Here is a 492394-nt window from a genome sequence, read left to right as displayed (position 1 = left end):
GTAATCCCAAGTTCTAAAACAAATACTAAAGGTACAGCTTAGCCCTTCATGCTTTAAAATAGTCAATATACTCCTAATGTGGGCTTTCAAGACATAAGCTCAGCCATTTTCTCCTGTGCAAATGCATCCTTGCGTCAACTACAATTTCAGGGTTGATATGAATGAAGAGAGAAGGAATTAGATGGAATTTAAAATCCTGGCACACTGTTTGACACAAAGTCCATCTAAACAATTCCAAGCTAACAGCAAAAGCAATTTAATTTTAATAGAAAGTTCTGGGTTACAAAACATAAGCAGCATGCAAAGACCTGATACAGCAGACAACCATTTAGTGGCTGTAATTCTAAAGGCATCATTGAATAAAACACTTTCTGATGTTAATTCAAAATGATGATACCAGCAAGCTAAACAGACTCCAAAAAAAAAAACAAAAAACCACAAACCAACCATTTTATTGGTTAGCTGCACCTACAGTTGCAACACAAGAGATGATATATTTGTATCAAGGGGTGCTTGCCATAGGGACTTGAGACAAAAACTATTTTTCTACTTGGATTTGCAGAACTTGCCTGCATCAATTACTCCAAACGCCTCCACCTGGTTCACACCAGAAGTGCAAAACAAAGGGACTTTGGCTTTCAAGTAGCTGAAGTTATCAGTTGTTTTAAAAAGAGCAAAAATAAAATGATCATTAGCACAGTTTTTTCACACGATGACATGAAATAGAGTAAAACCAACACAACTGCTTGTTTTACACAAACTTCTTGTTTTTCACAGAAACTGAAACAGCAAGTATGTGCGAGAGGGAAATCAGCCCAGAGGCAGCTGTTCTGAGCAAAGTGGAGCTTTGCCACCCTCCCACAGTATCACTGTGGGACTAGGGAGCCACTGTGGCAAATAAAAAGGCTTAAGTTCCCTCTCCTCCCCTCTCACTGCAGTCATACAACACTCTCAGGCACCTTTTTCCTAACTTTCACAGCACAAGAGTGCAGACGTTGTTACTGCTAGGCCTTCATCTGCTCACAGTACACAAATGTGTCCACTCACAGCCCCCCCCCCTTTTTTTTTCTCCTCAGGCTCCAAAACTAGCAAAGGGAAACATAAGGTTACAAGAATGGCAAGAACAGTCAAATAACCAATAGCAACTTAAGTTTTCTGTCCCACAATGGTTCATCTAAAACTTGGAGGAGAAATATTAAAGACTGGGTGAAAATAGACATAGCCAGTCCTAAACAACAAGTTAAGCAGAGACTGCCCACCGGCTGTTCACAGTCACACTCCCATTCTCCATAGCTGCAAGCAATTATAGCACACGCCAAAGGCTCTGGCACATGGGGGAAAACTGGCTGAAACATATCAAAGGGCCTACCCAGACCATTTCTAAACACAGATTCTAGGGAAGAATAGAAGAGAGAATTAATGTTTAGCAAAAATTAGTGATGTCCTTAGGTGTTGGATTGTTTTTTCGGGGGGGGAATTAAACAAGAGGAAACAACATACTCAGCCTTACCTTTCTGAGCAGGATGAGCAGCAGCCGTAACCATGACATACCAGCTTCATATATGGGAGGAAACTGGTGAAGCACACCACTATCTTCTGACTTCAACGCCATGCACACTGACCTTTGACAAAGGTGAGGTGTAGCACGCAAGCAACCCCAGCTGCAATTAATTATACATATAGCAGGGTCATCACAGCAAGAGCTGACAGAGCTGGAACATTAGACAGCCCTGCTCCAACGTACTGTGCCCGCGTGTGCAGGAAAATGCAACCATCCTACGAGGTTTATATCAAGCCACTTACCTCAAAATCACAAAGCATACAGTCTAGTACTGGAGAGTGCTTTTCTTTCACCACTGTTGTGCTTAGTGGCTTCAGGTAAGTGAAATTAGAAGAGTTAGGAAGTCTCTAGAAAGTCAATATGCTGCTTATCTACACTGATCACCTTCACATGAGCTTCATTAACCATCTTCACACGTACATCTGGTAAAGTTCTGCTCCCACCTGTGTAGTCACTGAGAGTTCACACAAAGGGGGGCAGCTTTTAGCTTATTTTGTTTTGCCTTTCCAGTCTGGAAAATTGCTAAATTTCACCTTATTTAAACTCCACACAATGGGTGGATCAAAATGTGATCACCTATGTGCCCCATGAAGGCAACTCACACATAGCCCTTTGCTCTGCTCTCAGCAGTTGATGTGGAGCATGTAAAATGACTGATTGTTTGCAATTCTGAGCCTTAGATTCCATTCATATTTTTTTTTGAAAAATTACAGTTCGTAATAATATTCTCTTTCCAATGTAATACATTAAAGGCACATTTTCAGCTTTTAGTCTCAAATGCTAACACTTATAAGTGATCTTATTTATTTTAGCAATTTGTTGAATAAAGAGTGCTAATCAAATTATATTCTAGTTATTTTCCATATTAAAGATTTTTTTTTTTCTAAAAAGAAGATCTATATTCCCCCAATACAGAGTATCAAAGTGATTGCCTGGTAGACTACAAAACACCAATTCAGGCTTACTTAATTTGCACTTAATACATAAAAAAGATCACTGGTGAATGAGATTTCAAGAAAAAGTAAAAGAGCTACATACCACCTCTTCAAGCTGCAGAAGTAGAACCCATGTGCTTTGTGCTGCCATTTGTTTAACTGGAGTTAAGTAGGTGCACTGTGTATTAATCAAAACAACGAACTATAAAAGACATACCCCAAATCCAGGAGAGACTGTAATTACAGTTCCTATGGATTTTCATTAACTGTTGTCTCCACAGAGAAGTATGCACAGAACAACCCCACAGTCCCCAAAATAATCACTACTACTGTATATTTTTTTCTCAAGCCCATAAACAACATTAAATTGTTACAACTCCATCAACAATTCTTTATAACTAAGGAGTGGTTCAAGAAGCTGTTCTCCTGTTGTCATACTTCATTCTGTCTTGCCTCTTTCTCTCTCACTCCCACTGTTCTCACCTAGAAGCCACGAGTAATTCTGAAGTTTGAGACCTACAAACGGCAACAAAAAGAAATTATAAATCAAATACTGGTGCAATTTTACTTGAAGAAGTAGCTTCTCACCGTGACACAAGCTATACATTTTATTTTCCACAATTCTCTGTTAAAACAATTTTTGATCACAGAGATTCCATAGTGGCTCTGGTTCTCTAGACAGACACACTTACCACAGGAGACATTTCCTGAGATAACATGCAATGCTGTTATTCCAGGAGCATGGTCAATGCAATCCTGCAAGTAGATACGCTCTTTTCTGCCTCTGTAAGATACTTAGTTGTACACAGATATGGAAAAAAACCCCATCCTATTAAAATGATGATAATTAACAATAAAAATATTCACAGTGAAGGCCAGCTGCAACACAATCAGCTATTTCTTTTTCTCAATGAATGCAATCAAAATTGTGCAGAAAAATTAATTTACCTTAATTCTGTACAAGTCTAACCTAAAAAAGTAAAACATGGGGAAACACAACAAGGATTGGATGTAAGAAAGCTCTGAGATCTTACTCTAATATATGGAAATGTGTTCCTAAAACAGAATGAGGTGACAGACCACAGCTTTTTTTTCCTTACTCGTACCTTAGAATGTAGTCGTACCTGAGTGATGGAATATTCTGTTGAAATTAACACACTTCCATTTTACTACCTGCTATACCAGATGTATTTATGCTTTATGTATGCTGCTTTAATAGGAACACTAGATATTTCTCCCCAGTCATACCCTTGATTCTTTAAGCCCAACATCTTTGGCCCTGCAAGTACTTCATTCAAGAGGTACTTGCTTCTAAGGAAGAGTGAACTGTCTTTTTTTTTTTTTTTTTTTAGCTTTACAGAAAAATGCCTCGATGCACCATAAAACAGTGCTTTCTGTTCTTTTTGAAACAAGGGAATAAAATCCACTTGCCTGGCCCGTTCCTTGGTTCTTGCAGCAGTGCCACGACAGCACTCCCACCCATCATCTGTCCTTTGCTCAGCTTGTCCCCTTGTCAGAGGGAAAGTCATAAAAACTGATGAACCCACTTACAGAACCCACTTACATACCCAGCATCTCGTGTCATCTTTTCACACGTGCAGTCAGGTGCAACTTTCAAGAGACGCCTGCCTTCATCATGAATCACTGATGGCACCTGGCTTCTTGCATTCTGTGATATCTGACAAAAGACAATCTGACACTGCCACGTGTCGAAAAATTAAGCAAACATAAGACAAATCCATTAGAAGACAGTTTTCATTCATTCTGGAGCTCAAATGCCTTCTGTTACTCACTTTATTTTTTGAAAGCTTCACACTGAAGAATGATGCCTACTTTCTTTCTTTCGAACTACTATTTTTAAAGCACCAGATATATTTTGCCCTTTAGAGACAAAAGGTAACATCCTTGGCCTCGAGCACCTATATACCACGGATTGCTCAAACTTGCAATGTACTTCTCATCTCGTATTTATTTTTCATGACACAGCATGGGTTAGTTTGATCTTTTTGACACATAAAGGTATTCATTCTACTCTAAGGATGGAAAAGACACTTCTTCCTAACAGCTGTACTCAAAGACAAACAGAACAGCTGAACTTCATAGCAAATCACCATGGAATAAAAAAATGATTATGAAAAACATGACAAATTACAAATATCCTTTCTAGAGAGGAAACAAGCAACTAAAATGAAGTATTTTCTTCTTCCCCAACTCACCGTGCTTGAAAGCACTACCTCCCAGATAGTACTGGTAATGGATGCCATTTCAGATCACAATCCCCTCCATTTTTAACTGACCTTTTTTTTTGTTTTTATGAGATACTGTGGTTCTGTAGTGTCACTGAAAGTAGAAAAACAGCATAACAGAATTTAATTCTTGTGCTATTCTAGATACTATTGCCAGAATGACTTCAAATTGCTTTTGAACGAACTAGAAAGTTCAAGTTAATTGAACATGAGGATTCACATAGCAAATTATCTTAGTACTAATGGTATGGAAGAAAGAAGCCTGATTAGTAAACCCCGCTGGATACTGCAATGTGAGAACTCGGAGATGCCAGAACTAAATCAGAGAGGTGAAGATCAATAGTTCTTTAATCAATGGTGGATTACAGTGGAATTTATTCTGCTGAAACCAGCAGGGGCAGATAAATCCCCCGCTGAGATTAATTACTGGGAAGGGTGGATGCAAAGAGAGGAGTGCAGTTATCTTTGTGACAACTGTAAGTGGCAAGAAGAACACCAGTGGGAGCACAGAGCTATTGCCTGGATCTCTGCTGGTGACCAACAACACCCTCATCAAATTCCCAGCACCTCCCCTAGGTACCTTACAAGAAACTACCTTGAAGCCTGTGTATTTCTACAAACACGAAACACATAAACCAAAAAGCAAGGACAATTTCAGGAGGGAAATTCTGGCTTTGTTTTTAAACTAATGGATTGTAATAGATTTTTGGTTAATAAAAAAAAAAAAATCTGTTTTATGGAGGTAAAAGTACTAATGTGTACAGTTAAAGAATAACAGCTTTATTCAGAAAGATGGTGATCACATTCGCAACATCTACTTAAGTCAATGAATTGTCAGAGCTGCTCTGGGGCTCTCTTGGGGCTATCCGTGTAATCCATCATTACACGCATACTTCTCAGTTCCATTGCAGCCTTTGGTGCCAAACACTACAGTTCCCACAAACTAACCACTAATGCATCATGCACTGGTGCTACATACTGTAAACTAAGAAACTAAGCAAGTTAAGTAGAAGAGAAAAATCACAAAGCATCCTCTCTCGTATAAAAAAAAAAAAAGGTTTAGAAACAAGACACGAATCAAAATTACTCTGATTTTGAACTACTTGAAGAATTTAGTAAAATGAAGAAAACAACCAGAGCCAACAACACAGCTTGTCAGTATTTAATCCTCAATCAGTCTGAGGGAAAGATATCTAATTGCTCCCCTACCTGTGCCACCCCCCTCCCTCTTATGTTGATTTACCTTATCAGAAGACAGCAAGCTGCAGAGAGTCTGACAGATATTAAATTTGCTGTAAATATCTGTTCACATACTTTTATTATTAGCAACAATAGTTTGAGAGGTCTCCATCTTAAACTTTGATGAGATGATAAGAACTTGCCCATTTTATTTCTTGTAGAAAACAATTTCAATTCCAGTGCCATCCCAGTTGTGTTGATCCGTTTTCAATGATTGTGAATTCAGGAGCATTATAATAAATTTCTCTGGTTTTTCTTTTCTTTTTTTCTGAATGTTATCAGAAACCAACAATCACATCTATGTGGCATATCAGAAAAGCTTCTTTATTGGAAAAAAATGCAATAATTTTTAATACAGGTATTATATAAATTACAAAACATACTTTAAAAATCACCTCTCTGGTATACCCAAATTAACTGAAGGTGGAGTCTCAGCGAAGCAAATAAAGTCTCTCCCAGATCATCTCTTACTTTAAAGAAGGTCATAAAAATAATCCAGGCCTTGTCCCAGTTCCCAGATGGATATCCCAGTGCCCAATTCTTTTGCAAGCTCTAAGCGCAACTGGATGGACTAAGACAAAGACATATAAAGCAATTAGTTTTTAGTCCATGACATCAAACATTCCATGCTGCCATCTCTTCATGCCATTTTCAGACTTTAAAAATAACCATCTGTAAACTAGATACTGAAAAACCTGAAGTCTGTATATCAAGTATTCTCTGGTTAGAAAGCCATCATTTAGTAAGAGACAGTTAATTGCACCAGCTAATTCAATGACCTAATACACCATAACCAGCTAAACAGACAAAATGCCATGGAAATAAATCTGATTTATGAACTATGCAAAGGACTATTCTCATTTAGGCTATCACTTCACAACTTACAAAAATCCTAACTCTTCCCAGGAATTTCCCAAGGGTAAAATAAAACTTTATCACTGAAGACAATTAGAACAACCATCAAGATCTTGTGCATACCCTTGCCTTCTCCCAAGACAGAGTCATAATTTTCATTATCAGAATTCTATTTTAGAACGATTCTGGAAGATTAATATTAAAACGTATCCTTATCTGTGCTACTGCTATTGATTTAGAATTAGTTTAGCCATTGGTTTACAAGGGAAATAATGTTACAATTCATGTTCTGAACTTCTTTCAGTTCAGACAATAAAAATAATTCCTTTTGAGTCTTTCACTTTCAGGTTTTCTGACTTTGAAGTGCAGCATTGCTTGAACTGCGCATACCACAGGGATGTTTTAAAAACTCATTTCCATAGGAAACAGAACAAAGTGTTGAGCCACCATTAATACATCTGCTGGGCCCAGACTTCATGCTTGCTTTTATCTAATTTTGAACAAGCCAATTTTGAGTGGATCAACCTACCAGTGACTATAACATTAAAAAGGGGAATAAACACACCTGTGCGAGGAGAAATAAACCAGCATTCGGTGTTCCACCGATCATCCCGATCACCATTATGTGACCAACTATTTGATTTGCCTCAGCATACAAGTCTCAAAGTATTTCATTACAGCCTTGTTGAAATTTGAAAGAAAACCTGTTTCTATAAATTCACCAAACATTTCAACTGAATATGTTAATATAAGAAGGTGTAAATAAAGAAATCTACAAGAATAAATGTTCTTTAATCAGGCTAGGACTGACACTAGCAGGGTTAAATCCTTCCATAAGACCAGAGAATGTAGCATGAAAACATGCAGCATAATTTGTCTTTTCTCTGGTAGACTGGCAATGAAACTTTCTATCACTCTAAGACAGATACTAGGAAGCACATAGTTAGACACGGTGATTAATATCCCATACATTGTAGTATTCCCACCTGTATTAGATTAATGAAGGGAAATATAGTTGTGCTAACAGAGCATAAGACAATATTCTCATTCAGAAAAATGGAGCTTTGGATAATTTCACACTAGTTTAACCATACAAAATATCTCTGTTCTCTCCAAATATGATATATTGTCACTAAAGAAGCAATTCTTTTCTAATATTAAAAGCCAGAAGAGGCTTAAGATGCTGCCTTTAGTTTCATTTGAGAAAACCTAAAAATAGCTTCCTGGGAATTAAGGCAAGGAACCATTGTATCATGTATTCTCATACACTGCAGACTATTGTGTGGACAGAAATTGCATGTCCAGCCAAAAGACTGCAGTAAGGGCTAAGTTTTCAAAACACTAAATATGTTCCAGAGAAAAAGAACGGAAGATAATAGGCTGATGAAGGGCAACAGTGAGAAACAGGACCCCATTACAGAGGAAGGTGAAACCAGCATCTGCTAGCATATGACCTGTGCACTCAAACAGATCCTCTCAGAGCACTGTTTGCCCTGGTGTGTCTTATCTCAGACATGGCAAATCTTCAAAGATCCTCCAAACCCCATTACACATTAGACAGAAAAAAAAAAATCTTATACTGGAAATTGAAGCCTTGAATCATAACAACTACATCAGGATGAATTTCTTCCACAGAAGTCTAAGCCCGCTTAAGCATTTTCCAAATTGTCTCAATAATCCAAGTCAAGTAAACACCCCTTTCCTCTTACTGCCCTCAGACCTGAAAAAGTCACACCTACCTTCAGTGTTGGATAAAAGATGGCATGTTTTCCTCCTTTATTTCTGCAAAACAGGAAAAAAAAACAGTAATCACAATAGCTTTAGTAGACTCTCATGGGATTTTCAGCTGAGTTCATAATTAAAAAGAGTTTTATTCTTTCTAATAAGAAGGAAACAGAGACAGTGCTGGAGAAAACTGCTGACTTCACTGTGAAGAAGTTACCACTTTTAAAAATAAGCATTACTATGCCCCTATCAAAGACAGAGACCACTTGCAATTAAGTAGCTTGTCTAAGATTTCTTACCCAGTGGTCATCCCACTCTGGAGGCTGAGGGATACTCTGAATTCAGACACTTTTGACATTAACTTCTATTCAGCCTATACTTGCCCTCTGACTACTCTAGTTATTAGTGCAGGGTAGGGCCAAAATGTTCTCCAGTTCTCTTCCCTTTCTACTTCAGATAAAAACCTTCTTCTCCTGTTCCTTTCCTACTATAGATACAAACATATCACAGTACATGAATTGGAAGTGGTGGGGAAAGAAAAGCAATTAGGGGAAGCTACACCTGCACTATGTATCTGTAATTCAAGTATGCAATCTTTCCACTCTCCTGCCAGTCTCAGTTACAGGAATATTTGGCAGTACATCAAACAAAATATGTATTTACTCCACACTAGTGGTGTTTAAGGAGGACAACTCTTAAAAGAGGTGGAAAGGTCAACAGCAAAAAAAAGAGGCTCCAAGACGTCCAAGAAGATGCAAACTGAAAAGGACATCTCAAACCAGAAATGGCTTGATACAAGATCTAAGTAAATACCCTGTGATGCCTTACTGCAGCTGGATGCAACAATATTATAAAACTGACAGATAGTAACAGGCAGTTGTGCCTACTAAATACTTATCTTAAAAAAAAAAAAGATGAAGACACTTGACTGTCAGATGCAAACTGTGAAAAATTTCCTCAAATAACCAACCATTTTTATGTTAAACTAAATGATACCAGTATAAAATATATAGGCAGGGCAAGCTACAGTGGGCACAAATACCAAAGCTGCATTTTAACCACTAGAAATGAGAAGGATGAGTTACAGTTGGTCTCACAGAACCACTTCACCAGTTAGGCTAGGAGGGAAGGCAGAGTGCTTGGACAGACCAAGCGGACATTGCTGGTAAAATCTTTCAACTCAAGCAAATGCATACCTACCAGTACAGTGCACAGGGACAAACACCCAGAGATGACAGATTTCTGTGATTATTTGTAATAGTTTCTGCTTGTTACGTGAAAACTACTAGCTGTGGTTTGCTTAAAGATTCATGATTTGATTTCTTAGCAACTGCAGACATGCAAGATTCCCAGGTGAGATGCTTTACTAGTGAAGCATATTTCAGGCCTACCTGCTATTCCTATCCAACATACCTGCTCCTTTGCAAAGCAAGGTGGTAACTGAAAAAAAGTTCCCTTAAATAACCCCCTGCATTCAGCTGAACCACTGCAGACATGCTGAGCCGCATGGCTGCCTGCCAAGCACTGCACACCAACTGATATTCAGAGTGATTTTCTGACCCAGTGTGTTTTACGCATCAAAAATTGTTCTTGAAAGGCCACAACCAAGAATCTCCAAAGACTGGCTTTCAAAGGCAAATGATGTAGTACTACTGACAAGCTTTCCCTTTCCCACATGTTCAGTTTGGAAGACATTTAGGAAATGTGTTTCCAAAATGAATCCCAGATGCATGCCATTCAAACAGAGCCCTCAGATTTACTCCTTTGAGAGCAAGTTTTCATCCAGTGGTCATTGTGTCTCCAACTGGACTTTGCATTAAGATCAGTAAAACAAAGTTGCTGATTTATTTCTCTTTGGTTAACACAAAACACCTTGTAACTGTTTGACACAGTCGAAGTAACCGTGCAACAGGACACCAAAGAATAAAAAATGAAAGGACACAGATTCCAGTCCTTTCATACAAACACATAAAATAAATTGAAACACTGCTGACCTACAAGTAAATATTTTTTTTCTGATAAATACATGTAAGCTGAGAAATTTACAACACAGGAGAAAATTGCAGGTTGAGAGAGTCCTTGAAAATTAATTACAATACCTAGGTAGGGCAGGGCTTTTGTTTTTGTTCTTTTCTTCTCAAGTTCAAAAATATTCAAAGCAAAAAGGTATTTATTAAAAAACAATGTAGTTACATTGTTGTTTTTTTCTTAAAGCACCCCAAAATGTATTTCACTCTTAATTTCAGTGCTTCTTCACAGCAGTCTTCAAAGTGGTAAGATTTTGCTTGTATAATATTACTGTATTTTTGTATGTTTGTATATAAGATATAGCAAATTATTACTGAGGCTTACAATAAGATTTTGCTGTTTGTTTAACTTTGTTTTAAATGGATTTTTAATAGCAGCAGGAAACCTCTTGGCATTTCCTGATGAAAAAGAGAGGACAAAGAAAGTTATTAACCTTTCCCTTCAGGCTCTTGGGAAAACATTCCCAGACTTTTAACAACTTCTGATGTTCACCTGATAGTCTCGTTACCCTACTCCACGGTCCATTTTACTTAGTGCAATTGCTTAAACAATCTAGTCACTAGGACTTGTAAAACCAGGCTCTCATTCCACAGACTTTTCTCAGAACAATATTTGGATGAGTTACTGGTAATCACCCAATTAGCTCACAATACTAATCTCAGATGCTCAGAGTAAATGACACTCAGCAGATAGCTTTGATGGATAACTTCTAAAGATATGACTCATCAGACTTCTCTTCCGAAGATTGTGTTAGCTTGAGTTATTTCATTAATCCTTCTCTGATTTAATTCTCTTGCCTGAAGCACTCTTATGCTGCAGTTCAGTGTTGACATACAGATCACAAACAACAGAATTTCCATTTGCTGAATTCAGTTGCATACTATAGTTAACTGGTAATACATTGTGTACTGGGCCATGCCTAATAATATTTGCAGAACAGTAAGCAAATAACTGTAACTCACTTTTTGTATTTGAAGTAATGTTCAGCAATTTGTTCATCCCAGACAATTTTCGGTTTGTGCTCCTTCAAGGTTTCAATGTACCTACAAATTAAAAACATAGATATGGAATTAACTTTTTTAAAAAGCAGTTATGAAATTAAATAGCAGGCAATTCTAAAAAGCAGCTTTACCATGCTTAGATGCTGAACACTGTATCAAAATGTTCTTGCTTACAAATAATTTTCTCAGTCACTTTTCCAATTTGCCATGTTTGCATTTATAAGCTTTTTTATTTAAGCAGTGAATGAATTAACATTCATCAGATAAGAAGATGAAGACTGTTCTTCAATATTTCTACGGTCTAATTCTTATATATGAAAGCATAGGAACTGAAGTCATTCCTAGGCTGTACCTAATTAGGTAGTATGAGGCTAATCAATGCACTTCATTATAAGCCACTATTATGTGATCAGAAAAGCTGTCCGATAAAAGGGGCTTAGTTAATGTTCTAAGAACAAAATAAAAAATTATAGAGCTTGTTTAAAAGGAAAAGTTACTGTTAAGCCACCTTTAGCAAAATTTTCTTCACCACTATCTTCTCGGCATTATTTTCTTGCACGGATATTTTGTATGGGGAATAATCTACCTCATATCTACTTGGCATAAAGTGAAAACTGAAAATTACTTGTATGCAAAAACTGCGTAAGCAACTAGTGCAGAATAGTTAGTTAGTATGTTGTAAGCCGATGTTCTTCGTTCCCAGCATCATCTCAGTGCAGAGACAGTGTCTCCTTATGTCTGCATCTTCGACTGCACAATGGAAACAATGCCGCTTGCTGCCTCATGGAAGTACACCAGAAGATGGCAAGCTACAAACGAGAGACCACAGCAGCATCACAGCCTCTAGCACATGTTCTTCCACCTCTTCTGCAGCATTGTAACCTGCAGCTTTGGCCAGCAAGAAGGCTGAATTAACTCTGCTGACAACTTTCTTGACTACACATTAGGGGATTTATCTGGCCACAGTCACTGGTTTCTTTTTTCCTCTTGAGGATTGTAATATCATAATATAATATAAAATAATAATAATAATGATGTAATATAATTATATAATATAAAATAATTTATATAATAATATAATATAAAATAATAATTTGAATCTGAACTTCTGTTAGCAGTTGTCCATCTGTATGATGATTACGTAAAGCAATCAAAAGCAAACATGGTGGTCGTAAGGTAGCATTAAAGATCTTTTTTCCATTAAGAAAGTTTCTAGAAAACCTAATAAAACTATACCTTTCAGAATATGTCTCATTTTTGCAATAACATCTATGTTCATGACAGGATTTGCAGGGAGAAATTTGCCTTCAAATCTTATTTGAAATTTCTCCCTCCTAAGATGCTATAAATTATTTCCATCAGACACTACCCTGATCCCATCAATGCTGAAATTCCATTTCACTATATAGTTAGAGAAAGAGAGAATTTGTATTTCTCAGTTTGAAAAAGATTCATTTTCCCCTTCCTTACTAATCTACATTACTATTTGCAGAATTGCAGGGAATATTTTCCTTCTTTGCTCATTCATGTATTGGTAAATTGTCGCCTACTGCTAGAAGTATTAGAAAAGATTTTCATTTCATATTTAGGCCAACCCAAGCATGTTATTTAAGTATCTACATAAGCAAACAAATGGTAGCAGATATTGCACTATTTCTCAATACACACATACCCAGAAACAATATACCTTTTCAAATAGTGCAAGTTAAACCTTGGAACCTTCACATATCCCTTTGTAAGAAATACAGAATTGTAAGTTGTCCCACTAGACAAATATGCAAACAGATCTACTTTTGTACGTTTAAAATTTAAGGATAGCTTTTAACACCTTGCCCCATTCCAGTACGGTGACTTCAGTAATGACAGAAGCTAACCTTTGTGCAGAATGGAAAACGAGATGTTACAGCCCAGAGTTATCAGCCAAGGCATCCTGGCACACAGTTTTCTTCCTCAACACATTACCTCACATGGGAAGTTCTCACTTCTGTTGCTAAAAATCCCAACACGATTAAAGAATACGCAACATACATATGAACAAGCTTTAAAATTAGAAATGTAACTTGCAGCAATTATTATAGCCTATTACATGTAAGTTATGTTGTTATTTTAAAGTTGTTCAGGCATGCACTTCATTTAATGAGAACCCATCCTGACCATGCACAGAGAATTTATCTCCCTTTCTCCTGCCTCTGGGCATTTATCAACATAGTATGTAAGAGAAAAAGTGAATGAATTCATCTTCAAATCACATCCATGGGGATGACACTAGCTCCAAGCTTGACTTTTGGAAAAAATTAATATTAAGCCCAAAACTGTCACTATCATCCAATAATTTTGGGGGTCTGACTTGAAATGCATTAACTTTTTTTTAAATTGTCTCTGTTAAGGACAACAAAAATTCAAAGTACAATGTTCAAAACAGGGAACTCCCATTTACTTTGATTGCAACTGTGTGCAGACATCTTCCAGATGTGCCATATCTCATTATCTCTGGCCTATCCTACTATGTGTATCATAAGAAGGGTTGCTCTGTAAAACTGCAGCGCACATATTACAGTACACTTGCTTGAATCACAGTAATGCTATCAGACACTCTTAACATATTATGTCCTAGCTGAGGTGGTACTTGACTCAACAAACATTTGACATCTAGTTATTTCTTAAAAAATAATGGATTTCAAAGAGCAATCTTCCATCACGCTGAACCAGACAAGCATGGGATATCGGCATGCCTGGGACAGAAGAGATCCAGTTTCATTTCCAGGTTCTGAAAGAGGGAAAGGGATGGGCAGGGAGCTCATCACAAACAGCCTTCCTTTTTCTCTCCACCTCTCGCCTCACTCCTCTTCTTTCTTGTATTCATTGCTTTTTTCTCCTCCTCTCTTTCTAATCTCTCCCTTTTTCTACTGCTACTTTCATGTTCCTTCAGGCTAATTTATTTTCTTCCTTGTCCATCAGCTCTTAACTTACTAGACTTCTTTTACCAAGCTGTTTCAGCAGCTAGGGTATGATAAAGACGGAAAACCTCAACTGCCTTGCACTACCCATTTCCCAGGAAGCTGTGACCAATGACAGAGGAAGTCATGCTCAGTTTCTCCGCTCCTGGCCTGAAGCAAGGTCAGCACAGATGAAGCACCTGGTGTGCTGATGCTTCTAATGAAGCTCCAGTGCAGAATTTCATTGGATTCATCTCTATCAAGCCTCATTTCACCCCCCAGCCACCTTCATACCTGGTTTAAAGCCCTCTTGATGAGCCCTGCCAGCTCCCGGGCTAGAGTCCGTTTCCCCCTTTAAGATAGGTGGGACCCATCTGCAGCCATCAGGCCGAGTAGCGAGTAAACATCCCCATGATCAAAAAAAAAACCACAAATTCCTGCGATGGCACCAGCCTCTCAGCCATGTCTTGATCAGCCAGGCTTTCCAGGTGCACTCAGTATCCTTCCCCACCCCTGAAGGGACAGAGGAAAACACCACCTGTGCACCCATTCAATTCAGTAACTGCCCCAATCCCCTGAAGTCCTTTATGATAGCCTTCAGGCTTCTCTCAGCAATTTTATTGCTGCCAGCCTGAATTATCACTATGGGGTAATAATCGAAGGGGCAAACAAGGCCAGGAAGGTTCCTGGTAACATCCCTGACCTGGGCCCCCGGGAGGCAGCAGACTTCCCCATGGGTAGGGTCTGGCCGACATACGGGGCCCTCTGTTCCCCTCAGAAGGGAGTGACCTACGACCATTACCCTTCTTTCCTTCTTGGTGGAGGCAGTCTCGAGGTGTGCAGTTGACTTCCTTGCCCTAGACAGCCTACTGTATGGACTTTCCCCCACATCCCCATCACCGTGTCCCTCGAGCTCCCAGGCTTCAAACCTATTGTGTAAAGGCACCTGGTGAAGCAAGGCAGGTAGGGAGGGGGCTCACCTGTGACGCCAAGCAGGGACCTGTTTCCATTCCTCTCCATCTCTCAGGTCCCCTCCCTCTGCCTGACAGCAACAGGGCAGGAGGTCCCCCACTATTTGGGGTGTGTCATGCCAGTGCCTTTCTCTCAGGCACAGCAAGGAGTGACTCCGCAGGCCTAATTCCTGCTCACACTCACTGATAGCCCTTGTCCTCTGCACCTCCTCCTTGAGCTCCTCCACCAGGCTGATCAGCTCCTCCACCTGCCCACACCTCACGCTGGCAGCATCTCTGTCACCCTCCGATGGCAGCAACAGGCTCAGGCACCCCCTGCAGCCAGAGACCTGAACAGCCGCATTTTGGGGCAAGCACTCAGACTGGGTGGCCACAGTCCTTTTGGCGAGCGCTTGCCGCCTGGTGGTAACCATGGCTGGGTTTGCTGCCTGGGAAGCAGCCAGTATGTGTCTTACTGCAAGTACAGAAGAAAACACAAATGTTACAGCCTTTCTGTGCATACAGGCTTACATGTTCGTGGCGCCTCTTATTCTCATTTAACTTCACAGAAATTTTATAAAGAAAAAGCCCTGAGAGCTTACTCAGTAGTGAAGCTGGCAAATTACCCTAGGGAACTGCAAGTAGAGCTGGAAGTACCCTAATGCTATCTTTTCTCAGTATAACCCAAATGGTTCTCCTTTATAAAAAGGAAAACAGAGTTATATATGGATTGGAGAATAGAAGCAATCACGTATGAGGCAGAAAAAGGTGCAAATGTTTATGTATTTAAGGTTTTGACTCCAACTGGCACATACAAGAGGAACATATGAAAATTTCTTTAAAGAAAACAAGACCTTTATTTGTAACCCAATAAATATTTCCCAGACAACACAGACATACCAGATTGAGGCAGAAGGTTTGCATATCTGTTTGGATACCTTTGATAACATTCTGCTGTTCAGCAGTTCTGTTTTATTTTGCAGTGATACAGATATAATATTTTTGTTCTTATACTCTGTTCTTTGAGATGCTTAGGTGAGGCTACAAAACATGAACTTTTTTCATTGCCAATTGTTTATGATAACAGCTAGTTACTAAGTCACTGTTTGTTATATGCATTCACTTTGGGTATTTTCTATCAGAAATCTTTGTTGGGCTGACCACAAACAAAATCTCAACTTCCTAGCTGAAGTATCAGACAATATTTCCCTTTGTATTTGTTCAGTTAGCTGTGGATTTTTCTTTCCAATTTATCCAACCTAACACATGACAGATGTGTTAGGGGTTTATAGTATTTATAGAGGTTTGGTTGTAGCAGCCGTTGCTATCTTGCAAGAATGAGTTCCTTGCCTCTAAAAGCCTGTTACATTGTCTGGACATCTCTTTCTGCTCTAGCCAAAGGGCACCGTCCTGTCAGGCAGAAGTTAATGGTAGAAGAGTTTACTATGCTAGAACAACAAGCAGGATTCAGGCAACCTTACAGAAATACAATTCCACAACAGAACTGAACGTAATAAGGCATACAGTTACAGACTAGCTCACAGAACAACTCTATTTAATCATGTTTTAAGAAGTTTAGTTTGACTATTAGCTAGAGGATTTATATGTTTGTTTTACGAACTCAGTACATTGCTCAAGTCTTCACTAAATCATCTTCATTTAGTCTTGACTGTCTTTGCACACATTTTTTAAAAATGCGACTATTCAACAAAAGTGCGATGTTGTCTATGGTATTCATCATGGAATTATCACCAAGTAGGCACGCAACCTAAGAACGAACCAAGACGAACAAAGAGTAACAGAATTCTCTCTCAAATTAGGAAACGGCTCACCTCGAGGTTAACACAATTCTGCTTCTAACTTACTTCTGTTATGAACTACACCAGACAGACCTCTCATTATGCACTCACTTCTAAGCAAGCATCTTCTCCCTCCTCACAGTTTTAAGTTGAAATTAAGAGAAAAAAAGAGAAAAAAATAGCAGATGTGTAAAACAGTCTAATGTGAATCATTTAATAATTTAAAAGTTGATCTGAAGTAGATCCTCCCCTCTCTCACACTTCCTATTTCATAATTAAAAATGTTTTCATTAGCTATCATAACTGTCTCTGCTGTACATCAGGGACAACTTGAAAAGCCTGCTTTAAAGCAGATTGTCAGACTACATTTTGCAGATGTAAAACGCACCACACTGTGAAAGCAAACTGATTTTCCTCCAAACTCTGCCCATCCACCATCAACAACATATACCAACAAATCACAGATAATATTAAACCTAAAATAAGTCCTACAGGACACACCAATGGCAATTGCCCAGAAAAAGAAAAAAAAAAAAAAGGAAAACCCTTTTCCTAAATGTGTTTGAAAACTTAGTTATATTACTTGTGAAAAGACAATTTCAATAAAATGTGTAGCACTGATGTGTCAACAGCAGTACTTATTACAACATATGTCAAATCACACAATCTGCACTTAGTTATTAAAATACTATATTAATTTTATATTTTGTTTTATAATCAATGTAATGTTTCAACTATTCACTATGATACTAGAAAAAGGCAGGAGGAGGAGATCTCATTTTTACTAAACTCCAGTTGCAAAAGTATTACAATAAACATGTATGAAAGAGAATATTCAGCAAAAATACTTTGTCAGCAAAGTATGTGACCTTCTTGTAGGATGTCAACTTTTAAGAAAAGAACTTCCCTCATTCTGAAAATGAGAAAATCATGGTTTTCCCACTTTTTAATTTACTTTTTTTAAATCCCTTGCCTCATTAGGCTCTCTGTATATATATTTGTATATAAATACATTTGGGGTTTCTTTATTATTTATTATTATTATTACTTTTCTCTCTCTGGACAGGATTTGTAATCTGGATCTTTTGTGGCATATGGAAAAAAAAAAAGACAGTGTAGAGATCTGTATTAAACTGAAATCTGTCTAGGTGTCTCCACTACATGGAAAACTGCACTGGAAAAATAACCCTCTTTTCAGGACAAGCCTCAGACTACCAATGCTGTTTCAGAATGATTATACCTGAAGATGCTACAGTGAAATGACAGAATTTGCTTTGAGCACAGTGAAAGCATTGCTTACTCCTACCACACCAAGGTATTCTCCACCATAATCCAGGATGAGAATCATCTCAACATCAAACATTTGAGCACATGAATTTCAGTTAGAGATGAGGAAGAGTAAATGGAAGACTAATTAAATTATACTGAATAATAAATAAATGATCTTGCTGTCAAAAATATACATAATGCTTAAGTTACATAACAAGCATCTACTACGTTGAAGAGAAGAAGCTGAGTCACGGCAATGTTATTCTTACAGAATTCTGAAATACTTATAAAGTGCTTCCAGGCTTCCAAGACAATGGCACATCTAAAGGAGAACTGAAAATATGTATTGTTGAGAAGCCAATAGGTGACTTTTTTTTCGGAACCACTACACTGATATTACTGCAGCTTAATGTCCATCCTTTGTAGATGAAACATGGGTCCTAATAAATTGTTAGGTGATGTATATAACAGTAGAAAAACTAGTCCTTGCTAGACTGGACAACATAAATATAGAAGCTCTACTCCACCTCATCCAATAGTCTGGCTTACTACAGTCTTAGACATGACACCGCAGTCTTAGACATGACACCGTCTCTCTGGTTAAAAACTACTGCTCAACATAATAAAAATTAATGCTTGCTTATCCCTGCGGGCTTGTTTCAAGAATCAGCAGGTTAATCATAAAAAGAAGTCTTTGAAGATAAAAAATACTAGTTTAAGGGCACATATTTTGAAATGCTTAAGTAACCCTCAAGTGAGGTTGAAGCATTTTCAGATACAGTACTCTAAATACAACACTGTGCTCCGTTCCTCCAAGAACTGGTATTATACACAATGCACGTGAAAAAGTGAGGCTGTCAATTCCTGGATGTGAAACTGAATAAAATACAGATATACTAATATATCTACTGTTCAGCTTCAGCTGTAAATAAGAAAAACTAAAACTATGCTAGTTTTGTTGCATGGCAAGGTTGTTGTTTTGTTTTGTTTTGTTTTTTAATAAATAAATACAAAATTAAAAGCTTTCTGGATTACCCTCTTGCTTAAAACATGCAAATCTGCTATATTTATACAGTGCTACACAGATCGCTATAAAAACTCTTTATACTGAGTTTGGAGCCTGGTTCCTGGCAGATTTCGATGATTTTAATTCAGTGTATAGGAGATGTATTTTGATCAACTCCACCTATGACTGAATGAAGGTTGAGCGCACAGGCACTTTGATATCCCAAATTCTTCCATGCCTGATTTAAAACTGCAGAAAGAACAAAATTACATTTCTTTTCCATCCTCACCTAAAAGGTCAGATCTTTCAAATGCCAGTGAACATCCTGACTAACTCTTCCAGTTGCTTCTTGCATTTCTCCTCAGCCACACCTGAATTAAAACCACCCCAACACAAACTCAGGGTGACCAGCAGCATCACCCAGAAGATTTAACAACCACAAAAGCCAGCAGGAGCATCTTTCCCTCACCCTGTGTCAGCTAAGGAGCAGTGAAGTTGTTCCAAGCCCCCATCCCAGCCCTGGCTAACCTGGAGCTGGGGTTCTGTGGTTGCCAGGAGGCCTGAGCCAAGTAGGTGGTCAAACCCACCATTTCCTCAGCCCTGGCTGAGAAAGATGGGTGAGAGCTGAGCCCCCTGCAGGGTATAGCTGCAGAAAGGTTACGCTTGGTAGCAAAGAAGAATGAAAGGGAACGTACGTTGGGTGCAAGCAGCAGAAGGCACAAAGGGTGGGAGAAGGATGCTGTGACTGCAGGTGAAGACCTGATAGCAGTGTAGCTACCAGATGACCTTCTCTGGTCAGGCAGAGTGCAAAACTCACAGGCTGCAGGACTCTGGGTATATAAAACTGATCCAGGCCAGCAATGGCCTTAGGAGAGAAATGTTGTCTCTGTTCTCTCTCCAGAAATAGTTTAGGCCAAACAGAAGCAGTGTTACTTGCAAGGAAACAGAACTTCATGTGATGAACAAACCTATCTACAGTAGGGGAGCACAGCAAGAAATCCTATCCGCTACTGGATTTCATCTACTTCAAAAGATGCTGGGAATGAGATGCTCCACTTTGAGGAGCCTCAAAATAAGAGTGTTTAGATTCCTTCACTGTCATTCATGCCAGGCCTGACATTTCCACCATCAGTATTTCTGCCTGTTCCAACCTGGCCTTACTATTAGTGGGTTTTCAGTAAAACATGACCTGTGAAGGCAAAGTTGATAGAAAATGCTAAAGCATGGACATGGTCGAGTTGTTTAACAGCTCTCTCCCTTCAAAGCAGTGGGAACATTCATATCCTTCATATCCCTTGAAGGCAGCCTCTGCTTCAATGGCCCTGTACTCTGTATTTAGGGTGTGCTTCACTTTTATGCTATAGGAAAGGCAGCTCTAGAGGCAAGAAGGCAGCATTCCCCACTGCCCTTTGCACCTTTGCTAATCCCGAGCCTGCTGAATGTATCAAATTAAATGCTCCTGAGAACACTTTTAACTTCAGCCCAGCAAACAAATTCATGGCAGCATTTGCCCCATCAGGTACACAGTTCTCAGAGCCCTAGGACTGTAATTTTGAATGATGCTATGACAAACAATGTCCACTATTTACTTGTATCCATTTTTGTTTATATGTGAAAAGTGCATAGTAAATACTTTCAAAATGCAGGAATGCTTACATATTTACTTTAAGTAAAAAAAAAAAAAAGAGAGAATTCAACTCAGTAAGATCAATTGAGATAAATTATCTAAAAGAAATATTAAAGAATTGCTAATGCTTTAAGTATCTTAGTGTGCTGCTTTAGTTTGATAATAAATTTTACCCATGGTCTCTTAAAACTAATGCATTCAAAATCTATTTAAAGTTACATTCCTAAGTGGAAGCATACTGTAATATTCTCTGACTTCTACAGGTAGCAAGGACCAAAATCTAGCAAGTTTGGCTCTTACATCTGAGGTTAACCTGCCAAATTCTCATTGCCGATAAATCTAGTTAAAATAAGACTACACTGTTTTTACATACATAGTTTTTGAAACTAATTTGCTGGAATGTCAGTTAAATTTTGGTATTTCAACCTAGCTCTCACAAAACCGAAAAATGTTTCTAAGGCTATTCCATGTCTTTTAAACATCACCTGTCATGCTTCAAGTCCAACCTTGCAAGAGCTGAACACTAAATGCTTTCTGTAAGATAAAAGAAACACTGTACAGCGATAGTTTTTTGGCATGAAGTAGTTACAGATGTGCAGTAATACATTTAAATGATCAAGCACAGTACAGCAAACAGTTTTACCTTCACATGAAAGAATTCATAAATTCAATTCCTGACTGCAAGGACTGTAATTAAAGAAGGCACCTATGCTAGATGAAAATCTATGGCACATCAGTAAACTGCAGTGTCCTATGAAGCTATGAACTATACACCCATTTCCAGTTTTGGGGACTAAGCTAAAGAATGAAGAACATTTCTGCTGACTTTCCAGTTCCTTCTTCATACTTAGCAAAGGGAGTTTTCTCCTCTCAATTGACCATATTTTAGTCACAGCTATATAGAGTTATTTAGGATTCACACCAACAGAACTACTACATGACCTTCAGCCTTTGTTTTTTGAAAAGACAGAACAATGACAAATTCATGGAAACGATTATTAGTCTCTCATAAATGATGCAAATCTCACAGGGTTAGTACATTTTAAACAGGCCTTAGAATAATCTGGATGGCACTCTTGAATTGGAAATGGACTATGAAGTAATAAAACTATATTTTATCCAATTAGAGTGGAGATTTATGACTTTTTAAGAAGTTACCTTCATCAGGGCAGTTAAATACTTGAGAACAGGGAATTTAAATCTCCTGATATTTAGTTAAACTAACACTAATTCATGTGGCAGTATTAAAAGAAAACCCGGCACTTTGCACCATGAAAAAGCAGAACATCTTCCATATCTTTGCAGTAAGCCAGACAAATATTTGTGTATTTGTATTTGTTCAGTTTCTGCCAGAAAAAACATATCTGTGCTTCCTGCTAAGATATGTTAAGATTATTTTTTAAATCAAAGAACAGTATGTGTATATTTATTCAAAATGATTTCCAAAAGAACTGTTACTTAAATCAAATGGCAACATTTGGAGCACAAATCAAGGGACAAAATGATGGTCATACTTTTTTTTCCCCTTAAATGAACTGGAAACTTCAAAATGGAATATTGTCTTACCTCTAACAAGTATGTGTATATATATACTTTTTATCTTTAAATGAAGCAGCCTGATTTTTCACATTAGCCGTAACTGCAGTCTTCTATCAGGTATATAGCACTCTGGACACAAAGAATCTTTGGTTTTCTGAAGAAATTGCTGATAGAAGAACAGCGTTAACGGGAATTATACTCATAGCATCTGTGGGCTTTGTGTACATTCTAAGATTTTGTTACTGCCTGAGGAAGTTAGAAAGATACATCTTTTTGCCATGTTTGAACAATAAAAGTTTGTGTTCTGCAAATATTTGAGCGAATTCAAGACAGTAAGTGTTCACAATTAATCTGATTACACCGCCAAAGGTAAAACAGTATGGCATGTTTGTAGCTGAAGTGGTTCCACATGCAAATATGTGAAATTGCAATAAGGCTTTCAAAATACTAGCACTTTGCATTCCCTATACAGTCATCCAACACATGGAGTAATCACCAGTGCAGCTGTGCAATTAATGTAAGAAGAAAGTCCTTAAAACAGCTACTAATTGTAAATCTGAACAAGTTAAACATTAACAAACACAGTGATATGTATGTAACAGAAGGCCAAACTATAAAGACCAAAGTAAAGTTAAAGAGCAGAAACTCCTGCAAGGCACTGATTAATAAAAGCATAGTGGAAGAAAGACTAATAAAGCAGGGAATGAAGAAATACTGTTTTTGTTTGTTTAAAAAAAAAGCAGAATATAGAAAAAAATCTTGGGCAGACAAAGGTTATTGCTTTTCCCTTTTGCTTCAGCTTTCATCAGTGAACATATTTTTTTTTCAAAGTCATAAAAAGCATTTGATTGTGTTAGTTGAAACATGGATTCCATTGAATTAAGTCTGGTAAGATACTAAATAGGTTCACCGCCACAAATAAGTCAACTTTTCTACCTTGAGGGAGGCCTGAAGGGAAAAGCAAAGCTTTCCTTCTCATCGCAAAGAGCCATTTCAAAACCATATGGCAGAGGTGCCATGTGGGAATAACTCCCTGTGCTCCACATACCTAATTATCACAAGCTCCTGCTATAGTCATATATCCAGAGAAGAGGTATGAATGACCTTGTTAAGTAAAGAAAACATAAAACGAAGATGAGAGCTAAGCTAGAAGATGAAGAGAAACAGATGGGACTGTCAACTGTAAAACTGCAAAGCCCTATGATATAAGAACATGAACAACATGGAGAACAGTGCCTGCATTAGAGGAAAAAGTTCCAGCTGAAATCACTGGAAGATTTACTGACCTATCTTTGGGATTGCCAATGCTTTTGCTGGGTATTTTAATTCTTTTACATTAGGTGGAAGGATGTAATCCACTGCAGCTATTGCAATAGACCTGAGTACTGCCTTACACACATTGCAGTCTACAAATGCAGCCTTTGCACCTCTTCAGAAGCTCTTTTATTTCAGTCATCCCACTCAAGATGGCTGTTTTCTTTTCAAATCCAGGAGTCCTGAGGATATATAAAAGATACCTCCTCAGAATATGAAAAGGCAGGTTCTTGGCTTTTCAATAAGCTCTGATTCCATAACTGGTATCAGTTGATGATTGGCTTTTGATCAGTTTTCTGATTGATTTTGTCACTTGCTGAACTGAAATCCCAAACACTATGTTGTGAGTAATCTTTTTTCCTCCAAAACTCTACATCTGTGGATTATGATGATTGCTATCTTTGATCAAATGCTCAAAAAGTTTCCATACAGAGGGCAATACTTGGAAAAACAAAAAAAAAACACAGTAGCATTCAACTGAGAGCCTAAACCCTAACAGAGTAACACAGTGGAAAGGCCAAACCAGATTTTACTGGGCCCTTTGCCCATGTGGTTATCAAGTCAAGGAAGGTCTAAATGTATCATACATGTTATAGGTTTCAGAAGCTGACAAGAAGAGATGAAGAAAAAGGAGAAAAGGGGGGCGAGGGAGGGGGCAAGGGCTGGTTTTTATTCTTTATTCTGAGCAAGCAAAAGCAATTCAAATATGCTGAAAACTGGTTTGAATCCTGGGGAATGAAGAGATAGATTATTAGACCTATTAATTCATATCCATGAAATACATTCCAATTACAAGTGGTTTCTGACCCTTTCTGTCCCCACAGCCATTGCAAGAACCCCTTTAATTACTTGCCTCTTTTGCAATCAGATACAATTAAGCCGTACTAATTATTTGACACAAGATATTTTAAGTATGGAAGAGTCTGACCAGTTGCTATAACAACACAACGTAATGAACTTGACTGGCAGGTATTACAGATTCATGGCTGTAATTGCTCCTCCCTTGTCATAATGGTTTTGAACTGCATCCCCACTTCCAAATCTATCATCTTCGTCGCTATTTGTTATTTTGTACCTACAGTAGAATATGAACATACTGAATATAAGCACGCTCAAAGAACTCATAAAACCATCAAATTGTCACAGCACTTCACACTTCAGGATGATTGCATAAACATCAAGCAATTAAGATAGAGGTGGGAAGGCTAGTGATTAAAATAAAGAATCCTTTTTGGAAACAAGTTCTTCCTCTGAAAGACAGAAGTCTGGGATAAGGTTATAAATTAAACTAGACAAAAGCAATACCAATCCAACCAGAAACCACGGGGATTTTGTATAATAAAACAGTGACTTCTCCCTAGCAGCAACTAAGGAGCAACTAATATTTATGCCACAATGCATAAATATTTCTTCAGAAATACTGTAACAGCTTTAACAGATGCTTAGAAAAAGGTAATTTAAGGCAGATATCAGAAAATTATAAAAACTTTGCAAGTTCTGTACATGATTCTAGATGATCTTCATTGTGTCCAAAAGGATGCCTGGTCATGAAGGGAAACGAGAGGCTAAGAAGTTACCAAGTTAACAGAAAAGCAGTTTTAAGGAAGCAAGACAAGATTGCAAAACTTCAGGAGCGCTTTGCTCTGGCTTACATCTAAAGCAAATTAAACTGTTCACTACTGAATAGTTCCAGTCAGATTCAAATTTCATTTTTAACACAATCAAAGAATGATTAACTCAAAAGGAATTCAAAAAGCTGCTCCAATGTTACAGATACGGCAATGCCATTCTGTAAAGAACTGGTTTTATAATTTTGAGTGCAGGAGGACAATACCAAAGCTTCACAGAACTAGAAATATTGTTTCATTCCAGCAAATAGATCTGTTGTTCATAATAAAATAAAAATAACATATCCAAGTTTTCTTACCTTTCCATTTGCATTACTGGATACTAAAATTAAATTTGAAGCCAACTGTATTCATGTTTGCTTTTACCCAAAGGCTAAACCATTTCTTGAAAATCTTCAGTTTTAACAATTAAAACTGATGGCAGATGCTAGAATTTTACAGCTATCACCCATAATTAACTACAACTTCAAACATAACAGAGTAAAAAATTCTTGACTGATGTCTGATATTCACCATTACCACCAAACCTTCCTTCTTGACCTTGTGACTTCTTTAGCTAGTCAAACCAAATGAGGAAACATAGCAGACTAATAAAACAAGACTAAAACTCACAAGTGCTTCAGAAAACAGTACACACCTACTATTTTGCCAGTATCAAATCGATCCTCTCTCTCCTTCATTGAACAAACAAGCATAACCTAGCTCTGTTCCTCTGCTAGTCAGTGTTAGCAGAGCACAAATACTTGCATTTGGTTCTACAAATATTTTCAAAAGAGAATTTAGCTAAATCATCAATTAAGAAATTATTTAAAACATTAAGATACTTTAGTTACCTTAAACAAAAAATATAGAAATAAATCCAAAATGTTTATTTAGTAGTCATTACACAATTCTCCCCTAAGCCAAAACTAGCTGTCTTGCATTGCTTACACAGTAACAGCTTTTTTTTTTTTTAACAATTATTACATAAATTTAAGCTTACTTCTTTCTTAGAAAGTATATGGAGTTTTAAAGATTCATATCTTAGTCTATGAACTATTTCAATACAACATATTTTAGCATTTTCATACAAAAAAAAATCTTAGTAGGACATATTGTAACAACTTCTGGGGGTAAAAATTAGGGCAATCTTTACCACTACAACATTAAAATGAAAGAACACCTGATAGAACAAGTGCTTCAGCATTAATCACATCCATAATCATAAATATGTATCATATTTAAAGAAAGGAAATGAAATGAAAAGGATCGAGGAAGAATATTGAAAGAACAAATATATTAGGGTTAAAAATGACTTGTATACACAAAATGGATTTTGCTAGCAAGAGATGCATATGGGACATTATATTATACGTGCAGTGTTACTGTCATTCTAAGAGAAGAGTATAACAACATGAGTGACAAGTGATAGGATCGGGTGGCAAACAATAGGACAAGAGGAAACAGTCTCTAGTTACACCAGGGGAGGTTTACGTTGGATATTAGGAAGAACTTTTTCACGGAGAGGGTGATCAAGCATTGGGCTGCCCAAGGAAGTGGTGGAGTCCCCATCCCTGGAGGTATTTAAGAGACATGTGGATGTGACACCAAGGGACAGGGTTTAGTGATGGGGCCCAACAGGTCAGGTTCATGGCTGGACTTGATAATCTTGAAGGTCCTTTCTTAGATGACTGAACTACATATGATATGAACTATATATAATTCAAATATTTGGATTTTTTCCACACAGTACCCAAGTCCACTGGCTTAGGATTTCACAACTATTTAAACAAGCATCAACTACTATCTGACATGCCTCTTAGAGTATATTCAAAGGGGGGTAAAAGACTGTGATACGCTGTTTAGTTTGATTTTCACAGCTATACAGAAAGCAATACATTTATTAGTCACATATGGAAAGTCGCATCTCATGGGTGAGATCTGGTAGACTGCAGGATGCTATGACTGACTGTACCCCATCCCACCCCCACAAATACTGAAGAACATAGTCCTAAGTTATGGAAATATTTTTTCTGCATGAGGTAGTACTGAAAAATTGAAACTGAAACTTCACATCTTTTTCTGAAAATAGCCAGGATGGTGATAGTCATTAAAACAAGCAAACACAGAATAATTTATCTTCAGCACCTCTGGAACTTGACTAATTGACTGCTTAACTTTCACTGCCTTTGAAGTGTATTTTAATATAACTATGCAATCACTGTATGCAAAACATACTAATAACTTCCATAATTTACGTATTCCAAAGCATTATGAAGAGTAATGAACCTTGCTGTTGAGATTTATTGTGCAAGATAACCTAGTCAGAAAGTTAGTCATTAAGCAGCCACTTTCCCTTAACAAAAAGTGGAAGAAGTCTTCGCTAATGGAGGAAACACTATAAAATACATCTTACAGGTACATAAAGGCTACTTTACCCATTCCAGAATTTTCTGTAAAATTATAGGAACTTCAGAAGTGTGAACTATTGTTCATCAAAGGCCTCGTAAGATTTTTCAAGGTCAGGTGCAATAATGTTTATTTCATAACAGTCTAGCATCTTCTAAATGCTTCACTGGCATTATTCAATTAACCTTCAGAGCAGCCCATCTTCCACACAAAGGCAGAGATGGTAACTTATGTCACTAGCAAGAGTGATGTATTCAAAGTCATCACAGGAATAGAGGTCTGCTGTTGTAAATAAAATGGTGGGTTTCTATATGTAAAAAACTGATTATTATCAAAATAGTATTTTGAAACGAACTTAATCCACTGTTTTAATACAATACATATGTTAAAAAAAAAAGTAAAGCAACCACTCACTTGATTAACATTTTTCTTCCTAAACATTTACAAGAAGCATAACTCTTGATTAATCCCCCGTTTGCTCACCTGTTTGAGGATAACATCAGAAGACAAGGTAACTAGATTCCAACTTAGAGAACAAGTTTATTTCCTTCTGTTGAAACTAAATGTCGGTTATTCAAGCCATACTTTTATACTGCTTTTACTAGCCTTGTAATCAACAAAAGAAGAAACTCACGGAGGGAGATAACGTAAAGCAGGAGGAGGAGGAAAAAGAGATCAGGATAGGAAAGAAGTAGGAGACTGCAAATTATAAGAACTCGGGATAAATGCAGGAAAGATGAAGTGTATATAAGACTTAAGGACTGACGTGGAAACATTAGGATTGAAAAATAATTAAATTACCAATAAGGATGGTTATTAAAATATCAATACTAAAAAATTCAATTTATACCTGTATGTGTTAAAAATGGGATACAAATCAAAAACAACCCTTTTCAAATTCTGTTTCATATCAGATGTGAAAATAAAATTACTTAATTTACATCCTACATGAACTTACAGAGACAGAGGAATAAAATATCTTTTTCGATATACTAGTCTTAAGTTTGCATTTAGAAACTTGCCAAGGTTTGTGATGATGTTATAAAGCTGAACTAGATGTTGAGAGCAAGTTTTGCTTGCATCGGTTTAGTAAATCTTGAGGGAGTGAGACCTGGGAGTTGGTGCATTAGACAGCTAGCAGAGTTAAACACTGTTGCTAGCTTGCTACTCTTCCCCCTCTTTTATGGCTACAGGCAAGTTACTTATGAACAGAGAATATCCCCATCATAATACAAGGTTATACCCACTTTCACAAGACATACTGAAACTTCAGACTGAACATGATACCCAGATGAAGTACTTCCAAGGCTCTTTTAGGGGATTACATAAGTACACTCAGTTCTAACCTGTATTTACTGTTCATAAAGAAATTCTGTGATTTTATAACATAGAAAAGGACCATGAAAGATTCAATAGCAATCCTTAATTGGCTGAAGGGATTTCATCCTGTCCTGCTATCTGTATAAGCCCAATTCTTTAAATCCCCTTGCAGTAACCTATCTAGCAACCATTAGAAAATACTCTTAACTATGAAAACAATGTGGCTGATCGTGGTTTTTATATGAAGTTTTGTTTTACTTACCTTTTTGCAGACTTTTTTTATATTTAGTTTTCAATATACATGACTTAGTGTCTTGAAATATCAGCTGCCTCCATTAAACTTGGTAATAAATACAAAGGTAAAATAAGATGTAGGAAAAATCAAGTCAGGAGAGTCATGCTGTCTAATGTCTAATGAGAGATTTCTCATTAAAACGAGTCTTCCCAATTGTGAGTACATTGTAACAACTCGTAAGTCCAGCTAAGCCAACTACTGAGCCATGGGAATGACTTTTGGTTAAAATTCTAACAACACAATTCCAGTACAGAAGGTTTAATGGGAAATAAAAATGAAATCTAACACCAACAAATCTGTTTTCACTGGACTACCTTCTGTCTATTTTCCAAAGGCACTAGGTATAGGTTAAACGCTCCACAAATAAAAAGGTAAAAAGCATGCAGAACCTAAGGTAATGCTTGACAGTAAGACACTTGACGATTATAAGCTTTACTCTAACCACAAATAACCAAATAGAGAAGCTCTAAAATTAGCATTCAAGAAGAAGCTAGTAGCTGTTGGTCAACTGTCGATCAACTAGGATGGAGTTGAATGGCAAGAGCTCTGGTTTAGCACACTCTCACAGCTGAGGGAAGGATGTCTGATCCTCAGCAGGCCTACCAGATGATGCAAAATAGAATCGGACAGCAAGAGCCTTGTTACAGAACCTCAAAGTGGCCCCAGAGACATTCATTATGCACTGAATGTCAAACTCGGCTTTATTTCACTAACAGAACATTAAATACATCAAAGGAAATGCTGATGAGGGACATTCTGGCATTGGCTGTCCTGGTGAAGCATGTGAGGGAAGAGAATTAAGTAATTTGTGGAACAGTCCCTGGCTGAGCTGGGTCAAATGTGGAAGAGAACCTTGCAAAAATAAGTATGTGGCCTGTTAAAACTGATATGTCAGACAGAACAATGCTTGAATTTAAATATGATTTCAAGGGAAATAAGAATTTACTTGGGAGGGCACACTGTTTTCTAATGCTTATACTGCGTTTAACACTCATTCTGTGGCAGCATCAGCTGATGCATTTGAACTAGTTGTACATTAAAATACTGTGCAGCTCTCCATTACTATTTTTTCTTAAATCTGAATTTATATTCTTTCATGTAACTACCAGCATATTATTTTTTTTTTAAATCCTCATTGTCAAATTACATGAATAAAATACTGGCCGCAGAGGTACATACAGAAGGCCTAAAAGCACGAGTGGCATGCCTTTATCTCCGATTAACACACGATACAGCAGCACAAGATGTGGATGTCCTGAGTCTGGCCCTCTGTCACCCTGAGCACTGCCTTGCAGGTGGTAAGGGCTAGGTCCTAAAAAGTTTTCATAGGGTTCATTTCTATTAAGAGTCCTAATTTTAGAAAGCTTCAGGAAGAACCAAGTGCCTTGGACAATCTGGTCTGCAGATTCCAGAGCCAATATTTATACTGAGAAAAGAGCAGGCTCAGGCCTTAAGCACTATAAACCTATCTGATTTTATGTCAAGGGTTGGTAAGGGACAGGGCAGTCATCTATGATGTCATTTAAGTATACCTACAAACTTAAAAAGCACTGAAATGAATAATTAAGGTGATCATAAATTTTACACTACCCACAAAATAAATATATGTTATGTTTTCCAAATATAAAAGGAATGCATATTTCATTGCAAAACAACATGGATTGTTGGTGGCAGTAAGAGCAGGGCTTATGCATTATTCACTGCTGAAAAAAATTCAGTGATTCAAAGGTTGCCTGATGGCGTTCATGCCCTCCTGCAACGCTAAGTCTGAAGATGAGCGAAGGTGTTTGAAGCTCAAGACTGGTGCAGCATCTGCTTTTGCTGCCAGTGGGTCGCAGGGAAATACCTGCACACAGTCCAGGCACCTCCAGAGTTACATGGTGGGGTCAACGGAAAGAGCATGGCAAAGCTATGGCTGTGGTGGGCAGTGTTTCTCTAAACTTCTCAGCCTGGCCCAAGCACAGGAAAGAGCTGCGTAAGAGCTGTAATTCTGAGAGGTCAGAGCACTCCGAGCATCAGCACCCTAGCTGAAGACGTGGTATTGCTAGCAAAGAACTGCAACAAGGGGCCTGCCAGCCTGCAATTTTCTATTATCCAGACTGTTAGCAGGTGAATGGGAGCAGAGCATGGTCTGTAGGTTTAAAGGTGAACAAGTAAAATGACAGAACTGGAAGGCAACAACTGCTTTAATGTGAGCAGTGATCAGTGTGACCAAAGGACATAAGCATGTATCTCCTACTGCAGGCAGTGAAAAGGCAGCCTGCAAGGACTGCTGGGCATACTGGTGCATCGGTGAAAGAGACAACAGCTGCTGTGTGGACTTTTGCTGTAATGTTGTATTTCTGACATCCCAGAAACCTGGCTTTGGCCAAGTCAAAAACCTCTCATGACTGATAAAAGATACTGGTAGGAATCCACAGCTCTGCAACAAGTAAGGGTTGCTCATCAACTTAATAGACAAATGGACTTGTCTGGCAATTGTAAATGGTTGGTTTCACAACAGAAAGAGGTAAGCTGCAGCATTTCACAAAGATCTGTGTAGCTACCTTTGCTATTCAATCTATAGACAGAAATAACCTGAAAAAGGATAAATTAGCACAGGTACAATAATTTCCTGATTACACAAAAATATACTGAAATCAGTCACAGAATTTCGTAATAATGAATTAAATAGCAGGAAAATGACAACTGAAATCTGATGCCAATAAACACAAAAATAGTAACTATGAGAAAAGTAAAACACTGGTTCTGAATAAGCTGTTATCAGTCAGAAGAATGACCTTGGTGTTTCTATAGATAGTTCTCTGTAAAGTATCAGCCCAGACTCAAGTCAAGCAGGATGTCAGAAATTACTAAGGGAGGACCAGAGAACCAGGAACTACAAGTGATAAACTGTTACGTTCACTCGATCAAGTACTCTGAACGCAGTTCCCAGTTCTGGTCCTTGAAAGCCTATGATGTATGAAGAACATTTTAACAGGTTATACAGCAACATTCAGCTAAGGATCACATTTAAACAGAATCTGCAGCCAATACCATCGTCTACTACACATCCCCTTGAACTAAGAAATAAATAACAAACCAGAAATCATTCATATTACTATGCCCATACATACCACAATCAGTTAGGTGAACATAAAATTTATCTCTGTTTGAGCACCTGTTTCAATTGTGTTTTCCCACAGGGCAAGTAGGTGCCACTGCAGTAGATGAGAGACCTCTAGGAAATAAAAAAAAGTCTGAGGCACAGTTCCATTAATCATGGTTTAATCTCAATTTCTATAGGAAAAAGCACTAATAGAACCTGTCAGTCATCAGAAAATGTGGGGGAAGGGTGGGGAGGAAGTGGAAAAGAGGAGATGCTGATTTGGCACACAAACCTTGTAGGAGCCACACCAAACTCCAAGGTAAATCTAAGTAAGCGTGTTAATTTTACAGTATGTAGAAAACCATTAGAAACAGAATCAAGTTCTTAATTTTAATTGCAGCAGATCTGGCATTTTAAGGATATAATTTGTCACCTTGATTGTCCTGCATACTTGAAGGACCAAGGGTTTTGAAATTCAGTAGAACATTTGCTTTTTAGAAATATACATCATACAAATATGCTTAGAAACACCTTAAAACAATAGTAAGCACTGATTTGACATTTATGAATGGGTTCTGGGATTAACATGTTAACTTGTCATCAAACACGAACATTTTTTTTCAAAATGAACATCCTTTAATACTTGGAATTTAACATTACTGATAAAATATCGGTTATTTTTAATCGCAGTCATGATATTTCACCAAGTGAGCTGCAGATAGTTATATTTTCCAATCTTGCTTTGTTTTTCACTTCTCCCTTTGTGAGGACTACTAACTTTCAAAACAGACTGGTTACTACTGAAAACTGACCCCCAGAAAAGGACATTTATTGCCATTGAAATGTTGCTTAATATATAGATTTGTTAAAATGGTTTTAACCTATATCCTTCATCAAAAAGAAACAATGTTAAAATTATTTTCCAGTTGGCACACTAAAACAGCAGTAAACATTATTTGCAATAAAACTTCATACATAATTTAACAAATGTAATTATAGCATACTAAAACTTTAAAGCAACCCAGTATCATAAGCAGAGCCAGTATTACAATGGTACCATGGCTGAATATTATGGTTGAAATTTCAGTGAGATATACTTTGGGGATTTCTCAACTGCAAGATCACATTCATGCATGACAATGCTTAAGATGATGCTGTGAAAACAAAGAATTCAAAAAAGATGTGCAGAGTGAGGAAAACTCTGGAAACTTGCAAGAGAGACTGAAAGACAGGATTTCTTTACCTTTGAATTGAAAAATAATGAAACCAATACAAGTAACACACTTTAGAGTTCTGCATATGTGCATTTCTTGCCACTGTGCAGGTTCAGACTATAACATAGGATAATCCTAGTATTCCTGTAAATGTACAATGCCACCAAGTTTCTGCCTACTGTAACTGTTAATGCAAGCAATGTTTCTGGATGAGGCACAAAACAATAAAATATTAAACATATTTTACTTTATTTAAAATTATATTAAATATAGAAATATTGTTTTAATATAAAAAAATCCCTGTCAATAAGCCCAGGCTTGTCTATCAAATGGTACATACTTAAATACCAAAAGTAACCAGCATGTCATGATTTAACACCACTTTGACAGCCCTTCAGCATGAAAACTCATCCACAGGCCTGACAAAGTCTGTATCAGCACTGCTTAAATCCATTACTCAACTATAACAGGTAAAGTAGGCAAACAGACAAAGGAATCTGCATTAGGTTTGTGTCAGCATAAAGCTTTGCCAGTTACGTGATTTTCATCAATATTTTAGGCAAATGCCAGCAAAACTTTTTAGAATATTCTACATCTTAAACTTCCCTTGAAGTGACAACTTTTACACCAGTTCTACCTTGAGCAGACTGCAAGATGTAGAGAGAACAACAGAAACACAAACTCTAACTTACGTCTTGTCTGAAAAACTGGCAGATTTCAATGCAGTTTGTTCTTTTCATTTCACTACAGAGGTGTTAAAAATACCAGCATTTTTAAGCCACTTGTCATTTTGTGTAAGTGAAAACAATATTAAAGTAGCAAACTATGTAAACATAGAAAATTAATATTTTTAAACAGGATTTACGAATATAATCCAAATGAAAACCGGGAGTTGGACAATCCAGTGTACCTTATGTTTCTTTTCTGCTTTTGTGAGCATATTTTTGCTATTTAATAGCAATCTAAAAGCTCTGATCTATGCAGTCTGTCTCCTCATAATGAACTACAATATTTACAGATTTAAACAGAAATGGATTCCAGGATCCTTGCACTGACAATCTTCATTTTGTGACAGTAATAAACAGACTCGTCATCATTTGCTTCTTTCACATACACAGCTTTGCAAATACCATATTGCTTTCACTTGTGTTAACAAGCCTCTGCATTGCCATTCCATCCTTCTGTTTTATCCAAAAGTAACAGCACAATAAAAGCTTTTCAGAATATTTTCTCATTATTCTGCCCTGGAGGTCACAGAACTCCTCCCCAAAAACCCCCAGTAAATCTTTCAAATTTCATTTCTGCCAGTTGAATTTCCATCAGCTACCCTTGACAAGTCAGAGAATGTCACTAAGTTATGAATTTTGCCTAAGGTTATGAAAAGTCACATCTCCTACGGCCTCCCGGCACATACACTTTGCAGTACTCCCTCAGAGCCGCAGCTAGCCTCCCACAACAGATGCAATACTGAAGCAGGTGCTGACCATCTATTGAAATGGAGCAACCTTGGCAAAAGGCTCACTACACAAAACTCCCATTACATTTGAATCCTAAAAGACTGTAAATTAAAGAATGAATTTGACCCCCACACAAGGCTGTCTGGGAAAGACAGACAAGAGACAAGGGATTATAAAAGGAGGGGTTACCTAATGGTTCTTTGCTGAGAACCTTACAGAGAGAATATTCAAAAGGACAATTTTTTTTTCACTTTTTCCCCAGGCAGAAGAGTGAAAACTATGTGCAGGATAGGAACACTGAATGAACTCTCAAAGCCTGTAATGCAAACTCTGAATAATACTTAATAAGTGAAACCATGAGAAAAACACAGGTGTTTAGTATTTTGTCCTCAAATATTTTGTTTCTTTTTCTAGCTAAAGTAAAGAGTGTTTGTTTTCTTGGACACATTACCAAGTCCCAGTGGGCATTTTATTTGCTTGTTTTTCCTCTAAGTATCACAAATATCTGATCAGAAAAACTGCAAAACAAAACCATAGAACAGGAACTCAGGGAGAGCGTGTGCTGCCAGTGAATTTGCAGGATCCATGCTCATCTGGGAACTTAAATAAACAAGTTGAAAGGTACAGTCCATTCTTGGAGAACAAGGGTTTAAACTACGGTCTTTAAACTGAAAGAGGGGAGATTTAGAGTGGATAGTGGGAAGAAATTCTTTACTCTGAGGGTGGTGAGGTCCTGGCACAGGCCACTCAGAGCAGCTGTGGATGACCCATCCTTGGAAGTGTTCAAAGCCAGGCTGGATGGGGCTTTGGGCAGTCTGCTCTGGTGGGTGGTGTCCCTGCCCATGGCAGAAGGTTGGAACCGGATGATCTTTAAGGTCCCTTCCAACACAAACCTTCCTATGGTTCTGTGACCAGCGAAGGATGGTGAACTTCAAATCCTCATGCAGCAACAGAACCGATCAGCGCTTGTGTTGTCAATTCCACTACTTGCCAATTCCACTACTTGCCAATGCCCTTTTTTTTTCTTCCCCCTTCAAATCCTGAAGTGCTTTTCCTAGTAAAGTCCCAACTGCAGAAACACAAATTTTCTGTGAAATCCCTGAGGGAATCTCACCACATTAACAGCATTAATTATGTTAATTAGAACTGTGGTTAGTGGAAAATAAACATCTCAAGCAACTTATTTCAAAGTGTTGGGTGAGCTGTGCTGGAGAACTTATCCATGTACTCCTTCAATTTCATAGGAACAGGCTATTTATTACAAGTGGACTTTTTTTCCATTTATTTTGTCTAGCCCTTCACGCCAGTATTTCTCAGAACACATGCACCAGATAAAAGATTTGGTCATGGCTCACATGAGAAAGTCTGAGCGCTTAACTGTACAGCAGATGGAACCATAATTACTACCAAGTGTAATTTTCCATGCTTCACTGTTTTGAATTTAGACTGTGTGTATTTATAGTGATTTCAGAACAAGAAAAACCTGCTGAAGTCAACTGAAGCCAATTCTTTATTGGCTTAACTGAACTCTCTGTATTGGTTCTGTTCATCTTGTTGATAAGTTTTAAGTTGTTCTAATAACAGACTTCACCCCTTGGCTTTCCTTTGTAGAGTGGTTTTTATTTATTTATTTTTACTTACACCTTCAATTAACTCACTGCCAAGAACCCAGTGGTAATTTTCCAGCAAGCTGAAGCCTAAGTAAAGCATTTGCTGGGACAGCAGTAGTGGTTACAGGTGTGGTACTTTGCTTGTTGCAGTATTTCTCATGTAGCAAGCGAGGAGTTTTGGTATACAGTGTCTTTCACACACTTTACAGTGGGAGTGTTCTCTGCAGTAGCTATGCCTACCAATATTTGTAGAGCTAACCCCCAAAATTTGCAGACTGATACAAATATTTATAAGGTGTTCACACCAATATTTGCAAAAATACTCTGAGATCACACGTTATTTCAGAGATGGAAAATTTCCATTACAATCCCGTACCAAACAGGAAGGTAAACAAAACCCTTCCAGAACAGCAACAAACACTATACTTGAAAACATCATACGTGACATTTGAAACATACATTTTTGTGCCGGAATTTCTTGTTTGAACTCTTAAATGTATGACGTTCATGTTACTGTAGTATTAAAACACTTAGGTAAGTGCTTTTCATGTTCAGAGCTAAAAAGAGGACACACAAAAGATGGAAAATAATTCTGCTTCATTAAGTCCATACCTGGATGTACACACATGTACACAAGCATCACAGCAATATCCCTGAAAAAGTCTGAATTTTAAGCTGAACTGACATTTCAGTAATGATATCACTGAACTAGCAGTATTGGGCTAACCGCAAGTAAATGTGAAATCAGAAATTAAAATGTGTAAGCTATTAAAGTTGTCAGTTCTTTCAAGAACTGACAGAGTTGTATCTTATTATCCAGTCACCTGCTCTAAATTTCAGGAATCCTGGTGAATTTACCCTACATAAGACTTATTAAATACTTTTTACCACCTATGGTATTTTTAAACTTTAAAGCAGTACTTATGTTTTACTTTCTACAACTTCTTTAGAGGGCTATTATAGAGATATACAAGGATATTTATTTACCCTTACAAATTTCAAAATACTATTGTGTAACCTTAAGTAAGCATTTTGATTGAGATAAATCAAACGATCAGATAAAAAAATAGTTTCAGCCAAGTATATACTTAAGCCCTGTGTTTTTGATCTGTGTCCCCCCCAAAGATGGTTTTGTGTGATACAAAACTATAAAAAAGACCCCACGATCCCCTAAACATGCCTGTTTTTCTTCGTCAGCTTTTCTGTGATCCCGCTGTGACTCCACGGATGGAAGTCTTACCCTTGGCTTAATGACACGGAAAACCAAAAAAAGATACCCCCAAACACTGCTTTTCTAAGAGACTGCTTTATCTACTAAAATAAGTTATAAATATTCCCCAAACTATCAGAATTTATTTGGAATGATGTCTCCACTCTTACATTTGGCATACAGTCCAGTTGCTCCTTCCGTTTCCAAACAATAATGTTAGTTAGAATTAATAAGCATTGGTTTTGATCCAGACTATTAACATAGCACGATTGATCCATGGGGTGTTTTATAGCTTGTTAAAAGTTTATTAGCTAACGCAGACCATCAGTAAAAACTGTTTAATTGGCTAATTGCTACAGCTGTTTCTGACAGTGACGCTTGTGATTCTTCCCATGCATACAGTAACATCTACTCCTGAAAATCACCTGCCTGACATTCATTTTTCATTCTTCTGCAATGTGAAACAAACAGCAGTTTGTTTTTGCTCTCTTAACATTTCTTATGAGAAATACTAGATTAGGTCAGAGCTGAAGACAGAAGAATCTTTTTTAAAAACATGGAAAATAAATAAATAAGTAAATAAATAAAAAAATAAAAATCCTGCCCATGTCTTGGTTTGGTAAGCAGTGACCTCCAAGTCAGCGCTATGATGAGCTAACTTGAGATTACTGCACTATCTCAGTCTCTCTTTAAGGCTATACAGCAGCTGCTTCACAATCTCAACTCAACTAAGCAAGTATTTGCACTGGAAAACCTTTAACAACCGATATTTGGCCAGCTGGAATTATAAGAATGGTGATATTTCACAATTATTATTAGCTGCAGTGTAGTTTTATCTGAACTCTATTTCAAGAGATAAAATTGTTTGATATGCAGAAACTTCTCATTCTCTCCATAAACAATTTGCTCTAATTGCCTGTAATATGAACACTGTGTTTAAAAACATTAACAGTGTATTTTTGCTCACTGAAACAGCTCTTAACTGTTATATGTTCTGAAACAGGGTTATACTTGCAGAAATTCCTAGGGAAAGAAAATGCATATAGTGTTTATTCATTCATCTATTCCTTCCAAGTGCTGAGAAGCTCAAGCACTGCTCTACAGTAGTTATTTCTACAACAGTCCTCCTTAAATGTTCCGAGTGAAAAGAAATAGCACAAGGGCTGAGAGCAGCCTGTTACACCTCTGAATTTTCTTTATTTAAAAATGCACAAGTAGAATATAAGTGGTGGTGGTGAAATATTTCTGGCAACAACCTCCTCTAGAACTTCCACCTTCGCTGCAGAAAAAAAGAGGGGTCTCATTTCTTTGCAGTTATTCTTATAGATTAACTAAGGTTCATTTTAAAACCATTCCTTGCATTCAGATTCTAGAACCTGTCTTATACATAGCATATTACTTTTTACTTGCCTTCCAGTACAAAATTGATACTGACACAATGCACAAATACACCGAAATCCAGAAAAACTTTATCTCTGTTTGTTGAACAATAACAGCAGTAGTTACATAGCAGATTATCGTCCTAGCAGATTGTTGAATCTGCTTCCTAATTATACCTTTAAGTGTTGACCAATGCTATAAGTGAATTAATACATTACAAAGACATGATGTGTCTTAAACTAGTCTTCTCAATAATAAAGTGAAAAATAATTTTAACTGAAGTTCAACTGGATAACTATATTTTAAAGTAATAGTTTATGCTACTAAAGCCTGAGTGCTTTTAAAGCTAGTATGAGCATATCAAGTCATAAAAAACTAGGCTAATTGCAATTTATATTGCTGCTTTAGAGTCTTACACGTTATTGTAGATCATCTCTCCTAATAAGTGTAAGCATTCAATTTTTAATTGTGTCCTAATATTTCTTACCCTTGAAAAAGTCATCTTATGTGTACTTATATAGCGGGCCAATGAAAGAGAAGAAAAAATGTAATAATTAGATATATGATTAGCACCGCCACTAAAATTTGTGGATAAAAAAGAAAAAACAACAAAAAAACCCACAGTGCTCAGCTGACTCTTCTATTCCAGACACAATTCTACTCTTGTTTTTGGTCATTTCCTAGAATTCCTCTAGATCCATATACAGATTAATTAGTATTTGTAAGGATCTTCATAATTTATAGACATTGAAACCTGGAAAGAGAATATTGTTTACATTTGTTCCTCTGCGAGACTGAAGAATTCACATTTCTGAATCTCAGTTTGAGATAAAAAGAAACTCTTAAGGCTCCTAGGAGCTATGATGGTGGCTGAATCTAACTCATATCATGCCTGGTACCCATGGTACGTGGTACTCTGACAGCTTTTGGGATATACAAGCCAACCAACCTCATTTGTTCTATCCAACCAAAATAACTGAAAAAACGATGTTGCATAAGAAAATTAAAAGCAGTAAACAAACTAAACATTAAAATAAAACATATCCTGAAATTTACTTTCCTGTATTCTTTTTTTTCCAAGCCTCATAAGCCTCCTGAATACTTACAGAAATGAAAGGCTTAAAGAAATGGAGACTCAGATCCTGATTGTGGCACATCAGTACTGGGATGCAAATAATTAATGCATTCCAATGCAATATGATGGTCAACAGAGCATTCGTACAGCCAAAGAAAAGGTCACAAAATACGTCTCTTTTTAATGAATACGGCTGTATAATAGCATTGAATTCAGAAAATATTGAATTGCTTATGAGATAATGTGAAGGAGGAAAAAAAAATGAGAAAAAGATAATTTCCACTGGAAGATTTTTTTAATTTTTTTTTTTCTGAGACGGAACCAAAAGGACGTGGCTGCCAGGCACCAAACACTATGGATAATCTCAGAGCAGAGCGCGCAGCCACTGACAGTGTGGGTTACATTGCAGTCTATCACCCACTCTTTTAGGGCAAAAACCCTGAAAGCTTTGCAATTTCCAACGTCTTCTACCAGGGAACGGAAACCTAAAAACATGGACCTGACAGATGGCATCTACAGAAAAAACAGCCAGCCTTATGGTATGTGTCAGAATCATAGTTTTTAATCAAACTTTGACTTTTAAGTCAAATTTCTTAAGAGCAAGCTCTGCTGAATAGGAAAGTAAGCAGAGAAAAAATTCTTCTAAAGTGGCAGTCAACAAGTCTCACGAAAGACCACACCAAACCTTTTCTAATACCATCTGTTAGTACCAGATGAACACGCGAGTACTGAGTTTATGCTGGCAATCAATAGCATGTTTTCCAGTTATATCTTGATAAACCCCACAAGTTGTTTAGTTGCACAGAAAATCCACAAAGTAAGGAGTAGGTCCAGCGAGGCTGATTAAGAAAACCCATACGGACAGGCAACTTTTGTACCATTGCAGGCTTTAAAAGGCTACTGTTTAATGCAAAGAACTAGAAGACCAAAGAAGATTGGAAACTCGAGTGAAATCCCAAGCCTGTATGTAGCAAACACACAATAAAATGCATCAAGGTTTTCTTGTCATTCACGGAAAGACAGATCTCATCTAAAATGTGCAGCTGTTTCACAAACAAGGTGGTTGCTCATTCAGACTTCTATCAAGAACTCCATCCGTTGTAAGGTGAGCTAGAGCAGCCATTCCTGATGACTAGCTGAAACTCGTACCAGCATCCACCTCAAATTTAATGAACATAACACCCCTGGCTGATAAAAAAAAAAAAAAAAAAAGTATCACTGCAGTGCAGTTCAACACGGCTACAGCAGAGGAAACATCCATGCTTTTTGGAACAACTTTTAAGCTATTAAATTCTGATATAAGCAAGTCACGGTTATTCTCTTTCACTAGATAAATAAGCGTTAAGTTAAGTAGCATGCTATTACTGCGGCTGGCTGCAGAATGGGAACTGCTTGGCAAATACTCAGTCGTCTACTACTCCAGCCACCTCCATCTGTGAAAAATTAGGAATGAGATTTGGGTGTTGAATATTAACTAATTCTAAAAGATTGCAGTGTGAAAAACACCGGTCATCCTTGCCTACCAACAAAAAATGGACAATTCAGGCACTGTAGAAACCTCCAATTTACCTAGAAAATGTGTCCTCGGGATAGACTCAGCACAATTCATTTAATCATCCTGATTCATGGAACAGATGAATTTACATGATCTGTTCGTAACGCCAACTGACCTCATATGAATCAGCAAGTCTGAATGAGTATTTTTCAGTCTGTGGCTCCCGGACACTTTGTTAGAACACAAAATCACATGCTTGCAGCCTTTTACCTAGCCAAAAAGAAAACAGTCAAGCTGGCATTTTCTAGTTCATCGTTCAAAGAGGCTTAGTACACTGGTAAGAGATGGAATTACATTACACCAGTCACTATCCATGCCTGAAATGTTTGTATTTGTCATATTCAGCTTCAGCATTACTCAAACCCCCTTCTGTCTTAGAAAACCTTGATGTCCTACACGGTGCTCTCCAGTACCATCACCACTAGTGACATCAGCTTTGCAATATGCATGTGCGTGCTGAATGTCAAAGTCTGCACACCTAAATACACATTACAGGGTTTGGAGGTTTTGTTGTCACTTTTGCACTGAGGGAAGGATGGGGAACCAACCTCATGCTCAGATGTCAAGTTCATAGATGGTGCATGAATTCTGCAAATTACAGTAATTTGGGTTGGTTACAATTCCCTGTGCAAGCATATAATTAATAAAATGGGAATAAACCTTGCTGTACAATTTGTGCCAGCACTTGCTCTAATTTCCCAGACAGCCCAGCCTCATTACCTCCAGATTTGTGCATCTCATTATGATGCTGACACTCACATTTGTGTGATTAGTGCTGAAATTACAGATTCATCCTGATTTAGTGTGGCCTTTATTGCTGTTAATTAGACAACGAAATGTGAAAACTGTTACGGCATTTTAATTACCTGAATGCAATGAGATTTGTATGGTTAAAAAAAAAAGAGAGAAAATGCAATCTTTTCCTTGAAACAGTTGCTGGCTCCGATGGAAATAGCTGACTGAGAGAAATCTGATGTTTTGCTCCTAGTTGAGATGATCCATTGTGTCTGTATTTGGCACGTACAGTTCCTTTTTTTGTGTGTGTATAAAATGACAGATCGAATATGCTATTTTATTAAAGGGTATTAAAACATGGAAAAACAAAACCGTGAATGGAATAAAGATGGGAGAACTGGTTAATCTAAGTAACTTCTTAAATATTATTTTGGCCAAGATCCTTCAAAAAATGGAGGAACAGCCACCAGTAAGCACAAGTAATGTGCATAAGTGTAACCTCAAGGAAACGCAGCATCAAAGCTCCAAGAAAAGAAGCCCTGGAGTTGCTGGACTTGCGTTGAAGTAATTTTGCACAGATTGTGCCCTGAGCACGAGCCATGCCCTGTAAGAACTTGCTAGGGAAGGCAGCAGGAGGCTGCCCCTATGACAAGGGACTACTGCACTAACAAGTTGTCCCCAGTGACTGTTCACTTTAGGCACACAGCTCACATGTAGGCACTTGCAGGTAGACACACAAACGTACAGGTCTGAGTCTTGTACGGCTCCATGCCTCTTCAGTTTGTATCTCTGGATATACTTAATTATGGCAGACATGGTCTTTACCAGCACTGCTATGAACACAGAGCCCGGCAAGCCTGCAGCCAGCTGCTGACAACCCAAGTCTGCAATTCGAGAAAAGCACTGTCGTGGTACTACAACTTTTGTTACAGACTCAGATTCGTAGAACATTATTTACACTGTGCCCATTTAACTACATTTAATAGTCTGTTGCCCATTTAAATCATTCTTCAACAGTGCACCCTACATAAGCATTATCTTATTTGACCATAAACACCTTTCTATACATAACACTATCATTTTGGTGATTCTGACTAAGGTTTCTTAAGCCTGTCTACTCCTTTCATCATATACTGGATAAAATTTTGTGGTTTTTCTTTTGCAAGATCAATAATAATAATAATAAAAAAGCATTATGTTTATTTTTGAAAAGAAAATCAAATTGGCACCATAGTTTTTAAACAGACAGATTTCAAGTAGATTTTAAATCAGCAAGAATCAGGAAATATGAAAAAGGACACTCTCAAAGAGATGTCAAATATAATAGATTCTATACCTTTCTATCCAAACAGCAAATGCATCCATGAGTAGCTCATAACATTACAACGTAGTTGGCATGGTGTTGCTCTGAGAGCTTCTCTGGTCTCTATGCATTTACGTTCTTATCTTAAATTATGTCCATTTACATTTTTGGATTGGCAATTTTTAACGAAATAGATAAGGAAAATATTCAACACTTTTTTTTTAAACTATTCTGTAAACTTCTAATGAAACCAAATTCAAAACAGTGTGGTGAAAATGCAAGTCTTTGTATTATTGCTAGTATTGATCTCCTGACTTTTAACATGCAAAAACTCAGCATGCTTATCCAGGTACTCAGTGTTCAGAAAGCAGAGAAAACTGTTTCAGAGATTTCATCCATGGTTTCTTTCATGCAGATACAATGACCGGCACCTTTTCAACCAACGAAGTCCGTTTTTTCCCCTGAATGTTGATTTGGCATGAATCCAAATTTTACTTCCATTAAAAAATAGAAGACAATTACCTTCGTATTTGCTTTAATATTCCTAAAAACAATGGTATTCTCTTACTTTAAAGCCAATATAGTTCACGTTGTATCTGTGGAGTCATAAGACATCACCTTTTCCTTGCATTGCCACGTGCCCATTCAGACATTCTGCTATACAACAGAAATACCACCGTATCTTGCCCTCAGTAGAGAAGAATTTAGGTCCAAGATTATCTGGCTCCCCACCTTCTGCCTCCCCTCTACTTTTGATACCACAGACAGTCCCCTGAACATAATTTTGACAAGTGTACCATGAAGATATCATTGAATTGACCATCTGCCCGAGGAACTAAACATGGATAAAAAGAAGAAAAAAAAAAACAACAAGACAGACAGGTATAATATAAATAAATAAGGATTTGTCCAGCAATTTTTCACTCTAAAGACAGCTTCCCCCAGAAGCGTTTTACAAGAATAAGTACCACCATTTTTCAAACTAGGGTTGCAAATATTAAGCAATTTGCCAAAGGCTACACTAGTCAATAAGAAAATCATGAGCAGAGTCCAGTTCCTTGCTGAATTCATTAAAGTGCTAAATAAAGTCTTTAAAAAAGGAGGGCAGGAGACACATATTCATGTATAAATATAAGCAAGAAAATGATGTTGATGGAATAAATACAAATCAGGCACATGGTGTGACAGTACTGCAGCTTTTTGAACCTCTTCAAAAAGCAGAAAGAGCAAAATTTTGGCAGAGTCTTCTTTCTCTTCTGATTCGAAGACACTGCATAGTTGAATACACTATTGAGAAAGTGCTCAAGTACACCCTGTTATGCATCATTCCTTGACACCTTAATAACTCTAAACCTAACCCCAATTATGACCCTAACCCAACACCAACATCACCAATTTCTCCCATCAAAAAGTGCTCACAACGGAAGCCTTTTGCTAGACCTGAACTCCCTTTGGGAGCCTTTACACAACTGCACACACAACAGGACTCTGTTTTTTCTCTCTCTCCAAGCACTAACGACCCTAACCCTAATTATGACCCTAACCTGACACCTACGTTGCTAATTTCTCCCATCAAAAAGTATTCACAACGGAAGCCTTTTGCTTTGACCTGAGAGAATGTTCCTATAGAGAACCTTTAAAATTAAAAATTAGGAGGAGGTGTGAATCGTGGTTGTAAACTAACCTTTAACTTCTCCTTCAGAAAAAATAATGAATACCACGTGTAATTGGGAAAAAGAGTTGGATTACACAGAATTAGAATGTTGCCAGGGTATTCTGTTTTTTGTATTAATATGTATATCATTCTTCATATTGACGGAAGTTCAGGGGGCAATAATACTGACCCTGAATGTGGAAATGTTACCTGTGAGGTAGGGAATTATCTATATTGTACCAAATATGGTAGCTACGGGAATGCTAATATATATAATGCACACCAGACACAACATGGGAATCATCCTATAACTGAATGGCTAGTCCTGAAAGGCAAGGTATTGGCTATGTGGTCATAAAGCCAGGAAGGTGCTTGACCCTAGAATGGAAGGAAGCTTGCTCCCTGGGGGCAGTAATTCCAAATGTAACTATTACTGAAGATGTACAAAGCCAAAGTCCCCTTGGGACCCATATACACAGAACGAAGAGGACTCCAGCTAATCCTCTAGTGAAAAGGAACAGGGCATTTCACAGGTTTGCGATGTGGTTTATCCCTTGGTTAGGGGTGAGTGAATTAGAGAAAGCTACTGTAAATATATCAGCTGTAGTAGAAGAATTAGAAAATAACTCTCTGGATGCGATCCAGGCACTAGAAGAGGTGGTGACGAGTCTGTCAAAGATAGTATTCCAGAATCTAAAGGTGCTGCTTTTGTTACTCCTTGCAAGGAGGGGTTCACCCTATAATTAATGCCAGTTGCTGTATGTATGTAGACCAAATGGGGCAATCTGAGACTGATCTCAAAAATATTTGGGAGAAAACCAAGACCTTACATGAGGTGACCCAAGATGACACTCCCTGGAGATTTAGAGACATTTGGGAAAAATTGTCTGGTTGCCTGGATGGGATTGGGTCATGTAACTATTTGTTAGTATTCTAGTAATAATAGCATTGTGCATAAAATGCCAAGTATACTCTCTGCTAATATCACTGTTAAAGGAAGTGTACTTATTAGCAAGCATAATTAGCTGCAAGCTTCTGAATGTCATTTCACCATGCAAGGCTGAATGACAGAAGGGGAACAATCAGTCTGACCACTGAGGTCTTTATGAATTGCAGACATTAGCAAATCTCAGTAAGAAAATGCCCTGAAGTGTATATTTGCAATTTCTCTGCTATTAGAGATTATTAAAAGTTATTCATATGCCATGGCTAGAATGGGACAAAAATAGAAAGCTTACATAATCATCTATTATGAAGAATGAGTACTAAATGTAAAAATAATTGAAAATGAGATTGTAGGCAGCCACTGGAAAGCTAGAGTTGCCTTAGCTCTAAAAATACACAATAATGTATTTGTTGGTTAGTGGCTGTAAAGGACATACAGCTGATCTGCATTAATTTATAAACACTGCATGTGACCTGGTCACTGTAACAGTTACTGCCTGCATATATCAACTTGGCTTTGTAACAGAGCTGTTGGGAAACTAAACAGAACCATTAGATTAGCAACAATTGCCAGGTTATGAATCAATCACCCTGTCAACATCACTGATGGAAATAATAGAGGTCTTCAAGTCAAAGTTGCAAGACTTATTTTTACCTAAGCTGGAAAGCAAAGATCTAAAGGACACCCAACAGGTAGGAAGCAATTTTCCACTTTCAGCTAGGCAAGAAACATTGCAGTGACCTGCTAAGTGATCACGGTTTGCAGTCTGTACACAAGTGGATCACCCAGCCCTCACTTTACAAATGAGTTCTCCCGCAGGTGAAGGAAACAAGACTGAGTTTAGCAGAGACACTCAGGAAGACCAGAAAAGGAAACAGAAAAGCAGCCAATACACAAGTCCTGACAAAGACACCTTTGAAGAAAGTGCTTACTCTTATTTTTGGTAGAATGTAAAGTATCCTGAAGTTTTCTCTTAGGAAACCTTTTTTTCCTCTCTTAGCATTAAGGGTGTGCAACGTTCAACAACATACATGGGTTCACTAGCACAGATGAGTCATACAGTGAATTAAAATGTTCTGTGCAACTGACTTAACTATTGTGCCTGTTACCAACAACATGTTCTAGACTTGCCTGATTTTTGTAGGAGTATACATGCAACAAAACCAGTAATCTGACAATTGCTTAAACTAAAAAGGGTATTCCCGGAGGACAACTCGTCTTTCTCAAACCTTTCAAAATAGTTGTTAGACAGGGAGTCACGATGCCCACTCACACATATCTAAAGCAGACACAGCTCTCACGGAAATTAATGACTGCAGATAGCGTCTATGATCAGCAACCTATACTTTCACCACATTACACTGCTCATTGTTTCACTATCATGTTGAAGAACCTTCTTAGCTGCAATGAAGTGCCACTAAAAGAACGAGGTGCTAGAAAGAGAAAGAAAATGATGTGGCCTTGTGATATTCAGAGGTCACGGCAAAATTAATCAGCATGTGTTGCCATCAGTACTATATCCAGAAGTTCAGGCTGTCTAGAGGTGAAAGAATATAAAATTAAAGATGAACTGTGACTCAGAGAGAGGTCAGGAATGGTCTCCTTTCAATTCATCTCTCAGCATAATATACTATGTGTAATAGAGGCCTTACCCCCTGAAGATGATGCAATAGAAAATGGGAAAAATACTTGTTATAGTATGTATGAAGGAAACAAGACTTTTGCTGCATCTTTTAAAGTGCATTTCTAGTATATACTACCCTTTAAGAGACCACTTGTTGCAATTTAAAAACTAAGTTATGTATGGTTACATACCACGGCTACTTCGGTCTGTTTCATAACGAAGAAAAAGTCTAAAGCCCAGAGAAGCCCAGCAACTTCAAAAGTATCTTCTCTTTGTGAAAACTACAGAGGTGGAGCACCAGAAGGTGTTTACTGTTAACAAGAAAGACTTTTGAGACTTAAGGTCTTTAAAACCATATTAGTGATAATGACATTCAATATCAAATCTCACAGAGCTTTATAAAACATCATTCTGAAATGCAGCACACTTCTGCAAAGGAACTCATTAAGAATGATATACATAATCATGTCGACGCTGGGAGAAACCCACTACCCACATGATACTGCAGGATATCCTGTGGGAGCGTAAAGCTTTCCTTTTCGGGTCTGATGGAAGCTCCTGGTAAACTGCATTTCTTGCAAAGAAAGAGGGAGAACAAACCAATTAACTGCTCTTATTAGTAACAATCTCAGAATTAAAGCAGAGATAAAGTACACTTAGGTCCTAAATTCATGATCTGGGTGCGGAAATTACATTTTCATTTAGCGATCCAAAGGGGTTATGCATAGCAGCAAATTTTGCAACGCAACTGAGTTTGCACATACTAAAAGATGTATGTACTAATGGATGCCACATGGACTTTAATACTTCAAACTAGCAAAACCCTATCAGGCCCCTAATGACTTTTACCTATATTTCTTAAGGTATTTCCATACTAATTGTACTTTGTTCACTAAATGCTACTTTGAAATAGCAGCCAAATGTCTTAATAATGGTGTCTGATGATTGTAGCTCAACATAACAGACAGAACAGTACTCCTTCTTTATAAATACTGTTTTCCATTTCCAGCAATGAAGTTAAGTGATTCAAAAGCATCATTTCATGGTTCTTGTAGTATGCACAAAAAAGGACATTAGTCTTTCTGTTCCCAGTAGCAGATGAATACACACAAAAATGTATTGCCAGTAAAGGGTGATCTTGTTTTATGGATTTTAACTAGTATTTGTATCAAGCTTGAGCAGAACCCATGTAATATCACTGATACAGCGTAAGTTTAATCTTATTCACATGATTTTGCAGTACTTATTCTCATTAGAGGCAAAAGCTCCTAAGGTCAAAGGCAATGGGGAAGATGTTTCATTTCCCTTCATACTCTGAACGCTACCTGGAATTAAACATAGTGCTTAAGTATCTGGATGCATTTAGATCTGCTCAAAAAGCATTTAATATCCTTCTGTAAATAGCAAATTCTGTCACTGAGGTGGTGCAAAGAACTCCTGCAAGTGTTATCAAATTGACATGTAAAATATATATCATATTATGATATATAATATGCTTATATAATATGCTCCCTTTATGCTTATAAAAATGTAATAACAAATTAAACATTTGTGTGTGAAGTGTTTGTATTTTCCACTATGATGAAAGCTTCTGTTTAGTCAAATATAGCTCTGGATTAATAGTTTCAGCTGCTTCTAAAGAAAAAAAGCACCTGACAAGTTACTACATCAATTAAATGGAACCAAGCCAAATGAGGAATATACTAATAACTTCTGGAATGAGAAATGTTAATTCTTTTACATTAACTGGCCTTTTGGGGTTTCTAATAGGCTGAATCTAGCATACTATGGGATTTTAACATTGACATGTTTCTAATGAGAGGTTAATGAATCTAATCTCTCACACTACGGTGAAACACAAGACTGGGATTCAGGGAGCCAGCTCTGATGGTGTTTGGCTGTGTTCCAGTTGAGTTCACTTATTTACGAAGAAGTTTCCATCAGATGTTCCTTTTCGTACGGAAACAAAGTGACTTGGGACAAAATGGTCCCTGTGGCATGGAAGAGACTGTCAGCAGCCCAAGGAAGAGGCCAATTCTAAATTAAAATTCATTAACCTTAGCATCTGTCAGAGTTTTGAAAAGAAAAAAAATAAAAGGGGGGGGGGAATGCATTAGACAGAGACAAACAGAATTACCATGGTTTCCCTGCTTTCCAGCAAACTACTTACTAAATCAATAGCCTTCGTTCTCTGAGAATGGTATGTGCATTTGAAAAACAGAAATATGATTCTGGCTAAGTACTGTTCTTTACTGACAACTCCCTTCAACTACCTGCTATTTGAATGTGATAAAATTACCTTTTTTTACTGTCTCCCTTTTTCTGTCCCCCTGGTCCCCACCCCAGCTTTTTTTTTTTTAAATACCTCCCAAATTCTACTTCTTCCTTAAGGAATGTAAAAATCCAGTAAGAGTTTGCAGCCATGTAACATGGAGACTTCATGGGGAAAAGAACATGAAAACCAGTTTAAAGATTACTTAGTGCTAGTGAAGCTTCTATACATGATGAAATCACTATGGGTGAGACAGTGCAGTTTTCATTTGTACCATGCTTATATGGTCCACAGCTAGGTTTCCTACATGCTACTGCAATGCAAATACTGTATGAGAGAACTCCAGAAAAAAAGTAATTAAAAAAATACTTTGCTCTATTCTGAAGCAAGCATTTAGGAAAATGGTGGGATTTAAAGATGAAAAACTAATAAGGAGAAAACAAGATTTCATTCTTCTCTCAGCAAGCACTAAGACCAGCACTATGGATGCAAGGAAAAAAAAAATCGACACCATAAAAGGCAGGTAAAAATTTTAAATTTTTCCTTTGAAATCTACTGATTATTAGATACAGATGTATTATTAGGTAGTTATCAAATACAACTGTATCACAGAACTATAGAATCCCCCAAGTAGGAAGGAACCCAGAAGGACTCTAGTCACTTCACCATCTTGGTAGCCCTCCTTTGGACATTCTCTAATAGTTTTATGTCCTTATATTGTGGCATCCAACCATTTTTAAGGCATAGTTCCCAAACATGAGAGAAATAATACATCAACAAGCCTTATCTAAAACACATTTGCAAAATAACTTTTTTTTCTTCTGAATTTGTAATACCGAGTAAAATTTTGTTTTTATGCACTGTTGAAACTTTCGAGTGGATTAACTGCTCAGCTTGAGTACCAGGAAGAGCTGATGGAAGTAATGTGTAAGTACTATTTTCCTCAGGAGACAATAATTTAATGAGAGCAACTGAAAGATGAAGTCTGTATCTGATTCATCAACTAATAAAGGAAGTTTGAGGTAATCTGAAGTGTGATTACTGATGCTAGTTGTCATGCAGACAGGCTTGTATATTTGGGTATCATTCTTGTCAGTTTAAATAGTATTAAGAAAATATGTTGACCTAACTTGTTTCTGGCAGAACACCGCTTGCTGTGTAACTTCATAGCAAGGGTTTTTATCCCCTTCTTGACTCTCAGAGCAGCATAAAGTAACAAAGTGTTTTGGCCAAATTTATGTATGGTCAAACAGAACGCATCCCACCAGCTAGGCCTAGAAATCTACCTGCCACCAAAACACTGTTAACAGCTTTCATGCAAACCACACCCAAAGAGTCACACTGTGAGAAATGCACAGACATCACATACTCTAACCCAACTAAGTACACAATTTACAAGGTCTACAGGTATAGCAAGCAGTTTCATGCCTCACACAACAATGAAGTCTCATTTCCCATCTCTAGCTGGATTCTCATTTAGCCAGGTAAAAAACCTTTCCCAGTTAAGCTCCATATGGATTCTCTGTAAACCAGTAACAGATATAGCTTAGAGCAGGGAGTCTTACTCTCCTTACAGCTATAACTTGTGACTAACAGCTCTACTAAGCCACCCACATTCAGAAAAGTTGTCATCTTTGAGAACTTCAGCCTCTGTCAAATTTGGTTTAAATTAGTCCATATATACAAAAAGCACTGCAGAGAACAACAGTGTGGACAAGATGACCAGCAGAGACAACATGAGTTATAAGCCTTATTTCTTTAAGAAACGAAGGAAAATAGTGCTAATCTGGATGACTCACTGTAGAATACTCAAGATATGAAATATATCAAACAAAAGTCAATAATGCATTTGAGTACATATATATTTATCTGAATATATATACAAATGAAAAATCATAAACACCTCAAAGCAAATGGAACTGAGAAACTTCCAGATGTTTGTGAAGTGGTATTAGTGTTCACTGGCAATTCAAAAGTCAGTTAGCATTTCAGTACATAATCTACTTTACAGTAATGTCCTCAAAACACACTTTTTTTTGGCAGACTACTCTGACGAATATTTGGAATTTGTTTTTATACAATTTGTATTTCCTAGCAATTGGAAACACGATCCTACAATTTAACAGTGCCACAACATGGGTACATTTTATGCAAGTTATTCAGCCAGTCTTACTGCTTTTCAAATGTTATATTTCTACTTTTCAACTGTAAATGATCAGCATCCTGCTCTCGTGCCTCTCTGCTTAGCTTCCTTTTAAGTTGATTCTTGCCTGGAATAAAGTTGCTTTTCAATAGAAGCAGGTTGTAGTGAACCAAAGTCTCGTAATACTTCAAATATTTGATTTATATTTCCAATTTATTTTTAAGATTAACATGCTCTTCTGCCTCCCTCACCAGATCTTGAGTTAAATTACAAATGCTAATCCAAGTCTCTCCATTCACTCTGTGGGAGCTCAGGTTCCTTATTTGGGTTAGTAAACTCCAATTCTGGGGCCAGGGACATCCCTTTTCACTGGTGCTATACTAGGAGAAGGTTTAAACCACTCTGTAAAGTGGCACAGTCCTAACAGATTGAAACATTCTAGTCTGACAGTGTTTTCTTTCACCTTACAAGCTTGTAAAATACATAAGATTTGGAATTATGAACAAAATCTTCTAACAAAAATACATGCTTTAGCACCGGGATAAGAGATCATCCATGGGTATGGTGAACTTTGCAAGAGATGAAAATAGAAGATATAGTAGAAGCTTTAAAGATTTTCAGTACATACTTGAAGAAAATCACACTTCAAATAATAAGCCTAAATAGAACATGCAAGTATAACAAGATGTTCAACACTGGTAACAGTATTGTTCCCATCAAAACGGACCTCCACTACTGCAGCAAAGTAAAGTCATATGTTCTCGGCTGACAAAGATTATTTTTTCTTGGATGGGTAACATTCAAAACTAACACTGTAAACAAACAGAAAAAAAAGACAAATAACTTTGAATCTAATCAAAGTAACTTAAAAATAGGTAGCAAAATAAGAACAGTCTGTAGATGTAATATTTTGTTGAATATATATTTGAGACAACCTTCTACTACAAAGAGGACACTGTAAAATGACTTCCCTTGTTTCACTACAATGGAGGAAAATACTGCCAGTTAATACTATTAAAGATGAGAAAGCTGCAAATGTTCACCTTCTCAAAGCCATCCACATTTTTCACAGTCCAAACTGAGATCCCTCGTGGCACAGTGTTCCAGCGTTATTTTTAATAATGGCAAACAAAAACAACAAAAATCTCACTTGCCCAGTTCTTGCATTCCCATTTCATTCTTTTAAAGGCTGTTAACATGTTCAAAAGTCTCCCTTCAACAGGCTATCAAATACGGCAGAATATTCCGTGACTTCCCTTTATTCTCCCCAAGTAGTCCTGGCAATCGTAGAAACAAGGGAACAAGAGGCAGAATTGCTATCTGCTGGAGGAAGGCTGAGTTCTCTGGATTACTTCATGAAATGATTATTGTACAGTCACTTGCCTCCCAGAAATTTTTACGTGGAACCAATGTTGGTAAGAAACATGTTTAGGAAGCAAAAGGACAGCTTATTCCTCATGAGAATGACATTCTCTCCTTCCCCCAGCTTTACAGAAGACCTGGTAGAGGTTTTTTACTTGTTTAAAAGATTTGCTGTGTTTTTTTCCACCTGTCAAAATTCTTCCCTGCAGTGAAATTGTCTGGAGACAAAGGGCAAAGTGACTCTATTCATGAAGATTATCTTTAGCAATTAACTAAGACAAACAGCTAATGAGTCTGAAGGTGTAATATGCAAGGCAGTTAAGTGTGGGTAGCAGAAAGAACCTTAAAGAGAAACCAGAACAATCAGGAATAGAAAAAGAACAAGAGATGATAATGCCTAGGATTAATTAGATAATTGATTAAATGCATATGACTAAATTGATTCAAGAAACCAGATGAAAAGCTATTCTTGGGTAAGACAAAACGTATTTGCTTTCAGCAAAAAGATCAGATGTTCCTTCTAACACCACCAAAAAAGTCAAACAAAAAAACAAGCTCACCCCAGTTAAAGTTCTCCAGCTGTCATCCCAGTATTTATTACACTGTCACTGCCCAGTGCTCTTGAATTGTGCATTACCAATATTCACCATTGCTCTGAACAATGTACCACAGTCTTTTTACGTTGGGGTATGTTATTTAGATACAGAAGGGCTACAAGAGCAAAAAATGCATATCAAAATTAATTCCAAGTTGTTTCACACTGCACTAAAAATCTCAACATTTGCCAAAGTTCAAATGCATACCTCTTACCAGCAATACCCCTAGAACTAAATTATATCCGTCTGCTTTTCTGATAGTTCAAATAAAGGAGGAAAGAGATTAAATAAATTGCTAAGGTTTCACAGCAAAGTTGACAGCACAGTTGAGAAAGAAAATAAAAAAGAACATTTTACTTCTATTAAAAATTCTGCCTTTTCACCAGCATATTTGTTTTCTTTCAGAAACATAACCTTGAATTTTTATTTTAAGTGAGCCAAAAGAACACAGGTCTCTGCACAGATGCCTGTTTTGGATAAGCTTTCCTATCGTTTGCTGTCCAAACTCTACTATGTTTCTAGTCTTATTAACTACAGTTTGCTTTGGAGAGGATGGGGGGAACTTTGCTCCCCTGGCAATGAGCAATTAATTATCAGGCCTATTGATTGGAAATATAGATTTACCAAAAACGCAAAGGAAAAGGAAACATTTACACAGCATTGTTGTCCTCAGAGACCTCTCTCTTACAATTTCAATCCCTCTATAGGTATCAGAGTGAATTACACTGGACTACTTCACCTTACAAAGAATGTCCAGAAATAAGCACTGTTTAAACTCCCAAAACAACTTCCCATCAGATCCATGTGAACTAAAATAATCTAAAATTTCAAATGACAAACAGTTAACATGTAAAACCAGAGACAGTCAGCTTCAGTTGTGCACAATGCAAGAGGGAACTTTTAATAACTGCAGTGAACTTGGAGAAAGTGAATGAAGAGAGAGAACTTAGAATATAATACTCAACAGCCCATGTCAAACTACATATATTAATGTCAGCTGGGGCAAACAGCACCATGACAGCTGTAGAAATTTTTTTCCAGGCTCCAAAATTACTAACATTTTTGAAGACATTGACTTTTCCTTACTGTAGTTAAAAGATCACATCTTTTGCTATTCAAGTACAAGATCACTGAGGAGGCCTTCTGAACAAGTTGTTTCATCTTCTGCTGGACTCCCTACTGCTTACATCTATCTACTAATCCACTTCAATATTTTAAGTTTATACTCCTAACACACTCCTTTATATTTATATCTTTCCATCAGGACTACAAAATGGATCCTAATATACTTATTCCGGAAGATCTTACTGTACATAGTAAAACATGCAATTGGTCTTCTATTATGCAGCATAATAATGACCATTTCATGAAAAAATAATGGCAAATGTTTTCTTTGCAAACTGCCAGTGTTTTACTTCAGGCAAATTCACAATTCAATACTATACTCTTGCTTTAAAAAGAAAACACAACCAAGACATAAACACACACACAAAACCACAAAGATTTTCAATGATTCTTAATGCCATTGCTAAATAAATGGTGCCAGTCAGCAACAGGGTTCCAGGCATATCTTATGATTGAATATTCCCATTATGGATTTACTCAAGGAAGACTCTAGGGGTAAGGAGCAAGAAAACATTTCTGTAGAAGTTTTCAGATCTGATTTCATTTTATTGATGGTGCTCTCTGTGAGCTTGACACATTACAGCCAGTGGTGCAGGGCTTCTTTGTTTTGTCTGGGGAGAGGGATTATATTTAATTCAGACTTATCAAGCACTTCAGTTTCTCCTGACCTAAATTTTAATTGAATTTCTTAAGACAAAGCTGCTTTTTGGTTTGCTGCTTCCATCAGCTTTCTTTCATGATTAGATTTGCATAGACCAATTAAAAAAATAGCTAAAATACACCTGAGTATAATTGGTTCTAATCCAGGAAAAGCATCACACATACTGCTACATTTGGTCATAACTTTCACTCACAGTCAATACTCTAATATATTCCACCTCTATATTGAGTTTTCCTCAAACTGTCTAGTGCCTCATTACTATAAAATGAAGAATTCAGTGAAATAACTATATCTAAATCCATTAAAACTAATTCAAAGCAGTGCAAGAACATGGAAAGTGACAGCTTCATTGACTTTTACCTTTTCAGGTTTATAGCTCCAAGTGATCAGCGTATTAAGCACAGACCTCTAACCCTCAACTCAGCTAGAAGCGGAACAGGAAAATAAATTCCTGGGAGTCAAAGCCTGTATTCACTTAGACTACTGCTGACTCAGGGAAGTTTTGTTTTCACTCAAACAGAAAAAAAAATAATCTTGTAAAAACACTGATGTGTCTACATTTTGTTAAATACAAAGAATCACTAATGATAAGATGACCTCCTCTGGGTTTAATCATCTTAGTAAATAATTTATATTTATATTGAAAAAAATCACAAGTACCACCTGCCTCTCTTGCCCCCACCCAGTATTTGAGGCTGGCAGTAGGACCATCCAGGCCTACAGACATTACCCCTGTCACGCAACCTACATCCTCACACACAAACGGAGAAGTACATGTACCTGATCTAAGCCTGGCAATGTGGCTACTTTGAACTGCACATGCAATACAACTCTGGACAAATTTTCTTTCTGCTCCCCAGCCATAAAGGCAGGTAAATAAAAAAGCTGAATCTATTCATAAAACATAAGATATATGAAGAGATTCAAAGACAGCTTCCTTCTGAAATAGATAACAAAAGCTACACTAGATTTAAATATGGAAATGACATACCTCAAATGGTAAGTAAGAGGCAACTACTGAGGATATACAGACATTTGGGGCATAATCTTGTACGTTCCATTCAGTTTCCAAATAACGCATTTATAATAGTTTTTGTAATATTGTATCTTATTCTAAAAGAAAAAATCTGCCTTGATTTCCAATTTAGTAATATTTTGAAATGCAACTCTATTTTTAGCGCACAGCTATTTTAGCTAAAATTTGTTACTCAGCATTTCTAGACTCACTTTCCCAAAGCAGGCACAAAATTTAATGGTGGGAAAAAAAAATCTCCTTCTGTTTCCTGGTGTTAATAATATTCAGAAATGTCTCAAAAATGTGATGAAAAAATTCATTGGACCTTATACTGCTATTGAATGTTATCAGCAGAAACCTTATTCAATCACCTGCTTTATACCGCTAGGTGTAAACAAGCTGTTTGCCCAAAACAAAAGCTGTTAATGTTGTGGAACACACTTGCACTTCTATTACTCCAAAGACTCTGGAGCTATACGCTCCATTACTACTTTCTGTAAGTATTACTCCAAGCCTATTCAGAATCTTGCATATTTCACAGGCTGGCTCTTGACTCATTTATCAAGTCCTTCCATCAGGAATTAAATAATTCTGCTTACTTTGTTGCTGTCATTGCTGCTTTTCTCTAGAATCGTAATAAACATAAGCATTCCTTCCTGCCCAAATGACTGGGCACAAAAACACGGCCTTGAGAAATGTTTGCTGTTTCGTTTTCTTAACAGAAATTTTTCCACTGCCTTATACTAAAAGTAATCAGTATTTATTGTAACATTACTGCTTTTTGTAATACTGTGTCAAAACTCTTTATCAAAATGAAAGAAGGCACTTCAATTTTGTACATCAACCCTTAGTACAAATCAGAATAGAGCTTTTAAAATAAATTCTTAATACCACAATATGCTCCCAAATTAACCTAAGTGCTGCATTATTATTATGATATTACTGCAACTGAAATACAATATTCTAATGATTAAGAGATTCTTAAGAGCAGGTAGCTAAAGGGGGAAAGAGTACTTTGGAAGAAAGAAGTTTGCAAGACTGAGGGGCTTGATGACCTACTGCAGGTATCAACAAGAACTCAGGGGTAAAGATTCTGCAGAAAGGCTGAAGAATTTCTTAAGCTTCGGAGGAAAGTGAAGAATTATTTACCCAAGACGTACACTTCTGAGGTGAAGAAGAAATATTGTCAGGTTCAATAATATCAACAGAGGACACACCGGAACAAAATGATCATAAGAGCAGCAAGCCAGTCACACCAGCTGGTTATGTTCTGACAGGATTTTAATACAGAGGTAAGTTTTAATGACTACATCTTAGCAGTACAGAAACCTGATTCTTGACAGCCAGAGGGCAGTAAACATTGCCAGAAGCACTAGAGGTGGTTTGGGGAATCACAGTCCTGTAACCTTTACTTCAGTTTAGCATTTCATACAAATTATGTCAGAACTAAATATACATGGGAACGTAGCTTCCCTGCAGCTAAACAACAATGGTACTTGGTAGATTAAAGCACAAGAATGTGCTATCATCTCTGAGAGACTCACTGTATTAACAAATAATACTTGTTGCTGCACTGCAAGTGAAAGATGAACACATTGTTAGGGCCAACCTAAGCTGTAGTTCCTACTGTAAAAACTCCCAAAGACAAAGCTACGTTGGGCTGTGAAAGAAGAATTGTTTTCATTTTGTATAATTCTGATATATAGACATATACACAGGCACAAACACACATACATACTACTTTTTACAGTGTGTATGAAGAAAAAGGATATTATATGGAAAGTCTGTATATCTTTTCAGCAAAATGGTAACCAAGTAGTTCTACCTTCAGATTGCATGCTGCAATAAGAATAGCCAGATATTTCATGGAAATAGAAACTCTATTGAAAATTGTTCTATGAGCTTCTTAACTAAGAAAACATTCAGTGAATGAGATCTGCCTACTTTCAGAACCTCTTTCCATCACATAATTCCTATACTGAAGAAAAACACAAACACGAAACCAGCAAAGGTTTCTGCACTCTGTGCACGTAATTCTATATATAAGCTATGCCAATAATTTTAAGCACTAGCCTGTTGAAGACCTGCATGTGCAATAAATTTCACATGCAAAAACTTGAAGAAAAACCTACAATGAAGAAGTTGATAGTCCCATATAATACTTTGCTGAATATATTTTAAAATAATTTTACTAACGGTACTTTAGCTTAACATCACTATCCATACAACATATAGAGGGTACCTTAAAACAGCAATGACTCAAACCTTCAGCATTTACTACATGACCAACACTGGATTACAGCCACCAAAATAGAAGATCAAATTCATTAAGGACTGAAGGTAAGAAGCAAATAATCAAGCCATCCCTTTCTACACTGAACAACTTTTTACATAGTATGAAGCAGATACAAAAATGAGAAGGAACAAGATCAGCCTCAGAATTGAGTCTTTTCAGATAAAAAAAAAAGAATACTTAAGAAGCTGGAGTATTAACAATGGAACAAGTGGGAAGCTTTTGGAGAGGGAGGGAGAGCCTCTGAATAAGCTATGCCCACTGTGGGATTCAATCGGATGTGATAGGGACAGTTTTCAAAGACTCACAGATGCTAGAAATTGAGATTTTCTTACAAGCAGCCTGTTACCAATTAAGAGGCAGAAAGCTTATTTCACACTGAACTCTTTTTTACCCCTTCTAATTCAGAAGCTTGGCCTACTTTGAAACTATTTTAATTGAACCTGTTTTACTATCACATTACTATATATGACACATACAGCAATGACTAATGCATTAAGTGTGCATGCTCGAAACATATTTCTGGAAAAGCAAGCTTAACCACGGACAGATGCTTAACAGGAAAGGCAGCAAGTGAAAACTAATGGGATTTATGTATAAATTCAAACAGTCTCTGACACAGAGACTTTGTCCAGAAGCAAGGTCTGGCAGATCTATGTAAAATGTCAGTAACATGGCCTGTTAATGAATAACATGGTAACAGATATATGCTTCATATAAAACATGTTGTCCCATACTGTGCACCTACAAAAAGCTAAACAACGTCTTTCACTAAAAAATAATTTAATCATAGATAACTATTAGCTAGGAGATTTTTGTCGTTAAAAACCAACATGCAATTACTCTATAATATAATCCAGGATATGAAAGGTCTGTGCAAAGTAAAAGTAGTCACTTTTCTAGTGTGCAGTATGTTTTCTAGAAGAAACTTCACTGCAAAAGCTGCAGTTCAGGAAATACCAATATTCATTTACTTTGCAGATTAGTGACACTCCAACCTGCAAAAGGAACTGCAAATTTTGTAGTGAAACTACGTTAATTGTGCTGAGTTTCAAAGAATCACAGAAAGGTTTGGGTTGGAAGGGATCTTAAAGCCCAGCCAGTTCCAAACCCTTGCCACGGGTAGGGTCACCTCCCACCAGCCCAGGTTGCCCAAAGCCCCATCCAACTTGGCCTTGGGCACTGTCAGGGATGGGGCAGCCACAGCTTCTCTGGGCAGCCTGTGCCAGGGCCTCATCACCCTCAGAGTAAATGAGTTTATACAATTAGGCTTGCAAATCAACTGTGCTTTGATTAAATATTAAAATAGCTCCTGCCTAACCACTTTACAAACAACTTTACAGAAGACATTCTGATATATTTTCTGTATACCTTCCACTGTAGATAATGGCTTTATTCCCTTCACCCTATAGTCATTTTCTACTATCCAGCCAGACTCATACAACTCAGCAAGTGGAGAGAACTATGCCAACAGTATTATATCGCAACAAATGGCCAAAGTGAAGCACGAAGACTGTCATCATTTTACTTGCCTGCACTAAGTGTTTGTGTAACTGAAGGCACTGACATAAAGTGGACCTTACCTTACACAATCCACACCAGATATTATTTCAGTGCTTAACTGTTTTTTTAAACACTATATTGAAATATCTTGATATAATACACTTAGTAATCTGTGTATGAAAGTGATCATCTCTTGTGCTTTAAGGTCTGTTTCCACCTACCTGTCTTGTTTTAATTTTATAAATTAATATCAAATTTCAGAACAAACCTGATCTTCCTGCCAAATTCACATTTTTTCTTGCTTTCTCTTCTGGCTTGATGCACTCTACCCGTATTGTATTTCTGTGAAGCTCACTGTTTATTATATGTGGTTATTACCCAAAACTAAAACAACCATTATCTTCTGAGAATCAATATAAAATTTCAGGCTGTCTTTGGAATACTTTCCTTTATCTTCTTACAGATTTTTGTCTCCAGGTGAGCTTACTTCAGCTTTTTCTACTCAAAAGAAACTCTGTGGCATATTGCTGTTTGAAACTAATATCAAATTTGAAAGTAACAGGTAACAACATCAGGAGCTGAGAGAAAAAATCTTTAGGTCACCTGAATGAACCTCAAAAATCATACAGAATATAAAAGAATAAAGTAGAACATTGTAACACAAAGATGACAAACTGAGTGTACAAACATGGATAGAGGAAGGAAGGAAAATTACACAAACCTTTTTTCTCTTCTGTGTTCTGACAGGGTATCTGTGCCATCTGTCTGCACTTCTGCACAAGGAACAACTGATCTTACTCTAAATGGTGAGGTACTATTTCATGCACAAATTTATCACTTTTACCATCTCTGTGTTACCAACACATTCATATTTCTAAACAAGAATGCTTCTGAATTTCCAAGTTTGTGAGAATCTCGTGTATAAGTACTTATATCCAGAAAAGTCTTACCTTCTACCAAGGATTGGCTCCCCCAAGGCTCCCAAAGCAGAGTAGTCCATGCCATAGAAATTCAACCCTAGAAGTATCTTATTTCTCCATTTTGAATCAGGATCCAGTACTTGAACACAGGCTCGTACCCAGGGAAGTGGGGAATTTGGACCAGGTCTGTTGAGTTAGCCAAAAAAAAAAAAGAACACAAAAAACACACAGTCATGCTGTCAGAAAAAGTACATGTTCATTCTCATCAGCCCTCTCTTTTTGCAGAGTGCAATTATAGAGAAAGCTATGGCACATAAAAAAACATTGAAAATAACCTACAAGCCTACAAAGATTCAATGCACATTCTTCAGTGGCTTAAAACTGTTGATGCACAGAACATGCTTGTCCCACTAAAAGGTCATTCATTTCTAAGGTGTACATGAAACTTCCTACAGTGGGTAAAGAAGTTACCACCTAGCACATTTTCCGTCACTGAGCTTGGCCCAGCCGTTTTCCAATACCATCCTCAGCGTTTTTACGGTACGCCAGCATAATATACTGGGACAAAATCCATCATTTACTCATAGAAAGAACTATAAAAGCAGTGACAGGTAAGCAATACAAGTTTCAAAGATTGCTTAACACTTGTACACTTTATTTATGGATAAAACTCCAAAGGGGCAATTACTTAGCAACAAAAAGCTCTATTGTTAGAGAGCAGCACCTGAATATGCAGACTAGTTGAACTATCCTAGATACAGCATTGAGATACCAGACTCACTCTCTCCCGAGCTCAGAGTATAGAGCAACAGGCTTTACTGTAAACATTCACTAACACGATACAAGTAAAAGCATAGTCCAGACTTATAAATATCAATATCATCTGCTCGAAGTTTTCAGGATATCTGTAACATTAAAACTATAGGTGCTAATATAGTACAGAAATTTTGCTGTATGTACCCTGCATTTAGTATACTCAAACCATTCAAAGCAAATTTTTTAAAAAAAAGATTTTTTTTCCAAAACCTCTCTCAGAAACTACATTTATTTCAAACACGAGTGTGTTAACTGAACACTGTCCCTCTCCTACTTCAAAGTTCAAAAAAATAGCAGTTCCAAGAAGCCAGATCTAAGTAACTTAATGCAGCAGTAAAAGCATTAAGGTGTGACTGTACCATAACAGAACCTGTAATTTTAACATGGTATAAAGCATGGTGCAGCTTCACCACACACGAAAGATGTAGCCTAAAGTATAGTGTACAACTCAAAGTGCATCCAGGGTTCCAGATGGGTTTGCACTGCCTGTATGAAAGCCCTTAGCACTTCATCGTCATAGATGTCCCATCTACCTAGAAGAACGCTAAAACGGTTACCTCTATGCTTCATATCCCAGTAGGAGAGAGTAACAAAAGCCTGTTTTAACTTCAGTACACATTACTGCCCATGATTGTTTTCCCCTAGGGTGCTATGTTGGAAGATCTAGAGACAGGGTCTGGGGACAAAGAGGAAAGAGGAAGGTAAATTTCAGAAGAGACAAAAGTACTCTTCTATTGAACCTCTCTAGACACTATCAAAGTGCTAGTATACTATGGGTGACAGAGATCTTGGTGATGGAACACATGCAAAAGCAATGGCATTTCTAAATCTGCCAGTTTACCACAAATATTAAATCTGGACAAGCCACCTTCAAGCAAGATATACAGAATCTCCCTGGAACTCAAAAAGTATCCTTACTTGCAATTTGGAAGTGAAATGAACCATGCTTTTCGAGAATGGTAACGTTAGGAGTCCGAGTTTAAGGACTTCTCAACTCCATTGCCATTCCACTTGCAAATGATTAAAAATTGTAAGCTCCTGAAAATGAGTATCGATGTACAAAAGCAGGGTTTTGTGCTGTTTTTCAGTTAGATCAGTTCCCTGATCTTGTTCACTGAACTGCTGCACAACAGCTTTAAAAGTACAAGGGAGGGGCTAGTGAAGGAATGTAAAAACTCATTTAAGCATGTCCACATTAGCAGTGCTGACAAAGGCAGTCCACTGCCTCAGGATGAAGCAGACAAATTACTTGTCAATTTTGCTAATTTTTTTTCCCCCACAATGATATGTACTGGAGTATTCTGTACCATTGTGCAGAACTGTGCCAAATAACTAAAACCAAAATATCATAGTCAGGAAAAAGTAAGTGTCACAGTACTAGTAAAAGAGTAATTCTTTAGCTCAGGTACAAAGCCCTTCACAATACAGGGTGCCAGATCTTCACTGCAGTTAAACCCAAGTTATGAGCTGATTCAAAACTCAACTATCCTAACTACTAATCCTAAACTTTCCTATCTGATACAGTTAACACACACCATCGATTTTATGGAAAAAAAAAAAAAAAAACAAAAAACAACTCATATTGTATATTTCATAGCAGCATAAATGGAAATGAGTTCCTTCAGCGTGTTTTTCCTAATATTCTTACTGTTTTATTCTTTCCTAATAGTCTTACCGTTGTGGTGTTGAATAGTCGTATGTCATGAGACTGAAGCTGTCTACTGCTGAGGCCAACTGATCAAATTCTTTCTTCGTGAACATTCCTGGCTGGTTAGTCCTTTTAAAACAAAACAAAAACAAAACAAAACAAAACAAAAACTATTATAACGGTCTTGCTTGCTTTCTCCTTTGGGTTTCAAAATCTTACTTTTTTTTCTTAAGGCACCTCAGAATGAATCTTAGTACCATTTTTAAAATAAATAGTAAAGAAAAAAAATATTCAGTGCTACTTCTGTTGCCAGTAGGAAGAATCAGCCATCTACAGCACGCTAAGCAAACCTGCATCACCAGCATGGCTACAATAGTGGTTGTAAGGGCTGTGAACTAATCAAGTTGCTTTAGATATTTATCAGTTGAACTCTAAAGGCTTTTACAGAACTCTGAATTGCTTGGTCTGTCAAACTGTTCTTGGTATTTATAAAACTAAAGGTTACCTGAACCATACTTAAATGGATGACTGCAGCTGTTGATAACAAAATACAAATATAAATCAAAGGTAACTTTTTGATTAATCTCCTAAGCAAAGATGATTTTATCACAGAATGGTTTGGGTTGGAAGGGGCCTTAAAGCCCGTCCAGTTCCAACCCCCTGCCATGGGCAAGGAAACCTCAAAAAAAAACCAAAAAAAACTTACTCTTCATCACAACAGGAAACATAAGGAAGCTTTAATCACAGGGCAAAGATGGCAGTGAACAAAAGAGAAGAAGCTACTGCAAAGAAACAGTGTTCTCAGAGGGCTCTGAAGCATAAAAGATAGGTAACGTTGAGTATTCTCCTAAATAGCCTAAAAAAAACCCTAAAAGCTAAACTAAAAGCGGGGCTCACAGGCGAACACTGCAAAGAAAAAAATGTAGTTTAACAGCTACGAATTCTAGCACGACGGCCATTCTAACAGATTTAAACAACTGTACGAGATCCCTCTTGAGGATAGAGGGGAAGAGAATGAAGAATTTAGAACTCTCCAGTGATATCAGAAACCACTACTTGACCTACAAATTAGCAGGCAACTCCTATGTAGAACTCCTATGTAGACCAGCTATACATTACAAGTCACTCGCAGTCCAACCCAAATGTAAAAAACAAAAGAGATGCCCAGCAACAGGTGCAAGTAATAGACTGGAAAAAACAACAACTTATTTTGACCCTCATCGCTTTCGGATCAGTGCGTAAATTCCGCATCCAACAACATTTACTGAATGGGTCACCAGAGCATAACAGCATTCTGCTATTGTTTTAAAAGGACACTTTCTGTTCTCCCACATTAGGGAATCAGTTAACGGAGTACAGGTAATGAAGTGGGGCAGAATAAATCATTTAACATGTCTGTCATGTTATAAGGGAGCAAAGCATGAATGATATTTGCAAGTGAGGTCAATGGACCTGACCAAATGCACACTGGATTACGTAGCTCTAATTTGTACAAAAGCACAGTGGTGTTCTGGCTGCCTCAAGTTTTCAGAACCAGTTATATGCTTCTCATAACGAGGAGAAATCCCGTCCCCTTTCATCTGGGGTTTCAATAAATTAAAACAAATCTTCACTTCTGGAACCATTGGCAGACCTCAGGTTTGTTGTTTTTTTTTTTGGTTGGTTGGTTGTTGTGTTGTTTTTTTTTTTTAATAGTTATCTGCCTGTCATTTACTGCAATTGCAAATTACAGCTGTTCTACAAGAATAAAGAAAACGAAGGACATTTTTGAAACAATGTCATGGCAACCTGGATGCCCTTAGGCAAAGCAATTCCCCATTGCAAACTCCAGCAAAACACATTTTCAGTAAATTGATTTTGATTACTTATGACGGGAAAAGTATAAAAAGTAATTATAACGTGCATTAGATATTATGGCAAGTCAGACTGCCTTAAAGATTAAGCTGGGTAGTATTTTAATGAAACTTGGATATGGAGGGCAGGTAATATATCCACTTTTCATATACATTGTCAGGGAATGGAAAAAAAATCAGGTTAAAATGGATGTAGTCATCATTCCGTGCAAAGCAAGCTTGTAACTGAACTATTTAACTACAAAGGAAAAGCATCTGAGGAGCACAGGCATAAATTTCCAACTTGGAACAAGTCTGGCAGCAATGAACATGCTTTGTCCATTCACGGTTGGTGTTAAAACCAACTTTTCTGCAAAAAACAAGCACCACTCACCAACTCTGTCAGCACCAGTCAATTCTGCTCTAAGTCAAGCACTTTGGGAAACTGCTAAATGGAACAGCACTAAGACTACTGGACACATGACTTCAGAATTGTTCTGAGTCCAAAAATGGCACTTAAGGATAAAACCAATTATTTTTGCACAGCTATTACGCTTCTCTTTTAAGGTCCTCCAATCATTCTGATGTTTAAAATCACCCTAAACTCATCTCAACTACTGTTTCCAAAACACTCAGCAGTGACAGGCTCCATCAGCATTTATCAACAGTGTACAACTTACATACTAAAGACGCCTTGTTATTAAATTGCCAGCAGACAAACCTTGGTGATTTTTTTTTTTTTTTTTTTTTTTGCTTACCATCAACATCACAAACACAAAGAGACAGAAAGCAGGTACATCAACATGAGTTACAGGAAAAGCAGATTATTTAATACATTATTTAATTCAAAAGTCTCTTTGCATGAAATTAACCCTAACCTCTGAAGTGTTTCATTTGCTTTATCTTTGAGTTCACCCAAAGACACAATTCAAAAATTACATCTCGTTTGGAGTCTAACAAATATACTGGATAAAAGAGTGAAGCTGAGCACTGAATAGAGATCTACCATGTAAAGAAATCTGCTCCTACTGGCCTACATAATTTCCTACTGAAATTATGCAACATGTGTTATAAATATGAAACAATTGGGTTCAAGAAGTAAATTTGAAGCAGGAAAGGGTACTCTTTTTATGCCAGCTCATACTAAATCCTTTTTATTTTTTATTATTTATTCTAAAAGCCAGATACTTGATATAATATTTGCATTTGTATTTCTCTATCTCAATACCTTAAACAAATTTCATTCAGCTTCCTTAACACTCTGCTCAGATGCACTAGTGTTCTTGTTTGATTCTTATATCAATCGTTCAACCTAACTATGAAGCTTCCTGCCTGCTAACAGTAAAACCCCTGCTATTCAGGTTTGGAAATGGCCATCTAATCGAGACCAAATTTGCATGTATGTGGACTGTAAAAGTCACTCCAAGAGAAGAAATTCATCAGAGATGACATTTATAGCACACTAGTAACTGCTGTAAAAACCACTAAAACTGAATATACAGTAAATCATTCGTTTTACGTGAGGTCTGGACAAAATGTCCATCGTGATATATGGGACATTAACCCAGGTGCTTGATGAACTTGCATATCTTGTCTGTCCTTTTGTAGGGAACCACTGAGTTACTGAGAGAAAACAAGCACTCTACTTTTTGAGCATAATGTTTAAGAGACGAACATTTCTAGTAAGTGTCACAGTCCATTTCTTGTACAGATTACAGCTGTCCGAGATACATCAATACTTTCACTTTAGACCAGTCCGTTTGCTTGAAAGGTAATAAAGCTTCCACCACATGCTTCAAACAGATTCATTTCTTGGCTAAAATACTGATTTTCCTGCTGAAACCTTGTTTATATGACCATTCTCCCCCATTTCTAGCTAAGCCACTTTTTGCTTGACTAAGAAGCTGTTGTGTTTTCACACTGATGGCCAACTGAACCTCACCATACTGCTCTCTTACTTCCCCCCTCCTCAAAGACGGGGAGAAAACATAAGGGGGGGAAAAAAGTCACAGGCTGAGACAGGGACAGTTCAGTTAAAGGAAAGAAGGAGACAAAACAAGCCAAGGCTGCACAGAAGCAAAGAGAAAAATTTCTGACCCAAATTTCCATTGAACAACACAAAGAATAAATATTCCCTGAGATCATAGGTCTCATTTGCACATATCCCCTTCAATTTACTAGTATTTTTTGACAGTTGGCTGGTTTATATATATACACACACACATATATATATACATACACACACACAGAAACTGGCAGTACAGTACTTGAACATCAGACTTAGAAGAAGAAATCACATGTTTTCCTTGGTATTTCTCTATACCCTGCTTAGAATTTCCCAGGCCCTTTTTTTTACTATTCTTTCCCACCTAAATAAGCACTGGGTAGTTTGTTTCATAGCTTGGAATATCTATTACCTGAATCTTCCAAATAGCATATGGTAGTATGTATCAAAATTCCCATTAGAGCTTTACTGATAAGTATTTCTATAAGGTTTTGACTTTGTCGTCTTTCATTTTGAAAGACTGGAAAAAAATACTTCAACCATGCAAGCCACTTTCATTTACTTTCAAATGAATCTACATTCTCAATTACTTCTTGTCTCACTATGATTACTCTCAAAATGAAATAAGATAAGGAAAAAAAGGTCTTGTAGCTGACTGCTATTCCCTGCAAGTTTGAACTGCATTCTTGTCTGTTTACCTCACCCTGTCACCTACCAAGAGAGCTCTTCTTTATCCTCACTTCTTTGAACGGTCCTTCATAATGGAAAGCTGATTGATTTTCTGTTTCCTCTATATATCTATTTCAGAAGTCATCTGCTCAGTAATGACTTAATTTTCTTGTTGCATGTAATTCTCTGTTTTCTCTGTAAACCAGCTGTTTGCAAATCTTCCCTTCTCCCTTCTTTTCTCACCACCAGATATTACTTTTCATAGCTCCTCACAGTTAGCTGCACTAAAGTATAATGCTATTGCATTTTATGAACAGACCACTGAATTCAGTTAATGCATGATCATGGAATACAAATTCACTGTTTCTCTCTGCACTCTGTCTGTTCCACAGCAAAGAGGAACAAGAGCTAAATGAATCTCTACCATGTGGATCATGCAAATTCAGGCATTGATAATGAAGTAGTTAAACTCATAAGTTAAAATCCTAAACTATTTTCTTTTCAGTAAAAATCCTCCTGGCAGTTCTGCAACTACCCTATCTCATTTTAGGTTCACCAAAACCCTAGATGGATGACAGCTCACCGAAGTAATTCTCTTCTACCAATACTTAAAAAATAGTTCTACATGAATCATGGTTTCCATGGACATTTTGCAACTAGATGCTCTGGTGTCTTACAAACATTTCACTTACAATGCCCTCCCACTGCTGGGTCTTGAAGAAAAAGATAGGTCTTATTCAGCTGCCCAGCTACCTATTTTCATGAAGTGGCAGGGACCTGACTATTAAAATTCTATGCCTATGTCCACTTTGTCTGAAACTGGTCAAATGGTAAATACACTTCTGCAGAGGGATGAAGAATGGAACAGATAAAGCTTTGAGACACCTTGCTTTCTGCGAAATCAGGCTAAAAATAGAATTAATCTGTGCCTGCAATAGTATTGGATGAAGCAGGCAAGTCAACAACAGGACCCTGACACAATACTGCTGTTCAGAGGCATGAACAATAATTATAGACCTAATCCTTGCTGTCAGAAAAGAACGTGACCATACTGAATGATTAACCAAAAAGGGATTCTCAGACAGATGAAAACAGATTGAATACATCGCGCGGGCTGAATTCCGTGCAGCTGATTGGAGATTTTAAAAAGCACTGCATGATCTGCATCTCTGACCTCCCTCCATCAGCGAGTGCATCCTTGCAGATAACGTATCAAGGTTTTTACATAGATGCACATTACTTGGTAAGCATTTCAGAAAATGCACGTGCTTAGTATTCAAATAAGCTCACATACATTTGTAATACACCATTCTTTTTCTCTACTTCCCTTCTGAGGACAAAAAGTTGCAAGAGCTGAAGAACTGTATACAATAATATGCCCCAAATCTCCGTTGAAGCAGAACTTAAACACAGTATCCGATTACGTGGCCTATGCTTCCAGATCAATATGACAACTCAGAGACTGTACATTGCAAAACCAAAACTGTTAGTTCATTGAACCATACTGTTGACGTACACCCGTTGCAGGAGAAACAAATAACGAATTCCAAGTTATTACACATCTCTTTCTTTGTTCATGCACCGTATGCAAGTACTATTCCTCTTAGAATAGAGAGAAAAATCCAACTGAAAAGGTAATTCCATAAAACCAATCACCACTGCTCACATACACTCTCCCAATTTCAAACCTGAGAAGTCTCAGGAGAGATGGAGGGAGAGACAAAAACAGGTTTTTTGCCCTCCCAGCCAAACCCCATCACCTTAACATCTCCATCCACATTTTGCTTATATAATACGAAAGACTACCATACTGTTAACAAAGCCAAAGAAAGTTCATCCCAATAGATGAAAACTTTGAGAGAATGAGCAAATAAAAAATGGAAACATGAAAAATTAGCAGTTCATTTCTAATGTGCTGGAACAGCCTGAATATCCCAAAATAATTGTTGAAAGGGAAAAGCACAGAATACTGCAGTTGCACAAGATCTCAACATTAGCTGAGGACTGAGTTAGAGTCCAGATTTACAGGCTTCCAGCAGAAACTACTGTATGGTTGTCCATAGAAAGACCGTAAGAGTGTGTGATGTCAGAAAACAGAAATCTGAAAATCACTGGCAAAAAAATACAAAGAGTAAAAATACTCTCCTTGAGTGCTCTCCCCATCCTTGTGTTCTTCTCAAGCACAGTCACATTACTTTGGATATATTTTGAAGAGAGTTCAAAACTTTTTTTGAAGGTTTAAAACTCATCTAACATCTGTAAGGTAATATTTACCACGTCCTCTGTAGAAACCACTGTAAGGAAGAATGAACACTGCTAGCCAAGGAACAGCACTTTTTGCTTTTTATTTACATGTGTAGATATATTGAAAACCCTTCAGGCTTATTAATTCTCTTCCTTTTTCTCTGGATTTAAAATGCAGAACAGCTACTACAGGAAAATAGAGCTTTACATTTCCTTGTTTACATCTGTACTGCAGGCATTTATATTGACATGCTTTTAGGGTTTAATTTACTGATAACTATGGCTTTGCAAACTGAGAATTATATTTTTTTAAGAGTGTAAACAATTCCAGTTTATATTAGTAAATATAAACAACAGGACTGGCAAACGAACTTATAAAAAGAACAAGCATAAGCAACAGGCTTTTTTTTTTAAAAAAAAAACAACTTGTTTTAGTTTTCTGGTTCAGTTTCAGAGATCAGCCATTTTACATAATCACTTCTCAGTCACAAGGCTCAAGGGGATGGAATTGACTTTTTTTAAATGAAAGCTGATCACTTATTATCACAAGCTTCTCATCCTGGGACAGCACCATATAAATTCCATGTGTGTTTTCAAAAATTTTACTGACACAGATAGTCTTCCTATTTGATGGATGCCACCACTGGCCCTGCAAGAAAACACTGGACAAACAGTTGTTTGAATTACTAAGCCCTTCATTCGAAAACCCAACTCATTTTCTGTAAGAATGAATGCTGTGATGAATACCAGCATCATGGTGGGGACGGGGATTCTGCATCTGTTAATGACATTTGTATAACTGCATGACTTTTAGTGCAGAGCACAAAGGCTCTGATCCTAATACTGTTTTACATATTTCTAGTTTACTTCCCTGATTTCTGAGCATTTGCAACAATCTGCACTAATATTCCACCTGTAAGCCAGCTATGCTTTTTTAGTATTTTGGTCTCATCTATCTTTCTGGTACCTCTTGCTATTGGAATACAAAATCCTGTCGCAATTTCTATGGGTGGCCTTGTCTGTTCACCTATTGAATTCACATTCTAGATTATAATTTAGCAGAAGTACAGGGTTTGAGAATACAAATCATGTTTCTACTATCAATGAAAGAATGTGACAAACCTATTAAACCAAGACTGAACACTTAAGGACTGTTGAAAAAATATATACAAACTCTAGAACATCTTATGGTAAATATCAAAGGTCCTGTGCTAAAATCATCATATTAGATTTTTGAAAAATAGGAGCGGATGGTTCACTCTTCAGGGCAGAGGTTGTCCCTGCAGTAATGCATCAGATTGTTGATGCACAGACCAAACGTGCAGGCTACTACCTTTTAAATACAGACCATAGGTTGTCAAACTTCTCAGTTGAGTGTAAGGGAGGACAATCTCTGACAACCTCCGCTTGGAATAGAATCACAGAATCATTAAGGTTAGAAAAGACCTCCGAGATCATCTGGTCCGACCATCCTCCTACCATCAATATCACCCACTAAGCCATGTCCCCAAGCACCACGTCCAAGCTTTCCTTGAACAACCCCAGGGACGGTGACTCCACCACCTCCCTGGGCAACCCGTCCCAATGCCTGACCACTCTTTCTGAGAAGAAATGTCTCCTCATTTCCAGCCTGAACCTCCCCTGGTGCAACTTGAGGTCATTCCCTCTTGTCCTATCACTGGTTATCTGTGGATAGGACAAGACGTGGCTTTAAGTTACAAAACAAGCAGAACTGGGCTAGACAATACTGAGAACCTTCTAATGGTGCAGGTAGTCTGGGAACATTAAAATCAACCAGTGAACAAGTGTTGTTGTAAGAGCTCATTAGATAAATGCCCATCAGAAGCTATTTAATTATAGCTTATTTTGCCTTAGAATAATACACATTTCAATACCATTCCCTACTATTCAGAATAGCACCTTGAATTCAGAAACAAACCCCTCCAACCCTATTTATGTAGCGCCTTCAGCTGCTGCACTAATTACAGAGACATGGTATAATTCAGATGCCTTCAGAGAGCACAAGCACTGTCAGTTGTCCACAACAAAGATCATAAACTACAAAATTAGTCCATCCTTCAAACACAAGCCTGACTTTCCTTGATGCTATTAGCATTCCTGATGTTGTTCAACTTTTCTTAATGGCAAGAATCTCTTTATCAAACTCTCAGATTAGATCAGGATAGTCATTAAAAAACAAAACTAAACTAAACCTAGACAGCTTGACAAGCAAGAAAATTGTAACCAAGTGCTAGAGGTTCACAACACAAAAGAGGTGGGAGTGGTCACCTCACAAAAATATGAGAGCTTCATGTCACTGGGGAATTGTAAATGATAACTGACAGAAGAATAAAAATTTGCTCTATTTTGATCAGGAAACAAAATGGTATTTGCAAACCAAATGGAATTTTTTCAGATCATTGAGGAATGGCACTCTTCCTTAATATACATATCCCATCCCAGCTGTTGCCTTTTCAATACTTGGTCTCCAAACAGAGAGAAACACAGGATCTGTTCTTGTCATGGAGTAGCCTACACAGTTTTCACGAAGCCAAACTAATTACCTGTGGCCCATCTGGTTTAAACCAGTAACAGAAGTCAAGAAGGAGAAATACGCCAACAATTACAGGTCCTGAAAAGAAAGCAAGAAATCCCAGCAGACACCTAAGGACAAATGAACCTGAAAACTGCTGTCCTGTCGTTCCATTAACAAATGCTTCCAGCTAGGGCTGAGGCATACCAGCAGTCCCATCTGTATAACCTGCAAATTCTTAAGTTACCTGAAAAATACAGTGCATCTGAAACTATTAATCCAACATAATAAATTAACCTGTGATAAAAACAGACATATCTGAATATCAAAGAAGAAAAAGTTCCTTTTGATACTTATTCTATTTACTGTTTCCATTTCTGGGGAGATTAACTGCTGTCCTTTAATGCCATTCCTGTTATGTTGCTTTATCCTCTTCAGAGGAGTCATTTAAGCAATAAATTGAAAATTCATCGTGTCACCATTTGGTTCTCCTAATTTCCAAACTATTCCAGTGCCTCTGATGCCAGGGCTGAATGCCCAGGCAAGGCATGCTCCAATAGCATAACATCATGCAAAACAAGCTTGTACCCTGGAGCATATGAACCTAATTTAAAAAATCTAACACACCAAATGTAGGCTTAATTCCTCCTTGCAAAGATTAAAATGCTCATCTTTTCTCTCTCTCCGCCCTCCCCCCCCTTTTTTTTTGGAAAGTTGTCCAACATCACCCTGAAATTTCTGCAGTCATTGCTCTGTAGCAGCTGGCTCAGAACTGAGAGAGCCACAAACACCAGACACGGTGAGGAATATATTCCACTTCTCTTCAACCATCATTAGTTGACCTACAGATTATTTTAACGATTCTCTCTAGTGGGAATTCAAAAGCTGATGTGTGCACCTGCTTCAACACACAGGAGCACAGTCAGACCTTGGCTGTATTAATTTTATATAGTGAGGCACAGTCTTTAAAAAGCCATTTACTTCTAAGAATATATTCTTTCCTCTCAAGTCCTTTCTGAATCCACACAAAACGCATTGAACTTTGATGGCTGCAGTCAGAGCCATGCTGTCCGGAGCTGACAGTCCAACATACAGCAACAAAACCAGGCAAGTCACTGGCAGCGGAAACATAGGTGTCATTTATAGTCATTAACAAGCATCCAGATTTACTGCAGCTAGCAGAACCCAGTTTATAAAGAGAAGCAACTGGTAGATCTATTCTGTAAACCTTTAAAAAATGAAGAAACAAAACCCACGAGCCCAATGGCAGGACTAAGTATGATTCAATAGTACTACTGTAATTTGAAGAGGTTATTAAACTTTTTTCAGTAACAGTTACTCAGAAGTAGTCAGCAGTCATCTCATACCCAGTTTCCTGCTCTCCTCAATATAAACTCATATTTCAAGCTCTATCCTGTGATCCAAGTCACACATTTTATAAGTTCTCTAACACCCAATGAGAACTATTATGCCAGTCAGCTAGCCTAGACAACCCACTTAAGCGTCATTTCTATGCCTTCTTCTGTGCTGAATTTTATGAACAGAGCCTAATTTCAAAGTCTTGGTACATAACTGTACCCTCCATATTTCTGACAGTGTCACTTCTTAGGATACTCACAGGAAGATTAATGACTACAGGAAAGATGAAGGGCAGTGTGTTATTATCTACTAGGCATAACAAATAGGAAACTGCATAGTTATAAAGAGCTTTCAGATTTTGCTTCCCATGTCCTGTTTTGTGTTTATTAGTTGCCCAAAGAGATTGTCTTCAAGCATCAGCTTCCTTTATTAACATACAACAGGTCTGGGAGAACATACTTGGTGGATATACTGGCTAACTATACAGTGATCATTTTTAGAATCATCTGCTTTTATGTGACTTCGCATCAAACTGGAAGGAAAAGAAAAAAACATAACATGTAGAAAGATTAGAAACGCTCAAGAGCCTTATGGATTCCAACAAAATTAGATTACTACAACCAGGTTTGCCACAAACATTTTAACCTTTCACAACATTAAGTGTAGGTATTGGTAAAAACCCCAGAATCCTACTTAATAAACTCTACTCAACAAAATTGTTTTTCTAACATGCTGTTATTTGAAATAACTGGTTTATTTAAAACTCCACCCCAATAAAGAAAGGGGTTTTCTGCTGTTTTGATCCCTGATATTATTTACTTATCAAAATTTCAAGAATTTACATTCTGGCTCACAGTCCTGCCTGTGAATGGTGTTAAAACTAAGTGTCTGTTCTTATTTCACTCCAAAACAAAGACATCTTAGAAGCTGTTCATAATTTAAATTAATTTGTTTACCATATATTATCATATACATGTAAACAATGGGGTAATTTTATGCTACATTAGACTTACTACTTGCTAGCAATGCTTGTAAGGAAAAAAGTGCATGTACTGGAATAGTGAACACATCACTCCATATACACAAAGTCATGGCAAGGCAACAAACTGAATCTTCAGCAGCTTTTAAAGATGATACTTTTGGTGAAAACCAAATTCTTTCAATAATTAGAAGTGCCCACCCATAATCAACTTTTAAGAGACTAAAACACCTATTTCCTTTATCACACCGGCAAAACACTGGTTCATTGGGACATCCACTGAGCTGCGCAACTGCAAGGGCAACAGACAATTTTCCATCATGTACTCTTCCCATCTTCCAGCACAGCATGCACGTATACTTGTAGGAAAGTAGAAAAGTAGCATGAAGTAAAAGAAAGGAACAAGTTCTCCGTCCTGCTGCCAATCTTTCAAAAGATGCAGGGTAGCACAACTATGCTGATTTCCACTGCTGCCTGAAAAATTCTGAATAGCGGTAATGAAGACTGAATAGCTTCTGGTAATTTTCATTGTATAGCAGCTTTGCAAAGAAAATGCTGAAGCTCTTTAAGGCAGTCACCTCTGCAATGTGTTTTTTGTTGGTGGTGGTTTGTTTTTTTCTTTTTATTAAACAGACAATAAAGAATGAACTGAATGGCTAAAATCTTAATTTTACAGAAGTGGATGTTTAGAGGTGGAAAATACTGACAGCGTGTACCTAAAGAAGCTTTAACTAACAAAGAGAGAGACTATAGGTTCTTCTACTCTTACATATTCAAACATGAACATCCAAAGTTAGGGATGCTTGCTGTATTTTGAATGAGGAGCACGCATTATGTCCAAATATTTGAAGATAGAAGAGTGGTTCAGGTTCCTGCAGCTTTCAAATGAAAGCAGCTGCACTACTGCTGTGCATCTCATGAAGCCAACAAAGACAAACAATTTGATATGGATTATTTGCCAAGACTGAAGCAGTTTTAATGTGCTCTTTCCAAAGCCTAGAATCTAAAAAAAGTGGAAAATGAAAAGCATGCTTAACTACAGATTCAACTGCGTATGTTTCACTCGCAAGTAACAAGCTATGAGCAAGACTGTTGCACAGTACAGAAGTGTTGTGCAAACTCTTTAAAACGTATTAAAACAGCATTACAGACCAGTAGGCTGAAGAACCTGAATATTTTGGCACAAATTGGAAATCCTAGTTTCCAGCTACCTCTGGTTCTGGCTGCTTAAGTGACTTTCTTCAACCCAGTTGTCTGGCCTCCAGTTAAAGCTCTGTGAGCAAATGTGTACTGTTTGAGCATTTTCTTCCTGTATTTATCTTCAGAGATTGTACTAAGTTCAGCACAGCAAAGGTAGCAATAATTTGAAACTGAGCAACAACATTTTGAAAAGAAATCATCTCAAGATGCAGGTAGCTCTCCCTCCCCCAAATCCATTGTTACACACATTGTTTACACCGTAAATAAAGAACAATTCAAGGACTCCCCCTTATACAAAGGTGGATCTTGACCCACAACATGGTCTAAGTGACACCTGATTACCAAAACTGAAAAACAAACACTCACTTATTCTGAACAGTCAGACAACTAGTGCCCTAAAGGAAGACACTCTGCTGCATAAACATCATCACATAAACATGAGAGAAGCTAGATAAAACCTCCAAGCTTCTCCAGAAAGGTTCTTTCTTTACTTCCCACTCCATCAGAAGAACCACTTTTAACAAGATAACGTCTTATTTTTCTGGAAATACAATTTCTTCGTTCCTGAAGGTTCAGTGAACTGTAACCTCTCCACCCTCATACAGTTCTGGGAGAATTTCAAATAAGTGTCTTTAGGAAAAGACTAAATACTTGCCCTAATTACTATTTAACTTGGAATAATTCTGTCTAAACAGCATGAAACTGAATAGGATGGTAATCTGTATTAGCTGCCTTCCATGCCCATCACCCAGAATGTCCTAAAAGATGCTTAGGCATATATTCATATCTCACCATCGCAAACCATATTGTTCAGTGCATGAAGAATGCTGTTCCAAAGCTACCAGAGACAGCTAGTCTTTCCATGTCAAAAATATAGGAATTTATAATCAGTCCCGCCTGCCCTCCTCTATCGCTATTAATAAAAAAGAAAGAAGCAGAACTGGTACAGAACATTCCTCCTGACCTTTTTCAGGAATGTCAACGGATCTAGTTCCTGTAACAACAACTGTCATGAAGATTACCAAAATAATACTACAGAATATTTGAACATAAAATACATTCTATTTGATGCCTTAAAACAAGAGCACTTTAAGACAGAAAAGAGGAAAATTGCTGAATCACATTAAAGCACTACCAAGATTTTATAATCTTTCTAGTCTAAAAACAGTAATAAAGTAATGGCTTGAAATACTTTCCTTTTTTTTCCTCAAAGCCCCTAGTATCATAATGTATATGTAAAATGAAAATAGCCTATGCAAGCAACTTCCAATTGCTTTTAAAAACGTAGTGTGAAGAAGACAGCCTCAGCATAATCCAAAACTGTTATCAAATTTTAAGACTTCAGACTGCTTGAAATGTAAAAAGTGTTTTGATTTCCAACTTCTTCCATTCAAAAGAGATCAACCACAGTATGAGGAAGCAGTTAAAAATGATGGTGGGGACAGAACTGCACTTAGCTGAGAATGGATGGGAAGCAGAAAAACACTGAGATTCTATGCTTCACATACAGATGTGGCAAACTGCTCAGAACAGGGAGGAAACAGCCACAGTAATTCCTACAGAATGCTTTGTCAAAGGCATGTTTTGTCAATTTTAGACAAGCCATGAAGACTCACATCAGGCTATAAATTTAACAGTATGAGCCTCTTCAGCGTTTTAGACATTAGTTTGGAAATGTTTGTCTGGTATTTTAAATCTCTGAGTCTAACAACAAGCCTACAAATCTCAGTCTAAGAACAGAATGCCAAAACCTGACTTCCATGTCTTCAGCTCTCTCCATTCCTTTTCTGTCACCCTTTTTCAATCATAACCAAAACAAACAAACAAACAAACGAACAACTTATCCAGACTTTTGGTTTACCTGAAACTTTAGTAGGAAGTCTTAAAAAGAGAAACAAGTCTTCAAAAAGTAGAAGATTCCAAAATTTTCCCAGGTGTTTCTACAGTATTTTGCCATACAATGTTCTTCTTCTTCTAGTATTCAGCTTAAGACCTCTTTATCAACCTAAGAGCATTTTTAATCCTTTTCTTCCATGCTGACAGAAAGACCAATTTATCAGTCACTTAAAGAACCCCTGTTGACATATTTGAAGACTTACATCTGACACTTTTTGCTCTTTTTAATACACAAAACACGGTCCTTCAAACTTTCTTCATAGGAGGCATTACCTATTTTTAGCTGTTTTTCTTACTTTCCTCTAAGCACTCCCGTTTTTTCCAAATCTTCCTATAAATAGTATCCCAGACAGCCTGCCATGAGACTTCCCAGCACTGAGAAGTGCAGACTAATTACTTTTTGTCACCCCGAAAGCTCAATGCCAGCCATATCTCAATATCAAAAATGTTGCTTTCCCTACAAACAACAGCGTAGACTCAGCATTTTGAAATTCTGATCCTCTTCCAACACAGATTTGCACAGAAAGTTCTTCACATTATGCATTTATACCTCTTAATTCTCCCTCCTTAAAACAGTATTTCATGTATTTACTTAATCTCGTGACATTAAAACAATATTTTTTTTTTTTTACTGTTTCTGAAATAACCTCAAGATCTGCTCACATTCTATTAAGTTTTTGCTGTGTTGTTGTCTATATTTTTTTAAAAACAATCTTGTACCTTCCACAAACTTAAGCCAAATCTACCAGCCACACCATCTTAGGAAAATGTTTTAGGTGACTTTCACATGACATATACTTCCCTAACACTTCTTTGGCACAGATTTTAAAAAATCTAAGGACCACACCTTGAATTAATTTCAACATATTATTCAAATACTGGGTTCGGGGAACCCTATGTTAAGGAAGATGTAAGCAATTTAGAAGACTCCAGAAAAGAACGATCCAAGTCTAGAAATCTGACTCAGTAAAACATTAAACAGACTTCAGTTTATTTAGTGCATGCAAGATTTGCTCATGGGTCCCCCCTGGAATGTCAACACAGTCTGACAGTCACACATCTGCAGAGCAGACTCTTTTAAGAAAGCTGGGCACTTAATGTCAAATTCATACCAAGATCCTTTGCTTAAGAGATGAGGAAACACACCTTATATGCACTAATGCTTCTCAGTTCTTCTGAGAGACGTGAAACTGTGAGGTTAAGTGTACGCATTATCATAGACGAACATGCTTGGTTTTAATTTAAATGTTACTTTGACAGACACTATCAGAAGCTGGCCAGGAGATAATTCATTCTTGCTAGACCGCATGCAATTTACCTGCAGTAGCATTTTTGAGAACTTCATCAGGGCAGCGATAGCCTCGATATCTTGTTCACAGTGTGCTATGTTCTTGCCAATAACCCAAATACCATGCCCTGTAAGGACATACTGCTCAATTACCTCTGGCCTGTACTAGTAAGCATTTTACTAAGACACAGGTAAGAACAGTGGCTATTTTGTATGCTATTACATAAACCAAGGATCGGGGTCTCATATACTTCAAGCATTATCATGCTAGACTTCGTAAAATTACTGAAGCATAAAGCTGCCTTGTGTTACTTGAAGTTTCTTAACAACTGAATCAATCCATTTTTAAAATTGAATTCCATGTATCAATCATGATTAAAGTGCATACCAAACTCCAAACTCAAAAAAAGCAGCAATCACTATTTTAACAGGCTTTTTACCTGTAACTGCAAACTCTCTTCAAAGAGAAAGAAACACTCATAACAGTATGTTTTTGTTTAAGGGATTTCATGTGTTTACTTCAGATTTTACTCCTTCTGACTTACAATTCCATAGAACTTTAAGAGAGAAAGAATCATCTGCTATTCAAGGAGCAGCTACTGTCCTATAAACCTAAAGACAGGTATTGAAAAAGGATATCAATCACACAGGCCATAAGTTGCTTGTTACATATCCTCAGCATCAATATGCAAGTAAAAAGCAGTGTTATATTATGAAGTTAGTGATGCAGCCAATGCCATTTTTTTACTGCTACTTTGTGCAAAGGATTCTACTTTAGGGGACAATAAAATTCCAAGAAAAGCGACCACTAACAACCCATCTGTAAATATGGAGTTACTTAACACAGTGTTTAGCCTAAATAACATTTTTTTAATGACTTACTGCCTTCAAATCTGATCCTCAACTGTTAGGCCATGTTGAATGTCTGTAATAAACTATAAATGCCAGAAATGCACCTAGTTAAGGTACGACCAAGTTTCAAGTCCCATTTGCCTTTTTAACAGCATATTTAACCCCAGCTGATACCTCTATCTATGCGCCTTTTTAAAAGCTGACTCCTAATTTAAACAAAACAACAACAACAAAACAACAACATTACAACAAACACAAAGCAAAAAAAAAAAAAACAGGAAAGACTAGTACCACTACCAAACCAGAAAAGAGCATAAAGGTAGTTTACTCCAGCACAGCTACCCTATTTGGAAAGAGGCTTGTGATACAAGTAAGAAAAACATCCACACAGCTTTTGCCGTTGTAGTTTCTGCAGTAAAATCACTGAATTGGTTCCTTCGCTAGAAAAAAAAAAAAATATATATATATATAATATATATATATATATATAATATATATATATATATATATATAAAATCACATTTAGAACCACATATTTAAGCCAAGAATTTTATCAAGCACAGGATTAGTCAGCACAAACAGAGCTACCCAACATCACCAGTTATTTGGTGACCAACAAGCAGAACATGCCTGGCCACCCACTGCTGTTTTAGATCCGGTACTCTCAGAGTTTCTACATGCATCTGCATCCATGCATGCTAAAAGCAGTAACACTGTCTAACATTTTGAGGCAATCTGTTGAAAGACAGGCCGGAAGCCTTCAGCAAACCATCTGCACTAGCAACCATTTACATAACACAACAGCCCTAGCACCTCTTCTCAGACACGCACAACCACAAGTCTCCCATCCCAAAGGAGAGTCACTGCATAACACACACACATTTCAGATGACAGCTTTGTCTCCTACTGTTTCTCCCTTGCAGATCGCTTATGTCTGCGGGAAAATCATACAGTTCCTGGACATCAGGTGGATGGAAGTGCTAACTATCTTATTTTATGTTTGCCAGCAAGGTAGCTCCACATGCATTCTCTGGGACAGCAAAGCTTGCTAGCAAGATTTCTGCCTCCCCATATATTCCCACCTCTTCGTTAGGTCAGTGCATCTGTCTCCAGACAATGTCATAAACAGATGCATTTAAAAATGCTAGAGAGATATATACAAGGTCTGCTTCCCCCAAGACTCCCCAGGTGAGGCTTTCCTTTAGCCCAGAACATTTCGAAATCAAACCAAGAGCCAGAGGCTTTACAGGATCCTTCAGTTATGAAAGCAAGCTTCAGCTAGTGGATCTCTTAGTTTAAGTTGTTTGCAAAAGCTACATCTGAAAAGTTAAACAGATGACCCAGCATTTCCTCACTGCATTATACAAATGATCTCATGTACAGTGATGCATTTTCCAGACTGATTTTCCTGAAGCAAACCAGTATTTTTAGCTCTTAAAAGTGTCTCTTCTCAGACAGTGTTTGCTGCCAGACTGCTTTGATCTTAATGCATATCAAAGAAGTATAAATTACAAATTCTTAAATAAACTGCTTACATTTAACTATGCTCTCTTTAAATTTTAATCAGGGTAGAACACAAAAGAAACGATGTTTCAGCTGCTAGGATCCCAGCTGGGTAGGGTATTCCATGTCTCCTTTATCAGTCCTTTGCCAGCTGTTGAACTCTAAAATATTATTTGATTCTTGATGATACTTATTTCCATGCCTTTTGCTGTCTTTTTGATTAACAGTCTACAGTGACTCCAACAAATAAACGATATAAGATGCATTAAAGGACACTTCAACCGTGTGGAAGTATTAAAACCCAAAGTGAGTTTCAAGACACAAAGAAGCTGACACAGGATTTAACACACAATGGAATGCAAGTTTCAGTAGAAGCCTTGTTATCCTATAAATCAAGATTTTCAAGTACAGCTACAATCTAAAAAGCAAAGCAAGAAAAAAGAAAAAGGATTCAGTTTGCAGATATCATTAGATCCAACAGATTTCTAAGCTTTAAAGCATCTGTGGATTGTGTACTTTTTAGGATGTTTCCATAACTGATAGCTGCACTTTCAACTACCTGTTTACCCAAGAAGTTCAAGTGTTTCTTCTAGTTAATGCATTAGGAAGACATGAATGCAAGTCAAAGGCTTATATAACAGTATTAATCTAAAAGAATGTGACTAATTATTCTCCTGAGCAATCAAGGTTTATGATTAAATCCCAGAAACCTTTGGAATGCATAAGAAACAAATTGTTTTAGAGGAATGAGACTTTTCAATTCTTTCATATAAGCTATGGGTTTTATTTCCCAGGGCAAGAAAAGGGGACTACTTCGCTGCTCCTGGATCAAGGCCATTTAAGGGCAGGCATGTAATACATATTTCATGTCAAAAATTGTACCTCTGACAGACAGCTATTCCCAGCTCTACCTGTAAGAGGGCAGCTCTAAATCTCAAGTCACAAAGTTTTTGCAACAGTGAACCCACTGTTCAGTATTCAGGACAGCAGCAGGAGGTGCAATGGCAATGCAAGGTCCAAACCAGGGTGTGGTGTTACACTTCTTGCTAGTGCTGACAGTTACTGTAACAAGGCAAACTGACCAAGAGGAAATGTGAATGCAGGGAGCTTATACTAGCTTCGACTCCTTTTTATGGATTTAAAAAATTAGACTGTAGAAACGTATGTGACTGCATCTAAACAGAACAGACTTCTGTCTTTCTGGGCACAAGACTGAATCCAGTAGCAGCAGTATCACAATAAACATCAATCTTAAGGTCTGTGCTGTTCTCCACTTGCTTCCTAACACCAGGAGTGGATGCACCTTATTGTAACCATTGTTCACAGCAATTACTTAAGTTTTAACACTGCATGTATTAGCATTTTTAAAAGCATTTGTGTGATGAAGTGATTGATAGAGCATTTCAGAAAAATGTTTCAAGTGTTCTCCTTTGCTTTATCTGTAACAGACTACAATTAATAGCAACAGAAAATTGCTTTAAAAAAGGAACTTCAGTTGGGATGAAATGTAGATCGTAAGACAGCAGCATGAAAGATTAGAATAAATGACAGACATGAGAGAAGACCTAGTTATTTCTCATTATTTTTGACTCAGCTGAAGCAAGAGAATCTCAAAGTATTCTGTTATCACTGAACACCCATGTGATGCAAAGTTGTACCACTCCACAATTTTCCAAAGAAATCTGCAAGAAATGAACAGAATGAATTGTGGAGGCCTGCCAGTGTTGCAAAGGTTATCTCATGAGGAAGGATCAATTTTCCAGGATTTAGTTTCTATGTCTATATTTCTAAGTTCTGCAGTCACTCCTGTGTGATGCAAAGATTTAATACAAGAGATACCACTTTGGTTTACTTTCAGCCATGCTGTTAGCGTTCATGAAGACACATAATCCACAAAGTGATTATATGAAGGTGCTTTATTAGGCGCCGGAAGTTAGGGGCATGCCTGCCCAAATCTAACTTCGTCTGATTTGTTTTCTTGGTTCTCTTTTATCTCCTAAGATACTACATATGCATTAGGTTTCACAACTCATCTATGCATATTCATTTCCTAGCTCCACCTAGCCTCGCTTCGTATGCTAATTATCTTATCAGTCCTTCTGCGCTTGCGTATCACTCTCTGGTGGTCGTCCGGGTGGTCGTCGGGATGAAGTAAGATGTCTTCATCAGAGTTGAACTTTTTAACCTTTCCTTTTCACGCATGCTCTCTGAGCCCTTGGTCTCAGTCCAAACCGCAAGGTTGGTTTGACCCAGTTCCCAGAGTCCAAGAAGCCCCAGTTATCTAGATGTCTTGCAAATTGAGCATTCTTTTAATCCTCCTTACTCCTCATCATGAATTGGTGCATTCTCATGTTACCCTTGCACATATATTTTGTATCTTCCAAGCGCAGCCTCGGAACAGTACATCGCAAATGTAACATACTAAACAATATTGTATTATTTCTTCTTCTATTACTAACATTTCCCCCCTTTGAAAGCATTTCACTCCTTTCGAGGAGGGCAAATGCTTTCACTAACTAACTAAAATATTTTACACTCAGTGCTCACCAATAATATAATCACGGAAAATTACATCATTAAGAATCAAGGAAATTACAAAGATTAGGATTGTCACAACATTTCATAAGTCCACCACTTCTGCTTTATGTTACGTTCACCCTTCTGGTTGGGTTCACTTGATCTGAAACTGATCTTGTCTATTCGGTTTTCATTCTATTTCACCTCCTGGGTTCCTCAGATTCTTTCTCTGAAATCCAAAGTTGTTAGATGCCGGTGGAGGATATTGAGGATGTGGTTCCATTTGCTGAGCAATAGTTTGCATCACTGTCCGGTTCCAGGTTGTCTTCCTTAGAATCAGACTTTTCAGCATTATAAATGTTAACCAAATTAGTACCCCTACAATCACCAATATAATTATTGTCTCCAGTAAGGACTTAACCCAATTACTAATATTCCATCCACTAAAAATTTTATCCAACCAACTCGTTGTCATATCTTTCTCTTCCTGTTCTGCATCTTGTTCCACTCGAACCAGTTGTTCTATGTCATGTTCTACGTCAATAGTCACATTTGGAATGTGGATGCAGCAATGATCAATACGATCTTTTAGAAATCCACATACTCCATGTTCCTTTAATAACAGTGTATCTAATGCTAATCGATTCTGTAGCACCATTTTAGTTGTAGCTTGTAGTTGGATATTAAGGTCTCTAAAGCCTTCTTTTGTGGCTCTCGCAAGCCTACTCACTTGTCCTGTAAGTTTATAAATCATTTCCCTATTTCGATAAGTAGCTACCTGTGCAAATAGAGATTCTAACGCCCAACTGAATTTTACTCCATCTGAGGGTTCATGCCATGTATCTTCATCTGCCCCTTCTTCTAAACTTCTTTTTGCCCTATTAATTTGTAGGGTTTCCAACTTTCCCTTAAAAGGAGACTTTTTCCATATTGGACACAATGTGGGGAGTCCTAGAGTTATTTCTTTTACTTCCCCATCTATCGGCAGGTGTGTAGTCCAAGTTCCATCACTGGCTGCCCATACAAATTGTCCTGGACTTTGTATGGTACTATAGCTACAATCCACTGCGACTTGACTAGCCTGGCTATTTCTTTCCGAATTGTACTTAATTCCTCGGCAAGCACATCCTGCCCTAAGAGCTATCAATACCGGAAGTAAGTGCTCAACATCTTCATTATTACTGTCGCAAGTATATTTCTTCTCACAAGTCCACCAAGCTACCTTTGTTGACTCTTGTCTACCACTACTGTCAGCCCGGCTTACTGTATAAAACTGATCAGTTCCATTCTGCTTTCCCTGCCATTTAATACACCATGATGTATTCCCTCCATACTGGAATTTCTGCAATAAACTTACTGTCCAATCACTATCCCACCCTTTCATTCCTTTTGGCTTATTTTTCTCTTGACATTCCCAAACAATCTTTTCTCTAACTCCTTCTACTACACGTAGTTCGTCGTAATAACACTGTCCCACATTCTTAAATCTGCCTATCGTTATGAAATGGTAGTTCTTCTTCTTTTCACATTCAGACCTTGATGTTGGGGGGCTCAGTTTCCTATAGTATTGTGTAACATTTATCCTCTCTAGAGCTTTCACTTCTTTACATTGAATTGTTTCATTTCCTTTTACTTGGGGCAGTGGGGAGGTTATTATACCCCACTCAAGCGGGTCCCCCGTTGCTTTTGGGATGGGCAAACAAGCAGTAATTCTATCAGTTCCTTTCATTATGGCAAAATCTTTAATCAATCCTACCAGTAAATTCTCTGATGGTTGCCTAGGTGGGATCTGTACCACTTGTGTCCATGGTACCTGGCCCTCTCTTTTTCTTCTAGATACTTTTTGGTGGGCTACCAATATTCCTTTATCCAATTTCGGATATACGAATATTTCTCTTATCCCGTAATCTGTGCTATTTTCATGTGTTACCACGCACCGGTAATTTCCTTTGTTGACTTTAGTAACACTAAACAGGGTTAAGGTGGTAGCTCCTCTCAGTTGTTGGCCCAGTTCTATGGTTATACTTACGTACGCCTTCCCCTTCCATCCAGCCTTCAATCCTGTATTGTCCCTGGTTGTGTCTACGTATATTTCCTGGCTCTGTCCGGAGTCACTTATTTTTTCCCAGACCACCTGTAGAGAGCTAATTGTTATTGGTTTATCGTTGTGCATTCCACATTCCAAAGTAACATTTTCTCCTCTGAATATTTCCTCTTTCTTATATTTTTCTGGTATTTCTAGGAACCCAATTACAAGGTATTTACACAAAACAATTACTGTTATCTTTACTGTTGTTAAGAACCCCAACATTGTATGGTTATACACGCTTCATCTGTAGTTTTGTATCTCCGATTGCTCGCACTGACCAAAATTCGGGAACCTTTTTCACCCGAGTATAATGAATCCAAGCATCCACCCCTTCTACCTTTACAGCTGTAAAAGTAGTCAATAATACTTGATAAGGTCCGGCCCACCGTTCTCTCAGGGGTTCTTCATTCCAGTTTTTAATGTACACTCGGTCACCTGGCTGTATGTCGTGGACAGGATTTTCCAGTGCCAACGGTCGGTTCCACACCAGAACACTTCGAAGTTGAGCTAAAGTTTTACCAAGAGACAATACATAATTATGAACATCCTGGTTCCCTGTTATATGCATGTTAGGATTTGGTTCTGGGGATTCGTAAGGCTTTCCATACATTATCTCGTATGGGCTTACTGACATTCCACTCCTTGGCTTTATCCTTATTCTCAATAAGGCTATAGGCAAAGCTTGTGGCCATTGTATTTTGGCTTCCTGGCAGATTTTACTGATCTGTCCCTTTAGAGTTTGGTTCATCCTTTCTACCTGTCCACTAGATTGGGGTCTCCATGCAGTATGTAAATTCCAAGAAATTCCTAATAGTCGACTTACGTCTTTAACCACAGATGAAACAAAGTGCGGCCCCCTATCCGAGGATATTCCTAATGGTACCCCAAACCTCGGAATGATTTCCCGCAGTAACCATTTTACTGTCTCTTTAGCTTGATTGGTGCGACAGGGAAGGGCTTCCGGCCATCCGGAAAAGGTGTCAACCCCTACTAACAAATACCTATATCCCCCGGTCCTAGGTAACTCTACAAAATCAACTTGCCAGTAATCTCCTGGTTCTATTCCTACTCTAACTCTTCCCATTTCAGCATGTTTTCTTGCTACTGGATTATTTTTCAGACAAATCTCACACTTTGACATTACTGATTTTGCCATTGTTAACATATGTGTAGAGATGATGCTACGTTTTAAAAATGTTACCATTGCCTCTGCACCCCAGTGACACTCATTATGTCTTGTCTGAAGTATCTCTCGCATCACCAAGGGGGGTATTACTACCTGGCCCGTAGTGGTTACATACCATCCATCAGAGTTCTTTCGGGCCTTTAGGAGATTTGCTAATTTCTCATCCTCTGGTGAATATCTTGGTTCCTTGGGAAGATTAAGACAAGTGGGGCCTACCTTAAGTGGTACCAAAGCCATTACATTCCACACCTCCCGAGCAATTTGTCGAGCTGCTCGATCTGCCAGCCGATTCCCTTCTGATATTTTTGAGGTTCCTCCTTGATGAGCTTTACAGTGCATAATAGCCACTTGCTTTGGTTTTTGTACCGCATTTATCAAATTTAACACCTCCTCTTGATATCTTATATTGGCTCCTTGTGAGGACAACAGCCCTCTTTCTTTCCATAATGCTCCATGAACATGGACTACTCCAAAAGCATACTTTGAATCTGTCCAAATATTTACCATCTTCCCTTTACTCAGTTCCAGTGCTCGAGTCAGGGCTATCAGTTCTGCTCGCTGTGCTGATGTTCCAGGTGGTAAAGGTTTTGCTTCGATCACTGTCTTCAGGGTTGTTACTGCATACCCTGCATATCGTGTTCCATTCTCCACAAAACTACTACCATCAGTAAAAAGTTCCCAGTCATACCTTTCAAGGGGTACATCCTTCAAATCCTCGCGGCTGGCATGGGTATGTTCGATTATTTCCACACAATTGTGTTCCAACGGTCCTTCTTCTGGAACAGTTCCTAAAAATACTGCTGGATTTAACAGGTTAGTTGTTTTCAAGGTTACGTCATCTTGTTCAGTTAGTATTGCCTGATATTTCATCATTCGGCTGGGTGATAGCCAGTGGCCCCCCTTTTGTTCTAAAACAGTTGTTACCATATGTGGTACAAAAACTTCAATACGTTTTCCCAAGGTAAGTTTCCTTGCTTCCTGGATTAAGAGAACTGTTGCTGCTACTGCCCGCAAACATGAGGGCCATCCTGCACTTACAGCATCCAACTGCTTAGAAAAGTATCCCACAGGTCTTTTCCAGCTTCCCAGTCGCTGGGTTAGTACCCCTAGTGCTAGTCGTTGTCTTTCATATACAAATAACTGGAAATCTTTTGATAAATCTGGTAGGCCCAAAGCTGGTGACTTCATTAAGGCATCTTTAAGTTTCTTGAAAGCTTCTTTCTGTACTTTTCCCCAAATAAAATCCTGTGCCTTCTGAGCTTCATAAAGGGGCTTAGCTATGAGTCCATAGTCCATTATCCATAATCTGCACCAGCCAGCCATTCCTAAGAAGGCCCTTAGCTCATGGAGACTTTGAGGTTCCGGGATGGTGCATATAGCTTTTATCCTATTGACACCCAGACTTCTTTGTCCCTGGGAAATCTCACACCCCAAATATGTTACAGTTGAGCAAACTATTTGTGCTTTTTCCTTTGAAACTTTATAACCACCCATTCCCAACTGATTTAAAATTTCGATGGTTATTTGGGTGCAGAGCGACTCATTCTCTGTAGCAATCAAAATATCATCTACATATTGTAACAGCAAATACTGACTTCTGGGTACCTGTATTTGTCCTTGCGTTGTCCAGATTTCCAGTTCCTTGGCCAGCTGGCTTCCAAAGAGGGTCGGGCTATTCTTGAAGCCTTGTGGGAGTCTTGTCCAAGTTAATTGTGTCTTTCGTCCACTCTGAGGATTTTCCCATTCGAAGGCAAATAATTTTCTACTATCTTTATCAAGAGGTATGCAAAAGAAGGCATCCTTTAAATCTATCACAGTAAACCATTTATATTTCTCTCTCACAGATGTTAACAATGTGTAAGGATTAGCCACTACCGGGTGAATGTCCTTTGTTATTTCATTTATTGCTCTAAGATCTTGTACCAATCTATACTCACCATTCGGCTTCCTTACTGGAAAAATTGGAGTATTGTATTCCGATTTACATTCTTCCAGAATCTGATATTTAAGAAATTTGTCAATAATTTTCACTATCCCCTGCCTAGCTTCTATCTTAAGTGGATATTGTTTGATTCGAACAGGTTTGGCTCCTTCCTTTAATTCCACCTTTACCGGTTGTGCCAGTTTCGACTTCCCTGGTACATCTGTTTCCCATACTGTTGGTATAACTGCATTTTCTACTTCTCTTGGAATATTAACAAAGGGTTTATCTTTGATCATTAGGATTTGTCCTACTTTGGACTCAGGTACCTTCATTATTAATTCTCCATCCTCAAAGGTTATTGTTGCATCTAATTTAGCTAATAGATCCCGTCCCAAGAGTGGAATCGGGCATTCTGGTACATACAAAAATTCATGGGTTAGTTCCTTACCCCCAAAACGCAAATCAAGGGGTTGTAAGAATGGCCGTTCCTCCTCCTTCCCTGTGGCTCCAATTACTGTAGTTGTCTTAGTTCCCAATCGTCCTTTTAAACTATTTAACACTGAATATGTTGCTCCTGTATCTATCAAGAACTTTACTTCCTTATCCCCTAATTGAATCTTTACTAAAGGTTCTTTGACTGTTTTATGTTCTGTATCTAGTCAGCTACTAAAATCTCCCAGCACCATTGCCTTAATGGCTTCCTGATTCTGAAATGAACTTCCCGAGAATTGGTCTCTTCTAAACGGACACTCATTTTTCCAATGCCCCTCCTTTTTACAATAAGCACACTGATTCAATCCTAATCTTTCTCCCGGATTTCCACCAAAGTCTCCGCGACCCCTTCCGATACTAACTCCCCGTCCTCTAGCAAATCCTCTTCCTCTCCCTCTGAATCCTTGGTTTCCTCTGCCTTGAATTACTGCTAACAAATTCTGTTGCTGCCTCCTGGTGGATTCTTTTTCTCTATTGTTGTATACTTTCCAGGCTATTTCTAACAGTCTATCCATATTTCTCAGGTCTCCTCCCTCCAGTTTCTGTAATTTCTTCCGGATGTCCTCCTGTGATTGTCCTAAAAAGATAAGAGCTAATTGTGCTTTAGCTTGTTCTGTTTCTATATCTAGGTCAGTATATTTCTTTGCAGTTTCCTTAAGCCTTTCCAAAAATGCAGAGGGAGATTCGGTTTTCTCCTGCCTAACATTATACAATTTAGACCAATTTATAGTTTTAGGCATAGCACTCTGCACCCCTATTTGGATCCAATCCTGGTATCTCTTCAATCTCCTCAGACCATCCCCTGTATTATAGTCCCATTGTGGGTCTTCCGTCGGGAAGTTCTGATCTACGCTTCCCGAGACTAATCCATTCCGAACATCCTCTTTTGCTCTTTCTCTAGCTGCCCTTAACACCATATCTTTTTCTGTCGAGTCCATTAATGTATCTAATATTACTTGAAGATCATCCCAGTCCGGATTCTGGGTTTTAATTATCATTTTCATTACCCTGGCTACTTTATCCGGGTTTTCCCGATATGTCCCTGCTGCTTGTTTCCAAATTACTAGGTCTCCCGGAGTAAACGGTACTTTAACATATACTGGCCCTTCCGTCCCTACTCCTTGTCTGAGTGGAGCAATTATGTTTCCCTTTTGTCTTATTCCGCCTTTCTTTCTTATCATCCATTCATCCACAACTTTCTGCTCTCGTTGTCGGGTTCTATACGATACCGGGGTAGCCGAAGCTACCGCTCCTTTTTCTTCCTCCTCCCCCTCACTATCCCCGCTTCCTTCCCTGACAGTCTGCCCTTGTTCTAACGGGGCTGATGGTACTACTTCCAAATCTATATTTCCATCATCCCGTCTGTAATACCTATCATTCTCTAACGCTTGATGTCCTATACAGCGTCTTTCTCCTCTGCATCCTTTACAATGCTCATCAACAGTTATTTTAGCCACCATTATCCCGCAAGCGCGTTGCCACTCAGGCTTATCTCGCAAATAGAAAAATAGTTCTACATAAGGAATCTCGTCCCACTTGCCTTTTCGCTTACAAAATAACATTAATTGTAAGATAGTATTGTACTGTAAGGTTCCGTTTTCTGGCCAACTTTCTTGATCTTCTAGTTCATACTGTGGCCACCAAACATTACAGTAATCAACCAGTTTACCCTTTCGTAACTCCTGCCCGAAACACCCCTCCTTCCAGTGTGCTAATAAACAGCCCAAAGGGGAGGATCGCGGTACCGAAGCATTACCGCCCAGAATACTTTTAAGTTTTTCCATTATCAGCTATAGCTTTTACCGAACCGAACCAGATGCTGAGCCTGCAGCAAAACCAGACCACTGATGCCGAACCTGCAGCGCTTTCGCGACTGTCTGACGGACGGCGCCTAGGCTTACCACGGGAATTCCCTAGCCCAACCGTGCGTGGCTTTCGCCGCGTCTGACCGGCAGGCTCCCAGACCAGATCGGTACCAATTACCAGAAAGCACCTTTTTCTTACCCTTTCAGAGGTACGTTGTGAGCAGCGGGGGTCGGTCGCGGCCGATGGCTCCCCGAGAAACTCCTCGGTGCCGGCTGGAGCGTGATCAGTTCGCGAGCCGCCTCAGCAGTGCCCACGAGGTCCCACCTGGGTCGCCAAAATGTTAGCGTTCATGAAGACACATAATCCACAAAGTGATTATATGAAGGTGCTTTATTAGGCGCCGGAAGTTAGGGGCATGCCTGCCCAAATCTAACTTCGTCTGATTTGTTTTCTTGGTTCTCTTTTATCTCCTAAGATACTACATATGCATTAGGTTTCACAACTCATCTATGCATATTCATTTCCTAGCTCCACCTAGCCTCGCTTCGTATGCTAATTATCTTATCAGTCCTTCTGCGCTTGCGTATCACTCTCTGGTGGTCGTCCGGGTGGTCGTCGGGATGAAGTAAGATGTCTTCATCAGAGTTGAACTTTTTAACCTTTCCTTTTCACGCATGCTCTCTGAGCCCTTGGTCTCAGTCCAAACCGCAAGGTTGGTTTGACCCAGTTCCCAGAGTCCAAGAAGCCCCAGTTATCTAGATGTCTTGCAAATTGAGCATTCTTTTAATCCTCCTTACTCCTCATCATGAATTGGTGCATTCTCATGTTACCCTTGCACATATATTTTGTATCTTCCAAGCGCAGCCTCGGAACAGTACATCGCAAATGTAACATACTAAACAATATTGTATTATTTCTTCTTCTATTACTAACAATGCTAGCACTTCTATTTAAAATTTCTATGGTAGTAATGAAGAACATATCTGCCCAGTAGCTCTGATTACTTGCAACATGTATGATGCCTTACCCTGATGAAGAAGTTATGATCAAAAGCTCCCTCATTTTTAATATCCTCAGCATCTTCTGTAAATGCTGCAATTTCTGCCACCTCCCCGCAGCTTGAGCCTTCCCTCATTGTGCTGTGATGCTTACAAGAGGTTCCAGATTTACATGATGCAACAATGAAGAGGAGAGGCACCATGTGCAGGACTACATACCTGTAAATACTCTACTGACCTAGAAAGCGTATGGTCTCAGGACTAATTTTGGCCTGAATTGGATTTAACATTTCACAAGATTTGGAGTGCAGCAGGCCACCAAACTGCCTCAGGGTTATAGGCTGTGTATTCTGATACAGGGAGACCATGGAAAACACAGAGTACGAGGAGGAATAAGGAACAAGCCACACTAAATCTAGAAGAAAAAAAAAACACCGGCAAAAATTGCCAGCCACACATGGAGGCAAAGGGATTTTCCATTAAATTGGCTACCTCATTTTGATGGTATAAAACGTTTGCACCATGCAATAGAGAAAAACAATAAAGAAAAATCCTCAGATACTTTTACAGAAAAGAATCTACAACCAGATTTCATCCAGCTATTGAAGCACAAAATTACAGGTGGGTATTATTCTGGACTTACTGTCCTAAGTAGGCAGAAAGTACGTATGCTACATTCAGGACTCGATTTGGACAGGTTTACATCACTAACATACAGTTGAGGTGACACAACAGAGTGGAATGCGAACTGCTCTCAACACATAAGCAGCTTTTTAGTCACCAACATGTTGTCTGAATTGTCTTAGCAGGCAGCACTTAAGCTCAGCTCAGATCCTTATAGGCAGAAATGCTTTGTTTCTCCCTCATGCTAGGGGACCTCCCCACAGAACTCAGTGAAAAACTCTTTAGATCACTGCAGAGAGAAGGCCAGTTACAGAAGATATAAGGCATTTACAAGCTTGCTCGGGCATTCCATTTTCTCAGCCTTTTTGGCACCTCGAAAATGAACGTATTCTGAAAGATTGCAACAGCCTACAAGAAACGTAGAAGTGTGTCCAACACCATCCTGAAACTGTGCTGTTGAACCGTCATAAAGCTGTAGTGACTGTAAGCCAGTAAAACAAAAAAAGAGGAAGTTGTAATTTTCTTTCTTGCTGATAAGTCTCACCTAAAAAATGCCTAATAATGGCTTTCCATTTAAGATTGACTCACATTTCTGAATTTTCATGTGCAGATGCAAAGCTGCTGAACAGCCTGAAGAAAAGAGGAAATTTTGAAAGAAAAAAAAAATCTTTCATTGCTGACTATGCTAATATTATAAATCTTCCCCAGTTATCGTTATCAGGAAGTCAACTCCAGGAAGCCAAAGATATTTGCACAGTTACAAGGAGGTACTATTCCACTAGGTAATATTCAGAGATAAGGAACAAGAGTGATATAGGATCAGCACGTGTCCTATCAGTCACCTATTCTGCAGTTAGCACAACCCTTTGGAACACACTGAGTTACTTTATGAGGACTGTTCCACATACTTAATCCTATACAACAGGTCATGCTTTGTCACCGCAGTCCTGCATGACAGAAGTCCTCACCTTAAACAAGTAAAAAGCCTATCTTAAACAATTATAGTTACTTGGAGTACCTTACCCAGAGTAAGAGGCCATGCCATGCGCTTATTAACTTCAACATTTGGCCTATCTACAGTGTAACAGAGGCACTCATTGACTTTGAGGGGCAAGGAAAGGGAGATGGGAATACAAAGATTTAGAATCTGACAGTTTATGGGATCAGATAACCCCTGTTAGCACAGCTCTCTGTAAGAGATGATGTATTCCTTGCAGTATATCCTTGTAACACTACTGTGTATCATGAACACTTGTACACAGCAGGACAACAGATAGCTATGCTCACAATACAAATGCCGGGCATCTTTTGACCTGAAAGGGCACTCAAAGGTGAACAAATGTTACCAGATAGTTCTGCTGGAAGATGGATATTGGCAAAACTCTTGTTAGTAAAGCTTTATAGCATTAGCATGGCCCAGACTTCAATTTGAAATGACAGCACTGCAGTTCTATTACTCTGCTAATCTTCTGAATCACCCTCCACCCAAATGGCTTCAGTTCTATCTCCTCACTCTTACGTGGATATAATCACTGATAGTCTCATCCTTCAGTGTTTCAGTCTCCTGAAATATAGAAATACTGCAGATCCATTGGCTTTCAGAAAAAGTAGTACAATAGTACTAGAGATATACAGAGTGGAAGAATCACAGTTTCATCATATGTCTCAAAGACAATGTAGAATCTTTTCTTAAAAATGCAAAACTATAAAAAAGATCCAAATTCCTTTCACATATATTGAAACTACATTCTCACTTTCCAGTTTTTGTTGGTGGTGGATTTCTTTGTCCCCCAACAAATATAATCTTGGGAAGTAAATATCTGCTATAAATATGGAAAGATAAGAACTCCTTACTGTTATTGAACCAGAAGAAGCTTATCAACTGTCATATATATCAGATTCAAATCATTGCACAAATAAGCAGAATAATTAACAATTCTAAATATTATCTTCTTACTAAATGCATTTTTGGTACATATGAATTACCAAGTCAAAACAAACAATTTTAGAAAAAACACAGCACTATTATAGATATAATTCCTTCCTGTAGCTCTGCCTTTCTTGCTTCAAGAACAAGCACTATCTATCATTGCTGAAATTGTGCCCAGAGGCTCAGGAAGCTTTTTATATGCTACTTTTATGACATCCTTTTCACTCCTTGGCAGCAAGTCATTAAGCTCCACAACTGCTTTGCTCTTCTCCTGGAAGTTCTTACCAGACATTATGGGTTAACACCACAATAGGAGGTCCTTCCGCAAGTTATTTTGATATCAAAAGTTCTAAGTTATACATGATCACATGTAGTTACTAAGACTCCACAGTGCAACATGCACGAAGACATGACTACCAAACTCAAACCATTTTTTTCATTTAAGCAGCACAGCTACAAACAAAGCTTTGATTTTATTGCGTAACAGACAAGCAAGTATTTCTCATCTGGAATCTGCTATTTAAATAGGAATACTCACCCTGCTGCAACTGCAGGAGGGATGACCAGTATGAGTTTTAGTCGTGCTTCATGGAGAGCTTCAGAAAGGTGAACAAGCAAGTGAATCAGCTCCCTGAAATATAAACATAGTGTTAGGGGGACAGACAGAAAAATGGTGCTACTGATTGACAAGAGCAAGTTAACAGGTAACAGCAGAAATAATTGAAAAGATGCAGCTGGCAAGAGATCCAAACATGTTTTCTAGTGAATGACCATAGCAGAAGATTAAAGGCAGACTAAAAAGGGTTTACCCTCTTACAGGACTAGGAACGCTGAACTGCTGGATATAGTTTTATTGTATCCTGTGACCTCCTTAGGGCTAACACGTTTTATTGTAACCTGATGATGCATTGTTAGCACATAAAATCAGCACATCTTATCAGAGCAGGTTACCCCTTGAAGTCATATTCAGTAAAAAGGATGAATCAATAGAAACACTGTTCTCGAACAAGCAACTGTTGAATAGAATCAAGTTGCTACTGTACTACCACACATGAGATCTGAGAATTTGTGAAGATGCTTTCACAGCAAGACATGCAGTCTTCAAGGCATGTTTCTAGAAAGAGGCCTCAAATATCTGTTTGTTTTTTGTTTTTTTTTGTTTCTCAATATATTACTGTTTAACTACAAAATGACTTAAATATCATATCTGGAAGTATCATCTCCCATATGCATAATTTAAAGATTTCTCACAAAAGCTATTTTCATATCTTTATTTCAACAGAAAAATAAATTCCAAAAGTCTCTTCACAAAAACTGTTTCTAGCCTTCTCAACTTGAAGAGTATGTTAACAGCAGACTGCAGAAATGAGAAAGTTTAACGTTATTATTTTCACCTTAAGAGGAGTCCAACATGACCTTCAATTCACACCGTAAACATGGCCCTTCTGTGTATTTTATATAATTTACATCTTCAGAACAATATCAAGTTCCCTATTTATCCACCAGCAGAGTAGATCCACAAAAGCAGGCAGCTATCAGCAGGAAATTCTAGATCTGCTCAGAGCTATGCTTAAATGCTTAAACTTGAGTAGAAAGCAACTCCACAGCCCACTTCAGCAGGCTGGAAGAGCTGGAGCAGGAAAGGCAGGATATACACAAGCAAACAAGTTGTTTGCTCCACTTATCAAACTGGATTAGACCTGAACATTCAAAAACAATTCTGGTACTGCAATGTCCCTTCAAGGCAATATCATCCTAGAAGTATTCTTCTAAAAGCATTGATTTTCTGTAGAATTATCCATCATGGTAATTAACGATGTTTGACTTACACAATGTAGACTCTATTCAAAAGTAACCAAGTATTTTTATTTTTGCTAAAACAGTTCAATACCCACTGAAAACTTCATAGGAATGTTACAAAAAACTCTTAAATCCTTGGCAAAATCAAACAAAACAAAAAAGCAAGTTTTATCACTTTCCCAATACCATCAACATTTTGTGCTTACCGTCTGCAAGTTGGCTGTGCTGAACAGCTCTTGCCAACGAACCAGTATAGTCACCTGTATTTCTCATCCGGGGGGACACGAAATTACAGGTATCAGCTCTTAGTCCATCTGCAACACGTACTCTTACCGTTCTTATGCTGGGAAGGCAACAGCTTTCCCTCCCATTCCTTACCATATTGCATTTCACATTAAGAGTGTCACTATTCAGACAAATCAATTACTGCAGAGAAGAATCCTTTTCCACGGAAAGCATTCAAAATTACAACAATAAACTAACACGTTTATCGACTCCAACATACACATCACAGCTCCCACATGACACAGTCCTATCAAAAACTATAATCAGTATTAGAACTAGCTAAGCCTTCTTTAATACTGACTTCTGTCTCACGGCTAAGTGACCTTTTAGCTAATTATGGCCAAAGTAGTACAAATATACCCTCTAAAAGATGTCAAAGATGCTACTTGTAAGATGAATTTGATCAAAGAATCAATTCCTCTGGTATTGAGATTATTCTGCACTCTTCATCAGCAGGATCTCTTCTCTGCCTGAGTGTCCTTGTTAGCCGTAGACCTCTGCACCATAAAAAGTATCTTCTGACTTCAAATTGTTTAGAGGGTAAAGGGATAGAAGGAGGGGCAAAATAGGACAAAAACGCAACATAGGCGCAACGTCAAGATAACACTTTTTTTTGGGGATTTAGAAGCAAGGCTGACACCCCAACCCCTGCTGCAGCTTCACATATCTGCTCCAGCTCCTAACACTCCGCTGTACTGATGCAGCATAAGAAAAGCAGCTGGAATTATTTTGAACCAGATGCAAAAGAAAAAAAAAAAGTCAAGTCAATGTTAAATCCAAGGTTTCCCCCTTCCTCTGCAAAGTAAGATGTTGGTGGTTGGTCAGCAGAGGTAAAAAAAAAAAATATTATATATATATATATATATATGTATACATGCACACACAGTCAGAGAAGCAGGGATGCACTCACATAAAGAGTGACTGCACAGAAGTAGTCACATTTACAACTGGAAAGGCATGCAGTGTAGGCAAGCCTTGCATACAGCAACTCTGCAGCTGTAAACAAAGGGCAGAGATTTGTGGCATGATACAGGGCCAGAGGCACGGTTGGGATTTCTGTCTTTATTTTGGAGCAAGCAGACAGGACTAACTAAAAGCAAATCCCATCAAAACAGCTTCCACCTTCCATCTTTCCTCCAACAAATCCAAGTTAACTTCAACTAGGAGTAGGTCAGGAAGAAAAGGTATAGCAGGACAGATTCTTACTCGAGAAACCTAGATTAACATCTACCCACTAACTTGTCAAGCCAGGTCTCTTGGCTCCAAGACCTTTATTAGCAAATCTGACTGGATTGATGGTTAAAGACCTCATTTAGGCTCACTTCTATTTATCAGACAAGATAATTATGTAAATCAAATGTGCACTCTTCCCTCCTGCCCTAAACAGCAATAGCAGAATGCTCATTTATCGTGTGCTATAAATCAAAACTTTACTGGGTCCCAATAGCGCTTTCCAGTGTTCTAACACAATATTTTCCCATATTACCGCCAGTAATTTTGAAAGAACTACTGACTTTTTAAACATTATAATGAAGTGCAGGGAATTAGGAATAGAATCAGTCTTCCTGAAAAGGCTACATTAAATATTTACCAGAGGCTTCACCATTGTCAAATTTTACTTCAGAGTAGTTACTAAGACATTGGCAGCTTTAAGACCATCTTGAGAAAATTAAGGTCTACCTCAATCCAACACTGTCAGGCCTTCTATTAGCACTATCATGTGGAAGGTCAATTTTTAAACATTCATGATTTTGAAGTATCTTGTCCCCTATGAAGTATGCACACCTCCAAATTTTCCTCACCCAAAGTTTGAGAGAAAGGTTTTTTTTGGAACTCACTTTTTCCTAACACTGCTAGTCTATTGTGTTTGGGACATCCTGTAACAATTTACTTTGATGCATAAAAACAAGCTGTCATTGTATTTGAAAAGCCTCGCAGAAGACACTTAAGACTGTTAGATCCTCCCCTTCAGTTACGTGACCCTTCAGAACCCTGCAACTTTCCAACTTCTGCCACTTTCTTGTTAAGTCAGTGCTCCCTGAAATTTATGCCTTGTCAAGAAAATTGGACAGAATAAAGCTGTCTGCTTCAAGAAGAAATTGCCCTTTTGTGCCATTTCATTGCCTAGTTAATACCAGAAAACTGGAGTGAATTATGACAAATCTTTGATTAATAGATTAATTTTTTTTCAGGGACTAACATGAAGGATAGAACTGCCAGAAGAGCTTTTTGCTCCTACATTCCTACCAACATTCATAAGATGTCTGAAGGTCATCTTCGGCAAGATTTGCAGCACGTGGTGACAAAAATCATATTTTTCAGACTGATTCTGTGTGATGGCAGTGCCATCTGTCAGCTGATGCCAGACTGAGCAGAATAATGTGTACACTTCTATGTACACTATGAGATTCTGATGGGCACATTCATGCCTTTTTTTTTTTACAACATGACCCAGGTCGGGGGGAGGATAAAAGAAGCAAAAAAAAAAAAAAAATCCATACAGTAAATCCACACATGAGATTAGCAAAGGAGACATTGTCCTGTCTGGTTGTTAACTAAATCAACTGAGAAAGCAGAAGTTCTGCTATCTCAGTATTTCTGCCGTGTGTATTTTTCTAACCTTAATCACCACAGCACGAATAATTGATTTTTTTTTGCAATAAAATAATCCATCAATAAAGTTTTAGATAAAAAAGACAATTATATAATTAGGAAGCAAGCTTAAACAGTAAAAGGCAGTAACATATATTAGAATTGAGGTAATGTTTGCATTGGATACCTTGGCTGATTTCGATTTTCATTCAGAAAGTAATTTCCTATGTGTTAGAATAAAAGATGTAAAGCTGAGTACTTTTTCACTGTGCAGTGATTGTCAGCAAGACAGAAGGGAGCAAAGAGCATTTCCTTGCAGTTAGATGGAGTCTTTTATCTCACAAATTTGACTTTACTTATTTGGGTATCAGTAATTAGGAGCTTCTATTCTCAGAAACCACAGGAAAGAAGGAGGTACCTACAGAGGGCTCTCCAACATATCCATACGTTTACTGCAACCTGACATGGTCAGTGTTAGGCCCCTCCAACTTAGGTCCACACACACAACTCCGCACAATCCAGGCTATTCAGATGGAATAGGTGGTACTTCAGCATCTAAATCTGAGAACCTAATGCCATTTTGTACATCCAAAGGTATACAAAATATGCATACACGATTGCTGTGCAAGCCTCAAGGCATCCAGGGCCCTCACACCCTACACGAGCAGCCAGAGACCAGGCTGCTTCGGTAATTTAGCATAAAGCCAGGCAGCTATATCTAGGCACATAATTCTCTTCTATAAAATTTACACTCAGTTAAAAAACAAACAAACAAACATTTAAATGATTATATAAGAGAAAACAGCATGAAGGACTAATATAATTTAAGGCTTCACTTTTCTGAGCATTACAGAGCAAGAACAAACAGCAATCCTAACCCGAAATAAGAATGATTACAACATTAAGTTTTTGTTCTTGAAAACAAAAAATAAGAATTAAGTTGGTTCTGCTTAACAAGATGTTAACATAAGATACATAGTGAGTCTAAGACTAGATAATTTCATGTCTTGCTGGATGCCAGCAATATAACTTCCTAGCAACATTTCACTTCTGGAATACCAGCTAGGATAAACAGGAAACTGAAAGCTCTTTTTAGGCAACTACTCATTCCTTGCAAGAGAAATTTCCATTTTTTTCCAATGATGCAATGAGAACCAAAAATCAGGATTTTTTTTCTAGAAAGATGCAAAGGGCTGAAAGGGAAGTAGATGTTTGCCTCTTCTTAAAAATTCACAGTGATTACAGGTTCTCAAAGAGGCTGGTGAGAGACCTTATGGACTACAAGAACTTTGCAGAGAACTCACACTGTTACCTAGTTATGCAGAGATACTTATAAAACTTCACAGTCACAAGGCCTTCAGGAAGTTCATTTTTCTAGGTTCCTTTGCAGCCTCATCTGCCTTAAGAAATACTGGTACACTCATGTTTAATAGCAAATACCTCTGCCAAAACGTATCACGGCACATCGTCTTTAGAGAGCAGATGCTGATGTCACAGTTGAAACACAGCAAAAGTTCTTTCTAACTGTAGATCAAGCACAAAAGTTCCATAAGCAAATCCCACTCTCTAGACACTGTCTGATAAAGAAATCTGTGCTGTAAGTATCCCTGCACCACTAAGGCAGTCCATAGAATGGCATCATGAGTCTTTTTCATAATGGTGCTAAAACCAGGAACCATTTCCATGGCTTTCTCCTCAATGTGGATACATAAAAGGAAGCACTAGAATAATTGAGTGCCATTTTATGATTTATGCATTTAATAGCTAGAACATCCACTTACTCAGGGTTTTTAAAAATGAAAAGCATAATGCTCTTAAATTATTTTTTAAAAACATAGATCCCAACACCAATCCGAAAAGAGAATTTCAGAGTTCTAGTTTCCTCTGTCATTTCATAAGGTAAGCCAATAGCTGCAGCTTAACCCCAAATATTTTTATGCACCTGAGTTGAATGTCCATAACTTGTTATTGACTGCTTATGCAAGCTTAAGACTATTCTGTGTATTTCAGGGGAAAAAGCACCATCTGATTTTTTTATTATTATTATTTTTAAATTAACACACGTTCACAGTAAACGGTAGGAATAAGTTGTATTAGGCAGGTCTCCTTGTACTTTCACACAGCTCTGAAAGCAATTTGAAGGCAGACAGTATCTGCGCCTAGGAGCATCATTATGATCTATGATCTTTTATTCCTTTACCTAATAATAGGTTAAGCTGTTTTCAGGTGTTTGACCTTGAAGGATCTGAATGAGGAAATCCTACACAATGTACCTAACAGTTAATACCCATGCTCCATGTGGAACATATACAATTGCTGTTACATCAAGGCTTTGCATCTCCAAAGGATAAAGGGTCATCTCTGTGTTGACACCTACCTGCCAATTGTCCCTAAATATTCTAATGTTAAGAACATGCTTTACTAGTGGTGGCTGTTGCTTTGAAAAGATACAATCAGACAAGGATCATGTATGAATCACGTTACAATACTGCCACTCTGTGGACTACAGAGGTCATGGGCTGCTCTAATTCGTTTCTGGCAGGGCCAAGTAAAGCAAAGGGGCAGTCTATGCTTACCGATTTTATCAGGACTAGTTCTGCTCTGCTATTCAAAGGGAAATTAACAGATCCCAGAGTAAAAGCACTCAATATGCAATCAAAAAAAAAAATAATCAGGCTTGTCAAGATGCTAAGTTCACTTAATTCTGCCCTTAACATCTGTTCAAAACACCTGTTCACTCCAAAAATCATTGATAGGGAATTCCCCTGTGACACTGGATACCAAGCAATCCAGTTCTAGAGCAAGTAAGTAGCAGACCAACTGACTGTTTTTGTAAAATGAAGACAAGGGTCCCTTAACTTACAAGTATTGTGAGACAAAATTTTAATGAACTGCTCCTCCTACTTTCACAAAATAACTGCTATTTCACACATTAGGATAGCTTCACTTCAGCACGCTGCCTAGATTATCCTTTTTCAGATTGTTTTTCTTTGAGTAGGCAAAGCATTTTGCATCTTAAGCACCCCAACCATTTCTAAGGCGGTGGCAATAAAATGAAAGAAAACACAGGTGGGTTTACACCTGTTAAATCAAAAATGGTGTTGAAGAATAAAATACACAGTTCATAACTTTTGTTTCTACTCAAGTCTTTCTGCCAAACTTCTGCTTTCAGACTTCTGGTTAGGATAATCCTGAAATCTTGCTCACAAGTGGCCACATATAATCAAACATTACGGACTCAGAGCAATGGAGACAGTTACCACTCTGCTTTATGAGAATCACCCTCTTCTTCTCTGAAGGTATGGGAAATACTTCATGTTCCTGTTTAACAATAACTGAAAAACACTGAATATGTAAGTGATGCTTCCGAACTTTGCCCAAATAGCATTCTGGTACCAAAGACTAGAGTAACTGCACTCATCTACAACCGTCAGTTCTTACCATGCAAGATCGGACAAGCAAGATGGGACTGTTTGAACCAGCATTACTCCTGACAAAAAAAAACCATTTTAACCATGCAAGAAGTAAACTCAATCTGGAACTAATAAATATGCATGTTTGATACTTGTTTGCCATTTGCAATACAGCATTCTGTTGTTTGTATGTTTACATTGGTCATCAGTGAGCCTTAAAATTACAGTAATACAGTCTGACTTACATTCATCTAAGTTAATTTACAAGAAAAGCATCAGTTTTACTGAATAACAGTAAATAAACTGACCACTACACCCAACGTTTGGCTTGCACTTACTATTTGTTTAAACCACTTTATTGACCAACTTATTAAGAGATTGCAATAGGTGATCTCCGTACTGAGCTCTGGATCCATCAGCAACAACCTGGCAAATTACCCAGTGGTGAGCAAGAGCATCTAGTTTAAGGTTTATTCATTCCAGTGTAAATGGCAGAGCCCCTGACAGGGCTACAAAGATTCAGCAGTTTCATTCTCCTATAAAATCAATACTTAGGAACAAAGGAACAGTAGGAGCCCCTTAATAGCACACTCCATTCCAGAAATAACTATTACATACCATCAGCCAATATTCTTAACTATTAACTATCCAATACCTATTACATACTACCAGCCAATATCCTAAACAGAATAACCTGGAGAAACCTTTATGAAACGTTAAGTCTTCCACAGAATGCAGACTTCATTGTGGCACTTTCTTTTAAGCCATTTCTCCCTCCCAGAACTTTTAAGCAATACAGCGCTATTAGGAATACTGTGTTTTAAGGAATGGATGTCTGAACTTCCCAAGGCAATTAAGGCAAAATTTTCAGATTGCTGTATCGAATGATTCATTTCATCTCACATTCTGCCTTTTCCTCCTGAAGCAGCAGTTTGGAGCTTGCCTTAACTTTACTCTGTCCAAGACGTTAAGGCAGACAAAGGGCTTTTGCTCAAGGAAAATAGATTACAACATGTCAGGAAACAATATAGATAAGCCCTTTAGTTTCAGCACAAACCATAAATTCAGTTTCTGTGAAACTTCACAGCAGAATTACTAAAAGGTAGATCAACTACTCCAAAGTTTAAAGAAAGTAACGTTGTGCTTGCAAAAACTGAAAGTACGTTTCTCCCTAGGTTTTCTTCCGGTTGGGGATTTTGATTCAACTTTCAGCACACCTACAAGATCTCCATATAAAGTTTTGGAAGATTTCCTAATTAACTCAAAGTTGGTGCTCTTTGAAAGTAACCACACTTCCAAGACCCAGCCAGTAACCCATATCAATCAGTGATGCAATAAAGGCAAGTGCTAGCATCTAAATGCTGAGGTACCCTCTTCACTCTTCTACAACAGTAATACCTTGCAAAACTGAAATATAAAAAGCTAACGTGGTCTGCTAGGTCCACTGTGAAGATTAATACATTACCTCTGAGCTCATGTAGAATAGAGTCGACTCTTCTCCTTAATTCTAAGTCAAGTGGAACAATCTTAGTTGTCCTAGTGTGAAGTGTATTTATTTACAGAATATGACAAATTCAAATCAACATGTACAAATTAAACTTTAAATAGATATTTTACAAGAGGTGATTTTTATGAATTGCATCCTAGAGACTTGTACTTACTTCTGCTTTTGATTTCCCAGCTGACTCCAAACTTCAACTACAAAACCATCAAAGTCTTCATTCTAAAAAAAGGAATTGACAACAATATACAGTTCATCACTATGCTTACACTTGCATCAGAGATAATACAATAAATATGCACAGTTACATTAGCTTTTCTTGCAGTATTACAGATTGAAAATGCTTCATATTCTTACAGCAGCTTTATCTAATGCAGCATTTCATGAAGTAGTCAAAAGTGAAGCATAAAGTATTTTACAAATACGTAAAAGTTGAAAATCTCTATAAGTTATGCATGATTGACTTCTGCTTTCACAGGATAGACCAGTATCACATTGGGAAAAATACAGCCATTAATGAAAGGTGCTTGTGAGAGAGGGAGTTAGGAGAATCTTATCAAGTAGAGATAGAGCGCTGACAGCATTAAACTAGTGGATGCTACTTAGTGCCTTTGCTAACTATTATGCATTGTGCAAATTAATTAAAGCAAGAAGCCTTGGGCCCCTTACCAAGGTTAGTCTCTTGATAAGGGTGTGAGCCTATCTTAAGAAACTGCCAGAAACTGGTCCTGCGGATGGACAAGAGCCAAGGAGCAACCGAGTCTGCGCAAAGACAAGAGGTCAACAAGCGGTGGCGAGGAAGTCACCAACCTTCATCCGCACGACCCCTGGTGATCACCACCAGGAGACACTGTGCACGCGCATATGGGAGGAGCTTATGGAAATGACTTCCTGAGCTAATTTTAACATGAAGCGGGGACAGGTTATGCATATGTATAGGTGCATTGTGAAACTTCATGCATATGTAACTCTTTACTGCATATAACCATGGCAAGTTGCCACGTCACATGCGCATGACTTTGGAGGGACTACCCCACATGCTGCCCAGTGCTGAATAAACATGCCTACTTTACAATGTTACTGATTGTGGAGTCCGTTTTCCACAAGTCACTTGCTAAGCAAATCATTTGAAACCCATTTATGTATATATTGGGGAAAAAAATCATGAGCTATTGAATCTAAAGATATAAATACTAACTTGGCATAATTCCAAATAAATATCTCCATAATTCCAGAATTTAACTTGTGAAACTTTGTTTAGCATGATCAAGGATACTGTTGGACTTGAGTACCCCTTCCTTAAGATGCCAGCTGCTACAGAAGACCTAGAGTTGACACAGCAGTCACAAATTTTAAGAAAGTATTAGGTTCACCTCTACATCCATCTTCCTCTAGAGCATGTTAATATTTCTTTACATCCTGTAACAAGTGTGAAAATTCTTATTCTGACAGTAATTAGGCAGGCTCTCAGGAAACAACCACTAAATTGAATGTATTTAGGGTGCAGCCTGTCTAGTCCTACACAGGCGTAGCTCTAACGCATTAGGCTGCAGGACTGCCCAGAAAAAAACCTTAGCAAACAGTATGCATTTCTTAAAGAAAACCCTCTTTTCTTTCCTTGAAGTGTTAAGAGGCTGAGTAGACTGTTTTATCAGATTTGAACAAAACTGTACAGTAACAGATACCCAGCAAGTTATTCTTGCTATTCAAAATGACTCATTAGGTTTAGCACGCTGAGCCTGAGCCTACTCCTGTAACACAAACAACAAGCACTCATTGTACCCATGACCCTTTTTCAGCCTCTCAGTAAAACGCAATAACCGATTTAGTCCATGAATAACAGATTTCTTTATTAACTTCTATTAATAAAATCAATCTGCTCACTAGATGACCTCCACCATGAGATGTTTATCAGGTATCCACTGCTGCCTCAATCTTGCTCAGCACATCAGCTGTCGAATAGATTTCATCAATTATGACTTACAGCAGGCAAAAGTATGCAACTGCCAATGATAGCTTAACAAGTTTATGCTGATCAGACTTCTTTAGTCTCACTTTAGATTTCTAGTCAACTGTACTTAAGTATTGCTGTACTTCATATGTACAGGAGTTGGACACATACTAGAATATACTATTAAGAATCCTGCTGTTACTGTTTCAAATAGAATTTTATAGGATACAAAACTACTGGAAATGAGAAAATACACTTCAAAGAAGGAATCAGAAATTATACTGTTTTATAAGCATTGGTTAAAAGTCTGCTTACCTTGGCTAGCAGAACCATGTTCTTGGAAAGTTCCTCTATCTCATCCTCACTGCCAAAAACACTCTCAAAGTCTTGGTAAGTCCAGCCATCAAACAAAATTCTAGGCACTATTAAGCAAAGAAGTCCATCAGTAGTGAAAACTAAAAATTTATTATCTACACTGAAATATTTCTGCAGAAATAGAGAAGTGTAATTTTACAGCAAATACCAACAGGAGCCAGCAATCAACGTACTTCATAGCTAAGATCATTGCACTTTATCAGCACTGAAATTGATAGTGCAGAACATTCTTCTTTGTTTTATGGTTAGTTAAGCATTAGTGAATAATTGATGAAAGTTTTAAGAAAAGGTCTATTCAACTGACAACTGAACTATCACTTAGGGTCCCAAGTAGAATCTTTAAAGAACATCACTGAGAAACAGCAACCCTTCTGTAAATTGTGCCTCTCTTCTACCACAAGAACAGCAAGATAGAAGAGTTTGCCTCAAATTCTAATATGTTCTCATGTACATAGCCCTATATTACTTCACTGTTTAGCTGCTCTCAATAACCTATGACAAATTTTTATTTTGGAAAAAACGGGCATTTGAGTGTAGTCCTCCCCCCCTCCCCCCCCCTCCAAACACATTTAAAGCACTAAAAATGTAGTCAGCCAAGAGTCAAGAAAATTGCTGTTCGAACAGTCGACAGGAGTGCTGACAAGCACTCTGGAAATGCCAACAACTCATACAAAACTGTGTCTAAGCCCTTTCTAACTACCAAGGACCTAAGAGTATTTCTGAAAAGTCTAGAGAGGCTTCAAAGGCTTTATCATCTGGCAGCTGAAGTAACTTAGAATATCTGACAGAGCATTCAATTTTTCTAATCTGTTTCAAGTTTCATACTACCTTCTGAAGCAAGAAGAGTTTCACCAGCTTCAGCACCCTACAGTATTCTTGCTATAGACAAACGTAGAGTTCAGCACCGCATTATCACTGTAGCAGTGTATTACATTTTCCCTGAAGACACACACTGTGTCAGTTCCCTTGAGGTCTCAGGTTCAAGAGGAGAAAAGGGTGCATGAAAGTCTGATTGCCTCAAATTTGGATTTTTTTTCCTCTCCTTTTTTAAAGAGTGGAACCCCCCAGCAATAAGCTTGAGGACTATTCCCCAGGTCAGCATATCATGTTATGTGTAGAGTACCTCTCCAGAAAGGGCCCAGTGGCCATGGGTTTATCTAGAGACAAGAAGCTAAGGCAAAAACTTAGGGCGTCAACAGGATTAACACTTTGATTAGTTAACTATTCATAGTTAACCGCTTTTGCTTTACTTTTCAAACTTCTTCCTTCATATGGGTATGCTCTGGTGAACTCCCTTCTGCATATACCTGGAACAATGCTTTCCTTTGGTCTGCTAGCAGTCAAAGAAGATGAAAAGTAAACACAAAAAACAGGCTCACCTATTTTGATGTTTTTGGAGTTTTTTCTGACATCTTTCATCCAGCCTGTCAAACAGTATCAAATAAGAGAACAGCTTTTAAAATATGGATATGTTGACAATGACAACATATTTTGAAGCACTCTTCACATAACATAGCACAGTTTCACAGTATCTGTCTTCCTGCCACAGGCTATTACTTCATAAGCAATGCAGGGGAAACAGACTCTGATACACAGAAACTAAAGCTATTCACCTCCACCATAGCACAACTAGCATTTACTACAATCTTCCAAGAGTCCCTCCGCAAACCTTCCTCCTTGCTGCTTACAATACTGCAGCATCATGGAAAATAACTTACTGCCTACTGCAAACAACACTTCTGTAGCCACCAATCACCACTTGGGAGGAATGCATTTTGTTTGGTTAGGTTTTGTTTGTTTTTTAAATTAAGATGCTACTTTCAAGACTCATGATCACTTGCTCTTGGCAGTGATTGCACTAGAATGAATTTGTTAGTAGGCACTAACATAATAAGAACCTTAGCTCTTTAAAAGAGACTCCACAGACATATCTTTTGATCAAGTTCAAAAACAAACTACTTAGTTATTATTTAAGAGCATACTAACTGAAACCTGGAACCTGCTGTGAAGGGAAGTTATCTTCAGATTATATTTATCTTTCATTCACAAAAAAAAATCACCCGAATTTTTTTGTTTGTAGTAGGGAGGAGGGCAGAGGAACAGGTAAATAACTGCACAGTGCAAACACCAAGGACTATTTCTGTCTGTGCAGATTCTTTGTTTCTTCGGTTTTCAAAAGGGGCTTTGTAGATAGTTGGCTGGAAGAACTAATCTTTCTTATTGTTTGGACAGAAACTATGAGCATTGGTAGAAGCAGGTGAGAACAGAAAAGAGCTCATTTTGAAAGAAACTTCCAAGCTCATTCTCAAAGAAACTTCCTAAAAATTTAATGGATTAAAGTACTTCACCATGAGGCAGAGTGAGAACAATCCACATGCATATATTACCGAAACTACACATCAGTCCACAACGAGAACAGTAATCATATTTGTAATGCATATTCAAAGAAAAGAAAAGAAAACCTTTATCAGCATCGTGGAGCCCAGTGAACTGGAACCTCTCCTTCCCTTTTCTTCTCACTTGTAACCAGACTGGTGAGATTAGCGTAAACTTGTTTCCAAATATTTTGGAAATGTCATAGCCATGGCTGTTCCACTTGCAAAAGAAAGAAGAAAAAAAGTGAGAGGCTCACAAGCCAGATATACAATCCACTTTTTGACCAATAAGAACTCTAACACAAACGTAATAATTTGCTAGATCCCTATTTGTTAGTTTGAGGAAACCTTCTATGACATTTTTGTTTAAATAACAAAGCGCTTTTAAAACTCTGACAGCTACATGAATGTCAATCTTCAGTTTGTACAAATTCACCTGAACTAGAGAAATTTGTATGTAGATTCCAACAGACATTTGAATTTACAGGCTCTGCATTTACGTCCAACAGAAATTGAGAAAGGTAAAAGTATACGGGGTACCTATTTCTCTTTTGAGCAGTGCAGGAATGAATCAAGTAAGAAGCACTCTCTAAACAAAAGGAAGCAACATTTATTATTCAAGAGAGAATGCTTTGAATAATAGCAACTGGATAGCAAAAGAGATCAGACTGACAGCAGTATAAAATTTTTACTGTTTATTTAGAAAGTTCAAGTTGGTAGCTGCATAGTATGAGGACACTTAATATTACTGATCTAATATTACTCTACTGCAACTTTATCTGGCTTGATCATCAAGAACACACGAATACTTCTGTTTTACCAGTGACAAAACCAGAATGACCTAGATACCCTTCAAGAAGTGGGCGGGAAAACATGGGTTTGAGACCACCTGAATCCCAAGCCAGCTCTTGAATAATCCTCTGACTACGTGACTGTAGACCAGAAGTTCCTACTACTATAAACATAGTTTTATAGCAGGGATGCAAGACTGCAGATTAGTACTGTCTACTGCATATTTATTCAAAGCACCAATTTTGTTTTATTAACTTACAGGAGTAACATATCCCAGAACATCTCCTGAGAAGTGTCTTTCCTTCATCGTCTTGGAACAATAACTTCTGTGTTCCAGTATGATATCCTTTGCCTTTGGATCCACAACTACCAGACCCCGCTCCTGCACTGTTTTATCAGAGTGCAGCACCTGAGGGGAGAAGACAGTTTTTAGAACCAACTGTACGCACTAGCTACTTTCGAGAGCAACAGACCTCAAAAAGAAAAAAAAAATAATGAAGTGACATTAAACTGCACACTTTTTAAATAATTTGGAACAGTTTGATTTAAAAACAAAACTGGAAAGAGCTTGGAAATGATTTGCCATTGTCAGTAAACTTACCTTGTTTGCAAGGCTAAAAAAAAAAATAAATCAAGAATTGATAAGATTAAACATCATTCACCACAGCTGATGACTGGTACATCCATAGCACAAAAAGCAATTCTGCAAGCAGTTTAAACATGCAATACAGTACTTTCAATGTCAGAGTGAGGGTCTAGGACAATTCCGGGCAGTTAGACACGTTTTGACATTAGTGCTTTCTACATCCTGGTCTAGGACAACAAAATATGAAAATAATGCAAAAGCAGAGAAAAAACTCCTCTTAAATACTAATAATGGCCAATCCTGCAAATCAATAAAAGGTTTGTTTCAACCCAGAAAAGTTGAAAAGGACAGTTTCAGGTAGTTTCACCTGTGAGAACAAGCTTCATTGGAAACACATGGTTGCTTTTAATACAATATGGAAAGAATGAGAATCACTTTACCATCTCTCAAAGTCTGATTAGTTCACTGCATGTTAAATAAGATGAGCATTCAGTTATTTATCTTACCTTTTCTTCCATTTTTTTTGTAGCACCTTTCTTTGCATCTGTTTTTGACAAGGTACCTTCAGCTAGCCAGCAAATCACAGCAAAAGAAAGTGAAGTACAGAGAAGTCTCATGGTGTTTCTCTCAATGTCAAGTTTCCCCCGCCCTGAAAATGTAACGGTTCAAGTCTCTGCAAACAGAAAAGAATAACAGTTAAGAGAAATTCAGTCTTCTTGTCTAACAAGAGCCAAGTGCTTGTGTTACCTTCTGCCCTCTAGAATCAGACTTACTAATGCAGTTGTTTTAGTACTACCTTGGCTCTTGTGGCAAAATAAGAGTATTTTAAGAGATTCTTACATGTATCACAGGGAAAGCCAGTAGGATGCTTGCAGCTTGCCTTTTAAAGAACCCCTAAAGAAATACAAGGTTTCACAGCTGAAGCTGCAATAAACTCTGTTGCCCAGAATAATTATAGCACAGCCTTCCCTATTCTATAGCACGTAAGAGATACCATTTGTTTCTGCTCCTGCCTTACCCAACCAACAATGCACAAGCTAAATAAGGGACAGAAAAAAATGTAGTTCTCTGCTTATAGATGTGTACCTTTACTACAGTGAGAACTTTCAATTCCTTGCCAAGGCAATGATACACACAGAACTGAAAAAAAACCAGCATCCTTTTGGTCTAGAAAATCAACAGTTTATCCCAGCTCCAAATAAAAGTATTGAGAATTAATAGAAAATAGTTCTTTTAAGTGCTGTGCCTCTATTGGAACTTAGTTCTGTCAGGAGAAAGACTTTACCAAAAAAAATGAAAACAATCTGTCTGGCTGTATTTGAGCTGCCATTCACGAGTTGCATTGGTTTTCCAGCCTAGTTCCCAGATGTGGGTAAGATGAAAAAGGAAAAAATACTTTGCATTAGGGCAAGTGGAATAGGAGGCAAAATACCAAAACTGAGAAAAGTAACCTGCTGCTAATTGTGGAAGCCCTAAGGATCACAATGAGATTAGCTTTCATCTATAATAAACTATCGGGTCTAGACATATATTTATCTACTTCTCGTAACTGAGATCCTAATGGAGAAGAAAAAAATTAACTTTTTCACAATTGTCTGAAGTTTTGTCAAACATATCCCCTTGCTCTCTTGCTCTTAAAAAGAAGAAATTTCTCATGCTTCCTGTATAACTGAAGTATTAACATTTCTGCTACTCCCTCTGAACACTTACTAGATCATTTCTTCAAGTTTTATTTACAAAACTCCTTGTTCTGTTGGCACTGAGAAGTGCTGTTCAAAATCTATACAAAATATCAGGCAAGGGCTCCCGTAACAGCAGACTAAGCACTCTGAAGGAGTACTGTGGCAGAAACATCCTGGCAGAAGAAACCTTAAAGGTTAAATCAGAGTACCCAACGGAACAGAAGCCATATAAGGCCAATCCTGGTAATACTGAGATGCAATTAACAATCCAATGAATTACACATATTTGGACAAGGCTGGTTTGGCACTGAGATTCTGAAAAGCAGAGGATTCTGCAATGGTCAAAGAGGTGATGGTCATAAAACTGAGCACAGGAAGTTCCGCACCAACATGCAAAAGAACTTCTTCACAGTGAGGGTGATGGAGCACTGGAACAGGCTGCCCAGGGAGGTTGCTGAGTCTTCTTCTTTGGTGATATTCAAGGCCCGTCTGGACGCCTACCTGGGCAACCTGCTTTAGGGAGCCTGTTTTGGCAGGAGGGTTGGACCCGATGATCTCTTGAAGTCCCTTCCAACCCCTACAATTTTGTGATTCTGAATTGGAGGAGTTTAGAATTCTGCATGAAAACAGAGGGAAGTATGTGATTAGCCAGCAAAGCAGGAGGGTGACAGTGGCAAAAGTGCTTGGAAAAAAAAACCACCACGACAATTCCACTAGCACTAAAAAAATGCATCAAAACCCTCATGTACAAAATTACTCAAAGGCTTTAGTCGAGTCTTATAATGAATGTAAAACAAAAGCAGCAACTCTTTTAATACTTCTTGGATCCAGAGGGTGAGGAAAAGCTAAATTACTGTGCTACTTAAGTTTCATTATTAATAATAGCTAGTGTGTTATGCTTCTGCTTTGCCTTCAAGGTCACTAGTAGTTCTCTTGTTTTCTGCTTCCTGGAAGATTAGTCAAAGGAGTTTGCTCTTGATAGCATCTACTCTGTTCCATCTAGCATGGCAGGATCTATAAACTACTGCAGAGAGGAACAACTGAGAGCCTGAATAGTCAATACAAGTCTTAACAGTTTGGACAGGTTATCAATTCTTCCAAAAGCTGGTATATATTGATTTGGAGATGTTTGATTTCACTTTCAGAAACAATTAGCAACAGCAACACTTTCCTAAAGAGAAGTTAGTGTTTAACAGCTAAAGCACAACAATTTAAAAACCCATCACTGAACTCTGATTAGACATCAAAATACGCTCATTTCCTTGACAAGATCATATCCATCCACCAGTTACTACAAGCCAACATCCACTCCTGAGTCTATACAAAGTGCTGAGCCTGTAGCAATGGTTTCTGCCAGCAAAAATCCAACATTGACCCTTCGTAGGAACCTTATTTTAGTAAGATGTTCTTTAATAAAATCGGTTTATTGAAAACTAAGTAGACATCATCACTCTACTGCCAGAACATAAGTAAGCTAAACTTGAAATGTTCTTTACGGAAACTATAAGCATGAACTTTGCAAGCTTTATGCAACCAGACATTCAAGCTTTCTTCAGCAAGCCTTCCTTCAACGTTTTTTATTTTCTTCAAACTAACTAAACCAAGCAGAACACCGAGAGTTTGGCATTCTTGTTTTTTATCTGTTGTATTACAACCCACATGCAAAATCAAAGATTGACTCTGCTTGGGTCCTTGTAAAACTGACACTAAAGACAATTCAAACTTTAGGATGAGTTTTTTTAATAAATTGGTCTGAGGCCTGAGTTTCTCTAACCCAGGTGGCAACTCCTGCTTAATCATAGTCCACATGAAGTAACACTTTTAGGCAAGTGTTTTAAATAAAGCTTTATTTTAAATAGAAGAAGCCGATATAGACTTAGGCTGCCCAAAAGATGCAGCCAAAAAAAATCTAAAAATCTTGGAGGCTGGCACAGAAACTACGTGGAAATCGGAGAAAATGTTCATGTATTACTTTTAAAAGAGAAACTACGTTCTAAGTGCTGCTGTGGGAGTCAGAGGTAACACACTTTGCTTAGTAAAGCAAACCCAAGATGCAAATTGTTGATGTTTTTAATTTAAACTAGAAAAAGGTAGATTCAGGGATGAAATGAGTGAAAATAAACCTAAGTTTGTTGTGCAAACAGCATTCCCTTTCCTCTTGGAAGCTTCTCTACCTTAAGACCAAGAATTACCTCCTGTGGCTCTGGAGGTAGCAAAGCTTTCTCTTCTACCTCAGAGACCTCCCGCCAGCCCCGGCCAACCCCGCGGGCTCCCTCAGAGCAAGCCCCAGCCGCGGCCTTACCCCGGGGCCAGCCCCTTTGGGGCCACTGGGCCACACTTAGGACCACCCTCATGGCCACTGGGCCACCCTCGGTGCCCGTGCCGCCATCTCCCGGCTGCGGGGCAGGCTAAGAGCCGCCACACCGCCGCCCGCCTCTTTCCTTTCCTTCCTTCCCTGTCTCCCTCCCCTGTGGAGCCGCTGCCACCACCTACCGCCCGCCGCCGCCTCGGAAATGGAGGCGGGCGGCACCGCCTCCCGGCTGAGGGGAGGCGCTGAGGGGACGGGTAGGAGCCGGGCGCCATGATGACGGCGGTCTAATGTCTCTGCTGTCTCAAGCCAGGCTTTGCCTGCCTCCTTCTAGGTCATAATAAATAAGTAGGGAGTTTAGTCTACAATACACACGCTGGCCTGGGGGGTAAAAATAGCATAGACCAAACCTGAGGGGGTCTTTGCGTGCAGAGGGGGTCATCAAGCAATATTGCTAGCTCCTGGTGTGTGGAAAGTGTGTGTCAAGCCTCAGGTGGGCATTAACAGGCTTTAAAATAAAAGCTTGTGTTTTAAATTGAGATTTTATTATTTTCTGTTTTGACCTACCATTTATGCTTTTACATGTAGCGTGAACTTGCTGTTAGTATTTTTACTGCAGTGGAAATTTTGATGTAACCCTGTTATTTCATGGGCTGTTTATAGGGAATAAATACCATATGGGAAGACTTGATAAAAATGGTTGTGTTAACAGCATCGTGATGTGGTGGAAAACCTAGCATGTTTGGCACTGTGCTTCCCAGCAGAAGCCTTTCTGAGACCTACTTTCTGCGTTAGTTACAGCTTGGTGTCACTTCCCAGAACCAGAACTGAAGATTTCCAGATCTATCCTTCTCTTTCTTTCCTTCTTGTATAATTAAGATCGTCATGAATGTTCTTCAGCATTGAATAGAAAAACAGAAGAATTTTTCCTCTGAACAAAAGTCTTGTCAGTGAACCAGATGTATGGTCCTTCTGGCAAGAGCTGAGTACGTGTATGTTCCCTCTGTACCCTAAATCACCCAGGCTTAAATTCTCACAAGGTCTTCAGAAAGAAAACCCATGCTCACTAGCACATTTGGACCCACACACTTCCAGACTAAAAAGCAGGAAAAAGGAATGACTCATCCTATTTTTTTAGTCACCAAAACATCTCTGAAACCTTCAGCTTCCACCGAAGAAGTGGTGCTTTTTTAATCTTATAGGACTGCATAATAGGCATGCTTAAAAGTGTACATTTTTATATACAAACTACAAACTCTCCCAAATTTAAAAGGTGCATAACTGCAGTACTTGAAGTCACTTACTATCTATTGGGTACTGGATTTTCTATTGTTTTGTAAAATGTTGTTCATCTTTCACAAACTTTAAACATTTCCAGGATACACTTCTCAATAGCAGGAAAGACAGAGATTAAGGCAGGAGGGGATGAAAAATTAGGGTTCTTTCCAGCTTCTCTATAATGAAATCTGTCATTTCCTGTGTTGCGTTCCTATTACACCCTCCTGCTGACTCTCTTTCTCATAGCCTAGCGGAGCAGATCCAAAGGTTTGCTGCAGGTAGTTGACATGGTACATGCTGCCTGTAATAGAATCACAGATCTTAACTCTTAGATGTAAGGATGCACCCAGAGTTTTAACACATCTACCAGGTACTGGAGAGTCCTTCCAGAGGCTCATATTCTACCAAGCAAAAAAAAAAAAAAAAATGGTGGTGGTGGTGGTGGAGGGAGTATCTTTCTTTTACTTCTGTGTTTTCAGTCTGTACACTACCACTCCTTTAAAAAATAGTGCCTGAGTAAGATAGGACACCTGGGGGAGAGTAGAAGTGTGTTCCTTTCCTGGAGAGTAACTGTGCATACTCAGGAAAAAAAGGCTTGGAAATAAAAATGGTGTCTCAGCAAGAAATGAAGTCTATAGCCTCACTTGGAAGCCTGTAGCTAAAGAGAAGGACAGCTGAGAGAAACAGGTACGAGGAAAAGAACAAGGCCTCAGAGATGAAAGGAGAAAAAACCCACTCCTATGAGCTAGAAGGAATTATATATAGTTTATTGCAACTCACAAAGCTACCTAGCTGCCTGGCGCTACTCTGCCACCATGCAGGTGACAAAGGGGAGCTTGTCCGTAGACCCTTTGTTCATCCTTATTTTATCTTGTCTACTCTCTTTGAGTTTATTTTAAGCTTAAGTATTCTATTTTATATTTTTATATATACATGGTATTTTGAGTGCAAAACCCTTTAGGTCATTGAGATGCTTACTGTAAAGAAAAGATCTAGGAAGATCCATATTTAATTTCTAGAAATGTACGGCTTCGTGATATCAATATTATCCTAACTTTGTGTTTCTTAATCTTGAAAGCAGCACATCTGATACCTTTGAGTGGCAGAAGGCATTGCTGATAAACCTGTGCTCTCCATTAATAGATAATGAATGTTAGATGTCACGTAGAGAAACATGATTGAGTATACGTACGGAAAGAGCCACCAATTCTGTTTTCTCCTTAGATCTTTTTGCTTCCAGTATGGTTAGAATGACCATGGGGAGGAGAAGAAAGCAGTAACCGATGGGGTGAGGGACAAATCTGACAGAAGTAACAAAGGAAAAGGAACAATTTCCTTTTTCTGTCTAGAAATTCATTAAGGTGGTATGAAAAGTTGGCAACCCAGCTATATACCACAGTGCATGAGTTCATACCCTAAGCATAAAGCTGTCCAAATTATTCTAGTGTGATTTTGGCAGATAGTCAGGTAGGGGTGAAGAGTAGCTGTAGGTAGCAGAATAGCTGTAGCAGTACCAAGCACAGTATGGGCTGTAAATTATTCTGAGTGTTGGATGATTTCTGGTGTTAAAATTCCTCATAATGATATGTAATCATACTCAAAAATGAATCATATTTTGGCTTTAGAAACCAAAGAAGAAACCACACTGTGCACAGCACTTAAAGCTCCAGAGCAGGAGATGAACTCGTCTGTAAGCCACCACTCAGGTCTCAATGTCAGGCAGAAAAGAAATGCAGCAAAAGCTGTAGTTCCCACAAGCAGATACTCACCAGCTGAAACCAGTCAGCTTAATGGTATTAATTTTGTGAAGGTCAGCCTGATTTTTCAAGTCTTTGTACCAAAGGAAACTGAAATCCTAAAAAAGATTAAAGCAGTTTATGGATGACTTGGGGAGGATATAGACATTGTGGATTTGTTGGCAAAAAAAAAAAAAAGGTTCTGTAAAATATCTTGTGTAATAGGAAAGCATTTCTTGCTATTATTTCCACTTTAATGCTGATTTTAGAGAAATTGGCAATCTCTAAAAATCACTTCATCTTGAGATGTATGGAACTGATGAAGTCTGGGTTCTCACAGACCAGTGTTCCATAGATGTTGAGCTCAAACTGAAACATTTTCCAGATATATCAGCTAGGGCATTTGTAGGGGGCTATGTCTAGTGTGAACTCTGTGCTCTCTAATAACACATCGGGCTCACATTACATTTCTTTCAGTCAGGATGCATCTAGAGACCATTACAAGCTCTCTTTCCTCTAACTGGCTGTTTATTCATGTAAAATCTTTATCTTCTCCCTACCAAAACTATCTGAAATTGTCTAGTGAGCTCTAAATTAAGAGGAAGTAGGGGCAGACATAGACCTACACATTCACCATAATTGCATAAGGATTTGGTGAGGCAAAAAGAAGACAAGAGAGCAAGAATGTGTATAGTAAAGACTGAAATGTCAGTCAAAGGAGGTTGATATAAAATAACTGGGGAATGCGTGCTGCATACCGAGTCAGTTAAAAATGAAAGTTATAACACAAAAGAGCTCCATGTGGGTTTTCTATTTGTATATTTACTCCCCTTCTCAAACAGAATTTACAACCCATAATGCACTTGGTACTGCCACAGCTATTCCACTAGCTGTATTTAAGTTCCCTCTTAAAAGGTTGCTTAAGTGTACCTGCACATCTTACAGCTGCAGTGTTGACTGGAGTGCAGCCAGACAGGACAGATATACTTGGCCTTTAAGTGTCACTCTGCTCTTAAGAGTAGAAATTAGTTCGACATCTTATTTTGTTTAACTCAAATATGGTTTTTGTTTGTTTGTTTTTCAGAAAAATAAATTCCTTTGTAGTGAAATCTTAAGTTTTCAGCTTTGAAGGTAAATGGAAATTATGGTTAAACATCACTATTTGATTATAAAACTCTGAAGAAGGACAATTTTCTTCATCTAAACTTCCTTATCCAGAGAATCTGCATTGTGCACAATTGCCACTAGCCGCACTTGATCTACCAAGCCCAGGGAGAAAAGGATACATTCCTGACTACCAAGTACTATAATTTTCTCTTTCTAACAGATACACAACTGAAAAGCACTGGTGTAAAAATGTATCCTGAAAACATGCAGAAAAGACACTTGAGAGGTGACCTGGCTGAAGTGTGCCACCACTATCTGAAAAAGAGTATCGAGTATTACATAGCTCTTTATTTATGAGAGAAAAATATATCATTAACTTATAGGCACTGAAGCTTGATAAATTTAAGTAAAATGCGAGCTTTAAATGAGGAGCATTAATCATGGGAACAAACTACCCAGAGAAAAAGTAGATTTGGTATCTTTTGATGATGTCAGATCAAAACTGAATGCCTTTCTGGACAATGGACTGTGACTAAAATCTAGTTATTGGGCTCAATGCAGGAAAAAAAAAAACGAAAAAAGGACCATGTGAAATGAAATAGTTTGAAGAATACAAGAAAACAGATTAAATAAATTACTGAGTGATCTCCAGTAGTCCTAAATCCCACGATTCTAGAGGTCATTATAACCTGCTAAGTATACTAATAATTTCCATTATGACTGAACCTCTCAACATACTGTGGTTTAGGGAGACTAGGCCAGTTTTGACACCCTTTGAATCTATTTTCAGCTGATGAGATTAAATGCTCTGTGCAGTCCAACCTCTTCGGTGTGTTTAAGAAAGTTTAACCTTGAAATGTTTTCCATCTCAGGAGCAGATGTGGTGTGGGACTGTGTTGCTCTGCAGGTTCATGGCCTTCAAGAGAGACATGCGGCCCCGGCTTTGCACACCTGCAAGCCCAGGGTAGCATGAATTGCCACATGTAATGCAGAACAACTGCACTGCTTACCCCAGAGGGTTGTGACAGGATCTGCATATACCAACTCTTCTAACTATGCAAGGCTTGTGATGGAGATCCCATGCACAGCTTTTGGGGCCCATTTTTTGCTGGAGGACTGAGATGTGTCCCGGGGAAACCATGGTCTTACGTATTCTACCATAAGGAGTCAGTACCTCCCTCTCTACATTTCAGAAATAAGATCCTAGATCAAAACTTACCGCTGAAATCCCACTTTCCTGTCAGATCTGTTGTCCCTCTCCTTCTCTCATAGAAGTTACATTCTCTGAGGCAAAACCCAAATGCTCCTCCTTCACAAATCATTAAAATCAGCGGGGGCACGGGGGTGAGGCAGGGATTAGGCCGCTCCTGAGGAGACAACAACGCCTCAGGAGAAGGCCCCTCCCGGTCCCGTTTACCCTGACGGGCTGTGCCCGACAAATCACACCCCAACAGCGGCACCGCCGCCTGCGGGCCGGGGGACGAGAGGGGCCGACGGGGGCGTGAGGGGGACACCGGCGAGGGCAGGGCCGGGTCCCCGCCGCCTCCGTCCGCCAGGGGGTGGCCGAGCCTCGCCGCCCGCCGCCCGCCGGGGAGCGGGAGCCATCGCGGCGCCTGCGCGCAGCAGAGGCGGCGGCAGCGGCCTGAGGAGCCCCGCGGGGAGAAGCGGCGGTGGGGTTGCGGTGCTTTGACGCGGCGCTGGGCGGCCGTGATCTCTCGCCACCATGCCGGCGGTATCGAAGGGCGATGGGATGCGAGGCTTGGCCGTCTTCATCTCCGATATCCGCAACTGTGAGCGGCGGCCGGGGCGCGGTGGGGCCTGGGTTGGGCAGGGCCGGGCCGCGCCGGCCAGGCGATTACCGGGTGTTTTGGGGCCGGGGTCGGGGGTTTCCCTCATCCTCCTTCCCTCGGCTCCCTTCTCTCCCCATCGCCGCCGCGGCGGGCCGCCCGCGGCTCTGCCGCCTCACGAAATGGCGACGCGCCCCGGGGGGGCGGCGGGAGATGCGGGGGGGGGGGGAGAGCTTGGGGCGTGCAGCCGAAGGCTTTCTGCTGCGGGTTTGGGGTTAATTTACGTGTCTTTTGGTCTGGTCGGCTTGATTTTTGTGTGTGTGGGGGGGGGGTTTGTTCCTTTGTTGTGGCCGGGGCCCCTGTGGAAAAGGGGTGCCGGGGGGCTCGGAGCCCGTCGGGGCTCCCAAGGGGCGGCGGTGAAGGCGGTGGGCGGCTGGGGCCGGGGTGGGCACCCGCGGTCGCTTCTCAGAGCCGCAGCCGGCTCTCGATTCAAAATATCCCTGAAGGAAAGCAGGCCCCTGGAAGGCTGGCAGCGAGCAGGGCCTTCTCTGGGTGTGTTTATGCTTGGCTTCAGTCTGCTTTCAAATCCTGTTGTGATAGAAAGCAGCTCTTGGGATCTGCTCGGTTTTAATCGCTGAGGGAGCACGGCCTGAGGGTTGTGGGGACCCTCTGTGTAGCGATGCGCAAAGGGCAGAGAGAAGTGTAGGGCTTGGTGGGGCTGGGGGTCGGCTGCCTTCCTTCCCAGCCCCGGGACCTGCATGAGAGAGCAGTTTAATATTAATCGAAGTCAGAGATCTAAGTGTGTGATGTGGCAAGAATTGCCTGGGGAAGGGCTAAGGTCGCTGTGGTTGGCGTGATGAAACGGCTATATATTTTGTCCACCTGTGTGGCTCTGGATTACTCGAGGCTATTTTAAAAGGAATGTCATCAAGGCTTCCTGTCTGAAAGATAAAAGTGGATCGGAGACTTTTTAATGTAAAATTATGGTGATCTAGCTAGGCTCATATTAGGATAACCAAACTGGCTTGGAAATGTCTCCACCTTCAGAGGGCTTTGTGGTGATGACTTCGGAATTAATCCAGGAGCAATAGAAAAGACTGCAGAGAAAACTGGAGTGATAAAATGAGACCCCTTAAATGTGCAGTTTCCTTCAACTAAATTCAGGTGATTTGGATTTATAGCCTGGTACATAAAATTCAAGGTCCTGAATCTTCTGTACAGAAGGCGTTGTCTCAGCAGTTTTTCATAACCAAGTTGCAGGTCCTTAGGTTTCTTCAGACTTCACTCTTAAAGGCCTTCTTCTGCACATAGAAAATGCGGTGTTTATCAGTTCAAGATTACTGACTCACTCTTGTGCTTTGGCTGGTTGGCCCAGTTTCCTGAACATCTAGTACACCACTGTTGTGTGCCAGCTGCATGTGTAACATAGTTTCACCTGGTGATAATGTAAGACTTTGTTGCTGTTGTGTTTTAGCTCTTTTTGAATTACTTACTCCATTCATTTCACTAGAAGTACTATGATTTTATTCTTCAAGTATCTCTTATGTCTTGCAGTTGGTCAGTATTTCTCTGCTTGTATTTCCTTCTACTAAATTTCTCTGAAAACAAGAGAAACATTCAAGGTCTTAGGTACCTAACGTATGTTAATAGATACAGAATTACAAGATTTGAGGTAGTAGGGTAGAACAAATTACTGTTTTCTCCACAGGCTTGCCATTGTGTAGGCAGTGCAGGAACCCGGATGGAACAACCACCTGTCTGTCCAGCTTGGACATGAAACCACTCATACTCTCTCTGTCTGCAAGAGTGGCAAAGAAGTAACTGCTGTGTGAAACAAATAAGATGTTAATACTTTATCTGTTTAAACATTACAGATAGTTTTGTCCCTTTCCAGACGGCTATTGGAAGCTGTAGATACCTTTGTATCTTTCATCTTTGTGATGAAGAAGGCAACTGCCTCTTCTAAATAGCTGTGAAAGAGCTGCTGGTTTCCACTGGTAGGTGATCTATGCAGCTTACAAATAGCTGTCCTTACAAATAGTCCTTACAAATAGATGCACCTGCATCATTTCCCTCAAGGGAGCTCCTAGTGTTGCCAGCTAACCATGGGCTGTTGTATGTTGAGTAAGATTCCCAAATACACTTAAGAGTACTCTCTAGAGACTTTGCATTTTGCAAATGCTGGTATTAATTAGCTTGAGTTCCATCTTTCCTACTTCAGTGTGGGGAGCTAGGTATTTGTCAAGAACATAAAGTAACAGCTGCTTAGCTAACAGGATCTTTGGACATGGAGATCTAAGAAAATGTTCCCGTTCTGGGATGGGAGGGAAATGAGACACCAAGTGCAGCTTTTAGGCTCTGTTCTAGCCTGAAAATCAAACAAAATATCTGATTCTTGTACTGATGTGCCAAATACCTGCTGGTATTCTAAATTTCAGTCTTATTTTTGTCTTTGACTCATTCATCCCTTTTTAATAGGTCCCATCTCTTTGCCATAGGTGCCTGAAGTTTTTAATTTGCCTACAACCCTTCCAGATTATAAGTAAGACTTTTTTTTTCTGAAATACTTTGTGCAGATAAGGAATTTGCATCATAGATGTTGCTGAATAATGAAAATGTAGATATGTGCTAACTGCTTAGGTGGATGTACAGCATGTTTCCAAGGTAACAGCATAACACTTCAAGAGGGACTTCAGTAAATTTAGACCTTCTATCTTTATAAATATTTAATCTTACATCAAGGTTTATTTCTTGGTCATCTGTAAGTACAGCATCTGCAGCACTAAACAATGTATTCTCTTACAAATTTGTTAAATTACTAATCTGGGAGTCACGCTCATCTTCTCTATCTATTTTTACAAGTCTATTACAGGGCTTCAAAAAATATATTTGACAGCAACTTTCAGTTCTTACAACTCTAGCTGGTTGTGAGTTAACACTGCCAGCCTGTATTTAGTAGTTAAAGGTTGGTTGTTACTTTTGTGTCAGTTAAGCATGTTTTTGGGCACCTGGGTTATCTGGTTATCTGTTAAACTTCTTGATCTGTGTGTGGAATGCTTCTGTGCCATGACTTTGAACATAAGACTGACTTTCTACCTGGTTTTTAAAAGTCTGCTTAAGATATGCTGGTTTCTCAAGTCTATAAAGCTTTTTTTTTTTTTAAAGAATACTACTTAGAGCAAAAATTACAAAACCTTTTTAAGAAATGGAATAGCTTCTTAATGTTTTGACTTTGCCCTAGCCTATGTGAAACACTAATACTCACTGACATTTTCAAAATGAAATGTTCTTTCTTCACATATCTTCACAAATATCAAGTGCATTTTTAAAACTTGAGTGTAAGAAAACAAGTTATTCTGCAGTTTCTGGTATCAGAGTCTTATTTCAGGACAACTACTTGTTGTAGGCCATGTATTTTGCATATATTTGTATTTTTGCATGGTGGAGAGAAAAGACTTTTTAAGAAAAGTGAAAATAACATGACAGCTTGCTGGTAGAGATATGGGCTTTTCTAGAAGCTTGCTCAGGCAGATGGCTTTGTAACATATATAGAATAGTACAGCAAATAGTTTTTTAGCTCTTGTCTTTTGCAGACCACAGAGAAGAGACAAGAAAACTAAAGGTTGAAAGCTGAACTGAAGCAGGTAGTTGAGATAGCACAGGTAATTAACTCCTATTTAATGTGGCCTACTGAGAAAATAGGAAGACAGGACTGTAGTGCAAAATAGATTGCGGTGATAGGGGAGCTGTAAAGCCCTGACCAGGGGTTCAATGGAGTGCCATCCAGACCTCAGGTCTGGAAGAGCCCTTGTCACTGCTTGGAAGTGTCTCGAGCTGAAACCCAACAAAACCTGCATGCATTATGCATACAAGCATATGGAGTCCTCTAAGACATGCTTGTTTTTAACTCAAATATGCTAAATTTTTTTGTGTGTGCATGTACTGGGGAGTTGCTAAAGTGATCTCGTTAAGGCAAGATGGTGCTTTATAAACTCTTTAGCTGTCTTTGCTGATTAAACAGCTAGATGCATCATCACAAGTCTGTTTTCTTTTTTGTGCTTTATGCTTATCTGGTGATAAAGTTCTAAGTCATCTGTCACTCAGGCAGTTCTGTTGCAACAGCAGTCTTATCTGCCATTCACCAGGAAAACTAGGAGAGCTTGCGGTGGTGTAGAACTACTTTCTGTTATAGTATTAAAGATACTACTGGTAATCCAATCCTCCACTGTAAAATTACAAAGTCATCTACTCTTGGGCTGATGAAATGGGCCTACACAGAGGCAAAAGGTGCTTTTGCCCCAGGTTTGTAGGACAAGGCAGTTCTTGTTTTCACTCCCTACTTTCAATAACTGCCTTACATTTTCAGTGGTACTGTAAAAGTTGGACAGAGGGAAGGGGGATTCCTTTAGTTTAGTTCTCAAAATATTTCAGGATCTGTTCTTCTGTACCAAGGTACCGTTCCTTTCTCCTTGGGCTATATATTTGCCTTAAATAAAGCCTAACAGACATATTAAACGAGTAACTATCACTTATAGAATTTAACGCATTAATTCTAATTTGTACTAGGCAGGGGAAGTGTTCAGACCTCTTGAAGTCTTACTTCAGTAGGTAGGCGTGTGGGGTTAAAAAAAAAAGGCTGGTTTGTGAAATTGGTCGTATGCTGATTACCCTTTTGACTGGACAGTGGATAACGAAGTGCCCTACCCACGTGTGTGAGGGGGCATGCACATGAGCTTAAAGATTAGAGTTTGTTCTTGTTGAGAGCAGCTACACAGTGAAAGAAACTTCACATAGGGTGAGTTGGGCACATATGGCTTGTTTTGATGCTGTATCAGTAATGTGGCTTTCAGGGTGTGGACTAAAGCCACTACATGCTCCTCTGAGGTGTAGGTTCTTAACTGCAGGGGGTATAATTCTAAAGTAGGACTTGTATTACTTCTGTAGACAGTCAAGGACTTTTCTGTGTATGTACAGACTACTTATCTCTTGGAAGAAATTTGAAGGCAAGTGTTATCGATTAGCCGTCTGTCCTATTTGTTGTGGGAGGCTGTGGCCACTCCTCCTATACAGACACTTCCCTGTCAAATACAGGCACTTCCTTGTCACTGTCTGGCCAAAGAAGACCCTAGGAGAGGGTGCTACTCAGAGCTATGAGAAGCACCAGGTTTTGCAGCACTTGCAACTATTTGCAGGAGAGTAATCTAAGGAAAAGCACAATTAACATGAGATTAATCTGAGGGGGGTGTGTAAAACAAAACAGAAGTTCTGCACGTGGCTTCTCTGTCTTAGCTTTCTTCTGCTTCTTGCACTGAACTTTCTTTTTGATTTTTTTTTTTACACTGTTGAATTTGTGTATGTTTGGCTGAGAAAAGTAGGTGAAAATGATAATTAATAGATGAGAGGTAGTAAAGAGCTAGGATCTTTCATGTTAACATCCAGCCACTCCGTTAGAGTCAATGGTATGGTATAATGACTGCTGAATTGGAGATGCTTTGGATAAAGGCTGCCCATCAGGACTGGTAAGAGGAAGTTGAGGACTGCTGCAGAGAATATGGTGTTAGCTGCATCAGTTAATGATCTCGCGTAGGATATAGTCCAGGTTAGATGTGACAGTGAAACAAGGAGAGTTTGGATGAGCCTCAAACTGCTCTATTGTTTGAACATGAACTGAGGTGAAGAAGAGTCCACAGTGCCTTGAATTACCTCAGTGCAAATGCTGCCTTACCCTGGTGAAGGGAGTGTAACAGCACAGTTTGAAAATATCATTCAAGGAAATGGCCACTGAAATGCTGATCAGTCAAGGAAGGAGGAAGAGCTGCTTTCCGTGCCACTCTAATGTTGTGCTTCTGCTTTTGTATATCATCTTAGCCTGAAGCTTCTTTTCATACGAGTCAAGGTCTTTTTGTCAACTGAACTGTCAACTAGATGCTTCAGTCTTCATCAAGTCGCTAAGATATGAGCTTCCAGTAAGCTTTCACTTCATTTGGGGTAAAATCTGGTTTTAGTGCATGACCCTACTACATTGTTTTTCTTAACATGTGATGCCTGGTTATAAAAAACATCCATGGCAACGCTTAAAATGATTAAATTACATCAGTTAAGAGTATCTGAATTGATGGGTTTTGGAAGCTGCTGTGTTCTCTCTCGCATTTATTTCCCTTTCCTTAGGAGGACAAGGAGTTAATAGATTACTGGATTACAGTAAAGCCTGTGACTCCCTGCTGTTTCACGAGAAGCGTTGTTATAGTGACCAGCCTCCAGCAACATACTGGAGGAAGAAGTCAGTTCTGTGAATCTCAGTTCACTAGTTGTGCAATGTCTTGGAAATGTGAGGTCTATAGAGGTCTTAAGTGTGATCACTAGGTCACTGATCTCTTCCTCTGCAGCAATGGATACCTAATTGCATCAGGATGTCCTAAGGCACAGCAGCCCTCAGCTGTCTCTGTGCCATTCCAAATTGTTTTTGTGGGGGCTGGAGGCAAGGAAGAGAGAACGGACAGACACTTTTTTGTTTCCCTCTGATCAAATATGTCTTGTGAAAGGACAGCATGTACTTACATTTTTGTTCATATCAGGATGTTAACAATCATTAAGCAAAAAGCTTGTTGTTCTGCAGCCTTGTACTGTTTGATTTTTGAACAAAACTGAAGCCACACTAACATTTTGCAAAGGTATGCAAAAAATACTCATTGCTTTGGATTAGTTTCATGGCGAGTTTGTAAACGATAGCACCAGCATCCTCCTCCAGACATATTCGAGTGGACCTGTAATTAACTCCTGATAGTTTAGCCGAATGGAAGGATTCCTGCAGGCCATACAGCAAGCAGACCACTCTGCTGCACTGCCCAGTGACGTGCTGCCTTTCAGCACTCTCACCTTCGGTGCTAAATAACCAGCTGCCTTGGAGATTAGGGGGAGGTGGAGGACGAATTTGATGTTTTGCTTCATGAAATGCAGTAAATGATCTGCACGGGAGATGTCTAATCTATACTATAGAGCTATAACATGACTCTTCTGCTGGCAAGTAAAAATAATAGTTTAGTATACTGACATGCAAGTACTATAGAAGCTTCACCACGAAAGCAAGAGTAAGTGCCCTCATTAGTTTTACATGAATATTTTCCTGTATTTGCATGGTTTTTACTGCAGAGGTACTAGTGGTTGTTTTGATTTGGGCCCTCTCTTTCAACCAGTTTCTGTCTCCATCCTCTGACAGAGCAGGGTTTAAGAATACGGTGTAGTCTTGGCATCATGCTTGTAAGCTTTTTTTAGCAATAGGAAAGGCAAGTGGATAATCTGATTGCTTTAAGCTGCCTAAAGTGTGTTCAGATGGTGAATGTGGTGAACTTGCTCTCTGCCTGGTCATGTATCCTGCTCCCTTCTGCTGGCGTTATCTCTTGTGGTAAAGCTGATAAGACTTACTACTGGGACACTAAATAAACAGCTTGCTTTCGGCAGTATTGGCTCCCTGATTCTCCTGACCTGCAGCAGGACAAGGTAGTAGCAGGAATGTGTGTGCAGGGGGAGAGCAGTGCCAAGGAACGGTCTGGAGTTGCTGTCTTTTAAGAAGAATAGCCTTGAACCAAACTGATTACGAAACTCCATCAACATATTGTGCTGAAGGGAGGCTTATCGCAGTTTGACTGCGGAATCTCTCCCACCTAACTTGCCAGTCAGCTTAGATGTTCCTAATGTAGAGGCTAATGAAAACCTAACAGATGTTTAACATCTTTGTTAGTGACAAGGACAGTGGGATCGAGCGCACCCTCAGCACGTTTGCCGATGACACCAAGCTGTGTGGTGCAGTTGGCATGCCAGAGGGAAGGGATACCATCCAGAGGGACTTGGGCAGGCATGAGAGGTGGGGCTGTGTAACCTCATGATGTTCAGCAAAGCCAAGTGCAAGGTCCTGCACCTGGGACCGGGCAATTCCAAGCACAAATCCAGGCTGGGCGGAGAATGGATTGAGAGCAGCCCTGAGGAGAAGGACTTGGGGGGGTTGGGGGGGGGGGGGGGGATGTTGACGAGAAGCTCAACATGAGCCAGCAGCATGTGCTTGCAGCCCAGAAAGCCAACCGTGTCCTAGGCTGCACCAAAAGCAGCAGGGCCAGCAGGGAGAGGGAGGGGATTCTGCCTTTCTGCTTTGCTCTCGTGAGACCCCACCTGGAGTCCTGTGTTCAGCTCTGGGGCCCCCAGCACAAGGAGGACGTGGAAGTATTAGAATGAGTCCAGAGGAGGGACATGAAGATGATCAAGGGGCTGGAGCACCTCTCCTGTGAAGACAGGCTGAGGGAGCTGAGTCACTCCCTGACTCTTTGTCAGGCAGTGTAGTAATAGGACAAGGAGGAATGGTTTTAAACTAAAAGAGGATAAATATTTTCCAAATATCTAATCTAAATTATTTACCCTGAGGGTGGTGAGGCACTGGAACAGGTTGCCCAGAGAAGCTGGTGATGCCCCATCCCTGGAAGTGCTCAAGGCCAGGTTGGATGGGGCTTTGAGCAACCTGGGCTGCTGGGAGGTGTCCCTGCCCATGGCAGGGGGTTGGAACTGGGTGGTCTTTAAGGTCCCTTCCAACCCAAACGGTACTATGATTCTGAGTTCTTATGTTTGGAAAACAATGACAGATTTGTAACTCTTTTAAGCATCTAACAGTTCTGAAAGAACTTCAAAATGGAGGATCTGTTTTGAGTAAGAACTTCTGTGTTCTTCCCAAATAGATGTTCTTGGCCTCTAGAGTTTGGAGGGGAAAAAGCTGCTGCTCTTAGCCTCGATGGTATTTGTGGTGCTGCTTTCCTAAACAGAAAACTCAACTTGTCATGTCTTCAAAGCCTGTTCAATAATTGAATATGAACAGAGCAACGTGTTCTGTTGGACAAATGGCAGTGCCACAAATAGAAACCAATGCTACTTACCTTCAAGAAGCATGACAGAATGCTGGCGAGCTCTTTGTCATGCTAATCGAGCCTCCTACCCAGTGTGCTCTATAGCTCTTCACGCTAATAATGGCACAGCTATAATCATAGGATCATCAGATGGCCATAGGGCAATTAAGGCTAAGAAGCAATACCATGTAACAGTTCTGACCTGTGCATGAATTCAAAATAAACCAATTAGAAGGTGGGCTTAATTATGCTGGCTGCTGGCCATGAACAAATCAGAGCCAGGTGAGTACTGGAAATATCTAAACCTTTGTAAAGCAAATCTTTTACTGTACACATTGTCAGCGCACCTGTCTCTTAATAAAATCTTGCCTGCAGAAATCCACTCTCCTCAGTGTTTGGGTAGAGTTGTATAGAACAAGTGCTTCTCTGCTCCTTTGGGAAAGAAATGCAATTATTTGGTCAGAAATATGCTAAATGGTTTGTTTGTCTAAAAGCTAAGAACTGGTTACTGTTCTGTCTGATCACCATGGATGCACTTTGGGCATCAGTCTTGGCTTAGGCAGTTTATCGTGAGAGCAGCAGCAAGTTAATCCTGCTGGAGCAGGTCACTGTTTAAATGAGCCACAAGTAGCCCACTAATTCCACCCTTGAAGTACTTGCTTAGTCTTTCAGTCCTTCTGCCAAGTTAGTATTAGAATATGTCTAAACTGTTCTCTTCAAGTGAGCAGACTCAACAATCCCTTTGGTGTAACTTTTCTGTTTTCTCATTCTTCTGTGGATTTTAATGCAGAATTCCCAGCTTAGATGCGGTGATGTTGTTCATGCAGTACTTCCTGAAGCACTGCCTGGAGCCTGGATTACCAGGAGGTTAAGGATAGCAACTGGTTCCCTGAAGAGCTGGATGACTTTTGATGTTCACTAGTATATCTTTGTTGAACAAGATGATAATTAAAGATAAGAGTACAGCGCAGGCTAAATTTACCTTGCCTAATGAAGGCAGCAGGCAGCACAGTGGAGCCTGAAGCGTGGCGATCTGCCAGCTATGAAGTAATCGCTTGCTGAGCGCCGGGGCCCATGTTGTGGCTGGGTACCCGTTTGCTCAGGTACTCGTCTTGGAGAAGGCTAACAGCAGTCATACACCTGTGGCTGCCTTCTTCAGAGTAATTGGCTAAAACATACCGATTTGAAGTCACCTCTTTTAATAACTTGCTATGGATATTTAATTATCATCTTATTAGACTTGAAAAAGCCAGAATAAATGAAAGTGAGAAGGATGTGGCCTGAGTTCATGCGGAACATGATCGTGTGCTCCAACTTAACTACTGCCCTACCCATCAGTTTATACACATGACGTTACCTTTGAGAAGTCGCTGTAAGTTGAGTAGCTTGGCTATGGCATACTGGGTCAGAATACAGCTCAGGTAATTTCTTCAAATGGGAAGCTGCTTAACAGACTGGAGACGAGACAGATGGAGCAATTGCCCTTGCAAGCTTTGAAATGCAAGCTTCTAGTTGTGCAGTACAGAAATTCTTCAACTGTTGTCAGCAGTGGTTTTATCTTCATTTTTGACCATCTTTAAGGAAGCTGAAGTATTTCTAGGCATGGCAAAAGTAAATAATGTAGAAATTCTTCACTGTTACTGTTTATGAGTAACGTGAGGAAAACTTGTTGGTTAAATGTGTTTTGTTTAATGGAGAAGAAAGATCTAGCTTCCTTCTTAGGGGAAAAGGAAGATCTAGCTAAAATTGACGCTAGTTTTGCTTTTTTGTTGTTTTATTGTTTTTCTTTCCTTTATACGTGTAACAAACTGAAGCTACCTGCCACTGTGAGGTTTTATTTTGTTTTGTCATCCTCTTATATGAACAGTAAGTTAAGCTTGAATAAGACTACTGTGCGGTGTAACTGCTGAAGGCTTCAGGAAGTGGTATGCTTGTGATTTTTTTTTTTGGTGTGTTTTTTTTTAAGATATTTCAGCTTAATTTTAACTTAAATGTTGACATTGAGAGGATATTTTGCTTGACTTTGGAATGGCTGACAATGAAATTCATTCATTAACTTAAAAGTTATTTACGTCATTTTAGTTGCACTATTAAGTGCGAAGTGAACTTCGGGAGATTTTAAAAAAATATTTTTTTCTTTTACTCTTGTTCTTCAGCTAACGGCAGCTTTGTTGATCTTAATAATCCCAAAGGTGACTTTCTGAGTAGCTGTAAAAGTAGCAGCTTTAACTGAAGAAGCAGTTAGTGAGTCTGCTTGCCGCACTCTGTAACAGCTCACTCTAGACAAGCTTCCAACAGCCTGCTAAATGAAACTCCGAAGACATGAAGTAATTTCTTTACTTCCAGATGCTTTATGGGTGAAATCAATGTGGTAAGGAGGCACCTTAGGACTTAATCATCCAAGCTGGGGCTCCAGTATGGGGAGTTAAGTTTTTATCACCAGCTGGTTGCTATGGTATTGGTGTTTTGTCAAGGTCTAGATGAGATTACATAGCGTGTTCAAAATAGAACGGCCTGAAGGAATTACTAAAAACAGGCTGTTTTTCTGTTCACGTGCTATGCAAGTTCTTAGCTTCCAATGAAACTAAAACTTCAGACCTGAGGTTGTTGTTCAATGTGGGTCTTCCTGACAGCTCACCGTTCCAGCTGTGTGCGGGGGATTTTGTTTATTCTTTTGCTGAGGCTGCAATCTGCTTCTACCAAAGGGTGCTGACTTCACAGATTCCTAAAGTATTTTAGTCTAGCTTCCCTCAGTACTCTATTGCTTGCTTAGGACACAAAGAACACAGTTTCTAGCAGTAACTGATAATGTGTGAGTGTAATGGATAGAGAGGTGTTTTTTTTGTTTGTTTGTTTTTTTTAAGCCATGATTTTGTTTTGGGTTTAAAAAAGCTGTATGAGATTTATGTACTTGTCATGTTTCTTCCCTCCCTCCCCATTTTAAATTTCAGTGATTATTGCCACACTTCCTGAGGTTAGAGAAACAATTGCTAATAATTCAGAGTAACTATTGCAGTGTTCTTTACCTGCAGACAGAGCCTAAAGACAGAGTCAGGACATAGCTTCCAAACTTAGGTAATTAAATATTCTATTCAAGTTCACTAAATTGAAAATATCCCAGACTGAGGTCAGTGTTCTCTGACCAGTTTATCTAACTGAAGTACACAGTCTCTGGACTCAATGGTAACATTTTAAAATGAGATATGCCATTTGCTTGGTAAAGGAGGGAAAGAAATCGGTAGCTTTAGAAATTAAAACTTTATCCTCTTTTTTTTTATTATTATTATTATTATACTGGAACAGGTGAATTGCCAAAAATCACGGAAGTATTTTCAGGTCTGAAAAAGTGCTGATTGAAGGTAGCTTAGGAAACTTGGAATGCTATTTATTTACATTAACACTTGCATCCTTTCGGCGTATGTTACAAAAGACTTGCTTCTGTCTGGTAATGAATTCCTAATGCTGACAAGTATCTTAGACGTGAATACCTGGTTATCTCTGGCATGTGCACAGAACAAATAATCTAATCCAATTAAGACAAATCTAAAATCTGTGGTAGAAAACACCTTAAACTTTAGATTCTGTCAGTTGGTGTCCATTTATGCAGAGAGTAATGTTACTGCTTTAAAACCAGCTTATTTTAGGTAGGCCATGTTTAATTTGAAGAAAACTGTTGCATGAAGTATCGGTGAAAACTGGTTAAACTTCATGATCCAAACAGAGGCATCCTGCTGCCGGATCATCTTTGGAATGGGAAAGGGTGAGAAAATCATTGGGTGGCATGGGAAGTTTGGACATGCAAATGTAGTACGATGTTTAAATGCCGGGAGTTGTTGTTCTGCTTATGTGGAAGAAAGGGATGAGCCTGAAGGTGTCGTGGAGTGCTGGTCCTGATCTCTTCAAGCCTTGTCATGTACCCTCTCTGCACAGACACGGCTGCGGTTGTGATCAGAGAGGTGGTAAGGAAAGGGATTTGTCACAGTGGGGCATCCGATCCCCACTGCAGATCAAATTGGATCACTTTCATGCCGGGACAGGAACTTTGATACGCAACCTTGTAGCCGAATACACTTGGTAGAGAGTAAAGGCAGATGCCTTTTTCTGCGGCCACTTGAGATGTTTTGGAAACTGTTAGAAAGTCAATTCCATACGGGTCTGAATTTGCAACCCAACTAGATGTCCAGTTCTGCGTTGCTGGAATGGGATTCATTTGCTTCCCTCAAGCTTCAGGCAATTGTATATGATACCTGAGTTGGATGCTTTATCTTACCATGCTCACTTTGATAGGAGATAACTGACCCAGGCCATTGTAGAATCTGTCACTGAAAGACAAAATGCTAACAAGTAATAAACTTGTTTGGTTTGGATAATATAAGTATTACCTGGACAAGCTTGCATCAACAGGATTGAAACTGCAGCTTATTTCTGTGGTTATTAAACTCGGCACTGTAAAACCTAATACCTGTCCTTGCATCAGAAGTTGCTATGGAATATAAATTGTTAAGAAGGTGCTAAAGACATCTAAGAAAATGGGAGTTGTAAATACTTCTGTTTTCTAAGGTGACTTTTCTGGGATATATCAAAAGTCTAGTAAACTTTAAGCATGTATCCCTTCTGCCTGAGGTCTTTCAGTCTTTGTGGAGCTCATAGTTTTATTACTTTTCCTTTTTAATGCCCGTTAAGAACATAAAGGTGTTCTTTTGAGAGCTGCTTGAATGACCATTCAATAGAGAAACGGTAAATTGACTCCTTAAGCTGAGGAGCAAGAGAAGTTGTTTAGGAAGATCCGTTTCTCTTTCATACCATTCTGCGATTCTATGATTCTTTCTTTAAGAGCAGTGTCAGCCTAGTAATCAAATCAGAAGTCATTCTGTTTTCTCTTTCCGTTTCACTCCAAAGAATACAGGAATTGAGGTGTTTTGTGCAAGTCGGTAATAAAGGCATCTCGGATTAGACAGTATGAAAGTCTCATATAGTTAAAGTCTGGAAGTGGAACTTTCTGAAACATAGAGGTATTGTTAGCTTCTCAGATTCCCCAATAAAGCAATGCTGAAGTTACCTCTGTGATGTTTCCCTTCATCTAGTCCTAATGCTGCTATGGGCAGGGGGGGAGCAATAATTCCTCCTGATGTTTGTATGTTCATGCAACATGGTTGTGTGGAAAGAAGCTTGGGGTTGACAGAGGGCTGTTTGAGACACTGTATCCTGATGTATGTTCTTTTGATTTCAGGCAAAAGCAAAGAAGCAGAGATAAAGAGAATAAATAAAGAACTAGCAAACATTCGGTCAAAATTTAAAGGTAAGTGACTTGACTGTTTTAAACTGTAGTGTTTGCTTTCCTCATGACATTTTTGTATGGGTTTTTGTTTTGCTTTTACATGTTCAGATTTTTTGTCAGCTGAGGACATAAGCAAAATGCTAATGCAGGGTGTTACAATAGCTACTGAAGGTGTTCTCTTAAGCACAGAGCTTCTTTGCAGTCCTGTGACTCAGCCATAAGGGAAGAAAACTCCCTCCTCTATCAAAGAGCTGAGATAGTGTTCACAAACCTAATACTTTGCCACCCAACCATGTGACTACTTTACCTGTTTTCTTGCAGGAGGCCACAAACTAGTTTGAGAAAACATGAGTGGGTGTAACTATTTTTACTAAAACAGTACATGTTCAACTAGCCTCCCACTCCCAACCACTTAGGGAAGTAATGTATTAAGTTGTCTTCTGGAAAACTTAAGATAAAAATGTGTAGTTGATGAGGCCAGATGTCTTGACCACTCCTATAAGTAACAGCATTAAAGGTTATTCATATGAAACAAAATGCATGCAATGACTAATTTCATTCTCATGCATTCCAAGAGGCAACAGTTCACTTCTTAAGCAATGCATATTAATACTCATGCTATAAGTATGTTCAAGTTTCGTATGTGGCCTCAAATTTTAAAGATGTTGAGGGGTAGTTGAGATGTTTTTGAATGAAATTCCGGCAGAAGTGGCTATGGTAAACATTCTGTTTAAATAGATATGGGGCTGTGTGTGCACCTAGATAAGGCGTTGCAGTGTGGAGTTCATATATGTGGCTTCAGAACTTGCTGATTTTGGATTAAGCCTTTTTTACCTTCATTTTTCTATTTTGACCTAGACTAATGTTTCTATTTGGAATGCTTATTGCATTACCAAAGCCTGAAGTAACTTTCCTGAACTTCATAAAAGTCTGTTGTTTTTTTTTTTTAAGTGTTACATCTCATAAGAAGGTATGGCAAAGTGAAATGAATTGACAGATGAAGTAACATGAAACTTTTGTGGTTAATTTATTAAACATGTACAGTAACTTCTTAACCTGTTTTGAGCTAAATTCAGCCTCTATCTGCAAGACATACTGTGTCTAGTATAAATCTTGCTTGGAGATTAAACTGCTTTATTAAAATGCCACCATTTTATGCTTTTACTTGGTAATAAGATCATAAAGTTGGAACTAACAAAAATGGCTGTTAATCTTGTAAACAAGTGTTTAGTAGACCCTTGAGCTATGTGCTGGTTGCTCAATGTGTGCGAAGGCGATGTCTACTGGTCACTGACTGGAGAATGGACACAAGTTTTATTCTTAGATTAAATGATGGGAAAAACAAGCTCTAGAACAGACTACACAAAGCCTGCTACTTCTGCCAAAAACCAGACCAACATCAGTGTTAGATAGATGCTTTGCTGTGAAAAGGAAGTGGAAAAATAATTTTACGGCATAGGAAGGTGAATATGAAAACCTTCCTCTTTTCCCTTGAGAAGTCACTGCATTTACTCAGTTATCCTATGACAGAGGTTATTATATAAATGCATGTGTGTATATGTATATATCTGTGTCTATATGTATTTTTTTGTGAATTGTCATGTACTGTTGATATGCTTGATGGGAGGGGAGAGTGAAAACATCACTGAAACTTAAGCTTGTGTCATTTAAAGATGTTTGCTGAGAGGCAAAAATTCCTTAAGGGAGTCCCAGCCAAGTCCTGTTCTAGATGTGCCTTGCAGTGCACATGTGAAGGTACTAATTTCTTTTCTATCAGAGCACCACATTCTACATCCCTAACAAGAGTGAATATGAATCTGAGAATTCTGTTGATTCTGTTCCAACTTTTCCTGAACTGGACTAAAACTAGAGTAATTTAAATGGTCTTGCACGCGGCAGAGATGGTGAAGATTGCTGAAGGTGACATATACCAGTTCTTGTTTTGGCTTAGTGTTTTCCACAGACTTAATGGGGTATAGTTTTCTTACTTCTGCATTTTTTTTTGAAAGTGACTCAATTTATTGTATATGATAGTATAATCAGCTAGTTATCTACTCACTGGAAGCTCTAGATTTTTAACTAGACTCACCTCAGGGCCTAGGTGTTCTAATGTTTCTTGAAATTTTTCTACCATCTGTTCAGGAAAGCTTTATTTGAAACCTCCTCTGGTTCCTCTCTGGGTTCTTCTAATATCATGGCACAGGAAAAAAAAAAAAAAAAAAAAGAAAAAAAAACACACAAAAAGAAATCAATGCTACAGCCTTTCCTTATACATAGAATTGTTCACTTCCAATAAAAGAACTGGTGATATTAATAAGGGGAAAATCTATGTATTTCAGCTTGTATTTTCTGAGAGCTGCTTTGTGTGGAGAATATGTTTTCCGAAGTAGAAGAGTCTGAATGAAGTAGAAGAGCCTGAATGAAACAAAAGTAGAAGAGCCTATTATGCCTGAAATTGACAGGCATAATTGGTCTATGTGCTAGAGCTAGAGATGTCTTACCTGACTCCTACTGGTTGAAAAAAAATGTTCTGCTGTTGATGACTTGGATGAATTACTGCTTTGCTGTTTTTCTGTTCTGCTTGCTCTGTGAGCCCTCTTGACATTTGGATGTCAAGGTCTAGCATGCTGAGCCTTTGGTCGCTCAACTGTGGACCATAGCTCATAGGTCAGTAAGTATACATACAAACTAAATACAAATAATACCTCCCTTATTGCTAGAGCATACCCTCAAGAGGTCCAATTCTGTCTCTACATGAGGCAGGCTCTCCTTATGGAAGACCTTGAATTCACCTAGATAGAAGACAGGTGAATTAGTTGTACCTGGCTTTAGCAGTTTAGTCAAGAAGAGAACAGATTTTTAGACTCTATATGAAGGTGCCTTTTGCCCCTCTACTAACTGAGTCACCGTAGAATAGTATTCATTTTTCACCTTGTATTGTAATGGAAGTTAAGATGAGTTTATACTAAGAGAGTTTATACTTCTAGATCGTTGCAGGCAGACTGCAGAAATCCCTCAGCTGAAAGATTAACAGACAAAAAGTGTGTGTCACGGAGACTGCTCCCAGTCACAGTTGGGAAGTACTGACAAGAGTATCATAAACTGGCAGGGACAAGGCAATTCCAATGCAACATTTAGTCTTAACGTGGAATGTGCAAACTTGAGAGGTTGTATTTTGTCCCTCTAACAACTATAGATCACATAATCATTAAGGTTGGAAAAGACCTCCAAAATCATCCAGCCCAACCATCCCCCTACCACCAATATTACCGACCTATATCTGCTTAGCAGCTCTTGTTGACAGAACAAAAACATTCTTTCTTATATTTAGAGGCATATAAAAACCTGAGGAAAGCTTATGTGACTCTGATAACAAAATATGTACTACTTAGGAAGAATTTCATAGTTAAAATTGACTAGTTAGATTATAGTCATCAGTGCAAAGAGATGTTCTCCCCATTTCAAACAGCTTCACTAGTCAACTCATCTGATAATCTTAATGTAGCAAATAATGGCTTGATTCCCAGCTATGATTTTGTTTTGATACTGACATGCCTTTTGTTTCTGAAGCTATAACATGCTTGAGTTTGTAGTCAGACTGACTTTGTATTCTTCTGGAACATCCCCACCAACCTGTTGTAGTTGGCCTGAACTGACTAAAAGAGTTGAACAGATTCCAGACTTCCCTGCCACTTCTGCAAAGCTGCTCTGCTGGAAGCTCTTAGCTATCTCTGAGTCTCAGGCTTCTGTACTGAGACTTCAGTACCAATTCTAACCGTTTCTGAAGGTTTTTTCTGCATCTAAATATTTTTACTTAATATTTAGACAGGACAGGTCATCATGAGGCCTTTCCTATAGATATACTAACAATTATTTTGCCTATGTTATTCTGTCATCACGAGGTTAATGCCTGACTGGAAGCTTTGCTGCAGCCACACTAATGTAGAAATTCAGTGCTTTCAGCAACATAACTTCAAGCTACAATACCTGTTGTTGTTTTTTTTTAACTTGTTTTGGCTGATGGGCAAACTTCAGTTTGTTTGCAAAATGTTGTCAGTTTTTCACGGTTGAAAGTAGAAGCTCTCATCAGACTTTCTTTAGTTTGCAGTGAGTGAAAACTTCAAAAGGTGTTTTAAAAAAAAAAAAGAAACAAAAACCAATTATTGAAGCTCCTGTAGAACCTCATTGCCAACTGCACATTCCAGTCTGCTTCAAGCATGAAGGAGGTTTCATTCACCTCACTGCTAGTATTAAACAGGCTGTCATAAATGCAATAAGGAATTGCAGAAAACATTGCGAAGAAGAGAAATTAATCAGAGAATATACTTTGGGTACCACAGCAATCATTGCAGTCTAAAAAAAAAAAAGTACATAATGCTTTCTGAGTGCACTTTATTAGTAAAGTGCAGTAAATAGCATGTGTGGATTCTGGAATGAGCAATGACAAGTAATTCAGTATTTTGCTAGCATCAGTCATTCTGAACCTTGTCCTGTGAAGTGTGTATGGACAGGTATTCAGGAGTCGCTAGTGTAACCTCTAGTACAAGTCTGCCTAGCGTGATAGAGCTTGTCGTCACTGTTCCCTTCTGCTCCCTTCTCCCCTCCTGATGAAGGAAGGTAGCAATGTAAGCTACTGTGTTACTAACTGTAAGAAAACTTGGCAGTAATGAAGCTCTTAGTTCACTAAAATAGCATTCTCTGGTTGACATAGGTAGTTCTTCAGTTGTGTTGTATTGCTGTAGGGTAAAGCTGCTGATGGCACAGTTCATGAAGACCTGTGAAATTTTGTTCCTCAGTTTTGCAAGGTATTTCATGGCTTAAGTACCAGAATATTCAAACGTACAGACACAGTAAATTCTTCTCTAGTTCACTGAGGCAGAGGAGAAATGATCATAGAAGCTTCCAGCTGCGTAGAACTGTGAATCAGGCAATGATCAGAGGATCAAGGTGTTGTGAGTAAAGCAGTGTAGTAACTTCAGCCTGTGTACCTTGTGCATAACATCCTCTAAGCACAATTTAAACAGTTCTGAATAAATATCAGTATGCGTTCAATAAGTAATGTGAGTGAAATGTGACTCAACTTTCCGTTCACGTATGCTTCTTTGTGTGGGGTGGATTTTAGGTGAAAAATGTCGTTCAACTGAAGACAATGACTTGACATACTCAGAAGAAAAAAACAGAAACAAAAGTCAAAATTTGGTTGAAGCGAGTTTGGACTGCTTGTTGTGTAATCGTTTGTGTCCTTGAGGGTGCGAGGAGGTGATAGCTGTGTATCTTTCTGCTGCAGGATTTCTACGGGGGCTCTGAGTTGCATGGTTCTCCCTTGCAGACTATCCACATAAAAATAACCAGACCTTCATAATGCTTTTTTTTCCTTCAGTTTAAGTAAGATCATTCAATTTAACCTAATTCCTTTTTACGTAACACTGACTTTTTAAAAAGTGTTTGTTAAATAGTTTGGATTAAGGCAATTGTATGATGGAGTCTCCTACTAAATAATTACGGAGTGTGCAGGGGCCTTGTGCTAATTACCTGGCTGGAGATGCAGCAGTTGGACTTGCTGAGTTGCTACAACCACGGAAAGGGCTGGCTGCAAGAAGCAGAGCTGGCAGTCATGTCTCCTGTCACAGATGTGTTCTTGCTTGAGCCCAGCGTAAGAGGCTGGTATCCTTTCCTCCCTCTAGACCTCTATACTCTTCTGCATGTTCTGTTGCAGTATCTAGACCCCCACTCCATGTAGCTGGCAAGACAGCCTCTCTCTATAAGCATGTGAATATTACTACTCTTGTTACTCTCACAGAAGTAGCTGGCAAGCCTGTTGCCCACCTTACATTTGGGTTAAGCTGCTGCTTAAAATGCCCTTGTGCTTAACAGGCTGGGATGATGCTGCACATGTCTGGAAAAGCCCTGCTTTTCTTGAGCTGGTGCAACATATGTCTTGGTGCTGGGCTTGGATCTGGCTTCAGCGCTCTGAGCTCAGGAGGAATCCAGGATCTCTGTACTTTAAGTGGCTTTGTCTCTTGTTTCAGCGTGAGGAAGCTGTGTTGTTAAGGTCATCGTGTCCTTGACGGTTGCTTTAAATACTTCTGCATTAACTGAGATAAGATACATGCAGTATAAAGAAACCACACCAGTGTAATAAAGCAGAAGTTGTAGGAGTTGTGTGAAACAAAAAATAATCCATTTGTTTAGCTTTCGGATTATGGAACGATTTTTTTCTCATGCTTGAGCCAGACTACAAGTCTAGCTGTCAGAGTATTAATTGCTTTGTAAAGGACATCTGCTTTCTTGAGCAAAAAATACCTTATTTATTGATGCGTTGCTTAATTTTGATCTCTCAAACCAAAATTTGTATGCTAGTGAAACTGCCCACAGATCTATATGCTGTTTCTGCAGGCAAAGGAGCTTTGGTTACTGCTTGATTCAGGCTTGTTCTTTTCTCCACATCAGACATTAGAGCTCTTCCTTTTTTTTTTTCCTTGTTGCTTAATGGGTTTTGTGTTAGAGTAGCTGCAGGATTTAAGACATCATACTGTATCTGAGCTTTGGCTTGTACAGAAGAAAGAACACCAATGTCATTTGTTAATATCTGTTTTTGTTTTTAACTTCAGCTTATTTGCTTTCCCAAGATCGAGTAAGTTGTCCCAAACTACACGGTAATCCATAATAAGTCCAAGCCTCTAAATACGTGTTTTAAACAAGCTGTGTGACAGTGGATTGCTTTCCTGCCATGCTGTGTAAGCAGTCTTCCATTATTTAAGATGGGTCTAGTGTCTTAGTCACACTACTTTCATTTGCCTCTTAGACAAGCGGGAGACAATCTGACAGTAAAATAATAGTGTCTTCACTGGCAAAGTGAATTGTTGGAAGCAAAACCAGGCTTCAAATATCAACTGAGTTGTAGGGACGCTGTAGGAATACCGTTTTGGTGGTAGTAGTAGGCGCTAAATACCACCTTATGGATTGGTATGGGTTGTCAGTCACAAATATTCAGCCTTTTGGTTAGAGGGCTTGGACTGTATCACACTCACAGGAAGACAAATCTTGTCATGCCTTAAAGTTCAGATATATCCATAAAGCGCAACTTCATTTTTTTGCTTCCAAGCTAGGAGCAGGCCTTCTGTTACAGTAACCTGCTGGACTGCTGTGCCAGCTGCACAAACAGGTCAGTGTCTGAAGTTACACAGCCGAAGTAATCTAAGGAGGAAGCACGCTGAATGCAGAGGAGCACTTAAGGATGTGTTTTGTATAGGCCACGACTGAAGTTCTAACTCTAAGGTATATCTAGACTTTGAGATAGCAGTCGACTGTCGGGGGCTGCTAGTGGAACTAGACTTATCAGGCCTTCTCACTCTGTCCCCCAGTGAGCACCCTACAGGACCAAACTGCCTTCCCGCCCCCTCTGGCTGGTAGCAGGCTCAGTAGCTTTGTAGCAGGGTGGTTTTTAAGTGTACAGAGTAAGATTCAAAAGCAAATGCTGTGTTTTAACTCATTATCCAAGTCATGGACAGAAGGTGCTGCCAGGGAACCAAAAGGTCTTGTAAAGCATTTGTGCCTTATTCTTCCCTCTTGGAAGGCTGCCTGAAGGATCTAGCAAACTTTTTAGGGAAAGCAAGTAGTCTTTGAAATGCCCACTGTGCTCAAAATCTGCTGACGTGTGTTCTGGATCCTTCCTGTTTCTGCTGACTTGATTTGCAGTACTTGCAAATGTTCATGGAAGCATTTAAAAATGAGCTGAGTTGAAAGAAATGATTGTGTATTGCAATAAAGATAACACAGAATGTGCAAAACTTCCTTCTGCTTTTGTTTTCAGGATGTTTGCTTGGGGCTGGGAAGGGCTGTGCTATTTTAGCATGGACTTCAGCAAGAAGACTTGTTAGTGATGTTTAAAATAGAGCCTTTAAACTCAGTAAGTGTCACATGGGTGGAGAGGAATTGAACAGTTAAACTTAAAATTCCAATAAGAATCTGAAGCAAAGGCTTCTTCAAAGCACAATTGAATTTAGATGAGTGTAGTGAGACCTTTGACTGCAATGCTCTTTTTTTGAATTGCACAGCTAATTAAAAGGTATTTAAAAAAAGGGGGGTGGTGGTAGATGGAAATAACATATTGGAGACTAATAAAGCTTTAAAGAGAGATCTAATGACTGTTACTTGGCTTAATTTAAGCTTTCCTCTTAATCACAACTTTCAGATTGCCTGCGTATACAAGGGACAGAGGCTTTTGAAAGTAGGCATGAAATATTTTTTTCTTATCTTAAGGAAAAGTGTTTCAGGTACCAATTTTACAGTACTGTTCTTTGTTAGCATGTGATACAGAAGGAAGCTGCTTTTTCTTTGTCAGTAGGATGATAATGTTTTGAGGCTTGACTGCACGGCATAACTTCTATCAAAGATGCCTGAAATATCTGACGGTTCGAGGCCTTTGTTAATCTGAGCTCTAGCAATGCTGGTAGCTTGGAAGAATATAACTCTTTAAATACCTGGATTCTGAACCTGAAAAAAAAGGAGTTGCCAAGTCATGACAAATAATTTGTTGTGAAAGCCAGTCCAGTTCTGAGCATACATACTTTCCTCTGCTTGTGTTTTTCATTTAAACAATTGGATTGCAGTGTTCTGTACTCCCTCTTCCTTTCTGATCTCAAAAGGCAACAGCAGAGCCATTTGGCAAAATTAGAGAATGGGTTTTATACCTGCAACTTTAGTGTAATGCTGCGCTAACAACAGGCAGCAACAATTGAGTCTTGGACTCAGTCTTGCAGGCTCAGGTTTCTTCCACTTATGGTAAAGTAGATATGAAGCTACTTTCTGACACCTTTTGGTCTATTGGTATCTCTGAGAGAAGTAACTAGTGATAGGAATGCTATTAAATACCATAGCAAGTCCTCAATTACATAGATCTCAGCCACTAGGGGAACAGAGGCTTAAATGGGTTCAGGGTGTTTAGTGTCCCCTCCTGTGAATTATAATCGTATCTGGTAATGGGATCCAGCATCACCTGTTCTTTAAATCATTCACCTGGAAACAGTTGGCTTGTCACTAGCTGGCATGTGCTTATCACGAAGTAATATAAAGCCCCTCTGGCTTATGCATTGATTCTTTCTTTCCCTTTCAGATCTCTTGCAGAATACAAATTGAAAATCTAATACTAAGAGCCTATAGAAACCTCTCTTATGGTAGCAGCTGAAAAATGTTTAAAAGTTAAAGTTGTCACTCTGCCTTTTTGTGTGTGTGTGTGTATATATATATAAAATATATTCTGCCTCTCATAAGTAAGATGTCTTTGATTTACACGGTTCTTTTCCTTTACAATGATGCAATGGGGGGAGGTTTCTGCTGTTGAGTACCCTTTTATCAGAAAAATAATATAATATGAAGTATTCCTTTCCCAAGTTACAAATGCAGAAAGCTTTATTCTTCTGCTGCTTAAGCTGTAGTTTGACAGCCACAGTGGATAGACATACATGGCTGGGTATGTTTTTCCCTCGGGTCATACTACTTCCGAAGAAGGAAAGAAATGGATTTTTTTTTTCTTAATCTGGATGTCTTGTTCTGTTTTGTCTAATGTTAATTCGGGTATCTAGTAAAGCAAACAGGCCAGGATTCATTTGGCTGCTGACTAAGCAGCAAAATAGCCTTATGGCAGCAAACTGTATGTGTGACTCAAAGAAAACACGATTTGGGCCAGTTTTCTGCAGAGCTGGCTGCAGTGAGAGGTTCCTGACAGGATCTAGCATAGCAGGACTTCATTACTATGAGTAACTTAGGTAACGCTGCTCCCTGTGTTTAAGGGAGATGTGACGTGCGGGATTCCACAGTATGGACATAAAGGCAGCTTTTCTTTGCATAGCGTAAAAATAGCTTCAAGCTTCAAAAAGCTTATTTTTATTCATAACTGGTACGTTGTCATTAAAAAAGGAAACAACCCGAATCCTGTAAGATCAACTGCTGTCTAAAGACTAGGATTTGAAGGGTATCACCATCTGTATTAAAACTGCAATTTTGTGCTTACATTTTGTTTCTCTTTTAAAATGAATCTAAATAAAAGAAATTCCTAGCTTTCATGTAAGTAGAAAAACATAGGCTTTGTTTTTTGCACAAAATGATGTAGATTTTTAGTCCTGGTTAGGTTAGAGATGTCGATCTCTTGCTTTTTTTTCAATGTAGAGTGAATAAAAGCTCAAACAATAACTTAAAATGTGAAATTTAAGTACTGCAATAATTTTATTACTTACCTTTCTGCTGAAATTGTGGAAATATTCTATGATTTGCCTCTATTGTGCGCTTGCATGTGGTCATATATGTTGCATATGGGATAATACGTCTGAGATTGTAAAACCCAACAGTACATTAAATTTTCATTTATTGTTCACTGAATGCCAATGCATTTTCTATTTTGTAGTGTAATAGATCATGAATCAAATGCCAATCTTCATTACTAGGTACACCTATGTCTTGCTACTGTGTTTAAAATATATTTCAGTGGAACCCTCTTCCTGGCTGGGGGGGAAAGCAGGTATAGGAACAGTGCAGGCTTAATTGCTTTTTGTTTCCTTGCTTTCTAGGAGACAAGGCTCTGGATGGTTACAGTAAGAAAAAATATGTCTGCAAGCTGCTTTTCATCTTTCTCTTGGGGCATGACATTGACTTTGGTCACATGGAGGCTGTAAACCTGCTCAGTTCCAATAGATACACAGAAAAGCAAATTGTGAGTAACTCCATCTCTGCAAAAGATGAAACATTCTACCAGCCTGCCTCAGCTATAGAGTCTGCAAAACAATTTTCCTCCCTCTCTCAAATGAAAGCTTTGTCTTGGATCTAGCAGTGATTTTTAAAATGTAAACACTTTTGTGCACAAGGAATCTCGCTTTATTAAGTGACTTGAGAGGTGTTGCTGTACTGTCTAAATAAATTCCACTGACTGTAACAGCTAAAATACGTACTCTGTAAGATTATTACTCCTGCTAGGTAACTGCCTTGAGTCTTGCAAGCAGGTAGAAATAGAGACTTCAGGGAAACATTAGCTGCTGCTAACAAACTATAATGCAAGCATGAGTTCCACTGCAAGTGCTATGTACTGGTTAGCTGTACAGTACGTGAACCAGAATAGGCAAGTAACCTTTAATTTTCAGAATCTCTAAAAATTTTCCTAGGTAAGGTCATATTTATCACACAGGTGTAGCTCCCTAGAGTCTAAACAATAAGCCAAATTCTTCATTTGCTTACAATTCAAGTATCCCTTTCATTCAAAATGATCTTTTGAGCATGTGCTGAAAGAGATTGATAGGCCGTGAGCCATCTTTCTCTAAAACCTGATAAATTACAGAAACATTAAACTAATTAATCCGCACTTCATCCTTCTAGCCTTCGCTCTGGTGTTTAAATATCTTTCTGCACATACGTTTGGTATTGGACAAGAACTATATATCTCAAAGTATTAGTTGTGGCATTAACAGAGAACATAACATGTCAGCTAAAATCAATTTTCCTTTTCCTTTTTCCTGAAACGCAGGGATATCTCTTCATCTCCGTACTAGTGAACTCTAACAGTGAGCTGATTCGCTTAATAAACAACGCGATCAAGAATGATCTGGCAAGCCGCAACCCCACCTTCATGGGGCTAGCTCTGCATTGTATTGCTAACGTGGGTAGCCGGGAGATGGCGGAAGCATTTGCTGGAGAGATTCCAAAAATACTTGTAGCTGGGTAGGTATGACGTGCCTCCTTCAAACAAAACACCAGTAAACCTTTTCAGTGACTCAGTTCAACAGAAGTGGCTGAATCCATGCTTTGAGCTACTGTGCTTGCAGTACAGATGGTGACAGTCTCCAGTAACTGCAGATATTCTGGTATACCTGAGCGTGCACTTGCTTGTATAAGTCTACAAATACAACATGGGAAATTAAGACTATGTCAACATCTTGTATAGGCTTTGTGTAGCAAACAATTTTTTGTTCTACATAAATGCGTGGTAGTGAGTGCCTCTGAAATCTCTGTTTTACTTCCCTTCCCTCTCTTGATGGAAAGAAGAGAAATAAATGAACCTAAATAGAGGCTTAAACTATAAATCCTGTTATAAAAGCTTTTAAAAATATTCCTGATGTTATAAGGAATGTGAGAATATTCTGTAGAGTGACAGTTCTTGCCTCTTCCGTTTCCCATGTGAACAGCAGTTCCAGTAAATAGCAAGTAGTCACAGCCAAATCTCTAACTTTCTCTTTTTGTTGATAGGAAGTCTCTGAACAGACTAGGTAAGTGTCTGGAACTGTAGTTAACTAAACCTATAATAAGGCTTGCAGGGCTATTTTGTTTTCAAACCTATTTTGAAGATGCAAGCGTGCCTGGGCCCCAGAATGCTGCTGTCCTGTCCTATTGTGTCTTTGTCAGGGTGCTGTTCCCCATGCAGCATAGCGGAGAGAACACTGTAATGATGAGTCACAGCTTTAATAAGCTACCGTTAAGTTCCAAAAATTTCATTTAGGGTCATCAGTCACAGAGCACAGCACCTTCAGTTCAGGCTTGTTTGAACTTTGAACTTTTTATGTTCTGAGATCAGTCTTCAGGGCCTTGAAGAAGTTAGGGGCAAGGGTTTTGGGGTTGGGGGGGGATGATGTGTTTGGTTTTGAACTGTGATCCCACGTGATCTCATGGAAAGTTGGTTAACTTCATAAAGAACAAGTGGACTGAACGTCTGTGGAAGTTTCTGAACATTTAACCAAGATCACACAGTTTAAACTGCCTCTTAAAACCTTCAGTGCTAATGCTCTATAATTTATTTTAGCTGTTATGACAAATGCAATATATTTAAAACAAACAAACAAAACCATACCACCATGAATTCCCTATTTGTGAAAGGGAGCTCAATGAACTAGAGTAGTAGCATGCTGCTCCTAAAATAGTCAATTCCTGTGCCAGCAGTATGGATGGCTAAGTGAATAGACTTGTGGGTTGTGTGCTTGGTAATAGACAGCTAACTTGCATGCTAGCTGTTGAGTAGTTAATGATTCATGTCTGACATGAAGATCCTATCAGGAGATCCAGCTGTGCTCACATACATAATGTGTTGGATCTTAACTATTTGACTTGAGTCCGTATTTGACTTGAGTCTATTTGAAAGAAGCTCGTGCTTGTGGTACTTCAGTGAGACATTGACTCAATTAGGAGCTCTGATGATGAACCTCCAGCTCTGATGAAAAGATGCGAGATGTCTCTCTAAGTAGCAAAGGATCATTATAGACGCTACTAAGCATATATAATGGTTGAAAACTTGACTAGTTAAACTTACTGGCCAAATTTAACAAGAAATACTGTAACACAGAAAGAACTTATTTAGCAGACTTCTGTTGAAAAGTTGTTACCACGCTAATGCAAAGATTAGCATAGTACTATCCTGTGAGTATTGCTGTGGCTTTAATTTGGGTTTAAGATACAGTGGTTATGTCTTGCAGAGATACTATGGATAGTGTGAAGCAGAGTGCTGCCTTATGCTTGCTGCGTTTGTATAGAACTTCTCCCGACCTTGTCCCCATGGGAGACTGGACGTCCAGAGTGGTACATCTCCTCAATGATCAGCACTTGGTAAATCGACTTAGTTATGTTTCTTTGACCTACTCTATATAGAGAACGACGCCACTTCAGCTGTTAAGTATGTTATGAATTTATTTCCTCTAGTGTTTTTCGACCAACTGGGCTGTTGTTTACTTAAGGCTTGCATAAAGAGTTGGAAGGAAAAGTTGTTCTCTTATTAATTGCTGTATATATTCATTTCTAATAAAGTCTTGCTTACCTTAATTATTCCTGGAAGTAAAAGGAATGGTATGCACAAGTTCTTTATTTGGTCTGACTGTAAATTAATCCTGTGCCTTGTGATCCTAAGTCATATGTATGTATCAGTAATACTGATTGTCTTAGTATTAAACTGGGACTAAAATGAAAGACCTGACTTGTTAGCGCTTGGATTTCACTGTCCTGTGGTATCCATGTTGTCATTCTTATCCTGCTGGTTCAAAAAAGCCCTATTCTTCTAGATAAGAGGCTCTATATTTTTTCTGTCTGTCTACTTTAGGAAGAAGTCTATTTAGACCCGTGCTTCACCAGTAATGGAAGCAATTTAGTCCTCAGTAATACAGAATGTTTGTATTTTACAAAGCCTTCTCTTCGTATTGGGTTTCCAGAATTCTCTTCTGGAAATGAGCCGCTGCATCTTATTTTTTTTCTCACACTTTTCTTGTGTAAGAAGACAATTTGCATCCAGCCTTTAATATAGCTATCTAAATATAATTTTAGATGTACTATCCAAACGTGAGACAAAGCTAAAACAAAAACAGAATGAAATTCTCTGCACACATGGCAGTATCACGTTGTTGAAGGTCCTATCCAGATTTAAAGATTTGTAATTTGTCTAGCTGTTTGCAAAATAAAGGGCTTTTTAATATGGGCCTTTGTCATGGGGATTAACTTTGTTTTTCTTGTATATTAAAAGTTGCTTCAAGTAAAAGGTGGTGTTAATAAACAGCATCCTAAACTTTTATTAAAATGATTGTATGTTTTTGTTTTTCTTTTTAGGGTGTGGTTACTGCAGCTACAAGTCTGATCACCACTTTGGCACAGAAGAACCCAGAAGAGTTTAAAACTTCAGTCTCCTTGGCTGTGTCTAGATTAAGCAGAGTGAGTACAGTGATAACCCTGACAGTAATTCACTGTTGCTTAATTTACTCAGCTTTCTAGGTCAGATTATCTTACTGTTGCTTATTTATTCAGCTTTCTAGGTCAGATTAGTTCAGTACACCATAAGCAGTTAAGATGATTCGGTTTCACTTCATATATCTGGTTCTGTTCTAATGTTTATTGCTTACCTGGACAGAAAACTATTTTAGCTTGCCCAAACTTTTTTTTTGGTGTAGTCCTTGCTATACTGCATGTGTGTGTAGCAAAATGGTCTCTCTCTCAGCTACTTGTATATTCCACAATCCCAATGATACAGTTGATTTTTTTTAATCGTCTTTTTATGTTGCTATAACACCAAGGAGTACTTGGATCAAAGGCTGGTTCTGCAAATTTCTGCACAGAACCCTTGAAAATTACAGCCTATGCTCTTCAGTTTATTTAAGGTTCTTACAACATGAGTTGTCTTCATATTTCTACTTTTGAGCTGCTGCTAGAATAATATTCATAGGTATTTGATATTCTGTAAATGGGTGTAGGGAAGCAGGGGCATGGAGTGCAGGGAGAGGAGCAGAGACATTTCTATACAAATGCAGTCTCCAAGTTAGTATCTTCATGCTGGAAAACATACATTACTGTTTTGTTTTATTTTAGTCTCTGGAAGGTATGCAAGACATGGGAGGGTATTACTTCACATGTTTTAAGCCTCAATTTATGTAGTCTTATATCCAAAATAAATTACATACAGTTCAGAGATACTTCTCTTCAAATCTGAAGATTTTGTGTAATACTTAAAAGCAAGGGAATCCTGAGGGAAGTGCATAGCTATTCTGTAAAGGAGCAGCAAGAATTAGACGTAATTTCTTTGAGCAGAGCTAATGCCAGACTTGTGCTTACCCTAGAATCAAAGGTGGAAAAGAAATCCATGAACGGGGTGCTCCCTCTGAAACCTAATTTATTCTTGTCACGCTTCTCTCTATTCATATAAACCTCTTCTGTGAAATCTATTGGTTCTTTGCTGTGGAGTAGGAATAGTAATGAAGGTGTTAGTTCAGCGTGCCATAGAGTCTAGTATTTGAAATTCCAAGTTCACCTATCAATGGTCAGTCAAGTATAACACTGTATTTAGGCTTTCTGTTGGCTGAATCTATGAATTGCTGAATCAAAGAAAGTCAAGCTTCTGGTTAAACATTTAGATGCTATGAGACGGTTGTCTTTATTCTTAAGAAAAACAAGTATGCTTTCAGAAAGAAACTCCGTCTGCTGCTGTATGATTAGAGAACCTGATGGTATACTTGATAGTATGACAATTTGCACCTAATTAACCTACTTCATTAAACATTTCCAGTGACACAGTTTTGTAAGCCTCTGTCAAAGGTGACCTACAGTGTTCTTGGGGTGCTTGTCACGATTGCAAGTCACTTAACTTCAGCAGCTGAGGTGCTGTCTGCTTATTTTACAGATTGTAACTTCTGCATCAACAGATCTTCAGGACTATACATATTACTTTGTTCCTGCTCCTTGGCTATCTGTGAAACTTCTGAGGCTCTTACAGTGCTATCCACCTCCAGGTAATGCACAAATCACAACAGTGGTCATTTCTAATGTAGTGCATTATCTCCAAAGAGCTATTGTGCTGTAGTGTGACCGTAACTTGGAGTGCAAGCACAGTGTTCTAAGACAAGGATACAGAAGCCTTTTCTTCCGAGCATTTCAGGTTGCTCTGAGCTATTATGTTTTCTTGAATTATGTTGTTTAATTTTAAAGTGTCAAGCCATCTTGCAATTTGCAAATCACTTGCAACAGCTGTTTTAAGCATAAGTTAATGCTATCAACTATATTATAGCCTTGAAATATATTCCAGTGCAGATTGTTTGGATTTTGCTCTTACTTAAGTTAGAAGTGTGGTTTAGACTTCCTGCTAACTGTACACTGTGTTGGGGGTGGAGCAGATGAACTGGTTAATGTACCAGACTATTTCAGTTTAATCCCTGCATTTAGCAAGGTGGAAGGCCTAAGATAGGAATTAGGGTGTTGAGCAAAGTGAAGTTGTCCAACGGCTTGTTGTTCTCCAGAAGACCCTGCGGTACGTGGTCGTCTCACAGAATGCCTGGAAACTATTCTTAACAAAGCACAGGAGCCACCAAAGTCAAAGAAAGTACAACACTCAAATGCGAAGAATGCTGTGCTGTTTGAGGCGATAAGTTTAATTATACATCACGACAGGTGAGCTGTGAAAACAATTCTATTGCAACAGGATTTTTTGAAATGAAAAGCCAAGGCTTTTCACTGAACACTGAACAGATTTTTACTAGATGGGGAGAAACAGAATATGAAGTTGCTTGCTAGGTTGGAACACAACCACAGCAATGGGTTTGAACATTAATGAATGGTGTCACTGTCAGAATATTTTTATTTCTTTATTTCGTGCTTTTTTTGGGGGGTATTTTTTATTGAGCCCACCACTTAAAGCCATTAGGAATGATTTGCTCACAGTATCTGAATTTTCATTTCACCAGCGGAACATTCTAGCAGACACATGAGGCACTCTAAGAAATTTGCACTGCAGAAATAGTATTCTGTATTTGATGTTCTCGAATCTGTTGCTTTTAACCCTTTCACTTTCTCTCCTGTTCTGTGCAGTGAGCCAAATCTACTAGTCCGTGCCTGTAACCAGCTAGGTCAGTTCTTGCAGCACCGAGAAACTAATTTGCGTTACCTAGCACTGGAAAGCATGTGCACGCTTGCCAGCTCTGAATTCTCACATGAGGCTGTGAAAACACACATAGAAACTGTTATCAATGCATTAAAGGTAAATATTAAGTGTGCAGTCTGTTCTGAGTCTCTTCTCCCATTCCCACGTCCCATCCCTCACCTTCCCCACAACTTTCTCCCCTCCCTCCAAGCACCTCATCCCTGGTTAGGCTAAGTTATACTCGGGGACCAAAGGAGTTATTTTCCTTAATCATGATGTGATGGCAACAATAGAGGTCAGCTTTAGTTTATTTCTGCAGCTTATAAGTGAATCTTTTATTTGTAGCTGTGGCCCCTGTAACAGTATGGTACCCTCCTCAAGCTGTAGAGTGAAGTTGAAACAGTGAAATACAAGACAGAGAATGCTGATGAAGACTTTGTCCTGATACTCTCTTGCTGGTATCAGACATTTTACCTTCACTGCAGTAGCTAATGGGGAGCAGTGAAGTAGATCAGCTTCCACTATAGCATGTGCCATTTTCCAAAAGCTGAGAAACCAGAAAGACGAATTCTCAGGTCAAGTTTGTGTGAAAAAGCAGAAGTCAAGAGGAAGACAGTTTTTCTTGTACATTTACTTGCACGGTTTGGTGTTTACATATATTGTTTCTTTCGGAGCTCATACTGTAGCATATTAATACATTTGTCTAACCTTAAAATACGTGTCTGTTTCAGCTGGGCTTCTGTTGATTTGAGGCAAGTTCAAAATTAAACCTGGTAGAATTTGGCAATTTCAGTCAATTATTAGTTAAATTGTGGCCAGTGGTGACAGTTACCTGGTGCAAACTCATTCATAGGAGTTCATTGTGCGTATGAAAAATCATTAAAATTCATTTGTTTTAAATTGAAATTTACTAAGTTTCATGTCTACAATAAGTTGCATGTTTTCAAAATAAAGGTGAGATCTTTTGACCCCTTGCTTGTGTCCTTTTGCAGACTGAAAGAGATGTGAGCGTACGACAAAGAGCTGTAGATCTCCTGTATGCAATGTGTGACCGAAGCAATGCCCAACAGATTGTGGCTGAAATGCTGAATTATTTGGAGACTGCTGATTATTCCATTAGAGAAGAAATTGTGAGATTTTTGTAATTCCTTAATTTTTCATAGCTGGCTTTGGTACCATATATATCATTTATTGGTTGGGATGCTGTTTGTTGTAGAGATTTTTGACTGTGGTTTTAAAAACAAAGAAAAAAAACACAAAAGCTGTAGTCTAATAGCAAAGAATGTTCTTCATTTAGGTTAAACTAGTGGAGGAGGGGAGAAAAACACTTGAAAATAAGGAATTTTAAAAGCTCCTCTCAGTTACAGGGCATTGCATATAGACAGTGATGTGAATTTTATCAGTGCTTGAGCAAATGCAATCTGTAGGTCTGAGATCATGTACTTCTCAAGTCAACTGTCTAATAGCTTCAAAAACTAGTGTTTTATCTACTTATTTGTAGGCAGAACTTCACACTTTGTATGCTCTGAAGACGTTATTTCAATCTAAGGATTCCCCATAACAATGCCTTATGATCAGCTAAAAGGGAGGCACGATGTCTGTCTCCTTCATCCCAGCAGAAGAAAAAGTGCAAAAGGCGAAATACCCAATTAGTGGCATTCCTAGAATGGTAGCCAAAATCTATGCTTACAGTAATTATTTAGCTTTACTAAGTACTAAATTTTCTTCATTAGAGAAATGAATAGAAAATGTGATGTTATTTGTTTTACTTTTTGTACTTTGATGTTGGCAATCTATCCTGACTTAACAGGCAAAAGTGAATTTCATCCTGTTAATTTACTACTCCTAAAAGAATATGCCACTACAAATATAAATGAGACCAAGCTATGTGGCCATCTCTTTCTATGCAAATTGTTTTCTTCAGGATGTAGGAATCTGAGACCTGAAAAAAGCAGCTATATTTTTGTGACTCTGGCCTGTGCTACCCCGAGTGTCCAATTTTTTCTAACAGGTCTTCAATTTCTTAATTAGTGCAGCATATTCAAATGCGTTACTAGGAAAGTATTATGTACCTGGCAGCTGGTGTGTTCTGACACCAAATCTCAATGTTTGTCTTTTGCCTTTGCTGTGGGAGCAAGTTAGCTAGCAGATGCATCTGAAACTGAGGCTTTTGGGCTACCATAGGGTATCACTGGATGTATATAAAAGTGAATTTTGATATGAAGGTTATAGTAGAAGTTAGTCAACCTTCTTAATTCTCTTATGTGTATACAGGTACTGAAAGTTGCAATTCTAGCTGAGAAGTATGCAGTGGATTATACCTGGTACGTGGATACAATATTGAATCTGATTCGCATTGCCGGTGACTATGTCAGTGAAGAAGTGTGGTACCGAGTTATTCAGATTGTCATCAACAGAGATGATGTTCAAGGCTATGCAGCAAAGACCGTTTTTGAGGTGAGAATAACTGGAGTGATTAGTAAGGAAACTATATTACCTGGAAAATAATCAAAATGTAGTAAAAATAGAAGCCTTTTACAGTTCTTTCCCCCCATATTTTCTGGATACAGGAAACGAAAACACTCAGTAATAACTTTAGTGATCCTTCTGGAAGTATGTAACCATTCCTTCTGTTCAGGGTCTGATAGAACTGGAATTTGAAGTATTAAAGGAGAACACTTTCAAATAGCTGGCCTTGTTGCTCTGACTTTACTTGGGTTGTTCATATGGGCTTTCTACTTTCTTGTTGTTTCCTTTCCTAGATGTTTATGCTGATTTTTCACAACTCATCCCTGCTGTGTGCTTCTTCATACTCAAAAGGGGCAGTATCTATATCTTGGGCAGCTTCAGCACATTCCTGCAAGACTTAATCTAAGTGTATTAACAGCCTTCTGATTCTTCCAAGAATGTCAGGGGAAATCTAAGCAGTTGTATTTGTCCACAAAAGTCTCCAGTACTGCTAGGTGGGCCTAGCAGCACTCCTAGGCCAGTAATGCTTAGAGATTCTTCTGTAAAGTCGTGCCACCTATCGTGCTTTTCTAATAACTAGTTCTGTAGTGCCTTGACCTATGATCTGCTCTTCTAGGAAAGTAGAGTTGGAAACTAGACATGGGAGTGACAGATGGAAAAAGATCTTTTTTTTGAAACACTGCAGGTCAGTAGCTATTCATATGTTCTTACAGGCCCTTCAAGCTCCAGCATGCCATGAGAATCTTGTGAAAGTAGGTGGCTACATCTTGGGAGAATTTGGAAATCTGATAGCAGGTGATCCAAGATCAAGGTAAAAAACCTTTTAAAATATTTCATTGTAGTAGTAGTACTTCTTTTGGGAAGAATCCATCTGTTTAATATTTGTAAAAGGCAGTTAACAAATGAGTCAGCTCTTGATAGTAATGGCATTGTAATCACCCTGTCAACAGAAACCTAACAAATTATTTTTCTTCCTATCTTTCAAGTCCCCTCATCCAATTCAACTTGCTACATTCCAAGTTTCATCTGTGTAGTGTTCCTACCCGAGCTCTGCTTCTGTCTACCTACATCAAGTTTGTGAACCTGTTTCCAGAAATCAAAACTACAATTCAAGATGTATTGCGCAGTGACAGTCAGCTAAAGAATGCTGATGTTGAGCTGCAGCAGAGAGCTGTTGAGTATTTGAGGCTCAGTACTATTGCCAGTACTGATATATTGGTAAGTACAGAAACTTTTTTTATTATGCAGAACTCTAGCTGTTTCTTCTATCAATAAGTAAACTTCACTAAACCGCAGCTGATAGATCAGAAATCTTAATGCAGAGTTAAGGATGTAGCATGGGTGCTGATTGTTTTTACTGTGCCTAATTCAGCTGCAGCCCTCTTGAATTTAGAGCTAAAACCAAAATTGTTACTTCTTCAGTTGTTACTTCTTTAGACAAATGACTGTTTATATTTTAATATAACATTCTAGGTTTTCAGAGATTTTACAAGTGTTTCAAAGATGTACGTTTTGGATCAAGTCTTCCAACTCTCAGATGTGGAAACTCTTTTCCACTTTCATTCCTCCACTCACTGGTCCCGTGTCTTCGTGTCCTTTAGCTTTGCAATTATTGAAAAGTTAATGGCAGCTCTGAGGGTGAGCAAAAGGAAGTAGCGCAGCTAAAAGAACTGTTTGACAAAGGGCATGCATGACTTGAGACTAAACAGAATAATAAGTCCTCACTTAATCCTCAGCTTTTTTGATGCTTACGCTAAACTGATGTAGACTTTTCTGAAGATGTGTGAAACCTACTTATTTCCTGGTGGGCAGAAAACTTGTAATTTTTTGTGCTGATTGTTTTTTTGTCTCTAGAACTTCTGAGTGTTTTAACCTGATGCTCTCAGACTTAGCCAGAACATGGCGCTCTCAGTCTTGACAGCTAATAAATGCTTAGGTCAGACTAGATCCTTGGGTAACTTACATACACACATGCGCCCTCCCCCCTCCCCTTTTTTAATAGCACTTTATCAACTGCTCTGGGAGGACTTCAGAAAATTTGAAATAATTTCTCTTTAAGGCAAGTCTAATCTACCTGTGTGCACCATACTGCATAGTCATTTTCTGTGTAGGTAATTATTTCTGCTTTTGTCTGAACATATCTTCAAAGACTGGGAAGTTGATTTAGCTTGTTCTGTAAATAAAACTAATATACTTTTTTCCCCCCCGTGTTAAGGCTACAGTGCTAGAAGAAATGCCTCCCTTTCCAGAGAGGGAATCTTCTATTTTGGCTAAACTCAAGAAGAAGAAAGGTCCAGGCACAGTTACTGACCTGGAAGAGATCAAAAAGGAGAGGAGCTCTGATATGAATGGAAGTGCTGAACCTGCCTCAGTCAATGCCAGTGCTGTTGTGAGTTTATAATTTGTTCTTATTTCACTTATTCAGAAGGTGTGAAAGTGGGGAAAGACTCATTTCCTTAAAGTGGCTTCTTAGGAATTTAAAGCTGCTTGTCTTAAATTTCAAACTATGGGTGTTTGCTATAAAGTATCGGGGAGCATACATCTATTCCCTGCATATGCTTGCTTGCAATTTTCCTTTGAAAATCATAGCCATGCTGTAAATGAGGCAAACTGTCTGCAATTTAAATAATACGTTCAAAACAAAACAAAAAAAACTTTGAGAAACATTGCTTTAGCCTTAGAAATGGAGACTTCCTTGCTGGTAAAGCTGCAGTGAAGGCGAGATGATAAAATCAATATACTTCAAATTCAAGTTAATCCTTTTAAAGTATCAGCTGCTTCTGCTTTGTCTAACTTACCTACTTCTGCATTGTGTTTTTGGGTGACTATTGTTTTTTACTAGCAGTGTACAATACTTGACTCTTACTGATTTAAGGACATCCAAGTTGTGTTGTTTAGTCAACAGTACTATTAGAGTTCAGTTATGGTGGACAAGGCCAGAGTCTTGTTTTTTCTTAGCTGAAACTTCTCATTTTAAAGTCAGTTAATGCTGGTTGTTGGGTGAGTTATTCCCATAACATAATACTTGTTGCTGTTCTAATTGACAAGCATAACTTGTAAATGCAGTTGAGATGTAGTAGTATTTTAGCATGTTCCCTTCCTGTTGCCTTAAAACTTAATTCTTTGATCACTGCAGTATGTAAGAGTGCATGTTCCAAATGCAGCATGCTTGAATGGACAGAAATACCTTTCCAGCAGAAGAGATGCCAAACTTTGCATGCCAAATTGACTGAGGTGTCTGATAGATAAAAGTTTATTATGTCTTATGAGCTTCACTTTCAGGTGCAGCAATGTAAGAAATTTTGCTAAGTTACCTTCAGCACTGGTTTGGATATGACCTCCGTCTTAGATGCCAAGAATATGTTCTGAAAGTTCTGAATATGTTCAGCTCCTTGGTTTTTGAGTTTTCATATTGACTGATTTCTGAGAAAAACAAATAGCCAGGGAATTTCTGGTTATCCTGCATACAATTTAGTTTTTGGACTATATGATAACTTTGAGTTGGTTTGTATTTGAATTGAGTCTGAAATTTTTGTTCTTTTATCTCATGACTTAACATCTTCAGCACGTCTGGCGTACTGTAAGATGCTAATATCTAATGCATGAATGCTTCATTTAACAATCTGTGCTTTGTTCTTGCACATGACTTGGGCACATATGAGGCCTTTATTAATGGTGCATGATTCTGTGTCCTGGTTACTTTATCTGTTCATTTTGAGCAGTTTTTTTCCTTTGAAATCTCACCTCTACCTTTAGTGTTTGCAGCTTGAACTAACCAGAGACCGTGCTTTTTTGCTGGTTAGGTTTTGCATTGTTTCTAAGTTTGGCTAAGCTTCAAAAACCGAGGACTAAAAAATGGTCAATTTAAATAAAAGTCACTGCCTTTATTGCTGGATTCTTCATGAATGAAAAGCAACACCTTAGAATTTTATTCCTTATGGTACTTATCTTGTCTTGGTTTCCACAGAACCACATTGCAGATATAAGTTGTTTTTTTCTTTTTTTTTTTTATACAAAGCCATTAGATGGATATAGCTGTGTTCAAAGAAAAAAAGAAATCCACATCTGTAAATGACCTTAAATTGAAGCACAAGGGGATAACTACATTCATGAAGCCTTCTGCTGTCTGTTCCGGTCTTTATTTGAGGAGGGGAGGGGCACTTTGCCATAGCTTAGTTGTCTATGCAAAAGAGTCACCTGTGTTTTAGTCTTGCTGTAGATTAACACCAAAGTATCTTGTCTTCCCTAGTCTACTCCTTCTCCATCTGCGGATCTGCTGGGTCTGGGTGCAGCCCCTCTCACCAATTCAGCTCCCCCACCTTCCTCTAGTGGTAGCCTCCTGGTGGATGTATTTTCAGATTCAGCTTCTGCTGTTGCACCTCTTGCTCCTGGTTCTGACGACAACTTTGCGAGGTAATTATGTCACCCTGCAAGGTATCTGAGAAAGCATTTGTCTGCTAAAACGGGACTAGAGACAAGAAAACAAACAATAACTTCTGGTTTTGATCAAGTTTATTGAATGCATTCCTGGGTGGTAGTTGTGCAGCAAGAGAGGTATTCCTGAACTTTGTGCTGGATATGCTATCTTTAATGAATACCTCTGCTCATGGAAAATTAGAGTCTGTAGTTATGAGCCTGAGAATATTAGCCACGCAGTCTTGCCTAGTTTTCATGCTGGTTTTTACTTCTTTGTTAAACTAAGCTGCTTGTGCATCTCAGTAATATATCTTGAATTTGGGGGATGTCCGGCCTGACATGAGTATGTTTAGACTTGTCCTGTTTCCATAAAGTATTCTTGCATCTATATACTTAATGGAAAACTGATACTGGAACAATGAGTTGGTTTATATCTGGAGATACTGGTTATCAGAATTTCAAATATAATGAAATTGTTCTGCTGCTGTCTGACAAACAGGTGTAAAAAGAAAAACAAAACAAGCTTTTATTTTTTAAGGGAATTTGTTACAAGTATCTTCCTAATTATATTGCTAACTGTACTGTCAAGTGCAATGATTTTTAATCCCTTTAAAATTAATAGCCACTGTGGCTACACTTAAATGTTATTTGGCTAAAACATTGAAAATAAATAATGTAAGATCACAGTATATCTTTAAAAATATGTGATTCTTTGGCCAAGGTACGTGATACTACTGTCAAAGACCAAATTTAGAATGATGTGATGACAAATTTGCAAGGTATCTTAATATAAAAGACATAATCAGTGAAACTAATCTACCTGAACCACTGAGAGTTCTATCAAAATTTTATACTGGGCAATATACTGTTGCAGGTTTGCAGTGATTTAAGACTTGATCCTGTATTTCTCTTGAAAGTTGATAAGTGACTTAATAATACTACACAATACCAAGACTTTAAGAAACAACGCAAGCTTGTTGGAGCTTTTTCTAAAAGATTTTTTTTTCAATGATTGGTAGCTTCATAAGCAAAAGTTGCCTGAAAAGAGTTTTTTCTTTCTGCTGAAGAAAGCATAGCATTGCTCAAGCCCTTGGTCTGTCTGTCTGTAGGTGATGAAACACTTCTCTAATTCTATTGAGAAGTTGTCTTTCATAGTTTCCTTCCACTTTTTAATGCTGTCGTCACTTTTGCTTCTAATCTGTTCCTTGGGTAAGCCATTCTCTGTGTGCCCATATATTCTTGCCTACATTTTAAATACTTGTGAGTATTGTAACTGATATACCTGTTAACTGATTGTGAAGTTGTAGTTAGAAATGCCACTAATTTGATGAGGTCCCTGCTTCAAAGTGCACATCACAGTAGTTAATATACATCTACATTTATGGTTTTGAACTAAAACTTTTCTACTGTCACAATTAACCACCCAAAAGGGTTTGGTTAAGATGTATAAGCTTAAGCTACTGAACACCTTCAGCCACCTCTTGTCTTCAGGAGGAATCCCTGGTTCCTAACAATCAGGGACGGGTGGGCTGGGGGAGAGAAGAGGGAGGGGGGGGAATCACTGCCTAAAACCTTTCTAGGTGTAATGAGCTAGGGCAGCTAATTATTTTTTCATGCATTAAACTCAGCAGTGCCGTTTTTGAGGAAGGAGGTAAAAGAAGTAACTAAGCACTAAGCTGTCTTTACTAACTCCTGCTGTCTCTGTCGCTACCACCTTTCTTCCTTTGTGCTGCCTGAACTAGCCCTGACCTGGCTTCATCTGAGGTAGTTTCTGAGGAACCAGCTGATACTGTGCATGATGCTGATGAGCTTTTTCACAAGTAAGCAATAATAAAACCTTGCAAGGCTGGGCAACTTCCAGAATATAGTTACAAAGCAAAACTATAGTATACATTGAGTTAATACCAGCAAAAGTAGACAAACATACTGTCAGACTTGTGACTAGAACACGTCTGTAGATACTGTGCATTTTATGAGATGCTTATGAAAACACAGCTTAGAGCTGGCTTTTATGAGTCAGTGCTATCACCCAGTGCTCTAAAATAAGTCAATGACAGTTGTATATTAAGCTTTGCAACTATTCACAAAAAAAGGAAAAAAGGGTAAACTATTAAAAGTACCGATATTTGGAAGTATGTTTTAAGTGCCTTGTATGAAAAAGGCCAATGTTTGCTGACCACCTCTTCTACTTTAAGTGAAGGGTGACAGACAGAAGGACTGAAATCACTGCAGAATGTGCTTCTCTCAAAATGACTGAAAAAAGTACAGCTCCCAAGTCAACATATACATGATACAGAACTGATAAAAACAAGGGAACTCTTTTTTTCTTTCAGGTTGAAACAGTCAAAGCTTCCAACTTTTGAATTCTGCGCCAGCCTAATGAATTTCAGAAGTTGTCAAGAATATGAATAAGAAAAATCCTAGTCTGTTGCCTGGTCCTTAATAGTGTGTGTGTGTGTGTGTGTGTAGCATATTGTGGCTTCCTTTGTAGTTTCTCAGGCATCCTGTCAGATAGAAATTTCAGTTATTTTAGTGTCCTACAAGTGGTGATTTAGGTTGTAAAATGGATTTGTCTTTTTTTAACTGCAGTTTTCTGCAAAGGCCTCTCTCGCAGACTGATGCCCTCTAGGTTAACAACAATCTTCATCCTCTGTGTAAACCCTGAATTTTGTGGTTCTGAATTTTGTGTAATGTGTCTTAATTTAAAACATATTTGCCCTCTCTTCCTCTAGGTTTGTGTGTAAAAATAACGGAGTCTTATTTGAAAATCAATTGCTACAAATTGGATTGAAATCTGAATTTCGACAGAACCTGGGTAAGTTTTCAGGAAGAGTGGCTGTCTGCGTTATCAACCCCAAAGTCAGCATGAGGCTGGGGATAGGGCTTAGTTTTCGGGTGCTGAAGAGGGGAATGTAATTTCAGGCCTAACCTGTCTTAGAATCCTTGCTGTTTGTGTGTCCCTGGCATCGGCTGTTCTTTCCTTAAGCCTTTCAGTTGTTTTGGTACCTGAGAAGAAATGGGAGCTGAAGTGGCTCTGAGTTCTACTTCTTACTGCCTAGTTCTAGGGCCCATACAGCCAGAGTTTTATAAGGGACCATTCTCCAGAATTTTTTGTATCCTGTGGTAGAGCTTATGGTAATACTATGAAGCTGTATTTTTGAAGCTGATTACTGTATACAGTAATATACTGTATTTTTTAGACATAGGTTTCTCCTAATATGTTAATGTACAAGATAGTGAAAGTATCTAGTGAGGAGCTTGGAATCGAGCACTGTCTAGAAGTAGGATTGCTTGCTTCTCCCCTTCTGCATTACTTTTGGTACTGTAGTAATCTTTTTTTACAGAGACGGTAGCATTATCCAGCAACTGGAAGACTTTACACAGGCACTTAAATAATTAGCGGGACACAGAGGTCTCTTGGTTTGTTTTAATCTGTTATTTTATTTTGAGCTGTGAATATCTTGGTAAGATAAAGCATGTAAATTATGCTGATTTTTAAAAGTTGTTTTAAAGAAGGGTAGAAAGAAAATGTATCAGATACTTGAAGCACAATAGTCCAATATGATCACATGCGGTGTACCTAAAACTTCTACTGTCTTTCTTTTGTTTCTAGGACGTATGTTCATATTCTATGGTAATAAGACATCAACACAGTTCTTGAATTTTACTCCAACAGTAATCTGCTCAGATGACCTTCAGCCAAATATCCTTAAATGCAGTACCAATTGCCTGTTCTTTGGGGTTTGTTTTTTATGCTGCACATAAGTTTAATAAACTTGCTGGATCAGGTCTTCATGTCCTCAAAGATGAAGTAGGAACTTGCTGATATCATTCTAAACTTCTTATAGAAAAAACAAGTCTTGAGCAGAGATGGAAGAATCTCTTTTTAAAGTTCTGCTTACAGAAACACCTTTTACTCTTGAAATAAGGGGGTGTTATTTTGAATAAATACGTAATGTAACTTGGTAGCTTTCTCCACTGTCATGAGGTAGTTGAGGTATAGACATGGTATTCTTCAAGTGCTGCATTAGCAGATGACTTCTGACTTGAGCTGTAGGTAGAAGAATGCATGTGCTCAAAGATGACAGTACTTTAAAATAAGCTTTTACTTTACAGTTTTTCCCTTAATGCTTTATATCACAAACTTAAGATTTCTGGGGTAGTATGTAATCTAATGCGTTTGACTCAGCATCACAGTAATGTTCAAATCAAAATAAGCTAATCTGGTGGCTTTTATTGTAGACTGTATGCTCTCAAATGTTTTTGGGAACATCTTTAGGAAAATTTCTATAAGTTTGAGAATTGTGGGAGCTATTGCTTCTGTGCAGGTCAATATGAAAAGAAACTTATTAGCTTTAAAAGAATTGGGCTTTGAATTTTCAGTAGCATACAGAATCAGCAGACACGATTTTAATTCTTCCAGCGGTTTACCAGTAATATTCGCTTCTTTTAAAATTTTTTGGTAAGTTATCAGTTCGTTGATCATTTTCCTTAGCCACTTTTCATGCCTGAATCTTCAGACAAAGCCTGTTGACCCCACAGTGGATGGAGGTGCACAGGTTCAACAGGTTGTGAACATTGAATGTGTGTCAGACTTCATGGAAGCTCCAATCCTGAACATTCAATTCAGGTAAAACTGAAGTAGTTCAATGCTATGAATTAGTTAAATGAAAGATATTTAAGTTGTTTTGGATCTCTGACTAAAGAGTAGACTATGGATGCTGAAGATCCAAAGCTATCTTGTGTAGATGATTTACTTGAAAGTTTGACCTAACAAAGTTTTAAACTACTGGAGGAGGGAGGAAACCCACTTGGAACAATATAGTTGAAGGAAAAAATATTGTAAAGAAGCAACTACTGATAAAAATATCCCTGTTTGCTATTTCTGCTATACGTATAAAACAATAGTCTTGGTGTTTGCTCAAGAAATCTTGATGGAAATATATACAGTAACTTTGTGGCAACTATGAACGCTTCTGCAAAAAAAAAAAGTTGGATAAGAAATGCATGTAGCAAAAATTAGTCTTGTTATATTAACTCAGCATCAGCCTTTGGGCAACAATCATATTTACAATCTTGGTTTCTGTCCTACCTTCTGTTATTTGAGTCTAAGCTGTTTTTATTGGTGTGTTTTCACAGGACAATCTTTTCACTCCCTTCCTATGGGGTACTATCTAGAAGGATAGCAACCTATGTTGAAATATATTCTTATTAGAAATTCCTCCAACTCACCTTCATGTGCTGTCTAAGCAGAACAAATAAATTCATCTGTCAGTGGATTAAAACTATATCTTAAAAGTAACATCATCTGCAGTTCTTGGATTTTAATCATCAGACAATTGCAACTTAAGAGTTCATTCTCAATTGCTTGGTTTTTTTAGGCTGTGAAACTGCTGGCACTTCGTACTCCACATACCATGTTCTGTCTGTTCTGTATGCAGGTACGGGGGAACATTCCAAAATCTTTCAGTAAAATTACCCATCACGCTGAATAAATTTTTTCAGCCAACAGAGATGTCTTCTCAAGACTTTTTCCAGCGTTGGAAGCAACTGAGCAAGTAAGACTGTGTCTATATTTGGGCTTGGGTGTGGTGGGCCAAGAAAAAGCAGAACCAGTATACTGTGAATGTAGCTGATACAGTGCCCCACTCCTTGCTTAGTCTTAGAATTATAAACTCCCCTAATGTATGTAGTTGCTGTTGAACAATACTATATATATTACACGTTATGTGATGTATTCATCTTGCCTTGTCTTGCAGTCCTAAACAAGAAGTACAGAATATCTTTAAAGCAAAACACCCAATGGATGCAGAGATCACAAAAGCAAAGGTTGGTGGTAGTACGGTATTTCTAACCTTGTAGCATAAAGGTAGTGGTATAAGCAAGCTCTGTTCGTTTTAGTTGGTAGAGCTATTGGATCATCCTGTTAAAGCATAAGTCCATGTGTAACAGACCTTTGGCAGGGCTGGATTGAAAGAATTGTTTCTCAGTATGGCTTGAATTAATTGTAGTATTCAACAGCAGCTGGAAATTTTGTTTGTTTTATTTATTTATAAATATGGCTATTTATGAAAATGTGGACTCAGTGCTTAAAACTGAATCGGAAGAAACTTAAAGCCTTAATTTATTCTAGGGTTACTAGTGAGAGAAGAAAACGGAATAGCACTAAGACTTTCTGTAGAGCTGTCTGCCTTAGGCAAAGCAGAAGTGACTACTGTAAGGCAGGAATGGCTTTATCAAAAAGAGGAGAGATTTATGTTGAATCTAACTAATTTCTCAGTAATTTGCCAGAAGAACATTTTCGGGGCAACTCAATATCAGGCATCACTCTTTCTACTCCAAAAATTTCTGTTGTATTGTACATTGGTATTGAAAAGCTCATTAATGTCTTGAATACTTCAAACAAATTAGTCTCCTGGTTGTTTTGCTAATGAGTGGTGGCTGTGCTTGGGTAGATTTGTTATTCTTGTCCTGCTGTCCTGACACTTAAATCTTCTGGATCTCTTTCGTAGATAATTGGCTTTGGATCGGCCCTACTTGAGGAGGTTGATCCCAATCCTGCTAACTTTGTTGGTGCTGGTATCATACATACAAAAACTACTCAGATTGGATGCTTGCTGCGCCTTGAACCCAACCTTCAGGCACAGGTATCTGTTTCTGTATCTACAGCTTAAATACAAGTTCTTGTCTGCACTAAATAATAATAATAAAAAAGTATATATCTGAAATTCCTTAAGGTTATTTAGTGAGAAATATATATTGTAATTGCTAATTGTGGCTGTAGGCTCTAACAAGGAATGAAATCGCAACAGCTGATTCTGGCATATCTTTGTAAGCTGTTGATTCGTAGAAATTCTCTTCCATGTGCATATCACTCTATTATTCCAGACTCCGTGGATTCTCATCTTCCCTTTAAGGCTGGAAATATTAAAGGTTTTCCTTTTTTGCACCTTGGACAAGATTAACTATAATTCCCTTTGCCAATTAAAAATAATAAAAGAATGATGTGGCTAAAAAGTAAAATGTACACAAATGAACACAAAATTATTAAATCACAGGAATAATATTTTCGAAAGCATTTTAATAGAGATTTTATCAAAAGATAATTGAGGGCCAAAAGTAAGTTTTGGGTGGTAGGTCCCCTTTTTTCTGAACAAGTGGACATGAAGAGTCTTTAGACTTTTCCACAATGCTTATTTCTCTTAAAGGAAAAAAAGTTGTACATCAGGTTGTCAGTAAAGCTTAAAACCATTAGAACAATGGTAACTTTCCCAATGAGGGTTTGAAGACTTGCTCTATCTTATACTTTGAAAGAGCTAAATTGCTCAGTGACTGCCTGCTTCTGAACGTTTTAACTTGGTCTTTTTCTTACCAACTCTAACAAAAGAAGTGAATAGTAACTGGTTAACTTTCACTAGTTGTTTAATACAAAATGATATTTTAAAAAAATATTCTGTGTTCTTTTTCAGATGTATAGGCTCACACTACGAACAAGTAAAGAAGCTGTATCTCAGAGATTATGTGAATTGCTGTCAGAACAGTTTTAATACTAACCATGACAGTTTTGTTTTTCCATTTATATCATTGTCATCATACTGCAAATAAATGTCTTGTACATCACTGTCTGAGTACTGCAATGTTAACAAATACCAGCTCCCTGCCTTAATAGGACTTGCCCCTTGTTTGAAATTGTGATTAGAAAATGGACAGTACAGGGAAGTGACTTTTTACATAAAAAGTGGCTTTTAATATGTTACACAAAGGGTGGAAGGGTTGTCTTTGTGCTCCTTTTATTGCAGAGGTTCGACTTTTAAACTTGTTAAAGGGAAATTGATTTTGATAGGGTAACCAAGGTTTTCAACTGGAAAAGATAAGTAACATTTCTGTCTTACTGCCTTTAGCAGGTACTCCCTCTGCTCTGAGCTGAAAGAAACCAGTGTAATGCTGCTCGGTAGGGTTAATTCCAGTTATTAATGTAGAGTCAAAAACCTTGTAAAGTTAAACATTGCCACAGGTTTTGTACTGGATGGGAAGGGCAGATTCCAAGGTGTTTGATTTAAGTGGACATTTATGTTGAATGTCGCCAATCTGTGTTGTATTTGAAAAATGATACAGGTCCACAGTCTTAAAGTATTAATCTTATAATCCTTTATGTCTTACTGTTTTCTGATCTTTGGAAAGTGGATTGAACGCAAAAGCTATTCTTAATCCTTCTGCTTATCTCAAATAATGAGGTGAGCTTCCCTGGTAGGTAGTGAATGAGTACATGCTTGTTGAGTCAAACTGAAGTTAAATATTCTGTTCTGTTTTTTCTGCTACCCATCAGATTTAGCAGGCAGCAGTCCCAATGATGTGATATAACTAACTGCAGAGAGTAAGGGTTCTCATCAGTGTGGTGTTGTATAAAAGGAGAACAGGGAAGAAATGTGCCCTTTAAGGCTAAGGCATGCACTTTTCTAGACGAAAATCTAATTTTAAACTTTTTTTTTCCCCCAGTGTATAATAATGTTAAAGCTTGAGGGGCTGAATAACTGGTATCCGTATAGTTTTCTGTCTGTCAGTGGTGGTAAAAATATCCAATGTGGTGTAAAGATCTGTGTTGAGACTGAGCTAGGAAAGCTGAAAATGTTCAGCTTACATAGTGGTTTTAACAACCAAAACCTCTGTAGCTTGTTCCAAATCATCAAACCCTGCAGCCTCTGCACAACTAAGTGGGCATAATTTTGGTTCACATTCTTGAAGCTTTGAGATGCACCAGAGGCTGCCAAAACGAGCAGGTGAGGTTGTGCAGTTAGAAACTGCGGGCAGTTGTCAGTGAGGCAGTACTACAGGTCAGGATGAACCAAGAAGTCAGCTGCTGCTGACATGAGAAGTGAACCTCAGATTAAGATTCCCCTAAGGTTGTTTGAAGGAAGCCTAGGACTGTTGTCTCAGCGCATACAGCCAAGTCTGCCCTTGAGAGAAAAGCTTCAAGTGATAGTGGTGATGACGACAGTGAGAATCGTGCCCTGCTGCCCAGTGCAAAGGAGGGGACAGGGTTCTCCTTGGTTGAGTGTGCCTTGCTGTTCTTCAGTGCTTTGAGTTGAAGATGGAACTAGGTGATTACAATTTGGTGTGGTGGAAGGCTAATGGTTGTGCTTGGTACCAGTGAAAAATGAGAGGAACAAAGGTTTGGGTGTGGTGCGTGAGATTTTGTTGTTTTGTTTGGCTTTTTTCCAGAAATGGTTGGTAATTTATGGATGTTATGTCTGAAAACTTGTCTATAGACCTGGTCTTTCTGAAAAAAAGTTCTCTTAAACAATTGGCCCTCTTGTGGCCTCCCACGCAGCTAATCACAACTCTCTGATCGCGAATATTGTCTTTGAATGAAGAATCTTCATACGCATTTCCTACACTCAAGTTGAGTAGTTGGCAGAGTACTACTGGAGTACCTGTATTTTGTCCTTTGGAGGCTGTATGATCTTTACTAATCCCGTGATCTTAACCGTGTTGGCTACTGTGTTAAAAATCTGATGTGCTGAACTAAAGGGAGTCTTAGCAGAGACAGGGAGTAGCTTCTTTCATTTTTTTCCAAATCCTGTTGTACATCTGTTCCTCTGAGTATGTTCTGTGCCCTCATTAAAGGACATCTTGAGACACACTGTACTATATTAGTTCACTTAGCTTTGGTTCCAGCTGTGCTAAATAAAAATGTGCATTAAAAATATGGGTAGGAGGGGGGTAAGGGAAAGCATCTTTTCAGTGGTGACTGTATTAAGCTTATGACTGTTCACGTTTTGTATTAGATGTCAGCTCAGTGAAGCCATGAGCAGAACAGTGAACAAATTAAGGATAAATACTTGATTTTTTTTTTGTGAATGATGGTTAACTTACCAAAGTGATGTATCCTCTCAAGCAGACAAAGTAATTTCTGCAGTAAACAGTGTTATTGTTTTCAAGTACAGTATTTTCAGGCATTGACATGTGAAAATAACTGAATAGCAAAACAGGTAGCATTTGTTCATTCTTGACCTACACTCCTGTATGTAACATTTATGGTGATTGTCTTATTTGTATAAAACAAAGTTCTGTCAAATTAAGTGGAGAATTTTCATATAGAAGACTATATATTAGACTATATTCATCAGAAGAACATATTAAGATTAAATAAATGATTAGAACAGTAATCAGACTGTCCTTTTTTGTCTGGGGAAATGGGAGCATAAAGAATACTTGCCCAGAATGTTTTATTCTGAATATAATGTTATGGACCGACAATTGATGTAGGATGCTTAATTCTTTCCTACAAATGACTGACTACAGGGTTGTGTTTGGTTCAGTCTTACCTGACCTGCAAATCTCTGGTTCCCCACTGACTTTGGGTTTCTGTATGGGTTATTTTTGTCACGTTATAAATATTCTGCTGTAAAAACTTGATGTAAAACCTGTCTTCCTATATGTTTGTATGTTTAACAGCTGACCATATCACTATTAACAGTACATGCTACAGTAAACTGGTGTAACTCCTCAGAATAATATAACTTTAAACATATGTTCACAGCTGCTTTTTGGATTTCAGCTTGTTTCAAAACAGTGGTTCTTTCCTTGTTGCCATTCGTTGCAGGGTGCAAATACCAATGTACATGGCATCTCACACGGCTTTCCATGTTACTCTGTTTGAACAATGGGGTAAGCCAGAAGCTGCAAAAGCACACGCCCCTATCACACCGAGGCAGGACATGTAAAAGGTTGACGTTGCTGTAAAAGAAGAGAGTACCTGAACAGCTAAATAACTTCACTCGAACTTTGCATGTATGCTTCAGGTTCTTCTTACTTCTCTAAAACTTACTTTAAAATAAAAAAAGCCCCTGGGCATTATGAACTTCTGTGCAACTTTTTCTCAAATGAATTGCAGATGGGTAAGAGTAAAAAATACTAAAAGAAATACTCCCTACTAGCAGCAAGTAGAAGTTGCTTGGGTGAGCAACTGCCTCTTGTTCGAGCCTCATGGTCTGGTAAGTACTTTTTGATACCTAAACTTCTGCCAGAGAATTGCCCTGCAAATTTCTTCTTTGTCCAAAAGCCCCTAGAAACATCTGTTAATTACATCTTTAGAAATGCATTAAAGGTGCAGGGAGAAGCCTCCTCCCAATAAGATTTTGAGTCACGTAGTACCTTGCTGTCCGCCAGCAGCTGTGTATGAACAAGCACAAGTGCTGTGCCTGCTTCCAAAGGAAAGGCAGCGGTTCACCGCAGCCACCTGTTCTTGGATGGTGCAGTGATTGGGCTACCCCCCAGGTCCTAGCTCAAGTGTACAACCTAACACCCTATTTTCAGTTAAAATAATTGGCCAGACAATGAGAAACAATTTTAACAAATTCAATTCCTTCTACTTTATTTGGAAGTCAAATTTCTGTTATTGCACAGTGCACAGGCCAGTTTTCAGCCTCTAGTTACATATCACCCTGAGCATGGCCAGACGGTCTCTGACGTTGTCACTCCCAACCCCTGCCCATTCTTTTTCTTCCCCACCCCTTCCCCTCCCCTCAAGATTAGGAATAATTTATCATTTAGTTAACTTCATTGACACTCCAGGTAGCTGCTCAGGAAGCCTCTCTGCAAGGCTAACCATATAATCAATACAAAAGAACTCCCAGCAACGAGCAACTCCCAGCAATGAGCAATTGCTGTGGAAGTATGTAGTTGTAATTAGCATTTAATAAAATTAAAAAAACAAAAAACAACTGTATCTGAATCTACCTGGAGGTCTGGCTATTGTATGCAGGTGTCAAAGTTGCAAACACAGCCACCAAACACAGTGATTTCCGTAATGAGCCTTTTCCTGGGGTTATCTGGGTCTTCGCATGGTAGTTGGAATTCCTTCTTATAAAGTCGAAGTGGCCTACAACAGCCGCACGCTGTGGTGACTTCCATGGTCTCAGCATTCAACCTGTTTGGAAGAGAGGGAGGATCGGTTATGACTTGGATACAGCTTTTTAGGTTTTGGTCAGGATTGTATTTTGTGAATTGAACAGTCGTGCAAGGTGTGCAGAAGCAGTTCATCCAGCTGGCGCCGTGCCGTTAAGCAGCACTGCAAGATGCATAAAAAGTGAAATAAGCCAATCCTTTGGGCTTGTATGGAAAAGGTATTTAGGTAAGAATATCTGTAAATGAGAGAAAAGTCTGTATGGTTTCCAGTAAGAACAAAACTTTTCTTTTTAATGGCAGCTTTCTTGTAGTGATTGTGATAAACCTTAGCAGCTTTTTTTTTTTTTTAAACACCTTCCTCTAGGTTTAACAGCCCTTTTTAAAACTGAAGACACAAAGGTGATCATCAGTTTTCAAAATGCTGGGGGACAGCTGAGCTCACCTAGCTCTTAGCTTCAGGATTAATTTAAATTGGTTATGGTAAAAGCAAAACACTTCATTGTTTTCCTATTCTGGAACATATTCATTCCCAGCAAGCAGTGCATGCAATTACTTTTAACTTTTTTCCCAAATAAATGTGAACTCTGTAATAGTACTGCAAGCAGAGTTTAGTTTTATTGAAGCTGTCATTCCCTGTTTGAGTAAGCAGAATTGCAGAAACATCACATTTGTAGCTGTAAAGCATCCCTGTGAAATAACTGGAGGACATTGAGAGGCAATGGGAATGACCTTAAGGATTTAGGTGGGATGAATATTTTGGGTTACATTCTTGATTTTTGGAAAGTAGTTATTGGTAGTCTGACTATTGTTTAAAAAAAAAAAAAGTATTGACATCTTTAAAAAAAAAAAAACAACTTAAGTGAGGAGACATTCCCTGTTTAAACTGTAGATTTCTACAGACTAATTGACCTGTATTAGTGCTAGTTCTAGCCAGCTGGCCTATAGTGCCACACTATTGCTAGATAAATACCACAAAGATTTTTCGCACTGAATTATAAAGGAGAGGTAGTTGACAAATATCAGTATTCACAGATAAGAAACAACTTCGGTGTATTTATGATATAGAAGCTCTCAAGTATCCTTACTTTGTTGAAGATGGACACGATCCTTCACATCGGCTCAAAGTGATATTAGCAGAACAGCCTTTGTAAGTTATTTTTTCTTCATATTCGACTTTTAGGCAATCCTCTGTTAAACATTTAAAAAAAAAAAAAAAGTATCTTAGTCTTCTAGTGTGACTTTTGATGGATGCCAAAAGCCTCTGTACTCAGTTTCCTGGAAAACTGTTCTTATTGCATGACTTCAGAGGGACTGAAGGGGGATTGACAAGTCACAAGTAACACAGCAAGAGAAGGTTTTACGCTAGGAACTGAAACTGTGTGAGATGGTGACATAGCAGGATAACTATGAAAATACAGCTGGAAGTAGAAATGAGAAGTAAAAAAAAGAGAAAAATCTGTTAATAATAGAGTGCAAATTAAGTCCAGGAGGAAAAAGCCCTAATCCACTGATGAGAAAGCAAAGGTGCGAATAAAACCATCAGCTGGCTAATTCCAGCGGAATTATTTCTGGTTCACAGACTTGGTAATAGATGTGACTTCCTTGAAAAATGCTTAATTAGCTCATTTTAAGGATTTATTTATTTCTAGGCATATTTTATAATTTTTTTAATAATGTAAGCCAAAATTTCATAATTTAGATCTCTAAATAGAATGCATAATGCTGTTTGGAAGGTAATGGTGTTATGTACTGATCTTGCACTTTTTCTGGTCATCTGACTTGAAGCAAGACACTGGGCGTCATATGAAGCAAAGTTTTCAAAAGAGCTGAAGAGGTTAAAGTTTGTGGTTTGTACCCCTTAACGTGAAGAATACTCTGAAGGCAGCTTATGCGCCTCACACTGGTCCTGTAGCGTGCTCTGTCGAGCGCATTCAGGTTCCCAGCTTGAGGCAGGTTATGGATAAAACCCAACTGTTGGGGGGGGGGGGCTCAGTTACATTGTAGGGGGTTTAGAAAAAGGCAGCTAATGGCACACCTCAGTAATGTGCCTCTGCCTGTATCTAGTAAAGCTGGTAAGAGAAGCTCTAACGTTTGTTGAAGCTCTAACCTTCCTTTCTAGACTGAAAGGTATTGTTAATCTGTGAGACTGACAAGTATGTGAATTGCTCAGTTGAGGGCAGAAAAAAATTCAGAGAAAGGAGAATTTGTACACAACTCTGAACTTAGGAATTGAACCCCAGGAGGCACTGCCTGTTAACAGCAATGACCAAACCTGGTCTGAACTTTTGGGTAGACCTGTGCGGTATCAAGAGTTGGACTTGATGATCCTTAAGGGTCCCTTCCAACTCAGGATATTCTATGATTCTATGATAATGGTATGGTTGGGAAGGCAGAAATCTAAAGAGCTATCTCCAAAAATGAATGCGAATAAAAGCCAAAGCAAGCACCAAAACATACATATATTTGGGAATATGAGGGAAAGCCCTTCTGCTTAGGGGAGTTCCTAATTGGATTCCCATTCTGCGAGGTGAAAATTGTGAGGTGAAATTGTGAAGGGCCTAAGATAGTGGCACAATGGAAAGAATCCTATCTTCTTGTGTCAAACTGCCATTTTCTGATGCTCACACATTCATTCAATTCTGGTTTCTACTATTAAAAAAAAAAGGAAAAAAGCTGTTTGATACTGCATTATTTGTGTAACAGTGAGATGAAGGACAGACTGTGCATTCAAGTGCTTGCTTCTGGGCATGCTCCCACTGCACAATTCTGCCCTTCCTTGTGGCTGAGCTGGCTGACCTGGATGAGCTGCTCTCTGCTGACAAAGTTAACGGAGGAGACAGGGATGGAAGGGTCCGCTAAGGTGATTGCGCCCACTGTTATGCATTGAGTCACATCACTATTTGAGAGCAGTTAACTAACTGCAAATAGTTTCCTTAGTTGACTTTTGGGGATCCTGTGTGTAAATCGGTTTTATGCAGTGAGACCTGACAGATGACTGTTGGGATGACTTGAGCGGCCTTCTACTTTGTTCAAATTTTGTTGCTGTTAGTGATAAGTTTATGGTTCAGTTGCTCTGATCATAATGAAGGAATGGCAGACTGCGTGTGAAGAGTCATAGCAGCTAAGGAAATAGCAAATAGCTTTGTGAAAAATTTTGAATGCTTCAAAGAAATGTATATCTTATAATCTTGTTATCAAGCAGTGTAGAAAAGGGCAGACATATGAGGCCATAATTCTTGAAAAAGATAAGGCAAGTGAAGGCAGTAACATGTTGGAGGTGAGGTTCCCTTTCTTTAGGAATTAAACAAACAAAACGGACAATGGCTAGAGAAAGCGGTGCATGATAGTGGAGAAGGAACAGTTACAGGAAAAGAAAGCAGTATGATATGGTTGCGGTATACTTTCCAGATCATTTCTCCTTTCTTTGTGGAACTAAACCAAAAGGGAATGCAGGAAGTAGCTGAAATTGTTAATTTCCCCCTGGGTCCTCAAACAGCAATGTTAAGACATATAAAAATATATATATAAAAAAAAAATGAAAAACACAAAACCAGCAATTAAGACATATAAACATCTATAAAACACCACCACCAAAAACAAACAAAAAAACAACAAACCACACAGGAAATTCTACTTCCATTCACAGATTGAAATATGCACCGTTCATTTCAGTTTATTCTTAGAAGGGTTAATGCATACCCTAGGAGGTGCCGAATGAAAGCTGCCTCTCTGCCTGTTACCAGGAGCAGAAACTAGGTACCTCTGTACACTCACACCAGTGTTCCTGACTCCAGCACTGTAAGTTATGAAGTAGGAAAGCTTCAGTTCTAACCAGTAAGAGTGATGCTGCTCTGTGCACCTCCCTTTTTAAAAGTTATGAAGAATTGTAAAGAGTGTGCTATTCTTCAGTCCAAAACAGATAGGTTTTATTTATGCAGAGGTGTGAAATACCATCACTGGACCTAGACAACACTGGAAAAAATGATCCTGTGGAGAAGGTATCACAAAACATTCAAAAAAAGCATGTTCAATAAGCATATGAGAGTTAATACAAGGACTGTAGAATGAGGTAAGGCAATAGTCTGTTCAAATAAGCAGTATCTTTCTTACACCATTAAAATAAGATTTTTAAACTGAAATTGATCCTATGACCTTCTCTCTGCTAAGTGTCCTGTCAGCCTTAATTCATGTTTTTAGTGTATGCATCAAAACATTGCAGGAAGCTGCTGTTACGAAAACGAAGACACCGACACAACTATATGTATTAAAAAACAAAACGCAGTAATGATAAAAGTGAAAGATACAGTCAATGTGTACAAGCAAAATGTGACATCGCAAAAGAATATGTAATGTCTCAAAAATTAATACGTATGAAACGAAAGATGTACTAAGCAACAAAGCAGGATAAACTAAAGAAACACTTTACCTTGTGGTACTGCAGCTGGTCTAACAGAAGAAAAGGATGTTGAAAGTTCAGAAGTAACAGAAAGAGAAGATGTGGTACGCCTGGTTGTTAGTGTAGTTGTTCGGATAGAAGTCTGCTCAACGGAAGGGATCTCTGTAGAAGCAGTGGTAACAAAACTGGGAGCAAACACAGTTGTAGGTAACGCACTTGGGATCGCAACTGGAGTGGATTTGGAAGACACAGAAGTTGGAAGTGCTACTGAAAATGTTTCACCACGTGGAGTAAAAGAAACTGTGGTGTTTGGTGAGGGGGAGGAATAAGTGGTACTCTCAGAGGAGGTAAAAGTGGGAATGAAGGTCGTAGGTATGGGCTTTGTTGGGGGCGACGGGGAGGAGGCTGTGGAAGGGGCGGCAGATGGCAGCCTGGTGCTGAGAGGGCTGCTGGGGGCAGGCGGCGTCCTTGGCAGTGGCACTGCTGGGCTGCTGGCGGGGCTGGCCTCGCTGGGCACGGACGTCTTGGAGGTGCTGCTGGCAGACGTGGCTGGGGTGGTCTTCTCCGTGCTCACGGGCGGCACGATGTGTGGCACCGTTGTCTTCTTGGGGGTGGAGGCTGCCGGGAGGAAAGCACAGGGGGACTGAGGGTGGCAGGGCAGGAGGGACAGGCAGAGCAGGAGCGCTGTTCCCTGGGCAGGTGCCCCAGGACAGACCCAAAGGCAAGGAAGGTAGGAGCGTGCAGCCCCGAGTCTCGCTGGGCAAGAGGGAGGGATAGGCCAGGGGCTGCTGCCCTTCCCCTCCCCATCCTGCTTCTCCCCACAAGGGTGGCACAAGGACAGCGCCCCAAGGCTGCCCTCCAGCAGCTCGGCACCCTCTGCTTCTGTCTGGAAGAAGAACCAAAACGAAGGCCAGCCTAAGGTGAGTTCACTCCAGCTGAATACTAAGTCCCATTAAGCCCCTCACTTGCTCATCCTCAGGAAGAAACTGGAAAACATCCAGAAGGGTAAGAGAGAGAAAACACTCATGCATCAAAATGCAGGCAGTGCAAGACCTGAAGAAAAATAAAATAACCCCCAAGTCAAGCAAAGGCAATCACTCCCCACCTCCCACCAGCACAGCCGGGACCACCCAGGCTCTGAGGAATGGCTCGTTCTGAACCCTGCCACCCTCATCTTCTTGCTGAGCGTTTTGTTGTACGGTAAGGAATGCCTCGCTGGGCTCTTGCTGTAAGCTGTGCCAGCTCTGTCCCCTCCCTACCTCTTCTCCAACCCTTGCCCCCTTGCTCGAGAGATGACAGAAATAACAAAAGTCTTTGTCATGCTTTACAGCCACAATAACATTAATTTTCATCGTAATAGCATTTTATGGGGATGTGTTATTAATTTAAGATGGGCACAATATTTAGAAAACACTGAAGTTTGAGGTGTGGCTGAGCAGTGCTCATGGAGTCAAGGACTTCTCTGCTTCTGATGCTGCCCTGCCAGTGAGGAGTCTGGGGGTGCAGAGGGAGCGGGGAAGGAACACATCCAGCATGGGTGGCCCAAACTCACCCAGGGGCTGTTCCACACTGTTTGACATCAGGCTCAGCAACAAAAGTTGGGATAAAGATCTTGGAAAGAGGACACAGGTCGAAGGGAGAAAATGCCAAAAGCAGCGGACATGGCAGGTGGCGACCAAGGGGTTTGTATTTTATCATAGTAATAAAGGTGAGAACTGGGAAGGGCAGGCAGAGCAGGGGGAAGGGCAGGAGGGAACCTTACCTGGGTGTGAGGAGCTCGGCGCTGCTGAGGACACAGTTGAGAAGGGGGAGGACGCAGCCGAGGGCAGCGGGCTGGTTCTGGCTGTGGAGGGTGCGGAGGACGCAGGCGACTCTGTGGGAGCACTGGTCCTCGGGGGAGAGGGCTTGGGCCTCAGGGTCGTAGGCGTGGGCTTTGGCCGGGAGCTTGGGGGCGACGGGGAGGAGGCTGTGGAAGGGGCGGCAGATGGCAGCCTGGTGCTGAGAGGGCTGCTGGGGGCAGGCGGCGTCCTTGGCAGTGGCACTGCTGGGCTGCTGGCGGGGCTGGCCTCGCTGGGCACGGACATCTTGGAGGTGCTGCTGGCAGACGTGGCCGGGGTGGTCTTCTCCGTGCTCACGGGCGGCACGATGTGTGGCACCGTTGTCTTCTTGGGGGTGGAGGCTGGCGGGAGGAAAGCACAGGGGGACTGAGGGTGGCAGAGTGTGACAGTGCCCCAGGGCTGCCCTCCAGCAGCTCAGCACCCTCTGGTACTGCCTGGAAGAGGAGCTAAAATGAAGGTCATACTCTCATGATTTGATCCTAAATGTCTGCTAAGCCCCACTCATTCTCTCTCATTCCCACTTCATACGGAAAGGGCCGACAACGGGAAAGGTAAAAGAGAGGAAAAACTCAAGCATCAAAACACAGACGGTGCAAGAACGGAAGGAAAAATAAGAAAAAGAAACCAAGCCCCAACTGAAGCAAAGGCAATCCCTCCCCACCTCCCACCAGCACACCCAGGACCACCCAGGCTCTGAGGAATGGCTCATTCTGCAACCTGCAACCCTCATCGTCTTGCTGAGCGTTTTGTTGTACGGTAAGGAATGCCTCGCTGGGCTCTTGCTGTAAGCTGTGCCAGGTCTGTCCCCTCCCTACTTCACGTTCACCCCGAGCCCACTTGCTGGGGAACAGACAGAGAAACAGAGAAGGTCTTTGTCTTGGTTTTCAGCTGTGATACACTCTGTTTTCATCACATTATCATCTATGGTGATGTGTTTCCGATTTCAGATGTCCACAATGTAGAGAAAACGCTGACATTTCAGCTGCTGCTGAGCAGTGCTCACACCGAGTCAAGGACTCCTCTGCTTCTGATGCTGCCCTGCCAGCGAGGAGCCTGGGAGTGCACAAGGAGCTGGGAGGGGACACAGCCAGCACAGGGGGCCCAAACTCACCCAGGGGCTGTTCCAAACCATTTGACGTCAGGGTGAGCGATAAATGTTGAGATGAAGGGGGAGTAAAGAGGGATATAAAGAACCGTGGCATTTGTCTTCCTAATAAAGGGCACGTGGAGCAGAGGGAAGAAAGGAGGGAGCCTTACCAGGGTGCGAGGAGCTCGGCGCTGCTGAGGACACAGTTGAGAATGGGGAGGACGCAGCCGAGGGCAGCGGGCTGGTTCTGGCTGTGGAGGGTGCGGAGGACGCAGGCGACTCTGTGGGAGCACTGGTCCTCGGGGGAGAGGGCTTGGGCCTCAGGGTCGTAGGCGTGGGCTTTGGCCGGGAGCTTGGGGGCGACGGGGAGGAGGCTGTGGAAGGGGCGGCAGATGGCAGCCTGGTGCTGAGAGGGCTGCTGGGGGCAGGCGGCGTCCTTGGCAGTGGCACTGCTGGGCTGCTGGCGGGGCTGGCCTCGCTGGGCACGGACATCTTGGAGGTGCTGCTGGCAGACGTGGCCGGGGTGGTCTTCTCCGTGCTCACGGGCGGCACGATGTGTGGCACCGTTGTCTTCTTGGGGGTGGAGGCTGGCAGGAGGAAAGCACAGGGGGACTGAGGGTGGCAGAGGGTCACAGCACCCCAGGGCTGCCGTCCAGCAGCTCAGCACCCTCTGGTACTGCCTGGAAAAGGAGCTAAAATGAAGGCCATACTATCATTATTTCATCCCAAGAGCCTGCTAAGCCCCACTTACGCTCTTGTTTGCTCCCCTTCAGCAGGAAGGGGGCTGACAACCAGAAAGGAAGAGGGAGGAAAACCTCGTTTAAAAACATGGACGGTGCAAGTACTGAAGAGAAAAAAAAAAAAAAGAAAAAGAAACCAACACCAAAGTGAAGCAAAGGCAATCATTCCCTAACGCCCACTAGCACACCCAGGACCACCCAGGCTCTGAGGAATGGGCTCATTCTAAAACCTGCCGCCCTCATCTTCTTGCTGAGCGTTTTGTCGTATGGTAAGGAATGCCTCGCTGGGCTCTTGCTGTAAGCTGTGCCAGGTCTGTCCCCTCCATACCTCATGCGCACCCTGAGCCCACTTGCTGGGGAGCAGACAGAGAAAGAGAGAAGGTCTTTTCATGGTTTTCAGCTGTGATACACTCCGTTTTCATCACAGTATTGTCTATGGTGATGTGTTTTCGATTTCGGATGTGCATAATGTTGAGAAAACATTGATGTTTGAGGTGTTGCTGAGCAGTGCTCACTCACAGTCCAGGACTTCTCTGCTTTTGAACAACTCAACCCAGTTGTTCCACAGGTTCTCAGCCCCCTGAGGTGGTTTTTAGAGACGGGGAGCAGAACGGACCCCTCAGACTCCACGAGGAAATGCTCAGCGACCTTCTGCTCCACTTTTAGATGTCCTCAAGTCTCTGGGGCCAGATGGGATCACCCCAAGGGTACTTAGGGACCTGGCAGAAGTGCTCCCCAAGCCACTTTCCATCAGTTACCAGCACTCCTGGCTACCAGGGGACAGCCCCGTTGACCAGCGGCTAGCAAATGGGACGCCCAGCTCCGAGAAGGGCTGGAAGGAGGACCCGGGGAACTACAGGCCCGTCAGTGTGACCTTGGTGCTGGGGGAGCTTGTGGAGCAGATTATCTGGAGTGCCATCACACAGCACTTGCAGGACACCCAGGTGATCAGGCCCTGCCAGCATGGGTTTACCAAAGGCAGGTCCTGCTTGATGAACCTGATCTCCTTCTACAAGTTGAAGTGCTCAGTGGATGAGGGATGTGGTCTACCTAGACTTCAGGAAGGCTTTTGACACCGTTTCCCACTGCCTTCTCCTGAAGAATCTGGCATTCCAAGACCTGGATGGGTATACGCTTCGATGGGTTAAAAGAGTCGGGCCCAAAGAGTTGTGGTAAATGGAGGTAAATCCAGTTGGTGGCCAGTCACAAGTGGTGTCCCCAGGGCTCAGCACTGGGGCCAGTTCTCTTTAAGGTCAGTGATCTGGATGAGGGGATAGAGTGCACCCTCAGGTTGCAGACGACACCAAGTTAGGTGCAAGTGTTGATCTGCTCAAGGGTAGGAGGGATCTGGAGGGATCAGGACAGGCTGGGCCAATGGGCTGAGGCCAACGAGGTGAGGTTCAACAAGGGCAAGGGCCGGGTCCTACACTTGGGGCACAACAACCCCAAGCAGTGCTACAGGCTGGGGGCAGAGTGGCTGGAAAGATGCCAGTGGGAAGAGACCCGGGGGGATTGTTCAACAGCTGGCTGAATGATACCAGCGGTGGGCTCAGGTGGCCAAGAAGGCCAACGGCATCCTGGCTTGTGTCAGAAACAGCGTGGCCAGCAGGGCAAAGGAAGTGACTGACCCCTGTACTCGGCTGTGGTTGAGGCCGCACCTCGATTACTGTGTTCAGTTTTGGGCCCCTCACTCCAAGAAGGACATTGAGGGCCTGGAGAGTGTCCAGAGAAGGGCTACAAAGCTGGTGAGGGGCCTGGAGTACAGGTCCTATGAGGAGCTACTGAGAGAGCTGAGGTTGTTTAGCCTGAAGAAAAGGAGGCTCAGAGAAGACCTTATACCACGCTACAATGACCTTAAAGGAGGTTGTAGCGAGATGTGGATCGAGCTCTTCTCCCAAGCACCAAGTGATGAGATGAGGGGAAATGGCCACAAGGTGTACCACAGGAGGTTAAGATTGGGTATTAGGAGAAATTTCTTTATGGAAAGAATTATTTGGCACTGGAACGGACTGCCCAGGGAAGCGGAGTCACCGTCAGGGGAAGTCGTCCAGACACCTGTACATGTAGAAGGTAGTAGCATGGTTTAGTGGTGTATTTGTCAGTACCAGGTTAAAGGTTGGATTAGATCACTTTTCAGGTCTTTTCCAACCTGGATAATTCTAGGATTCCAGGATACTGTAATCCTTATTCTGCAGGTGGCCAAAATTCACACGAGCTATTCCACACCATTTGATATAAAGCTGACCAAAAAAAGTTGGGATAAAGGACTTGAGAAAGGGGACACAGATTGCAGGGAGACAATGCCAAAAGCAGCAGGCACAGAGGGTGGCTGTCAAGGGGTTCGCAATTCCCTGTACAAAGAAAGGTGAGAACTGGGAAGGGCAGGCAGAGCAGGGGGAAGGGCAGGAGGGAGCCTTACCTGGGTGTGAGGAGCTCGGCGCTGCTGAGGACACAGTTGAGAAGGGGGAGGACGCAGCCGAGGGCAGCGGGCTGGTTCTGGCTGTGGAGGGTGCGGAGGACGCAGGCGACTCTGTGGGAGCACTGGTCCTCGGGGGAGAGGGCTTGGGCCTCAGGGTCGTAGGCGTGGGCTTTGGCCGGGAGCTTGGGGGCGACGGGGAGGAGGCTGTGGAAGGGGCGGCAGATGGCAGCCTGGTGCTGAGAGGGCTGCTGGGGGCAGGCGGCGTCCTTGGCAGTGGCACTGCTGGGCTGCTGGCGGGGCTGGCCTCGCTGGGCACGGACGTCTTGGAGGTGCTGCTGGCAGACGTGGCCGGGGTGGTCTTCTCCGTGCTCACGGGCGGCACGACGTGTGGCACCGTTGTCTTCTTGGGGGTGGAGGCTGGCGGGAGGAAAGCACAGGGGGACTGAGGGTGGCAGGGCAGGAGGGGCAGGCAGAGCAGGAGCGCTGTTCCCTGGGCAGGTGCCCCAGGACGGACCCAAAGGCAAGGAAGGTAGGAACGTGCAGCCCCGAGTCTCGCTGGGCAAGAGGGAGGGATAGGCCAGGGGCTGCTGCCCTTCCCCTCCCCATCCTGCTTCTCCCCACAAGGGTGGCACAAGGACAGCGCCCCAAGGCTGCCCTCCAGCAGCTCGGCACCCTCTGCTTCTGTCTGGAAGAGGAGCCAAAATGACAGCCATATGTCCTAGTTTTGGCTAGGAAAGAGTTCATTTTCCTGGTAGCTGGTATGGTGCTGTGTTTGGGATTTAGGATGGGAATAATGTTGATAACATACCAGTGTTTTAATTGTTGCAGAGCAGCGCTTACACCAAGCCAAGGACTTTTCAGCTTCTCTCACCGTCCTGCCAGCGGGCAGGCTGGGCGTGCAGCAGGAGCTGGGAGGGGACGGACCCAGGCCAGCTGACCCCAGCTGGCCAAAGGGGTCTTCCATCCCACCTGATGTCATGCTGAACAATTATGTGGGGGGCTGGCCGGTGTGGGGGAACCGGCTGCTCGGGGATAGGCTGGGCATCGGTCTGCGGGTAGTGAGCAATTGCATTTTGCATCACTTGCTTTGTACACAGTACTAGTACTAGTACTGTTATCACTGTTATTACTTTTCCCTTCTTTTCTGTCCTAATAAAATTTCTTTATCTCATCCCACAGACTTCATTTGTTTCTGACTCTCTCCCCCATCCCTGAGACGGAGGGGAGGGTGAGTGAACGGCTGCGTGGTGCTTAGCTGCCGGCCGGGTTAAACCACAACACCACACTATCAGGATTTCATCCCAAGAGCCTGCTAAGCCCTACTCACACTCTTGTTCGCTCCCCCTCAGGAGGAAGGGGGTTGACAAAAAAGCAAGAGGGAGGAAGAACTCATTCATCAAAACACATACGGTGCAAGAACTAAAGAAAAAAAAAAAAACACAAGGAAAAGAAACCAATGCTGAAGTGAAGCAAAGGCAATCACTCCCCACCTCCCACCAGCACACCCAGGCTCTGAGGAGTGGCTCGTTCTGAAACCTGCAGCCATCACCTTCTCGCTGAGCATTTTGTTGTACGGTAAGGAATGCCTCGCTGGGCTCTTGCGGTAAGCTCTGCCAGCTCTGTCCCCTCCATACCTCATGCACACCTCGAGCCTACTCGCTGAGGGGCCAAGAAAGAGACAGGGCCTCTGTCATATTTTTCAGCTGTGATACAGTTCATTGTCATCACGTAGCCTCTGTGTTTGATGTAGCATAGGCATAATGTAGAGAAAACGCTGACATTTCAGCTGCTGCTGAGCAGTGCTCACACAGAGTCAAGGACTCCTCTGCTTCTGATGCTGCCCTGCCCGTGAGGAGCCTGGGGGTGCACAAGGAGCTGGGAGGGGACGCAGCCAGCACAGGGGGCCCAAACTCACCCAGGGGCTGTTCCAAACCATTTGACGTCAGGGTAAGCGATAAATGTTGAGATGAAGGGGGAGTAAAGAAGGATATAAAGAATAGTGGCATTTGTCTTCCCAATAAAGGGCACGTGGAGCAGAGGGAAGGAAGGAGGGAGCCTTACCAGGGTGCGAGGAGCTTGGCGCTGCTGAGGACACAGTTGAGAAGGGGGAGGACGCAGCCGAGGGCAGCGGGCTGGTTTTGGCTGTGGAGGGTGCGGAGGACGCAGGCGACTCTGTGGGAGCACTGGTCCTCGGGGGAGAGGGCTTGGGCCTCAGGGTCGTAGGCGTGGGCTTTGGCCGGGAGCTTGGGGGCGACGGGGAGGAGGCTGTGGAAGGGGCGGCAGATGGCAGCCTGGTGCTGAGAGGGCTGCTGGGGGCAGGCGGCGTCCTTGGCAGTGGCACTGCTGGGCTGCTGGCGGGGCTGGCCTCGCTGGGCACGGACGTCTTGGAGGTGCTGCTGGCAGACGTGGCCGGGGTGGTCTTCTCCGTGCTCACGGGCGGCACGATGTGTGGCACCGTTGTCTTTTCGGGGGTGGAGGCTGCCGGGAGGAAAGCACAGGGGGACTGAGGGTGGCAGAGCGTGACAGCGCCCCAGGGCTGCCCTCCAGCAGCTCAGCACCCTCTGGTACTGCCTGGAAGAAGAGCTAAAATGAAGGTCATACTCTCATGATTTGATCCTAAATGTCTGCTAAGCCCCACTCATTCTCTCTTATTCCCACTTCATTCGGAAAAGAGCCAACAAGTGGAAAGGCAAAAGAGAGGAAAAACTCAAGCATCAAAACACAGACGGTGCAAGAACGGAAGGAAAAATAAGAAAAAGAAACCAAGCCCCAAGTGAAGCAAAGGCAGTCACTCCCCACCTCCCACCAGCACACCCAGGACCACCCAGGCTCTGAGGAATGGCTCATTCTGAACCGTGCAACCCTCATCGTCTTGCTGAGCGTTTTGTCGTATGGTAAGGAATGCCTCGCTGGGCTCTTGCTGTAAGCTGTGCCAGGTCTGTCCCCTCCATACCTCTTGCCTACCCTTACCCTACTCACTCAGGGGCAGAGAAACTTCTCAGCTCAACTCTGGGGTCTCCAGCCCAGGAGGGCCTTGGGTGTATTAGAACAACTCCAGAGGAGGGCCGTAAGGATGCCCGGAGAGCTAGAGCACCTCTCCTATGAAGACAGGCTGAGGGAGCTGGGGTTGCTCAGCCTGGAGAAGAGAAGGCTCTGGGGAGACCCTATTGTGGCCTTATAGTACCTAAAGGGGGCTGCAGGAAAGCTGGAGAGGGACTCTTTGTCAGGGAGTCGAGTGATAGGACAAAGAAGAATTGTTTTAAAAAAAAAAAAAAGTTAAATATGAACTTAGATTATTTGGAAGAGTCTTTACTCTGAGTGTGGCACTGGAACAGGTTGCCCAGAAAGGGCAACTCGCTGCAGGCCATGGAGCTCCTGGATTGAGTCCAACAGAGGGGGCTGCTAAGGTGAGGAGGGGACTGCAGCATCTGTCCTACAAGGAGGGTCTGTGAGAGCCTGGACTGTGTAGTGTGGAGAAGAGAAGGCTGAGAGGGAGCTTACTGGGGTGTGTAAACACCAGAAGGGAGGGTGTCAAGAGGTTGGGACCAGGCTCTTTTCAGTGGTGCCCAGTGACAGGACAAGAGGCAACGGGCACAAACTGAACCACGGGACACTCCAGCTGAATACGAGAACACACTTCTGTACTGAGAGGGTGAAAAGGTTGGTGAACAAAGGGTGAACGTGGGAACCGGTTGCCCAGCCAGGTTGCTCTGGAGATATTCAGAACCACCTGGATGCAATCCTGTGCCAAGTGCTCTGGGTGACCCTGCTGAGCAGGGCAGGTTGGACTGGGTGCCCTCCAGAGCTCCCTTCCGACCTCACCCATTCTGTGATTCCGTGAAAAGCTGGGGATGCCCCATCCCTGGAAGTGCTTAAGGCTGGCTGGGATGGGGATTGGAGCAACTTGGTCTAGTGGGAGGTGTCCCTGCCCATGGCAGGGGGTTCGGATTAGGTGATCTTGAAGGATCCTTCCTGTCCCAAATACTCTATGAATGCACGAGAGAGAAGCAGAGAAGGCCTTTGCACTGTTTTTCAGCTGTGATACCGTTAATTTTCATCAACAAGGGCCTCTGTGGTGATGTGTTCTTCATATAAGATGGGCATAATGTAGAGAAAACGGTGACATTTCTGTTGCTGCTGAGCAGTGCTCACACAGAGTCAAGGACTTCTCTGCTTCTGATGCTGCCCTGCCTGTGAGGAGCCTGGGGGCGCACAAGGAGCTGGGAGGGGACGCAGCCAGCACAGGGGGCCCAAACTCACCCAGGGGCTGTTCCCAAACCATTTGACATCAGGGTCAGTGATAAATGTTGAGATGAAGGGGGAGTAAAGAGGGATATAAAGAATAGTGGCATTTGTCTTCCCAATAAATGGCAAGCAGAGAAGAGGAAGGGGCAGGAGGGAGCCTTACCTGGGTGCGAGGAGCTCGGTGCTGCTGAGGACACAGTTGAGAAGGGGGAGGACGCAGCCGAGGGCAGCGGGCTGGTTCTGGCTGTGGAGGGTGCGGAGGACGCAGGCGACTCTGTGGGAGCACTGGTCCTCGGGAGAGAGGGCTTGGGCCTCAGGGTCGTAGGCGTGGGCTTTGGCCGGGAGCTTGGGGGCGACGGGGAGGAGGCTGTGGAAGGGGCGGCAGATGGCAGCCTGGTGCTGAGAGGGCTGCTGGGGGCAGGCGGCGTCCTTGGCAGTGGCACTGCTGGGCTGCTGGCGGGGCTGGCCTCGCTGGGCACGGACGTCTTGGAGGTGCTGCTGGCAGACGTGGCCGGGGTGGTCTTCTCCGTGCTCACGGGCGGCACGATGTGTGGCACCGTTGTCTTCTTGGGGGTGGAGGCTGGCGGGAAGAAAGCACAGGGGGACTGAGGGTGGCAGAGGGTGACAGTGCCCCAGGGCTGCCCTCCAGCAGCTCAGCACCCTCTGAGTCTCCATGGAAGGGCAGCATCTCATTGTGTTTCTCTTGGGGTCCAAGACAATGGTATGGGATATCATCTGCCTGCTGCAAGCCTCTTTATTATCTTTATTGATGACTTGGATGAGGGAATTGAGTGCACCCTCAGTAGGTTTGCAGATGACACCAAGTTGGGGGGCAGTGTCCATCTGCCGGAGGGTAGGAAGGGCCTGCAGAGGGACCTGGGCAGGATGGATCGATGGGCAGAGGCCAACGGGATGAGGTTCAACATGGCCAAGTGCCGGGTCCTGCACTTTGGCCACACCAACCCCATGCAGTGCTACAGGCTTGGGGCAGAGCGGCTGCAAAGCTTTGCAGGGGGAAAGGATCTGGGGGTGCTGATTGATGCTCGCCTGAACACGAGCCAGCAGTGTGCCCAGGTGGCCAAGAAGACCAGTGGCATCCTGCCTTGTGTCAGGACTAGTGCAGCCAGCAGGAGCAGGGAGGTGATCGTCCCCCTGTACTCAGCTCTGGTGAGGCCGCACCTCGAGTGCTGTGTTCAGCTTTGGGCCCCTCACTACAAGAAGGACACCGAGGCCCTGGAGCGTGTCCAGAGCAGGGCTGTGAAGCTGGTGAAGGGCCTGGGACACAAGTCCTGTGAGGAGCGGCTGAGGGCACTGGGGTTGTTTAGTCTGGGGAAGAGGAGGCTCAGGGGAGACCTCATTGCTCTCTGCAACTGCCTGACAGGAAGCTGTGGGGAGCTGGGGGTCGGCCTCTTCTTGCAGATAACCAGTGACAGGACTAGAGGGAAAGGCCTCAAGTTGCGCCAGGGGAGGTTCAGGCTGGAAATGAGGAGCCATTTCTTCTCAGAAAGAGCAGTCAGGCATTGGAACGGGTTGCGCAGGGAGGAGGTGGAGTCACCGTCCCTGGGGTTGTTCAAGGAGAGGTTGGACGTGGTGCTTGGGGACATGGTTTGGTGGGTGACGTTGGTGGTAGCGGGACGGTTGGATCAGACGATTTGGAGGTCTCTTCCAACCTTAATGATTCTGTGATTCTGATGCTGCCCTGCCCGTGAGGAGCCTGGGGGTGCACAAGGAGCTGGGAGGGGACACAGCCAGCACAGGGGGCCCAAACTCACCCAGGGGCTGTTCCACACCATTTGACATCAGGCTCAGCAACAAAAGTTGGGATAAAGAACTTGGAAAGGGGACACAGATCACAGGGAGACAATGCCAAAAGCAGCATGCACAGAGGGTAGCTGTCAAGGGGTTTGGATTTCCCTGTACAAAGAAAGGTGAGAACTGGGAAGGGCAGGCAGAGCAGGGGGAAGGGCAGGAGGGAGCCTTACCTGGGTGTGAGGAGCTCGGCGCTGCTGAGGACACAGTTGAGAAGGGGGAGGACGCAGCCGAGGGCAGCGGGCTGGTTCTGGCTGTGGAGGGTGCGGAGGACGCAGGCGACTCTGTGGGAGCACTGGTCCTCGGGGGAGAGGGCTTGGGCCTCAGGGTCGTAGGCGTGGGCTTTGGCCGGGAGCTTGGGGGCGACGGGGAGGAGGCTGTGGAAGGGGCGGCAGATGGCAGCCTGGTGCTGAGAGGGCTGCTGGGGGCAGGCGGCGTCCTTGGCAGTGGCACTGCTGGGCTGCTGGCGGGGCTGGCCTCGCTGGGCACGGACGTCTTGGAGGTGCTGCTGGCAGACGTGGCCGGGGTGGTCTTCTCCGTGCTCACGGGCGGCACGATGTGTGGCACCGTTGTCTTTTCGGGGGTGGAGGCTGGCGGGAGGAAAGCACAGGGGGACTGAGGGTGGCAGGGCAGGAGGGGCAGGCAGAGCAGGAGCGCTGTTCCCTGGGCAGGTGCCCCAGGACGGACCCAAAGGCAAGGAAGGTAGGAGCGTGCAGCCCCGAGTCTCGCTGGGCAAGAGGGAGGGATAGGCCAGGGGCTGCTGCCCTTCCCCTCCCCATCCTGCTTCTCCCCACAAGGGTGGCACAAGGACAGCGCCCCAAGGCTGCCCTCCAGCAGCTCGGCACCCTCTGCTTCTGTCTGGAAGAGGAGCCAAAATGACAGCCATATGTCCTAGTTTTGGCTAGGAAAGAGTTCATTTTCCTGGTAGCTGGTATGGTGCTGTGTTTGGGATTTAGGATGGGAATAATGTTGATAACATACCAGTGTTTTAATTGTTGCAGAGCAGCGCTTACACCAAGCCAAGGACTTTTCAGCTTCTCTCACCGTCCTGCCAGCGGGCAGGCTGGGCGTGCAGCAGGAGCTGGGAGGGGACGGACCCAGGCCAGCTGACCCCAGCTGGCCAAAGGGGTCTTCCATCCCACCTGATGTCATGCTGAACAATTATGTGGGGGGCTGGCCGGTGTGGGGGAACCGGCTGCTCGGGGATAGGCTGGGCATCGGTCTGCGGGTAGTGAGCAATTGCATTTTGCATCACTTGCTTTGTACACAGTACTAGTACTAGTACTGTTATCACTGTTATTACTTTTCCCTTCTTTTCTGTCCTAATAAAATTTCTTTATCTCATCCCACAGGCTTCATTTGTTTCTGACTCTCTCCCCCATCCCTGAGACGGAGGGGAGGGTGAGTGAACGGCTGCGTGGTGCTTAGCTGCCGGCTGGGTTAAACCACAACACCACACTATCAGGATTTCATCCCAAGAGCCTGCTAAGCCCTACTCACACTCTTGTTCGCTCCCCCTCAGGAGGAAGGGGGTTGACAAAAAAGCAAGAGGGAGGAAGAACTCATTCATCAAAACACATACGGTGCAAGAACTAAAGAAAAAAAAAAAAACACAAGGAAAAGAAACCAATGCTGAAGTGAAGCAAAGGCAATCACTCCCCACCTCCCACCAGCACACCCAGGCTCTGAGGAGTGGCTCGTTCTGAAACCTGCAGCCATCACCTTCTCGCTGAGCATTTTGTTGTACGGTAAGGAATGCCTCGCTGGGCTCTTGCGGTAAGCTCTGCCAGCTCTGTCCCCTCCATACCTCATGCACACCTCGAGCCTACTCGCTGAGGGGCCAAGAAAGAGACAGGGCCTCTGTCATATTTTTCAGCTGTGATACAGTTCATTGTCATCACGTAGCCTCTGTGTTTGATGTAGCATAGGCATAATGTAGAGAAAACGCTGACATTTCAGCTGCTGCTGAGCAGTGCTCACACAGAGTCAAGGACTCCTCTGCTTCTGATGCTGCCCTGCCCGTGAGGAGCCTGGGGGTGCACAAGGAGCTGGGAGGGGACGCAGCCAGCACAGGGGGCCCAAACTCACCCAGGGGCTGTTCCAAACCATTTGACGTCAGGGTAAGCGATAAATGTTGAGATGAAGGGGGAGTAAAGAAGGATATAAAGAATAGTGGCATTTGTCTTCCCAATAAAGGGCACGTGGAGCAGAGGGAAGGAAGGAGGGAGCCTTACCAGGGTGCGAGGAGCTTGGCGCTGCTGAGGACACAGTTGAGAAGGGGGAGGACGCAGCCGAGGGCAGCGGGCTGGTTCTGGCTGTGGAGGGTGCGGAGGACGCAGGCGACTCTGTGGGAGCACTGGTCCTCGGGGGAGAGGGCTTGGGCCTCAGGGTCGTAGGCGTGGGCTTTGGCCGGGAGCTTGGGGGCGACGGGGAGGAGGCTGTGGAAGGGGCGGCAGATGGCAGCCTGGTGCTGAGAGGGCTGCTGGGGGCAGGCGGCGTCCTTGGCAGTGGCACTGCTGGGCTGCTGGCGGGGCTGGCCTCGCTGGGCACGGACGTCTTGGAGGTGCTGCTGGCAGACGTGGCCGGGGTGGTCTTCTCCGTGCTCACGGGCGGCACGATGTGTGGCACCGTTGTCTTTTCGGGGGTGGAGGCTGCCGGGAGGAAAGCACAGGGGGACTGAGGGTGGCAGAGCGTGACAGCGCCCCAGGGCTGCCCTCCAGCAGCTCAGCACCCTCTGGTACTGCCTGGAAGAAGAGCTAAAATGAAGGTCATACTCTCATGATTTGATCCTAAATGTCTGCTAAGCCCCACTCATTCTCTCTTATTCCCACTTCATTCGGAAAAGAGCCAACAAGTGGAAAGGCAAAAGAGAGGAAAAACTCAAGCATCAAAACACAGACGGTGCAAGAACGGAAGGAAAAATAAGAAAAAGAAACCAAGCCCCAAGTGAAGCAAAGGCAGTCACTCCCCACCTCCCACCAGCACACCCAGGACCACCCAGGCTCTGAGGAATGGCTCATTCTGAACCGTGCAACCCTCATCGTCTTGCTGAGCGTTTTGTCGTATGGTAAGGAATGCCTCGCTGGGCTCTTGCTGTAAGCTGTGCCAGGTCTGTCCCCTCCATACCTCTTGCCTACCCTTACCCTACTCACTCAGGGGCAGAGAAACTTCTCAGCTCAACTCTGGGGTCTCCAGCCCAGGAGGGACTTGGGTGTATTAGAACAACTCCAGAGGAGGGCCGTAAGGATGCCCGGAGAGCTAGAGCACCTCTCCTATGAAGACAGGCTGAGGGAGCTGGGGTTGCTCAGCCTGGAGAAGAGAAGGCTCTGGGGAGACCCTATTGTGGCCTTATAGTACCTAAAGGGGGCTGCAGGAAAGCTGGAGAGGGACTCTTTGTCAGGGAGTCGAGTGATAGGACAAAGAAGAATTGTTTTAAAAAAAAAAAAAGTTAAATATGAACTTAGATTATTTGGAAGAGTCTTTACTCTGAGTGTGGCACTGGAACAGGTTGCCCAGAAAGGGCAACTCGCTGCAGGCCATGGAGCTCCTGGATTGAGTCCAACAGAGGGGGCTGCTAAGGTGAGGAGGGGACTGCAGCATCTGTCCTACAAGGAGGGTCTGTGAGAGCCTGGACTGTGTAGTGTGGAGAAGAGAAGGCTGAGAGGGAGCTTACTGGGGTGTGTAAACACCAGAAGGGAGGGTGTCAAGAGGTTGGGACCAGGCTCTTTTCAGTGGTGCCCAGTGACAGGACAAGAGGCAACGGGCACAAACTGAACCACGGGACACTCCAGCTGAATACGAGAACACACTTCTGTACTGAGAGGGTGAAAAGGTTGGTGAACAAAGGGTGAACGTGGGAACCGGTTGCCCAGCCAGGTTGCTCTGGAGATATTCAGAACCACCTGGATGCAATCCTGTGCCAAGTGCTCTGGGTGACCCTGCTGAGCAGGGCAGGTTGGACTGGGTGCCCTCCAGAGCTCCCTTCCGACCTCACCCATTCTGTGATTCCGTGAAAAGCTGGGGATGCCCCATCCCTGGAAGTGCTTAAGGCTGGCTGGGATGGGGATTGGAGCAACTTGGTCTAGTGGGAGGTGTCCCTGCCCATGGCAGGGGGTTCGGATTAGGTGATCTTGAAGGATCCTTCCTGTCCCAAATACTCTATGAATGCACGAGAGAGAAGCAGAGAAGGCCTTTGCACTGTTTTTCAGCTGTGATACCGTTAATTTTCATCAACAAGGGCCTCTGTGGTGATGTGTTCTTCATATAAGATGGGCATAATGTAGAGAAAACGGTGACATTTCTGTTGCTGCTGAGCAGTGCTCACACAGAGTCAAGGACTTCTCTGCTTCTGATGCTGCCCTGCCTGTGAGGAGCCTGGGGGCGCACAAGGAGCTGGGAGGGGACACAGCCAGCACAGGGGGCCCAAACTCACCCAGGGGCTGTTCCCAAACCATTTGACATCAGGGTCAGTGATAAATGTTGAGATGAAGGGGGAGTAAAGAGGGATATAAAGAATAGTGGCATTTGTCTTCCCAATAAATGGCAAGCAGAGAAGAGGAAGGGGCAGGAGGGAGCCTTACCTGGGTGCGAGGAGCTCGGTGCTGCTGAGGACACAGTTGAGAAGGGGGAGGACGCAGCCGAGGGCAGCGGGCTGGTTCTGGCTGTGGAGGGTGCGGAGGACGCAGGCGACTCTGTGGGAGCACTGGTCCTCGGGAGAGAGGGCTTGGGCCTCAGGGTCGTAGGCGTGGGCTTTGGCCGGGAGCTTGGGGGCGACGGGGAGGAGGCTGTGGAAGGGGCGGCAGATGGCAGCCTGGTGCTGAGAGGGCTGCTGGGGGCAGGCGGCGTCCTTGGCAGTGGCACTGCTGGGCTGCTGGCGGGGCTGGCCTCGCTGGGCACGGACGTCTTGGAGGTGCTGCTGGCAGACGTGGCCGGGGTGGTCTTCTCCGTGCTCACGGGCGGCACGATGTGTGGCACCGTTGTCTTCTTGGGGGTGGAGGCTGGCGGGAAGAAAGCACAGGGGGACTGAGGGTGGCAGAGGGTGACAGTGCCCCAGGGCTGCCCTCCAGCAGCTCAGCACCCTCTGAGTCTCCATGGAAGGGCAGCATCTCATTGTGTTTCTCTTGGGGTCCAAGACAATGGTATGGGATATCATCTGCCTGCTGCAAGCCTCTTTATTATCTTTATTGATGACTTGGATGAGGGAATTGAGTGCACCCTCAGTAGGTTTGCAGATGACACCAAGTTGGGGGGCAGTGTCCATCTGCCGGAGGGTAGGAAGGGCCTGCAGAGGGACCTGGGCAGGATGGATCGATGGGCAGAGGCCAACGGGATGAGGTTCAACATGGCCAAGTGCCGGGTCCTGCACTTTGGCCACACCAACCCCATGCAGTGCTACAGGCTTGGGGCAGAGTGGCTGCAAAGCTTTGCAGGGGGAAAGGATCTGGGGGTGCTGATTGATGCTCGCCTGAACACGAGCCAGCAGTGTGCCCAGGTGGCCAAGAAGACCAGTGGCATCCTGCCTTGTGTCAGGACTAGTGCAGCCAGCAGGAGCAGGGAGGTGATCGTCCCCCTGTACTCAGCTCTGGTGAGGCCGCACCTCGAGTGCTGTGTTCAGCTTTGGGCCCCTCACTACAAGAAGGACACCGAGGCCCTGGAGCGTGTCCAGAGCAGGGCTGTGAAGCTGGTGAAGGGCCTGGGACACAAGTCCTGTGAGGAGCGGCTGAGGGCACTGGGGTTGTTTAGTCTGGGGAAGAGGAGGCTCAGGGGAGACCTCATTGCTCTCTGCAACTGCCTGACAGGAAGCTGTGGGGAGCTGGGGGTCGGCCTCTTCTTGCAGATAACCAGTGACAGGACTAGAGGGAAAGGCCTCAAGTTGCGCCAGGGGAGGTTCAGGCTGGAAATGAGGAGCCATTTCTTCTCAGAAAGAGCAGTCAGGCATTGGAACGGGTTGCGCAGGGAGGAGGTGGAGTCACCGTCCCTGGGGTTGTTCAAGGAGAGGTTGGACGTGGTGCTTGGGGACATGGTTTGGTGGGTGACGTTGGTGGTAGCGGGACGGTTGGATCAGACGATTTGGAGGTCTCTTCCAACCTTAATGATTCTGTGATTCTGATGCTGCCCTGCCCGTGAGGAGCCTGGGGGTGCACAAGGAGCTGGGAGGGGACACAGCCAGCACAGGGGGCCCAAACTCACCCAGGGGCTGTTCCACACCATTTGACATCAGGCTCAGCAACAAAAGTTGGGATAAAGAACTTGGAAAGGGGACACAGATCACAGGGAGACAATGCCAAAAGCAGCATGCACAGAGGGTAGCTGTCAAGGGGTTTGGATTTCCCTGTACAAAGAAAGGTGAGAACTGGGAAGGGCAGGCAGAGCAGGGGGAAGGGCAGGAGGGAGCCTTACCTGGGTGTGAGGAGCTCGGCGCTGCTGAGGACACAGTTGAGAAGGGGGAGGACGCAGCCGAGGGCAGCGGGCTGGTTCTGGCTGTGGAGGGTGCGGAGGACGCAGGCGACTCTGTGGGAGCACTGGTCCTCGGGGGAGAGGGCTTGGGCCTCAGGGTCGTAGGCGTGGGCTTTGGCCGGGAGCTTGGGGGCGACGGGGAGGAGGCTGTGGAAGGGGCGGCAGATGGCAGCCTGGTGCTGAGAGGGCTGCTGGGGGCAGGCGGCGTCCTTGGCAGTGGCACTGCTGGGCTGCTGGCGGGGCTGGCCTCGCTGGGCACGGACGTCTTGGAGGTGCTGCTGGCAGACGTGGCCGGGGTGGTCTTCTCCGTGCTCACGGGCGGCACGATGTGTGGCACCGTTGTCTTCTTGGGGGTGGAGGCTGGCGGGAGGAAAGTACAGGGGGACTGAGGGTGGCAGGGCAGGAGGGGCAGGCAGAGCAGGAGCGCTGTTCCCTGGGCAGGTGCCCCAGGACGGACCCAAAGGCAAGGAAGGTAGGAGCGTGCAGCCCCGAGTCTCGCTGGGCAAGAGGGAGGGATAGGCCAGGGGCTGCTGCCCTTCCCCTCCCCATCCTGCTTCTCCCCACAAGGGTGGCACAAGGACAGCGCCCCAAGGCTGCCCTCCAGCAGCTCGGCACCCTCTGCTTCTGTCTGGAAGAGGAGCCAAAATGACAGCCATATGTCCTAGTTTTGGCTAGGAAAGAGTTCATTTTCCTGGTAGCTGGTATGGTGCTGTGTTTGGGATTTAGGATGGGAATAATGTTGATAACATACCAGTGTTCTAATTGTTGCAGAGCAGCGCTTACACCAAGCCAAGGACTTTTCAGCTTCTCTCACCGTCCTGCCAGCGGGCAGGCTGGGCGTGCAGCAGGAGCTGGGAGGGGACGGACCCAGGCCAGCTGACCCCAGCTGGCCAAAGGGGTCTTCCATCCCACCTGATGTCATGCTGAACAATTATGTGGGGGGCTGGCCGGTGTGGGGGAACCGGCTGCTCGGGGATAGGCTGGGCATCGGTCTGCGGGTAGTGAGCAATTGCATTTTGCATCGCTTGCTTTGTACATGGTACTAGTACTAGTACTGTTATCACTGTTATTACTTTTCCTTTCTTTTCTGTCCTAATAAAATTTCTTTATCTCATCCCACAGGCTTCATTTGTTTCTGACTCTCTCCCCCATCCCTGAGACGGAGGGGAGGGTGAGTGAACGGCTGCGTGGTGCTTAGCTGCCGGCCGGGTTAAACCACAACACCACACTATCAGGATTTCATCCCAAGAGCCTGCTAAGCCCTACTCACACTCTCGTTTGCTCCCCCTCAGGAGGAAGGGGGCTGACAAAAAAAGCAAGAGGGAGGAAGAACTCAAGCATCAAAACACATACGGTGCAAGAACTAAAGAAAAAAGAAAACAAGGAAAAGAAACCAATGCTGAAGTGAAGCAAAGGCAATCACTCCCCACCTCCCACCAGCACACCCAGGCTCTGAGGAATGGCTCGTTCTGAAACCTGCAGCCATCACCTTCTCGCTGAGCATTTTGTTGTACGGTAAGGAATGCCTCGCTGGGCTCTTGCGGTAAGCTCTGTCCCCTCCATACCTCTTCTCTAATCCTTGTCCACTTGTTGGACAGCAGAGAGGGAAAGAGAGAGGCCCTCTGTCATATTTTTCAGCTATGATACACTCCATTTTCATCAAATAGCCTCTGTGGTGAAGTGTTTTTGATATAGCATAGGCATAATGTAGAGAAAACGCTGACATTTCAGCTGCTGCTGAGCAGTGCTCACACAGAGTCAAGGACTTTGCTTCTGATGCTGCCCTGCCCGTGAGGAGCCTGGGGGCGCACAAGGAGCTGGGAGGGGACGCAGCCAGCACAGGGGGCCCAAACTCACCCAGGGGCTGTTCCACACCATTTGACATCAGGGTCAGTGATAAATGTTGAGATGAAGGGGGAGTAAAGAGGGATATAAAGAATAGTGGCATTTGTCTTCCCAATAAATGGCAAGCAGAGAAGAGGAAGGGGCAGGAGGGAGCCTTACCAGGGTGCGAGGAGCTCGGCGCTGCTGAGGACACAGTTGAGAAGGGGGAGGACGCAGCCGAGGGCAGCGGGCTGGTTCTGGCTGTGGAGGGTGCGGAGGACGCAGGCGACTCTGTGGGAGCACTGGTCCTCGGGGGAGAGGGCTTGGGCCTCAGGGTCGTAGGCGTGGGCTTTGGCCGGGAGCTTGGGGGCGACGGGGAGGAGGCTGTGGAAGGGGCGGCAGATGGCAGCCTGGTGCTGAGAGGGCTGCTGGGGGCAGGCGGCGTCCTTGGCAGTGGCACTGCTGGGCTGCTGGCGGGGCTGGCCTCGCTGGGCACGGACGTCTTGGAGGTGCTGCTGGCAGACGTGGCCGGGGTGGTCTTCTCCGTGCTCACGGGCGGCACGATGTGTGGCACCGTTGTCTTCTTGGGGGTGGAGGCTGGCGGGAGGAAAGTACAGGGGGACTGAGGGTGGTAGAGAGTGACAGCACCACGAGGCTGCCCTCCAGCAGCTCTGCACCCTCTGAATATCCCTGGAGGAGTAATATCTCGTTGTGATTCTCTCGGATCCCAAGACAATGGCATGAGATATCATCTGCCTGCTGCAAGCCGGGCACTGTGTGTTCCAAGGGAGACCTTTGCTGCAGCGCAATGCCCCCATAACCTAGAGGGTAGAGGATGCCCTCAAGGCCAAGGAGAAGGCAATACATGGTGAGTTCACCCCAGCTGGTGGCTGAGCCCCACTCATTCTCTCTCTTGCTCCCCCCTCAGCAGGAAAGGGGCCAAATAACAGAAAGTCAAGAGAGAGGAAAACCTCACACGTCAAACATGGACACTGGGAGAACTGAAGGAAAAACAAGAGAAAGAAACCAACCCCCAAGTGAAGCAAAGGCAGTCACTCCCCACCTCCCACCAGCACACCCAGGACCACCCAGGCTCTGAGGAATTGCTCATTTTGCAACCTGCAACCCTCATCTTCTTGCTGAGCGTTTTGTCGTATGGTAAGGAATGCCTCGCTGGGCTCTTGCTGTAAGCTGTGCCAGGTCTGTCCCCTCCATACCTCTTGCCTACCCTTACCCTACTCACTCAGGGGCAGAGAAACTTCTCAGCTCAACTCTGGGGTCTCCAGCCCAGGAGGGACTTGGGTGTATTAGAAACACTCCAGAGGAGGACTAGCAATGACTTCTGCCTGCTCCGTCTGCACCTGCGGGTGCAGCCCATCAGGACCAATGGACGTATGGATGTCTGGCTTGCTTAACCTGTCCTTAACACAGCCATCATCAGCCGAGGCAAACTCCTTTATTTCAACTTCCTCTGAGGCCTCAGGGGTACAGGGCTCCTTAGGAGAGCCTCTGGCATACAGACAGAGACAAAGAAGGCATTCAGTAACTCCGCTTTATCTTCTGTCACCAGGGCACCAACCTCATTCATTTCTGGGCCTACATTGCCTCTAGAGGTAGGTTTATCCGCAATGTATTTGAAGAAGCCCTTTCTGTTGTCGTTGACCCCTCTTGCATGTTTTAATTTTGAGGAGGCCTTAGCTTTCTAGTTGCATCCCTACATCCTCTGACAACAGGCTTATTCCTCCCAAGTCGCCAGCCCCTCCTTCCATGATCTGTAGACTCTCCTCTTCCACTTGAGTTTGCCCAGCAGTTCCCTGCTTAACCATGCAGGTCTCCTGGCTCTCTTTCCTGACTTCTTACCTGTTGGGATGCTCTGATCTTGAGCTCAGAAGAAGCAGTCCTTGAACACTAACCAACTGTCTTGGGCCCCTTTTCCTTCAAGTACCTTGTCTTTTGGGATTTCCCCTAGCAGCTGCTTGAAAAGGCCAAAGTGGGCCCTACTGAAGACCAGGTTTGCGATTCTGCTCAGTACTCTGTTCCTGCCACATGAAATCCTGAACTCGACCACCTCATGGACTCTGCAACCAAGGCTGCCCTCAACCTTCACCGCGTCAGCCAGCCCCTCCCTGTTAGTGAGGACAAGATCCAGCAGTGCTCCTCTCCTAGTTGGCACATCCACCATTTGCATCAGCAAGTTATCATCAGCACACTGAAGGAACCTCCTGGACTGCGGATGGCTGGCTGAGTAGGCCTTCCAGCAAATGTCAGGGTAGTTAAAATCCCCCACAATAACCAGGGCCTGGGCTCATGAGGATGCTACCGGCTGCCTGTAGAAGGCCTCGCCAACTTCCCCATCCTGATCTGGTGGCCTGTAATAGACACCCACAACACTATCCCCCATGCCGGCCTGCCCCTTAATTCTCATCCACAGACTCAAATCGCTCCTCATCCACCCCTGGACAGTACTCAATACAAGTAGTTGCTCTCTCATGCAAAGAGCAACTCTGCCACCGCGCCTTGCTGGCCTGTCTTTCCTGAGCAGGACATACCCATCCATGGCCACATTCCAGTCACGTGAGCTGTCCCACCATGTCTCTGTAAGTGCCACCAGATCAAAATCTTCTGACCGAACATGGATTTCTAACTCCTCCTGCTTATTCCCCATGCTACATGCATTGGTGTACAGGCACTTCAGAGAGCGAGCTGAGCACGCCGATTTCACCCTAGGAGGGTGGGAGGCCTCCCGGTCTTCATCACTGCTAGGGCGCTGCTCCACTGGTGCGAGCCCAGCTACAACCCCCTCCCCCTTCGGATCTAGTTTAAAGGTCTCCAAATGAGCCCTGCTGATTCCTGTCCCAGAACCCTTTTGCCCCTGTGAGATAAACCTTTCCCATGTATTACTGTCAGGCCTGGAGTCTTATAAAACTAGACCGTATCAAAGAACCAAAGACCTGCCTGTAGCACCAGTCACACAGCCAATCATTTATGGACTGGATCCTTCTATTCCATCCCATGTCATCAGCCCAGAATGGAAGGAGGGAAGAGAAAATGACTTGTGCCCCAGACTCTTTCACCAACCATCCCAAGGCCTTGAAGTCTTTCTTCATTCCCCTCAGACTACAGGATGCAGCTTCCTCCCCACCCATCTGGAAGATCAGTAGCGGGTAGTAGCGTGCTGAGCACACCAGGCTGGGGAGCGTCCTGGTGATATCCCTGATCTGAGCTCCAGGTAGACTGCAGACTTCCCTTCAATGAGGGTCAACTCTGCATATTGGGCCCTCTGTTCCTCTCAGAAGGGAATCTCCTACTACAATTACCCTTCTCTCTTCCTTTCGGAAGCAGTCATGAGGCATGGTGTCGACTGCCTCTTCCTATGTGACCTCACAGGCGGGCCACCCACCACATCCTTGCCTACCTATCCTTCAAGATCCTCCAAATCTATTATGGAGGGGCACCTGGAGAAGCGAGGTGGATAGAGAAAGGGGTTGCCCATGACACTGAACTGGGACTCGCTTCTAACCCTCTTTGTCTTTTTAGACCCCTACCTCTGCCTGACAGCCACAGGGCAGAGGCTCCACCACCCTCTAGGGGGTATCCCCCTGGTGCCCTTTTCTCTGGCATGCCAGGGAATACAGCTGGCCCAAACTCACTCAGGGGCTGTTCCACACCATTTGACATCAGGGTGAGCGATAAATGTTGGGGTAAACAGAGAGAAAAGAGGGATAAAAAGAATGATGGCATTTGTCTTCCCAATAAAGGGCACGTGGAGCAGAGGGAAGAAAGGAGGGAGCCTTACCTGGGTGTGAGGAGCTCGGCGCTGCTGAGGACACAGTTGAGAAGGGGGAGGACGCAGCCGAGGGCAGCGGGCTGGTTCTGGCTGTGGAGGGTGCGGAGGATGCAGGCGACTCTGTGGGAGCACTGGTCCTCGGGGGAGAGGGCTTGGGCCTCAGGGTCGTAGGCGTGGGCTTTGGCCGGGAGCTTGGGGGCGACGGGGAGGAGGCTGTGGAAGGGGCGGCAGATGGCAGCCTGGTGCTGAGAGGGCTGCTGGGGGCAGGCGGCGTCCTTGGCAGTGGCACTGCTGGGCTGCTGGCGGGGCTGGCCTCGCTGGGCACGGACGTCTTGGAGGTGCTGCTGGCAGACGTGGCCGGGGTGGTCTTCTCCGTGCTCACGGGCGGCACGACGTGTGGCACCGTTGTCTTCTTGGGGGTGGAGGCTGGCGGGAGGAAAGCACAGGGGGACTGAGGGTGGCAGAGTGTGACAGTGCCCCAGGGCTGCCCTCCAGCAGCTCAGCACCCTCTGAGTCTCCATGGAAGGGCAGCATCTCATTGTGTGTCTCTCGGAGTCCAAGACAATGGTATGGGATATCATCTGCCTGCTGCAAGCCTCTTTAATATCTTTATTGATGACTTAGATGAGGGAATTCAGTGCACCCTCAGTAGGTTTGCAGATGACACCAAGTTGGGGGGCAGTGTCGATCTGTCGGAGGGTAGGAAGGGCCTGCAGAGGGACCTGGGCAGGATGGGTCGATGGGCAGAGGCCAATGGGATGAGGTTCAACATGGCCAAGTGCCGGGTCCTGCACTTTGGCCACACCAACCCCATGCAGTGCTACAGGCTTGGGGCAGAGCGGCTGCAAAGCTGTGCAGGGGGAAAGGATCTGGGGGTGTTGATTGATGCTCGCCTGAACACGAGCCAGCAGTGTGCCCAGGTGGCAACGAAGACCAGCGGCATCCTGCCTTGTGTCAGGACTAGTGCAGCCAGCAGGACCAGGGAAGTGATCGTCCCCCTGTACTCGGCTCTGGTGAGGCCGCACCTCGAGTGCTGTGTTCAGCTTTGGGCCCCTCACTACAAGAAGGACACTGAGGCCCTGGAGCGTGTCCAGAGCAGGGCTGTGAAGCTGGTGAAGGGCCTGGGACACAAGTCCTGTGAGGAGCGGCTGAGGGCACTGGGGTTGTTTAGTCTGGGGAAGAGGAGGCTCAGGGGAGACCTCATTGCTCTCTGCAACTGCCTGAAAGGAAGCTGTGGGGAGCTGGGGGTCGGCCTCTTCTTGCAGATAACCAGTGACAGGACTAGAGGGAAAGGCCTCAAGTTGCGCCAGGGGAGGTTCAGGCTGGAAATGAGGAGCCATTTCTTCTCAGAAAGAGCAGTCAGGCATTGGGACGGGTTGCCCAGGGAGGAGGTGGAGTCACCGTCCCTGGGGTTGTTCAAGGAGAGGTTGGACGTGGTGCTTGGGGACATGGTTTGGTGGGTGACGTTGGTGGTAGCGGGACGGTTGGATCAGACGATTTGGAGGTCTCTTCCAACCTTAATGATTCTGTGATTCTGATGCTGCCCTGCCAGTGAGGAGCCTGGGGGTGCACAAGGAGCTGGGAGGGGACACAGCCAGCACAGGGGGCCCAAACTCACCCAGGGGCTGTTCCACACCATTTGACATCAGGCTCAGCAACAAAAGTTAGGATAAAGATCTTGGAAAATGGAAAACAGGTCACAGGGAGACAATGCTAAAAGCAGTGGGAACAGAGGGTGGCTGTCAAGGGGTTTGAGGAGACAATGCTAAAAGCAGTGGGAACAGAGGGTGGCTGTCAAGGGGTTTGAATTTTATCGTAGTAATGAAAGTGAGAACTGGGAAGGGCGGGAGGGGAAAAGGGAATGGCAGGAGGGAGCCTTACCAGGGTGCGAGGAGCTCGGCGCTGCTGAGGACACAGTTGAGAATGGGGAGGACGCAGCCGAGGGCAGCGGGCTGGTTCTGGCTGTGGAGGGTGCGGAGGACGCAGGCGACTCTGTGGGAGCACTGGTCCTCGGGGGAGAGGGCTTGGGCCTCAGGGTCGTAGGCGTGGGCTTTGGCCGGGAGCTTGGGGGCGACGGGGAGGAGGCTGTGGAAGGGGCGGCAGATGGCAGCCTGGTGCTGAGAGGGCTGCTGGGGGCAGGCGGCGTCCTTGGCAGTGGCACTGCTGGGCTGCTGGCAGGGCTGGCCTCGCTGGGCACGGACGTCTTGGAGGTGCTGCTGGCAGACGTGGCCGGCGTGGTCTTCTCCGTGCTCACGGGCGGCACGATGTGTGGCACCGTTGTCTTTTCGGGGGTGGAGGCTGGCGGGAGGAAAGTACAGGGGGACTGAGGGTGGCAGGGCAGGAGGGGCAGGCAGAGCAGGAGCGCTGTTCCCTGGGCAGGTGCCCCAGGACGGACCCAAAGGCAAGGAAGGTAGGAGCGTGCAGCCCCGAGTCTCGCTGGGCAAGAGGGAGGGATAGGCCAGGGGCTGCTGCCCTTCCCCTCCCCATCCTGCTTCTCCCCACAAGGGTGGCACAAGGACAGCGCCCCAAGGCTGCCCTCCAGCAGCTCGGCACCCTCTGCTTCTGTCTGGAAGAGGAGCCAAAATGACAGCCATATGTCCTAGTTTTGGCTAGGAAAGAGTTCATTTTCCTGGTAGCTGGTATGGTGCTGTGTTTGGGATTTAGGATGGGAATAATGTTGATAACATACCAGTGTTTTAATTGTTGCAGAGCAGTGCTTACACCAAGCCAAGGACTTTTCAGCTTCTCTCACCGTCCTGCCAGCGGGCAGGCTGGGCGTGCAGCAGGAGCTGGGAGGGGACGGACCCAGGCCAGCTGACCCCAGCTGGCCAAAGGGGTCTTCCATCCCACCTGATGTCATGCTGAACAATTATGTGGGGGGCTGGCCTGTGTGGGGGAACCGGCTGCTCGGGGATAGGCTGGGCATCGGTCTGCGGGTAGTGAGCAATTGCATTTTGCATCACTTGCTTTGTACACGGTAGTAGTACTAGTACTATTATCACTGTTATTATTTTTCCTCTCTTTTCTGTCCTAATAAAATTTCTTTATCTCATCCCACAGGCTTCATTTGTTTCTGACTCTCTCCCCCATCCCTGAGACGGAGGGGAGGGTGAGTGAACGGCTGCGTGGTGCTTAGCTGCCGGCCGGGTTAAACCACAACACCACACTATCAGGATTTCATCCCAAGAGCCTGCTAAGCCCTACTCACACTCTAGTTCGCTCCCCTTCAGGTAGAAAGGGACCGTCAACTGGAAAGGCAAAAGAGAGGAAGAATTCAAGTGTCAACACAGGGACAGTAGGAGAACTGAAGGAAAAACAAGAAAAAGAGACACACAAGTGAAGCGAAGGCAATCACTCCTCACCTCCCACCAGCACACCCAGGCTCTGAGGAATGGCTTGTTCTGAAACCTGCAGCCATCACCTTCTTGCTGAGCGTTTTGTTGTACGGTAAGGAATGCCTCGCTGGGCTCTTGCTGTAAGCTGTGCAAGCTCTGTCCCCTCCATACCTTTTGCCCACCCTGAGCCCAGTTGCTGGGGAGCAGACAGAGAAACAGAGAAGGTCTTTGTCTTGGTTTTCAGCTGTGATACACTCTGTTTTCATCACAGTATCATCTATGGTGATGTGTTTTCAATTTCAGATGTCCATGATGTTGAGAAAACATTGATGGTTGAGGTGTTGCTGAGCAGTGCTCACACAGAGTCAAGGACTTCTCTGCTTCTGATGCTGCCCTGCCAGTGAGGAGTCTGGGGGTGCACAAGGAGCTGGGAGGGGACACAGCCAGCACAGGGGGCCCAAACTCACCTAGGGACTGTTCCACACCATTTGACATCAGGCTCAGCAACGAAAGTTGGGCTAAAGAACTTGGAAAGGGGACACAGGTCGCAGGGCGACAATGCCAAAAGCAGCATGCACAGAGGGTGGCTGTCAAGGGGTTTGGATTTCCCTGTACAAAGAAAGGTGAGAACTGGGAAGGGCAGGCAGAGCAGGGGGAAGGGCAGGAGGGAGCCTTACCAGGGTGTGAGGAGCTTGGCACTGCTGAGGACACAGTTGAGAATGGGGAGGACACAGCCGAGGGCAGAGGGCTGGTTCTGGCTGTGGAGGGTGCGGAGGACGCAGGCGACTCTGTGGGAGCACTGGTCCTCGGGGGAGAGGGCTTGGGCCTCAGGGTCGTAGGCGTGGGCTTTGGCCGGGAGCTTGGGGGCGACGGGGAGGAGGCTGTGGAAGGGGCGGCAGATGGCAGCCTGGTGCTGAGAGGGCTGCTGGGGGCAGGCGGCGTCCTTGGCAGTGGCACTGCTGGGCTGCTGGCGGGGCTGGCCTCGCTGGGCACGGACGTCTTGGAGGTGCTGCTGGCAGACGTGGCCGGCGTGGTCTTCTCCGTGCTCACAGGTGGCAGTGTTGTTTTGGAGGCTGTCAGGGGGAAAGTGCAGGTCGGTTGGTAGTTTTAGAGGAAGAGTTGAAGGCAAGTGAAATGGGCAATTCTAAGGTAAACATCTCCTCCTGGGGGTAGGGATAACATGCAATACCGCACCCCAGTGACTCTTTTTTCTATAGAGTATAACAAAGAGATCTATGATGCCCAGCATTTCCCATCCCTTCCTGCTTCCCCCCAGCATGGCCAGCTAGTAATGATTTTGTAAGGATGCCCTCCATCAGTTTGTCTGTCTGCTCTTTCCCTAAATTCTTTAGAAGGGAAGAGGTATCTCTACTTTCATTTTTCCACGTGTTTACAGGTAGTCTATCATGTGTCTGTTTTACAATATGCTGGGAAGTTTTCCTGGGAGAGCTGATGCTACTGATGGGACGGGCATATGCCATGTGTGACTCTTTGCTCTCTCCTGACCAGAGCACTCACCTGTTACTACTTTACTAGTTGGAGTCTTAGCTCTGGTTGGCTCCCTTGCTACAAAGAAAGGGATGAGAGAAAACAATGGTTGAGTCTTGGAAAGGATCCTAGGCAAAGCATGTCGTGGCATCTCCTCAAAGAAGGTATCCTGTTTGACACCAGGAAGACCTGGGCATTTGTAGCCCCATAGGTCTAAGTGGGAGAAGTATACCCTGGAGTTTGAGCATGCACCTTCTTGCCCACCCTCCACTGGTGATATTTTTGCACCCAGGGTCAACATCTGTTTTTATGTATGGAGTAAGGAGTTGGTATTTATTGTCCCATCTTTGTCATGGGTGCGTCTAGGCCTGGGCTTCCTTTGGGTGGGGAGCATCCTTGTTTTCTGTCTCTCACCCCAAATTGTCCCGGAGTTGTAAGCTTCCACTCTCCACTGCCTTCTCTCTCGCCCCCTGCACATTCTCAGGGCACCACTGTCAGGGGAGGAATTGTGTGTTAACTAGTCTCCAATTGCTAGCTGTAGGGCAGGAACTGACGGAGGTCTGTACCCTGATAAAGTCCTGTGCCCCAGAGCCAAACCCCTGAAGCAGCAGGGGAGGAGGATGTAGTTAGGACCAATGTGACTGCCAGTCCCAGGACATGCCTGAGTTCCAGGAGTCCCATGGCGAGGGCAGTAGGAATAGAAAATGAATACTAAAAATGAAATCTGTGCAGAACATGCCACTTAGAATAGAAGGGTGGGAGCTGAAAGGAGCAGGCAGCAGCAGCTGGAAGAGCACGAGGGGACTTACCGGGATGTGATGGTCTCAGCCGTGTTGAGGGCAGGGCAGATGAGGAGGAAGAAACAGATGAGGCTGAGGTGACAGGTAAAGAGCTGGGGCTTGGAGACATCTTTGTCAGTGGGACTTCTGGACTGCTGGCAGGGCTGGCTTCTCTGGAAACAGAGGTCTGGGAGGTACTGCTGGCCAATGTCACAGGTGTGGTCTTCCGCGTGATGAATTGTGGCACAGTGTGTGGCACAGTTGGCCTTTTGTGGGTGACAGCCACTGGGAGGAAAGCACAAGTCGATTGAGGGTGGTGGAGCAAGAGGGGAAGGTGACAGAAGTGGGCAGTTCCGTGACAGAAGCCATGGGCTGACACTGGGACAAGAAAAGCACAGATCTCTCCTGCTGGGCAAGAGGTAGGAATGGCCCAGTGGCTCCTACCCTCACTCTCCCCTTTCTGCTTCTCCCTAGGAATACAGGGCAAGAACTGGGCCAATTCAGCACCCTCTGCCTCTTCCTGGACCTCATGAGGGAAGATGAAGAGCCTTTCCAGATGCATGTGTCTCCCTTGAAGGCACTCCAGGCTGGGCATGGGCAACCCATGGGAAAGCTGGGTAAGCGAAACAGAGTTGTAGGCCAATGGCAGCTCTCAGGTCCTTCTTACTCACCTACTGAGACTCGGTGGTGTAGAGTGGTTGCTTCAGTTCCCTCACTCTCTGTAAAGTAAGGACAAGTGGACATTTAGTAACGGTTGATGTCTGAGAAGGTGCCTAGTTAAAGTGGGTTGTGATGCTTCCTCAGACTAAGCTGTAATTGTTGGCACAAGAAGACCTGGATGTATGCACCCCAACAGTAAGGATGGGAGATGTGTGGATTGGGAGAGAGCGTGCGCCTGCCCTCCCACCACTACTGACTTCTCCCTGCACACTGTCCCAGCTTCTGGTGTCAGAATACAGCATCAGAGGAGGCTGTGCTTATTGACATACCGAGTACCTGGCATCCCAAAGTAAGTACCTTTGTGATAGATAGGATTTATGATTTTTGGAGAACTTGTTACAATGGCATGGGGGAACACACATTCCGTCATCTGTGAGTTTTTCAAAACTCACTTTGAAGCACAGAGTGATTTTGCCTTCATTTGGAGGAATTGGTAGAATATGGTCTCAAAGAGAAATGTTACGTTTAAGATCTTATTTGGATGTCTGATGCTTGTTCCATTGTGGGACACCGTAATACCTATTTTTGTCACACTTCTTCAGTCACCCATGCCCTTTCCTATTTGCCACGTTAAAGACATCTAGTAAGAATGTCTGTTTTTATTACAAGGAATCCATTGACATGTTTTGTGAGTGATGGCTTCACATGACATATCAAAACACAGTATTTACCTACTGTTGTTAGTTCAGGCTGGCTGGAAGTTGCAATCTGAGATGTAGTATGAGAAGGTACAGAGGTGGTTGTCATTTCCTTTTTGGTAGGGGTCTCGAAGAGTGGTGTGGTGACCCTTACTTTTTCCGTCTCTGTTGAAGCAGTGGTTAATGAGGCAGTAGGTGTAGATATTGGCTTAGTGGACGTGGTCCTTTTAGTTGAGGTAGTTATGGAGGGTGTAGTGACAGTTGTGGTCATACTTGGCCTAGTAAAAACCGATGTTGTATGTTCTTTTGGAGTAAAAGTAAAGAATATAACGTGAGGAATCAATTTACTTAAACCCGTATTCCAGAGACCCAAATTTTGCCCTTGCTCTTTTCAATGCTTTATGTTTAATTGTTTGTATTTGTGTTCTCATAATCTTGCCATATATTTTCCACTTGTATTTGTTTTCTCATCTCAGATATTTGATCTCATTTTGTGTGTTTTTCCTGTGCTAATTATTTTTCATATAATTTTTCTAAGAAGTTAGCTTTGATGTCACTTATTTGCTAAAGTCTGTATGACTTAGCTAATGACAATTTCATTGGCTAATCTTATGTTCTGAATTGGCCACAGTTTCAGCTCCCCACAATTTGTATTACAAAATCAGATAACATCATATCATAGGACTTCACTTGTCCCAGTGCTCAAGTCACCTGGCACAATGGCAGCCCTTGAAGTTTTGTTTTAACTCCTGTGGTACCTCTTTTATTTCCACTTTCTCTGATAGCCTGGGTCCAGGATGGATTTTTAGTTGAACTGCATGTCTGTGGGAAGTTGCGTCCTATTATGAGTCTCCTCATAACTGAACTAACTCTAGAATAGGGGCTGAAACTAAGCTAATAAATCCAACTGGAGTTGAGGTGGCTCACCACTTATAGAACTTCTAATGTGCTTCTCAGATGAGTCACGCCTAAGTTATTTTGGTTGCATTTTTAACTATTGTCTATATCCTTTCTCTTTCCAGGCACTTTCCATCTATGCTTCTGAACATTTCTGGTTTGCAAACTCCTTTCTCAAAGCCTGCTTTGCCTACCTCATAATTTGCAGCTTATGCTTGGATGTTGAGACAGCTTGCAATACCTAGCAGCTTCTTAGTAGAGTGATGTCTAAACTATGTATAGAATGGGTTTGGTGTAATTTATTTTAGACAGTAACGGTAACAACCTACCAGTTGTTGACTTTATTGTGACAAGAGGTGTTGCTGATGAAGTTTTTGGAATGGTGATTTTTGAGGTTATTGTTGGATTTGTGGTCTCAGTTGATACAGTAGATGCAGAAGAGGTAATAGCAGGTGATGTTGGTAGGATAGTTGCGGGTGATGTGACTGCAGCAGAGCTTCTTGTTATGTTAGGCTGCATTGTTGTTACTACGAGAACAATCAAAATCAGAAGATAATAAATAACTCTTAATACTCTATTACAAAAATGCCTATATAAATTGTTTTTTAAGTAAAAAAAAAACCAAAAACCTACTTATAGTAACAATTATTAATAGCTACTACCTTAATTTTAAATGAAATATCTGAGAAAAGCTTTCTATCTATTCCTTTGTGATTATTTGCAGTATATACATTGAACAGGAATTTTTGCAGAAGCTTATTCAGACAGCCATCAGTGTAACTTTTTCCCAATACCTTTCATCTTCATGGAAATTAATTGAATTTCTAACAAATTAAAGATCAGTATATACAGATTTCTTTCGTGGATCTTTCGTGGGGTTTGGTATACATGAGTTTCCATGAAGACCATCTTAAACTGACCAAGTGTTATAAGGCCAGTCACCATTAAAAATTGTGGCGATTTTTTGGTGTGATTTTTGTGTATTAGAAACGAAACAGGAATCCTTTTTCACTCAGAGAGATATTTCACTGCTGATATCTGGAATTGCCTAAGTGTACTCAAGAAACACTGTTCTCTCAATAATTTCCTTTCCCAATTTAAGAATTCTAAGAAATGATTCTGGGAAAAAAATTGTGATAATTACAATAGTGAGTAGTTTTTCATTATTGCATCTTAAGCACGTGTAACTGGTGATGTCATCATATCAAGCAAAAACAGATACTAGTTATCTCAGAAACATCTATAACAATGTACATCAATGTGTAAGTACTTGTTTTAGCCAACTGCTTAACTAACCTGTTAAAGGTGAAGTCTCAGGTGTAGTACTGATGCTTTCATATCCTGTTGGATGAAGGTAGAACAGGTTAAATTTGTGAGTGAAAACACATTAAAAATATTCCAAGTAAGGCTAGTTTCAGATTGGGAGAAAAATACTTTTCCAAGGATTATGTTAATCAGTGAGATTATCCTGAAAATGTTTGCTACTACTTATTTCAGTGGTGAGCTTCACATGAAAGGGCTTTAACAATGATGAAAAAGTTAATACACCTCACAATAATAATACACAAGCATATTTTTGCTGCCTTTCTTACGTCTCTTATGGATAAGGGCACTCTCTGAAAATGTGCTTTTTTTTTTTTTAAATGTGTAACTGAGATCACTAGCTGAGATTCCAGTTTCACAGGCTATAATTCTGTAAAATGAAAAAAAAAAATGTCCTTGAGGTCATTTTTAAAATCTGCATAGAAATCTAAACTGTGCAGCTGGAGTCTATCCACAACATTATTTAGTAAGACAAGTTTTCAGAGTAGCACACCATATGGTAATAAATCTTAAGTTAAAATAATTAAACAAATAAACAAAAAAAACAACTTAAAGAGAATTGCTATGTGAAGTCCACTAGCTAGGTCTGATTCCTTTCTACATGTTCTCTTTGTTTAAGAAAGGCATTGAATGTATCTGGGACCTATACTTTTATCTTTACCTCACATAGATTAGAACATCAATGAACTCTCAGGAATACCCGTATTTTGATAAGTACTCACACTTACAATGAATAGAATTTTTCACCTTCCTGATTAAAATCAATCAGGGTCTTCTAGCTTCTCTATTGTAGCATTCCTTACCCTAATCCATATTTTAATTAGATATTTTCATTACTTTATTTATGAACCAAAGTTTTACATATTAGCAGTACAGTAATAAGATTCTTTTGAAGAAGAGTTGTACTAGGATGAACACTCATTGTTAATTGAGAGGTACTAGGAAAAATACCTTCTTTGAGAACACACGAAGGTTTTAGTTACTGTAGAAAAGACAATGAGTATGTAGGTCCCTACTTACCACATGGCATGCATTTTTCCTTCTCATAGTCAAAATATTCATCATGAGAGCAGTTGTAACAGCCTGAAGAAAAGGGAAATTTGTTTTACCTTCCTCAGAGAACTGCATTTAGTCTATATTATGTATAATCTAATGTCTTACATTTCTGTCATGAAGAAATTGTATTGATTGCAATTTCACATATTTAGGCAACCACCCCCAACATAATCCTCAGAAGGATCTGCGTATGTAGTATTTTTTTCTTACTCCAACTATATCTATTTGCCTAATAGAAATAATACTCATAATACATAATACATTATTTTTTTACATAAATAGAGCAAATTCTCTTAATTTGGTGCAATTCAGAGGATTTCTCTTCAAGATAACCTGAGCTCAATACAAAATTAGGTACAGTACAGGTAATTACACTGATTATGCATTTAAAACAGTAATAGTAAGGTAAAGATCAGAAAAACTGCTTTAAAGATAACACCCATTAGAGCACGACTATCTAAATGTGTCATGACTGAAAATAATTATCTTACTGCTTTGTGGTTTGAAATAGCATAGATTCAATTACCTTCAATGTTGACATATTTGTAGTTTTGGTTTGGACAATTACAGGGCCTGTAATGCCAGGTGCAGTTGTCATTGTTGTAGGCATAGGATAAAGCACCTCCACTTCCTGAGTTTTTATGAGAATTGTAATACTCACAATAGACAGCTAAAAAGGGCAAAAAACAGGAGAAAAGTCAGAATTTTGTAAATTAATGACATATTTTCAAAGTACTTAACGGAGGACAAAATTAATCAACAGCTTGAGTCAAAAAATTTGTCACTGGAATTATCGCTATCTGATGTAAAATGAAACTTATGCTTTAGCGATGTGAGTCAGCTCCTTTTTCTGTGAACGGACTATGCAGACATTTCCACAATTTTTAATGTGTAATATAGTGAATGCGTGAAAGAAACCATCAAAGATGACAAGTTTATCATCGATTTATGACACTCATCCTCTCTTTTGCTCCGTGTATGGTGTTCTGGGACACACTGATATTTTTCCTGTTTTACAGTGTTCCAGCCACCACAGCTGTTTTTATTCCCTTGACATCCATGCAGATAGTGAATTCATCACAGCTAAAATGAAACATTTTTTTAGTTTCATATTCCATCTACTTGCAAACTGACTATATACTATACAGTAGAAGCAGAAAAGATATGCTGCCTTCTGTGATCACTTATTTTCCCATTATTCCATTGTAAAAACACACATAATATTTTGGTTAATTTAGCACAAATGAAAAGTACAGAGTTCAAAATTCATGTGACTGAAATCAACTATTGGCCCATGCAGAAAACACAACCCATGAGGTGCATATGTAAGCAATTTCCTTTGTTACCATATTAATATACTCACAATAACAATAATTGTCTCTTAAACTGATTAAAGAGAGCTTAAAGAAACTTACGGCAAAACTCAGGGGTCCTCCAGTCAATGCAGATACCTTTATCTAAGCAAGCCATCGCGTATACCGCAATGGCATCACACATGCATTCACAATCCCCTCCAATGTCACAACCACATGAGTCTCGAACACAGGCCTCATAATAAGGCATACGATTCACCTGCATTGGAAAATTAAGTCATGAATTTTCTAGGATTCATTAATGCCTATTTTTTAAGAAGTTTTTTCCTGGATCCTTGTTCACGCTGGGTAAAGTGAAGAGCAGATGTTCAATTAAAGTGAGAATAACTAGTATTTCCTCTGACCACTTGTCAATGCAACCCCTCTTCAAACAACTCTTTTTAGCAAGAACATAGGCATCTGCAGACAAACAGTAGAAGCTGATGAGCTTTTTCGAGATGTCTACATTCATATGAAACATATTATGTATAATCAGCTTGAAAAAAAAAAAACAATAAACAACAAAAACAACACAAAATGCTGCCTTTCATGGATATGCATGACCACTGCAGCGTTACCCGCGCTTGTCACTTGTGGTCACTTCCTGAAAATGGAGATTTTTCTTCAGAAGGCCTGGTTCTGATGAACCTTGTGACACAAGTCACAATAGATGACTTAAAAGGAGCAGCTGAGGGAACTGGGGTTGTTTAGTCTGAAGAAAAGGAGGCTGAGGGGAGACCTCATTGCTTTCTACAAGTACGTAAAAGGAGGCTGTAAGGTATTCTTACCTTATTGTGACAGGCAGAAAAGACTTGACTGTTGATGATGGAACATGTCTTTTCTGCCCAAGCTTTACGGTAAGGGTTCTTGCTGCATGGGTCCACTACAAAGTATACATCCCCACAGAGAGGATTCTCTTTCCAAGAATTCACAAATTCCAACTCGTTTGATGCCACATACTTGCTTCGGGTTTCAAAATCATCTTTCATATTGCCATTATAGTTCCCACACAAACCACAGATAGTTTCCTGCATGAAATGAAAACATTGTAAGTTGCCTTCCCTCTCAATTACTGACATTTTTTCCTGTGCTTCAGTGGTGACTGTGATCTACAAATACTCTCTCATACGTTCTTAGCACCTTGTGCACGAGGTCCTGTTCATCAGTGGATGCCCCTCTAAAGTGTAATTTGTCATCATTTAGAGATCAAATTCAACCAAAGCATGCAGTTGTTGCATAAAATACAAGCTCTTAGATCAAAAAGTTCCTGTCATGCAGAAGGGTAATGACATAAAGTCAGCCTTTAGTAAAAACCTCTGTTCTTTTGGAGATAATGATGAATAGAAAATGAATTGTTAGTAGCATCTCTGAAAAACATTTGTCATCGTAGAGAGTCAAGACAACCGTCATCAAACTGGCAGTTCAATCTGAACTGAAGGATAATTTACCGAGGAAGTTATTCTGCAGTACCTGTGTTTCCCTGGAGATCTTGATGAAGAAGTTCATGTGCTTATTCCAGATAAGGGTCATGTTGTATTTTCCTGGGATAACAATATCAAACATCAGGTGGAGAGCATTCTTTTTCACATTGTATCGCACTAAAGGATTTTCCCCGGAAATAGAGAAGGTTTCATCTCGCAGTACAAGTGTTAAGTTCTGGAAGAAAAATTATGTGTATGTTACAACTTCCCAAGTTTCAGTATTTTTCTTACCTTCCATGTCACACATGTTGAAGATCAGATACTGTGCTACTATAGACCATCTTGTCATTCCTGCTTATTCTACAGTAGCCAGACACTGCTGAATAACTTTCTGTCATCAGTGATGGAGATCTTAAAAGGTAGTCGAGTTTCCTTGGGTAGTCACCCTATCTCAAAATAATTGGCTTTTGTTTCCTTTTGTTTCCTTTTTTTTCATGTATATGCAAATCTCCATAGAAATATTAAAAATATATATATATATATACAACTGTCCTCATTACTCTCATTGTTACCTACACTAGCACTTTGATTGCATTTGGTGGAAATAGTATGGGCATCTATATGAAGCCAACAGAGTAGAGGAGGTACATCTTCATGTGTTCTTAGAAATAAAATATAAAAAGTTACAGAGAAAATAGATCTATCACTAGAGCTCTTTTACTATCTTCTACTCTCAAGTGTACTCTTACAAATCCTGTCGTGGTGCAGTGTTTCAGTGTCTAAATAATAAACAGAAAGGTTTGTCTGGAAAATGCACTTATGAAGCTGGATCCTGAGCAAACAATAAACTTCTTCAGCACAGCACTGATGAGCTGAAACTGCCAATATTCAGTAACGTGGCAAATGTGTACTGCTTGTAGTGACTGTTAATTGGGATAAAATCTCATCCATCCATATACTTCTCTCTGATAGTGAAAAGACACTAAAATGAGATGATACTACTGGGCATTACTGTTCAAGTACAGCTAAGAAGGGCAAAACTTATCTGATTTTATAAGCTGTCAGACAGCAGTAGAAATGAGGATAATTGCTCATTACTTTAATTTCAAGTATGTATCTCAGGTAAAACAGTAGCGATCTGGATATATTTTGAATTGGTGGATATTACCTGCACTAAGAAATCTGGAGAGGTTTTGTGTGTCATCCATGAAAAGAATTCCTCAATTTTATACTAGTGTTTTCTTGACTGAGTTTGGTGGAAAAAATAATCTTTTGACAGAGCCTGCTGTTGAGTAGGTAAGGTTCAAAATTTTGTGGCTTCTACGTAGGCAAGAAGTTTGAGGACTGAAACACTGACATGAGAATTAATAAAAATGATAGCAGTTTCTATTAACAATGAAGCTCCAGGTTAAGCACATAATTTCACATATAAAGACACCACTTTGAAGACACATCTAAAGTTTCCAAAATTGAAGCAAGCATAGGCTTAAATGACTATTCTGCTGGATAACAGAATAAGATCTTACCCCAAGGTAAATGCTGATGGATCTAGAGCATGTAACCCCTGATTTCCCACAGATGACATTCTCAGTAACAATTTTAAAAGAGGAATGAGGTCTATTAACACTGCAGCCATCCTAAAAAAATAAAAACACATGCAAAAAGACCTAATAGACTCTATGTCTGAAGTATAACAAAGAAAGCTTAAACATGTCATGACTGTGATTCTGCCTTTCAGCACAGCAAGCCATCTCTATCTGATATTCTCATTCTCATGTGAGAGACAGCCTATCTGTGAATGTCTTAAAATTCACTGCTGGCTACTAAAAGATAGGTCCTAGAATATTTTACGGCTTTCGTAGCTGAACCGTTCTATTCCTTGCAGAACCCACACCTCTGTAGGTAGAAAGGAGTTACTGGGGTATCATGCTTTAGCTATATCATTGCTTTGGGAAGTATCAATGACGACCTCTAACTTGGTGGTCAAACTGATATCACTTCACTGAAAGACGTAAGTGACTGGTACAGAATATGTTACACATCTATGACTTTATATGTTATTTAATCTAAAATTGGTTACACTTACATTAAAAATGGCATTTTGAGAACTAATGGCTTTTCATTTTAAAAGATGAAATAAGAAGAAAATATAAAAACACCTTAAGTGTTTAGAAAGATTCAAAGTGCTCTGTTGCATATAGATACACCCTATGATATTTTCACCAGCCATTTAAATCAAGGTATTCCTTGATGCTAAGATACAGCCAAAAGAAGCAGTAAGATCCAGGTTACCATAGCTAATATGTATTCACAGTTGCCATCAAAAACAAAACGCTGTCCATCGAAAGTGGTGATGTGGCCTTCTCCATAAAGATTACACGTTGAGGAACACTTTGATTTCTGAACGCATTTCCATTTGCCTTTCCTGCAAGTGCTGGGAGTGAGAAGAGAAACTACACTCAGATTTCAAAGGAATACCACCTTAACCTACATCTCCTTACGTACATGCATTTTTACAGATAAGACATTCATTTAATTGACTTGTGTACACTGTGACCAAGTCACAATTAATGTAAGATATAAATACATAAATAAAACTTAAGGATTGCTGAGAAAATTAATTCATGATGAAGAAATATTCACTCTCTTTTTCTTTCTTTTCCGTTAAAGAAAATATAAGCTCATTTCTTTTTGCTGTTAATGAAAACAGCTCTCTGTTCTGTGTGTTTTGGGTGGTGGTGGTTTTTTATACTAGATTAGAAACTGGAAAGTGAATAAAGTACCTTGATAATGCTGCTAAGGAGATGGAAGCAATCTTTTTGGGAGGTTGTTTATATCTATAGAAAAGAAGGAAGACTGCCCTCATATTTATTTAGTTGTTAATCCTTGTGGAGCTGTTAATCTTCAACCTTACGTAGTTTACATTTATATGCCCTACTAAGGATGCCCTTATTCCTTGGATATAGAGGTGGCAGAAATATCCCTGAAACCAGTACAGCTGACAAGTAGACCATGACTCTTTCATTTATACATAAATATTGCCAAGCGTTAAGCTTCTCTTTATTTAAGAAATATAGTGCTTCGTCATTGTATTCCTTCAGTTTAGCTTTCAGCTTTTGCTATTTCCTACTCTCCTATCGACTAAATGCTTTTGTTATATAGTTGTAAAGCTGAGTGAAACAGAGGTTCAGGAACAGAAAGTGGTGTGACTCTTACCAGATTTCACATTCAGTTTGGATCTGTTCACCTTTTCCATATGCAAGGCCACCATATTCACAAGGACAATCCTCAGCTGGAACACACCTGCCATCAAGATTTTCATATAGCCCATCAGCGCAGACACAGCCTGATTCACATTTAGTAGGTATCTGGTAAAGATCAACAGATTGCAATATGAAAAAGAATGTAAAATGTATTTTATCTTGTATGTGACTGGCGTCAAGAGTGAATCTGTGCTCAGTTCTAGTTTTCATTTCATTTAAATGTTATGATTTTCTTCATGCTAATATACTAGTCAATTGAACTAGTTTCACTGAAGTTACAAGATACACCTGTTGTGTGAGATAGTAAACATACCTGAAGACTGAAAAATTTCTTTCATTCCTACCAATCTTTCAGACAAACAGAGGACAATATGTTTCTTAATACGAGGGAACACTATTACATTACAATCTTCCAGTCAGTCTGTTTCCTTAGTATAAAAGCAAAAGAAAACCCTAGCAGGATAGACCAGAAGTCCACCCAATTTAGATATCTTGAACCCTACAACCATCAACACCAGATATTTGGGAAAGAATCGAACAGAAAACATATACATGTTCTATCAGTTTCTAGCAACATGCAGTTTATGGAGCCAGAGGTGATAGTGAAGGATTATATAATCCTTAATGGATTTTTATTCTATTTGTTTCATATAATTTAATTCAGTAATCCATTTAATTTAATTCCCTTAATCCCTTTTTGAATGTGTGTATGTTTTTATTGTCTACAGTCTGTGGAAAGAAGGTTGGTGCTCAATTATATCATGTTAGAAGAAATATCTCCTTTCATTTCACTAGAAGGAACTGAATCCTGCCCAGATTTCTCACATTCTAGGTAACTACCAGAACATTCTTCCTCTCCTAGAGGATTAATATCCCAGGGCTGTGAAACTCACACATTCGATTCCAGTAGCTAGCATCTGACAGGTAGGGGCACATGTAGCTCCATACTTGTTTTCTAAGTTGTCAGAACATGATATATATTTCTTAGGAGCTCTGCAGCTTTCTATAACAAAAGGAAGAAAAACAAACATAGGAAACTGTGAAGTAGCAATTTTATAGCAGAAAATAATATGTTATAAAGTAAGCCAAATCAGACCCATACCTGCAGGATTTTGAGGTTTGCCAGTGCAACTGAGCCTCCCATTAACACAGTAGCTAGGGAAAAAAAAAAAAAGAAAAGAAAAAAGAAAAAAAAATAAGAAAAAAAGAATTTCAATGCAGTTCTCTCCTAAGAAAGAAATACAAATTTTCTGCAAAATGACAACTTCTTTTTCACGACTGGAAGTGTTTCATTTGTTACTAGCACCTCCCCAACCTCTAGAACAGAACATGGATCAATTTGTCCCTTTTTGCTTTTAGTATATAGTAACATCAGTTTTGAAAGTGAACAGTGGGCCATCTTGCTGTTTGTATACAGCTGTACAGATGTGGTTGGCAAAGTCTCCTACTATCTTTGACTAGGAATAATCAGATTTTACCTATTATTTTCTAATTTTCTAACATTTCCAAGCTTAAGGTTTGTCAAACATTTTCTGTGTAAGAATCTCTCCATTTTAGGAAGTGGCAAAAAAGATATCTTAAAAAATAATCCTTTGCTATTAAAATAATGGTGACCATACTGCTTTTGGCTGGGATGGAGTTCATTTTCTTCATAGCAGCTTGTAGAGTGCTGTGTTTTAGATTTGCGATCAAAATAGTGTTGGCAACAAACCAATGCATTGGCTTGTTATATAGCTGGTTTTATATGTGTGTGTGTGTGTGTATTATATGTATAACTGTTGCTGAACAATCTCAAGACCTTCTCTGTTTCTTAAGCTGCCCTGCCAACAAGTAGGCTGGGGATGCACAAGAAGCAGGGAGCAGACACACCTGAGACAGCTGACCAAAGAGATATTCCATACCATATGACATTATGCTCAGCAATGAATCTGGGGGAAAGAAGGAAGAAGTGGTGACAGATGGAGTTATGGCATTTGTCTTCCCAAATAATCACTATGTGTGATAAAGCCCTACTTTCCTGGAAATGGCTGAATATCTGCCTGTTGAGGGGAAGTAGTAAATTAATTCCTTATTTTGCTTTGCTTACGCACACCACTCTGCTTAGTAAGTAAGCTTATTTTTGCTTATTAATAGCAAAGAAAGTTATTAAACTGTCTTTATCTTGATCCATGAGTTTTCCTGTTTTGCCCTCTGATTCTCTCCCTCATCCCACTAAGGAGGAGTGAATGAGCAGCTCTTTAGTGTTTAGTTTCTTACTGTGGTTAATCCACAGAGACACCTGAAGACATCTCTTCATTTCAAATTCGTTGATCTTTAAACACTTACCAGGTAATCCCACCACTCATTGTTGACTGATCAGGTAGGATGTACTTTCTATCTTCTAAATAACATGGACAGTAAGATTTACGAACACACTCGTTCTTGTGGTTCAGATATGTTCCTTTAGGACAATGGCAGCCTTCAATAGGGATGTCAGTTGGATGACATTCCAGGGCTCGGTAGGAGAGTGACAAGCATGTCCTGTCGCATGCCTGAGTGTTGTAACTGAATGTTTGATTGCCTGTACAGGGAATGGCTATAAAACAGGAGAAGAGTGTATGTTACACTTCATTTTCTTATCCTCTTTGCTGTGAAAGATCACTGCACTCAGAGTAAAATGCCACATATATTCTGTCAATAGCTTCAATGCTTAAGGCTACCTATTGCTTCTCTTCCTGAGGATGTGGAGCTGTAGTAAACAGTACTGCAGCGCAGGGCTTAACAGCAGCCATGTGGCTGTTTCAAAGTTTTTTCAAGGTTAAATATCTTATTGCCTCTTTGTGTATCTTGGAATGAAATAATGCAGAAGGAAGCTTTGCAGAAATACCAATGTATTTTTACACAACTGTGAAACTTGTGTCAATCTCTAAAATGCAGAATAGCCAAAATCACATCTGCAACCAGTCTTTCCTTGTTCTTCCTAACCCTATGACACAATATAGCTTTATCTGTCTATTCCATCACTTAACTATCAATCAAGTCCTGGAAGCATCCACATGCTTATCTTAAAGCATGTGAATAAACTTTTTGAGAAAAGTCTTAAAATAACAGTCCTTTTCTGAAACAGACTAGCAGGGTATTTGTAAGTTGGATATCTGCTAACCCACTTCTGCTTTCTTCTGTCGATTACTTTCTGCATTACTCTTAAGATGATTTGGACACTGCTTAGAATATTGTTGTATCATTTATGATTTTTTGTTGTGTTCTGGCACATTTGCGAAGTCACCAGTTCATATAAATGTGGCTTTTATATATGCTAGTTGGTCTGCTTAAACAATATATAGTTATTTTCTAATGACTGATGTAGTTCTAAAATATGTTCTCATCCTTTATTAGTTTTTGTGATATAAAATTAATGTTTGATTCACTTAAATGGAAATAAATAGACCTGTATGCATGCAATAATCTGATGGCTGACCTGAGGCTGTTCAGTTACTTACTGCAATTGTCCATACTGTCTCTCCAGTTTTCAAGGATTAAACCCATCGAACTGCATGTTCGTGCATATGATCCCAGAGCAGAACAAATATAAGGGAAGGTCTCTTCATAATTACAGGCTTGGTAGACGCATCTCTGAAACCCAACAAATGGGAACTATTCTGTTACTGGGGAGCAGACATTTGGAAGTGCTAAACATGCTGAACTACTGAGGTAACTCAAGCAAAACACATATTGCATAACTAAAACTGATGAAAATGATCAGGTTAATTGTCTGATTGATATGAAGAAAATATGCTCAGTGCCTAGAAGACACTTTTGTATATTCACTGCTTTTCAATTTTAATTCTCAAAATGTTGGCAATGTAATGAGCTCAATTACGCACCAGGGAAAAACAATGCTTCACAGAGTTAAAGTTTTTGACATGGAAAATTGCAGCATAAGCAAAAATATTTTCTTATTCTTAGAATCATAGAATATCCCAAGTGAGAAGGAATCACAGGGATCAATCATGGAGTCCAACTCCTGGCTCCACACAGGACCACCCAAAAATCAAACAATATGTTTGAGAGTGTTGTCCATATAATTTTAGGGATGAGATTGGCAGTCTATTGTCCAACAGACTTCCAGTGTAGTGGAGTCAAAAACATGCTTGTTTCTTAGCCTCTATGCATTGCTGATCCCAATGAGTGGCATACTATATATAAGCACAGTGTGGTCCATATTTGGATGCCCTCTGTACTCCATGTATAATAATTCCTACCTTGTAGAAAGGAATGGGGTTCACCACAGTATGGCACTTCTCGAACACTGTACCTTTCTTCGTAAGAATGGAGCAATGAGTCTCAGCAGATATTTCTAAGAAAAACAAAGCCATGGACATTAAACACCAGTGAAAGTTAGGAAAAAGAAAAGAATAGGAGATTTTGCCCTGCCAGTTACTGAATTAGAGGCTTGGAAGGGATCTCAAAGGCTCATCTAGTCAATAACCCTGCCAAGAAACACCAGGAATGCTTACATTAGTGTTGACTAACATTTGACTAACCTAATGCTGAAGACATCCAGTAATTCAGATTTCTTAACATTCCAGGCAATCTGTTCAAATGCTTTGTTATCACAGAATCATTTAAGTTGGAAAAGACCTTCAAGATCATCAAATTCTACAAATTATCATGAGTTCATGATTAGAAAATTTATCTAATAGAAAAACTGAATATATTGCAGATTGTGTCTTATCTTTTCTATCAGTGATGCAGAGGGTACTATTATTTTCTTTTTAGCAGATTTGAAAACTACTAAAATCTCCATTCATTTTTCTCCTTGTTAAATTCTCCTTTTAGTGTATTTGTCCCCTTTTATCCTTGGTCCCACATTCTAGACCACAGATTATTCTTGCTGGCCTTCTCTGGACTCCCTTCCTATAGCTGGTTCTGCTTTTCTCAAACCATAGTTTTATTTTCTAACAGCAAAAGTAGGCATGCTACTCTAGCTGAGCTGTTGGCAATGATGGATTGAACAAAAGGACAACTTCATATGTCTTGCAAGACTATAGTTTAGCTCAAGCAGCTCAGTTGGGTACCTTTTAATACCAACAGCTGTAGAGACTTGAGAAGGTAAAGCCTGGATTTCAGATACTGTACTGCTGAACAACAGTCTAAGACATTCACGGATGTTACAATTTCGCTGGAAATATCAACAAAAACTCTCATGCATTATCTCAATCCCAGATCTCTAGAACGAGATCTAGTGAGTTTTCACTAGATGTATATTCCACAAACCAGAAATGTCTTCTTGGTGACAGAATTTGTGATGTTCAATTGTCTCAACCTATGCTTCTCTCAAATCCTCTCTGGGTTTATGGAAGTGGCAGACAAAGCTAGCTGGAGAGATCAGTTACAACTGGATCATCTACTTACTGTTCAGTTGACTCAAAGCACAAGGGTCAGTCTCTCTCTCTAAAGCAGGATTGCAATTTCCTGCCCTCCAGGAATCTACAAACAGCGAAGCTGTTCCTTCAGTGATATCCATGCTAGTCATGAAGTCATCTGTAGTGTCTCCATTGTAATTGCCACACAAACCTAGTAACATCAGAAATGCAAGGGATGAGTGAACACCAAAAACTGTACACACAATGGTCTATGTTTCATTCTTCTACAACAGTGAAAAATTTTGTCAGAAGTTCTAGATGCATGTCACTGAATATTTTAGGTCAAGTAGCCAGAGAATCTTGATTACGTATGCATTCAGTCACTAAGCCTCTCTCTAACTTCTCAGGTTAACATTATCTACTTCTACTCAATGACACCAAATCACACAAAAAGTTTTGTCTTGTTTTTGGAAAAAAACATTTTCAGTGGTTTTAAACTAGAAAAAAGAGAAAGGTCATGAAATACTTTTGCATGTTTTCTTATGTATATAAAATCTTTAATGACAAGAATATACATTTAGACTTTTTTTTTTTTAACATTCAAAGCCTCTCTAATTCCCCTCAGAAAACTAGAACACAGGTTGTGCCTTTGCAGTTAATGTTGCTGAACAATAAACACAGACTGCATCTAGTCGTTTTACTGGCCCTTCTCTGGACCTGCTCTCCAACAGGTCTGTGTCTCTTTTGTGCTGGGGGCCCCAGACCTAGATGTAGTACTTCAGGTGCGGTCTCAAGAGAGCAGAGTAGATGGGGAGAATCACTTCCCTCACCCTGCTGGCCATGCTGCATTTGATGCAGCTCAGGATATGGTTGGCTTTCTGGGCTGCAAGTGCACCTTGCCAGCTCGTGTTGAGCTTCTCATCCACCAGTACCCCAACATCCTCTGCAGGGCTGCTCTCAATCCATTTGTCACCCAGTATGTACCGATATTTGAGACTGACCCGACCCTGGTGCAGGACCTTGCACTTGGCCTTGTCGAACTTCATGAAGTTCACATAGGCCCACTTCTCAAGAACAGTATTATATTACATGTGAAAAATGTCTCCCATCAAACTCCATTCATTATTTTTAAAGTTGTCAGGGAAAAATAAATTCTTAGCATATCTGTTTCCTAATGCAGCTTTTTTTTTTTTTTTAATCCAGAGAAGAATGTTTATTCCTTAAAGGCTGAATACTGAGCTTTCAAAATTACACTCTGTACGTTCTCTCCTTCACATGGGGACTCGATTTCTTACCCAGGGTTCTGCCTTTGAACTGTGATCCAACTTTCACATAGGCCTGGAACACAGGTGATGTTTGAACTAGAACTTCCAGATCAAACACTGTATGTATTTGAATGAACATCGAGGACTGTTTGAAAATAGTGATGTCTCCTAAAAGGATAAGAATATTTTTAAATGGAGATTTTGAAGCATAGGAATACTGCTACAGTAATGATTTTAATGCATATATACATGTACCAGCATCTGTCTATACATCTGTTCCTTCCACATAATAACCTTCCACAGAGGGACAGGTGCACAGAGAAAGATTTTAACCTTCCCCTAAAACCACTGCTATTGGCAATTGCTAGAGAAAGGAAGCTGGGTTGTGTCTTGTAAAACAGATATTTAATACAATTCAGATTTTACTTATATTCCCTTTTCTTTACCTGATCTGTAAGGTAGCCGTTTAAGTTCATCATCATCAGTAAGGAGTTCATTCTGAGAAATCACAATTTTGTCCTGTATGAAAAGGACATGGAATCAGAAGCAAATAGCTGTACTGATGGTATTTATATTTTTCTCAATTTTAGCAACTGTATTGTCAAGGACCTACGTAATAGGAAGAGACTGATCCAGGCTTTTTCTCATGTTATTCTATACTGCTTTCAGTTTTCACTTCGAAAATACTGTAGTTTTCTTCACAGCAACTCTAATTCCGTAAGTTGATTTGGCAACACAGATCTTTAATGTGTATGCATGCACTGGAACTTACGTATAATATCTATTTCCCATAATTTTTCAGCTCAGGTCACTAGGAATGACTTTACATATTTATTTTACTATCCTGATTACTGAAGAGCTGGATAGAACCCGTGGAGGGATTGCTTACCTTCGTAGACAGGTAAATTATAGCACTAAGTGATGTTTCAGAATGAGAATAACCAGACTTTTCATATACAGCCATTAGGGTTCCATTGTTTGGAAGGCTTGAACTCTGAAGGAAAATAAAGAAAAGGTAAGTCTGTCAGAGTAGAAATTATTTGTGAAACAAATGCATATCACAGAAACACCTCAGCTTGTGTTCCAAGAAGATACTGAAGATAGACTAAAAATATATTAATTTGATTTTGTGTGTTTCTAGATTTCAGGAAATTACCTTCATAAGAATATAAGTGCAAACTCCATGGAACCTGTATGATCTAGAATCAAATGTGGTAACAAAGGAGCCTCCTTCCAGTGAACACCTTCCAGGGCAGGGCAAGTCTTTGCAATTCCATTGGCCCATTGTACATTTACTGAGGAAAAAAGAAATTTGATTGTAAGGTTATTCTCATACCAGGTCACTGTTTATCAGCAAAGAGAATTTGATTATCTGTTCTGGAGGTTTTGCTATAACTGATCAACATGATAGATCAGTTGTATATGCTATCTAACATATGTATATAAACTGAATTTTTATTTCCGCTATTTTGAAATTTTTCTTCACCTTCATTCTAATATCTCAGCTACTTGCTAGTGGTGGTAGATATAATTTATATCACTTTTCTCTTCATACTTTCCGTGCTTTGATTTTCTGTGTTTAAGTATATAAGCTGAAGTTGTTTATCTTAATTTAAAGATGCTGAGCACTGGTATGGACTGCTATACAATTTGCTGAATGGATTACCCATGAAAAGCGCACTTACTGTTTTAGTTCTGAGGCCGCTTTCCAGTATTTATCCTCTACTTTATTTATCCGAATGATGACAGCAAGAGAAGTAACACAACAAAAACATCATTCTGCATGTAATATAATTTCCAAATTTAAGAAATATTGTCTTAAATAATTATTTTTCTGTTGCAGAACCAAAATACAGTTTTAAGGACAGATTTGGTGATTAAAACTGCTGAGATAGCCAGAAAGAAATATATTTTTGATATTTGTTTTGTACTAACTAATTTTACCTCCACTTTCATAGGAGGTAATATTATTGTTTGTATGGCCTCCTTCAAGCATTTATATTTCTACAGATGAATCATGAAATAAGACATGTACATCTTAAATTAAAAATGTGTAGTTTGTGACACTCAAAGAAGGTGACCTCAGAGATGATTTCACACATTTGCAGCTGTCTTCAGAAGAGTTAGGATACATTTTTCAGTCACTTGGAACCCGTTGCTACTCACCACGTCCTACACGCTGCTTTCATTGTCTCACCAGGAGCGTATGTTTCCCCATTCAGCATACATGGGCACTGATTAAGGTGAACACATGTTCGATTCTTTGAGATGTCATCAAGAACAGTTCCTGCCAAAGAAGGCAAACAACAGAAATACTTTTCTGTATCTTTACTTAACACTAAAGCTATTATAATTTGCGCGTCTTCCAAAATCAGCTTGCAAATGCTATTCTTGCACAGCCACTGCCTATAGAGATACAAGGTGCAGGAAATTTTCCCTTAACTAAAATAAAACTGACTCTTTACACGTGATAATGGAGTTTGGCTAATTTGTTACGTAAAAGTGCAGATAATTGTCTTCATTTGAACTTAGCCTGAAGTAACACTAAGGTTGAAGTTTATTTTTTCCAAATTTCCTCTGTGATGCTCTAACTAGGTTGGGAATTTTGAGATGGACAAATTCTGGTTCCTAAGTCTAGTTTTAAATGTGTATCTCAAAACATGTTACTTTTCACTACTATAAACTGATGATAACAATGATGTAAATACCCATATCACAATAACCTTGGAGAATATTTCAGTTCCGGAAATTCAGTTCTGGTTTCAGCTTCAGGAAATAATGAACATGATAGTCATAATTACAGTTTTTCTATGCTTGTTCATCTTGGACTACTTTAAAGGGGCTTTATAAAATGCCTGTAATCTTGCAGAATTTCTCTGAGGTACTCTGCCTCTTGCTGGTACTCTGAAAGGCTAGATACCTGTTTAGGAAAAGAAATGAACTATATATTACTCAATTTACATTATACTACAGAAATATAAAAAGGCAGCATATAATTATCCCATCGCATACTATGGTCATCTGAGGAAAGTGCTTTTATGACTATGTTCTAGCAAATAGTGACCAAGGATCTTTAATGACCATGACTACTCAAGACTCCAGTTAAATCATGTTCTCTCAGAAATGGCAGTTCTAGCAGTACAATGCCAGTTTACTGTTTAAGAAGTCTATTCCATTTGACTATAGATATATGCCAAAAATATTTGCATGGGTCTTTTAGGTCTTTTATTACGAATACAGAAATGATACCTTCTGGACAAAAGCAGCCATAGGTACAGTGACTGGAACAGCTGTATTCTGGGTTGGAACAGGTTTTAATACACGGAGAACCACATTCTTCATAGATCTGGTTAGCAGAACATTTTCCCACAGCTGCAACAACCAACAGTGTAAGTATTAAGGCTTCTAAAGTATAAATATAGAAGAATCTCTCATCTGCCACAGAGGATGGAGAAGACCTTGTGATTACTGGCATTAATGTTCTGTTACCCCACCTAAGTACTCAATTCATCATCGGAATATTCATCACCATCATCATCATTCTAGCCTTTATTAATTTCTCATGGCAGACTTATTAGAAAATCCTTTCAGAAGCCTGAAAAAGTTTCAGAAGTAGAAGCTTGAAGAATAGCAAGCAGGTAAATTAAATGTTCACAGAATCACAAAATATCCCAAGCTGGAAGGGACCTACACGATCATTGATTCCAATTCCTGGCTCCAATACACAGGACTACCTAAAAATTAAACCATATGCCTGAGAGCATTGTCCAAACGCTCCTTGAACTTCTGTGGTATTTAAAGGACTTAAAGAATACAATACTTCATCTTCTGTATAGTTTCTGCTTCTCAGACATTATCTGCTTTTCAGAATTCAACTATCTAGCAATAATACTAGGATATGGAACTTAAAATACATGTTTTATTACGTACTAAATTCAAGCAGAGATTTTTCACCATCTGAAAGAGGAAAGTAAGTGAGGTAGGGAAAGGGGGTGTTAGAGACAAGGTTGACAAAGAAACAATTAAAACTAAAAAGTTCATTAACTTTGTATGTTTGGAATTTATTAGCAAATTCGAAGATTCTCAGCTTCGTTTTTGGGAAAACAAAAAAAGGGGGTCACAGTCACTACCTGGCACTTCCCTGCCCCTTTTTTTTTCCTTCCTTTTTTAGCTTTGCATTTTATCACTTTACTACCAGTCTTTGTAATGGTCTACTTATGGTTATATGAAAACTGTTATGACTTTGACAAGACTGTGATATTATTTTACTGTGATTACTAAGAATTATTGTACAGTTCTGTAAATTTATATAGTGCCTTACTAATATTTATCAATGTCTACAAAATGCCCTGAAGAATTTGTAATTCTGAAGGTTTAAAACCTATTGCAGACCAAAGAAAAAATAAAATGGGTTACCAACGTATATAAGATGGATAATGTTGGAGAGGAGGAGAAGAAAAATTATTTCAGAAAGAAGGGCATATTAAAGATTTGGGGATAATAATGGAAATGAGTAGGGAAAGTTTTCAGTAAGTAAGAGGAAAGAATGAAAAAAATCTCATTGTTAAATAGAAAACAAAAAATGAAGAGCCATGCCAGCACATATGAAGATCAAGAAGAAAACGGAAGAAAACAGTATGGGAGATGCAGGTAGGGCAAAATGATGCAAGGCCTTGAAAGTAAAAATGGGCTTTCACTATTCTTATGCTAAAATCATAATGGTAGCCAATCTCAAAGATTTTCTCAAAATAATTGATATTTTCAAGGGGTAAAGAGAAGTATGTTCCGATCAAAGCAATTTATTTTTACCAATTTGCTACTCTTGGATATAAATACATATGAAGGATAAATACAAATATGATTAAATAATGTGTTCTTGAAGGACAATATGACGTTAAGCTTGGTCATTTTGAAAGTTCCTCTATTGGCATGAGCTGCATCTCAGGCAGTTTAGTATGTGAATTAATTTAGAATAATAACATCAGTTTCAGTTACTTTTGACTCTTTTGTGATCATAATGATCTTTTATAAAACAATGAATCCTGCTCCATAATACTGACTATAGATTTAAGTTTCAGGTAGATCTTGTAAAAAGTGAATCAGAACTTTGATAACAAACAGGCATTTGAAAAAAACAAAAGTGTGTCCACTCATGTGCAGCTTGGAGAATAATGGAAGATTTGGTTTCTATTTGCTTCCCATCAGTAATTGTAATTAAGAAGGCTGAACACCTGAAAATGGGCTACTGAAAAGCTGCGAATAAAATGGCTATAGCAATTGCTAGAGAAAAAGTTCAAATGCTTCAGGGCCTATTTAAAAGTTGTCTCTTTTCACTGGATAATTTACCAAGTAGGATAATGAAAGCACTATACTGAGAGAGAATAGCCTCCTGTCAGAAATTCAACTGTTTTCACATGGTGGATATTTCCCTCCTTTATGACATTGATCTACATCTAGGAGCTACTTTTCACGCTTCCTCTTTCTCCTTTGATATTTCCATGCTTTCCTTCTCAATGCCCTACCAAATACCACTTTCGTTTTTTTTAAGGAAATATTTTCTGCTTGATTTATTACAGAAGAGACTCTTCTATTAGTCGATTTTAAATTCCAGTTAAGAATCATTCTCCCTCTATGTAATACATAGCAAGGTTAAGTACAATCCATATGAATATGCATAAGAACTTCTTTACAGTGAGGGTCACAGAGCACTGGAACAGGCTGTCCAGAGAGGCTGGGGAGTCTGCTTCTCTGGAGATGTTCAAGGCCCACCTGGATGCTTTCCTGCTCAACCTACTGTAGGAAACCTGCTTTTAGAAGGGGTTGGACTTGATGATTTCCAGAGGTCCCTTCCAACCTTTACAATTCTGCGATTCTGTGAATAAAATATCTGCACTTACAGCAGAAGTTTTCAGTCCTCCAGTTGAGCACCACTTGATGGGACATAGCACATTGCCTTGAATACTCTGACAGCGTAGAGCAAGTACAATTCTTTTGTCCCGGCTCACTGCAGTCCTGCATATCAAGCTGACAACGAATGACAAACCCATCTTTTGGCACGCTGCAGGTTGGTGACACCAGGTTAAGTAGCTGAGAGCAGATCATGGCCTAAATAAAAAAGAGAAAAAAAATGTTCCTAGTAGTATTTTTCCCATCTGAAAACCACAATAGGAAATCACTGCTAGCTATGATTTTGCTGTTGCCTTTTTTGCCTTTTTTTCCCCCTACAGTTTTGTAATATGCATTTGGCTTAAAATGCATTACAAGTTCACAAATGAAAGGGAATATAAATGTGCTGTATAATAGAAAAATCTTGATATGTTGAATTAGTTCCACTTCCCATTAAGTTGAAAAGTAGTCATTATTTAATACCATCAATCTCCCTATGAATGGCTGAGAACATTGCAGTATGTTGTCTCATGGTGATTCAGTAGGGAGAGGAATGTGTTCCAGGACAAACATCAATATGCGGAGATATCAACACGCATTCTCCATTATGCATGCAATTGTTAACTCTGTATTGCCTCTGATGTCGCCTACTGAAGTTTAACATGTCAAAGAGAAACAACATAAAAAGGTTAAACCTCTCATCATTTCAACAGAAATTATTCACCAGATCAAAGTAATTTTCTCATTGTGAATACAAGTCATAGTGGTAAAGCTGTTCTTCACAGGGCTCAGGACACAGTCTGGTCCTTGCAGGACCCACAGAAACTCCTGTTCTCTGTGGAAATGATGATTTGAATTTCCTTGGTCAAACAACTTAAGAAGATCATCGTACTAAATATGACTCGGTTCTTGTATCTGCAAATTCTAAGAAACGTAAGCCCTTTGTTCTTTGCTGCTACCAAGCGCCCTTGGTCAAACCATATTTATATGGATGCATCATGTTTCAGGTATGCTGATTTTCTTCTCATTTAGGACTGGAAGTGATACAGTTGATAGTGGTTGACCCTGTTGTGAATGGTGTTACCTGGCAATATGTTTAAAGTACTATTGAATGTCTTCAAGTCTGTACAGCTTATAATGTCAGGTTATTAGTTGTTCAGTACGAAGTTCATTAAAGCTTCACTGAGTTCCATGAATTTCCTCTGACGACTTGCATCGATTTTCAGAAGGCTGTGAGCTGAATGCTGGTAGATTTATATGAGTGATATAAATCCAGCTTCAGTAATGCCCCTGGGCCTTTTTTGAAATTTATTTTGATGCAAAGAACTCCTTTCCTTTACTGTATCATGCTATACAACTTCTAACTTTATCCATTTTCATGAAAGTGGGTTTTATGAAACTGTTGCCTCTCTATTGGTAGTATCTAATTTGTCTTTCCATCCCTGTTGAAAATCTTGCTAAGAAAATCCAAGATCTTTCTTACGTATTTTTTGTGAGGAATGGTAGGGATTGGTATCTCCTCAGACAGGCAGATCTCTGATGGATCATCCATTTTTTGTAATGCAGCAAATTTGTATGCATCCAGCAATTTACCTGTAAATTGAAGGGTTATAATTTGTCAGGAGAAAGCCATGTGGATTTGTTTATTTGTTGTTGTGATGTAGTAAATCCAGATTCTACTCTTTGGCTGTAAAAGGTTTTAATAAGTCTAATTTCTGATAACAACTAGCTCTTTCGCTCTTTACCTGCAATCTATTCAGTAAAGCACATTTTTACCACCTTGATCATCTCTCTGGGCTATTACCTAATTTAGCACATCTACTACCTTACAAGACAGCAGCTGCTACTGTTTTTCTGGCAATTATGCAATCTTTTGCCAGCTACTAATTCATGCCTCCTTACCCCATCCACTATCCTAATAACCCCCTAGATGTGGGGTTAAACTCATTATGACCTGAAGAATATCGTAGCTTTCTCAGAACTCTTTCCTGCATACAGAACACTGTACTGAACTCGGCAATATTAATTCAGTTTACTGTGCAATTTAGTGTCTCCAAACTAACACTGTAGGTCATTAGCAGTGTGCTACTGAAGCAAATCTTTTGATCATCCCTTTAGTGTTTAGTGTAATTTGGTTTGCACTGTGGAGTAGCCTCAGCATACAGAGTTGCTTTCAGATGAAAAATTAGAGGATGTGCTCCAGAACCATGGGTAATGAGCTCCAACCGCAAATGGACATGAGTACAACAGACCAGATTACAGCGAGCCTGAAGCAAACCCCCTGAACCACAGATGGAGTGGATGTTAAATCCCTAGCACCAACTAGTTTGTTCTAAAGATCCACACTTATTGAGACACACTATTTGTTAATATCCTTGTCCACTGTTATTTTTATTCCAGCCTCATTCTTGCTTCTAACTAATGTAATCATGTCACCCGCTTATTGTACCTTGCTACAAACCTAGACTGCCCTGAAGGTTAGGTGAGACAAAGTGTGATTCTTACTACCTGTTCCTAAAAGAGACTCCTTACCACTTGTCTGAGGAACCTGTAATATTATCACCATAACAAGTAATAGTGCATTGCATAACTGTATGACAGATAGGTTTGTTGTTGACCTACGAGAGTGCTTTACTCAATCCTAAAACTGAGTGAGCAGAGTAATGTAAGTACAGCATTAAATGTCTATCTTGACTCAAATTAATTAGATCTCCTTCCATCTGACCTGCCCTTAGATCTTACCTTCACTCACAAAGTCATTTAGTTCATAACCATCATAATTTCCACACATTCCACAGGTTTTACCCATATACTTTTTTTCAGTCAAAACCTAAAATAAAATAAAACAAAACATTTATCAGAATTGCACTAATTAAAATAATCTGCACAGCGTTATCTTTCTGAAACAAATGCAGTTCAAGAATCCAATTAAAGGAGTTCCTTCTCATTAATTTCAATGACTTGACTGAAGGGAGAATTTTGGAAGCAGTAACTTAATTTCCTGATCAGCACATAGTACCTGCTGTGATTTTATTTACTTATTTACTTATTAATTTAATAAAAGATACGATTCTTAGACATTTGCAGGAAACTGAGGGTAGGATAATATTGTAAGGAGCTGAAAAGAAAAAGAAAAGTTTCCTTTTGTAAGTTTGTTGACAGAGCACGAATTCCAGGTTTGTTCTCTTAAGAAATTGAAGGTTACAGTAAGAAAATCTGTTTTCAGAGGAAAGTTATTCAGTTATTCTTGCTTCACTGTCCAGAGTACAAAATATTGCTACTGATTACAATCAAAAAATTATTCTGAAAATTTTATATCAGAGAAAACAATCTGACTGTATGTAGAATATGGTATATACCTGTCACAGAAGTATTTCCTGTTGTATGTGTGACAGCAGTGGTGGTAAATCTCCCAGACATTTATTACACATTAACCTGTTTTAGCAAATTTACCAATTCAAAATTGTCTTTTGTGGCATTTGTATCACAGCTCAGGCAGAGAAAACTTACTCTCTTCTCTAAAATATATCAGGCATTTGGGGGCAAAATATGAAAAGATTCAGAAAAAAAGACAAATACAAAGGAGCTCTTATGAGCATTATATGTTTGTAAACAAAAGATGTCCAGGGGAAGCACGCTGCAAATAACATAACTATGGCATACACTATTAAATTCTACAGAACTATAAATTACTTCAACTTCCCTTTAGCAAAATATTTAAGCTATTGGAATAGACTGATGAATGCACAGAATTCAAAGAAATGTCCACAGATCTCAACACTGGTGGCTTTAGTTACCTACCACTGCTGGAAGTGAAAGGAACATGTAGGCATAAAAAGCAAAGTTGCTTATTTCAAGGTTAATAGATTAAACAGGAAAAGAATACCCAAAAAGTGAACACAGGCAAAAAGCACCTATTAAATCTAAAGAGAGCTTGTCATTCCAGTAAGTCCATGAGAATTTTCCATTCTGCTTTACAAAAACATTTTACTAACCATGAGATAGTCCTCGTTGTTCCACATGACAACTAGCTCCATCTCCATCAGCTTGGCCACGAGGCGGATGCTGCGGCCGTAAGGGGCTATTTGAATTCCGTTGCTAGCATAAGGCAACTTAATGACACTGTAACAAGGGAGAAGAGAAACCAGTTCTCTCATACCTCTGGTGTTGGATGTCTCTTTTTAGACATAATACACATTGTAATCCCAGTATTTGTAGCAACAAAAATAGTTTTTGTCCTTTGTAACCGTAACATTTCAAGTCTGCAAACTAACAAGGTTAAAGAAAACCATAATGGGAATACTGTAGCAGAATTAGGTTTTCAGCCTTGCAGCTGAATTCTAACATTACAAAGCAACAACATTAAAGAACAAACTTATTTTGCTAAGTACTTGGTAAATATCTGATGCAATCACAGAACCGTTGGTTGTATGGGTCCTTGTATGGTTACCCAAGCCAACTTCCCACCTGAAGCAGGACTGTCACTGACATTAGGTTTAGGTTGGATATTAGGAAGAACTTCTTTACTGAAAAGGTTGTTAGGCATTGGAATGGGCTGCCCAGGGAAGTGGTTGAGTCACCATCCCTGGAGGTCTTTAAGAGACGTTTAGATGTTGAACTCAGTGATATGGTTTAGTGAAGGACTTGTTAGTGTTAGGTCAGAGGTTGGACTAGGTTATCTTGGACGTCTCTTCCAACCTAGATGATTCTGTGATTAGCTAATGTCAGTCGTGTTCAGTTGTTGTGAACGCAAGACAACAACTTAAAATGCAGATCACTGGGTTAGACCTAGAGATTTCTATATTTCTCCTGGAAAATAAATAGAGGACATTCTTCTAAATACAGTTTGCTAAAATTAAGATACAGCTGCAAGTCATCTTTTTGTGCTGATGGTTATTGTATTTAACCAGGTGAGTATAACAAAATACAGACAACCCATAGGCAGCTATTTCCCATATCTGCATGTACCTACAGAACAAAAAAAATCAATGCTGCCTATCTGATAAAAGCGCTGAAAACTTCCCTGGATGAGTGTTCTTGTCTGGGAACAATTTGTCTAGAAGAATGAGCGAGGTGGAACCAAGGGTTCCCATCAATTCAATTCCTCAGTAAAACAGCTGTTTTCTGAAGACAGTAACCCTTGGATAACATAAACAGTCAGTGGTCTCATACACAAGAACTTCTTTGTAAGCCCAACATACTTTTCAGTTTGTTGAAACAAACATTTGTCAGTTTCTCTTGTACCCTAGATATGTGTTACCCTTTAGCACACAGGGCTCAGAGTTACCCAAGTCTCAAATCAAATAACCTCTACGCATAACACAGGAATTAAAATATTTCAGTACCTACTAAAGCATATAAACAGTTTCAGCTGTGCTTAAAGCAGAGACTTAAGCTCTTGTAAACAGACTAGTATTAGTGAGAAGACCACAGTTTCAATGTGAGAACTGTTTTGGTTAGTTTATCCCTTCGCCTATACAAATGTACTCTAAGTTTGATTCAAATAGCTGCAAATGAAATACTTTAGATTCTAGAGAACGTGAACGCTTGATGGGAAGAAATGGGAGTAATCTGTGTTAACTTCTATAATTTCATTGATTTCTGATAGGCTTCTGTACTGAAACTGCTATATAGCTCCTTGCCTTTTTTAAACGCTACTTCCCCTTTCATCTCAGTATCTTACCCAACACTTCTGACAGAAATGCTGTCTTTCTCAACAATGATGACAGAAGGTCCCAGCTCAATAATGATCCTCGCAATCTTTTTGTCCAGCCCACGGCGGAACTGAACGTTGAAGTCTGGGCTGGATTCATCACATACAGTTGCGAAGATATAGTTGCAGGTCCCAGTGAAGTCATACTGGTATTTATCAAAGGTTGAAAAGTGCCCTCCACCCCACGTAGAACAGGAATCCTTGCTCATAACTATAAACGAGAAAGACAGATTCAGGTCTCCTTACAGTATATTTATTCATTCTGGTTGCCATTTCAAACATACTAGCAAGAAAATCTAGTAAGTTTCTACCCAGATTAATTATGTGAACAACATGCTAGTGACTTTTCTGTAACCTCAAAATTTTATTTCAACTCAGGAAGCAAAACAATTGTTGGAGTAAGAGCAATACCCTTTCATTGAACGTAAGCAAAACTCCCTGGCTTCCTTTTAGCTTGGGAGACACCATTCCATCTCCTTCTTGGGTGATATAAAGGTTTACTATCTTATTGCAGTCTGCTCAAACTGTTTGTAAAGGCAACAACTTGCTAATGGAGAGACATCTTAGCATCTCAGATACACCATTTACAGGGCTACCTATGGCTATCTAAGCATCATGAATCATTGTACAGTCAGATCATTAGATATCCAAAGACAGTATTCAAAGCTCCACTTTAAGTCCCCACTTTTTCTGCTCTCTTTTTGTGTGACGAAGTTCAAGCCAGCTTTGTAAATACATGGAATGTTTTAATCACTTTTCATTTTTAAGAAATAGTCACTATTTGTCTGAAGGGACAGCTTAAAGGAGGTTGAAATGAATCATAAAGGAGAGATACAACTCCAGCACTTGATGTGTTACAGACACTTCTATACCTACTTAAAGCACCTGAGCAGTCCCTCTGAAGCTGAAAGAACTACTGAAGTAAAATCATATCTTTTGTTATGTATTTCCAGACTTACATCATTGCTTTTCATTGTTTAATAATTTTGCTTATGTAGTTTTATTAAGCACAGGTATCTTAGATTATAACTTTGAAGCTGAAACTATCAGGTAAGTTTAGCAAAGTCTACCTGCAATTTATATTCACTGTTTCAAAGCTGAAACATATTTTTTAAAGAGTGATGTAATCTCTGCAGAATGCTACTATTTTTATTCAGGTCATGTTGAAAAAAACTGTTTTCCAATGAGCTGTTACCTGCTGGCAAAAAGTACTCCTCTTCCACACTTCTGTGCTGTCCAGAACGTCTAACTGGAAAATAGGAATTGGCTAATTGTTATCGTTGATCCTTCATGTTCAAACCTAGCCAATTCAGAGCTGTGCTTAACTGATACTGACCAACAAACCCCAGCTTTCTCAGAGTGCGGCAGGGAATGATTATGTGGGGTTACACAATGGTCAGAGTGCAATAGGTGTTTGTTTCTATACATAAAGGAGTGCCTTCAGAATGCAGTTTATTTGTTTTTATTTAAATCTTATCAGAGAAAAGTAACAAATGGGAGTGTGAATAATTCAACAAAGCCTAAAATGAAATTATATATATTTGTCTTTTGAGTTCAGTTTTTATTATAGCGATATCTAGGGATTTTCTTTTAATTTGTGTATATCTGTGCTTTACTCTTCATCTTGCTTTATGAACTGACAGAAGACAGGTAATAGTTGCTGAATTCTTTTAATTGTTTTTCCCTTTAGCATGAACTAGTGTAGATTTCCATACAGCTTTTCCATGCACAAGCTGAAATAGAATTCACATAGCACAAGCCACTCTTTGCTGCTTTGGCCTAAAAAAATGCCTCTCATAATAAGTTTGAATTTTATATCATTCTTTGTTGTTGTTGTTCTACACCTCTGCAGTTTCCCCAAACTAGATTAAGAATTTCATTGTCAACCACTGAAATGCAGGAACTTTAGGAGTACACAAAGTTGCTTTTTAACAGCATGTACTAGAAAAGCACCATATTTTAACATAAGACTTGAAGATCATAGATTACTAGGAAGAATGTCAGTAAACAGAATATGGTGGAAAAATTGTTCAGAATATTAGAACTGATACTCATATTTATTTCAGAAAGTGTGTTTTCAGAAGGGTTATATCCTTCTCTATCCTGTCTTAGCAGAACAGCACCTCATGTAAAATACAGTCTATCATCTCAGCAAGTTGATATGTATTTATTCTTTACAGAGTTGCTGAAAACTAAATGTTTAATGAATGAAATGTAAATTCAAAGGTTGGTGCCTCACATTTCTTCAGAACATATGAAGTGTTGCACTTGTTCTTCCCAAGGGTTGATGTAGATCAGTATTTTCTTTCCAGCAGTGATCTTTAAGAGACTGCCCAAGGGAACAGTACCATCAAGTCATTCACATATAGTTCCCTAGGTACTTTCTCAGTCTCCAATTACTTTCAATTTGGGGGATTTTCTGAGGCAACTGGAATTTGTCTGCATATTCCCTTTGGACTCTGGCTTCAAGTACTTGTTTCAGCCTCCTCTTTAACCCAAGTGAAACTTCTTTATAACTGAAAATACCACTGTTGTCAAAAGATACAATTTTAATTATAAATTAACATCTTAATTATATCAACTGTTGTAAAAGCAGTTCTGATAGCTAACTATTTTAGTAATTAGAATTATAATATACTACTTTACGCTTTGGCACAAATATATTACCATCTTTTGTAGTTTTTAGACTCAGAAGGACTAGCACAAATTTGCAGTAAGTAGGTGGCTGGAGTTAACTTTGCTTAGAGAAGATGATGCATGCATACAAACTTTCTTAGGAGTTAAGGGGGAATTTTTGTGAAATTAATCAGGACCCGTGGCAACAATAGCTGCAGTTGAATGTTGGAGTGGAGATCTGTCTGGATCAGTGGATACCCTGACACCCTGCTGGCTGCTGGCTATAGAAGTGAGGAAGAACAATTCCATATTCTGATCCTTCACTTGCGCATACATTTGTTGTAATCTGCAATCTTTAAAATAATCTCATAGACTTAAGTCTATATGTAGAATCAACTTTCTCACTTCCAGGATTTTGGAAATGATTCAAAAGAATCAATTTCCTAAATTCTTAGATAATATTAGACAGTGAACTGCAGTAAGGAAAATCAAACAGATCACAAAAACAAATTCAATAGCAAATTTCTAAATTTGGATTCCATCGGTTGAAAGTCACTATAACTGCTCATAACTACTTTATCCTTATGAATCAAACTCAGTGTGGTAGACCACAGCATTTCCCAATTAGTGTCAAACTTACCGTAGCCAGATGAAACATTTTACCACCTTTTTAATAGGCAAATACTTCATTTATAATTTACAAAATTAATACTTTAAAACAAATGCTCCTTGCGGCAAGGCAAGGACTTATTTTTAATATGTGTTTTGTACAATGTCTTTTGCAATACTGAACTGTAGTTGAATGCAGTTTTTACTCATAGTTGCAACATGAACATTGAGTAATAGGTCAGACACTTACTTCTTTGTAGAGTTTCTTTCTGTTTTTGGAGAAAATATTGGGGCCAATAATTTCCTTCAAAAGCTGTAAGGGGAAAAACAATATAGATAAATTGTCCTCTAAGCACAAGGAATTTTCTTTACATTTATTTTGCTTTATTTTTAAATATCATACAAGTCAAAGTAGGGGCAGCATATACGAATTGTGTCTTGACACACAAATCCCAATGGCAATTCTAGTGGAAAACCACATACTTCAGCTTGTAATAGAAAATTCTTCTGCAACTGATAAAATGTTAGCAAAGGCTGCCAGAAATCCTATGTAACATGGGATTTCCTGTACTTAAGCCTCAAATCCTGTGTTCCTTGTTAAAAATAACATGAGATAAATCTTTTTGCATGTTTTTGAATTCGTAGTCCACCATCTGGGCAGAAGCAGTGGAGGGAACAGCCAAAACTGGGAAAAATAAGGAAAAAACAATGTCCCATGTGTTCTTTACAAGTATCATGGGATTTGCAGCTGAAGAGTGAGAAACCCCCAGACCTAGTTGCTGCTTTAGCTGCTCTTGTTCAGGCAGAATGATGAAAGCTGTTACCTGCTCCCTTCCACATACCTCTTTACAGTCTGTCTAGTTATGAAAAGCCAAGGAATATTTAGCAAATGTGGAGTAGTGTATGATCCCTTTTCTGTCACATAACGAGACCTCCTGCATGTGCAAAACAGCAGTGTGTCCTTATACATACCCAAAGGTTCTCTCTACTAGCAGCTTGCTTTCTGCCAAGGAAGTAAGAAGAGTCTAAGATGTTGAAAAGGGCTCCTACAGCCCATCTATAAGCACCCCTCCCTGCATGGGTACACAGGTAGTGTATGCAAGGAGCCAGCTTTCATACAGTCAATAGCTGGATGGTAACAAAAAAAAAACCGTAAGAAAAAGGACCCGGGCATGCTTCAGAAATGTGTTACTCATTGTTTAAAGTTTGTCAGGTCTGGTATTTCTTGGATGGTAGAAGCAAATATCCTGTAGAAAGCACATAATTATTCATTATATGTTTAGAACCTTTTGCAACGGAGAAAATATGACGGTATATTATGACAGAAAGCTTCTTTAATCACAGACACCAGGCCAGGTCCACACACATTTATACAGAACAGCTCTGCAGGGTTCTGTTGTTTCCGTAAGGAAACACTGAAGAGAATAAAAGCCTTTATGGAGCTCCTCAACTGTAACAGACTCTCTAGGCAATTTCACACTGCACTGTTGAATGTGAGGTAATATTTATCATACGGTATACAGCATGCTTCTTTCTCTGTCCTTACATGTTCCTAGTGAGCCATGCATTACAGTTAAGTACACCTCAAAGAAAAAGAGAATGAGTTTGCATGGCTGTTGAGCAAACTATCACATCATTAGTTGTTGTATATTTTAAACCCCTTAAGTTTGATATTTCCATTTTTTCTATTATTGTTCTACTGTTTCATTATAATCCAATCTATTATTGTTGGATTAACAGTTTTGCTATCACTGCAGTTTAATCCCAAACTACAGACACTACATTCAAGGGGTTTATGAGTGTGTAAAACCAGAGGATATTTGATTTACAAGAATTGGATGTGCCTACAGCATTATTTTAAGTGAAATTTAACTAAAGAGCTTGATGTAAAACAGTAAGTCTTAAACTTTATGGGCAAATATTTTGGATGAGAACAAGCATTGTATTGATTTACAAAGCTTATTTGTTAGCTGTTCAAGCATAAAATTTGTAAGTCTAACCATGCCAAACCGTTGCAAAATTTTACAAATACTCCAGGGTTGGTATTTAGATATAAAAAAAAAAAAAGAGAGAGAGAGAGAGAGAGAATGTAATAATTATCCCAGATTACATGTAGGTGTGCAAGGTTTACATTAAAAATACCTAAGGCTATGACATCCACCTTAATATTTTGCTGAAAGAATGGCCAGTAAAACAAATACAGAGCCATGTGCTGACTACCTGCAAATCTGTCCACATCCTGTCGGATCAATTATTAAAATAATTACAGTACAGTAACTATTCTAAGCATTTATGTTCTTTTTCTCACACTTAACTCTGGGGAGATTAGTAAAATCATCCTGGCAATTTTATTACTCATTCACAACCACGTGAAATGGTGAATAGCATAGATGCAGAAAGCGCTATCGCCCCATGTAGAAGATGCACCTAGCCACTGTATCAGGATTTTCCATTGAAAAAGCTTTCCTGGTAGTAAATGACATATCCAAACCACTGAAATGATCCTTACTGACATTTTACTATAAGTACTGTACTGTCCTTTGAGAAAGGGGATGATTTTCAGTTGACATTAAATACTTCATTTTGAGTTAGTTCAACAGAACTTTAAACAGACCTTCAATTTTCCTAGGCAAAGGAAGTTTTAATTTCAATTGATACTTTCTTCTAGTTGGCTGGACTTCCCTGAGACTTCAGTCTGGCAGAGCACAGTTTCTGTGCGGGCAGCCTGCCTCTTTCTTTATAGGAATATAATCCAGACAGGGAACCTGACCTACTGTGAAGAAATAAGACATTTTGATCCTATCCAACAGTTAATATCAGACATCCCTATGGGAAAATAGAATTTGATGTTGTAATAACTTAAATCAAAGTATTTTATATCAGCTAAATGTATGAAAACACAACATTTTGATTTGATGAAAAACATTCAAATAAAACATTTTTTGTATCTCAAAACAGAAACAATTGGGGAAGTCCGTTGTTTAAAGGATTCCATTTTTATTATCTCCTTGACCATAAAATAAATAAATAAATAAAATGTTGAAATATCAGAAATTCTGGAAAAGAAGTGAAGAGGTTTAAAATAAATTATATAAATCTAAAATGAAATTTAACAGCAAGAGCAGTGTTAAAGTCATAGCTGTATTACCAATAATCAGCTGCATGTGTTCATGATTATTCCTCTTCAATATGAAATTGTCTCTTGCAATGCACAGTGGCTGAGTAGCATAAATTAAGGTAACTTTCTGGTTACATACTTAGTACATAAAAATACCTTGACTGTACATAAACATCTATTAAGGATCCATGCACAGTTTCAACTACTGAAATAGTTAAAATGAAGAAGTCACAATGTAATCAATGATTTAGCATCTATTTAAATAAAAACTAAAACTAACAGCTTTAATCTGGTTTTAAATGTCTTTTTTTTTTTTTTTAATTAGTCTAATGCATGTTTATTGCTTTTTTGAGTTATCAAGGGAAAGATGAAGTAGGTTTTCTGTCTTCCATGAGACTTCACATCAGAAATACATGCTCTTACAATGAATTTTTACATTTCTAGTTAGACTCCTGATGCAGAATTTGGATCCATGAAGAGAAGAACTGGAAATCTTGCTTTAATTTAACTCATGCTAAAGAGACAGGACTTGGATCTATAGTTGGAAACAATGACCATCCTGCCTGCTTGCAAATTTTAGAACATAAAAATCAACCTCTTATGGTCCATATATGCCTCCAAAACTGGTCAGATTTCAGAGCTTACTTAACAGAATTAAATCTATTTGTTTTCACGGTCTGAAACATAGCATGCTATTTCACGTCCTAAGAATGTTGATAGTTCCCAAAGTAAAAAGACTGCTTTGCTACTCTACATCCTGTTTCTAGATTTTTATGTTTAAATTCAACTGAAGTTCCATCCTAGACAACACAATCCTTTATAAGGTGAGGCCCTATTTATAATTGCTAACTTTATAAAGAAAGCTTGGGGTTGAGTAGGGGTTTATAGTAATTTTCCAGCCGATTGTGAAGATTAATGCTTATAGTAATACATCTACTCACTTAACGCATGAAATCATGTACATTAAAAACCTGCAGGCACTGGCATTTGGGGCTAGTACCCAGAGTTCAGGTGCTTGACTTGGTCTTGGTTACAATGGTGCTAATAAAGTGAATGGAGTTAAACTTGATTTATAACAATATGACTGAGATCAGAAATTGGCTCTGAGAGTTTACAAAAGGGCTCAGTTGCTTTTTTTTTTTTTATCTAGTGCTGCAGTGATTTAAGAGTAATACGTGCCCTCAAGCAATTAGAACTATATGGTCCATTAAATGTAGTAAAAACAATACGAAAGAAATAAATTTAACTTTGTTCAAGGTAAAGTAAGTGAAGAATGCTTTTTAGCAGCTTGCAACATGTTCTTGAAATTAGCGCTGTAACAACTGATAATTACAGAGAACTTAGAGGAGAGATAGAAAACCAACATCATTATCTTAGACAATGCCAAACCATGGGCAAAGGCGGCTCGCTCTCAAAGAATCCATTGAAAACACTATAGGAAGAGGAATGAGTAAGGCAGAGTAGCTACAGACTCAGTGAACTTACTTGTCAAGTCTTTGTAAAAAATTACATGGTCATCTGATACTCAGATGGGTTGGATCAAAAAAAGAGTCCTTTAAAAGACTGAAGAATTATACTGAATAATATATGAAGGGATACTTAGAGTCATTTAAAAATCTAATACATGGAATGATTTGCCTATTTTCCAACTATTTCAAGTCATGCCATCGCATAGCTCGTACTTAAAACTTCTTGCAGTTTGCATAACAAAGGAAAAAGATCTTGATAATTCTATACAGTCTCTTCTGTACAGCTTCCCCAGTGACATCACTAGGGCACTGAATCATGAACATCTGAAAGATGAAGGCACTCTGCAGCTTGGAAACAAAACATAAGTCTATTAAAAATATTTCCTGTATCCAGGAAGTGTATTATAATTTCTGCATTTCGTACCAGTTTTAGATCATGATCCAACAGAACCACTAGTAACTGTATTTAAAAAAAAAAGGAAAATTAGGAAAGAATTGTTCTATTTCAGTCATGAATTTCTTAAATATGCAGTCACACTTTAACATGCAGTGAGGTAGAAGAAAATGTGTAAACTTCATTCTGCTACTCATGGGAAAGGAAAGCAAGACTTGAACCTCGTATGTTGTAATATTACAATGGAGTTTCCCACTTTGTTTCAACACGTGTGTTTTCCTTTAAATCTTATACAGAGAAGGAGATAGACATCTTAGACTTACCAGCACATTGCAGAAAACTGCAGAAGACAAGCAGCAGTTCTGTCAGAAACATGATGCATGCCCTAACTGGAGAGGTTTTTTCCAGTACCTTCCTTCGTTCCAAATGGGCAGTACTGCTGCTGCCACTCTCGAGGCTTACCTCTTCAAGCCTGGATGCTTTATATACAGAATTGCAATGCCCTCCCTCATTCCCATGGCTTTCAGAAATTGTAGCAGCAGAGTACCCGCCAAACAGGATCTCCTCTTTATCAAACTCAACACACCTAAATGGCATTTAGAAAGAAAAAAAAAAAAACAAAAAAAAAAACACAACCACCAAACCTTCTCAAGTTTGTTATCATTCTTACAACGCTGTTATAATGACTTCTATTTGTAAAAGTTCAAACATATTTAGCTTCATTTACTGAACAAATTTGATGTCATACCCCAAAGCAATCGAGATCAATAATACGCAAATTATGATCACTATCTGATAAGGACAGGAATAATATTGGACAAGCACACAAAATGGAAGAATGAAGTGCAGGATATTCAGAACTGCTGCAAAGAACGTTTGGATAAAAGATGGCATGACTGAACAGAGATCCAGATCTCTTTTTTCTTTTTTTTAATTAATTCTTCCTTCATTAAATTTTATTAATTCTCCTTACTGGTTGTGTTCATCTCTCCCTTGTGTGACTTTTCAAGTAGAATGATAAACTCTGCCTCAGTAAAATGGGCTGTCCATGGTACAAGCACAGCTTCTTTCCTGAGCTTGGGGAGCAGCGGAATCTAAGAAAGTTCTTGTGTACCACCTCCTTAGCACTGCCAAGGACAGAGGGCAACCCGTATCACAGAACTGGGAAAGCCATTGCATTGCGGTGCTCTGGCATATGACAAGTTCATCTTCTCCAACATCCCAAAAGATCAGTTCCAGTTCAGTTACAATGCTTGGATCCCACCACATCAGAGTCAAAATGCTGAACGCTCTGAATACGTTTGCTGTATGACTGCCACTCACAAACTGACAGAATGCAGACGTAACTTTACTTGCTTGTCATTTTTCACTAGCATGGTCATTATTTCAGGAAAAAATAACTTTCCCCGTAAAATACAAAAGGTATGGATTACCTCTCCATACGAATCTCTTCAGCCTTTCCTGTTTCACCTATGCAATACTTATGCAACTTTATGCAACTCACTACGTTTCTGGGTTCCTATTGTTCTGTCCTCCTCTGGTGTTATGCCTTTGCTTAAAAAGTGGCTCCTCACCATGTTCTTAGAGTTACCCTTTCTGAGTGATGCGAAGACGTGCAGGAGAGATGGTAAAAATCCTTTAATATAATTGCAAACCTGGCTCAACCTAGTTGTAATTAAAATAGAAGCATTAAATCTTAATTGAAATTAAGGTCTGCCTTCATTTTCTTGCTCTTTCTTTCCCTTTCCCTCCTTTCAACTGGAGGGTAAAATAAATGTCTGCTAATAATAGAATTGAAAGCCCAAATTCCAGTTTCTGTTGAAAAAATTCTGCATCTGCATTATGAAGAAACAACGTAAATGAACAAGATTAACATAAAATATTTTCAGTGGAAAGAAAATCTGTTTAGTCAAAACTTTGGCATTTCAGAAAAAATTTTATACTTGGCCACAACTATATACAGATCATTAGCATATCCCGTGATTTCAGCTGGATGGTGAACCTGTAATATTAGAAGCATCCACCTATTAGAAGGCAAGAATAATATCATCACCTTTCACTCTGTGATACCTGATCCATCTTTTTTTTTTTTTTTTTTTTTTTACAGATCCTTTTCATGGATTTCACCTCAGTACAGTTATAATAATTGAACTTTCAAAATTAAATATAATAATGGGAGGATTACCATTTGATTCCAATATTTAAATCTTGTACGTGACTTTTAGGGAGTTCCCTTCTGGGATGCCGGAGGTTATAGCAGCACCTACAAATACATTTCATCAGTCAAGTCAGGACTATTGGTCAAAAATACAGCATTTGCTGCAGGACTGTGAGGACTAAGTCCTCAATAACAGGATAATTATTTTATATAGAACAGATGTGAAAAATGGCTATCCAGTTGCATATAAAAAAGCTATTTTAGAGGTATTTATCCATTTGGGGGGGGCAGTTTTTTTTTCCTTTTATGAGAGGATGACACCCTTAATTAATGTTGTATTTTTTTTTCCATGTCATCATTGTAACTAATTTATTAATATCATAACACTCAGTAATCAGTGTTGTACAGGTGAGCAGAGATTACACTGGCCATATATATTGCTCAGTAAGTGTTTCTCAGTAGCTAGCTATAGTTCACTTTCCAGCACGATGTATAATTCTGCAATATTTTGAAATATCAAAAGAATTTATGTTAAGCCAGAAATTATACATATTGAGAAAGTCAAAACAAGTTAGCTAAGTAACAGACCATTTTGCACAGTACAAATTAACTAGGAAATTATATGTGTCTACTTTTAGGATCCCTAAGAAAACATTCCACTTTCAGTAATACACCCTTTTTTTGTGTATCATTTTAACAGCCCTGCATATGTTTGGATAAACTACAAAAAAATGTATCTTTATAAAGTGTCAAACCAATATGCAGCATGTGGTTAGACCTGTACTAGTACTGTGGGTATTTAAGTAATTTCCAACTTGGTAGCTTGTGCCTGTGAAATTCCATTGTTCTTTTTTGTATGTATAGATACTGGCTACAGCTTGGTAACAATCCAACACAGCAGCTGATCTGTTTGTTGTTCTTGTTATATTTTTTCTTTGAGGTGCATTATTTTTTTTATTATTCAAATTTTGAATCATCGTAAGATATATCAGTTTAACATGAGACTATTAAAACCATACATATTTTAACTTTGAAATTATTCCAGATGACTGGCCTTTAAACAAATATTCTAGAATTCTGATGATAGCATCATTTATGCTCAATGAACATAACCTTTAATATCTTAGACATGCAGTTCCAGAATAAGGTAAAATAAGGCTCTTGAATAAAACAGGGTTATATTTATTCTTGATGACTGAGACATTCACTATGACTGGTAGGGCAGACAAGGAAGTTTTGTCATTTCAGGGAAAAATTCAGTATCTGGCAATGTTTTGTAGCACCTACTATGCTATGGAGAGTCATAAGGCATTCCTATGCTACTGCTGTGTAGAATTAATGGAAATGGTTAACTTGTAGAGGTTTTTTTGGTATAGATTTTGCCAAGGTAACACTATGTTCTCATACCTTAAATATATACATGTTTGAATATATCTGATATGAATACAAACTTGGAAGGAAGTTTGAAATATTTCTAAAAAAATAAATTCCAATGTCAAACTTGGAAAATAGGATTGCCACATGAAAAGGACTTCAAGCCAATTCTGCTGTCTAGGGCAAAAACACTAAATTCCTATTGTGACAACCAAATATACGCTGACTGCATTTGCCATGAAAAATTTGCAAATTATTAATGTAAACAGAATTTAGCTACAGACCGAACAAAGCTTTAAAGAGTAAACGAATGAGAAATTTGTCATAACCATGGACAACCAAAAAGAACTAAGTAGCTGTTTCTCTGTGTTGTTGTAGAAAAAGGTGGGGGTACTTTTGACTTCTCTACTACAGTGGAAAGGAGTTAGAAGGAAATATTCCTAGACTGTAAAACATATTGCCATACAAGTGATCTTCCGCTCTCACAAAAATAAAATCAAATAGAATAAAATCAAATAACTGTGAAAAATTACAGGAAAAGAGTCAACGGCGTGTATTAAGTACTTTAGATATGATTTTTTGAATAAAGACCAGAAAATTCAACATTATGAACATATGACAGGAAGGAAAAGAGGGATGCAAAGAATGTCAGAATGAAAAGGCAAAGTATTATGTGTTCTACCTTACACGAATTTAATTAGCAATCCATTATTTCAAAATTAACCAAAAAATCAGCATAGGTGGAGAAGACAAGTTCCCATTTTGTCTGCTTGTTTCTCATCTTTCACAAAGCTGAGTCAGGGAGCAAAGGATCACATATACTGCTAAGCTTATTGCACACCTCAGGCTCCTGTGTGGTTGTTCAAAAAGCTGGCAGGCAATCAGGCAGGCAGATAGCCAGCTGGGTGCCCCTGCTGCCAAGCTGCTTTCTGAAGAAACTGACACTAAAACAGATACATGTTCAGAGGACTTTCCAAAAGTGGTAATTAATATAATTAATACAGTAATTAATATATGTAATTAAATGTATTTTTTTTTTTAAGCTGAGAAATACTCACAAAAAAAAACGTAACCAGCTTTGGCCTTATCATCAGCTTTTGTCACAGCTTTAGAATCCCCTGATACTTCGGATTATTCTGTGTGCCTTTCCAGTCGCATCTCTTCGTGCTCTTTGCACCCTTCAACTCCCTTACCCAAGCAGCACCTAAGAGAAGCCTAGTGTGACTGTACCATCAGAGACTAAATAACCCACCTTCTGATTTTAGTACAAATCCACACTTCCTGCTTTCCTTCTGGTCACCATAATCACGAGAATTCTTTTCCTCGGTATCTAGACAATGTTCTGCAATTCTGGAATTCATCAGTCAGTCTTCAAAACAGATGAGACACGTCACCTACAACCAGAAAAAATGCCATTGAGGGGATTGTTAGGGCTGACATTCACCTGGAGCCAACTCTGTCCTTGAGTATTTGACTATAGTATTTAAATGTAAATTTCATATAATAATGTAGGTTATGATTTATTGCAATGTACAGAGATATAGTGGCTATGGGTGTTGCGCAGGATTTCATTTCTTGTTTCAAAGTGTACGTAGATGGAAATTGAATATAAACTAAGAAATACAGAGTGCATATAGAAAAAACAGGGAGTGTTCTTTCACCGTTCCAAAAGTACTTTTGTACTTCAATGACTGTAAAGTCAAGTTTTTCCCATATACTTGTTTAGGAAAAAAAAAATCATTTAAAATACATGCCTCTAAAGTGGTAAAGACTTCATCAGTTGGAACTTAACTTTTAATTACAGCTTTTTGGGGACAATGGCCAGAGACCTCCCTGTGTTGGCTTTATGCCTCTGGCATTCACTTTGATGAATATGTCAAATACTGTAGCTGTGGGGACCTCAGCTGGTGTCATTCACTCTTTGTATCCTGCCAGCACGAGAGGCTGAGAAAGCCTGCCACTCCCACAACTCTCTGAAGCATATCTGCAGGCCCGAAGACAAACTTGGACAAAATATTTGAAGTGTTTCTGAGTCCTGAGTAAAACACGTGGGAAAAAAATAAAATAAAAAATCCAAAACCCACCAACAACAAGCAAGGCCTGCCACTGTGAGAGAGAGCTCTCAAATGGCACCATGTTATCCTTCCTGTGCACAGAAACACAGGCAAGGCAAGCTCCTTTTTCTCCCACACTCTGTCCCCTATTCCCGAACTCTGTGTTGTTGATGATGGACTTGAAGCAGTTTGGATTCTGATTGCTGAAGTAGTCTGGGCTGCAGAGTTTGTTCTTTAACACCTAGCTCTAGTCAATTTAGTGATGGTGCTGACAGAAAAACACAGGATGAATGATACAACTGTGGAAAGAGAAATTGTAGAGGAAACATCTCCATTATTTGTACCTTTATTTTTTTCTCCTGCTACCTACGTATGGCTTTTTTAAATTTCCTTCAAACGTTATCATTATGAGGAAAATCTGTGCAGAATATCTTAAAACCAAATTCATCTTCTAGCAATTAACTAGTCTGTGGAAGAAGACATTGATTCTCTCATTTCATTTACTTCCAGCAGTGGGAATAAAGGTACTCCTTGCCATTGCTTCACTGTTTGTAATGATCTCATGACTCTACAGCTAGATTAGAGTTTATGATGAACTTGGTGTGCTCCTCTTTTTCCCCAAATAGAAAATGTTGTCACAAATTACGTTTTTAATTCCTAACATATTTTTTTCCCTTTTGGTCGTACTAGCATGGAGAACATTTATCCTGTGATCAAAATTTGGGAAGGCGCAGGTAAATGTTTTTTCAGCTTTTAGGCTTTAGCAATTAATCTGTACTCCTCTTCTAAGGGAAGCTCGGAGATCGCCATGAATCATGTATCAGCAGTTTTCCTGGGCAGTGTGCATTTTGATTCCATACAACAACAGAGCAAAGGAACAGAAGCCATTTAACATGAAAGCAGGTACAGTTCAAATGTTTCTAGCTTAGTTAGAACTCAGTTAAATATGTCAGATGAACAAAAACAAGCCCAAATTCTCCTAACCAATAGCCTCATAATTGCCATACAGCTGAGCTAAATCTGTAGTTTGCAATTAATGTTCAAACTGGATTTAGACAAAATAAAGTTATTTGCTACTTGTTACATCACAACTCTATTAATTAAATAATTAGATTTTATTATCAGATAAAGAATGAAAAATAAATATATTGTGTGTACTAGGAATCCATTAAGTACAAGCTTTGACCTCTACTGGTAAGGAAGTAAAATAAAACTTGTATTTATACAAATATTAAGAGCCAGGAACACAAAGTCAGTGGTAATCACATGTTTACATTGCACTTTAATGTGTGTGCATTTTAGAAAAGCTAGTCTCCAATTGATGCTATTATAATGTATCTTCTAAGATAATACCTTTGAGCATATACTTCTGTTTACCCTTTACTTGATACATTTTGATCCTTTTTGTTTTTATATGCATTTCGATTGACAAAAAAAAAAAGGTGCTCAGTTTGTAAAAGCTCTTTGAATGATGAAAACATGTTGGAACAGATTTCACTTATAAATGACTTATATCTTGTTCTGAAATTTGGAAACTTCTTTCCAGTTCTAAAGAAAGGAAGTTATGGAGAGAATGAAACAAAGCTAAGGATGTAAAAAGTGTAAAGGGATTAATGAAGGTAGTTTCCACGCATTCAGCATCAAGAACAAAGGCTAGCATTGCCATTTTTCTATGGCCATGAGAGCACTACCTAAGGAGAAAAGTAAAGAGAATGCATGCATACAAACATGAGCTCTTCTGCAGCAAGAACAAACAACTTACATCATTTTTACATCTCTCTACTTTTGAATAGTAGAATGACAAATACATCAGCTGGCAACTCCCAATTACAGCTGCCTAACCCCCTGGTCTTGAGAGCTATGTTTCTGTCATGTCTGCTTCCATGAGCTGATCACTTAGCATAGTAGGACTTCATTGCAAGGAGAGACTGTCAGCCATTTTGTGCTGGTATTCATGTAGAATAAGGATGTCAGCACCACATCCTCTCACAAAGATGTGCCAATTTTTGTTCTTATGTTTCACCTTAACACATGCAACAAATTCAGATTTAAAAGCTCTTTGTTTCTGTGTATGATGAAATATAATCTATATGCTATTATCAGTCACACAGTTATACTAAGAACAGTTTTTCTCACAGGCAAAAAAGAACACAATTTGAAAATTCAGTGTAAATGCACATACATTTTAAATATTCCGAGGTTTCTAAAGCAGATTAAACATAATGATGTAGGAAGAACCAGTTGGAAAGTGAGACCTAAATATCAAACTATCTTGGCTTGGCAGTTTTACTTCTCTGTTTTTAAACTGTGCCTAATGTATTACTGAATTGCTACATTGTGCCATTAAGTTATATCTCTAATTCCTCAAACTTGGATCTACTCCCTTTCAGATCATGGGTGTCTCATACGCATATGTACAGGCAAAATGTAAAATGTATTTCAAGAAGCTTAGGTAGGATCCACTTAATTACAGTCCTTGCATTTGTGAGTATGACTACTCCCTTGCACACTTTGTTAAAGTAATTGTTACACAACTAGTAAGTATTCTCAATGATTTGTTCTCAACCTATATTAGCCCAGACTTGCTTTCCTTTCAGGTACATGCTCCACTACTTGACTCAGAATCTCCAGTTTCTCATTGTTTTCAGTGTAAGAGCAAGGAGAGGGAGGAATAACAAAACCATGCCTGTATGTTATATAACTAAAATGCAATACAAACAAAGCATCTGCCAAATGTGATTTCTAAGGTGCAATATGCTGCTATTTCCCTAAGAAGTCAGATCATCTATTACTAAATGCATCTAAGATCTCATCTGCTTAAGATTTTTTTCAAATAAGCTAGATCAATTCAACTATTTTAACAAAGCTTAACATATTTTCCACCTGCTAAAACTTACTGTGCTATATAAATAAGCATATGTATGCATGCACACATACATATTGCTCTTTTGGATTTTTCTGGCCAGCCCAAAGAACAGCACGGCAGTCAGATTTGATGACAGCTCTATACAGGACTGAAAACCTTGACCAATCCGAATGCTTAATGTGGCACAAAGCATGTGGGAAAAAAAAAAATCAGAGGCAGATTTTGTTTCCTCGATGTAATTCTGGTATGATGTCCACAATTCTATTTGAGTTAACGTCACAGTTGTTCCAAGGCCTGTGACTGCCGAGCAGTATACAGTATACTTATCTTAGTTTCTCAGTGAACTGTCAGTAGAGTACTTGCTTGTTGAGAGTATGTGGTATAGGAGAACTTGAAATTGCCTGTGGGAAATCTGGCAGGTTGAACTACTCCTGTATTTACATATTTTTAATTAAACAAAACTAATACTCTCATAAGGAGTACTGGCAGCTGTTGAAGTCTGGGATAAAACTCCCAAGCACTTTAAAGATATTATTCTGTAAGTCTGAAAAGCAGTGGAAAATTCGTATCTGAAAAGTACCAGAACGTAAAGACCATTTTCAAAAAAAAAAAGGGGGGGGGGGGGAACTTCAGCATTTCTTTTATCATCTTTGTCTATCTTCCACACATTTCCCAGCAGAACCCATTACATTTGTGCTTCATTGATCTTACCTCAAAGTTTGCATATACTCTCACCAATTACTACTACCCCCTCGCTGTGTGCGGCAGAGTGGTGCCTATGTAAACATGAGGATTTAAAGAAATGTTGTGTATTCCTTGCCCACACTATGGAAGCTTATGTTTCTGGTTACTTTGGGGTTTGGTAACCTCTAAGTTTTCAGTAAGCAGACATTGTAAAGCGTACATTTTATACAGAGCCAGAAAAGGATGGGAAGACTCTGTGTTATGCTGTCTTCTGCAAGAACCACAAATATATATGCAAGGGAATTTAATCCTTAGAGCATCCTTACTGACTTCTGTTAGGCTTCATATAGGGAGCTGGGCTTTGAAGGCACCTTTATTCTGAGGACTAAATCAAACTCAGCTTCAAACAGCATATTCCATTTCTATGAATCACAAATGCTCTATCGTATCTTCTGCTATATCCCTTTCATGATCTTGTTTGACTTTCTTCCTACAATGCATCAAGTAACAAAACTACACATATGCCAGGTACTCTTCAATCCTGTTCTTTCACAAAGGCAAGAAAGATGTATGTCACGTGGTTCTTGTCTAGAGCTGCTGTTTTACAAAGACCATGAAATGTAATAGAAACATTGAGGTCAAGGCCTTGCAGATGATACACGACAAGCAGCAGGCACTCCTTTTCACTGGCATATTAAATAGGCTCTTGGATAAGCTTGTTCCTCCTATAGGTTAGCTTATTGAAAAGACTACCAACATTTGCCAGAAGAGCATTGCTAATAACCACAGCCTTTTTACACAGCTTTCAAGAGACTTTTAGGAATATTTACTTCAATAAGGGTGCCTGCTGAAGATAAGGACTAGGACATGGAACCAGATTTTAAATTGTATGGGAAGGCAGTATAGATAACAAAGGGCTACCTAATATAGACGCACACACACACACATATGTATATATATAAAACAAAGGATATATTTGTAATAGATTGCTGAGGAGGTGCTCTGCAGCATTGTGCACTGGCTGCCATTTTCCATGTACTAAAAACTTTATGTCCAGATACATTTATTCTTTCACTGGAAGCAATGGGATAAGGCCATGTTATTGTCTGAAAAGATGTTTGGTAGCCTTATACCGAATGAGATAAAACCACTGGACTGCTGAAGGTACACTGCATGAAGGTTCTTTCCAATTTCACAGATAAAAACAGTAGACTTAGGACACTGTATTACTGTATTGCTATATTGAGTTGCGTCACTGAGATTATAACTCCCAAAGTCTTTTTTTTTTTTAAACAATATGTGAAAATGACCATGATTGAAATTCTTGTAGGCAAGAATAAAAGTATCTAAGTGACAAACATAATTCATCTCATCAGAATATCCTTAAGTGTTAGAGGCTTTGAAATACCTACTGCAATGCTCACCAATGCATACAAATACAAGAATTTAAGAATGGAAGTTAACTTCGGATTGCTTCTTGTCAGTAAAGATATGCGGTCCTGTTCCTTTCATGTTGCCTTTCTACATATTGAGTCCATTTTGAAGCATATTAGATTTCAATCAGTCAGGTGTTTGGTTCTACCAAAAAAATATTCACTCATAGATAATGGCAAAGAGTGAAAGAAGAAAAACTCTCACTAAACTATGTACTGTTATGTATCATCATCTAAAATGTCCACTTTATTCAGGAACAGTGATTAAGACAGATCCCAAACTATCTTTCACAGAATTAGAAACAGGAAAAATAACGACGTAAGACTTTCTGGATTTGAAAACAATGATGATCCACATAAAGACCAGTAGCTTACCTTGAGGTGGCTGAAGATTGATGTACAGTTGAATGCCTCAATGAACTGGGGATCCTTTGTTTGATCACCCATACAAAATGATATTGTACCTAAGTGTAGCAACAAAAAAGCAGAATGATAGCACAAGAACTTTGGGGAATTACACAAGTTCTATTAGCGAGGTAGTTTGGAAGTATCTGTGACTTGTGACCTTACGAAATAATTGGTGCTTTTGCCAGGATCAAGTGTCCAAATATGCCAACAACTTACTTTTAGTAAAGACACTCATGACACTCATGAAATCACGAGCTGGAGGCATATCTCCAAATCAGATTTTTTTTTTTTTATGGGGCACTCAAAACTTCTGTGTCATACCATACTTTGCTGATATCTTCACTTTGGAATCATCTGAGAATGGAACTGCTGAACAGCATTAGAAAGTTTTTGAAACACATGACACTCACCTGAGAGTAAATTGGGTAAACTCGGTTTGTAATGTCCTGAAGTCAAAATCCTAACACTAAGTTCAAACGTTTTTTTGTGTTCCTCAATTTTTATCACAATTTCCTACTTCAAATTAAAACAATTGCTGAAGTTCTTCTCTGGCTCTTTGACACTAGAGTTCTATGGATATCAATGCAAAAGTAGGCAGAAGCATTCAAAACTATCAAAAACTGACTGAGATACGGTTCTACTCTTTCTAATATGACAATCCAAGATCTTTAGTAACTATCTGTGACAATTTGACATTGGAGCTGCTCTCAGCCTCTCCTAGCTAGATGGGCCTGATGCACTTAAAGCTTACTATCCAAGAACACGGATGTGAACTGAACAAAAATACTAAAATAAATATTGTAATTGTGGCTCTGGGAGCTTATTTGAAGTTAGTGTGGAGTGAAATACAGTGTTAAAGAGCAAATCTCTCTCTCCCCAAGGCCTACTCAGCTCTTCCAGTTGTGTCTTCATGCTATAGAACATTATACTAAATACAGATCCTTCACTGCATGCTTGCTTACAAGCCACAAATAAATAAATAAAATCAGTCATGAATGTACTGTACTGACTACTGTGATACATTCAAGCAGACTCAAGTCTTGAAAATGACTCAGAGTTTCAAAAGTAACATAGGTTCATGCAGGTGTGAAGGGGGTGCCTGATTAAAAAAACATCAGGTGAATTCAAAACAATTTAACCCATAAACTCATAATGAGATACCTTTACCACAGGCTATCATCAAAGAGGTTGGCTAATCACTTAAGCTATGTTAAAAGCAGCACATCCAAACATGATGCAAATTAAAATTGTTAGCCAGAAGTTATGCCTGCCAAGTCAGAACTACTGCAAGCACAGAGGAAGTGATAAACAACAAAATAGCTTTCCAAGATACTGTGTATGAGTCACTTATTTTTCAGTATTTCTCTGGAAAATGATCCAAATCCTCATCATGTAAGACTTCTATTGATTCTAAACAATTCATAGGCCCCTTTTAAAGGAAAAAAAAAAAAAAAGAAACAAACAACCAAACAACAAAAACCCCAAAGCTTCCTGATATTCCTAGAATTGTACTTGTCATAACTTAAATTTTAGCATCTTTTCAAACATCTGCTGTAATATTCCCCATCCTTCAGCTATGGTTAGTGACTCACAGAGTGGTGTGTTTGGTAACAGCAGTGCCTTCACCTCATGGGCTCTGGGATTTAACCAGCACCAGCTGTGTCTGAGCTGTCGATGTTGTGAGCAGACTGTGTGACTGCCATTGTGACTTCCTTATTAAAAACAAGTTTTCCTGAAAAAAAAAAAGAGAAAAAAAATGTGACTAGAAAAATTACAATTTTAAATGGAGAGGCTCCAAGTGTTTTTGATTAAAAAAACTGGAGAGGACTGCAACAAATCCTCACCCACAGCATCCTCACAGCCCAGCCTTTCTCCCTGAGGCATGATTCCCCCCAGGAAAGCTCCTTGGCCTCTGCTGCCCTCTGCACAGCTCCCTCTGTGCTCCCAGGTCTCACACCTCAGAGGCTCAGGGATCATTTTTGCTTCCTGCTCTTCCCAACAGTTGCCCTACGCCTTGCTCTGAGGGGCTTCCTCACAGAATGGGGGCTTTCTAGAGCCTTCCAGCACCTTGCACGTGCCCAGTTTCTCTCAGGGAAAGCCCTGCCCCTTCCTGAGGATCGCAGCTGCCTTGAGGAAACGGGGCTGATTTCTTCTTCTGCCAGCCAGTCACCCTCTTTTAGGGCTGCATACTATAAAATTCAGGCTAACTTGCAGACAAGTGCATAAGATCTGTACTGTCCCATGTACTTTGAAAAAAACTGATTGGGGTGGTGATGGACTGATATGGTTTGCCGGATGCCTTGTGTGGCTTTTTGCTTCACATGCAAATACCAGAGGGATCCCTGATAGTGTATCTCAGTGGGGAAACATGCCAAGGTTAGATTTAAAATCTACCTCTTGTTTCTGTGCGCTGAGAGGTTTTGTGTTTTGTCAGAGGATGGGGAGCTGCCTGAATGTGACTTTGCTTCAAGCAGTCCCTGAGGGAGGTTCCTGACCTCTGAAGACCAAGCAAGGTGCTCTCCTGTCAGTTCCTTCAGTTTGATTTGACCCTAAATCTTCTTTATTGGTAGCTTGCAATTGTGAAACTTTCTATTGCAATGCATATAGATAGAGTATCAAACAATTCAGTAGTGGGATTGCTGTAGTCTATTTTGATTATTAAAGTATTAATTATCATTTTCCTTAAGTTCTTTGCTGTAATTTATTCAAAAGTATATACGTTCTATTTTAAAATCAAGTTACCTGTGAGATGTCAAAAAGTAGCATCTTTTTGGTGTAATTTAAATCAAGCATATTAAGAAGGTATGTTCTCTTGAGCTCAAGGCAAAGAGCAGAAAAATAAAAAATACAAATTTTAAAAGATATTTTTCATTTTGTAGGCCAGTCTTTTTTTTTTTTTCCTTCCTCCTTCTCTTAGCTATAAGTATTGTTGCTTTAAATCTACGGGGGACAACATGTACTTTGTCTCTGGACTTCAGGATTCTGAGTATGATAATAATCTCCAGTGTCACCTTTATATCAAGGAGTCCAATATAATTTTTAATGTTTGCTCTTAGCCGTGTTTCCAGGACTTCAATTCCGCAATCAATGTACAATATGTTTACATACTGCTAGTACTCAGTGAGTCACTATATCGTATTTGCATTCAGTGATGATGTTAATAATGCCAGATTAAAAATGGAATGGACCGTCTCTGCACGGTCCATTCAGTTCTTTTATTTTTTTATTATTATTATTTTTTAATCTCATCTTGTACCTATTGTGTCTGAAGAAACTTCCTGGACACTTCTACAGATTTTGTTAGAAGGAGTAAATTGAAGCCTCTGAAGCAGAGCAAATGTGGAGAGAACATCTGCATGCCATGTTTTGGCAGTACTCCTTTTGGGGCAGTTGCTGAACTGCTTATAGGAGAGCTTTCAGAGTAAAGCACTGCCTACCTGAGACAAGAACCAAGTAAAATAAATTGTTGTTTTCTTTAGCACTTTTAATAGATCTTGCTGGTTAATTTGTGCTCTCTGGATCCAAGCAGGTTCCCCACTTTTATTTAAAAATAAGTGGGGAAAGAAAGACTGTCATTACATATATAATATATATGGAGGTTATCAGGCATTATCTAGGCAACTAAATATTTACTTTTTTCATTAAAGAGGCTATGTGGTTGGACATAACTAGTATGACATTTGTGAGGATGGAAACTCTTTTCCTACAGCACGACAGTAAATTTATATGCAGGGGCCATTCTCTGTCGGTGGGATTAAAAAAAATATCTTTTTGCTGTGCGAGTGATCTTTTAATATTCCCACAGAAAGTGTCATCCACATATGTCTTATTCAATAATCTTAAACAACCTTCAAAGTTTGGGGTCTATTTTGAGTTTCAGTTTAGTGTATCATTTATGCATTCCTGGTTTCATATTTTTCACTTTATTTCCTTCCTTTTACAAGGGCTAGAAGTAATGCTAGCAGGTGTATAAAAGCATCTAAAAATCACAGAATGGTTGAGGTGGGAAGAGACCTCTGGGGATCATCTGGTCCAACCCCTGCTCAAACAGGGCCACTCAGAGCTGGTTGCCCAGGACTCACGGTCAACTTGGTGTCCACCAGGACCACCAGGTGTCTTTCTGCAGAGCTGCTTTCCAGCTGGGTGCCCCCCAGCATATGCTGGTGCATGGTGTTGTTCCTCCCTAAGTGCAGGATTCTGCACTTCTCCTCTTGAACTTGGTGAGGTTCCTGTCTGCCTCCTTCTCTAGATTATCTGTCTGAGTCCCTCTGGATGGCAGCACGACCCTCTGGTGCATCAACCAGTCCTCTCAGTTTTGTGTCATCTGCAGCCTCGCTGAGGGTACACTCTGCCCCATCATCTATATTATTAATGAAGATATTAAAGTGAATTCCCTGGAAACTGCTGTCAGGCAAAGCACTGAACACTCTCCTTATATATCAAGTATTCTTGTTAGATTTAATTGTTCGAAGTTATTTTGATTTGTTTTTACAATTCCAAACAATTGTCTCTGTATTTAGTAAGTATAACAGGAGTAGTTCTTTAAAGAGAATTATTACCATTGGTTGTTCAAATAGTTAAAAACTAATTTATTTATTTTTCTCTAGTGATCTTTTCTTCTGGCTGTCTGAGGACATGACTTGTGGCCTAGATCCCAGCAATCCTTCCTCAGCTACCTCCTATCCTCATCTCTTTTCTGTGCCAAGGCTTCCCTTATTCCGGACCATACAAAAATATTAGACACACTGCTACCTCCTACTGCCCAGATGCCAGACAGAAGAAAGGACTGTAGTCAGTGGGATGCTACTGATTTGAAAAAAGTTGATGTCTGTAGGGCAAGGCAGACAAACTTTCACGGCAGTCAGAGATGCTAGGCAGCATTCTGCAGAAGGTCCAGACCTAGGGATCATTGGCAGAGCTTGGTCTAAATTCCCTGCTCTAAAATCACGTGATTCAGAGGCCATTTCCATTTTAATGCAGGCTTTTCCTGCAAGGGCTAAAATGATATGACTTGATACTAATTTGCAAGATTTGGTTTCTCTGCCTTCCCCTGAGTTCCACAGCAAGCTGACTTCTCCTTTAGGGTAGGATGTTATCATTCAATCTCTTCTGTTCCCTGTTATTAACTCCCACTGCCACCCACCCTGCTTCTTTACACATCCTTAGCAGTGTTTAATTAACACTGATCTGCCGGGCATTAAGAAACTTACTCGGTTTTGTGTGCCGACCAAACGATGAGGATAGCAGAAGCAAAGATAGCACTAGAACTACATATTGTTTTACTGTTTGTTTGACTGCTAAGAGTTTATGGCAGGACCGTATGTCTCCCAGGGTACCCATTACAGCCATTTGCCAACAAAAAGTGACTACTTCTTTGCACCAGTCTGTCATACAGAAAACTAGATACAGGCTTACCATTGTTTTATTCACTTTGAGAACCTGTCATCCTGGATGACTGACTGCTTTTAACACCAAAAGCAAAGCCTGATATAACAGCCATCTTCTTCCAGTGCCCTGTTTCTTTGCTGTTAATGCAGTCCATGTGGTTTCTGTGTTGTCTCTGCTGTGTAGGCCTTTGTGTAGTTTGTGTGGGCACCACAGATCTGCAGCCTGAGAACAACTCCTGTTCCTGACAACAACTTTATGCTGCATCTTCATATGTGGTAACAACTGAGGAAATGTTTGTCATTTTGAGATTTATGCCTTTCAAGACAAGGAGGATTGGCAGCCATTCTGAAGAGCAACATTTATTGTAGTCCCAAAGCCTACTAGAATGGTGGCCTACTATCATGTTTCTTTGGGGTCAGTTTATAACAAAAGGTTGGCATCATCAGGGTATTGCACAATTTACAAACATGTACAAATGCGATTGCTGGGATGGAAAGAAACAAAATTGGTTTGCACTGCACCCTCTGAACATCCCCTCAGAAGAGTATGTAATACTGTTCAGCTGCATCTTTTCTTGAAAAGAAATCCCTAAAATTGCGGGAGTAAGTGATCTATTATGCTAAACAAAGAAGCAATTTGGAAAAAATTAATCCTTTCATTAGGCACAGCAAGCACTTACAAGGTAAAGGAGGAGGATATATTTTTACTGTTCTGGTTTATTGGGTACAAGATAAATAGGTAATTAAAATGGTACTTAGTGATACTTCAGTTTCACACTAGCTCATGTGTTTGGGGGTCTTCATTTCTGCATGAAAGTCTTGGGCAGGACTTTCACTTGCCAAGCAGCCTAGGAGGAGAGTGTCATTCTGTGTCATGGTAATTCATGGGAAAATACTGTCTTCAGAAATTTGGGGTGTAAATATATATATGACCTCTAATCATGTTCTTCTGTGATCAGAAGTCAAAATGATTTGATAAGTGGCTTCTGACAGCCAGTAATATAGCAAAATTTTGTCTTGTCTGGCTGTAGGCAAAAGTTTTCCAGTTTCTCCTGCTGTGGGTCCGGAAATCCGTTTTATCGTAGAGAGAATCCGTGTGCCTTGGCAGGTCTGCAGTTCAAACTTGATCGCCCACCCAGAACTCCCTATTGAAATCCTCACGGAGACTTGGCTGCTTCTGCATGCACTCTACTGTCCCTTAATTGATTAATATTGCTTCATTTATAACATTCTGTAGGCAGAGGTGACATTTGTATGGTTACATTTGGATGGTGTGTGACATATTGCTGAGTACAGAATGGCTGTCACATTTGACAGCACAGTTACAGCACTACCCATATTTTATATGCAATTGTGAAAAGTGATTTGGGGATTTCTGAGTCTGAAAGCCAAATAATTCTTTCTTCAATCTGTGTACAAATGTACAAATGAATTACTTGGGGAGGGGGGGGGGAGGGAGGGGGAGGGAAGAGGAGGGGAGTTTTGCAAGTTTTCACTTTTATCTTCGAAAGTAACAGGCAGAAAATGAACCTGGCATATGTTAGACAAGCTCTACTGCTTCGTAGGAGTCATTCCCTGGATTATCACAGGTTTAGCATAGCGACATTTATCTACCTGTAAATATATGTTTATACATATGGATATGTTGCAGTTGTTGATGGAAGAACTGCAAAAACGTGACTCGTACTTTCCTGATAAGTATTGAGCAATAGGTTGCCGTATACCTTACTGGGAGATGAAGAGCAGCTGTGCCTTGTGATAAGTGTTTGGATTGTTTTTGAATTCCTGCTTGTACATGAGCAAAGAAGTTTTTTGTAGAAATCTCACCACCAAATCATTGAATTTGCCTTCAGAGAATTTACCTTCTTTAATTTAAATTTATTTATTGTTAATAAATGTCAGAAAAGGAAACAAATAGCTGGGTTTATTTTTTTTTTAAGAAAAGCAAAGACAATTTCAGTGCAAGTTATCTTTTTTTTTTAATTTTAGATATTTAGTATGGTCTATTGTTATGACTTCTAAATAATCCTATGTTTCTTTACTTAGCATATATTTTAAACCAAAAATTTAAGAGCAATGAATCAAGGCCTGCTTTACATCCACATTCCAGTTCTGGAGTCACTGTCCCTTCAGCATTGTACTCTGGGGCCCAGATGGAGCTTCAAAAGGAAGGTGCAGCTCTGTAAGGCTCAGTCAGCAGGGAGCGCCTGGGGCAGGGGCACTTAGTCTTCACTCCTGTAGGAACACCATAGTTGTTGTGGAGCTGTACCTCCAAATGAAGGAGGCGTGGGAGGGGTTCAGACTGTGCAGAATCAGGAAGGATGACAGAGAGCAACTGGATCTTCCCTGAGAGCTAGCAGCTTCAGGAGCCTGATCCTTCCTCTGCGACGGGGGAGCAGGACAGCCCCTGCCTATGCATTCGGAAGGTGGAACCTCCCATTATGACAAAGGATGGAAGCTGGTGACTTCTCACCGGTAGGAAGGCTCTTGCCCCACCTCGTGATTTGCACTCACAGAATGGGTTCGCTGCTCTCGTAGCCGTTGGGGAGCTGGGAGTGCCAGCAAATGGAGCATCTGCAGTGGCTCACCCCGAGGCACTGGAAGGAAGGGCCAAGTGATCATGGGTAAAGACTCCTTACTGCAGGGGTTGAAGGAGACAAGATCTGCCAACCTGATTTCTTGTTCAGGGAGGTTTGCTGCTTGATGAGGGTTTGCAGTTGGGATGTTGTGGAGAAGCTGCCAAAGCTTGCCTTGCCCTCTGACTACTAAGCCCTGCTGCTCTTCCGTGTAGGTGCCAATGATACTGCCAGGAGTGACATGGAAGTATCAGACTAAACATCTTTGGGGCAGTGATCAAGGGCATGGGGACGCAGCTGGTGAAAGGAGAACTGAGTTTAAAATAGTGAAAGATGAGATGAGTGGTGATGATAAAGGAGCGAGTAGCGAATTTCAGAAATAAAGGACCAGAATTTGCTGGAAGTAGCATTCAGATAATGATCTTACTTAATAAACATTTTTCCTCTGTTTGCATTGAGATATTTCTATTTTTGAAATGTTTAGTGATATTCTTTAAACTGCTATAGTGAATAAGACAAGTAGAACAATTTTAAGCTGTAAACAGTCATGGAATATATTCCAACCCTACAGAAAACAAACAAAAACAGCGAAATTGGTTTGGAAAAACCAAAATGAAATGCCACCACGAATAAAAGATGCTGATTAAAAAATGAGAAAATGCATATACTCAATATAAAATACTGTACATTGGTATCTAGTAATGTTAAAAATAGTAGTGGTATGCTTACTTCAATGTCAACACCTAAGTGAATTTTAAAGAAACATTTGTTATCATAAACAATAATAGTATTTTAATTGTCATATTAATTCAAGAACTGTGTTGTCATTGAGTGCTCTGATTGGATCATCATCAGTTGCTGACTGTTATTTTGATCATCGTTTATGGAGAGGTACTAGCCTTACATTTTTAAAACTTAACATCTTCTCCATTGTCTTCCTGGACTAACTATAGATGAAAAGTAAAATTAAGATCTAATTTAAAATGTTATTCCAAAACCAAAACTGTAATTATAGCCTAATTATTAATCATGCAACCTTAAATCTTATAAGTAGGATATCCTTAAATACATCAATGCAAAAGTTGAAGTCATGATATACTTTTGAGAAACCAGTAGTAGAAGGAATATAAACCCTTTTTTTTTTTTTCCATGTTCTTGGGGTAAAAACAAATACTGGAAAGATAATCAATTAGTCAGTCGTCTACTGACAGGTTATCTTGGTTTTCTGTTTTCTCTAGAATAGTTAATCAGCCCAAAGGAAAAGATGTCAATGTTCCCATTTATTGACTTTATATCTACTAGCAAATTAAAGTAGCATATTTTTTGTAGGGTGACTGTTAAGCCCATTTGGGATGGGATGGGAAATCAGTCATCCATGTTGAGAGGCAGCTATAGTCTGGAAATTCCTATGCAATTTCTGTTTCTGAGGAAGCATCATTTTGCAGGAAAGATGTGCCTGTGACTACTGGTAGAATGTGTTAATTTGTTTGATACAGGGTCAGAGAGTGCCCTGAGAAACTGATACATATTGTAGACACTACAGAGATGCATTATGCGCTGCTAGTAGACAATCTCTGTTAGACAGAAAAAAAAAAACACCTGTCTAAATTGCGGACAAAATGATGTTATTTATGCAAACGGTATTCATCAACTAAGTTTCATATCTTTATTTCAAGTGCCTGAAAAGTTTCTGATAGGGAGCAGCAAGGTGATTTTTACAGAACTCAGCTGAAATCTGCTTCTGAGCTACCACAACGGTTGTTAAAGCCAAATGAACACTGGAAAAAATGCCCAAATGACCATCTTTTCCTTCTCACGGTCAAAAACTGGACAATAACACTGTTACGGTGAAATTTGAAGGTGCTTGGCTAAAAATCAAAGAAAATGGTAGCATAATGCTGTTTATATAGAATGAAGTATGTTCCAGGCAGTTGGATAGTTCTGAGTAATGAAGAGCCGTGTGCCCGTAATAAGTTGTACGCGCCATTGTGCAGCAGACAGGTAGGTTCTGTGTTATGGCTTTTCATGCCTTGAGCAGGTCTTTCGTGATATCTGGCTTCGTTCCAAACACCTACTCTTAAACTTTTAATGTCAGGTCTTGTGTAACTTCATAATTGTTCATAAATTAAGGCTTTTGTTGCAAGATGTAGGCTGCATTAAGAATGTCAACGAGAAATATGGCTTGGGTTTTACAAAAAATATGCTACTAGTTCATGGCTGAGTCATTTCTTTCTGTCATTTCAGGAGCTTAAAACAACACTGGGTATCTGGGGCTGATATTGAGACAGGGTTTTAACCTTTTCCCCATGTGTTTATTTCTATTGCTTTAATAGATAGCAAACATTCTGTAATCTTGGAGTCCAACATGATAAGATTCTTTACTTTTTCCCCTAACCCTCACGGCCATCTAGCCTGCAAAGTATCGTTTAATGTAGAGAAGAAAATAATAATAATAAAAAAGAACTGTCCACGTTTTCATTGTGATTAAATTTCGTGGATAAACTCTCTCTGTGTGTAGAGTCTGAGTGAACATGCTCTACGTGGCAGCCTTTTGTGGAAAATGGGAACAGCCTCTCCCTTGTCAAGAGATACAGCAGCTCCACGAATACCCCCTCATTTTTCGGAGCTTGAGATGTAGGCGAAGGACTTACAGCAAGAAATTCCAGCATTGGCTAGTGAGCAGTCCTGCTGCTAGTCCTAGAAGAGACAGGTCACAGATGTGCATTCACTTTTCTCAGCGTACCCTGTCCATGGAATAAATGGGGAAAGCTTTGTGTGAATAGAGCAAAATGCTCTGCATCCCTACTGAGCATTCACAAAACAAACCAACCAAACAAAAAAGCAGTTTATAGCACCTGAAAAATGTAGATTTCTGTCATCTAGTATGAATTGTCCCATGATCTATAAACTAGAAAGCATTTTGATGTTAATTTCATCAAAACTGAACAGGATTTTATTTGCAAAAAAATATTTCTAAGATATAACAGCATTCTGCTATTCTTAACTGTTTATGGTCAAATAGGGCCAGTAATACACATTAGTATAGTATTTTCTATGTGACAGCAGTTTGGAAATAATAAAAAGAACACAGAACAAGATAGAAAAGATCTTTTTCTGCAGTTCTTATAATTACCCCTAATAGATGAGCAGAATCACTGTTCATAATGTCAAGCAATGCCAGGCAATCTGTTCTGAGGCAGGGAATAACTCTTTATTTTTTTTACTGATGGGAACATTTGGCATTTGCAGTTGCCAGACTATACATATGTTGGCACCAGATAAATTCTCATTATGCTTCTCGAATATTTTCTGCCCACTGAATGACTTGTGGCTGAAAGCAAATCTGAAGAACTCCTGTTTTCTCCGAGAAGTTCATCAGAAAGACAGTTCTGTTCCCTACTGAGTCTGTGGGAATACAACCCCTCCATCTCTGCCCTGCTCACCATCAGGCTGCCTCTAGTCTGTGCAGCATCGCTCCCTTTTCTTCCCATTGTGATGCTGTGCAGCGAGATTTGTGGGACCAGAAATGAAGCGAAGGAAAAGGAGCACAGTTCTGGGGCTTCTTGGGACAGGCACTCATCTGGGAGGTGGAAAGACCTCTGTGTTGGGCCCTGCTCGCATTACGGTTCAACAATTTTATATCACACTGTCAGTTAGGAGTAATTCTGGAATCTGTGCCTGTATTACACTATCGTCAGCATTACTACAACTCGTGCATATTGGGTGTCAGCTTAAAAAAGATTAAATTGTGTGTCCTAGTGGACTTCACATAACACCAGGCTGGAGAGGTTCATCAGCAAGAGAGCACAGCTATATTTCTTTGCACAGCAAGTAGTGCTAAACACTGACAGATCTCAGTGCTTAAAACCTGAAACCTATACCTTGAAAGATGAGTTTACACTCATTTTTTTCATTGTAGCTGCTTCTCAGTGGGGGTGCTGCTTACTTCTGTGTGCGTATCTGTTCACCACCAATTCTTAGGTCAGGAAATTGGAACTTCATATTTCTGAGGATTACATTATAAGAAATTACTTGTGTAAGCAAATCTTACTTTTTTTTTTGTAGTTCTGTCATGGCAGATTTTACTGACAGAAAGAAAGGGAAATCTTACTCCTGATAGTTACTTGTAACACGTTATCTTGCTTGTCTTAATTAGTCTCAGCGTGATGTCTCTGACTTCTACCTGTACCATGCCAGGGCAAGCAGTACTCGCAACAATGTGGTGCAAAGTTGGCTTCATGTCATTTTTTTTTCATCTTTGAGATCAGCTGCATCGCTGTCTTTGACAATCACTCCCTCAGCTAGTTCTGCATGCTCATGTTGCTTCTAATTATCTCTTGTTTTCTAATTATAGTTTCTCTGGGTGGTAGTAGAGCTCCTGCCCTTCAGGGATTGCCATGGTGTTGCCGCTCCAGGCATGTAACGATTCCAGAAAGTAAAATGCATGTTCGCTTTCCTCTGGGAGTAGCAGCTTGTTTTTATTTTGGAGCAAAGTCAGTCTCACCTTTAACAAATGCGGTAACATTGCAGAGGGTTTTCACAACCAGCATTACTTGCTTTTTACAGTGTGATGGCTCCTTTTTTTCTCTCTGAGTCATGCTGTCCTCTCCTGGGAAACAGTTACCGCCTGTATGTATCTGCCTACTATGTCAGGCAGAAGGAGAAACTTAAAACTTTCCAGTCATCATTATTCTCCCATTTATCTGAGGCAAAAAATGAACTGGATTAATTTAAATACTGCAATTCTCAAGAAAATACTCCAAATTAGATCACGGACATGATCTCGATGAACAGTAATTAGTTGTCTCATGGCACTGAATCTGGACGATTAATCATTGCGTGGGGAAGTGCCTGCAAAATATGATTCCGGATGCTTGGAAAGGCCATATCTGAAAGCCCTCCTGTCACTCGCATTTCAAGGAAGTCTGTGCCAACCAGCTTTTCCTACTGGTAGTACTCTGAACGCTTCCCCAGAGAGGCTGTTTGCTGGTGATTGCAACAGACTCCCAGCAGGTCTGTGGCTGTAGAGCTGTGAACAATGCCAGGAGAGAAAGTTGGTTAATAAGTTACAGTGCCCTCAGGTTAGTTTATTGTGAGTGACCTGGATCATGGTGCGTGCTTTACAATGCAGTGGTTCGCAGCGTCTTGTTTCAGGTGCCCACTTTGAAGTACAGTGGGATATATGCAGTCAAAAGCTGATGGGAAACCAGCAGCTCATGTACATTACTGCAGAAAAGTAAATAGCAAACTTTGAGATGTCACAGACTGTTTTATTGCTTTTTTTTTTTTTTTTTAGGATTCTGGAATTTGGGCAGTACAATTGGCTGACAGAGGAGCTAATTAGAGGTCACACAGGGCATGAGACTGGCAACTGTCACCCTCCTAAGGGAACAAGCTTGAGTCTGTATTCATTGGTCTTGCCCGGGAATACAGGGTGCAAACATAATGATGCAGAGAAACTGATCTTGCTATTTGCAGATTTCCTGCTCCTTCCCTCTTCCCTTGGTCAGTGATTTTCTACCAGGAGAAGGTCCTTATTATTTTCCACTTTCTGTGCAATGTCTCTATTTTCTCAGCCCCACCATATGTTGGCAGTAAATTTTGACAGGATACTGCTGCTTAATGTTTATTCAAATAGTTTCATCTTTGGAACACAGTATAAAGGCTGTCTGCTGCTTACACTTTCCCACAGTGCGAGGGAGGAAGTGGTGTTAGTTTCCCTGTATAGGTGAAGAAATGGAGAAGTGACTCATCTGAGATTGCACAGCCTGTTGGCATTACTGCTAGAGAGAAGGCTCGGTACAAAACTGTCTCTGAGAATGGTACTTATATGGAAGGAATTCACCTTTTCAGTAGGAAAGCGGCGTTCTTCTGATCAGAGTTGCTTAGAATATCCTTTTCAAGCTCCTCCTCTCCATACTGATCAGTTCCATCCCCAAATTTCTGACACAGCTAATCCCCTGCTGAAGCTGGGGCTTCTGTCTGCAGTGATGCTTTGGTATTTGCCTTCTTCCAGTCAACCTTTTTGTCCATCATCGCTTGCCCCACGTGCTCACTTGCTTTATATCTACTGAGAGGAGAAGTGCGTTGCAGAGGAGGTGGCTGCTAGATGTGAGTGCTGGAGGGGTGCACCAGGTGACAGCTGCCTGACCTGGCAGCTTGGGTGCCGTGCTGGGTAAAACATCCTTCTTAATTCTATGGCTTAGAAATAAGGATATGATTTCAGAGGTTCAGTGTGTTTCCCCACATCAGCTGATCTTTGAAAATCATGTTCCCAGTCTGAAGCAATGCAAGGTAAAACGGGTTAGCTTAAATGACTGAATAAATTGTAGAGTTTAATATATGAATGATAGTACTGTATAAATTACTTTGTTTTACCCACAGCTCCACTAATTCAACTTACTCTGTCACCTAGCATCAGTTCTTTGTTTGCCAGTGGTGGGGAGGGGGAGAGGTGGAAGAGCATGACAGGCAGCTTTATCAGTCACCAATTGCCTCTGGAGTGAACGCTGTCACAGTGAGAAGCTGGAAGCAGCTGCTGCAGCAAGCATCGTGCTGCAGTGAATCAGTGAACTGAACACAGCTGATCACAGTGAACCCCAGTGTTATGAATTACACAGGAAGATCCCTTCACTCAGCCACAGCTGCTGAGGCACTGCTTGTTCTTATTCAGCACAACTGGAAGCTCCAGCTCTTGCCTCCACCTGCACAGAGGGTCCCAGTGAGTTTGCAGAGAGAAACCAGGGTTTCCTTTAAGTAGCTTAGCTCTGGAGCCAGGAAGTCTGGGGAGGAGCTGCAGATCCTCCTGTTCTGGTATGTGGAGGCAGATGGAACTGATTGCTCAAGCACCTTTGGCCTGGAATGATCTGAAAACATCACAAATAACATGTTTTCTCTCTAAGCCAGTACTGAATTGGTGTTTCAGTGCAGTGAAAAATAGGCCTGACAGGGTTCTGTCTTCGGGGGCATGATATTCTTCTGTCAACCAATCCTGCAGGTGACAAGACATTTTCAAATTGCTGCCAGAACTGTTTTGTATTGTTGCTCACCAGGCTGAGTAGCTTATGCACTTCATACCCAATCTAACTGTACGTTAGTGGTGATGTATTAGAATATAGGAATTATACCCAACATGAAGTATTTTTTTAATAATTATTTTTAACTTTTTACTTTCTTCATTCTTGGTAGTTGTCCTAATATTTCTAAGCAAAAATAATGGCTGTGCATAGTTCTAGTGGAGGAATTCCAGATATCTGGACACAAGATAATATGTAAGTGGATTTCACTGAAAATTTCTGCAGGAATATGTGTGTGTATAAATATACATGCAGACTTAAAAACATAATTTCTCTTATATCATCTTGAGCAGGGGTGAGACCAGATGACCTCCAGAGGTCTCTTCCCACCTCAACCATCCTGTGCTTCTTCTTAGGAAATTAATTCAGTGTTGTAAAACAGACAGCTCTCTGGTAGTTTGTATTATGTCCAATTAGATGCAAGAATTAATATAAAACATTATTCTGGAGCGCATGTGTTGAAAGCATAGTTCTGCTGCCACCTTTTTGTCCGTGCTGGCTTGCTAGTTTGCTTTCATGTTATCTTTCAGGAAATCTGGCAGCCCCAGATCTTCACACCTCTTAGCCATTTGAATGATTGGATCTGGATCTGAATCCCTTTGAATGGATTAAGGACAGTATTATCCAACAGTCATTTGAGGATGGTTTTGTGTATTTTTATAGGCTCAGTTCCAGAAATTAATCTGATCAATCTATAATACAGGAAACTCTAAATTAGTTGGATATGTGGTAGTAAAAGGCATGCTGATCTTCACTGGGTTCTGTTCTTGGAGATGGAGGGCACTAAGAAAAAGCAATGTGTGTTTGTTATTAAGCAGTGCTGTGGAACAGCTCCTGAATAGTGCAGGAACGCAGTGAGGCTGTGCCCTGGCAAGACATCAGTTATTCCCAGTGTTTGGCTTGGTCTTGGTCTGTCATTGCTGAGGTACAGGATAAAACACCTGAAGTCTAAGGGCCTTGGGAAAAAATGTCAGCTGGCAGTCAGTGAATAGTTGTTGAAATTAAATAAGGCAGCTGAAACACTGGATTGGGATGCAAAATTTATGGGGTGTGAGCCAAAAATAGGGTCCTTTTAGGGGATGCTAACTTGCAGATAGTTTGTTTTTCTCTAACCATTGGTTAAAAGAGTAATTTAGGAGTATTAGCTCTCCTAAACCAAGTGTATTTCTTCCTCTTTCACTGTTTATCATTATAGACCGAATACAGCTATTGTACAGAACATCTCTAAAGTTTGCTTCATTTGGTGTAGTGAAGAAAACAGGAGGCATCAGACTGATGATATTGTAATGCTGCAAAAGTATGGCTTTGTGTACAATATGTCAACCTTATACCATGCATTGTTTAATTGCAATGTACAAGGCCTAGAACATATTAAGAATCTCTAGCTATCAGCCAGAAGAAAACTTTGAGTTTCAGACTGAGTGGCAAATGTCTTTAGCCTGAAATCTGCAGTTATACTGTCTTCTCTAAAGTAGTAGAAAAAAACCTTTTAAACCAAAAATTCCAAACCAGTGAGAGGCAATGAAGTATTTTATGCACCATGGCCATTTTTTAGCCAACCGATTTTATTTGATACATACATATAAACTATTTTCATTAGTGTTATTTTTATTACCAAAAATACTTTAAAATACTGTTTTATACAGAGACAAACCAACACATTTCCCATTATTTTTAACCTATACTAGAAGATTGATACAACCTTCTCTTTAGTAGGATTATTCATGAATTGTTGCATGGCTTAACACCTATTTTTAGAAATAGAATAATTATTTAAAAATACCGTGATTCAAGTCCTGAGTTGTTCAACATGGATGGATTGAGAGAAAAAAAGTTTACAAAATAGTTTTTGTATGTGAAAGTGTCATAACTAACTATTCTGCATGTAGAAATTTGTATAGGTTTTGAATTAGATGCAGTACTGTCTCTGTAAATTCCCTCTATGCACCCTGTTCACTGTCACAAATGACCAGATCTTTGATCTACCATTAGGCTGAGATTCATTATTTTCCTTCTCTTTCTTTCAGCCTCCTGGTGTGGTCAGGTTGCATATGGTGCTGTGTTTGTTGCTGTCCATTGGAATGCAACAAAAGCTCCTAAGGCAAAGGACTCTATTTTAAGCAAAAAGAAAAGAGCAAGAATACGTACGTAGTGACCATAGCTTTTTCTGGTTACAGATCTTTACCTTGAATCCTTTTCCTAAAAAGAAGTAATGATGCCACCTACTGGCCGAGGACAGACCACTTCTGGGATCAGGTACTTGGTAATGAAGCTTGTGTGTTCTGGTGAGTTACAAGTCTCTTTTTCCAATATCTGAGTCATTGATCTTTGTCACAAATACTCCACTGAGGCAATTACTTCTGTGTGCAGTCAATGGGTTATGAAGAATTGTATCAGTAAACCAGGGCCTTGCAAAGGAGTAAAACAAAACATTAATATTTAATATGATCTTTGTTGTCACGTAATTGTTGAAACCGGTGTTAATACATTTTTTCTTTGGAAAAGTGTAGTAATAGAATCAATCTACACCCTTGCTACCCCTGTGCCTCAGTCAGGTCGTCTTTTTCATCACCACTTGAATGACAAACTGAGTTTTCTATGTCTCCTGACTTAAATCAGAGGTCTCAGCAGAGGAGCCATCATTTTTGAACCAAAGCCAACAGATCCTTCAGTCCCTGCTGCTCTTTCTTTTAGTACTTGTTTTTTTAACGAATGTTGTAACATACTCTTCAGGAAGCTGTGAGTATGCTGCTTCTTTGCAAGGAGCTGGGGGGCTGGAACAAGATAGTGGTACAGAAGCAGTTGTCATGTTCTTCTTTGCTATTGAAATATGTGCTGTTTATATATGCCTGACCAGTGGAATTATCTGGAAGGATACAGAAAAAACATCTCTATCTCTCTGACACTTTAAAGTTAGATGCTGGACCTGGCAAGTTAATCCTGAGGGTTTCTCTTAATATACCTTAGAAGAACAGTTCACGTTCCTCTTCTCAGTTTGAGGGAAATTTTTCTTGAGACTGACTTCACCCTAGTTTGAAGAGACAGATTTTGAATCCGTTCTCTTAGGCCCTTTGCAGAATGACTCTTGCTTTGACTCATTTCTTCTTCATAAGCTTGGATCCATTTTGTAGTCCTATTCGTCTTGTTTCCTCAAATATTAACTGCTATCTCAGTATAACTCATGGAACTGCACAAAAAAGTGAAAAACCTGTGTGTGCACCAGAGTACTATGTCACCTGATGAACATCTGAAATTCTGGTCATCTGTACTAACAGATGATCAGCTGAAACTAGAAAATGTTACAAGGAAAATGTATAAGATGAAGGATTCACTAAACAGCCCTTTCTCCTTATTTGAAGTAGTTTTTACTATAGTCCCATTTGACTTCTGTGCTTGCTGCCTTCTGAACACCACGTAAATGATGCTGTTCTTCCTCTTTTCAGAAAACTGCTGATCACAAGGAGACAGATGAAGGAAGTTTCCCATTTTGACCTTGCTGAGTTTATGTAGGTCCCAGGATGCTGTTTGTGGAATGATCAGGCCTTTTGAAGGCTATGGAAATGATTTTTCATGAGTAACCACATGGGGGCACTGAAGAGCGTGACATTACACAATTCTCTCTGAAAAAGAGCATGATTTCTGATGATGTTGATCATCTGTACCAGCTGCAGGATGAAGTGAGGTGCTTTGGTTGGAAATGGAATGTTAAAAATTTCTCCTCTGGGAGAAATCCTCCTCCTGTCACTGGCCACCACTGAAGAGAGTCTGGCTCCATCCTCCATATGTCCACCTCCATCAGGTGTCAATATACATTGATAAACCCTCTCTCAGAGCCGCCTTTTCTCCAGGCTGAATAGTCCCAGCAATCTTGGTCCCTCTGGTAGGAGCGCTCCAGTCCTTTAATCATCTTAGGAGCCATTCTCAGACTCTGTCTGTGATGTCCATGCCTGTCCTGTCCTGAGCAGCCCAGAACTGGACATAGTACTCCCGGTGTGGCCTCACCAGCGCTGAGCAGCAGAGAGGGATCACCTCCCTCAGCTTGCTGGCAATAGAAGAGAATAGAATAGTTCAGCTGGGAGGGACCTTCCAAGGTCATCTAGCCTGACCACTTCCAGGCTAATCAAAAGTTAAAGTATAGTAAAGAGGGCATTATCCAAATGCCTCTTGAACGCTGACAGGCGAGGGGCTTCAACCACCTCTCTAGAAAGCCTGTTCCAGTATTTCACCACGCTCATGGTAAAGAAGTTCTTCCTAATGTTCAGTCTGAACTTCCCCCAGTGCAGCTTTGTGCTGTTCCCTTGTGTTCACTGGTTATTAGGGAGAAGAGGTTGCCTCTTACACTTCTTTTCTCCAAGCTAGATAACTCAAGTGTCCTCACCTCTCCTCAAAGGACATGCCTTCCAGCCCTATTACTAGCTGCTCTCCTCTGGATACTTTCAGGGACCTTTTTACTTTGTGGAAACCAGAACTGCACACAATCTTCAAGGTGGGGTTGCACCAATGCTAAATGTAGCGGGAGAATCACCTCTTGACTGGCTGTTTATGCTGGGTTTAATGCACCCTAAAATGCCAAGAATACCATTAACCTTAGTGGCAAGGGCACAGTGCTGACTCTTGTTGAACTTGGTGTCCACCAGGACCCCCAGGTCCTGTCCTGCCAGGCAGCTTTGCAGCTGGGCACCCCCCAGCACGTCCTGGTGCCTGGGGTTGTTTGTCCCCAAGTGCAGGGCTCTGCACTTCTCCTTGCTGAACTTTGTGAGGTTCCTATCAGTTTCATGGAGAGGCTTGTGAAGCAGGACGACTATTTGATTTTTCCCTTATGGGTGCTGCTGACAGGACTGCTGCTGAGCAAATACAGCATCCCTGTTCAGCACAGGGAAAGGGTCCCTCAGAGATTTACAGGGGAGTTCAAGGTCCTTCCCAGCTTTGGGCCCAGGAACCTCAACTTGGGCCGAGACTGTCTCAGAGCCTGGGGGCAACTCTGAGCCACGCAAGCTCTTCAGAGCCTTCCCCTTGTCCCCAGGCTGCAGCCAGCCCCAGGGCCTGCTCCTGTTCCTCTGCCACATCTCCTGGCGGAGGTCAGGGCCCGGCAGCTCCCTGGCCAGAAGAGGGAGGCCAGGCTGGGCCTGGGGGATGGCGCGAGGCGCCCCAGGGCACCCCGCTTGTACCAGAGCCCTGCTCTCCGCCCATGCGATCAGGGCGCCCTTCTGCGGCAAAGACGCGGAACTGCAACCCTCTTTTAGGCTTCTTGCACACCCCAGGCATCCCCATTGCCACATAAACCTGCGTTTATTTGGGAAGGTGTCCCCCGAGTCCTAAAGGCCTTTGTAGGAGACACAGGCTAAACACAGCTCCCTGGAAGGGTTGAGAGCTGCCAGATGCCCCGCAGAGAGGGGAGGAAAGAAGGGGTTAAGGAAGAGAGGGAGGGACAGGCCCCAGTTAGCAGATGTCCAGGGCTGAAAGTAGGTCACCTATTTCTGCCTGGGAAGGGATTTGAAAGTCGATGCTCCATCAATGTGCAAACAAAGCCAAGTAGTAAGGCAAGGAATAAAACTGAACGTTGGAAGCTTGTCAGAAATCCCCTGAGTACACAGGGCTGCTCTAATGCACCAGACAGCTATTAATTAAGGCTATCTAATAAAAAATGTACTTTACCTGCATGTGCATATATACAGTCACATACGAGGGAAAGGCTAATAATAATAATAACAAATAGTGAAATTAAAAAAAACATATATATCCTTGAAACCTATAAACCCCAGAAAAGCAGAATTTCTCTCATTGCACACGTACAAGGCTTGGACAGATGTGGGCTTAATTCCAGTTTTCTCTCAGTAACCTTGGGCACAGTATTTAGCCCTAGGTTCTCAAGGCTAAGTACTAGCCCCTGTTTGATGCCTTTGTCACGGTGGCCAGGGAAGCCAGAAATTGGCAAAAAATTCTGAGGTTGTGATCCTTGCTGTGTGCCCATGTCTCTTTCCTGATATAAAAGAGGCTAAATAGTATTGCCCAAGCATGTCATGGGGTATCTGCAAGACATTCCCTATCTCAGAGGTTGGAACTCTATAAATTGTTAATTGTGATCACTTACACTTTTTAGGAACTTTATCCTGGCAGTTCTCATATCTGCGTACATGGGGACAGCAGGTTAGGGAAGGTAGGAAATGCAGGGGGAGCACAGCAAGCTAATTCACAGAAAGTGGATTTCTCTGGCCAGGTCAGTATAGGGTCACTTTGTAACTATTTACAGTGTTTAATTAATTCAGGAAAAAAAAGTAAATTCGAGAACAAATTCTGACTGACATAAAAACAGCTTCTCTAACCAGTTCAGCTTCAGTGTGCCTAGGTCTCCAGCACATACTAATTGCTCCTGACATGCCATTATCATAAAAATATTGGACTTGCTGCAACACAAAAGATCTTTCAGGTTAAAAAAAAAAAAAAAAACAACGACATTACTTTGTACAATTTTTTCAGCAAACAAAATATTTCTTCAACTTCTCTTCTGTAGTTTTTATCAGTAGCTGAGGCATCAGTGAGAAACTTCTGAAAGAGTTTAGATGCTGCAGAAGACACGTGGGTGGTTTTCTGTTTGTTTGGGAGGGGTATACCACAGAACAGTTATCAAGCACTCTTTAGAGCTCTCTAGGGCAGGATCTTCCAAGGCCAATTTCAAAACCTTTTTCCAGTGGTGTCCTCCTATTTATTTCATATCAACAGCATGACTCTGGGGAAAGAATCTATCAGATGGAGTCTTCTAGCACAGCAGATTAAATCAGCTAGCTAAAACCTAGATTAGGGAGGTGAGGAAATGTTTTACATTTGCTACAAGCCAAATCCTTAGTGAGATTGTTTGAATTTGGAAATATTTGCTCATGAAAATCTCATCTGGGGTGGAAGACTGCCCTTCATGTTTTGGTTTCTATCTTAGTCCATCCCCTGGTTAGCTTGAGGTCTCTTTGCCCTCGATATGGCATCCTTGGTGTACCCCTGACTCTTTTTCCTAATTTAAAAAGGGTTAAATAGGACTGCCCAAGTGGGTCATGAAGTCTCTGCAAGGTATTTCCAATCTCAGAGGTTGGAACTTCATGAACAATTAGTTGCAATCACATTTTAGGAACCTAATTGCTTTCACTGCCATTCCTCATGTTTGCATATACGCACCATACTATGGGGACAGCAGGTTAGGACAGATGGGAAAAGAGGGGAGCTGGGATACAGAAAACATCTTTATTTTCCTAGAAGAAGCACCATGAAGGTAATTTCTCCGCCTTGTTTTTCCTCTGTGCTCATTTAATCAACTTAGCTACTAAAAGATGGACTTGAGTTGATCATAGTGGTCTTTTCTGGCCTTCGAACAAAGAAATGTCTTCTTTCCTCTGTTCATTTCTGTCTGAAACAAGGCAGTGAAATACAGGGACAAATTCTGGTTTTAATGTTGCAGTATGTAAACACCGTACAAGTTTTCGTTGTGGTCATTTTGGGGATGACACCCTTTTCTATGGTGGAATTGAAAGGGAAGAAAGAGAAGGGAGAGGGAAGGTTTGCAGCAAAAATAAATTGCAACTGGTGCTTATGACATACACTTGATTAGATGATTATTCCCTGGGCTTACAAGTTTGTCTGTGTTACCTAGCCTATTTCAATCATTTTTTTCAGTCCTATGCTGCAATTTCACAGAGATATGAAATCAGTAGTTACTGGGCAGCTGTATCTTAGCTGGTTGGAAAGTGACACAATATATACACTTGGCATGCTTGGAAAGCACGTTTCTTTTCCCGGGAAAAGTACCATGAAGGTAATTTCTCTACCTTGTTTTTCCCCTGTGCTTGTTTAATCAGCTTAGCTATTAAAAGATAACAAGGGTTTAGGACTATCATTAGCCTAGAGTGGTCATGTGGTTGTACTGGTAATTAGCACTGCTGTTGAACTCGGTGTTGTTTAATAGGTAACTACAAAAGCAGTACCCACTGTACATCTATACAAGCAAGAAAAAATGAAGGCCCTCTCTTCTTGAATTAATATTCGATTATTTGTTTAGCTGAATTTTTATTCCTTTTTGTCTCCTCTGTGATATTAGTATGTATACCCAAAGCATTTAACTGCTTGAAATGGGATTAAGACACTAAAGTCTAAAATTGCAATCCTGCAATCCTCCTGCTCAGATGCTGTGTAAGCTTTAAGGTGTCAAAAATCCCTGGGAGGGCTCTGAGAGGGCCAGATACCTCACATCTGAATCACAACACAGAAACTCCGTTTTGCTTGTCTGAGTCCCCAGGAGTTCAGCTTGGTCAGTATCCTGAGTCCTAGGCATGCTTCCAGGGCAGTGGACTCTTCTCAACTCCCAGCCCTTGGCTACATTTGCTTTTGAAGCACAGCCAGAGGGAGAAGAAATGAAGATGGGTGCTCCTCATATACAACAGCCCAGGGTTTAGCTCACTCTGTGAGGTTGTGGGGCAACATGCTCCCATTCCCTTCTTTGCCCATGGGAATTTCAACCTGCACCTCTCAAGTGTCCCCATAATAACCACCAGGGAACAAGCTCTCCTGAGGTGGAGAGCCCCAGGTTCTGCCAGCTGTCAGGGCAGTCGGTTCTGAGCAAGAAGAGCACTGCTGTAGTCCAGTCACCAAAGGCAATTCCTCTGTGTCTGCTCTGGCGGCTGCAAATATATTTTGTTGGAGATTACTTAATGGATATTTAATTAAATTACGTTCACTTTTTTTCATAGTGTGACTTGGGTCTTAGCTTCAAATGCCAGAGACATTAATAGATTGCTACAAAGAGCTGAAGAACAGAGAAAACTATAATCTAAGGAGGTGAGGGACTGAGAGGGGGGCGACATGCAGATATGCTAGGAAGTACTTTATGTGACTTCTGTGTTATATCTAGCCCAAGAAATGAATTCACAAGACTTCTAGAAAAACAAAACAAACAAACAAACCCCCCTACATCTGGTTAATCAGCATCACAATCACAATAGTAATACTTTGAAGGGAAGTTACCATAGAAAGAACTAGGATGCAAGCAGCAAAGAAACACTGCAGTGGGACTCTGAATAGGATTTTGATGTAAAGTAATGCAAGGATCCAAGTATAAGAAAATTCATGCAAGTAGTGGCATCATGCAATTGCATCTGCAAAGTCCTGACTTTGTTCAGCAGAGAAGTGATTTGGAGCATACTGACAGTACAAGGGTCTGTGTTAACTGGAAAGAAAAAAAATCTTTGTTGACAAAGGTGCTGCCAGGACACTTGCCTAACTGATGAGCTACTTTGTGATCCACAGCAAGGAAGGCCAAACTTCTGTGTCTCTAGTTTTACTTCACTGCTTAATTATTTCTCACAGAAGGGAATGTCTCTTTTAACTGATTTGTATGATACATATAACAGCTAACCTTTTGGCTCTATCGCCATATTATAAATACACACTGCATGTGGTTTGTTTCCAAGAGCCTTCCAAACTTAAAAAGAAGCAAGAACCTATGAACTATGCAAGTAGCTGAAGATAGTTCTGCAATATTTTTGACAGGTGTCAGACAAGAAGTTGCAACAAATACAGATGAAATCCTGTAATAATTTAATACCAGACTGCATTCTGCTTTCCATACACTATATCCCATGCATTATCTGTTGCGCTGCAAATCTTCTTTATTGTCACATATTACATTACAGGAGTTATCAAAAGGGAAGCTAGAAATGTTGGCAGCTCCACAGAAGGGTAGACAGGGATTTTGTCATCTATAGAGGGTAACATTTCTTAGGAGGACTCTAACCAGAGCCTTCATTTTATCACTCTTCTCCAAGACAGTCTGCATGTGCTGCTTGCAGCCCAGCAGTGGGAGAGAATCAAGCTACTTCATGTTTGTCTCTTTGATATACCAGAAGTGTTCATTCTCCGTGGAAATCTGAATTTCTGTAGAAATTCATCCCAGCACTGTGGTTCAGGTACCTTGTCAAAAACAGCAAGCAATGGAGCAAAAGAACAGACAATGACAATAGACAAGAATCAGCAGATTGGAACTCTCCCTGGCAGCAACAAAAGATGACAACATCCCTCTGCTATTCCTCCGTATCAGTAGGTTAATCCAGAAGGAGACGGCAAGATAAATATCACTAAGACTATCAAGAAGCAGAATATAAAAGCTCAAGCTTTACACTGTACACTGCAGATCCTGAAAGGGAAGTGCCAGGCTCGTCTTGTTGAGATAATGGGTTTTTATGACTGTAGATTGCAGGAAGATGCACATCCTCGGTGGACTTCATTTATGGGCCATTTTGGTCAGACTGTCAAAGGGAAGTTGTCATTTGAGAAATTATGGGCCATGCTGTGTTCTGTTTCCCTAGGCTAGTCTGGTGTCTCATTCAGTCTGGCTTCACTCAATGCAAATGCATCCATGTCCACGTCAATGGACGTGTGTCCCTCAAAGATAGTTTGTAAGTATATTGACCAATTTCAACTCAATTAAAAAGGGCTGAAATCTCACAACTATAGTTGTGCATATCATCTGGAGCTTGATGTGGAGGGACAAAACTGAGCCTGTTTGCCAGCGATGATATGGTGGGCTGGTTTGCAGGTCTTTCTGGGTTCAGCACAGCACATGCTGTCTCTTGTCAAAAGTGGGTGTGGGGGTAAGTGTTACAGGAGATAGGGAGCTGAAATTACTGTGGGAGGGGAGAATATAGGGGACAGAGTACATGTTGCTTGGAGGCTATACTTAGTTATTTCTGCTGCTTACAGTATAACCTGTTTTATTACCAGGACCTAATTTGGTGTCTGGTGTTAATAATTAATGTAACCAGGTCTTCCCCTGTTACCCTTGATTTCTAATTAACAGTGTTGTAAGTATTGTCAATTGGAAATAAAGTGTTGGCCTTTTATTTGGACAAAACCAACAAGTCATTACTCAAAGGAAACCGCCCTGATGCTTCCATGGGTTTGGTGGTAGCACCAGGGAACAATGTTCAAGATCATCAGGCTTCCTTTTCTGTGCCCTTTTTACCACACAGTAAGGTACAAGGAGCCTCCAACAGACTTTGTGAAATTGCCTTGTTCTGCACAAATAGCTTTTAACCATGTACATCACTGTTTTCTTGATGATTCTTGTGGGTCCCTTCCAAGTCAGGATATTCTGTGATTCTGTGATCCTCTGAGAAGATGGGAGAACCATCCTTCAGAGAGAGCTGGGGTTAGTTAGCCAGGACTGCTCCACCATGGGGCTTCTCCACTCCTTTGGCCACCCAGCAGTCCACATGTTGTGCCCACACTCTGGGGCCAGCAGATCACCAAAGCTAACAAATTCTCTTTGCTTTTTGCTCCTAGGTGATGAGCCATATTTTTTCACACCAGCTCCCAGGTGAGTGCTGGGGAGGTGGGAAAAAATATGTGAGGAGGAGGGAGGATGATCGGTACTGATCTAACCCTCCCATGGTGACCGGAGGAGGCTGACTAAAGGCCCAGGTGAAAATTGAATGGGTTGGTGCCAGAGCTTCCCTCCATACCTGTGCTCTTTCCATCAGGACCACAGGGATGGTATGAAGGTCCCATCCTGGTCCCCACCAGTTTTTTCTTAGAAATGCTGATAGGATCAGTGTTAGAAATGAGATTAGAAGACTGAATTTGAACATTTTGTTTCAACTAAATGGATTAACTTTTGGGTTTGGTACAGCCAAGCATCCACGTTCCCCCTCAGCAGCATAACCATGAAGTCATTGTTCAGAAATGTTTCTTCCCTCTTCTTAAAGCTCCTTAGTCTTCACAATTTTAATACGCTGTTGGGCTAAACATTAAGTCATTAAAATTCTTTAAAGATTTTTCTTTCTTCTCTTGAACTGTGAGGAGGATAAAGGGTTTTGTAAGGGTTATGGTGTTATGGCTAAATTAGAGGTGTTTGTGTCTCAGCTGACCTTTCCCTACAATTGTTACTTTATTGATGAATTAACACAGCTGCAGGACTTCTTTGGTGCAAGGCACCCAATCATGCAACTCTTTCTAGGTCTGTTTCCTAAGTATAACTTGTCAGGACCCAGAAGAGTTAATTACAACCAAATTCAGACTGGTTTAGACTACAGCTTCATTGTATGCCTGGTTTGCTTCAGGCCAGATGCTGCCAGTGGGGAGGTTCAGCTCCAGACCTCTGCACAGGTGCTAGCCCTGCCTTGCAGGTGCTGGTGCTTCCCTGTTCCTCTGGGGGAAACCAGTCTGCAAGCTGGAAATGAAAAGCTCTTTGTAGGGTCCCTCAGCTAGGTTGCTAGATTCCCGGAGAATACAAAGGGAAGAAAATGTGCTGATAAAGACAGGACCATGGTGCTCCTGGCATATGCCAGGCACAGCTTGACATTATAGATACGTAGCAACAGCAGGAGCTAGTGTCAAATTGTGGTGAAAGGGTACAGCCCTGCTCTCCTCTTCTGGTGTCACATCTAGCAATCAGAGAGCCACAGGGTGAGCTGGTTTGGCAGGTTACCCTGCTGCTTGGGAAGACGAGCTTGTTTTCCAAGGAGTGGCAGAGCTGCTGAATCACAGCGGCAGGCAGCAAACGTGGCACCTGTGCAGTAGGGCCTGCCAGCCCCCGGCAGCTTCAGGATGTGGTAAGAGCTATGGTTGAGGGGTTAATGGTACACGGTGATGATGAAATGTGCTCGGCTTCAGCTGATGGGGTGATGGTTACTGAACAGGCTGTTCATTGTTGAATTTGCATTCTACTGTATGTTGAGGAAGTGGCCAAGTTGTATGATTAGAGGGATCCAACAGAAGCCTCTGAAAGTGCCCCAGGCAGCTACCATCACAAAGTTAAGATACTGACATTTACAATATCGGGAACTACCCATTCAGTAAAACACTACAAAGCTTCAGGTCACAGACCATGACTATAAGTTATGAGTTTCCCTGACAGCAGTCAGTTGTAGTATTTACAAAGTAATGTGAAAGCAAAGTAAATACAAAGCAACTTTCTAGTAGCTGCTACTGCTAATGTCCCAAACCTTTCCAGAATGGAGATGGCAGTGATAAAGCCCTTGAAAATTAGGTGTGTGTCAATGTAAACATCATCCTGCCCCTTCTGAGCTCTCATCCATCCCTTACATTCAGGGCGCGTTTGTTCAGAATATAGGATGTGTCAACAACAGCAGAGTTTAACACCACTTTATTGCAAAGTCAAAATTTATACTTAGGAGAGCTATACTGCATAGTAGCAATTTACAAATGTTTTATACTCAAACAGTTAATCCCCTCTCTGGATAATACCTCTGGTGCTTGCTAAAGGTTTTGACCTCACCATCCTTTTAACAATCTAGTTGCTCATCCTAAGGATGCCATTTAACATTGTGCTCTCATTTATCCATTATTTATACCTGTAAACCATTCCTGACTATTATCTCCCTGCTCATTTTCCTGTGCAGAGTCTTTCCCACAGACTTTCATCAACAACTGAGAATACAACAAGCACTGCCTCACTTTATATGGTGAAATCTCTATTTGCTGTATTCTGTACAAGTACTCCCTGCTAGAATAAAAAATTCTCATAGAATCACAGAATCATTTAAGTTGGAAGAGACTTCCAAGATCACCTAGTCCAACCTATGACCTAACACTAATGTGACACAGACAAACAAACAAATGAAATAGATACAGTGAAAGAAGAGAGAAAGGACACAGTTAAAACGTGGAACAGTCTATAGAGCCTTCTGGGCTGAGCATCAGCTGAAATAATGAATGAAGAAACAATGTCCCATTTCACCCACTTCACATTGATTGTCTTGAGAATGCACTTTATTTATTTATTTATTTAACTAAAGAAAATATGCTTGCATGAAAAAGAAAACAAAACAAGGGTCTATGCCCAGAGGCCTAACTGCACAGTTCTATGGCTGAGCAAATGCATTTCATGCTGCTGTGTTTTGACCATATGTTTGTGACACATTAAGATCACATGCATCTGTAATTACTGCAGCTGTACTGACTTACTCAGGCAGAATAAGATGATCGTGTGCCTGACCCAGCTGTCACCAATCTTTCTAATAGAAGCAAACCACCAACCCCACAGCTTGGATAGGGCTTCTGTTCACAGAGGTTTTGTGAAATAATGATGTACCACTATATGCTGAAGTTTAAAATGAGCAAGGGTGGCTCCTAGCAGTGTAAAGCATGTTGTGACTCAATCCTTGGGAGAACCAGCAAAGCCTACAGAAAGCACAGGAAACTGTTGCCAAAAGTTGGTGAGCTGGTAGGAAAGATGTAGGAACAAGAAGAAAGCTGACGCTGCGTCCAGCCTTTTATGCAACTAGAATTATGAAACTAAGTACCTGAGCAGCTGGCAAAAGTTTCTGCTGCATGAGTGTCTGTCTGAAGTGCAAAGGTCAGGGCATGTTAGCCTGTTTGCAGCTATTATATATATGCTATTATATACAAATCTGGTGGCTACCTTTTCTTTGGAAGCAAGCATCTTCACCTATCTTTCACACATTCATTATAAACCACAGCTCTCTGCCTCCATTCAGAGAAAGCACGTGCTACCTTCATAATCCCTAGGAAAGGCAAAAGCTAGCATGATGGGGAATTGGCTTGGGTGAGCCTGGATCCTGCCATACCCTCTTCAGCTACTTGCTCACACCTTTGATAAAGACCCGCTAGCACCATGCTGTTACAGTGCTGCGGTGTAATAGCAGAGCAGACTTCCACGAGCCTCTGTGGGAGATAGATCCGGCTGCCCTGGCACACAGAGGCAGGAGAATGGGGGTGCTTTATGTGTCTGTGATGTCGTTTGAAAAGGAAAACAGCAGACTTTCCTGGCTCTGCTACTGTGCTGGGAAGAGATGTCAAGAAGATGGGAGATGCAGCTGGGACTTGCAGCTGGGTTGCCCATTTGCTCTAGGACGTAACCCTCTCTGCACAGTGCACCTTCATTTACAGCTAGGCAGACATCTTATATACGCACTGTGAGCATAAACACCATTGTGAACCCTAAACCAACACAAAACAAGAAAAAACAACAACAAAAACCCCACAAGCTGTGAAGGACAGAACTGCCACTCTGGTATCTGCTGGCGAGCCTGATGGCTCAGGCTCAGCAGAGCCCCTTTCACCTTCATTCCCAGGACACCTGAGGTCAAACCAGAGAAGGGGGACCAAAAAGAGTCGTGGGTAGTGACCAGGCCGCTACTGCTGCCAAAAAATACACTACTTGCATTGCGATTTCAGCAACTGGTGCCGTCCCCAGGTCTTTTTGCCCTGAGAAGTGTCACCACAGGCAAAGTGCCCAAGGTGCCCAGGAGGGGCGTCATGCCAGGGCCTTTTGGAAAACTGGAGGGCTGCCCTGGGGGGTGAGGGGGCAGCAGTGCTCACCAGCAGCCTGGGCAGAGGCAGTTTGAGAGGCTTTGTGAGGGAAGGCAGCAGGCATCCTGGCTGTGTTTGTGCCTCAGAGAAAGCATTTGTTTTTTGTTTTTTTTCTGGTAAAAAGTTTGTCAGTTCGTCAGGGCACGAAACCGTTGTTTTTGTCTCAGTTGTGGCAAGAAAACTGAGGTACACCTGCTTGTTTGGTTATTTGTTGTTCCAGGCTTCCCAGCCGAGGTCCCTTGTCTGCTCACAGTACCCCAAGCTGGGTTTTGAAGCTGCTGCCTCAGGCCAGGTCCGGGCGGTGAAACACAGCTTCTAGTCTCGGGCCCAGCCCCCTGATCCCCCTTTTTCGCCGCTTTTTACACTTTGATTTATTCCGAGGCGCTTCGGTACAACACGCCTCTAAATCTCGGGTGAAATTCACCAAGTTCGGGACAAGAAAAACGAACTTCTGGAGAATGCGGGCATCGATCCCGCTACCTCTCGCATGCTAAGCGAGCGCTCTACCATTTGAGCTAATTCCCCAGCCCTGCTGCCGCCTCCTCCCCGCCTCCCCACAGGTTCTCGCCCCACCCCCTGTGCGCGCGCCGTGCGCTTGTTGTCAGGCAGTTTGGCGCCCGTGCGGCGCCCGGGGGGGGCGTGGCTCCGTGCGCCGACCAATGGCGAGCCGCGGGGGGCAAGGCCGAAGGGAGAGCGCCACCACAGGCACCCGCCCCTCCCGCGGTGGCCTCCTGCCGGGTCCGGGCAGCTCAGCTCCGGATTGGACGGGAAGGGCTTTCTATTTTTTTTAAAAAAAGAGGCATCCGTTCTTCCGATTGGGCGGGAGGAACGCCTGTCATTGTGACGTCACCGTGTTGCTAAGTGGGGAAGGTGGGAATCGAGACGCACCCGCCCCGTGTGCTGACTGGCCGACAACAACCCGAGAGCCCGCCCCCGCGCCCCTGCCCACCCCGTCACAACGCCGTGAGCGAGCGACTGACACCCGCGAATCCCCCAATGAGCGACCGAGCCTCGCTCGGGGCCCAATAGCAACAGCGCGTGGCGCGGCGGGGGGCGGTGCCGGGGCGGGATGATTGGCAGGCGGGGCGGAGGGAGCGGAGGGCTGGCAGGAGCTGCTATGCCCGCCATCTTGGAGCGGCGGTGATGGTGGCGAGCGGAGCCCTGCCCGCCTGAGCGGAGCCAGCCGGGGCCGTGAGGCGGAGGGACGCGCTTCGCCGAGGTACGGCGGCTCCGGCGGCGCCTCGCGGCTCCCTCCGGTTCCCCTCAGGGAGCCGCCGCCTCGCTGCTGCCCCTCCCGCGCCTGCCCGGGCCTGGCGCCTGCCCCGCTCCGGGAGAGGGGGGCTGCGGGCGCCCCTCAGGCAGCGCCGGGCTCGCGGGAGCCCTCAGGCCCGCTGCGCCGCCAAGGCGCCCTCACGCGGGCCCCGCTGGGGTCTCCGAGCCGAGGCCGGGCCTGGCGGGCCGCGGCCGGGGGGTGTCGCGGGCCTGGGCGCGGCGGGGAGGGCCCGGGCCGCGCCGGGGGGAGCGGTGCTCGCCTGCCGCCTGCTGCTGCCCTGGGCTCTCTCAGCGGCTCCTCGAGGGGTGGTTTTAGGGGGTCGGCGGGGTTTGCTTCCCCAGCTCCGGGAACCCGGCAGCCGGGGGGGTTTCCCCCGGGCCGCCCAGCGGCTGCCCCCGGCACCCCTCGCAGCTCTGACGAGGGTGAAGTGGCCCCCAGCAGCGGGGGAGGTGTCCGGTGACCCCCTGCAGCCCCTTGTCCTGCTGCTGTGAATTGCAGAACTTTCCTCTCGCTTCGCTGCTAACTCTTGGGTGCTGACACAGAAACGCCTTGCTGATACCTACCTTCGCATTCGCTTTCCTTCTCTAAACTCAGTTGCTCGGGATTCCTGTAAGGATGTTGTGTTGTTGTTGGTTGTTTTTTCTTTTTTTTTTTGGCAGCTTTTTAAAATTAGAATTTACTAAGAGTGTGGCAGTGTTTGGGGAAGTTTTAGCTCCTGTTCAATACGTCTGGCAAAAATCTGACTTTGACCCAGCCGGTTTTGGTGTTTTTGTTTTACTTTAATGGTTAAAATGAACCTGTCACTTCGCCTATTTTTGTGTTACTTTAATGGCTAAAATCTTCTGTAAGCACGAGAGGGGGTTAGAGTTGCATCTTGTGTCTCTGTGACATAAATACAGGTGGGAGGAAAGTCAGGATCTTCCCTGTCAGGACAAATGTTATTTAAGTAGCAACGCACCCATTCAAAGTTTTCTGCTGTTCTAATTTAGGAAATGTCTTGGGAGTGGAAGAATACAAGAAACTTAGGGGTGGTTTAGAAGCTCTAGGAGATTTGCCTTGAAACATGTTGGCAGCTTAAAAGTGGAAGGTTGCATCACTTGTTGCTTGTAGTGAGACTAATAAAGTGTACTTCAGTGGAAGGAATCTAAGCCTACTGTAAGAGTATGTGTTGTTCCTTTTAAATGCTGAACGCTAAGCTGGTTTAGTTTCCAGATAGTAAGCATATACAGTAGCTTGTGAACTGCACAAATACCAAATCCCTTTTCTTTTTCTGGCATGCTGAAAGGTAGGAACTCTCCCTGTTGCAGTAATTACCTGGAACCCCAATGCAATGTGCATCTTGCAATGTGTATCTTCCGTACAGCGTGTATTCTAGTAGGAGTTTGTCTGATTACTTAGCTCCGTGTTACTTCTTTGTGCTCTCATTAATGAGGCATAGACTAACTGTAGCTTGCAAGAGTCTTTATTATGCAAATCTAACAGAACACTACCGAATTGTTTCAATATATAACTTGTTGATGAGGCTCCATGCAGATGTGGTAACCAGTCAGTGTGGTAAGTTCTTCAGTTTGTAATTTTAAGTACTTTTTTAAATGCACTTACTGATTAGTTTCCTTCACCTATGATGTTGGTTGAACATAGATAATATGTTTTTATTTCCTTTCTGTATGAAAAACAGAATTCTTATGCAGTATTGAATGCTGTAATTCTGAGTTACTAAAGGAATTTATCTTCTAATGCTACTAGAAGACTATTTTGGAGAGAAGAACTACTGAAGAGTTCAACAATGAAATTAAGGAAAACACCAAGCTGGAGTGAAACTTACAGTTCAGAAATTCAGTAAAAGCAGCCTGTTTAATCGTAATGTTTTTAAGCAAGGTAGAGTGTTATAACTTCTTAGAAAGCAAAGTAGATTTATATGTAAACTGCAGTGGCTGTAATGTCTCTGGATTCTTTTAAATATAAATTAGTCATTGTTATTCCATTATGGAATTAAAGATATTTAATAGTTTGTGTGCATTTTCAGAGTTGCCTACAAACTGTTCATTGTACTTCCACAGCAATCAGAGAATCAGATGATGATCAGAGAGTGATATTCAAGTGGCTTAAATAGAAGGGAATCTGAATTTAGCAGTATTATAGCAGAAAACGATGTATGTAATTTTAGTATTAACAGATGGTTAGAGAGTGAACTCTAGTGCTGTGGCTCAATAGCTTTGCTTCTCTACTCAGCTTAAGCTTAAAGTGCACGTACTATGATGCACTAAACAGCTGGCTCAAAAACAACCAGTATGGGACTGAAACATTAGTCAGAAGAGAGAAATGCTTTGAAGAGCTGTTTGGTCCACTTGCCTTTCTCCCCACTGATGATGTCCTCTTTTGTCCAAGTCCTCAAAAAGCCTTGAAATTTTTTTTTTTAACCTCAGGAGGTAGTTAAGAAAATCACTATATCACTATATTGAGATATTTTGTGTTCTAGCTTCAGTGTTCCAGCACGCCATGCAGCATCCTTGCAGGTAGTAGGCTTGACGATTAATTTCTTACACCTAACTGGGCTCATTCACAGTCTTTTGAAGCTGTGATGGAAATTGCAGCTTCTATGCTTGAGCAGCAGAAGAGGTGCTATTATGAGTGTAGTGGTCTAATTCCATAAGCTAGGATGTTTTAAGCCTGTCATCTGTCACCTAGGTCTGGCTATTTCATCTGTGACTGTTAAGATTTCCGTATATTGTATTTTACTTCACGTGGCAGGTTTAGGAGTCCTGTGTTATCATGAAGTAGACGCCACATCCATGTTCATAGAAGACTGTATGTTTGGTTGGATTTTCTCAAGAGCAAGTTGTGGAGCCATTGTTTTTGGCAAAACTTTCCCCAGTAATAAAACAAGTAGGGGTAGAAGAAAAATAGTATGTTTCTTGTCCTAACTTTTGTCAGGTTGGAGGAGAAGAGCAAGGGACTTGGGAAGTTATTGATCATGTTAGATGCTGATATTTTCAGGGTGGGAGGCAAGCCGGAAAGATCAACCAGAAAATATGTAGAGAGCACGAACAGAACGTTGGAAGCTCTGCATCTCGTGTTTAAGCATTTTCGTGATGTGTCAATGTTCCAGCATCTGTTGTAGAAACCATATGCTACCAAGCAACTGAAGTAAAATGTTTTCCTGCCCTTGGATATTATGTGCAGCTCTATAGCTAGCTTGGGACACTTTTCAGGAATCTGGGTAAACTGAAGTGATAGGATCAGGGTGACGTTTGGTATAAGCTGCTAACAGCTTGCTCATGGCCCTTCTAGGGTTAATAGCATTTTGGTAACAGTGCTTCACGCTAAATTGGAGGAAAAAAAATCTGTTGTTGAATACAACAATTGTCAAGAACTTTTTTTTTTTTAATAGCTTCCATAAGGTGCAGAGAAGCATATTTGAAGTGGTGTATGTAATTTGGAGTGTGTGGGGAAAGTGCCTGCAGTATATAGCAGCCCTTGACTGTTGTTTTGTGTTGCTCTTCCCTTCTGTAGTCCTCCCATAGTCCTGTTAAACAGACCTATCTGTTCCTCTTCCACGGGACTTAAAAACGTGGGGTGCTCAGTGACAGGATTTGTGCCTTTGGTGAAGAGAATACCGAGAGGACCTGAGCGTACAGTTGTATGAACTGTGAAGCTGTAATACATGGCACTGAGATGAGAGTGTATGCTGTCTCTGCCTCTAAATATAACTGAAAGAATTGAAACTATTATTTGATAGTAGCAGCAATCTGTTGTTGCAGGGGGTGAGGGACTGAGTAAAAGACTGCAGGGTTATTTTAGGCTTTGTTGGCAAAATGGGTAAGAGCATCTGTGAAACCGATAGTTCAATCTTAACCAAATCCTCGCTGTGTTGTAAAAGGAGGCAGATTTAAAAAAGAAAAAAGGAGAAACTGCCTGATAGTGAGATTTGTGGGTTAATTTCCTTGAAGTCTTGAGACTGTTCCTATTCCATTTTGGATGTAGATGTTTCCAAGCATTTGTACACAGTCTAAGTCACACTTATGCAGGGCGATAGAGTACACGGCCTAGTGGTCTCCTTTCTGTGCCCATTGGGTCTTCTGGAAACTGAAAGGCTGTAGGCCAGCTCTTGTTTGTTGTGCCAGAAGATGCTCCTAAAAGCAAAGTAAACCCTAAAGCCTTTTTGTGACGACCAAGGTCCCGGGTGAGGCTTTGTGCAAGGGCTCTGTGATTGCCTGTGGGGTAATGATGGGGTTGGGGTTGAGGATGGAAACTTTCAGGTGTTTTCAGCAAAAATTAGTGGTCATTTATAATGAGGTTATTAAATATATTCCAGAATATAGCACTTCTTGCGTTTAAAGCATTCTCATTGTTACAATGTCTTGAGTGAATCCTAGATATCTTTTTATCCCTGCTACACAGTGCCGCCGTTGCCTCCTTCAGTGGAGATAGCAGAATCTCCAACCAGATTCCTATATGCAAGTAAGAGGTTTTTGAGCAAACTTAGCTTCTTAGAGAGGTTTTTGGAGCAAATCTTGTAATTTGACAAACTTGCGATCTATAAAATCACAGAATGGTTTAGGCTGGAAGGGACATTAAGGATCATCCAGTTGCAGCCCCCTGCCACGGACAGGGACACCCCCCACCAGCCCAGGCTGCCCCCATCCCCATCCAGCCTGGCCTTAGGCACTGCCAGGGATGGGACGTCCACAGCTTCTCTGGGCAGCCTGTGCCAGGGCCTCACCACCCTCAGAGTAAAGAAATTCCTCCTAATGTCTAATCTAAACCTACGCTCTTTTAGTTTAAAACTGTTTCATTTTTTCCTGGCACTATCTGCCTGTAAAAAGTTGCTGTCCATCTCTTTTTATAAGCCCCCCTTTAGTACCGAAAGGCTGCAGTGAGGTCCCCCTGGAGCCTTCTCTTCTTCAGGGTGAACAACCCCAGCTCTCTCAGCCTTTCTTCACAGGAGAGGTGCTTCAGCCCTCTGAGCATCTTCATGGCTTTCCTCTGGACTTGCTCTGATACATCCATGTCCTTCTTATATCAGAGGCCCAAGAGCTGAACGCAGGGCTCCAGGTGGGGTCTCACAAGAGCAGAGCAGATGGGCAGAATCCTTTCCCTCGCCCTGCTGGCCGCACTTCTGATGCAGCCCAGGACACGGTTGGCTTTCTGGGCTGCAAGCGCGTGTTGCTGGCTCATGTTGGGCTTCTCATCCACCACCACCCCCAGGTCCTTCTCCTCAGAGCTGCTCTCAGCCCATTCTCCGTCCAGCCTGGATTTGTGCTTGGGATTGCCCAGGCACAGGACCTTGCCCTTGGCATTGTTGAACTCCGTGAAGTTCACACAGGCCTACCTCTCCAGCCTGCCCAGGTCTTTCTGGATGGCATCCCTTCCCTCCAGCATGCCAGCCACACCACGTATATTGGGAAGGTGCTTTCTGTAAGTGTGCTTGAGGCCCTCGTCTGCTGCCAGGTGATGCGCACTTGTCACTTATAGTAGTGCCCTAATTGAGAGGATGACACATTTTCACATTTTTCCTGTGAAATACACTGTAAAGTTACGTTTAAAATAGACCAAGGGTTGTCTTGGCGTGTTCTTCATACTTCTATGGTGGTATTTTGATCAGTTTTAAATCTAAAATGCTCAGCTAGGAACTTCAGGACTGGTTTGATCTATAGTAGTTGACATTATTTCTTTCACTACTGCCTTGACAGACTTGTCAGATGGCTGTGTCTTTGCAACCTGTCCCATCAGGAAAATAACTAGTGGATTACATTTGCTTGAAAAGTTCAGCTATTCACCAAACACCTTGAAAAACGATGGAAAGTCTCTAGACTGATAAAATAAAGCCCTAGCTGCGGCAGCTGTGGCAGGTGTAGACCCAGTTCTGGGTGGGTGGGTTTCCTGCTGATGGTGTAAGTGGTCTGCATCTACAGGACAGCAACTGCCTTACCTTTTGCCTGCGTACCTTCCAGGTGGAAGTCTGTTTGGAGACTGTAACAGCACAGGGATTGCATTCCCACCTTCTGTGTTTCTTTGTTTATTTCTTTCTGGCTGCTATGAAGGCCGAATTTGTCACTGCTCATGATGCTCTCTGTGGGCTCTCGGCATTTTGGTAACTTTTCCTGCCTGTGAGTGACAGCCGTAGGAGTTACGCTGAACCTGGCTATGAAGTAGGCAGTTCTTGGGCTGGGGCAAGCAAGCATTTATCAGAGGATCCTTCCATGCATGTACTTATTGCTGATAGTGGGCTCTTTGTGACTTCAAACCACCTTGTATTTAATGGCAAAAAGATGTGTGCTGAACATTGTGCTTATATTAAATTTGTCCGATCTTCCCGAAAATCAAGTGGGTAGTAAAGGTGCCATTAGCATGAGGTCCTCATTTCTTAATGGTCACCATGAAACTAAACGTGGCTCTTGATGCTGCCTGCCTTTACTGTAGTGATGAGCATGCTGGTTTTGTTTTAGCAAGTGGGGCTTCAAAGCAGGGAAATAGATGAAGTTTTAAAGGCAAAGCAGATGGAGGTCTGGTAGTTCGTGAAACGTGGTGTAAGACCACTGCACAGCTTGGGCTCTGCAGGTTGTAAGAAAGAAGGTAATTGCTGTCACAGCTGTTAGTTGGCAGTAGCATTTAGCACTTAGCTGCAGGATAGTCATAAAAATTAAAACCTTACAATTGTTTTAATGTTACCAAGTCCTTCCTGTTACTTTACCAGTGGTTATGGGATGTCTTTCTTCATTTAAAAGGGGATATACTTTGCTATCAGACCGTGAAAGTCGTGTTATATCTGTAGTTCTTTAGCTGTATTGTTGTCCAGGTCAAGACAGTCTTAGAGTCACGATCCAAAAGTTTATAAACTTTTTTTGTAAGAACAATACTGTATGACTGGGGACTGAACTTAAAACTTTACTTGTTCTCAGCCCGTTACAAATATTTGATTGCTTTTATTTGTCAGTAGATGTGCCAGGTGCCATTGCATTGCTTATTAGTATGATTTTAGTCATGGGTGGGGACGGACACTTTCCTACCATGGAAGTGTGTTCAAATGTGCTCTTCTGCTGTCCTTGCATCTCAAAACATGTATACCTGAAAAAAGAACCTTGCCAGGGCTGAGTGGAGTACTAGCTACACCTAACCTGGGTGCTTTGATTCAAAAACACAAATTATAAATCCAAATTAATCCCTAACTCTCTACTAACTGAATAGGAAATTGTTCCTGAGATTGGACTCATAGGGATGGGATATCAAAGGTAAACAGTCTTAAAAATAAAATAAAATTCTGCACCTCTCTGTGGTTGTCTGTGAAAAATGACTCAAATTCCACAACCCCTGTAGGTTGTTTCCTATCTTTTGTAGTATAGGAAACACCTGTGTGTGTGTGACATGTTTTGCAGTATAGGAAACTGGCTTCCTTCTAGTGCACAACAGAATGCAGTGATGCTGAAGTTCTTCCACGGTAGCTTGTTCTTTGAACTACACTGACCCAATCCTCCTTTACTCCACACTCAAGGTTTCTTAAAATTACCTCCAGCTTTTCAGAGAAACGTGCAAGCTGTAAGGCTGGTGACCAGAATGCAATGGAGTTGCTTTTTTCTACCCTGAAGTGGTGGCCCTGTGCAGCCAAGAATTAAATTCTTAGTGGATGTAGGAAACGTAACCACAGCGCTGATCCTCACCATCGTGACAGGGCAGGTTGCAGGTTATGTCAGTGTCTGCAACATATTTGTTGGGAATGGTGAACGCTATGATTGTGGTGATTAAGGTGGTCTTTGGAAATGTGAATTAGAATAGGATAGTTGGGTTGGAAGGGGCCTTCAGAGATCATCCAGTCCAACTGCCTGACGCTGCAGCGCTGAATTGGTGACCGAGGTAACGTATTGGATCTACTAAGTGGCACGATGCAAGTAAAAATGGTAGATTCATTTTACTGTCCATGTCTTTTGTAGAGAAATGTCTCAATTGTATTATAGAAAACCTGGAAGAACAGCTAGTGAATCCAAGGTGGCAGTTGAAAATACAGAAATGAAATATGGAGAGAGATAGATGGTGTATTTTTCTTCCTTTTTTTGTTTTTAATTGCAGCTAAACCTGCTACAAAGCTTTGTTCTTAGGCTTTCAAGCATTTCACGTTAACTTCTGAGGATAGTTTCAAAACTGTAATGATCCTTAACAAAGTTGCCTTGCTGCTTGTTGTACTACTGGTGACTTAACTTTATGGGATGGTCATAAGATTTGCCAAAATCTGTGTGAAAGTATAAAAGACTAAGGTTAGATCTTCAGTAAATAGACTTCTGAGTTTTTACTTAGCAGGAAATACTTTTTTTGAGGGAGAGAGGGTATATCTTGTAATACTGTTATGAAATGGTGAAGTATTTAAGTTCTGGGCTAGCATTTTAAATGGCTTGCGTTCTTTGAGACTCTTCTCTCCAAATGCATGGAGTAGGCCTATAGGCCAGAAGCAGCAGTGCTGCTTTCAGTAACTGTTTGCCCTGCCTTTGGGTTAATGGTAACATTAATTCAGTGTTTCCTACTTATGGAGTGTAAGTAACACTTGTAGGGTGGAGTTGAGGCCTCTTCTTACACTGGGAGGAAACAGAGAGGTTGGTAGCTAGAGAGAAAGGGGCTTGGAGAAAGGGAAGGCTGATAGAGTATTGTAGTTAGTTACCGTGTTGGAGCCTAGTCTTGAGAGGGAGAGGAGCTTGGAGAAAATCAGAGAGGAGACAGCCAAATGAAATGTTTCCTCAAGTATTTCAATTAGGGCCACAGCAAGAAAAACTTTGTATCCCTAGCCCGTGGCATGTTGCTTGAAAGGGCTTACTTTGTCTGCTTGCACTTCATGATATTGCTCAGTTGATCACTTCTGTGTCAAGATTTGAGAGTGTGAAAATAATCTCCCTTTGAAAAAAAAAATCTTTTCCTTCTAAATCGCTACTGCATGTTTGAGGAGGACTTGCCCTGTAGTCTGCTTGTTGCTACTGTGACGGAGTTCTGAAAGGTGCCATGTAGCAACTAAACTCTTCTAATGATCCAGTGAGAAGAATTGAAACAGCCTTAAAAAGATTTTGAAGACCACTGAGGAAACAGTAGGTTTTACATTTTGATTTACAATGTGGCTTTTTCGTTATACGTAGGATGTGTGTTGCGGGTAGAAGAAGGTACCTTACTCTGTTTGGCAATGACAGTTTTTCTGGTGGTGTCAAAATGGAAGAGTTGCATGGGGAAAGCATACATTCCCTCAGTGGAGGCACCAACTGCACCTGTGTCTGGGAAATGTGGTGTAACTGCAATGTGCACACCCTGTAAAAGCACGGTGTGCTGAAACTCAAGATACTGAAGTGGTTTGCTCTAAAATACGAATTACCTGGGGAGTAGGGGCAAGGGGGAAGAAGGAGAACTTAACAGCCGCTTCAAACCCTGTGCAAGATGCCTTCTCAGCGATTGTCCATTATTTTGCTGGTTTTCAAACTTCTTCTAGAACTTATTTTTGGTGATACTCCAGAAAATAGCCATTCATTGAACTTATGTAAGTGAGACTTGGTGAGATATTCTGATTCAAAGCAGTTTTTCTTAGTTTGGTAAGCTGAATCTCAGCAAAGTCAAGCTAATCATGCCTCTATCTGCACTTTCACTGTGTAGTTCTAAATGCCTGCCATTTAAATAATGTGGGGGAAGGGGCTGTGCTAGTAGTTTTATGTTACAAAAGTTGATGGTAAAATGCTTGTGGAGGATATTGAACTTCTCTTCAGTTGTTAATCCTTGAGTTGTAAGGTAACCTATCTATTTGCATCCAGTGCTTCACTGACATTCTGCGTGCAGTGAAATTATTTTCCCTCTTCCAACTACTTCACCTTCAGTATGTCCACAGAGACTGACACACAGTTCTGTAGACTGTTCCCCTGTATATACTTAGTTCTGTGAAGGAAAGGAGGGTGTTTGTACTTGGGGTTAAAGGTTGAACTAAAACTATAATGTCAGCACTAAACTAGGAAAGATTCCAAACGGTGCTAAAGCATTTGTCTAAATGCAGATACCAACGTTTAGGTAAGCAAATGTGGTAAAGTAGCATCATTTTCCTTGTATCCAGGTGACCATCACTATATTTTATTTCCCTTGCTTGACAGATACATTGGAATAACTTTCTTTTTTTTAAATTTTGTACTAGGGGCTGTGTTGATAAGCAAGGAAACTGAAGGGATTGTAGAAAAAAGCGTAGAGAGGACCCAAGCTTTTTGGTGCATAAATTCCAGATTAGGAATCCGCTTCCTCAAGTGGAAGTAAAAATCAAGGATTTATTTTAACCTGCTTAAATTGCAGATTAAAAGAGGAAATATCTTCAGCTCTTCTTGTCATGCTATCAGACCTGCACAGCCTTTGAAGGGTGTTAGGGATTCCAGCCTTCAGTTTGAAAAGCAAAACATGTTTGTTGTGATACAGTCGTGTTAGCCTGGGTGTGTGCACAGGGTGGATTGGTCAGTTCTGTCTGTCCTCATAAGATATGGTAGCACAGAAATCAAAAAAAAAAAATCAACCTACTCAGGGGCTCAGTTCTTGATATCTTTATTAAAAGGCAGCTGACTGGAGCTTCATGAAGGCAAGCAGTGCCACGGTGCTGGAAGCTGCTGCTAACTTCTGCTGCTGAGCTGCTAGCAATATTAACAATATTCAAAAGACCAAGATGTTGCTTAAAAAGAAAACTTGTAATACTTGGTAATGATGTCCATACAGAAGGAATACTTTTTGCTGCCCTGGTTAGAAATTACTGAAGAAAGCAGCTTTCTTCTGCCTCTGTATTTTCATGCACCTCGAAATTTGATTTGCATCCAAATTTAAAGGTTTAATCAACAAGGTGAAAAGGAGGATGAACTAACTGAACCAGTTAAAGGTTATCCCGATGAAGTGGGCATGTCTGCGTTGTATTCTGCAGTGCCATGATAGAAATGGCCAAGCCAGTTAGGCTTATGCTTTGATGTTTACAGTGTGCCATGCCAAGTACAGATTTCATTTCAAAAAGCTTTGTGACCGGGTAGCCTGCAGTTGTACTCAGGTTAATTAAGGCAAGCGAGGCATAGGTCTGAGTATCGTTAATGCAGCAAAGTGACTGACACAACTGTATTGTCTTCTCTTAATGCTGCTTTTGGTACTATCTTAAACCTTTTAAACCTTTGTTTAGTACTGTTGCCTAATACTGGTAAGCATGTTCAAACAATAGTCTTCTCATCCCTTCCCTGCTTATTTTCAGCAGGGACAGAGTAAGGCAGATTAAGTGAAAAGTTGACCCAGAACCAGTGCAACCGTGATGGTAAATATATTGTTATTTTTCCCCTTCTAAGTCCTTTTTATCCCTGCCCATGGCAGAGGGTTTGGAGCTAGAGGATCTTTAAGGTCCCTTTCAGCTCCAGCCATTCTATAGTTCAACGTTTAAGAAGTTGTTGGAGCACAAACAGGGAAACCCCTGCGCTTGTTGGGAGTACCTACAGGTAAAGAAGAGAATAAATGCATTTAAGAAAACATTTCTAAAATTCCAACATTTAACTGTAAGGCTTCCTCCTTAATTTACAATATTTTTTTTCTTAAATGTTCAAACAAACAGCGGTACTGCTGAAGCAGTAAGTTAGTAGTACTGGTTTGTACATTTTTGGAGAAGTAGTGCAGGAATCTAGGATTGGTGTTGTGGGTTTTCATCTATCGGATAGAACAGTAGAACTGATGCAAAATTGTTGTCTTACTTTATGTCTTATTTTAGCCTTATGTCTTGTTTCTTATTTGAAACCAGATCCTGAACTTTTGTACTGCAGTCCTGCAGTAGCCTAAGCCCACGTAGCTTTGGGCAGAGATGGAAGAGATGAATCCTGGTTTCCCTGTCCGTAACGGTGCTTTCTGCTTCTTGGCCACGCTGGCCCTAGTGGTTGGCGGACCCTTTGAGCTGTTCCAGCATGTGGACTTGGCAGAAAAACTCCTTCCCTGCTTCCTCTGCCAACTTCATTTGTCACTTCTTAAAGTGCATTTTCACTCTGAAATGGCTTGGCGGAAGTTTGACAGGTGAGGTGTCGGGAGCCAGCAGGGAGGGACTGCGCTGCCTGGGGTAGTGTGGCACTGCTTAGCCTGCTGCAGCACTGCTCTGAGACCTGATAGGATTGCATTTTTCATCCTTATTTTGGTTGTGAATGGTGACATGTGAGCATATATATGTAGTCTTCAAGCAAAGTGCTTGGAACTGATATTCTAAAGCACTTTAAGTCCTGGCGTAAGTGAGCCATTTCTTAAGAAGTTGTTTAAAATTCACCTTAGGTATTGTGTAGATTTTTTTTAAACTTGACTAGTTCACAAATTAGTATACTAGCTACATCAATTGTACTTGCTTCTCTGCCCTTCAGCTGTCTGTCCTACCGAATTCATGGTGGTGGACAAAGTTTTTAGGCCTCTTTTCTTTGAGGACTTTTTCAATGGATTGCTTAAATGTGGGTTTCTGGGGAGGAGATGTTGCTGATTTGCTTCTGTAGTAAGCTGTATGATACCAGAGCTCTGAGGACATATCTGGATTTTTTTTTCCACCAGACATTTGGAGAGATGTGGTAAGGAATGATGATGATGCTATTTAGTCTCTTACATGATGATTTTGCACTGCTCTGCCTTGAGCATTCACACTTAACAGTTTTGTATTGGTAGACTGTAATATCACTGGAAAAAGGAGAAAAATGTACCTTACAATCTTGTTCTTAAGTGCAGTGTTACATTAAAAACACTTGCACTTGATCTGAATGCAGTATGTTCCAAATAGGGAATAAAACTAAATGGTGTAGTGGCACATTACTAATTATTAATTGTGGTCCAAACACCTTCATTGTTCCCGAATTGATGCTGGGGCTCTGCTGGTTGTGTCAGGCTGATTGCCCCTGCTGTGAGGGTGGGGCTACAAAATCAGACTGGAATTCTTGGAAATGCCAACACTTGGAACAAGAGCTAATGTTGTGTGATGATGTATTTATGAATGTTTCCTACATCACACACAAAAAAGAGATGTTTACTTCAAGTGTACTAGGGTATGCTTTGGGTATAGTAAGTTATATGTCGCTGTTTTAAATGCAAGAGGTGAATTACTGCAAGAGCAGCACTATTCAGTGCCTTGCAGTTGTGCATCCTGATTTTAAAAAAGTGCAACAAATGTTGCGTTGGCTTCTGTAAGCAAAGAAGAGATTTGAAGGGACCTTTTTAGTTTTGCTGTGTGGTCAATAGAGCTGTATGGGAACCGTTTTACAGAAAGACCATGCCTCAGTCAATGCAGCATTAATACAACTTGTTTAGTCTGTTCATGGCAGCTGGTTGCAGAGTTTTTAACCTCTCTATCTTAAAACAAAAACAAAAACAAAAAACAACCATAAAGTTCATCAGGTAATGCTTTAGGACAGGCTGTACCATGCTGTTGTTTCACGTGAACAGTGATGCTACTGTAGGTAGCTGTGCATTGCTTTATTTCTCAGGTAAATCAAATGAACGTATCACCACGTGTCCTCGTGGTGAGGAGTTTTCATGGTTTTATGTTTGAATACTTTGTTAGAGCTATTGTTATGGTGATGGAGCCATGTTAAAGTGGCTGAATTGTTACTGGATGTAAGCCATCCCTGGAAAGCCAAAGTCTTAGACCTGACCCACCTCATTGATAGTTTTTTTCTCTTACTTTAAGGAAAGAACTGTTTCTTTTCCCTTTATCCATAATACAGCCCCTCTCAGTATCCCATCTGCTTTGTAGAGGGGAACAGCCTGAGTCAGCAAGCCATCCGTACCACTGAGTGGAAGTCATTCCTTAAACGAAGCTCTGCTATTCTAGATTCTGGGATGGACTCAGCATCCTGACTCACTAGAGCAGACTTCTTGTGGAACACCCTTCCCAGGGTATGCTGTAACATTTGCACTGCCAGTATCTTGTTCATTTCGATTACACTAGCATTTTTTTCACTGTGTAATCCTGCTGTATTGAATTCAGAAGCTGATTGTTCTGGTAACTAGACAATGGTATTTAGACTAAAGTTTTCAAACAGAAGAATAGAGAAATATCAGAAAGCAATCTGTATAAGGAGAGTAGTAATAGTGGCTTTCATTTGGATAAATTAATCTTTGCAGATTTGTACTGTGTTGGAAGTGCCAACTCTTCTGAAAGTTGATTAAGCTAAACAGGCTTCTAATTTTGCTTTTACATGACATAATTGAGGAAGTGACGTTTTGTTCCGTCCTGGAGCTCTTCTTCTGAATATGTGTACATTTGTAATCCAGAAATGACAACCAAGACAACTTTGGTAAAGCAAGCCAAATTCAGTACACTTGTTTACTTTTTCTGGGCTAGTAACCCAGTTGACTCACAAGGGATTGGCAAATCTACTTGACATTTGGACCTGAAGGTCTAAGGATGAAAAACATGTTTGACCTTTGAAAGTATTATGGTCAATGTATTACACTGACCTTCAGTTCATGTGTATGTTGGTTACTAAAATAGCCTTAGAGAAGGCTGTGTTTGGTGTTTGTGTATGTCAGGGCTTGGAATCTTTGTGCTGTTAGCCACAAAATGGAAATGTGGTGACTTCTGTTTCCAGAACTGCAGGGTGGTAGCAAATAAGGTGATATTGCAAGCAGTGGAACATAACCAGCCCTAAAAACAAAACCCCACATTTGTTGGATGATTGTTTAACTGGAATGCAAATGTTTATTCTAGTTAAGAAGGAATATTTCTAGTACGTTTCTTTAGGTTGATATAGGCTATTAAATAATCTTCAAGGCTCAAGAAACACCTTTGAAGGCACATACTCTTTAACATGGGAGGTGTAAAATTAGATCATTCTCTTTTCTTTGCTAGCAGCGTATTTGGAATGGTTTGGAGGTGTGCTCTTTTTTCGTTTTTTTAGCTGAATATATAATTGTGACAAACTGATAGGAGAGCATTTCAACCAAATACTAGGCAGACATTGACATGATCTAATGAACTTGTTACTATACTTGATATTTTTTTAGTTGTTAGTACTTTGTCCTGTTTTAAATGAACCTATTAATATTACCCTGTTCCCAAAAGGAACAGGTCTTGCCTTGAAACCTGCCTCTTAAAGCAAAATCAAAAAGCCTCCTGTAACTGGTGGAGGGGGAAAGTTAATTTTGGTGTTAAATTTTTCTTATTACTGCCAGAAACAGCCACACTAAAAAGAAGCATCAACTGATAGGGTGCTTTTTCTTGCCTATTTGGTGTTGACTAAAGCACAGGCAGGTGAGCGTTAGGCAGAGGCCAATTATGGATGCCTAGTAATGCTCTTTAACATTACTTTGCTTTACACTGAAGGAATTAAGTCAAAATCAGGTCATCTTAGTGATGAATTGTAAGTGACCGAATGCTGTCCCAAAACAGCTGTTTACTTTGCAAGTCTCTATGTAGATTGTTTTATGTGTTTGTTTTTTTAAAACTGATTTCAAATTGAAACTGGCTAAATTGTATATACTTAAGCCAACATAACTGGCATTCTTAATGCTTGTATGTTTATTTCTCTACCACTTTGTGGATAAATCAGATCTTAATATATTTATCTGTATCTGAAGACATGACTTCATATGAAATTGCTAATAGTTTTTTTCAAGTCTGGATTCATGTTAGATTCCATAGTCAAGTGCAAATTATAAAGGCAGCATTACTTCAGTGACACAAACATCTTCCTTTGCCCCTCAGAAGTGAAGGGGGATATTTAAACTTGCTAATAACAATTTTCTTTCAGATGACAAAGCTGTTTTTGAACTTACTTTCAGGGTACGGTGCACTGGACTGACACTTTTCACAGCAAACTGTTTCCTCCTTCAGTTCACGTGTCTTATTTCCTGCAAAGCAGCGCTTTTGTTCATGCAGTTGTTGAACTATTGAACAGAAAGTGTTAACAACATTAAATTATAAAATGTCTTTTTTGTCGTTGTAGGAAGAAATCTGCTTCATCTAATTCAATCCTAATTCAGTCCTGCTAATCTGCTAATACTGTAGATTGAAAGATTTTTGCTGTTGCCAGGATATCCTGTAATGGGCAAGGAGCCTGAGAGAGTACAAATTCTGTTTTTTTAACTCTTTAAAAGCTTTTGTTTAACAGGTAAGAAACATTGCTATTAAACTTCATCTATAGCAGTATATTTAGCTTTTGCATCTATAAAGCCGTAGCTTAAATTTTAAGTGGTTCCCGAATGCTCTAACTTTTTTCATATCTATGATGTTCACTAAAGGCATTCATTTACCAGATTTCTGTAGGTTCACATTTGCCACCTTCCAAGCTGCTCTTCTTTTCTGCAGTTTAGACTTCGTGGCCATTCCTTCCCTTTTCTTGCAGCTTTTTTCTGACTACTTTCTAGCAGACTGTTTTTAACTTTGCCTTTTAATCCATCCTGCTGTTACAGTACCTTCTTTCTCACTGCCCCTTTTCCCCCCCTCTTCCCTTTGGTCTTAGAATGAGAATCAGGGGTCATCTAGACACACTGTTGTGGTTATTCTATTTGTTTTACAGGGAACATGTTTTAAAGTGTTTTGATTTTGTGCCAGGAAGTGTATCAGCTGCCCAGCCTCCAATTCTTTGAAGAGTTTCAAAGCAAATGTGTTCATGAACTGACATATTAGGTATGAATGACATTTAGCACTATAGGTTCTTGTGTCAGAGTATTGTACTGTATTCTGCAACTGAATTCTTGGTATCAAACTACATTGTTCTGAGTATTATTTAGTTTTCTTGTTATAGTATTGCTGAACCCGTTTTTCTCAGTACATAACTTCATTTCTATTCTGAAGATAATCAGAAGAGTTCAAAATACCAAGAATTGACTGAATTCCTTGACTGATGACTATTTTAAATGTGTAAATGTTTGGCTGTTGAATAGTTTTCTAGTAATTCCACTTAATCTTTTCTATGTGGGAAGGGGAGATCAGTGTCTAATTTGTAATTGTTGTAGGTGATTAAGATTTATATTGATTAACACTTGTTAACCAGTGTCTTGAGATCTTGTAGGAATTTGACAAGGATACAGTTGTTGCTTGGTATAAAATTGCTCTTGTAACTTCATTATGAGGTGCAGATTTCAGCTGGGCTGTTATGACCTCATGAATTTTGAGGAATTGGTGACTTTGAGTCAAAATGAACTACTTTGGGAGTTGTTTGTATGCTTCAAGTCATAGAAACTGACTACTGGGACGTTAAGCCATAATAGGTGTCTGTGTATATATGCACATGACGGATATAATACATATTACGTAAAAATTCATATATTTGCACTTCTGGTCTTAGACAAAAGTGCAGCTACTATAATAAATAAGGGAGACTGGAATGACAAACAAGGGTTTGTCTGTCCCAATTCTTAGCTCCCCTGCAACCATAGCAGGACTCTTCTTCCCCTGGGAAGTGGAGTTATTTAAGAAGAAGGGAGTGGAAGTCCTTAATTGTTAGATAACTTTCCTCCTCATTAGGAGGTGGAGGCAGCTGTTTAAGAGAATGTTACGAAAATTACTGTCTTGGTACTGTTTCCTAATGTGTTTCTCTTCTGGTCAAGAGAAGACTAGATCAAATTTCACACTAGTATGTAGTTACCTTTTGAAAGTGTAGTTGTTAGCTGAGAAATATATATGCTCTAAGTGGGTGTGATGTCTGGACATAATCATATCCATAGCATGATGTTAAGTTGTAGAGTAGTCAATGAACTTGCTGAATTGTTTCTATTGTATTCCCAAACATAATTTGGTTACACAGGAATTCTTGATAGCGTTTGGAAGAAGCAGTCTTTTGTTTTGGTATGTAGGTGAAACTCTACCTGCCGAAGGTTCAAAACACTGAAATCTCACTAGGTTATTTACAAGGAACGCTACCCCACAGTTCCTGGATCTTACAGCTTAATGATGGTAAGGTCTTACTAAGATGTTTCCCCTTACACTGTGTTTTGTTTGATGATCCAGTACCTACGTTACTTAAAACTCTACTGTACTATTGCTTTTATTTTTGATTGTTAGGTGTAATGTAGTTGAATATAGTTTTTGGAACAATAACTTGTGTCTTTCTAGCTAACGATTTAATTCATTTTGAGTGTTTAATTGAAAATTTATGTAAAAATTGCCTATTGGGTAAGCCCGGTGTCTGTTGCATTATTCAAAATAATTTGAATAATGCAAATAAGGTATAGTCAGGGAGAGGTTTTTACACTTAAACATTTATCTTCTACCCAATTCAAACAGTATGTTTCATCAGTCCCTGTATTTGTGCCCTGAACTCCTAATGCAGAAGAAGCAATGTGTGTGCCTGTGCATGAGAAGTTTTCTTGCATTTATCAAGTGGAAAAAGTGTAGAATTCAGTTACGGCATAACTGTATATTAGTATAAATTACTATTATTTTATGGAAAATAACAGTTTTGGTCCAAGCTAGATTGCAGGTGTCGTATGTTTGTAGTGTTGTGTTGTTTAAATTGCCCTTGATTCCAGACTAAATGCATATGTGCTAAGTTTTCCTATATAATAGGTCTGGAGATGTTTTATGCTATGAGGAATTGGCCTCCTGCAAAGAAAGGTCAGGCAGTTGTAGGCAACAGGTTTACAATGGGTAATATGCTGGCCGAGTGAAATTGGCCATTTAAAACGGAGCTGCTAGAGTAATTCTTTGTCAATTTTGGTCACTGATATTTCTGCCTAGCTCTAAATTTTTTCAGGCACGTACTTATATTTAGCTTTGTTTTGAACAGATAGTACACCTCCAGTGTCAAAATAAGGACTTTATAAATGCTAGTGTGGTATGTAATTAATGGCCCTGGCTTGGGGGAAAATAAGCTGGAAACTAAGTGTACTTAACCAATTGATATAGAGTTGAGCTGGCAGAAGGACATGCTTAGCGTTTTAAAGAAACCACTTAATAAGTCTTAAAGGTCTTAAAAATGGTGCTAAATTCTTAGTTTTACCATTAAAAGATTTTCGTGTTCCTCACTACTTCCCCAAGCATACTTGCATGTTTCCTGTTTAGAAGGCAGTAAATTGTTTGCATTGAAAAATCTATATAAAAGCACTAAGAAATGTAAGACTTTGAGTGTTTTCGGGTGGCACCAAGGACTACTGTTGTAGCTGCTCTTCTTGTATCCAGTGATTAAGTTGTCTTTTGCTAGTTGCTACCCAAGAGCTGCGAAAGCCTGTTTGGCTGAAATAGACTGAAATAGACATATTTAGGATATGTTCGATCATCGAAAAGTTTGTTGGTGCAAAAGTAACTGATCTGTTCATCTGTGCACTTGAACCCCATATGAAGAAAATATAAAAGTACATAGAGAAAAATGAGCTACATGCTGAATTTGGTGCTTGATAGTTCAATTTTTATTACTTCCTATGTAGCATTTCTTAGACTTAATACATTACAGAAGCTTCAGTTTAACATCTGATATACTCCTAAGTTTTTCTTGCTTGTGTAATGAAATCGGGTATTTTTGTAAAAAAAAAAAAAAAAAAAAAAGTGAAATTCCTGGTGGAAGTTTTGTGTATGTGTTTCTAATTTATCCAGCAGTCAAGTAAAACACAGTAAAACAGTACTTTTACCTAAAGTTTTACCACCTTAGTTTTATTTCTGTGCTGGTTTAGATGACCATATCTGCTTTGTAGCTACCGGCCCTCAGCTGTTAGGTAGAAGCTACCAAGGTGGAATTAACTGCTGGTAAAGTATGTTTCTTGTATTTTTCTTACCTAGGTAAGATGCTTAAGTCTTGAACTGAAATAAGCAGCTCTCTTAGTTTTATTTACTGATGGGACTTTAAAGTAATAAGCATGTTTTGTTTGAAGATTTGAGACAGGAGATGGTCTCCAAAATTATCCTTGTAGGCTCATTTGACTAGAATTTACATGTTTATCCTATAGATTAAAAACAGGAATGTCTGTGTTCAGGAAAAGTGTTTAACTGCTACATCCACTGGAAGCTGTGGAAAGAGTTGTTCATTTAACTGTAACCAGCTTTTTTTCTATGGAGATGTCAACTAAGCATTTGGCCCTTAGAGACAACCACAGACCAGTTACTGTTAAACAAAATACAGAGTGTGGTTTTCTTCATCTGTAGGAGAAAGAAGACTCCCCCCCCCACCCCCCCCCGGGGTGAAATCACTTCTAAGCTTTATTTCTTCCACTTAGCAAGCAGTTAAAATAAGAATTTCAGTTACCTGTATCTCAGAACAGTGACAGGTTTTCTTCATTTTACCAAACTGCTTTCTTTCCTTACACTTTTAAGTCAGGTGTTCACTATATGGAATATTACTTCAGTATTCATTTAGAGAAAAATCTGTTAGAATATTAACTAAGGAATGAAAATGTGTTTTCTTTTTTTCTGACTGATACATATTCATTAGGAATTTTGATTGTCATAACTTGTATCAAGTCAATGTAAACTGTCACGGGAAATCTTTCTGTGCATTGGAAGTCTGTTAGTCTTGCTTGGTGGGAGCTTTCAAAGATTATGGAAAGCTAACTAAATGTTATTTGAGAGCCAAATATATGTAACAATTTCACCATACAATTTTTCTTTGCAAGTCAGATAGCTTTTGTGTTATCCTGCATTACTTCACTTCATGTAGTATCTAATCTTGATCGTGGTTCATATTTGACAGTCTATTGCATCTTGTGTTAAATCTTGTGTTTTGAGATTTTGAGGCCCCTATTGGAGCTGGAGTTGAACATTGGGAGTAACGCAACCCAATTGACCTGTGGAGCTGACCATAAGTTAGCAGGTAGTGAAATTTTGGGAGGAACATAGTAGGGAAGTTGTCCACTCCTGATTTGTGGATATAAGCTTTAACTCTCTACCTCTGTTAATGGGGTTGAAACTTGAAAAAGTATGAAAATAATTCAGAACTTCAGAACTGGTACGTTTTGGGAGAGAGGGGGGAGAAGTAGTCTATGGGAAGAACAACTTTTTTAAACTTTGATTCAGAACTGTGGTAGGTTGATTCTAGACTATCATCGGTGATAACGCCTACGAAAATTCTCTTCTCTTCAGGATTCCTGGACTTCCTCTTTGGCACATTTTATGGTGTTTATTTTTCCTTATTCCAAAGGACCTGGGCTCCTGTTGAAAAGTGATGGAGTAAACTCTGGCCGGCACCTGACATGTTGAGGGAGCACCCCCTAAAAGAGCTTGCCTGGGAGACAGTTTGCGAAATTACGCAGTAACATGTTTGCAGTAGTATGCCTCTTTTTTTGTTGTTGTTGCTATTTTCCATTGTTAAATTTCTCTTGAAACAAGTAATTGAGAAATAGATTGAAGCTACTGAAGTGAGCTTTAGTCAATGCAGAGGGATTTGCATCTGGAATTAGCATCTTTGCAAGTAACCACTCTGTGCTACTTGTACTAAATGGGACATGGGGGAGGTATTTGTACTTTCTAGAGCTGTAAGGGGGGAAAAAAACACAAATATTCTGTGACTCTTAATAATGCACTAGTTTTACTTGCTCACAGTGAGTCTCTGTGTAGCCCAAATAACCATAAGCCAATGTTCTTGATAACGTTGTGTAATTTGATTTAAGATAGTGTGAAATCGAGTGTTTTCAAATCTGCTTGTAAGTTCACTAATAATTCTAGTAGAAAAGATTCTTTGTTTTTTAACCACTTAATCCTTGCATGGGCTCTCAGATGATTGTAAGTACTGATGCTGCAGTTGAAGTTATCTGTACCTTTTCTGGAATGATTTCTGATTGATTCCTATATCTTTAAACAGAAAGCTATGTAATCGGGGGGCAATTATGTATGCTTACAGCTTCTGACAAAAAAACCTTCTGACAAAAGCAAAGTAAGGTGGTACTAAGTGAACAGCACGCAGTAATTAAAGCAACAAGGAGAACCCTAAAAGCAATTACAGCTTCTCTGTAGTGAGTATACCAGGCTTACTCTAATTTTTAAGCCAAATACTGAAAGTCTTCTAATGAAGAGAATCGTAAGAGTTTTGCTGGATCCTTGGATTTGTCTCTGTTATCTTGGCTATTGAAGTGCTAAATTTGATGCTTCCCTCTTCTACGTAGCTGTGGTAGGCATGCTGAATGCACTTGAACTTAACTAAATGCTTAATGCTGTCCTAGTAGAATAGTTCAGTTAGAAGGGACCTTCCAAGGTCATCTAGTCCAACTGCCTGAGCACTTCAGGACTAGTCAAAAAGTTGAAACGTAATAATGAAGGTATTGAGGGCATTATCCAAATGCCTCGAACGCTGACAGGCAAGGGGCTTCAAGCACTCTAGGAAGCCTGTTCCAGTATTTCACCACCCTCATGATAAAAGAAGTTTTTCCAGTTGTCCAGGTTGAACCTCCCCCAGTGTAGCTTTGTGTCATTCCATCGTGTTCACTGGTTATTAGGGAGAAGAGGTTGCCTCTTAGGCTTCTTTTCTCCAAACTAGACAACTCAAGTGTCCTCAGCCTCTCCTCGTAGGACATGCCTTCCAGCCCTATTACTAGCTTAGCTGCTCTCCTCTGGATACTTGCAGGGACCTTTTTATCCTTTTTATATTATGGAGCCCAGAACTGCACACAATCTTCAAGGTGGGGTTGCACCAATGCTAAATATAGCGGGAGAATCACCTCTTGACTGGCTGTTTATGCTGGGTTTAATGCATTCTAAAATGCTGTTTGCCCTTGGCTGCCAGGGCATGCTGCTGGCTCACGTTGAGCCTGTTGCTGACCAGCACCCCCAGATCCCTTCCTGCTGAGCTGCCCTCCAGACACTTGTCTCCCAGTCTCTACCCATGTCCAGCATTACTCTGTCCCTGGTGCAGGACCTGGTAATTTCTTTTGCTGAATTACTTGCCATTGCTAATTGCCCAGTGCTCCCTTTGAAAGGCCTCTCTTCCTAAAACCTGCCAGTGTAGTACCATCAGCAACCTTGCTGTGGTTACATTGCAGTCCTGTATCTAGGTTATTGACAAAAATGTCAGGACTGGCCCTAGAATTGAGCCCTGGGTCAGGGCTGGTCACTGCTAGTGACTGGCTGCCAGCCAGCTATGGTCCCATTGACTACAACCCTTTGAGCTCTATTGTCAAGCCATTTCAACACCCAGCATAGCATGAACCTGTTTATCTTGAAGTTGGACAATTTGTCCAGAAAGAGGCTGCGAGGGACATTATCAAAGGCCGTATTAAAATTAAGAAAGATTACATCTGCTGCTTTCCCTCCCTCCACCAAGAGGGTGACCTTATCACAGAAGGAAACCAAATTACTAAGGCAGTACCTCCCCTTCATGAGCCCATGTTGATTATGCCTGATGATAGCTTTGTTTTTTAAATGCCTTTTCATCAGCACCCAGGGTAATCTCCCTAGCTTTTCCAGGGACTGAGATTACACTAATAGGTCAGTAGTTTCCTGGGTCTTCTCTCATGCACGTTTTTTAGATGGGAATAGCATTGGGTAGCTATCAGTCAGCAGGGACCTCCCCAGCCTCCTAAGACTTCTGGTAAATTGTTGAGAGGGGTCCGGCTATGACATCTACCAACTGCCTCAGCACTTTGGTGAATCCCATCAGGCCCCACGGACTTACTAATGTTGAGCTGATACACTGGTCCTTCACAGTTTTGGTGGCCACAAACGGAAAGTTGCTTACTCCTCCCCCAGTCATGGTCCTCTAACTCTGAGGGCTTGGCAGCCCAAGATTAGAGAATCATTTAGGTTGGAAAAGACCTCTAAGCGTATCTGGTCCAGCCTTTAACCTAGCACTGCTAAGTCTAGCATTCAACCATGTCACTGAGCTCTACATCTACATGTTTTCTGAAGACCTCCAGGGATGTTGACTCAACTACTTCCCTAGGCAGCCTGTTCCAATACTTCACAATCCTTTCAGTGAAGAAATTTTTCCTAATATCCAATGATCTGTCATTGCCATGAAAAACTGAGACAAAAAATGTTTTTTCTTCATAGTTGCTTGTTAGGGGACTGTCTGCCTCTTAGTTTGAGTAAGGATTAAATGTTTCTGTTTTAGATATTGTAGGTTGTCATAAGAGTTGATATGACAAAGGCACGGTTTGATTGCTGTCTATAAACTCTCACCTTCTGCATATAAAACGGCAGTTTGCAGAAGTGTTCTTGCTCAAATTCACCTGTGTTCTCTGTTGGTAACCAAATGTCCACCCAGCTGATGATGTTACTAATTTTCAGCAGTAAATAACACTAACTAAATCCTTCACACTTGGAAGATGGTTACTAAAGGAGCAAAAAATGGTTGTTTTCTCTGAGTACTGCTTAAAACTATGCTGTTTATAGCTGTAGGGAAAACTCTTTCTTACTGATATCTGGTATCTCTTTCAATCCACTTTCTCAAATTCTGCATTCATACAAGACTAGCTGATGCTTTATCAGAGGTTAAGTGTTGCCATGTAAAAGCCTTGTTTTAAAGGGGAGAATGGAGCAAATGCTTGTAGTGATCTTAACGAGAGTGAAGGGAGAGCAGGAGTTTATTGGATTTGAGACTGAAATATTCTTTTCTGATAGCATACTTGTCTCAGGAGCAGCTGCTTGCAAGGTGTCTTAAAGAAACAAAACTAATATGGAGGTGCTAAAAGTGTTTTTATAAAGAAAAGTTCAATTGCTCATGCTGATGTTAATCTTCTGCGATGTTTCTTTACTTGGGGACACTGGCCTTTCAAGCATCTGCAAAAGAAATTTTATTGTCCCTTGTTTTCCAATTTTCCAAGTTTGTGGAGGGAGGTATGGTAAAATAGTAAGTCCTGCTCTGAAATTAGCTCCAGCACTTTTGGCATGTGCTGCCTGCACGTTAAATGATTATAATTCCTACACCTTTAGAGCTGTTCTCTTCAGCGACAGAGGTGGTACACTAGTGTGCTTATAGTTTGCCCATTTTATATTCTGCCAGATCTAGTAATTGCTGAACAGGTTGTTCTGAATCTGAGAACTGGGGTGCAGATCAGAAGCAGAGTAGCAAGAACAAATTTATTAAAAGTTAACCTTTTTTTCTTTAATGCCGATTAGTGTTCTTTTCATGTAAGTAAAAATCCTGGAGCTGGCTAATTTTGAGTGTTAAAATATACCAAGTAAATATATATCAGTCATCTTTAATCAAGTCTGATTTTGAAGCTTTGTGATGATCTTTCAGTATCTACTGTTGTGTTGTTCAAGTTCTAGAAAACTTCTGTGTGTGCAGGTCCCTTCGGGGTTAGAAGCTATGAAGTACTACTATGAAGTATTTATACTGCTTAAATACATGTGTAAGCTTAATGCTTTGTGTATATTCTTATCCAGACCAGCATGTTTTGGAAATTTGATCTCCATTCGTCATCCCACATCGATACACTTCTAGAGAGAGAAGATGTAACACTGAAGGAATTGATGGATGAAGAGGACGTCCTGCAAGAGTGCAAGGCTCAGAATCGCAAACTTATAGAGTTTCTGTTGAAGTCAGAATGTTTGGAAGACTTAGTTTCATTTATTATCGAAGAACCGCCTCAAGACATGGATGAAAAAGTTCGATACAAGTAAGAACTTTTTTTGGGGTGGGTGGGGACTTAGGAAGGTAGAAAGAGGGGTGATTTACTCCAGTGTTAATTTGATAATGTTTTGAATTCCTGCATTCTGCTCCTTAGTATACTACTGTTAACTTTTGAGTAAGCTTGTTTTGAAGGGACTTTATAGAACTCTTTAATTAAATCATTCTAATGCTTGCATATTTTTTGAGTGGAAACCTCTTATCCAGAAATGCCTCCAAAACCAATTGCTGCCCAAAGAAAATGTACAGAAATCAGAACTTGTGTGAAGATGAAGAGTCTTTTTGTTATGTTTTCATGTGATCAGAAATAGTTGAGTGAAAACCCCTATCTGGGTACTGTAGTTAGGTGCTTAGCCTTGTTTTATTGACAATTAGTAAGCTGTTTTGAAGATGCATTTTATAGCACTGTAGCACACCTTGTAAGAATATACTTAACACCTGTTTGCTGGTGTTTTCCTTTGCGGAGCTAGAAGCGTAAAAATTGGGTACGGACATGATTCTTGCTACATTGCTGAGAAGGTTCAAACTCACAGTTAATCTAAGAGTTTGTATACAAGCACTTCTACCACTTTTGGCCTCTTTTACAGTTGTCTGTGCAGCAAGCTGCTTTTTATTGTGATAGTATGTAAAAAGAAAAAATAGAGTACCCTCTTAGCTGCTGCACTTCTCTGTTCTTGGTAAACCAAACCTCCACTGAGTGTTTTTAGCTGAGTTTAAAATAGCAGTGTCTTTCACTTAAAAGCCTTAAATTGCTGATGCTGTTGTAATTATCTCTAGCGTGAGTGGGTGATAGTACTGCTTCATGACACAGGGCCAGAAGTGCAATTCAGAACACTGAGTAATTAAGAGGCCATCAAAACCAGTAAGTTCCTGTATTTGGCAATACTAACTACTTTTGCAGGCTTTGTTGGTCTTTGGCTAGCTTAGTGAGTCTCTACACAATTGCAACAGGTATAGAAGTATTAATCCTGAAGAGATTGATTTTGACTTTTTGTAATGTAAGCCCTGTTATTGGAAAGGGGCAAACACTGGGGATGGAGCAGTATCAATCTGGTACTATCAACCTGCTTAATTTCTTGGTAGCTAATTTCTTCCTCTTCCAAAAAAAAATAGTTTTCTGAAATGAGAGGTCAATATTTGAACAGCTGGCTTTAACAGTGGATCTTAAAATAAAAGCCTGCCCTTTCTTTTTCCTACTTCCCCAGTGCTGTCCTATTTCAACTGAAGAATATAGTAGTCCATTTCCGAAATGAAAGAATGCAGCTTGTAGTCTGAATGTGTAGTTGTTACCTTGCAGTAGTTTGCCTTTCTTTATTAGTGCAGAGCTGCTATTCTTGGAAAAATTGGTCAGAAACCCTACCAGATTCTGATTTAAAAGTTGAAGGTGTACCTTCTTTGAAGTACGAGTGATGAATGGAGATATACATATGTACACTTTTTTCTTCCTTTTCCCCAGATATCCAAACATATCCTGTGAGCTGCTTACTTCAGATGTCTCACAGATCAACGATAGGCTGGGAGAAGAAGAATCCTTACTTATGAAACTGTACAGCTTCCTCTTAAATGAATCTCCTCTAAACCCTTTACTTGCCAGTTTCTTCAGCAAGGTGCTAAGTATTCTTATAAGCAGAAAACCAGAACAGGTAAATATTTAAAAGCTCTCCAGTTTAAGTTTCAGATTTGCCTGAGCTATTTGTCCAACAGTAACTGCCTGCGTGCCAGTGCTTACCTTTTGCCTTAGCTTAGCTCAGTATTTGCTTGGTGGTGTCTTCATCAAATTACTGTTAGAGGTGAAGATAAGTGAATTGAATCAGTGGGAGTGGGTCTGATCTTTTGAGGAAGACTGTCATAAAAAAAGGTGAGAGACATTTGGAATCCTCATCCAGAAATGCAGTGCTCCTCTGTGTTTGTGTGACCCTGCAAACAGCCGGTATGGCTGGCTCTGGTACCTGAGCAAATCATTTGTGACTCTGTTCTGTGTTTTTAATTTAGCAAGCTCTGTATTTCCTTGAAAGTATATTATGTTAAGGCTTTACTATGTCTGCTTCAATCCCTGAACCAGGAGTTGTGGGAATTCATACAAAAAAGGAAAAAATTACTGTAGATTTTTAAGTAGTTTATGGTCAGCAACCTGGACTGGCGAGAAGGCCCAAGACATACTCCATGTAGACAGATCAGTATTGTGCCACTTTAGCTGCTATGTACTGCTATGTACTGTTTTACCTTGCCTTGCACGGCTAAGTGGCAGAAGTATTTACAAAGTTCTCATTTGTTTTTCTCATTTTAGTAACTGAAAGAAACTGAAATGTATGTGGTGTAGTTTACCATGTAAACTACAGGTAAACTATTGTAAGCTTCTTTCTTGTTAATTTCTAGATTGTGGATTTTTTAAAGAAGAAACATGATTTTGTAGACCTCGTTATTAAGCACATAGGGACCTCTGCTATCATGGACTTATTGCTCAGGCTACTGACTTGCATAGAACCTCCACAGCCCAGGCAAGAAGTGTTAAATGTGAGTAAAACTTCTCAGATACCTTTGTTTGACTTGTGAACTGTCAAAAAGATGCTTTGTAAAATATTTAGACAATTTGTACCATTGTTCACGTCTGCTACCCCAGTAGGCGTTTTGGGAAGGGTTTTCTTCTCGACAGTAAATATTTATTTTTTTACGTTTCCTCAGAAATGCTAATTTTGCTTTTATCCTTTTTTCCTGATGTATTGTTAGGCCTTGTTTAGAAATATCAACAGTATGATTAATGGCAGTTTTCAAACTACTTCTTGTAAAGCCATTAATTCATTTAATTCGTTCATTTGGTTAACATTCCTGCTAACGTCTACAAACACTTTTACAGTGGCTAAATGAGGAGAGAATTATCCAGCGGCTTGTGGAAATTGTACATCCATCTCAAGATGAAGATGTAAGTATTGGTCTGCTCTTTTGGATACATCTGTGCAGCAGGTTGCTGTAAAATAGTGTTAGAACTCTTAGTCTTACTGTTTTCTGCTTGCTTTTAATAACCTGATACCTGATTTTGTTATTTAAGACTATGGTAGTTTGGGGTTGTGGAGAGCTGATTTCTTCCCGTCCCCCCCCAGGACCTGCACAGTTTATCAGGTAGTCAAAGTCTAGTGCAGACTAAGTATTGTTTGAAGATTCAACTCTAATGCTTTGCCTTTTTAATAGTGAAAATCAATTGCCTCGTGACTTGAGGGTTTTTTGTCTTGTTAAAGTTTAGATATGTCACAAAGCTATTGTCTAAAATGTTTTCTGTTAGGAGAGACTCTAGTCCAAGCTTTTTTAATGCAGCTTTTTAATGAAGGATTCTAGTCCAGCATGTTGTTAATCTATAATGCTTCATTTTTCTGTTCCAGAGACATTCAAATGCATCACAGTCACTCTGTGAAATTATTCGTCTAAGCAGAGACCAGATGTTACAAATACAAAACAGTTCAGAACCAGATCCACTGCTTGCAAGTCTAGAGAAGTAAGTTAGTTTGAATTTCTGACCTTTTTTCAGTTCATCAGAGCACTATTATTTAACTTTTGACCTTTAAAACCCTTTAGAATTGCAAGCTTCCTTCTCCTGATGACTTCTCTTGGTTACCTGTTATCTGTGCAATTTAAAATAGCTCAGCAAGTACGTGGAGCCCACCTGGATGACTTCCTTGTTGGCTTCACTTAACATTTCCTCATTGTAGTACCTTGGTTCTGCATGAGGAATGTTAAAAATATTACTTGCACTGTCAAAGTTAATGGTATCAAACGTGTAAACATGTGGAGGTTAGCTTGATACTGTGCAGAATACACATATGGGACTTCAGCTTTGATCTCTTGTTTAAGTTAAGTTTGTTTCTACCAGAGATTTTTCTGTGTCACCTTCTTTGTTTTGCAGGTTCTAGGTTTAGGTTTACATGGCTGTATGACCTGCTCAATCTTTTGATCTGACAGAAAACTGACAACCAACAGTACAAAAAAGGATAGATTTTTTTTTAAACAAAAGAAAAATAGATCTAGAGAGGGAGTAGGGAAATATGATTGGGGTAGTCATGTCATAGGGGAGTGATTGTCCTAGCAGCACCTGGTGGCTTGAAATAACAGACTTCATTTCATTATCCTATTCTCTAATTTCACATGGGCAAACAGTAGTTAATTCTCTTAACAGCTGTATCCTAAAGAAGTGTTATGTCTGATGCCAATGCTTTCTTTTCAGACGAGAAATCATAGAGCAGCTGCTGTCAAATATTTTTCATAAAGAAAAAAATGAATCTGCAATAGTCAGTGCAATCCAAATATTACTGACCTTACTTGAGACAAGACGACAGACGTAAGTGTTTTTATTGCTTGTACTTATGGCTGCTTAATTTAACTAAACTGTTGTTCAACAATAGTAAGTGAAGTGCCTTCCATGTACTTATGACTGAAGCATTTTAAGTGGCCTTTTACAGGTGAAGTAGTAAAAGAGCAAACTCTGTGATTGCTGTTACCAGCAGTGTTATTACATTTCCCCCGGATGACTGGTCTTTCTGCGGTGTTTTCCAGAACCTAGTTTAATTGCTACGTGTCAGATAAGAGTAATTTCATTTCATCATTTTTTTTTCCTGGACACAAGGAATAGAGTACATGTGTACAGTGTCGTGACTGGATATTCACTTTTTTTTTTTAATTTGGGATCTTCTTATAACTTTGAGAAACTAGTGAACAGAGGCTTGATAGATGAGTGAAGCTCTTTCTCTGCCATGAAGGAAGGAATAGAACAGCTGTAAAGTTTAATCTCAATAGCTGAAAACCAAACTGGAGATTTCAAACATGATAAACCTAGATATATTAGGCCTAGTGTTTGGAAGAATCTTGTTCTGCTGTTAGCTCACACTTGATTACAAATATAAATCTCCTGGTTTTGCCCTCCTCTTAATTCTATTTTCATGCCTTTAGAACTGTGACACTGAGAATCATAGCTTTAGAGTTGTTCTAGAACTAGTTTGGGTATTAATACTAGACTTGTGTGTTCTAGATTTGAAGGCCATATAGAGATCTGTCCTCCAGGCATGAGCAATTCAACATATTCTGTCAATAAAAGTGTTTTAGAAGCCATAAAAGCACGACTTTCATCCTTCCATGAACTCCTACTTGAGCCTCCAAAAGTAAGTGAAACCTTTTGTTGCCAAATAAAGTGAAGCAAGACTCTCATTGTGTGCACGGTTCCTCTGGACTTGTCCAGGACTTAGAGTAGATCAGCTCTACTGCATGTACCATGCACTCCAGGCATGCCGAATTCTTTACGTTTTTTTAACTGATTTTTTTATGGTAATCAGCTTATGCATGTCATGCTGTTGCAAAAGATAAATACAACATGTTGTATAAATAGGGATTTTACCTATAATGTATTTTTTTCCAAGCAATTGTTACCAGCAGAATTTCAGCTGAAGCATAGTTCACTTCAGGGTGCCCTAATGCGTAGGAGTAAAGGACCTGAGGGTCAGAGTGAAAATGATCAGGAACTTAAAGGTCACATAAGAGACAGGTTTGGTGGTGGTGGAAACAAGGTAGTGGTAAAGGCTATTTTAGCCTAGAAATGATGAGACCTCAAGCTTTCAAGTGCAGAACAGATGAAAAATGCAAATAATCTCTTTCTTGCAACAAGATATACATTAAAAGCGAGGTCATATAAGATACTTGAGTATTCTCTGATTGGAGTACTGAGCATTTGAATAAATCATCCAGTGAAGTTATTGACTCTGCTTTTTTAAGCACTAGTTAAATGAGTGTCTTATCCATATTCTTAAATTTTGCCTTAGGTAAAGAGCGGGCTAAGTGAACTAGCAGGTTGTCTGCCACTTTTGACACAAGGGTGGCACTGGTTAGGCCAAAATGACATCCAGTATTGTGAAAGGTAGTACATTTCTAGATGGTCTCCTTGTCAAAATGTGTTTGTGCTTTAATATGGGAAGAAAGACATTTATGTGATGACTTTCCCTTGTTCCTTGCATATTTGTTGGTAGATTTTTAGCTCTTAGTGTAGTCAATACCAGACTTTTCTGACTGGCTGATACTTAGTTATGTGGTAACAGGTCTCATCTGGCAGCCAGCTAAAATTTTGATGTAAAAACCATGGTGCTTATTGTAATACAAGGACCTATTAGTGCATGGAAAGAGATTCTTGCTGTTGGAAGTAACTCCTTCAGAGACTACAGTTGGAGCTTCGGTGTGTTCTACTAATGTTACACAGAACTAAAGAAGCTTGTTTGAAATTGCTTTCATGTATATGAAGCAATATGAAATCAGAGCTGTTGAGGCATAATATGTTTAGTGACTGTCTACCTAGCTGTTTCGCAAGTACTGTGGTAATGTAAACTGTAGCTGTGTACCTGGATTAACCACTGAGAAGTGTAAGTATTTCTTAATCCCTTTTAAGGTTGGATAGAATTCATCTACTTTGAACTCTTACAGCTACCAATCACTTTTTAGTGCCATTGGTTTCATGTGGCTGTCTTTCATTGCCCCCTGTCTGTAGAATTAAAATAAACCATGGTGTTCAGAACTAAGTTGCTTTTTCAGTTTTTGCAAGATCTTGTTCAAGGACTGGCTGTGTACATTTTTAAAGCACTATTCTCTCATTGTGCATAGTAATAACAAGTTTTTTGACAAATAATGTTTTTTTCATTTTTTTTAGAAAAGTGTCATGAAGACAACCTGGGGTGTATTGGATCCACCTGTGGGGAACACACGTTTAAATGTGATTAGATTAATATCTAGCCTTTTACAGACAAATATGAGCAGTGTGAATCAGGAACTTATAGAGCTTAACAGCATAGGAGTTATACTGGTAAGAACTTTCTGCTGCCTTATCTTTGTGAAATGCTAGTAAGATCTTATCTCTGTCGATGCAGATAACTTGTAATACATTTCCAGCATAACTTTTCAGACTGTTTGTGTTGTGACTTCTAGCGCATTGTTTGAGAACTCCAGATATCTAATTTTACTGTTAAATTCATATGTCTGAGGCCAGCATTTTCCTGTGATCGATTCAATGGTTCTTATTTTCTGCACCTTCATAAATATACATGATTTTCTTGGAGTGGTTTTCTTAAGCTTATTTTTCATCTGTATGCTCAAGTTTTCAGCTGTGTTCAACGTTTCCCTACCTTTTTATTCTTTTCCTAAGCTGTTCCCTCAAAATCTTTCTGTCTCTTAATAGGTAGAACACTAAATGGTATCTTAGCATTGCCCTATAAAGGGACAGTTTATCTTGGTAGCTTGTACACTTTAAAAACTGTTCGAAAGCAAACTGTTGCACAGCAAACTTCTAGCCTGCCATCTACACTTTGAGTACTTCCTAACTCAGGCTTCAACTGTAGCAGACATTCTTAGGTTGACCAAAATCTTCAAATGTTGGCATCATTTAATAAACACCTAGCAAAACATGCTGGAATTTATACTGTAGTTTCAAAATACAATATGTAAACTTCTGCTTTTAAGCAGATAGTTACAAAACTAAAATAGCTTTTTTCAGCTCAAAATTTTGTCTCTCAACCTCAGTTTTGTCTTGTGTAAGACATTAAGTATTCTCAGACTACATCTAGATTACCTGAGGTAGCTTTCTGTAGTAGAAGAATAAAATTGGTAGATGACGTAAGGCATCTCGTTATGGTGAGGAGCACATTCCCAAAGGGTATTGTAGATGCAGAAAGTCTATGGTGAATTCAGAAAAGAAACTTAAGGACTAAGAAGGTCATAAATAGCATTTCTGACTTGGGAACTCTCAGGGCTGCAGCTATCAGAAAGAATTAAGAGGGGATTATCATTGCAGACTTGTCTTTATCTGGAAGTGCATTATTGGCTACTCCCAGGATAAATCTTTTTTTTTTTTTCTCATCCTGTATGATAGTCCTTATGTTCTGATAATAGCAAATGTAAGTATTAAAATTTGTGTAGGTCACGCTTTATTATGTACAATGCTAGTTACTGTAAAACTTGAAGAATTTGCTTGTGTTGCCATTCAAATTACTTGCTGGGGTAAGATTTAGTTATGTTTGAAAGGACCCTGCTTTGAGTGAACCCTGTTGAATTTGTTTTTCAGGACATGTTCTTTAAGTATACATGGAATAACTTTTTGCATACTCAAGTAGAAATCTGTATTGCATTGATTCTTGCAAGTCCTCTTGAAAGCACAGAAAATGGCACAATTACAGATCAGGATTCCACTGGGGACAATCTTTTACTGAAACATGTAAGTTATGTTTTCGGGAGGAGTTTGCTGAATGTTCCTCTCACCAAGGTATGATAGCAGTTATTCTTTCATAAAGTAAGATTGGGCTATATTTTATGTAGAATGAAGAATAATACTCTTTTGGGTTTTCTTAACGTGTCAGTTCAGGCTGTTAAACCCAGAAGTGCCATGGAATGGATTTTTGCTGCCCTCAAAGTGAGCAAGTATGCAAGGTTGCAAGTACTTCCTCTTCTTGTTAAGAATTAAAATTGCTATTTCAGTAGTTGTACGCTACTAAAATACAGCAGCTACATTCAAAAAGAAGTTGAATTGATGTAGGTTCAACCTTCAGGTTTCTGTTTGGGATCTGTCAGCTGCTTCTGAACTTTGAACCATTTAATGAAAGTATCTATCCTAAACCAGAAATCAGCTGTCTTATAAGACATAAGGATTTGTTAAAATCAACCCTGCAATGCATAGTAGTGTTCCACTTAGCTTTACAGCTGTTAAGTATATTTTGTTTTTTTCATAGCTCTTCCTTAAGTGCCAATTAATAGAACGAATACTTGAAGCATGGGAGATGAACGAGAAGAAACAGTGAGTAACTAGCTTTCTCATTTCCTGCAATTGTCTAAATGCAATTTGAGTTGTGATACGTATAATCAATTCAGAACTGAGCTGACCAAGAAATACTGACCAACAAATATTCTTGCATAATATTCTTGAAAATACTTTAAGAATCTCTTTTCTGAAATATCCAGAATATGAAATACTTATCACAATAGTGTTAGTGGTGTTTGGAAGTACGCTTTGCTTGGGAATAAATGGAATAATTAAGTTCTAAACACTTATGTTAATATTTGGATTAAAGCTTTCACACATAGTGAATCTTCCAGAATTCTTGAGTTTCTCTTTTAGTAATGCCTGAAGTTCAGGCCAACTTTTTGGTATCACTTTAATACTTTTCCCTATCACCTTTTGAGAATACAGTCATGTCTGTAATTCTTGCAATGTATAAGATTTTACAACAGTCTGTAGAGTTAACCCATCTTCAAGTACAGAAACATACCATAAAGTTTTAAGAGAATGGAGGAAAGAAGATAGTTTTCTCCAGTAAGCAATTGAAAATTTTTAATAAACACATCAAAGCAACTTACATACTGGGGAGCAACACAGTCATGTAAAAACCAGCACCTTAGCAGTGGAATTCCTCCTGAAAACGTGTGATTGTGAAAGGATGGAAGTTTCAAGCAGCCAACCCTGTCTGAACTGTTCATATCAGGAAAAAAAATTCTCAGCCTTCACCTGAAGGGGTAAAGCATCTCTCTGAAGGAGAGCTTAGGAGCTAATTTTGTCTTCATCTTGGCAATGCTTTATATTTTTTCCTCATGCACAAATGTGAAAGCAGAAATAATTTGTTCAGATACTCTGTACTTCCTTGGTAGTTATATGCCTGTCGGTCTTCTAGCTTGGCTCAGTGTAATCTAGACATCTGTACCTTAAGTTCTTGAGTATTTTTGTGAAACTCTAGTTCTAGAATACTGCTCTTACACTTAAGAAGTGGTAGGTTATAGGTCTGTCTTATTTAACTTCCTGCCCCTGGTAGAATGATTTATAACAAAATATAGTAGCACAGTTGCTCAGAGTACAGGCAATTAAGTTCTTTTTCTATCTTGCAGGGCTGAAGGAGGAAGACGGCATGGTTATATGGGTCATCTGACAAGGATAGCAAACTGTATCGTGCACAGTACAGATAAGGGGCCTAACAGTACGCTAGTCCAACAGCTTATTAAAGGTAACGTTAATACTCTTAAGTTTCTCTTTGTGTCTTCCATGATCAAGTTTATAGGAAATAAACTTTAAAAACGAAAGGCAGTTTCTGGATAGAAGAAGAATATTTTGACATATTCTGCTTAAAACTAGTTGTCCTTAAACATGTTTGTCTTTTTCAAACATCCCTGAATAGTATCAGAGCTCTTTGAAATAAACGTAAGGAGATGCTGAACTGCTTAGTTTAGACTTTACAAGATGAACTAATCCTTATGTCTTTTTTATGTGTATGTTCTTTATTTCTGATTGCTTTGTGTGTTTTTTAAGAGCACAAGAGAACAACAACATTTAAAAATTAAGTGATGCTTCACTGTTGATTGTATTTCGTTGTTTTTTGTTTCCTACTCTAGAGCTTCCAGAGGAGGTCAGAGAGCGATGGGAGACATTCTGCACAAGCTCTTTAGGAGAAACTAACAAAAGGAATACAGTGGACCTGGTAAGTGGTGCTGGATAAAGTTTGAAAATTGCCGTTGCTTACTTGGGCCCCAATTTTTTGTCAGCAGCACAGGCAGTCTTTCCAAGTACCATGCTATTGAGATAGTGTCAAGTACATCTAATTGCTGAGCTCTGGGACTCCCATTCTTTAGTTTCCTTTCCAACTAAAGCCACATCAGTGACGTTTCGTATGAGAATTTTGCTGTAGTTCAGTTCATACAGTTCATCCCAGGCAATCACCACAAAGGAAGATATTCTTAGAGCGTCAAGTTAGCTTGAAAGCTCCTGTCTCCTCTAAGAGTATGGACAAAAACATAAGGAATTGATCTAATGGTAAAGTGCTACCTGCATTCCACTGTGTGTTGCACTGCATACTTTTGTTGTGCATCTGTTTTAATGTTTTTTCTGCATTCAACAATAGTGATTGCATGTTTGTTAAAAGCTAAATTTAAGTAAAAGTGTGAAGAGGTTTTATGTAGTCATCTTAAATGTACAGCTTAAAAGTAATCACCACATCTTAGTTTGAACTTTTAAAAACTTATTTTTAGCTGCAGTGATCACGAGATGCTGGAATTCAGGATCCTGAGGGTTGGGAGGAAGGTGAAAAGTTTGGTAGTACTTAAGGACTAGGTAGGAAAATATACATCCTTTAAGCCTAAAAACAACACTGTGCAAGACAAATTATCCATGGTTGCCTTAAGAATCACCATGTAGTTCCTTTCTCTTAAGGAAAATCCCCCTTAGGGATATTCTCAGGAAATTAAACCAAAAATACCAAATACCATACACTAAATTTAATTATTTGCAAAAAGTGCCTGTGCTGCTTTAGTATTACAACATGTTAGAAAATGACTAGTCAGAACAGCGAGGAGCTTGTTTTCTTACCTAAAGTTGCTGAAATTTGCAGAAGTCATTTTTACCCCCTTCCCTGGCATAATTATGCAGTGTATTCATTAGGGTGGTGTAATGCTAGTTTTTTCTTTAAGGGTTATGCTTAAACTACAACGTTTGTCAAAAAACAAGAAAAATAACTCATGTTTTGGACTTTATGTCCTGTTGGTTCCCAAAGGGAGAGTTTGAGGAAGAAGCTAGAGTCCCAAGCTTGTTACTGTTACAACACCAGTGGCAGGACTTCTACCACGGATTAGATAGTTAATAAGAAGCAGCTAAAACTATATAAAGAACATTTTATTTGGTTCCCTACCCCAAGGTACAATCGTAGAAGGAGTAAGTATATAACATGTTCTCAGAAAGCATGCCTGGGGGGTATCCAGGGCAGCTCAAGTTGTATAGAATACCGTGTAATTACATTGAAATGTGCAGACTTTACAAGAATATTTTTGCAAATACACTGAGCAGTAACCTTCAGCAGACTTGGTCTGTCATTTGGTACAATGGTTCTTCTCCAGGCAGAATGAGCCCAGAGGTCATTTGGTGCATTACTGTTCTTCCTACTTACTGACAGCCCTAGTGTTAAATTTACTGTGGAATGTTTCCTTCAGAAATTCACTAATTCACTGTTAAAATTCACTAATAAGTCGGGGTGCTTCTAGGCTGCAAATTGTATTGCAGGGCTGTATAAAATAAAGCATGTCAAATTGTGTGGCTTTTAAATAAGTGTTATACTAACAGAGGAAAAGACATAAAAGCACAGTATACCTCAGGAAAAAGTGTTCTTCATTTGTCCATTGCGTGTGTCTTTACTGTGACATTGTGCTATGGTATTTGTGGGAGCATAGGAGGGTGTCTGTCATGTGTGAAGCCTTGCATTTTCTCTGTTTAACTTGTCCTTTTGTGTAGCCTGGTCTCTTGTTCAAAAACAAAATTAAAAAAAAAACAAACATTATGTTCACTTGAGAATTTGTACCAGGGAGTTCTAGAGGTGTTAGAATAATGCAGTATAGCATAGTCCAGAGTAAATTGTCATCTGTGGATTTGCTTTATATCAGTGGTCTTCCATAGAATATATGTCTAAGGCGTCAGCTCTAACTACTGTTACTTCACCTAGTTGCTGTTCCAGTTAAAATTACTTCTGGTGTGCTGTTCTGATAGAAAATAACTTCTTCCAAGAACTTGCTCAGCCACACTACTAGCTAAGGAACAAACCATTCCCACTGGTTCTATGTCAGATCATCAAAATTATCTATTTTTAAGGGTAATATATAAAACAGCTGTTATGGCAACAGTTCCAGGTTCGCTTCTGCAAGTAAATATTGATCATGAAATTTTGAAGGTGCCTTTTTCTTTTTGATGAACTTTTTTTGCAAATACTGCAGATATCTACGTTTTCCTTTAAATTTTATGTTCTCTATTTTGGGAAGGAAGATCTGTGTATAATCCATCATTTTGGTGACTACCAATTTACTTGTTCAATGTGACTTGTGGTAAAAAGAGAAGATGCAAGTATTTTAAAAAAAACTGTCAGCTATAGGTCTGGATTTTTATATATTAAAAGCTTTGGCTTTTTTTAGTTCCTAACACATATAGGTTAATGCTACTGAAATATTTTAGGGACTCTTTTATGTGGTATAGCAGTTGAGAAAACTGCAAATAACTCAGCTTCTTGTTCAGATATGAAACTGAAGATTCAGCCAAGCAGTACAAGTGTATTTGAGTTTGTCATATAATAAGCAAATGACTAAATTATTTTGTATAGGTTACCACCTGCCACATTCATTCTTCCAGTGATGATGAAATTGACTTCAAAGAAACTGGCTTCTCACAGGATTCATCTTTGCAGCAGGTGAGTTGAAATCTTTTAACAGCGTAGTGTTCTTCTCTTATATATATCTTCAGTGGAACTCATATTTTTATCACAACCCAATACAAATCTAGAAAGTTTAAACTAACTTGGATATGTGTGCATGCACACAACTATTTTGCCAAAATTGGAGGTGTGGCTTTTAACACAAGGCACAGCATCTCAGTGTGCTTTTCATTTATTTTTTTTGATTTGATCACACTCTGTATGCAGAACTCTGATCATTATACCTAAGACACTTCATATGTTAGTTGTCTGGCTGAATTGGGCATAGTTTGTGACTTCTTTTCTTACTAGATGCAGCAGTTTGGTATGTGATGGCTTCTAATTGTTTTCTGGAAAACATGAATTGCTTTGAAAGCAAATGTGGGTTTATGTTTGGTCTTGATAATAAAAGCTTTAAAAATGTTGACCCTTACTTTGGGAAAAGGAGGAAGACTGGCTATTCATTGTTATATGCTTTTAGTTTAGTTTATGGCAAAATACCAAACTGTCTAGTTGTCACAATGTAAATAACTTTATATACCTATTGCTATGTGGTAACTGTACATAGCTGAATTTTCCTGAACTAAATTTCTAATCAACTTGATCACTTATTTGCAGTTCAGTATGTGATTTTGGCAGTTCATTTGTGAGTGTTTCAAAGATAATTATTTATCATTTGGTTTAACAAAAGAAATCTGAGAATGTATAAGGAAGTTTCAGATCCACCAGTCTGAAAGTTTAAGGTAAAGCTATGTCCACCTTGAAGTTTTAATGCTTTCATAGTGTACTAATTGATACAGTGTTTAATACGGTGATGATGTTTGGAGTATTTTTGGGATGAGTGATTCCAGAGAACATAATAAATATTATTTAGTATAGATTCCCCTATACAGAGCATACACTACCTGACTGGGTTATTAACCGGAATCTTATTTATCTTTCAGCTCATACTAACAGCTATGTAGTACCTAGTCTAAGACTGGCTTTGGTACTTCATGCATCTTTATAGTTTTCCTATAAGTAATTGCTTATCAAAGTTTAAATTGGGAGCGGTGGCTCAAGTTTTAAGAATCTAATGCATTTTCATCAGGTCCACTGATCTTGTGCACGTAAGGTGTACCTGAATACCAACACGATAGGTTGGACGCTGTCTGTAGCAGCTCTAGTGAGAAAGTAAGATCTTCGGATTACCCTGTGCTTTTCATGCACCCCCTTAATGATCCGGATAGTTAATCTGCAAAAATTCAAATGGTCCTGTGCTGTTGTTTCTTTCCAGTTTTTCACAGTTTTCTTAATTTATTTTTCAAAGCTAAGTGAAATATACTTTTTAAAGTTGTCTTGTGAAGAAAGCAACATACTAGACAAGATAAATCACTGATGAGAAATGCATTGAAATTACTTAAAGCATTCTCTGGCTGCACAAATTCATTTGTAAAGGTAACTCTGGCTCTACAGCTAGACTGCTCTAAATGGGCCAGTATTTCAAGGAGGAAACAGGAGGTACCCATTAGGAAATAGGTAAAGGAGGAAAATACCAAGGAACCAATTTACTTTTTATTTTTTGTCAAATTTAAGTTTTGTCTGGTCAGAATTACATCTGCTGTGACTTCTTCCTTCTGACATTCAAATCTAGTTTGATACTGTTTTCTTCTAGTAAAGCCCTTTTGTTCAAGAAGGACGTGTTTGTTTTTTTCTCCTCAAACACTTTTTATATAAGTTCTGTGACTCTAAATTTCTAAATAACACTTAAAAAAACTGACATCTTTGGAAAAGTGTTCTGTCACCCAATCCTGGGAGGGAAGGTTTCTTGTGCCACTAGTATCTCATGTGCTTTCTGTGGCACTAGAAACTTTTCCTTCAAGAAAACATTTTTCTGCTATGCACCAGTTTAGTACCACTTTGTCTCTTTTAAAATATATTAGACTACAGGACAGAACTGTCTTGTCTCAGACTAGCATTCTGTAATTACATTTTATATACCCTTGTAGACAATTTCTATGTAGTGATTTCACCTAAGTATCATAATTCTGATGCCATGAACCTTGTGTCTTAATTTTCTGTTTATCCTGGTGACTGGTATTAGTGGCTGCACCTTGTGTAAGGCAGAACAAGTCAGTTTAGCTTTCCTTCACACAGGGGAAATTCACTGCCTTTTGCTCATGTGCACTTTTAAAATCCAGAATAGTGAAGATACTTTACAGGAAGAAGAGCTCAGTAACCAATGTAAAAAAGAGTAATGGTTTTACTGGGACAGTCAGTAATTGGTGGTTGTCCTATATTAGGGCTTGATACACTGTTTGTGTTGGTATGAAATCCTGAAGTTCTGAAAAGCCATCTCAGATACTAAAATTTAAGATGAAAATATGCAGGAACTCCTTTTTTGGCCTAGCTTAGCACAGTAACCGTACTAGTGCCTGCGTGAGGGTTTCTCAGACTCACTCACAGCCCTGCTGGAGCCTTGCTTTTTGTCTCGTCCTTCTATGTTCTCTCTCCTTTTTCCTCCAGTTTTCATAATGCCTTGATCAAAACCTGTTGTGTTTTTTTAATATTCTCTTGTTTTCTTTCCATGTTCATCTTGTTTTGCTTTACCACCTTCTTCATAGGTTTTGCCTATGTATTGTGTCCCTTTAGCTACCTGGGCAAGGAAATAAGGGAGCTGATGTGACAGCCATATTTCCTAGATTATCTTAGCCTTGGCTGAATTGCACACAGAAATAACACTATTGAAAGTTCCTAGAGAATGGGTGCTAATTTAGTTCATAGTCGTGAGAAATAAAGGACAAAAACTATGGTTGTGGATAGAAGGAAATGCCCATTTATACCTGTCTGATGGCAGTTGACACTGACATCCTTTTCAAAACAAAACAACAAAAAAAAAACAGAACCCACAGTTGTGACACTGCACTGTGATGTTCAGTAACTTATTTTCTGTACTCTCCAATTCTTCTGGATGTTGAAGAGACTGCTAGTGTTTATGCTTGAGTGATACTCCTCCTGATAAGCACAGGTCATGTTTATCATGTAGTTAAGTATCTATATTTAATGTACTTTTCTGTACTGTTTTTTACTGCTTATAACTTAATATTAACAAAGTCGGTTTTTTCTTTTACTTGGTACATGGTGCTGTTCCCCGACCTCTTAGGGGTTCATTTGGAAAGGTGCTAGTTGGCACATGGTTAAACTAGAGATTTAACTTCCTTATCGAGAGCTGCTATTAGACTGGCTTTCAATTCAGTAAATGTAAGATGCGTAGTCAGTGTTACCATTTAAAACTTAAAGGTTGAGACATCCTTTTCCTGTCCCTTATGTTTAGATTAGAGAGACTTTTATTTCTTTGGAGCAAAATGGGCAAATAGGATTTAGAGTATTATTAGAATCATTATATCACTGTCGTTGGTCCTGGGGTTGCCAGGCCTTTTCTGATTATCAGATGCAACAAATGACGTCCAATTTTATTGACCAGTTTGGCTTCAACGATGAGAAGTTTGCTGATCAAGATGACATCGGCAAGTGAGTATATTGTTATATTAGCTTTGATTATAGTCTCTGGAGCCTCCCTTTTTTAGTGTATTTGGCTGTGGTCTTGGTGATGACAAATGCCAGCCTTTATTGATGTGATGCAGTTGCCAGTCAGTCCTGTCTTCTTGTACCAACTGTGTGTGTTGATAGAGTGCTCTTAGAAAACCTCCCTGAACGGTTTACATCAGAAAGTAACAGCTAATTTTCTACTTCTAACGTCCTGACTGTGCCAGCATGAAAACACAGTGCTTGGGAATAAATTATAGCTCTGCTTTTAAGAGCCATGTCTATCCAAAGACTTGGCATTGTTTGGGGCACTTGCACTTGGAGGTACAAAGTAAGTCATTCACATCTCTGAATTGGTGTAGCAGAGCAGATGAGTAGCTCTTCTTTTAAGTTTGACTGTGTTCTTTTCTGTAGGGAACAGTAAAGAAGCACGTCATAAATATACCTTTGTTTTTAAGGGTGAAGCAGTTAAGATATGAGAACATGTCTTGGTCAGGTTTTAAAAATAACAAAAGCAAGAAAAGAAAACAAAAAAAACCATGATAAACTGCTCTGTTTCTTCAGTTCAAAGTAAATTGATGCCATAATGGGAAAGGGTAAGAATGGGAGTTCTTAATGAAAGGAGACTTGATCCTGATTTAGTTAGAATTCATGGCTTGGGATGCAAGAACATTCAGATAAAACAGAGTAAAAACATTACTTGGTTTCTAGAAGGGTTAAAAAAAAAAAAAGTATCTTCTGTAAGACATGTTCAGTATCTGATGGTTAACCAAAACTTGCACATGCATTCCAAGATGCACAGCTGCTTTATTATACCACGTAATTTGGGAGTATAGATGAAGTTATGATAGGTGAGAAAGCAGCTCAGGAGATCATTTAACTTGGCTAGAAGCAAGTGAATTTTGGCAAGAATGGGAGTTGGATTTCCTTTGTAGTGTATGATCTTGGTGGAAAGAAGATGACTTAAGCAAGCAGATCTCTTGAGATATGCAGTAGGTACAGTGAGTTGAATTCAACTGTAGATGAACTACATTTTACTTTTCAGTTTATGCCTCTTGTGTAAGAATCAATTACAGTTTAAATTACCTGTTTCCTGGTAACGCCTGTGGTGGGTGGGGCTAAGTCCCATGGTAATGCAGTCACAGTTGAAATTTGTTCATTTAGATCACTTTTATCTCATTCCCTGCTTGGTGAGGATTAGAGGAAGACAGTAATACATGCACTGCTGAGTTCAGTGCTATAAGTGACCAGAGAAAGAATATATTAAGTCTTCTGAAAGTCTGGTAGTATATCTCTACTCTTTCTCTGTTTGTTCTTGCTCCCCTCAGGGATTTGGTTTGCCTAATGCTATTTTTGGTCTAAGACATCTCTATAATTTGTTCAGTGAAACTGCTGAATGGCCTAATACATGAAGAAGTGCAAAGCCTTACTACTTAGCGTTAAGTTTTGAAAAAAAATAAAATCTTAACTTTCATTTAGTGATTGGTTTAAAAAACTGAAGATTTTTTTTCTGTAGGAAATGGGTTGATATTGCAATTTTTCACTTTGCTTCTTCCTTTTGAGAAGGTCCATCTGTATGTAGAGCAGCAAAATCGATTATCAGATGTAAGAACTACTAACACAGATCTTTGCAGGATCTAAAAATGCATCATGGTAGACCATAGATCAGGTATTCTTGAGGCCTGCTTTTTTTCTAGCGCATAGCAGTCCAGTGTTTGTGTGTATATCGCTTCAGTTATGCTGGCTTAGGCTAGTTGCATCCACGCAGCTCATTAGGGAGTAGGCATCTCTTTTTCTTTAAAATATTTCACGACTAGAAAAATGGTGTGAACGCCAGGCTTCCTTAATGTGGAATTTGACCGTTTTGTTTCATGTTGGAAACTAGTGTGTCTTTTAATCTCAGGTTTCTCATTTTCCTAGTAATATAAATAAAGACTTCTGAAAACAATGCCTTCATGTTGTTATGTCTTTTCTTGGTTTATTTCATACATCTGTGTTTTTTTTGCAGTGTTTCTTTTGATCGAGTCTCAGACATCAACTTTACCCTCAATACAAATGAAAGTGTAAGTGTACGTTCCTGTACTCACAGAACAATTACTGTCTCAAATTTCTGTGTGATTTCAAAGTTTTGATGGTGGTTATATTTATTCCTTTATGATGTATAATCGTTGGAAAGTAACTACCCTACCTTATTCCTGCATTATGTGGATTTTCTAGCTGAAGAACTTTTTTGCTGCTCTTTGTGGTTGATATTAAGCAGAAGTGCTTCTAATTTGTATGTCCAGGTTCAAGAACAGGCTTGGGTCTAATTTGTGCAGACTGCACACTTGTTTTATGGATAGAAGCTATTTCAGACTTCCAGTGAGGTGGTGTTTAGACAGACTGTTTTTATAGATATTTGTCAGCTGAGCTGAAATGAACCTCACTATGGAAAATAAAACCGGAGTATTTGGTGGTCCAGCTATCTGGAAAGGTCTTCGATGTCATTCCTACATGCTGTTCTTAAATGTGATGGATCCTCCCAGCAATTCTTGGAGGATAGTGTACTCTCAGCATGCTAGTAGTTGAGTAAAACAAGCTCCACTGTATACTTTCTTGACAAGCTTTATGTTGTTGAGATGTTCTGGTTTTAGTTTTTTTTTCAAAATCACATATTTCCAAAATGTTGACTAACAGAAGTAGAATGATTAATCATAAATACAGATTTTATATCTTTTCCCTGTATTTAGGGCAATATAGCATTGTTTGAGGCATGCTGTAAGGAGAGGATACAGCAGTTTGATGATGGTGGCTCTGATGAAGAAGACATCTGGGAAGAAAAACATATTGCATTTACGCCAGAGTCCCAGAGGCGTTCCAGGTACGAAATGTGTTTTTCATCCAAGTAGCACTATAGTGAGCCCTCATTACTGCGCATGTCTTCTGGTTCAGGTTGACTATTTACACAGGCTGCCCAGCATAACTAGCCATTTCCATCTGGGGGGAGAAATTAGTAGAGGGATAGCAGTAGTGTCTCGTTCAGCCTTAACTTGCAGAAGATGGTAATAGGTGTCCTGCTTACTCAGATATTCCTGCACCTCACCTTTTGTAGCTTGTTTCCTTTTGCTTGTTCTTCCCCTCTTCTCTGTCAGCCTGTTAGCCATTCTTGCTGTGGGCAAGGCAGTCCAGCTCCACAACTACGCAGACCTCGCTGTCCTCTCTATGGTAGTATTGGGGTCAGACTATCCAGCTGTATCGTCATGGTTGCCCTTAGTTGTACTGCGGCTGTGGACAAAACTGTAGGCAGCTACATTGAGGGGAAGGAGCTGATCCCGAAAACTCTCGGGGATGCACCATCTCCCTTAATGTCTTCTGGATTTTGTCCCAGGATAGTCTTGGCTTCTCTGACCTTCCATAGTGGCCTTTAGAACATGTGTGGCTAATACCTTCTGTACGTGATTAGCTTTGTTGTATGTTGGTTACCTTCCGTTATTGCTTTCCTGTTAATGTTGGTTGTGCTCACCAGGAAGGGAGAGATACCCATAAAGTTCAAAAACATTACGTAAGGGGACAGACTGGAAAATACTTGGATTGGTTGTTAGATTTCCAAATAAACTAAGTTATGTCGTATTGGTCTTTAAAAGAGTTTTATATTTCAGTGATTCCACTTAGTGTGCAGAGATGAATGTTCTGATTCCTTATCTTCCTTTTCTGCTTCCTTTTGAATGGCAGGAGTTTTTACTTGCAAACGGAGGAAAAAAGCCCTCTTTACATGATCAAGTGGAAAAACCTTAAACCTTGTTTTTTGTGGGAGAAATGAGGGGCATGCCAACAGCTAATAAATTATACCTCAGTTAATCTATCAGCAGTGATAGCTGTTGTAATTCTCTATAGCTTCAAACTCTCCAGTATTTCGTTGTGCCAAGGGTCTAATCCTAAACATGGAATGTAAACTCTCTCTTTGTATTTTAAGTTCGGGTAGTACAGACAGTGAAGAAAGTACTGACTCCGAAGAAGAAGATGGAACAAAACAAGATCTGTTTGAATCGCATACCAATACAGAGGACAAAATGGAAGTAGACTTGAACGAACGTATGTAGCTTTTCTCCCACCTATTTGAGTTACAGGAAAGTGTTACATCTAGAAGTGTTACTTTGTAAGAGTTTTCCTCTTTTATTTTTTACTCTAATGATCTTAGTCATCTTTCTCACTGTAAAGACTGCTTTAATAGAACATGCAAGTATTTGAAAATTTGAATTCCTTACATGTCCTGAGTCAAATTACTGTAGTCTCTCTAAAATTCATGTGTATATTCTTCAAGAGGAAAAAATGAGGAGGAATCAAAAAGTGAAGAATGAAACTTAATTTACACAGCTTGAATGCCTGCAAAACTGATAGGTTGTTAATCTCTAAACATAAAATATGATCCTTTTTATTAGAAGTCTTTCAGACCAACATTTTATCTAACAACGGTCTAAAAGGCGTCCTACAGAAGTCAAGCTAACTTAGTTTGGTCTAGTTTCATATGTGAATAATCTTGTTTAAGATGTGTGTCAGTAAACTCTTATGTGGAAAATTAACTGTTGTAATTGGCTTAAGAGTTCACATTCAAGGCACAGTAGACTAAATTGGCTTTACTTAAAATGGCAACATCTGTAGGTAAAAGCCCTGTGTTTATCTAGACTGTAAGGAATTAAAAATTAAAATAGAAGGAAAAGTTAAGGGTTTTCTTTTCTTTTGTCAGATTGGTGTCGTTGGCATCTGTGTGTCAAACAAGTTTTGATCCATGTGGGTCTCCTCCCATATCTGCCTGGGTTGGAATTTCTAATTGCTAGTCAGAGCTTCCTTTTCAGCCTGTTTTTTTGTATGTAAGTGTTAATGAAGAAAATGTTTCCCTTGGGTAGGTGAAGTATTTTGAGTTGACCTATCCTAAATTAGATGCTTCTAAGTCCCAGTTGCTCCAAAACTTAATATCCCAATTAATATTTTAAAGTTGTAAAAGGTTTTAAGCTTTTCTGAAACTTAGCAGTGCTGCTAGTGCATGAGAAATTAGAGATTGCCCATTAAGTTGTCTTGCTCATTTTCTATGTTGAGGAAAATGTGCATAGGAAACTGAAAAAGGGATGAAAACTTAAGATTTTTTTAAGTATAGAAATTAGTGTTGAAAATAACGAATGTTCACATTAGGTTAAGGAATAAAGTGGAACAACACTTGCGATTAAATATAATTTGTGTTCTTCAGATAAGTGCCATTGATTTTTAGCTGAATACTGTGAGTTACTGTTTTTAAAATTCTGCCTTAATAGCAGAATTTCCCTATTAGGGAATTCATTCACTTTTTACCTATATAGAGAATTCTTTTGCATGTGCTTTGAAGTCTAGTTAAGAGTTTTGCTGCTCTTTTGGGAATGTGCCTATATAGAATCAATGTGTTAGACATATGTACATTCGTGTTCTTTAAATCTATTCTTAATGAACTTGCTGATGGGTTTTCTAGCACCGAATTGGTCAGCTAACTTTGATGTACCTATGGAGACTGCACATGGCACCAATCTGGATTCCGTTGGGTCTGATGTGTGGAGTACGGAAGAACCTATGCCAGCAAAAGAAACTGGCTGGGCTTCATTTTCAGAGTTCACGTCCTCTTTGAGGTAAGAATATTAGTGATACAGGGCAAGTGGGCAAGTTCTTCATTACTAAATGTACCGGCAGCTGCTGTTTGGCATCATTAGGATGTATGTCTCTACCCAAGGCTATGTCGGTTGGTTTTTGGTGGAATACAGGGTGCATAGCGTCCAAAGGATCCTGTGTGTTTAGGGTAGTATGGTGTAACTTGCCCATACAAAAATATAGGCTTTTATAGGATGAGTGGATCCCTAAAGTTTCCCTTGAATATTGGTCACTGACCAGAATTGCGCTATGACTTCTTTTAGTATAGGCTGAACCCACGGAAAGGATATAGCTGTTGAATGTGAAGGCCATAAAATGTCTATGATGGTTCTGTTTCGTCAGTGGTGTAATACAGATTATTGGCTTTCTTGAAAACCTGCATGATTATGCAGCTCATGTTGGAATAGGCAGTTCTACACTATTTTGACATTACCTGACATACACTTTACTCTTTTGGCTTAAACACTGCGTTAAGAATAACTGAGGTCCTCTGTGTAGGAATCTAATCATCCCTATAGATGTAAATTTTGAGTTGCCAAAATAGTAGCAGTCAGGAACTGATTTCTTCTCCAATCAGAAAACCCTTTCTGTCTGTCTTGCTCCCCATTTCTGTCTGGGCCTTAAACAGCTCTGACATAAAACTACGATTTTTTCCATCATAAAGCAGTGAATTGCTTCATGTTTGAGGCAGGTAAGTTGATAACAGGATTATGGGGTTTAGAAAATGAATTCCTGAATTTGCCACAAGTAGTGGATAGAAAAGACACTATTCTGTAAGTGGTGGGAAGTATTTCAAGTGGTCAGAATTTGTCTTTTGAGTTAATCCAGAATGGAAAAATTTGTAGCTATACTGTATGTGCCATTAAGCAAACAAATTAGAGTAAAATACTTCTGTCATTGTTGACATTTAAGGATTGTGTTGGCAGTGTCAGCAGAAAACTATTTTAGATCTTCCAGGTTGCAAAGAGTACATTTAAAAAGTAGTTCAAAATGTTGGAAAGACGGCAAGGATCCAGCAGTCTCATTTATCTGTGGCATCTCCATTTCAAATAAAAATAACAGTACTGCCAAACGTAACCTCAGTCAGCTCAATTCGGGTGGATTTTGCATTAATGAACTTGTTTAGTGTGCCTTAGCCATGCTTAGTTTCATTCTGCTGTTCAGTTATGTTTCTAAAGCTTTTTAATTTGTATTTGAAGCTCAAAAGATTCCTTAAGAAGTAATTCTCCTGTGGAAATGGAAACAAATGCAGAGCCAATGGATCCCTTGAGTGCAAATGCAACTGGTCTTGCAACACAGCTAGAGAGTAAGTACTGTGTGTTCAGAAATGCAAGTAGATTGATTTTGATACTTTTAGCTAAGAAAGATCTCCCTGAACTTAGGTATCTAGCTAGAGACCTCTCATCTGGCGCTGCTGCTGCTCTGCCAGGCGATGAAAATAACTTGACGAAAGTTCTGAACTTCGTTTTTCCTATTTAAAACAGGAACCAGTGCTACTTTTGTCTCAAAAAAAAAAAAGCTGCTTTGTTCATTATATCCACACTAAATATCTTCTGTTAGAGAAGTTTTATATGTGGCAGCACTTAACTGAGCTGATGCCCAAGAAAAGTGGTAGCTTCTAGTCTCTTCCTACGTGGCAATAGACCAGTAGCCTTGGTGTTCAGATTTCCCCTTCTTGCTCATTGCTTTCCAAGCTGTCTTCTCTGTATATATGCACACACTTCTATTTATGCGAATTAATTAAAGGTTAAACCCATGTTAATTAATTTTCTATATATCTTATTAGCAGACAGAATAAGTGCAGATGGGAAGTCCAGGAAGATTGGGCTTCCCAAAGGCTTGTCTGTACTTCACAATTTGTTGGCAAATTTGTACAGTATGGACTGGTGCAATGAATCTGACTGTACAAAAAAAAAGTATAAAAATCCTACTGAAGACTTGTTCAAGCAAACCTGTTACAGCATCTATTGTCAATGTAAATCACTAACTGGCTTGCAAAACAAAAGCTGTAATTATGGAATATGACTTCTTCCTTAAGCAATCTGTAAAAAAGAAAGTGTTAATGCTCTACGTATGTGTATAGCGGGGATTGTAGAAAGATGATTCCTAAGGATTCAAGAAATACTCTAAACTGGGGAAAAACATTCTGGTTGTTTTGGCCTCTGTGCGTGCTCATGAAATAGAAACATAACCAGTCATATACTAAAATACTTAGTTTTATTCTAGCCCCAGGAAGTGTTGCTATGGAGGCCAGCTCAGATGGAGAGGACGATGTAGAAAACGCAGACAAGGTAACTGAAACAGTAATGAACGGCAGCATGAAGGAGACACTGAGCCTTACTGTAGATGCTAAAACTGAAACGGCTGTTTTCAAAAGGTGAGGATGTACTTCTTTTTGTCCTTCCACCCCCGTTTTACAAGTGCTGTTAATAGAACACTCATCAAAAAGAGTTACAAGTGATAATTCGTAAGGCCTTAACTTGAAACCTGTTTTGAAACTTTACTTCCAATTAGTTATTAGAACATAGGATTGTCCTTATCAAGCTTTAATTTTCACTGGAAGATTATTAGTGGAAGATTGGCTCTATTTTTGATCCTGATGCACATTACTGCACAATTTTAATGTACAATTTAATGTACATATAAGCTACAGCCTTTTAAACTTTGCACGGAACTTCTGGATTGGAATTTAGTGTCCTGTGCAGGAGGTTGGAGGAGAGAGATTGAAGGCCAGCCAGGCACTGCTCTTGAGAGTAACTCATTGGGAATTAGAAACTTCTGATTTTTTTAAGTACGGAGGAAGGAGCACTTTTGACTGCACAACACTTATGAAATCAAATGGCATTAGAGAAATTGAACCAAAGCAGTTTAGAGGAGGAATGTGACTCTGGAGTTAAATAGCATGAAACCTTAGTGACTTTCTGACTTAGTAGATGATGTACCTACTCTCCAGTTTATTCTGTATTTCTTTTGAGAATGCTTTTTGTGGTCTACACTTCTGTTGTTCCAGTGTAGATGATCAGTTATTCATGGTGCTTTTACACATAAGCTGCTTTAATTCTGTGACTTCTGATATTAGTGCAAAAAAACAAAGTTAATACAAGGGGGAAGCATATCGTGGCAGTCACTGCCTCTCATCATAGAATTACCTGCTTGCGCTATGGAATAAGGACTTGTATCTTCGTAGTTAAAAGGACAGAGGTGGTAAGGGAGGGAAAATGAATCTATGATCTTGATTCAGCACGGGAAGGGGAAGTTAAGTGTAAAAGGAGGTTGAAGGAGTGAGGTCTTAAATGTGGAGACTGTTTAGCTCTGATACAGAGGTGTCACCTCATACTGATCCAGATATCATACGGTTTTCCTTAAATTAACTTTTAAATATGCCTAGACAGCAAATAACTAGTATTTGGGGGGGGGGGGGGGATCTAAAACTAGATTGAGAGAGGATTTCAATAGGCCATACTCTGGCCTGCATACCTGGCAAGGTGGATACAGAACTTAGGTCTGAGAGTACAAATTTCTTCCAGTAGAAAATATATAGTTGTGATGTCAGTGTTGAGGAGAAGGGAAGCATTGTGAGGACAGTAATTGATTTGTGGAAAGCTGCAAAAGGCAAATGTGTTTCTTGAATTTTCTCATTCCCCCTTTTGAACGAGTAGGAGACAATGAGAGCAGAGACAACCCCTTAAAAAAAATTAAGAGGAGACCAGTTCTGGCGGTGGTGACAAGTATTTTGAACAAATACAGACTTTAAAGGTAAAAGATGATAAAGCAGATGGGAAACGTTACCTGGTGAGCAGTATTTTTACAGGCTCTGCAGGTATAAGGAGACATGGGGGAAGGAACAAGGATTCATTAAAAGAGAGGATCCACTAAACTGTAAGGATAGGAATCAGCAGAGGATAGTGTCTTTAAAAATGTTCCTGACTTCTTAAATAGATTCATGGCTACAGATGAAGGTTGATGTTTGTGTCTACTGTAGAGCTACCTTATATCCATCTCTTGCAGTTGTATGGTCAACTTTTTATGTTAATGTGCTAATAAGTGTGGATGAGACAGGAAAAGGTAGGATAGTGATGCATAAAAACTCTGGTTTAGTGGCAAAACACGAGTATTTGTTTCCTAGTGCTAGAGTACTGTTTTTTTCCCTGAATTATGTTCATTTTCATGTCTGAGAAGAAGCTGATGAAATAGAGCAAGTTGTGGTCTTATGTGGCATAATACATACATCGTACTTCACTGTATAGTCATTAGGTAGTTCATTAATACAGACAGTGATGAGTTAGTGATTCTGCTGACTTGTTTCATGGGCAAACTTTATCAATGCCAGTTTCTAAGGGAATCTTGAATTTTTTTATACTTTCTTCCTTCTATTTTTGCATACTTCTGGCTTCAGAGTGTTGAAATCCTATCGGTATGTATAGTAAAGGATTGTAACTGTGATTGCTACCACTTCAGGCTTCACGCACATTCCTTATTTTCTTTCTGATCATATTTGTAATCATTGTATTTCCTGCCCTCTTATCCAGTCAATTTTCAATGGTTTTAAACACCAGTGCATTATTAGGTGTTTGTAAAGTCCAGAATCATGTTTGATCCTTATGTTTCAGTCATAATTTAAAATCCATTTGCATGTGAAATACAAACCTCCCAATTTTCTACTATTGCCTGAAATTTTCTCTAAGTAAACTTAAAAATTAAATATCTTGTTTCCTTTTACTTAGTGAGGAAGGAAAATTGTCTACCTCGCAGGATGCTTCATGTAAATATGTGGTAGAGGAGAATGCAGAGGTTGTGGAAGAAGCTACTTCAGCTTTGCAGCCCACTAACAGCAGTCCAGAACAGAGGTAACTGCACTCAGAGATACTTTCAATCACATAAGTAGCAGCTTTTATATTTTTATAATAGGACTGATCTAAAGAGACCACTGAATTCCTGTTAGTTATCAGCGCTGAGTTTAGATCAATATAAACATGTGCTTGCATCTGTTTGTAAGATTCTTACAAGCTATATTGTCTGTCCTTACTCTGATTCTTGAGTTGAAACCTATTTGCCTTTCAGGGTATTGTAAATATTCCCTTTCTGTTTTGCGATACGTACCGATTCATTGTACTAATTTGATGATATGAAAACTGTGGAAAAAAAAGGGGGGGAATAAGTTTGACTTTGTCCTGAAAATGTACAAAAGTATGTTTCAAAATTAGAAAATTGTACCATTTTTGATTCTGTATTTTATACTGCAGGACAGCTGGGGGGGAGTCTACCAGTGCAGCTACGTGGAAAGGAAATGCTGCCTTAAGTCATGCTTGTTTGGTTGTGAGCTAGTCAAATAATTGCCTCTAATTTTGGATCAATTTCTGTTTGCACCCATGTCTTTATCAGGTGTTAATCTGAATACTTGTAGATTTGGAGATAACTTTTCAAAGTACATAAATAATTTGTTTTGAATAAAGTTCTCTGGAAATACGGAGCAGCCTGCATTGCTCAGCATATTTATTGGAGGAAAGAAGTGACAACATTTTTCTTGGCTAATAGTGCTTGCAGTCTCACAAAATAGTCATTCAAGAGACAATTCTGAGGTGACAACTGTCAAACAGAGAAAGTTCTTGCATAAACATTTGTATTAGATCATCAGGTAGGACCGCTTTCTCCAAAGAAGGTGTCTGAAGATGTTTCTCCTGTTCCTTTTCCTGTTGAAGTACTTGTTCTGGTGTGTTTTTTTGCCTCACAAGTTACAGTGGTATGAAACATACAGAATCAACTGTAATGCTAGTATGGCTTTACCAAAATCAAATTTACATAGGGTGAGATTAATTACAAAATACTAGAAATACTTAATGCAAATGTTTCGCACATGAGCTTGATTCTAAGCTTAAGTTGGGGCGGAATTCCACTTGGTCTTAAAAGCTAAATCAGTGAGGAGCATAAAGCAGGTGAGAAGAATTCCATCCCTGAAGGCAGTATTCAGTGAAAACCTTGCTCTGGAACTTAATGTCAGAGCGGTATCTGATAAGGGGTACTTTCCAACTCCTGCTGTTTGGAGGTGAGGATGGTTTTGCACTGTTTTAGCCTCGTTCCTCCCAAACGTCTCACCAGCACAAATGGCTAGATTTGACCTGTTGAAGGCAGAAGTGTTGTCACTCAGCCAGTCCACGCAATCTACACAGCTCAGCACAAGGTGGGGAGAGCCTTGTTTCCTATTTCTTGGTTTCACATAGACTCACGTAGTACTTTGCAATTAATCTCTGGGCAAGAGTTCAGTGGCTTCCTATGAGAGCTAATGGCTTGTTGCACTTCAGGGTGTTAGAATGCCACAAGCTAGAATACTGGTATTGAGGACAAGGGTTGGTATGCTGACACTTCCTGATTTAGATACAGTTTAGGGGTGCCCAGAGCATATTCTGAGAGGAGGGAGGATTTTGCTTAATTAAAAGCAATTCCAGGGGCTACTTTTGCCTTGCATTATAAACAGGGAAATGATTCTGAATCTGTAAATACATGAATATTCATTTTGATAGTTATAATAGTTCAAAAGCTGTTGTTTCTTGACTTGTATAGATTTTGAACTGTTATTAGAGGAACATATTACAGAAATCTTGTGGACAGTAATTATTTTTAAGACTGCAGATGCTGTATTATGCTCTTAGCTTTCTAGTCGAGACAAAATTGAAAGGTTTTATAAGCAAAGATTTAGAATATAGCTCTACATATAATACAACAAAGCTCTGCTACATGTTTTGACTATACTTTTGCAAACTAAGATGAGTGCAAGCCTATTTGATCAAGTTTAGATACTGTCTTTTGGGGACATGTTTATGAGCTAGTATGTTTTACTTCCGGTACTAGATGTTACACTAAAACACTGCTACATTTTTCCGTAAGCCAGAACTTTCTACTCTGCATATATTCAATGAACTTTAATCAAGAAATTAATTCTAATTGGAAAAAAATGTATACTTAGTCAAAACGGGAAACCCAGAAACTCAAGACTTTCACAGCCAGCATGTGGATACTAGGTGACTGCCTTCTGAGTAAAGATGCTTCTCTAAACCAACAGAGGGCTCTCAGAGCTAGCAGTTCCTTGGATTGCTTTTGATTATGGGAAATCTCAAGGAACTCCTTTCCTTCAGTCTGGCTGGAAGCAATGAAGCTCGGTACTTTCTCTAAAGGTGGCTGTCACAGCAGATCCTCGTATAAGTGCAGAACAAGTGTCTAGATAAATTTAATTGTGCTTTTGGGGCTCCATGCATGTATGACTAGTGGGAGGAGTCACCTAGGTAGGTCTTTGGCTGGTGGCCAGCAATATCAATGTCTGCTAGGAACCCTGTTCTGTCATGGATTTTTTCCAATCAGTAATTAATTTACTGCTCTTTGAACTGTCAGAATTCCTGTCCATGCAGCACTTGTTTCTTACCTTCCAGGTTTCTCTAAAGTGTTTAACTTTGTCTAGTGCTGTCTCTCTCTTTATCTAATGTGTACATATTTTTTTTTAAAAAGTGTTTTTAGTGCTTAGCAGCCAAAGACTTAGCTAGGGGGACTCCTGCTGGTCATGTGCATGTAGAGCACGGACCCAAGAGTGGCTTCTCTGTGATGTACACCATCAGAGAACAGGAGTTACAGGTAACTTTTCTTGTGTAGTTCCAAATGGTATTTATATTCTCTAAAGGAGTCTTCAAATGTATTCAATAGACTTGCACTGAATGGAAGTTGAGAGTTTTTTGCTTTTGTTGTTTGCAACTCTTAATGTTCTTGTGCACTGATTTGATCTCTTCATTTGTGTTAATCCAGAGTAATTGAATCCACGTTTATACTAACGTCTTACCTAGAACTGTATATAGTATTATGATTTTTACTTTTGCAGGTTTTCTCTTTATCTTCCCCATACTTTCTGAACCTCTCGTGCTAATGGACTGAAATTCAGAGTATTTTTGAAACATCAGTTTATAGATTAGATTAGTCACTAAAGCAGTTCTTTAAAAAAAAACAACTCTAGTTTTTACCTGTTACGTCTTTTCTTACTTTCAAATGCAAACTTAAGTACTCCTGATGTCATCTTTTGTCTCACAGAGTAAGATGTGGAGAAGTCTCAGAAGTGTCCTTTTTCTCAGTGATTGATTCTCTTGAGGAGAGAACAGCATCTGTAGAGATTGTTTTTTAGCTCAATAAAGATCAATCACATTTCACTGGTGTGCTGAGTTAACTAAGTGCTGTGCCTAATTAGACAATAAGGACTCCAGAAGTGTTGGACCCCAGAAAATGAATGGGATGAGCATGTAACTAGCTTGTGTTCCCTCTTTTTGAACTCTGTGGAATTCCACTCTGAAGAGTTTTATTATACTTACAAGAAAACATTATTTTCTTGGCTTCACTGTGAGATGAATGTTAGAACCTTGTAATCTGAACTGTAGAAATCAGTACGTATTTTGGAAGAAATAGTGCAGCTTTCACTAGTGACCAGCCATGTCTGAAGAGAACAATGTCTCACGCTGGAAGGGACCCACAAAGATTGTCTAGTCCAACTCCCATCTCCACACAGGACCACCTAAAAATTAAACCATATAAGCATTGTCCAAATGTCTCTTGAACTCCAGCAGGCCATGGTGCAATGACCGCTTCCCTGAGGAGCCTGTTCAAGTGCCCGACCACCCTCTGTGAAGAACATTTTCCTCATATCCCGTCTGACCCTCCCCTGCCCCAGCTCCACGCCATTCCCTCGGTCCTGTCGCTGTCCCCAGAGAGCAGAGTTCAGTGCCTGCCCCTCTGCTCCCCTTCATGAGGAAGCTGCAGGTTGCCATGAGGCCTCCCCTCAGTGTCCTCTTCCCTAGGCTAAACAAACCCAGTGACCTCAGTTGCTCCTCATATGACTTCCTTCTAGACTTTCACCATCTTTGCATTCCTTTGGACACACTCTAATAGTTTTATAGCCTTATGTTATAGCACCCAACAATGCACACAGTACTAGAGGTGATGCAGAGCGCACAGTGGGACAATCGCTTCCCTCGACTGGTTAGCAATGCTGTGCTTAATGTACCCCAGATAGAGCTGGCCCTTCTGTTTGCCAGGGCACACTGTTAACTCATACTCAGCTTGCTGTCAACCAGAACTCCCACATGCCTTTCTGTTGCACTGCTCTTCAGCCTCTTGTCCCCCTGTACAGTCTGTACATATATCCAAGATTGCCCTGTCCCAGGTGCAAAATCCAGTGCTTGCTCTTGTAAAACTTCATATGGTTGGTAATTTCCCAGCCCTCTAGTCTGTCAAGATCTCTCCAAAAAGCCTCTATCCTTGAGAGAGTCAACAGCTCCTCCTAGTTTAGTTAATGTAGTGTTGTCTGCAATCAGGGTATGTGGGAGGGGAGAACATACTTTGGATGCTTCCTCTTTCTTGTATACTTACATTCTCTTTTGGCCTCTTAGGACTGATCAACGCACCCTTTTAGGAGAGACGTCTGTTAATGGCCCTGTATGATACGTGATGTCTACTGCCTTGGCTGAAGAAATGAACTGATACCCAGGTGTTTGAGCATTTCTTGAGGATTTCATCTAGAGCCTGTTGAAGCCAGTCACTGCTGCACTAATTTCGCAAGGGATCAGGACCAGCAACATTTATATTCTAGATTTTAAGACATTGTACAGAAATTCATAAGTGTAAAAATATTGCACATTGAGAAATACCAATAATTTTTGCGTATGTTTATATTGTATTGTTCTAAATAATGGGTGGCCTGTGAAATAAGATCCTGCTACCCATGTAATGATGACAGTAGTGTTACTATAGTTAAAAATGGCTGTAAGAATAGTTTTATAAAAAAAAAAAAAGTGAATACACAAATCTAATGTATTTGAGACATAACTATTTGACGATTAGTGTGACCAAAGTATTTAGCAGTTTTTCATACATTTTTCACCTTGTAAAAAGAAAAAGGAAAAAAAAACCAAAAAAACAAAACAATTCATGTTCCTTCCAGGTTGGCGAAGAATTGTAGAACTGAAATGCCCTATAAATGTTATTTTGGTTGTTTTAGCTTACGAAAGTGATTTAAATGAGAATTTTTGGTGTTCAACATTTTACAACAGGTTTTTTAATTGGTAATTGTTTTCTGTATTGTTTAAAACAGATCAAAAATGTAAGTCTATTGGTAGAGATTTTAAGTATTTATTGCTACAACTTAGTTGACAAATTGATGTTACTGTAAAGCCATATGTTCTGTTAAGTCTTGTTTGCTTGAAACAATACCTTACAGGTGAAACACTAGAATATTTGAAGTGCACATGGCTTGTTGTGTTTAAGTGGTTCACCTGCCTTTTAACCCATTCACCAAGATTTACTTTAATACCAAGCATTATACAATGGAACATTTCAGAACAATCTGCGTATTTAAAACGCTATAATCCTCTTAGACAAGTCAAGTAAATGAAATGCCCGTGCTGCTAATGTAATTACAGTACATGCATTTTAAAAGTATATAGTGTTCTTTTAATACAAATTTTGGCAGCAGAGCATGTTAATTGTTACTTTCACTGTACTGATCTGTGTGAGGCTTTCATTTGTATGTTCTAAACCAGTTTTTTCACAGCTGGTTTGTGTATATATATAGTGATTATGGAAACTAATTCTGTGTAATTTATAATTTTCTATGTCATTGTACAATTCCAACAGCCTTCTCAAACAAACAGAAGCAATATACTGTATATTGCCACATTGTCTGGTGAAAGGGTTAAAGTATTTCACCTGCACTTTTAGATGCAAATCCATTTTTATTTCCTTAATAGTTATATTCATTTATTTTTACATCATTTGTTTTCCTGACCAGTATTTAAAGCCAAAAGGATACTCTAAACAATGGCCAATGATTTATTTTAGAAAGCGTCCCAAGCAACGTGCCTAAACATTACATTGCATACAGAAATAATAAATAATTAAAAAATATATATAATGGCATTGCCCTTATTGCTTTCTGTCTTGCATTTTCTCAGCAAATTTCAGTGGCATTTGCCCTTGCATATTGTTTCAAACTGATTAGTTGTCTGGAAAAGGAGGGGAAAAAACACTATCATAAGTGGAATCGGAAACATTGCCTCTTTATTTATACTTTATATATCATGGAATTGAGTCAGTTTAAATTGTTCCTTCTGTTCACATTGCTTCTAGATCACCTATGTTCTCCCTTCCCATTCCGGATCCGTGAGTGCTTTCCTGTGATGTATTCTTTGCATCTCAAAACATGAATTCTGAAGACTTTAATTTAGATCATGATTGTTTACTTTGTATGTGACATCCAGTCATCCACAATAAGAAACAAATCTTGCCTAGCCATTGAGTAAATTTTGTCTTGTTTCATGAGATTCAACTTACTCATTTACTCGGGTTTATGTGATTGTCTCAGTATTTTACCCAGTGCCAGCAAGTTTAAAAAAAAAAAAAAAAAGGAAAGGAAAGAGAGAAAAGCTGAACACTTCGTTCCCCTTTAGCTTTTCAAGCCATGGTTGTAAACTGCCCTAACACTCTGCATGAGAAAGGTCGGGTCTCTGATGTGGTGGAGCAAACCTCCAGCTCCTCAAAGGAGTGTTCTGGTGCAGGTTTAATGAAGTCCAAAGGAAGTAAGCTCACACGAGTTGTTACCTACTGTTAATTAGGAGCTTCCTTGCTCTCTGCTGGAGGAACAAAGTGCCCTTGAATTTGTATCAAGTCCAGAGAACAGTAGTTGCAAACTGTTCATGCAGACTACATATGTGCATGTTCTGCCTCCAGCCCTCCTGGTATCAGAGCTGAGCAGGTTACTCTGAAAGTCTTTGCAGATGACTCAGCATTGAAGGAAACCTTCATATGGTAAGGCATACCTAGTGGGAATCTCCAATTACGATACAGAAGCTTTGACTGTAAAATTTAGGTGAAGGTTAATGGTCACATTAAGTCTTAATTTGCATATGAGGGTGCTTGGTGCTCTCATTTGAGCTATGCTCTACATCTTTTTCTGTGGCATGAGAAAGTGTGGACTATAAACTGCCTTTTCTAAGTGACTAAGTAACCAGTTCTTTCATCAAAAGGAGAAGCAGCTACTTCCAAAATACACTATTGTGCCAAGCCTGTGAAGAATGAGGAAAGTAGTGTTGGGGTAGCATGACAAAGTCATATGGAATCTAGATCTCCCAGTGACACCAGAACATTTACTAGGAGCTAGAAATTATTAATATTCACAAATGTGCAGTGTAACCAAGAGGTTAGAGGAAGACAACAGGAAAAAGGGAAGATCCCTCTCTATTGCAATTCCCAAAGGTGGCTTGAAGGAAGTAAGCAGAGAAGTGTACAAAGTTAACAAGTTTTGAAGGAGGGGGAGTGGGTTTGTAATTCTTAGTATCAGGCAATCTCTTGTTCTCTTTTTGGTCATTAAAACATTTAATTGAACTAGAGAGAAAATACTAAATCTTTCTATATGGCTAACTGGCTGCAAGATAATGGAGTGCTGCAAACAAGAACCTCAGGGTGGCCTTGCACTCCTGAGAGATTTCTTTTTTCAAATAGACCATGGCCATAATGCCTGTGTCTTCTTGTTTATGGGGGAAAAAGATGAAATTAGGGCATGACTAGAGTTGCATTAGAAGAAAGAAGAAAGTGTACAGTAACTGAATCCTCTAAGTTGCTAATATGAATACAGAACTTATGCTGTAGGATGAGTACTTTGTACTGAGATTTGACCCTCTGGAATGTAAAAATTCAGAAACTCAAATATTTTTGTTGCTAGTCAAAAAAATAAATTTCTTAGTTTTCTATTAGCATCTACTATCTTAAGAACCTAATGTTTCTCTCTAGACTTTTTACAAAGACTGCACATTTAGTCTTCGTTTAAACTTGAAGGATGCAGGCTCTGATGATGTGGCATGTTTGAGACCAAAAATAGTTAATTTTTAGGATTGTTTTGGAGACTGTCATAACATGCAACTATATATTGTGAAGATATGCCACAGGCTCTTAGCTGTAGGACTTAATATGGTCTCTGTACCATTTACTCCAGTTTTCATCGGAACTAGTATTTCTCTGCTTGGGTACTGTAACCTTTCACAATCTTCACTGTGTTTTCAGAAAGAAACTTTTTTGGTCTAAGTAGTCTCTGAGGAATTTCACTTCAGTCTTGGTGTAGTCTAAGGTACTTTCTCATGGAAGTGCAATGTTCCTCCTACAGGTTTCTGTCTTGCATGGATCAAGAACAAAAACAACAACAAAAATAATAATTAAAAAAAAAACTCATTCTCTTTGGTTGGAGGGGTTGACTGTTAAGTGTAATGGGGCAAGAATGATTTTTGTTAACTAATGTAGTGCATTAATGTGTTCTACAAACCTGAGAATGTTTAGAAGCTCAAAAATAAACAGGGTTTTCTATGAGCTACAACTTTTCTGTTCAAGAGATATAAAGGGAATAATGTTTACTACTCAGCTGACAGCCTTACTAGGTCTTAAGCTTACTGAATATATGTGCAAGGACTGCCCATTACCTTCTTGCCGTAAGCAGCTTCTATAGTGTCTGCAGATGAAACTGATAAAACACTGCAGTAAATAGTAGAGTACCTGAAACAAACTTCCTCCTGCAAGAAGTAAAGGAGGGGCAGCGCTGTCTGTCTGTGTCAATACTGCCTAAATACGGCTCAGTGTAAAAGAGACTTGTATCCCTTTTGTCTAAGGGCTTTGTCAGGATAATTGCTTGAAGAACTTAAGAAAAGAGAACAGTGCTAGAGATACATTTTTTCTACACTTAAAAGGAGAAAATTACAGCCAGAGTGACAGATACATGATTCCAGCTTTTAATTATTTTTATAGTAAAAGTAGCTCTGACTTTCAGTGCATTAAGAATCCTGGCTATGTTGTATTTGGCATGCTCTTTTGCTAGATGTCTCATAGAAGATTGCACAAAACTAATATTCAGGACACTGCACAAAGATACAGTGATGTGTTGTAAGAATTACAAAAATGACATGCTCAGGATGCTGCAGGCTTGTATGAAGTAAATATTCCTTTTTGATACAATTTAGAAGCTAATTAGAGGTGAAGGCTGATAAGTAAAAGCATGCATGTCTAAAGCTTAAAGAGACCTCTTCTGTGAATCTGTACACCAAAGAATGTGACACCAAAGAATGCGGAATTTCACTTCATTCCTACTGCTTTATGAGCCCAGTAATTTGCCTCTGACTGTATATAAAGAACATTACTTGTATTAACTGTTTACTTTTAATAGTTCTGGATAACATACTTTACTACTAACAACTAAAAATCAAAACAAAACAAAAACAAAAACTACCATTTTAGTAATCTAGTTTGTAATTGATAATAGGTCTAAAATTCTGATGTGGCATATCTTTTATATATTAGGGGGTTAGATGTAACTGAAATAATAAAAGCCATTTTTACACATATCTAAAGACCTCCCTGACAAGTAGGGTGACCCAGAGCACATTGCACAGGATCACATCCAAGATAGTTTTGAATATGTCCAGAGAAGGAGACTCCGCAGCCTCTGTGAGCAACCTGTTCCAGTGCTCTGTCACCCTCACAGTAACAGAGCGTTTTCTCGTATCTAGCTGGAATTTCCCGTGGTTCAGTTTGCACCCATTGCCTCTTGTCCTGTTGCTGGGCACCACTGAAAAGAGTCTGGCCTCATCCTCTTGACACCCTCCCTTCAGATATTTAAACACATTGGTAAGATCTCTCAGTCTCCTCCAAGCTGAACAGGCCCAGCTCTCTCAGCCTTTCTTCATAGGAGAGCTGCTCCAGTCCCTTAATCATTTTAGTAGTGCCTTCATTGGATTCACTCCAGTAGCTCCATGTCCCTCTTGTACTGGGGGGCCTGGAACTGGACACAATGTTCCAGATGTAGCCTCGGCAGGGCTGAGTAGAGGGGGAGGATCACCTCCCTCAACCTGCTGGCAACACTTCCTAATACACCCCAAGACATCATTGGCCTTCTTGGCCACAAGGGCACATTGCTGCCCACCTGGACTCCCACGTCCTTCTCCACAGAGCTGCTTTCCAGCAGGTCACCCTCCAGCCCGTAATGGCGCTTGGGGTTATTCCTCCCTACCTGCAGGACCCTGCACTTGCCTTTGTTGAACTTCCTGAGGTTCCTCTCAGCCCAACCCTCCAGCCTGTCAATCTCCCTCTGAATGGCAGCACAGCCCTCTGCCACCCCCAGCTTTGTGTCATCAGCAAACATGTGAAGGCTGCACTCTGTGCCATCATCCAGGTCACTGATGAATAAATTGAACAAGACTGGACCCAGCAGTGACCCCTGGGGGACACTGCTCGCTACAGGCCTTCAACTAGACTGCACCGCTGAGCACAACCCTCTGAGCTCTGCCATCCAGCCAATTATCAATCCCTCTGTGGTGGTTTTACTCAGCTGGGCAGGTGAGCTCCACCACAACCTTCTCTCCCTCCCCCTTCTAAAAGGGAAATGGGGAGAAAATACAATGAAAAGGGCTCAAGGGTTAAGGACAGAGATAAGGACAGGGAGATCACTCAACAATTATTGTCACGGGCAATACAGATGCAACATAAGGAGATTAATGTCGTTTATTGCCTCGCACTAATAAGCTAGAGCAGTGAGAAACTCAAAACAAATGAAAAACACCTTGCCCCCATCTACCCTCTTCTACATCCTACCCCTGAGCGGTGCAGGGGAATGGGAAATAGGGGCTGCGGTCAGTCCCTAACACTTCTCCACCGCTCCCTCACGGTCACTCCCTGCCCCTGCTCCCCGTGGGGTCCCTCCCACGGGATGCCGTCCTTCCCGAACTGAGCCTGGGGGGCTGCCCACAGGCAGCAGCTCTTCAAGAACTGCTCCAAGGTCCGTCCACCTGCTCCACTGGGGGCTCCTCCACGGGCTGCAGCGTGGAGATCTGCTCCGTGTGGGACCCGTGGGCTGCAGGGGGACAGCCTGCTCCACCAGGGGCCTCTCCACAGGCCGCAGGGGAACTGCTGCTCTGAGGCCTGGAGCACCTCCTGCCCTCCTGCTGCACTCACCTTGGGGGCTGCAGGGCTGGGTCTCACTCCTCGCTCTCCCAGCTGCTGTTATGCAGCAGTTTTTATTTTTATTTTTTCCCTTTCTTAAATCTTCTCTCACAGAGGCACAACCAACGTGGCTTATTGGCTCAGCTCTACCCAGTGGCGGGTCCCTTTGGAGTCGGCTGGAACTGGCCCTTATTTAAAATGGGGCAGCTTCTGGATTCTTCTCATAGAGGCCACCCCTGCAGCCCCCCACTACCAAAACCTTGCCACATAAATCCAACACACCACCTCACTGCTCACACATCTATCCTACACTTCCTGAGCTTGCCTGAGGATGTTATGGAAGACAGCGTGTCTAAAGCCTTGCTGAAGTCAAGGTACACAGCATCCAATGCTCTCCCCTCATCCACCCAGCCAGTCATCCCATTGAATGTTATCAGATTGGTTAAGCTTGATTTCCTCTTTGTGAATCCCTGCTCATTGCTCCTGATCACCTTCTTATCCTTCACGTGCTTGGAGATGACCGCCAGAATGAACTGTTCCACCACTTTTCCAGGGACGGAGGTGAGGCTGACTGGCCTGTAGTTTCCTGGGTCCTCCTTCTTGCCCCTTCTGAAGACCGGAGTGACACTGACTTTCTTCCCATCCTCATGCGCCTCTCCTGTTCTCTGTGACCTCACAAAGATGTTGGAGAGTGGCCTAGCAATAATATCTACCAGCTCCCTCAGCACTCATGGGTGCATCCCATCAAGGCCCATGGATCTGTGGGTGTTGATTTTGCCTAAATGATGTCTCACCTGATCCTCCTTGACCAAGGGAAAGTCCTCCTTTCTCAGACTCTCTAGTGTCTGAGATTCTTGGGGGCTGATCTTAGCAGGGAAGACAGATCAAATACAGCTTTCAGTAAGTCTGCCTTCTCTGTATCCTTCATCACTGGGGCACCCACCCCATTCAGTATCAGGCCCGCATTTTCCCTAGTCTCCCTTTTGCTACTGATGTATTTGAAGAAGCCCTTATTGTTGTCCTTGACATCACATGCCAGATTTAATTCCAAGTTGGCCTTCTTTATCTCATCTCTGCATATTCTGATAACATCCATAAGTTTCTTATTTACTAGTCAGAAAATAAATAAGTAAATAAATAAATAAAATTGAAGTGATCTCTGACTTTGGACAACAGTTACATAGATAGCAGTATGTTCCATTTCTTTCTTAGGCAGCTCAACAGGCAGCTCTGTTAAGTGACAGACAAAAAATACAAACTGAGAAAGGTAACATAAAGAAGCAGTGACAAGAAGAATGCTAAGGAATTTAGTAATTATCCTATGACTTAGTAAATATCCTAAGCTGAACCGTATAAAGTGCTTCAGATGAATGTCAGTTCCAATTTCAGAAACATGCCTTTAAAGAGTATGCTCCATTTCAGTTATTAGGACAAGCTTTCCAGGGTGAAACCACATTTTTAATGCTGTCTCATGGACTTTTGAGGTATATTTAACTTTAATTTCCCATGTTTGCCAAAAAATAAAATTTATCTACATTTTCTAATTTTATTCCTTATACTACAATCTATGCTTGCTTGTTGTTGTCTTTGTCTCCTTAAAAAAATCTGCAGAGCAGGCCTGATGTTTGCAGTTTTCCACTCCTCTAGTACAAACTGGTGTTTATCATCTTGTACCAAGAGCAGTTATTCTCTGTTCTGCCCTTGATATGGAGCACTGATGTCTGAGGACTTCTCACTTGTGCGAACTTTTGGAGGTAAATAAAACAATGTAAGCACTACTATACTAACCACTGCAGAGCCTGCACCCCAAATCTCTGAGGACAAGCATGAAAAACTTGTATTTTTCCTTTTCATTGCTTTCCCTCCTTTAGTTACAGGCTAAATCATTCTCCTCATAATCAGTACATAAGAACTCAATATTGCCATTTCATATCTGCTCCTTGTATTATAAATTTCATCATACCCACTCTCTTCATCTCTGTTGTGCTCTCCTTTTCCAGAAACATCTCCCGTGGTAGGAAATGCTCAGCCTATTAGTTGCAGTGGCCATACAGCAATAGTACACTTCTGTAACTGAAATGAAATGAAAGAGCTTCTGAACTTGGGTCCTGAAATCCTCAGCTGTAAACATTCCTGTAAATCTTGTGAGTCCATACATCCACAAGACCATGAGTCCTAAATTAAGACTTAAGTGTGTGCTATCTGGGAAGGGTTTGAAAGTATCTGAATTCAACATAAACACTAGAAAAGATGAACTTTTTTTGCTTTTTGGTGGTGTTGCTGAGATATAAAATCCAAAACCAAAACCAACCAACCAACCAAAAACCCCACGTATTTCTCTCAGATATACACAGGCAAGAGCTTGGGGCTTATTTGGAGTTCAGAGAGGTGGAGTGCTGATTTTATGCGACCAAGAAAACAGGAGGCTTATCTCTTATAAACACATTAATGCTGCCATTGCAAAGGAGTTAGGTATTTATCAAGTTATCCAAGTTGCCAAAAAATAAATAAACCTGCAGAGGGTATTTGGACCATTCTGGCTTCTTAGAAATATCCATCTGGAAGTAAAATAATACATTTTCTGAAATACTGAATCATAGGTGAAAGTGAGCTAATAATTCTCCTCTGAGCTCACAAACCAGCTGCTCAGATTTTTTGAACACGTCATGAAGTTGATGTAGAATCAGCTGATGTCAGCTGATAAAATGAACATTAATACCTGCAGGTCTAGACGTGGTTTCAGATTTCTACTGGATCTTTGATTTTTTACTGGTTAACAAACAAACAAACAAAAAAACACTATTGGTTCACACAGCCAAAAATAATCTAAGAAATTGAATCTGATTCAGAATTTGATGCCTTAGTACGAGTAAGAATAATACGTTTTATATCTTTTACAAGCTCTTTTGTGATTATTGAAATATAAGTTATTATTATTACTGAAATTTACTCATTTAATAGATTTAATAAATTGTTGAAATTTATTACTTTGATAATAATTAATGAGTAATATCATGGCAAATTCCAAAACTATGACGATTTTTGTGAGTAGATCTGAAACTTAGTCTTAGAAAATGAAGAATGATGAACAATAGCCATGACCTAATAATACTTTGAAATGGGATAAAAAAAAACTAAATAGGTAAGTTTTTGAATAATAGGAGTATATCTGAAATCTGAAGGGGAAAAAAGCCTGTTGAAGTGCTGTAAAATAAGAAGGGACCACCAGAGCTGTTCAAAGACCAGACATTCCCTTTAGTTTATCTATGCATTTCTGTGTGCAAGTTGGGGTGAGTTGTCCTTTACTGATCCTGATACGATACGTAAGCTCTACATTTTTACGCAGTCGGTGAAGCTGTGAGGCATAAGGTCATACATCTGCTGAACATAAATCAGTAGTTGGAGGAGTCGGATAAAAGCAAACATATTACTGAGAAATTTACCAGACTATTTCCTGTATTCACGAAAAGGTCAGCTGTAGAACTTGAGGGCAGCTTTGTGTTTAAAAAAAAAATGTAACCATTTGGACAGAGAACATAGAAAGCTATGTGAATTATAGAGATCTAGTAAGTATAACTTATGAAAAACACTTCTACAAATTTTTGGTTAGCTGGTAGATAATTGAGGTAAGAAGTAAATGTTCAGACAGGAAAAAGACTATTGCAAGAAAATAGAAAACCTTGGTCTCCAAAGCTGCATTTTCAGCCACTGGATTCTTGATAACATACTGTCTGTCCACTTATATTGACACAAAAAAAAATAATTATTGTTCTACTTACAGTTAAAGCTTGCCTACAATAAAATTATGCAAAAGCCTGGAAAGTTTGTCTTCCTGATAACAATTCCTTGCAAATTTCCAAAACAAATACAACATGGATCTTTTGAGTCATCTGTTTTACTGTGAAATACAGCTTGTGGTCTAAATTGATTAGATGAATGTTCTGTTGCAAATAATCTACATCCTGTAGATGGGGTTATCAGACTATATGCAAATGAAGGAAAATCCATTTTTTTTAATTTATCTGAAATCAAATACTTATTTCAGAATAAGTGACTTGGAAATGCCTGATGTCATGTTCTCTACTGTGCAGTTCTTTATTTTTGATAAAGAAAATAAACTTTTCTATCATTTATTGTAATAAAATAATCTTTGATAAAATAATATAGGAAAGAACACCAATGCAGACAACAGGCAAGTGATTTAAAACAGATGTGAAATTCCCTCTATGTAGAAAATTATAGGCACTGGTGATGACATTAGACGCATATGACTAATCACAGTTAATGCTTGCTGTTGCCAATTAGACTTATTAGCACAAGCAATTTGAGCACAGGATGACATTACTTTAATTACTGTAAGCAGCTTGTTCATTTATTGAGTAGTGTGCATTTAGAAGAGGGTTACTCTATCTACAAATTAATCATAACCTTCTTCATCATTAGAAATTCAGGAAAACTGAGGGAAGAAAGACTTTACCATGGAAAGAGAAAAAAATTGGGTGATGAAAGTCTGACAGTAATTTTAGTATTTTACTACTATTTTATTTTTTGATAAAAAGACAAAAGCTATTGTATGATTTCTGTCTGAAAGCTGTACGAGTGGGACAAAATTGCTACCATTAGAGTTAAGGCAAGACATTATGACCATTAGGTGGTAGCAATGCAAAAAAAATCTTGTGAAGATGTACAGCAAAAAAATAAGGCTGAACATATCTAGAGGGGAAAAAAAAAAAAACCTGTAAAAGAAACCCAGAACTTATTTTCTACTCTTTTATCATATGAAGATGCACTCCATTTTGTTAGTCATCTGCACATGCTTCAGTTCCTTTGCACGTGGAAAGAACTTTTTTCCCCCTTTCTGGAGCAGTGATTTTTTGTGGCAGACTGCCACAGCTTGTTCTCAGGATGAGTATATTTCTGTTCAGAATGATCTCTCCTTTCTCATTTCTGTGCTGAAGACTATACTGTGAAGATCTCTAGCAATACATACCAAAGTGTTGAAGGGCAGAGGTATATACACAGCAGCAATCCAAGTGAAATTGTAAGATTTTTGAAAAAATGAAGGCATTTGACAAATTCTGTCTGGCTTGTCAGGGGCTTGCTGATTTGTTGTTGGTGGTTTTGCTGTTGTTTTGTTTGTTTGTTTGTTTTTAAAATAAGGTCACCACTTAAGAGTTTCTTTGCTCTGGGTGCACACAGAGTGCAATATTGCCTGAAAAGTTATGATGCTTTTGTCAAAGACTGGGATCACAACATCTGATATTCTATGATGACACTATCAAAATAGTCGTGAGACAAGGATGAGGTTGAAGAGTAAATGTGAAGACTGCTGTATTTTCCTGGCTGCAGAAAGTTATTTTTATTCTTCGTGAGTTCTTTGCATAAACTTAAAAAAACAAAACAAAATATCAATATCGACAACACCACCACCTGTGGTGTTTGCAGCCTGAAGGGTACAAAAACTACAAGGCATATTTGAAATGACAGTCCTATTAGCAAACATTGGTGGGCAGTACATTTTCCATTGTTGTTTTGATTTTTTTTAGCCATGGAGATACCATTGCATCACCAGTGAGCAATTCTGGGCCACAGAAATTATTTCAAAGAAAGAAGGACTTGGCCAGTGTTATTCAAGGAACAAAGCCCAAAGGAGAAAGAATTAGCACTTCAGGCTGCTGTGTAGGAAAGGGCATTGAGCCATTGGCTGCAGAAAAGAGAATCTCTAGAGAAATGTGGAGCAGCATATTCATTTCAACATCGTTCTTCACTCACTGTGAGCATCCCAGACATGAAACACAGCTTTGCACACATTTGGACACTTTAGCCTTTGAAAGGCTAAAACTGGCCTAGACTATACAAAGAGTATTCCACTCACCAATTCTCCTGACGTTACTATTTAAAATAATGTCATTTGCATAGGAATTTTAATGACTTGTGAAGATGCAGTGCTGTGTGTGAGGAATCCAGTGAACCCCTGATCACTACTTTGCATCACTCTAATAATCTAATTCACATTTTGATAAGATGTGGGGGAGGCAAGAAAGAAAGGGGCAATCATACCACTGTAGTTTAAGTTGTTCGTAAATATACAATTCAATAGGGAGGAAAAAGACCTTGCCAATGTTTTTGATATTTTGTGATAAGGTACAATTAAAAGCATATTTACTATGCAACTGGTATTCTGCTCTGATCTGGCCAAGACTAGCTATTAGAGCTATCCCAAGCAAGCGTTATTCTCTGTCACTGCTGATGGCTCTTTCCATAATGCTGCCAGCTACTGTATTCAAATTGTTGGCAGAGTCCTCTCGCTGCATTTATCTAGTTTGGAATTTAGATATCCCTGTCTGCTAAGTGTGGAGAACAGGCTCAAACTCTGCTAGTCCTGATCCTATCCCATTATTCTTTGGCATGCCCTGGGAAATTACTAATTTTTGTCAGGTTGCATTTACACAGACTATGGGGCTCTTTCAAAGACAGAAGTCACTGTGTGATCTCCAGGCTTAGACTGATAGAAAGAAGTAATGTAAAAAGACAGAATTGGCTTTTGTGCTTGTTTCGTGACCTGAGGTTCTATTTTGGCTGACTACAGTAGTCAGCAGCACGTTAGTCTGTACTTACCTTATGCAAATAATTTCTATAATGAATGCATTTCCCAGTGGTGAACTACCCACCTCGCTCACATTAGAGACTCACAAATGTTTTTTACTCTATCACACCTAGTCACATTGCTCATGAAGCAAATAAGGAGCATTCAGCGTAATTATATTTCCATAATACTGATGCTTCTTATGTTTCCTTTGTGCTGATCTTTCCAGAGTCTTCTGCAACCCTTTATATTATTAATACAATTTTCTTTGCCTAGTTTCTTAAAGTAAAAAAATCTAAATAAGCCTGTATGTTTTAGAACAGTCTGAAATATCTTATCTCAAGCCAGCTTTCAAGGGGAGCTGCAAAAGTAGGAATGCTTGCAAAACAGAAGCACAGAGTAAACAAAAATATGTAACTCCCAGCAAAAATATATAAAAAGTGAGCTTAAGTGCAAAGCATATAGATATCGTTCAGAGCAACTGAGTAATTCTGTGCTAGCTGTTCAGTCATCCAATGATCTCATTCCATGTCAGCGTCAAACTATCTGTAAACATGCTGGATCAACAACAGAGTCCAAGCCCTGTTCAACTTTTGTTGGCTCCTTAATATGCAGAACTTTATTGCTACTCCCATGAGACAGCAGCTACTGTCTCAGCCTGTATTGTACAGGGCCAACCTGACCACCAGATAGTACTCAATAAAAGATTTCCTATCTAACTGTAGTGGGTAGATATGTTAACCTTCCGTAAGACTGTCTAAATTCCCATCCTCTGTCTTCCCTCCCCGTTTTTTAACTGTCCTGATTTAATTACAGAAATTGATTATAGTCCCATCTTAGGAAGCAATGAGTTTATCATTGGTAGAACATTTGGATACAAGCCTGTAACCTAAACTGTGTTTCTGGGCATCTCAAGATACCTTTACCCTGATGAAGGGGATCCCACTTCTCCATTGACTTTTAAAACATGGTTATCAATTATTGATGTGGAAAAGGCTGCACATAGAAAGAGGATAAAATTTGCCCTCTGAACAGAAATAGGAGAGCAAAAATGGAAGTAATTTGCACCACGTTGCAAAATGACTTCACAATATTGAATAAAAACAGTCAATATTCTAAACAATAAATAATATTCTACATAATATTCTGAAGAATACTATTCTGAAGAATAGAGAATAACAATAAAAGGTACTGAGAGCAACAGCAGAGATGATCAAAGGTAAGAAACAGCATATACAAAAGATGAATAGAATTTGCCTTCTGTGCTGAAAAAGTGACCGAGAACATGATGAAGAGTTTTAAAACCATGAAGAGAAAATGATCAGTTTTCTACACCACAAGAAGTTCATTGAACTAAATTATCAAGCCACAAATTTAAGAAAAGGAACTACATAACTAAATTTGGAACACTGCTACAAATTACTGTGGAGGAAAAAGCTTGGACAGGTTCAAAAGTGGTTAGAGAAATTAATGGCAGAGAATAAAAACATCAGGACTGTTCAGTGTATTGAAGCACCCCTCAGCTCAGGAAGTCCACATGCCACAGACTGTTGTAAAAGGGGGGATATCAGCAGCAATGTCACTTCATTTGTCTTTTTCTTTTTTCTTTCCCCAGCCATCTATTACTGTCTCTCTGAGTCAGATCGGTAGTAGATGCCTGCTTGAAAAAGCAAGCTTTGAACAGAATCTGTATTAAAAGGAGGTATTAAAATGTAAAACATTTCTCATTCATGTAAACAGACTTATGTATTAATCACAGAAATACTGGCATAATCAGACATTTTAAAGTACAAATGGAAATTTTCTATCAGCTAGCTTCAGATTTATTAGATGAGATACTAGTTGCACTCCAGCAGTGCCTCCAGCTAAGGGGAGTGAGTCCCAAAGCAATGTGTGTGATTATGACTATATTTTCATATAGTATGTCCACAGGGATTAAAAATTGTTTTGAAAGTGGAGACTGACTTCAGAGTCATCTAATTCATCACTAAGATACAGTCTTTTTATGCCAGTTAGTTGCTTTTGCCAACTGCAGTTGAAGAAATATTTTAGTTGGAATATTAGAGCTTGCCAATAGTTCATACACTTTCCCTACACTTGAGTTTAATAGCTACTTAGTCTAAGTAGTACCATTATGACAGTAAGTTAACTGTGCCAAAATCTGGAAATATTGACATTAAAGCTATTTCAAAAACACTGATTCTTCCCCTTAAGAAAGTTCACCCTTTCTTTATGTCCTCTTTGAGACTCTAAATACTGGTTAGAGTTTGAAATAAGTTATACATCCTACGTCTTTATAACAGAGACCTGCTTTAGAGCAAATCACACATCAAGAACTGTTTTCTTTTTCTATTGATTTCTATTCTGTATTACAAAAACACTTACACAAGGCTGATCTTTATACAACACTAATTTCATTACTTTTCCCCAATGCATGTTCCCTGCAAGCGGGTTTTAATTCTTTATTCTTTCTGTTAAAATTGCTTCTTAAATTTTGATCTGTGATGCAATCTCCATAGAAGTAATATATATTGATGTGTAATTGAAATGAAATATTTCTTTATTATATGACAAACTGCCAAACACTGTTACCAAGAATACCCTGTTATTTTGATATAACTCATATTTACCTATATCACAGGAACATTCATAGTTAGGTTAGATTGTAGTTTATGAAGATGAACTCACAGAGCAGTTGAAAGAATTCCCAAAAGCTTTATTTAAGCATTCTCTCTTTTTTACTAGAAGCTATGTTTCTGGGGAGTAGAAAGTATTTTTCAGGGAGAAGGACTTGGCAGTAGGCCTAATTCTTTAATATCAACAGCGTATCAAAACCTTCAACATCCACAACAGCTTAAATTATTGGCCTTCTTTTTTGTCCTGCTTTTTTTTTTTTTTTCTAGAGCATACATACTGCATAACATTGTGTTAAGTGAAAGCGTAATCACAAATTACAAAAAAAAAATGTTTCTAGAAACCTTCATATCATTTATTAAAATGACCGTAATTCTTTAAGACATAGCTACAGAATAAAAGGAAAATTTCAGTTACATCTATGGCTGAAAAGAAAATATGCTATCAAGAACAGGTACAATAGCAGATGATAGGTAAATGAAAAAGTAGAGTAGGTCAGCATTTGACCTATGGTCTGTAAAGTGCTGGAATCAGCTGAGGAAAAGGAAGGCAGAAAGGAAGGAGGGAAGGAAGAAAGGAAAGGAAGGGAAGAGGGAAGAAAGGAAGGGAAGAAAGGAATGGAGAAAACTGTATCATCTTGAAGTCAGGGATGGCAATCTAACAGATTCTGACAATCTCCCTCTGCCTTTTTTTTTTTTCTTTTTCTCTTTTTAAGTACTAATACCATCCACATTTTTTTCTGATGAATTATCTGAGCCCAAGGTGCTCTAATTACATCCTTAAACCAGGTGATGGAAGAACACTGATTTTATAAACTATTTCACAAACAACGTGTTTAATATTTACTATCATAAATATTTTTTATTATATAACTTTATAACTATTTCAGCAAAATTCAATGTGAAGGAGCCAGAGGAACCAGACCGAGCAATAAAACAGAATCTAGCAAACAGAATGATAAGGATACATAGATGTGCATACAGACAAATGTAATTCACTTTGCTTACAGTGGAATTTGTCTGCGGATAAGAGGGCTAATTTACTATTTAATGTTTTCCAAATAGTCTATGAATTAGTACTTTGTTTTAAAAATGCTGTCTTGAGAAAAGATTACTGTGCTTCTTAATAACCCAGAATGACTCACAAGGCTTCATGGTTGACACCAATTGCATTTTAAAGGTCTTCATTTGCAGAATTCTAATAAAAAACATTTTAGATGCCTCTAAATATTGAAATGGTTTTGAAATCATTAAAATATCCCTAAATATCACATACATTCTTCAAATAGGAGTTAATGCAGGAATAAAAAGCAAATAAAATAAGCAAGCTAACCATAAATATACATAAAATGAGTAAATTTCATTTATACAAACTGTGAATGCCATTTTCTAACAGTAGACCGTACAGTGATAACTGACAGATAAATGTGATGCTCTTTAAAGATGCGGTAACAATTTCTGAAACCAAGATCAAGATTTCTGTTATGAGAGAAATCATGGAAAAGAAAATGATCTAGCTATTTCTAACATCTGAGCTTCAGGTCAGAAAAAAAGCAGAACTGCCACTTCAAAGGATAAGATTTTTTTCTTACTGTTCTAAAACTGCTGTAATTACTAGCATTACACACACGGGATCTATAGGACCTTTGCAATTAAAGAAACTGTCTAATATGTGGCAAGTCCCTGCTGTTTATGCAGTCAACAATGAATCTTCCAGCATTTTTTTCATTAGCTGATGTTTTCGTACTTGAGTTACAAATGAAAATGTGGCCATAGAAAACATCACATTTTTAACAGTCATGGTCTAAAATTTGAAAGCACGTCTGTGATATTTATTTCAGAGATGCAATTCAATGCAGTCTTAGGACAGCACAAACTGAGTTTTTTCACCTTCATGGTTATAATTTTTTTATTAATATTTTTAACAAGCGTGTTTTCTTCAGGTTGAAGTCTATACCAGAAGATTTAGTCAACACTAACATTCTTCAGACTTATTTTGAAAATATATTTATTGTTGCAGTCTTATTTTACTTATATGGTAAATAAATAAAAGAAGGAAAAAGTGGTCATTCATAGAATCAAATGAAATACATAAATGTCCTTTAACAGACGGGGCATTTATCTTTCTTCTATTCTGTTCATTTTATTGAGGAGTCTATTTTTCTGAGTGGAACATGGGAAAATAGAATATGGAACAAACCTGGAGTGACCTCATTTAAAAATAAGGCATCTCAGTTTATCTGAAATAATGAAAAATGAAAAGCACATATCGTACTTTAACTTGCAGCATGTTCAAAGAAGTTTCTGTGATAAATTCAGAAGGTGTCTGCTGCTAAATAATGCAGCAGAAGGATTTGCATTGTTTCCCCTGCATTGGCTGGTGAATGCTCCCCTACAACGAAGTTTTCCAGCTGCTTATGCTCCCAGTTTAGCTCTCAAAATACCAAGAATTTCAGCAAGTTCTTACTGGAAGCTGTTTGCCAGTGAGGCTTTATATACTGTTTTGATTATAATGCACAAAACTTGAAAGATTATAAGCTAAATTTGAAACTATCCTTTTCAGATGTCACATTTCATAACCCATTGTCTTTTTGCACCTTTAGCTGTAGTTCAACTTCATGTTTTTCTTGAATTTGTGAGTGTAAATAACTGCCTACTTATCAAACATTAGGTTGTACTTCCTACAGCAGTTGATAGCTCTACTAGTCCTACTTAAAGGGACCCCTAAGAGCAATAGGATATTACACTGGAGCAGAATATCAATTACCAGGAGAATTTTTGAAAGGAAGCTACATTTATACACACTAAATTGACAAAGTTCTCCAGAAAATTGGTGCAGATTATATGCCATACCAGTCAAGATATTAAGATATTTTTATAAGAATATTGAAACATTGAGCAATAGCCTTTGGATTTTACTTAGAGTGATATAATGTTAAAGAGTTGCCTGTGTTCAATAGACATTTTAAAAATGCCTGAAATAACCTCTGTATAAGTCACAGAAAGAACCCATCTTTTAAAGCTGTAAACAAGTCAGGTCAGACAACTGAAAGCTGATGAAGCCCAAAAGTCCTCTCCGTATAAACAAGAATGTTATACTAATTTTCCATAAAAGTGACTGGCTTTGGCATGTTACAAGATACATTTTTGACCACTTGGTAGTACAAACATAGAAAGGTCTATGGAAAAGAGTGGTGTGAAAAGAAGAAAAAATGCTAATAAGACACTGTTTTACATAGTAAGGAGGAATTAAAAAAAAAAAGAAAAAGTAATTTAAGCAATAAATAGCTAACTAATAGTCTATTTTTATGGATCTATGGAAATCTTTACCCAATAGCAGAGGTAGTCCTTCTGACCACCCATAATATTTATTTGTTGAATCACGTGTGGGTGATGCCAGATTCTGTAGTTATATCAATTCTCTTCACAAAGATGTATTAATGAAATTCTGGACATATAAAGAAAAATAAACTGGAAACAGAATAAACATAATTATTCTAGACAATATATATTTTTCCCCAATATATATTCTCCAATATATATTTCTCCAATATATATTTTTCTCCAATATATCCAATTATTCTGGACATATAAAGAAAAATAAACTGGAAACAGAATAAACATAATTATTCCCATTTTTATGAAAAATACACCTTGAGAAGAGTGTTTTATTACAGAAACATTTATAAAATTGCTTGTTTTCTTCTTGAAGTGCTAATGCACACCATTTACCTTTTCAAGCCAGTAGATATCTAATGAAAAACAGGCGTAAGTATTTTAATAGTCTATAATTTTACTTGTTTTTTTCCAGTATATGCAAAGCTTATTTGATAAATATTATTCAATTACACAAGAAAACTAGTAGGCTAGCTGTCTGCCAGACATATTTCTGCATTTTTCTGGTTTATTTAATTTGCTTTATTTGATTATTTAGGGAAAAAGTAGCCTGTAAATTTTCAGTAATAATTGAACTGCTGCGAAGGAAGGAAGGAAGGAAGGAAGGAAGGAAGGAAGGAAGGAAGGAAGGAAGGAAGGAAGGAAGGAAGGAAGGAAGGAAGGAAGGAAGGAAGGAAGGAAGGAAGGAAGGAAGGAAGGAAGGAAGGAAGGAAGGAAGGAAGGAAGGAGGGAAGGAAGGAAGGAGGGAAGGAGAGAGGATAACACACAGGGAAGTACCTAACCATTGAACTAACCTGAAAAAAAGTACCCTTTTGTTTTACCTCAACATTTGTAGACTTGAAGTATTACAATTCAGGTGAAGAATGAATATATTTTTATATTTTATATAAAAGGAAAAAAAGTACAATCTTGCTATGGAGACTGCTTTATGAAACCAGGCATTTGAGGCTGACATTCTGAAGAACAAACACATACTTTTATGAAACATTTAAATAATTTTTTTAAAGCTTCTAGGTAATTATTAGGCAAGTTTGTTTGTTTGTTTGTTTATTTATTTATGTAGAAGCACTAACATTATCTACCTTTATTTATCTAAGGCTCCTAGGACAGGATTTTAGCTGCTCACATTGTCAGAAGGAGAGAGACTAACTTAGGTATTCAGAATCACTTCTTTGAGACCCAGCTGATTCCTAATTTAGGTACTTACAAACCTGAAGATAGACAGTATGAAAATCACTTCCTGAAAAAAAATGAAATATTGTGGTTCTGAATACTGGCATCAAGATATGTGCAGTGATCTTTTCTTGAACCTATAAAGATCTTGAAATAGTAGTTCCAAAAGAGTTAGGAATCATTTTTATTTTCCTTCTATTTCCAAATGAATACATTATCATAAACTAGGATGGCAATCATTTTACTCTGATTTGCAACATGCAAAAGAAATGATACAATAGGAGTGACTGGGAAAGTACTAAATTGATCGTTTTTGCCTGTTACATGCCTAAGCAAGGTAAATTGAAAATGAGACTGCTGGCTCAAACTCTGCAAAAACATGAATCCCAAAACCTTCTGATGCCATTCTTACACTGTTAGCAACGAGATGAAAGTTGATAAAACATGCCCATAGAACAGTATTTGTAAACTTTACGATTCAGCTGATTGTTCAACCAGGTAATTAGTGTTTTTCTCTATTTGACATGTAGAACAAAAATTTATTTCCTCCATGTAAAAAACAAAAACCCCAAGTAACTCCTAGGAAACATAGAATGAAGAGAGAAAGCAGAAACATGGTAACATATTTCAGCCACTCCAGCCAGTAAGTCAGCTTCATCAGGGGCCCAAACTCATATGTCTCTATGCTAACACACATAGCATGGGGAATAAACAAGAGGAGTTAGAGATGTATGTAAGCCTGCAGAGCTATGACCTCACTGATGTTACGGAGAAATGGTGGGATGGTCCCCGTGATTGGAGTGTTGGAATGGAAGGATATAGGCTCTTTAGGGAGGGTAGAGACGGGAGACATCATAGTGGGAGTGTGCTACAGGCCACCTGATCAAGAGGACCAAGCAGATGAGGCCCTCATAGAATAGACAGATAGAAGCAGCCTCACATTCACAATCCCTGGTCCTCAACCATCCCAATATCTGTTGGAGGGACAACAGAGCAGGGCATAGGCAATCCAGGAGGTTCCTGGACTGCCTTGATGATAACTTCCTTCTCCAAGAGATAGAGGAGCCAACAAGGAGAGGTACTGTACTGGACTTCGTCTCATTGACAAAGAGCTACTGGTGAATGTGCCAGCTCAAGGGCAGCCTCGGCTGCAGTGACCATGAAATGTTGAAGTTTAGGATCCTGAGAGCACTGAGCAGGAAGCACAGTAAGCTCACTACCCTGGGCTTAGGGACAGCAGACTTTGGCCTCTTCAGGGATCTGCTTGGCATAGTACCACGGGACAAAGCCCTGGAGGGAAGAGGGGCCCAAGAAAGCTGGTTGATATTCAAGGATTATCTCCTCCAAGCTCAGGAGCAATACATCCCAACAAAGAGGAAGTCAGGCAAAAACACCAGGATGCCTGGATGGATGAACAAGAGCTACTGGCCAAACTCAAACAGAAAATGGAGGCCTACAGAAAGTAGAAGCAAGGACAGATAGCTTGGGAGGGATACAGAGACATTGTCTGAGCAGCCAGGGATTAGGTTAGGAAGGCTAAAACCCTGTTAGAATTAAATTTGGCCAGGAATATCAAGGGCACCAAGAAATTGTGGGCCCTCTCCAGAAGGAAAGAGGAGACCTGGTTTCCTAGGATATGAAGGCTGAGGTACTCGATGACTTTTTTGCCTCAGTCTTCACCAGCAAGCACTCCGGCCACGTACACCAAGCCCCAGAATGCAAAGGCAGGAACTGGAAGAATGAAGAACCACCCACTGTAGGAGAAGAACAGGTTTGAGACCAACTAAGGAATCTAAAGGTGCACAAGTCCATGGGACCTGATGAGATAACTCCATGGGAACTGGCAGATGTAGCTGCAAAGCCACTATCCATCATATTTGAGATGTTGTGGCAGTCTGGTGAAGTTCCCACTGAGTGGAAGAGTTTTGGGAAACATAACCCCCTTTTTTGAAAAGGGAAAGAAGGAAGACCCAGGGAACTACAGGCCAGTCAGTCTCACCTCTGTGCCTGGCATGATCATGGAGCAGATCCTCCTGGAAACTATGCTAAGGCACATGGAAAATAAGGAGGTGTCTGGTGACAGCCAACATGGCTTCACTAAGAGCAGACAGTGCCTGACAAATCTGGTGGCCTTCTACCATGGCGTTACAGCATTGCTGGATAGGGGAAGAGCAACTGACATCATCTATCTGGACTTGTGCAAAGCATTTTACACTGTCACTCACAATATCCTTGCCTTTAAAATTAGAGAGATGGGTTTGATGGATGAACCACTCCATAGGTATGTAATTGGCTGGATGGTCACACTCAAAAGAGTTGTGGTCAAGGGCTCAATGTCCAGGTGGAGATCAGCAAGTGGTGTTCCTCAGGGGTTAGTATTGGGACTGGTGCTGTTTAACATCTTTGTCAATGACATGGACAGTGAAATTGAGTGCACCCTCAGCAAGTTGCAGATGTAACCAAGCTCTGTGGTGCAACTGACACGCCGGAGGGAAGGGCATGCCATCCAGAGGGACCTGGATAGGCCTGAAAGGTAGGCCTGTGCAAACCTCATGAGGTTCAACTAGGCCGAGTGCAAGGTCCTGCAGGAGGACTGGGGCAATCCCTAGCATGAACACAGGCTGGGTGGGAAATGGATTGAGATCAGCCCTGAGAAGGACCTGATGGTGTTGCTTGATGAGAAGCTTAACATGAGCCAGCAACGTGTGCTTGCAGCCCAGAAAGCCAACTGTGTCCTGGGCTGCACCAAAAGCAGCATGGCCAGCAGGTCAAGGGAGAGGATTCTCCCTCTCTGCTCTTGTGAGACCCCGCCTGGAGCCCTGCATTTAGCTCTGGGGCCCCCAGCACAAGGACATGGAAGTATTAGAATGAGTCCAGAGGAGGCCACAGAGAGGATCAAAGGGCTGGAGCACCTCTCCTATGAAGACAGGCTGAGGGAGCTGGGGTTGTTCAGCCTGGAGAAGAGATGGTTCCAGGGAGATCTCTAGGCCTTCCAGTACATAAAGGGGCCTACAGAAAAGCAGGAAAGGGACTCTTTGTCAGGGAGTGTAGCTATAGGAGAAGGTGTAATAGCTTTAAACTAAAAGAGGGTAGGTTTAGAATAGGTATTAGCACAGAGAAGCTGTGGATGCCCCATCCCTAAGTATTTCAGACCAGGCTGGATGGGGCTTTGGCAGCCTAATCTAGTTAAAGATGTTCTTGACCATGGTAGTAGGGTTGGGCTAAAAGATATTTAAAGTTTGCTTTCAACCCAAACCATTCTATGATTCTGTGATCATCACTGCATTTTGAACACTGGACTCTGTTCTCTACGTTCCAGGACACTGCACCGATTACAGATTACATTAGTGGGCGATAAGTTAATGTGCATAACATTAGTAAGTGCAGTGCCTCCTTTCTGTGGAATACCAATGCCATTCTCTATGAAGTTGCAGTCTTCTCTGGCTGCTCACCTTCATTGTCCACAGGTGTGTAAGCTGTCTGGCTAATTCTTCATAAAACGCTTGGTGTAAATTTCCAATGATTATTACAACAGGCTATGACAAGCAGGGACTACTGATTCACATTCTATCCAATTTCCATTTACATTAGACATAAGGTCTTCTGTGAACAGAGGACTTCAGGCCCAGAAAGATGGGAAACAAAACCTGAAATTTCAGTGATTGCTGCTTTATAAAAATAAATCTTTTAATGTCAGCTTCATGCTAAGATTCTTAAAATTCTGAAGTCTTTCTACATCCAGCTTCAAATATCTAAGACATTTCCCAAATCTGATCCTATAGTTTCACCTTAGGATTGCTGATAGCCAAGCAGATAGATTTTTTTTTTAATAGAATTGGTTTGTCTTACAGAATCTTAAGCATGACAAGTGACTCCCTTGTTTTCCAAACTATGCTTAGCAGAATTTCCTTTATAGGCCATTTACTTATTTCTTATATGTAGAATTAATTGTGAGTAATTCTCCTCACTCAGTAAAGAGAGAGGAGTTGAGAAAAGGCGGCCTAAGTAAAAAGGCTTCCTTCCACCCAACTACTGCAAACACAAAACATTGAATCAAAATCACTACAAAATGTAACAATTACTTGCTATTAATTCTTGACTTCGTTTAATACAAATCTATGAGAATACGTTGATAACTTTAGAATACCTTGATAGTTAAATAATGCATTTTCCACTGTATATTGTTGTAGTTACATTTAAACTATATAAGTACTTTCACAAAGACAGTTCTAGTTTTTGAAATTGTGTATCTCTGAAAATCTGCTGTAAAGTCTGTTCCTGAAGGACTGCACTCCATGGCATGGTCCTATATTGGAGCAGTTCTTGAAGACCTGCAGCATGTGGGAAGCACCCATGCAGGATCAGTTCTGGAAGGATGTCATCCTGTGGGAGGGACCCCCATGCTGGAGCAGGGGAAGAGAGTGAGGGTGAAGCCGTGGCACAAATGAAGCATGTGGACTGATTGCAACCCTGATTTACCCTTCCCCCGTGCCACGTGGGGAGAGGAGCTAGAAGAGGGTTGGTGGGGGGAAGGTGTTTTTAGTTTGCTTTTAGTTCTCTCTGCTCATGTCTGTTATCAATAAGCAATATACTACATTAATCTCTCTTATGCTGAGTCTGTTTTGCCTATGCCAGTAATTGTTGAGTGATGTCCCTGTCCTTATCTCAACCCACAGGCCTTTTTTCATTGCCTTTTCTCCCTCTGTTCTTTTGAGGAGGGGGACTGAAGGAACAGCAGTGTGGTGCTTGGCTGCCTACAGGTGTGAAATAACAACACCCTCATATATACAAAATAATGCATTCAAAAATCTGGACTAATAGACTTTCTTCTGATGTCCAAACTCACAAGTTTGTGTGATAAATTCCAGAAATGGTTTACCTTCCCCTACAAAGCAGTATTTCTTCTGTTCTAACTACTTGAAAAATTTCAACAAGGAGCCTCTAAAGAAGAGGTCATAGAGGGTTTGGCAAAGAGACCAACCTTTAAAAAATGATATTGAACTGTATCACCTATTAAAGCCTGACATCTACTGAGGCTTAAAGGTCAAAGAAGTCATGCCATCTAATAAATAAGATATAAGAATTGCAAGAGTAATGGTCCTTCGTATCTTCCACTTTTTTAATGTCCATTGCCTAGTAAGAGAAAATCTAGCAGTCTTATATGCAGAGATTTTATGGGACTTAAACCATTTAATTACTTTTATAAATGTTTGAGGTCATTACAGTTAATGAAAAGTTTAATTTTATTGATTTCCTCTCTATAGAAAAGAAGTCAGCTCTTAGATCACATTCAGTGCTTTTCTAAACTTCTCTTGGAGAATTTAAAAGAAGACAAAAAAAACTGATGGGGATAATTTTCTGAGCAATATAGAAGGAATATCTTAATTTGAGAAGCCACTTATCTCTTCTTTTCTTCTTATTCAAGAACCTCGGGTATTTACAGAACTGTCACTTCTATAATCTATCTGATCAAAATAATCATAAGAAAAGTTAGCAAAGTGGAGTGAAAACTAAGAGTTTAGAGAAATCGGGGCTTTATGAAAAGAGGAGCACAATGCATCAACCTACTAAATATATGATCTTACACAGAATGAGCCCTTACATTCAGAAGATAAAAGGAACCTACAACGTTTTTCATAATATGTATAATATCAGCACTTTTCTATGACCTGCAGGTCACAAGGAAGCTTTCCTTTATTTTCTTGCAAATTCAATAGGAAAATGTATGAAATGTACTGACATAAATCCATTACTGACGTTAACTTTATAAAAACTCGTGGGGTTTCCCTAAAACCCGAAGTTTAACCAAACTTTGCAAATGCACCTGACCCAAAGCAGTGCACAAGTACTTTCTGTATAATATATACATGTATTATGAGGCTTTTGTCCCCATGGGAGGCCTTTAATCCCCCAGGTGCAATAAACTCTCAAGGTTCCCTGATTACCAGTCTGGGCTTCTTCTCCCTCAATTTTCTCTTTGATGAAAGAAGAGCCATGGAAGATCTAAGACTAGACTGAAATTTCTTATCTCTTTGACACTACAGAGCAGAAATGAGTAGACTCCATTAAACTCTTTCTGTTTTGATACTAAAGAGTTGACATCTAATACTCAAGCTAGAGGCCTAGAAGGCCTTTTCACTTCTGTTTCCTGGGATGATAAAAAGAAATCAAACTGTATAAATCTGTGATAATCTGTAAGCTAAAGAACAGAGAGTATGATTTTTCCTGGACTGGATAACAGAAAATGGACCATCATGGTCTGACTGCCTTCACTGCTAATAGAAAAAAATAGACCCCCGTTAATGTGTAACCCTCGGAACAATGACTAAGTACTAGCTAAAAAGTTCAAGTGAAATTCAAAAGAAAGTAAGAAGACATATTTACTCTCATAAGAACATATAAAAGGAATTCAGTACTGATCTTACCGCAAGTATTACTGAACTTAATGCAAGTATTATATTATATTATATAAGTATTATATAATTCTGAAAGTTATTAATACTGAAGATTTTGCAAGTAGATTAGGAAAAAAAAGTCATTAGTAATTGCACTGTATGTGATAGGAATAGTTTTCAACCATAGATGGGGAAATATGCATATTTAAGTGTTATCATTCTGGATTTTAAAAATGTAGGCCTTGGAAACGTATGCACACTTGTAACATGCACCTATTATAAGTTTTAAGGAATGAATGAAATAAGAATTAACTTCTATTTCTTGTGTGCCACTGGGGCATATAATCATTGGTTTAATAACTTGGCTGATAATGCTGAAAGGTTTACTGAATATTCACTGTATATTTGACAGGATTGGTAAGACTTCATTGCTCGTTGCACATGACAATAGCAACTACCCTTCTCAGAATACCAAAAGGGGCTACTTTCATTAAAAAAAAAATCCCTTAAAATAACTTGAGTCTGTTTCTGTTGATTTTTTACTTGGTAAGAATTTCTCATGCCGAAGCAAGGATTGATTGATTAAGCAAACAATATTTTTCAGAAGAAAATATTTATAGCTAAGAACATAGGAAATATTTTTGTCTTGCACAGTTGGCTAGATTAGTGTCGTAAGCACAAAAAAATTGTAAATGTGCTATATTAAAGAGAAGGTGGTATGTACTGCAGTGAGAAAGAGTTTAGAAAAGAGATTAGGGAAGAGTTGCAAACATAATTATCTTCCTGTTTATTATATTGTTATTAGAGGCCTAAGCTATACCTGCTGCAATTTTATAAGTAATGATGTATACATATAAGTACGATAGCAAACTAAAATAAATAAATAAATAAATAAATAAATAAATAAATAAATAAATTTTAGATTCTAAGAGGCTAAAGCACGTTACTGAGCTGCACACAAAGCAGTGAGACTTCTGGTAAAATATAGCCAGCTTCCATAATAGCACATAGTGCCTTGGTCTTTTTTCTTTTTACTTTGTATTACACTGGGAATAAACTCTTCAAAATTCTGTTCAATTAAATACATAGATCTTATTCTGCAGATAAGTGTCTATTTTTCAACTTGTAATGATTAGGTATAAGGCATAATGCTGAACATGATGACAGACAGTTCCGTGAAATTCTGAATAATAGTTTGGAATAAATTTTGATCCAGTATCACTAATTCAAAATACAGTTGCTGTTTTCACTAAAGAGCTCCTAATTTATAGTGATATATAATCATGGTTGTTAGAAAGTGAAGGGATAAGGATAATTGCTGATGTTCATATGTCATAAGCCAAAGTGCTCCAGAGTTAAATCAAAGGACTTGTCTTCTTATGGTCCAGATTCAGGTTCCAACTAAGACAAAAAATAAAAATTAAAATTAAAAAAAAATAGACTACTGCTGACTGTCTTTGCAATGTCTTGATTATGCAAACCTTTTTTTTTTTTTTTTGAGATTTATCTGAAAAGACCTCTGAAAAGAGGAGTTTAATGGAGGCTGTATATTGTGTTTCATGCAAACTCTGTGTCATGAAAAATACTAGCAGCAATTTAACTTTCCTCTGTGCTGCACAATGACGGGCTGAAAGGGAACAGACACAAGTTGCAACACGGAAAATTCCAATTAGATAAAAAGGAAAAAAATAATCATTATCTTGAGGACAGTCAAACACTGGAGCAGGGTTCCACAGAGGTGGGGTAATTTCTGCCTTTGGAGATATTCAGAACTTGGCTGGTTAAGTCTCTGAAGAGCTAGATCTAGTTAGGCATGCTGCCACTAGGAGGCTGAACTAGATGACTTTGAGAGGTTTTTTCCAATTTAATGACTGTATCAGTCCATGAAAATAAAAAGAAAATCAGTTATTTGGTAAGCATTAAGTTAATTTAACCTGGTTTGATACAAATTATACCTTATGGTTTGTGGCATGCTTCATTTCTAGCATTTTCCAAAATCGTGGGAGGGGCAGGGAGGGAAGAGTAGACAGCAGAGTAACACTATAAGCTTTATTTCTTCAGGAAAACAGAATAAAAAGAGTGGAAATAACATGAGACAAGGACAGAGAGAATATGAAAATGAGGGATGATCCTACAGCAAAGCAGAAGAATGACAAAGCAAGTATTAAGGGACATAAGAAAATATTATAAGAAGTGAAGGAAGCTAAGTGGTAAAAATGATGAATGCACTGGGAGAGTACAGAAGGATTAAATGTGAAATCAATCACAACAGTAAAAATCTAGATTATGTCATAGCATAAATAGGTCTGCAATTCTAAGAAATGCACTGTGCACAGGTTTTGTTGACACAGATAGAGACATATAGGTGGAATGGAGAGACCATCTATTTGAAATGCTACTCTTCTGGAGTATTAAGCGTACCTCCATTATTCCTGACACATTCACCGAACATGTTCTCTACTGAAGCCTCCACAAAAATCCACTACTATTAGATTTCTCATAACAATTGTTTTCTAATCATATAGTTACCACGTCTTTCCTAATAACTAACCACAACATTTTTCTTACAGGTTAATCCAGTCCTACCTTCTTCTAACCCATTAGGCAGGGATAATAACTGAACACTTTTTTTTTGTTTGTTTTTTAAAGAGTGTCATCATGGCTGCAATTATTTGATATTAGTTTAGGTTCCTACAGGTGATTATGTCTAATCTTCCAGAACAGCCAATGAAAAGTTAGCCACAAGAGTAACTGGAACAACATGTAGATGGCTATATCAGTTTAAGTGGAGTCACTCTTGACCATTCTGATTCCCTCTACACCGACTATCATAGGAGCTTGACACCTGAGTCGTATGTAAGCTCCTACAGCTAAGCAGCTGAATCCCATCCTATCTGTCCCTTACTTCTTTATTCTCAAGCCTTTTCTGTGGGGGAAGTGATCATCTCCACCCCTTAAATACATCCTTTTCTGTAATATAATAAATCAGGGGTGAGGGGGCACTGCTAAATAAATGAAGTGAGTTTGAAGGGAATTATCCCTCCTGTGTGCATGTGCACAACAGCCACAGAAAATTGTGTCCTCCCTCTACCCGTATTTACTTCAGTCTTTCCAGGGCATTTTAACAGATTTTCTACACCTTAATAACTTTTGATAATGGATTTAGCTTGCCCCAAACTTTCAGCCTTCTCTTATTGTCTCCAAATGCAAATAGCCTGAGAGCTTGTGTTGTCTCAATATTGGTCTAAATCAAGAGCATGGGCTCCCTCTGTAGCCACTGGAAAGAATAAGCATTATTTGTGCCTATAAAGGGCAAAAAACAAACAAAACAAACAAAAAAACCCACAACTTACCTAAACAGAAAGTAAACAGCTTTTTCTTTGTATTTAATTAATAAACATTCATTTTACAGTGGAAATACATGCCACTGCACAGGCAACTTATTTAACCTATCTTGTGCATGATACCATTGACATTTTTATTCTGCAAAGATCCAGAAAAGGTCAGGTGCAACACAGACATACAGACATTTCTCCCCCTTATTCCACTGAAAATTTGTAAATGTTTTATTAAAAGGTTTTCAAATTTAGGAAAAAAAAAAAAAGAAAAAAAAGACCAGTACGTCCACCTTATATATGTATTGGTAGATGCTAGAATCTTGGAAGCTGTTAAGCACTTGTGATCCCACTGAGAATTAGAAATGTTGTGAGTGGTCAGTGTACATCAGAATCTCAGCATAAATCCTATCATATAACAGGAGTTCTGCCTCCACATGCATTACAGGTGTGAACAATGATCATTTTAAAGCAATTTTCAGCTTTTCATGACCTCATTTGAATCATTTATCTTAACAGGTCATAAAATTCTTGATTTCTCTCGGAGATTAAATTCTACATTTGAAAGCTGGACTACTGAGAACTGTTTTAAGCCTGGTATCAAATTAGTTTGGTTTTGGAGTGGTTTGATTTGATTTGCTGTTTCAAAAATTTTCTGGAGGCTTGGGGAGAACAACTTTTACCTCATATTTAATCCTAGTGTATTCTTACCACCAGGGCACGAGGTGAAAAAACTTCCAGGTGAGAAAAGAAGTTGTTTTCCTATTTCTTTTTTCATTGAGAAGAAGTGGGAGAACTGCCTGTTCAGCTGTCACTTTGTCTTCCTTGTAAGAGATCAAGTGTGCTCAAGACTTTCCACAATAAGAAACACGAATTTTTCCCTAACCTATTTTTGAACTACACAGCGATTCTGTAAGATGGAATAGCTTATTTCTTATCAAAGCAGAAAAAGACTAATTCTGTGCATTTACAGCAGGATAATGAAGGCTATGCAATATCATCCTGCAGAAACTCCAACTGAGTTATGATGAATCTGTTTTCAGATAAGTAACTAATATGATTTGTAACATAGGCAACATTTTTTATAAGCCGTGAATCTTCAGATTGTTTAACATTAAAATGCATGTAATATATAAATGAATTATTTCACGTGCTATAAAACAAACAGATCAGAGAGGTCGTGTTTGCTTCTGAGGGAGGGAGTGTCTCTGAAGCCATCCCCCACCATGGATGGTCCTGTAAAGAAAACTCGTGGAGTAGTGGCTCTTCCAGAATTTCAGTGAGGCTTCTGCATATAGGTACTTTGCCCAAAAAGCAACGGTCTGTGGATGCACAAGACTAGAAAATGCAGTAGGATGTGCAACCTATATTGATCCGCTACAATGAGAACAGGAAACCCCGGCAAATGGTATTTCTTAGAATATTTCAAATTCTCAGGGCTTTTCTCAGATTAAAAGAAAAACTCTCATCAAGAGAGCTTCTATTTTAGTCTGACTTCTTTAGGATATGAAGCTTATGCAGCAGTACGGGCTGGCAACCTGTCCTTCATAGGTTTGAAACTGTTGGCTTATTTTTATCAAATCTGACATATTTTATTTTCCTGAAAGTTTTATGAAAGACTAATTAAGACTCTTTGTTATCATTTTTCACAATATTTTTGGTGTGTATAGCAATTCATTGTTAGAATATTTCTCCAAAACTTCTATTGTTTTTTTTCTATACACAATCAGCCTAAGATCAATGTGCTTCTTGAACCAAAAGACATTTTAAAAGATATACTATGATCACAATTTTGTTGTAATGATATATGCAGTGCGAATAATAGCACTAGCAGCACACTGATTGATATAATAATAGGAAATTATTAGTTGATACAAGGGTAATTCAGAACAGAAAATAGCCCTTCATTCAGAAAGTATCTATAATATTTAGTTCTATTTGACACTGAGTTGCAGGTGGTAAAATGGGCAAAAGATTCACTCAGTGAAAATTGTCTACATTTTGCAGGAATTACAAAATGGGAAAATGGGAGGAAAACAATAGTAAAGGCTTTGGAAGGATGAAGAAAATGACCCTTCAATTATTATTACTTTTTTTCTTTTTCTTTAAAAAATAATAAAAAATAATAAAAAGCCACCATGTTCTCAGCTCTACATCCATTAAAGAAGAAAGTTCTATATACATGAAAAAGGAAAATAATCAAGAGGTTTCTCAAAGACTTAAAGAGCAAACTACTTTAGTAATAATACAGTTGTGTATTGAAGTTCTATGTGATTTTCAGATAAATGCGGTGTCATGTTCAACTTGCCTCTTCTTAGGTTAACAACGAACAACTAGAATGCAAATATCAGAGCGTGGGGTAATAGTGTTAGAAAAACTCCAAAGAACTTTGCAGCTCTGTGGCACTGTCTTTGTTAGCCACTGAGCTATCACTAAATCTTTAGATCAGTGGAACAGTTCACAGCCTTCTTGGCAGCCAGAAATTCTCATTGTGCTTGGATACTCAGAGTTGCCAGTGTCCATAGTCTACTGGAAAGAAATTTCTGCCTTTCCCACTCAGAATTAGATTTAGCCACAGAAAGCCTTGCACTCGTGACCTCCATGCTCATTTATGGAAAAATTCTGTGTTCGGGGTTAAAATGATGATCTTAAAAATCTACAATTGTTTCCAGTGCAGAAAACAGTAACACAAGTTGTTGGTGGCAACCCATGTTAGCGCTCCCCTGGTAAATATTGAACCAGATGCAAAGCTAGATATCTCCAAAGCTCTACAAAGAATCAATTCTAGTTACCTGGATGATGACCTCCCTCTAATAAAGCATTTTCTTCCTGTAATGCTGATGTTTCACTGGCATTACTCCAGCATAGGGGAGACAATTTTATCTTGTAAGTTACCTCACAGTTACCTCACAAGTCTAGAATTCATTTCCATTGCTCATATAATATTAGAGATTTTGTATATGTACCTGAAGATAGCCTTAAACAGTGTGGTCACACTTGATGTTACCTGGAAAGTAAAAAAAAAAAAAAAAAAAAAAAAAAAAAGCCTCAATCTTTTTTTCATGAGACTGGAAATTCATGAATGCTTTCACTATTTTATTTACTGTACACAAACATGACTATACGACTTCAATACAGAAATAGTAGAGACACTTTTTCCTGGTTCATTTATTATTTCTTACTAAGCTCTACAGTGAAGGGAGCCACTGCAGACCCCTCCAAAAACATACCGTAAATCCACTTTCATTCAATGCTTTTTTTTTTTCCAGAACATTTTATAAAACAGTCATTCTTTATTGTTTATGGATTTTGACAATTAAAAATAAAATAGGTCATACTACTCACAAATTGCATCAAAGAGAAATTCTCACCATTACGCTCATAGTACAGTCCTTAGGATTTATCTTAGGATTTACCACTTGTTCTCAAAATGAAATCTTCAGTGCAGTAAACATGTATATATGTTTTATATATATATATATATATGTTTTTCCCCAAGCCCAATATTTCTACACTTTTTTTTTTTTTTAATTTATATAATCATCTCCTCAAATATTTAAAGGTTTTTACTCTGGCTGAAAACCATATTTTCCCCTGTGTTTTCATTTCATTATTATGAAATGCATTTACAATTATAGAACAGAACACATGTTCTTGTGTGAGACAGCCAATGGTGTTCCAGTCTCTCAAGTGTCTCTCAAGTATTGATTTAGACATATTAGAAAGAGTTTTATAATCAATGCTTATTGTTCAATTGACTTCAGTAAATTTTAGGTGAATTTCATTGTGATCTTGATGGTGGCCTTCTGGTAAGAACTGGGCATAATCTAACAGCTACTGCAAAATACATTAAGTGTTTTCCAATTAAACAAAAAACAAATAAATCAATGGAAGAATTAGCATGTTGAAGAGCCACCTCAACAGGAAAATAAGCTATGTAGTTAAGCACATAGCCATTTTTCAAGCTAAGCTGGAAAAGGCAGACTTCAGACTAAATTCTAATTCTTCTCTCTGAGCAGTGATGTTAAAATTCCTAAGGAAGAAAAAAAAAATAGCATTCTTGATAAGGAAAATGGAGAGAATGAGATCATCAATTGTAGAAATGACTGATAAAATTATTTAATTGACACTAACCTAAAGACAGATTTACACAAAAAGTATGATGGACACATGATGGATTAACCATTTTAGTACACAAAGACGCTTCCTTTTTTTATCTGACTCTAATGAAGATGAAGTGGTAATTTTCCCCTTTAATTTGACAAGAAAATGCAAGAATTGTGGTGCAAAATTGGAATAAAATATACAGGTTAAAATACATTGTTTTAAATACTTTTTACAGGAACTTTAAGAATAAATTGAAGTCAATGAAAACAGAATGAATACATTTTTATAATACTGCTTGAATGCAATTTTTGACCTCACTTGATATAATTTCTGTGATTATGCTCAAATAACACACACACGCACACAAAAAGAACAACAACATTTTCTGTCACAGTGAAGCTTCAAGTTTCAAAGAAGACTGCAGGGGATTTAACAGCTGAAAGCTACGAAATTTCATCCAGAAATGCATCTTTCATAAGGTACAGAACCACACTTTGCAAAAATTACCTTGCTGTTTTCCAGTTCTGTCTAGTCAGAATGGCAAAGGTAATGCAGTGCCTGACAGAACATCATCAAGAATGATGCAAAATATCAAAGCAAGCTGCTTGCTTCCCATTTAAGTACATTAGCATTTAAGGATCATATAAAATAAACTTTATTCAAGCAGATATAAATCTTAAATTCAGTGATGTAGCTAGATTATTACAGCCCTAAGGCTCCTGACAAAAGAAAGTGGAAAACAGAACTACAAGACACAGTTTACACTTCTAGCCTGGCTTACAAACTTGCTACTTGAAATAAAACTACTATTTGCTTCAAAACCAGTGAAAGGGAGGAATATTGCACTGTCCAGTAGCTGCTTTTACTCCACATCCATGTTCACACACACACTGTATAAAAGTTTGCAAAGCATCTTAAGCAGCTTCAGAAAAAGGAGCTGGAAGTATTATTTACTCTATGCAACATCTCTTATGTTTTTCATACTAAAAGAGGGATTTGGGGGACTTGTACTAAGTTCATCTGCTGCAGAAAAAGTACGGTTCAGCAGGGAATAAAGGGAACCAATACTGGATCCCGTGCCTTGTAATTCAATTTTGCACGTCCCCATGCTGGCTGTAACCACAGCTAAGCTAACCAAACTGGTGAAAATTTACTGCTTGTAATTAACACGTTAGGGTTAGTCTAATAATTGGTGAGAGCTTCATTTCTACCCTTTCACATAAGACCTTAAGGAAAACAAAACAAAACAAAAAGAAAGATATTTCAGAATCAAAACATTGCTGGCTTACAGCCTAGGCAACGAACAAACAAACAAGGCAGGTTTCTAAAGGACTCCTGCGTCTCCGAGCACTTGGAAGCTGCAGGGCAGCACAATAACGGAGTTTGTCTTCAAGCTCATTTCGCTGTGATGCTAGAGAAAAGGGCATATGAGTCAAAGGGATTTTAAGGGACTGCAGGGAGCTCAAGGGAGAGCAAGTGGAAAAGGTGAGCATGGCATTCCTAAATGCAATGCCCAAGCACCGTGAATCTTGTTAGCGGGCATCCCATGTAGACTTTTGTTTTTAGCTCTGAGCCTTTCTGACAAGTGAGCTGTATTTTGTTATATTTCCTTAGTCCCCACCAGCACCCGAGGCCTTGCAAAGCTGCAGCGGGGGGAGGCCAGGCTGCCCAGAGCAGAGCTCCTCTCCCAGCTCCCCAGCCTACCCAAGGCTGTCGTAATCAGAGGTAATTGCCGGGACCGTTATCTCCCTGCAGCCCGCGTCGTGCTTCCAAATGCCTCTAATTGAATTGCTATCATTTTTTACCCTTCCTAATGCAGTGGTTTGGCGAGGTAAAATGACCCAGGGGAGGCGGAGGGGGGCGGTGGGCGGCTCTTGCCTCCCCTCCCAAGAGAGTGGCCCTCCACTGCGGCGGCTCCGCAGCCCATAAAGAGCGGAGGGGACGTGGGGACGGGTGTGCAGAGCCTTGCCGTGCCGTGCCCTCAGAGCCGTGCCAGCTTTCTGGGGCCATGCACTGAGGGCCCCCCCGGACCACCACGTCCACCCCGTCGTTGCCCGCCAGCACCCAGTGAAGCGCTGCGAGCAAGAGGCCGTCGCGCCCCGGCTCAAGGTACTGCCCTTCCCACCCCTCGCCCTTTTCCCCCCCAGGGGGATTTGGGGTGCCAGACTCTTTGCAACCATCCTGTCCCTCCCAAAGGATGCTCGGCTCTGCTCCCACCAGCAGCTGGGGTGGGTAACTCGGAGCACTCACCCCGGTACGGTTTCCTTACAGATGCAGAGGTGCGCTAGTTTCCTCTTTCTGTCTTTCATCCTCTGCGCCGCCCTGTCAGAAACATTTGGACTGGTTTTATCTGTAAGTACTTATTTCCCACTCTGGGTCCTTTCCATTGGGCAGCATCCGTGCCTCAGCTGACAAATGACAGAAATCCCAGCAGTTATTTACCCTGTATTTAGGTGTAGGGGTAAGACAAGATGCAGGGCTCGAATATTTTGGGCAGTAAATGGGCTTTTAATTTGGAATACTAGGCTTTTGAATTATATCTCCCATGTAACTAAAAGAAAAAAGAAGGTCTAGTTGACAGAGCGAAATTCAGTGGATATCCCCGTCTGACTCAGAAAAGGTAGTGTGCACCTTGTAAAGCTCTCATGTAAATCCAAACAATTAAATGGAAATATTGCTGTCTGCTAAGATGATTATCTAATTTAATAATATAAACTTGGAGTATAAAGTCAAAATTGCTCCTTCCAAAGTGTGATTTGCAGTTTCATTCATATGGTGTGAAGTTTTTTGCTGTACGTGGATGCTAACAGCAAATCTACTGACTAGATGGGAAGGGGGCAGAAGTGCAACAATAGTATTTGCTTTGACATTATTATATATTATTTTTTTTTTTTTAACTTTTTTTTTTCTTATTTCAAACCTTCAGAAGACCACTTCTATTAAGAGAAAATCCATTTGGGTGCTGCTTGCTTCTTGTCTTCAGAAAGTACTGTGTAGTTCATGCACTAACCTACTTGCCTTTTTTCTTCAAGGCAAAAGAAAAAAGGGGCTGGACTTTGAACAGTGCTGGTTACCTACTTGGGCCACGTAAGTCAAGCACTCTTTCTTGCATTATTTCAAAATTCATCTTTTTTTCTTGTAAAAACAGTTTACTGTAGTATGCTACTCACTTTTCTGATGACTACATTAAACCTGCAAAAACTGGATACTTGTTTAGTTATTTATTACATGCCTATTATAGAACTGAGTTGCCTTAGACAATAAATGTTCTTCTCTAAAGAATAATCATGCTGTGAGACTTTATATCCAGGTACACATTTGGTCACTTTTTGTGCTACTGACCTGGAATTTCCATATTGCAAATAGCTTTTATGTGGCCTCTCCCCCCCACACACCTTTTTCTTTTTTTAGGGAGTGTGTGTGTGTCTGTGGTTGTCTTCTTCCTTCTCTTTTTGCTCTCTTTTTTTTTGGTGTGTTTGTCTTTTTTTTTTTTTTATGCACGGAAATGTTATGATGTCAAAAGAAGACTGACAAAATGTGAAATTCTGGCACCACTCATTTCAGATTTCACTTAAAATCTATTTGAAAATGCCTTTACTACTGGGCTTTATGATACTACTATTTTAAAAAAGGAATGAAAAAAATGTAAATTAAAATGACATAAAAATGTGAAGTATTGACAAATAGTTCACCATGTGAAAAATATTTAATGTTCATGGTGTTTAAAATACAGGAACACATATTGGTTTACAAAGATGAAGAATCATTAGATTAAAGAAGAATGGTAGATTATATATGTGTGTGTGTGTATATATATATGACTCAATACACATAGATTTTAAGGGAAATGGAAATAAAGTGCTAAGCTGTCTCATATCTGTCCATCATTTTTTCTTTATGTAGTATGTCTCATTACTGATGTTTGTTTACTGTCAGTCTCAGATACATGACAAATACTACAGATATTTACTGTGACTCCCCATTTATGGACCACTAGCCTTAAGTATACATAAAAGCAGATTAATGCATCTTAAATGTATTAACTAGTTTTGTAAATTTATGTCCCAAAGCAGATCTAAACAAATTGGCTAGAATCGAAATGTGCTTTTCAAGTGTCATTTATCTAAGACTGGGTAATAGGAGTCATCCTTTGTTGCAGGTCGTATTGATCAGCTTTTACTGATAAAGGAAATGCCCATGGCAAGGGGGAGAGAAGATGCACCAGGGGCATGTAAGATAGTTTACATGAATAATCTTCAAAAACTATCTGCAGTTTATTCTTAAGCAAACTCATTGGCAGCACTTTCTAACAACTGGAAAAATGGTAGCAAAAACAACCTTCCAAATTACATATGAATGTACAATCTTGCATTTTATCTACAACTTCCACTTAATTCAATAATAACTTTGACAAGTATGTAGTACAGGACTTGGTATGGTAGTACAGGACTGGTTAAATGATATAAATCATAAGCACAAATTCAGAAGAAAGGCTATTTTATTTAGTGACACATTAATTGTTTTGTTGTTGTTTTGTATATGTATCCATCAAAAGTGTTCGTTGTGTCTTTTCTTTGAATCCATGAAAGGCAAGCAACATGACAAAGGTTGTTTTCAAGCCAATTAACTCCTCTGATTTTTAATTTATTTGTCAGATGCAGTAGATAACCACAGATCTTTTAATGACAAACATGGTTTCACTGGTAAACGTGAAATACAGCCTGATGAGGATATAAAAGCAGGTAATGAAATTCTGAATGCCAGTATTGTTGATTTGACTTTAGTTTTTTATGTAGTAATTACTTACTGTCATTGAGTTAACTTACTACCTAGATACAAGGTTACTCTTGCACTCTACCAAAAATCCCACTAAAGACATGTAAGGAATAAAATTTAGATTTTGGCCTTTCACACTTAAACAACTTGATGCCTCAGGACAAGTACCATAATCATATTTACTTAAAAGTAATATTATTTATTATACTTTAATCCTATTTTAATTTCTGTATATTCAAATCAGTATTTCAGACACTCAAGAGTTCCCTTTCTTCAGCAAATAAGCGAAAGCATAAAGATTTTTTTTCAGTAGGGAAACCTATATATATATATAGGTGATATAAAAAAATATATAAATATGCATAAATATATATAAATTTTTATTCTGATATTACAGAGTTGAAACCAGACATCAGCACTGTATGGTGCTATTTATGTTAGAAGATTCTTCACCAGTTCAAACAAACGAAAAACTCTGTCTCACAATATTTCCTATATTTGAACAACCTTGATTATTTTCTTTGAAAGATTGGGAACGTGGTCCAAAAACTAAGTCAAGTCAACGTATTTTTTTGAGGTTTCGTGTATGAGAATTTAGCAAATGGGAATCAATAGGATGCAGCCTGAATTTCTGTTAGGTTGTCTAGACTCATCATCCAAATCTGGTCCTCTAAAACACATCCCTCAACCCTCTTTCTGACCAATGAAGAGAAGATGACACCTATTTCAAGGATAAGATCTAGGAATTTCTAGAAAAACCTGTTTCTTTCACCTGATGAGAAACTAAATCTGCAGCAGGCATCTAAAATGAGATAGAATGAATCTCATCTTTAGACTGTCAAAAAGCAACGTTTCTCACTCCAATCACAGAAAATGGTACTTACTTGTGTACTGTTACATTCATCACCCCACAAATGGAGGAAGATAAAGTCTCAGCCTCAGAGATCATACAGTTTATTTTAAATCCACCCAACACAACACTAGTGTACCTAACAGTAAATAAGTTCATACATAATGGAAATGTGCTTCATTATAATTTCATGGAAATAATTACTCTGTAAATAGAAGAGTCGCATTAACATATACATGAGTTTTTGCATTTTCAGAATAAGTGCTGTTTTGGTTCTGGTATGTAGTCATATAACAACAAAACTAAAACTATTTCCTCAAACATAGGTATTAAGGTAGTATTTTGCTAGTCATAAACAAAGTGAGAGGAAGACAGCATTTGTAATCTAACAGTACAACTCACACGGCAACACATTGCCATTTGCAGATAAAGTGCCAGCTCCTTTACAGAAGTATGATCTTTAGGAATTATGGAACTCTTCTGCTGGTACTGCTGCATATCCACATTTAAAAGTAAAACCAACCAAACTAGCCTGAATAGGACATATATATTAACCAACTGCTTTTACTATGAAACTCATTTTAGATGCTATTCTCTCATCAAAAGTTTCCTTTGAAGCTGAAATTTCTGATGGAATTCCTATCCAAAGGAGATATGAATATAAAATTGGTTAAGAAACTAGAGCTCCTATTGTAAACGAAGTTGAAATGACCTTTACAAAAGTGCCTTAAAACAGCGATCTGCTTCTTACAGTGTTCCTGTAGAAGAATTCATTGCAAAGAACCGCTCTGTTTCCTTGAAGGAACACTGCAAAATTCACTAGCTCTCAAGATAACCTAGAACTTGTAAGCTATGTTAGTTGCATTACACAAGATCAAAATAAAATAATCTATGGACATAATTAGGAAAATTTTTAAATTTCAAGAGCATAACTCTTTCACTGCTGGAGTCCAAAAGTAATTGGCTATACTGAATTAAGGACCCATATACTTATAGGAATATGTGTGTATAATATTCTCAAATACCTAAAAAATATTTATGCAATAATTATCATATTATGAATAAAATATGGATCAATTAACTACAAGTGTAATGATATTAATCATAACAAAAATCCATAACAAATGAGATCAGAATAAAAATTAAATTAAGAAACTTCAAATGAAAACACTAATATTATTAATATATGAATTAGCATGTTTGTGTCCATTCAAAGACTAGAAGATAAGACATCTAGACACGAACTTCCACACCAATTCATGAATGCTGACTCTCTGTATACCAGAAACCTTTATATCCCTTACGATTCCTCTTAAATATTTTTAATTTGGGATACACAGCTCAGTCTGATCCGTGCATCACTACAGACCTGCATCATCTCTTCTGTCACAGAAGAACTCCCACAACAGTTATGTGCTGCAAAGCCAATCTTTCAGACTATATTCTGAGATGAAACATGTCCTCTGTGATAACATCAAGAGACGGTATTTTCACCAGTGTAATAATGGACTGTGAGTCAGATTCTGGTAGCCATCTCTTTTACATCCACAGAACTAAAATCCTCAGCAAAATTACCTGCTGTTTGTTCTCCAATATTGAACAAGCTTCCACCTTGTTGATAAAAAGCAAGCTGTCTCCATTTTATTTTATTTATAGACACAGCAAAAGTATTACTCATTTTCCCTGAGTATAATAATGAGCTTCCAGGGAGCTTGATAATTTGGGCCATTTAAGAAGTATCAAAAGGCACAAGATTAAAGGGGAGTATATTGCACTTGATATATATGCAAAAGCACACATTTCTGAGCCTTAGGCCTAGTTCCTGTGACTACACATCACTTCTATAACACATGAGCAGCCTAATGGGAACAAAGTCAGACTACATAAAGAACTTTTATCTGTTTGGTAAAGCTGATGAATTTGCTAAATTTACCTTTCCCTTCCTTCTCAGGCTAGCAGACACAAAAGAGAACAGAGGATATCTCTCTTCTGCAATTGTACTCGTATGGTCTTAAGGATCATGACAATTAAGGTGTCAAAGTAGCTCCTATACAGCAGTGGCATAAAAAATTGGACAATTTTTGATTCTGAGAATTGTAGCTTTTTACCTCAAAGTTGCTTTGCTTTTCCACAAAATAAGGCTTTTCATTCAAGGTTTTTTTATTTTATTTTTTTCCAGATAACTTTTTCAGGGTACTTATAAACTTAGCCACAACATAAAATGAATAGATCTTTACACCATGTTAACATTAAGTAACAATCAACTTGTTTTCTAGGAAATCTTGGAAGACCACTGGCTGACGAAAACATTGTGCGCACAGTAATTGAATTTTTGACTTACTTGCATCTTAAAGGTTAGTGAACACTTTTTAAATCTGACTATACCTATCAGAATCACTGAAGATCCTGCTTCTGTTGGCCTTTCTGGTTTGAAATTTACTGAGATAGGACCAGTCATGCGTGTACAAGCCTGCTACAGATTTGCCTTTGGACAGCATTTCTGGGAGTAAGGGTGGAAGGAGATGAGCTGTCAATTCCACTTCAATGCATTTAGGAATATGCCTGACTTTAAGAGCAAAGGCTGTCCTGTCAAACTGCAGGTCAATGAATATCCAGCACAACAGGGTCCTAATACTATTTGATTACTCTGGGTACTGTGACAAAAATAACTGTTGCTACCAAAATGTTATGGACACGGCATATAGAATAGCTGAAAGCAAACTAAACACATTCTGATTACATGGGAGTTATAAAAACAAACAAACAAACAAAAAAACAAAACACAATTTGATAACAAATTAAGTAAAGCCTGAGTTTGCAACCAAGAGCAGTTGGTTGAAATTCAGAAACGCTTCTTACCAATAAAAGAAAAACATCTCCCTTTATGCATGTATTCTACAATAAAGTCACATCATAAAATTGGATGCTAGCAAACAGCTCAAAATGCTGCCAGTAAAACTATGTGGAGCCACAAAATTACAAAATTGTGACTCTGTCACTCTATCCCTGCAGTTTCTTAAAAAAAAAAAAAAAAGGAAAAAAGTGAAATTATAGCAGGAAGAGGTTCTTAACATTTAGAAGAAAAAATGTTTATAATTTAAATCATCAAAAGTTCAAGGATTTGCATCTTACAGTCTTGCAGCTAGAAGAAAAATATAAAAATGTATACTGCTGAAATTGGATTTTATGATTTATTTTCCAAGATTAATACACATACTTCATGTTCTTTTTTTTTTTTCTTTTTTGAAGAGGTGGGAGCACTTGACAATCTACCTTCACCAGAGGAAACAAACCAGTCTTGAAGAAGAATACATTTTTATTTTGTTGTAGTGTAAATTCAGATTGAATTCTAAACAAAAGATCCAAAAGACCAGAAGATGAGAAGTATTGTTTGCATTAATCTGAAAAATGGTAAATGACGTTTTGCCTCTTGGATTTTCTTTTCTCTCCTGTAATGTTATGGTGTAAAATTTTGCCTTGGTGAAATTTTTCTGTAGGTAAATGATAAAATAAAAATAAACAGCAACTACATTGTTTCATTCCCTTTAAAGAGCATTTTAAAACTAAACATAAAACAGCAAACCATATATCAGCTATAAGCCCCAGGTTAAATTGTAGGATTATGCTACACCTATAATCATAAAAAATACTGTAAAAAAAAAAAGACAACAAATGCTACGTATTGAGCTTTTTAGCTAACTGAGACACAGGAGAAGAATTTCAGCTTCATACTGTAGCCATTATAAAGTCTCATAGACCTATTTATACTTCGACACTTCATGGTAAACATTCTTACTCTTCATATGTTCATAGACACGAATGTTCATCTGGTATTTCATATTATTCACCTGTAATACATCAGCCCATGGACTGACGCTTACTTTTACAAATGTAACTGCTCTGCACAGGTAATGGGTTTACACAAACTATATGTACAGGCTTCCTATTCCTATGCCATCAAGAATACTGGATCTGTATTCTTTTATGAAGAGACTCTACTGTCTACTCCAAGATTAAAAAATATTTCAGGAGGTGTTTTAGTTTGAGTTCAGCAAAGAGCTTCAAGACATGCTTGACTCCTTCTTAGGAGTTTTGATGTAGCAAGACCAGTATGCTAGTCCAATGAAGGATGAATGTCATAGCAGAAATTAAGAAATGTTTTAGAGTATAAAGAATCTTATAAGGGTTCTTCACATTCAGATGACTTTGACACTCTGCTTAGCACAAGGAAATACTGTCCTCTCAAAACATCATTTTCTAGAGTGCACAGACAGAAACTTTACAGAATTATTGCATAATCTGTTTTTCACTTTTACCGTAGCAGAATACATTCTAGATGCCAAGCCATTAGTGGCTAATTCGAAACCACAAGGCTCTCTCACCTTCTCAACCCATCTGTACTGTTCTTATGGTAGTCACTCAGCCTCTGATCTAATGTCTGATGTACAGTTTCCAAAGCATACTTTTTTTTTTTTCCCCATCAGATTCAGTAGGCTTCTGGGCGAGTCTTTCAGATACTGCTTTACTGCTTTTTTTTTTTTTTTGCTTTTTTTTTTTGAAAGGGTAACAAAAAGCGTACATTGAAATTGCCTCTAGTTCTACATTATTTCTAAAATTTATGGGTTTCCAAAACATAAAAAAAAAAAACTTAGTGAAATGTAACTTCTGTACATTAACATCATCCAGTAATTTCAAACTCATTTTCACTAGTAATACCCACATTTCCAGTCAGAAACCTGAACCGTAACTCACTAAAATCAAGAAGAATTCTTTCCATTGACTTCCATGGACTTTGGTTCTGAAATGCCAAGAACCACTAGTTATTTGCAGCAAAGGCAACAATCCATCTTTATGTGGAAAAGCAGCCGAACCTATCATCAATTAAAAAGAACGTAATTTATGCATTAAAAATTCTTTTATTTTGAAATAGCAAAAGAAATGAGTTTAAAATTAGAAGATATTACTTAAATTAGCGTACTGCCAAGCTCATTAAAATTGGAATGGCCTTGTTGGAATGTTCATTTGAAATTCTGAAATTTGAGATTATTTGAAAAACTGAAAAAATCTCATTGGATCGAGTTCCTTGGAAGATTTCCAGAAGTGTCTAAGCAGGGAGGCCCACAAATTCTTACTCATTACACTGAATTGTTATATACATCTATTATTAAAAAATAAATAAATAAATCATTTAATTGCCTAAAGCAATCAACATACTTTTACTTAAATATTACCACATTCAAACACCTATTGGTAATAATATTCCAAAATACAGAGAGAGGTAAAATTTTAATGTTTCTTTGCTCTCCATAACACCATAACCTTTGCAAATACAAAGGGTCAAAAAAAAAAAATAACAGTCATTCTTTGTGGTCAGTTTCAGTAAGTCTTATTTCATTAATGTTCTTATTTTATTTAAAGCATGTCTTATACCTCCACATCTCAGAACTAAATTGTGCAAATAGTTAGAAAGACATCTCCATAAATCTGCTGCTCAAACAAACACCTGATAAAAAAATGGCCTTTAAACATTTGAAAGCCATTAGTTTCATCAGAGCAAAAGCAAAAAGATTCCACAGGCTTCAGAAGAAAATAAAAATCGTAACCATTTTGTCTACATTTCATTTATTTGCTCATTTCCATATATCATATCTCACTTCTGTGTACACAGGATTAGATCAACCACGTCTGCACAAAGTCAAAAGCCAAAGTCTAGAAAATGAGTAAAACTTTGCTGTAATGTTTGCCAATGCTATGAAATTATTTGGCATACAAATTTAATACTGAAAATGAAGAGAAGGCTTGCATCATGCTGAATTACTGGACAATAAAAAGGAAGATGAAATTAAATGCTGATGCAAGCAAAGGAATATACACAGAGAAACAACTCTAATTTTACATACGCATAATAACGGTCTAAATTATCTCCAGCAAAATAGCTTAGACTCATTGTACATGGTCCTGTAAAATATCATTTTAAACTTCAGCAGCAGTCAGAAAGGCAAATGGAATGTTAGGAATCACGATGAAAGTAGACAAAACAACCCAGAAAACATCATTTTACCACTGTTCCCAACTTTGACACCAGTTGCATTTCTGGTCACTTCATTGCAAAAAACAAACGGTACTGTAGAAACAGAAAAGCTAGAGAGAAATATCATGAATATGCTCAGCAGCAGGGAGCAATTTTTATAAAGAGAGAGACTAAATAGGCTGTGACACTTTAGCTAAAGAGACTAGTAGGGTGAGAAATGATAGTCATGGTAAAGGTACCTAGTGAATTAATTCCGTCTTGTAATCCAGGAATTAAAATTACCTAATTAAATGATCAGACAACGTTTTATAAACCCCACCCCGAAAAAAGAAGTCCTTTCCTATACACCTCATAGTGAAATTGTGGTACTGGCAGGCAGAGGACATTGTGGAGGCCATAGGTTCGCGAAGGAAACAGCTACATTCTGAAGAAAAATGCTTCAAAAGCTATTTGTCCAAATGAAACCTCCAGCTCAAAAAGTCTAACTGAATTGGTTCTTGGAACACATTATTGACATGTGTGTGCACAGACCTATTATACAACCCTTAGAGCCTGACCCATGATTCAGGGGTTAATTAAGCAGAGATTCTTCATCCGCACAGCATCTGATGTTAGTTTACAAAAGAAACCTAGAAATTCCACATTTTTGGGGGGCTAACAGTTATACAGAAAGGATTACTACAGTTAACCCAAAAGGCGTACTTTTAATATAGTACTGCACCTGTCAGATAGTCTCAGTGACATTTGTTTAAATGCAAAGCACTATGGTGTAGAAGAGAGTATTTCCGGATGGCACAGCTGACACAGAACAGCCTATTCAGATTAGGAAGCCATTAAGCAGCTGACAGGATACATGCATTTTCCCACCTGTCTACTAATGCAAAGGTCAGACTGCAAAATTAGCATACAAAAATTAGATGGGGACTCAGAATACTGACGAAGTTGGAGGAAGCTTGATACTGGGATTGACGTAACTCTGCTCTCAAGTTTAGTGTTGTAATAGTTGAAAATAAACTACTGCCCTTTTTCATACGACTAGTGCACAAACTTCCTAAGGTAATGGAGAACCTCAGCGTGAGTTAGTTCACAAAGGATTCTAACAATTTCTTAGCTCCTCATTTGCCTTTCGAACAAGACAAGGAGATAACGATATGAGACAGTACATGAAGTAACACATTAATAACTCACAGGAAAAGCTACAAAACTATTCTTATATGATTTCAGAGTACATGAGACAAAAAAGAAACAAGTTAGAAATGGATGCCAGGAAACAGTTTGCAATTTATCGAGGATATAAATTACCTCAGGAGATTTCTAAAGCAGACATAATGTTTAAAAGAAAGCTTAGAACTAAGTTTTATTAACAGAACAAATTAACTTTCACCCATTAACGAAGTTCATAAAAAAATTACAACTCTTTTACTGTCCCTATTTTGTGTCCTCTCATTTATTTTTACATAAAAAGAAATAATAATGCTGATACTTAATTTTGCAAGGACTGAGTATGGACTGGGTATGGATAATGCGTAATTGGACCAAACATAGAGAACTGCAACTCACAGGTCGATCGACTACTCAGACTCAGTAACTGGGTATACAAATGTCAGTTGCTAAGATGCGATACTTAGGGCTCAATGTTTAATATCTCAGAGCAGAGGTCATTTGTCACTGTGTGCAGGACTCAGCTTGCAGACCTTACTGACTGAGCTTTAAAAAGCCAAGATTGAGTTACAGATTAGAATTATTTTATCTCCTTGCTTGTAAAGCACCGCAGTATTCCAAACTAGTTAATTTTCAGAGCAGTTGAGATTCAACTCATGTATTTTTCACCACCTGTGGTATTCCTAGTTGAATTGATCTCTACAGATTTTCCACTGATTAAGTACATATAAATCATACAGCCTTTCTGAGTGCTAGGAGACATGAGTCTCATATAGAATGCCTGTCTGAGAGGAAATTATAAAATACATTATATCTCAAATAAGGATAAAAAGTTATCATTTCTTTTGTTTGTTTTTTTTTTCTTTTTGCCTTTGTTATATTTTCCCACATATACATTGAGTATTTATCACTCATAAACACTGAAATAACTAGTTCAAAATGGATTGCTTCAATCTTAAAGGTAGTATTTCAGATTTAAAAGTGAAACTTTGGTCCTTTAAGTCAATATAAGTTCCTATGCCACGTCTGTAGAACAAATATTCATTCCTTGCTATTTATTCTGATTTCAGAATTATGTCCTGCTTTCCTAAGATCCTTCTGCAGTTTCAGAGGGAAGTCTTATTCCCCTTGAATTCCTGTTCTAAAAAATATTATATTCAGGAATCATTTCTTTTCAGTGGATTTCACACCAGCTGATTTCTGCAGCTACTAAAACCCTACACAATGTAGACTCCAAAACTTTGCATGAGAACTGTATACACCTCTTCTGCTTACGTAAATTAGTAGTTGGGGACACTCATATTGGGCAACTTCTTTCTTTTAGGATTCTTCAGAGAAACTTAAAGCACTTTCAGTGATTGAGGGCAGCTCTGCTAAGTGAAGATCTGAATCACCTTCTGCTCTCAGCTAGCTAAAAGGGTAAGTCCAGGCTCTGAATTCAGAGTACCTTTTAAATTAGGTATTTTTGCTAGCTTCTTCAAATTAAGCAGGATGAACCCAGGTCCAAACACTTAGAAAATCAGCAGAAGCAGACAGAAAAAAAAATCAGTTTTTTCAAAGCTAAGCATTACATTTTTGTATTACTATTCTAAGCACACTTTTGCAAATTGTGCCTGCTTGGCTTTTACGCTGGTTACCTATTTAGTTAATGTTTAAAAATGCATTTCTACAAAGTCAACATATTAGTGCCAATCTGACCTACTGAAATTTAGCATAGCAATACTGGCAACTTTGAAGTAGGTTTATTTATACCAGTTAAGATCTGACCCATCTAGTGGAGCAATTTTATAAATAAAATCTCATTTTGTAAATTTCATATCTTATACTAGATACAATTTCAGAAGTAAAACCTATAGTAATCCTTACTCAGTAAACAGTTCTTCTACATCCTGTCTTCTGCAACGTAGATTGTTCATTAAATCGTTGTCATTTTGTGCCTTCAGAACCATCTGATTCAAACCATTAAAGAAGTGATACCATAGCTGTGTATTATTTAGAAATGTCCTCATACCCATAAAATCCTAAATAATTTTATATAGTTCGGACTAGATGACTTTTTTCCCCAAAAATATTTACATTTTCTTTGCCTTTTTGGTACCATTTTCATTTAAATTCCTTTTTTCAGTGCACATTATAGACTACTTTCTCTCTCATCATTGCTCTCAAACACTTATTTCCAAAACTAAGTTTGATTAAACTTAAAAATTTAGTTGTATTAACCATTATTTTAGTATCCTTCTCACCACTCTACCTACCTACAGGCATAACGCACACCGATTACCAGTGAGTCATATTTGTGACAGCATTGACAAGCCAAATATTCTTGGCTTAAGGGAACCAGATTTAACACATTTTTCCTTTTATGATTAGTAGTAACTATTATGTATAGGCATTATTCTTTTCCTCAGATACATAGAAAGGCTGTTTTTCTCTGTGGAAAAAAAAATATATATCCTTTTTGACATCTTACCTTTTGTAAACTCAGAATGGCATCACATCTGCAGACAGACTTGAAATACTTTTTTTTCAGAAAAATCAAAACCATATAGGATTCACAGAATCAAAGAATCACAGAATGCTTAAGGTTTCAACTGAAGGTTGGAAGAGACCTCTGGAGTCACCTGGTCCAATATCCCTGCTCAAGCAGGGCTACCCAGAGCAGGTTGCACAGGACCACATCCAGGTGGCTTTTGGAGATTTCCAAGGAGGAGACCTCACAGCCTGTGCAGTGCTGCCAGGGGTTGATACACCGTATATGTAAATCTTTCACCTTTAGCTGGTATCATGGCACTTTGCTTCTAAACTCCCTCGTGCCACCTCCCTGAAAAATCACAGAGGGAGCACACCATATTTTCCTGGGAACATTTTCTGTTCAATATGCTAGCTCCGAGGCAGTGTTAATAAATAGGGTTCTAAGTCAGCCATGAATTCCTCACATATCCCAATAGCATTTGCAGCTCACAGGGCTTTAAAAGCTTTGATGACTGCATCATCAGTTTGGAAACATTATTTGAAAAAGAGCTTGGTAGCTCAGTGCTGCTGAGCTAAAAGGCCAAAGTCTGGACTGGTACAAACTGAAACAATTTACTGATTTCTGGGAAACAACATGGATTTATACCAGAAAAGCCAGCCCAAAAAGGTAATATAAGAGCAGAGGTGAGTTAAAACAACTGTTAAACAGGATGCTTCATGTTGCTACCTAAATCATTTTTTTTTGTTTGTTTTGTTTTCTGAACAGAGGCATGCCACCATAGTTGAAATTTTAAGACACTCTCTCCTGCCAGGATTTTGGGAACCAACAACAGCAGATGGCCATACCTGTGGTTTCTGGATAGTTCTTTCAACAGCAGAGCCACATATAAGCTTTAGACTGCAGTGATTTTTATTTTTATTTTTTTTTCTGACCTTGGTGCTGACTGTTGTTGTTGTTGTTGTTGTTGTTTTTTTTAAGTGAGCCAAAGAGAAATCTTGAAGAGACATGCTGGTGTTAGAAAGAGAAGAGATATTGTGCCTCTACTACAGCTGTGTCATGAGATGATCTCTGTGGCTTTAATGAAGAAGATGGTCTCTGGTAATTCTCTCTCCTTGCTTTGGTAGCTGTAGCCTTAGTTATTTATTCAAGGAAAAAGAAGAATTCTATGGAAAAATTCTAGATAAAACTTCTATAATTCAGTTCTTGCATGACAAGAGTTTACTTCTATCTTCATATCCTTTCCTGACATAAATATAAATAAACAAAACAAAACAAACAAACCATGTTATTTGACAAAAGTCAAATAACCAACAGGGAACATCAGGAATTCCTCAGAGAATGACTTATTTTTTCTGCTTGCAAGTGTAATAATCCCTCAACTCATAATATTCTTGGACAGGACAGCTACTTGTAAACCATATCTGAAGAGTTCTTGCTTTTAAAGTTTCCAGAATTAAAGGTTCCACAATCCCTACAAGAAACTAGTCAGTGAGCGCTTCACTGTCCTTCACTATCAGAAAGCATTTTCTGATATAGAACTAGAATTTTCCTTCTGCCTTTTCTACTTAGCACTTTTCTTTTTTTGATTGACAATGGCGCATTGGGTTTACATGGCAAGGTTTTGGTAGCAGGGGGCTGCAGGGGTGGCCTCTGTGAGGAGAATCCAGCAGCTGCACCATGTTAGTTACGGGCCAGTTCCAGCTGGCTCCAAAGGGACCCGCCACTGCCCAGAGCTGAGCCAAGAAGCCATGTTGGTTATGTTGGTTGTACCTCTGTGAGAGCAGATTTAATAAATGAAAAAACAAACAAGCAAACTTAACTAACCTGTAGCTGGGAGAGAGGAGTGAGACCCAGCCCTGTAGGCCCCAGGGTCAGTGCAGCAGGAGGGCAGGAGGTGCTCCAGGCAGGCAGCAGCAGTTCCCCTGCGGCCTGTGGAGAGGCCCCTGGTGGAGCAGGCTGTCCCCCTGCAGCCCACGGGTCCCACACGGAGCAGATCTCCACGCTGCAGCCCGTGGAGGAGCCCCCGGTGCAGCAGGTGGATGTGGCCTGGAGGAGGCCGCGGCCCATGGAGAGCCCCCGCAGGAGCAGGGGCAGAGTGACCGTGAAGGAGCGGTGGAGACGAAGTGTCAGGGACTGACCACAGCCCCCATTGCCCTGTGTCACTCTGGGGGAAAACATAGAAGAGGGTAGATAGGGAGAATTTTTTTTTTTTTTTTTTTTAGTTTCTCATTGCTCTAGCTTGTTAGTGATAGGTAATAAATTTCTTTAATCTCCCTATGCTGAGTCTGTTTTGCCTGTGACAATAATTGTTGAGTGATCTCCCTGTTCTTACCTCAACTCTTGAACCTTTTCCATTATTATGTTTTCTCCTCCTTTTCCTTTGAGGATAGGGAGTGAGAGAGCAGTTGTGGTGGAGCTCAGCTGCCGAGCTGAGTAAAACCACCACAGATGGACACAAGAATAATTTTTCCCTTTGCTATTACAGGCTTTATAATTCAAGTTTCTGTGTCCTCTCTCACAACTCTGCTGGATTCTGTTCTTAAAGCCAAATAACCACAACTTGCTGAAATTTGAAGGAAACATGGTAAGGGTTCCCAGAAGAAAAGGTTCAAGTATTTGCAGGGTCAAGGGTTATAGTTTTTTGTTGTTTTTTTTTTTTTTTTCCTCCTTTGAGGAAGCAATTTGTAAAATGTGTTAGGGTTGGTTTTTCTTAACGTCTTAGCACCCTAACGTTTGTGTGTTCTGGTGAAAACAAAGAACATCTATAAAGCAGATACGGCTGCCAGTTTAGGAGAAGACATTGCAATCAATACGAAGTCCTGTTCGTCTGAGTGTGATAGCAAATAGCCACAAGGTGGTAATGTTGCTCTACTTGAGCAAACCCATGCATTAGATTTTAAACAATACAAATGTTTCATTTACTTAGAATTGTAATTACAAACGCCAGTAGAGTCTTTACAAACTAGGAAGTGAAAACAACCAATAAAGCATTGCATGTTTACTATTAGAGAGAAATACAGTGGCTAAATGTCATATCTACTGCAAATTGTCAAAATTTTGTCTCTGTATCAGAATGACAAAAATTAAAGATATCAGTGGAATAAAGGCGGGTAATAAAAAACACAAAAATCTTGTACAGTGGTTGTCTGGATGCTTTACTTATGTTTCAGTGAGAAGTAATAAGAGAAAAACACTCATAAGTCAGGCCTTTTAAACTTGACCAAATGAAGTTGAATGACTGCATCAATTATCTGTGATAATTAAATGATTGTATCGTGATTAATTTTTCACTTATCTTCTAGCTGTCCAATTCATGGTTAATAAGTGCTCCTCACACATTCTTTACCACAGGGATCAAACTCAAAAACCATCTGCTATTCATGCGAGTGCCTGTGCCACATCTAAGCAGCCAAATCCCCAGGAGCTGTTGGGGAGGTACTTTCTGGTCCCTGGCATTCTGAGGGGATCCTGACCTCCTGTTACACTAAAATTTTGTCAGCATTGTGCAATGGAATGCTGTGCAGAGACATCTACACCTCACAAGCCAATTGGGCCTGCTTCTCAGACCAAGGATTTCAGCATGGTCCTGCAGTATGCTAAAGAGGAATAAGCAGAATTAGCGCTGTCCCCAGAAATCAGTGCTGTACACAGATGAATGCAGAATCCAAATGTGCAGAGCTGCCTGCTTTCTATTCCTCACTATGGCCATACATACTCATGATAGTCTACCTGGAAAAGATTAACAGCTCTTCAAGGATCATTCTGACAGAGATTAAAAGAGCTGTGAGTGCCCCCTCAGCTCTTTCTTTACATAAGCAGCATAGGCAAATGCCACATCTTTCTTCTGTGCAGTGAATACATTTCATATTCTGTTGCATTATTAGTGTTATTAGAGTGCTTATTGTCCTGAATGGTCATCACAATACAGATCTTCTGAAATAGCTAGTTCACAGAAACCAATTTAGAAAGTTACATCTTAATTTGTCATAATTCATCTGATACTCCTTTTGTATTTACCGTGGAGAGATAATCAAAATCCAGTCAATCCAGCATTAAGAGTATCAAAAGAGGACTGAGCTGAAGTAGGCAGAAAAGGATTAATGAGTGGGTACAGGGGAAAAGCCTGCCAATTCTCTTTAACAATTAGGCTAGCATTAGTGTGTGAGGTGGATGTGAATGGGATTAAATTATTAATAAAAGATCAAAGCTACAACTGATATTACATTATCAGCGCTTGTTTGAGCAAATTATTATAGATTGCTTCAGTTTGCTTAGGAAAAGATGGGAAAGAAAAAAAGGAGATTTCGGACTGTCTGTAACAAGAGTTCATCTGTCTGCTCCTGAAACTCGGCAGGAGGTGAGTGGAAAACTTTTTTAAAGCAAGCACAGGAAGAGAAAGGGAGTTGTGATATAGTAGGACGTTAAAAAAAACTATTGGTCAAGGACAGTGGACTTTCTGCAGTACCTCACTGAAGCATTTAAAAGATTGAACACTATAGTATTGAGGCCTATACCTGATAATCATGGCAAAACACATGACAATCCATCAGACAGCTAGACAGCATGGAGATTGACTTCAATTTCAAAAGGGGAAAAAAATAATAGCAGGTGGAGCAGGTGGTTCAGGTTGATACAGCTCGAGAGGGACAGTTAGAAGGTAGCAAAGGTAAAAGCAATCACTCCTCTAACAAGAGGAAGCAGAAGACCAAGCAGAATAACGGTATTGGGCTCCCCTGGGATCTGTTAAGTGGAGTTACTTGTGGATACTCTCTAAGGCATAAAGGGCAGTAGATAGCAAGCAAGCTGTAACGAACACTATTAACTCTCAGGAGCAAATTATTGCAAGACAAGGGAAAAGTATTTATACAGAAAAACAAACAACACATTTTTGCTACTTCAGTAGTTTAAGTACCTGAAATTTGGGGAAAAAAAAAAAAAGATGGGGGTGGGGTGTTCGTGAAGGAGAAGGTCTGCAGTGAGAAAGAGTTCACAACTAGGAAAGAACGCAAGAGCCAAAAAGAGAAAGTACTTCTGTGTTTACAGAGAAGGACAAAGAAAATTATAGCCTGCTGCTAAACTGAAAGCAAGAGACAGTTAACACAGAGGGAATCATCACTATTCTACTTTCCAGGATTTGGCAGCTTAGATATCAAATAAAGCAATTTATTGCTAACCCTAATCAAAAGTTATTGTTCCAGCCACTACATATATGTAGTACGTATACTGCATACACAAACATGACTTTTGTTAAAAAGAAATTAAATTAAAAATAAATAAACTTGGTGTGGTATTCTAGATCCTTCCTTTAGAGAGAACACAGCAAGTTACACTTTTCATCATATCCTCCACAGTCATGAAAGCCAAAAGTTGTTTAAAAATACATATAAAAGATTTTACCCAATCTGATGGTTCCAGCAGACACGACTTCAGGGAAAACCATGAGAGCTGGCACAACAGATAGAGTTTGAAAATCAGAGGCCTTTATCAGGATTGATGCCAGTGAGAAACTTGCTGATTTCAGTGGAGTCTGAGTCTGACCAGAATGAATATGAAAGCTGATTGTGCCTAGTTTTGATGTGATATGTAGTGAAACAGAACATGGACAGATAAGTATTTCACTGATTTGAGAAAGATGCTTGAGTTAATAGAGAGCTCCATAATCTTCATAGCTGTAAATTGGCTGTAGTTTTAATGAGCTAACTCATGCTAGATTTATGCAAAATACTCTCCAGTGTTTCTTGCTATCACATCACCTTATAATACCAGTAACAGCTGCTTCCAAACCTACATTATTCCTCCCTTAAGAAGCAGCACGGTACTTGAAAACTCTTTTTATCACCCATAATATAGGAAACTCAGAGGCCAGACTTCATCGCTTTGGGGATTTGTTCATGAAATATCATCCTGGGGTCGTTCAATTTAAAAAAATAAAAAATAAAATAAAAAAGAACAACTGATCAGCAGACACACACAATAATCTTCTACACAACAGAGTTGGGTCAGTCTGTTTATGTTTCTTGTCCATAATGCAGCTCCTGGAACTCTAGATCCTTCTAGCTAGTTAAAATGAACCAAAGTTTCCCCTTGGGGATATGATTTTTCTCTTCTAAATTTCCTGAATTCATATTGCCACTAAGCATGAGCAGACCAGCTGCGGAAAATTAATTTTTTTCTTTCATTTTTATAACTTCAGCTAGACCATTTTGGGGAAAGAAAACTTATTTCTGTATTCCCAACATTTTTATTACTGTTTCTGTGTTAGCAGATCTGCTAGCAGAAAAATGAAAATGTAAGGTATGCTGAATTTAACATGCAGCAGTCCAGACATAGAAAGCGATCCTATTTTCACTGTTTGCAAGATGTACATCGCTGCACACAGTGATATTTTGTACATTAGAGTTCATCTTTTCTGAAATGTGGGAGAACAGTTAATTTCACTTCATTGTCAATACAATTCACATTAGTGCAGTGCAGGTTTCTGTCTATAAAGCAAATGGATAGCTTAAGCTAACCGCCTCAGGGAGAAGTCACCCTACCCCTCTATCCTTTATAGCAAGCATGGTATTTAATAGTCATCGAAGCAGCACGCTCACATGTGGGACCCTGATATTTCTTGCAATGAGTTATCTCAGCCATGACCTTGAAAGACATACAAATGAACCTTTTCACTTTTTCCCTCAAAGAATAAATTTTAGATAGCACATTAAACACTATGTGCGTGATGTGACCCTCAGTAAATTGGAAGGCTTTCCTGAAATGAAATTGTGCAAAGAACTAATAAACATTAAAACCTCTCTGCGTTAGGGGTTTTTTGTTTGTTTGTTTTGTGTGTGTGTTTTGTTTTTTTTCCTAACAACACGTCATACAGATCAGTGGAGTGAGACAGACAAATCATTAAAAGGAGTGCTTCTCAAAGTCTGTTGTAACAGAAGAAAACATAAGTTAATTAATAAAGTCCAGACTAGAAACAGAAGAGATCTCATAGCTTGACCAGACTGGTTCATGGAAAAAATAAAAAGCTTGATTTCCAAAATGCTTACTTACTTCTCATTACAAGCTATGGACAAAACAAATGGTGTAAAATGTTAAAAATCAGACGTGAAGTTTTCTGCAGTGATGGAACTGAAATTACAATGCTTTTCTCTGGTTCAGACTTAAAAATAAAACAATTCCCTTTTATGATATTATTAAAAAAGAAAGTAATAATAATAATTAAAAAAAAAGACTGAGAAAAGCTGTCTTCTTTGTCTCAGTCTTTACCAGCAATACTGGCCTTCAGGAAATCCCAGGTCCCAGAGGCCAGGGAGGCTGGAGCAAGGAAGATTAACCCTTGGAGGAAGAGGACCAAATCAGAGAATACTTAAACAAATCGGACATACACAAGTGTATGGATCCTGACGGGATGCACCCATGGGAGCTGGCAGATGTCATTGCCAGGCCTCTCTTGATAACCTTCGAATGATCACAGCCACTGGGAGAAGTGCCCAAAGACTGCAGCAAAGCAGACATCACTCCTATCTTCAAGAAGGGCAAGAAGGAGGACTCAGGGAACTACAGGCCAGTGAGCCTCACCTTGATCCCTGGGAAGGTGATGGAGCACCTAATCCTGGAAACCATTTCCAGGCACACAAAGGAGAAGAAAATCATCTGGAGTAGCAAGCGTGGATTCACCAATAGGCAAGTCATGCTTGACCAACTTGATAAGCTTCTATGATAAGACTTCCTGGTAGATGAGGAAAGAATAGTGGATATTGTCTACCTAGACTTTAGGAAGGTCTTCAATGCTGTCTCATTGGAATGAGATCCTCATATGCAGCTGTTGTTGTATGGTCAGTGAAGTGGACAGAAAACTGGCTGAGTGGCTGGGCCCAAAGGGTGGTGATCAGTGGAGTCCTGGTGGACACCAAGTTGAACATGAGTCAGCCATGTGCCACTGCTGCAAAGAAAACTGATGATTTCCTGTACTAAACTGGCAAATTATCACCAGTGGGACAAGAGAGGCGATCCTTCCCCTCTACTCAGTGTTGGTGAGGCCACGCTTGCAGTAATTGGTCTGGGCTCCCCAGTACAAGTACAAGCTCCCTGTGGACATACTGAAGAGAGTCCAGTGGAAAGCCATTGAGTGGATTAAAGGACGGGAGCATTCCCCCTATGAAGAGAGGCTGAGAGCTGGGACTGTTCATCCTGGAGAAGAGGAGGCTCAGGGGGATATGATCGATGTCTATAAATACCTTGTGGGAGGGTGCAGAGAGGACAGAATAAGGCTCTTTTCAGTGGTGCCCAGTGCCAGGACCAGAGGCAATGGGCACCAGCTGGAACACAAGAGTTTCCCTCTAAACATCAGGAAGCATTTCTGTGCTGTGCAGTTGATGGAGCCCTGGCACAGGCTGCTCAAAGGCTGTGGAGTCTCCCTCTTTGGAGATCTTCAAAAGCCACCTGGATGTGGTCCTGGGCAACCTGCTGTGTGTGTCCCTCCTTTAGCAGGGAGGTTGGACCAGATGACATCCAGAGGTCCTTTCCAGTCTCAACCACTCTCCAATTTTGAGAGATTCTCTTGCTTTTTGCTCAAGTAACTAACTTCCACCAATAGACTTAACTTTCAAAAAGAAGTTTGTGAAGCCCTAAGGAGTGGATTTCTCAATGTGACAAGCATTAATGTGATGTCCCCTGAAATTAAGATTCTTTGAAGTGTCTGTATTTACCTACTCATATCAGTAGTCCTCCCTTGAACGTAAGCTTTAGCGTTCCCTCACAATTGATGCTTTAAGAATGTGTTATGTATATGGAGATTTGAACTATTTTGTTCTTAACACCTTTGTGGATTGCTGGGGAATAAAATGGAGGAGGAGACAAAAAAGAATTTGCTGTGGCATTGCAGACATCTCTGATGTGATTATCACTGCTTAACATTATGCAGGTCTGGTCACCTCATTATAGCAGAGGAAATGGTGGATGTAGAACAGGTACTGAGAAGGCCAAGTATGGAGTAGATTCCATTAGAAGGAGAAATTAAATACAACAGATAGCTTCTGTTTAGAAGGAACATAAACAGATTATTAAAATTTGACAGTTCTACAAAATCACAAATAGGGAGAAAAAGTCAATATGGAACAATACTTGTACATTTCTCATAATGCAAAAGTTAGTGAGGTCAAGTTAAGCTAATGGAAATACTTTGTCATAGCACATTGAAGAGCTCATTGAACAAAAGACTACAACAAATATATGGACAGATTAAAATCTAATCCCTGATGGAGTCTGTCTGATTACTAAACCTGCTTATCTAGATGCATTCTTTAACACTGGTGACATCTTGAGACTCAGAGGATAGAGAAGTCTGTTTCCTTAAATGCCTTTTTCCTCGCACAGTTTTCTATAAATATCTACAACTAGCCATTATAAACAACATAATGCTATGTGTGATGACTCGGAATGAATCTTGTGCTCTTAGGGAAGCAAAGGTTTTACATAAAAATTAAAAGCAGCTCAGATTTAAGTTCAGGATTTTGCATATGCTTAAAGTAATGTTTGGAATTGCAGAGCAAAACACCAGCATATCTTTAAAGTTTTAAAGCAAGATGTGAAGTCATTAAAACAATCGGGTCTTTTCAGATGAAGTCACTGTTTCAGAGTGGTAAATAGTTGTAAAACTGCCCATTTTTCTTGGAACAGTTTCAGTAACTTATTTATCACCTACCTGGTAACTCTCTGAAATTGTAATTGAACACACATAATAAAGAAAATCATTTGGTTAAAACAAAGCCTAAAAAGCACTGTAATCACTGCTAGAGAAAAAATAACATTGGATTCAATTTGTCAGAATATTACCAGTTTGAGAACTAAAGAGCATGTGTACTGATACATTTAGGCCTTGAGCTGGTACCAGATTTGAAAATAACACTTTCCTGCCTCACCACAGGAAATTACATTTAAACAAGGTTTTTGCTTTATAGGAATGCATTTGCCTGTGTTTTCTGGACCTGAAGAGTAGTTGAGGAAGCCTGGAATAATTGTGGAAGAAGCGGTTGCTGCTCATTTTGCCTTTCATCGTCCCAGTGAGAGAGAGGCAACTGGCATATGGCATTATGACATCTCGATGCTAGCCCAAGATTATCCTTCTCTGAAGAATAATCCTGTGACCAGTTAAATTTACCTCAGGCCTATTGTGTGTGCACCTCAAAAATATTTTTATTTCAAGCTGAACCACTTAAAGGTCATTCTAGTAATGTCTTAGCCTAGAATAAAACTCCTTAAGCAAGTCAGACTTCAGACATTGGAACTGAAAGGGCAGGTAGCATTACAGCAGTAACTGTTGGGCCATCAATCACTCTGAAATGTTCTTGAAATACTGTACATAAACCCTTAAAGTCAAAAGAGTAGGTCAGATGTAGTCCTCAGTTTCTAAAGCAGATCCAAAGACACTGAGTAGATGATTAAGCCTTGCTTCTTCAAGTACATTATTAATTCAAATGTCTTGTTTTCAAAGGTATTTTTAGAGGGGCTGCCTACTCAGTGACATACTGTTGGCAAACAGAAGAAAACTTCACATTCTTCTCAGTTATTACTTACAAGCACTTGTCTTTGCCTGGTTATTTAATATAATGAGACGATTGCTTACTAGGAAGATTCCTCTAAGTATCACTAAAGCAAGGCTAGCACTAGCTAGCCTTAAAAATAATGAGAACTGGCATTTAAAACCCTGCAATAAAATGCGTAGTTCAGAATTATTTATCTAGTGCCGCAAGAGCCGCATGACAAAAAAAACAACAAAACAAACAAACCAAAAAACCACACCATATGGATGTTCCCTTCTTCTAAAAACTTGGAGCTGAAGTTTTAGTTTACTAGCTTGCATAAGATCGTATAATCTACAAACTTAGCTTTCATAAGTGCTTCCTAGCCAAAGAATTCACAGATTCACAGATTCACAGATTCACAGATTTTTCTAGGTTGGAAGAGACCTCAAGATCATCGAGTCCAACCTCCGACCTAACACTAAGTACTCCACTAAACCATATCCCCAAGCTCTACATCTAAACGTCTTTTAAAGACCTCCAGGGATGGTGACTCCACCACCTCCCTGGGCAGCCCGTTCCAATGCTTAATAACCCTTTCGGTAAAGAAGTACTTCCTAACATCCAACCTAAAACTCCCCTGTCGCAACTTTAGCCCATTCCCCCTCGTCCTGTCACCAGGCATGTGGGAGAATAGACCAACCCCCACCTCTCTACAGCCTCCTTTCAGGTAACTGTAGAGAGCGATGAGGTCGCCCCTGAGCCTCCTCTTCTCCAGGCTGAACAAGCCCAGCTCCCTCAGCCGCTCCTCGTAAGACTTGTTCTCCAGACCCCTCACCAGCTTGGTCGCCCTTCTCTGGACTCGCTCGAGCACGTCCATGTCCTTCCTGTAGCGAGGGGCCCAAAACTGAACACAGTACTCGAGGTGCGGCCTCACCAGAGCCGAGTACAGGGGCACAATCACTTCCCTCGACCTGCTGGCCACACTGCTTCTTATACAGGCCAGGATGCCGTTGGCCTTCTTGGCCACCTGGGCACACTGCTGGCTCATATTCAGCCGACTATCCACCAATACTCCCAGGTCCTTCTCGGCCAGGCAGCTTTCCAGCCACTCATCTCCCAGCCTGTAGCTCTGCTTGGGGTTGTTGCAGCCCAGGTGCAGGACCCGGCACTTGGCCTTGTTGAACTTCATGCAGTTGACCTCAGCCCATCGCTCCAGCCTATGCAGATCCTCCTGCAGAGCCTTCCTGCCCTCGAGCAGATCGACACACGCACTTAGCTTGGTGTCATCTGCAAACTTACTGAGGGTGCACTGGACGCCCTCATCCAGATCATCAATAAAGATATTAAAGAGGACCGGCCCCAGTACCGAGCCCTGGGGGACTCCACTAGTGACCGGCCTCCAGCCAGATTTGACTCCATTCACCACAACTCTCTGGGCCCGGCCATCCAGCCAGTTTCTAACCCAGCGAAGCGTACGCCAGTCCAAGCCCCGAGCAGCCAGTTTCTTGAGGAGAATGTTGTGGGGAACGGTGTCAAAAGCCTTACTGAGGTCAAGGTAGACCACGTCCACAGCCTTTCCCTCATCCACCAAGCGCGTCACTTGGTCATAGAAGGAGATCAGGTTCGTCAAGCAGGACCTGCCTTTCATAAACCCATGCTGACTGGGCCTGATCGCCTGCTTGCCCTGCAAGTGCCGCGTGATGACCCTCAAGATAATCTGCTCCATGAGCTTCCCCGGCACTGAGGTCAAACTGACAGGCCTATAGTTCCCCGGGTCTGCCCTGCGGCCCTTCTTATAGATAGGCGTCACATTGGCTAGCCGCCAGTCAACCGGGACCTCCCCCGATAGCCAGGACTGCCGATAAATGATGGAAAGCGGCTCGGCCAGCTCCTGCGCCAGTTCTCTCAGTACCCTCGGGTGGATCCCATCCGGCCCCATCGACTTGCGCACATCCAAGCTCCGTAGCAGGTCGCCAACCATTTCCTCATGGATAGCGAAGGCCACATCCAGCTCCCCATCCCCTTCCACCAGCTCAGGGCACTGGGTGTTCGGAGAACAACCGGTATTGCCGCTAAAGACTGAGGCAAAGGCGGCATTAAGCACCTCAGCCTTTTCCTCATCCTTAGTAACTAGGTTTCCCCTCGCATCCAGTAAAGGATGGAGATTCTCCCTAGTCCTCCGTTTCGCGTTGATGTATTTGTAAAAGGATTTTTTGTTGTCTTTAACGGCAGTAGCCAGGTTGAGCTCCAGATGAGCTTTGGCCTTTCTAATTTTCTCCCTGCACAGCCTCGCTACATCCTTGTAGTCCTCCTCAGTGGCCCGCCCTTTTTTCCAAAGATTATAAACCCTCTTTTTTCTGCTAAGCTCCAGCCGCAACTCTCTGTTGAGCCAGGCCGGTCTTCTTCCACGCCGGCTCATCTTTGGGCACGTGGGGACGGACCGCTCCTGTGCCATCACGATTTCCTTCTTGAGGAGCGCCCAGCCTTCCTGGACTCCTCTGCCCTTCAGAACCGCCTCCCAAGGGACTCGGCCAACCAGCGTCCTGAGCAGCTCAAAGTCAGCCCTCCGGAAGTCCAAGACAGCAGTTTTACTGGTCCCCTTCCTGGCCTCGCCAAGAATAGAGAACTCTACCATTTCGTGGTCACTCTGCCCCAGACAGCTTCCGACCACCACATCTCCCACCAGTCCTTCTCTGTTTGTGAAGAGAAGGTCTAGCGGGGCACCACCCCTGGTAGGTTCACTGACCAGCTGCGTCAGGAAGCTATCTCCCACGCTCTCCAGAAACCTCCTAGACTGCTTTCTCTGTGCCGTGTTGTGTTTCCAGGATATGTCCGGGAAGTTGAAGTCCCCCACGAGGACAAGCGCCGACGATTTTGCAACTTCTGTCAGTTGCCTATAAAACTCCTCATCCGTCTCCTCATCCTGGTTCGGCGGTCTATAACAGACCCCCACCAGGATGCTAGCCTTGCCGGCCTTCCCGCGGATCCTAACCCACAGGGATTCAACCTTATCATTCCCAGCCTGGAGTTCTACAACATCGAAAGATTCTCTAATGTAGAGAGCCACGCCACCTCCCCTTCTGTGCTGCCTGTCCCTCCTGAAGAGCCGATAGCCAGGCATTGCAGCACTCCAGTCGTGGGAGCGGTCCCACCACGTCTCCGTGATGGCAACCAAGTCGTAGCCTGCCTGCTGCCATGCATTCCATGTCATGTTTCTAGCTGTAAATAGCTGATGGTGCCTGCTACTTCCTCACGAGAAACTATATCACAAATTCACAAAATTTAATCAATTCAGAGGAATATAATAACTTCTAAAGATCCTGACGCCTCGGAGCTAAGTACCACTCCTTTCCCACCATACATCAGTCTGAAAATACCCTCAGACAAATAGTTAGCTTGACCTCATCTGCAATCTAAGTACAGCCTGCAAACCAAGACTCTTCTCCAAATCACACCAGACGAAGTAGTGATTGTGCACTGAAGATGAAAAGGAGCTGTCAATAAGCAAGTGTGGTGGATGTGGCTATTGTAATTGTTGCTCATTTTATGATATTGGAAGATACATTCTGGGTTATTCATCTCTATTGTACATACACAAGTGAGAGCGGCACCTGAAAGGCAAGAATTCCTCTGTCTGGACCCAGTCTCTTTCATACAATTTATGCTTGTTGCTTTGAACTGGATGCTGTGTTGGAACAGTTTTTCTGACTTGTTTCTCTCGTTTATCACTAGATGGCAGGAGACATGCCTCTGACAATGATGAACAGTATTACAATCTTAATCTAGAGGACTTCTATGTATTTTAAAAAGTAATTTTTAAAGAAAAACATTCATAACTTACAAGCGTGGATTAGTTATAGCTACTTCTTTGTTGATTTTTTTCATCATATTAAAAGCAAAATCCTTGAAAAACAGGAATATTGTTTGCTGGTGTTGGTAGTTCTAACTCCATGGAATTATATACTCTGCAGAGGATCTATTCCCTGGTTTGGTACACCAACTTAAATTTAGGGAAAATAGATTGATTAAGGCCGGGATTTTTCAATTCAGGATTTTCAAACAAATTTATTAAGTGAAGGAAAAATGTTAAAACATAGAAGAGACCAAAAAAAGGTGTATGCCTATGCATTTCTACTAAAGCTAGAAAAAAAAAGTGTACATAATATATACATTGTATATATATACACATGCCCATGTCTCTCTCTCTCTCTATATGTGTGTGTGTGTGTGTACATGCGATTGGAACAAACAAAAGAAATGATCAACAACATAAACTTACTCCTAGAGACAGAGAAGCACTATGGCATTCCCCTTAATATGAATAAATAAACAAATCTGATAATCTCAAATACCAATGTTTTTGTTGCTACTCTAGTTTTTACAAATAATGGTGACTAACAGAGCTCTATTAACAATTCAGATATTATTACCAGACTTTGACAATACATAACCTATACCCTCTCCATAATTATATCAGCACTAGCACTGACAGCTTCCAAATCATGGCAGACCTGCAGCAACCTCTGAATATTATTATTATTATTATACTCACTGCAGTCAGAATCTCTCATGAATGACCTGTTTCTTCTTTTGACAGTATGTAAATCTTAATAGGCTTCTTAACAAGGCATAAAAGAAAAGATAAGCAATGAAATGAGGCTGGATTAATGATATGAAAATGAGAAACATGTAAGTAGGGACAGCTCCACACTAAAGTAGTTTTCTATTGTCCCCAGTCCTGCTGGGAGAAGTCCTATATCAGAGAGATATCATATTTTCTTCTATTACTTCTCATCATTAAAAATAAATAAATTAATAAAATAAATTGTTTTTGATGTAGTTATTTTGACCCTATTTAATTTCTAGTCATTTCAAAGGAGCCACTTTTTTCACCATAAATATTGCTAATAAATGACAACTACATACAACATTTGCTAAGATGCTTGCATCAAAGGAATTTAGCTTAAAATGACACTTTTCCCACCTGTTGTGTTAACTGAGCAATCTGTACTCAGTTGCTGGGCTTTGTAATCAAAGCAATTTGGAGCACCAGGTTATTCTTTTTAGTTTTTTACATTGTATATTCCACCACTTTTTTTTTTTTTCTTTTTAACCTCTCTCCTACTCCAGGGCTATCAGCTTGCACTCAGCGATTCAAACATGACATATTAAGGCAAGAGAAAGTAAAATTTGCAGGCAGAACTTGCATCAGGCATCACCAACCCAAGCTGCAGGTCTCAAACAACCAAGTGGCACCCTTTGTCTATGAATGTTGACGCTGCATAATACCAGCTTTTCAGTAACCCTTCCAGACTATTTAGGACTGAATTGCTTAGCTAAGTTTACAGGGAATGGCCTGTCCATTGTTCCTCACCTGCTATATTAAATATCTAATACTGTATAAGAGAAAACGTGAAACCTCATATTTTCCCCAAAGCCACAAAGAAAGGTAAAAACTCAAACACAAATTCTGTAGCACACAGACTAATTAGAAGCTGGTATTCAGGAGGTCTGCCATGTGAAAAAGTTTTTACCTATTTACCTCAGTGTAAAAATAAATCCATACCAGCTTCTCTGGACCATCCAGTTTAAAGAAAAATGCACATTTTGCATAATGAATCTACTTCAAAGACAGAAAACCATGATTTTCAAAGTACAGAACAGAACCTCATTCACTTGTTTCAAATACATTTCCTCCATACTGATTAACATGAACACAAAAGATCCTTTTTTTATTATTATTAGTATTTTATTTTTATTTTTACCTTTAGGTAGCAGGAATTTGTGGCTAAAAACCATGACTTTGTTTCCATGTTCTGTCCAAATGTGAAAACTTCCCCTCCCCCACCCAAATAATGTAATTATACCTTAATGTTTCTCTTGTTACAAAGAATTGAAGCATTACATTGCCTTTTACCAGCCTCCTTGCTAGGACAGAATACAGAGGGATGTGTTTCTAGCTGCAGTAATTACCTTAATTTTGTAGGAACATAAGATTGCTGTGTAATCGGCTATTACTAATGCAATTACTCTGAAAAAATGACTCACAATGAGATGTGTCAGGGGTGCTTCTACATCAGCACAGATTGTAGTAATTTAATAATGAGTCACATTTGGTCTCTGAAGTGGGTAATACTGAATGGCAAATATCCACACTCCAATGAAGATTTATGGAAGCATTATTTTGGGGGGGTATGCTTATAGGATATGCTACTGTTTTTTGCAAATTCACCATATACCTCTTCCTCTCCCTCACATGTTAGCAGTATTGCTGTAATTTTTACTACAGTAGACACCTCAACTGGGATCTGGGCCCCACTGTGTTAGGTCCGTGCTCAGGATCTGATATTCCTGACTCTTTCTAAAGGCCTAAGATCCTACTGAAGTAAATGGAGAGACTTTGGAAGGGTTATGGACTGAGATCTAAATAAGTGGCAGACTAAAGAAAAACAGTAAGGGGGGCTGTTATCCTGCTTTACAGAACAGACAAGAGCTATAATTCAAGGCCCTTTTCCCGAAATCACAGCCACAGAAATTCAGTGTATCTCTCAAGACCAGACAGGAAGCCTAGAGCAGAGCTAAGAAGAGAACTCAGGTCCCTGAAGTCTCCGTTTTGCTCCTTAGCCACAAACCATGCCTTTTCTGTAACACAGAGCTCTGTGCTGTGCAATGAATTAATAACATTTGTTAACTACTAGCACTTCTCAGAAGGCCTGTCTGACATAGCTTCATTAGTTACTGACAAGGACTGTAAAAAAGAACTCTAATGAGTAAACAACAAAGTATGCCACAGCAGGTTGCCATGCTGCAATATTTGGGATGGAGACCATCTGTGTACAGGTACCCTACTCATAGATTACAAGCAGCTCTGCAGAATGAAGTGACTTAATTGCTTTACCCCAGAAACAGAAATACAGACATGCCCAAAATACCGAACTTTTATACAACTCCCACTTTATACAACTCTCACTGCAATGGCTATTGTAATTCTTTTTCTTTTTCCTTTCTTTTTTTTTTCTTTTAATTCCTGAAACTAAAAAATAAAAAATTAAGAACAATCACCTAAAGACAGAGATCAAATGATGACACTATACTAGAGTTCTATCATACAGTAAGCTACTGCTATCAGTGCAGTAAAATACAATGCAATGTATCTAACAATTTTAAGCGTGTACAAAGTTCATCACTTTCAGTAACACTCATTACTTGTTAAGTATGCATACCGATACCCAGACCTGTCCAGGGTTAACCCAACAGGGCAACAGCGTGAGAAATTGCCAGATACTGCAGACAAGGGAAGGGCTAAAAGTCAGCAGACCAACCTCAACCTGGGCTAAACTAATAGGATAATAACAGGACAAATTTCTAGATGTAAAATACTGAAAGTGCAGAGTCAGGAACTCCCTTTGGGTGAAAACTGAAAAGACAGTGAAAAGACATGTGCTGACTTACTGGGGTCACTGGCAAGGATGAAACTACCAAACAAGGATGGAAAAAAAAATCAGCAAAACCGGGAATAGAGAATAAAGAATAAAATGGTGGTGGACTGTTTATTTGAGAGGGAGTAAAATGCGTCCCTGCTGAAGAGATCTGTGCCTAATCAAAACAACCTGGAACAGCACAATAAAACTATTGTTCTGACTGTATTCTGAAGACCCCAGTGCTGTGAGAAGCCTTGATGGGGGCCTCCATTATCAATCAGGAGCTCCATTTAAGCTGAGGCCTTTGCTCCTTCCTGAACTACTTCACAGATACAACTGGGCCCAGCTATATACCACGTTGATGCTGACTCACTGATTTAAATTCCTGGTATGACATCGTATTTACTTCATCACTATGGACTTGTTGGGCAACAAGTAGGACCATAGGCTAATTTTGTTACAGACACAGGAGCTCGTCTGCTCTTCTTGATGAGGTACCATGCACGTTGTTGGTGCGGTTTGTAGGCACACAGGGCTGGATCTTCAAACACAGTCCCTTGCTGCTGATGAGTCATGTCTGTGTTTGGTTTAGAAGGGCCCACAGAACATCCAGGTTACATTTCCCAAACTTGCCAGCAACTTCTTGTACATTTCACACATAAATCAAGAGATTCAAAACAGTACTGTGCCACAGAAAGAGTCAGAGATTGAGGGCACCAGCAATATCAAATGTCTTTGAACTGGCAGAACATTAAAAAAAAAAAAACAAACCTACATTACATAAGAAACAAAACAAATTCCCCTGAATTTCCTGTCTCATGTGGATGAAAATTCTTTCATGATCCCAAAGTGATTAATTCAGGCCTGCACATTTAAACATTTTAATACCTCTGAGAAAGTGAATACAGTCTGCCTGCTTCTTGCCTCAACATCTGTTCATGTGCAGTACTGAGGGGTTCTAAGAATGAAATAGCAAGAAGAAATATTTTTCTGGATGCCATAGTTGAGTAGCAGAAGCTGTAAGCATGAGATTCATGCAAGGCAAATATAACATAATCTACTGGCTCTGCTTTCAGAAGTCCCTTGAATATGCGAATGTACAGATACCTAAGCTCTTATACAACATACATAATATACTGTCTCCAGGAAATATGTTTTAATTATGCAATTCTTTCCATAAATTTATGAGGTTCTATTTTTAAATTGTTCATATTCCTGGCCCACACTATATCCAGAAGAGTATTCTAACCCTTTCTCCTTGAATGGTTAGGAGAATTTATCTTCCATTCTAAATTTATGTGATTTGTACTGACATCTTTTATCTTAAACAGCTTCTATTCCTCTTTGATATTTATACCTTGGACTTATTTATAAAGAGGCATCATATCTCCTCTCTGCCTTCATTTGCCTAGAGTAAAGCAGAAAATCTCCTTTGTTTGTTTCTAAAGATAGATATTCCACACACACACATTGATCCCAGTTCTCAGAACTGCACCTGTTCCAAATTACGTTTTATCTTTCTTGAGCACAGATGACCAGAACTGTACTTGGTACTCCAAATGAAAATTTAACAGCATTTTATAAAATGACACAAATGTTTTTCTGTGTCTACTAAAATTTTCCAATATTCCCCACAAAAATAAAGGTTATTATTATTTTTTAAACAGCATGCATTCTTACCTACTATTCTGGCAAGAATTTTTTTATGAATCAACATGACATGGAGAATATCTTTATTCTTTTCAGCACAAAAGTCAGAAATATTCAAGTAAATATTATTAACCTAGCATAAATACATCTAAAACCAAACAGCATTATTTTTTATATATTCTGTCAAATCATTTAGATAACAATACGGCAGCAAATAGCTTACTCCTGCTGGAGAAAATAAAATTGAACAACAGTGAGAATGAGAAGCAGAAAACATATCACAGAGAAGATATGAAAATTTTACACATTTTAGTTTTTATACATACTGAGTGTGTAGCATTTTAGATTTTAAACATACCAAAAATAAATAAAAAAAAACAAAAGTTATTCCAAACTTTTAGGGAAACTGGATTGCAAATCTAGGTTTCAGCAAATTTTAATTCTATATAAAAGATTCATAAAATCTTTTCATAAGATTTCATAATCTTAAAAGATTCATAAAAGATTTTTCTGTCACATACTCTTGTACTTTAAGATAGGAGAAAAAAGGATGTCAAATTCTTACTTTCTATTAGACAGGCTCTATGTCTACTAAAGCTACTGTTGGAAAAAAGTTAGGGGGAGGGAGTACGAGATGAGTGGGGAGGAGGGAGGGTGGCACTAAGAAAAGGATGCCGGTATTGTTTTAGATGTTTTTTTCCGACAATGAATACCAAACCAATTGACAATGTTGCTCTCTTTTCCAAAAATAGTACATCAGCTGACAGGAGAAATAAGTTGCCAAACCAGAGAAGATCCAAAGCTAAACACAGCAGATTTACCTACTACCACTGGAAATTAAATTGCTTCACCATTCACATAATAACCAAAATAAGATAGGAAATTTTTACTCAGTTTTTACTGGATGTCTACTCACAAACATCCAAAGTCATTTTAAGTTAAACTTACTTTTAATTAGAGTCTGGGTAAAGACTGGGCCAATTCTTCAGAAAATCATATGTACAGAGAAAATCTTTTTTAGTAGAAAATGTAGTAAGCTTTCTTTTGTATTAAGTTACTTGAAAAAATGCTGGATATTACATGGATTTCACTTACACCAGCATAATCCAGAAAGAATTCATGAGAAGTCAATGAAATTAGTAGTCCTATGAAAGATCAAGGTAAGACCATTAAGGAGCAGAATTGTGGAGGCTGACAATATATCCATATTAATACTCATTGGCTTTATAATACATGGAAAATTATTGAAAACCTTCAGTCTTGCAGATTTTAATTATGCATGTAAAATCTGGGATAAACACCTCCCAAATTCCTCCATGATCATGCGTTCACCTAGATAGTCAGAGTATCCTCGTTTTTCTGCCTCTTCAGCTTGCACCAGGAGACAAGTACATGTTGCTTTCACTTCTTCCCAAGATAGACATCTCAGCCTGACAGAGAAAAAATAAGCTAGTATAAAATATATTCATTTTAAATACAGAAAATAATTTAAAACACAAACTGCAAACTTCTTAACTAAGGTACTAACAGTAAATTCAGCCTACTGCTGGCAAAGAAAACAGCACCGAGTCCCTTAAGGATTCCCAAAATGGCACCTTACTACCCCTTCCTTTGAATAAACTCTTGAAACTACCAGTTGTTAACATTGTATTCTGCTACATTATTAACATTATTCTTTCTGTTATGCAATTCAAATAAAGGCATAATTTGGCATCATCTACCCAATCTATACATTATCTACAGCAGAAATTATTCAAACATTTTCAAAATAATTATTGTCTGAACACCACAAACATAATAACAACAATTTTCTTACTACTTCTTTGGGAAAGGTTTTGTTAGAAATGAACGGACTGGAGTGGATTATGAAGAGAATTAATTATGTGATCAACACAAAACTAACTTCTGTTTTTAAAGCAGAACTAATACATAAGTCCTTGAAGTCTCCATACTACGTTCCTCAGGGATAGGAATAGCCTCCCCTTTAGATATTTATTTAATTAAGAGGGAAAAAGCTATGCGAAGGTAATTCCTTTTATATAAGCCACCTGTCATTTTAGTCATTATTTCTTAGGTAAATATGATACTGGTTACATGAGAGATTACTGAAGATAGACCAATGGGTTATGCATTACTATTTCCAACTATTCACCTGTCTTTCTCCAATTTTGGTAATATTTCCAATGCTGATGTTAAAACTGGGTTATTTCCTTCATTACTTCCTATGTCCATGTAGTTTAGCGCTGTCAGCTCTGTTTTTTTATCTGGACTTTCTTCATAATTTTTGCAACCAATGCATTTACAAATAGAGGAACACATAATTTTAGCCTGGCAAATACAGAATATTTGTATAAAAATTATATAAAACTTAAATTAAACATACAACCGAAGAACCACTATACCTATATCACCAGGGACTTATTCTAGATATACTGGTTTATATTCCCAGAGTGAGACTGTCAGTATCAATTTGAGGAAGCAAATCAGTTCCCTCCAAGGATTCTCTGTGGAGAATAGTGATAATCCATTGCTCTGTACACAGACAAATCACAGACTGCTCCCCTCAGTTTGTGGACTGAGCAATGAAACTACCTGGATTGGCAGAATACATTGCCTGCATTCATGATATTATGAAGAGTCTTCCAAGCCTGGTGGGGCCTAAAGACTACCACCCATTCCTACTATTTCATATAGGATCAAATGAGGCTGCAACAAAGAGACTCCAAAATATCAAAAGGCACTTTATGCCCCTCAGAAAAATGTTAAAGGGATCAGGAGTGCAAGTAGTGTTCTCCTCCATCTTCCCATTTGGAGGCTGGGACCCAAGAAGAAGGAGATGAACAGACCAAGTGAACAATGGCTGCATGGCTGGTGCCATGCTCAAGGTTTTGAGTTCTATGATCTCAGACATACTTTTAAGAGACAGGGCAATGCTGACACAGGATGGTGTGCACCTAACCAAGTCAGGCAAGAGTGTTCTGGGCAGCAAGCTGGCTGGCCTTATTTAAAGGCCTTTAAATTAAATGTGGCAGGGGAAAGGGATATACTTCTGAGTGATGGAAGCAAACCTGGGAGCATTGTTGCTTTAGGAAACAGCAGGGAAATACTTGTGAGCTGTCCCAAAGCAATTAGGAAAGGTTCATCTGAAAAGGTGATGCGACCGACAGCCCAGCTGAAGTGCCTCTACACAAATGTACACAGCATGAGAAATAAGCAAGAGGAGTTGGAAACAATGGTGCAAGTAGACAAATATGACCTGCTTGCTATCATGGAAATCTGGTGGGATGGATCACATAACTGGAACACTGGAATAGAGGGCTACAAGCTCTTCAGAAGAGATAGGCAGGAAAGGAGGAACAGGGATGTTTCCCTGTATGTTAGGGAATGGACTGATTGCAAAGAGATGCCTCTGAGAAACAGCCATGGGCAAGTTGAGAGCTTGTGGATAAAAGTTAAGGACCAAACCAATAAAGGACAGCTTGCAGTTGGGGTCTACTACAGGCCCTGTGATCAAGGGGATCCTCTTAACGAGGCCTTCCTGCTTCACCTACAAGAAGCATCACACTCACACGTTCTCATTCTGATGGGGAACTTCAACCACCCAGATGTCTACTGGAAAAGCTACACAGCAGGCTGTAAGCAGTCCAGGAGACTCCTGGAGTGCATTGAGGATAATTTCCTGGTCCAGGTGTTAGACAAACCAACCAGAGGAGAGGCATTACTGGACCTGGTGCTCACCAATGCAGAGGAACTCATTAAAAAGGTGAAGATTGGAGGCAGTCTGAGCTGCAGTGAACATGCCCTGGTTGAGTTCATGATCTCAAGGAATACAGGCCTGGCAAAGAGCAAAGTCAGGACCCTGAACTTCCAAAGAGTGAACTTCCAGCTATTTAAAGACCTAGTGGATGAGGTCTCCTGGAACACTGTCCTTAGGGACAAAGGAGCTGAACAGAGATGGCAACTCTTTAAGGGTGTTTTCCTTAGAGCACAAGAACTCTCCATCCCCCTGCATAAGAAAGTGAGAAGGGAGGGCAAAAAATCGGGATGGCTGAACAAAGACCTGCTGGTCAAACTGAGGCACAAGAAGGAAATGCACAGGAAGTGGAAGTAGGAACATGTGGCCTGAGAAGAGGACAGGGATGCTGTCCGGATGTGCAGGGAAGGGATCAGGAAAGCCAAAGCACAAATGGAACTGAGCTTGGCAAGGGATAGAAAAAAAAATAACAAGAAGGGATTCTATAGGTATTTCAGCCAGAAAAGAAAGGCCAAGGAGGGTGTATCCCCACTGATAAATTAGAAGATCTTTAAGATCCAACCCAAGCCATTCTATGATTCTATGAAAACCATTCCTCACTTCTTCTGGAGCAAGGCATCGGCTGAGAGCTCATGATACTAAACATTTTAACTTCAGCTAGATTCAGTTCTTTGAAGTCAAAGACATGACAAGAATGAGACTGTGACCCCTATGTTCAAAAAATATTATGATCAACAATTCAAAGAAAGAACTAGTTACAAAATAAAATCAATGTTAAAGTAATAACCAACAACAGGAAGATTCACCTGACTCACCTCAAAGCACTCACAATAATTCTTGAGACATCCTGAACGCCTGCAATTGCATCCTTTGTTATGGTGGGGTTTAACTTCTCCCAGTTTTGTTTGCCCAATCTTTGGTAGGAAGGCTTCTGGGTTTCTATCGAGACAAACCTGAAACAAAAAGTGTTTATGTCCACTTTATGTCCAATATTTATGGATGGCACAGAAGCTAATATGCTTTTTTCAGGGACAGACAAGATCTCGTATGCTCTACCAGGATGCCATCTGCAGCAGTGAAAGACAGACATCGACAGAAATCAACAACCCCATCAGTACAACTACTGAAGAGCATTTGATTTGAAAATCAGTTGTTGCACATTGATCCCAAAAACTGCTGTAGCTTCCACTGGTCGAATGTAGCAAAGTAATAAATCTAATTAGATCAAATTCTTGTACAATCCAGAGATGATCTGAGTGACACAAACGGGTTCTGGAGAGTAGCATGCAAGAATAACAAAGCCATTAATATATCCTTATTTTAAAGTATCAGCAGTAGAATAAGACCTTTCATTTTCACTCTAAACTTTACAAAACATAACAGACATATATACGTCTAAAGTAGATTAAATTATTACCCAGATTGTGCAGTTTGAAACACACACAAAAATCAGCCCCCATAGTACTCTATCTTTCATTAATAAATCACAGTTTCCAAATGTAGAAGCAAACTACTTCTCAGGAGTGCAGGGTTCAGTGCTGCTGTGATAAGCATGACCTTTTCATTGCTGATGAATCAACCAGAAAGACTGGCACAGAAAATTGCAGAAGATCTGTCAATGAGAATAATAATTTGGATAATGATAATTTGTTTTCCTTTAAATACTTCTAATTTGGGGACACAATAAATTTTCCTTCAAGTGAAAACATTTCTGAAATTAAATTTGGGGTTCCATACTTCCTTCCAAGAATGAAAATTACCATTCAGTTATCTGAATGGTTTTAATCCAAAGTATCAGAAGTTCTATAAAAGGAAATTAAATACGTATATTTATTTATTTATTTACGTAAGAAAAATATAGAGTGCTAGTTAATATAAAAATAATATTTCAAGGACTTTTACTAGAGAAAAAACAATACTGCTGTATTTTTCATACATATTTTTCACAAAGATGATACCGGTCTGATTTGTTTGGTTTTTTTTTACCTTAATGGCTTTAAATCGTTCAGTTTCATGAAGTGGATTGTTGTAACAATTATTGCAGTTGCAATTGCAGCAAAAATCACCATTGGCAAAGCAATCACAATATCTGTGATTAACATGTAAGACAAAATAAGAAATGAAAAGATTAACTGCTTTTAAATGTTATTCTACTTCGAGCCAGAATTTATGGTTTCTATTCATGAAAAATGTCCCCTTCCTCTGTCATTTAATCATACCCAAACCTGTACAAAAAACTTCTCTCTCTCATTCAATTTTACATTTTGTAAAACATGCCCACTCCACAAATGAATCAAATTGTAATCATTATGTGCACAGCTCCATGCATCTTACGTGCATAATATTTATGCATGTAAATGTAATAATACTGTGTACATAACATTTATGCATATATTCTTATATATAGCAGTAAGATAGATACTTCACTATACAGAATTTACATTCTATAAATTATTTTCTGGATACACACTGATCAGTACCTTCTAGCTTCTTTTTGTATTTTCCATATTTTTTATTATATTCAGTCATCCAAAACTCTGCACTAAATTCTGAGCTTGTGTGAATGTTAGTTTACATAAATTATTGATCTTTCTAACTCAGGATCAGAGGAGTAATTTTTGAGACCTATGGACTGTTCAGTGGAATACATTTATTGTATGTTTATCCTTTCATATATACACTGCTACTAGCATTTATTAAATGTTGATAAACTATTACTTACAATTTAAGACACTGAGATTTTGTGCAGTTACATGGTTTCTTAGACTTTGTAAACCCTGAATGAGAAGGTAGCCTACACAGGTTGAAAAAGGAAAAAAAATAGAAAAAAATATACAAATACAGCTACTATGAAATTTAGTCTATACATTTAAAACAATAAAACCTTTTTCTTTTTTCCCTCAGCACTATTGGAGCTACTTAACGAATGCAGAGTCACAGAGCGGGTGACAAAAAGAGAAGACTAAATAACCTGTAATCTCCTGCTACCCGCCAGCTGTCACTACCTGGGGCAAATCAGCCCCCAGTCACAGAATCCAGTGATGGTTGAGCAACTGCAAAGTGTTCTCACCTCTCACCTTGGGGTTGCATCTGCCTTGTATTTAACAATGATCTCCAATTAAATATTATTAAAAGAATTCCATTAGTGCTTGAAATATGGGCAAAGCACATTATTTACATTTGGAAACATATTCACTAATTCAGAAAATTAACTGTTTTTCAGACACATGGACACCACAATTGCATTGATCCTAAGAAACCCTGGAACCATGCTAGACAGCCTTGACCACCAGCAACAGGCTTCATGACCACCAAGATATATACAGAAAGCATTTGTACAGAACTGCATTTGTGTTACAAGAGAGAAGCAGCCATGTAACACAAAGATGTCTAGGAGTCATTTCCAGTATAAAATTCAGAAGTCATCATGGACTAAATGTTTCACTCATCTTACCCAGCTGAAGGCACATTCACTTGCAGGTTTGATTCTGGCTGGAATGTGGCAGTGCTAGCTACCGATTGTAAGGATCCATGTTCAAACTGTTCAAGATAAAATGCATATAACTAGTTTATGTTAAGTTTTAAAAAAGACTCCCATGAGTTAGAAGAGATAAAGTAACACTGAGAAAATGCTCCAAGGATGCTTTGTTTGCCATGAATAGTGATAAAACTCATAGAAATACAAAGCCATTAAAATTGCATGCATTTCCTCTGTGAAACTGCTCAGTATGTCAGGATCCCCATTTCCCCTAGCGCGAAGTACCAAGAACAGCTTTCAGTGCTGCAGTATTAGCTTACTGTTTTCAACATACTGATAATTCTAGGTTCAGAAGCTTTTATTTCCAGTAGTCAACTGAAACTGGCTAGTGACTTGATAATTTACATTATGTTAATCTACCATATGACATCTAATTGGTTGAAGACTAAGCAAATTTTTAAAAAAGAATTAGATCACAGGCCAACAAAACAGACTGCAGATCTGTTGTCTCTTCAGATATACGATTAATAACAGCCTGGTTATGGAGAGAGAAGGGAAGAACAAATAGGATTATGCTGTTAATACACGTAAAATGAGGGGCTGTGAGTAACTGTAAATCATGGTTATTTTAATTGGTGATTAATCTAGCTGACCATAAGGAAGAGGAAAATTAATATATTTAAAGCAAGAGAAGAAATTTAGGGAACAAGAGAGTGAGTATAAAATTAAAGAGAAAAGAATAGCTGTCCTGCCTATATCACTATGCCAGAATGTTTAGGCACAAATATGCTGATATACTACTTCTAGTGCTGAAAAACTCTATAGTTGATTGTTCCCTCTGGCCCTTGGGTTTTCAATTCCCTCCTTTATGACAGTGATTGCTATTCACAACCCATCTGCTGTGCTTGTACTGACATCACATATTCATTTCACATAAATCAGAAGTTAACAGGTAAAAATTTGCAGTGATTTTTGCTAACAGCTCTGTTGGAAGTAACACACTAGAAATCAAACATCTGCAAAGATTTCTGGTCTTCTGTTCAGTTTTCATTTTTAAAAATAAATTGAAATACTTTTCTACCACTTACTCCGTCAGCAAAAAAGAAACGTGAAAGAATTATGATTTAATCAGATGTAATGACTACTAACTCCTAATCAAGAGGAGAGTGTAAAGAATTCTACTGGAAGAAAACAGTCCCCTTCTTCTGTAAAAGCCAATATGCCTTCCTACCCCCTCCCCCCAAAAGAGTTGCATAACAGTTCTGAGAAATAATATGATCTATTTAAATACAAAATCCAAGTTCTGAAAACTGGAATACATTTATTTTTTCTCAGGGAAAACTATATATTTAATTTTGGTATTATTTCCAGAAAATTCTGAAACTGGGACAAGAGGCAACAGGCACAAACTGAAACACAGGGAAGTTCCATCTGAACACGAGAAAACACTTCTTTACTATGAGGACAACAGAACACTGGAACAGATTGCTCAGAGAGGCTGTGAGTCTCCTTCTTTGGAGATATTCAAAACCTGCCTGGATGCCATCCTGCTCAGCGTGCTGTGGGTCACCCTGCTTGGCATGAGGGCTGGAGTGGATGATCTCCAGAAGCTTCCAACCTCAACCATTCTGTTATTCCATGATTCTGTGATACCTTTATATACAGAAATTGTATTGGATGCAGAACTAATCTGTCCAGACTAACTAAACTGTCTTTAGAAAATTCATAGTTGCTATTCCTGACATAGACATAATGACCCATATTAAGAAAAGTAAAAAGAATGTATGCTGCTACTTAATAAATGCAAAGAGTAAAGCTTCTTTACCTCTTGCTCATTGAGATCCAGTTTACCTGAAACAGGCAAATACTGCCCCAATACAGCTGTTACAGGGTTGCCCACATCTGAAAAGAAGATATTTACCTGAAGACTGCAGAACTACTCAGTGTATACAGTTTATTTTTTGCATAAATATTTTTTTTAATTAAACATACCTGCAAATAGGTAGCTTGAACTTCTTATACACATAAAAAATATTACTTTCCTGACACCGTCTGTCTTCTGTCTGCACCTCCTGTTACAATTTACTTTAGAAACCAAACTTACTCTACAATTGTGTCAATGAATGAATGAATGAATTGTGGCCTAGAAGTTCTCTCTCCAGAAATGTTTTTTTCATTGCAAAGAACAAGAATAAAAAGCTGACCACACACACACACACAAAAAAAAAAAAACCTAAAGAAGAATCCATCACCAATTTGTAAGCTAGGAATTTGTGCACAGGTTGTTTTTACTCTATGACATCAAGAACATTAAAATACAAATGGCATAATGGCATAGAGTTATAATATTTTGATAAGATAATAAAAATGGCTGAAACATGCTTATCCCAAGTTCTTATTTTATGAATTTCTAGAATTTTGACAGTGTATCTGTAATGGAGATCTTTAACTTATGAAAAAAAGAAATACTAAAAATCCATGGAGAAATCTATAGCTGTAAGAGTAAGTCTTTGTGTAAGCCCTGATGAGGAACTGCATTGAAGTACATGAGTATCCTGGCCTATGTAGTAAAAAGCAAATATTAGTCATACTGAGATTACAAGATTAATCTTAGGCCTGTATTTACTTCTTTCCCATTTAAATTAAGAAAGATAGAAAAAAGAAAGTCAAAAGACAGCTTAATTAAAAAGTTGAAGATATTAGTTCCTAGAAATTTTTAGATATAATTCCTGGACCTACACTTTTTCCTTGCTAGGAAGATCAGTAAAACGGAAAAAAGCTCAAACAAATAAAAACTAAAAAAAAAAAAGTGTTCTCCTCAGCTTTTTCTTCTCTAATATTACAGCAAATGAACAAGAGCTTGAATTTCTTTTATAGGAACTTTTCCTTTAATTTGAATGTGCCTGGTTATCGCTTTGATAAATATAAATAAAAATTCTCTACACTTAGAGCACCTACTGAGATGTAAACACTCAGCATCTATTGATACTGAGAACAGTATCTGTGCTTGTGTGGTGCTTAATATTAAAAGGCTTTATTTTCACATTGACATCAACATACAGCACTGTAATAAAGTTAATAAAATAATACATAATTATTAACAATTTAAATAAATAAAATGGCAGTGATAAATAATGAAATAAGGCATGTTTATGTTTCTGAGGAAGCTATATTTCGGTAAAGAAATATCCTCTCAAGTATTGTATTGCTTCTAAGATAAAAATGTATTACTCCACTAAACATCGGAATAGCTCAACCATTAACTTTAGGGCCTCAGAAAGCACCTTCTTTAAAAATGGATGGTAATTCAAGTTCAAGATGCAAAAATCAGTGGGACATTTTAAATCCCAAGGCTAAAGTATACCTGAGAGCCCTCAAAACTGCTCTTCTTTTATACAGAAACAGTGACACTTGGTGGCAAGTTAGGGTAAATGCAAATGTATGCAAATATTTATGCTTGCATTGTATTCAACATATTCATTTCATCTTTCTTATTACATTGAAGTGCCTAGCATTTTTCAGTTATAAAGTAATGTAATAACTTGTGATAGCTATACTAACTTTGGCTCATCTCCCACTGTTGCTGTATAAGAACGTAAACATATGCAGTTGCACATTAACCATGATATGCTTGCTATCTGACATGTTAAAAGATAATTTTAACTTTCATTTTACCAGACTGAAGATAATTATGTTGGTCTTGATACTGGGGCAATAGATAAACTGGTTTTAGCTCCTGTGTGGCACAATTTTTTATGCAGAGTATTTGAGTACCTCCTTCCAACTGACAGATTACCTGGAATAAATAACTAATGATTAGCTTTCATCTAAGAAACTTTAATTCTTAACATAAAGATATGAAGGTTTTCATAAAGCTGCATAATCACAGACTGGAGTCTCTCAGACAAACTCATTATGCATTAAGTTGTTTGCTTTTTGACCCTTTCGCTTTGTTTGGTTCTGGAAGCAGCTCTTGAGGTACCATACTGTATCTCCTCAAGCTAGTTGAGATGGACTCCTGGTTCTCTAAATTGTTGCATGGGGAGTGTTTTGCATGTTCTGTATATGTTTTTGTTGTTTTTTTTTTACTCTAGTTTTCTTGTATGCTGGTCTAAGATTCGGTTCCCTAAGCAGAAAACCACATTCTGTTTCAAGGTTTCATTTCACTTATTTAGAAGTGATTCCTTTGTGAGGTAATTTTCATATTATCATATTTGCTTCTAGCAAGTATAGGCAAGTAGAAAATAATATGTTATATACAAAATAGCACTGTACTTGATAATATTTAGACTGTGAGTCTGAGGAAGTCTTATTAGTCTTGACAAAGGGCTTACTAAGTGGGATTTTTTGGTGCATGTGTGGTATAAATAAGTTAAAAATTTTCTTTACCATACAATTCTGCTATCAGTTACAGAATACAATCACCACAGAGTTAGAACCATTTCTGTGTAAACATCTGGGTTCCTCCACTACACCATGCAATGCTAATAACTTGCAGCCAGATTCGCCAACATTTGAACTGTAAAAAATTGTTCTGTCTTGGTAATTCTCAATAACATTTCTAAGTGCCTCTCTTACCTCAGACTGAAACATCAAGTATTACATCTTAATAGCCATGCTTTAAAATCTACTTTGAATTCCAAACAAATACAATAAATTAAAAAAAAATAATGCATACTTACTATTTCATCATAGACAGAAGCATTAGTCTGAGGTAAGCCACAAATATTGCTGGAAGATTCTAGTATATAAAATAAAGAATATTTTGTTTACTAAGAAATCAGTGTTTTTATACAAAGAGATCATTTATAGTGTTAATAAAGGCAGATTTTCATGTCACTATGGCATTACAGTCTTATGAAAGAATACTTAATATTCTCTTGTGACAGACTCGGGAAAAACAAGACTTCAGTATGGGTTTGTTTGATGTCTCTAAAAGGTTTATTGTGCCCATCTGGTAAAATTCATTTAGCAATGACATTACATTAGCAAGGCTGATGAATATGTCAGCATCCATTGTAAAGACTGTATATTGCTAACATACAAAAAATGGCTGGGGGACTAAATGCATTATAAGGGACATTATATGCCAGAAAGAACAACTTGAGAACACTTGCTTTGCTAGATAGCATCTACATGATAGTACGCTGTCTGTTTAACACTGGCTGACATACAAGGCTTGGTACACAAAAAGGAAACTCAATCATTCTTTTGAGGGATACGAAAAACAACACGGGCCACATTACATCGTTCCAACATGGTATTATAAATTTTAAACATCCGGTAAAAGGTGAATTCCACAACAATATATCACAGAAAGAACAGATTTGAAGTATCACCCTGCAAATACAGGATATTTGTTAAATAAGTCTCCTTGATAACATTAGAGAGAGTGGACTACATTCCACATCAAAAAAGAAGGCAACTTTCTTCACTGTTCTTGGTCCACTCAGACTTCAGGAAAAACTACACTTACAAGACCAAGGTTTAGCCCTGAGTGTGGTTGTGAACAGGCAGAATACATCAACTCCGGAGCTTACTATCATCAGCAATATCAGTGCAAACCCCAGTTTTAACACCTCTGGTCAGACTTCAAAGTGAAATAAAAACATTGTTCGACAAAATCCAAAAGGGAAATTTTGTTGCAAGAAGAAATATTTTCTTCACACTCCCCTGAATGAATGGAGAAGGGGTATAGGAGCAAGGAAAAAAATCAAAAGGAAGACAACTACATGGTTGAAGCAACATGAACATACACAATGAAATGGTGATCCATTTCAAACCTTCTGTTTCCTTCCAAGCCTTCTTAGCTCTACTAACATTTTCAGAAATGGCTCATACTGCAATTTCCCAAATCTAGAAATTATGTTATTTAGCTATTTAAATGCTTTTCTAAGGTTATTGGAGGAAAAAAAGAAAAAAAAATCCCACTCAGCCACTTGAGGCACTTACCATTTAAGCAATCTGGCAAGTGTTTTGACTGCATAGGACTGGTTTGGATTCCCTTATATTGGTCATAACAAATACAGTTATTCTCACCTGCAGCTGGAGTTATTAATGGTCTAAACACCTGAAGAAAAGAATGTTTAATTTATAACTATTTTATATATTAAATGTCCCATTTTTAAAAAGCCAAACAAATAAACAAAAATGATTTATAGTGGCCTTCAAAACTAGAAATTATTTACATTTTCAAGACATAATTAAGCACATAAATGCTGCATCCAGCATTACCAGCTACCACTGAAAGGTGAATATTATTTCTCCATTTTCTGTTCAACATGCAGTAATGGTTCAGATCTAATATACCTGTAACTATAATAGCATCATACCTAATACCTACTTTCATATTTTCAGTAATAAAGCATTTAAAGAGAAAATGGAAAAGATAAAAACCAACTATTTCTTAGTCTCAAATTAGGATTGAAATTGTTTGAATTGGACAATTTGCTGTCTGTCTTTATGTTCTCTACTTCCTCCACATAATATAGACAGCAGTTTGGGAGCAAGCAGCATAGACACAACCAATCAGCTTTTTCATTTCAGTAAAAGTATTCATAACCCAATTATAATTTTGTTCTAATACCTTCATGAAACAGGACAGATTAAGGAAACACAGATTTAGTGTGGTAAACTCTGAGGGTAATAGGAAGACAGCTGGTCAGAAAGATTCTTTCTAAATCTCATTTTTAGACCCTTTGTATAGAAGACCCAAGGCTAACAAATGTTTGTTACCTGCAGCTTGATTTTGAATAAAGGAACCATTGTGCCTTACTGATACCTCTATTTTCTGGAGAAATTTGAATCTTATCAAAAGGTCAAAAGACTTAAGATGATTATTATTATCTTGATTATTAAAGAACTACTGATAATACTGAGCATGAGCGTAGAGAAACTCCGAAGCCAGAGATCCTTTTAAACCATAACCTGAATCAGAAAGAAACCTAAAACATGTAAGGTAAATGTCATGGTAGACTTTGAGCATCTCAGGATGAAATGCCACTGTGAAATGCAGAGGGCTGAGTAGTGTAAGCAATGGGTTCTGTGGTGGGAGGTTTCCTGCACAGATAGCCCCACAGCTGCCACATGACTTCAGACTGGCACCTTGCTGGGATTTCAAGACAGTTTCTCAGACAAAGCTTCGGTGCTCCTCTAATAGCAGTCCACAGAGCAAAAAACAAAATTAGGGGATTTCTGCAGAAAGATTTCTGTAGATACTCTACAACCATAAAGAAAGATAGCAGCACACAAAAGTATTCTACATATGATTAGTCTGCATAAAGTAGATGGATTTGGTCCTGTGAGCATCACAGAAAGTTTAATGATAGATAATACTTTATAGATAGTAACTGAACCAACATATATATTACCTTCAAAATACACAGAAAAACTTTGCCAAATGTAGAAAGTACACCACTTACAAAACTACTTTCTCTACAGAGATTTAACAAGACAGACCACAATTTACTGTTGCAAATTAATTAATTGTTAGCTCATTTGGACTATACTTTTTAAGATGTCAAGTGAGTCACCTGTAGAACTAAAAGTTAACATATTATTTGTAATTTCTACGATTACCTAATACTTGCTAATACCAATGGTAATATATAAAACAACACTCAGAACTGTATGTTCACTGCATGTTATTCATGGCAATACAAAACATAAATTTATTTCTGTATTTACTACTAAGTTTGTTACAGTATAAAATTTAAGATGTAACTTTAAATATAATGTGGATCCCAAGTAAGTTTTAATGTGGCAATTCCCCTCATTTCAAGCACGAATAAGCACATACAAAATTCCTATTTCACTTAATCTTACTGGTATAGTTCTGACATTTTGATCGACTGCTCCTTCTGAAGACAAAACACTTGAATTTGGAACACTGCAATTTTTATGCTGTGTCATAGCAGAAGAAAGAAAATGGACACCATCTGAAGGCAGATAAGGTGAACATGTATGTTCATCTTCTTCTGGAAGATTTAAGTCCTTGTAATTTCCAAGATCTTCATTACCACAGCTGTTGTTTCCATCTGGATATATTTCAGCTTTTGCTATTGCATTCTGATTTTCAATGGTAGGAGGATACTTGAAGTGATCCAACAGAGTCTCTCCCACATTTACAGTGCATAAATGATTGCCTTGACTAGATGACAATCCATCTTCGAATTGATTATTTATTACTGCAGTTTCCAGATTAAAATTTTCAGAAATAAAAGGATTATTTTGACTAAATATTTCAGTTACAAGTCCGCCATCGATAACCGATCTTATATCGAGCAATATCTGATTCTCCATAGTCATAGACAGTCCATCAGCTCCTTCTCATTTATTTGAATATAATTACATTTTCTATTTCACTATTCTTCTGAATAGCTTTTATATCTAGAATTGAATGAAATAGACTAAGTACACGCAATACTAAAGATTGATTCAATTAACATGAAACTGAAAAATATAACACTGCAAGTGGTTGTTAGGGTCCTGAATCTGCTTTTTAGAAAATACAGGCCACCACTCCAACACAAACAGCTGCTTTGTACCATAAGAACATGAGAACATGTCCTTGTAACTTTTAAACATGTTAACAGCATTCAGGCTTAAATCAGAATTTTGATTATTTTTTTTTTTTTTGACTAAAGCCAAATAGCAATCGAATCTGTCCTAGCACAGTGCCTGGACAGAGGTGTTGCTTGCAGAGCAATAATTATACTGCTTCAAGTTCACAGCCCGAAGCAGCCCAGTGAGAGCAAAAGCTCTTCGTGTCACTACTGCCAGAAGCAGGCAAGGTTCCTCCCTGCCCTTTATGTACGGCAATGCCAACATTAAGCTGCCATCGCTCCAATTTCTGGATTCAGACCATACCAACGCGGGGAGGCTCAAGCGTTAGGATAAGCCAGACAGGGACGGCCGAGGTCTCTCAGCCCCACAGGCACCCATCACGACCCCCTCGGGGACACCCCCGGGGCAGGACTCGCCCCTCGCTCCACCTCCACGGCCGTGGGAGCACCCTGCCCCTTCCCCAGAGATTTCACCTCCCCCGGGGGCCGCCGCCGTCCCCTCAGGGCGCGGGGCACACACGGCCTCCCCCTGCCGTTACCGGTGCTGCGCACGCGCCATAACGCCCCGCCCGCGGGCAACGGCCGCCGGCTCTCCACACAGGGAAGCCTATCTCCCCACACAGGGCGCTCAAGGCAGTTTGAAATTGAAAACAAACCAAAACTATTAAGTATTTCAAGGCAGATGCCGAAAGAGTAAACCTTAGTTCACTACTGTTCAGGGCATCTGGTACCAAAACACTGCAGGCACATTAAAATTTCCTACTGTGTCCTGAGAAAAGCAGTAGTTACTCTCCAGCTGTACAAATTATGACCCTGCTTTTTATGACTGCTTTTCCTTCTACTATACACTGCATAAACATTAGAGAGTGCTTTTCTTTACCCATTTTTTTTTTCAATTTTGTTAAATATGGAGGAACAGCAAAGACTGTCACTTTACTTGATGGCAGTTCTATTTAAATTTCAACTCTTGTTTCAGGGGATGTCCTTCAATGGATGTCCTTCAAGTGGAGCCGGAGGCTTTCAGATGGGAGTTGCTCTTCCTCCTCTCTCAGAAATTATCTCACATTACAAGAAGTCAAAGATTCCCAAAGCCCTGGTACTAGATAAGCTATTGTTTGCTATAGCCAAAGGTATAATTTGTTATGTGGAAGACTGCTACTCATCACTGGTGAGACCACACCTGGAATACTGGGTCTAGTTCAGGGCTGCCCCATACAAGAGGCATTGAGCTACTGAGAGTGCCTGAAGAACAGCCACAACTGATGGAGGGACTGGAGCATCCCTCCTATGAGGGGAGACTGAGAGCTGGGCCTGTTCAGTCTGCAGGTAGCCTGGAGGATTTTATTAGTGTCTATAGACACCTGAGGGAGGGTGCAAAGAGGTCAGAACCAGACTCTTTTCAGTGGTGCCCAGCGCCAGGACAAGAAGCAATGGGCCCAAACTGGAACAACAGAGGTTCCCTCTAAACATCAGGAAGCCCTTCCGTGCTGTGCATGGAGCCCTGGCACAGGCTGCTCAGAGGCTGTGGCGTCTCCACTTCGGAAATCTTCAAAACCTGCCTGGACGTGGTCCTCAGCAACCTGCTCTGGGTGGCCCTGCTTGAGCAGGGGTGGGACCAGATGGGCCCAGAGGTCCCATCCCACCTCAACTATTCTGTGATTGTGTGATTCTGTGAACTAGCTGGCTTCCAACTTCTGCTCCTAAAGCCCTTTCTACAACTCACTACTATAATGGATTAGTATTAACTGTAAAGCAAAAACCAGTGCTGTTTACTGGCTTGTAGACAGTTTCACAGAAACTTTCCAGCAGCCATTTGTACCTCATAAAAAAAGCTGGACTAAAGACTTATGTTGTTTCTTTCTACTGACCCTGAAAAATTGTTCATTACCTAGCAAAGTATTTACATAACTGCTAAAACATCTATGAAACTACTAAAATAATTTAACTACTAAAATACACTGAATAGTCTCCTACTACCATTCCTAACTGGATTTAACAGCAATTATTTCACAAGCCCAGAAATGGGAGCAAGGGAGCCAGAAAGAAGATACAAAAGACACAAAAACATTTTACTAAGTAGTGGTAATTGTGAAACTTTATTTTTTGAAGTCACAGAAGAGGGTAGAACATTGACACAGTGTTGAATGTAAATAACCAACCACAGTAGAGTAAGTGAACAAGATAAAAAAACAGCTTAATACATTTTATACAAGAAAGCAATTGGTACAAGGGCTGAATTAGAATCATGATTTTCAAGGTCAGGCACACACCTGTTTCGTCCTTCAGAAGCTCAACCCTTAAAGGAATATTCAGTTTGGAATGGTTTTAATTCTGGACAATGGTAGCCTCTAAATGCACCAAAGCTCTCCTACTCTGTTGCATTAAATAGCTGAATCAAGAAATTCTGAAAACGCATATTCGAGGTATTCAATCAATTCCACACTGCTATTTAATAAACAGGTTAATTTATCATCATTCAACCTGACTTTTACTACCTAGTCAATCCTAACCTGAACTCTTATCACTAATCGAGAAGTGATTCAAGGGATTCAAGGTTTAGTTATGGATGAATCATTTTTCTAAAACATGTTACTCCAACAATAAAGTACATTGTACTAGAAAGTTCATTCAACTCTAAGTAATTTCAATTACATTCCTATGGCTTTTGAGCAAAGAAGCAAGTAGTTTTACTGTATGTACACATATTGAACATCAAGATTTAAATTAATTATTTATTAATAGCCTACATTCACTGTGGATTGCTAAGATTTACATCCAAAAAGCATATTTTATTTACACACTGTTGATGTTTTTAAGGAATGAAATAAAATCCTGTTTAGGAATTATGATCTATCCCAAATTAAAAAAAAGATACATTTAACACCACTCTTTTAAACATTTACATTTACAAAAACAACTTTGTGCCAATTATACTTACTCTCTAAGAATGTAAAATTGCATTGATAACTGCACTAACTACAATTAGACTTGAAACATTTAAAACCTGAGAGTCAAATCTAAACTTTTTTTTTTTGAAATCCTACAAGCTAATATGCCCTATGTTAATTTACGTATGGATTGGTCAGTGGTCAATACAAAAACAGTGCATTATTTCTGCAGCTCCAAAAGAATATATCACTAATAATGTTGTTGCAGTAGTTTGATAAATGCCAGGCCTGTCAGCTGCAGTAAGGATTATTCCAAAATCTCCTTTCCCACACACTGTATCCAATCGAATAATGAGAGTCTTTGGCCAATTTCTATGGGGGGTCCTTTATGTAAGCATATACTTGCTTAAGTATGCATACTGGATCTTTGTTGAGGTTTCCTACCTCAAACATACACACAAGTGTTTTAATATCTAGAACATTGCAAAAAAAACACAGGAAGAGGCATATAAAGTTAGAAATACTGGCCAGAAAACATCCAAAAATCTAGTGAGACGTTTTGTATCATTCCCCAGAGTGCTTTCAAAATTAGCATAGCTCTGGAGCAGTACTTACTGTATTACTAAACATTGTGTACTTTACATTCCCAGAAAAATGAATTTGTTGCCCTACCAGGTACACTGCATTGCATGATCTAAAAAGCAATGACACCAATAAAGCCTGCGGAAGAGAAGCATCACACACCAAGTTACTTCGGTTTTATAGTAACCATTTTACTTCTGCACTTGGAAATATTATGCCCCCTTTTTCAGTGAAGTTGTCCACCCTACTTCCCTACCCTAATTTCTTGTTGTATCCTCCAGAAACTGCTTGATCAAGGGCATCTCCCAGGACGGGTTTGATAAGGCTAGGATTTCCCCATTCTAGAGCTGATTTCTACTGCCTTCACAGCTTTTCTCATGTAGATAGCTGGCCACACATAGTATTGGTCCTTCCAGGCTGAAAGAAGGAAGACTGCAATTGCTCAAACTCTACAGGCAGCCTTGATTCCCAGACAATCCAACAGGCTTGTGTTTAAATAAATTTACAGTTCCCTGGGACTCAAACTTACCTCAGCTGAGCACTGACACTGTTCAGCAAAATAAGCTGATGAGTATCTGTAGCTCTGAAACAGTTACTCCTGCATTTTAGAGAGAATGATCTTTGCTATTTAATATGAAATCATTTCATTAGAGCTTTGAACCTAGCTGCACCATACACAAAGATATTCAAGTCTACTTATGTCATACCCACCTAGTCATAATTTCAGAACTAGATACGCATTACTATTTCCCCTCACCCACCACTAAAATAATGTAAAACTGACTCCCAGCATAAGATTTTTTTCCTGGGTTTAGAATTTTTTTTTTTTCTAAGGCACTGGCATGAACAAGCACACAGGTCCATTTATATGGAAACAAAAATCAACAATGTGGCAAACGTGCTTGTAAGTAGTAAGAAAAATGTGATACCTTCTAATTTACATAATATTTTACTACTCACTGTAGCACATAGTTTCCAAAAAAAAGAAAAATTCCACTACACTAGTTGAGTGTGATGCACTGGGTTTATATTACACTAGTGGGGTGTGATTCACTGTGTGTGCGTATATATATATATAAATATATTTTTTTTTTTACTTTTTGAAGAAATTACTTTTAAGGAAGTCAATGAAGGTAAATAGCCACAAGTTTTGTCATTCATTGACATAAAGCAGCAGATACTTTGAAGAACATTCTACTATCAATACATACCAAATCAAACCTGTCGTAGGATTTGAGTTTAAGACTTGATATGTTTTATCCCATCTATTCAGGAAGGGAAGTAGACTCAATTATAAGAAAGGGAAAAAAAGAGCAGGGGTATACTAATTAAGGGAAAACTGCAGGAGTTAGAATACACATACCTTCATGCAATAATGCTATACTTCATCCCTAGAAACATACAAGATTTCAAAAGACACCCTTTGTGGAAATAAATTCTTCCAAAATATTGGAAAAAAATCATGAAACATTCAAGCCACTGCTAAGGTTTTCATAGATGATCAATAGGATTGTGACTCAGTTTCTTCACCAGCTATTGTTTGACAAGCCTTGCTTTCATTCACTGTTCAGAAGAGTCCCCATTCCGACAACAGGAGGTTGCTTTGCACCAATACGGCAAATCACTTTGTACAGTTTTTACTGTGGTTAAATAAACCCATGATGTCAACCATTGCTTTTTGGATGTTCTTTCCAAAGCGATGAGAATCCTTAAAAACAAACAATGAAAAAAACTATGAGTACAGTCAGGGAACAGTTATCTTTTAAGCAAAAGAAGGAATTTAAACATTGTGTAATTTTAGAACTTCAGGATTTAAACCACAAAAATTCTAATACTATATAAATTAATTCAGGTTTATGCTATTACTGACTGATGGGTTCTTCATTATGTATTTGTTTCTATACAGAGAAGTCAGAATCTCCTTTTGGAAACATGTGCTTATAACTATGTATTATGACTTCAAAAAGAGACATCTATTTTATACATGAAGATTATGTAACAGCTAATTTTTAGAAGACAGAAGAATGTTCAGAAAGTGTATGACACAACCTAGTAGTTGTGAAAAAGCATAAAAACATTTTTCAGTTGAGTTTCTACCAGAATCCTGAAACTATTACCATTGAAGAATTACATAAAGTACTGAAAATGGAAATCACATTTACTTAAGTGCAAACAAACTCTTCATGCTGTCAGATGAATGGTACAAGGAAGAAACTAAAACTACAAATATAAATCATTAGCTACATTATAAAACCTACTGCAGAGACAGCTTAATATCAAGGCCAGGTACATGAAGTGCTGCCTTCTCTGTATGGACTTTTGCCTTGACTGATAAGTAAAATTACAGGGAAATCTAATGTATAAACTAAAAGGCACCTGAAAAACAATTTGAAGTATGTAAGAACAAAGTCGTATTTTCTATTCTTTAATGATTAACTGAAGACATCGAGATCTCTCGGACAAGTTAAGGTCAAAAGAGGAAAACTAATTCAGCCATGTGATCCTGCCAAAACCGAGCATATCATAAGACAAAGAGGAAGGATGAATCAAAGCTCACTCAATAAACGCTTCTGAATCAGCAGGATAGTAAACAGATGACATCTACGACATTCTAATAGATGGGTGTTACTCTGATAAATTATGATAATTATGTTTCCCAAGCAGAGTTTACAATTTATGGGTCAACATCTTTCAGAACTACTTAGACCAAGCAAATTCAAAGAATAAAGAGCATACATTTCATTATCTTTACAACTGCAGCCAGAGGCAAATCAAACTGAAACTATAACAACAAAAAACAGGAGACATCTATATTACTGTTTATGGGACAGGTATGAGTCATTTCACATAAATTCCAGGAACTACACCTGTGTAAAGATGGCCTTCCTTATGCCTAAAAGCATAAGTGAAGTAGCATATGGTTTCCTTGATTCATAAAGCTATTAAGTTTATAAAAGTTGCAAAAAAAAATTAACGTACAGCATATGTCGACCACAAAAACAGGTGTAACAGGTGTCAAAACCCACATTGTAACAACATTGCAAGTACCACTAAAATTTTTAGACAATGAGTAGAATAGTTTTACAAGCAGACATCTGGACAAATTCATTAAACCACAGGAAAGAATTGTCCCTTACTGTCTCGGAACAAGAGATTTTGCTGGAGACATGGAAATGGATAGAATTTTCATCCAAGATAATGTAAGAAACACCATAACCATCATCAGCCACCTAGAGAAAGAAAGACAAAAACAAGTGCTAAATTTTTTCCTTCATTTTCTACACAATCTTATACATAATTACACAACTCTCACTGTGCAGTTTTTAACATCAGTTGCAGTTTTTCCTGAAGCAAAAATTAAGCTTTAACATTTAATCCAGTGTTTCTGAAGACTGCTTCCACTTAAAGAAACAGCTCTGGTCTCATCTGAAGAGTTTGAAGAACATGGAATTAACAGAACTGTCATATTTCCAACATTTTGAAATTTCAGATTTTGAAATACAGTAGTTGTTCAAAGAACTTCTATCAATGTCTGGTCCTAAACAGCTATATAGCTTCAGTCCTTAAGTACAAAGGAATATATATACACCTAAACATCCTGTTTCACGGAATCACTCTGCAGATGTAAAAAAAAATATAGTATATAAACATGGAGTATAAAGCCTTTGTATTACAAGAACTTGCTCAAAGGCAGTCATCTAACATGACAGCAGTTGTACAATTCTGAACACCCATATCATGAGCAGAGCTCCGGTCAGATTTAAATATTAACAGCATTACCTGTCCCAAGTTTCAGCCTGATGTTATACTATGTATACCTAGTAAACATGAAGTATCCTGCTGCCACCCTCCTCCCTCTGTTTCCTAAACCAAAGGGTCTTTAACCTCATCCTTCCAGCTCTTTGCTGCTGCTGAGCAGTCCGATAAGCCTTCTCGCTATCGGTGGTACAAGGCCTTGTCCTGAACACTTTAAAAAGACAAACCAAACCAAAACAAAAGAACAGGGAAAAACAACAAAACTAATAAAAATAAATAAATAAAACAGCCATTGAGGAAAGTCTGATGTACTGAATCACTGGACTATTCCAGCATAGCAAAGCAGAGTTTTTGGAAGGATGCAAGAAACGAAAGGAAATACATAAACAGTGATATTTGGAAAGGCTGACAACTGAAGGAGGAAAAAAAAGAATGAAGAAATAGTAAGAAAGAAGAAGTCAATGTAGCATTAGCAAAAGCAAATGGAGAAGATAACTGTTAGAAATTGCAGCAGTCAAAAACTGTTTTACTGTTGGACAACCCCTCATTTTCAGACATTCTAATAATTAATCTACTACAGCAAGCAGCATTACAATGATTGAATGGATGCTTACTAGGAGGAGCAACATTACAATTCATTTAAATTAACTCCAACTTCTCAAGAGCTATTAAAAGTATCAGAAAAAACCTAAAATTAAAAAGAAAAAAAAAAACACCACCAACCAAAAAGATACCATAAAACTAGCTTCTATCTTGAAAAACCAACCAAAATTGACTAATTATCTTAATTTCTAGGAGCAGCCCTGTGATCCCTCTCACTGTTCTTTTAATACAAATGCTTTTGGAAACAGACAAATTTAGTCTATTGCCTGGTAAAATCTACTTAACAGACAGTGTTGACATATTATCAACTGTCACATTCAAATCCTGGTAAAAAATACTACAGCAAAGTCAGCAGCTCTTTAAATTTCTAAAAATACACTAGTTTCTTTAAAGGCTATGAAAGTTGTAGAAAGTTTTTTTTTTTTTAAACCTAGCCACTACTCGCATTTAGGATGGCTAGCATACCAATTTAATTAGCTTAATTTGGAAACAAAGCATGAACATGTTTTTAATTAATCGGGAAATAAAAAAAGTGAAATAATTACTTCTACAAATGCCAACCTTAAAATCTAGTTTAAGTAATAAAGCATTTGTCTGTAATAATAGCCTGGCATAATAAAACTCTGGGCCTAAGTGATGTGATAAAAGCCCCCAGCTTATCAGAACATGGAACCCTGTACCGCGTTTGGCAACTGTGCATTTCCTTAGGAATAATCCATTCCATAATCCTTGGGACAAGGAAAAAAAAGATGTTTTTTCTAAGCACATCCACATCTTGGAAAACATTAAACACATACATTTAAAAGCATGTGCTGCAATTTTAGTGTGCAACACTAAGGTATTACATCTCTGAAATTTTTAGACTGAAATGAAACTGTTTTTAAAATGGATACTTTTATTTAGAAAACATACCGGTCCAAATCCTCCACCACTGGCCAGCATCTCAGGGTTCTTCTTCAGATCAATATGTTGCTGTGGTGTCTGACTTGTTGACAGCCTCCAAGGCTCCGACAAAACCTTTGTTAGACATGAAAGGGATGCAATCAAGCACAACATACTGCTTAAGAACATGCAAGTTTAAGAAATAATCAAGATAAGTTAGTAAACATTCAATAAGCCAGTATTAAAGATAACTCCAGTTCACGTTAATGGAACAATCAATCGATAGGGTTAAAAGAAACAACTGAACCCATCCCGATATGCAGGCCATATATGAGGTCTTGATGTCAATTTCTCAAAAAATAACAACATTTCTTGCAGCAGAAACGCTACAAAACAGAAAAATCTGGTCTATAACCTGGTAAACCCTGTATACCAGGTCTTCTTAATAAGACCAAGAATGGCAGCGTTCAAATCCCAGTGAAATACTATGGTAAGTCATTAAGTTTGGAGAATCTCTAACAATATATAGAAGTTTCTTGAAAGGCTGCATAAGTTGTACAAGGCTGCTTTTTCTTAACTTAAAGCAGGAATACACTTATTTTCCAAAAATGTACAACAACATTTTTTTTTAAAATAAATCCCAACCTTAAAACCTGGTTTAGTAAAGCATTTGTCACTGTAATAAACAGTGGAAAAAAATCACAGTGATTTAGCTTACATTAACTTATAACAAAGTGTTTTTTTTGCCACAATTCCAATAAAACGTTAAGAGAAAACATGTCTTCTGTTGTAATACCTTGAAAACATGCTAAGAGCCACAAGTAGCCAGTATTTTTTGTAATACATATTACATCTCTCTCGCAAACCTCTGTAACATATATAGCATTACAAAATGCCCATTGGTAAGTGTAGATACAAAGCAAAATGAAACCAAGCTGATATCTACCAGTAAACATTAGGCAATGCTATCTAAACGCTTACCTTTTTTTCTGAGGAAAACTGGAATTATATGAGTATGTAAGCAGATACCAGAAGACACTAAGTAAACACAGATTATTTACTGAAATCAATAGACACCAATAAAGATCACTTACTTCCTTAAGGAAAGGAGAATCTACAGAAAGGTACTTGGAAACAACATAGAGGCAGAACAGATGGCGGTCAATGCCAGCACCAGTCATGGCAAGACGATATAAGTGCTGATGTTTGGTAGCTGCAAGCCGGAAGAACTTAAGCTTATTTTCATTCTAAAAATGAAATAAAGATGAAGAAAATCAGGTAAGTGAACTGGGTTGAGGGTGGAGGTACAGTAATTAAGTTACAGCAACGGCTCTTGAGCCTAGAGCATTTAAGGACAAAATACAAGACAATGCAGGCAACTAAGACCAAATACTAGAATTCGCTCACTTTTCAACCTCACATATTTTATTTCAGTATTAGCTATTACCTGCTGTAAGCAGTGCAAAATGAAAATAAATCAATATTTTAAAAGTGATATAACCACAGGAACAAACATGATTACAACTGTAGTTTATTACTTTGTATATTTAGCTTCTTAGAAAGCTACAGAAAAGCAAGTCTCAACACAACTTAAGAACAGCAGGAATTTCAACAGCTATTTTAGAATGCTAACTGACAACAACGTATGAACGTAATGCACAGGCTGAAAGAAAATATCAGTTCCAAACTCACTTTTAGATAGCTATTTTAAGATTTAAGATATGGAATGCAATACTGAAAATATGGCAACCTGTCACTTCTTATGTCCAGCACCACTGTATTTTATGCCACAAGGCATTCAACCATCACCCCCCAATAAAGTTCCTTAATGGGAATCAAGAGTTCAGGTTCAGAGTGATGCCACAATTACCTGAAAACAACTAGCATAAACCTGTAAGACATATGGAAGGTTTGAAAATAAGCGTTCATTTACTTCCTTGGCTCACTAAACTACAAAGAGCCCAGAGTATTCAATTTCCCTCCTAGAGAGGGTAAGTAATTTCTATGTAACTGGCCACATTCAGGTAAGTGGAGATCAGAGCAGATCCCAATCTTAATTTTCTGCAGCAAAATAAAGATTAGCAGGTTGCTAGCAATAAGCTGGAAATTACACATAAAGAGTTAGTACCTTCAAACTCTAAACAGTGTTTTCTTTCCATTTTATAGGAATAGTTACACATTAAAGATCATCCAGGATAACTATTTTTAATCCAGGTCCACAGTAGCAATAATTGACATTTTTAAAATTAATTTTCTAATGAAATGGTATATGACTATTCAGTAATTTTTGGCTATTAACCACTGTTGACAACATATAACAGTCATTTCCAAATATTCACTTCTAAATATATACACATCAGCTAATAAGAAAATATAAGGTTAAACTACAATATAGTGTTTTCCTGCATGGACGTTTATTCATAGAATCACTGAGCTGGAAAGAACCTCAACTGTTCATCTACTTAGACTTCTCTGCACTAAGATCAGATCAACTAAAGCTCCTTCCTGAAGGACCATTATGTAGCTTACTTTAAAAGAAAAAAATCCGTTTCGGGCTTCTGACTATTTACTTCCCTACTCATTATCCTTAGTAGCAGAAAATGTTTCCCTAATGTGTTTCGTGCCAAAATTTAAGTCCATTACTTCTTGGGAAAGAGAACAGATTGTTCCCATCATCTTTGCATCAGCTTTTTTATCCACTTGAGGGCAACCTGGCTCCCTAACCTCTTCCCACTAAGTTCACTTCTTTAGACTAAGCAAGAATAAAGAAGTTTAAGTTCTCCTCACAGATCCTGTTTGGATCTTTGTTACTTTCGTTTGGACTCTCTCCAGTCCATCCATACCTCAAGCATGGTGTCCAAAGCTGGGCATACCATGCCAGCTAAGGCCATACTAGGGAGAGGAAAAAATACAGGGGAAAAAAAGACTAATAAAAATAAGAGGGCAAGACAAACTAAACTGAGGGCTGACATTTTCACAATGGCATAACACTGAGCGTGCTACATCAGTGCTGAGTTACTGATTATTATAGTCCTAGATCTTTTTCACTAGAACTTCTACCCATGCAGATGGAAACTCCCTTTAGCTTAGAAAAACCTGCAAATGCAATGATTTATTTAGTCAAGGTTTTCACTGGTAGAGTAGACTATCAGTAGACTAAAGAACAGACTGCCATCAAGATGACTATCCACACACACTGTCCTGCATCCTTCCATTTTGACAGCAAACATCTTTAACAGCATTGCTCAAGTTTTCCAAACCAAGCAGCTTTCCTCTAGGCCATGAGATCACAAGAAAGACTAAAAAGCCCACTGAAATCAAGATATGACAGCAACTACTTATTTCCTATGAATAATGTTTGCTTCCCTATCAGGGAGGAAAGCCTAACTGGTATGGCACTACTTGTACAAGTAACAAAAAGTCACAAATAATCTCAGTTTTCTGGAATTCAGGATCTGTGAACATTGGCATTCTGGTGGTTACTGCCATTCACCTTTGGTGTAGCCTTCAATTCCTGTCATACTAATGGAGGATTCAGACAATTATCTGGTGCTACACTTTTTCCTCAAAACAAAGGCGTAGCTCATTCTTTAAATCTTTTAAAACCATTCAGGAGCTTGTATGAATAAGTAGTGATAGCCATGTGACTTATGAATTGTATTAGGAAACAACACAGTAAACTTACACTTTCATTCGGGTCTTCCATAGTTCGAACAAAATTGCATGATTCAACAGTACATGAACGGACGGTTTCAGTCCTGCCTTCTCTGAACAAGCGCGTCATAGAGGCCTCGTATGTTAAAGAAAATTTTCCCATGTCCTTTAAATTTGAAAAATAAGGACTTAAAGGTTTAGTCAAACGTAGCCCCTCTTTCTTAATCAACAATAAGGTTCAAGGTAAGCACACAGGATACAAATCATTCCACAAATTAAACAAAATTAAAACAAATATATAAACAAATTAAGTTTTTAGTAGCCCATTAACAGTCTTATCTACAGACAATAAAAAAATAAGATTAATAATGGGATTTGATAAACACTAGTTGAACAACCAAACCAGCATGGATTAACAAGGACTACACCATGCATTTTATATCCAGTCTTTTTCAGTCTATTATAAACAGAAACCAATTTAAAAACTACCAAAAACCTACTAGAAAGTTCAGTGGCTTCCTAGATTATGTACCATGGTTGTGTTAATTAGAAGACTGTGACATCCTTAAGAATATTTTCAACCCAAAGTTTAATAGGATGTAGATGCATGGCAGCATGGGGATGAAAAGCATGTGAAAAAATGTGATTCAAGGATATGAAAACTGAAAGTGATCTGCAAAATCCAAAGAGTGGCTTCCATATTTTCTATAGATCTGCCCAACATACAGATTAGAAGCTAACAAATTGTAAAAGCTTATTTAACACGTTAGCAACTCTTCCTGATCAAAACATACATCAGAACAGACCACAAGTCTGTTCAGCTTAAAATAAAGAGGATGGGTGGTTAAAAAAAGAAAAAGGGGGGAAAAGGGGGGAAGAAATGAAACTATTTGCCATACAGCCACCCTAAGCAATGGTAACAAAGACCATAAATGGTGATTGCAGCAAGGGAATCTGGATGCTTAGACATTCCATTTGGAATGCCATTAAGAAAGTTAGAAGAGCTAATGAAAATAAACAACAAACATTGACAGCTAGAATGTAAAAAAAAAAAGCCCCACATTTTGCTACATTGATGTTTTCTGAAAACAGACGGTAGAAAAAGTGAGCTAACAGGAAAAAAAACAGGCAGGCACTTCTATTAATCTTCTTAGGGAATGTCCATGACTACCCAATTAAGGGGAACTTCTAACTAAAAGATAAGTGTAATACCATTTAGATAACAACACTACTGGAAAACACACCCGCTAGAATTTTCGTATCTACAAAGTATCTAGAGATAGAACAACTAATGGGAAGAGAAAAAGCTGCATTAGCATCAATAAGCCAACCTTTGGACACTGAATTTCCAGCAAGTAATCTGTTTCGCGTTTCTATTAACTTCCGCTGAATGACCTTGCACAAGAAGTGCGAAGTTAAAGTACAGCGTACTTTACACAGCCACGTGTTTTAACCACAACAAACAGTTGCGTACTAATAGTACACAAACATACCATTCCCAATTTAGTGAGATTCTATAATCTAGACGTCCAATCTTGACAGTTTGACTAGATGATCTTGGAGGTCTTTTCCAACCTGAATGATTCTATGATTCTACAAGCCAGAAGCAGTCTGTTCTTCTTACCCGATAGTGAGCAAGCTGCAGAGCAAGTTGAACGAAGGCATCAGGGCTGGTTTTTGCTTTCTTTATTAGTCCCTTCCCAAAAACATCAAAATAAAATGAATGGAAGTCCACATCATCTGCCAGAGCTGTGGCAGTGCTCAGAGACCTCTCAATCACTTCTTGGCACTACAATAAAAAAAGAAATTGCTTACCTATATGCAAATATGTACATATGCATGCATTAGATGGCATCTAAGAGTAACGTTGAAGAAGAGCACGCATTTTTAACTGACATAAGAAATGTTGCCTTTCTGCAAGCCATGAACACCACTGTCTAAATACTCTTCCTTTGGAGAAGCTATCTTTGCCTGAAAGTTAAGATTCAAAGAGCTTTAAAAGAGTTTTAAGCCAATACTCATTTAGAGCCCAAAACTGGGCTTAAAAGAAAACAAAACAAAAACCCACATTATAAGATTGTTCAGATCACTAGAATATAAAAGAATGACCTAAAGAGACAGAATGACAATGGTTGTGCAGCCTCCAACCTACTGTACATGCTTAATTAAATGTATCACCAGCCATTACCTTTTAAATTAAAATGAAATAGGGTTATGGCAGTTTGTTTTGAACTCATGAAAAAAATAAAGAAAAAGCCTTCTTATACAGAACTTTCAATACATAAAAGACAGCTCATCAAAAGGAAACGTTACACAAGCACAATAATGAAACCACAGCAAAAAAACTATATGGTAGTACAGTTACTGTTTACAATGGATGGCCACTTGTTTTTGATATGTTGCCAAGAAAGAACATTTCTAAAAAAGTTGAAATTTCCTGGCCAGAATTTTAAAAAGGGGGTGTTAAAAACTCTGATATCATTTTAAGTAAACTGGGTAATGTGAAATATCATCTTACAGGGCTCAAGGAAATTCAAGCTATTTATAAAGTTACCAGTAATTACTGAACTGATTTGACTGCTCAGAAAAAAAAAAAAAGGAGCTCCTTCCCCAAATCACTATCTGCTCTGTACTTACTTCTTCTGGAATTTCCCACTGTAGTTTGGTAGGAATAGGAATATTTTGATTGGTATCTCCTTTGCAGTGTCCATCCTCTGAATAGCCCAGTTCAAGATACTCAGTTGCCATTACATTCTGCAAAGATACATTTTCAAAATTGTAAATGTAACACATTACTATGAAATTAGGATTTAATTTTGTAGTCAGTATAATACAATTTCAATACATAGTGAAGTATAGTACGCAATCTATTTTCAAAGAGTGAGGATAGATGTTTTCCTATTACTTTAAGGGATTCTTGCCTGTCTTCTTAGCAGGAAAATGTGAGATATGTACAAAATACCTGACTGCTGCAGTGCATTTTAGTAGAGGGTACCAAAATAATCAGTGTTTTAATTAAAACCCCACCTTCAACTTAGCAGTAGTAAAAAAAAGTCTTAGAGTCTTATTTCACAAACTTTGTTCAATTTTGATTTTGAGAGAGTTTCTGCAAGGTTGTTATCTGTCAAAATTTGTTTGTAAAAAAAAAAGTTTATTTCAGATTAAGTGCATATCCTTGCTAAAATTTTATCAGAAACATTTCATTCTCTTTAAGATTCGCATCCTACTCAGTGTTTATATACATGCACTAGACCTCTTGGGTGAGGACGTGGAGTGTTTTCAAGATGGACAATACAACCTGAATAACAGGATAAAAAATTTCTACCTTACATGATTTCAAATGACATCCTCAACGTAAAAACACAAAGCAGATTTCAATCTACTCAACATGGAAAGTAAAAAACTTGGCAAAAGTTTGTTACATGTGCATACATATTTCCAGCCTCTTAATTTAACTTTCTCACTTAGCTGACAGAACATGCCAACTATGAAAAAAATTGTTATATTCTACAAAACATACAATGCATAAACACCTAACAATAGATAATTTCCTAGGAAACTGAATTCTTCTCAGTTTATTTTGGGCTTTGTAATTCTTAGCAGAAAAGGGAACAACTAATAGTAAGTACAAACAAATGAACTACGTATATCTAACGATTCACTGAAAAGTAACTTTTCCATTGCCCAGAAGAGCTGAACTAGACAGTCCAGTCAACCTCAAACGAGTTTTGACATTCTCCCCTGGTTAGCGAATGCAATTAGGACTTTTTGTTCTTACAAATAGATACTCAGATAATAAAATCAGGACATGACTTGGGGGCATCATTCAGGCCTGAGTCCCGTTTGCACAAATACATAATGAAATCAGAATTAGCTAATATTTATGAGTGATTGAGTCATAACTGTTTATAGGCTTAAGCTTCAAGAGAAAAAAAACATTCAAATAGGATTTCAGGCAATAAACTATGCTCATGATGGAGAAATCTGTCAAAAAGTGCCTTCATCCCATTCATTTCAGTGAAATGAGGTAATTAAAACAACATATCACTCTACACCTCATAAAAAATGGCTTAGAGGAAAATTTATACTCCAGCTTATATCTAAGTTTTTAAAATAAGCATGGGGTTTGGATAGCACAAGGAAGCTTAAATGCTTCAGGAGCATGCATACATGCACCATAAAATGCTGTGTCAAACAGGCAACAGTTCATTTATATAAAATATTATAAACAAGTTGGATGGAAAGCTGTATCGCTTTTCTGTGAATGCATCTGTTGTCATTAAATTGCAATTAAGACTAATTTAAGGCACAACAACTTTCTAAGCATTTTTTAAAAAAAATCTGTGGTTGCTGTGTAAAACTGAAAATAGACAAAACTGAAACAGGTCCATAAGTACTCATCAGCTCAATAAATGCAAGGGACTGAAAACAAACCTGATAATCTTCAGAGTTATTGCAAGGACCACATAACATTATCTTCTACATTCATTTATTTATTTTTTTTTTTAAACAAAACACTTACCTCCCACAGGTGGCCAACAATAGGAGCATCTGCCCAAGAATGCTCTGCATTCAGACCCATTCTGCCATTTTTGAATACTACAAGAGTAAATGTTTTATCAAACCACCTACAAACAAAATTAAGATTACGTTACAGATTTTTATACTTCAAAAACATTTTTAGACTGTATCTTCATCTCTGTCAAAAAGACATTCAGATGCATAATGTTTTTTTTGTTTGGGTTTGATTTTTTTTTTTAAATAAACAGACAAACTTATTGGCTTAGAAGTCACTAACTCAACATATTAGCCAAATGAATTAGCAAAATTCTAAAAATAAGAAGAGGTTTTCCACAGAATTGATACTGTACCTGTCATAACATCTGCCATGTATTAGGGACTTCGCATATGCATCCAGTGACCTCACTGGATCTTCCTTCCTGTACCCTTGCTCGATGTCATCCAATGTCACAAAAAATGCTGCTTTTTCAACAGCATCTAGAGACTGCTTGTTCTTTCCACGGCTAAAATAAGTCTGTCGAGCCTTAGCCCATGGTATTCTGCAGAAAGAATTTGGTTTACAGCCAAGTTACAAAAAATCAGTCAATGTTTTATCACCCTTAAAATCACTACACAACATTTCTCCTACTTCTATCAAATTCAAAGCTACTACTTCCACTACATTTAAACTACATCAGAAGGGGAAGTTCTAAGAACACAGATATAATGCAAACCTAGGAAGCAATTCAATATCAATTCCAAAGGGATCTTACAGCACGCTTCCAGTACTTGAAGGGGGCCTACAGAAAGCTGGAGAGGGACACTTGATCAGGGAGTATAGTGATAGGACAATGGTAATGATTTTAAACTAAAAGAGGGTAGATTTTGATTAGACTTCAGCAAAAAATTCATTACTCAGAGGGTAGTGAGGTGCTGGAACAGGTTTCCCAGAGAAGTTGTTTATGTTCCGTCTCTGGATGTGGCTTTGAGCAACCTGGTCTAGAGGAAGGTATCTCTACCCATGGCACGGGAGTTGGAACTTGATGAACTTGTAAAGCCCTTTCCAACCCAAACCATCCTATGATATCATCACACATGCAAAGCTTACTCTTCAGAAGTTCAACATGTCTGCTGCACCCAAAATGTATAGCATAGATCATCTACATTTAATAACTGAACAAATAAGTGATCTTGCACCTAGAACCAAGTATATCCTGCTTTATTTTGTAGGTGCAAGTCATTAATATAGAATAGCAGTTACTGAATTTACATCCTCTATCTTAAATTTTAGGATATTCTTTAAGATGCCAGCAAGCCCCAGAGCAGATTTAAGCTTTAGTTCAACTGCTTAATACTGTAAAACTTCAAATTACTATTCTTACAGCAAACAATTAGAGTTCCCCAGCTCTCCAGCTAAGTATAAGGAGCCTGTATACAGCACCGACACTGCAAAGTTACTTTTAACTCCCTGTCATTACAAAGGACTGTACAGCTATTACAGCAGTCAGCAATATACTTCTTAATATGTTAATTTTTAAAAAAATGATAATAGCCATACCTATCTCCTGCAGTAAGAGCTGCTAGTTTTTCTTCACCAGCCTGAGGCTCTGAATCATCATCAAGAATTCTTTGCATCTGCTGTTCAATTTCTCGAGGTTTCAACAGTCTACCATCATGGTACAGCCACACTTTGAAGTAACGCCCCTTATGGTACACAACAATGTGCTTGCTGTCTTTCACATGCTGGAGAGTATCTAGAATTGTAATCGCTTACGTGAAAAGAAAGCTGAAGGCTCAAAATACCAATAACACACTATATAACATCAAACACCTACGGTATGTATTACCAGTTAGCCACAGCTTGCTTATTTTAACAAAGTAATAAATAACATGTGGAATAAACAGTACCACTCCCACACGTTTATTCAGGATTTTAGTACACAAAGATTGCTGCACGAAACAGTCAAATACCCAGATTTGGTAATCATGTAACAGTTCCATGGTGGAGACAACTAAAGCAACTACATCTGCATTTCTGTATCCGAAAAGTAAGCAGTACCAGTGAAGCCTGATGAAGCAGTCAGCAAGAGAACATACTGGGTAAGTCCGGCAGAAGGTACTTCCATGTCCATAAGCTTTTTTTCATGCTTACCCTGGCACATGCAGATGGAATACTACCTCTATAGTCATGAAGTGTCACGTTACAGTAGTCAGTGAAGCAGAAACCTAGGCCACAATTTGTCCCCACTTTAATTATAAATAGAAATCCAATTGGGATAGGCCTAAACTTATGCCATGAAGGCACTGTGTCAAACCTCAAGAGAAGGTTTGTAAGCAGCCAGAAAAAGTCCTCCTTTGATGAAAACTGTTCATTCAGTTCTTTCACTACTCCAAAGAACTGTTTACATTCTTATACATCTGAGGAGACCAGTTAATGAGATGGTAAAGAAGGAAAGCCTAAGTCACGATTCTGAGAAATTTGAGAAATGTTGCACCAGGAAAGAGTGCTCAGAGCACTCAAAGTATAGAACCCTTAATAAAGTATAGAACACTTAATAAAGTTTAGACAGGTATGCTCCATCCATTGATGAAAAGTATTTTCGTGTTTCTGTGAGCCTATGATACTATTAAAGAGCACCACTATCACTTGGAAACAGCAATCAAACTCTAACATGCAGATTCATCACGTCATGAAAGGCATTTTAAAATAAAAATAAAAAATGAGGACCTGGAGTTACCCCAGAGTTACATGACTAACTTCAACAGGCAGAGGACCTAAAGTGAAAATGAGAGGGCCTAAAATGAGAGAGGACCGAAAGTGAAATGTGACAAACACTGCTTTTTTTTTTTTAATCTATAGACAGTATTAATGAATGCACATATCTGCATTCCCTCAAGATGTATTCAACTTCTGTTGTCTGTAATGAGAGCATGTATAGACCTGCAATGAGAATGTACACATGAACCATCACTTGCAGATACAAATGTTTTTGGGGCTGAGCTAACATAATTGCTTGTGGTGATCACAAACATATTTGTAGTGTCCCTCAGTAAGTAGAAGTTGCAGAAGCAGACTGAGGTGAAAATGACCTTGTCGTAATTCAACAGGTGCCTCCCTCTATTCAAAACTAAGATGTGAAAATTTAGTTACTCATCACTTAGGATAATCAGACCATTGTTAGGGTTAGGGTAGGGCAGGAGCTCACCACCACCACCGCATACATTTTCTTAATGCATAACAGAGAAAGTTTTGGACAATCTCTTTATTATAGGTGATTTCACTTACCTGGTATCTTACAGTGCATACAAAGTGTCAAGATAATACTGGCATTGAAAAAAACTGACAGGACTAAGACTGCCTCTAAACCATGTAAACAATACTGTTGCTCATATTGAAAAGAACGCATTAGAATGTTATTGTGAATAATAAACAAAGGAAAGAAGAAAAAATATGGCAGACTTTAAAATAACTTAGATAAAAGAACACAACTTTCACAAAGAAAAACAGAGATATCAAAAGGAACCTGGAAGAGCAGAATGGAGAAAAGTAAAGGTTATGTACAAATTAAAAACATGGGGCAGACAATTTCTTGACGTCAGCTTTTAAAGAAGAGACAAAAAACCACTGAAGTTTCAAAATTACTCTGAAAGAAAAAACATCTATACACTTTATGGAAATTCATTACTTCTTGAGAAATAACACTATTGGTGTCCAGTCTTTCAGATCCTTACATGGGAAAATAAGATTTTAGCAGAAAATTCTCCCCAAACTAAATTCCATGATGATGTTTTTTCTCCTTGGATGGTCCTGCTTACCTGATTCCACTCCTGGAATACGGGACGTGTTAAACATCCGCTCCCACTGAGCTGAACAGAGTGGAACAGTTGATCCCATCAGAAGAATCTGCACCACAAATACACATTAAATTGTAATTTGTATACAGTTAGCATATTAAAAAGGAAAGAAAAACACGGTCTGGTTAAAGAAAGGCTGTAGAACGATAAGATTTATAATGCATCTATTTTTCGTGTTCCTCATCTTGACCTCAACTAAATGTGGAAAGTTTCATTGAGATTCCAGCACCTGCATTTCCACATCCCCCCTCACCTTATCAAAGCCCTCCCTTCAGGGGGCATAACGAAAGCCAGTTAGCAACAGAAATACAAGGATCTCTCTATGGTCAGTCTGGATGCAAAAGATGCACGTGCATCAAGCATTACCTCTTCACTTCTTTTGTTCCTATACAGCCAGAAGGAGGTTTAAAAAGTTCCAATTTCTCAGACATGCAGTTGCATACAATTACGCCCCTGCTATGATCTTCAACAGAACTCCTTAATTGCTTTAAAAATATTTGTTCACTACAACACAGTCACAGAGCAGAATAGAAATTCAGAATGGGATTCATCTTGCCTATCTCTGCTGCCTAGAAGTCAGCACAACTCTCCATAGGATTTTCGTGTCATCTACACTTAGGCTACCACTGGCTCACTCTTAGCCTCAGGGTCCACCCCTTGCACTGACAGCGTGTGCAGAGTCAGAATGGTATGAGGTACATATCTAGTGTAAATCAAGTGTTGCTACATTTCTTTTCAGAGATTTTTTTTTTTTTTTAAGTTTCTCTAGCATCATTGTTGCATCAGGTTAAGAAACGAATAAATTCAGCTACACACTGCAGATTTTTATTTCCCACCTTGATAAATCAAGTAAATACATTCATTATATTTGGCAAATTTACTAAGCTAGATAATTATCAGCAGAAATCCAAAAAAACATGAAAATACAGCAAGCAGTATGGCATTCAATGTAGCATACAACTTATTTCAAATGCTACTCCACTTAAAACTCATCCTTAAAGCCAGTATTAGCAGGAAATACAGAAATGTTTTCCTAGGAGATTTTCAGACTTCAGTGGCTTGGAAGTACCATTACGTGCTTGGTACATACCAATAATTTGTGAGGTGGTATACTTAACATACAGAAGTGGAAGATCCTATTTTCTTTTGGGCAAATAGGTACATCAGTTTCAAATACTTAAGTTAGTTGGCATGACAGAAGCCTGCATTTTTGACAGCTGGCACTTTCTGCCCACATGCAATTCAGGTGATAACCAATATGTTTTGAGATCACAGATCTAGCTGCATCTTACTTATTGTTCTGGCATAAGACATTCCTCTCCTTTCCTGTTCCAAAAAAACTGATCAACTTCTTATAGGCTGTGCTGGAAGAGATCAAAAGCCATTTAAACTTATATACATACTGGCTTGATTTCTTGTCTGTCCAGTTTTTTCCGGTAGAGCAGGATGGCATGGATAACATTACCAGCTCTAGCTGCCTGTAGGGTTGTGGGTGATAAATAAAGGTAGTCCTGTAGAACACATAAGAATCTTAAGTTAATTATCACCATACTACACTGGGAAAAAAAATACTCAGTACTTCTCATTCATTTTTTTCTTACAGTTTATTCTGGTCAGTAAAGAAAAGGCTTTAAAATATAATGAAGTATGCTAGTGCAGTGACTTGATGACTTCAAACTTAAATTTCTTCAGTAGTCAAAATCTCCTTAAACAGCATCAGTCTGAAAACCTACATGACTGCTATTAATCATCCCAAATACGACTATTAAAAATTTAAATTCAAGATTGCTGTATTTCCTAATTTTGTTTTTAATATCAGGGTCTTTTGCAAATGTCTGTACAGGAAGTAAAATTGTAAATAAGAACATGCAGCTGTGTTACCAATGAAGTTTTACATTGAGATTTTAAAGATTGCTTGTTGCAATAAGTACAGAACTGGATAACAACTCATTACTGCATGAGTCTGCTTAAATGACAGATGTGCTAAATTTATTATGAAATAGCACTGTACTTAAGATATTAGTTTCAGGTTATACTCAAGAAAGAAAATCACCACATAATGGAGTTCCAAAACAGAAGAAATGAAAAAAAACACTGGCAGAAATTTTACAGTGCTTCTGTGACAGATAAGATGTTCACAACATTTACCTACCATTGCAAAATAGTTACTATTAACCATAATTGGTCCACGTCCTCTAAGGTAGATATATTCTTCCCACCAATCACTAACCTGCAGCATGAAGAACAAGAAAATGAGTAAGACCTCATCATTTCCATAGTCTGTGTTTATGTTAATGACTCCACAACACTCCAAGCAGAAGCAGCATGGAAACTGTTAGCTTGCCCTTCTACTTAGAAACAAGCAAACGGACCAAAATCCTCCACGAAATTCTGTTAATATTTAGGGGAAAACAACAACAAAGGGTGAAAAAATTAAATTCAGCTATAGCTCTCTGACCACAAGCTTCTGAAGAAGTCATCATCTTCTTAATGCTTAAAACGCAACAGATCTCCTGAATGTGAAGTATGCCAGGGTAACTGTAGAACATCATAGTTTACCTCAGGCTAACTTGTACAGCTAGATTTTAGATAATACCTCAGGAAGGAATTATATTACACAGTTCTCACTGTGGTATTGGAGTCTGGATTTTTTTTTTTTTGGTAAGAAAACAAAAACATGTGTTATGATTCTTTACCTCACTTTCATATGCTTTACCTGCTCTGTATAAAAAAAATTGTCCTAAATCCCTCTTCTACCTGGTCAGCCACACAGTGTTGAATTATAAATCTTAACAAGGTAACGAACAGCTTAAAAGCAATCATTATATCTAAATTACCAACTCCAGAAGAATAAACATAGAAATGAAGATCCACTCTTTCAAGTTTCATTTGCGACACTGTTTACTAAATCCCAGATCAAATCATTTCTGTAAAGTGGTCTCCACTTTACACAAATATTAGTCAATTTCAGTTGCTTTCTTCAACTTCAATTTCTTTTAAATGTTAAGCCAAAAATGCAACAAAGAACAAATAAAATAAGGTCAGTTGAATAGTTAAGTCTCCTGTTTATCTACTTACATAGTTTGTGGCCCACCAGGATTTTAGCTTCAAATACCACTGAAGCCTTGGTCCCAAATTAAATGCAAAGTCTTTGGCAAGACCTTCCATTCTTTTGAACTCTTCATCATTCATAAGTGGCCGGACTGATTCCAGATACTAGAATACAGGAAAAGAATCAGCATCAGTGTAGTCACCGACATGTAGCTTCTCATAGTTTCTACACAAAACATCTGAACAGTAGACAGGGTATTCAGACTGAATACATAAGGCTTCAAATGTTATGTTGTTACAGTAAGAGTATACTCTCTTCTAAATGTTTGACTGTGAAGTATAAAAGATCTTTTCCACACATTTGTCAGCAAATTACAAGTGAAAAAGGTCACTTTTCTGAGACATACATTCTCCCCTCAAGAGCAGAACATATTTCAAATAAAGTATTTATTGTATTAAAGAAATCAGTATATAAGCTTTAACTCATTTCTTTTTTCCTTTTTCAAAGTAAGTTGGAAACATTTGGAATTGTTTTTGTTCCTTAAAAATTATGATACTGCTTTTTTAGCATGATGCAGAGAGGTTTTTTTGTCTCAAAACTAAGAAAATCAAATCTTCAGCTTCTATGACATACTGCCCTACTTACACACTTTGCTGCAAGATTTTTGTTTCATAAAACACATTTGTATGTGTGTTAGGGAATGTAACAAAACCAAGATGTATCAGAAGCCCTGGAAGTCACACTTCACTGGACAGTGTTACATCAATAGATATCATATCATCCAACATGAAGCAAGCCAGCTTCAAACTGTCGTTGGTTTTAGTGGTTTGTCATAGGCCTTGTTTTAATTTCTATGGAGAAGTTTTAATCCATTAGACAACATTAATGCTACCATGCAGTGATTTTATAAGACATAGCAAAAAAAAACCAAAACAAAAAAGACAACCAAAATCACAATGGCATCTAAATACAGATTAAATCTTACTAAGGAAAGTGAATTAAGTTCAACATACCCTATTGACTGTGTCTTTAACAGCTGGAACCGGCAATCGTGGTAAAGATGTCTGGAAACTGTATAGCATGGGCTTACGTCCTGAGAAGAGCTTTACAAGTGTCTGAAGAAAAAACAAAACCAAAATACACACCCCAAATTATTAGGTTCCACAAAGGAAAGTGACAAGAGTAATAAGGAATAACATAGCTCTGAGTTCCTTTCATCAGTAAGTGATACATTTAGCAAACTACCATCTTTATCATTGTTTCACGAAGTTAAAAAGGCACTGACAGAAACTAACTTCCTAAAGGTTAAAATATTATGTCAGTTGAAGAAATTGTGTCATGGAGTCTTCCTGTCTTCCCGCACAATCTTTTAGTTGTTAAGCAATATTGTTGTTCTTGTGTGGCGTGCCTTGATCTCAAAGAAAAACAGAGACAGTTACTTAGTGCTTTTGTTTCTTCAAACATTTCCTCTGTGAAGACTAAAGAAGTGAGTGTACCTGTTGATATTTCACTTTTATAATATGCAGTGCAAAAAACCACCCTACATTGTACTTTAAAACAGGATTCATTATCAAGCCTCTCATTCAGCTAAGGATCTTAGATAACTACAGCCATCATTAAAAATAATAGTAATGCTTTGGAATCATGATTTTATATTTTCCACAGTTAGAGCTCAGTATCGATATTATAGATTTACAGGGAGTTTCTTTAAGCATGAGACTGTCCCAGGTAGTCTACTGCACAATTTGAACACATCAAGTTGTGTCAGCATGCCAGTGTTATACTCAGTCCTTCTGTTATCAAAAAAACAACCAAACAAAACAACCAAAAGCCAAGTGTTACCATTTCAGCTTCAGATTTTAGAGCAGTCCCTATTTTTCCATGAGACTGAAGACAGAAGCAGCATTTCTATCCGTGACTGCCTCTGAGCTGTGACATGCACTAGGCTTAAAGTCTAGACCATGCAGCTTCTAGACTGTACACAGAAAGATATTGAAACCATCAACCCATTTCAGCATGAAAGTAAAATCAAGCATTAAACCAATGATCCAGTGGAGCCTTTATTGTGAAATCCAATCTGGGCCTAACAAATTACATACCATATTGCACACAGTTCAATATACTAAATGGTCCAATAGTCTGAAGACAGAAGAAAACTGAGGATTTCCTTTCACTGTTTAATTGCAAGAACTTGGTCTCTCTACCCAAATTACAAACAACTGACAAAGCTACTTATTAAAATATCCACTTTCCTCTCAATTTCCTTGGTCAGCACAGCTACAGGAGGTTGTTTCAGGCAGCACAGCCATTAAGAGTTTCAGTGTTAGCAACAAAAAAGACCTCCCTGCAACAAACAGATCTGTTAGATGTGCCACAGTGATCAGCCCAATGAAATCTGAACGTGCTTCATGACGAGACAAATTTAAAGCTGGGTGAGAAAAAAACTCAGCTTTTCACAGGAAAATCTACTTTCCATACGTGAAGACAATTTTATTCTAGAACTCAGGCAAGGCTGACACTTTCTTCAGACAGAAAGAGAGTACCTGCTCAACTGACAGACAGCAAACATTTTACACTATTTCTCTTAAACTCATTGAGAATTTAACAGTTTGAGACCATTAAAGTGAGCTGACAGACACGCATCCTTGATTACTTCTCCGCTTTCATATCCAGATACAGCAAACAATCTCATTCTTGCACATGTTGCATCTGTTCTAAGAATATTTGTCTTTTTTTTTTTTTATTATTTCTAAACTGCAACTAATACTTGGAATTTCCCCTCATGCTGATCAGAAAATTTGATTTATTTAGATGCTGGAATTTTCATCCAGCCTGCAAATCAATTTATACAGTGACTGAATCACAGCTCAAGTTTTCTATCTGCATGACTATTTGAACAGAGAACAATATACTCACGCTATTATTTTCATGCTGTTAATGAGCATGAAAAGCAGCTGAAAAAAAACAAACAAAAAACTCACACATACACATAGAAACCTCTCCTGGATGATAAAGATCTAGAAAGCTAAAGTAGTTGGTACTTTTACTAAGGAAACCAGCCTTCTCTTTCGCTGGAACTAGCTAAAGAAGAAGTAAGGAATTAAAATAAAGATTCGTATTAAAGAGAGATGACACACTGTTGGGCATATATTTATACAGTGACCTGTTTCTAAAGCATATATAATACACAAGAAAATAGAAAAAAATATATGCAACCTATAATATACAGAAGTATATAAATATAATACACAACAGAGCATGGTAAGTAGCATTACAGTTCACACTATTGAAGGCTGGCGTTATAAGCTAAGATTAACAGCTTTAACACATCTGTTTGGTAAGACATGCTGAAAACCCAGACAGCAGGAGCTTCAAGCAACTGACAGAAAGCCTTACCATTCATAGCCTGTACTGTACAAATTCGAGTCATGAGGCTCTTGACAGTGCTTCCAGGAGAAGCTAGTGACTAGAAATCTAATATCCATCTGTTACAAATGAAATTTTATTTTAATGTATATTCTGGATACGTGTTGTTGATTACCTTCCATAATAAATCATTACATGTTGTTACATGTAATTTAATTTTTGAGGCTAGATAGGCTGATTTAATCTTAGTAGAGCACTTGAATTATTTCTACATTAATATTGGAAAGAGAGTTAAAACGACTAAGTCTGAGTAACAAAAGTCACTCCATTTTTGGAGCACCTATACGTACATTCCCTCACTTGACACCTATCACTGACTTTCAGGGAGATGACGGCCTCTTAGATCCTTTTCCAAAGCACCTCAATTATCAAGGAGCCAAATCACTCAAATCTCATGTGTAAATTGCGTGATGAGCTACCTAGCTCATGTTTTTCCTCCTACTCTTTTTGGAGTCATACCACTAAAATTGATTGAAGGGACATTCAATGTTACTTTCTTCAAATGTGGGATTAAGTTCGGAATGGATGACTAGGAACACCAGCATTTCAACTTCAACAAAGAATTAGGGTAGCACTTTGTGGGGAAGAAAGATTTTTTGGTGCCACGTACCACGAGAAGTAGGTATTTGAGTCACAGAGTCCCAAGATGTTGGCAAATTTAGAAGTTATTCTTAAAGTGTTTACTCTTCCTTCTACAAGGCCATACTGAACAGTTTAATTATAGCATCAAAAAGATGATAGTAATTAGAAATATTTAAACAGCCTCCTGTCTTAGGATACAGAAACAAGAACGAAAAAAACCCTAAAAGTTATACATCTTAGGGCCTTGAAAAAAATCAGATGCACACTAAGATAAAATAGAAAGACAATATATCCTTACCATCCAAAACTTGGTGCCTGCAGAAAGTTTGCCATGTTCAGCAAACATCCAACCATGGTAGGAAAGCAGCATTTTGAGAGAGTACCGCATTGTGACAATAAGGGCAACCCAAAGCCCTGTACCAAAAAGTATTCCACTGACGATGTTCTGTGTTTGGTTTGACATATAGCCACTATTTAAAGAAAACAGGCAGTATCTGTCAGTTAATAGCAGTTTAAGTTTTAAAGAGAACTTAATATTGCAAACCTAAGTCCCATGGTACTACAGGCAGACATTCCAGAAGCCTGTTTGCCCCTTTTCATTAAACTCCTTTACAAACATCCTCTCATACACAAAGAACAAAGGCAACAGAAGTTACTAACTGTGCTTCCCAAACACTCATAAAACAATGCAGTAATACTGGTACAACAACCTACATGTTTCATACCCTTATGCTTTAAGATTTATGCTTACTCTATCACAAACATACTATTCAAAAACTTACGAAGTTATGTATAACTACTCTTAATCTAAATCCCGTCAAACTGATTTGGTTTAGAGAACAGTAAGTTTTCAGACTACTTACGTTGTATCAAGGGTTCGGTTGATTTTAGCTATTATTCCTAAAGAAGGATCAATTTTGGCATACATTGTTGACATCACACCCACAACTACAATAAGCCAGCTAGATGGGCTAGCAGGATAAACACCAGTGATAATTCCATTCTGGAAAGAAAAGCCTTCACATAATTTTTTCATACCAAAGTGGTTGACTTCATATTACCATGGAAAGAAACAAAAATCAACACATTTAAGTCATTTAGCTTAAAACAAGAAGTTAAGATTATCCAGCATTTTCTTACACGTGCTTAACTCATGAGTAAGGAACAGATTTTAGTTAAGTTTGACACAACAATACCAATAATTAAAGGAACTTAAAGTTTCTTTGCAGATGATACGGACAGTGCTCCAAGTCTTACTAAAAATACTGAAATCAGCAAACTTCCTTAGAACAAATGGCACTTCAATAATTCTCACTTAGCTCTGGATCAGGCCCCTCTAAATGAATAAATGGCAAAAAATATTCTACTAAACAATACACTGAAAACTGGAAAATTTCTGTCATTGAAGCAGCCCTTCTCAAAGCTTTATGAAATCTTTATTAAGACTACTTTAAAATATGTAAGTCTTTGAATGTTAAAAAGATGCTGAAATAAACCTGTAGTTTACCTAGCTTTTTACTAATAAAATAGATACCATTTAGGATCCCATGAACAAATAAATTCATAGAAATCTGTATGAACTATCAGTTTCATTTATATCCATAATACAGATCAGAAACATTACTACTTAGTATAACTAACTCAAGATAGATGTTCAGGTAATTTATATACCAAATACCAAACATTTTATGTAATTTGAAAGATTTAATTTTGGTAAAGAATATATAAATCAAGAGTGTATATATATATATTTAACCTTTTTAAGTGACATAACTTTTAAAGTCAATTATATTTTTGACCTGTGCTAAAAGATTACATGATGACATCACCTATTATGAAGATAAGTAAATTAAAGCTATTATTGATTTCTACACCTACTTCGTCTTGCTTTCCATAGAATAGATCAAAAAGATGTGTCCTTTCAGTCTTGACACTGTCATTTTAGCACAGCATCAGCCAGTGCTACCTTCCTTACTATCCCTTGTTAACTGAAATCCACACAAGTCATTCACAATAAGGAACTTTATTTGCCACAGATCCATAAAAATTAAGTTGTGCTTTAACAAAACTTCAATAAATCTATGAAACACTAAATAACCTTCACATTTAGTAGGCTTGGCTAATTTGAAGTACCTTGAATCTGATGAACTTTTTCTTCCATGAATGGACACCAGACAGATAAATTTGTTTGAGTGCCTCATGGCTCATCCGCAGGTCGATCCCTTCTGGAGTTACCGTAAATTGAAATGCTACTGCTTGATGGGCTTCCGCCATTTTTGAAGAGAGTTCTGTCAAAAAAAGTTTTAAAAAATTAGACTCTTTGTTCAAAGGTACTAGGAACTATCCCATTTCTGTCAAGAAATCTTCTCCACAGTCATTTTGGAAAACATTTCAAAGCATGACAAATTTACACATGGCACTTCCCTCTTCTTCACAGGCTATGCTTGCACTTCAGTCTGAGCCTGCGGTATGTTAATTAAGGTACTACTCCTAACCACAGCTGCTGAAAATGGAGACAAAACACTCTCATGTAATTTCAGCCTTTTGGCAGGACTGCAGTAAGATGAATATTGTGCATACACACAATATACAAATCCCCAGCACAGAGCAAAAATTTAAAGATATAATATTTAGAAGAAGTCTATCGCAGGTAAGTAGCACCTCATTCTGCTATGATAAAGGATCTTTTTTTTCTTCCAACATTTTAGAAACAAAAGGTATTTAAAGTCTTCAACTCAGCTAGCAAAACAAAGTGGCTTTGGGCCATGCCTTCTTCTGAACTAGTCTCCTTCCCTTACTTTCAAGCTGAGTGGTCAAAACAATATGACATCACAGCCCCAGTTCTCACCAGCAAATAAATGCAAAAATTAAAGCCAAGCAGGGAAAAAAAAAATCACAACTATCAGGAAAGCAACCTTCACATGAATAAATCTGAAATTAAGTAAAGAGGAAATTTAATTGAACTAATTATGCAAATATAACAAAATCAAAAATAACATAAGTACAGAAAAAAGACCATCATAATGGGCAGGCATACCAGGCTAAAATAAAAACCACCAGTAGTTAGAATAGAAATGCGACTGAGATGCAGTTCACACATGCATGTCTTAACTCTGAGGATACTGTCAATTTGAATTGAACTTTAAGTTCTTCTTTATCAACTTATCTTCATAGCTTCTTTCTTTCCATAAGCAGCATTTCCACGGAGATACCCTGGAAGTTACCCCTACTTGTCATCACTTCACAGTAATGTTTGAGCATCTACAATCATAGATGGTCTACAAAATACAGATTTTTCTAGGCAGGCTCTATGAATAACATTGAAGTTGTTTAGTCCACATATTCCTGAGGAGACTATTGTGATTCCAAAGCCTGTTGTACACACGGATTTATTAGCTTACCAGAAATTCTGTGCATAAATTTAAAACCAACATCCTCTTAGAAGTACAGCAAGGAGGTTAAGGAATCCATCTTCCCATTTGTAGGTCAGGATTCAAGGGCAGGTTTTAACTTCACATTTTACTGGTACAAAATACAACGTAATCAACACAAAGTGCTCTAAAGTAGCACTGGCATTTGTCTTTAAGCAGAAAAGTACAACTGCTTCATACCTTTTGAATCCTAAAGGCTGAAATTTACATTTCTTCCACAAATCTGAAGCTTAGACTTCTTAGTAAAACTTAAATTCTGCTTGACCTTCATTCCTTGTAAAACAGCATGCCAGAGCTAACCAGTGCAGTTTAGCTGGGCACTTCAAAAGCAGTCTATTATGTTATAATGCACCTCCTCTTTGCTGGAAATATCCTATAATGTGAAAATCATCTGGAGGACAGGAGGTGTAAAAAGGTCTATGTATGGTAAGGATTATAAGAGAATGCTACATTAATAGCAGGCCTAGGAAATAAATACACAATATAGAAAAAGAAGGAGCACTAGGCAGAGAAGAACAAGGTAAGTGCTGTTTCCCAATATCTAATAAGGTAGTTGACCAACAAGTAGTGACTGCAATATATGTAAAGTACCTGTCCCTCAGCCAGCCTCTAATGATATGCCTCTGCAATACAACTGCTCCTACAGCAGTTTTACTCTGCTATTCAGAGATTTGAATATGGTAATTCAGATGATCTCTGATCATGATGGTAATTCAGAGATCTCCCAAACCCATCAGTCACTGCTCAAGTGTTAGAGGCTCAAAATCCTGGTGAATCAGACTTTTGGCTTCCAGAAGAGTAGTTAAAGCTCACGATGGCGTACAGATAGAACACAGTTTGATCTATGCTTGTACAGTGCTTCATTAAGACAACAAAGAAACCAAATCAGCTTGTAACATGAGTCTCAGGACCTTTAAGTCTCAGGTCCTGTATGCCGTAGCAACAATTGCAATCTGTAGCACTTCATGACTCAGTCACTAACAACCGCCCATTTACAGGGGCTGTGCTGTTGGCAAGCATCAGGAAGTCAGTCAGCTGGGTATTCATTCATGTGAACTGTGCATCAGCTCTACACTGAGACCAAAATTGTGTGAGCGATTAAACAGACAGGCAACAGTAATACACGGCACACCCTGGACACAACAGGGCTCGAAAAAGGAGAGAGCAATCAAAGAATTCATCGTAAGTCTGGCGCTACTATTAAGACCAGGGTTAAAAACAAAGACAGACACACACACCATATCCCTATTGGGAGAATGAGGCTCCCAGACTCATCTCAAAAGAGCCACCTGGCTCTCCAGATCACACATAGAATAAGACACTGGCATCCCAGAACGTACAAGTAACAGATGAACTAGTTTCTGTTACCCTTCAAGTCCCCTATGGCTTCTCAGCCTGGGAATCCTCCTCCCGGTTTCTGAAGAGAAAGGATTTCAGGAAACCCTCCCTCTGAAGTGCATGCATTTCTATTGTCCAATGTAGAAAAAGTTTATAAATAGCACTCATCAGAAACAGTCAACCTGATATATTAACGACATTAAATTTAGCATGATCATTAAATAAGCTTCAATAGGGAAAAGATTCCTTATTACCAAATGAAGCACAAGTGAAAGAATATTAATCCAGCAAGAACTAATCCTTAATCAATTAAACAAGCCCTGAAAACAAAGGCAGGTTTAGTTATAGGACTGTATTACTTGACCCTGAAAGATACGAAGCCATCAAACGGCTTGTTTCTTTTCATATCCTTTTCCTTTTCCGAAGGAAAATAAGTCTTTAAGACTACTTTGTTTGTTCTGAATTATGATGGCGAAGTACCAAAGAGACTTCCTGGAGTGCCTTTCTTTGAACACTTCTTTTAGTTCTTAAAGGCCAATTCAATCATAAGCTGCTGTACACTTCCCCTCCTTTGCATTCCTCTGCCATCACGTGCTTGCTCACAAAGTAGGTGAAAGAGCACAGGCTGGAGGAGCATGCGCGAGATTTTAGACTTCACTTACCACTGCTGGTAAGGCAGAGCCCACATCAATCGTCTAGCTAAGACTGAAACAATAACTTCTTTTAACTTCAGGCGTTTTGGTCAGCAAAATATTTCTGTACAGCATATGCTAATTAACCTCATTCCCAGCAGTGAGCCATAACGAAGAGCTTACGGCCTTAGAAGCTTGGCCAAGTCTTACTTAAAGGCAAAAAAGAGAAAGATGAACACAATTTCTACAAGTAAATTTAAACAGTTATTCTCATATTTTGAGCGTTCCTTTATAGAGTTAACATATCTTAAAGACACATTTGCCCCCTAACTTGGTTTGATTTTATTTTATTGAAGGAGAAAAACTGTCTGTTCCCTGCTCTTTTCTGGTTTTAGTTCAATTCGAACATGCTGTAACAGCTGCAAATGCTTCTCTTCCTCCCTTCTCATACCTCAGCTTGAGCCAATCAAAACTTACCACAATTTTTTTCCATTGTTATAAACAAAATACTGCTAGGTTGGAAGTTGGATTTTTAGTCAAGAAAACACATAGCATCCCGTGAGGCTCAAGCCCTGATAGACCTAACGGTCTGAAAATGGTAAAATGGAAAAACTATGTTGGTTTGTCTACTACACATAAAGCCTCCTCACTGTGCTGTTTCTGCAATTTCAGGACATTGTCACTCCAAAGACCAAGGTTTAACTTTTTAGCTTCTCATGCCCACAGTCCTAATGATTTCAGGGTGCAAACACCAAACAGTCAGCTTTATATTAGGGCCTACATGTTCCTACTTCCAAGGAGATGTTGGTCTCAGCTCTGGGAACTCTGAAGCTCCAAGAGATCCCATGTCCAGGAAACTTCCATTTAGTCAGACATGCAAGAAGTCACTTCGGGTTGGTAAAGTCTCTCTGAGAGATACAATACAAAACGCAATGTCTAAAAAGACAGTGAAAGAATTTTCATGTGTATCTTAAAAAGCACCAGGCCATCATACAAACTAGTTAAATATATTAGTGTACATTGAATGAAACAAGTTATTAATTCCTGAAAGAGTTACTTTTGGAAATGCTATTGAGTATGAACCTTTTTACATGTTTCTGCAGATTTCATAGGCTTTGCATGGATAAAATGAGAGTGTTAAAAAAACAACTAAGGAAAGCCAGCACCTCCCCATCACAAAAAGCAATTCCTCTCCCTTTAAAGGGATATCCATATTGCCCCTTATCTCAGAGCTCATCCGAGCCCCTTGCTTCCCATACACTGCTTAGCTCATACAATACATTTTCTCTAATTCCTACTCCTCTTGGAATAGGGAAAAATCCAGCCATTTCTCCTTAGATATAGTCCAAACAGTCACCAGGAAGAGACATTATTTAAATGCAGTTTTCACATCCACAGATCCTTCTCCTGCAAAGGAAGTAAATTAACAAGTGCAGGGTAAAAACTAAGAGAAATCTTATTCATACAGCCCTGAACAGCTAAAATTTGGGTGAAAGGATTCTGTGACTCCCACTTCAAGCAATCTTAATAATTTAGTTTGAAGCTCTCTTTGTAGTATTTTGACATCTCCTTGTACGTTAGCTTTTATATATGGTGCATACATCTGTCAGGAATCAAACTCAGTTCAAATCCCAGTTCAAATCCCTCCAACGATTCTACTTTGGCAACCAATGGTTGACTCTTTTCTTGAAGAACAGTGACTGCTGAGAATGCTGCCACATACCACCCTGCACTAGGTTTAACACTACCACAGTTCCCAAATAGACATCTTTGACATCCAAACTGTTGCTCATTGGTGGTGGGCAGACTTGCAGCATTATATATCCCTGTGCTAAGAGTTAAAATATGCTACTGGATTCAGAAGAACCTGGAAACCTTTATAATCTCACACAGAGGCACACATCTCTTCTAAGGAAGAAAAACAATTTGAACTTCCTTCAGGAAATGAGCTTGCCACAGCTTTTAGAAGAAACGGACATCCAAAAAAAATCCCATTTGCATCTTCATTTGTTAACATTATTTTGGTGGTTTAGGATAGATCCCTGAATGCCAAGTCTAAGGACAGACTTAATGAATCAGAGCCCTGGGTTAAAACACTAAAACACCTGCACTGTATGTGTTTTAAAAGACATTTATCAAGTATATTGTCTCTCCCAATTAAGCTCTTATTAATACATAAATACGCATTTTCTACTTCCTTGAAAAGTCAAAACTATGAGTGCATTTGTTTTATATAAATCAATAATTGTGACCAAAACTGATCACTTCATACCAGATACTAAAAGCAAGATAATCATAAAAAATGAGGAGCCTAATCCTCTTCCTGGATTATTCTTTATTTCTCTTTAGATTTCTGCCATTGAGATGTTCCTCTGTCAGTTACACTTACATTAAGAAGCAGGATTTCTTCTTACACAAACATAAAGACATTTTTTGCAAGACTTTAACCTTTTAAGTGTAGCTGGGCAACATTCATCATGGATGTCTTTGCCTATATGCATTCTGCAGAAGTTCTAAGGCCTTATCAAACTGGCACCCTCCCAGACGTTTGGCAGAAAAAGTAGTATCTTTCCAACTTCTTAAATAAGGTTGAAATAAAAAAAGAGAAAGCATGAACCACCATTCAGCAGATGGACATACAAGTGGGAGTGGCTGACAGACCAGGGGGTTGTGTTGCCGTTCAGATGGGCTGAAGAAAAGGGCAGGTTAAAATCTCATTAAGTTCAACAAAGAGAAGTGCAAAGTCCTGCATCACAACCCTGTGCGTTACCACATGCTGGAGACCAGCTGGGAATCAACCCTGCAAGTTGCACAAGGAGCCAGCAAGGGGCCCCTTGCAGCAGAGGAGGTTCACAGAGCTCTGGGACGCATCAGGAAGAGCCTTGCCAACAGGTCAAGGGAGGTAATGAGGCCCCATCTGGAATTCTGTTTTAGGCTCCCCAGTACCAGAGATGAAGCTACTGGAGAGAGTAGTCATTAAGCGAAGAGCGATTAAGAGGACTTGGAACACCTCTCCTGTGAAGACAGGCTGAAAGAGCTATGGCTGTTCAGCCTGGAGAAGAGGCTTGCTCAGGAGGGATCTTATCAAAGGGTATAAATATCGGAAAGGTAGGGTGCAAAGAGGACAGAGTAAGGCTCTTTTCAGTGGTGCCCCGTGCCAGAACAAGAGGCACTGGACACACGCTGAAACACGGGAAGGTCCATCTGAACATGAGGATTATTTTTTATTTTTTATATAATTATTTTATACTGTGATGGGGCCCAGCACTACTTGTCCAGAGAGACTGTGGAGTCTCTGTCCCTGGGGATATTCAAGAGCTATCTCTGGACATGGTCCTGGACAACCAGTTCTAGGTGATCTTGCTTCAGTGGTGGGGCAGTTGGATAAGATGACCTCCAGAGATCCCTTCCAGCCTCAACCATTCTGGAACTGTTGGCATAAGAGCAAAATAACACAAAAATCCTGTATTCTTTTTAGCAAGGGGACACTTGGCATTCAAGGATCTCAAGTCCTGCAGTCAGGGAGAAGAAAACAAGCACTACGCACAGAGCAGAATAGAAAAAAAGAAGCAATTGCACAAAGTGCCTTACAAATACCATGCTTTTCTTCTCTAATCTTCCTTTTACATATTTATGTACCAGGCATAGCATTTCAGGAAAGAATACACGGAGAGCTGGAAGAACGCCTTCAAAGGCATGAAAAGAATGACAAAGTTCAGAATTTCAATGCTGGGTTCAGAAGAAAATAAAAAAACATCAATATAGAAGAAGAACAAAGTTCTCAATCAAGTCGTGCAAAGTTCATTATCCCCTTAATGATGTTTAGAAAGTCCCTTGGGATGGCCTGAGTACAACACAAAGCATCCAAACTCCAGCAGTCAGTATCTGTAGCATCCCATTTACAGCGGAGCCTGCACGTAGAACAAAACTCCTAGTTCACCATTAGTGCTGCTCACGTTGAGCACAAATACAAAAACTTTCTCAAAAACAGAGTTTTAACTGTATAGCTACCAGAGATTCTTCCTGAAATTTGATTTTTTTAGTAGATCTACTTCAAAAAAATAAGGGCTGAACAAGAAATCTTATGCATAAACAATTCAATTGCTTTAAAAGAACAGCACACCTTGGAAGTCAAATTGGGAACAGATGTTTAAATGGAACAAGTTTTCTGCAACTGACAAAAGAATAGCATTAGTTTGGAAAACAAAAGCAGCTGGATTTTGCAGTACGTTTCGCACAGATTTTACATGAACTTTTCAGACAATTCTTCACCTGATTTTTTTTAAACATTATTCCACTAACTTTGTCCTCGCTAAAAGCACCAGTGTGTTAGTATACAAGGTTTATACACTTATGTAGTCATTTTGAACACCACTACATTGTTGAACGAGAGTTAGTTAGTCTAGAGCAGGTAGATTTCTGATACAAGTGGTGGGAAACAATACAAACTCCTACTAAAAAGTGAGCCCTTGGAACTTAATGCTGCACGTATATATCTAGAGGAAAGGAAAACAGTGACTGGCCCTATCAAATCAAGAGCCTGTGTTCAACAACGAAGCTGATGTGACTTCAGTGAGGCGTTTTCACAGTTTGCTACAAGTACAGCAGATATAGTCACTGAAGTATACGCTGTACAGCAGTATCCAGCACCGATGCAGTAACTCAGTCACATCTGCTCTTATGCGAGTGCCTCCGTACCACCACCTGACACAACCTATCCTCTAGCATTAGGGCAGAATTTTGGTAGGGCAGGCAGCTAACCAGAGGATGCCAAAGACACTTTTACTCACAAGCATCTGGTGCTCCTTTGATGCACAGCTGAAAAAACTTCAAAACGACACATAAAGCATCCAGTTCAACAGAAATCCACGCAAAGATAAAAGTTGTCTAAATGTACATGCATTTAAATTTCCAAAAAGGTCACTACGCCTCCCAAAGGAAATTAAGTTTTTGATCTATCTTCAGTAAACAGCATCAAATATACAGCTGAAACATTTAATCATGACCAAAAAGACATTTGTTTGTTGAATATTCTACTAGCTAATGCCACTTTCTTGCAGTGTAGATTAGAGTTCTGCAAAAATGTAACAAAATAGCTTAGAAAGAGTAGAGGGCTTATTCATAAGCCACGTGATATTTTGCAAGTAGCTGACTTCTGAACTTGCTGTAAAGATTAACCAACACTGTTATTCACTTAAGAATCTCTATTTCTAACTAGCTTCCTTGAATACCAACTTTCAGTAATAACTAATCACATTTGAGACTCCTGCCCAAGTCTTACCAACAACTCACTTACCTTACAGTGATTAAGCATACTCTAACAGGTCTACAGACACAAAATCATTAAGAGAAATCTGAACGGAGTAAAGCCAAGCCATGCCTTTGCAATAAACAGTCATGAAGATTAAAGTCACTCAGCAGGGCATCTCAGGTGAACCTAATGGCTACTGTATAGAAATAAAATGAACCAAATGATCACTCCCCTTTAGAATTTGCATTAAATGATAATCGATTGAATGCTATGTTAATCTGTAAATTAAACTGACAGGCCCTCTCATGCCTTGTTAGTTGTGACTGAAACAAGCTAAAATCAGTTTAAGTCTCCTAGAAGCTGAAGGTGATATTTATTTATGCATGAGCTCTCTCAAAGTTCTCAAAATATGACTACTAGGCCAACGTGTGAAGTGGCTTAGCCAAAGCATCAAAGAAAAAGGAGCTTTTCCCTCACCACCCATTATGAAAGTTTTGCAGGGTGGTGTTTTTTTGTTTGTTTGTTTTTGTTGTTTGTTTTTGGTTGTTTTTTTTTTTTTGGTTACTGCTAATCATTGGCTCTAATCTCTCTCATCCTCACTTATGGCTGAGGTCCCCTTACACTGCAATATTTTAAAGGATTCCTTACATATAAAAATGAACAAATGCTGTGATCCAAGCCTAGCAGACCTGAGTACATGTGCTTCTACAGGTACAGAAACACTGCAAACCTCACCCACAGCAGACTGAAATCAGAACACCTCAGCAGTACTGCCCCACTGACCAAGCTATCAGCTTGTGACCTGTCCAGCATTTTCCAAGATCACTTCTGGGTATAGATTAGCTACCCTCTGCAGGCAACTTCTCTGGAATCTTGGCCCAATTTCTTGATCCCCTTCCCAAGTGCTAAACTGTAATGAAAGGCATATGTGGAAGGATGAGATAACAACAAAACACCCACAGACAAACAAACAGACCAACAAATGAAATGTGAACATACCTGAACAGCTCTGTCTGCCTCAAAAAAGGACTTGAAACCTGCTTGTCACACAGAAGTCTTCTGTCCCACAGGCTCACTGCAGCTGGACTCTTGGGAGGTCAGGACACGCTCAGAGCCAGAGTCATTCCAATGCTGTCAGCTGCTAATATCCATTAAGCTACAGCAATGGCAAACAGTTAACTGTAGCTCTGAAACAGAAAGAAAAACAATTTGGACTTTGAATCACACACAGCTTTCAATGGCTCAGGACTGGATCAGACTGGAACCGTTTAGGGAGAACTGATGCCAAAGGAGAAAATTGTCACAAACGACAGCTCTGAAACAGTGGTTTTTACTACACTGGACGAATAAACTGGACTGATCTGTCTGCATGTAACAGCTCCGAGATGGCAAAGAACCATGGGATGAACAAAGTTCATCCACTACTCTGCTACCCTCTCGGTTATTTCTGGGGGCTGAATTTAGTGGTTGCTGGCTAGCTGCAGTAAGAGAGGTGATCTCGGGTGCCTGACTCCAAGGCTAGTTTCATCTTGCAGTTTAAGACAAGTAAATGCAAGTGTTTGCTTAAAGGCTTTAAACTCCCACTACAGTCAAACCAGATACTATCAGGATGTCTTGGAGACATGTTCACAGAACAGACTGCTTTCAGTGACACCTCCACGAGAAAGATCACGGATAGTAAGCTGGCTTCTCACCTAGGAAACAGCCAGGCAAAGAAGAGAAAGTATAGGAAACAACATGCTAATTACCAGGCTAATCCCTACAGTTTATGGATCATATGGCCTCTCTCCTCCTCCCGAATAGCATGCTGCTATACAACATGGTTCTGTAATGTACACTCCATCAAAACCAACCACAACAAAAACCTCAGTCACACTCCACAACTGTAATCAAAACTGAAACTCTTACAATTGTCATTATTTACAACATTTTCATTATAGGTTTGGACATACTGTACTGTTCCTACACATTTTACATAATTCTAGTCTCCATTGCAATATGTTATACAGTACACATTCCAGCAAGCCACCTCTTCTGACCTTCTCAAAATTCACAATAATCTTGCTGAGTAAGAGATAAGCACACACACCAAAAAAAAAAAAACAAAAACACACCACTGAACAGCTACTGTACTATGCAGTAACCTCTCTCCCCCCTCAAAAACCTAAGCACTAGGATCTGGTTACTTTAAATACTGCTATAAAAGACATCACTTAGGCATTTAATTACAGTAGCTTTCTCTCTTCTTTCTCCCTTTGCACTAATTAGCTTCTAAGCTCATGCAGTAAAGAATTATGTTTATCCCCTCTGTGGTAACAAATGTTTCTAGAACTGCAGGACTTTCAGCAGCCCTACAAGATGTCCATCTTCCAGCATCTCCGAAGTCCAAAAACATAACCACAATGTCAGGTGACCAAGGACAAAATGAAGGAATTACTATTACAGTAGTTCAATGATCGTTTACTGTGTAAGGATGTAAGTCCAGAATACTGAAGAGCCACATCTAAACATTTTCCTAATATTTAAGCCAACCATTCAAAATAAAGTTAATCCAGACACTGAAAAGAGGGACGCTTTTGAGCCATATATCTTGTTTTTCTGGAGTTCGGGACTATGATACAGCACTGCGCAGGGCAAAGTCAATATCTTCAGAATATAAAAAAAAAAGAAAAAAGTGTATTTTCTTTAAATAAAAGCTTCCACTTAGGTCACTCTTTACGCAAGACTTTCCAGAACCGGTCACACACCACGCTGGGGATGCAGCGTTCCAGCCACCCCTGCATGCAGCCAACACAAACACCCCTCTGCCACGCACGCACCAGACCTCCGGCCGCTCCACGCGCGGCTGACTTGATCCGATTCCGCCTGATCCGATTTGTCCCGACCCGCTCCCCGCCGCAGGACGCCCGCAGCCGGCACCCTGGCCACGCCCCCTGGGGGCGGGACCACCTCGTCACCACGCCTCCCGGGCCACGTGACCGCTGCCGGGAAGTGGGTGAAAGGTCGCGGCGCCGAGCCCGAGCTGGCAGCCGAGGGCTGCCCCAAAGGCAGCAGCAGCGCCCTCAGCTCGGGGCACGTTCGGGTTTGCTCGGAGCTCACACGCCTCAGCTGTTGGATGTCACGGTTTTTTTTTTAACGTAGGAGTAGCGTTTTCTTGCAGGAGGATGCTCTGAAGGAGGCTGTAACACCCCAAAACGACCCCGAGCTCCCAGCGCAGCTGCTTCTTGCAGCAGGTCACGGCTCCGTCAGAGCCTTATTTCTGTGTGAGCAGGTAGTTACACTTCTGCATCAACGGAGAGCCGCGTCACCCACCTACAACATCACCTGCAATATTACAATTCGGTAATGATTAGTTGTATCGACGAATCAAGAACACATTCCCGGTGCTTACTGTACAATTCACATTGGACAGAGGACACACGACCACGTTAGACGAGCGCATAGATCCAGAAACTGAAGAGGGCAGACAAGAAAATATAATTGAGAAACCCAGCACAAAACATCTTTCCCAGTCTCACTGCTGCACTCCTACACACGTGATAAGGAAATGAGTAGTCCCCTGTACAGTAATTTCCTCTACACTGCAGAGTTTCAACACGATCGTCCTTCAAGTGCTGATAAATTGCCAGGTGAGAGGAGCAATGGGCCGCTTCTCTCCATCCTACTTTGCGCTTTTTCCTTCCCCAAAAAAGGCACCCGACGCTGCAGCCCCACCACCAGTACCACAGCCAGTATAAATAACCAAAGTCACACTTAATGCTGATTTTTCCATTGAAAACTGAAGACACGGCACAAAACATTCGCGGTGCGTAAAAACGCGGCGAGCAAACGGAGACCAAAAGCTGCTGCTAGACCTGACCTCTCCCTTCCGCAACGAGCCTATTCAGCACGCCCACCCGGCAAACCCGGGCCCCGTGAGCAAAACGCGCGCGGAATTACACCTCAAAAGCACTTTTTACGGTGACTACGGTATTTCTGTGTAAGTTTCACAGCTTTTAGCCGCGTTAGCGCGCAGCCCGGTGGCGCACAGAACTTGGCACCGCGCAACACCACCGGGGATAAAAAGCCTGGGGGGGAGGCTCTGGAGCCCAAAACAGGGGGGACCAGCCCCGGCTCCCCACGGGGCCGCGGTGTCCCCCTCACCACAACCCCGTCCCCACCGCCCCTCAGCCGCCTCCCGCTACCCACACCGGGAACACCTCAGAGGGCACGCCGGCGGCTCAGCCCCGCTTCGAGAGGCTCCCCCGGCCCAGCCGGCCCCCACCCACCTGCTGAGGGCCGCCGCCGCTCAGCGGCTGCACAAGGGGCGGCCCGGAGCCGGCCGAGCGCAGGAGACCGGCGGCGAAGCGGGGAGGCGGCGAGGGAGGGAGGGAGCGAGGGAGGGCGGCGGCCGCTCCCCTCACACGCCCCGCCGGAGCCGCGCTTGCCGCCCGCCCCGCCATTGGCTGCCTGTGGAGAAGGGGGCGGGGATTCGCCGGCAGGGCGGAGGGGCGGGAAGGGCGGCGGGAGCTGATAGGCCGGCGGTGGGGGGTGCTGGGGTGTGATTGGCGGGCAGCGCCCGGGGGGCGGGATGTGAAGGGAGGTGTTATGGCGGCCTGGGGGGGGGGGGGGGGTGGTCTTGGGGCTGGGGTGGGCTGGGGTTGTGGGGAGCGGTGTCAGGGGGCTCACAGGGCTCCTGGGGCATGGAGGCGGCCGTGTCCGGGCGATAAAACCCCAGGGATTGTGAGGAGAGGCAGTGGGGGTGTAGAGTTGTTGGGATACGGGTGTAAATTGGGGTAACATAGCACATGGGGGACCTGTCTGTGGTGCCAAGATGGGCTCCCTGCGAGGGCGCACCAAATGCAGGGGGCTGAAGGAGGTATGCTCGGTGCTTCCCAAAAGTAATTGCAGTCTTCCAAAAATGCAAAATCATGGAAGTGATCTAAATGAAAGTGTCAGTCACGGTGCAGAATGGCATGCAAAAGTTGAAATGATTGAATTTTATGCTTGCAATGGGCTAGTCGCTTTTGGGTTTCAAGAGGTCAGAGCTTGAATATCTCAGATGCTCTGTTTGATTTCAGTATGACAGGTGCAGGAAGCCTGCTCTGTCCTTTCTGAAATGACGTCAGACTACAGTGGTGTCAACACGAAGGTTCTGAACTAGGACAATTTGGGATTTATAATCTTTCCCTTGTGGGCAGATCCACCCAACCCCACAGTCCTGCCAGCTGGAATTTCCAGGATGTGCCTGAAGGCTCCAAAGCACACAAACATATGATGAAATCCAGAAGCGTGGACACTGCACACTGAGCCTCTCCCATATCCTTAAGATCATGCAACGTCAATAAAACGAAACACTACTGGTCAGAATTTTCACCTCCAGTGTTCCATGCCTAATGATGTGATTTTAAGATGTTACTACCCCAAGAAGAAGCATAAATCCCAGAAGAAAACAAGGAGAGGAGATTTAGATCTACTAGTATTAGCAAGAGGAGGGGAAAAAAAATAAAAAATAAGTAAATCACCACAAACCCAACTATGCCCCAAAGTTCAGCAGCATCCATGTTTACATGTATTTAGCCATAACAGGTATGGCTAAAAAATATATAATGTAACTTGAAGAGTTAGAAGAAGGTAATTAATAACTTTTGTCTCTTTGGTGTATGTGTTCTACAAGAAGATTAAAAATAAAAAATCATCTGCATATTTATCATTATGCACAAAGACAACTTAAAATGTCTTGATGTTTTTTGTTGATGATTGTTTTTTCGTCCAGGTGCTTTTTACCTTTGAAATATTAAACAAGCAAAAAACACACATTTACACACACGTAAATCTGCTTTCTCTCATTCTACCAGGAGTTTCCTCATATCTTTGTCCCCAGCCAACATGTTCATCTACAGGGTAATCAGGAAGGAATCAGTCAGCTGGGAACAGGTGTTGGTGTTGTTTATTTTCTTCTCATGAATTAGGGAACACCTAGATAAACTTGTCATGATTCTAAGCCCCCTGCAGCTAACCTCCATAAGGACATGAAAAGCATTGCATTACATGAGGTTGTGTCTCTCTTAGCCAAACCTGACTTGGCTCTATTTTGCTGGCAGATGTAAACATAACATTACAGATAGTCCTGTGACTAGTTGCCAGTGGTCCCGCCACTATCACCTAGGTCAGGCTCTATTCACCCATTAACCCAGATGAAACAAGTCAAATACTTCCTGGAGTAAGATCATCCTAATCAGAACGTGGTCCATCTTTTACTGTGGCTACTGCTCCAACCTCTCTGCTAACTACGCTTTCTCTTCATCAAGGGACATAAAGTGATTCTGCTTCTCATGACTGGAATTGTAGTGAGCTGCAAGCCTGCAATGCGGCCTGAAATTCTAACCTTTCACTGCCCAGCAAAGATAAGTCAATTTTTTTCCCATAATTTACATATTGAATTCCTAAAAAGAAAAAAAAAAAAGATGAAGTACCATTAGCACAGATCACATGTGCTTGGTGCCGTAAGACCTCCTAGTATTTAAGTCTAATTCTTACAATCCAAAGAAATCAAAATAATCAATGACAGGTCACATTTATCTGTGCCTAGGCAGACTGAAATAGTTTAAGTGTATCATTATAGATATGTACCTCTTGAATTAAATCCTTCTGATCAGCTTACCCCAGTTCTTCAAGATTTCTTCACTTCTGTACACACAACATGGCTTCTTTGCAGCAGCTTTTCTTATCTAGTACTGTTCTGGGCATTATTTTTGCTTTTATCTATTTTTTAACAGATTTTAATGATGTCAAATCACTAAACCTTAAGCTTGGATCATGTTCGGAAGTTGGTTATCCTCAACATGATTTTGTATTGTTCCCTTTTGGTGTTTTTGTTTGTTTGTTTGTTTTTGTTTTGTTTTTATTAATATTATTGTTTTATTCATTCAGTTTCTCAAATAGGTCAAGTCAAGCAATTTTAATATAGACAACCAACTGTCTTGAATTGTGTTGAAACTGATTTATTCTGCTTATTGGAATTGAATTGTTCAATATTTTCAGCACACAATTACTGGGTGTAGTCTTAGTTGCTTCACCAGATATTGTCCCAGTTTGCTTGCTGGTCAGAAAGTTTCATTTTAAACAGCACCAATACTTTGACTTTTTATTTTATTTTCCTTTGTGTTATCTCCTGTGATATCTGAACACAAAGGTTTCCATTTCATAATTAGAACACATAGCCACTGGTAACCCAGCATCCCACAGCAATTTACCACTGATAATTTGAGTGGCAAAACACATCAGTAGTAAGCGAACTGAAGAACAGCTCCAAAATACAACTTTTGTAGACAGGTAAGTGCATGCATGTTTGTATGCCAGGAGTCAAGGGTGAGAGCAAGGCAGGCAAGGCAGTGCCCTCCCTGACAAGGGCACCGTCCCATGGCACCTGAGCAAAGCGAGCAGAACAGGTCCAGTGACAGTAAACAGGGTCAGCCAGATCATTTGACACGTCTGCAGCAATGAGGAAGTCCAAGGTTGTCAAGCTGGAAAACTGAGTCAGGGTCAGGGTCCAGATCAACAGGGAGCGTGGCCAGGTAGGGGACTGGCTGCAAGGCCAGGGCATCAAGGACAAAAGCCTCAGCTGAAAAGCTCCTTCCAAGTGAAGCAGGGAGCCCCCCTGGGGCCCTTAGATCCTCCCCTAACAGCTCTTATCAAGGCCAGAAACCTGCATCCTGTATCTGAGGCCTTGCACCCAAAAGGCACGGAGGCGTTGAGGAGCCTGCTCAGGGTCCTGACAGTATACACACGTACACACGTACACACTCACAGAATAGATGCATTTACCTGAGAAGTGACGTGGGAAAAGTGGTGGTCTTTACAAAATACAGTAGCCAAAAGGTACAGGATTTTATGTCAAGAATCAAATGTGATGCCATTGCAGAACTGCATACAGCACATATACTGACTAGTGAAAATCCCTGAATGATTTTACCTACCAGAAATAATGCCCATGCATTGCCACATCCTTCTTTTCTTATATGTTTCAGACCAATCCTGACTCCCAGGCCCTTACTACTATGAGTCAACCATCTTAGCCAATATTGTTAATACTGACTAACACTAAACTCTACCAGCAGAGTAATGGAAAGGAAGACTTTGATCTGGCTTGGTTTTTCTTCATTCTTAAATACTTTCTCATGAGGATATAGTAGCAGTCCAACTGATATTTAAACAGAAAAGAGTGAGTTGTCATGTCTTACCCTGCCTTTTTTTTGTTTTGTTTTAAACCAGATAAAATGAACACTACTGACATGGCTTGACTGCATTGTCAACAGGGATATCAGCCTATCCTGTGACATTCAGACCTAGCAGAAGGCATACGATGCGTATCTGTGACTTCAACAGCAGAAAGAAGTTCTAAGAAAATAAATATGCTCTTCTTCTCTTAAACAATACCACTGTTTGAACTGAACTTCTAGTATATTAATTCTTCTGGAGTGGGATGAGAATTTTGATTTTACAATCCATTCAAACTGTGAAATGGTTGCTCAGAACATGTGACAGGTTTTGTTTAGAGTACCTTTCCACTACTCTAACCCCATGGTTTAGGCTGTCAAACTAGGCTTTAGGGCATCTTTGGAAAGTCAACACTCGCAGATGCCACTCAACGAGTAAGCAATACAGTGTTGCTTTAAAAATTTCATAATGATAACTTCAGGTGGTGAAAACCCACCTAATTTCGCCAGATTTGACCCAAGAATTCTCCATGGCCAGGGTTGTGCTCCCAGTGCCTGGCCTTACTATTTTGTACATATGAGATATTCCTACCTTTTGCAACATGACCTCCAAAGATATGACCTGGACCAAGTGAACAGAAAAGCTAATCAATACCCACTGAGAAATGTATAAATGTAAGCCTAACATGTTGCTGACTGAATTGAAGTTTTGAATTCAGTCAAAATTGAAGTTTTTTTGACAGAAGTTTTACAGAAAGGGTTACATTTATGATCAAATAATGATGATAGAACCCACTGAGATTATTTTAAAAGTGCCTGAGAATATTTGAGAAAAAGCCCAAAAGAAATCATGACATCTGCATGCTTAAAACACTACATTCCAAGCAGCGCACTGCTTCTCTAATATATTTTTAATACATATTGAACACTAAGAGCAAAATGAACAGCACTGCCGTGCCATACAGATGAGACTGTCCTTTTGGACAAGCTCATAGGAGTTCCTCTGCTCAGAAAAATACGTAAAGAGCCTATTTGGAAGGAACATTGACAGCACATGTTAGATCTCCCACACACAGAGATTTTTAAATAATCTGTTTTTCATAACTCTCCTTCTGATGTTTCTTTTCCCTGAATTTGAGTATTTGTCCTTCACAGTCACATTGGGTGAGGAATATGGATCATCTGATACCATCTTTGATGTGAGAAAATGGATGGCATCCCAGGTATAAAGGGCATTACTTACAGCCTTACAGCATGTGCCTAAGGTTATATTGACAGTAGCAAAATGGAGCCTGGCCAAGATTTGAAAGGGAAGCATGTAGTCAGGCATTATCTAAAGTAAGGGAAAAGTCAAAAATACAATACCAAAGGTCCATGTATATTAATTAGAAAAAGCTTTAGTGAATGTCGCAACGTAATAGTGGTTGTGTTTGGGACACTCCCTAAATTCTGCAAAACTTTGAGAAAGAAAATCATCTGGCCTGAAAATACATACCATTATTTCTAGCAAAATTAGAGGTTTATTTAGAGGTTATTTGGAATTTCATTTAGAAGTGTATTCGTTCCAATTGAAGAATCTGGCAGGTACTTTTGGGAAGACATCACATCCACTTGGAAAACATTTCAAGTAATCCACTGTCACTAGAAAATTTGCCTCTCAGACTAACATTCACCCACAAATTAATAGCATCATTTCCTTTAACAGTTTCAAATACTAGGCATAACTTGAGGGGTTTGTACTGCAGATTTTTTGGGCTCCTAGGGTAAGAGATACTGTATGTACTATTTTCTACTTGTTTGCTACCCACATAGGTCTGGGAGGACAATGGCATTGTCAAGTATCTGTGAATATTTGCTTCATTTCTAGTATACCATTATATGCCTTACAGTAATTCCCAGACTGAAGGAGATTGATCTGCTGTTTAGAGTCCAAGCCGAAATCAAAGGAAGTGAGTTCAATTCCTTGCTGCACTATGGACTTTAGGGACAAAGCACATCAGCTGAGTTCCTCAATGTTATCCATCGTTCAAGGTAAGCAGAACCCATGGGAACGCCATGTAAAAAAACAATAATAATAATAATCTGTGCAGGTGAGGAGCAGGGAAGAGAGACTCCTTTATTTCCCATGATCTTACCATTTTAGACAGGATAAAAAAATGCAGACTACTTGCCTCCAGCTGAATGGATTAGATTATTCTTTCACTTTGTTCATAGCTTTTGAACAAAACAAAACAAAAAAGGCATTGCAACACTCACTAGACCACTATCGCTTATGTAGCATGGCTATGTCAGTCTAAGTCTTTTCCCTTTAAATGCTTGCAGTTCATCCATAGGCAACTGAAGCATGTCCACAATTCCTCATGTCATTTTCCTTATGAATTATCATGCCTACTCAGGTATGCCTTCTTTAATGATCAGTAGAGCTTTGTGAGGACACATTTTATCATTCTGCCCATTGCTTTGTGATTGTATTGCTCCACATTTCAGAATACCTCCCAGAAAATAAAGGAAATGTGGACCAGGACAACCCCACCTCCCATGGAGCCTCTTTTGGCATCTATTACCAGTGCCAGTGCTATTTGCAAATTGAGCCAGAGAAAATATCCTGTACTGAACATCACAGTAACAGTCAGCAAACTGAAATTCACAGTGCTGCCCTTTACAAGGATTGTTCACCAACCACTCTTTCAGGAAAGAAAGGGATATTCTTACTATGCAAAGTCCCCAAAGAGATCTCCTTTTCATTATAGTGTTCATGCCAGCATAAAAACTATCTGTGCTGTAGTTGCTCTTTTGTTGCACCAGCAGGTTTCCATAAACAGGCTGCAATATGAACTCAATTCTACAGACCTTGTTTCAGATGTATAATGCATAACCAAGAGATTTTCAGACCCTGTAGATTTGCAACGTATGCAAGTCTCATCTTCAGTCAAGGCTGAGTGCACACATACAATTAAAATCTACCTTTGTACCTTTTCTATTGAATTTCCTTATCTTTCTATACCTGCAGCCATAATAAAACATAATGTATTTGCTACATGCTTCCTTTACCTTCCATAGTACCACCAACTCAAATGAAGCAGAGTACTGAGTGGTAAGAAGGGAGGAAAAACCTTCAGTAGTTGGAGGAAGATGAGAGAAAGCAAATGCCAGACAGCTTATAGAAGGGGCAACAGGTGAAGCCAATGATAGCAATTTTGCAACAGCACAGCTCCAAGCTTTGAGTTTTCAAAGGAAGTTTCACTGGGAGCCCCAGAAGGGAGAAGCCTACAATAATTTGAAATAGAAACTCTGGCTAGCTAAGTATTGGCAATGTTTGTGCTGGAAGAAAAGCAGCTTAAAGTCTCCCTACTTAGTTAACCTGGATGCTGCACATCCAGGTTACAGACACAGCTCCTCACCTGCAACAGCATGCCGTAATACTCTGCGTGTTGGCTGTGACACAGCTGTTGGGACACAGCCTCAGCTTCCCTGGTCATCCCGTGTGCTTGTTGTGTAAGCAAATATCACTACTGATTTGTGGATTCGTGGTGCTAATCAAGACCAGAGTGAAATGCTGGAGCAAGGAAAATGTGCCAAAGAGAATCAGATCAGGGAATGCTTCAGCAAACTGAACATATATAAGTGCATGGGCCTTGGTGGGTTGCACCCACGGGTGCTGAGGGAGCTGGCAGACATGATTGTGAGGCCAATCTCTATAATCTTTGGTGAAAGATTGGCTTTGTGGGTAAATAGCTAAGAAAAGCACCTTAATATTTTTCAGTTTCTGGAGGAATTAAAGTATTTAGTCATGTGTAACAGTCTTGTTGTGTTCATCAAACCATTCTAATAAGTAATAAAAACTGCTACAGAAAGCAAAGTGTTTGACCTATTTACAAACATTAACTACAGCTCCTATCAAGATGGGCAACAGAAAGTAAACCAAGCAGTGCAGAAGTACTCCTGTGCTGTTTGGCTAACTTTTTGAAGTGATGTAAGCATCCAGTGGACTTTGTCCATATTTGTGACTGAATGGTTCAATTCAGTGTAGATCTGCTGAGTTTTGTGATCATGCACCAAGCACAGATTCTACCTATACATATCTAAAATATGCATCCAAATCACTGGAAGAGATGAGGACAATAAAGAAAGGTGAATGAAAGCAAAGATCATTGACCTGTTTTGCAAACAAGCTTTTCAGAACTTAAAGAAAAATAATATACATGACTTTGTAGGCTATTTACTGACCTGTAGGCAGGTCAGCTTCCTAGGTAAGCTGTATCTGCCAGGCTGCTTTTCAAAATACTGCCTGCCAGGGAATTACTATTGCAAAACTCCTTGTTCTGCATGCTGGAGCCTTTGCACTCTCATCATCTGTGAGAATTAGTTTTGCTTGCATTTGTCCCTGGGAAGCTAATGAATTTAGGAAGTGCACAGATGACATGCTGGATAGGTAGAATACCACCACACATAAATATGTTCCTGTACCTTAATGAAGGAACAGAAGTATCAAGGGAAAAATCACTAAGATTAGAAAGCCATTAGAATGGGGAATTATTAAAAGCACAGAGTGCAAAGAAGTCTTAGTGTTCTCCTATATGACAATATACAAGTAATTGAATTTGTCAGAGAAGGGACTGAAATTAAACCTCTCCTCCAAAAAGTATATTATTTTTTAGAATGATTTTAAATGACAAATAGTGGAGAAAAGTAATATTTCTAAACATCACAGAATACAAGAACTGACTACTTTCTACCAAACTGCATGAAAATAGCAGAACAGTGTTTCTCAGGATTTCTTAATGCAATCCTAATATTTGTAGCAAAGTGTTAATGACTCTGCTTGTGACCGATCTTAGGAGGCTTTTCTAGGAAGTTAATGCGATTTGAATTGTGAGTTTTATGCAGGAAGATTTTGGTTTTAGAAATAAATATATGAAAATGACTTTGTAGAAAGAACACATATGGGAAAATTACATGTACATCTAAAACAGTATAGTTTTTTAAAAGGCCATAATATTAGGTCTTTCATAAATGTTTTAATTTTCATGAATGCTGAATTTGATGTCAGAAAATTTCAAGGCACTGAAATTATCACTTTGAAAACTTAGTGAGTTATTTCACTGTTTCACAGTAGGTCCTTAGTGCACAGATACCAGCTAGTTATTTTATTGAACAAGCATTTTGTGCAATATGTTCAGTACCCGAGCGGGGAAGAATCGTTCTTCAATAGAAAATATGGCTTACTGCCCTCGTGTGGCTATTGATAAAAAAAAAAAAGGCCTTGGAAAATTTATTTTCTAGGATTTAATCCAACATAACTACTAGAAACAGGCGTTCACAAAGCACAGATTGCACATTTTTCTCATTGTGAAACTTCCTGATCTTGCCTTTGAAGCAGCTGTGACTTGTCATACCCTAGCTCTTGACTAGATGACCCAGCAATTTTATATTGTCTATTTCTGTGCTCTTCTAAATCTGAGGTGGTATTTTAGCTCCTCTGTTTGTAGAGAGGAAGCAAATTGTGGATTCATTTTTTTCATCCAATGTTTTCTCTGACTAATCTTTTGTTATTTCTTAATTTGCTCAGAACTACTTGTAGGAAGGTCAGTGTTCTTAAAAAGACCAGCTTGAAATTTATTTAAATAGTTTTTGATTATTGTATTTGAGAAACTAGCTAAATGCAGAGATCTTCTTTCATCCTTATTCACAAGGTACTTCTCTTAGGCCTTTTGAAAATTTAAGGCTTTTGTTTGTTTGTATTTATTTTTGTACAAACTCCTAGAGATTGCAGGTTCCCCACAGATATCTGCAGTTATCACTGTCCATTCTCCCCAACCCCATCCCAGGATTTGGGCTGGACATGCCTTCCAAAGAGAAAAATGTGTGGTTCTGCTGAACTTCCTTTGAAAGTATCCAAAATACATGAATATATATGCAGATGTGATTGGAATATTTGGAGATTTGGTAACATTTCTCACCCCTTTCATTGCTAGGCTTTGTAGAGGGACTCCTGGCCACATCCATCACTACTTTTCAACAGCTATACCAATAATGAAACACAGATGAGCTTGCACAATCTCTGTTTTTCTTCTATAGGGTGCATGCTTTCACAATCCTCCTCTGATGGGGTGGGTACACTGAGAACACTATCAGCCCTGTGAATTCATGATCGGCCTTCCCACATTGTACTTGCAGCCTCCAAGTGGAAATATCAACCTATAGTGTAATGAGATGCCAGTATTGCATCTCATTGCACCGAGCAAGGCTGTTCTTGCCTGGAATTATGCATGTAGGGTGCTGTCAGTTGTCCACCCTCCTCAGCTGAAGGAGGGATGTTAATTAATGCATGTGGCCTGTGCAGGTGTGGTACGCATAAGGCAGTATAAGTGTAGGGTAAGTAGTAGGTATAGGGCTGCATGACCTGATTTTACTGAGTAAAATTAGGTATGTTTCCCATTCCTGCTCCTCCCTACCAGACTTGCTTGCTGCAGTCAAGAGTTGGTGGATACCTTTGAGTCTGACCTTGAAAGCAAATGGCAGGGACAAATAGAGGGAGGAAGTCTTTTTCAAATAGCCTGTCCTTTTGAAAAAGGACACAGGCACAAAAACACTTCATATCCTTGCCCAGAATGGACTCCTGAACTGGACAAGACATATGGTTCAAGGTTTAGCAATGTATTTATCTCTCCCTCTGTAAATACTGGTGCTAGGACACTATCACCTATTCTGGTGTTTACACTCCAGACTTCTGACAGAGGGGGTGGGCAAGTGTGGCTCAATCACATCTTGTTCAGCAGAATCCCACCAAATACTATCCATTGACATGGCAGAAGTGGTTTGATACCTGCTGAAGTGGACCCAAGGGAATGGCTTGAAGCTGCGACAAGGGAGGTTCGGGCTGGATGTCAGGAAAAGGTTCTTCACCAAGAGGTTGGTCAGGCACTGGAACAGGCTCCCCAGGGAAGTGGTCATGGCACCAAGCCTGCCAGAATTCAAGAAGCATCTGGACAACGCTCTCAGACACATAATTTAAAGACCTAGTGGACGAGATCCCCTAGAACACTGTCCTTAGGGACAAAGGAGCTGAACAGAGATGGCAACTCTTTAAGGGTGTTTTCCTTAGAGCACAAGAACTCTCCATCCCTCTGTGTAAGAAAGCGAGAAGGGAGGGCAGAAAACCAGGATTGCTGAACAAGGACCTGCTGGTCAAACTGAGGCACAAGAAGGAAATGCACAGGCAGTGGAAACAGGGACATGTGGCCTGGGAAGAGTACAGGGATGCTCTTTGGATATCAAGAAGTCTAAGTGCAGGGTGCTGCACCTGGGTTGGGGCGATCCCAAGCATGAGCACAGACTGGGAGAAGAACTCATTGAGAACAGCCCTGCAGAGAAGGACCTGGGTGTTCAGGTGGACAAAAAGCTCAACATGAGCCAGCAGTGCGTGCTTGCAGCCCAGAAGGCCACCTGCATCCTGGGCTGCATCAACAGAGGAGTGGCCAGCAGGTGGAGGAAGGTGATTGTCCCCCTCGGCTCTGCCCTCGTGAGGCACTGGGAGTGCTGGGTCCAGGTCTGGGGCCCCCAGCAGAAGAAGGACATGGGGCTGTTAGAGCGGGTCCAGAGGAGGGCCATGAAGTTGATCAGAGGGCTGGAGCACCTCTCCTCTGAAGAAAGGCTGAGAAAGATGGGGCTGTTCAGCCTGAAGGAGAGAAAGCTCAGGGGTGACCTCATTGCAGCTTTTCAATACTTAAAGGGGGCTTACAAAAAAGATGGAGAACAACTTTTTGCTCAGTCAGATAATGACAGGACAAGGGGGAATGGCTTTAAACTAAAAGAGGGGAGATTTAGATTAGAGATTAGGAGGAAATTTTTCACTTAGAGGGTGGTGAGGCCCTTGCACAGGCTGCCCAGAGAAGCTGTGGATGCCCCATCCCTGGAAGTATTCAAGGCCAGGCTGGATGAGGCCCTGGGCAACCTGATCTAGTGGGTGGCAATCCTGCCCATGGCAGGGGGTTGGAACTAGATGATCTTTGAGGTCCCTTCCAACCAAAGCCGTTCTATGGTTCTATGTACACCCACACTGGAAGACTGCTAATTTAGCCTGCTGAGCTCCTGACTCCTACAGCTGATTGCCTTGCGTATCACAAGTAGCTCATTCAAACCCATCCATGTTCCTCTAAGTTACAATCATAGTGCATGCACAGCAGCATTTCATTAAAATTACTAGTTGTCCTTATTACACCTGCACCCTGGTCACATTTAAATGTACATAGTCCTGTCTGACTTCTGGGGCAGGACCCTGCCATTTGTAATGATGGATTCTTATCAAGAACAAAGGCAAAGTCAGTAGAAGATCCTTCCTCTTCTCAATCCAAAGAGAGGTCTGTTCTGTGAGATGTTGAATCCCTGGCTCCTATCCAACAAGGCACTTAAACCACTTACATGTGCATTAAGTGACAGTGTTCATGTGCTTAAAGACGAACCTACATTTTGATGGTGGCTGGAGAGGATGCCAAGAATATAACATCCAGAGAAGCATTAATACAAGATACTGTATCTAAACTCCTAACTTTTAAGATTTTCAGACCTTCCATCCAAAAGACAGTTTCCAAATTTATCAATGTGAAAACAGATCGCTTAAACAACCACCCTCAGTAGTAGTTTTTATATTAAAATTTGCTTCTAGGTTTTGCAGCCTACTGTGTTCCACAGCAACAAACAATGTGATCTAGGGCTCAATTTCCAAGACCACCTAAGCAGGAGTGACAAATAAGACAGAAAGGTCCAAGAATGTGTATTTTTGGTGCATGTCTAGTAGTTGAAATACCCTTCTCTCATAGATGCTGCCACCAGATACTTCTCAAATTCACTGTTGTAGTTTAACCCTGGCAAGCAGCTAAGTATCACACAGCCACTTGCTCACTCTCCCCAGGTGGGATGAGTGAGAGAATCAGAAAGGTAAAAGTGTGAACTCATTAGCTCTAGCCTGGTCAAAACCATAACAATCCTCTCCACAAATATATATATTATTAAGGTATGGGGATAAGAAGTAACACAGTGTAAGTTACAGAGCAGGTTGCTGAGCAACCCATAGTCAGCACCAAAGGCACAAAATTGTGCAAGAATCTCTTGTAAACTAAGGTGTGCTTATGGACTACAGGTGGTAGTTAGTAGCATATCTACTTATTGGAAGTACTTAAGTGTTCCCAGAAATACTTACTTTACTCTAAACTCAGTTGACTGTAACAGAAAAATCCAACAGTTTAAAGACAAAATAAGCTTTAGAAAAGAGAAGAGCAAGACTGGCACGTGAATCAAATTGCTAGAGCCATCTCGTGCAGCAGTCTCAAGGCTGCATGCCCAGCTTGTCCTCACAAGCAGCCCAAATGCTCAGTGCTTTCCATTCAAAAGTCTTGTCCTAGGAAACGCTGAGCGAGGATCATGGGTCAAACAAACATGAACTTGGAGGCCTTTGGGTCACTCAGAAACGCACTCGGAGGCCCCTGGGACACACAGGAGCACAGAGGTCCCAGGGGCTACCCAGGAAGGCATGTGGAAGTCCCCAGGCCACACACGAACGCACTCAGGGGTTGCTGGGAAGCAAAGAATAGCACTTGGAGGTTCTTGACAGGCACCAGGAGGCACTTGGAGGCCACAGGACCTCACTGAGATGCACAAAACAACCACTGGGCCACACAGAAAAGGCCAAGGAGGCTCATGGGTCTCACTGAAAGGTATTTGAATGCTCTGGGACCACGAGGAAAGTAACACCAAGGACTAAAAGGTGAAGAGAAATTTCCTTGGACAACCCCTAGGCTGCAAAGTAAGGCACTTGGAGTCCTCAGGGGAGCACCAAAACGCACTTGGAGGCCCTTGGGCACCACAGAAAGGCAGAAGGAGCCCTGGAGGCCTCACTGGAAGGCCTAGGAAGTCACAGAATTGTAGGGGTTGGAAGGGACCTCAAGAGATCATTGGGTCTCTGGACTGCACAGAAAAGCACTTGAAGTCACACAGCAACATGCCCAGCCCTGCGTGACTGGCATGTCTGTGGAGACACCGTCCTCTGCAGTGTGCTCAGTGCAGCTGCAGGGCCTGGGCATGGAGACTCTGCACGCCAGCCTTCTCAGGCCGGCTGCATGGACCAGGAGACAGGAGCTTGGACACCTCACCCGCAGCAGCGTACACATGCCCTTGCATTCAGCAGCATAACCTGACAGATCCCAACTCCAGCTGTCTTTCAGTGCCTTCTGATGAGCGCAATGGCCCTCTGAGTGCCTTTTGGTGTGCTTTTGTTTGGATGAAAAAGACCTGGAAGTGCATTTGGCATTCCTCAGGTGCCAAAGCCCATTCTTGACAATTATCCTAAACTTTCCCTGACCCTAAAATTTACCCTAACCCAAAACACTAACCTTAACGCTAAACACTAACTCTAAACTCTAACCCTAAACCAAAATCAGGTGCCTTAGAGTACTAAACCCTAGCCCTGTCATTAATCATAACCCTAACCCCTAACTCTAGCCCTAATCCTAATGAGACTCAAATACCCAACTACTTCTAAACCCCTAACCTAACCCTAATCCAGACATGGACCCGCTTCTGGGAATCTTCAAGTGCCATCTGATGAGCACAATGGCCCTCTGAGTGCTTTCTGGTGTGCTTCATATGAAGCTGAGAGAGCACTGAAGAGCAACAGGAGAATTTGTGTTCGTTTTAGCTCTGTTTTTGTCAAGGTGAGCCCTCTGGTGGACACCAGGAGCCTTGGAGAGATTTTGACGTGCAGCAGAAGTGACTTTAAGGGCATACCAGAACTTTGAATGCAGTTTGGATACCAGCAGGGGCCTCTCTTTGTCTTTTGTTAGAATTTAAGAATGTGGAAGTAACTTTGGCAAACCGCAGGTGCCTCAGAGTACTAATCCCTACACCTACTATTTATCCTAACCCTAAAAATAGCTGAATTACTAAATGAAACCCTTAATGTGTACTAAACCTGTGTCCAAGAAACTGACCTACTTCCAATAATTTTCAAGTGTCCTCTGATGAGCACTGTGGACATCCAAGTGCTTTTCAGTGTGCTTCACCTGAATCTGAGAGGATTGTGAAGAGCAGCAGGGGTATCTATATCTGTTTTGATTCTCTGCTACAGACAAGTGTCGTGTGATGTGCACCTGCAGACTTGGAAGGACATTCTGTGCTCCAGAGACGCCTATGAGTACTTGTTGATGCTCACTAAGATCTAAAGTAATGTTCTGGGCATGCCAGGAATCTAAAATTAGGTATGGGAACAGAGCCCTCTGTGTGTCTTTCATTGGAATTAAAGAGCCCAGAAATGTCTTTGGTGTTGCCCAGGTGCCTTGGACTGCAAAATCTAATCCTGACAATTATCTTAAGCCTAAATTGATACTAAAATTTACCCTAAACCTCAAAAGGAACACTAAACTCTGAACCTTAAACTAAATTTAACCCAACTAATGCTAACCCTAACCTTAAACTACAAACCCTAAACCAAATCCAGGTGCCTCATCTCTATCATGAGCACCATAGCCTCTGATTGCTTTTAGGTGTGCTTCACCTGAATCTGAGAGAGCTCTGAATTGCAGCAAGGGGACTGCGATCAACAAGAATCTTTTGATGCACATGTGTGGCCTTAGAGGGTTTTTCTGTGCTCCAGACAGGTCTGTTGGTGCTTTCTGATGTGCACCAGGATCTCAGGTGACTTTCTAGGCATGCCAGGAATCTCCAAATGCATTTAGGTATGCCAACAGGGGTCTCTGTGTATCTTTTATTGGAAGTAAGGAATCTGGAAGTGCCTTTGATACACCCCAGGCGTCTCAGAGTACCAATATCTAGTCCTATAATTTAGCCTAACTATATCCCTAACACTAATCCAAATACTATGGAAAATCTCAAACATAATTACTTCTAAACCCCTAACCTAATCCTAAACCAGGCCACTGATCCACTTCCAGTGGATTAAGTGCCATCTGTGGCCCTCTGAGTACTTTCTGGTATGCTTCACATGAATATGAGAGGGCACTGAAGTGCAGGAGGGGCATCTGTGTACATTTCTGCCCTCCACGATGGTTTACAAGTATCTGCTCAAGTGCAGCATGGTTTTGCACCTGTCTTTGGTGGGTGCCAGGCCCTTCCGAGTGCCAATGCCTAACTCTAACTCCAACTGTAAACCCCCTATCCTAACATGAAGCCTTCTCACTATACCCAGCACTTACCCTGACTCACAGACTAAAAATAGTCAAGACGCAGTGTTCTATGAGGGCCTTCTGTGCAGCACCGTGGCCCTCTGAATGCCTTTGGTGTGCTCCAGTCCCATCTTAATGTTTATTTGTAACTCTAACCCAAATTCAAAACTCAATCATAACCCATACCCTAACCTTAATCCTAAACCAAACACTATCTCTAATCCTATTCCCTACCCTAAATCTTAACCCATTATCCTAACCTTAACCACCGTTCTAATCCTAACACCAGCCCTAACCCTAACACTAACCCACTTGCAGTTGTGAACAAGTTCCTTCAGATGTTCTCCATGGCTTTGTGAGTAATTTGTTGCGCAGAAGTTCCAATATTTGTTTGAAGTGTAAGAGAATTATAGAACCACAGAATGTTCAAAGCTGGAAGGGACTCAAAAGGATCATTGAGTCTAACTCCTGGCTCCACACAGGACAACCCAAAAATCAAACCATGTTTGATAGTGTTGTCTGAATGCTTTTTGATCTCTGTCAGGCTTGCTGCTGTGACCACTTCCCTGAGGAGCCTGTTCGAGTGCCTGACCACTCTCTGTGAAGAACATTTTCCTCATATCCAATCTGATCCTCCCCTGTCCCAGCCCCATGCCGTTCCCTCAGGTCCTGTCGCTGTCCCCAGAGAGCAGAGCTCAGCGCCTGCCCCTCCGCTCCCCTCGTGAGGGAGCTGCAGGCCGCCATGAGGCCTCCCCTCAGCCTGCTCTGGGCTGAACAATCTAAGCAGGATGTCTCTGGCCCTGCTGCTGCCTACCAGGAGCCCTCACCCCTCTGCTACCTGGGGCACTAAGACAAACAGCTTTATCTCTGCAGGGAGTGCAAGTAGCTTCTTCCCTCCAGCCAGCACCACCTGTATTCTTTCCATCCCTCAGCAACGTCATTGCTGCCTCTTCTTCCTTTGGCCACTTCCACTCTTCAGGCATTTTGTACTGCTCTTTTTGCAGCTCTTCTGGCCCTGCCTGACCTGTACTGACAGCAGGTGCTGGTAGCCTGTCCCTGAGGATGCAGGTAAAGCAGCAGAGACCCAGAGTCCTCTGTGCAGTTTTCAGTTTACCCCAGATATATTTTTGCCTTTTCTTGTCCGCTACAGGTCTTTGAGACTCTAGAGCCATCTGCACGTTGCTGAAGTACAGGATAAACTGCAAAATCTTTCACCCCAGCTAGCTCTTTTCTGCTTCTGGACAAAGCTCAACTGATGCCAAGGGTTGGGTTGGGCTTAGAGCACCAACTGATGTGTAGGTGCAAAGGAGCTGCCAGAAGAAGGGCAAGGCTGCAAAAGTTTCTTCCCCAAGTTTTTTTCCCCTATGCTATCAGGGTAGGGGGTGGTCCTCAGCCAAGGCTCTGGTAAGTCTTGGGTTAAGATCCCAGAATCTCTCTTTTATTGGCTCCCCCAGAGTCCTTGTTTTGCCTGGTGGTCTAAACCAGAGCAGTTGATTTGCCTTTTGATGCACCTAAGGGCCACCCATGTGCCTTTTCACATACTCTGTGGCCTTCAGTGTGCCCCTCCTTGTTAGCCCCTGTACATCCCCAGAGTTGCAGTAAGCAAATGATCTCTGTACTTCATTTTTTTTCCAAAGTCCTTTGTCTGTAATACAAACCTCTTATCTTCATTCCAACATGGAAAGCTGAGTGGAAGGCAATCTATTCAGAAGGCGCAGTTGATTTGTAGACTTCTTTTTTTTGTCTAAGCTAATCAATGCTTTTTTTTCCAAGAACTAGGAAAAATAATTTTATTTTCAGTGTTTTCAATTAGCCCATACCTTTATTATATTTTTACCATCATTACCACCCCTAAATGAAGGCTCCCTTAGATTTCTCAAACCAGTGCCACTTTGAGGACTTACAGGGCATGTTTCCAATTCTTATCTATTACAAGAAATTCTCAGCTGACTTCCCAGGAACAGAACCGAAGATGGTATTTTTCTAGAGGCGTACATGTAGATACATGTAATGTATCCACCCCCCACACACACTTCCAAGATGATTGCGTTGAAATGCATAGTTCATTTTGTACTACTTTGAAAATATATTGGAAGTGTACTGGGGACTAAGAATGCCAATAATCACAGCATTTCTATCAAGAGGGAAATATAGTATTGCTGCATACCAGCTTCTAGAATCTGTTCTGGTTCTGCCTTCATTAAACAGAAGAGAATGCAAATTTTTTCCCTAAAGAAACTAGGATGATTTCTTACTAGAAAATTATTAATACTAATACACATTTGCTTGCAAGTGCACAGTTCCAGGAATTCAGTTGCATTACTTCTTACTTTATTACTCATACATGCTACTGGATAATAATACTGTTATTTTTATATTTATGGCTAATAACCATAAATATAGCTCATGGACAGAAAACATTAAACCAATCTGAATATTTTATATTAGCAGCTGACTTTCACTGCTCTTACTACTTACTAATGCCCCCTTTGCTATAATTCCTCAAAAAAAATCCTTCAAAAAGGAATACAAAAGAAAGTTAGCCATTTTACTTATCAAAGAGCTTGGATCAGATTTGTAAAATATAACAGATCAAAGAAACACACATGTGAGGAATGCTCCAAAGAGTACCTAAGCAGGAGGCTAAAAAAATGAAATAAAGAAATTTGAAAAGAGAATTGAGCTTGAACTGCATTTTTTCCTGGCAACTGGGAACGCCTAGTGTTACGGCAAAGAGAATACTCTAGAGAACAATAATAGGAGCAACGCTGATGTTATTCAACTACATATTACAACTGCTATACTCCAAGTGTAATTTGTAGTTTATTATGATGTAAGTGCATTGTTGGGACACCGTGCTAATTCAAAATCCTGTGCAATTTCAAATGACTTCAAGTAAGGAAACATTGTATTAGGTGTTAAACATTACACATGAGGAGATTGGCATGAACTTGTGTGTGCAGCTACACCAGTCCATAGATCTGACCTGAACACATGCTCAGAACTGCTTCTTGGCCTTGTTTACTCAGACACTGTTAATAAAAAGTTTCTCCCTGATCTAACCATTCAGCTCCTGCTGGTCCTATTCACTTTTAACGTATCTGAACCAAAATATCAGGAAAGAACAAAAGAAATATTCAGATAACTTCATATCGATTGGAATCACTTCCTTCAGTTCTTATCCATTTTATTCTTCCTTAGAGTCCCTCGTTGTCCCTGCTCCTCAGCTTACTGGGGATGCAAAGACATAGTAGGCTGTATGTGGCACCATCAAACTTTGTCTTCCTATTTGTGTAGGTAGGCATCAAGCCACAGCTCTCCTGAATTCTTCAAAGAGCTGAGAGAGAGAGAATGGACACATTACATGTAGGTGCTTAAAGGAGTGTTGGTGAGGACAAGGGAAACAAGCATTTTAATGTGCTGTTTTGTAAGAAAGAACAAGCCAACCCCTGTTCTTAAAGCCCCAGTCTCTCCTATATCCTTCTGCAATTTTCTTCCCAATGTGTTAACTGTTACTTACTGCACAATGTCTGCAAAGGCGGTGAGCAACGGCTTACATTGGTACTCAATGCCATGCTTGGCACACAAGGACTTCACAAGAGGAGCCACCTTCCAGTAGTTGTGTCTTGGCATTGTGGGGAATAGGCTGTGAACAGGAGACAAAGTTCTCTTTCAGTGCCCCACAACAAATATTACCTTTCACATGTTCCTGTTCGTTATTACTTCCTAGGACTCTTACAGCCCACACTAAACAGAGCTTTTTTTGCTGCTCCTGTCTCCTCTTTCCCTATGGTGTGCTTGTAGCCCAAGGAACTCATAATATTTTCCTGCTTTACCCCTCCCTTATTTCTCTACTGTTGTCTCTCATATCTCTGTTTTTTCCAAATTAAGTGATACTTTAAACTAGGAGAATCCACTTTTGCCCCTTTTCTCCAGCAGTAATCATCTCCGTAGCTAACCAGCACAGGAATGGATGGGTCCATCCTTCAGTTGCATATCTCACTACTCCATCAGGGTATAAACAGGGTGCCTTGGCACATTTTCACAGATGCATATGAACTACCATTTCACAGATGTTTATTAACTACCACTTTGAATAAAACTTGTTGCTACCTGTATGTTTTAACAGATCCTGCCCATATTCCATTTTCAATCATAATTCCAATCTTCCTGTGGGTCCACAGTGAAGGTTTTGAATTAACACTATCATGCTCTTTAGGGTTTTTAGATTTAGACAAACTCACTGGTGCCAACAACAATTTGTAGGATTCAGAGCAGAGAATACGGTTAAAAAAAAAAAAAAACTCTCAGGATGTATACTCACTGATGTTCAATTTGAAAGTTCAGATGCCCAGTAAACCAGTCATTGAACAGGGACTGCTCAACATTACATGTTGCCTGGAGCTGGAGAAGGGGAAAAGGAAGGCAGAATTAGTACATGTTTGTGACTGCAGCCTTTTCCATTTGTCTCAAGAGCACACTATACTGTGCTACTCTGTTCTGTTGTTTTCTTTCAGCCCAAGCTGAGCTACCTCAAGGCAGGAATCATAATCCTCCTTCCCTTGTGCACCAGCAGATTTATACAGACCAGCTAGCATGGACCATGGTAAAACTAGGAGCTGGCTCTGTGCTCCCATGAATGCATTTGAATAACACAGTCAAAAATTTGTTCTGAGTCTTCTCAAACCTACATCTGCAGAAAAAGCAGAGACGGACAGGTGCTTCTGTGATGGCTTTACTGCTAGCCTCCAGTAGGTCACTGTGCAAAGACATGATACTACATTGACATCCTATCAGTGCAAAGGAGCTCAGCCAGAGCAGGACACAAACTTCCATCTCTGC

The 492394-nt window shown here is 39.7% G+C and overlaps 9 protein-coding genes and 1 long non-coding RNA gene across 44 annotated transcripts in view; 3 read left to right on the top strand and 7 right to left on the bottom strand.

Moving 5' to 3' along the window:
• Positions 1 to 6281: 6281 nt before the first annotated feature.
• CHID1 (chitinase domain containing 1) lies at positions 6282 to 121928 on the bottom strand. 11 transcript variants are annotated; one of them, XM_083839570.1, is made up of 14 exons: positions 121793 to 121925; positions 114646 to 114760; positions 112969 to 113135; positions 112136 to 112285; positions 111172 to 111304; positions 110089 to 110133; positions 108650 to 108756; positions 106544 to 106605; positions 97331 to 97423; positions 64894 to 64995; positions 62433 to 62588; positions 11552 to 11632; positions 8576 to 8618; positions 6282 to 6552 (listed from the first exon to the last, which is right to left on the bottom strand). In XM_083839570.1, the coding sequence occupies exons 3-14, from the start codon at positions 113077 to 113079 to the stop codon at positions 6454 to 6456; spliced, it is 1182 nt and encodes a 393-aa protein (XP_083695696.1). In that variant the 5' UTR covers positions 113080 to 113135; positions 114646 to 114760; positions 121793 to 121925; the 3' UTR covers positions 6282 to 6453. The 11 variants fall into 11 exon arrangements, 9 of the variants coding, with proteins under 9 accessions (XP_083695696.1, XP_083695697.1, XP_083695703.1 ...); XM_083839571.1 differs by lacking the exon at positions 121793 to 121925 and adding an exon at positions 116638 to 116659; XM_083839577.1 differs by lacking the exon at positions 121793 to 121925 and adding an exon at positions 116447 to 116614.
• On the bottom strand, positions 87274 to 94171 carry LOC310900904. Its single transcript, XR_014585448.1, has 2 exons — positions 93439 to 94171; positions 87274 to 88339 (listed from the first exon to the last, which is right to left on the bottom strand). It is a non-coding gene; the product is annotated as an uncharacterized lncRNA (long non-coding RNA).
• Positions 121929 to 122149: 221 nt separating the features above from the next.
• On the top strand, positions 122150 to 170933 carry AP2A2 (adaptor related protein complex 2 subunit alpha 2). 7 transcript variants are annotated; one of them, XR_014585441.1, is made up of 23 exons: positions 122150 to 122363; positions 136476 to 136544; positions 147089 to 147231; positions 148036 to 148229; positions 149972 to 150101; positions 151089 to 151190; positions 152650 to 152758; positions 153266 to 153413; positions 153831 to 153999; positions 154875 to 155012; positions 156157 to 156339; positions 157065 to 157162; positions 157338 to 157569; positions 158567 to 158740; positions 160601 to 160764; positions 162510 to 162587; positions 163500 to 163582; positions 164381 to 164485; positions 165288 to 165397; positions 166209 to 166325; positions 166527 to 166596; positions 167280 to 167414; positions 168237 to 170933. XR_014585441.1 is itself a non-coding variant. In XM_083839543.1 (23 exons), exons 1-23 carry the CDS (start codon positions 122297 to 122299, stop codon positions 168312 to 168314), a joined length of 2901 nt encoding a protein of 966 aa, XP_083695669.1. In that variant the 5' UTR covers positions 122150 to 122296; the 3' UTR covers positions 168315 to 170933. The 7 variants fall into 7 exon arrangements, 5 of the variants coding, with proteins under 5 accessions (XP_083695669.1, XP_083695668.1, XP_083695670.1 ...); XR_014585442.1 differs by having other exon boundaries at positions 153263 to 153413; XM_083839543.1 differs by having other exon boundaries at positions 164381 to 164465; positions 165263 to 165397.
• Positions 170934 to 177271: 6338 nt separating this feature from the next.
• On the bottom strand, positions 177272 to 204720 carry LOC310900883 (uncharacterized protein). Its single transcript, XM_083839539.1, has 13 exons — positions 203157 to 204720; positions 201285 to 201701; positions 197669 to 198085; positions 195608 to 196024; positions 193789 to 194205; positions 191443 to 191859; positions 189382 to 189798; positions 187563 to 187979; positions 185216 to 185632; positions 183155 to 183571; positions 180166 to 180582; positions 178833 to 179249; positions 177272 to 177688 (listed from the first exon to the last, which is right to left on the bottom strand). Exons 1-13 carry the CDS (start codon positions 203867 to 203869, stop codon positions 177409 to 177411), a joined length of 5580 nt encoding a protein of 1859 aa, XP_083695665.1. The 5' UTR covers positions 203870 to 204720; the 3' UTR covers positions 177272 to 177408.
• MUC6 (mucin 6, oligomeric mucus/gel-forming) lies at positions 204480 to 258828 on the bottom strand (the record flags this gene model as incomplete). Its single annotated transcript, XM_083840262.1, has 39 exons — positions 256897 to 258828; positions 255350 to 256671; positions 254907 to 254995; positions 248747 to 248888; positions 239232 to 239294; positions 236952 to 237005; positions 235727 to 235967; positions 234039 to 234165; positions 232786 to 232873; positions 231527 to 231636; positions 230055 to 230262; positions 227407 to 227529; positions 226324 to 226444; positions 225314 to 225452; positions 225047 to 225151; positions 224604 to 224676; positions 224188 to 224325; positions 222942 to 223103; positions 221789 to 221883; positions 221027 to 221159; positions 219873 to 220122; positions 218650 to 218702; positions 218441 to 218550; positions 217501 to 217652; positions 216577 to 216718; positions 215811 to 215921; positions 214334 to 214519; positions 213652 to 213891; positions 212927 to 213083; positions 212038 to 212181; positions 211476 to 211538; positions 210429 to 210473; positions 209462 to 209659; positions 208269 to 208538; positions 207549 to 207596; positions 206908 to 207162; positions 206129 to 206176; positions 205078 to 205683; positions 204480 to 204523 (listed from the first exon to the last, which is right to left on the bottom strand). The coding sequence occupies exons 4-39, from the start codon at positions 248853 to 248855 to the stop codon at positions 204480 to 204482; spliced, it is 5211 nt and encodes a 1736-aa protein (XP_083696388.1). The 5' UTR covers positions 248856 to 248888; positions 254907 to 254995; positions 255350 to 256671; positions 256897 to 258828.
• Positions 258829 to 286368: 27540 nt separating this feature from the next.
• PPP6R3 (protein phosphatase 6 regulatory subunit 3) lies at positions 286369 to 345388 on the top strand. Of its 15 annotated transcripts, none has more exons than XM_083839558.1 (27): positions 286370 to 286527; positions 302505 to 302669; positions 303078 to 303187; positions 307217 to 307301; positions 307629 to 307756; positions 311810 to 312042; positions 313510 to 313696; positions 314430 to 314567; positions 314908 to 314973; positions 315428 to 315540; positions 316267 to 316380; positions 317068 to 317197; positions 318727 to 318879; positions 320134 to 320283; positions 320795 to 320859; positions 321942 to 322057; positions 322443 to 322528; positions 325184 to 325270; positions 328686 to 328783; positions 330807 to 330861; positions 331528 to 331658; positions 332751 to 332869; positions 334275 to 334428; positions 335647 to 335753; positions 336674 to 336824; positions 339172 to 339294; positions 343864 to 345388. In XM_083839558.1, the coding sequence occupies exons 5-27, from the start codon at positions 307745 to 307747 to the stop codon at positions 343913 to 343915; spliced, it is 2640 nt and encodes an 879-aa protein (XP_083695684.1). In that variant the 5' UTR covers positions 286370 to 286527; positions 302505 to 302669; positions 303078 to 303187; positions 307217 to 307301; positions 307629 to 307744; the 3' UTR covers positions 343916 to 345388. The 15 variants fall into 15 exon arrangements, with proteins under 15 accessions (XP_083695681.1, XP_083695688.1, XP_083695684.1 ...); XM_083839550.1 differs by lacking the exon at positions 307217 to 307301 and adding an exon at positions 304357 to 304456 and having other exon boundaries at positions 328737 to 328783; XM_083839556.1 differs by lacking the exon at positions 307217 to 307301 and adding an exon at positions 304357 to 304456.
• Positions 345389 to 379380: 33992 nt separating this feature from the next.
• Positions 379381 to 387226, top strand: GAL (galanin and GMAP prepropeptide). Of its 2 annotated transcripts, XM_083837917.1 has the most exons (9): positions 379381 to 379556; positions 379686 to 379796; positions 379891 to 380180; positions 380343 to 380423; positions 381104 to 381158; positions 382231 to 382302; positions 382727 to 382813; positions 385974 to 386051; positions 386947 to 387226. In XM_083837917.1, exons 4-9 carry the CDS (start codon positions 380343 to 380345, stop codon positions 386997 to 386999), a joined length of 426 nt encoding a protein of 141 aa, XP_083694043.1. In that variant the 5' UTR covers positions 379381 to 379556; positions 379686 to 379796; positions 379891 to 380180; the 3' UTR covers positions 387000 to 387226. The 2 variants fall into 2 exon arrangements, with proteins under 2 accessions (XP_083694043.1, XP_083694044.1); XM_083837918.1 differs by lacking the exon at positions 382231 to 382302 and having other exon boundaries at positions 379410 to 379556.
• Positions 387227 to 414195: 26969 nt separating this feature from the next.
• TESMIN (testis expressed metallothionein like protein) lies at positions 414196 to 429732 on the bottom strand. Its single transcript, XM_083838259.1, has 9 exons — positions 426135 to 429732; positions 424865 to 424923; positions 423858 to 423978; positions 422008 to 422084; positions 420159 to 420244; positions 419427 to 419498; positions 418691 to 418793; positions 417520 to 417657; positions 414196 to 414380 (listed from the first exon to the last, which is right to left on the bottom strand). Exons 1-9 carry the CDS (start codon positions 426166 to 426168, stop codon positions 414318 to 414320), a joined length of 753 nt encoding a protein of 250 aa, XP_083694385.1. The 5' UTR covers positions 426169 to 429732; the 3' UTR covers positions 414196 to 414317.
• A 1091-nt stretch (positions 429733 to 430823) lies between these two features.
• On the bottom strand, positions 430824 to 471597 carry CPT1A (carnitine palmitoyltransferase 1A). 4 transcript variants are annotated; one of them, XM_083838255.1, is made up of 20 exons: positions 471447 to 471597; positions 468178 to 468365; positions 458660 to 458814; positions 457390 to 457529; positions 456825 to 456996; positions 453532 to 453633; positions 452545 to 452682; positions 451619 to 451696; positions 450870 to 450977; positions 449428 to 449515; positions 447170 to 447365; positions 445983 to 446171; positions 445634 to 445739; positions 443749 to 443865; positions 442736 to 442900; positions 441143 to 441277; positions 438552 to 438704; positions 437488 to 437592; positions 435354 to 435446; positions 430824 to 433924 (listed from the first exon to the last, which is right to left on the bottom strand). In XM_083838255.1, exons 3-20 carry the CDS (start codon positions 458798 to 458800, stop codon positions 433838 to 433840), a joined length of 2313 nt encoding a protein of 770 aa, XP_083694381.1. In that variant the 5' UTR covers positions 458801 to 458814; positions 468178 to 468365; positions 471447 to 471597; the 3' UTR covers positions 430824 to 433837. The 4 variants fall into 4 exon arrangements, with proteins under 4 accessions (XP_083694381.1, XP_083694384.1, XP_083694382.1 ...); XM_083838258.1 differs by lacking the exon at positions 471447 to 471597 and adding an exon at positions 469998 to 470120 and having other exon boundaries at positions 457390 to 457576; XM_083838256.1 differs by lacking the exon at positions 471447 to 471597 and adding an exon at positions 469998 to 470120.
• Positions 471598 to 489354: 17757 nt separating this feature from the next.
• LOC310900452 (acyl-CoA (8-3)-desaturase-like) overlaps positions 489355 to 492394 on the bottom strand; it is a 13961-nt gene continuing 10921 nt past the window's right edge. Inside the window, exons 10-12 of the mRNA XM_083838482.1 lie at positions 491877 to 491956; positions 491073 to 491198; positions 489355 to 490889 (exon numbers count right to left, since the gene is read on the bottom strand). Coding sequence (XP_083694608.1) covers positions 490838 to 490889; positions 491073 to 491198; positions 491877 to 491956 — 258 coding nt within the window. The 3' untranslated portion in view covers positions 489355 to 490837. The remainder of the gene's footprint in view (positions 490890 to 491072; positions 491199 to 491876; positions 491957 to 492394) is intronic.

Source organism: Anser anser (genome assembly GCF_964211835.1).
Source record: "Anser anser genome assembly, chromosome: 5".
Taxonomy (NCBI): Eukaryota; Metazoa; Chordata; class Aves; order Anseriformes; family Anatidae; genus Anser; species Anser anser.
The sequence above is the reverse complement of the archived record's forward strand: the minus strand, read 5'-3'. Positions and strand labels throughout refer to the sequence as shown.

Excerpts from the sequence above, each read along its gene's own strand:
- AP2A2 (XM_083839542.1), top strand. The coding sequence starts at position 122,297 with ATGCCGGCGGTATCGAAGGGCGATGGGATGCGAGGCTTGGCCGTCTTC. Across the intron at positions 150,102-151,088 it reads TCCTCAATGATCAGCACTTG|GGTGTGGTTACTGCAGCTAC; the intron begins GTAAATCGACTT and ends TTTTCTTTTTAG. Across the intron at positions 157,570-158,566 it reads TTGCCAGTACTGATATATTG|GCTACAGTGCTAGAAGAAAT; the intron begins GTAAGTACAGAA and ends CCCCGTGTTAAG.
- GAL (XM_083837917.1), top strand. The coding sequence starts at position 380,343 with ATGCAGAGGTGCGCTAGTTTCCTCTTTCTGTCTTTCATCCTCTGCGCC. Across the intron at positions 380,424-381,103 it reads CATTTGGACTGGTTTTATCT|GCAAAAGAAAAAAGGGGCTG; the intron begins GTAAGTACTTAT and ends TTTTTCTTCAAG. Across the intron at positions 386,052-386,946 it reads GACTTACTTGCATCTTAAAG|AGGTGGGAGCACTTGACAAT; the intron begins GTTAGTGAACAC and ends TCTTTTTTGAAG.
- CHID1 (XM_083839572.1), bottom strand. The coding sequence starts at position 113,079 with ATGAGACTTCTCTGTACTTCACTTTCTTTTGCTGTGATTTGCTGGCTA. Across the intron at positions 111,305-112,135 it reads TTCTGGGATATGTTACTCCT|TGGAACAGCCATGGCTATGA; the intron begins GTAAGTTAATAA and ends TTCTTTTGCAAG. Across the intron at positions 6,553-8,575 it reads TCTTTTATCCAACACTGAAG|TCCATCCAGTTGCGCTTAGA; the intron begins GTAGGTGTGACT and ends TCTTTGTCTTAG.
- PPP6R3 (XM_083839559.1), top strand. Across the intron at positions 328,784-330,806 it reads GATCAAGATGACATCGGCAA|TGTTTCTTTTGATCGAGTCT; the intron begins GTGAGTATATTG and ends TTTTTTTTGCAG. Across the intron at positions 330,862-331,527 it reads CCCTCAATACAAATGAAAGT|GGCAATATAGCATTGTTTGA; the intron begins GTAAGTGTACGT and ends CCCTGTATTTAG.
- TESMIN (XM_083838259.1), bottom strand. The coding sequence starts at position 426,168 with ATGCAGTCAAAACACTTGCCAGATTGCTTAAATG. Across the intron at positions 424,924-426,134 it reads CTTGCCAGATTGCTTAAATG|AATCTTCCAGCAATATTTGT; the intron begins GTAAGTGCCTCA and ends TTTATATACTAG. Across the intron at positions 418,794-419,426 it reads AAATCTCAGTGTCTTAAATT|ATATTGTGATTGCTTTGCCA; the intron begins GTAAGTAATAGT and ends TGTTAATCACAG.
- CPT1A (XM_083838255.1), bottom strand. The coding sequence starts at position 458,800 with ATGGCGGAAGCCCATCAAGCAGTAGCATTTCAATTTACGGTAACTCCA. Across the intron at positions 443,866-445,633 it reads TTGTTGGCCACCTGTGGGAG|AATGTAATGGCAACTGAGTA; the intron begins GTAAGTGTTTTG and ends GTATCTTTGCAG. Across the intron at positions 433,925-435,353 it reads AAATCTCTTGTTCCGAGACA|GATTCTCATCGCTTTGGAAA; the intron begins GTAAGGGACAAT and ends TTTGTTTTTAAG.
- LOC310900883 (XM_083839539.1), bottom strand. The coding sequence starts at position 203,869 with ATGGCTGTCATTTTGGCTCCTCTTCCAGACAGAAGCAGAGGGTGCCGA. Across the intron at positions 194,206-195,607 it reads GCCGAGCTCCTCACACCCAG|CCTCCACCCCCAAGAAGACA; the intron begins GTAAGGCTCCCT and ends TCTTCCCGCCAG. Across the intron at positions 185,633-187,562 it reads ACCGAGCTCCTCGCACCCAG|CCTCCACCCCCGAAAAGACA; the intron begins GTAAGGCTCCCT and ends TCCTCCCGGCAG.